The sequence below is a fragment of the Dendropsophus ebraccatus genome, chromosome 2 (genome assembly GCF_027789765.1).
Source record: "Dendropsophus ebraccatus isolate aDenEbr1 chromosome 2, aDenEbr1.pat, whole genome shotgun sequence".
NCBI lineage: Eukaryota > Metazoa > Chordata > Amphibia > Anura > Hylidae > Dendropsophus > Dendropsophus ebraccatus.
The window spans coordinates 209,986,934-210,563,649 of NC_091455.1; the positions used below are offsets into that span (position 1 = coordinate 209,986,934).

Genomic DNA, 576,716 nt, shown 5'->3' on the forward strand with positions numbered 1-576,716 from the left:
ACTTGGGCACTTGTCACAGTAGCCTGGAGTGGTGTTAGATCCACCCTGGATGGTTGGTACCGCCACTCACAGAAAGAGAAGATAGCCCAAGTATACAGAGGTGTGTAGGTGCAGGTGCTCAAAGCATAAACCAGGGTCCAGTGCATTTGGCGAAAATCGGATACTGAAGATTAACCTACTGCAAACTGTACACGTCATGACAGATAGATAGATCACACGTGATGAGATAGGACCGGTGCTTGTAGTAGTAGGTGCTTTAAAGTAGAGAGAGAAAGCAGAGGAGTTGCCAGAGTGGCCCTGCCCAATGTAGTAAGTGTGCTCTGCCGAAACAGGTGAAGTAACAGAAGAGGTGAAAGAGAATACTTGTACTCACGGATGGCTGTTCTAGTCTTCAACAGCCTTAGGCCCCCTAGTTGCGGGCTACCCGTCCTAGGTGGGTAATACGAGCCCTATAGATTATCTGGGTGTAGCAGACTCCCAGGATTACCCTGTTGTCCTGCACTGCGCAGTGGGGTACGTAAACTTACTGTAGCATTGTCCCACTGGGGTCAGTTCCTTTTGCTTCAGGTAACTGCCCTGCACATTTTGGCATGGGCAAGGTGTTCCTTGTTTGACTTCTCTCCCCTAGTTGACATTTAGCACTGCATAGCTAGGTGGTTCCTTGCTTTAAGAAAAAAGTTGTGGCTAAACTGACCCACACACATTCACCCACTTAGACCTTCAGCCACCAACTAACTTAACTTCCTCCCACCAAGAACTAACTCCTCCTACAGGGGCGATGTTAACCCTCCTGTGAGTGGTGGGGCTGAGTGTGTGTGAAAAAGAGATAATAGGATAGGTCAGCACAATGTACAACTGTCTGAGAATGAAGGTAAATATGGAGAATTTTCACAATCACAATTTGTGACCCCCCCCCCTCCTCCTGATTCCTGGGGCTAGTTACAGTTTCTTCTTGCCCTTCATTACTATGGTCAGGGGTCAGATGATAGGAAGGAGCCCAGGGGTCCATTAATATGTCCCTCCAGCTGGCTGAGGAGTTGTCTCTGCAGTTGTCCCCTGGCCTCTGTGAAAGGACACGTTGGTTGTTTTTGTTGCATTTTCTGCTCTTGTTGATGCTGATCTCTTTTCTCCTCCGCTCACAGATGTCACAGCTTGGTGCCTCCATCTACCTGGCTAGGAGCGGTGGAGCAGTCAGCGGGGTCACCGAGTCTGTTCAGCAGAGACATGCCCACCGTACATCCAGCCTCCTGGCATCCTGGTGGGCTCCTAATGGGGTAAATATAAAAGTGTAAGAGACTTCTGGAGAGAGGAAAGTTGGGGCCAAACTCCGAGCATAAAAATTAGAAAGTCGTCTGCTTCAATGGAAACTGAGCGGCAGCCATAGTTATGGGGGGGAGTGGATCTATGAAAACATCTATGACATCATCAATTAAAGGTTATCAGTGCTTAAACAAAAAAACACTCCGATACATACAGTACAGCATTGCGAATATATAGGATGAGCGTGCCGAGCACCCCAGCATCCCAAAGCTCAATCAAGTGCTATGCTCGATGAACATTGATGATTACGGCACCTTTCTTTTAACCCCTTAAGGACCGCGCCAATTTCCATTTTTACTCTTTCATTTTCCCCCCTTGTGCTTAAAAGGCCATAGCACTTGCATTTTTTCACCTAGAGACCCACATGAGCCCTTATTTCTTGCGCCACTAATTTTACATTGCAATGGCAGGCTGAATTTATGCATAAAATATGCTGCAAAACCAGAAGAAAATTAAATGAGTGGTGAAATTGCCAAAAAATCCCCAATTTTTTTAAATTTGGGGAGCTTTCATGTTTACACCGTTGGCCCTGGGGTAAAACTGACTTGTTATCCATGTTTCTCAAGTTAGTACGATTACAACGATATGTAACTTGTGTAACTTTTATTTTATTTAATGGATTTTAAGAAATTAAAACTTAAAAAAAAAAAGTTCCTTAAAATTGCTCTATGACCATTCTTATTGCGCATATGTGACTTCTCGATCACTTTTTATTACAATTTTTCTGGATTTGATGCGACCAAAAATGTGCAATGTTGCACTTTGAAATTTTTTTGTGCTTACGCCGTTTACCGTGCGAGATCAAGGATGAAATAAATGAATCATTTGGGGCGATTGCGCACGCGGTGATAACAAACATGTTTATTTATTTATTTTTATTTAGAAAATGGGGAAAGGGGGTGATTCAAACTTTTATTAAGGAAGGGGATTTTTTTAATATTAATTTTTTTTTTTTTACACACTTACTAGAAGTCACCCTGGGGTTGGGGTTATTCCCCCTAGGGTGAGGGTTGTTCTTCCTAGGGTTAGGGTTATTCCCCCTGGGATTAGGGTTATTCCCCCTGGGGTTAGGGTTGGTCCCCCTGGGGTTAGGGTTATTCCCCCTGGGGTTAGGGTTGTTCCCCCTGGGGATAGGGTTATTCCTCCTAGGGTAGGGTTATTCCCCTTGGGGTTAGAGTTATTCCTCCTGGAGTAGGGTTATTCCCCTTGGGGTTAGGGTTTTTACCCCTGCAGTTAGGGTTTTTCCCCCTGGGGGACTTCAAGTATTACTGCTCTGATTTTTGAGATTAAGATCTATGCTGTATAGATATATAGATATAGTATAGATATACTGCATAAATCCATTAGATCGTTGTTCTATTGTCCTGCAGAAAGTGGTGTATTCTCTCCAGTGTGACACAGTGCTCTCTGCTGCCACCTCTGTCCATGTCAGGAACTGTCCAGACCATCCACAAATCCCCATAGAAAACCTCTCCTCACCAGTTGATTTAAAGTTTTTTTGCCGGACTACCCCTTTAAAAAATTGCTGACTTGTATTTCGCCTAATGTTATTTTTGGGCGACTTCCACATTAGAAAAAAGTGAATAATTGTTCTTTACAGATATTCCGGCTCAGGTTTGTTAAAAAAAATTACAGAAATGAGCTGAAGGGTGACGTGCGATCTTGCCGTCTTTGCGGAGCATATGCCATTACTTTAATGATCGCCTGATAGCGGGTGTTTGCCTATATAGGCGCGAGCTGTCAGGATAATGAAGCATCTGCCGCCCTCACTGCCGGTCATGGGGAATCAGATCGCTGGCTGAGCTGATGGCACGAAAACAGCCTCAACAAGAACACACGGAGAAACTCCGAACCCCGCCGAGAACCCTGCGAGGGTCTCCATCTGATCAGGAGCCCAGGGCTAATGAGAGACGGCCACTATCTAACTAATGCCAGTCATGCCAGGCAGAGGAGCGATGCTCTGCCACCCGGGGGGTCAGCAGGTAATGCTCCATCATAGGAGGCAACACTCCTGCCAGTGCGCTGTGTGCAGTAGTGTAGAGCCCAGCAGCAGGACATTATTACCGCCTCACCCCGCTGAGCCGACATCCTTCAGTCATTTGGGGACTATGGGGGACATATATCAAACATGGTGTAAAGTGAAACAGGCCCAGTTGCCCCCGGCAACCAAGCAGATTCCACCTTTCATTTTCCAAAGAGTCTGTGAGGAATGAAAGGTGGAATCTGATTGGTTGCTAGGGGCGACTGAGCCAGTTTCACTATACACCATGTTTGTTCTTCACATGAAGGAAGATGGTTGACTTGGAGGACACGTTCTCTGTAACCTGATCCTTTCATGTCTACTGTTAAAATGTCAACATCCCCAACACCAACTAACAGTGAGAAGGGTTGTACAGGATTGGAAAAATAGAAATAGCGCCACACCTGTCTGATGGTTGTTTGGAGTACTGCAGCTAAAACACACTGTGAAAGGGGGGGGGAATGTTTTCAAGAAAATTATACAAATTTGTAATTCACTTCTGTTAAAAATATCAATCCTCCTAGTACTTACCAGCTGCTGTATGTCCTGCAGGAAGTGGTGTATTCTTTCCTGTCTGACACAGTGCTCCCTGCTGCCATCTCTGTCCATGTCAGGAAGTGTCCAGAGCAGGAGAGGTTTTTTATGGGGAGTTGCTGCTGCTCTGGACAGTTCCTGACATGGACAGAGGGGGCAGCAGAGAGCACTGTGTCAAACCACTTTGGCTGAAGACTGGATATTTTTTAATAGAAGTAATTAATTATCAACCTGTGTAACTTTCTAATGGTGCGTTTACACAGAGACATTTATCTGACAGATCTTTGAAGCCAAAGCCAGGAACAGACTGTAAACAGGGAATGGGTCATAAAGGAAAGACTGAAATCTCTCCCCTTTTCAAATCCATTTCTGGCGTCGGCTTCAAAAATCTATCAGATAAATCTCTCTGTGTAAACGCACCATAATACCAGTTCATTTGAAAGAAAAAAAACAATCGCCAGAATACAATTTAAAGGGGTATTCTACTCAAACATAACTTTTGATATGTTGCTGCCCATACTTCCATACTTGATATTATCTATTCAGTCTCCTTCCTCTAGTTCTCAACTGCTGCTTTCTACTGAAGACACAAAAATCTGTGTGAGCCTTTCTCTCTGTCTCCCCCTCCCTTTTGAGACAGCTGATGTAAACAAGTTCCTGGCAGGCTGTATCTGCAACTTTGTAGCTTCTTTGTAATGCTGGGAGGGTAATCTAAGGTCAAGTTGCTGATGAACTCGCTATGATTAATCCTCCCAGCCTTACAGAGCTGCTACAAAGTTGCATATGCAGTCTGCCAGGGACTTGTTTAAATCAGCCGTCTCAGAAAGGAGGGGGGAGGAGACAGATAGAAAAGCTCACACACAGATTTTTGTGTCTTCAGCAGAAAGCAGCAGCTCAGAAATGGGGTAAGGAGACTGAATAGATAATAACAAGTATGGAAGGAATTGTTAATCTCAGCATGGGCAGCAACATATCACAAGTTATGTTTGAGTGGCATACCCCTTTAAGCTCATAAATTATGTAGCCTGGATATAATAAATACATAATAAACCCTTTGTATTGAGTATAGACAGGTTTTCATTCCCTGACAGATAGCAGAGATCTTGTATCAGTGTTGTATATGTTTATCTATATTGTGATTAAACCTTATATAAGAGCGTCAATCCCCTTTATTATTTCCCGTCCCGCGTCTGATATTGCACATTATTCTATAATTCTGTGAAAACAACGTCCCATTATCGGAAAATTGTTTAAAATCTGATTCGTCTCGTCGGGGTCTTTTATTTGGGTTTTATCTGCTGGAAATGGTTGTTGTTTACGATCTTCTGTGTTTTTTTATTACAATAGAAGAAGAGCCGCCCGTCGCCGCCTCGCCTTCCGTTATCTTTTCGGGTGAATTGTGATAGATTGCAGGAAAACAGAGCGAGGAAATATTATACCCTTTGCAGAAGACATTTCAAGCACAAAAAGCCAAGTTGTGCCCTTTTAGAGCGCAATTCATCAAGAACATAAACTGCAAAATAAGAAGTGCCATTAAACGTGTACAAACCGGCTCCCCAATAAAACATGACTGATGGCAGCGAATAATTATGTGGATGCAACGCATATATTACCCCCCTCCTCTCCGCTACTGCTTAACCCTTCCAGCTCTGGGGTCTGACGCTCCCAAACTGGTTTTTCCAACTTCTTAAGTAACAATAGACAAATGCAGCTCTGCAAACGAACCGTGGAAAGTAACAGGTTTAAAAGAAAAAAATTTCAATCGTTCATTAGACTTTGCGCCAAATATCTGCCCGCAAAACCGATCAATTGCTCATCCCAGAAGTCGTGGGTATAAGGTGGCACGCCGATGGGTTACACCTAGTGGGAGTTGTTAATAGGGTAATAGTTAAAGGGGTATTCCGCTCAAACATAACTTTTGATATGTTGCTGCCCATGGTGAGACTAACAATTCCTTCCATACTTGTTATTATCTATTCAGTTTCCTTCCCCTAGTTCTGAGAGGCTGCTTTCTTCTGAAGACACAAAAATCTGTGTGTGAGCTTTTTTCTCTTTCATCCCCCTCCCTTTATAGGCGCCTGATGTAAACAATTCCCTGGCTGGCTGGCTCTGTACTGTAAATTGTAGCTTTTTTGTCAAGCTGAGAGGGTTAATCACAGTGAGTTCATCAGCAACTTGACCTCAGAATAACCCTCCCAGCATTACAAAGAAGTTACAATGTTGCAGATAAAGCTTGTCACGGACTTGTTTACATCAGCTGTCTCAGAAAGGAGGGGAAGAAGGGTGAGACAAAGAGAAAAGCTCACACACAGATTTTTGTGTCTTCAGCAGAAAGCAGCAACTGAGAACTGGGGGAAGGAGACTGAATAAATAATAACAAGTATGGAAGGAATTGTTAGTTTCACCATGGGCAGCAAGATATCAAAAGTTATGTTTGAGAGGAATTCCTCTGACCAGATTTCAGGTGAGGATAGAAATGTTCCTCTAGATATACTTGTCAGAATGTCACAATGCAAGTTGCAGGAGGGTGCTACCTCCCCAGAGTAGATCCAAAAAATCAGTAAAATCACATTTTTTTAACCCTTTTTGTGAAGGGGGTGGGGTGTTAAATATTGGAGAAGATTTATAAACACCAACCTTTTACTTTTTATTCTGGTTCCTTATGTAACTGATCACATGTTGCCAAGATGCAGGTTGCAGGAGGGTGTAACAAAGTTGGTCCAGCAATTCCCTAAACTTTTTTTGACCTTTTTGGGGAAAAAAAAAGAAAAGGGAAATGAAGCAATATATAGACTAGTCCCAGGCTTGAGCAACTGGGAGAATCTAACCTCTCAAGATTACCCGAGTAGGCCAAGCAAGAACCAATGGAGTACTTCAGCCTTGTGCATTTTGCTCCACTGCAGACTAATCCTAAGCTAATGATTGGCGAACATATAACAGGGAAAAGTTAGGTTAAGTTAAAGGGAACCAATCAAGCTGAAAATCGCCCTAATGATAAGGAAAGGTGCTGGCACATCACCCGGCACGCTTCCCAAACATCGCCCTGTACCCCCGTGCCCCTCACTATTGGACCGTATTCTTACTTTTATGAAATCCCGCGCTGTATGTAAATTTCGGGCATGTAGTCACGGTGGGCGTATCTAGTCATGGTCCTGGGCGGTTGGAATCGCTGTAATCATGCCTAGAGGGGCGTAATTAAAAGACCTGCGTTCCACTGAGGTCACCTGGAGCCTGCGTTCCACGTCAGCGGCGCGGCGACGCATGCGCTGTACGGCGGGAGAAGATGCTGACGTACTGCGCATGCCCGGCATCCTGAAGATGACGGAACGCAGGCCCCGGGTGACGTCAGTGGAACGCAGGTCTTTCAATCACGCCCCTCTAGGCGTGATTACAGCAATTCCAACCGCCCAGGACCGTGACTAGATACGCCCACAGTGACTACTTGCCCACAATTTACATACAGCGCGGGACTTCATAAAAGTAAGAATACGGTCCAATAGTGGGGGGCACGGGGGGTACAGGGGGATGTTTGGGAAGCGTGCCGGGTGATGTGCCAGCACGTTTCCTTATCATTAGGGCGATTTTCGGCGTGATTGGTTCCCTTTAACCCTTAGCAGTGCCAAAAGACAGGGGAGAGTGAGACACCAAGTGGTGATAGTGTGGAAAGGCGCCCATCATCCCAGAGTGTGACACCTGACACAGTTACCATTGGACAGGTGGGATACAGGACTCCTGTACTGGAACACTACAAATACATTATGGCCAATGTCATTAGCGGCGTCCTGCGGGGGTCATTGATGTAACGCCACGCGATGACAGTGAAGAGGTAAGAGCGTTCTTGTATCTGTCACTGCCCAGCACACGGCCAGCTAGTTAAAAGGGATTGTTAATAGACAAGTCAGAGCCATACTGGGCGTCGCTCCCGTGAAGTCGGCTAAGCTCATTCTCAGGATTAATCAGAAAGTCGCCATATGTCAGCACATGAGACGTCTCCTGTATTACCGCAGCTACAAAGACATGAAGTTCATAATTGTCAGCTATTTGTCTTGTCATCTTTCATTATTTAATTTACAACCTACAGAGAGCAATTATTCTCCCGCTATAACATGGGACATCAAAGAGAAATCACCAGAGATGGCGCCACGTGACGTACCACGGCCCAAACACGATTCCCTGACCGAGAAAGTGTCGTTCTATACACCTGAATGTATAGGTCATCAAAGAGATGTAGCAGAGCTGAGATGGTTCAGTGTAGCAGATCAGGGTTACCTGCCTTGTCTGGAGTCCAGGCTGTTCAGCTTACAGAGCATTGTCTAGATTAGATGCAATGTATTACTATGGAATCAAGTCTGTTTAGCTCATAAAGCATTGTCTAGACTAGATACAATTGTATCACTCCTCAGCTGAGAGCAGAACTAGCTATGTACAATGTATCAGTCTGGGGCTCACAGAGCATTGTCTACACTGGATACAGCTGGGAGCAGGACTAGCTATATACAATGTATCAGTCTGGAGCTCACAGAGCATTGTCTACACTGGATACAGCTGAGAGCAGAACTAGCTATGTACAATGTATCAGTCTGGGGCTCACAGAGCATTGTCTACACTGGATACAGCTGAGAGCAGGACTAGCTATATACAATGTATCAGTCTGGAGCTCACAGAGCATTGTCTACACTGGATACAGCTGAGAGCAGAACTAGCTATGTACAATGTATCAGTCTGGGGCTCACAGAGCATTGTCTACACTGGATACAGCTGGGAGCAGGACTAGCTAAGTACAATGTATCAGTCTGGGGCTCACAGAGCATTGTCTACACTGGATACAGCTGGAAGCAGGACTAGCTAAGTACAATGTATAAGTCTGGAGCTCACAGAGCATTGTCTACACTGGATACAGCTGAGAGCAGGACTAGCTATGTACAATGTATCAGTCTGGAGCTCACAGAGCATTGTCTACACTGGATACAGCTGAGAGCAGGACTAGCTATGTACAATGTATCAGGCTGGAGTCCAGGCTGTAGAGCTCACAGAGCATTGTCTACACTGGATACAGCTGAGAGCAGGACTAGGTATGTACAATGTATCAGTCTGCGGTCCAGGCTGTAGAGCTCACAGAGCATTGCCTACAGTGGATACAACTGTATCACCAAAAATCCCTTTAAGGCGTAAACCTTCTTAATCTTTAAATGTTAAACCCCAGCTCTCTCGGAGATACTTAAGATATAACTTTTTACTTATAACAACGCAACTGCGGCAAAAAACCAACAAAGTACGGAATGGTAGAAAACGAAGTTTTCCCAGTAAGAGATTTGTCAGTTTCATTTGTCGGAGACCTTTGTGTCTGAGATCTTTGTTTGCGAGCCGGGAGCTCGGTGCCCCATGAGCTGTCTGCGCTGACAAAGATGGAACGCTGTGACAAGCATGGCGGAGGGAAGATGCTGGGGTCAGCAGGATTGCAGAGCTGACAGGTTAAATCACTCTAGTGGAGAATTGTTCTTATAAATACATTGCATGTAATAGATTTAGATGCAGGCCGCCATTTTTTTTTTATTTTTTTGTTACTTTTTTTCCAGAGCGGTTTACAATGGTTCACTAAGCACTGAAACACATCCCTTCATCCTCCACTGATACAGTTCCACATGGCAGCGCAGTCCAGGCCCCCTGGGTCATCTGATAACATGGCTCTCCTTCTCTGTTTTAAACAATTTTATAGATTTTTTTTTTTTTCGTTCTTCCCGAATGTTCTGGCAATAAGATGGATTTTATGCATAAGGTCCCGCTCGGCATTCTCTGCCTCACACCTAGGAGAACAAAGTCTGAGCTTTATATCTTGTGGCTGTAAAGTCTCTCGATGCTAAATGTGATTAAAGGGATAAAATAGATAAAGGGAGAATCATGGGAGTCTGCACTTATATCAGGGATTATATGTAACATAAAGGAACATTATAGGAATGGTGGATAGATAGATAGATAGATAGATAGATAGATAGATAGATAGATAGATAGATAGGAGATAGATAGATAGATAGATAGATAGATAGATAGATAGATAGATAGATAGATAGATAGATAGGAGATAGATAGGAGATAGGAGATAGATAGATAGATAGATAGATAGATAGATAGATAGATAGATAGATAGATAGATAGATAGGAGATAGATAGATAGGAGATAGATAGATAGATAGATAGATAGATAGATAGATAGATAGATAGATAGGAGGTAGATAGATAGATAGGAGATAGATAGATAGATAAATAGATAGATAGATAGATAGATAGATAGATAGATAGATAGATAGATAGGAGATAGATAGATAGATAGATAGATAGATAGATAGATAGGAGATAGATAGATAGATAGATAGATAGATAGATAGGAGATAGATAAATAGATAGATAGATAGATAGATAGATAGGAGATAGATAGATAGATAGATAGATAGATAGATAGATAGATACATACATACATACATACATACATACATACATACATACATACATACATAGGCAGAGGCAGGCTTCATAGACTTTTACCCATCTCAGCCAGGGACAGCAACAAGAGGATGAACAAATGACAGTGACAATTTTTAATAAAATGGACCCTTAAAGTGACTCTGTACCACAATCAGTCTCCAGTGTTTTATTGATTCATCCTGCAGATGTTGATTGGCTGGACGGGCCCGCAACGTATCCGCAAGATACTGCCGGTGGTGACAGGTAGGGATGAGCGAACAGGCCGAGGTTCGGATTCGTATGAACCTGAACTATCAGCTTCTGATTCCCGCTGTCTGCCCGCTCCGTGCAGCGGGCGGATACAGCCTGAGGACCACCTGGAAAACTCGCATACAGCCTATGGCTATGGCTGTGTCCCAGATTTCCAGGCGGTCCTTAGGCTGTATCTATCCTCTCCAGGGAGCGGGCAGACAACGGGAATCAGAAGCTGATAATTCAGGTTCATACGAATCCGAACCTCGGCCTGTTCGCTCATCCCTAGTGACAGGGGGGCACCCAGAGTACTCCTGTAAACTGATGTTTTCAACACAAATAAACCTTGTCAACATGCAGGAACTGCGCCTGGCACTCCCATCAAACAGAGGGCTCCGCGGGGGTGTGGCATCACTGCACTGTCTGCACTGATTGGACGCTGTGTAAGGGCACGCCCCAATGACAACAAAGGGAAGGCCAGCTGGCGGTACATTCATACAGAGCAATGACACAGAGCTCTGACCATGCTCCTCGGTTATTAGTTTATAGGGAATGTATGTAAGACAGAGACGTCAGGAGGATTGGCAGCTCCTCTATAAGCTGAGGTCATCACAAGCAAATGGCAAAGCTGTCATCACATTAGATTGTAGGAATGGCACATGCTGTAGGGGGACGTGTTGTGAGTTAACGCTGTAGTGACAGGCCCTCAGCGCTGCTTAGCTCCCACACCCTGACAGCCATTGACAGATGTATTGATGGCCACGTTCACTTCATCCAGTTACATCGACTTTTTGCTCAATCACAACAGTGACACAACTGGAAATCGTAACATTCTCTTGTTAGTCGGTAAAATATGAGGCCAACAGAGCATGACGACTATAGGATGGGAGCTGTTATAGCGCACAATGCTGTCAGCGCTATATGATGCTCAGAGCTGCCGACATGAGCCGAGAGCTGATAGTGAGATAGAACAAATCATTCCTGTCTCTTAGCTGATGGATGTTTGCAAAGTTATAAAATCATGTTTTCCTTCTAAGCCCCAAGGACAGAGGCTAGGCAGAGCTCTAGTATGCATGCCTCCTCACTTCAGGAAGCCAAGCAATATGAAAGTTAGATGAGGGAGGAGGCATGCATACGTCAGCTCAGCACCACCCCCATGACACTTGAGCTGAGGAGGAAAGCATGATTTTATAACTTTGCAGAAAGTCATTGCCTTTGGGCCAGGCTTTGGAGAAGAGTCTAAGTATCCTCTAGGCCGGTAGTCTGGTAGTAATAGAAGGAGGCACAGAACAGTCTAGAGTAGTGAATAGGCAGAACCAGTAGGGGGCGTTAGTCAATAGCAGGTGATGTAACAGAGATAGAAGTGTTCAGGTAACATCTAGTCAGTAGCAACTGGAGGTTTAGCAGAGCTCGATATGTTCAGGTAGCCACTAGTCAGTTGAAGAAACAAAGAAAATGTCCAGACATGGGTGAGGTGAAGCCTTAAATATGCTAGAGGTGGTAGGTGGAGGACACTTTAGGCAGGGAAGCACCGGCACTTTAAAGGGTTAGTTCAGAAAAAAAAATCTTTCAAATCATTTGGTGTCAAAAAGTGCCAGAGATTTGCAATTTACTTCTAGTAAAAAAATTCTAAAAAAAAAAAGTTTTCTAGTACTTATGAGCTGGTGCATGTCCTGCAGGAAGTGGTATTTTTTCCAGTATGGAGAGCAGGAGAGTTTTTTTTATGGGGATTTGCTCCTGCTCTGGACAGTTCCTGACATGGACAGAGGTGGCAGCAGAGAGCACTGTGTCAGACTGGAATGAAAACACTACTTCCTGCACGACATACAGCAGCTAATAAATCCTGGACGACTGAAGATTTTTTTTTTATAAAGTAAATTACAAATCTCTGGCACTTTCTGGCACCAGTTGATTTGAGAGAAAAGTTTTTTGGTGAATTATACCTTTAAGCTACAGCCAGTGTGCACCCCCTAGGGAAGGGATGGGGAACCTTAACTCTCACGCTGTTGCAAACTCCCCTCATGCCTGGACAGCCAAACGAACTCTGTGAAATATCTGACATAAGACATATTATATATATATATATATATATATATATATATATATATATATATATATACAGGGCCGCCATCAGGAATTTCGGGGCCCCATACAACCAAAGTGTCTGGGCCCCCCACATTAATAAAAAAAAAAAAAATTGTGTGTTCGCCCCACGCCTTGCTGGGAGGTATAATTTGGTTCCGATCAATTCTAGAGAACTGGCTCATATACCCCATCTTCCCCAGTGGCTTAAAATGTAACCTCTGTTATACAATTATAAAATTGTAGAAATTAAATGTGAACAAGGTGCAATTCAAATAGACACTTATCGTTAATCGTTCGCTAATCGTTCGCTGTAATTCCACATTCGTTCGCTCAAGTTCCGCATTTGTTCACTAATCGTTCAGTGTAATTGCACATTGTCCATTACTTTGCTGGGATCAGATTGAGTAAACCGTAACTAGCGATTATCGTTCTGTGTAATATGGTGAACGATTTCAGGTTAACGATAAACAATCTTGTTTGCGATAGTTTAAAGTTAGTCGTAAATCGTTAAAAATCGATCCCTGTAATAGGACCCTTATACTTAAGGCCCTATTCCATGGAACGATTATCGGCCGTATTCGGCCGATAACGGCTGTTACGGACGATAATCGTCCCGTGGAATAGGAGGCAACGATCAGCCGACATCATTCATGTCGGCCGATCGTTGAAGTCTTTTGTCTTTCAACATGTTGAAAGACAAACGACTTATATAGCAGCAATCTGCTGCCGCCGCTCCGTGTGGTAGGGGCGGCGGCAGCAGACCCCCACTATATCCTATGGGCTGCCCGGACGATCAGCGATCACCTGATCCTAATATCAGCATAGAGGTCACCGCCTCCTGTACTAATCATCCCACTCATCTCCAACTGTTCTGGTAATTCTGATGCTCTTATAGGTTATAGGACATTACGGACCATAAACATACCGTCACCATAGCAGCCACCTAAATAGATAGCCCGGGGGGGGGGGGGGTACAGAATATGACGCTATCGCTTGGTGTTAAGACTTTGAATGTTTTCCTCTTCATCGACAATGAGAAATCTCGAGAGCCAAGTGACTCTTTTCATTTCCCTTTTATTGGAAAACACAAAAGGGGAGACCACGTGCGGCCGAGGTGAGGAGCGGGCGCTCACAGAAACGCCTTTTATACTCAATGAAAGAAATCCCGGGCAGGAGGATGTTCGACAGCCGACAAATACACAACTACAAGAGCTTATTTCTTCATATCCGATGGGTTAAGGAAGTTCTCCGGAGAGCTCATTGTCCAAAAAGTGGGAGGAAGAATAGAAACCTGCCAATGCGCGTTTGCCCCGCACACCTTTTGTAGTCAGTTTAATATGGAGCCTCATACACATGCGGAGTCTTCTTGGCACGAGGCGCTGGCAATCACAGCCGTGAATATTCATCCTCAAATAGTTGTAGCCAAGCCGGGGCTTTAGCGATGGACGGGTCTTTGTATTGTACCAGATGTTTCGGCTCCCTCCGCCTGGTAACTGCGAGCATTGTGGCACCTTATTAAACAGCGCCTTCTGGTAATGATGCCAGTGCACCTTTAGAAGCAGCCAAGAGAGTGGCAGAGTCAATGAGACAGCTGGTGCTCACCTCCCCCGAGAGCCCAGACCGTACCTACATGATTCATGCCGCTTCCGCGAGCTCCAATACAGGATCACAGAGATGATTTTTCTTAGAGAGAGGAAATAAATGAGAAGAGGAACGCTCTGTAAGCCTAATTCAGTAGGAGGCGGGTGCCTTAAAGGGGTAGTTCACAAAAAAAAAAAAATCTTTCTGATCAACTGGTCCTAGCAAGTGCCAGAGAATTGTAATTTCTCCAGTCTTCCAGTACTTATCAGCTGCAGGAAGTGGTGTATTCTTTCCAGTCTGACACAGTGCTCTCTGCTGCCACCTCTGTCCATGTCAGGAACTGTCCAGAGCAGCAGCAAATCCCCATAGAAAACCTCTCCTGCTCTGGACAGTTCCTGACATGGACAGAGGTGGCAGCAGAGAGCACTGTGTCAGACTGGAAAGAACACACCACATAACTTTCTGACACCAGTTGATTTGAAAGAATAAACAAAAAAAAGTCAGGAGTACCACTTTAACACCTTTTCAAATTTAAAAAAAATATTTAAAATTGTTCAAAAAAAAAAACTTTTCAGTTTTATTTAGTTTTTATACATTGACCATTTCTATATGGGCATCACCCAATGGAGGGAAAATGGGAAAATGTTATTTGCCCCTTCCATAATGGGGTTATTTGCTCTATTATTTTACTTGCCCTTTTCACCCTTAGGCCATGTTCACACACTGGAACAAATCGACCGTTCCATGACCCGGCCGGGTTACGGAGAGGCCGGTCTCTGAAAAAGATCTTTTCGGCCGCAGTGTTCTGATACGGGAGCATCAGCGCGAGCCCGCATCAGAACTCCCCCCAGCACACTATGGAGCAAGGGGCCGGAGCCGCACGCTCCACAGTGTGCACTGACAGGGTTTTCTACGGCCACTATTCACTGAATAGCAGCCGCAGAAAACTGACATGTTAGTTCTTTGCGGCGCCGCAAGGGTTCCCTGCCGGAGCGGATCCCATACAAAACTGAGCGCAGCTTTTCGTAAAAGTACGGCCGTTGTTGCCGATTGCAACAACGGCCGTACGTTTACGTTGTGTGAACATAGCCTTAGGCTATGTTCACACTATGTACTTTTTACTAAAAGAGCGGCCGTCCTTTAAAGTCAATTCAAACAACAGCTATTGCCTCACACAATGTATTGTTTACTATGCCGTTGAAATAATTATCATGTTAATTATTTCTGGCCATTATCCATAGACTTCATTGCAATTTTTATTCAAAACAACGGCCAAATAACGTCCGTGGTTTATATGTCCATACACAAAAGAGTAAATTTGGTGACCCGTCCAAAATGTGGTGTGTACCAGACAACGTACAATATATATGGGGGTGCTCCAACTTCCGCCGATACTCCACCTAGCCTGGATGTGTCTTGGCCGAATGACAAGTATAGACAGTGTACGGCCGTGTCTATTAAAGTTTTAAAAAATGGGTGAAAATCTGTAGAGTTCGGAAGCTATAAAAAAAATGACTTTTTTTTTTCCCGGCAAACTTCAGAAAGATTTTTCTATATAAACCCTGACAGTCGAGTAGCTGAGCCGGGCGCACAATGAATGTGATATCTTATTATTAAAGCAGACACATTGGCTCGACAGGATCTTAAACAGCGGCCGGCGCATGGGGGGGGGGTTATTTGTTAAAGGGAATTTCAATGCGGCTTATCGTCAGCCGTCTGACCCTTTGTGTACTTAACTTATAGGAATCTCACGCAGAGATAGTTATTCTTTATTAATACGGGAATACACGGACGCTTCTATAGAGACGGATAAAAAGAACTTGTGAAAAACTTATTCTAGACACAAACTCTTTAATGGAACGGTAAGAGCGTCAGATGATACGGCTGGGAATACGAGGAAACGAGCGTGTCCTGCCGGGAGAAGCAATGGAGCTGGATGGGATTTCACAATGACTATCAGGAAGGGGGAGCCGCACACACTCGATGCGTACAATGCTTAGGTCTTTCATCACGACTGGTGACCAGATAGGAACACAAGTCAGGCATCTTGTCTGTATTAAAGGGGTACGCTGGCGAAAATCTTTTTTTTCTTTTTTTTTTTTTCAAATCAACTGGTTTCAGAAAGTTACATAGATTTGTAATTTACTTCTATTTAAAAAATCTCCAGTCTTTCAGTACTTATCAGCTGCTGTATGTCCTGCAGGAAGTGGTGTATTCTCTCCAGTCTGACACAGTGTTCTCTGCTGCCACCTCTGTCCATGTCAGGAACTGTCCAGAGCAGCAGAGGTTTTCTATGGGGATTTGCTGCTGCTCTGGACAGTTCCTGACATGGACAGAGGTGGCAGCAGAAAACACTGGGTCATACTGGAAAGAATACACCACTTCCTGTAGGACATACAGCAGCTGATAAATACTGGAAGACTGGAGATTTTTAAATAGAAGTAAATTACAAATCTTTATAACTTTCTGAAACCAGTTGATTTGAAAGATCAACAAGAGATTTGAGATACAAGAAGACACTGACGATACAACCTGGTAAAACGTGAACTGCTTCAGAATATGAACAGTGTCAACAGAGCCCCCAATTAAAGTCAGGTGGTAGTGGTGTTAGGGGTCCAGGCAAATAAGGGATCAAAACTCTTGCCTATACTAGTATAAATAGCATAACACAACTTATTTGGAAATCCTGGGTATTTCAAGAGGTACTTTCAAGATCAGGCCCGATCTGACAATCTGCTGTGCTGGGCAGATTCCCCTGTGGGCCGCCCAGATTGTCACCGGCTGCCCAGCTGAGTCTTGCATTGTATGTCGACTGCATGTCTAAATTGTATGTAGCATGAGTGCCTGAGTCGGCTGCCGAGAGATGCTACCAGTGGCCCGGCAGAAGGCAGCGACAGCTCGACAGCCCGACTGGCTTGGAAGCAGCAGCAACAGAACAATAAGTAGCACTGCAGCAGCTGCCCATCCCATCATCATTAAATGAACTATGTCTGCCAGGCAGCCTCATATCAGTGGAACCTATAAAGTCCTCCAGAATACACATTAAAGAGTTCATTATACTATTAAAGTGTGACATCTTCCAGAAGGGAGAGAGGAGAAGGAGAGAAAAGGAGATGGTTTGGTAGGTAAGGATAGTGACATAGGAGAAGGGTTGGTAGGTAAGGATAGTGACATAGGAGAAGGTTTGGTAGGTAAGGATAGTGACAGGAGAAGGGTTGGTAGGTAAGGATAGTGACAGGAGAAGGGTTGGTAGGTAAGGATAGTGACATAGGAGAAGGTTTGGTAGGTAAGGATAGTGACATAGGAGAAGGTTTGGTAGGTAAGGATAGTGACATAGGAGAAGGTTTGGTAGATAAGGATAGTGACATAGGAGAAGGTTTGGTAGGTAAGGATAGTGACATAGGAGAAGGTTTGGTAGGTAAGGATAGTGACATAGGAAAAGGTTTGGTAGGTAAGGATAGTGACATAGGAGAAGGGTTGGTAGGTAAGGATAGTGACATAGAAGAAGGTTTGGTAGGTAAGGATAGTGACAGGAGAAGGGTTGGTAGGTAAGGATAGTGACATAGGAGAAGGTTTGGTAGGTAAGGATAGTGACATAGGAGAAGGGTTGGTGGGTAAGTATAGTGACATAGGAGAAGGTTTGGTAGGTAAGGATAGTGACATAAGAGAAGGTTTGGTAGGTAAGGATAGTGACAGGAGAAGGGTTGGTAGGTAAGGATAGTGACATAGGAGAAGGTTTGGTAGGTAAGGATAGTGACATAAGAGAAGGTTTGGTAGGTAAGGATAGTGACAGGAGAAGGTTTGGTAGGTAAGGATAGTGACATAGGAGAAGGGTTGGTAGGTAAGGATAGTGACATAGAAGAAGGTTTGGTAGGTAAGGATAGTGACAGGAGAAGGGTTGGTAGGTAAGGATAGTGACATAGGAGAAGGTTTGGTAGGTAAGGATAGTGACATAGGAGAAGGTTTGGTAGGTAAGGATAGTGACAGGAGAAGGGTTGGTAGGTAAGGATAGTGACATAGGAGAAGGTTGGTAGGTAAGGATAGTGACATAGGAGAAGGTTTGGTAGGTAAGGATAGTGATATAGGAGAAGGGTTGGTAGGTAAGGATAGTGACATAGGAGAAGGTTTGGTAGGTAAGGATAGTGACAGGAGAAGGGTTGGTAGGTAAGGATAGTGACATAGGAGAAGGTTTGGTAGGTAAGGATAGTGACATAGGAGAAGGGTTGGTGGGTAAGGATAGTGACATAGGAGAAGATTTGGTAGGTAAGGATAGTGACATAGGAGAAGATATGGTGGGTAAGGATAGTGATATAGGAGAAGGTTTGGTAGGTAAGGATAGTGACATAGGAGAAGGTTTGGTAGGTAAGGATAGTGACATAGGAGAAGGTTTGGTAGGTAAGGATAGTGACATAGGAGAAGGGTTGGTAGGTAAGGATAGTGACATAGGAGAAGGTTTGGTAGGTAAGGATAGTGACATAGGAGAAGGGTTGGTAGGTAAGGATAGTGACATAGAAGAAGGTTTGGTAGGTAAGGATAGTGACAGGAGAAGGGTTGGTAGGTAAGGATAGTGACATAGGAGAAGGGTTGGTGGGTAAGTATAGTGACATAGGAGAAAGTTTGGTAGGTAAGGATAGTGACAACATAGGAGAAGATTTGGTAGGTAAGGATAGTGACATAGGAGAAGGTTTGGTAGGTAAGGATAGTGACATAGGAGAAGGTTTGGTAGGTAAGGATAGTGACATAGGAGAAGGGTTGGTAGGTAAGGATAGTGACATAGGAGGAGGTTTGGTAGGTAAGGATAGTGATATAGGAGAAAGGTTGGTAGGTAAGGGTAGTGACATAGGAGAAGGGTTGATGGGTAAGAATAGTGACATAGGAGAAGGTTTGGTAGGTAAGGATAGTGACATAGGAGAAGGGTTGGTAGGTAAGGAGAGTGACATAGGAGAAGGTTTGGTAGGTAAGGATAGTGACATAGGAGAAGGGTTGGTAGGTAAGGATAGTGACATAGGAGGAGGTTTGGTAGGTAAGGATAGTGATATAGGAGAAAGGTTGGTAGGTAAGGGTAGTGATATAGGAGAAGGTTTGGTAGGTAAGGATAGTGACAAGAGAAGGGTTGGCAGGTAAGGACAGTGACATAAGAGAAGGGTTGGCAGGTAAGAATAGTGATATAGGAGAAGGTTTGGTAGGTGAGGATAGTGACATGGGAGAAGGGTTGGTAGGTAAGGATAGTGACATAGGAGAAGGTTTGGTGGGTAAGGATAGTGATATAGGAGAAGGTTTGGTGGGTAAGGATAGTGACATAGGAGAAGGGTTGGCAGGTAAGGATAGTGACATAGGAGAAGGTATGGTGGGTAAGGATAGTGATATAGGAGAAGGTTTGGTAGATAAGGATAGTGACATAGGAGAAGGTTTGGTAGATAAGGATAGTGACATAGTAGAAGGGTTGGTAGGTAAGGATAGTGACATAGGGGAAGGTTTGGTAGGTAAGGATAGTGACATAGGAGAAGGGTTGGTAGGTAAGGATAGTGACATATGAGAAGGTTTGGTAGGTAAGGATAGTGACATAGGAGAAGGGTTGGTAGGTAAGGATAGTGACATAGGAGAAGGGTTGGTAGGTAAGGATAGTGACATAGGAGAAGGTTTGGTAGGTAAGGATAGTGACATAGGAGAAGGTTTGGTAGGTAAGGATAGTGACATAGGAGAAGGGTTGGTGGGTAAGTATAGTGACATAGGAGAAAGTTTGGTAGGTAAGGATAGTGACAACATAGGAGAAGATTTGGTAGGTAAGGATAGTGACATAGGAGAAGGTTTGGTAGGTAAGGATAGTGACATAGGAGAAGGTTTGGTAGGTAAGGATAGTGACATAGGAGAAGGGTTGGTAGGTAAGGATAGTGACATAGGAGGAGGTTTGGTAGGTAAGGATAGTGATATAGGAGAAAGGTTGGTAGGTAAGGGTAGTGACATAGGGGAAGGGTTGATGGGTAAGAATAGTGACATAGGAGAAGGTTTGGTAGGTAAGGATAGTGACATAGGAGAAGGTTTGGTAGGTAAGAATAGTGACATAGGAGAAGGGTTGGTAGGTAAGGATAGTGACATAGGAGAAGGTTTGGTAGGTAAGGATAGTGACATAGGAGAAGGGTTGGTAGGTAAGGATAGTGACATAGGAGGAGGTTTGGTAGGTAAGGATAGTGACATAGGAGAAGGTTTGGTAGGTAAGGATAGTGACATAGGAGAAGGGTTGGTAGGTAAGGATAGTGACATAGGAGGAGGTTTGGTAGGTAAGGATAGTGATATAGGAGAAAGGTTGGTAGGTAAGGGTAGTGACATAGGGGAAGGGTTGATGGGTAAGAATAGTGACATAGGAGAAGGTTTGGTAGGTAAGGATAGTGACATAGGAGAAGGTTTGGTAGGTAAGAATAGTGACATAGGAGAAGGGTTGGTAGGTAAGGATAGTGACATAGGAGAAGGTTTGGTAGGTAAGGATAGTGACATAGGAGAAGGGTTGGTAGGTAAGGATAGTGACATAGGAGGAGGTTTGGTAGGTAAGGATAGTGATATAGGAGAAAGGTTGGTAGGTAAGGGTAGTGATATAGGAGAAGGTTTGGTAGGTAAGGATAGTGACAAGAGAAGGGTTGGCAGGTAAGGACAGTGACATAAGAGAAGGGTTGGCAGGTAAGAATAGTGATATAGGAGAAGGTTTGGTAGGTGAGGATAGTGACATGGGAGAAGGGTTGGTAGGTAAGGATAGTGACATAGGAGAAGGTTTGGTGGGTAAGGATAGTGATATAGGAGAAGGTTTGGTGGGTAAGGATAGTGACATAGGAGAAGGGTTGGCAGGTAAGGATAGTGACATAGGAGAAGGTATGGTGGGTAAGGATAGTGATATAGGAGAAGGTTTGGTAGGTAAGGATAGTGATATAGGAGAAGGTTTGGTAGGTAAGGATAGTGACATAGGAGAAGGTTTGGTAGATAAGGATAGTGACATAGTAGAAGGGTTGGTAGGTAAGGATAGTGACATAGGGGAAGGTTTGGTAGGTAAGGATAGTGACATAGGAGAAGGGTTGGTAGGTAAGGATAGTGACATAGGAGAAGGGTTGGTAGGTAAGGATAGTGACATAGGAGAAGGTTTGGTAGGTAAGGATAGTGACATAGGAGAAGGTTTGGTAGGTAAGGATAGTGATATAGGAGAAGGTTTTGTAGGTAAGGATAGTGACATAGGAGAAGGGTTGGTAGGTAAGGATAGTGACATAGGAGAAGGTTTGGTAAGTAAGGATAGTGACATAGGAGAAGGGTTGGTAGGTAAGGATAGTGACATAGGAGAAGGTTTGGTAGGTAAGGATAGTGACATAGGAGAAGGGTTGGTAGGTAAGGATAGTGACATAGGAGGAGGTTTGGTAGGTAAGGATAGTGATATAGGAGAAAGGTTGGTAGGTAAGGATAGTGACATAGAAGGTCTAGTAGGTAAGGGTAGTGACATAGGGGAAGGTTTGGTAGGTAAGGATAGTGATATAGGGGAAGGTTTGGTAGGTAAGGTTAGTGGCTGGTAAGGTTAGTCCTTATAAATATATGGACTCATTGCTACATAAGGAAGCTCGGCTACACTGGTGGCCAATGCAGTGTTGGCTGGATCCAGGGTTCAGCGCCCTCTCGCCCCTCTCTCCCTAGCACTGAGTAACAGGGTGGCGGCTATAATTCTGCCTTGCTGCACTTCTAGAGAGCCCCAGATGCGATCGACCTTGCGTAGCAGATAATCCTCCGCCAGTACCTGCTGGAGAGCTAGCTGGAGATTTTCATTGCTAATTCAGTGAATGATGAGATTTGACTAAACACAAGGCAGAAATTCTGCAGCATAAGCAGCGGCCTGGCATTTGCCACAGCAGTATTTTCCCTGTGATAGCATTTATATGAATTCTTTCCATTTAATCAAGGATTCTATTGCCTCCTAATACAAGATGGTGATTGATGGGCTCTGCGTCTACAGATGGCGGCTTCTTCTTAAACACATGCAGAGATTTATTACTAAGTTTGCAGCTGTAAATTAACTACTTTGTTTTAATGGTTTGAAAAAGAAATGCAATATGCTGGTTTTAAGGCCTTACAATGGTGGGTGTCAGAGCCAGGGCGTAGCTATAAGGGGAGGGGAGGTGGGGGGCACATCTGGGTCCTAGTGCTGCAGGGGGTCCAAAGATACAGGCATTACAGATAGCACATGGTTTTGTGTATGTATCTATTTATGTGAGTGTATGTGTATCTATATGTGTATGTATCTATCTGTGAGTGTATGTGTGTGTATCTATATGTGTATGTATACACATATATCTAATAACTAATATCGAATCACATTATAGTCTATGGGAGAAAATTACTTGGGACCTGGAATTCAATATTCGACCACTAGGAGGTCACCAAGTGCCCAATGACACCTCAGGAAATGATGCCAACACCTCTGGATGCATCTGGGACAGCAGGGGAAGCATGCCAGGCTGCACCTAACACTAGTGGTGAGCGGCGCCAACATCACAATTTTCCCAAGTGTACGCCGAAGATTCACAAACAAATTATGAACGTAAAGTAGAAGCGTACGTTTCAGTCTAGCAGTACGCACTTGTGTACGTATCAGGTCAGGTGCAGTGTAAAATACGGAATAATGAAAATTGACGATAACTACAAGTCAGTAGTAGCAAGATAACAGCTATTATCCCGCAATCACAGCATACAGCCATATACCGGATATATAAATATTTTTACAACAATAAAATTAAAGGGCTGGTCAATGCCTTTACAGGACGCAGACTGCGCAAATCAGTAGTAGCAAGATAAAGTAGATGTCTGACCACACTGCCTGTCTCACAACAGCTTTTAAATCTCTGTTTTTTATACTTTTATCCCTAACAAGGGCTTTTGGGGGTCCCTTCCTACCTAACTTCACCTAAAAGCTTTCTCTCCCTGGTATACAGTCTGTCCCTCTAGTTCCAACAAGCAAGTGACGCGAATCTGAAATCCCCTATTCTTATATTCAGGAGGTGACATGGTTTAGCCAGCCAATCACAGTTAGAGTTTTTTTTTAATGTCCTGCCTGTTCCTAGAGCCTGTCCCTCCCCCTGCATGTTTATTGGCTGGATAAAAGCGCCAGGGGGTGTGGGAGGGCGAATCGAATTTTACTGCGTTTTTGTTAAAATATTCAAACGCAATCAAATAGCACGAATAACATACTATTCGATCGAATACTATTCGCACAAAGTGATGGCCTGTGACCAGTGGCAAAGCTACCATGGAGGCAGACCACACGACTGCTATAGAGCCCATATGGCAGGGGTCCCACCAGCTAAACGTGGTTTGCCTCCATGGCTCACAGCACCCACTGGCAGAGCAGAGAGCACCTCCAGCCACAAGAGTCCCCTCCACGCGATGTACATACTGACATGACTCGGCAGTCCCTCGTTGTTCCGTTCTCCCAGCTCCCCATCACACTAGTGACGTCACTTGGGTGCCAGGGGGTCTGGGAGAATAGAATACTGCAGGACTGGTTTGGCCACCGGGTCATGTGTGTATATTCATCATGTTTAGGGACCCATACAGGTTTCACAGGGCCCCGTACATTTTCTTGCTATGGGGCCCCATGAATCCTAGCTACACCTCTGCTTGTGACTCACACTAAGGGACGACCGCGTTGAGTTTCGCAACAACCAGACAAGTAATAATTAGCAGAGCTGAGACCGTTTACTTGCTGAGTGATGGAGAGGATAAACTTCCGGGGACCTTGTTGCACTTTGGCAATTTTTCAGCATCAACCAGAGACCCGGAATCTGCCGGCGACGTGGAGCGAAGTCAATTCCGGGAACTAACTCCTGAAGATCGGCTCCAATCTTGGGCTGGACTGACGTGTTTTTGCTTTGTAAACAAACAATGCCGGCTGGAGCAGTAATAAGAGATACTGTGCTAGCGGCTAAAGGGCCGCCATGGCTCAGCCTGTGGTCTTGTGCCTCATTACACCGTCTGCCAGTGTATTATAACTGTCTAATGAACAGACCTTTGTGTATCATTACTTACTGCTCGCAACATTGATTTGTCATTTCGTGTTCATTGCTTTATCTCTTTATTTTCCCACCATGTTGTTTGACGGATGTATAATTATAGTCGTGCTCCAGGTGACGGCAGAACTTAATTATAATTGTGGCCGTTCGCATCATGTTAACGGTGTAGAAACCTGAGCGCATGGGCAAATGAGAGGGAGAATATGATTAACCCCTTTAAGGGGGGTTCCAAAATTATAATATTGATGGTCGATCCTAAAAGGGGTTATAATACAATTAAGTTATCTTCTATCCACAGGATAAGGGATGGGTGAGGGTTCGACTGCTAGAACTTCAACGAATCAGAGAACGGAGGTCATTTGTGCCTGGAATGACTAAAGGAGTAGTACCCATACTCAGTTACTATAGGACCTCCAAACGTAACCAAGTTTAGCACTCACTGCAATATTCAGAAGCCCCATAATAATGAATGGAGTGGGGAGCTGAGCATGCCCGCTGTCACTCTGTTCATCCATTGACATCTATTCTTGTGATCATTAGTATTCCCAGACTCCCACAAACCAAATAACTTTTGATCTTGAAGAAACCCCTTTAAGACCATAGACCCCATACCAGGATATATGCACATTATAATGTCAGGAAGGTCAGATGGAGTTGAGCCTACTCCATACATGACATGTGACCGCCGTGTAATACAGCTGACACCCACTGGTAGTGACGGAGATCGAAGATAACTACTATTGCAGCCACATTTAATAGCAACCACAGACAGCAGGTGAGATAGTGGCTGACAGTCCTCTCTGTTGGGTGGTCAGATGGCCACTCGTGGCTTAGTGAAGGCCTTAAGGCCTACTATCTAAGTCTTGCTAGTATACTAGTAGACTCCTAGATAAGACTCTTCCTTTTGTTTGATAGATATAAGAAGGCTGGGCCATGTTTCTTTAGAGACTTGGATCCATCTGACTGGCCATGTTTCTAAACAAAGATCTGGATCCATCTGACCGGCCATGTTTCTCTACAGAGATCTGGATCCATTTGACCGGCCATGTTTCTCCACAAAGCTCTGGATCCATCTGACCGGCCATGTTTCTTTAGAGACCAGGATCCATCTGACTCGCCATGTTTCTCCACAGAGATCTGGATCCTTCTGACCGGCCATGTTTCTCCACAGAGATCTGGATCCATCTGACCGGCCATGTTTCTCCACAGAGATCTGGATCTATCTGACCGGCCATGTTTCTCCACAGAGATCTGGATCCATCTGACAGCCATGTTTCTCCACAGAGATCTGGATCCTTCTGACCGGTCATGTTTCTCTACAGAGATCTGGATCCATCTGACCGGCCATGTTTCTCCACAGAGATCTGGATCTATCTGACCGGCCATGTTTCTCCACAGAGATCTGGATCCATCTGACCGGCCATGTTTCTCCACAGAGATCTGGATCCATCTGACCGGCCATGTTTCTCCACAGAGATCTGGATCCATCTGACCGGCCATGTTTCTCCACAGAGATCTGGATCCATCTGACCGGCCATGTTTCTCCACAGAGATCTGGATCTATCTGACCGGCCATGTTTCTCCACAGAGATCTGGATCCATCTGACCGGCCATGTTTCTCCACAGAGATCTGGATCCATCTGACCGGCCATGTTTCTCCACAGAGATCTGGATCCATCTGACCAGCCATGTTTCTCCACAGAGATCTGGATCCTTCTGACCGGTCATGTTTCTCTACAGAGATCTGGATCCATCTGACCGGCCATGTTTCTCCTCAGAGATCTGGATCTATATGACCGGCCATGTTTCTCCACAGAGATCTGGATCCATCTGACCTGCCATGTTTCTCCACAGAGATCTGGATCCATCTGACTGGCCATGTTTCTCCACAGAGATCTGGATCCATCTGACCGGCCATGTTTCTCCACAGAGATCTGGATCCATCTGACCAGCCATGTTTCTTTGCAAAGATCTGGATCCATCTGACCAGAACAATTAACTAGAAATAGAAGTGGAGTCAGATTAATAAACAAGGATGACCCAAACTTCTACCCAATGGTATTCTTCTATATTTCCCAGTAACCAGTAGCGTTGAGCGGACTTGTTGAACTGTTTAATGCTCGCAATTTGAATACCGGTGGCTGAAGAAGTTGGATGCTGCCCTAGAGAGTCCCGGAAAATATGGATACTGCCATAGTCTATATGCTGTATCCATGTTTTCCTAGAAGCCCTAGGGCGGCATCCAACTTCTAACTTCTCCAGCCGTCGGGAGTCATATTGGCTCAACACTAGTAACCATCATTTTCTAGAATATGCCATACAGCCTCATATACATTGCATTTTTTTTATCCTGTAGACCCCTTTTAATGGATTCTCTCGATAGACATAGATCATTTTCCATTCCCCTCCGTCTCTTTATTTCCTGAAGGTAACTAAAGAGCAATCTGTCGCCTGGCATATAAAATACAGCATCCAATCTAGATTCAGGGGTGATTTCTGATCTATTCCTCTATGTTGCTCTGTTTGCTTGAACACGGCCAAAGGAGTTGTATGGTGGGGGGGGGGGGGATGTGGCTGTTTCTTAATCTCTTTCCGCACCACTTATTCTCATCATTCCAATTCTCCCCGCATAAATTAACTTTATCTCTATGAGTAAATATATGATTTTCAAGCATGGAAAGAGGGAAAAAAAAAAAAAAAGGCCGACGGGTACCATCCTGTGCTCCGCCGCGCGGCTCTACTTCAGCAGCTGATATAGTTTGGAATTAATATAGCTTATATCCATTAACCCCTTGCTGCAGGCTGTCCCTGGCATTACTGCAAAACACATTTACAGCCCCTCCAGCGGAAAAAGGATTTAAGTAGAAATACAGCGGGACTCATTGAAGTCGAATGATGGCACCTCAGCCCGGTAAGTCGCCATCCGTCTTCTCTAACCGCTCTGACACATTTATTTTTATTGCTATTATGTTTTCAAACTTATTTTCCAGTTTTAACAAGATGTAAGAATCTAGAAACAGTGAAAATACTGTAGGGGGAAGCTGGTGGGGGCGCTGCGGCGATGATTGCGTCCAACGCAGAGACGTGATGGAAACGTTGTAACCGGAGGGGATGGAGAAGGTGAATCTATCAGAAATACAGGCGAGGAGACGGGGCTGGGATTAGAGAAGGAGCAAGTCTGCTGGATGAAATGGTGAGGACGTGGGTGTGAGGGCACATGGCTGGGCCTAATGTCCGCCTGTGTCTGTGGCCTATGAAGGGATCAGAACAAAGAAACGGCCACAACAATGTAACTGGGCTAATATAGCATGGTATAAAATGGCCAAATAAAACCTCCATACTGGGCTGAAGAAACATTACCTATAGAAAACCTCTCTACTGTGAGGAACTAACTACTATACACTACACGCAGAAAACCTCTGTACTGTGCTGAAATCACAGTGCTATACAGTACACATATAAAACCTCCATAGTGTGCTGAAATCAGAGTGCTATACAGTACACATATAAAACCTCCATAGTGTGCTGAAATAACAGGGCTGTATAGTACACATATAAAACCTCCATAGTGTGCTGAAATCACAGTGCTATACAGTACACATATAAAACCTCCATACTATGCTGAAATAACATTGCTATACAGTACACATATAAAACCTCCATACTATGCTGAAATAACGGTGCTATACAGTACACATGTCAAACCTCCATACTGTGCAACATTACTGATATAAAACTGCTTTGCTGTGATGAAATAACTACTATATAACCTACCATATACTATATACTTACTACATAAAACCTCCATACAGGACTGAAGCAGGACTGAATCACCTATATATAACCTCCATAGAGGGCTGAACTAACTACTATACAGTACACAAATAAAACCTCCATAGTGTACTGAAATAACAGTACTATATAATATACATATAAAACATCCACACTATGCTGAAATAACAGTGCTATACAGTACACATATAAAACTTCCATAGTGTGCTGAAATAACATTGCTATACAGTACTCATATAAAACCTCCATACTATGCTGAAATAACAGTGCTATACAGTACACATATAAAAGCTCTATACTATGCTGAAATATCAGTGCTATACAGTACACATATAAAACCTCCATAGTGTGCTGAAATAACAGTACCATACAGTACACATATAAAACCTCCATTGTGTGCTGAAATAACAGTACCATACAGTACACATATAAAACCTCCATACTATGCTGAAATAACAGTACCATACAGTACACATATAAAACCTCCATACTATGCTGAAATAACAGTGCTATACAGTACACATATAAAACCTCCATAGTGTGCTAAAATAACAGTACCATACAGTACACATATAAAACCTCCATACTATGCTGAAATAACAGTACCATACAGTACACATATAAAACCTCCATACTATGCTGAAATAACAGTGCTATACAGTACACATATAAAACCTACATAGTGTGCTAAAATAACAGTGCTATACAGTACACATATAAAACCTACATTGTGTGCTGAAATAACATTGCTATACAGTACTCATATAAAACCTCCATACTATGCTGAAATAACAGTGCTATACAGTACACATATAAAACTTCCATAGTGTGCTGAAATAACAGTGCTATACAGTACTCATATAAAACCTACATAGTGTGCTGAAATAACAGAACTATATAATATACATATAAAACCTCTGTAGTGTGCTAAAATAACAGTGCTATATAGTATACATATAAAACCTTCACACTATGCTGATATAACAGTACTCTATAGAACACATAGAAAACCTCCATACTAGGCTGAAATAACAGTACACATAGAAAACCTCCATAGTGTGCTGAAATAACAGTACTATACAATGCACATATAAAACCCCAATATAGCGGGCAAATAACACCTCCATACCATACAGGACTAAAATAACATTATCTGTCTTTAAAAAAAAACATCCTTCATAGTGTGTTGAAATAAAAGTACTATACAGTACACATATAAAACCTCCAAACGGTCCTGAAATAAAAGTACTATACAGTACACATATAAAACCTCCAAACGGTGCTGAAAAGACGGTGGTACACAGTGGCCAAGTAAAACCTTCACACAGTGCTGAGTATGGCACAGTAGCCACAGTAGCCAACCTGGCTGTATGTCAGCACACATCCTGGGATGGTGCTGTAGTGCAGCACATCACTTAGGGGCCCCCGCTGGATGGGAGGATCCCCGATAGGCTCCTGAACGATGTGCTGCACTGCAGTGCCATTTCACAGAGTATACGATGATGTGGACGGGAGTATTGGGCCCAGGGCGATCTAAGTTATCTCTGATCCCAACCACCACTGGCAGGTGTCAGCTCAATAAGACAGGCGACACTTGTCCAGTATGGTGCAGATTCAGCTCTTGTATACATGCCTGTATTATAATAACCATCCAAACTTCCGTTCAGTAACATATAACGTAAAAAACGGAGTTAGACATTAGAGAGAAACTATCAGCAGGTTAGACAAATACAACCTGCTGATATGTCCCTATTGCACAGGAGACGCTGAGGAGGAAGGTATGTATGGGGGACCCTACTACAGGGGGGATGTATACAGCATGGGAAAGAAATTCGGAGGTGGAGGGAGGTATACGGTATGGGGGGCCTTCCACCTTGGCGCCGTTGCAGTGCAGTTATTAGTTTGCTCCGCAGTATGGTAATGTGATGACGTGGTACGAGCCCCCTAAACTTTTATTGCACCTGAATACCTGAACTCCCTCGGGATTACCTTGTCCATGCCAGGAACCTCTCTACAAAGTGCTGGGCAGTTACCTCAGGAGTCATAGCAACTGACCCCAGTGGAACAAAGGTACGGAAAGCCTATGTATTACACTGCGCAGTGCAGGACGACTGGGAAGTCTCGGAAGTCTGTTTAGCCCAGATAACAAGGCCTGTGGCTCATACTACCCACCTAGGACGGGTGTCCCACAACTAGGGGGCCGAAGGCGGTCAGACTAGAGTCTATACGTGAGTACAAGTGTTCTCTATATCTTTCTCTTCTACTTCAGTCACACTGTTCCAGGTAGAGTACATGTGTACATGGGACAAGGCCCCTCAGACACCCCCCTTCTACTCTCTCTTCTTAAAAGCACCTTGTCTCTACCTCAACCACAAGCATCTAAGTAACTTGCAAGATTATACTGTTGTATTGCGCTAAACTGTATTCCTACCATTGTATTTTTCTGTATAGAACTAAATTCTTCCAAGTAAGCCGTTCTATTTTTATTCTAAGTATTGGACTCTGGCCTATCCTTACGCACCGGCACCCACACACACATGTATACTTGGGTTAACCTTTCTGTGCTGCTGCGCTACCAACTGTCCGGGGTGGGTCCTATACCACTCCAGACTACCATGACAAGTGCCCCAGTGACCCTAGACCCACTCAGTTACCACACCACCGTACCAGCTGACCCAACAGGGAGACCACCAAAACTTCCCTCAGCCCCGCGCAACACAGTAAAACCATTAGGAGAATTGCCCGCTTCCATAGCGCCAATCTGGCCCACCCCATAATTAGAGAGTGGTGGACCAAGGGCGGATCGGCACTATGGGGGCGGGCAAATGACTAACTGCACCAGAACGGCACAGAAGAGGAAAGTAAGAGACATACCTTCCTCCTCGGCGTCTCCTGCGCAGGCCATCAGCAAGTTAGATTCCTCTAACCTGCTGATAGTTCCCCTTTAAGCGGTGGCGGTGGCTTCCATAGACTATAAAGCGTGATTGAAGACGAACACGACTAAACCATCTCATTCCCTCAACCCTACATAAAACACTAGGAGAATGAGCGATCTGCTCCCCGGGGAGATTCCTCCAAGTAGGATGTGTTGAGTTTTTACTGGCGAGGAGAAGCAATATAGATTGTAGGTGATTACAAGCGGCGGCTCTCGAACAATGTGCCAGATATATACAATCAAACCGTCCATTGAGGCATGGAGCTACAATAGAAAGGCAATCACGGCGGAAAGCAATGCGCCAACAATACAATTTGAAATCCATTTGAAAGGCAAACTGTAGTCACTGAGACTTCTAAGGGTGAACGGCTTGGAAACTCATTATCCATATTGGCGGTGGATCCCAAGACACTGACGTGTTTATCCGGGTAGACTTTTTTTTTTTTTTTTTGCGGCTGGAGGCAAAAATCTATTTACTTGTTTGTTCTTACACTAAGTTTAGGATTCATCAATATTCTATTTAGAGGTAACACGTGTGAGTATTTATCTGCTGACATGGGCCGCAAACACAAAGATCCCATCGCCGTCCCCCATATTGGATTGGAGTTGCTTGTCTTTAGACGTGGCCGTTGTCCCGAAGGTCTTCACAGCGACAATGATGAGTCCAGTCATCCGCGCCGTATTACACCTTTAAGAGCGCCATCTTCAGCTCTCATTGCTTTTCGCTTCCTATCAGGGATGAACATTCACTTATATTATAAAGTAATAATAGCTGTCACTCCTAAAGATCTATCCCAGGAGGCCCCTATAGATTATAGATGTATACAATATATATACCTATCCTGGGCCTATCAGTGGGAGGGATCTCTATACTTTTGTTCATCCTGATCCTGCTGGTTCATGTATACAATTAATATGCATACATTTTTAACCCCATTCCTGCTTATACGGTTTATAGAAGAATGCTTGTGACTTCTGCGTAATCCATGATTTCCAATGTCACAATGAGTACTTGCACGCTCTTCCGAAAATAAGACCTACCCTGAAAACAAGACCTAGCGTTGTTTTGCTGGCTTTTTGGAGTAGGCTTGAAATATGAGCTCTAGTCTATAAGTAGGGGCTAGTTATTCAGCAGACCAGATCCCCGATACTAAGTGGCTGAGCATCAATCAGTTCCAGACTATACAGTATGGGGAACAAGTACAGAGGGGGAGGGAGGTATATAGTATGGGGGGGCTACAGAGGTGGGGAGGGAGGTATACAGTATGGGGGGGGGGACTACAGAGGGGGAAGGAAGGTATACAGTATGGGGGGGAGGGAGGTATACAGTATGGGGGAACAACTACAGAGAGGGGAGGGAGGTATACAGTATGGGGGAACAACTACAAAGGGGGAGGTAGGTATATAGTATGGGGGGACTACAGTATGGGGGGGACTAAAGAGGGGGAAGGAGGTATACACTATGGGGGAACAAGTACAGAGGAGGGAGGGAGGTATACAGTATGGGGGAACTACTACGGAGGGGGAGGGAGGTATACACTATGGGGGAACAACTACAGAGGGGGAGGGAGGTATACAGTATAGGGGGGAAGGAGGTATACAGTATGGGGGGAGGGAGGTATACAGTATGGGGGAACAACTACAGAGGGGAGAGGGCTGTATACAGTATGGGGGGAACAACTACAGAGGGGGGAGGGAGGTATACAATATGGGGGAAGAACTACAAAGAGGGAAGGAGGTATACAGTATGGGGGGGAACAACTACATGCAGTGTCCCAGAACAGCCATTCTTATGCTCATATTTTTATTGTGGCTAGTTCTGTTCTGGAAGGCTGTGGTCCACTGCAAACTGCGTGTATTGTTTCAACCTTCTCAGTATTCAGGTCTGCCATTTCAGTCATTTATTGCATGTGTATTCAGGTATCAGTGTCTAAAGGTATTATGTCGCCTCCTAGTGTTCAAGGATGGTACTCCTCATGTATATTCCTCTGTATATGCCTAATGGTGTGATGATGCAATGGCTGGATGTCACGTGACTGTGCCCTGCTTCCATGGTAACACCAATGGTCATCGAGCTTTTGGCTGGGTTACCATGTGACTTCCTGTGCTGCCTCAGTCTATTCCCTACCATCAAGGGGATAGGTTGTCTGTTAGTCCTCTCTCTCCCTGCAAAAGAGAGAGGCCTGCGTGTGCTCTGCTGCTCCAGTCCACTGGCTGTGTTCCTGTCTCAAGTCTCAAGATTCTCACCTGGGTGTCGATTCTTCAGTCATTCTTCAGTTCCTCTCATCATCATCTTCTCTAATCATCAACAGCAAGTATTTCATTCAAGTCTCATTCCACCCAGCATCTCAGCTTCAGTTTCACTACTACTCCCATCATTCAGCACGCTACTCTCACAGCCTATTGCAGCATCACCCATTACTCTGCTTTATTCAAGATTGCCTTATTCCCGGTTGCATCCGGAGAGACTGTTGCTACTAGTTACCACCGTTACAATAAATATACAACTGCCGTTGTTTCTGAACCTTGGCATTGGTGTGATAATTGGTGCCCTGACTAAGGACATCGAAGAATCACATGCCCAGTATTCCCGCATGGTCAGGAGCCCGGTTTCCAGCTGTATCACCCTCGTGCCTACACCGTGACCACATTATCCTACAGCTGCCCCGGTTCCTGCACCCTCACAACATCTGCACTCCGGAAGTGGCCCCCAGGGGCCAGGGCGTTGCATACAGAGGGGGAGGGAGGTATACTGTATGGGGGGAGGGAGGTATACAGTATGGGGGGTACAACTACAGAGGGGGAGGGAGGTATACAGTTTGGGGAACAACTACAGAGGGGGAGGGAGGTATACAGTATGGGGGGGAGAGAGGTATACAGTATGGGGGGGAGGGAGGTATACAGTATGGGGGGGGCAACTACAGAGGGGGAAGGGAGGTATACAGTATGAGGGAACAACTACAGAGGAGGGAGGGAGGTTTACAGTATGGGGGGGGACAACTACAGAGGTGGGAGGGAGGTATACAGTATGGGGGGAACATGTACAGAGGTGGGAGGGAGGTATACCGTATGGGGGGGAGGAAGGTATACAGTATGGGGGGAGGGAGGTATACAGTATGGGGGGACAACTACAGAGGGGGGAGGGAGGTATACAGTATGGGGGGGAACAACTACAGAGGGGGAGGGAGGTATACAGTATGGGGGGAGGGAGGTATACAGTATCGGGGGGACAACTACAGAGGGGGAGGGAGATATACAGTATGGGGGAACAACTACAGAGGGGGAGGGAGGTATACAGTATGGGGGAACAACTACAGAGGTGGGAGGGAGGTATACAGTATGGGGGGGAACAACTACAGAGGTGGGAGGGAGGTATACAGTATGGGGGGAAAAACTACAGAGGGGGGAGGGAGGTATACAGTATGGTGGAACAACTACAGAGAGGGGAGGAAGGTATACAGTATCCGGGGACAACAACAGAGGGGGAGGGAGGTATACAGTATGTGGGAACAACTACAGAGGGGGAGGGAGGTATATAGTATGGTGGAACAACTACAGAGAGGGGAGGAAGGTATACAGTATCCGGGGACAACAACAGAGGGGGAGGGAGGTATACAGTATGTGGAAACAACTACAGAGGGGGAGGGAGGTATATAGTATGGGGGCCTGACTACAGAGGGAGGGGGAGGTATACAGTATGGGGGAACAACTACAGAGGGGGAGGGAGGTATACAGTATGGGGGGGACAACTACAGAGGGGGAGGGAGGTATATAGTATGGGGGCCTGACTACAGAGGGAGGGGAAGGTATACAGTATGGGGGAACAACTACAGAGGGGGAGGGAGGTATACAGTATGGGGGGGACAACTACAGAGGGGGAGGGAGGTATACAGTATTGGAGAAGTATTACAGAGGGGGAGGGAGGTATACAGTATGGGAGAAGTATTACAGAGGGGGAGGGAGGTATACAATATGGGGGAAGAATTACAGAGGGGGAGGGAGGTATACAGTATGGGGGGGACAACTACAGAGGGGGAGGGAGGTATACAGTATGGGAGAAGTATTACAGAGGGGGAGGGAGGTATACAGTATGGGGGGGACAACTACAGAGGGGGAGGGAGGTATACAGTATGGGAGAAGTATTACAGAGGGGGAGGGAGGTATACAGTATGGGAGAAGTATTACAGAGGGGGAGGGAGGTATACAATATGGGGGAAGAATTACAGAGGGGGATGGAGGTATATAGTATTGAGATTTGAGACGTGAGGTCTCAGGCCTGCTTAGCCATTCAATAGCAGAGGCGAGACACCGCTACAGCCGCTAAATATAACCTGAGTGCCGCGATGCAGGCGACAGTGCTGGAGCATGGAGGTAAATGGGTGTAATTGTTTTCACCCCCCTTTCCTGGCGATTGTTAAAAAGGGGTCCCAGCCAGAGTGACACATTAAAGGGAAAGCAACCTCCTAAAGAGTAACCTCTCCTTTTGGAGAGTTCTCTGACTGGTAAAATCTCCAGTCATCTTCTAAGGCTTCTTATTAAAGCTACCTCCAAACGTTGGCATCTGAGAGCTGCTTTGCATATTCTTCTTCCCAGAATTCCCAGTGGAGCATAAATAGTCTGTATAGTAAGTCCAGTACATTAAGTCCCTGTGTCAGGGAGAAGCAATAACTTTTTGGTCCCACTGTATCTGGAGGCGTCCATTGGCTTGGTCACTGTATACTAGATCAGCTTCCGGCAGGGACACTGTATATAGGCTTTAGCTCTGTATGAATAGGCCATCTTTAGCTATGGGCCCTTATTGCACCGGGGTCTCAATGTGTCATTGAATAATGTTGCCTAGAATATGATAAGTAGAAGATAAGCGGAGCAAAGTGTCGGCAAAGTTATCCAACATTAGATGTAGATTTAGGCAGTGACGGCCAGAAGTGGAGCGGTAATTTAATTTCCTGCTATAAAACTTCTTGGGAGTCTTTGTCGGAATGAGCCCCATCAGGATAATAACAGGTTTGTCTTCATTCCGGCTCATATTAGCATTTTTTTTTTTTCGAGTAATATTTTAAATGAGATTTCTCTACCTTAAATCTCAACTCTACAATTTCTCAAACCATTATAAATGCCAAACCAATTTATAAAGCCCCTTTAATTTCATGCCCTGTACATCTCATCCTGGGGGTGTCACGTAACAACATCCAAGGACTTTAATTGCTCGTTGGAGGAAGAATCTTAAGCATTTCCAAGTGTGAGAAATATCGAATTCAGGAATTTAAGATAAATACATGATGTTTATTTATATCGGGCAGGATGACCTGGAAGATGCGGCGTGACAGGTAGCGTCCGCCTTTCATCAAATCGTTTCATATCTGGAAGAATCTGACTGTGCAAATCCATTAGATACATTTTTCACTCAATAGAACCATAATTATCACTGGAAGGACCTGATCGCCTGATGGAAAGCGGCCAATTAAGCTTAATTGTGAGCGGTTCTGGGGCCGGATCGGATCACTCTTGTGTAAGTCCGGCCGCTCGAGCCATGAAGTCAATTTCTCTGATTCAACGTGACATTTCAGTAATTTTTACGTCTTCATTTGCTGTTTATAGCCAAGACAAATGTTATAGAACAATACATAACATAATGGAGTTTCTCCCCTAGAAGCACGGACCTAGGTAGGGGAGTACAGGCTTTTTTATTTGTTTGCCACCCTGGCAGTATATGAAGTTTTTTGAGTGTCCAAATAACCAATTTAAAGGGTTATTCCGATTTAAAGGGAATCTGTCACTAGGTTTATGCTGCCTTAAATGAAGGCAGCATAAACTAGAGATATAAATGCTGAAACCTAATATGCAGGTGAATAAAATTCTTTCCACACCCCTCCCCCCAGCTGCTGATTGAAAGTTGCTGCCTATACACAGCGCGATCATATAACTGCCAATCAGCAGCTGGTGGGCAGAGTGTGCTGGTGCTCATGAATATCCAAGACTACTGAGCTCATGCACATAATGGAGAGGACTACTTTTTGTCCATGTTATTTAGCCACCCTGATATAGGACAGCATCAACCTGCTGGCAGAGTCTCTTTAAATTTCGAAGAAAAAAAGACATCCGGCATCACTTTAATACAAAGCCACATCTATTATTGTTAGGTTCTCAAATTAACTAGACACTATGGGTGAGATTTATTAAAAGGCGAAAATGCCTTTTTTTGACGCAGATGGGCCAGATTGGCGGAAAATATGGTCTTTTTGCGGCTATTTTTTTCCGCATCGGGCCAATCTGCGACACCTTTGCCAGTGGGGCTAGGAGGAGGCGTTACGGGGGGTGCGGCTGCACGCAGAGGGGACGCAGCCTCAGCTTGCACCGCATTTATCATTTTTCCGGGGGGGGGGGGGGAATTATACCGAAACCTATGCCAGCTCTGAGCTGGCGTAGGTTTCAAATTTTTTGCACAGACGGCTACATAAACCCTCTGAGCTGCGGAGCTGCGGAGACATTTGTAAGCCCGGCGTAAAAAACGCCGGACTTCATAAATGTCCCCCTTTTTTGCAACAACAATGGGGTGCTTTCTACTTGTTTAGATATAAGTGTAACAATCTGTGTCAATATAGATGAAAAGAGCAAGCGGAACTCACAAATGTGCAGCCGGAAGAAGTGCCAGTTAGGCTCAAAACAGGCAGTAGCTGACTCACACTCACAGCGCAGCGCTCTCTCTCCCTCTGCTATGCACCTAAAACTGCACCGAAAAAAATAAAGACTGTGAACACAAAGAAACGGTGAGTACGATATAGGGGGCAAGTATGAGATTGTGGGGGGGGTCCAACCTCCAAGAATCTGCAGATTGGCACCTCAGCTCCTTTGTTTTGAATATAGCTGCGGGATGGCACGTGACCCACAGCTCCATTCATTCTTTATGGAGCTGCCAGAAAGGTTGAGTGCTGTACTTGGCATTCTATGGCGGCTCCATAGACAATGAATGACCCGCAGCTCCATTTATTGTGGATAGGGGACAAGTATGTTTAAATCGTCAAACCCCTTTAACACTCTTTCTTATACAGTAGCACGGCAACCTTGATGGTTACAATTCTTAGATGATACACAACTAACACTTCATGGTTACAGTCACACTAGGTTGTTTTCTGAAATACAACAGTTCTGAAATACAACACTAACTTAAAGGGGTTGTCCAGCAAGGTCCTGGTTTTCGAAATATCCAGGGAGGGGATGGGTGAAAAAAAATAACATTCACTTATCTCCCTCACTCCCCCTCTGCCGCCCGCATTCCACCATTCCGGCCCTCGGTTTGCGGCGGATTCCAGGGTTTGAGATGTGACGTTGCAGGCGGCTCCGCCATTGAGTGACAGAGGAGGGACACCCCTACACCGCTACTCAGTGGGCTTGCAACATTTCACCATCGTGACTTATCTCCTATTGCAACAATAAACTCTTGGACTTTATTCCATTGTGGGGGGTCCCACTAGTCCAGATGGTGGCATGACCGTTAAGGCGATCTACACACACAGTATTTTGCTCAATATTTCTTTCAGTATTTTTTTAACCAAAAGCAAGTGTGGGTTGAAAACACAGAAAGGCTTTGTTCCCACAACTTCCTTTTTTTTTTTTTTTTGGGCCGTTTTTACTTGGCATCTGTCATTTAAAAGTAAATAATGATGGACACCCAGTAAAAACGGCCAAAAAACAATGTAAAATAACTGCAGTCCAGTAAAAACACTGCCCAAACTGTGCAAACTGTGTCCCACTTATGATTTTGGCTGCAGACACTGACCAGAATACTGTGTGTGAACATGGCCTAATGGTTACATTGTACATGTAAATATTCTTACAATGTGAGCAAGGACTGCTGTTTCTCCATAGACTTTAATGTAGCACATTATTAGCTTCAAAATCCTGGAGTGTTTGGAGTGTGTGAACATAGCCTTTAAGGTTCCTTAGAACAGTCATGGGTTAGCATGAAGGTAGTAGTGGCATTGCAAGGAATGGAGTGAAGAGTTGTCACCAGGAAAGGGGTCCAGAACGAGACAGCTAAGGTCAGGATCAGAAATAATGTCAGGAACATGGGAAAAAGAGCCAGGATAAACCTCACACGTCAGACAACGCATGGTGAGATGAGCCCCTTTAAATAGGCCGCCATTCCTGACATCTTCAGAATCTGGTGTCCTAGCAACCATCCAGAGCACCCATAGCAGATGAGCGTCACACCCAACCGTGAGGCCCGTAGTGATGTCCGGGAGCTGAAGCAGAAAGGGGGATATATATGGCTCTGTCTTATAATAACATTCTCTCTGTTGCCCATAGCAACCAATCACAGCTCAGCGTTCATTTTACTGTAAGAACTGAAAGCGCACATGTGATTGGTTGCTATGGACAGCAGAGAACCTAACTGTATAGCAGCAAAGTGTCTCTGGTTGCCTAGCAACCCGATAAGCGCTGGCCCATTTTCTATCTATCGTAGCCATACACCTTAAATGACTGACAGCTAAATATTCAGTTATGTCTCTTGCCCACCACAGAAACCTATGACATTTTTTCATTCTAATTTTTGTATATTTTGTCCTTCAAAAGGATGTTTAAATGAAATATACAAAAATTACAGAAAAATGTAATAAGTGAACCAGGCATCCTCTGCTCTGCCAAACAGGGAGCGCCTGGTTAAAGGGGTTATCCAGCGCTACAAAAACATGGCCACTTTCCCCCTACTGTTGTCACCCATTTGGGTGGGGTTTTGAAACTCAGTTCCATTGAAGTAAATGGAGTTTAATTGCAAACCGCACCTGAACTGGAGACGAGAGGGGGAAAAGTGGCCATGTTTTTGCAGCGCTGGATAACCCCTTTAAATGCTCAAGTCTCCCATTGATTTCAATGGACTTTGTTACACGAGTGGAGCACTCAAGCTTCAAAAAAAAAAACTTGATTCAAGTGACGAACTCTTGAGCATTTTAGTCTCGCTCAACACTAGTCACGATGCTACCCTGTTAACACAGGGGCCACTTATACTACGGAAAACAGGCGGAACCCCCGTCCACAGACTCCGCTAGCAGATAGCAGGCGGGATTCTGAGTGGAGTCCGCAGGCAGGGGTTCTGCTCGGAATTTCCGCCTGTTTTCCATAGTGTGAATGGGCCCTTAAAGGGATTATCCCACAAAATCAAGTATAGGGAATAACTAACAGATCATGGGGCGGGTGGACCAACCACAATCTCAACAAACCCTGATCTCACATGTGCACCACCTTTTCCATTCATTCTATATGGGAGCCACTGAAGATGGCCGAGAACAACACTCATCTATCTCCAGTGAGTCCCATAAAGGATAAATGGAGCAGTGGTCACGCATGAGCATGGCCGCTCCATCCAGCAGGGGGAGTCGGGCCCCATTCTTGCTTTTATGGGGATTCCCATTAGTCATACCCCAATACCACCAAAACAAAGTCCCTGCCCCCAACAAAAAGAACCCAATCAAACTGTATGGCCAATAACCATGTGACAGCTCTGTAATGTATCCCCATTACAACAGGCTTTGGGTATTGTTGGAAAGTTTTGAAAACTTCAAAGAGTTTTATTTTTGTACTAAACTATTTGTTCAGGTCACAGAACGGAAACCGAGTGACTGAGCGCAGAACAATGAGCTGCTCCGCAAGGTTACAACTCTCTGATGTGGAATAATGAGGAGCAATAGGATTCATGTTGCGCTATTTCCATTTTTTCAGGGCGACCTTTGACACGAGAATGAGGTTTCGGAATTGAGATAACCTGTGTATTGTGTGAAAGATACTCTGACCTTTCCAATAATCTCTCATTTCATTTCTGGCTATTGCAACTCTCCATAGCTTTCATAGCCAGGGGGCAAAACTGCAATAAACGACTGTTAAGTGCAAAGAAGATTGGAAAGAGACAATACTGTAATAAGTGGGGCATTAAAATTCATTGTCAGGAGGAAAAAAAAACGTGCGATAAACAGGACGAAACATAATGTGCGGTATTGTATGTGAAAGTGACTGGAAACGAGAGCCGAATGGGCAACACACTGCATCATTACAACTGTAACACTGCCATCTTGTGGATATAAGTGGTCATTTCTGTATTATGTATTTCTGTATTAAGTTGACTATGACAGACACAGTAAATATCCACCTAAAGACGGGCTCTGAATAATGGTACAAGAATATAACTACTACAACACTTCCTCCTATATACAAAGATATAACTACTATAATACTGCTCCTATATACAGGAATATAACTACTATAATATTGCTCCTATATACAGGAATATAACTACTATAATACTGCTCCTATATACAGGAATATAACTACTATAATATTGCTCCTATATACAAGAATATAACTACTATAATACTGCCCCCTATATACAAAAATATAACTACTATAATACCGCTCCTATATACAAGAATATAACTACTATAATACTGCTGCGCTGTGGTGCACGGGGCAATATGGCTTGATCAATTCATATACAGACACTCTGGTGTTGATTTTCAATATAGGCCTAGCGGCATTAGTATCAGCCATAGATGGGATGTGCAGCCGTTCCATTCTCTCCAGTTCGTGTTTCACAGTTCTCCCTCTCTGAACAGCTCGCACTCCTTTATGGGACCCACATGACCAAAATTAGCAGGATATGTCTGTGCTCACATGTCTGGACCCTATGTCTTCCCCATTCTGTGAGAGCAGCAATGGTAAGTGTAATACCATATCCATACTTGTGTCGTTTGGGGGCAGCCTTCCCTGCCGGTGGTGCTGGCTGGGTTTTGGTGGGGCTTTTTGGGTCTGGTCCTGTGACATTGGGGTTGCAGGGCCGTTCCATGGCCTCCCTTCCCTGCATGTGCACGCTTTGCGGGGTTGGCGGTCGCTGACCGACACGGTGTGGAGTTAGCGTAGGGACCCGCGTGGACCAGAGGACCTGCGCGGTGGTACACGGGGCAATATGGCTTGATCAATTCATATACAGACACTCTGGTGTTGATTTTTAATATAGGCCTAGCGGCATTAGTATCAGCCATAGATGGGATGTGCAGCCGTTCCATTCTCTCCAGTTCGTATAACTACTATAATACTGCTCCTATATACAGGAATATAACTACTATAATACTGCTCCTATATACAAGAATATAACTACTATAATACTGCTCCTATATACAGGAATATAACTACTATAATACTGCTGCTATATACAGGAATATAACTACTATAATACTGCTCCTATATACAGGAATATAACTACTATAATACTGCTCCTATATACAAGAATATAACTACTATAATACTGCTCCCTATATACAGGAATATAACTACTATAATACTGCTCCTATATACAGGAATATAACTACTATAATACTGCTCCTATATACAAGAATATAACTACTATAATACTGCTCCTATATACAAGAGTATAACTACTATAATACTGCTCCTATATACAGGGATATAACTACTATAATACTGTTCCTATATACAAGAATATTACTGCTGCTGTTCACATATCACATTGTGGTTTGCAGGTCAGGTAATATGTAATACGAAATAAAAGAAAAGTATAGGTCCTCAAGACAAGTCAGAGAATATTTGGAAATAGTGTCGTGTGATGATTGAAATAGTAATTGATAAACAATAGACGGTCCGAGAGAAGAATAAACTAAATAACACTTTACTTGATAAGTAAAAATAATGAGTTAAAAATTATGGTACCATAACCAATCAGTATAGAAAGTCAAACAATCAAATATAAAATCATATATAAAGACATGTATAAAAAACCATTTGACCCTAATATAGCAAATATATGCAAATCCAAGCAAGAAATAAGCACTGATGTGCAGTAATATACAATAATAAAAACAATAATTAAATGATTATTAAATCATGATGAGAACTAATGGGCAAACGGGCAATATGCAAAGTTTGAGTGAGTCCTGGATATGTGGCTCATCCGTAAAGTTCATCAATATGTAAAGATGGGGTGAATTATCGGACTGTATACACTGCAGTTGCTTATATGGATGGTGGTATAAAAGCAGCCGCGGTGTATATGTTCAATCAGCAGAGTTCATCCATAGAAATCTATTAGGGATCGATGGTCCGTGCTGATGTGCCTTAGCTGGCAATATGTATAGTTCTTTGCGGTGAGTGTGCAAGATCGGGTTTTAGCGATTTAGCTATCACGCTTGTAGAGTTAGCGTACCTGCACGTGGTAATGTGGTAAAAGATTGTATGGTGTGTGTAACACCTCTCACCCGTCTTGCGAGCTGGGGATTCTCGGAGCGGTGGTCCCTTGTGCGGTATGACGCTGGAAGCGTGTGCCGCGCTCAGCCGTGGTTCAAATACAGATCGGAGCTCCGGTCATGCGCAATGATTGATGTTGCCCGCGGGACCTCGTGGTGAGAATTGGCGCCAAATCCGAGTTTGAATGGCTTGTAGTATGGTAAGCCAGTTAAAGAGTATTTAAAAATGTTAGCATGCTAAATATGGATAGATCAGAATAATCTATATAGCTGGACACGTTTCGATACTTTCTTAGTATCTTTCTCAACAGCAAAAGTGCACAAAAGTCCACTTTTGCTGTTGAGAAAGATACTAATAAAGTATCGAAACGCGTCCAGCTATATAGATTATTCTGATCTATCCATATTTAGCATGCTAACATTTTTAAATACTCTTTAACTGGCTTACCATACTACAAGCCATTCAAACTCGGATTTGGCGCCAATTCTCACCACGAGGTCCCGCGGGCAACATCAATCATTGCGCATGACCGGAGCTCCGATCTGTATTTGAACCACGGCTGAGCGCGGCACACGCTTCGACCACCGCTCCGAGAATCCCCAGCTCGCAAGACGGGTGAGAGGTGTTACACACACCATACAATCTTTTACCACATTACCACGTGCAGGTACGCTAACTCTACAAGCGTGATAGCTAAATGGCTAAAACCCGATCTTGCACACTCACCTCAAAGAACTATACATATTGCCAGCTAAGGCACATCAGCACGGACCATCGATCCCTAATAGATTTCTATGGATGAACTCTGCTGATTGAACATATACACCGCGGCTGCTTTTATACCACCATCCATATAAGCAACTGCAGTGTATACAGTCCGATAATTCACCCCATCTTTACATATTGATGAACTTTACGGATGAGCCACATATCCAGGACTCACTCAAACTTTGCATATTGCCCGTTTGCCCATTAGTTCTCATCATGATTTAATAATCATTTAATTATTGTTTTTATTATTGTATATTACTGCACATCAGTGCTTATTTCTTGCTTGGATTTGCATATATTTGCTATATTAGGGTCAAATGGTTTTTTATACATGTCTTTATATATGATTTTATATTTGATTGTTTGACTTTCTATACTGATTGGTTATGGTACCATAATTTTTAACTCATTATTTTTACTTATCAAGTAAAGTGTTATTTAGTTTATTCTTCTCTCGGACCGTCTATTGTTTATCAATTACTATTTCTATTATCACACGACACTATTTCCAAATATTCTCTGACTTGTCTTGAGGACCTATACTTTTCTTTTATTTCTTATTTATACTCCAGTCTGTAGGGTACAGACACTCCATAGGTTAACCTCGCCAAGTCACTAGCAGTTGAACTCACACTTACCTAATCCTCTATTGTAATATGTAATACACTCAGAATACAGTATATAGCGGTGGATATAATATACGATGCACTCAGCAGGGAAAGTTCAGCTTCTCCATCCTAGTTTCCTGCTGGGGAATATCATGCAGACGAGGCTTAATATACTGTTCTGTCTCAGTTAATTAAAGATCTTATTCCCCCAGAAGAGGCCGAGCGTTACGGTGTTATTGTCGGTGACATTGCTGGCAAGTCGGTAACAATGGAAGCCGGCCTTATATTTATGTATCGACGTCCGCCGCAGATTTACGAGTCAACGTATGGAAAAAGGAAATCCGCTGGAATGCATCACGAGGACTCTCAGCTGCTCATCATTGATTTGTCATATCTTTTGTGAGCCGCTAATGAAATGATCACCCCATGTGGACTCCTGCTCGCTTTAATTAAAATCATTACTTTGTGTCGCACGCCGGCTCTGTGGCTGACATTCACTGCTAGAGATCGCCAGGAAAGTGAACACGTGTCTCACCATCGCTACTTCCTCCTAAAATAGATTCTTAAAGGGAATCTGTCACTAGGTTTATTCCGCCTTAAACGAGGGCAGCATAAACTAGTGACAGAAATGCTGAAAAGATCGGGGTATTACTTCCATCATTCTGTTCAGCTGTTCTCCTAATATGCAGGAGAATAGGATTCTTGCCATGCCCCTCCCCCTGCCCTTCAGCTGCTGATTGACAGTTGATTGCCTATACACAGCATGGATAGATAACTGCCAATCAGCAGGTGGTGGGAGGAGTTTTCTGCGTCTCATGAATATCCAGGACTACTGGGCTCATGCACATACTGGAAAGGACTACTTAGAATATCTCTGGATCAGCTGCACAGAACAATGTAAGTGATGCAGCCTTCTGTTTAGCTTCTCTGTCACTAGTTTATGCCACAATGAGATAGGACACCTACTGACAGAGTCTCTTTAAAGGGGTATTCCAGACAGGTAAAATACATGTTGAATCATCCCCACTCCTAGAGATTAACAATTCATTATATACTTGTTATTATCTTTTCTGTCTTCTTCCCCCAGTTCTTAGCTGCTGCTTTCTGCTGAAGACAGAAAACTGTGTGTGAGCTGTTCTCTTCGTCTCTGCTCTAAACCCCCTCCCTTCCAAGGTGGCTCATGTAAACAGCATCTGTAGCTTACAGTCTCTGCACCAGTAAGGTCACCAGCAACTTGACCTCAAATTAACCCTCCCGGAATTACAGAGAGCAGATACAGAGGGCCAGGGACACTGTTTACATGAGCCACCCTGAAAGGGAGGGGGAAGGAGACAGAGAGAAAAGCTCATATACAGTTTTCTGTGTCTTCAGCAGAAAGCAGCAGCTGAGAACTAGGGGAAGGAGACTCAATAGATAATATCAAGTATGGAAGGAATTGTTAGTCTCCAGAAGAAGGGATGATTCAACATGTAGAGAATATCAATGTCAAGTCAGATTGATCATGATTTATTCCCGCTCACAGGCAGGGCCGTTTCTAGGGCCGGGCGAGCCGGGCCCCGCACGGGGCACGCACAGCTAGGGGGCGCCCTGCGGCGCCCAACAGTACCTGGCCCTCACCCCCCGCGATGATAATCCCCACCCCCCATCCCCAGTGTAATGGAGGTCACCCAGATCTCCCAGCATCCTGTATGTCAGTGTAATGGAGGTCACCCAGCTCTCCCAGCATCCTGTATGTCAGTGTAATGTAGGTAACACAGCTCTCCCAGCATCCTGTATGTCAGTGTAATGGAGGTAATCCAGCTTTCCCAGCATCCTGTATGTCAGTGTAATGGAAGTCACACAGCTCTCCCAGCATCCTGTATGTCAGTGTAATGGAAGTCACACAGCTCTCCCAGCATCCTGTATGTCAGTATAATGGAGGTCACACAGCTTTCCCAGCATCCTGTATGTCAGCATAATGTAGGTCACCCAGCTCTCCCAGCATCCTGTATGTCAGTGTAATGGAGGTGATCCAGCTTCCCCAGCATCCTGTATGTCATTGTGTAATGTAGGTTACCCAGCTCTCCCAGCATCCTGTATAGCAGTGTATAATGGAGGTCACCCAGCTCTCCCAGCATCATGTACGGCAGTAAAAAATAGAGGTCACCCAGCTCTCCCAGCATCCTGTCAGTGTAATGGAGGTCACACAGCTTTCCCAGCATCCTGTATGTCAGTGTACTGGAGGTCACACAGCTTCCAGCTGATATTACTGCACCAAACAGCAGACTTACTACAGTTTGGGACCTTATAGGTGGGAAAAGGGGTACAAAGTTTTTGGAAGTGCGGAGCCTGAGATGTCTGTCTGGCAGATTCTAAAGAGATGAAACGTAGCTGCAAGAAACTATCATGGTGGTCTTGGCCGGATGAAGAGGAAAAGGGAAAGTGACACCTCAGATTAAAAAAGACGTCACCAGCTGTGAGTGCCTGAATAGTGTTTTTGTATTCAGCAGAATATTATCTGTTAGGGGTGCTGCACCGCTCTATGCCACAATACACACACTGCTTCTTCCTAGTAACCCGAATCTTGATCTTTTATCAAGATTCGCCCTGTTACCAAAATGACCTAAAAACTGCCCGTCTCACAGGTGTAAATCCTGATATAAATCTACTCCTGCTCCCGAGCTAGTGTAGCTATCTCCCGCACACCTGCACTTGGTGCATGGCCTGCCGGCTTTACTAAGAGGCGTGCAGAATGGTACAGGATGGCATGTCCCCTCTGCTCTCACTACTGGCCAGCTGCAGGGCTGGTCCCAACACAGTTACATATCTGTATGCAACGTTAACGATATGCAGCCTCCCCTGATGTCTATATAATACATGATACCATTAGAATAGACATTACACTGGGGAGCTGTCTGTGTCACTAGTGCTGCAGCCTCCCCTGATGTCTATATATTACATGTTACCGTTAGAATAGACTTTACACTGGGGGGAGCTGTCTGTGTCACTAGTGCTGCAGCCTCCCCTGATGTCTATATATTACATGATACCATTAGAATAGACATTACACTGGGGAGCTGTCTGTGTCACTAGTGCTGCAGCCTCCCCTGATGTCTATATATTACATGTTACCATTAGAATAGACATTACATTAGGGGGAGCTGTATGTGTCACTAGTGCTGCAGCCTCCCCTGATGTCTATATATTACATGTTACCATTAGAATAGACATTACACTAGGGGGAGCTGTATGTGTCACTAGGGCTGCAGCCTCCCTTATTGTTTATATAATATATGTTACCATTAGAATAGACATTACACTGGGGGAGCTGTCTGTGTCACTAGTGCTGCAGCCTCCCCTGATGTCTATATATTACATGTTACCATTAGAATAGACATTACACTGGGGGGAGCTGTCTGTGTCACTAGTGCTGCAGCCTCCCCTGATGTCTATATAATACATGTTACCATTAGAGTAGACATTACACTGGGGGAGCTGTCTGTGTCACTAGTGCTGCAGCCACCCCTGATGTCTATATAATACATGTTACTATTAGAATAGACATTACACTGGGGGAGCTGTCTGTGTCACTAGTGCTGCAGCCTCCCCTGATGTCTATATAATACATATTACTATTAGAATAGACATAACACTGGGGGAGCTGTCTGTGTCACTAGTGCTGCAGCCTCCCCTGATGTCTATATAATACATATTACTATTAGAATAGACATTACACTGGGGGAGCTGTCTGTCTCACTAGTGCTGCAGCCATGGCATAATTTAGCAGAGCGAGTGGTTATTGACAGTTATCCCTGCTTGCCCTGCTACAGAGTTATATGGCTGCAGTGCTACTGACACATGCAGCTTCCCCCATTTTAATGTCTATTCTAATGGTAACATGTATTATATAGACATCAGGGGAGGCTGGAGCACTAATAACACAGACAGCTCTCCCAGTATAATGTCTATTTTAATGGTAACATGTATTATATAGACATCAGGGGAGGCTGCAGCACTAATGACACAGACAGCTCCCCCAGTATAATGTCTATTTTAATGGGAACATGTATTATATAGACATCAGAAGAGGCTGCAGCACTAGTGACACTGACAGCTTACCCCAGTGCAATGTTTATTCTAATGGTAACCTGTATTATATAGACAGCAGGGGAGGCTGCAGCATTAGTGACACAGACAGCTTTCCCCAGTGTAATGTCTATTCTAATGGTAATATGTATTATATAGACAGACAGCTTCCTACAGAGTAATGTCTATTCTAATGGGAACATGTATTATATAGACATCAGGGATCAGGGGAGGCTGCAGCACTAGTGACACAGAAAGCTCCCCCAATGTAACGTCTATTCTAATGGTAACATGTATTATATAGACATCAGGGATCAGGGGAGGCTGCAGCACTAGTGACACAGACAGCTCCCCCAATGTAACGTCTATTCTAATGGTAACATGTATTATATAGACATCAGGGATCAGGGGAGGCTGCAGCACTAGTGACACAGACAGCTCCCCCAATGTAACGTCTATTCTAATGGTAACATGTATTATATAGACATCAGGGGAGGCTACAGCACTAGTGATACAGACAGCTTTCCCCAGTGTAATGTCTATTCTAATGGTAACATGCATTATATAGACATCAGGGATCAGGGGAGGCTGTAGCACTAGTGATACAGACAGCTCCCCTAGTGTAATATCTATTCCAATAGTAACATGTATTATATAGATATCAGGGGAGGCTGCAGCACTAGTGACACAGACAGCTTCCCCCAGTGTAATGTCTATTCCAATGGTAATATATATTATAGAGAAATAGGGGGAGGCTCAGTATCTATATGTTGCAGAACTAGCTAAGTGTGTAACTGTGCTGGGACCAGAGGTTGAGCAGCCCTGCAGTTCCTGCCACAGCCATTGGTGGCAGCAGAGAGGCCATGTCACCTGTTACTGCTGCTACTCGTTACAGTGTAAACAAAAATCCTTTCCAATGTATAGATAATGGTGGTATATAAAGGATGTGGCAGGAGAGGAAGCTGGACGTATATTTCTTTGTTTATTTTAAAGGAGTTGCTCTTTAAAGGCCTTAAGTCTGACGTCTTAATAGAAGATTGAGGGAGAAACAAGCCGTCATTTTATCCCATAAATTTCACTTTCCTCGCTGCGCGGTCCGCACTACAATAATGAAATGTCAATGACTGAGGATCCGGAAAACAAAGTAAAATATCAAACTTAATATCAAGCGGAATCTGCGGAAAACAAAAAGATTAAGTACAGCAAGAAAGAGCGGAGGAAACTGCTGAGACGCCTGAGAAATGTCAGCGGTGTATCCATCACATGGCCACATATGTATCCTGTATGTATTTTGAAGCCGTATACATCATATGGTAAATGGGGCAGTATTATAGTAGTTATATTCTTGTATATAGGAGCAGTATTATAGTAGTTATATTCTTATATATAGGAGCAATATTATATTAGTTATATTCCTGTATATAGGAGCAGTATTATAGTAGTTATATGCACAAGCCAAAAAGGCAGAAATGGCTGCACATCGCACCCATGGCTGACACGAAAGCTTATTCAGCTACATTTAAAACCAACATCAGAAGTTAGTATATAATTTGGCCAAACCATATTGCCTCATGTACCACGTGCAGGTCTGGGGGGGCCCTTTAGGGTCTGGTCCTGTGACGATGGGGTTGCAGGGCCATTCCGTGGCCCCCCTTCTCTGTTTGCGCACGCTTTGCGGGGATTGTGGTCGCTGACCGGCACAGTGATGTTTTTTGGTTAGGGGCTCATGTGTATCAGAAGACCTGCACGTGGTACATGAGGCAATATGGTTTGGCCAAATTATATACTAACTTCTGATGTTGGTTTTAAATGTAGCTGAATAAGCTTTCGTGTCAGCCATGGGTGCGATGTGCAGCCATTTCTGTCTTTTTGGCTTGTGCATATTTTATGTATTCTGTCCCTTTTTTCATTGTGGCTAGCACTCGTGCTTTGTAAGACCCATGTGATCCAAATTAGCAGGAAGCACCTGTGTACATAAGGGGAGGATCTCCTAGTATTCTCCCATTCTACCTGCAGAGGAATGGAGAGAGAGGTAAGAGCTTTTTCACACTTGTGTTGCTTGGCGTCCACTTTTTCCGCCGGTGGCGCCTGCGGGGTCTGGGGGGTCCTTTAGGGTCTGGTCCTGTGACGATGGGGTTGCAGGGCCATTCCGTGGCCCCCCTTCTCTGTTTGCGCACGCTTTGCTGGGATTGTGGTCGGTGACCGTCACAGTGATGTTTTTTGGTTAGGGACTCATGTGTATCAGAAGACCTGCACGTGGTACATGAGGCAATATGGTTTGGCCAAATTATATACTAACTTCTGATGTTGGTTTTAAATGTAGCTGAATAAGCTTTCGTGTCAGCCATGGGTGCGATGTGCAGCCATTTCTGTCTTTTTGGCTTGTGCATATTATAGTAGTTATATTCCTGTATATAGGAGCAGTATTATAGTAGTTATATTCTTGTATATAGGGGGCCGTATTATAGTAGTTAAATTCTTGTATATAGGAGCAGTATTATAGTAGTTATATTCCTGTATATAGGAGCAGTATTATAGTAGTTATATCCATGTATATAGGAGCAGTATTATAGTAGTTATATTCCAGTATATAGGAGCAGTATTATAGTAGTTATATTCTTGTATATAGGAGCAGTATTATAGTAGTATTTTCCTGTATATAGGGGGGCAGTATTATAGTAGTTATATCCCTGTATATAGGAGCAGTATTATAGTAGTTATATTCCTGTATATAGGAGCACTATTATAGTAGTTATATCCTTGTATATAGGAGGCAGTATTATAGTAGTTATATTCTTGTATATAGGAGCAGTATTATAGTAGTTATATTCCTGTATATAGGAGCAGTATTATAGTAGTTATATTCCTGTATATAGGAGCAGTATTATAGTAGTTATATTCCTGTATATAGGAGCAGTATTATTGTAGTTATGGAAAAATCAGAAGAGAGCAGAGCCTCTCCAGAAGGTCTCCTAAAGTGCGTTTTTTTCGAAAGGTAATAAGGGGGCCGGCAGATGCTGTGTCTCCAATATCTTCGTCCTGTCCGAGTATGTGCCAGTGTTTATGGATACTTTTGATTATGATATTGTTGAGTGGTGAGTTCTGGAAAGCAAATGTAAATCTTCTTGGTGGATTAGTGTTCGGGGGTTTGGAAACTAGTAAACTATTTCTAGTGAGTGCGTCTGATTTTCTCCTAGCTTCATGGATTGGGTATTCTCTGGCCGAAAGTCTACGTTCTAGTTCTGAGGCTTGTTTAGTGTATATTTCAGGAGTGTTATTGACCCTTTTAAGGCGTACCATCTGACTGAAGGGTATGGAGTTTTTTACTTGGGCAGGATGAGAACTGGCATAATGTAGTATGGAATTACATGCAGTCTTCTTTCTGAAGACGGATGTGATCAGTTCATCTCCTCTGATGTCCACTTGGACGTCCAGAAATTCAAGGGACTTACCCCCTATTTTGTGAGTGAAGAACATGTTGACCCCATTGTTGGTATTGAGGAACTCAACAAAATTAATAAAATCTTTTTCTTCGCCTTCCCAGACCACAAAGACGTCGTCTACAAATCTATAGTAAGTCTTGATATTTCTTATATATGGATTTTGGGCATTGAAGACGAGATCATTCTCCAACTTTGCCAGGAACAAATTTGCGTACGTGCAGGAGACCGGCGTACCCATTGCTGTACCGATCTCCTGCACTTACCACTGATCCTGAAACAAGAACACATTATTCTGCAAGATAAACATTAAGGCCTCTTTCACAAAGACCCTAAATTCAGGGGTCTGGTTACACCTAGCGACAAACCAATCAATTGCCTCTACACCCACATCATGTGGGATGCGGGTGTAGAGGCTCTCGACATCGATGGACACAAGGATGGAGTCCCTGGAGAGATGCACAGATTCTAGTGCAGTGATAAAGTCACCTGTGTCTTTAATATAGCCGGGGGTTTCCACCAACAGCGTTCTGAGTGACCAATCGAGAAATTGGGAGAGGTACTCCGTGGGGGAGCCAATTGCCGACACAATGGGGCGCCCAGGTGGTCTGTCCAGATTTTTATCGACTTTTGGAAGAAAATACCACCTGGGCGCCCTAGGTGAAGGTGGCAACAGTTTCTTTGCCGTTCGTTTGTCAATACCTCCTGTACTGCTATGTTTATGAAGGAGAACACGTAATTGCTCATTCATTTTTGGCATAGGGTTTTTCTTCAGTGGCAAGTAAGTAGTACGGTCTTGTAACTGTCTATTAACTTCTTCATTATAATAGGAGCGTGACATGACGACGGTAGCCCCTCCCTTATCTGCCCTTATGAGAAATTCTGGGCGACTCCTGAGCCATTTCAGGGCTCTATTTTCCGAGGCGGTGAGATTGTTCACAGGCTTAGGATAAAGGAGGGTTTTTATGTCCTGAACTACAAATTTCTGAAATGTGTCGATAGGACCACTGGGTGTGACTTGGGGACAATAGGTGGATTTGTTACCGCCTCTGAAAGGTATCTGAAGATCAGATCTCATGTTAGAGGATGGTATTGGTGCACCAGCTAGAATGCGGGTGCATTCCGCTTCTTGTCTGCTAAAATTAGCAGGGACTTGAAACCCCAGGGATCGGACGGTACAACGAGTCATCGAGACGGTTTGCTGCTGATCAGTGACTTTATTAGAGAAATGCTTAGTCAAATTGATCTTGCCAATCCCTTTAAAGATATCAATGTCAAATGTAGTAGGTGAAAATTTTTCTGTTAGTCCTAAGTTAAGGCCTTTGGCGAGAAGGTCGGTACATTCCATCGGTAGATCCATTCCTGAGATGTTCACTATGTTAGGGGCATCATTTAGTGTCTCCATGATACTCGTTTCTTGGGAGCGCCTTTTATTTCTTTGGCGTCTCGCTTTCTCTCCTCCTCTCCGTGTCTTACGCCTAAAGGGCCGCTCTTGGTTGGAGGTTGCGGCTCCTTCATCTGAGGCGCTGGTGTCGGATTCCGTTGTCCAGTATTCAGACACCCTTTTCTTCGTTTTCGGTTTCCTTTTGTTTTTGCTCTTCTGTTGAGCCTGATGCCACCAGAAGATTTTATTCTGATCGTAATCAAGTTTATCTCTCATAAACTTGTCACGTTTGGTTTCTTTTATTTCTTTCTGCATATCATTGAGTTTTTTATCCAATTTGGCAAAGTATGCAGTAGTTTGTGCTGCTGTGGCTCTGGTCCGGTATTCCAATTTCATGCGGCATAGGTCAGCTGTGACTGTCTCCAACACTAAGTTCATCAAATTGGTGGCATGTACTATATGCGCCTGTTGCCATGCGTTTATAAAGCTCGGGTCATCTTGGAATAGAGATGGACTTTTGTAGCTCCTCTTGGGACCCTGCCGCTATCTTTGTAAGCCTGTAGTGAGTTGACCGTCCAAAATAGACGCATCTCTCTCTCGGCAAGGGCAGTCATGTGGTATTCAAGCGTTTTCAAGCTTATTACTTGAACTTCATTTTTGTTGTTGCAGGACGTAAAATAAGCTACCGCACCCTCCCTCCCGGTGTGAATAGAGTCAAACTCTATACCTTGTGAGTCCATAGGGGTTTCATTCGCCAATCAGAAGAGAGCAGAGCCCGCACTAAAGGTGCATAAGGCTAGATGAGCGGACCGGTATGTGGACTAATGGTATCCGGTAGACCGAAGACTGGGGTGCAACGGAGAGAAAGGAGACTGTGTATGGCATAAGCAAGTAGAACCAAAAAGTCCAATGCACTCACCAGCAGGTGCGGTATTATAGTAGTTTTATTCCTGTATATAGGAGCAGTATTATAGTAGTTATATTCCTGTATATAGGAGCAGTATTATAGTAGTTATATTCCTGTATATAGGAGCAGTATTATAGTAGTTATATTCTTGTATATAGGAGCAGTATTATAGTAGTTATGCACGAACTGGAGAGAATGGAACGGCTGCACATCCCATCTATGGCTGATACTAATGCCGCTAGGCCTATATTAAAAATCAACACCAGAGTGTCTGTATATGAATTGATCAAGCCATATTGCCCCGTGTACCACCGCGCAGGTCCTCTGGTCCACACGGGTCCCTACGCTAACTCCACACCGCGTCGGTCAGCGACCGCCAACCCCGCAAAGCGTGTACATGCAGGGAAGGGAGGCCATGGAACGGCCCTGCAACCCCAATGTCACAGGACCAGACCCATAAAGCCCCACCAAAACCCAGCCAGCACCACCGGCGGGGAAGGCTGCCCCCAAACGACACAAGTATGGATATGGTATTACACTTACCATTGCTGCTCTCAGCAGGAGACACCTGAGTTCACATGGTTTTAATCCCTCCTGTTTTTTCCCATTCTATTTGCTGCAGCTATGGTGAGTGTAATACCTTATCCAGGCTTGTGCTGCTTGGGGGCGACCTTCTCCGCCGGCGGTGCTGGCCGGGTTCTGGTGTGGTGTTTTTGGGTCTGGTCCTGTGACATGGGGGTCACAGGGCCGTCCCATGGCCCCCGTTCCCTGACTGTGCGCGCCTGCGGGGTTGGTGGCCACTGACTGGCACGGTGTGGACTTAGTGTAGGGACCTATGTGTATCAGATACCGGCACGAGGTACATGGGGCAGTATGGCTTGATCAATTCACATACAGAATTCTGATGTGTTTTTTATTTAGCCAAGCGGCACTAGTATCAGCCATAGGTGTGAGGTGCAGCACTCTGTTTCTTCCCTGAACCGCATTATAGTAGTTATATTCCTGTATATAGGAGCAGTATTATAGTAGTTATATTCTTGTATATAGGAGCAGTATTATAGTAGTTATATTCTTGTATATAGGAGTAGTATTATAGTAGTTATATTCCTGTATATAGGAGCAGTATTATAGTAGTTATATTCCTGTATATAGGAGCAGTATTATAGTAGTTATATTCCTGTATATAGGAGCAGTATTATAGTAGTTATATTCCTGTATATAGAGGGCAGTATTATAGTAGTTATATTCCTGTATATAGGAGAAGTATTATAGTAGTTATATTCTTGTATATAGGAGCAGTATTATAGTAGTTATATTCCTGTATATAGGAGCAGTATTATAGTAGTTATATTCCTGTATATAGGAGCAGTATTATAGTAGTTATATTCCTGTATATAGGAGCAGTATTATAGTAGTTATATTCCTGTATATAGGAGCAGTATTATAGTAGTTATATTCTTGTATATAGGGGGCAGTATTATAGCAGGTATATTCTTGCCCATTGGCATTTTCTGGGGTTGCTCCTATAGCAGAGGTGTTGGTGATATTTTTGGCCGTCTTCCTCAGGGTAGCCTGTGAACAACAATTTCTGATCCTCGCTATCTGCAAAGAAATGTATTGATTTTCATGTCCTTTTTAAAAGTTTTTCTATTTTCTCCCTAAGTACTACATCCTTCTCTCTATGTGTTAAATATCAGTGACATTCAGCTCTCCATGTGTCACTTCAGCCCATTCCTCACCTCGCTGCATTCCGCGCTGTAGTGTAACAAAATATATATTGTTCCAATTGCATTCAATGGCCGAGCGCCCAATAATAATATACAGGTTGGTGGATTCTTGAGTGGAATTCATTTTCTAAAGTGCTGGAGATATACTTTAAAGTAGCTCCTTAGTAATCTGGAGCAGCTTTGAAAACCACTTCTGATTTATCAGCCTTGGAAATGAAAAGGATGTTCTTTTTAACTCCCATAAGTGTTTAGTTCTAGATGAGAAAGATGGGAAAAAATGTTCCTTCTTAGGTTTTTTTTTTTTATTGTATTTTTTTCTTGCTCAACCATCTTCTGTGAGCCGGGCTTTTAGGAGCAGTTATCAGATGTAATTCTACCAGAACATGGAAAACATTAACATACTGACCATTTTATTACGGGATTACTGACACTTACATGTATAGATTTCTTAGTTATTTATAGCGATTTTGTTTTTAGGTCAACAGTTTTGCACTGATTAATTCCTTGTTATATCTCTATAACAGAGGTAGTATTATGTATCATTATGATTGTTGTTGTTGTTGTTATTTTTTATTTTTATAAAGTTCCCCTGGAGAGTCATTGGAGTTGAATGCTAAAATTTTATTTGTAATCACCAGTAGAGGGAGCTCAGGAGCTAAATGCATACTGACTCTACACTGAACTTAAAGGGCAATTCTGAAGCTTTTTTGTTTGTTTGTTTTTTTTAAATCAACTATATATAGATTTGTAAATTACTTCTATTTAAAAAAAAAATCTCCAGTCTCCCTGTAATTATCAGCTGCTGTATGTCCTGCAGGAAGTGGTGTATTTTTTCCAGTCTGACACAGTGCTCTCTGATGCCACCGCTGTCCATGTCAGGAACTGTGCAGAGCAGCAGCAAATCCCCATAGAAAACCTCTCCTGCTCTGGACAGTTCCTGACATGGACAGAGGTGGCAGCAGAGAGCACTGTGTCAGACTGGAAAGAATCCACCACTTCCTACAGGACATACAGCAGCTGATAAGTACTGGAAGAACTGAGATTTCTAAATAGAAGTGAATTATAAATCTATATGACTTTCTGACACCAGCTGATTTGAAAGAAACAAAATCCCTTTAATCCCTTCAACCCCGTCCTACCCCAGCTATTCTTTTCTCAATGCAGTTTTTGTTCTTTATTCCTCAACTTCTTAGAGATGTGAATTTTATTTACTTTTCCACCAACACAGCAAATAAACAATAAAAGTCTAAGTTCCATTGCCGGCTACATCGGACAGCTTTCCATGCCAACACCCCTTTGCTTATTGTGACAGCTGTTTCATGCTTCCGCAGACCTGAAGAAGCGCAGAAGCACGAAACAGCAAGGGGGTGTTGGCGTGGAGAGCTGTCCGATGTAGCCGGCAATGGAACTTAGACTTTTATTGTTTGATACAAGAAAAATAAAGACAAAGTGAACCACAATGGTGAGTGCCCTTCTCTTATTTTTCTTCTTGCATTATATTGGATATTGGACTTACTTTTCCTATAGTGAGTTGCACCCTAGTTCACACTATCCTATCATCCCATTTACCACCAGCAGTGTATGTGACTATACGGCTCTCTTCAGCCTGTTTGCCTGTAGTGCCGGTCGCAGTCTCTCCTAAATGTTCTTTTACTGTTTAGAGTCTTGTTCTTTTATTCTAATCTGTTTTTAATTTCTGACAAATTTTTTACTTATTTCACTTTTTGTACATTATTATGGGGGCAGGCATCTTGCCTGGGCCGCTCTTAACAGCATTTAGTGACATGCTTTACAGCAAACCTCATGGACATAGACGACAATAGACAGACTCTGTCCCCTTAAGATGAATGTGAGACATTACTGAGCGCGCCCTGTGACCTGTGAAGAGGTAATTCTACAGGGAGCTGCTATTGTCTCCTGTATCACATGACGCTGCAATGCTGTACAGATCACTTTACTGCAGCCTCCTCTTATCACCACAAACACAACAGGAAGTCTCAGCTTAGTTTTAGCCCCAGTGGTGAGAATAAAAACTGCAAGATCTCAGGATTTAATATTTATATTTTATAGCATAGATAGAAAAATGGAAAATAAGACAAAAATGTCACCAAAAATCCTTTAAAAATATGTTTAATATAAAAACATAATTTAAACAATAAGACATTTTCTCATGACACATTCCCTTTAAGAAGCCAAAATCAGGGGGCTTCTACCTTTTTCTACAAAACACTGGTGAAGCACCTTTATAAAATTCCCCTGCAGCACTAGCGCTCCTTTTTGGTTTTGGTCAGGAATCAAAAACTTTCTCACACAAGTTAATAGAAAAGAAAGAAAAAAAAAATCACCAAATTCACCAAAAATTTACCAAATTCACCAAAGAGTTCCCCTTTAAAGCAGTGGAAAGCAATGAAGAGCGTTACTGAAAACGAAGGGGACATATTGATCATTTGTTAGTGATTTGCACAGTTACAGCGCCACCTACTGGTAACTATATGAACTAATTTTTTTAAGTGCACGGTGTGAATTGCCCCTAGTCCAAATCTCATTCAGGGCAGCAGATCGCCCTACAGATCCTTCATGTTCCTGATTCCTCCTCGAGCCTAAACACAGTCAACAATAAACTAATGACTTAAAAAAAAAAAATACAACGTTGCAATTATAAAACCTGCCAAAGCAAAACAGACATAAAAGAGGAGAAAGGGGGAGGGGGAGGGGGGGATGAGGAATTAAGAAAGGAAAAAAACAGCCCAGCGGATTCCTGACTGTGCGCCGCCATTAATGTGATCAGAATTAAACTGCGGGATAATGGAGAGGAGATCTCATTAAGATAATGAAATGAAGATTATGAAAGTTGTTACTCAGTGTCTATAGAATCTTAATATACGGAATTAATAAAATGGTTGGTATTAATAAAAAAAAAGGGAAAAAAAAAACAGAAAGAGAGAAATCCTATTTTAATTACTCGCATTGTGTGCAATAGTCCATCTCATCCCGCTGAGTGTCTGCCGAAAATCCCCGGCCCTGGCGACGTTCTAGAGTAATGAGATGGGTTCTGTGGGTGACAGGGCGCCGGCACTATACCAGGAGTAGTCCCTTGTAGAGCCAGAGACACAGAACAACTGCAGCTCTGCTACATCTGACAAACTCTGCTCTACTATATGCACTTGTATAAGAGTGGAGAAGATGACACATAGAACACTGACCATGTATGAGCGACCGCCTCAGCTCTGCTGCACCTGTATATGGGGAGGCAGAATAGAAAGCACCTGACCCTTCACATAACTACTTCAGCTCTGCTCATCTGTACAGGCAGAATATAGACGTCCCATGCTGTGTATACCACTAACTCTGTGTATACCACTAAGCCAGCTCTGCTGCTAATGTGCTACAGCTAAGATTTGAAGCCAAAGCCAGGTATGGATTTGAAAAGAGGAGAAATCTCAGTCTTTCCTTTATGACCTGATCTCTGTTTATAGTCTGTTCCTGGCTTTGGCTTCAAATCTTTGGCAGATAATCTTTTTGTGTAAATGGACCCTTACTCTGCTATATTTACTGGGTATTTAGATGTAAAATTTCACACGTTTTTTTTTTTGTGGACAGATGTTATTTTACCTGAAAAGACATAGTGGGGACATAGTTTTAGAATGACATAGGAGAGGATAGATAGATAGATAGATAGATAGATAGATAGATAGATAGATAGGAGATAGATAGATAGATAGATAGATAGATAGATAGATAGGAGATAGATAGATAGGAGATAGATAGGAGATAGGTAGATAGATAGATAGATAGATAGATAGATAGATAGGAGATAGATAGATAGATAGATAGGAGATAGATAGATAGATAGATAGATAGATAGATAGATAGATGATAGAAGATAGATAGATAGATAGATAGATAGATAGATAGATAGATAGATAGGAGATAGATAGATAGATAGATAGATAGATAGATAGATAGATAGGAGATAGATAGATAGATAGATAGATAGATAGATAGATAGGAGATAGATAGGAGATAGATAGATAGATAGATAGATAGATAGATAGATAGGAGAGAGATAGATAGATAGATAGATAGATAGATAGATAGGAGATAGATAGATTGATAGATAGAAGATAGATAGATAGGAGATAGATAGATAGATAGATAGATAGATAGATAGATAGATAGATAGATAGATAGGAGATAGATAGATAGATAGATAGATAGATAGATAGATAGATAGGAGATAGATAGATAGATAGATAGATAGATAGATAGATAGATAGGAGATAGATAGATAGATAGATAGATAGATAGATAGGAGATAGATAGATAGGAGATAGATAGATAGATAGATAGGAGATATATAGGAGATAGATAGATAGATAGGAGATAGATAGATAGATAGATAGATAGATAGATAGATAGATAGATAGATAGATAGATAGATAGATAGGAGATAGATAGATAGATAGATAGGAGATAGATAGATAGATAGGAGATAGGTAGATAGATAGATATGCTCCACACTGACGAGGGGCAAATACCCCGAAACTGCAGTCTGTGGATGGATGCCTAGCCTTGGTAACCCTTGTCTTATGTCGTTATACTCGCCACAGAGTTAGACTTTGACTCACAGGGGCCACCCTGGTGTTTCCCTTTTTAGGTCCCAAAACTCGCAACAGAGTGAGGACCTGAGGGACTACATATCAGGGTGGTTTGGTGCTCTCCCCACTAGGAGGCACCCCTTGGCAACGGGCTTCCTTCTCTGGAGAGAGGGATATCTGGCTATTCCTGTGTTTTCAGACTCGTAACTGAGGCTCCACGGACCCCTTTTTTGCATAGATAGATAGATAGATAGCTATTTGGATGATATTTCAGCCATCGGTCGGTTTTTCCCATCATCCTCTCTGCCACACTGTTTCTTATTAATCAGTAATTCTCCCTGTTATCTGCATATTAATGGGCTGCTGGGTATATATATATATATATATATATATATATATAGAGAGAGAGAGAGAGAGAGATGGATGCGGTTCGGGGCCCGGAGGAGTCTTCATTAGAGGGATTCTTCCTTCCTTCTCTCTTTCTCTCACACACAGCAGGTGTCCTGGTCTTCGTTCTGTACAGCATCAGCCGCTGATGTAACATCTGTCTGCCCATAGATCCCATCTAGATTCTCCGTCCTGGGTGCAGGATGTGGCTTAAAGGGGAATTGCACCATATGTAACTCATGCTGTAAGGAGCGGGTAACCATATGGCCATATAGTGAGGTGTGGAGTCAGGACGCCCCCCTTCTGCACTCACATGTATCTGTATGTATTGGGGGGCTCCTCGGTGGCTCCCACATCAGGTTAATACAATGTAACATTTCTTCTAGAGGTAATTACTAAATAAGAGCCTGTCAGCTGCTGCCAGGCCGAGCGTTACAGGCAAAGCTGTCAGCTCTGGAGGGAATTTGTTACTTAGTGCGCTGTGTGAATGAACAGCACGCCAGGTTTTTCTTCCTCTAGGTGGTTACACATCACTTCCTATAATCTGGCATCTGATAATCCAGAAATTCTGTATGATAATCTGGAATCCTAGAACTAGGCGGAGATCCCCGGGAAAGCCTCTTATATAGGCGGCATCTTACATTATAATCTATAACTAATTACTAATCCTGGACAGGTGATAGAATAGCTTATATAGTATCGATTAAAGTATAGGTTGGTTATGTCCCTGGTGGTCAAGCGTGGTGAAGTATATGTTGGTAATATCCCTGGTGGTCTAGGGTGGTAAAGTATTCAATAATAATATCCATGGTGGTCTAGGGTGGTAAAGTATACATTGTAATATCCCTGGTGGTCTAGGGTGGTAAAGTATTCAATAATAATATCCATGGTGGTCTAGGGTGGTGAACTATTCAGTAGAAATATCCATGGTGACCAAGGGTGGTTGAGAAGTTTTTGGCAATATCCATAGTGGTCCAAGATAGCAAGTTAATGGTAATATCCCTGGTGGTCTAGGGTGGTGAAACAGACAATGCTTATATTCATGAAGTAGTCAAGGGTAACACCCATGATGGTCTAAGGTGGTAAAGAAGTTGATGATTAAATTTGCAGGGGGTCTTAAGTGGAGATTTACTAAATTGTAATATCCCTGGTGGTCTAGGGTAGTGAAATACACATTGGTAATATCCCTGGTGGTCTCTGGTAGTGAAGTAAACAATGGTAATATCCCTAGGGTGGTGATGTATACATTGATAATATCCCTGGTGGTCCTGGGTGGTGAAGTATACACTAGTAATATCCCTGATGGTTAGTGAAATTAATAATGGTAATATCCCTGGTGGTCTGAGGTGTTGAAGTAAACAATGGTAATATCCCTGTTGGTCTGAGGTGTTGATCTTAACAATGGTAATATACCTGGTGGTCTGAGGTGTTGAAGTAAACAATGGTAATATCCCTGGTGGTCTGAGGTGTTGAAGTAAACAATGGTAATATCCCTGGTGGTCTAGGTTAGCAAAATAAAGAGTGGTAATATCCCTGGTGGTCTAGGTTAGCAAAATAAAAAGTGGTAATATACCTGGTGGTCTAGGGTAGTGTAATATACTGTACATTGGTAATATCCCTGGTGGTCTTGGGTAGTGAAGTAAACAATGGTAATATCCCTAGGGTGGTGATGTATATATTGGTAATATCCCTGGTGGTCTAGTGTGGTTAAGTATAAACTAGTAATATCCCTGATGGTTATTGAAATTAACAATGGTAATATCCCTGGTGGTCTGAGGTGTTGAAGTAAACAATGGTAATATCCCTGGTGGTCTAGGTTAGCAAAATAAAGAGTGGTAATATCCCTGGTGGGCTAGGTTAGCAAAATAAAGAGTGGTAATATCCCTGGTGGTCTTGGTTAGCAAAATAAACAGTCGTAATATCCCTGGTGGTCTAGGGTAGTGAAATATACTGTACATTGGTAATGTCCCTGGTGGTCTTGGGTAGTGAAGTAATCAATGGTAATATCCCTAGGGTGGTGATGTATATATTGGTAATATCCCTAGTGGTCTAGGGTGGTTAAGTATAAACTAGTAATATCCCTGATGGTTAGTGAAATTAACAATGGTAATATCCCTGGTGGTCTAGGGTGTTGAAGTAAACAATTGTAATATCCCTGGTGTTCTAGGTTAGCAAAATAAACAGTGGTAATATCCCTGGTGGTCTAGGTTAGCAAAATAAACTGTGGTAATATCCCTGGTGGTCTAGGTTAGTAATTGGTTATTATCTAATGTCCCTGGGGGTCTAGAGTGCTTTGTGAATGGCAGAGGATAATCAGACCTGTAATATCGGTGGCCTATCCTCTGTATTACCTGCACTACAGTAACAATGGTCACAAATCCACAATAGAATAGAACGGTCACTGCAGATATCTGATGTCATACTATAACCCGCTAGCTGTGCATGTGTGACTGTATCCGTACACGGTACACACTCCGTACGGTAATGGCGGTATGAGGTTGGCGGCGTTCCTCGGCAGAACCTTTGTTTATCCTTCCACTTTCATTAGCGCGGTCCTTACCCCCCTCAGTCTCTCTCGGCTCATCCACATTCCCTCTATTGCTTCTCCCAGGAAGAATTGGATTGCTCTTATCTGGCTTCTCCCCTGCTCACAGATAACGGCCTCTCCATTCTATAAATATCTTCACTCCTTCCCGACAAAAGCGGCCGGGGCTCCCGCCAATCGCACATAAAACCGCTCATTGACAATCAGGTCCGCCATTCATCTTGTAAGATAAAAGTCTCATTGTTGCCAAAGTCTCCGCTTGGCCGTATCTCATCGGCAACAGGCGTTATTCAGATCAGCTCATTGAGTGGCCGTCAAAATAAACAGGAAAAATATGAAATATGAGCGGAGAGCGCCGCGGTATCCCGAGGGAACACCCCCCCCCCCCAATACACATGGGGAGGCATTTATTAAGTCCGGCGTTTTTTACGCCGGACATAAAAATGCCCCCACAGCTCCGGCGCTACGGAGATTTATGTAGAGGCGGACTGTCTCTACATAAATCCCGTACGCGCCGTTGCGCACCGCCGAAAACCTACGCCAGCTGAGGACTGGAGTAGATTTTCGGCGTACATTTTGGCGGAACGGATGATAAATCGCGCGGACTCTGAGTCCGCGCCCTCCGTTCCGCCCACTTTCCGCCCCCTTTCCGCCCCCTTTCCGCCCCCTGGCGTACTCGGCGGAAAGTGCCGATTTGCGAATATTTTATTCGCAAATCCGCCATTTTTGCTTAAAAAAAGACGCAAATCGGCACTTTCCGCCGAAAATCATCCATTCGCCGGATGATACATGTGGCCCATGGAGTTCAATAGACTGCGGCACGCCAGGGACCGGTCAGGTGACTGAATCGGGTGAGAAAGAACGGTTTATAAAAGTTGACCGCCCAAAATATTTAAATAATGAATTATTTCTATTTCCCATAATGCAACAAAACAAAAATCACAGTTAAAGAGGAATTAAAAAAAAAATGATGAGATCAGAAGCAGACTTGCAATATACTTGCTTTATTTTTTTATGTTTTCTATGTTTAAATCAATGTTATACATACAACCACTAGGTGTCTCCCTTTACTGTGCATGTGTACAGTAGCAGAGAATCTTGGGTGTGCTCGCACTGTACGGTCAGCTCTCCTGTCACACAGCACCAAAACCTCTGTGACCACACAGTGACATTATACTGACTGAAATGTTACATAACAAAGAGCATACAACCTGCATGATGGACAGGTGTCTTTTCTTGTGTGAGCGTCAGACTATGGGGACTTCCTGTGTTTGGTCTCTTTTTATTAAAGGAGAAGTCCAATGAAATTTTTTATTGAAGTATTGTATTGTCCCCCAAAAGTTATACACTTATTACGGGAAATGCTCATAAAGTGCTTTTTTCCCCTGCACTTACTACTGCATCAAGGCTTCACTTCCTGGATAACATGGTGATGTCACTTCCTAGATAACATGGTGATGTCACTTCCTGGATAACATGGTGATGTCACTTCCTGGATAACATGGTGATGTCACTTCCTGGATAACATGGTGATGTCACGTCCCGACTCCCAGAGCTGTGCGGGCTGTGGCTGCTGGAGAGGATGATGGCAGGGGGACACTGAGGGACACAGGGCACTGGAGGGACACTGAGCATCCCCCTGCCATCATCCTCTCCTGCAGCCACAGCCCGCACAGCTCTGGGAGTCGGGACGTGACATCACCATGTTATCCAGGAAGTGACATCACCATGTTATCCAGGAAATGACATCACCACGTTATCCAGGAAGTGAAGCCTTGATGCAGTAGTAAGTGCAGGGAAAATCACTTTATGTGCATTTCCAGTAATAAGTGTATATTGGTGATCTGTATAACTTTTGGGGGCAATAATATGCTTTAATAAAAAAATACATTACATACAGCAGCTGATAAGTACTGGAAGACTTGAATTTTTTAATAGAAGTAATTTACAATTGTATATAATTTTCTGCCACCAGTTGATGTAAAAAAAATAAATAAAAGATTCTAGAGAACCCCTTTAAGTACTAACTCCCAGTGTAGTAATAAATATATATATATATATATATATATATATATATATATATATATATATATATACACACATACACACTCGGGCATATGTGATTGGTGATCTGTTTGATGAATTTCTTTACTGTCTCTTCGCCAGTAAACAGGTATGTGTTAAAACAGGAATACGATGGACAAGAGGCCCAGAGCCTGTAAAGAAGACATATTTACTATGATTTATCAAACATGGTGTGAAGTGAAACTGGCCCAGTTGCCCCTAGCAACCAATCAGATTCCACCTTTCATTTTCCAAACTGTCTGTGAGGAATGAAAGGTGGAATCTGATTGGTTGCTAGGGGCAACTGGGCCAGTTTCACTTTACACCATGTTTGATAAATCTCCCCCTCTATATCCTGACGGCCACCTGAAGCCCACTCTATCCTAATACATTGTACATTCACTCTGTAGTATGTTGCCGCTTTGGCGTCAGTGTTCAAAATATTATACTATGAACCCTGTGTGAATGCTAACCGGGCTATGATATCAAATGTGCTTGTCCCATTGATCTCATCAAACGCAATGTTTTGTGACATTACAAGTCCGCCGCCATCAGCGTGACATTTATTCTTTCCAGAGCGAGGACATAATCGCACCCCAGACACCACTCTGACACTTGTTTCATGTGTTCGGCCTGAACTACCTCCTCCAGCACATCCACACATTACACTGTAACATCAATGTGCCAGATGACCAGTGCAATAGAAAGCGGCAGGAACGTGTATCTGGAAGGCTGGCTGTTCTATATTACATGGCAATAAAAAATTAAGATTGTCCTCATATCTTCAAAATAACTACAGAAATACTGCCCCTTATTTCCAGAGATATAACTGCTATAATACTGCTCCTTTATATAAAAATATAACTATTATAATACTGCCCCCTATATACAGGAATATAACTACTATAATACTGCTCCTATATACAGGAATATAACTGCTATAATACTGATCCCTATATACAGGGATATAACTACTATAATACTGCTCCTATATACAAGAATATAACTACTATAATACTGCTCCTATATACAAGAATATAACTACTATAATACGGTTCAGGGAAGAAAAAGAGTGCTGCACCTCACACCTATGGCTGATACTAGTACCTCTCGGCTGCATAAAAAACATGGGCTGGGTTTTGGTGGGGCTTTTTGGGTCTGGTCCTGTGACATTGGGGTTGCAGGGCCGTTCCATGGCCTCCCTTCCCTGCACGTGCACGCTTTGCGGGGTTGGCGGTCACTGACCGACACGGTGTGGAGTTAGCGTAGGGACCCGTGTGGACCAGAGGACCTGCGCGGTGGTACACGGGGCAATATGGCTTGATCAATTCATATACAGACACTCTGGTGTTGATTTTTAATATAGGCCTAGCGGCATTAGTATCAGCCATAGATGGGATGTGCAGCGGTTCCATTCTCTCCAGTTCGTATAACTACTATAATACTGCTCCTATACACAAGAATATAACTACTATAATACTGCCCCCTATATACAGGGATATAACTACTATAATACTGCTCCTATATACAAGAATATAACTACTATAATACTGCCCCCTATATACAGGAATATAACTACTATAATACTGCTCCTATATACAAGAATATAACTACTATAATACTGCCCCCTATATACAGGAATATAACTACTATAATACTGCTCCTATATGCAAGAATATAACTACTATAATACTGCCCCCTATATACAAGAATATAACTACTATAATACTGCTCCTATATACAAGAATATAACTACTATAATACTGTTCCTATATACAGGAATATAACTACTATAATACTGCTCCTATATAAGAGAATATAACTACTATAATACTGCTCCTATATACAAGAATATAACTACTATAATACTGCTCCTATATACAAGAATATAACTACTATAATACTGCCCCCTATATACAAGAATATAACTACTATAATACTGCTCCTATATACAAGAATATAACTACTATAATACTGCTCCTATATACAAGAATATAACTACTATAATACTGCCCCTATATACAGGAATATAACTACTATAATACTGCTCCTATATACAGGAATATAACTACTATAATACTACTCCTATATACAGGAATATAACTACTATAATACTGCTCCTATATACAGGGATATAACTACTATAATTCTGCTCCCTATATACAAGAATATAACTACTATAATACTGCTCCTATATACAAGAATATAACTACTATAATACTGCCCCCTATATACAGGAATATAACTACTATAATACTGTTCCTATATACAGGAATATAACTACTATAATACTGCTCCTATATAAGAGAATATAACTACTATAATACTGCCCCGATATACAAGAATATAACTGCTATCGTGCTTCCTTTATGGATTATCAGATACCAGATTAAATTAATTTGATTGTCCCTACACCATAGAAAAGTCCCGTTAAATAAACCAGCCTCAGGTTACAATGTATCATCATACAATGATGCTGGCGGTAGACATCTATTACTGAAGCACTTGCACTGGATCGCTGACTAGTAGCGCCTCTCTATGGCACAGCACTGTACTACACATCTGCTCTGCTCCTTACCTGGGGCCAAAACGTGTGCATCCCCTGGGCCCCACGTGAGGATGGTTCTATGGTATTATGTGGTACATTGTGTATAATGCTGTACATTGTGTATCATGCGGTACATTGTGTATCATGCGGTACATTGTGTATCATGCGGTACATTGTGTATTATGCTGTATATTGTGTATTATGCTGTACATTGTGTATTATGAGGTACATTGTGTATTATGCGGTATATTGTGTATTATGCGGTATATTGTGTATTATGCTGTACATTGTGTATTATGCGGTATATTGTGTATTATGCTGTACATTGCGTATTATGCGGTATATTGCGTATTATGCGGTACATTGTGTATTATGCGGTATATTGTTTATTATCCGGTACATTGTGTATTATCCGGTACATTGTGTATTATGCGGTACATTGTGTATTATCCGGTACATTGTGTATTATGCGGTACATTGTGTATTATACGGTACATTGTGTATTATGCGGTACATTGTGTATTATGCGGTATATTGTGTATTATGCGGTATATTGTGTATTATACGGTATATTGTGTATTATGCGGTACATTGTGTATTATGCGGTATATTGTGTATTATACGGTATATTGTGTATTATGCGGTATATTGTGTATTATGTGGTATATTGTGTATTATGCGGTACATTGTGTATTATGTGGTATATTGTGTATTATGCTGTACATTGTGTATTATGCGGTATTATGTGTAATGTACAGGACCCTGGAGCCGCTCCTGTCCTCCTCATAGTGACTGTTCACACTCTCCGGCAGCAGCTCCTTCTCTTTCTGCTGGGTTACACTTGCTTTATCTCTATTAGTTACTTCCTTATTTCTTTATGTTTTCAATCTTATTTTTTATTTAGCTTTTTGACCTTTGGGCCCCAGTGTTTCATGCAGTTACGGCCACAAGTTACAATGTCTACAAAAAACAATGGTTCCCTGGAATGACTTCAAATTGTATATTGGGGGAGCACTGATCCCACCGCACCCATGTGATCTCCTGTGTATTATAAGTGGTAAGAAAACGGGCACCCTGTGATGTGTGCTGGATAATGTGCTGCAATGATACTGCCCTACTGCAACTCACCACCAGGTGTCAGTACAGGACCATACAGCTTCATCACACATAACCGTTACCGTGTTTACCCAAAAATAAGACAGGGTCTTATATAAATTTTTGCTCCCAAAGATGCGCTAGGTCTTATTTTCAGGGGATCAACACTTATTGAAGAATTGAGAACATCTATTATATACTGTACAGTAGTTGTCATCGCAAACCAGTATAACCAGACAAAGCCAATCACCCTGACCAGTAATGCTTCATCTGACCCTGCCAGCTCTGCCACATCTGACCCTCCCAGCTCTGCTACATCTAACCCTTTTAGCTCTGCTACATCTGACCCTGCCAGCTCTGCCACATCTGACCCTCCCAGCTCTGCTACATCTGACCCTCCCAGCTCTGCTACATCTGACCCTCCCAGCTCTGCCACATCTGACCCTCCCAGCTCTGCTACATCTGACCCTGCCAGCTCTGCCACATCTGACCCTCCCAGCTCTGCCACATCTGACCCTCCCAGCTCTGCCACATCAGACCCTCCCAGCTCTGCTACATCTGACTCCTCCCAGCTCTGCTACATCTGACCCTGCCAGCTCTGCCACATCTGACCCTCCCAGCTCTGCTACTTCTGACCCTCCCAGCTCTGCTACATCTGACCCTGCCAGCTCTGCCACATCTGACTCCTCCAGCTCTGCTACATCTGACACATTTAGCACTACTACATCTGAAACAACTAGCACGGCTACATCTGACTCTCCCAGCACTGCTACATCTAACCCTTTCAGCTCTGTTACATCTGACCCTCCCAGCACTGCTACATCTGACCTTCCCAGCTCTGCTACATCTCACCCATCCAGCTCTGCTACATCTCACCCATCCAGCTCTGCTACATCTCACCCATCCAGCTCTGCTACATCTCACCCATCCAGCTCTGCTACATCTCACCCATCCAGCTCTGCTATATCTCACCCACCCAGCTGTGCCGCACCTGACATAACTAGCACTGCCACATCTGACCCTCCCAGCTCTGCTACATCTAACACTTTTAGGCCATATTCACACGTTCCGTAATTTACGGATCCGTATTTCCGTATCCGAGTTAGTGCACATTGAAGTCTATTGGGCTATTCACACGATCAGTAGCAGAAATGGATGAAAATCAATCCGTAAAAAAAAAAGGACATGTCCTAGTGCGGACCGGGTGCGGACCCAGATTTTTTCACGGATGCTCTCATTGACATCAATTGTCTACGGATTGTTTGCGGATTGCAACATGTTTGGCATCCGTATTTCCGTAGAAAAATATGGATAACTCATGCTCCTATTGTGCACAGCAGTATATAGAAGTGCTGGGATCTATAGTTCTCCGGATCTCCGGGCGGACAGCTGACGGAATTCCGCGGACATTTTCCGCGAAAATTCCTCAGTCTGAACCTGCGGCTGCATCAGACCCCCTCCTGCGGCTGCATCAGACCCCCTCCTGCATCATCAGACCCCCTCTGCGGCATCAGACCCCCTCCGGCGGCATCAGACCCCCTCCGGCGGCATCATCAGACCTCCTCTGCGGCGGCATCAGACCCCCTCCTGCATCATCAGACCCCCTCTGCGGCATCAGACCCCCTCCTGCGGCATCATCAGACCCCTCCTGCGGTAAGGATGCGATCTCCTATGCGATCCTCCTGTGCCGTTCTGCCTTCAGTGCTCTTAATTGATTCATTGATACTTTCCTAACCACATAGTAAACACCAATTTATTGAGCTAATTGGTAATGATGATTGGCAGCTGGGCTACAAAGGTACCAATCAATAAATTGGGGTGTTGATTGTAAACACCCCAATTTATTGAGGTAATTGGTACTTGTACCTTTGTAGCCCAGCTGCCAATCATCATTACCAATTAGCTCAATAAATTGGTGTTTACTATGTGGTTAGGAAAGTATCAATGAATCAATTAAGAGCACTGAAGGCAGAACGGCACAGGAGGATCGCATAGGAGATCGCATCCTTACCGCAGGAGGGGTCTGATGATGCCGCAGGAGGGGGTCTGATGCCGCAGAGGGGGTCGGTCCGATGCCGCCGCAGGAGGGGGTCTGATGCAGCCGCAGGAGGGGGTCTGATGCCGCAGAGGGGGTCTGATGATGCAGGAGGGGGTCTGATGCCGCCGCAGAGGAGGTCTGATGATGCCGCCGGAGGGGGTCTGATGCCGCCGGAGGGGGTCTGATGCCGCAGAGGGGGTCTGATGATGCAGGAGGGGGTCTGATGCAGCCGCAGAGGGGGTCTGATGCCGCAGAGGGGGTCTGCCATTCATTCACTGCTCAGTTGAAGTCTGGTCCAGCAACGGATGGAATACGGATGGAATACGGATGGAATACGGATGTCCAATCCGCAATTTCTCACGGGTTGTTTCAGGACCAGAAAAAAATACTGAACGTGTGCATAAGGCCTTAGCTCTGCCACATCTGACCCACCCAGCTCTGCTACATCTGACCCTCCCAGCTCTGCTACATCTGACCCTCCCAGCTCTGCTACATCTGACCCTCCCAGCTCTGCTACATCTGACCCTCCCAGCTCTGCTACATCTGACCCTCCCAGCTCTGCTACATCTGACCCTCCCAGCTCTGCTACATCTGACCCTCCCAGCTCTGCTACATCTGACCCTCCCAGCTCTGCTACATCTGACCCTCCCAGCTCTGGTGCCCCTGACTCCTCCAGCTCTGCTACATCTCTCTGTGCACTAGTAGCAGTGCCGCCTGCAGTGATGTCTGTGCTGACCGGGCCGGTGACATCACTGCAGGACCACGTGACTTCTCCCATCTCAATGAACCTGCTGGTGGAGGGGGAAGGGCACAGCTGCTGCGTGACATCACAGGTGACACCTGGGGACACTAGACAGCCCAGGTGAGCGGAAGAGACATCCCTGCACCTGCCCTGGAGATTTCTTATGCAGCGGTCTTCTAATCTCCATCATGTGACCCCACAACTGTATTCTATGGAAGCGAAAGACATGATGGGAGTTGTAGTTTTGCAACAGCTGAAGGGTCGCACATTAAGAAACATTGAAGTATATGGCCCCTGTTAATAAAAGACTGTCAGGGCATGCTGGGAGTTGTAGTTTTACGACAGCTGGAGAGCCACATGTTGGGGAATACGACCTCCATTCGCGAGTTCCTGATGATGATGGGAGTTGTAGTTTTGTTGAGGATCACTGAATCCCTCCAGTATGCCCCTGGTAGAAAGCAACATAGTGACCATATGATTTTAGGTGTACTGTCCCTTTAAATGTGCGGTGTGGAATAAATGGCGGTAGCTTATCGGCCCTGGTAGCTGATAAAACGCTTTATGACCTGAGGGAGATAACTCTCCGCTGTAATGGACGTGTGTCTGCGCCAATTCCGATAAGCAAAGAATATTCTCTAAATTTCCCATCATGCCTGGACAGCCAAAGCTTAGGCGTGGCACTGACCTACCTGCTGCTGCGTTTGGTACAGCAACTTCCAATAGCCGCCACTAGGGGGAGCTCACCGCATACACATGTATTCAGCACTTAGCAAGTTCAATACTAGCTGTATGAATCCATATACAGTGAGCTCCCCCTAGTGGTGACTGTAGGCAGCCAGAATATTGTTATTTATCAAGTCAGGATAACATAGCGCCCTCTAGTGGTGGGTTCATACAGTCAGGCTATTATTATTTATGAAGTAAGGAACACAGAGCTCCCCTAGTGGTGGCTGCAGGAACAATCCAAGAAAACAAAGACGTTTCGGCTACAATCAGGCGAATGTGAATATCCACCTGCCTGTATGGAAGGAATGAAGCACAAATCTTATTGGTTGATTTGAAGGAAGAGAGGGGCATGAAGTGTATCCGTTCTGTAAGGAGATATGGTTTTCAGGATTTTAGAAAAGCTGGGAGCTACAGGGTTTATCACCCAGCTTTCCCAGGGACAGATAAAACTCTTAAAGGGGTACTCCAGGGAAAATCTTTTTCTTTTAAATCAACTGGTGTCAGAAAGTTATATAGATTTGTAATTTGCTTCTATTAAAAAATCCTAAGTCTTCCTATACTTATCAGCTGCTGTATGTCCTGCAGGAAATGTTGTTTTAATTTCAGTCTGACACAGTGCTCTCTGGTGCCACCTCTGTCCATGTCAGGAACTGTCCAGAACAGGAGCAAATTCCCATGGAAAACCTCTCCTGCTCTGGACAGTTCCTGACATAGACAGAGGTGGCAGCAGAGAGCACTGTGTCAGACTGGAGAGAATACACCACTTCCTGCAGGACATACAGCAGCTGATAAGTACTGGAAGATTGAAGATTTTTTAAATAGAAGTAAATTACAAATCTCTGTCACTTTCTGGCACCAATTAATTTAAATAATTGGGGGTGGGGCAGAGTACCCCTTTTATCTCCAACAAAACAGACTTGATGTTCAGGGTGCTAGGAAAGTTGGGTACAACACCCGTGACAGCTACAGTGGGTGCCATAAGACCTTAGAGCTTTCACTCTAATTCTATTTCTGTTCCAGCAGCCACTATGGCTGCTGTTAGGTCTCACCCAGCTTTCCCAAACTCCTGAATGGCTGCTATATAAATTCCAGACATGTGCTCCAGAGCTGAATTTATAATGCAGCATGTCATTTGATGCTGACACACACGGTATACGCCTCCAGTTATACATGTTCAGCAGTGTATTGGAGCCTGTGCGTCCCTGTACCCGGAGGCTGGGCGTGGAGGAGGAGGAGGAGTGTGAGTACAGCTGACGTTGCACGGGATACACTTTGCTGCTTCCTCCCCCTGCACAGGATCAGGGGATCTGAGACGTCTCATGTGGTGCCCCCCCTCCCAGCTGATGAGAAGGTAATGGGGGTGTATTCTATAGGGGGCATTATATAATGTCTGCTCATATAGTATCACATAGGTGCAGTCCTATTAGTCAGTGCGCTGTCCCTTTAAGTAGACCTGAGTGTATGGGGAAGGCTGAGCAGGTGTAATCTCCTCTGCAATGTGGTCTGGCCGGTCAGGTTAGGAGGACAGGTGGACGTCCAGGGGAGGTGGACGTGATGTTGGGGCTGTATATACCACCTCTATGACCCATCCCGTCCGTGCTGGGGTACGCTGCAGGAAATACGGGAGAACTGCTTAACTAGTGATTACCGGGTGTCATGGTGGTGGGAGGATTGTCCTGGTTATAGGGAGGGACCCAAGATATCAAGATGGCTGCTAGGGGGTGGGGGTATAGTGGTTCCAATTGTCAGGTAACAGGTCACGGTATACTGACCGGCCACAGTAATTATGTGCGGGGGGAGGTGAGTATATTGGGCTGTAGTTACCTGCCACAATAACTGTGCGGGGGAGGTGAGTATATTAGGTTATGGTGACCGGTCATAATAACTGTGTGCGGGGGGAGGTGAGTATATTAGGTTATGGTGACCGGTCATAATAACTATGTGCGGGGGGAGGTGAGTATATTAGGTTATGGTGACCGGTCATAATAACTGTGCGGGGGGAGGTGAGTATTTTGGTTATGGTGACCGGTCATAGTAACTATGTGCAGGGGGAGGTGAGTATTTTGGTTATGGCGACCGGTCATAGTAACTATGTGCGGGGGGAGGTGAGTATTTTGGTTATGGTGACCGGTCATAGTAACTGTGCGGGGGGAGGTGAGTATATTAGGTTATGGTGACCGGTCATAATAACTGTGCGGGGGAGGTGAGTATATTGGGCTGTAGTTACCTGCCACAATAACTGTGCAGGGGAGGTGAGTATTTTGGTTATGGTGACCGGTCATAGTAACTATGTGCGGGGGGAGGTGAGTATTTTGGTTATGGTGACCGGTCATAGTAACTATGTGCGGGGGGAGGTGAGTATTTTGGTTATGGTGACCGGTCACAATAACTGTGCTGGGGAGGTGAGTATATTGGGCTGTAGTGACCGGTCATAATAACTATGTGCGGGGGAGGTGAGTATATTGGGCTGTGGTTACAGAGGGAACCACGGCCACATGGAATAGGGGGACACACTGATGGCAATTAGGTGACTGTGTGGCTGTAATTCTGGGGGAACAATAGCTGGAACCACCATGTGGACATAAAGATCACCACAGTAATGGGGCACGCTGTGGTCGCCACTGTAATGGGGCACGCTGTGGTCGCCACTGTAATGGGGCACGCTGTGGTCGCCACAGTAATGGGGCACGCTGTGGTCGCCACAGTAATGGGGCACGCTGTGGTCGCCACTGTAATGGGGCACGCTGTGGTCGCCACTGTAATGGGGCACGCTGTGGTCGCCACTGTAATGGGGCACGCTGTGGTCGCCACTGTAATGGGGCACGCTGTGGTCGCCACTGTAATGGGGCACGCTTTGGTCGCCACTGTAATGGGGCACGCTGTGGTCGCCACTGTAATGGGGCACGCTTTGGTCGCCACTGTAATGGGGCACACTGTGGTCGCCACTGTAATGGGGCACGCTGTGGTCGTCACTGTAATGGGGCACGCTGTGGTCGCCACTGTAAATGCTGCGTTCTGCACCAGAATACTGCACCTAGGATGGAAGGGACTATGGCTGTCACTGTCATGGGGACACTGTGGCTGGCACTGTTATCAATGGACTTTAGCTGTCACTGCTAGGGGGGACACTGGCTGGCACTGATATTGAGAACACTGGCTGGCGCTGTTAGGGTTGGCACACTGGCTGGCGCTGTTATCAATGGACTTTAGCTATCACTATTAGGGGGCACACTGGCTGGCACTAATATTGAGAACACTGGCTGGTGCTGTTAGGGTTGGCGCACTGGCTGGTGCTGTTAGGGTTGGCACACTGGCTGGGGCTGTTAGGGTTGGCACACTGGCTGGGGCTGTTAGGGTTGGCACACTGGCTGGTACTGTTTTGGGCAGACTGGCTAGCGCTGTTAGGTGGGCACACTAGCTGGCTCTATTGGGGGGAACACTGGCTGGCACTGTTATGGGCACACTGCCTAAACTTGTTAGGGGGACACTGAATGGCAATCTTAGCGGGGACACTGGTTGGCACTGTTATGAGGACACTGTGACTGATAATGTTATATAGGGACTCTGGCTGGCACTGTTATGGGCACACTGGCTGGCACTGTTATAAAGGGACTTTAGCTGGCACTGTTATGGGCACACTGGCTGGCATTGTTATGGGCACACTGGCTGGCACTCTTGGTGGGGACACTGTGGCTGATAATGTTATATAGGGACTCTGGCTGGCACTGTTATGGGGACCCCTGATCTAGTGCTACTAATGATTCACACACCTATGTGCAGGATGTAGTGGGCATGCCCCCATAAGTGCAGCCCCTTTGCCGATTCCTTGTAGGCCCAGCTAAGTTTTCCTACCCGGCACCGTCCGCCATGGTGTTGTCTGGCTGCAACTTTAATAGACGTTCCCCAAGGTGTGTAAACACTGCACACGTCCCTGTGTACTGTACGCTGGATTAACCCTTTATATGGATATGAGTCAGCTGACTCCTCCAGCTCATCTGACATCTCAGCTCTCCCTATGGCATCTATCATACAGAAAGGGAAATAGATGCTGGACTGTCAGATAACCCGGGGGGACGGGACCCTGCGCTCTATAGTGCTGTGCGGCAGCTTTGACAGCCCTGCAGTTCCTGACTGTCGCTCAATGGAAGAATATATGCAAATAAAATTAAAAGAAACTCTACATTTACTTCAATGAAGTTATATTCCTAAGTAATATAACATTATTAAAGCAAAAAAACAAAACGAATTCCAATCTCCGGAATACCCCTTTAATCAAAGCTAGTCACAGACTATAAGTATACAGAAGCGTCTCCCTGAGGGTTTGTTCACACAGCAGCCATGTTCTGGTTTCAGAAAAATAACAGCGAGAGTTGCAGCATGTGAACAAACCCTAAAATATTATGTGGGCGCTGTATGTCGGTATTATGTGGATACTATGGGGGAGATTTATCAAACATGGAGTAAAGTGAAACAGGCCCAGTTGCCCCTAGCAACCAATCAGATTCCACCTCTCATTCCTCACAGACTCTTTGGAAAATGAAAGGTGGAATCTGATTGGTTGCTAGGGGCAACTGGGCCTGTTTCACTTTACTCCATGTTTGATAAATCCCCCCCTATATGTTGGTATAATGTGGGTGCTGTATGGTAGTATTATGTGGGCACGATATTATGCAGACACTATATGGCAGTATTATGCAGGCGCTGTGTGGTGGTATTATGTGGGCTCTGTATGGCGGTATTATGTGTACCTCGTGTGTGTATGTCAGGCAGGAGCTGTCATTATCCTCAGACCTGCCCAATGTACACACGTCTGGCAGCTCCACGTCCTCTGTCATCTGCCGCCTCCATCTTCCTGCAGTCAGGCCAGTTATCAGGCTCGGCCCCCTCTGTGTACTTACGGCAATGCTGCTTTGGCTTCAAATCTTTGTCAGATAATCTTTCTATGTAAATGGACCCTTAAAAAAATCTATATAACTTTCTGAAACCTGTTGATTTAAAAGAAAAAGTTTTTCACTGAAGTACCCCTTTAACTCTTGCTGCAGTAGGAGCCAGGGTTTATCTGTACTTACACTGTCCTTCGAGGGATAAACCTGTTTTTCCAGCTGTGTGCAGCTGATCCACTTGTTCCATGGTATTTAGCAGTATGTCACCAGGACTGGTTATCTATACACTGGGGGTGGGTGTATAGACTCTTTGTCACCTGTGATTTAGTATAGTACCTCCGCACCCCTCAAGATAAGAGGTGAATTGTTTCTCCCATTGTATCCTATGATAAGCGAATTGGGACTTATTTGGCAGATCAGTTACATGTGATTAAGGTGGAAAATTCCCTTCCATCCAGTCTAAGGATAGTATTACAAGGGCCGATGGGGGCCCGATAATAAATGTAAACGAGCGCTGATCTACTAGATTGGCGCTCGTTTACTGGGCCTATTACACGGCCTGATAATCATTTAACCAGGACTGCAGGGACATCGTTACCGATGTCCTTGCAGCCCTTGCTTAAACTCTATATATTACCTATCCATGGTCCAGGGCTCCTCTTGCAGCCCGCTTCTCACCGGATCCTGCGCACTCTAGCTTCAGAGCGGTCTGCCTCAGCTGACAGGCCACTCAGCTAATCACTGGCCGCGGCGGTCCCAGCCTGTAATTAGCTTAGTGGCCTGACAGCTCAGACAGGCCGTTCTGAAGCTGGAACGAGCGGGACCCGGGGAGGAAGAAGGAGTGCAGGAGGAGCCCTGGACCATGGATGGGTAATGTATACAGTTTGGAAATTGTCAGCTGCCGGCCGCGCACCACTATTACACGTAGCCAGGGCCACTTCTGCCATGAGGCGGAATGAGTATTCCGCCTCAGGCGGCAGATTCTGTGCTCCTGCAGGGGGCGGCAGACAGCAGCCCTGCAGCCGCTTGCCGCAGCCATCCTGTCCCGCTGCCAACGCTCACGGCTGTCCCCCGCTGGGCTCCTGCGCCGTCAGCCAGCATCCAGCCGTCCTGTCCCGCCGCCAACGCTCACCGCTGTCCCCCATGCTGTCAGCCAGCATCCAGCCGTCCTGTCCCGCCGCAAACGCTAGTGAGGGGCGGCCGCCTCAGGTTTGCCTCAGGTGGCAGAGACCCCAGGAACGGCCCTGCACGTAGCGATATGCGGTCGGCGCCTGACAATTATAGGTCCAAACCTAAATCAACGATCAGCCGATGACCGTTGTCCTCGGTTGATCATTGTGTTTATTACACGGAGCGATTATAGTTCCGTGTAATAGGGCCCTTATGGTTCGAGTGTTCTATAGGCGCCCTCACACGCACTTTTTGTCTGGCGTTTTTCAGGCCAAAAAATAAACACATGAGCAGAGGCACATGTGTTGTTGTTGTTTTGTTTGTTTTTTTGTTTTTTTATGCGTTTGCATTTTATTTTTCTACAATTTTTGACTTTATGTGAATGATCAAAACTGCAAGGTTTTTTTTGTCTTTTTTTTGTCAGATCTTTCCTTGCAATTTTCAAGTGGTTAAGCATTTAAATGCAAACAAAATGCACTTAAAGTTCATAAAAAAAGCAAAAAAAAAAAAAAAGAACTAGTTTTTTAAAATTGTAGTAAAAGGTAAAAAAAAATAATAATCCTGTGGCACATTTTTCATTAAATTCATCAATGGGAAAGAAAGAGACATATTTTGAATACACAAAAAAAACCTACATGTGAACAGTCATACACTTTTATGATTATAATTGCTCGTAACCGCAGCGACACCTACCGGCCAATCCCTTGTAATGACGCGCATGCGTAATGGAAAGCCTTCCACCTATTGTAAACGACGCGTGCGTGGAAAGGAGACGCCGTGTAACATCAACGCATGCGCGATAAGGCTCTGCCAGGCGGCGTTTTGCTGCGCATGCGCCTTGATTGATTCTCGTCTACAGATGTAATATCCGCATATGGCGTTTCTATAACAACTGCGCCAGCGCGGACATGACGAGGCTCCCCCCCCCCTCCTCCCCTTCAGCCTCATCATCCTCTCATTCTTGTCTTTTTCCTCCATAGGTCTCTGAAAACAAGGTGAAAGATGGACGGGCACAACTAGTAAGTATTGCAGCCTGGTTCTGTGTGGATGTTGGGGGTTGTAGTTTCGCTGGCGATAACCTTTGGCTGCGCTGATGGCCACTTTTAGTGTAAAATATATAATATTCACTTGAAATATTGTGTGATTGTCGCTGTCTGTCACCGACGCATAAAGTTGCACGTGTTTGACAATCTATGGTAGTACACTGGCGGATGATGGCGACCATTGGCCCAGGTCGCCCTTTAAGGTAGCGACATCAAATGTCACATGGGGTTTTGTTGCCATTGAAGCCGATATAACGTATAGTCGCGTAAAGGCGTTGTCCAGATTCTCTCTCTGTCGGGGGTGGGGATGTAACACACACATAGGAGGTTGGGTCCAGTAAATTAGAGCTGGACGTGTGCACGGCACTCATTTGGCGCCGTACGGTCGCCATGGCAACCCGACCGCTGAACGTGCCAGGCCACCAGTGCTCCGTAGTTGAACGCTGAACGTGATAATAGCGTCGCCAATGGCCGCTTCCGTGACACCTTAGGTCAGCAATGTCAAAGTCAAGTAGACAGTGGGCCAAAATGTAAAAATATAAGACAAGGTCGCAGGTCAGTATTTATTGACGTTCACATGTGCGCGTGCAGTGTTCTGGACGTTGTCAGAGCGGCGTGCAGTGTTCCTGGCCCTGTCAGAGAAGGGTACACGTCACTGCCGCATGTACCGCCCCTGATGCACATCCTATGGGGATGCATGGCTGGGATGCATGGCTGGGCTGCAGCCTAGTATGCTGGCTCCTCTATGGAAGGAAGCACCCAGCGTCATGGGCGGTATGTACGGCAGTGACATGGACGCCAGTGGTGGATTAGCTGTATCATGGGCCCCAGGATGTCCACAGTATTTGCCCCCTATGTTGTACCCTAAAGGGGTACTCCGAGCTGGGGTTATTTTTAGTGTACGGCCGGGGAAGAGGTGGAATTAGAGGCCACCAGTCACTTTCCTCCCCGGTTCCAGCGCCGGGTCCCAGGTTGCGCCCCGTTCTCCCGTTCGGCTTCCGCTTCCTGTTCTGAGCTGCGGCTTTAGATGTGATGTCTCAAAGCAGCTCAGCCATTCAGCGGACATCTGAGAATAAGCCTGGACAACCCCTTTAAATGAAACTGGTCCTGCTGAAGCGGCTTGATATACTGTATAGGTTCATGGGAAAATATTCATAAGATCTGTCACCAGTCAGCGACTGGCAGCAGTATGGATTGGTTGCACTTTCACAGTACATTATCTGGTAAAATGAAGGGTGCAGTTAACATAAATTAAAGGGGTTATTCAGGATTTAAATAAAACATCTGCTTCCTTCCAAAAACAGCGCCACCCCTCATCTATAGGTCCAGTGTGGTATTTCAGCTCATTTCATCAACGTAATTAGAGCCAGTTGTAATACCACACACAGCCTGAGGACAGGGGTGGCGCTGTCTTTTAAAGGAAGCAGCTGTGTTTGTTTTTTAAAATTCTGGATAACGCCCTTTTAGGCTAGGTTCATTTTGGCGTTTGCAGCAAAACTAAGTAACCAGACAGAAACCGAATAGAAGTCAGTGAGATCTCTCAGGATGCCGTTGTATCTGTCGTTGTATTGTCACTGAAAGCTGCAGTCACTGGCAGCATTGGGCATTACCCGCTAGGTGATGCTGTGAGTTACCTTATTTCTAATATGTTTTGTTCCCCTCCCCCCCCAGTCAGTACTCCAGAGAGTTCTATGACCGCTATGCCCAAGGCCAAGAGAAGTCAGTGGTCAATAAGATGCAGCAGAAGTACTGGAAGACCAAGCAGACGCTGATCAAAGTCACTGGAAAGAAGGAGGATGAGCACGTGGTGGCCTCCGACTCCGACCTCGATGCCAAACTGGAGGTTTGTTTTAGAGGCTAAATAAAGTTTGACAAATGGGGAACAGCAGATAGATTAATAAAGGGGTAGTCAGCTAGTGTCAGAAAGGTGTACAGATTTGTAATTTACTTCTATTTAAAAATCTTCAGCCTTCCAGTACTTATCAGCTGCTGTGTGTCCTGCAGGAAGTGGTGTATTCTTCCCAGTCTGACATAGTGCTCTCTGCTGCCACCTCTGTCTATGTCAGGAACTGTCCAGAGCAGGAGAGGTTTTCTATGGGGAGTTGCTGTAGCTCCTGACAGTTCCTGACATGGACAGAGGTGGCAGCAGAGAGCACTGTGCCAGACTGGAGAGATTACACCACTTCCTGCAGGACACACAGCAGCTGATTTGAAAGATTTTTTTTGCCAGAGTACCCCTTTAAGCTGTTAGTGGGGTTATCTCTTCACAGGGTACAGGGATAACTAGCTGAAGAGCAGGGGTCTGACCACTAGCACTCCCAGCTATCACAATAATAACGGTATAGATTGTCTCCTGAAAGAATAGAGCGGTGGCGGGCCTGCCTGACCACTGCTGTTTAGTCTCTATGGACTTCTGAAGATAGTGACCACTGCGAGTTGCCCCATAGGAAATAAATGGAGTTGTGACCATGCATGCTTTCTGCTTCTCCAGTAACTCAGGGCACAATGGTTCTCTATTTTTATGATTGGTTGCGGTCCCAAGATCAGCTTGGATAGGGGATAACCCCTTTAAAGGGGTAGTTCACTAAAAAAAATTCTTTTAAATCAACTGGTACCTGAAAGTCTTCCAGTACTTATCATCTGCTGTATGTCCTGCAGGAAGTTGTGTATTCTTTCCAGTCTGACAGTGCTTTCTGTTGCCACCTCTGTCCATGTCAGGAACTGTCCAGAGCAGCAGCAAATCCCCATAAAAAACCTCTCCTGCTCTACAGACTGGAAAGAATATCACTTCCTGCAGGACATACAGCAGATAAGTACTGGAAGGCTTGAGATTTTTTTAATAGAAGTAAATTACAAATCTCTGGCACTTTCTGGCATTAGTTGATTTAAAGGAAAACATTTTTTTGTGAACAACCCCTTTAAGGACCACAATGCATTAATATATAGTATGTGGTAGCGGTTTATTGATAGGATAGTCCATCCTCTAGTCAGTCTTGAGAATGATAGGGGACACAGTGCTGTTGGGGTGTTGTGACCCCTGCTCTTCCCCTGCACAGTAGTCCCTGTCACCTACAATACAAGGACCTGCAGTGCAGCCACAATAAACTCATAGCAAGGACCCAAAAACAAAATGCTGCACATGTCATGCGCAGCAGTCGGGATGCACGGCGCAGCAGTCGGGATGCACGGCGCAGCAGTCGGGATGCACGGCGCAGCAGTCGGGATGCACGGCGCAGCAGTCGGGATGCATGGCCCGGCCAGTCATGCCTTACGTTATGGACATGACAAGTGGTGCTTGTTGACTTTGTCCTGGATAAATAGAGACATCCCTGGGATTTCCTGTTCTAGAGCAGAAGCAGCTGGTAGCAGTGGTATCACATGACCTATCACCTGACCCGCCTTCACTAACCTGTGTGTTATTATTACACTGATTTAAAAGGAATTTGTCACCATCACTGACCTCAGTTACACTGAAAACCCTAATCAAAGGCATCCACTGCACAGTCCCTTAGGCCCCGTTCCCACTGAGGAAAGGTAGCGGAGTTCCGCGACGGAATTGTCCGCCGCGGAATGCCGTTAGCCTCCCGCTCATAATGGGAGTCTATGGGAGGCGCGCGCTCCTGCTCTGTCCGCGCTAAAGAATGAACATGTTCATTCTTCAGCGCGTACAGAGCAGGAGCGCGCGCCTCCCATAGACTCCCATTATGAGCGGGAGGCTAACGGCATTCCGCGGCGGACAATTCCGTCGCGGAATTCCGCTACCTTTCCTCAGTGGGAACGGGGCCTTAAAGAGATATTGTTATAGATAATATAGATTTCCAATTTATTTTTTTAATAAAATATTTAAATATCTCAAGTCTTTCAGTATTTACCAGCTGCTGTATGTCCTGCAGGAAGTGGTGTATTCTCTCCAGTCTGACACAGTGCTCTCTGCTGCCACCTCTGTCCATGTCAGGAACTGTCCAGAGCAGGAGAGGTTTTCTATAGCGATTTGCTGCTGCTCTGGACAGTTCCTGACATGGACAGAGGTGGCAGCAGAGAGCACTGTGTCAGACTGGAGAGAATACAGCACTTCCAATTAAAAATCTATATAACTTTCTGAAACCAGTGGATTTAAAAGAAAAAAGATTTTCGCCGGAGTACCCACTTTAAAGTCCCTAATATTGGGGAGGTGAGAGTAAGTGCAGCTTTACACTAAGGAGAACTTCCCCACAGCTAAACAGTCAGATTATACAGGATTGAGCTCCGGATCAATAATGTAATGTACGGTCACCTGCTTAACTCTTCACCTGTTTGTTGTTTGTTTGTTTTTTTTAGCTTTTTCATTCTATCCAGCGGACCTGTATGGAGTTGCTGAAGGTGATCGAGCAATATCAGAAGAGGATTTGCTGTAAGTGTTTTTGTGCGTTAGTCAGATATGGATCTTTTTTGTATTGTATCTAATGCAATTCCTTAATCACTATATATATATATATATATATATATATATATATATATATATACACAGTGGTATCTTGGTTTAGGAGCCTTTTGGTTTAAGAGATTACAGTTATTCAAAATTGTGACTTGGTGTAAGAGCATTGCTTTGGTGTAAGAGCTCCCTGTACTGGGTGGGAGGAGGAGGGGCATGGTCTGCATAGCGGGGTCTCCAGCCCTGTACTCTGACCCAGGAAGTCTCCCTCACCTTCCAAATCATAGCAGATCCACTTCGGGCTGGGGCTTACATCAGGGGACAGGACTGTGGAGGTAATCTCTCCATAGCTGTAACCCCTCTCTCCCCGGACAGAGAGTGCTGCATGTATGTGCCCCCATCTGTCCTGCTCATTCCTTCATCCTCCCTGCAGTCTCTGTCAGTCCTTGTGTTTCCCATCCTCTCCATTACTGTACTACTGTACAGTAATGGAGAGGATGGGAAACACAATCTGACTTATCTGATTTATAATATCACAGATTCTGCTGTTTCTGAATGTTTCATCTGTTTTACATGTTATTCAGAATAATAAATCATTTATTTTTGGGGTGTGGAACCAATTGTCTGCACTTCTATGACTTCTTATGGGAAAATTTGCTTTGGTTTAAGAGTGGATTTGGATTACAAGCGCGGCCCTGAACGAATTATGCTCGTAATCCAAGCACCACTGTGTGTGTGTGTGTGTATATATATATATATATATATATATATATATATATATATATATATATATATATATATATACACAATCTATCTATCATACATTGCACCCTCATCTGTTGGTTCTCATTTGGCACTGCTATTGCTGTAGTCTTTGGAATATAGAACCATCTTATCTTAGTACCGTCTCCTGATCTTTCAGAGCGTGCTGAGAGTTGTAGTCGCACAGGCTGAAGATTTCGGTCTTATTTTTGTCAGTTTCTAAATCATTTTCCACCTTTTTTTTTTTTTTTTTTCCCCCTTCAGTTTTATCCCAAGAGGAGAATGAGCTGGGCAAGTTCCTCCGTTCCCAGGGATCACAGGATAAATCAAGGGCTGGAAAAATGATGCAAGCGTCAGGGAAAGCCCTCTGCTTCTCCTCACAACAGAGGTCAGTGCTACTTTACAGAGTCCTGTTAGGGTCATTGGTTTGGAGGTTCCTATTCAGGACCCTCTATGAGCCAGTCCAGGGTGCTGGAAGACACAAGCACGTGATCCTTCATGTTCCCTGGTCTCCGGCTCCTATTCAGATTTATTTGTATCCATAATATATAGTATGATCCTGCGCTGCGGGATCTGTTGGCGCTATACAAATAAATTGTTGTTGTTGTTGTTGTTCAGTCCTGTAGCACTCGGGGAAACAGCCGTCTGAAATGTATGACCATCTTAAAGTGTTTCTGTCATTTGTACAGACTGGTGACCTGTCTAGATGATGGGGAAAAGTTTGTACAAATAGAATTAACACTTTAAAGGGGTACTCCGGTGAAAGTTTCTTTTTTTTAAAATCACGTTAAATATAGATTTGTCATTTAAGTATATTTAAAGATCTCCAGTCTTCCAGTACTTATCAGCTGCTGTATGTCCTGCAGGACATGGTGTATTCTTTCCCTCTCTGCTGCCACCTCTGCCCATGTCAGGAATCCCCACAATGTTGTATACAGTGTATAGTCATATAGAAGTCTCTCTTTGTATAAATCTATTTGATCAATGTCCCGACTCTTCCAGGCTGGCTCTGAGGATCCCTTTATCTCGGCTTTATCAAGAAGTGGAGACCTTTCGCTACCGAGCAATATCTGACTGCTGGCTGACCGTCAATAGGATGGAGCAAGCGAGAACCGAATATCGAGGGGTTCTTCTGTGGATGAAAGATGTTTCTCAAGAGCTCGACCCCGACATATACAAGCAGATGGAAAAGTTCAGAAAGGTATTTATATGATAAAGTTATCCATAAAGTGTCACTGTCGTGTTTTTTGTTTTTTGCAGAAATCAATAGTCCAGGCGATTTAAAAAAAAAACTTTGTAATTGGGTTTATTAGGCAAATATGCCATTATCTGCATTAAAAAACACTTTCCCCAGGTCCCCCCCTCCCTCCTCTCTCTCATTCACTGCTCATTATCAGGAAATCTCGACTGTTTTACCGAGCCCTGTGTAACCTATGGAGGGGGGAGGAGGGAGATTAGTCGCCAGCAGAGAACATAGGATTACACAGCGGGACCTGTGTGAAAGCCGGTATTCAGAGGTCAGTGCTGACTTCAGAGGAGATAGCCCGGTGATGTAGCTGTAAATTAACTCTTTGTTGTCCTGTTTTGGTGCCTCATCTCCCTCCACCCCTCCCCTCTCCATAGAAAACCATGAAGACGGGGGGGAGAGCTTCAAACTCCTTTTTCATGATAAAAAAGCACTCCCACACCTCAGTGCACATTATGCAGTTTGAATGCAGCCACAGCTAAAATACAGACAAAAACAGGAAAGTGCAACAGCAACCTGCAAGTGCCAGAACTTACCACACAAAACTCCCTTCAGGGGGCACATGATAAAAACCTATTCTAAAGATTTTAAAAATTAGGCTCTTGGCAAACGATTTGATCCAACAGACTGTGCCGTTTATTGCGTATCCGCTGGAGGGAGTGTGCGGTACGTCCTGGTACTTGCAGGTTGCTGTTGCACTTTCTGGTTTTGTCTCTCTGACAGGTCTAAAGTTTTTTGAAACAACAGTGACACTTTAATTTTACATGGGCCAGTTATTGACAAGAAGTGTTGCTAGTAACACTGTTATGGCCCATGATCAACTCATGTAAAAGTGGCAGCAATAAGCTGAGGAGCGGGATCCTCGGCTGATCGCGTATTTTGTGTGGCGGCAAAACTTCTCTATCAGCCGCACATCTTCCTTTGTAATGGGATTTTCATCTGATTGGAATATACATTTAAATGGCCGCACAAACCTTACAGTGATTGTTTGTGCGGCCACACTGCTCGATTACTTGTGCCTTTTGAAGGCACTACAAATGAGCGCAGATCTCACTGATCGGCACCCACTTGCGTCCTTGCCCAGCCCTATAGCAAGCCATGTAAGAGGGCCCTTACACTTGATCCTGGCCCGGGCAACAAGTCAGTTTTATCTGAATTCTTTCCTTCTTGTATCTTTATAGCATTGATGCTCATTGAGTTACAGGAGTTGTCCTTGATTAGAATAACATGGCTGCTTTTTACAAGAAACAGCACCACTCCTGTACACTGGTTGTGACTGGTATTGCAGCTTAGTTCCATTGGGTTGGACTGCAGTACTACACACAACTCATGGACAGGTGTGGCGCTCCAGCTTCCACTTACAAGCTTCCTATGTACTGTATTACCGAGTTCTGTGTGTATTAGCAGTATACAGTGAATCGCCCCCTAGTGGCTGCTGCAGGCGGTCAGGATTTTGTTATTTAACCCTATGTCCATGCAGCGGTTTGGGAGCTTGATATCACAGAACTCCATATGCTCAGGTTTATTCCAAATTGCTTGTAGACATGATTTTTCAGAAGTTTTTTAAACACTTGTTTTACTGAGAATCTATTGAAAGTTTGTGTGGATTTGCGCGGTCAGTATTGGGTCATAACGTCGTATCATACGGTCAGGAGACTTTCCTCCTGGGACATTAGACTATCCTGGTCTGTCATGGTTGTAATACTATCAGCTTCCCGTATACGCCACGGGGGAATCCTGGATCTAGTCTATGCTTACTTAGTTATTTGTATAAGGGGTAATAAAACTTACAGAACAAAGCTTAAAGTGTCACTGTCGTATTTTTTTTTGTTTTGTTTCAGAAATCAATAGTCCAGGCGATTTAAGGAACTTTGTAATTGGTTTTATTAGGCAAATATGCCATTATCTGCATTCACAAAGACTTTCCCCTGGTCCCCCCCCCCCTCCTCTTTTTCATTCACTGCTCATTATTAGGAAATCTCAACTCTTTTACATCAGTCGGGCCCTGTATAACCTATGGGGAGGGGGGGAGGGCGATTAGTCACCAGCAGAGAGCAGAGAACAAAGGATTACACAGTGGGAGCTGTGTGAAAGGCGGTATTCAGAGGTCAGAGAGGACAGTGCTGACTGTCAGAGGAGATAGCCTGGTAATGTGACTGTAAATTAACTCTTTGTTGTCCTTTGGGGCGAGAGCTTCAGACTGCTTTTCCATGATAAAAATGCATTTTTCGGCTAATAAACCCAATTACAAAGTTTCATAAAATTGCCTGTACTATTAATTTCTGCCAAAAAAACGACAGTGACACTTAAAAAACAACGATATGCTAATATTAGTCACATGTATATGTGGGCATAAAGTAAAGACTACAGGAAGGGGGACTCACTTATTCCATTGACGCATGTCACGCTCAGCCTCTCCCCAGCTTGGTGCTTTACAGTCCTATCCTTTGTGCACAGGATGAGATCACTCTAACCTTTTACATCATCGTGACTGTATTACTGAGCAGTGATAATAGTGATTGCTCCAGTATTTGTGTCTATAGACAGACAATTCTGGAATCATTCTTGACGCCTTTCATTCTCTGGTCCATAAATTATTTAGTTTCATTGTTCAGATCTCTTTCCAAGCAGCTGCAATGTGCAGTGTGGACAGCAGGTGGGGATGTTGGATCACATCTCTTTCCAAGCAGCTGCAATGTGCAGTGTGGACAGCAGGCGGCGATGTTTCATCAGATCTTGGTAGAGTTCACTTTTTGCTTTATCTGAGGCTCTAGATCAGAGATGGGGAACCTTCAGCTGTTGCAAAACTACAATTCCCATCATGCCCGGACAGCCAAAGCTTAAAGGCTATGAATAACAATAGGTGTTCAGCAGCACCAATGGTCCCTTTGTTTTCTGTCCTTAGTCCTTTCTAGATGGCCGCTGGTAGACCCACAATCCTCAAGTGGGTGTATAGCGATAGTATAAGTGAAGTCCAACAGCATCCACAACTAATCTTCCAAAACCTTATTGGTGACCGTAAATACGACGTTTCGACCTCTACTTAACAGAGACCTCAGTAATGGTCGAAACGTCGTATTTATGTAGACTTTGTCACCAATAAAGTTTTGGAAGATTAGCTGTGGATGCTGTTGGACTTCACTTACACCCAAAGCTAATAGGTCTAACCTTCAATAACTCTAATGAACAGTATGGGTGATTACTAGTGATGAGCAAATAGTATTCAATCGAATAGTACGCTATTCAATTGCGTTCGAATATTCAAACAATAACGTAGTAAAAATTTTGATTTCGATTTAAAAAAAAAAAAAAAAACCTCTAACTGTGATTGGCTGGCTAAACCATGTGACCTCTTGAGTATAAGAATAGGGGATTTCAGATTTGTGTCACTTGCTGGTTGGAGCTAGAGAGGGACAGGCTGTATACCAGGGAGAGAGAGCTTTTAGGTGAAGTTAGGTAGGAAGGGATCCCCAAAAGCCCTTGTTAGGGCTAAAAATAAAAAAAAAACTTATATTTAGAAGCTGTTGTGAGACAGGCAGTGTGTTCAGACATCTACTGATAGTGTTTACGGCTGTATACTGTGAGTGTGGGATAATAGCTGTTATCTTGCTACTACAGATTTGCGCAGTCTGCGTCCTGTAAAGGAGTTGAACGGCTCCTTCATTTTATTGTTGTAAAACACTATTCTTTATCCAGTATACGGCTGTTTTTATACTGCTATTTTACACTGCACCTGATACGTACGCAAGTGCGTACCACTAGACCGAAACGTACGCTTCTACTTTACTTTACGTTCGTAATTTGTTTGTGAATGTTCGGCGAATACCAATTTGTTTGTGTTTGGGATCTGAACCGAACACTGGGATGTTGGCTCATCACTAGTGTTAGATGCACCCTGTCACACTTCCCCTGCAGTCCCATATGCATCCAGAGGTGTTGGCATCATTTCCTGAGGTCTTATTGAGCACTTGGTGACCTCCTAGTGGTCCAATCTTGATTTCCAGGTCCCAAGGATTTTTCTCCCATAGACTATAATGGGATTCGATAGTCGTTCGAATATGAGAATATTGGGAGCTATTCGAATCGAATTTCGAATGATCAAATATTTCACTTTTCGCTCATCTCTAATGATTATGGCTATAAAGGTGTAAAGGTATAAAGCTGCCATGACACTGTCTATATCTATAAAGGGAAATAAGAGGCTGCCAGGCACCTCTGCTATTGCCTCCTATCTGTGAGAACATCTTTCAGCATGTCCGATTCTAGATTGCCTAGTGCAGGGCGGTGAATCCCATTAAAATCACTAGGGTGACCCATAAAAATCTGTAACTTTTAGGACTTGTTCACACAGGGCCGATAACCTGCAGCAGCTTTACTTGCAGAAAACGTGCATAAAAAGTGTCGCTCAATAAAAATTATAAATTCTGCAGGTTTTAGCTAGTAGATGTGACACTGTGTTCATTGCTGCCAATGAGTTCCTGAGCTCAGAACATATGAATGAAGACAGTAGGCGATTGTGACCCGGTGACTGCCAGGCCTGGGTATGATCAGACATTGAGGTGCCAGCACCCCCCGCGGGATCCGCTTCTCCTCCGCAGTGTAAATATAGAAAGTTCTTTATTGGAAGAGATTACGTCAGCGCTCACAGATTGATGCTACCTCCGAGATTCCTCTTCATCTGTTCAATTATGCAGGAGAGGGAATTAGAGGTCACCCAGGAGGAGCTTACATTACTCACCGCCAAAACCGGAGAAATGACGGGTCATGTGATGATCGATGGCAGATGGATGAGAGGTCTTCACACCGCCGGCCGCAGTCCTGGGGTATTAGATAGCTGGGGGGGGGGGGGGTGACATCATTGCTCCTATCACTTTATAAAATCATCAGTCTATATGGGAGGTCCTGGCCTCTATCCTTACCCATGGACAAGGTGAAAATTTAATCGTCCATTAACCCTTTCCTGATTCTTGTCATGCTCACTTGTGATGTACTGTATTAGGACTGATTTATATAAAACAGCACATCTCAAACTGTAAGGGGCTGGTCAGTGGAGAGGCGCGGGGTCCTTGCCTGTGCCCGACATTGGCACACAGCAGGGGCTCCGAAGCAGAGACTGCACTGATAATAGCAGCCCTGCATCATCACTGGAGGCTCCGGACTTGAAGAAAGTTATGGACCAGCGCTGATGATGTCATGGTCACATGAACATGATCTCCCAGGTCCTTAACCTAGGGGGCAGTATAACAGAAGAAGTAGCGCAGGGGAGCTGCTGGAGAACCTCCTTCAAGGTAATGTATAAGTGGTGCAGAGGGGTGGGGAGTAGCTGCTACAGGTAGAAAAGGAGGTGAGGAAGTGAGCCAGTGTGTGTGTGTGTGTGTGTGTGTGTGTGTATGAAAACTGGCAGGTGGAATATGGAGACAGAAGTACTGCACTGTGGTGTTGGTTTACAGGTGGAGCAGTATGTATTAGTGCAGTGTAATATTGGAATATATAGGTGGAGTGGGATTTATTGGTGCAGTGTGATGTTGGATTATACAGGTGGAGCAGTGTGATATTGGGGTATACAAGTGGAGCAGGATTTATTGGTGCAGTGTGATGTTGTGTTATACAGGTGGAGCAGGATTTATTGGTGCAGTGTGATGTTGGGGTATACAGGTGGAGCAGGATTTATTGGTGCAGTGTGATGTTGCGGTATACAGGTGGAGCAGTGTGATGTTGGGGTATGCAGGTGGAGCAGGATTTATTGGTGCAGTGTGATGTTGGGGTATACAGGTGGAGCAGGATTTATTGGTGCAAGGTGATGTTAGAGTATACAGGTGGAGCAGTCTGATGCGTGTATACAGGTGGAAAAGCACCTATTGGTGTAGTGTGATGTTAAGTTATACAGGAGGAGCAATGTTTATTTCTGCACCATGGTGCTTATTTGGCACTGCTGCGGGATATTATGTGCCCTACATGGCAGTATCTGGTGCTGTGTAGTAGTATATGTATGGTAGTAAGGCCCCGGCATCATAATGGATCGCCTGGTGAGGCCCGAGAACAGCTGATATAAAGCTACCTATGTAATATCCTACACATACACACATCTATATCATATCATCTAGCATCAAATATTCCATAAAGTCCGATAATCCGGCACTGCCGTATAATGAGAAGCAATTCAGTATAATCTGTGAATACAAATGGGGCATACATTATCCATCCAGTAACCCAGAATATCTGATGATCTATGATTGATGGCACATTATAATCAAGGTGACATCCTGGCCGTTCCTCTTTTTTTGCAGGGCGGCCGTGTGCCAGGAATCCTGGCTGTATAGATCCGCATAGATTCCCCAGGGCTACAGCCGCCTGTCCTCATCACGGGAACATTTGGTCGCACAGCACTTGGCACAGCTCGTCCTTCATCCGATTTGACATAAAAGGCTGGCATGGCGTTTGCAGGCCGCGCCAGGCCATAGACCGCTGATTTCTGGATGAACTAGATGGAGCTGCTGCCTGTTGTGTCGGATGCTTCATAGAAGAGAGCCGGGCTTGTGGCATCCTTGTAGAGACATTACTGTCTATATCATATTGCTCTAAGGTCCTTTGTTAGTATTGGCAGAAAGACACTGGAGACTGTGTTAGGCTGGGTTCACACTGCAGTTTTTTTCATCCCTTTTTTTTTTTTTTTCTTCCCAAAAAACGGATGTACTTTAGCGCATTTATTTTGATTTGTTTTTCCATTATAAAAACAGGATTAAAAAAGAAACGTATCAAAACGCATCCGTCTGTTTATGTACACAAAAACATAGTTAAGCAGGATTTTGTGTACGCCTAAAAAAATGGATGAGTTTTGAGCCGTTTTTTTTTTTTTTTTTTATCAAAACGGATGCACACAAATACATCCATTTTTTATTTTCATCGTTTTTGGCAGATCAAGGATGGAAAAAACGGACTTTATACACAAACGTGCAAAAAGTCACTGAAAGAGTATAAGGCTGGGGTTTTTGCAGTCAGTATTTTTTCAGCCTTTTTTTTTTTTTTTTGCCTAAAAACTATGAAAAAACGGATTTGTGTGCATTCATTTTGACCCGTTTTTCTATTGACTTCCACTGTAAAAAAAAAAAAAACTGATCAAAACACATCCGTTTCTTCTAACGTACACAAAAATGTGCTTGACTGTGTTTTTGTGTACGCTAAAAAAAAACAACAAATGCATTTTGATCCGTATTTTGTGTGTGTGTAATACATGGATTATGAGCATAATTCGTTCCGGGACCGCGCTTGTAATCCAAATCCACTCTTGTATACCAAAGCAAATTTTCCTATAAGAAATCCATTGAAATGCTAAAAATTGGTTCCACGTCCCAAAAATAATGATTTTTTTTTTAATATTCTGAATAACGTAAAACAAATGAAACAAACATTTAGGAACAGCTGAATGTGATATATAAGTTACTGTGCAGTATAGCGATCAGCATGTGGTGTATAATGTATAGTAACTGTATAACCCTGATAACACAGCAGCTGGATATGTGATATATAAGTTACTGTACATGCGAAGGGAAAAGTCCAGCACCAGTGCAGCGGGTAAAAAACGTCCTTCTTTATTTATGCAAACTTCACATATAGGAAATAGACATGCGGTAGGTTGACGCGTTTCGGCGTATCTCACGCCTTGTTCACAACACAATATACCATATACTGTTTTCCCACAAGCTTATATGGGCGGTATCAGACATCACATGACACATAATTAAAAATCACAAACACATGAATTTAAAAACAAGCACAAGAAGTTGTACAAAAAGTAAACCAAAAGGATTGGGAAACCTAAAGCAAATCCGTTCTTAAACATATCTCAATGGCATAAACAGAAATGATACATAAACAATTTTAAGTTTTAGTATGTCATAATAAGATCGTGTCTAGCGTTTAGACCACCAGGAAATCTACTCCCCAACCTAAAAATCCAAAAAGATTCCCTGTTAAATAATTTTCTTTTAAGAGAGCCCCCTCTTTTAGATGGGTGAATTTTTTCTATGCCCATAACTCTAAGATATTGTACATTGCCTCCGTGTGCCTCTCTAAAGTGTTTAGTTAGGGATGACACATTTACCACCTCATTCCTACAGTCCGAAATATGTTTACGTATTCTAGCCTTGAGGCTGGCAGATGTGTATCCTACGTACTGCAGGTTGCATTGTGTGCACATAGCCACATATACCACATATGTAGTGTTACAATTAATGTAGCTGTGGATTTTAAAAACCTTCCCATTAGTGCAAGACTTAATCTCCTTAGAAACCGCAACATGTGAACATGTCACACATCTTTGGTGTCCACATTTGTAGGATCCTTTAATGTCTAACCATGTTTTTTCCTGGTCTTTGCCTCCTGTGTGCAAAGATGGAGATAGTATCGATAACCAGAGTCGGGGCTCTTCTGGATACGACCCTAACTCCATTTTTGGTCATGCTGTGTAGTACCTCATCTTGCCACAAAAGTGGCAGATGTTTGTTAATGATGTTTCTAATCTGTGAAAACTGTTTACTGTATGATGTTACAAATACTATGTCATTAGTGCCCTGTTTATTACGTTTATACTGTCCCCTGTTGCGTGTTTGTTCGGTTAATAATTCTGCTCTATTAACCCTAGAGATCTTGCATGCTGCCTGATCCAGAAGCTCCTGTCTAAATCCTCTTTCTCTAAATCTTAGTTGTAATTTCTCCATTTCTAAAGTGTAGACATCCTCTCTGCTACAATTACGTTTTAATCTAAGGCATTCACCATAGGGTATGTTGTTAACCACATGTGGTGGATGACAAGATGTGGCCATGAGAATGCTATTTCCTGCACACTCCTTCCTATATGGTAGGGCCTCTATACATCCTTGGTTAGCATTAGCCACTAATCTGACATCCAGAAAGGTAATTTCATTGTTGCCAAAATGTGCAGTGAACTTGAGCCCAAATTCATTGCCATTAAGGTAGTCCACAAAGTTATGGAAGCAATTCTCACCATCTCTCCATATGACAACCAAATCGTCTATATACCTTCCTATCCATTGTATAGATCCAAAGAAAGGATTGTCCTCAGAAAATATATAATTAAGTTCCAGAACCGACATTACGATATTGGCGAGAGATGGTGAGAATTTAGCTCCCATACTTACTCCCTGTATTTGTAGGAAAAATTCATCATCAAAAACAAAATAATTGTGATTAAGCAAAAAATCCGTGGCCATAATCAGAAACTCAATTTCTACAGCTGAGTATGAGCTGAATTTAGTCAAATAAAATTCTAATGAAGACATGGCAACTTGTTTGGGGATTGACGGATACAATGCCACAACGTCTAATGTTCCTAATTTCCATTCTTTGTTCCATCCCATATTATTAACGATGTTGAGAACATGTTTAGTGTCCCTAATGTGGGAGGGAGTTATGCCCACTAGTGGTTGGAGGAAATGGTCCACCCAAGCCCCCAATCTTTCCCCCATAGAGCCTATCCCGGCCACTATAGCATTACTGTACAGTATAGCAGCATGTGGTATATAATGTATAGTAACTGTATAACCCTGATAACACAGCAGCTGGATATGTGATATATGTTACTGTACAGTATAGCAATCAGCATGTGGTGTATAATGTATAGTAACTGCATAACCCTAATAACACAGCAGCTGGATATGTGATATATAAGTTACTGTACAGTATAGCAATCAGCATGTGGTATATAATGTATAGTAACTGTATAACCCTGGTAAAACAGCAGCTGGATATGTGATATAAAAGTTACTGTACAGTATAGCAATTAGCATGTGGTATATAATGTATAGTAACTGTATAACCCTGATAACACAGCAGCTGGATATGTGATATATAAGTTACTGTACAGTATAGCAGCATGTAGTGTATAATGTATAGTAACTGTATAACCCTGATAACACAGCAACAGCTTGTAGATACAGGATGGAGCTGCAGAACCCAATAATGTACGCACATTATAGCAGCAGTGTGTATAGCTGAGTGTGAGTGCAGGTACATTATAGCAGCAGTGTGCATAGCGGAGTGTGTGTGCAGGCACATTATAGAAGCAGTGTGTATAGCTGGGTATAAGTGCAGGTAGATTATAGCAGCAGTTTGTATAGCTGAGTGTAAGTGCAGGCACATGATAGCTAGAATGGAAAGGTTTGGAAACACAAAGGCTGACAGAGACTGCAGGGAGCATGAAGGAATGAGCAGGACAGATGTGGGCACATACATGCAGCACTCTCTGTCCGGGGAGAGAGGGGTTACAGCTATGGAGAGATTACCTCCCCAGTCCTGTCCCCTGATGTAAGCCCCAGCCTGAAGTGGTTCTGCTATGATTTAGAAGGTGAGGGAGACTTCCTGGGTCAGTGTACAGGGCTGTAGACCCCGCTATGCAGACCATATCCCTCTGGAGTGTAGGGGGCAGCACATTGCATTTACTGCACCCCAGTCATGGTTATCCAGGCTGACCGGGAAGGAGCAGTGAGAGCCGTTATCTGGCTGTTGCAGCTTGCAGAGAGAGTGGTCTATGTATGTCTTGGGTTGGCACGGCATGCTACCTAGTCTGATATGGAGACCAGGAAAACGTAGCCGGAGCACAGAGGTGTCAGATGATGGAGAGTAAAATCCAGACAATAAATGTTCATTAGGAAATCCTGATGACGTTTTTTACATTCCCTGATAACTAGAGATGAGCTTATTATTACTGGTGGCTGAAGAAGTTGGATGCCGCCCTAGGGAGTCTGGGAGAACGTGGATAGAGCCATAGGTTGTATCCATGTTTCCACGACTCACTAGGGCTGCAACCAACTTCTTCACCGATAACCAGATGCTGAACGATCGGACTCAAGCATACACCAACTGCGCTCATCTCTACCGATAACCACAAGTGGCGACCGTGTTCTATAATACGGACTCTCTGCTCTGCCCTTCAGGTTCAGGCCCAGGTGCGTCACACCAAGTCTGCTTTTGATAGGCTGAAAACTGACGTATGTGAAAAAGTCGATCTCCTGAGAGCCAGCAGATGTAACCTGTTATCTCATGTCCTGACTACATATCAGGTAAAGACAATGGTTTATTATTCATATCCCTGCAAGAGCAAATAGGGGGCAGTATTATAGTAGTTATATTCCTGTATATAGGAGCAGCATTATAGTAGTATATCCCTGTATATAGGGAGCAGTATTATAGTAGTTATATTTCTGTATATAGGGGCAGTATTATAGTAGTTATATTTCTGTATATAGGAGCAGGATTATAGTAGTTATATTCCTGTATATAGGGGCAGTATTATCGTAGTTATATTTCTGTATATAGGGGCAGTATTATAGTAGTTATATTTCTGTATATAGGAGCAGGATTATAGTAGTTATATTCCTGTATATAGGGGCAGTATTATAGTAGTTATATTCCTGTATATAGGAGCAGTATTATAGTAGTTATATTCTTGTATATAGGGGGCAGTATTATAGTAGTTATATTCTTGTATATAGGAGCAGTATTATAGTAGTTATATCCCTGTATATAGGAGCAGTAATATATGTGTATGTATATGTGTGTGTATGGTAAAACCACCTGGTTGGGGAAGGAGTGCTAACCCAAAGCAAAAAAAGAGGGAACAGAATATAGAAGATGATACTGTAGGTAGGTGTAGGTGCCATTATTCCATGTGAAGCTGTATTCCTCTCACGCTCTCTGTTCTGTGTTTGTTTCTGGCAGACAACACTACTTCACTTTTGGGAGAAAACATCCCACACAATGGCCGCCATTCACGAAAGCTTCAAGGGCTACCAGCCATATGAATTCACTACACTAAAGGTGAGCTTTCCATCAGTTCTTGGCTGCATGGGTGTCCCAAGGGGAAGGCCAATTGCTTTGAAATGCGACAGTTTCCAGGCCCGTTCCATTGTATGTTTAATGGTTATTTTTGTTGTCACATACATTTCACTGCCACCGCTGCGGAAAACCAGAGAGTGAAGTCTCTGTAGCGATCACTGAGAACAGGTGGTGCCCTCCTATATTTCTGGTACCACGCAGAGCACACAGACTGGTATAGTTCAGCTCTGCTGTGCTGTATGGCATATTATAGTATGAGGGTATAACTGGAAGAGCTGGGCCTTATAGCAGAGGCCCCAACACACTGGCCCTTTACCTTTGCAAATGCATGGGTGGTATCGCCTAGCACAGGGATGCGGCCCTCCAGCTGTTGCAAAACTACAATTCCCATTATGCCTGTACAGCCAACGCTTCCCCATCCCTGGCCTAGGACAATGCGGTATGGCTTCCCAAAAACGAGGACATTGCTTTGGTGACATTTGCAGAAATGAGATGCACATCCAGTCCTTTAACTTGGATTGTGTAGGTGTGTGTGTGTGTGTGTATGTGTGTGTGTGTGTGTATATATATATATATATATATATATATATATATATATATATATATAATATATTATATAGTGTGTGTGTGTGTGTGTGTATATATATATATAGATATATAGATGTTTACATGAGTGAGCATTACTAGGAACACAATGGAGCTGCGTTTTAATATTGCATACAACCTGGGTACGGGGGGGCACTGCTTTTGCTTTTATGTTTGTTCTTATCCTCTATAACCCCTTTAAAGGGGTACTCCAGCGAAAATATTTAACTTTCATGTGAACTGGATTCAGACAGTTATATAGATTTGTAATTTACTTCTATTTAAAAATCTCCAGTCTTCCACTACTTATCAGCTGCTGTATGTCCTGCAGGAAGTGGTGTATTCCTTCCAGTCTGACACAGTGCCCTCTGTTGCCTCCTCTGTCCATGTCAGGAACTGTCCAGAGCAGGAGAGGTTTTCTATGGGGATTTGCTCCTGCTCTGGACAGTTCCTGACATGGACAGAGGTGGCAGCAGAGGGCACTGTGTCAGACTGGAAAGAATACACCGCTTCCTGCAGGACATACAGCAGCTGATAAGTACTGGAAGACTGGAGATTTTCAAATAGAAGTAAATTACAAATCTGTATAACTTTCTGAAACCAGTTGATTTGAAAGAAAAAGATTTTTGCCGGAGTACCCCTTTAAAAGATTTGCAGTGACTTAATAATTGGTGAATATTTGATCCCCCGAGACACCATCTAGTCGCGAGAATGACCTCCAAGGCTCCGCTTTGGGGATTAGGGTTTGGCGGGTCAGGTTATAACGTTCTGGCCGCTTCTCGCTTTGTTTTGGCTCAGCCGAGTTTATTCTGCTTATAAAAAGCAATTGCTCTCCATTTTTCCCATTCTCTTCTGTTGACGTTAGTATTTATCAGGACGGAGCTTTCAGTACCAGGATTTCCCTAGTAGACCGTTTCCCACGCAGGTGTGGGCGTAGCGTGGGCTCTGCAGCAGATTGCACTGTAGGAGATTAGGCAGCTTGGGTGCTGTGGAACTACAAGTAACAGCAGGAGACCTTTTTATAGAGAGCCAAGAGAGAGCAGTCACGTGTGTGTCCCCAGACAACCCTCGGGGTCCCCTCAGTGCAGCAAACTACAATATACGCCCCATCATAACTTTTCTTTATTTCTGTTTTGTTATCTTTTTACTTTAGAGTTTACAAGATCCGGTTGATAAACTTTGTCGTCAGTCCAAGAAGAAGACAAAAGCCAAGGAGGCCGCTCCCGAAAGAACGGACAACGACCAGTAAGTAGCCAGAGAGAAAGAGGGAAGAATTTCAGAACTGATCCGTGAGACATGGGAAGTTCAGGCTACAGGCCCAAAAGCCTGAGGCTGCACTACTGAGGCCTATCAAAGTGCTGGTGTTATGGGGTGACATCTCCCTGCTCCTAAGGAGATCAGTCAGCTACAGAGGGGCCTGTGTGGATCCACATCACCATCTACATCAATATGTACATCCTGTCTGGATGCCTCTAAGGGTCCTATTCCACGGGCCGATGGGGGCCCGATCAATAATGTAAAAGAGCACCAATCTGCTAGATTGGCGTTCGTTTACTGGGCCTATTACACGGCCCGATTATCGTTTAGCGTGGGCTGCATGGACATCATTACCGATATCCTTGCAGCCCTTGTTTAACACCATACATTACCTAAGCATGCTGCAGGTCTTCTCCTGCACTACTTCTTCCTCCCGGTCCCGTGCACAGCAGCAGCTTCAGTGCGGCCTGTCTGAGCTGACAGACCGCTCAGCCAATCACTGCCCGCGGCAGTCCTGGCCAGTGATTGGCTAAGCAGTCTGTCAGCTCAGACAGGCCGCACTGAAGCTGCTGCTGTGCGCGGGACCGGGAGGAAGAAGTAGTGCAGGAGAAGCCCTGCAACATGTGTAGATAATGTATGGTGCTTGTGAAATCGTTGGTCGCCCGCCGCGCATCGCTATTCCACGCAGCGATGCGTGGTCGTTGCGAGATGATTTTAGGTTTGAACCTAAATAAACGATCAGCCGATGACACGATCATCGGCTGATCGTTGTTTCTATTCCACGGAGCGATAATCAGACGAATCGGGACGATTTAGACGATTATCACTTCGTGGAATAGGACCCTTAGTCAGTGCTTCCCCAACTTGTAGCGCCACAGCTGTTGCAGAACTACAACTTCCAGCATGCCCTGTCAGCCGCAGGGAATGCTGGGAGTTGTAGTTTTGCAACAACCGCAAAGCCACGGGTTGCAGATTACTGACCTAGAGACCATGCATGCTTCCAGATAGCCCAATACAACATCCAGACAGGACATACATATTGATGTAGATGGTGATTTGGATCCACACAGTCTCCTCTGTAGGAGTGGGGAGATGTCACTGGCTTCCCATAACACCAGCACTATGTGCTTCCTGCAGTACATAAAACAAGGAGCCATTATGGTTACTGTCTTTTATCACTTCTCTAACCTCAGCTTAGCGTCTGCGTCCTCTAAGGGCGGAGGTATTTGCAACTTAAATGGGTTATCTTGGCTTTAAAGAAAACATCGTCGCTTCTTTTCCAGAAAGAGCACCTCTCTTGTCCTCAGTTTGGGTTTTGCAGCTCAGTTTCTATTGAAGTGAATAGAGCTGAATTGTAATACCACACACAACCTAAAAACAGGGGTGGCGCTGTTTTTGCCAAAGAGTAGCTCTGTTTTTTCTATTTCTTGATAACCCCTTTTAAAGTCTCTAGCTGGATCATCTATGTCATATACAGTTACTGACAAATACGCATCTTCTCTCCCGTGTAGACTGATCTCTTTAGATGAACAGCAGCAGAACGAGACGGAGTCGGTGTCATCAGGTAGGCTTTGCTTTTTTAGTTTCATTTTTAAATTGGATGTAGGTTTTTATTTTGTCAAATTCAGTAATGAGGGAAAGAAATGAGGTGGTGTCAGAAAGTTATATAGATTTGTAATTCACTTCTATTTGAAAAATCTCCAGTCTTCTAGTACTTATCAACTGCTGTATGTCCTGCAGAAACTGGTGTATTCTCTCCAGTCTGACACAGTGCTCCCTGCTGCCACCTCTGTCCATGTCAGGAACTGTCCAGAGCAGCAGCAAATCCCCATAGAAAACCTCTCCTGCTCTGGACAGTTCCTGACATAGACAGAGGTGGCAGCAGAGAGCACTGTGTCAGACTGGAAAGACTACACCACTTCCTGCAGGACTTACAGCAGCTGATAAGTACTGGAAGACTGGAGATTTTTCAGATAGAAGTAATTGACACATCTGTATAACTTTCTGACACCAGGTCCTTATATATAAATGGGAATGTTATTTATTTGTATTGTTGTTATGATGGTATATTGTTACATGTGAAGATTTAGCCATTATCTTGTCTATGTGTAAAACCTGTTTGATCATTTGTTCTTTTCTTTCATGTTGTCTTTGAAGCTGAGCTGGATAAAGGGAGCACCCCCACCTTTGATGGTAAGGAGGAGACGCGGCCAGATGTGTGGATGTCTATAGGGTTGCCGCATTGTTACAGCTTTGTGATGGTGCTTTTCATTTTCCAGGTACATTGGATGATTTGTTAGATCTGAAGGCGGAGGAGACGTTTATCTTTGAGGAAAGTGGTGAGTAGTGTCCCTGTGATCCCCGACCATGTGTAACCGCTCATAACCCTGCAACATTACACACACTAGGTCCTCATTCTATAGATAGAGAAGGTTGTACTCATCACTGTAGTATGGCTACTGGCCATATATATTCTTGTATATAGGAGCAGTATTATAGTAGTTATATTCCTGTATATAGGGGCAGTATTATAGTAGTTATATTCTTGTATATAGCAGTATTATAGTAGTTATATTCCGTATATAGGAGCAGTATTATAGTAGTTATATTCCTGTATATAGGAGCAGTATTATAGTAGTTATATTCCTGTATATAGGAGCAGTATTATAGTAGTTATATTCTTGTACATAGGAGCAGTATTATAGTAGTTATATTCTTGTATATAGGAGCAGTATTATAGTAGTTATATTCTTGTATATAGGAGCAGTATTATAGTAGTTATATTCTTGTATATAGGAGCAGTATTATAGTAGTTATATTCCTGTATATAGGGGGCAGTATTATAGTAGTTATATTCCTGTATATAGGGGGCAGTATTATAGTAGTTATATTCCTGTATATAGGAGCAGTATTATAGTAGTTATATTCCTGTATATAGGAGCAGTATTATAGTAGTTATATTCCTGTATATAGGAGCAGTATTATAGTAGTCCTGGTCCTGTGGCATGGGGGTCGCAGGGCCGTCCCATGGCCCCCGTTCCCTGACTGTGCACGCCTGCGGGGTTGGTGGCCACTGACTGGCACGGTGTGGACTTGGTGTAGGGACCCATGTGTATCAGATACCGGCACGAGGTACATGGGGCAGTATGGCTTGATCAATTCATACACAAAATTCTGATGTGTTTTTTATTTAGCCTAGCGGCACTAGTATCAGCCATAGGTGTGAGGTGCAGCACTCTGTTTCTTCCCTGAACCGCAATATAGTAGTTATATTCTTGTATATAGGAGCAGTATTCTAGTAGTTATATTCCTGTATATAGGAGCAGTATTCTAGTAGTTATATTCCTGTATATAGGGGGCAGTATTATAATAGTTATATTCCTGTATATAGGACCAGTATTATAGTAGTTATATTCCTGTATATAGGAGCAGTATTATAGTAGTTATATTCTTGTATATAGGAGCAGTATTATAGTAGTTATATTCCTGTATATAGGAGCAGTATTATAGTAGTTATTCTTTTATATAGGAGCAGTATTATAGTAGTTATATTCCTGTATATAGGAGCAGTATTATAGTAGTTATATTCTTTTATATAGGAGCAGTATTATGGGAAGTGTCTCAGTACTTCTCAGTGTAGTGATAACAGGAGGCGTCTCCTTATAACATCTTTGTTTTCTGCTTTCAGCCACATCCAAGGATCCATTTGCAGATCCCATTGAGGCTGATTCTCTGGAGAAGGATGAGATGCAGCTGCTGAATGAGATCCTCAGTGCGTCTTCCTTAGATAACCGGGACCTCGGCGCTGAGTGGACGGCCGTGTTCGGGGAGCCCCTCTACAACGCTCAGCCTTTAAGCCCAGCACCTCCAGAACCTGAACAGAAAGCCGAATCCTCCTCGGGTTTCCTTCCTTCCCAGTTGCTGGACCAGGAATTTAGCAGCTTCCCAGCTTTATTACACGGTTTGTAAAGACCTCTTAGAGGGGAAATCAACACTTAATTAATAGGGTGTAGTTGAGCACAATTATACTGAAACTTTAAGTGACTGAGTGACGGGAGAGACCAGATATTTCAGGGACTCTTCTGATTGGTTGATAATTAAACCAATTGAAATGATTTCCTGATTACATTGACAAATCCATGTGTTTACTCCCAAATTTGTGTTCATCCATGATTGTCATTCCGATGTCCCTGTATTCCAGACTGGACAGCTAACAGTGGGGCCTTATTCTCATCATCATCACCCTCACCTTCACCATCACCCTCCTGTCTCCCATCCCCACTCTCTAACCTTAACCAGAATACCAACAGGAGCCCAGTGAAAGGTAAGATCACCGCCTGCATCCCCCCTCTGCTCATCCATGCTCCTGTGTGCTGTATAGGGGACAAGTTATTTCATCTTAGAGTTCCCCTTTAATGTAACATATAGGACATGTTCCGGTGATGTTTATTATGTTTTTTTATTATTGTTTTTATCCTAGATGCGACAAAAAGCACAAAAGATCTCTCCAGCTGGTACAACCTCTTTGCCGACCTTGATCCTTTATCCAACCCTGACGCTGTGGGGAAAACCGATAAGGAACATGAACTTCTTAATGCCTAAGAGGAGGCCGCGTCACTGTCCACAGCGATGGGTGAGAGGAGGGAGCAGCACACGTGCCACTACTGATCTTCTAGAACCTATGGACGAGGCAGCGACGTCCCTCCCACGGTCGCCTTGTTTGCCAAAACATCTGCTGGACTTTTAAAGGGAAATATTTGGAAGCTATTTTTCTACTGGTCATAATCACAGTCATGGCGTTTCCACCCAACATGCTCGGCTCCGATACTGGATGCTTTTTTTTGTTTATTTGGATGAATGGGATTTGTCTGTTCTGAGTAACTTATTTGGGCAGGAGAATTCATTGGGGGATGATCTACCCAGCATGCACTGCTTTCAGATCTATGGGGGCTATAGTTAAAGAGCAATGCTTGTTGTCCTCTTTTGTAACGTTGATCTGGGAAAGCAGGGTGACAACCAGTATGGTCACCACTAAACTAAATGACCAGTCCACCGAGATCAGTGAATCTGCAGCTATTTTAAAACTACAACTCCCATGATGCCCTGATGCTTTAGTTGGAGGTTGTAGTATTGCAGCAATGGAGGAAGATAGAGGATGTATCAGCAACTTTGCCATTCTCATATCTTGGAAAGTTGGGTGACGGCCATTATGGTAGACCTAGTTCTCATGCGTATTGTCACCCAAGCTTTCCTAGAAAACCGAATGACTAATCCGCCCAGTTAGTCAGTATCAGCACGTACCTTGGCGTGTTTGTTGTACACAAACCTTGGAGAGCTGGGCGACTATCAGTATGGTCAACATTACAGTTAACGGACATGTTGTCACCCTGGTTTTTCTTCAATACTGAATGGCAACTCTGCTTATGGTAGTAAGTATGTATCACTGTACTTGTATCTTGGAAAGCTGGGTGGTAGTCAGTAGAGATTAGTAAACTGAAGTTCCTGAACTGAGATTCATTCCAAACTTTGCCAAAGTTTGTTTCGGTACCGAACCAAGTGCCACCAAGTTTAGAAAGATGGCAGCCGCACATTTAAGAAACAAAAAATCGCTTTCTCACCTGTCTGCACAATAGGGGAAATGTTGTCCTCCAGGTCTCCGGTGTCTTCAGCCGCCTTCAGCCAATCACTGACTGAGACAGGACAGCGCCGTGGCCAGTGATTGGCCATCACTCTTGTCACATGAATGACAGCCTGTGCAGCCAGGATTTTGGCAGCTGCAGGGGACACCGACATCAGGGGAGTATGGATAGGTAAGTAAAGATGAGCCCATTTGTTGAACCGCACGAAAACATCTTAACACCTGCCATCATTTAGTTGTGTTAATGCCGTTCATTTAAGGCAGGTATGGGGAATAGAGATGAGCGAACCTGGAGCATGCTCGAGTCGATCCGAACCCGAACTTTTGGCATTTGATTAGCGGTGGCTGCTGAAGTTGGATAAAGCCCTAAGGCTATGTGGAAATCATGGATATAGTCATTGGCTGTATCCATGTTTTCCAGACAACCTTAGAGCTTTATCCAAGTTCTGCAGCCACTGATGATCCAAACCCGATCGTTCGGCATTTGATTAACTCGAACACGAACTTGGTTCTCTCATCTATAATGGGGAACCTTCGGCCCTCCAGCTGTTGCACAACTACAATTATCATCATGCTAAAGCTTTGGCTGTCAAGGCATGATGGGAATTGTAGTTTTGCAACAGCTGGAGGGCCGAAAGTTCTCCTTCCCTGATTTAAAGCTTTTGAAAAGTTTGTTTGTATGGTAAACATTACAGTTCTCACCCTGCTTTCCTAGAATATTGAATGTTAATGCTGTTTATAGTAGTGAGAATGTATCGCCAATAACTAAACACCTTTGCTATTCTCATATCTTGAAAAGTTGGGTGACTTGACCAGGTATTTGTGATACTAAGCAGCATTGCCATTCAGTATCCTAGGAAAGCAGTGTAGCAACATGAATCGGAACTATAATGTTCCCCATACTGATCACCCCACAGCTTTCCAAAATACCAGTAGGGTGATACTACTATAAGCAGCATTGCCATTCAGTATTCTCGGAAAGCAGGGTAAGAACTGTAAGGGCCAGTTCACACGGAGTAAAAGCGGCGGAATTTACTCAGTGTGAACTGGCCTTAATGTTGACCTCACTGGTAGTCACCAAGCTTTCCAGAATATGAGAATGGCAAGCAATATGATCAACATAAAGCGTTCTCACCCTGCTTTCCTATAATACTGATAACCAAGCTTGTGTCCCTGATTCTCACTGCCGGTCCGGTTGGCTGTCACCCAGCTTTCCTATGTGCCGATATAACTATAACTAAGGAGAGCTTGGATTCCTTGTGGAGGAAGTAAAACCCGCTCTCATATGATGCATCTCAGGGTTAGGGAACCTTGACTCTCCAGCTATTGCAAAACTACAACTCCCATCATGCCCGGACAGCCAAAGTTTTAGCAATATCTGCAAAGCCAAAGTTCCCTACTCCTGATGTATCTGTATACAGAGGAGGGGCCTGCGTGCACCATTGGGGGTGTACAGGCAAATTTTCATCCAGACATTTGTTTTCTTAATTTGTCACTTTGCAGGATGAAGTATTAACCCTCTCCACACTCAGCATGTCTGCAACCTCAGCAAATAAACCCTTTGTTCTGTATATTTTTCTGCCAGACGAGGTGAAGAGTCGTCATTTCACAGTCACATGATCACTGCTTTTCTGTTGTTTTTATCTAAATGAAATCCTTATATATTGAAAGGCTCCACAACTTTCCGCTTTTTGTTTCAATTTGTCACCATTGTCAAGATCTCTGCTTGCTGTCAGTCAATGGAAGCACCAGTGATTACAGTCAGGGGCTGATGACCTGGCGGCCTAAGTTATTACTTCTCACAGCTGAGCGGTTGATACAATTGGATCCTGTCTAGACAATAGTCTGATCTTAAAGGGGTACTCCATCTAAAAGCTTTTTCCCAGTAATTTAAACACATTACAAAGTTATATAATTTTGTAATAAGCTTCAATCACCTATCTGCCCCCCTTCCCTATCTTTCCTCCCCTCAACCCCCCACCAGGAAGTAAAGTAAACTCACTCTTACCTAATGACTGTTGACCCCAGGCTGCTCTGTGGCAGCCATTTTGTGACAATGACATCATCAAGAGGGAGGTGGGTCTAAGCTCTGTTAGGCCAGCCTCCCTTTATCACATTACTCAGGTTGCTGAGCTCTGATTGGCTTAACCAGCTGTAAGCCATCTAACAGTTTTACAGAATCAGTTAGACATCACAAGAGACAAAGTGCATCATGGGAAAGCCCAAACCCCCAAAAAATGAAGTCACCAACTGGAGCTTCAGGGACCTGCAAACAGCGGGAGATTCAAACGGAGACAGACTGTAAAAACTATGTTTATGATTGTTTTGTTTTTTTTAAATCAGCTCCGGAGAACCCCTTTAAGGCCATATTCAGACATGGGGGGCATAACCATAGATTTAGGCTATGTTCTCCCACTAAGGGATCGTAGCGGTAACAGGTGGACGTCTGTTAATATTAACAGCCATAAATAATGATGATCCGCCTTTTCCCGCCATGGTCCCTCAGTGGAAACCTATCCTTACAGTGCAGAGTTTGCCGTGCAATCCTGTCGCAGTTTTCAGCACACACCATCTGGAAGCGGCTTTTTCAAAAACTCCAAACTTCCCCTGGATATCGGAGGCTGCTGCAGGTTTTCAGATGCCTCGTGCACATTAAATGATGGCGGGGCCGCAGCAGGATCCGTGTGACATACCTGCAGGTAAGTACTGCCACGGAACACTGGAGGCCGATGGACTTCACCTGCACAGATACACTGTAACAAACAGCTGCCTGATAATGTGCTCACCTTGTATAGTCATGCATTGTCCCCAACCGATGCAGTACTACAACTCCTATGTACTATGTCTCTGCAGCCAGGTATCGCCATCTTGAATCAATTTAAAAATTGTTTGTAAAGATTTGATAGAAAATTTCCGTCAGTATTATACAGGCTATCCAGAATTACAAAACGAAAAAAAAAAAAAATTAGCTTTCTTCCTGAAACAGCGCCACTGTAGTCCTGAGTTTGTGTGAGGTACTGCAACCTAGTTTTAAAGTGAATGGAGCCTTCTTGCCTTACCATACACATCCTGAAGACAAGGGTGGAGATGTTCAGGTGCTGGATAACCCCTTTAAGAAGATCCTTTATGGATGGATAGCTTTGTCACAATGACCATCCCAACATTTATGAACAGAATCCTATTGAAATGAACATATTTTTACCTATTAGAAGGACAGTGAGGTGAAAAGACTGTTAGAAGTAGCCGTGGTGGTAACTATAGGGGAGCAGGGGCAGATGTGACACCAGGATCTCTGCCACATATTAGAGCCGTCTATAATCCACCAGCCCAGAGATAACATAATACATTATCTGTTCACCCAGCGGAAAGTGTTCCCTGAAAAGAGAACATTAAATATTTAACCTGCGCTCATTACACAGAACATTATAACTGTATGACCGCCAGGAACACGACACATACATTTTCATCAGCCCCAGCAGTGGCCACTTACTGTCCTGTCTCCTCCAGCGTGGCCTACACATAGATGACAGCCTGTACACAATGGAAAGAATATTGTGAGTGAGGCCAAAGAAAGTCTATGGCATGGTTACCCCATCAAAATTAAATTTTTCTACTACTAGATAGTGATGTAGACTGTACTGAAGTGTGAAGATGTACTATTATAATACTGCCCCTATATACAAGAATATAACTATAATACTGCTTCCTCTATACAAGAAAATAACTACTATAATACTGCCCCCTATATAAAGGAATATAACTACTATAATACTGCTCCTATATACAAGAATATAACTACTATAATACTGCTCCTATATACAGGAATATAACTACTATAATACTGCTCCTATATACAAGAATATAACTACTATAATACTGCCCCCTATATACGGGAATATAACTACTATAATACTGCTCCTATATACAGGAATATAACTACTATAATACTGCCTCCTATATACAAGAATATATGTACTATAATACTGTTCCTATACACAAGAATATAACTACTATAATACTGTCTCCTATATGCAAGAATATAACTACTATAATACTGCTCCTATATACAGGAATATAACTACTATAATACTGCCTCCTATATACAAGAATATAACTACTATAATACTGCTCCTATATACAAGAATATAACTACTATACTACTGCCCCCTATATACAGGAATATAACTACTATCATACTGCTCCATATATACAAGAATATAACTACTATAATACTGCTCCTATATACAAGAATATAACTACTATAATACTGCTCCTATATACAAGAATATAACTACTATAATACTGCTCCTATATACAAGAATATAACTACTATAATACTGCTCCTATATACAAGAATATAACTCCTATAATACTGCCCCTATATACAGGAATATAACTACTATAATACTGCTCCTATATACAAGAATATAACTACTATAATACTGCTCCTATATACAGGAATATAACTACTATAATACTGCTCCCTATATACAGGAATATAACTACTGTAATACTGCTCCTATATACAAGAATATAACTACTATAATACTGCTCCTATATACAGGAATATAACTACTATAATACTGCTCCTATATACAAGAATATAACTACTATAATACTGCCCCCTATATACGGGAATATAACTACTATAATACTGCTCCTATATACAGGAATATAACTACTATAATACTGCCTCCTATATACAAGAATATATGTACTATAATACTGTTCCTATACACAAGAATATAACTACTATAATACTGTCTCCTATATGCAAGAATATAACTACTATAATACTGCTCCTATATACAAGAATATAACTACTATAATACTGTCTCCTATATGCAAGAATATAACTACTATAATACTGCCCCCTATATACGGGAATATAACTACTATAATACTACTCCCTATATACAGGAATATAACTACTATAATAACGTCCCTGATATTTACAATGTGAACTTCTGTTTCAGTTCATCTGATTGTTTTCTAGCTTGTTCTATTGTCTTCAGTACATTTTGTATTCACTCAGGTACAAGTCTTCTCTGTTCCTGGATCTCCTCCCAGTTACTTACTTTAGATATGTGACGTCTACAGCAGAACCCAGAGGGCGACACGTTATGGGAACAGAGCGGCTACAATGCAGATGAGGACGTTCGAAAACATCTTGTCTCTTTCTCTTCTCTGTGGGGCTGAAGTTGTGAGAATTCTCTGAGCTTATGTGAATGATAGGAAGTTTCTTTAATAATATCCTTGGCAATGTGTATATAGATCAGAGCTTCCATGTTGATGCTCGGGCCTCAAACACATATATTATTAGGCCGTGCCAGATACCGCCATGAAGTGCACATAATATCCCAGAGTGGTGTGAAATCAACACTAGAGATGATCGAAAAGCGGGAATTTTCAGGTTCGTTTGAACTCGAACCATCAATTTTGAATGAAAACCTGAAAATTCCTGCTGTTCCATCATTCCTACTCAACACCACGGAGTAGCAATATATACTGCTCCACCTCTAGTAAACCCAGAGTGCAGAAATACTTCTTTACCAGTGATAAACCAAAAACCACAGTGCAGAAATAAGTACTTCTGGATCTGCAATATCCCAACAACACATTGCACAATAAACACTGCCTCACATTTAGTAAACTATCATTGCACTGCAGAAATACTGTACATGCTGCTACACCTGTATGAACCAAAACCACTCTGCAGCAATACATAATGCTCCATCTAAGGTAACAAAACACCCCAATGCAACAACACATACTGCTTCACCTGGAATAACACTGCACCAATACATACCTGTGTTGCTCCACCTGTAAACCTGTCTCCATAACCAAACCCTCCAAACTGGCAGTTTTCACATCTTCCTACCCCATCACCCACCCTCCCCCCAACACACACACACACACACACTAATGGCAGCACTGACTCCCTTCTCCACCTCTTCTTCAAGTGAAAACTGGTTTACAAATGGAGCAGGATGTTTTTGTTGCAGTGTAATGTTGGGTTATACAGGTGGAGTAGTATGTATTGGTGTAGTGTAATGTTGGGTTATACAGGTGGAGTAGTATGTATTGGTGCAGTGTAATGTTGGGTTATACAGGTGGAGTAGTATGTATTGGTGCAGTGTAATGTTGGGTTATACAGGTGGAGTAGTATGTATTGGTGCAGTGTAATGTTGGGTTATACAGGTGGAGTAGTATGTATTGGTGCAGTGTAATGTTGGGTTATACAGGTGGAGTAGTATGTATTGGTGCAGTGTAATTTTGGGTTATACAGGGGGAGTAGTATGTATTGGTGCAGTGTAATGTTGGGTTATACAGGTGGAGTAGTATGTATTGGTGCAGTGTAATGTTGGGTTATACAGGTGGAGTAGTATGTATTGGTGCAGTGTAATGTTGGGTTATACAGGTGGAGTAGTATGTATTGGTGCAGTGTGATGTTGGGTTATACAGGTGGAGTAGTATGTATTGGTGTAGTGTAATGTTGGGTTATACAGGTGGAGTAGTATGTATTGGTGCAGTGTAATTTTGGGTTATACAGGGGGAGTAGTATGTATTGGTGCAGTGTAATGTTGGGTTATACAGGTGGAGTAGTATGTATTGGTGCAGTGTAATGTTGGGTTATACAGGTGGAGTAGTATGTATTGGTGCAGTGTAATGTTGGGTTACAGTGGGTGGAGCAGCATGTATTCTGCAATCTGGTGTTGGGTTATTACAGGTGGAACAATATGTACTCCTTTACTGTGGTGTTAGTTTACTAAAGGCTACTAAAGTTTTCATTGTGGTGTTGGCTAACTATATGTGGGGCAGTATGTATTTCTACAACATGGTATTGGGTTACTACAGGTGGAGCAGTACTTATTACTGCACTGTGGTTTTGGCTTGTCTCTGGTAGAGAAGTATTGCTGCTGTATCTGGTGCTGCATTGTATTTGTAGTATATGTTTCTTTGTTGCAGCCTCAACATCAACATTGATTGGTAAGGCGCAAAAAGTTTTAAGAAGCGCTGGGTTATTGAATGCAACTGGTTAGGTATAATAGACACATTTCTCCTACTTCAAACCTTTCATGGCTGATGTACATTTTCCACAAGTTGCGCAATATTTTTTTTAAACATAACGGTTGCGCAAACCAGGGCCACAGGCAGATGAGAGGGGGGGCACTTCCAATAAGCAATAAGACCCTGATGCATTGATGCGGAGTTACCCTTTAAATATAATAAAGTAAATGGTTTGGCCAGAACACTGTACCAGGAAAACATTGCCCTATAAACGTTCTGTATCGAAAAATAAGTGCACCAACTGTTCCTCCCTATCAGCACGAGGCAGATCTGTCCGGGCAGGGATTCTCGGTGGATACAGTCTCATAGCCCTGGCACGGCTTCAGCTCGTTTTTTGTTGTCTTCAGGGGACGAGAGGCATCTGTTGTTGACTCGTATTGAATGAGTAAGAAGAGATAACATATTCACCACAAAATGGGTCAGAAGCCTGAAACGATGACATGAGATGGCACTATAGCGGGAACGAGGGCGGCTGCGAGCTAGCTGCAGTATGTGCGCGCCGATAACAGAGACTGATGCAGGGGAGGCTGCCCACTGCCCTGGAAAATTATTACATCTCTATTTCTAAGTAATTTTTTGACCGCTACATTATAATTATTTTTTAGGTCTTGTGGTTTAAAATATGTTGAGAAATAAGTCGTAAATGTGGCTTGTGCCGAGATTTACCAATGAGCGAATTAACAGATTTGTTAATTTTTGTGTTGATTTTGTAAAAAAAACTGGTGTGATTGCTTTATGCACAAGAAATTTCAACTTTTCCTGCATGTTGAGCAAAATTAAGAACATTGCACAAAATATTTTAACTTTTTTTCTTGTAAAAAGCATTGATAAATTCCCCCTTTCCAGCAGCAGATTTGGCTGACAGTATAAGGTGTATGAAAGTTCCTTCTCGGCACTCACCATCATACTTCATACATTTTTATTGTAGAAAAAAGTCCATAAAAAAAAAAAAAAAAAACATACAACGGCAACAGGACGTTTCGGCGTCAAGCCGAAACGTCCTGTTGTCGTTGTTATTTTTTTTTTGTTGGACTTTTTTCTACAATAAAAATTTATGAAGCATGATGTTGAGTTCCGAGAATAAACTTTCATAATACTGTAGGATTTTTTTCTTACTGCGAGCACCACCCTAGACACAGAAGTGCCATCTAAAAAACTTTTTTCTACTAGTATAAGGTGTATGGAGGCCTGGTGACTCTCAGATGATGCCAATGGATGGAAGAGTCAGGTGTGATGAATATTTTTAGCACCAAACTCTTGCTCTCAAGGGGGTAGGCCAGAGCCTGAGCAGTCTGACTGCAGCTTACTCCTCTATACCCTGTAGGGATCACATAAACATTTGGCCATGCTGAACGTATGTGCGTATGGGGGGGATGGGAGAGATAACCTTCAGCCCAACAAATGACCTGTCATGGTACTGAACACCTTGTGTCCTACTGGACTTCACTGGGGAATCTTAACTTTTACAGGACTTAAAAAAAATAAGAATAAAATAAACGGCCAATCCAGTATATTGGGGTTTGGCAGTTTTTACTGTAGTCATTTATCTCTAACAAGCCACAAAATCTACAATTTCGCCCCATGTAAGGACCTAGTACATGTTTTGCTGAATTGCTAAATATAAGGCCTCCCCCAAAAGTAAGACCTAGCAAAGTTTTTGTTGGGAAGCATGCCCGCCGGACAGAACACCAGGACATGCAGCTCGGATTCTTTTTAGCCCGTTGTGGTTGTCCCCTACTTTCACCATCCATTGCAGAGCAGCTGCATGCAGGACATGAAGACTGTCACCTGCCGCCAACCCGATGGCCCTTCTGTGGCAGTCACTAGTAAATGTCCCCTACCACCAGATGTAGAACTGCATTCTACCATTATTCAGTCATCTGCCACCATACCATACGCTGTCCCTGCTGTGCTGTACGAGTGTCCTGTGGTGAGCTCCCCCTGGTGGCCGGAAGCCGCAATACAACATTACAATACAAACATTTTCTCCATGCTGAACATTGCACAGGTCCTTAACGATCCAGCCCATCTGCCGGGCTGCCACAGGTGGGGAATAGGAGACAATCTGCCTGGAGCATTCCTAATGATGAGGGTGGGGAGGACAGACAGAGAGGTTGTGCAAAGTTAGGGCACAGGTACTTCCGTTGGGCATGGGGCTTCAAGTTTAAAAGTAGTTTAGGACAATAACTGCATCACCTGCCAAACGGACCCCAGGACAGATCTTGAATTAAAAGCAGCTATCCGAAGGTACAAGTGGGTTTTTTTTTGTTTTTGTTTTTTTTTTTTGGGGGGGGGGGTCAGATTGTGGGTACAGAGTCACTTTAAGTGAGACCTCAGTACATGAACTATTCGATAAGCAGCAGGACCAGGATGACGATCAGAAGAAATCGTTCCAGATATTTTATTATTAATGACCATGATGTCAACCGTGTCTTAAGGAGGTATTGATCGGATTGGTTACCCTCCTCAGAGGGGCATTAGATAACACCAAGCTCCTCCATGGATATCACACAAGGTTTAGATTCTTTTATTTATTTTTTTCATTTGCTACAAGTTGTCACTAAGAGAATTGATGTGAAATACAATGCCAGCCGCTCCGATAATCAGAATCCTGTGCCCTTATAACATCTTACAGCCATGAGCTTTGACAAACATACACGATCACAATGGAGTATTAAATATGAAATTTTGTGGGTTTTTTGCCAAGGGAAAAGGAGACAAGAGAAATAAAAGTTGCAATATGAAATATAATAGTCAATTCTGGGTTCAGAAGTTGTCAGTATGAAACCACTTAAAGGGGTATTCCACTCAAACATAACTTATGATATGTTGCTGCCCATGGTGAGACTAACAATTCCTTCCATACTTGTTATTATCTGTTTAGTCTCCTTCCCCCAGTTTTCAGCTTGTTTTCTGCTGAAGACACAAAAATCTGTGTGTGAGCTTTTCTCTGTCTCCCTCTCCTCCCTTCTAAGACAGATGATGTACATAAGTCCTCAGCAGGCTTTATATGCAACTTTGTAGCTTCTTTGTGATGCTGGGAGGGTTCATTTGAGGTCAAGTGGCTGATAAATTTGCTGTAAGTATCAGACATTTTGGAAAGAGACAGACAGAGAAGCTTGCACACAATTTTTTGTGTCGTCTCCAGCAGAAAGCAGCAGCTCAGGACTGGAGTAAGGAGACAGAAAAGGTAATGACATGTATGGAATAAATTGTTATTCTCACCATGGACAGCAATATATGAAGTTATATTTGAGCGGAATACCCTCTTTAATGTATGGGCTAGTCTGGTGTAAAAATTGACTAAGAAGGTGAAAAAAAAAAAACAGCATTTGCAATCTTTGACAAGTAGTGTGGAGTTACTTCATCGTGGGGTACTGGAACAGACAGACCACATTCACGTCAAGTGTATATGCAAGAGCAAACAACCCATAAACAGGAGTGATGCTGTACCGGTAAGTAGGCAGCCATGTTTTCTTAGTTCTGAACATTCACTTTCCAGGGGTATTGTGAGGTCAAAAAAAAAAAGCTATCACCCCAAGATATAACTTATAGTGTTGTCAAAGTCACCAGTAGTACTGGATTCAGCAAAGCCTTCCATGATAGGAAGTGGTGTAAATCTTTTATCCGGCTCCTCCCTCCAACACAATGATCCAAAAGGGATCTCGTATCGGAGCTCTATTCCTGCCCCGAGTGATCAGTCACTACAGTGCTATCTCCGTCATATAAATACACATACATATATATATATATCTTTATTAGGACACTTAAGGTAGAATGAGATTTGATTACAGTATACTGCCTTGTGCTGAACAATGCCACAGGCAGAGGAGCAGATGGAAATGAATGCAGAAGGTTCTGCAGATTATCTGACCGCAAAAGCAATAGTTTGCCGTGTAGAGTAATCTTCTGCTGGCCTGGCCCCCTCTCAAGGTTGGTCTATCAGACGCCATAAACTCCTATAGGTGCTATTTTTGGGATTTGCACGGCTCTAAACCAATATAAAGCCCATCCATGGAACATGATCCCCTTATGATCACACGTTTGCGGGTGACAGACACACAGGACACCAGATTGCGTTGTTTTTTTTTACTAATAACTTTATTTAAATAAAGACACAAGAAATTCTATACTGAAAAAATACAAAACAAAAGCCACACGTCTTTAAATTTTTCTGAAGCAATATTGTGTGGTAACTGGAATACTGTAAAGCACGTCGGCTAAAAATAACAGTACGACTATGTACAAATCTTTCATTGATATTTAACAAAAGAAATAAAAAAAAAAAAAAAAAAAAAGTCTACGGCTTAGGATAGGCCGGAGCGAAGATTTGCTAAGACGTGTACGGGAAGTCGGGATAGAGTCATCGACAACCTTTATTTAACACACTGCATGAGGTCGTAAAGTAAAAGGGGCAGTACAGAGGAGAAAGTGCGAAAATTGGGCATCTGGGGGGGGGTTTGGGTTGCAGCATATCGGGAAAACTGTATCCTGCGTGACATTCAGAACGTACAATGGTGTGACGGTCTGATGGGGGAATGCAGATAACTGTACAAGATGGAGGGGAAAAAAAAAAAAATGTAAAAAAAAAAAAAGTTGCACTTCCAGATGATTTATCCACAGTCATCTTCACACATATTTAAGATTTTTTTTTTAACTTTTTTCCTGAGATTAATTGCGATAAGTGCCATTTCTTTCTGCAGTGTTCTCTAAATACTGTAGGAACTGGCTTTAGCAAACAAAAAAAAAACAAAAACAAAACAAAAAAAAAAAAAAAGTATAAAAATATAAATAGAAAAAAAATTAAATATCTGAACTCTCCACCAATATATTCAGTCAATATACTGAAAAAATTTTTGTAATTTTTTTTTTTTACAATCATTCATTCAAAAACAACGGCAACAGGGAATCGAGAACAATCGAAGGCAACATCGTACAGGAAGATCAAAAGGGAGAATGCATGAAACAAATTGAAAGTGTGCAACAAAAAAATAAAACAAACATAAAAATACGAGTTTTGGTACGGGCCTCGGAGTTACAAACATTGGCAATGCTCAGGGTGTGTAAAGAAAAAAAAATTATTCAATCTGATTGTAGGAAATAGTTCAGTGAGCGATCAAAACTAGAAAAATAGATCTCACCTCTGGGGTGGGCTTTAGGCTTTCTTTGATCAGCGAGAGTTCAGTGTATTGCTTGTGCTAAGTTTTTAAGATTTTTTTTTTCTTTGTGCAGCAGTTTATTTTTCTAAAGAGAAACTAAAAAATTTAAATTTGAAATTCAGTTAACTTTTTTTCTTTTTCAAAATAAGCGGTGATTTAGTGGATGACCAACAGAGTAAAGGGGTCCTGCAAGAAGTCACAAAAATGGCTCCTATTTGGCCATGTTCATGCCAGCATTGTTGATTAATTTTATTTTTACTTTTAACGCTAAATGTGGCATATGTGATGTGTCCTTGTAGTTTACAAGGACACGCCCATGAGGAACTATTTTAAAAAATAATCTAATTATACAAACTTACAAATTGAAAAAACAAACAAACAAACCAACAACAACAAACCTATGCCACTAGCATGGTCTCTCTCAATGTTCTCCAACCAGTGGCTCTCCAGCTGTAAAACTACAACTCCCACCATGTCTGGGCAGCGTTCAGCTGTCAGAGAACGGGGACGGGAGTTGTAGTTTAGGAACGGCTGGAGAGCTGCAGGTTGGGTGCAATCTCTCAATGTTCTATCTGCTGCCAAAGACCTGAACGTGTCCTGACAGAGAAAAAGTAGGGAAAATGCAAGAGCACTACCCCCTTTAGGACCCTGCACTGGATACACAGACCCCCCCTAGGGTACTACTCTACATCTATGGTATTGCCGATCCAGTTTGCAAGACCATATCTTAAGTTCAATGGAGGGTATATAGAAACTTTGCTGTGTAGTTTAGGAATATTTTTGTATTCCCAAAGAACCCCTTTTTTTGTTAAGCTATAATTAGTAATATCATTGGGTAAGAAGCAGAACGTACATGCCCCACACTGTCTCACTCATTCCTGGTCAATAAACAGACCAGACACTTGAGTAAATAGATTTAAAAGGGAATCTGTCAGCTGCAACTCTGGTGTCAAAGAGGAGTTCCCAAGCTCCTGAAGTGCTAAGGGCTGTAACGCCTCCTCTCTCCACTTCCCATCCCTGTTTCAGTGTTGGTGGAAGCTTAACCCTGTTTCCACATCTCCTTTGTGATGGACACTGGTGCAAGATTTGCTAGACAAGGCTGCGGGTTTCATCCGTCAATCAAGCAGGGAAAGGGATGGAAGGGGAAGCGATGAGACATTACAGCCCTCATGATTATGGGGGCTTAGGAACACCTACAAATAAAAAAAAAAATTATAAAAAATTCTCTTATGGACCCAAAAACTCATGTCTCCTGGCCTCAACAGCGCCAGCAATTTGTCACATGACTATGGCTGACAGATCTCTTTATTCTGTAAGACGGCCGCCTCTTTGGTCACAACTAGAGTGAATCTACAGAAAAATTAGCTGAACCCAAATCTAATGAATCAGCCTTCAAACTGTTCTGTATGTGAATTCTGTTCTGGTTCCTTCTGATCTCCCTAGAGAAGTCTGGAATTGCTTAATTATAAGAGATGAGGAACCTGGAGCATGCTGGAGTCCATCCAAACCCGAACGTTCGGCATTTGATTAGCGGGGCTGCTGAAGTTGGATGAAGCCCTAAGGCTATGTGGAAATCATGGATATAGTCATTGGCTGTATCCATGTTTTCCAGACAACCTTAGGGCTTTATCCAAGTTCAGCAGCCCCAGCTTATCAAATACCGAACATTCGGGTTCGGATGGACTCCAGCATGCTCGAGCTTTGCTCATCTCTATTCACTATAGAACTTTCCAGAAAAAAGTTGGAAGCCGGAACAACTTATGAATCAAAGGCTGATCAGTAATATTCAATTTTGGCAAATCTTACTGTAGATTTGCTCAACTACAATCACGATAGATAAAACGGCCATCAGTAGAAGAGGACTTCACTGGGGCAAGGACTAGTGTTGAGCGTAGATGTCAAACTGTTTTGGTTCTGCAACGTTCTCTAAACATCAAGATCCGCAACCAACTCCTGATGTCTGGAGAAGTTAGATGCTGGGAGTCAAACGCCGAGCGTTCCGGTTCAGAGAATGTTGCAGAATCCAAACAGCTCGGCAACTCCGCTCAGCACCAGCAAGGACCAATGTGTGATAAAACGTGGGACACCAAGAACGTATGACCGCAACGTAGTGGTGTTGGGGATTTGGTAGAGTTTTCGATAGGGTTGACCAGACCTCTGTACATTGATGCATTCTGCAAGGCTTGCTGGCTCTTACTGGTGACCCGTGTCCAGGACATTCACAGTTTTGGAACCCCGATCCAAATGGGAATGTCCCAAAAAAATTTGAAAGAAAAAAAAAAAAAAAAGATTTAAAAAGAAAATGAGCGCTCCAATGTGGTTTACATTCCAAGTTACCTGAGATTTAGACTTCAGCTGAAGTACCTGAAAAACAAGCCTTAGGACGGGCACTGTGCAACCAATGTGGCATTGGGGTTATTCCTGCTATCTTATGACCTCTCCATGAGGAATCGGGGGGGCTTGGAAGGGAGTCCCATTATACAAGACAACTCTCCTTCCCCCTTAATCTTCCAAAACTAAAAAATAATGCAAAACCTGGAGGAAACAAAGGTAATCCTCTGGTACAGTATTCCTTACAGGACAGCACAAAAAAAATTATAGTTTTTGGGATTTACAAAGCTTATTTCATTTTTTTTTTTTTTTACCTGGTGCGACATCCTTTAAATGCATAGTCCACAGTGAACCCACTTGAAGAGATGGCTAAAGTTGTGCTAAAACAGTATTCGGGAAAGGGGGGAAAAAAAAAAAGTTGTTGGGGGGAGAAGAATTTTTTTTTTTTTTTAGTCCGGATCCAGGATAAACATTGGCAGATATGATAATTTAAGCGAAGCAGTACTTTGTGTTTTTTTTTCTTCTTTAATGGTGAATTCTTAATATTGATCAGACAGCGTTAACCAAACCACATGCAGAAGTTGTAAATCTGGCTTCAAGTCAGCTTTGATGGTCACAGAGGCCGGCTCCGTGCTGGGGGGTTAGATTACAACATGGTTGTGGGGAGAAGGGGGAGGAGACTGTGACAACTGCTCTTCTGACAGCAGCTCCACCCCATTCTGTTGCTGCTGCTCCGGCGAGGGGGCGTGGCCGTTGGTTTCAGTGTTGTCTACTTTGCTGGTGGCGTTATCGGTCAGGGAAGAAGAGGAGACCTGAGATGAGAGGTGCTCGACAGTCACGGCGCTCACAGCAGAGCTCTGAGCCGGGTTTGGAAGGGTCTTCAGGGTCAGGTCTGACGCTATGAGCAGTGACCCCAATAGTTTTACAGGACAGAATGCCGATCCTGTGGGAATGAAGTTAACTTTGTTTTTGTCAGGACATGAAAGGAGAGCTGTAGGGACCGGCTGACGAGACCTGCGGGGGAAACATTATCGCACATCAGGGCATCTCCAGAGACGACAACATTTCATATATAACAAATCTGATTTACAAAAGCCTGCGATGTGGGCAACATCCGGCCTTTAGGACCCAGATTACTTCTAACTCAGCCAGATGGGACCTAATAGCTTCGTAACAGTAGGGCTGCGCTATTTTACAGCAATGCACTATTAGGGTGCCTTCACACCTACCGGAACCGCAGCGGATCTTACTTCTGCGGACTCGCAGCGAGATCAGCTGCGGATCCAGTATCAATTCACCCCTATGATAGCACATACTCGCAGCGGGATTGACATCCCGCTGTGAATATGTGCTTTCGCCCCTCGCTGTCCGCATCCCCAATTCCCGGCCGCATCCTGCAGCCGAGAGCACACAGTACCTGCTCGGCAGCGCTGCTGCAGTGAGGCAGATCAGCTGAGCGGGACCAGAGCCGGAAGCCTCACTGCAGCCACGCCACCGAGCAGGTACTGTATGCTCTCGGCGGCGGGCTGCAGGATGCGTCCGGGGATGGGAGATGCGACGGTGGGGCTGCGGACAGCGAGGGGTTAAAGCACAAATTCTCAGCGGGATGTCAATCCCGCTGCGAGTATGTGCTATCATAGGGGTTAATGGTAACGGATCCGCAGCGGTTCTTGCTACGAATCCGCAGAAGTGAGACCGCTGCAGATCCGGTAGGTGTGAAGGCACCATAAGCAGATTTGGTCCTTAAAGGGAAACTAACAGCAGGTTAGAAGCAACTAACCTGCTAACATGTCCCTGTAGGGCACCGGGAGCTGAGAATGAAGTTTCTTACCTTTTTCCACTTCACCAACTTCAGGATATTAGCAGGTTATTTTATTTATTTTTTTAATAGATTTTAACGTTTATTTAATATGATAATGAAGTGTTGCTGCGCACTGGGGGGCGGGGCTATCACTCCCAGAGCACTGATCCGCCCGCAGCTAACCCGCCCCTTCTCATATTTGGGCAGTGCTCTGCTAATGTTAGGCCGTCCCTGAGGCTTAATAGCTCCGCCCACAGTGCGCACAAACACCTCATTAGTACATTAAATATGTTAATATTCCGAAAATAGCGCAGAGGATAAAAGGTAAGAAAATTCCCATCATCCTCAGTGGCTGTGCCCTTCTAACCTACTAATAGTTTCCCTTTAACAAAGATTTAGATAAAATGTTTTTTTTTTTTAATCAAACTAACATCAGAAAGTTATAGAGATTTGTAATTTACCTCCAGTCTTCCAGTACTTATCAGCTACTTATGTACTGCAGGAAGTGGTGTATTCTCTCCAGTCTGACACTGTGCTCTCTGCTGCCACCTCTGTCCATGTCAGGAGAGGTTTTCTATGGGGATTTGCTGCTGCTCTGGACAGTTCCTGACATGGACAGAGGTGGCAGCAGAGAGCACTGTCAGACTGGAAAGAATACACCGTTTCGTGTAGGACATACGGCAGCTGATAAGTACTGGAAGACTTGAGATTTTTAGTTAGAAGTAAATTACTAATTTGTATAAATCTCTAGCAGCAGTTGATTTGAAAGAAAAAAAAATACTGTGTGGGAATGTAGCCTAAATCAGATTTTTTTTCTATTAAAATAAATAAAGATGGATGGAAATAACAGAAGATGGCTTTTATGTCAATGATCCCGATAATCAAGAACTATGAAGACTCGTGTGATGGGAAACATACTCCATAATTGTGATCATTATTCAGCAGCCTGGACGTTCTCCAACTAAGCGCCATTGGTCAGAAGGCAGAAAAGACTAACGAGATGGAATGATACCGATATCACGAGATGTAGACTGGTTTAGAGGGGTTATCCAGCGCTACAAAAACATGGCCACTTCTCCCACCTCTCTTGACTCCAGTTCAGGTGTGGTTTGCTATTAAGCTCCATTTACTTCAATGGAACAGAGTTCCAAACCCCACCCAATCTGGATACAAGAGAGAGGGAAAGTGGCCATGTTTTTGTAGCGCTGGATAACCCCTTTAAATAAACACTCCATATTGGTGATTGTCATTATTTAGCAGCCCGGACTAAGCTCTATTCATCAGATTTACTCTTCAATAAAAAATAACCTGGCATGTCAAAAGTTATTGATCACATCGGCCAACAATTCCAACAACGTAAGTCTACGAGGCCACATAGGATTAGCGAGCAGCTGGGGAGTGGATGGCACAGCTACCCCGCTCTCGTCCTGGCTATACCGCCTGATGGCAGCAGGTCTCAGCAGGGAGACCCACTATGATCAATAAGGCCGGGTTCACAACGTGGATAGAAAAACAGATGTATATGTGTGCATCGATTTTGATCCATTTCTCCATTAACTTCCATAAAAAAAAAAAAAAAAAATCATACTTTAACCCCTTTAAGACCGAGCCCATTGATGCACGGATGTCCGGGCCAAATCAAGGCAATGTTTCTCCCCACCTTCTAAGAGCCATAGCGCTTTTATTTTTCCACCTACAGGGCTGGTTTGGGTGTCATTTTTTTGGCCATGATCTCTTGTTTTTATTTATATCATATTGGTGTACAAAAAAAAATTTGATTGCTTTTCATAAAATTTTTCCATATATAATAAAAAAGAAAAAAAAAAAAAATCAGCAATACTGGTGTGTGTTTTTATTTTCCTGTTTACGCCGTTCACCGTGCGGAGACAACTTTATATTTTAATAGATTGGACAATTCTGCATGATATCATATATTATGTTTATTTATTTTTTATATTTTTATAATGTGCAAGGAGGTATATTAAACCTTTATTGGGAGAGGGGGTTTATTTTTTTTTATACTTTTAAAAACTTTATTACACTTTTTTTACACTCTTATTTTACAGTATAACATGCAATCATTAGATTGCATATACCAGTGCTTCTCAAACATTTTCTGCTGGAGCCTCACCCAACAGACCAAGGCAATGCCTGGGCCTCACCAGACTGACCGAGAGGGCACCTGGGCCTCACCATCTGTTGTGAAAGTCCATTTAAAAGCTGAAAATAATGCTAGGGCTACCCTCACCCATCTCCCAAGCTCTCTATAGTAATAAAGCAAGTACAACATAAATAATGTTGTTCAAATGAAGATTTTTGCAAACCGCTAAAGGACTGTGCAGATCATAGTTACTTTTGTGAAAACTGGCTCCCCAGCTGGGCCTCACCAACAACTAAGGGGCGCCTCAATGGTAAGGCCCGCCTCACAGTTTGAGAAGCACTGGCATATACTGATCTATGCTATGCCATAGCATAGATCAGAGTTCTCGGCAATCTATGCATAGAGCCTTCCTAAGGGCACTAAGCATGGATGGCCGATCCGACAGGACGGAGGTAAGTAACCAACCCCTGCCCGTCGGTACAAGCGATCAGGAGCCTTGCAGCATGGCTGCCGGGGTCCCATTCAGTCAGTGACAGGAACTTGTATGCTCAGGAACATTCCTAAGCATACGCCAACCACAACATTCAAATATGTGAACAAAGCCTAATACAGTTCATAAACCATATTTTTTTCTGTGCGGTGACAGCCGCACTACCGAAGCGGTTGACAAGCGGAAAAAAAGCACCATAAATTATAGCTACAAGCAGCAGCTACACGCTACCACAAGGAACGGGCATGGCAGCAAGCACAACACGTGACAGTACCAGAGAAGCAGCAGGGGGCGCTGTGCTATCTGCTGGGTTCCCCTTTATGTATTTAGGGCCTGAATATAGTTTAAAAAAAAAAAAAAGTAGAAAAAATAAAAATAAATAGAGGGAGGCTGCCGGCAGGGGTCCAGCCAGCGGGTACTTTCACTCGTCCCCCCTCCTGCTCTTGGACAGCCACAGGCAGCCTTACACCTGCCAGCTGACCAAAAAAAGAAAAGGCGTTACTTACGACATTTCCTCAAAGACCTTGACCCGCTCGCATCCCTCGGGGGGCTCTCGTTTGAACATGTAGCTGTTGTTGGGTTTGGGAGAGGAGGCGTACTTGGGCAGCGGCGAACTATTCCCACTGTCTGAAAAATTTAAAAAGAGGAATAGTACAAGTGATTGGAGGGAAAAAAAAAATCCAACAGTAGAGCAATGTTCCCGTGCCGGTGGCGTACCAACTTCTGCAGAACTACAACTCCCATCATGTCCGGACAGAATTGTAGTTCTACGATAGCTGGGGAGCCACAGGTCGGGGAAGGCTGCAGCAGAGTATTCAGACTGGTGATTAAAAAAAAATGCAATCCCGATATAGAAAGACGGGAGAATATTTTCCCCTCCCAGGATGCAACAGCAGAGGCAAAAACAAGCAGAAGCGAGAAGCAGACGAGGGACTATATATAGCGGAGTGATTAGTACAGTACATGCAGACGCAAGGGAGGAGGCCAGGCACATTTTATTAGTAAGGAGGAGAAGAAGTCTGGCAAATGTGTTTGGAACAGTCTCTATCCTAAAATAAAATATAATAAAACTGTGCAGCCTGGCATCAGATCACAGGCCGGATACATAGAGGGAGTCCCCCTCCTCTAACATAGTCACTGCGTGTGCAGGACAAGGGGAAGAAACACAGCCAATAGAGAGGAGTGAACTCTCCAAAAGTTTGGCAGAAAGTTTGAATTAGTTGGAACTGAACCCAAACGTCATCAACATGCCTAAAACTTATGTATAATTTTTAAAAGTAACAGACTTAAAGGGGGACTCGTGATTTTGTTTTCTTTCAAATCAACTGGTGTCAGAAAGTTAGAGATGTGTAAATTACTTCTATTTAAAAATCTCCAGTCTTCCTGCAGGACATAAAGCAGCTGATAAGTACTGGAAGTGGTGTATTCTTTCCAGTCTGACAGTGCTCTCTGCTGCCACCTCTGTCCATGTCATGGAAAACCTCTCCTGCTCTGGACAGTTCCTGCCATGACAGAGGTGGCAGCACAGAGCACTGTGTCAGACTGGAAAGAATACACCACTTCCTGCAGGACATACAGCAGCTGATGAGTACTGGAGATTTTTAAATAGAAGTCACTTACAAATCTGTAAATTTTTCTGACACCAGCTGATTTGAAAAAGAAAAAAATATGCCCCAGTTCCCTTTAACAAAGACAGGTCAACATGTATGGTTATGGTTAAACAAATGGTACACCGCTGGTGATCCAACAGCTTGTTCAGAAATACAATGGAGTTCTTCTTTGCTTTTTAAAATGTAAAAGTTGTCTTAAATGTATTCCTTTTTCATAGCAGAATCCTGCCAGTGTTAATACGCACAAGGAGGTATTGGAAGCGGCCATGACTTTTCTTCCACAGGAAGACCAAAAATTCTTCCTTTTTTTGGGAATAGCTGAAGCTTTTGCGCCCAGAAAAAAGAAACGTTTTACAAGCAGTCGGAAATTTGGCCCATCTTGGGGAGAACAAACAGGATTGGTGTCCCAAAGGGCGCACAACAGTAACCATACCCACTGCTCTTTTACATCAATCAGTGTACCACAAATAAAACCTGGCACTGACAAAATAGCAAGTGGTCTGCATCTGTTCCATGTACAACTATTGTGTTTGTGTGCTCCGGTGTCTTTCACTGATCGCTGTCCCTCGCAGGATCTTCTAAGCTACAGGGCATAGGCTTTTATAATGGCTCGGACATCATCCTTATACTGCTGGCTGATTGGCTGGGAGTGCTGTTAGAAAAGCATTACCAGACCAAGCTCAGGTCATGTGATCCTTCCTCCTTTTTACCATGGGGGAAGGGTCAACAAATTTTTAGCAAATTGTGAACACAATCAAGGTTTAATTCTCTTATAACTAAGGGCCAACATTCTTCCAGAAGTGGCGCCACCCCTGTCCACAGGTTAGAAATGGAATTGCAGCTCAGTTACATTGACTTCAATGCATCTGAGCACTGGACTCTCCACTTCTCCACTTCAGTCCGCATAGGCCACCAACAGGTCAGAAATTTAAGGATATTCTATACACTTACCATATGATAAATATAGGATATACTACACATGATGCAGTATAATTATATCACCTGTGAAATACTAAGGACATAAGGCCAAACCTCGTAAATCTCGAGATACCGTATTTTCCGGCATTTACGACGGCCCCTGACTTTAAGATTTTCAGGGGTTCACCTTATAGGCGGGAAAATGTTAGACCGCAGCAGGGTTTACTAGCTGGAGCTAAAGGAAGAAGAAAAAAAAAAAAAAAACAATCAACTCACCTGTGAGCCGTTCCCAGCAGCCGCGTATTTCCAGTCCCGTTCCTGGCGCAGGCAGTGTGACGCACACTGCCTGTGCTGGAGGTCCCTGAAGCTCTCCCGAGCAGCCGAGCATCTCATCGGTGAAGCTCGGCTGCCGGGAGAATGACAGGCTTCAGGAACTTCTGGCGCCTCTGCCATTCTCCCAGAGCTCTCCCAGCAGCCGAGCGTCACCGAGCTTGTATGATGAGACGCTCGGCTGCCTGGGAGAGCTTCAGGGACCTCTGGCACAGGCAGTGTGCGTCACACTGCCTGCACCAGGAACGGGTCACAGAAGAGTAGTTTTTGGTTTTTTAAAGTAGTCGCTGTATACGGTGGGGATGCGGCCATTTCTGAGCTCTCCTACAGCTCCCTGGCGATGCCAACTTCTAAGATTTTTCGGGGTTAAAAAATAGTCTTATATGACAAAAATAAAGTAACTAATGTATGTGTCTGATGTGTATGGGGGAAGGGGGTCTCCCGACTTTTCCCTGAAGGCAGATTGGGGTAGAGGTTGATCAGTGTATACTCACCTCTGATTACACGCTTTCCCGCAGCGCAAGGTTATTCTACTGCTAAAACGCCGTTAAAAATCCCGCTGGTGCCCATATTGACCCTCTCTTCTCTTTTCGGACCCACATCTTCAGAGGCCGGAAGTCAGAGTTTTCTATGCATCTCTAGGAGAGCGCTCTCGTTGAGATGCATTGAAGACCATGATTTCAGGTCCTCAAAAGCACAGGAGCAACAAGGGGATCAGAAGAGCTGTGATATGGACAGCGGGACATGGTCTCATAGCACCGCCACTCCGAAGGAGAGGGCTCATCACAGGCGAGTATAAATGCCAACTTGGATCTGAAGTATATGCAGCTGAGCCACTATACCAGACACAAGGGCGTACAGACGTGGCAGAGTAACATAGTACCTTATCACAGAAAAAGAATGTTACTGAATTCTGGGTGAATCTTTAAGAAAGGAAATTAAAGTGGATCAGTCAGCAGATTTTTGGGGACTAAAATAAAGACAGCGTACATTAGGGCTTCTCACCCCGAATCAGGAAATGTAACTCTTATTTCAGTCCGTTACTCCAGCTCTGAGATATAAACTTTACAAGTTTAATGCAAATGGGGCCATAAAGCCTCCAGGGTGCCCCCTGGCTGCAGAAGTCCAGCAATGCTTAGCTTTAGAGGAACGCCTCAGGGATTTTATATCCTAATTTGCATAAAACATTAAAACATGTAAAGTTTATATTCTCAGCGCTGGAGTAAATTACTGAAATAAGAGTTATATCTTCAAATTCAGGGTGACAAGCCCTACTGTACACAGCTTCTACTGTAGCTCGGAAAAAGCAACTGATAGATCTGATTTAAAGGAAATGTGTCACCACAATTTTCTTTAATTTTTTTTAGTCTAGTCTCTTTATATTTTTTACTTTAATTTTTATTTCTTTCATTTTTGTACATTGTTATTGGGGCGGTCATATTACCTGGGCTGTTTTTAACAGCATTTAGTGACATGCTTTACATCAAGACTCATGGACATAGACGACAATAGACAGACACTGTCCCCTTGAGAAGAATGTGAAACATTACTGAGCGCGCTCTGTGATCTTTGAAAAGGTCATTCCACAGGGAGCTGCTATTGTCTTGTATTGATGCCACATACTGGTGTCACATGACGCTGCAATGCTGTACAGATCACTTTACAGCAGCCTCCTTTTATTACTACAGATACAAAAGGAAGTCTCAGATTAGTTTTAGCCTCAGTGGTGAGAATGAAAACTGAAGGATATCAGGATTTTTTAATATAGATTTTTTTTTTTAAATGGAGGGAGGGGGGGGGGGCAAAGTCACCAAAAATTCTCAAAAATATGTTAAACATAAAAACTTAAACAGCAAGTGATTTTCTAATGACACAGTACCTTTAAGTCCATGGTAACCATCCTGAGACATGGTCAAACTTGCTGCATTACTGAAACTTCTTCAGTAATTTTAAAGTGACTTTGTACCAACAATCTGACCCCACCCATCTGTACCGTCGGATAGCGGCTTTTAATCCAAGATCTATGCCAGAGTCCATACGGCAGGTGATGCAGTTATTGTCCTAAAAAAACTTTTAAACTTGCAGCCCTGTGCCAAATTGGTGCGGCGTAGAGTGTCTGTACCCTAGGCCTGCGCCGCCCTTCCTTCCGTCTTCACCATTAGGAATGCCCCAGTCAGGATTTCTCTTATTTTTTTTATCACTTGTCGGAGCACTGTATATGTGCTTTAATGGTCCAACACATGTGCAGTGTACAGACAAGTGATGAATAGGAGAAACCCTGACTGGGGCATTCCTAATCGTGAAAACGGCAGGACGAAGGGGGGGCGCAGGCCTAGGGCACAGACACTCTAGGCCACGCCAATTTGACCCCCCTGCTGTAGGAGCCTCTATGGACACAGACCCCATACATACCCCAGTCTTATTCTGTTCTCTACAGCTGTGTCAGAAGAGGACGACCCAACCGAAGTGCAATACAACAGATGTCCCTGATATCTGGGGAAAATGACAGGACTCCACCTCTGCCACATGCACTCCCCAACCAGGTGTGATCTAGCACTGGAATGGAACTGGCACCAGAAGAGAGCTGGAAACCAATTACGAACAGTGCAGGGATAGACAAGGATAAATCCTACACAAGCTGCACAAACATGGCTGCTATCCTCCAGAAACAGCGCCGCACCTGTCTGTAGCCTGTGTCTATTATTTCAGCAATACCAGATTTACCCATTTGCAAAAACTTCTCTAAAAATAATACAGCCTTGTGACACCCAAGTCCAGGAGTCCCAGCTCCTCCAATCAATCAAACCTTTAAAGGGCTACTCCAGCGTTAAAGGGGTTATCCAGCGCTACAAAAACATGGCCACTTTTTCCCCTCTCGTCTCCAGATTGGGTGGGGTTTGGAACTCAAGCTCCATTTACTTCAATGGAACTAATTGCAAACCACACCTGAATTGGAGACAAGAAAGGAAGAAAAGTGGCCATGTTTTTGTAGGGCTGGATACTGGTTACAGAAAGTTATAGTTTTTTTTAACTTTCTTCTATTTAAATATCTCCAGTCTTCCAGTACTTATCAGCTGCTGTATGTCCTGTGGAAAGTGGTGTATTCCCTCCAGTCTGAAACAGTACTCTCTGCTGCCACCTCTGTCAAAGTCAGGAACTGTCCAGAGCAGGAGAGGTTTTCTATGGGGATTTGCTGCTGCTCTGGGCAGTTCCTGACATGGACAGAGGTGGCAGTAGAGAGCACTGTGTCAGACTGGAAAGAATATACAACTTCCTGCAGGACATACAGCAGTTGATAAGTACTGGAATACTGGAGATTTTCAAATGTATATAACTTTCTGACACTAGAGATTTTTTTTCTTTCAAATCCACTAGAGTTCCCCTTTAACTTTAGCCTATATGCTACAAGAAGAGGGACCGTCGGCAGCAGTATGAACCTAATCTAGTCGGTGCTGGGACAGGACCTAAATCGTCCTCACACTCTTATATACAGTTACAGCCATCTTGTGCTGAGATGTTTTATAGGCAGTGATGGTGATGAGATGCAGAGATGGAGCGGACACAAAAAAAAGTGACATAAAAAAGACAAGACTGGATCTACGGTGAAAGAAGACACAAAGCTGAACATCAGGTAACCCTCCTATTTCTGCGCTCACCTTTATCCCGATCGAAGAGCAGGTCGTCTGTGGAGCAGGGGCTGCCTTCCTGCGACTCGGGGGGACATGAAGGGGACGCACAGGGGGAATGGCTGCTGCTGCAACTGCTGCTGCGCTCCTGGACTGACGGGGTCTGAGTGTCGATACTGCGCGTGCTGCTGCTACGGTAGGTGGAAGGTAATGGAGCTCGGCGCCCATCTGGGATTTCCAAAGGCTGAAAGGAAAGAAAGAGGCATGTTAGTGATAAACCTATATACACACCCTACAGTCCGCCTGTGTCCTGTGTAGTCCACTTTATAGAATATAACCAATGCAGCTGCTGTCACTAGAATATCCCATCGCTCCTAGTGCCCATCCGCGCTAGTTTACTGGGCCGATTACACAGCCCGATAATCATTTAGCGAGGGCTGCAGGGACATAGTTACCGATGTCCTCGCAGCCCTTGTTTAAACTCCATCCTTTACCTAAACATGCGGTAGCAGTCCTGGCCAGTGATTGGCTGAGCAGTCCGTCAGCTAAGGGCCCTATTCCACCAGACAGTTATCGTTCGCATAATCGTTAACGATAAACGATCCAACCGACCGCTATTACGAAAGACCTGAAATCGTTCACCCATTTACATGGAAAGATGATCGTTCCTTATGATCGTTTTTGCAGTCGTCTTGTCGTCGCTATTGCGTTCGTCACTACTGCGAACAACTTCTATTCAATGCGAACGTTTTGCGAACAAGCAACAATAAAAATAGGTCCAGGTCTTTATTAAACGATCAACGATTTCTCTTTCGGTCGTTAACTGCTATTCAAACGAACGATCATCATTTAGATTCGAAGGATTTAACGATAATCTGAACGATAATCGTCCGGTGGAATAGGGCCCTTAGACAGGCTGCACCGAAGCTGCTGCTGTGCGTGGGACTGGGAGAACGAGCGCAGGAGAAGACCTGCAACAGGTTTAGGTAAAGCATGGTGCTTGTGGAATAGTTGGTCGCCCACCGCACACCCAAATAAACGATCAGCCGATGACACAATCTACAACTGATCGTGGTCTCTATTCCACGCAGCGATAATTCGCAGATTATCACTGTGGCATTGGATCCTAAAAGTGGAGGGGGAATTGCTGTACCTACCAGGCAGAAAAGGGGAGACTGATGTACTTACAAGGGGAGAAAAGTGGAAGGAACTGCTGTACCTATCAGTGGGAAAGTGTGTGTGTGGGAGCTGCTGTACTATCAGGGGGAAAGAATAGGTGATCTGTAGTACCTAACATGGAATAAGAGTGCGGGGGAACTGCTGTACCTACTGGGGTAAGAGACGTGGGACTATTGTACTTACCAGGGGGAGAGCGTTATGAGTGAGGAGGGAACCTGTAACCCGGGGCAGAGCCCACCCTACCCCTGGATAAAGGATCATATGCTTACACTCTCCTGCCAGACCCGCCATGGAGAAATCACTGCCCACTCGACAAATGAGAAGAGTGCGATGTCTACAGGACATCGGACTCTTCTACTCATTTGCATATGGAGCGCACTGAGAGTGGGTGGCGATTTCTCTTTGGCGGGACTGGAATCCACAGCGGGACCAGCAGGATAGGGTAAGTATATGATCCTTTACCCAGGGGTAGGGTGGGCTCTACCTAGGGTGTCAGGTTCCCTTTAAAGGGATTTTAAAAAAGGCACAACTTTCTTGCAAAAACAGCACCACCCCTGCCCTCAGTGCAGCAATACAGTTTAGCTGGCACTTCAATGGAACGGAGCTGCAAAACTCACACCAAAATGAGGACAATAGTGGTGCTGTTTCTGGAAGAAAGCAGCCATGTTTTCCTAAGCCTGGACAACCCCTTTCACTACCACGTGAAGGCTTTGGTTTCAGTAAAGAGTGCCCTCTAAGCTGATATTTGCCGGCCCAGGCTAGATATACACATCTTTATACCGTTCCTTTAGGACGTTACCCCATCATTATACAGGCGACGCTCGTCCCTCGTGATTATCACAGATGGAGGCGCCACGTCCCATAAAACAATCAGCTGGTATAATGAACAGATCCCAACCAGGGCTAAAATAAGGCGAATCAGCTGCCGGTTATATATAGATTTGTTTGCTTTATGGGGAATATTCTGCTTTAACAATAAGTTAAGGAAAACAGCGCGGCGGCGGCAGCCACGGAGGCATTTATAGCCCGAACCAAGATAAAGCGGCACAATTTACTGCAGAAAGGAAAACTCCTACTCTAAAAGCAAGAGAAAAATCCCCAGATCAGGATGCAGAGACAATGCAAAGGAACTGTATGTAAAGAGTCTCCGCGGCTGTGATCTCTATAGGGAGAGGATAAGATGGTGCCTAACCTGAATAAACCGCTGTGCATGCAGCTGGACAACAGGGTGGAGCATTGTGATGGGAGGTCTGGTTACTATATGCTGGATTACAGGACTCGTATAGTAGTCACCGCCATCCCTGCAGCAGCCTCTATAGTGCACATAGTGACCCCCGGTCCTGCATCTACTCCATACAGAGTCTTACTAACCTCAAAGGACAAGAGGGCACTGCCTCCGACTGGAGAAAAAAAAAGGTTCAATCTCCGGAGGCGACAAGCCTTCTTTACAATGAGAACTGTGAATCTGTGGAACAGTCACCACAGGATCTGGTCACAGCAAAAACAGTAGAGGGCTTCAAAACAGGGCTAGACAAGTTCTTAGAGCAAAATAATATAAATGCATATGTATAGAACCTATCACCCCTCCCCCTTCCCTGTATCCATCCCCTCCTTGGTTGAACTTGATGGACATGTGTATTTTTTAAACCGTATTAACTATGTAACCATATCCTCAGTGATCTGCAGATGTGTCAGAAGAGGACAACCCGACCCGACATGCAATACAACCGATGTCCCTGATATCCGGGGAAGATGACAGAACTCACCTCTGCCACATGCACTCCCCAACCAGGTGTGATCTAGCACTGGAATGGAACTGGCACCAGAAGAGAGCTGGAAACCAATTACGAACAGTGCAGGGATAGACAAGAACTGTACTCACTATTCTGCTGGTGGGGTCACTGTACATACATTACTGATCCTGAGTTACATCCTGTATTATACTCCAGAGCTGTAATCACCATTCTGCTGGTGGGGTCACTGTGTACACACATTACATTACTGATCCTGAGTTACATCCTGTATTATACACCAGAGCTGTAATCACCATTCTGCTGGTGGGGTCACTGTGTACACACATTACATTACTGATCCTGAGTTACATCCTGTATTATACACCAGAGCTGTAATCACTATTCTGCTGGTGGGGTCACTGTGTACACACATTACATTACTGATCCTGAGTTACATCCTGTATTATACACCAGAGCTGTAATCACTATTCTGCTGGTGGGGTCACAGTGTACATACACTAAATTACAGATCCTGAGTTACATCCTGTATTATACTCCAGAGCTGCACTCACTATTCACTTGTCAATGAAACAGTTAGCAAACTTTTTAACAAGTACATGCTCTACAATATAGTAGTCTGTTCTACATTAACTTGCTGACCACTTTGTGGGATATAGAAAGCAATGCAAAGACCCTGAACAAGCAGGATACACAGAGCTTTGTACTTGGTCATGCAGAATAGTGATCGGACACTGATGCAACGCTGCATTTACACAAGATAAGTGAATCAATATCTGAACATAAGGAATAAATCTCTACCTGGAGGCTATAATGGAACGGTCAAAGGTGAATGTGAAGAATCACGTAACAGAGATAAGAAACAAGGACTTCTCCGCCATATATACTAGATACCTTGACTCCATCCTTCTCACTGGTTTCTTTTATAAAGACTTTCTCCAGCTCGGGGCTGATCCCTTCCACATTACAGGGGACTCTGGAGCCGGTGGATTTCGGTACCAGGATACTTGCTGTGGGTACAGGGATGGATCTGGAGGTGGACGCCTATAAGAGATGGACAAGTGTCAGTATAAGAACCGCAAAAATCTAGGCTGAGATATGAAGGTAGTTGATCACAAAGCCTCATCCTGCTGGGATCCCCAGTATGTCTTCAGTTTCCCTGTAGCGCCCCCACAGGAAAAACAACGCATAACACAATGTCCATTCATATTAATGGACATTGGTTAGAGACGCCCTCTGTAATATAGATGGGGGACCCCCCCACAAAAGTGACTCATCCGGTTTATGATAAGTTATTTAAAGGAGAAGTCCACCGAAAATTTTTATTAAATGTCACTTCCTGGATAACATGGTGATGTCACTTCCTGGATAACATGGTGAGGTCACGACCCGACTCCCAGAGCTGTGCAGGCTGTGGCTGCTGGAGAGGATGATGGCAGGGGGACACAGGGCACTGGAGGGACACTGAGCATCCCTCTGCTATCATCCTCTCCAGCAGCCACAGCCCGCACAGCTCTGGTGCCAGCTCCTGACATCACCATGTTATCCAGGAAGTGACATCACCATGTTATCCAGGAAGTGACATCACCATGTTATCCAGGAAGTGAAGCCTTGATGCAGTAGTAAGTGCAGGGAAAAAAAATTACTTTATGAGCATTTCCCATAATGAGTGTGTATTAGTGATATGTATAACCTTTGGGGGGGGGGGCAATATAATACTTTAATAAAAATTTTCACTGGACTTCTTCTTTAACCTCTAATTCAGGGGCATCAAAGTTACAGTCAGGCAGCTGTTGCAAAACTACAATTCCCATTAGGCTTTAGCTATCCAGGCATGATGGGAATTGTAGTTCTGCAACAGCTGGAGAGATACAATTTTCATGCGTCCTTAAACCTCCCACCTCCCATGCTGTAGATGTAACCAGTGTTTCCTCTTGTATAGACTAACAGCCCTAAACATAATAGGAGAAATGATGCGATGTAAGGAGATGCAGATCAGCGTGGAGAAGCCGGACTATTATGATGCACGATGCCAGTGTAGGATCTGCACAGCCGGGGAAGGAAGGGTGGGGTGACAGCGGGCACAGCTTACCAAGGGCGTTCATACATATCCATGTTTCCATACACGTTACCCACCCCCATCCTAGTGGAAATTATTCCTTCATTATTCATAGCTAGCAGGCTGAGGAGGTCGGAGACAGGAGGAAAATACATTATTCACGTTTCTATGTGGAACACGCACTGAGCGGCCACATCATTAAAACTAGGAGATGGGAACATCATGGATCACCTGGAGATAATGGCAGCTGTCAGGGTATAATAGGGGCAAGTGCCCGGGTCAGGTCAGGCCTGATGAGTCACATTCTCCATTATACTGACGGCCAGGTGCATGAGCATCACTTATCTGGAGAAGGGATGACACCAGGATTCACTATGGGAAGACGACAAGATGGTGGGGGCAGTGTGATGGGCAATGTTCTGTTGGAGCCCTGGCATCATGGGGATGTAACTGATGTGACACGTAGCACATGTGGATGGCAGTGTGGAGGGGATGCATTATGCCAGAGGGGTGTGCACACATTGCACTGTGCCGAGGGTGGACTCACCTGAGTATGACTGATTGCTATGTGGTTACCCTGGAGGGGCGATGAACTCTCCTTCTCCTTGATATGTCGACTACTGTTCTTGGTTCGCTGGAGTTGTTGTCGCAGCTTAGCGATCTGTAAAAGTATATTCAACAAAATCAGCTCCTCAGAAATAAACTGAGTTACATCCTGTACTATGCTCCAGAGCTGCACTCATTTCTACAGCTATGTCAGAGGAGAACAATCTGACCTCAATGTGCAATACAACCAATGTGCCTGATATCTGGGGAAAATGACAGAACGCCACCTCTGCCACATGCACTCCCCAACCAGGTGTGATCTAGCACTGGAATGGAACTGGCACCAGAAGAGAGCTGGAAACCAATTACGAACAGTGCAGGGATAGACAAGGACACAGCAAAAACTAGGGGGGGGGGGGGCTTTGGGAACGCAGTCACTATGGTTTCTCCTCTCACTGTGTATCCTACATTACTGATCCTGAGTTACATCTAGTATTATACTCCAGAGCTGCACTCACTATTCTGCAGGGAGCCGACATCTCTCATACATAGCCCTGTGTAGCTGATGCTTTTTATCTGCTGGGCAGCACAATGCGTAGGTGGGTTATACACATATATATGGACGTCACTGGGTAACATGGACAGGCTAGCTGTTGTCTTCCTATAGGTGCCACGTCCGTGTCGCTTGCTCCTCTATGTTCTGTATAAATGAAGCCTTTTGGCCGCAGATCTGCAGCTACCAGCTGGCTATAATAGAGAGCCTGGGTGTGGGTGTATTATACGCCGCGGACAGACGTGCCAGCGCTGCCTAATATTGCTCTGGGAACGTATCTGGCACTTTCCTGCGTTGCACGGGAAATAAAAACATACATCGGGTTTACAGAGAACTGTGTCGGTTCCATCAGACGCCCTCGATATTTCCACAACGCTGCGCCGGCCAGGACTGGCACACTGCCATCCTCCATTGCTAGAATGGTGTTAGTCTCATCTGTTCCAAGGAAAGCTGGGTGAGCAGCATCCAGGTCCACCACCTAACTCCTTGAACACAATCTATGGTCCCCTTTCAGGAGACTACTTGGTACTTATGGCGGATGTGGCAGCACTTTGGGGGCCCATTGGCGTCCCTTGAACACACTCATCGGCAGAGGGGGAAGAAAAAGAAAAAAAAAAAAAAAAAAAGGAAAAAAGGAAAGGAAACAAAAGAGTGAAGAAAACGTTTAGAAAATCCAGGCTGGGATAAAAAGTCTGGGATTATCAGAAAAAATATTAACTGGAATCTGTAGACAAAGGATCCGATCACTGGAGAAAAAAAATTTGGGTTTAATTTTGGGTCCTTTATGTGGTCTGGGATGGTGGAATCACTGACTGCATCTCCCCCTGCAGAAGCGGTCACAGCCCGGAATCACTGACTGCATCTCCCCCTGCAGAAGCGGTCACAGCCTGGAAGCACTGACTGCATCTCCCCCCTGCAGAAGGGGTCACAGGCCGGCATCACTGACTGCATCACCCCCCCCCCCCCCGCGCAGAAGCTGTCGGGGCCTGGAATCACTGACTGCATCTCCCCCTGCAGAAGCGGTCACAGCCTGGAATCACTGACTGCATCTCCCCCCTGCAGAAGGGGTCACAGGCCGGCATCACTGACTGCATCTCCCCCCTGCAGAAGGGGTCACAGGCCGGCATCACTGACTGCATCTCCCCCTGCAGAAGCTGTCGGGTCTGGAATCACTGACTGCATCTCCCCCTGCAGAAGCAGTCACAGCCTGGAATCACTGACTGCATCTCCCCCTGCAGAAGCGGTCACAGCCTGGAATCACTGACTGCATCTCCCCCTGCAGAAGCGGTCACAGCCTGGAATCACTGACTGCATCTCCCCCTGCAGAAGCGGTCGGAGCCCTTTGCTGCTGGACAGTAATTTGGTGCTTGGACAGAGTACACGGAGAAGAATGCTGGTGTGGGACCAGTTGTCATCACTATGGAAAGACTACTGCGATAAATAAAGTAAAGAAAGTTTCCCACAGGACTGTGCTCCCTCCATCATAACCAGTCGCACATCCAGTATAAATAGACTGTGGTAAATGATAAAAGCCGTCCTCATCAGAGAGAGCCCATAAAGCCCCTCCGGTGATGCCGATGTGACACGCTGAAGACGCGCACATGCTCTTTGTAATTATACCCACTAGAACAATGCCAATGTCTAGGTTACCAAGAGTGGGCGTCAAGAAAGTAGCGAGAAGTGTAAATCTACGGGCGTGGGCGCATTATGACACATAGTAATTTGCAACCTGTGCTTTTATTCAGACTGCGCAGTTCTTATTGGCGATGACACATTGGGGTTATTCTGGATTTTAATAGCTGCTGACCTGAAATAACACTCCCTGCAAGAAGTTGTTTTACAGATAACGGCAACTTTTCTTCAAAGACGTCGCAAGTGCCCAAGAAAGGGGTGACCGGATGATGAAAATAAGTTTATCGAAAAGGAGGAAATTTATATTCCCAGATACGCATGATCATATACTGAATAGAAAAGACGACTCTGGGATTGGCCTTATTATGTGCTATGCTCCAAACCCAGCCAAAGCTGCATCCGACCGTCTCTTATCCATCACCAGGAATCATAGATCACAGATTTGTAATTTACTTCTATTAAAAAAAAAAAACACTCAAGTCTTCCAGTACTTATCAGCTGCTGTACGTCCTACAGGAAGTGGTGTATTCTTCCCTGTCTGGAGAGCAAGAGAGGTTTTCTATGGAGATTTGCTACTGCTCTGGACAGAGGTAGCAGCAGAGAGCACTGTGTCAGACTGGAAAGAATACACCACTTCCTGCAGGACATACAGCAGCTGATAAGTACTGGAAGACTGGAGATTTATTTAATAGAAATAAATTACAAGTTTCTGGCACCAGTCCATCTGAAAAAAATAAAATAAAATAAGAAATTTTTGTGAACCACTACTGGTGCTTGAACTATAGACTACATCTCCCAAAACGCATGACAGCAGAGAGATGCAATGTTTCAGTCAAGCAGAAGATGTGAATGCAATGGAACCAAGGGAGAATTTCCTATGCACGCCTAAGTGTCTCCATGGTAACAGACTACAAACAATGTAGTCTGCAGTCCTGTGATAATCACTTCCATTTGCCCCCGTAGGCAGTCCCTAAGATGGTAAGAGGAGATGAGATGGAAAAGGGTTTGTTTGTAATTTGCAACCATGGAAACACAGAACTGCATGTTTCCATAGTTACAGACTACAAACTGTGTGTAGTCTGATCCTGTAGTCCTACATTATTCTTTCCTCTGACTGCTCTTCTTGCCATCCTAGAAAACACAGAAAAGAGTAAATGATACTGCAGAACCAGACTACGTTTGTAGTCTGTTACTATGGAGATGCATTGGTTTGCATGGACAGCTGAGTATACATAAACAACTTCATTTCAACAAAATCACAAAACTATATGGAAATTTTCTGGTCTCCCTATAAAACTCTTCATGTACCTCTTTAAGCTGGTCGGCACTGCCCCAGGACGCAGATCGCTGATGACTTATTTTCTTCTCTGTGCTCTCTTCTCCCCAGCAACTTGGTGTCTGAGGAAAGAGACAAACAAGACAACAATGACTACCCAAATGTGGCCAAATTACAGCGAGTTATAAGAGATCTACTCCGTATAATGGACGCATCAGGATTCACAGCCACAACAGGCCCATTCTTCTATAAAACAGCGCCCCTCCTGTCCACAGGTTGCGCTTGGTATTGCAGCTGTGAACAGGAATGAGCTGTAATATTAAACAAATAATATAAAGTGAAAACCTGGACCCTCTGCCTCTATCCCAAGTCACCCAACCCCACACTGTAACAAGGATCCGGGGAGACTATTTGCCGCCGCTCACGTTCAGGAGGAGACATTCTAGCTGCTAAGAAGCCCGAAACACTGCAGCGGCGCGCATTAAACATGTAACAGGGAGGATCGGGCGCATTGCAAAAGGTGCTGGGAGCTGCAGAAAGGCTCAACGCTATTCTATTACTAATTGTAAGCCGGTGTGAAATATTAAAGAAGCCTCTCAAGTCTCTAACATTATCACAAAGCCTGTATATGTATGCCTGGACACGGGGGCCGCTGCCAGCAATCCTGCACGCCCATCACTCCCCCTGCGAGGAGGAGATCATGCACAAAGCTTCAGCCAAGTGTATAAGAAGGATTCAGTTATAGATCAGACACTGGCTCTCTGTATAACCACATTGGTGTAAAAAAAAAAAAAACAAACAAAAAAAACATCCAAATAGGGAACTCTGTATATACAATAGATGGGGCTGCAATATAGGACCCTCATCCATTACTCAGTCACTACAAAGAATGTGTAGAGGTGTGGGCATGTTGGTGTATTATAGATTCCAATAATAGGGTGTAATTCTTCTTTTCTCCTGCGGGGGGTGCTACAGGGAGATCTGAAGGAGCAGATAACTTTGTACCATGTCTATTCTGTGGTCTATTCTATATTGCTGTTGGGGGGCTATGTTGTGATGCACTGTAGTGTTTGGTGCTGTTGGGGGGCTATGCTGTGATGCACTGTAGTGTTTGGTGCTGTTGGGGGGCTATGCTGTGATGCACTGTGGTGCTTGTGCTGTTGGGGGGCTATGCTGTGATGCACTGTAGTATGTGGTGCTGTTGGGGAGCTATGCTGTGATGCACTGTAGTGTTTGGTGCTGTTGGGGGGCTATGCTGTTCTGCATTGTGGTGCTTGTGCTGTTGGGGGGTTGTGCTCTGATGCACTGCAGTATGTGGTGCTGTTGGGGAGCCATGTTGTGATGCACTGTACTGTTTGGTCCTGTTGGGGGGCTATGATGTGCTGCACTGTGGTGTTTGTGCTGTTGGGGGGTTATGCTGTGCTGCACTATGGTCTTCATGCTGGTGGGGAGCTATGTTGTTCTGCACTGTTGTGTTCGTACGGTGCCGCTGGTGATGTATATTCTGTTGCACTGTAACATTTGCTGCTAGAGGATATAATATGTTCCACAATGGTATATAGTTGGTGCTTTTGGGCATATTGTTGGCACTACAGGGTGTTATTTATTTCATAAGGCTCATGCATTACCATGGATTAGCTTGCAAGGCCAAAGTAGAAAAAGTCTGAGTATCCTGCTGGATGTCTAAGAGGGGCAGACTATAGGTTCAGTACATTTAGTTTGTATTTGGAATGAAAACAGGACCACACACCATGGAGAGGTGATCTGTGACTGCTACTATGAATGGTCCCTTGTTATAAGCTCAGGGGTCAGTAGGTGGTGTAACCCACAGTGGGACTGCTCTGGCACCAGCTTATCCCTCTGAGAACAATAGGTTTGGGTGGTGGAACCTCCAACATGGTTGGACACTGGAGATGGGGAGGCCCCTATACACCTTAGACAACCCAACCTGCCACCATCAGTTTAAGGTGTATGGGGACCTTAATAGATCAGCATGTAACACAGATATAACACACAGAAGCCTTGACACCTTACCTGGGTGGCTTTATCATTCATACATGAGGGGTAGTGAACATGAGGGTCCCGAGGCCAATGGCCGCTCAGGTATGGTCCAGTTATTGTGTCCAAGGAAGAAGTCCGCCTGATGGTGTTAGATGCTCTAAGTTGATGGGAACTCGACCGGTCAGCTGAGAAGTAGGGGGGAAAAAAACAAAAAACATTGTGACAATTACACTTAATTTGTTGTTTTTATAGTTTATTTCCACATATAAATTTATTTCACATAATACGGTCACCACCCCCAGGAACAGATCTGTGTCCGCAATTACAACTCCTACTGGAAATGGGGCTCAGGATTCCCATACACATGAATGCAGGGGGGTGAATTACTATATAACTTGGTGTATTTGCTGCTCAGGGGTCTTGGAAAGGCGAGTGACAACCCCTGGGAGAGGCTTCATGACATGTTGGTGACCACCCAGCTTTCCCAGGAACAGATACAATGCTGTCCTTAGATGGAAATATTGTTTTGTTTATATTTTGTACAAAAAAAAAGTAGTAAAAATAAATGAAGAAATGGTGGTAACATATGGAGAGCGGAGTTACAGCCCAGCGGCTGGGTGACTGTGCAGATACCGGCGGAAATATCTGCAGCAGACAGAGCTGCTATACGGGCGAGATAAGAGATGAACTACAACATACCCGGACTGGAAGAAGCTGTATAGCAGAGTCAAATCCCTACAAGACTAGAAAGCTGGGGCCCAAACTACAACCGCACAGCAGAGCCCAACCCTGCAAGACTAGGAAGCTGGGGCCCAAACTACAACCCGCACAGCAGTGCCCAACCCTGCAAGACTAGAAAGCTGGGGCCCAAACTACAACCGCACAGCAGAGCCCAACCCTGCAAGACTAGAAAGCTGGGGCCCAAACTACAACCGCACAGCAGAGCCCAACCCTGCAAGAGTAGAGCTGGGGCCCAAACTACAACCGCACAGCAGAGCCCAACCCTGCAAGACTAGAAAGCTGGGGCCCAAACTACAACCGCACAGCAGAGCCCAACCCTGCAAGACTAGAAAGCTGGGGCCCAAACTACAAACGCACAGCAGAGCCCAAACCTGCAACACTACAGCTGAGGCCCAAACTACAACCGAAAAGCAGAACTCAATCCCTTTAAGACTAGAATCTGGGGCCAAACTACAACAAACCAGCACAGCCCAACCCTGCAAGACTAGAAATCTGGGGACAAACTACAACGTACCAATCCCTTTTAAAGGGGTTATCCAGTACTACAAAAACATGGCCGCTTTTGCCCCTACTGTTGTCTCCAGTTCAGGTGCAATTAGCAATTAAGCTCCATTTACTTTAATGGAACTGAGTTTTAAAACCCCATCCAATCTGGAGACAACAGTAGGGGGAAAGTGGCCATGTTTTTGTAGCGCTGGATAACCCCTTTAAGCTCCATTTACTTCAATGGAACTGAGTTTGAAACCCCAACCAATCTGGAGACAAGAGCGGGGCAAAAGTGGCCATGTTTTTGTAGCGCTGGAGAACCCCTTTAAGAGTAGAAATCTGGGACCAAACTTTTGGGTAGTCTCTTAAAACAGGGAATTGTAGTTTTGCAACAGCTGGAAGGCCGAAAGGTTTCCCCATCCCCATTTTGATATTGTACAAAAACTTCTATTTGCTGGGATCTGTAGTTGCTCATCTGTAAAACGCCAAAGAATGCCTTTTTTTACCAATCACTACCACAATGGCGGATCTTCGTTGGAGTTGGCGTCACTAATCCTTTAAGGACATGTCCACTATTTCACATAATAAAGCAGAATCACCAAGTGTTCCTGTCAGCAGACCTGACAGACTGGTTGCTAGGGGACTGTGGTTACTAGGCAATGTACCCTTAGCAACCAAACCATCCATCCCAATCCCAGGATGCGGCCTTAGTCATGAAATTCTCCTCATGGAGGAGGCTTCTTCTCCGATCTCGCGCGGACTTCGGGGCAGCTTCCCAGTTACTTATCTCCGTTTACAATTTTATTTTTCAGCTTTCCGGAGATGCAACAGGTGCGAGAGCGAGGTAGAGAACAGGAAGGAAAGCGGGATTAGTCACTAGTCAGGCACCCACGACAAAAAGTATGTGTAAGAGGTACCCTGACTCCTATAACACTTAAAGGGCTAGTACAGCTGTATTATAAGGGGGTGGGGAGGGGCTGTATTATAGGATGGGGGGGTGGGGAGGGGCTGTATTATAGGATATGGGGGGGGGGGGGGGGGGGCGCTGATAGTGAATAGTCACACGTCTGACCACAGGAGATATGGACACTGCCGGGAGTCACGGTTACCGCCTGTCCCCCAACTGGGAAGGGCTGATAACTGGGGACAACAGACTGCATACAACTGTACAAACCATAGCTATAGGATACAAATCTGATTATGATCATGTTAAATGATTGTCCAGGACTTTTAAAGGGGTATTCCCACCTGGATTAGTTATGGCCCTAATTACAGGCTATGGCTTCACTAAGGTCACAGGGGTCTGATCACTGGGGCCCCCTGTAATCTCTAGAACAGGGACTCTGAAATCCTAGCTAGAGTCGTCAACGTGTGCTACCACTCCATTAAAGGGGTACGCCGGGGAAAAGATTTTTGGTTTCAAATCAACTGGTTTATAGATTTGTCATTCATTTCTATTTAAAAATCTCGAGTCATCAGCTGCTGCATGTCCTGCAGGAAGTGGTGGTTTCTTTCCAGTCTGACAGTGCTCTCTGCTGCCACCTCTGTCCATATCAGGAACTGTCCAAAGAGGTTTTCTATGAGGATTTGCTGCTGCTCTGGACAGTTCCTGACATGGACAGAGGTGGCAGCAGAGAGCACTGTGTCAGACTGGAGAGAATACACCACTTCCTTTCCTGCAGGGCTGATGATGATCAGTGGGGAGCAGACTCCTAAGGTATATAAGGCTGGCGGCTGGACCTGGTATTGCAAGTAACAGACAAGCATTGGCACCACAGCCCAGCTGATCGGCAGTAGTGCTGAGAGTCAAACTCCGCCATATTGATTTCCAGCCTATTTCCCAGAAATGGATCCACAGAACTGACTAATACAGTAAGACTTTCCCTATATTTCATTATTTTCTAAAAATCCGCAACACATCGCAGCCACAGAGATGCCGCAGACAGTCTGCCGGGATTATCAGAGGCATCTGTAGACTTGCCAGCCTCGTGGTCTCACTTCCATCTGCTCGGCAGACAGAATCTAATCCCGTGTGTGGTTACAGATGTAGCAGAGCTAAGTTTGTCAGCTGGCACAGGTCAACGTGTCATCATTAAATGTGCCCATACTTGTTTGTTTGTCTGTCGATTCCTCTTAAAGGGGTTGCTAAACTCTTCCAGTACTTATCAGCTGCTGTATGTCCTGTAGGAAGTGTTATTCTTTCCAGTCTCGAGAGCAGGAGAGGTTTTCTATGGGGATTTGCTGCTGCTCTGGACAGTTCCTGACATTGACAGAGGGGGCAGCAGAGAGCACTGTGTCAGACTGGAGAGAATACACCACTTCCTGCAGGACATACAGCAGCTGATAAGTACTGGAAGACTGAAGATTTTTTTCAACAAAAGTAGATTGAAAATCTCTGGCACCAGTTGACTTGAAAGAACACACTTTTTGATGATCTACCCCTTAAAAGGGTACTTCGGTGTGGGGCTTTTTCCCCAATCTGGCTGGGGAGGAGGTGGCTGAGGGCAACAACGTCCACTCCTCCCCCGCCGGAGTACCCCTTTAAAGTCACCCAAAGGTTACCCATTCCTGCCTTAAAGTGTCCCTGTCATTAATGTTTTTTTTCTTCCATCAATCAATAGTACAAGTGACTTTAAGAAACTCTGTACTGAGGCAAAAAAAGCCTCTTTACTCAAAAAGCTGTTTCCCAGACCCCCCTTTATCTGTTTATTATCAGGCAAAGCAGTCTTCATAACAGAGGAGTAAAGTGAAGAAAAGTTAGCAGAGTCCATTATATCCTAGGGAGCGGCTGAGGGGGATTACTGAGCAGGAAGAGCAGACAAGAAGCCCTGCTGTTTGGAGACTGTCTGGGTACAGAAAACTCAGGATACAAAGGTCAGAAAGGTCACTGCTAGTCTGGGAGATTGGTGAGAAAAGATTTCAGGAAGTGCAGGGCTGCTTTTCTCCTCTCCATGCTTCCTCATCTCCCTTGGCCCCCTCCCCTCTCCAAAAGCAGCATTTCTGTGTCCATTATGGTCTATGAAGTAAGGGAGGAGGCTGTAAAACAGCTTTTTGAGTACAGAAGGAAACTCTTGCTTAATAAAACCTATTACAGAGTTTCTCAAAATCACTTGTACTATTGATACGTATTGATTTCTGAAAAGTGACATTTAAATGACCGTTACGTTTTAACGGGTGGACAGGCATAAGCCGCCACCTCCAAGGCAGACCGGTTGCTAGGGACTGTGGTTGTTAGGCAATGTATTCCTTGGCAACTAGAGACCAAAAGTAGTCAGTTTGATTGCGCAAGACAAATTCAGCTCAGCTACACCAACCTAATGTAAACGCCATCTCCTGTAAACAGCAAAGCCGGATACCTTGCACTTACGTTGCAGATTTCAGCCCAGTCAAGGGCGGTTTTTCCTTTATCTCTCGCTTGTGACCTCTCTCTCTCTCTCTGCGAGTGTTTCTTTGCACAAAGGCCTTGGTATCATTTTCCACCCGAGAGGTGCCCCCTATTATTTTAAGCAGAAACACGCCGGGCCGCTGGAGGCATGCCCTTGTAGAGACTTCAAGCTGAAGCATGTGCGGCCTTTACGGGATAAAAGTGCGAGATGTGGAACTAAACCTTAGTGGGAATAAAATCAGCTAATAATGCCGCACATACAAGTCCTTAAAGGTGGTTCTCTAACATGGGAGAGCTGGGTGCACACTAAGTCAGCAGAGCATGGCCAGTGGCAGCCAAGATGGAGGAAACCAATGCAAACCATTACAGGTCCCCCTGCAACCACCAAGATGGAGGAAGCCTGTGCAAAGCAGTAGAGCACTACGGTACCCAAGATGGTGAAAGCCTGTGCAAACTATTACACTGCCCCCTGCAGGCGCCAAACAGCACCACCGGCAGATACCAAGATGGACCAGGCCTATGCAACACACTACCCAAGATGGAGGAAGCCAATGCAAACCTGTACAGCACTCCCTGCCAATGCAAAGACCTGTACAGAACCCCCGACAGGCACCAAGGAGGAGGAAGCCAATGCAACACTACCCAAGAAGGAGGAAGCCAATGCAAACTTGATCGCATGCAGGCTTTAAGATGGAAGAGACCTATGCAAACTTGTACAGCACTCCTGACAGGGATCAAGAAGGTGGAAACCTATGCAACACACAATAGCAATACCTAAGATGGAAGAGGTGTGATCAAACTACAGCACTTTATTAGGAATCAATAAAAACTATTACAGCACCCCCTGCAGGCCTGTACTACATTGCCTGCAGGAACCAAAATGGAGGAGGCCTATGCAAACTAATACAGCACCCTCTGCAGGCCTGTACAACATTCCCTGCAGGCACCAAGATGGAGGAGGCCTATAGATACCATTACGGCAACCACATCCCTAGTACTGCCATAGCTGCACAGGGAGGACATGCAGCCTGTCCTGTGGGAACCTGGGGTAAATTTACACACAGCAGATTTGTAGCAAAACGCAGCTTGATAAAACCCATGCAGCCGATGCAGAAACAACCCCATTCATATGAATTGAACTTGTTATTCCCTGCAGAGCATCTGCTATATATGAGGTAACGGGGGAATATGTTCTGCGGTATACAATGTACCGTGTGTCCCCAAGGACTAGGAAAAGTAAATACAACTGCCATTCAGGAGCCTGGAGAAGCTGGGTGGTGTTCACACATGAAGCAGAGCCATGACTAAGGACAATGCTTACACACCCGCCCCGGCCATTACCTTCTCTACACTGACAGCGGTTACAACCTCAGACAATAAACATCAACACTGCCATAGTAACTGCATGACGGACAAAGAGGAAACGTGCAACCGCCACATAATGCAAACCCAGAGAAGCCTGCAGAGTATTGCACAAGGCCTGGACGCCTGGGACCTGCAGCCTTGTAACAAAACTACAGAAACTAAATCATCACTTCTGGAGGGGAGGGAAGCCGGTGCACTGTGACCGGGGCAGAACATTGTACATCGCCACTGCAGATGGAGGCACCACTGTGATGGTACATTGCATGGAAAATATCCCCCACCGGTGGTCCCTGTTGTCAAGTGCAGAGCGGAACAACAAAGTGCCGCCTAATATCACCTGTGAGTATCAGATAATGGTGGAGACCGCTCAGGAGGCCAATACACCCTATATACACCCACCAACATTATATACTCTACACCCTATATACACCAAAATTATGTCCTGTACTACCTATATACACCAGCATAATATCTACTACTACCACCAAGATGGAGGAGGCCTATATACACCAGCATAACACCCTCTACTACCTATATACACCAATATAATATCCTCTACCACCTATAAGATGAAGATGGAGGAATACTATGCAAACTAGTACAGCATCACCTGCACAAGCCAAGATGAAGGCCAATGCAAACCAGAAATGCACCCCAGGCTCCTGCAAAGATGGAGGAGACCTATGCAAAGAGTAACCCCCTGAAATGGAAAAAATACGAATGCAAACCTGTACAGCACCCTCCAAACTGAGAGGGAAGAAGCATGGGAGAAAACAGAGCCTGTGCAAACAAGCAGACCACTACATGGCAGGCAAGATGGAGGAGGCCAATACAAGACCCCCTATAGAGACCAGGATGGAGGAGGTCAGTAACACCCCCTATAGAGACCAGGATGGAGGAGGCCAATATAAGACCCCCTATAGCGACCAGTATGGAGGAGGCCAATACAAGACCCCCTATAGAGACTAGGACAGAGGAGGCCAATACAAGACCCCCTACAGAGACCAGGATGGAGGAGGCCAATACAAGACCCCCTACAGAGACCAGGACGGAGGCAGCCAGTACATGAGCCCCTATAGCGACCAGGACGGAGGAGGCCAATACAAGACCCCCTATAGAGACCAGGACGGAGGAGGCCAATACAAGACCCCCTATAGAGACCAGGATGGAGGCAGCCAGTACATGACCCCCTATAGAGACCAGGATGGAGGAGGCCAATGCAAGCCAGTAAACCCCCTAAAGCCTATGAAAACCAGTAGACACCCACCTCCCCCTTGTAGGCCCTAAGATAGACAAGACTATAAAAAAAATTAGTAAGACTGAGAAAGCCTAAGCAACCCTCAACATAGCGCCCCCTGCAGCCACCAAAATGGAGGTAGCATATGACCAGATGGAGGCTGGTTGCTATGGTAACTGCTCCACTCCTCTATGTGTTTAAAGTGAATCCGCCATCCACTTCTACCAACTTTGCCCGAGGGTCAAACCAGACCCAACAGCTGGAAAGTGACCCCCCCCCTATAACATACCATATAATAGCCAGAGATACGCTATACAACCACAACTGCGTTTCAATCCAGGTCCTCTGCTTACTGTCCAGAGCAGCAGCAAACCTCATAGAAAATCTCTCCTGCTCTGGACAGTTCCTGACATGGACAGAGGTGGCAGCAGAGAGCACTGTGTCAGACTAGAAAGAATACACCACTTCCTGCAGGACACCCAGCAGCTGATAAATACTGGAATGCTAGAGATTTTCAAATAGAGGTAAACTTCATATCTCTGGCACCAGTTGATTTGAAAGAAAAAGCTTTAGCTGAAGTATGTAATAGCATTTCTCCTGTAGTGCCTGCTGCAGGGGAAGTACGTGGTTGGCCGACCTGCAGTGATCAGCTGATCAGAAGGCCAGCTCCATTACAAAAAATATATAAAAATACAGCCTGTCGTCTGCAGTGTATGACTACGGTGGGAAAAACAGTCACCTGTAGCTGGCAATGAAGGGCGGATGTTCTAGTCTATGCAAATCCTCAATGTTACCAGATCTGAGGCACTCCAGCTGTTAGCAGACTACAACTCCGTCAAAGGCCGTCAAGTGCATGCTGGGAGTTGTAGTTTGGTAACAGCTAGAGAGAGAGTATGGGGGGGGGGGGGGGGACGTTGCAGTACATCAGCCCCCACTCTATAATGTAAAATAGTATTAAAAAAAAAATAAAATTATAGGGGTTGTTAACCAAAAAAAAATTTCTTTTAAATCAACTGTTGCCAAAAAGTGCCAGAGATTTGTAATTTACTTCTAATAGAAAATCTCAACTATTCCAGTACTTATCAGCTGCTTTATGTCCTGCAGGAAGTGGTGTATTCTTTCCAGTCTGGAGAGCAAGAGAGGATTTCTATGGGGATTTGCTGCTGCTCTGGACAGTTCCTGACATGGACAGAGGTGGCAGCAGAGAGCACTGTGTCAGACTGGAAAGAATACACCACTTCCTGCAGGACATACAGCAGCTGATAAGTACTGGAAGACTGGAGATTTTTAAACAGAAGTAATAATTACAAATCTCTGGCACCAATGGATTTGAAAGAAAAAAAAATTGGTAAACAATCCCTTTAAGTAAATAAAAACAAAACAAACTCATATTTTATAAACAAAACAACAAGAGTAGAAAAATGAAAATATGCAAGGTATTTTATATTTACTAAAAAAAATTTATAGCAAAATAAAAATTTTAAATAAAAAGTCAAAATATTGGAAAAAAAATAGAATCAATAAAATAAAAAAATACTATATGCATAATGTGCGACCTCCGCACGGCGCAGTTAGGTAGCGGGCGCAGTCATTAGGAAGCGTTCTCTGGTTTCACCTCAGTAAATAGGTCCCCGGGGTTTATGAATGATGTCACTACGGAGCGGCACAGCGTTATCAGAGCGGCAGCCATCTGGGGGCTGATGTCACAGCCGCGGCAGCGAATTAAAGAGACAAAACCCCAGACGATATACACATACAGCAGAACCGAACTGGTCCGCCACCGCGTATCCTGTGCATTCTAATACCTCACTGCTTACCTGCAGTCCTATGTAAAGTCACAGAACACCATGATACTACCATGCACCAGCAGTAGCTCTGCACAGGACTAAGCTCTGCTACACCGTAGGATTTGTCAGCTGTTTATTAAGTACAAGGCAGCTCCCCCATTTAACTGTATAGTGTAAGTGCACAGATGTAGCAGAGCCGAGTCTCAGCTGTTAACCTGAAGAACGTAAAGAGCTGAGAAACGCCATCCTGCTACGTGTATGTATTCTGAAGCTGCAGTCCTATGTAAAGTCAGCCACCTGCACCCTCTTTACTGTGTTAGGGTAATGTACAGCTGCAGTCCTATGTAAAGTCAGTGCACAGTGGAGCTCTGAGTCTTATATTACTCTAGAACCCACCTGCTAGAAGCTCCTGACCTGCCCTTGACCTAGAAGTAACCAGCCAGCATCTACCCCTGGATCTCTCCGCTGCTTGACGGGACTGTTCTCGAACTTCATTATTAGCACCTGGCTCTGGAACCAGGAAGTTGCAGCCCAGCATCAGATCAGTCAGTGCCAGCCCTGCTCTAGAACCAACCTCCTCCCCGTGCCAGCACTTCTCTAGAACCACCCACCTCCTAGTGCCAGCCCTGCTCTAGAACCAACCTCCTCCCCGTGCCAGCACTTCTCTAGAACCACCCACCTCCTAGTGCCATCCCTGCTCTAGAACCCCATTCCTCCCAGTACAGCCCTGTCCTTATCCAATGGTTTATGGTAAATGCAGCACCGACTTTACATAGGACTGCAGCTATGGCCACCTGTAATACATGATCAGCGCAGTAAAAATAAAGCCGGTGGATAAAGCTGCAGTCAACGCATAGATCCAGCAACTCCACTCTGCCATATCTGTGCATTCCATTGTCGTACATTATGTGCGGATTTACATGGGACTGCAGCTGAACCAGGGAAACCTCACTCCACGCTATGAAGCTGACAAACTCTACTCTGCTACATGTGCACTGTATGACATCACACAGCATCGCAGCTTCAGCCACACTATGTATAGTAAAGATGGGATATAGCTGCAGTCCTATGTAAAGCCACACACAGTAGAGCTTGTCAGCTGTTTATCAGTCTCAGATTGCAATAAGGATTCCCTGCAGTCCTATGTAAAGCAGCATGCATCACATGATATAGCATGTAAGATTTGATGCAATGGGATAATATTGTGGTTGTGGACAATTTATCGCATTATTAACCGACAGCCTCAAAGTGTTAACCGACAGCCTCAGCTCTGCTACATCTGCCCAAACAACTTTCCTGTTGCAGCCATTGTGCTGAATCTGCACGCGCTCCACTGAGAGGAGAACAAGTGCGGACAATCGCCATGAATGAACCCGCCGCCTCCAGGGCCTTGAGCGGAGTCTTAAAGGGACGATTGAGGAAACCTGCACGCCAGGCGTCACACACACTCCCCTGCAAGCCTGAACAGCACAGCCGAGCGCTAATCCTCCTCTAAGCCCCGCTCCACGCACAACTCCCATATCCGCAGGTCACCCCCTCATATCCCAGTGCCCAGGGGTCACCCCCCTCATATCCCAGTGCCCGGGGGTCACCCCCCTCATATCCCACTGCCCGGGGGTCACCCCCCTCATATCCCACTGCCCGGGGGTCACCCCCCTCATATCCCAGTGCCCGGGGGTCACCCCCTCATATCCCAGTGCCCGGGGGTCACAGGGGGCTGGAAGCTGAGATACCAGGGGCTGTCTGGTGAGAGGCCCAGATTGTAGAAGCTGCCCATGTGCTGGGAGAGGTGGTGAAGGGGCCCAGCAAACAGCTCCTCCTATCTCAGCTTCCCGGTAAGGGATGGTCAGATCAATATGGGGGTCACTGCTTCTAGGTGTTGAACTGAGTTTGTGATCGATCGGTAATGAGAACGTGCAGAGACTGCTGCAAAACTACAACTCCCAGCATGCCCTGACACAAGAACATTACATGTGAAAGCACCTGTTCTAGAGTCCTAGCAAATCCTTATATAACTAAACATATTCTTTCTTCGATAACTACAAGTGCCAGCACCTCTAGATCCCTAGCACGGCCTACCATAGCAAATGCATAGTTCTAGAACTACAAGCACAGCTCTTATTCGAGCCCTCTAGATCACCAATAAAGATTTACATTACAAAGGCAAACACTGTAATAGAACTAGAAGTTCCAGCACCTCTAGATCCCCAGGTACAAAGGCAGGCGCAGTTCTAGAACGACAAGTGCCAGATCCCCAGCACGGCCATACGTCACTAATGCAAGCACTGTACTGTAACTACGAGTTCTAGCAACTATTCTAGACTCCTGTGTAGCCTTATATTACTAATACAAGCACTGTTCTAGACCTTCAGGCCCTCATCACAGCTGTATATTATAAATGCATGCTCTGGATACATAACAGCATACAAGCATCTGCTCTAGACCTCCAGCTCCCCAGCATATAAGAACGCAAGCATTAGAGCGCCAAGAGCCAAAACACCTAGACCCTTAGCAAAGCTCTATATGGCTAATGCACAGACGGTACAAAGGCCAGCACAAGTTCTAGACCTCCAAACATCCAGCAAAGCCTTGCATTACAGATGTGTGCCATTCTAGAACAAGTGTTCTAGGCTTATACACATGCCATTCTAGAGCCAGATCCCCTATACTAAATTACAAAGATATACACAACCCTAGAACTACAAGTGTGCCAGTACCTGTTCTAGACCTCCAGATAAGCATACAGGCTTACAGTAAACACCGCTTTAAGCACTTGTTCCAGACCTCCAAGTACCATCACAAATACAAACACTGTTCTAGAACTATATTGTTCCAGCACCTGTCCTGGATCCCTCGCAAAATCTTATATTACTCTAGAACCTCCTGACCTGCCCTTGACCTAGAAGTAACCAGCCAGCATCTACCCCTGGATCTCTCCACTGCTTGATGAGACTGTTCTAGAACTTCAGGTATTAGCACCTGCTCAGAAACCAGGAAGTTGCACCCGAGCGCCTAGTGCCAGCCCTGCTCTAGAACCACCCTCCCTACCAGTGCCAACCCTGCTCTAGAACCACCATTCCTACCATTTGCAGCCCTGTTCTCGAACCACCCTACTCCAAGCCTGCTCTAGATTCACGCTCCTCCGAGTGCCAGCCCTGCTCTAGAACCACCCTCCTCCCGTTCCAGCCCTGCTCTAGAACCACCCTCCTCCCAGTTACAGCCTGCTCTAGAACCACCCTTCCTACCAATCCCCCGTCCTGCTCTAGAACCACCCTCCTCCTCAGTGCCAGCCCTGCCCTAGAACCACCCTTATCCACCGGCTGGCAGTTGTAGTGCTCCCAGCATGCTCCGGGCACGCTGGGGGTTGTAGTGGTGCAGGAGTCACTGTGGCAGCATGCACCCCCGTCCGGTAGGAGCGTGCACAGACTAGCCGCGGGCTGTAGACGTGTGCCTGCCGGGCGCCATGCTGACCTCACCGGCCGCCGCTCACCTCTGCTCCCGGGGGACGCCGCGTTCCTCCGGTCCGGGGACGTGCTCCTCCTCCTGCGGGTCCTGGCCGCCTCGGGGCTGCTGTGAGGCAGCGGAGAGGGCGGGGAGGGACTCGGGGGCCCCGGCTCGGTGTTGCTCCCCACAGAGGCGGACGGGGAGCGGCTGGGGCTGCTGTGCAGGAGCTGGTAGGGCACGGTGGCCCGGATGGGCTGCAGGAGGCGCGCGGAGCCGTTCGGAGGGGAGCCGGAGCCGCGCTTCACTCGGGGGTGAGTGGAAGACATGACGGCGGCGAGATGCACGCTCTCCCCCGCCACCGCCGGTGACGCAGCTCGTCCGCGGCCCCCGAATGGCCGGCGACTGTCACACAGCGGAGAGGAGGAAGGGGGCGGAGCTCACGGCGGCAGGCGGCGCGTCATAACCAATAGGAGGGCGGATTCAAATCCTGACGTCGGGGTCCCGGCCAATGAGAGGGAGGCGAGCAGAGAGGGGCGGGGCCGAGTGGAGGTTGTAGCGTAAAATAGTTCAATGACGTCAGCAAAGTAAGCAGGAGGTTTAATACACACGTTATAGTGCGCATATGCTGCTACTACAAACCGTATACAGTGTGTATGTATATATATATATATACCATGGCCTCATATTATACACACGTTATAGTGCGCATATGCTGCTATTACAAACCGTATACAGTGTATGTATATATATATATATACCATGGCCTTATATTATACACACATATAGTGCGCATATGCTGCTACTACAAACCGTATACAGTGTATGTATATATATATATACCATGGCCTTATATCATACACACGTTATAGTGCGCATATGCTGCTACTACAAACCATATACAGTGTATGTATATATATATATACCATGGCCTTATATTATACACTTATATAGTGCGCATATGCTGATACTACAAACGTATACAGTGTATGTATATATATATATATATACCATGGCCTTATATTATACACACATATAGTGCGCATATGCTGCTACTACAAACCGTATACAGTGTATGTATATATATATATATATATATATATATATATATATATATATATCTCCATGGCCTTATATTATACACACATATAGTGCGCATATGCTGCTACTACAAACCGTATACAGTGTGTGTATATATATATACCATGGCCTTATATTATACACTTATATAGTGCGCATATGCTGCTACTACAAACCGTATACAGTATATATATATATAGATACCATGGCCTTATATTATACACACGTTATAGTGCGCATATGCTGCTACTACAAACCGTATACAGTGTGTATATATATATATACCATGGCCTTATGTTATACGCACTTATATAGTGCGCATATGCTGCTACTACAAACCGTATACAGTGTATATATATGCCATGGCCTTATATTATACACACATATAGTGCGCATATGCTGCTACTACAAACCGTATACAGTCAGGGGCGTAGCTAGGGGTTCAGTCTAGGGGGGGGCGAGCAAGTCTGAGTGGGCCCCCAACCAATTAAGTTACCCATAGGGAACCTCAGCAGATGACAATGCTTTCCAAATAATAAAGGGAATATTCTACTACATTACTCATAGAGAATAGGAATTGAGAGCAGTGTAAAAGGCTTTCTACAATTCACATATATGGCCATGTAAAATGGGGTTATGCAAGATTAAAGGGGTTGTCCGGCGATAAAAAATTATTCACAGAATAACACACATTACAAAGTTATACAACTTTGTAATGTATGTTATGTCTGTGAATGGCCCCCTTCCCCGTGTTTCCCCCCACCCACGCTAGACCCGGAAGTGTGGTGCATTATACTCACCGCATCTTGTGTCGTCCACGGTCTCCGATCGTCAGCAGTGACGTCTTCTTCGGGAGCTTGGCGGATCTTCCCGAGTGCCGGCCACCCTCTGCAGCGTCATCCGAAGCTCAGCCGCGATTGGCTGAGCATAACTGTGCTCAGCCAATCGCGGCTGAGCGGCTGATGACGCGGCCACGTCATCAGCTGCTCAGCCGCGATTGGCTGAGCACAGTTATGCTCAGCCAATCGCTGCTGAGCTTCGGATGACGCTGCAGAGGGCGGCCGGCACTCGGGAAGATCCGCTGGCCTCCCGAAGAAGACGTCACTGCTGACGATCGGAGACCGTGGTCGGCACGCGACAGTTAATGTATAGCGCACCACACTTCCGGGTACACGGGTGGGGGTGGTGGGACACGGGGAAGGGGGCCATTCACAGACATAACATACATTACAAAGTTGTATAACTTTGTAATGTGTGTTATTCTGTGAATAATTTTTTATCGCCGGACAACCCCTTTAAAGAACCATAGCTGTTTTGTTCCAGAAACAGCACCACCCCTGTCCTCAGTTTGTGTGTGATATTGCAACTCACTTCCACTGACGAGAACGGGGCCAAATTGTAATAACACACATGTCAATCCTTTGGGTGGACAGCGGAATCTGCGGAAACTAAGGGGCCTGGGGAGAGACTGAAGGGACTGTGGAGACACTGAAGGGACTGGGTGGCACTGAGGGGACTGGGGGGACACTGAGGGGACTGGGGAGACACTGAGGGGACTGGGGGGACACTGAGGGGACTGGGGAGACACTGAGGGGACTGGGGGGACACTGAGGGGACTGGGGAGACACTGAAGGGACTGGGGGGACACTGAAGGGACTGGGGAGACACTGAAGGAACTGGGAAGACACTGAGGGGACTGGGGAGACACTGAAGGGACTGGGAAAACACTGGGGACTGGGTGGCACTGAGGGGGACTGGGAAGACACTGAGGGGGGCTGGGGAGACACTGAGGGGGGGCTGGGGGGACACTGAGGGGGCTGGAGAGACACTGAGGGGGGCTGGGGAGACTCTGAGGGGGGCTGGGGAGACACTGAGGGGGACACTGCGCTGAGGGGGACTGGGGGACACTAAGGTGACTGGGGAGACACTGAGGGGGACTGGGGAGACTGGGGGACACTGAGGGGGACTGGGGAGACTAAGGGGCACTGGGGGGACACTGAGGGGGACTGGGGAGACTGAGGGGCACTGGGGGGACACTGAGGGGGACTGGGGTGACGCTGAGGGGGACTGGGGAGACACTGAGGGGGACTGGGGAGACACTGAGGGGGGCTGGAGAGACACTGAGGGGGACACTGCGCTGAGGGGGACTGGGGGGACACTAAGGTGACTGGGGTGACACTGAGGGGGACTGGGGAGACTGGGGGACACTGAGGGGGACTGGGGAGACTAAGGGGCACTGGGGGGACACTGAGGGGGACTGGGGAGACTGAGGGGCACTGGGGGGACACTGAGGGGGACGGGTGACGCTGAGGGGGACTGGGGAGACACTGAGGGGGACTGGGGAGACACTGAGGGGGGCTGGAGAGACACTGAGGGGGACACTGCGCTGAGGGGGACTGGGGGGACACTAAGGTGACTGGGGTGACACTGAGGGGGACTGGGGAGACTGAGGGGCATTGGGGGGACACTGAGGGGGACTGGGGAGACTGAGGGGCACTGGGGGGACACTGAGGGGGACTGGGGTGACGCTGAGGGGGACTGGGGAGACACTAAGGGGAGGCTAAGGGGACTGGGGAGACACTGAGGGGGGCTAAGGGGACTGGGGAGACACTAAGGGGAGGCTAAGGGGACTGGGGAGACACTAAGGGGAGGCTAAGGGGACTGGGGTGACACTGAGGGGGACTGGGGCAGCTGGGGGTGATTGGAGCAGGAGGGCACATACACCTCCTCCTCTCACCTCCGCACACACGTTCTTCTCCCGGCCAGGCATGGAGCTCCCCGGGCTCTGGAGGAGGCCGCAGGGACTACAGGAGAAGGTGATCACGTTGCTGAGGGTCCTGGAGCTATACAGCGGGATCGAGGGTCTGCACTAACCCCCCCCCCCCCCCCCCCTGATCCCGCTGTACAGCTTTATGACCCGCAGCGACGTGATCACCTTCTCCAGAGACGGGGGAGTTCCATGTCTGGCCGGGATGCGAGCAGGACCCTCAGCGGAAGGAGCGGGGGCAGGTCAGCGGACCCCGCAACCCTGCAACCCCCCTTCCCCCCCGGCTTGGCTTCTCAGGACTGCTCGCGCGCAGCCCGAAATTATTTTTTGCCCAGCCCTAGTGGGCCCCCAGCCTTGGTGGGCCCGGGAGCGGCGCCCCCCCCCCCTGCCCCTACCCAAATTTCGCTACAGCATATATATATATATATATATATATATATATATATATATATATACACCATGGCCTCATATTATACACACATTATAGTGTGCATATGCTGATACTACAAACCGTATACAGTGTATATATATATATATATATATATATATATATATATAAAAACATGGCCTGCTCATAGTATACAAAAAATTATATATATATATAACATGGCCTGCTCATAGTATACACAATATTATATATAACATGGCCTGCTCATGAGGGTGTGAGGGTGAGGGTGTGCTATAGAGATATAGGGGAGCAGGATCTCCTCTCTTCTGAGGGTGTGCTATAGAGATATAGGGGAGCAGGATCTCCTCTTCTGAGGGTGTGCTATAGAGATATAGGGGAGCAGGATCTCCTCCTCTGAGGGTGTGCTATAGAGATATAGGGGAGCAGGATCTCCTCCTCTGAGGGTGTGCTATAGAGATATAGGGGAGCAGGATCTCCTCTCTTCTGAGGGTGTGCTATAGAGATATAGGGGAGCAGGATCTCCTCTCTTCTGAGGGTGTGCTATAGAGATATAGGGGAGCAGGATCCTCTCTTCTGAGGGTGTGCTATAGAGATATAGGGGAGCAGGATCCTCTCTTCTGAGGGTGTGCTATAGAGATATAGGGGAGCAGGATCTCCTCTTCTGAGGGTGTGCTATAGAGATATAGGGGAGCAGGATCTCCTCTTCTGAGACTGTGCTATAGAGATATAGGGGAGCAGGATCTCCTCTCTTCTGAGGGTGTGCTATAGAGATATAGGGGAGCAGGATCTCCTCTTCTGAGAGTGTGCTATAGAGATATAGGGGGGCAGGATCTCCTCTCTTCTGAGGGTGTGCTATAGAGATATAGGGGGGCAGGATCTCCTCTCTTCTGAGGGTGTGCTATAGAGATATAGTGGAGCAGGATCTCCTCTCTTCTGAGGGTGTGCTATAGAGATATAGGGGAGCAGGATCTCCTCTCTTCTGAGGGTGTGCTATAGAGATATAGGGGAGCAGGATCTCCTCTTCTGAGGGTGTACTATAGAGATATAGGGGAGCAGGATCCTCTCTTCTGAGGGTGTGCTATAGAGATATAGGGGGGCAGGATCTCCTCTCTTCTGAGGGTGTGCTATAGAGATATAGGGGAGCAGGATCTCCTCTCTTCTGAGGGTGTACTATAGAGATATAGGGGAGCAGGATCCTCTCTTCTGAGGGTGTGCTATAGAGATATAGGGGGGCAGGATCTCCTCTCTTCTGAGGGTGTGCTATAGAGATATAGGGGAGCAGGATCTCCTCTTCTGAGGGTGTGCTATAGAGATATAGGGGAGCAGGATCTCCTCTTCTGAGGGTGTGCTATAGAGATATAGGGGAGCAGGATCTCCTCTCTTCTGAGGGTGTGCTATAGAGATATAGGGGAGCAGGATCCTCTCCTCCTCTGAGGGTGTGCTATAGAGATATAGTGGAGCAGGATCTCCTCTTCTGAGGGTGTGCTATACAGATATAGGGGGCAGTATCTCCTCTCTTCTGAGGGTGTGCTATAGAGATATAGGGGGGCAGGATCTTCTCTGCTGAGGGTGTGCTATAGAGATATAGTGGAGCAGGATCTCCTCTCTTCTGAGGGTGTGCTATAGAGATATAGGGGGGCAGGATCCTCTCCTCCTCTGAGGGTGTGCTATAGAGATATAGTGGAGCAGGATCTCCTCTTCTAAGGGTGTGCTATACAGATATAGGGGGCAGGATCTCCTCTCTTCTGAGGGTGTGCTATAGAGATATAGGCGGGCAGGATCTTCTCTGCTGAGGGTGTGCTATAGAGATATAGTGGAGCAGGATCTCCTCTCTTCTGAGGGTGTGCTATAGAGATATAGGGGGGCAGGATCTCCTCTCTTCTGAGGGTGTGCTATAGAGATATAGGGGAGCAGGATCTCCTCTTCTGAGAGTGTGCTATAGAGATATAGGGGGGCAGGATCTCCTCTCTTCTGAGGGCGTGCTATAGAGATATAGGGGAGCAGGATCTCCTCTCTTCTGAGGGCGTGCTATAGAGATATAGGGGAGCAGGATCTCCTCTCTTCTGAGGGTGTGCTATAGAGATATAGTGGAGCAGGATCTCCTCTTCTGAGGATGACCAGAAATATCCTGTCCATGTGTGTGAAACTTTACGTGTGTGTAATGTGCGTATAATGTATGTGTGTGTGTTGTGTATACATGTGTGTGTTTTACATATAAATGTGTATGCAATATGTTTTAATGTGTGTGTTATATAGCGGTACTATATATATCTGCTTTATGGCGGCATTAATTATGTGTGCAGTATTGCGGTGATATTTATGTCACATTGCTCCACTATATATGTATGGCAGCAGTGGTCCTGCCCCCATAAGGATATACTGGTAACCCATTTTCCCGTTGCCTGTACACCGATGATGCCCCGCCATGTTTACCGCTCGGAGTCGCCCCCATCTGAGTCTATTTCTGGGCTGACATCAGTCTGCTCAGAGACACATTAACTCTTCAGATGGAAGTCACTGCGGCATTAACAACACACAATCCCAAGGGAAGAGCAGCCTGCTCAAGTGTAAAATCTCAACCCAGCAAAACGTGTCTTCTTATTATAGAACCGTCACATCAAAATACCACAAAAAGACTTAAAATAGCCCGAAATGGAAAGTTCTAGAACAGGAAACATCTACCGAATTAGTCAGTAGCTTCATAATCATTAAAGGTGTTTTCCAGGCGGGTCTATATCTCATTGCATTGAATGTGTTTAAGATCTCTGCTTACTGACAGTAACTGGGAGCACCCGTGTATAAGCCTTGTTCACACTACTGCCACAGCTTCTAAATAAACAACACTGCTATAATACATCCACATTCACACTGACCCCAAATGCCATATAAGTAGACGCTAAAGTGGGGACCTGGTCACAAGTAGTACAAGTATATTCCTGTATATAGGAGCAGTATTATAGTAGTTATATTCCTGTATATAGGGGGCAGTATTATAGTAGTTATATCCCTGTATATAGGAGCAGTATTATAGTAGTTATATTCCTGTATATAGGAGCAGTATTATAGTAGTTATATTCCTGTATATAGGGGGCAGTATTATAGTAGTTATATTCCTGTATATAGGGAGCATTATTATAGTAGTTATATTCTTGTATATAGGAGGCAGTATTATAGTAGTTATATTCCTGTATATAGGGGGCAGTATTATAGTAGTTATATTCCGGTATATAGGAGCAGTATTATAGTAGTTATATTCCTGTATATAGGAGCAGTATTATAGTAGTTATATTCCTGTGTATAGGAGCAGTATTATAGTAGTTATATTCCTGTATATAGGGGCAGTATTATAGTAGTTATATTCCTGTATATAGGAGCAGTATTATAGTAGTTATATTCCGGTATATAGTGTGGACATGTCACGGGAAAAGTGCTCGAGGGGATGTACATCTCACCCAGGTTAATACGGAGTGTGAGATGGTAAGTCCAGGAGGCATCTGTGCTCAGCAGTGTTATGCTGCTGAGCTATTATTTATTATTGCCGGGCCTGGACTTACATGGAATGGCAGATAGGTTTTGGTAGTGGGATTTGCCATTCCCTCCCCCCGATCCAGGTCAGGTTTTGGGGTCAGGTGTCTCTGGCCCTAATCAAGCCTGACAGAGAAAAGCCCTGCAGAGGATCCTTGGTTTGCTCTCAGACAGGAGTGAACAGCCTGCATGGTGTGTTCGCTGGGAGCTGGGGCTTATGCACACCCTGCAGTATTACCTGCCAAGTGAAGTGCCAGAGAGGTAACCTGCTGTATTAGTAAGCGCCCAGACGGGCAGGACTTTTTGTTTTGTTTATTCTCACTGCACGGTGTTGCTGTATTTATGTTGCTGGACCGTTTATGCTACAAATAAACACCCAAAGCTGTTTTATGAGCCCAAGTTTGCTGCCTGAACTGTGTCCAAACACACCATCCCCCGGGAAGATCCCTACAATAGGAACAGTATTATAGTAGTTATATTCCTGTATATAGGAGCAGTATTATAGTAGTTATATTGCTGTATATAGGGGGCAGTATTATAGTAGTTATATTCCTGTATATAGGAGAAGTATTATAGTAGTTATATTCCTGTATATAGGAGCAGTATTATAGTAGTTATATTCCTGTATATAGAGGCAGTATTATAGTAGTTATATTCCTGTATATAGGGGGCAGTATTATAGTAGTTATATTCCGGTATATAGGAACAGTATTATAGTAGTTATATTCCTGTATATAGGAGCAGTATTATAGTAGTTATATTGCTGTATATAGGGGGCAGTATTATAGCAGTTATATTCTTGTATATAGGGAGCAATATTACATTACAGTGGTGCCTTGGATTACAAGCATATCTAGTTCCGGGACCGCGCTTGTAATCCAAATCACTCTTGAACCAAAGCAAATTTTCCCATTAAAAACTCATTGAAATGCAGACAGTGGGTTCCACACCCCAAAAATAATGATTTTTTTTTTTATTCTGAATAACGTAAAATAAATTAAACAAACGTTTAGAAACAGCTGAATATGTAATATAAGTTACTGTACAGTATAGCAATTAGCAGTATAATTGCAGATCTCCATAATGCAGTAGCGTAGTGCAACAAGCTAGAATAGAGAAGCAGGGCTGATGTCAGGGGTCTGTGTGGTCACATGACAGCAATGGGGAAGGGTGTGTGTTCAGCATTGACCAATCAGGAAGTGAGAATCACAGAGCTGTGCAGGAGGACAGTGACAGAAACTATTCTATACAGCAGTGTGTATAGCTAAGTGCAGGCTTATTATAGCAGCAATGTGCATAGCTGAGTGTAAGTGCAGGCACATTATAGCAGCAGTGTGTATAGCTGAGGGTGAGTGCAGGCACATTATAGCAGCAATGTGCATAGCTGAGTGTAAGTGCAGGCACATTATGGCAGCAGTGTGTATAGCTGAGGGTAAGTGCAGGCACATTATAGCAGGAATGGAGAGGATGGGAAACAAAAGGGCTTACAGAGACTGCAGGGAACACAAAGTAATGTAATGTATTTTTATACATAATGTATAAACAAGGAGAAGCACATTGAATGTTTTTTCCCACAGTAATCTGAATGTTATATTTGTGCTCTATCGAGAAGAATGATCGGAGTGCTAATGAAATTACATATGCTATTTAGTATAATCTTTGTTATCTTTACCATGTAACATTGATATCTTTTCAAATTATGCTGTAATTTCTTGTGACTGACATTGCTTCCTGGTAATTGGTAGCGGGTGATGACATCTCACACATGATTGGCCGGTTGTGGACATTATTGCCCGTCTGGGTTGGGATGGAGTAAACGTTGCCCCCCTGTAGGTCTCATTTTATCACAAGAGCCTTCTTGTCTATATTGAATCCAATCCGTTCCGCCAATGCCCTTACAATGAGCCAGTCTGTACACGCTGAAGACGTCAGAACGAATCGGCAACAGCCACTGTTTACAGTTTTCACGCTGGTGCGATACCATCTGTCTTTGTATGAAAACCGGCAAACTCTCATGACTAATGTTCCAGCTATTTTAGGCGATAAGATGAGAGGTTGCTTTGGCAAAACTAACAAGTATCCATTCCATGGAATTCAAACTGTGTAAAGTCAATACAGTCACAGCGCTGGGTGGAACTGTCCGCACTCCAGCTCCTCAATGGCACTTACATAACTATGAATGCGGAGATAAGGAAGCATGCACCAGGGCCTGGGAAAACACACCGAGCACGTGCAGGGAAGTAGCCAGAAGAAATCTTTAACTGAGACTCAAATGGTGAGCTGTGAAATGAGCCATAATGTCCTTACAGGAGAAGTCTGGCAATTTTTTTTTTAAAGTATTGTATTGCCCCCCCCCCCCCCCCCCCCCCCCCAATATACATTTATTACGGGAAATGCGCATAAAGTGCTTTTTTCCATGCACTTACTACTGCATCAAGGCTTCACTTCCTGGATAACATAGTGATGTCACTTCCTGGATAGCATGGTGATATCACTTCCTGGATAACATGGTGATGTCACTTCCTGGATAACATGGTGATGTCACTTCCTGGATAACAGGGTGATGTCACTTCCTGGATAACATGGTGATGTCACTTCCTGGATAACATGGTGATGTCACTTCCTGGATATAATGGTCATGTCACTTCCTGGATATAATGGTGATGTCACGACCCGACACCCAGAGCTGTGCGGCTGTGGCTGCTGGAGAGGATGATGGCAGGAGGATGCTCAGTGTCCCTCCAGTGCCCTGTGTCCCTCAGTGTCCCCCTGCCATCATCCTCTCCAGCAGCCACAGCCCGCACAGCTCTGGGAGTCGGGTCGTGACATCACCATTTTATCCAGGAAGTGACATCACCATGTTATCCAGGAAGTGAAATCACCATGTTATCCAGGAAGTGACATCACCATGTTATCCAGGAAGTGGCATCATCATGTTATCCAGGAAGTGAAATCACCATGTTTATCCAGGAAGAGACATCACCATGTTATCCAGGAAGAGACATCACCATGTTATCCAGGAAGTAACATCACCATGTTATCCAGGAAGTGACATCATCATGTTATCCAGGAAGTGACATCACCATGGTATCCCGGATGTGACATCACCATGTTATCCATGAAGTGACATCACCATGTTATCCAGGAAGTGGCATCATCATGTTATCCAGGAAGTGACAGCACCATGTTATCCAGGAAGTGACATCACCATTTTATCCAGGAAGTGAAGCCTTGATGCAGTAGTAAGTGCAGGGAAAAAATACCTTTATAAGTGTATATTGGTGATTTGTATAACTTTTGGGGGGCAATACAATACTTTAATAAAAATTTTCGCCGGACTTTCCCTTTAATAGAAACTTTAAATGGGTACTCCGGTGAAAATCTTTTTCTTTTAAATCAACTGGTTCCTGCTACATATTTGTAATTCAGTTTTTATTTAAAAATCTCCAGTCTTCCAGTGCTTATCAGCTGCTGTATGTCCTGCAGGAAGTGGTGTATTTTTTCCAGTCTCACACAGTGCTCTCTGCTGCCACCTCTGTCCATGTCAGAAACTGTCCAGAGGTTTTCTATGGGGATTTGATACTACTCTGGACAGTTCCTAACATGGACAGAGGTGGCAGCAGAGAGCACTGTGTCATACTGGAGAAAATTCAGCACTTCCTGCAGGACATACAGCAGATGATAAGTACTGGAAGACTGGAGATTTTTAAATAGAATTAATTTACAAATCTGTATAACTTTCTGACACCAGTAGATTTAAATAAAAATATTTTTTCTGGAGTACCCCTTTACTTAGGGCTAGTCTAGAGTGGGGTTACTGATTGATTAACATCTCCGGCTCTTGCACTATGATAGGGTTATAGTTTATGCGTTGTCTTTGTAATACCTCATTCTAGTCATTTGTTCCTACTTTTTGGTTTACCCATGTGTAATCCTTGTGTCTGTATTTTGTAGGTTGCTGCTTCTGACTTTAGTTTCAGGGCCGGTTTTAGATACCTAAGGCATAAAATTGAAATTACCCCCCCCCCCCCCACTCCCCTCTAATAACAAATAATACCGACATATTGTGCACACATATTACCACTGCCTAATGACCACCTATACTGCTGCTGAATAAACCCCCATATTCTAAATCCAATATTAGAGGTAATGACAGTATATAAGGGACAAATAATACCGACATATTGTAACCACATATCCTGACCACTCATTACCATTGCATACTGATTGAATACTGCCACCATACTGTTACTGGATAAAAACCACTGTACACAGACCAACATTACCCCCATACAGTTATCACAGTATGAGGGTATATACAGCATTCTCTGACTGGAATCCTCCTCCTTTATTTTCTTCTTCTCCACCCACCTGGCTCCACACTTTTTCAGCCCCATCCTGACCTGTGCCCAATCCATGGTGTCCTTAGTGGTGATAATTTCCATCTTGGCAGGTAGGTGCCCCAGTGGAAAGTGTCAGCCAATTAAGTAGAGTTGCTCCTTCTATAGATATAGGAAAGCTGCACCCCCCCCCCAGAGGGTCATTCTCCTCCATGTATAGGGCCATTGTCTTCTGTGTATAGGGTCATTCTCTATGTATAGGGTCATTCTCTATGTATAGGGTCCCTCTCTTCCATGTATAGGGTCCCTCTCTTCCATGTATAGGGTCCCTCTCTTCCATGTATAGGGTCATTCTCTATGTATAGGGTCCCTCTCTTCCATGTATAGGGTCCCTCTCTTCCATGTATAGGGTCCCTCTCTTCCATGTATAGGGTCCCTCTCTTCCATGTATAGGGCCATTGTCTTCCATGTATAGGGTCATTCTCTATGTATAGGGTTCCTCTCTTCCATGTGTAGGGTCATTGTCTTCCATGTATAGGGTCACTCTCATCTACATATAGGGTAATTCTCCTTTATGTGTGGGATCATTCTCATCTATGTATGAGGTTGTTTTCTATGTATAGGGTCATTCTCCTTTATGTGTGGGATCATTCTCTTCCATGTTTGGGGTCATTCTCTATGTATAGAGTCATTCTCATCCATGTATAGCAGAGGCGGACCTTTCACTTGTGCAGCCTGTTCAGCTGCACAGGGGCCCAGGCCAATAGAGGGGCCCACCAGGCTCAGACTCTAAAGTGTCAGCATTGCACATGTCTATAGTGGGCCCCCAAGGTGGCATCAGCACCCAGAAAGTGCGGGCCCCATGCTCCTGTGGGGCCCCTTTAGTTGGATGCTGTGCCCGGTCGGGGCTAGTTCTCCTCTCCTCCTGCATGCTGCTGCTGACATACCTTGTGTGAGGAGGAGAGGAGAGAGAGCATGTGGTGACAGGAACCCCCCCCCCCCTTCTGTACTCCACTGTCCGGCATACCTTGTGTGAGGAGGAGAGGAGAGAGAGTGTGTGATGACAGTAACCCCCCCTCCCCCATTCCTGTACTCCACTGTCTGGCATACCTTGTGTGAGGAGGAGAGGAGAGAGAGCATGTGGTGACAGGGGCTGGGGGCTTCCAGCAGGGTTATGGCTGACAGGTACAGGACTGTGAAGAGGAGCAACAGCAGCAGCTCTGACAGTGAGTGATTATTGTCAGTGTGTCTGTCAGGCTGCTGGAAGTTGTAACATAGAGGGTGGACTGTGTAAGAGAAAGCACAGAGCCCCCGCCCCCTCTCTTGTGCTGTAAGTTTTGTTGTAAGTTTATGCCTTTTAGCCAATATCTGTGCCCCTTCCCCCCTGCAGCATGGTTGTTTTTCTCTTTCATCTCCCCCCTAAGCAGCCACATACAGTACATGTATCCCACCTGTGCAGCCACATACAGTACATGTCTCCCACCTGTGCAGCCACATACAGTACATGTATCCCACCTGTGCAGCCACATACAGTACATGTCTCCCACCTGTGCAGCCACATACAGTACATGTCTCCCACCTGTGCAGCTACATACAGTACATGTATCCCACCTGTGCAGCCACATACAGTACATGTCTCCCACCTGTGCAGCTACATACAGTACATGTATCCCACCTGTGCAGCCACATACAGTACATGTCTCCCACCTGTGCAGCCACATACAGTACATGTATCCCACCTGTGCAGCCACATACAGTACATGTCTCCCACCTGTGCAGCCACATACAGTACATGTATCCCACCTGTGCAGCCACATACAGTACATGTCTCCCACCTGTGCAGCTACATACAGTACATGTATCCCACCTGTGCAGCCACATACAGTACATGTATCCCACCTGTGCAGCCACATACAGTACATGTCTCCCACCTGTGCAGCCACATACAGTACATGTCTCCCACCTGTGCAGCTACATACAGTACATGTCTCCCACCTGTGTAGCCACATACAGTACATGTCTCCCACCTGTGCAGCCACATACAGTACACGTATCCCACCTCTTTAGCCACATACAGTACATGTACCCCACTTGTGCCCCAACAGTGATTAAGGGCCCACCTGCTCCCCTATTATTGCTGTTCTGGGGTCACACTTTGAGCTATATATTCTAATTTCCCACAAAGCATCCAGTGTACAATGCACCCAGGATCCTCCAAGTACAACAGCTGCAAACACTACAACTCCCAGCATTTACTGCAGTCTGCAGCCCTCAGGATGTGTTGGGATTTGAAGTACAAATGAGCAGACAACTCAAGGGGTTGTCCTCTCGGAAACTACAACTCCCAGCATTCTCTTAGAGCTTCATAAGTGTAAGGCATTCTGAGAGTTGTAGTTATTGTTATTCCAGGAGTTATGGTCACAGATACGTCAGTGCAGTATGGGACCAGGTCAGCATGTCCCTTCTGACGGGTTCTTTATTTGGGTGCCCCCCATGATCAGTTGGCCACAGGTACCCCAATCCCACACTGGGGCCTGCAAAGACTGCAGTACAGTCCTTCAGTGGGCCCTGGCATCTGTGCTGTAGGGCATACCTCCCAACTTTTGCAAAGAGCAAAGAGGGACATGTGCGCCGCGGTCCCCATAGCCACGCCCCCATAGCCACGCCCCCATAGCAAACCTCCATAGCCACGCCCCCATAGCAACCCTCCATAGCCACTCCCCTACAGTCACCACATGCTGCTGACTGAATAGTGCCCACATAGTATCCAATCCCCCATTATAGTGCCCCACATAGTAGCCAATCCCCCCATATAATGCCCCACATAGTAGCCAATCCCCCCATATAGTGCCCCACATAGTAGCCAATCCCCCCATATAGTGCCCACATAGTAGCCAATCCCCATATAGTGCCCCACATAGTAGCCAATCCCCTCATATATGCCCCACATAGTAGCCAATGCCCCCATATAGTGCCCCACATAGTAGCCAATGCCCCCATATAGTGCCCCACATAGTAGCCAATGCCCCCATATAGTGCACCACATAGTAGCCAATGCCCCCATATAGTGCCCCACATATTATCCAATCCCCCATATAGTGCCCCACATAGTAGCCAATGCCCCCATATAGTGCCCCACATAGTAGCCAATCCCCCATATATGCCCACATAGTAGCCAATCCCCCCATATATGCCCCACATAGTATCCAATCCCCCATATATTAGCCAATCCCCATATAGTGCCCCACATAGTAGCCAATCCCCATATAGTGCCCCACATAGTAGCCAATCCTCCATAAATGCCCCACATAGTAGCCAATGCACCCATATAGTGCCCCACATAGTAGCCAATCCCCCATATATGCCCCACATAGTAGCCAATCCCCCCATATAGTGCCCCACATAGTAGCCAATCCCCCATATAGTGCCCCACATATTATCCAATCCCCCCATATAGTAGCCAATCCCCCATATATGCCCCACATAGTAGCCAATGCCCCCATATAGTGCCCCACATAGTAGCTAATGCCCCCATATAGTGCCCCACATAGTAGCCAATGCCCCCATATAGTGCCCCACATAGTAGCCAATGCCCCCATATAGTGCCCCACATAGTAGCCAATCCCCCATATAGTGCCCCACATAGTAGCCAATCCCCCATATAGTGCCCCACATAGTAGCCAATCCCCCATATAGTGCCCCACATAGTAGCCAATCCCCCATATAGTGCCCCACATAGTAGCCAATCCCCCCATATAGTGCCCCACATAGTAGCCAATCCCCCATATAGTGCCCCACATAGTAGCCAATCCCCCATATAGTGCCCCACATAGTAGCCAATCCCCCATATAGTGCCCCACATAGTAGCCAATGCCCCATATAGTGCCCCACATAGTAGCCAATCCCCCATATAGTGCCCCACATAGTAGCCAATCCCCCATATAGTGCCCCACATAGTAGCCAATCCCCCATATAGTGCCCCACATAGTAGCCAATCCCCCATATAGTGCCCCACATAGTAGCCAATCCCCCATATAGTGCCCCACTTAGTAGCCAATCCCCCATATAGTGCCCCACAGAGTAGCCAATTCCCCCATTTCTGTGGCCCCAGCAGAAAAAACAATAAACCAGTAACTCACCTGTCCTCCGGTCCCAGCAGCTCCTCTCCCGGCAGAGCGCGCACTCCCGTCATCCTCCAGGGCGGGCAGCGGGGTATACAGACACTGACTGTGCCGGAAGTAATTCATGATGGAGGCTGCAGGTCACTTCCGGTACAGTCAGTGTCTCTGTACACCGCTGCCCGCCCCGGAGGATGACGGGAGTGCGCGCTCTGCCGGGAGAGGAGCTGCTGGGACCGGAGGACAGGTGAGTTACTGGTTTATTGTTTTTTTCGCTGGGGCCACATATAATGCGGGACACTGGGGGCCGTTCCGGGACCGCGGGACAGCACCCCGAAAACGGGACTGTCCCGCGAAATCCGGGACAGTTGGGAGGTATGCTGTAGGGCCCTCCCGAGAAACCAGGACACATGTACCAGATACCCGGGCACACATATGTGTGCGCCTTCAGGGAAGAAAGGTGGAGAAACAAATGGGTTATGGGGGCCCAAACACATTTTTTGCACAGGGGCCCTTTGCAGTCTATGTCCGCCCCTGATTTATAGGGTCATTCTCCATGTATAGGATCCCTCTCTTCCATGTATAGGGTCACTCTCTTCCATGTATAGGGTCATTTTCCATGTATAGGGTCCCTCTCTTCCATGTATAGGGTCATTCTCTTCCATGTATAGGGTCATTTTCCATGTATAGGGTCCCTCTCTTCCATGTATAGGGTCATTCTCTTCCATGTATAGGGTCATTTTCCATGTATAGGGTCCCTCTCTTCCATGTATAGGGTCATTCTCTTCCATGTATAGGGTCATTCTCCATGTATAGGATCCCTCTCTTCTATGTATAGGGTCCCTCTCTTCCATGTATAGGGTCATTCTCCATGTATAGGGTCCCTCTCTTCCATGTATAGGGTCCCTCTCTTCCATGTATAGGGCCATTCTCCATGTATAGGATCCCTCTCTTCTATGTATAGGGTCCCTCTCTTCCATGTATAGGGTCATTCTCTTCCATGTATAGGGCCATTCTCCATGTATAGGATCCCTCTCTTCTATGTATAGGGTCCCTCTCTTCCATGTATAGGGTCATTCTCCATGTATAGGGTCCCTCTCTTCCATGTATAGGGTCCCTCTCTTCCATGTATAGGGTCATTCTCTTCCATGTATAGGGTCATTCTCCATGTATAGGGTCATTCTCCATGTATAGGGTCACTCTCTTCGCCCAGGCTATCTCCATAGTGAAGCCACCCCTGACAATCATATAGGCAGAGCTGGCATCTATAACCAGAGGTTCTTCTCCCCCTTGCACAGTGCTTATTAGCTCAGACATGCTGACTGTTTCCTGTACATAAGAAGTGGAACGACCTTTATGCTACAGGCACCTATAGAGTAAGCGTAGCCGCCATTCACCGGCGAGCAGGAAGATTCCTCCCAACTGTAACAGAAGAGCAGATGTTGATCACACGTCTGCAGATCCGTTATCACAACCATTTCCTCTATATATCACCGTCTCCCAACATCTGCGGCCGCTCTGCGCTCTGACCCATAAACCTTCTTCTCTCACTGTAGTTAAAGTGATGAAAACCACAAACAAAAAAACAAAAAGTAAAATATCATAAAATGCAACGAATACCGAGCCCATCAATCAGTGGTGACAACCTGACTGCCTTCCGTAGAGGCACAACCCTCACCATGTTGCATCCTGCAACTATTTTTTGCAGCCATAAATCATTGAACTGCCGCCCTTTAAATCCTTCCGCCCTAGGCACTTGCCCCTTGTTCAGGTCAGTCGAGAAGACACTCTTCGGTCTGGAGATGTGCACTGGGTCTTCTGTGAGACACAAGGTCGGTTTAGGCCACACATTGGTTACATCCATTGTTGTGTGTTACATCCATTGACTATGATGGGGCTTTCTCACCCATAAGGCTGATCGCAGGTAAATGTCCCATAGACTTATAAGGGGAGGTGATTCTTATGCTTCTTCCTTGAAGAACGAAGACTACGACCCTGTTCACACTGCCATCATGGCTTCTGTTCCAAACCTCGACAGCAGTGCTGCATCCAGACGGAGAGACTCTCTCCACAATCGGGTTTTATCATGGCGCCTATTGTTTTGTCTGGAAGAATAGCGCAATGGGCCGTGCTTTTTCCTCCAAACACATCTGATGGAACTACAATGGAGGCGGTAACAATAAATCCAGTCAGAGTTGTATCCTTAGTTGTCATCAGTTTCTTTAAAGGAGTTCTCTGACCCTTTTTTCTTATTGTAGTAGACCACCATTGTAATCCCATACTCTCCCTTAGTTGTTTCCGCCAACCTTTTTTTTTTGCCTCCATGATTTCCTGTTGCTGCTTTTCTTACGTGTGCTTATTTACATGGAAAATCTTCTTGTTGATGTCACATCTGGGGTGCAAGTGTCAGTAGTAAGGACATCATCAAAGCTCCACCCCCTCCTCTGACTGTAGCCCAACCCCCTCCTCTGACTGTAGCCCCATCCCCCTCTGACAGTAGCCCCTCCCCTCTAACCGTAGCCCCAACCCTCCTCCTCTCTGAATGTAGCTCCACCCCCTTCTCTTTGCCCAGAACCCCCACCTCTCCTCTGACTACAACTCCACCCCTCCTGACTGTAGCCCCACTCTCGCCTCTCAGACCATAGCCCCACCCCCATCCATCTGACTGTAGCTCCACCCCCTCCTCTCTGACTGTAGTCCCACCCTCTTCTCTGACTGTAGCCCCAACCCTCCTCCTCTCTGACTGTAGCCCCACTCTCCTCTGACTGTAGCCCCATCTCTTCCCTCTAACTGCAGCTCCACCCCCTTCTCTCTGACTGTAGCCCCAACCCTCTTTCCTCTGAATGAAGCTCCACCTCCTCCTCTTTAACTGTAGCCCCATCTCTCCTCTCTGACTACAGCTCCACCCCTCTTGACTGTAGCCCCACCCCCTCCTCTCTGACCATAGGCCCACCCCCTCCTCTGACTGTAGCCCCACCCCCTCCTCTGACTGTAGCCCCAACCCTCCTCCTCTCTGAATGTAGCTCTACCTTCCTCTTTGACTGTTACCCCACCTCGCCTTTCTGACTACAGCTCCACCCCTCCTGACTGTAGCCCCACCCCCTCCTCTCTGACCATAGCCCCACCCCCTCCAACTGTAGCTCCACCCTCTGACTGTAGCTCCACTTACTCCTCTCTGACTGGAGCCCCACCTCCTCCTCTCTGACCATAGCCCCACCCTCTTCTCTGACTGTAGCTCCACCCCCTCTTCTCTCTGACTGTATCTCTATTTACTCCTCTCTGACTGGAGCCCAATCCCCCTACTGACTGTAGCTCCACCTACTCTGTGTTTCTAGAGAATTGAAAAAAAAATATATAGTTACTTTATAGCAAAACCAGCACCACCCCTGTCCATAGGGTGTTTGTGGTATTCACACCAAGGAACTAAGATGTAAAACCCGCAACGCGAGGGTCTTGTGTCCAACCAGCATGACCGCCAACATAGTGATCCTTCTATTATACTGTAATCAGATTATGGATGATGGTATGCTTTATGTATACAACAGGGACATATTCCTCAGTGCTTATGATCAGGAGACAGGTGAGGACGTGAAACAACATGGTGGATGGCCGACGCTGAACTCACCTCCAAGCTCCTCTACTGTATAACAGGGTCACCGGGATCAATATGGCTGATATGTAAGTAGACGATTACTGAGATACGATGATAAACCATATATACTGGAAAACCAGCCATCCGTTATATACATAAAAAGAGAACACCACAGCTAATGGGGGGGAAGGAAGCTAAAGTCTGAAAAAAATCACCAAGAGTGGTGATCCAGGCTCAGAAAAACATGGCCGCTCTCAGAACGAGCAACACCTGACTATAAAGCTCTGTTACACTGAAATGAATGGACCAGAGTTGTAATACCACAAACAACCAGGGCGCATGGGTGGCACTGTTCTTTGCGAGAAAGTAGCTGTGTTTTGATAACCCCTTTAAGAACAGGAAGAATAAATTTAAGGAGTCATATTTTATTAAGATATTCTGAGGTGATAAATAAACTACCATTGACCCTGAACATAGAGCATGGGTGTAGCTCAGGATCAGCAATGTAATGTACATGCACAGTGACCCCACTAGCAGAATAGTGAGTGCAGCTCTGGAGTATAATACAGGATGTAACTCAGGATAAGTAATGTAATGTATGTACACAGTGACCCCACCAGCAGAATAGTGAGTGCAGCTCTGGAGTTTAAGGGTACTATTACACGGCCCGATAATCGTTTAACAAGGGCTGCATGGACATTGCTTAAACTGCATACATCCTATCTATTGTTTAGGGCTCCTCTTGTGGTCCACTTCTCCCCAGATCCTGTGCTGCAGCTCCAAAGTGGCCTGTCATAGCTGACAGGCCGCTCAGCCAATCACTGCCTGTGGCGGTCCCGGCCAGTGATTGGCTGAGTGGCCTGTCAGCTAAGACAGGCCGCTCTAAAGCTACAGGCCAGGACCCGGGGAGAAGCAGACCGCAAGAGGAGCCCTGAACCACGGATAGGTAATGTATGCAGTTTGCAAATCGTCAGCCGCCGGCCACGCAACACTATTACACGTAGCCATGCGCGGTTGGCGCCCGACAATTATAGGTCCAAACCTATATCAACGATCAGCCGATGATCGTTGTCATCGGCTGATCGTTGTGTTTATTACACGGAACGATAATCAGCTGGATAGGGCAGATTATCGTTCCGTGTAATAGGGCCCTAATACAGGATGTAACTCAGGATCAGTAATGTAATGTATGTACACAGTAACCCCACCAGCAGAATAGGGAGGGCAGCTCTGGAGTATAATACAGGATGTAACTCAGGATCAGTAATGTAAGTGCACAGTTTATGTAGATGAATTCTATATAAAATGTCTGAACGTGAGAATAGTGAGCAAAATGAGTGACTGCTATTTCAGCATTAACCACAAAAACTAAAATGATTTAATGCACCAGTCCACTGCAATTAAAATGTACATACATATAGCTTTCCACCACTGCTCTGTTAATTTCACACAGTCCCATCATGAAAATGTAATATGAGTGAAGAAGTAGCTTATAAGTGAACTGAAAGGACGCATGGAGTGTCAGCCCACACTAGGCCGGGCCATTAGGATGGAGGCCACAGGTGGTCATATTCCTGTGAGTGCAGCCACACAGATGGGGTGAGTGGTGATCACACATATAAAGTGTCTGAACAGGTTAGAAGAGTCACAGCGCAGGCTCAGAGACCGCACAGCACAGAGTTCTCCAGGGTGAAGTCATAATGGAATCTGGCAAAAGTCTCGTCCAGGCTGTAAACTGGGACTGGCTCCGGGAGCTCCTGGCAGATGTTCTGCACCTCCAACACATGGGGGGCAAGGATGAAGGGGATGTCGTTCAGCAAGTCGGCCATAGCTGGGTTACCTTCTGAGGCCTGACTGGTCAGTTTGGCAGCACCAGAGAAAGTGGTGTTTCCTTGTGTAAAGTTTCCTGGTGGCAACTAAAAGAGAAAAGCAGAGGAAGATGAGAAATTGTGACTATATAACTACTATAATAATATAATAAATACTGCTCCTATATACAAGAATATAACTACTATAATACTGCTCCTATATACAGGAATATAACTACTATAATACTGCTCCTATATACAAGAATATAACTACTATAATACTGCTCCTATATACAGGAATATAACTACTATAATACTGCTCCTATATACAGGAATATAACTACTATAATACTGCTCCTATATACAAGAATATAACTACTATAATACTGCTCCTATATACAAGAATATAACTACTATAATACTGCTCGTATATACAGGAATATAACTACTATAATACTGCTCCTATATACAAGAATATAACTACTATAATACTGCTCCTATATACAAGAATATAACTACTATAATACTGCTCCTTTATACAGGAATATATCTGCTATAATACTGCTCCCTATATACAGGAATATAACTACTATAATACTGCTCCTATATACAGGAATATAACTACTATAATACTGCTCATATATACAGGAATATAACTACTATAATACTGCTCCCTATATACAAGAATATAACTACTATAATACTGCTCCTTTATACAGGAATATAACTACTATAATACTGCTCCCTATATACAGGAATATAACTACTATAATACTGCTCCTTTATACAGGAATATATCTGCTATAATACTGCTCCCTATATACAGGAATATAACTACTATAATACTGCTCCTATATACAAGAATACAAGTAGAAAAATTCACAAATACCCCAGCAGAGCTTTCTCTAGTCATCTGTAATATACTGTATTCATATATTGCTCTTCTATGATGCATGAAATGTGTCTGTCAGGGAACTTTCCAATAACCACAGGCAGAATTGTGAATACAGCTCAGGAGAATAACACAGCATCAGTAATGCCATGTAGTAATGTGACTGTAATATTCTATGTATATATAAGCCCTGTTATTAGTGACTGTCATCACTTGCTAATAGTCAATGATTGATCCGCATCCCTGGGATGATCAGGCGGCTGTATACGTGTATTGTGCATGTGATATCCACACCGGGCCGGAATACTATGAAGCTTCTTGTGGTAAGAATTCCTTGAATCGTCCATGCTCCAAGAAGCCCGGCGACGCCACTCACTTGAAACTCATACACTTCCATTATTCATTGACCTTTCTTGGTTTCCAAAGCTTTTAATTCTGAAAGGCCGGGGGGGGGGGGGGGATTGGCGGAGAACCAAAAGCCAAAAAGCATTTCTGGAGATCCTGAGCACTGGCGCTGCGTTACCTGGTAAGGAAGATTGTAGGAGAGATCGCTCCCAGGGAACGGGGGTGCTGAGTCCCTACGCTCAGCAGGGGTCTGTCCTGTAGGAGAAACAAAAGGGACGTTACTTGATCTGTACATGGCAACGTCTGGTGCAGGATTATGGATTGTTCTGGATCAGACAGACCTATACATGGAAGGGTAGTGACCCTATAGAGCAAAGGTGTCAAAGTTGCGGCCCTTTAGCTGTCACAAAACTACAGTTCCCATCATGCCTGCTGAGCCAAAGCGAAATTGTCGTTTTGCGAGAGCTGGAGGGCTGTGGGTTTGACACCTTTTCCCTAGGGATATAAAATCCAAACAAACTACATTTGACCCCTTAAAGGGGTACTCTGGCGATTTTTTTTTTTTTTTTTTAAATCAATCGGTTTCAGAAAGTGCCAGAGATTTGTGATTTACTTCTGTTTAAAAATTTACAATTTTCCAGTACTTATCAGCTGCTGTATGTCCTGCAGGAAGTGGTGTATTCTTTCCAGTATGACACAGTTTTCTCTGCTGCCACCTCTGTCCACGTCAGGAACTGTCCAGAGCAGCAGCAAATCCCCATAGAAAACTTCTCTTGCTCGGGACAGTTCTTGACATGGACAGTGACCGAAAGTGCACATATTAATAAAAACAATCCTTTCTTTAAAGGGGTACTCCAGCGGGGGGGGGGGGGGGTCACTTTTTTGCTGGGACCGGGGAGGAGGTGGCCGAGGAAAAGACGTGCACTCACCTCCCCGATTCCAGCAGCGGGTCCTGCACCGCGGCGCTCCGGTGCCCGGTTCCCGCCCGCTTCTGGGTGTCTGACGTGGGCCCGAGACGTGATGTCTCAAGTCCGCTCAGCCACTCAGTGAAGGAGGCGGGATCTGAGCAGACTTGAAACGGATCCCGCCTCCTTCACTGAGTGGCTGAGCAGACCTGAGACGTCATGTCTCGGGCCCGCGTCAGACACCCGGAAGCGGACACCGGAGCGCCGCGATGCGGGACCCGCCGCTGGAATCGGGGAGGTGAGTGCACGTCTTTTCCCTCGGCCACCTCCTCCCCGGTCCCAGCAAAAAAGTGCCCCCCGCTGGAGTATCCCTTTAATAAAGTTATAAAACGAAGTAATGTAATATCTTAACCACGTTTGAGACCAGTGTCTGATCGCTGGGGGGGTGGGAGTCTGACCTATTGCATGGATTGTCACATAGGTCACCCCAAGCCCCATGCATTGTCTATAAGAGAATGAAGGCACCCAAGATTTCTGCTTGAAATTCCTCTTCTATTCTGCTCTGGCAGAATAGGAGCAGAATGCAAGCAGAATTCAAGCCTCATTGTATTCTATAGGATTCCTCTAGCGGAAACCACCCATAGGCCCCGTTCACACTGAACAAAAACGTCGGAGTTCCGCGGCGGAGCACTCCATGCTCAGTGTGCTGCTTTGAGTGAAGGAGAGGGCGTGCGCTCCTCCGCTGCCACCGCTGTCCGCTCTAGCAAATGACATGTCATTTCTTTGAGCGTAGAACGGCGGCAGCGGATGTGCGCACGCGCCCTCTCCTTCACTTACAGTGAGACACTGAGCACGGCGGGAATTTTGCCGTTCTTGCTCAGTGTGAACGGGGCTAAAGTAGTAACATGTCACTTCTTTGGGCAGAAAGCGGATCTGCGACGGAAATTCCACTGTGTGAGAAGCACAGCGCAAAGCCCAGTGAAAACAATGGAAAAGTGCTTTGCTCAATTTAAAGGGGCGGATTTTCGAGTGAAATTTGGTGCCGAATCCACCTCTTTTACTCAGTGTGGGTAAGCCCGAAGGTAAATTCTGGCTAAACTGCTCAATGTAAATATATATATATATATATATATATATATATATATATATATATATAAATATAAATATCAGCCTCAGCCAATCAGTGGCCACGTTGTTGTTCTGGTTTGGCTGCTGATTGGCAGAGCAGGCAGTGTCTCAGGCTGATTTCAGAAGTTCTGCACATCGGGACTGGGACTGCGTGACAACCACAGTAGCAGGGGAGTGAGGAAGGCGAGTATCTTTCTTTTTTATGTTGACCTGAGCACATTACAGATTCTTGTTTGGCTACAGCTATTCATAGCTCAGCTGAGTGTGCATGTACAGTATTGTGAATGGAGAGAGGAGTGGTCAGACACGTCCGTTAACAAGCCCCGCAGCACTGTGTGCGGCAAATGAGCAGGGAAGCGCTCCGGGCAGGTATATGTCAGCATGTAAGCTCCCCGCCATCCCGTCTCATGGACTGAGAGGTGTCACTGCTATGATTATAATCCTTTTAGCCGCTCCTTATAACGCTGCTGCACCTTTATAGGCAGACAACAGGCTTTTTATACATATTCCCACGTATACATTCCATGATAAGCCGCCGAGGTTTCTGACATAGGCCAGGCCGCTAACAGACAAAGCCATGAACTCTAGACATACAATGCCATGTACACAGAGACCTCCCTGTCCCCCAGCCCAGCAGGACTGCTCTGTACCTTCTGCTATTGTCTCTATCATCTCATATAGGCAGCAGGCAAGTGTTAGATTTGGGATTTTTGTTCCTTTAAAAGGTTAATATTGACCCTTAAAGGGAATGGGTCACCAGAATTTTCTTTCTCTGATTAGAGTCAAGATACTAAAAGTTGTTCTTTTATTGTAATCTTTTTTTCTTTTTTTTCTGACTGTAATTTTTTTGTATTTCACTTTTTGTACATTGTAATGGGGGCGGCCATATTGCCTAAGCAGTTTAACAGCATTTAGTGACATGCTTTACAGCAAGCCTCATGGACATAGAAGACAATAGACAGACACTGTCCCCTTGAGATGAATGTGAAGCATTACTGAGCACGCTCTGTGACCTGTGAAGAGGTCATTCCCCAGGGAGCTGCTATTGTCTCCTCTATCTACTGGTGTCACATGACGCTGCAATGCTGTACAGATCACTTTACAGCAGCCTCCTCTTATCACCACAGATACAAGAGGAAGTCTCAGCTTAGTTTTAGCCCCAGTGGTGAGAATGAAAAGCGCAAGATATCAGGATTATTTTATAATATTGATTAAAAAAAAATGAAAATTAGAAAAAAAATGTCACCAAAAATTCTTAAAAAAAATGTTTAACATAAAAATAATATTTATACAATAATTAACCTTCTGATTACACTGTCACTTTAAATGATAATGAGAACTGGCAGTCAGCTGACATCTGCAGGTCTGAAACAAGTTGTGGCCACTACAGGAGAAATGCAGTATTATATAGCGATCACTTGCTATCCATAGACCTGGTATATGGAAGAGGCAGTGCCCACTACAGGAGAAATGTGGTATTACATGGCGATCACCTGATATCCATAGACCTGGTATATGGAATAGGCAGCGGCCACTACAGGAGAAAAGCGGTATTACATGGTGCTCATTGTAAATATACGACTGAGCCCTCCATTACACTGACCAATAGGAGGCTTTCCTTCTGTAACAGAACATATGGAGCAGGAGGCCTACTGGGAATACCACCTTTACCTTCATGTCTAAGCCAGATGTTTGGAGCTCAGAATGGACATGGTATTATAAAGGTAGAGATTCCCATGAGTTATTATGGTTAAAATCAGGTTTTCATGCTGATAAAAGATCTGCCAGTAATTCTGATGTGGCTGATACCAGGGAACAACAGAATGCACAGGTAATGCCCCTTTAAAACAACTCTGTACTCACAATCTGACCCCCCCCAAACCACTTGTACCTTCGGATAGCTGCTTTTAATCCAAGATCTGTCCTGGGGTCCTTTGGGCAGGTGATGCAGTTATTATCCTAAAAAACTACTTTTAAACTTGGAGCCCCGTGCCAAACGGGAGTATCTGTGCCCTAACTGTGCACCACCCCTCTGTCCCTCCTCCCCACCCTCTTCATCATTAGGAATGCCACTGGCAGATTGCCTCCTATTCCCCACCTGTGTCAGCACGGCACATGGGCTGGATTGTTAAGGCACCTGTGCAGTGTTCAGCATGGAGAAAATGTTCCAGTAGCATTCCTAAGAGGGTGGGGAGGAGGGACGGAGGGGTGGTGCAAAGTTAGGGCACAGATACTCCCGTTTGGCACAGGCTACAAGTTTAAAAGTTGTTTTTTAGAACAATAACTGCATCACCTGCTGAACGGACACCAGGACAGATCTTGGATCTGAAGGTACAAGTGGTTTAGGGGGGTCAGATCGTGGGTACAGAGTCGCTTTAAGTGTAATGTGATGAGACATAAAACGAGACATAAAACGAGGCGACCTGGGATTATACTGTATGTAAATCTGCCAACTACATCAGAGAGCGGACAAATAATCTGCAGATCATCAGAACAGTTAATCTCAGGATCAGACGTCTCCTCACAATTTGCTGAAGATTAAGAACATTTGTTTGCAATAAATGTTTATTAGCTGAGATTAGTCTATACTGTACCTGCCGTACAGGGGGGGGGGGATGCTGGGATTAGTCTATACTGTACCGGCCATGCGGGGGGCCAGGTGCTGGGATTAGTCTATACTGTACCTGCCATGCAGGGGGCCAGGTGCAGGGATTAGTCTATACTGTACCTGCCGTACAGGGGGGGGGGGGGGGGGGGGGGCGGATGCTGGGATTAGTCTATACTGTACCTGCCATGCGGGGGGGCCAGGTGCTGGGATAAGTCTATACTGTACCTGCCGTAAGGGGGGCCAGGTGCTGGGATTAGTCTATACTGTACCTGCCGTAAGGGGGGCCAGGTGCTGGGATTAGTCTATACTGTACCTGCCATGCGGGGGGCCAGGTGCTGGGATTAGTCTATACTGTACCTGCCGTACGGGGGGGCCGGGGGCTGGAATTAGTCTATACTGTACCTGCCGTACAGGGGGAGCGGATGCTGGGATTAGTCTATACTGTACCTGCCGTACGGGGGTCCAGGTGCAGGGATTAGTCTATACTGTACCTGCCGTACGGGGGGACAGGTGCAGGGATTAGCCTATACTGTACCTGAGGTACGGGGGGGGGGGGCGGGGCGGGGGATAGGATAAGTCTATACTGTACCTGCCTTACGGGGGGGCCGGGTGATAGGGTAGTCTATACTGTACCTGCTTTACGGGGGGCGAGGTGCAGGGATTAGTCTATACTGTACCTGAGGTACGGGGGGCCGGGTGCTGGGATTAGTCTATACTGTACCTGAGGTACGGGGGTCCGGGTGCTGTAATTAGTCTATACTGTACCTGCCGTACGGGGGGCCGAGAAGAGAATGAAGAACATACAGGGGGCCGAGTGCCGGGATATGGGAAGGGATTAGTCTACACTGTACCCCATGTGATGTGAGAAAAGTACAGGGGCCCCATGTGCTGGGAGATGGGAAGGGGAGAACAAGGAGGGGCCACAGGATGTGTGTACACATGCCATGGAACTACTTGCAGAACCACTGACATCCATAGGGCAAACCCCAGCAATACTACAACCAAACTCCTATATGCATGTCGTACAATTTACATGTATACACCAGACTATCTTGTACGCTCCTTTATACACCAGACCCGGAGCCGCTGGCTATCATGTACACTCCTGTATACATAAGACATGGACCCTCATGTTGACTCCTGTACACACCAGATATGGCCTATCCTGTAAACTCCTGTATACACAAGACATGAACCATCCTGTACGCTGCTGTATACACCAGACTATCCTGTATGCTCCTGTATACAGACTATCCTGTACGCTCCTGTATACACCAGACTATCCTGTACGCTCCTGTATGCACCAGACTATCCTGTATGCTCCTGTATGCACCAGACTATCCTGTACGCTCCTGTATACACCAGACTATCCTGTACGCTCCTGTATACACCAGCCCTGGGCTATTATGTACGCTCCTGTATACACCAGCCCTAGGCTATCATGTAAGCTCCTGTATACACCAGACTATCCTGTACGCTCCTATATACACCAGTATTATACAGTATAAGCCCAGATCTGAGGTTCTGTGATTACAGTAACACTGGGGGTGAAAGAGATGATAAAAAGGTTAATATGTCCAATAATTTCAGCTATTTCACATGGTTCAGCTTAGTGAATCACGCTGCTGTAGGTTCGCAGAGACAGTATCATCAGGGTGGTAAGCGCAGGGCGGCATTTCAGGAATTTCATTACAATTTAAAAGGTAAAAGGTTTGTGACCTCCGGTAGATGAGCTCCAGCATGTGCTGCCCGGCTATATACAGTATATACAGTGAGGAAACCGTCAAGAAGGGGCTCCGACAGCTCCTCAATCTATACAGGCCCCACACCAGAGCCCACCCATCTATATAGATCCCCCAATTATACCAACACCAGACCCCCATCTATATAGATTCCCCTATTTATACAGATACCAGACCCCCATCTATATAGATTCCCCTATTTATACAGACACCAGACCCCTATCTATATAGATTCCTCTATTTATAGACACCAGACCCCCATCTATATAGATCCCCCAATTATACAGACACCAGACCCCCATCTATATAGATCCCCCAATTATACAGACACCAGACCCCCATCTATATAGTTCCCCCATTTATACAGACACCAGACCCCCATCTATATAGATCCCCTATTTACACAGACCCCCAAACCCGATCTCATTCTACCCTCATCTATATTGACCACAGACCATACCCCCTATTTATAAAGACCACCCATCTATACAGACTAAGGGGTTAATGGACGCTGCCTGGTCTGTGCCAGCACGTGGTCAATGTGAACGCCATCTCTTTCCTGGACAAACAGGTTCCTAACAATGTTATAGGCTGCAACACAAACACAAGAGAATCTCTGCCTCCACAACTACAAAGGGTGTGTGGTGCTTATAATAGTGCCGGAGCGTAATAAGAGACATCCCCGATATCAGCAACACCTGTGGGTGTAAATGTATATGGAGATACGTGAAAAAGTATTTACCTGGGAGGGGGGGGGGGGGGCAGAGAGGGTTCAAAACTACCGGCTGTAGAACACAGCACCCACCCTTTCCCTAGTATTGTAGCTGCTAGGCAGGACATGAGAGCATGGATAGAAAACTTTCATTCCCATCCCTGTTGTAAAACCACAATTCCCATAATGCCTTTGGCTGTCCAGGCATGATGGGAATTGTAGTTCTGCAAAAGCTGAAGGTTCCCCATCCCTGCATTAAATATGAAGACTCTGTAAGGAAATCATCATCGAACAATATAACAGAAATGATGCTGCCACCTTGTGCATTTGAGGAGAACTGCACATTGTCTATTCAATGCTCAACTGTTGCAAAACTACAACTCCCAGCATGCCCTGAAGCTGACGGCAGAGAAGCATAGTTCTTGCTGAAGGACGATCATACACTGGCCCCATGCATTTCTATACATTGAGCACATGAATGTGATTAACCCCATCATGAGAAAGTCACACAGAATATAAACCATGTCATTGGGATTTGCACTGGCGACCTGTAAGATTTGGGGAATCTGGTGTCCCCCCCCCTCCTGTATTGAGTGACCATTATCCCCTGTAGAGATACTACTATCTGCAGGAAATTTTTCCAGTCTACATAACCTGAGCTACAGGTTCAGCTATTGCAAAACTACAACTCTCTGTATTTAGCTCTCAGGGCATGCTGGGAGTTGTAGTTCTGCAACTGCTAAACATCTCATGGAGAAGTCCTAAGCTAAACCTCCTGTAATGTGGATGGGGAAACTTCATGTCCACCAGCTGTTGCAAAACTTCAATTTCCATCATGCCCGGACAACCAAAGTGAAGGAAATTGTAGTTATGCAACAGCTGTAGGGCCAGAGGTTCCCCCATCCCTGTCTAATAAGACGTCAAGATACTATACCAGTAGTAGGGTTCATAGACAAAAGCTGGAACATCTCTCTGCATATCTGTATAATAACTACTTACCCAGGAAAACAAAAGCATCAGCGTCTTTGTCTGCCGACTGACTTTTCTTTGTATCTTGGTTTTTCCGGAAGAAGCTGAACATTGTGGAGCTAAGTAACTGGCCCTTTAAAATCAAAACAAAAAAATAATTTAAAAAGGTTAAAGAACATTAAAGCAAGTAACAATACCAAGTAATAAGCCATGTGTGGTAGTAACATGGTTGGTGTAAGGCGTGCATGCAGCTGCTCAGCCACAGGCTCCCATGTCATGGAGCCCCCCTGGCGGGCACAGTTGTTGTGCGATTACCAGATGAGGTTTGGTCTCTGCAGACTCCACTACATAGCATTCTATTACACTGGTATCAGGATCTATACACCATTCTATTTCATCACTGGTATCAGGATCTATACACCATTCTATTCCATCACTGGTATCAGGATCTACACACCCTTCTAATACACTAGTATCAGGATTTATACACCATTCTATTCCATCACTGATATCAGCTCTATACACCATTCTATTCCATCACTGGTATCAGCTCTATAAACCATTCTATTACACTGGTATCAGGATCCATACACCATTCTATTACACTGATATCAGCTCTATGCACCATTCTATTATGCTGGTATCAGCTCTATACAGTTCTATTACAGCTATGATCAAAAGTTTACATACAGAATTTTTGCCGTATTATCATTCATATTTTCTGAAAAAGGGACATTACAAAAACTTTTTCCCACTCATGGTTAGTGGTCGGATGAAGCCATTAATTATGAAACTACTGTGTTTTCTCTTTTTAAATCATAATGACAACCAAAAAAATCCAAACGACCCTAATCAAAAGTTTACATCCCCCAGTTCTTAATACAGTTTATTGCCCCTCTAACATCAATGACAGCTTGGACTCTTTTGTGGTAGTTGTGGATGAGGCTCTTTATTTTCTCAGATGGTAAAGCCGCCCATTCCTCTTCGCAAAAAGCCTCCAGTTCCTGAACACTCCTGGGCTGTCTTGCATGAACTGCGGGCCTGAGATCTCTGCAGTGTGGCTCAATGATATTGAGGTCAGGAGACTGAGATGTCGACTTGGCCTTGTGTTTTGAATCGTTGTCATCTTGGAACGTCCAAGTACGTCCCATGCGCTGCCTCCAGACTGATGAGTGCAAATTTCCCTCTAGTATTGGCCGATAAACGACTGCATTTATCTTTCCTCCAACTTTGACCAAGTTTCCTTTGCCTTTGTAGCTCACACATCCCCAAACCATCAGTGATCCAGCCCCCGTGCTTTACAGCAGGAATGGTTCCACTTGGTGGTCTTGCAGACACCTCTCCAAATGTAACGGTTATGGTTGTGGCCAAAAAGTAAGACTTTGGTCTCATCACTCCAATGACTTTGTTCCAGAAGTTTTGAGGCTTGTCTCTGTGCTGTTTGGTGTATTGTAGGTGAGATACTTTGTGGCATTTGCGCATCTTGAATCAGCCACACCGCTAGTTTTCAGAGAGTCCTGATTTTCCATTTGTTAATCACAGTTAGAACACTGCCAACTGGCATTATCAATTGCTTGGATATCCTTTTGTATCCCTTTCCTGTTTTATACAGTGCAGCGACCTTTTCCCGTAGATTTGTTGACAATTCTTTTGCTTTCCCCGTGACTCACAATCCAGAAACATCAGTGGCCGGATGAAAGATGCGAGGGTCTGTCTGCATCCCTGGAACTCCCTCAGCTTTTATGTACACACAGATTACAAGCAGCCCGGTCACAGATGAGGACGTTACCTTTAGTAGCCATTCAAATCCATTTGTGTCAAATTCTGTGCAAGTTATCAGCCCCAAAATCATCAGGGGGTGGGAACTTGTGATCAGGGTCATTTGGATCTTTGTGGTTGTGATTATAATTTAAAAAGAGAAAAACACAGCAGTTTGATAATAAATGGCTTCACCGACCACTCACCATGAGTTGGAAAAAGGCTTTTATTTTATCATTTATATTCTCTGAAAAAAGGACAAGAAAGCAACAATTCTGCTGGGTATGTAATCTTTTGAGCACAAATGTACATTGGTAACAGCTCGATACACCATTCTAATCCATCACTGGTATCAGGATCTATACAACGTTCTATCCCACCACTGGTATCAGCTCTATATACCATTCTATTACACTGGTATCAGCTCTATACACCGTTCTATCCCATCACTGGTATCAGGATCTATACACCATTTTATCCCATCACTGGTATCAGGATCTATAGAACATTCTATTACACTAGTATCAGGATCTATACACCATTCTATTTCATCACTGGTATCAGGATCTATACACCATTCTATCCCATCACTGGTATCAGGATCTATACACCGTTCTATCCCATCACTGGTATCAGGATCTATACACCGTTCTATCCCATCACTGGTATCAGGATCTATAGACCATTCTATTCCATCACTGGTATCAGGATCTATAGACCATTCTATTCCATCACTGGTATCAGGGTCTATAGACCATTCTATTCAATCACTGGTATCAGCTCTATACACCGTTCTATCCCATCACTGGTATCAGGATCTATAGACCATTCTAATACACTAGTATCAGGATCTATACACCATTCTATCCCATCACTGGTATCAGGATCTATACACCGTTCTATCCCAAGGTGTTCCCCAAGGCTCTGTACTCGGGCCTCTTCTCTTCTCAGTCTACACCTCTGGCCTGGGACATATCATAGAATCTCACGGCTTCAGGTACCACCTCTACGCCGATGACACCCAGATCTACCTCTCTGGTCCGGATGTCACCTCTTTGCTATCTAGGATTCCAGAGTGTCTATTGGCCATATCTTCCTTCTTCTCTTCCAGCTTTCTAAAACTCAACATGGACGAAACAGAACTAATCTTTTTTCTCACATCCCGCCCCACCCTGCCATCTAATCTGTCAATCACTATCAATGACTGCACTCTATCCCCTGTCCCCCAAGTCCGCTGCCTTGGGGTCACCTTTGATTCTACCCTGTCCTTTAATTTACATATTCAGGCCCTGACCACCTTCTGCCGCTTTCACCTCAAAAACATTTCCAGAATCCGATCTTTTCTCACCCGACTCCACCAAACTGCTGGTCCATGCTCTCATTATTTCCTGCTTGGACTACTGTAATATCCTCCTTTCTGGCCTTCCATCTAACTCCCTTGATCCCCTCCAGTCTATCCGTAACTCTTCTGCCCGACTAATCCACTTTTCCCCTCGCTTTGCCTCTGCCTCTCCCCTCTGCCAATCCCTCCACTGGCTCCCCATTGCCCAAGGTATTCACTTTAAATTGTTGACCATGATGTACAAGCCCATCCACAACCTGTCCCCTCCGTACATCTCTGACCTGATATCCCGCCACCGTCCCTCATGCAACCTTCGATCCTCCAGTGACCTCCGTCTGCGCTCCCCCCTTGTTCGTACCTCACACAACCGCCTCCAAGACTTTGCCCGAGCCTCCCCCATACTCTGGAAGTCGCTACCCCGACATATCCGTCTCTCATCCACCATCAAGTCCTTCAAAAGTAACCTGAAAACCCATCTCTTCAAACAAGGCTACAACCTTCAATAATTCTGCATCACACTGTGACTGGCTGCACTTTACCTCCTGTTTCTCTCCCCGTACCTTATGGATTGTAAGCCCTCGCGGGCAGGGTTGTCTTCCCATGTATCAGTCTGCCATCTGCCTTCATGTAATGTGTTTTGATCTTGTAATGTTCTTGTTTGTTACCCCTGTCTCCTGTATAGCGCTCTGGAATTAAGGGCGCTTTATAAATAAATAATGATAATACCCATTACTGGTATCAGGATCTATAGACCATTCTATTCCATCACTGGTATCAGCTCTATACACCATTCTATTACACTGGTATAAGGATCCATACACCATTCTATTACCTCACTGCTATCAGGATCCATAGACCATTCTATTACCTCACTGCTATCAGGATCTATAGACCATTCTATTACCTCACTGCTATCAGGACCCATAGACCATTCTATTACCTCACTGCTATCAGGACGCAAATTTGTGAAGCGTTCCATATTTTTATAAAGATGGCCGGACCATGCTAAAAAGGAAGGACTTTGCCCCTCTGCCATTTTGTCTCAAACCCCCTCCTAATAGTCTCTGTAAGCTCATGCATGCGAGCAGGGACCTCACTCACATGGATAATTATATGTATATTTCTGTAATGTCTATTTTTTGGCTATGTATGTACCCCCAGAATTGTAAAGTGCTGCGGAATCTGTTGGCGCTATATAAATAAAAATTATTATTATTATACACTATACTAATCCCTCACTGCTATCAGGACCTATACACTATACTATTACCTCACGGCTATCAGGACCTTTACACTATACTATTACCTCACGGCTATCAGGACCTATACACTATACTATTACCTCACGGCTATCAGGACCTATACACTATACTATTACCTCACGGCTATCAGGACCTATACACAGTTCTATTACCTCACTGCTATTAGGACCTATACATCGTTCTATTACCTCACTGCTATCAGGACCTATACATTGTTCTATTTCCTCACGGCTAACAGGACCTATACACTATACTATTACCTCACTGCTATTAGGACCTATACACCGTTCTATTACCTCACTGCTATCAGGACCTATACACTCTACTATTTCCTCACGGCTATCAGGACCTATACACTATACTATTACCTCACTGCTATTAGGACCTATACATTGTTCTATTACCTCACTGCTATCAGGACCTATACACAGTTCTATTATCTCACTGCTATCAGGACCTATACACTATACTATTACCTCACTGCTATCAGGACCTATACACTCTACTATTTCCTCACGGCTATCAGGACCTATACACCGTTCTATTACCTCACGGCTATCAGGACCTATACACCGTTCTATTACCTCACTCCTGCTATCAGGTCCTATACACCGTTCTATTACCTCACTGCTATCAGGACCTATACACCGTTCTATTACCTCACTCCTGCTATCAGGTCCTATACACCGTTCTATTACCTCACGGCTATCAGGACCTATACACCGTTCTATTACCTCACTCCTGCTATCAGGTCCTATACACCGTTCTATTACCTCACTCCTGCTATCAGGACCTATACACCGTTCTATTACCTCACGGCTATCAGGACCTATACACCGTTCTATTACCTCACTCCTGCTATCAGGTCCTATACACCGTTCTATTACCTCACTCCTGCTATCAGGTCCTATACACCGTTCTATTACCTCACTCCTGCTATCAGGTCCTATACACCGTTCTATTACCCCATTGCTGCTCCCAGACTCATTTACCTCAGTGCCAGCCTGGCTGGAGCCCTCCGCACTCTTATAGATCACAGTCACTCCCCCTTTAACTGTCACTCAGGTGACTCAATAATATGACGTAGTTTGTTCAACGTTCCCAACAGCGCATGCGCCTCAGTCCAGCAAAGAAATACTTCCCCAATCCCTCAACAAGAGTTCCACCTCCTTTATAGTTCCTTCTATATAAATAGTAGAAAGCCTTTATTCTTCTCTTCTACTTATCCTTATTTATCTTATTGATTAATTCACCATTTTAATATCTTTTATAAGAATTACATGAAGAATAGCGGGATACGGTAATATAATTATGCCCATATCTGTAATGGCGGAACGTGAGCCCTGACGTTTGTTTCCTTCAGTGCGCCTGAAGCCTCCTTTTGATTGGCTGAACGGGTTAGAAGGCTCGTTCTGATTGGCTGGTGTCTGAGTGGAGCGCGCGGACCTTACGTCAGCGCCGTTTCTGATTGGCTGGTGGGTAACAGGTGGTTTTGTTAGGAGTTTTCCCGCCACATTGTGCGCTGAGGGGAGATGATGGGAGACATCACGGAGGTACCGCGGGCCCGGATCAACACCAGCATGCTGGCCCAGTACATAGGGCAGCCGGTGTGCTTCGTCGGCCGGGTGGAGAAGGTAATATCGATCCCTCACCACAGTTATAGCTTTTGGATTTCTGATGAAGAAGGAATGCTGAGACTTGTAGTTCCCCTCATCCACATATGAGGTTTACGCCTTCAGGCCTCGTTCACATGACTGACTCTTTAGTCAGGTATCTGGGGGTTATCCTCTCCTGGTGTTAAAAAGCTTAGATACAGTTAGATACCCTCTGAGGATACCTCTAAGCATTGAGTTCTTTTGTAGTGATATTTCTGCAGATTTAAGTGAGGCCCACACGGGCTGTAACAATCCACAATTCAATGCAATTGTATGGATGACTGCACATTGCATAGGATTTATTCTGATGCCCTTGATGACTGTTTTTCTCTGTGACAGGTTCACCCAACGGGGACGTCATTTGTCCTGTCCGATGGAGCCGGAAAGAACACCACGGTGGAGTTATCAGAACCGGTAAGTAACTGTTTCTGTATTGGTTCCTTATGATTTTCACAATATCTGCTTGCTGTCATTGAATTGGAGCCTGTATGCCGGGGCCTTTTATCGTCCCCTGGAAGTGACTGCAAGCAGAGGTCTTGACACTATTATAATAGAAAAGTAACTTTTAATAACCCAGCAACCGTTCACCTTTACTAATTTTTTGTTCTATTCCTCAGCTTGATGAAGAATTATCCGGAGTGATCGAAGTTGTCGGTAAAGTTACACAGAAAGCTACAATAATGGGGATCTCCTATGTGCCTTTCAGAGAAGACGTCGCCTCATTTGGTAGGTTAAAGTGTAGAAAAACCCCAAATTGTGGACGTAAATGAGAGGATTATGAATCCAGGGCTGAAAACCCTTGTGAAATCGCATGAAGAATAGAAGTTAGGATCTCACAGTAGATTCGCCGCCATCTTGATGCCTTCTATGAACCTACACACATAGGCAGTGCCTAAAGGCTTCTCCCACGTTCACAGCAGATCCTTATAGGAGCTGGACAACTTGATAAACTTTTTCAGCTTCAGAATTATATAGAAAATGATGATTTTTTTTCATTCTCCTCTGTTTGCTAATTAAGGGGAGGGGGTAAGAGTCCTATTACACGGGACAATGGGGGCCTGATAATAACTGTAAATGAGCGCCGATATGCTAGATTGGCGCTCGTTTACTGGGCCTATTACACGGCCTGATAGTTTAACAAGGGCTGCATGGACATCGTTACCAGTGTCCTTGCAGCCCTTTCTTAAACTGTATACCTATCCATGCTGCAGGGCTCCTCTTGCGCTCTGCCTCTCCCCGGGTCCCGCACGCTGCAGCTTCAGAGCGGCCTGTCTCAGCTAACAGGCCACTCAGCCAATCACTAGCAGCGGCGGTCCAGGCCTGTGATTGGCTGAACGGCCTGTCAGCTCAAACAGGCCTCTCTGAAGCTGGAGAAGCAGAGTGCAAGTGGAGCCCTGCAGACTGGATAGGTAATATATACAGTTTGGAAATCGCCGGCCGCGCACCGCTATTACACGTAGCAATGCGCGGTTGGTGCACGACAACTATAGGTCCAAACCTATATCAATGGTCAGCCGATGATCGTTGTCATCGGCTGATGGTTGTGTTTATTACACGGAGCGATAATCTGCCAGATAGGGCCAATTATTGTTCCATGTAATAGGGCCCTTAGACTCCTGGTTCCGAACACTTATAGTAGCTGCTCGCCCAGACAGTTAGTAACTCAGGTGGTTCCCCTGTTTAGATGGGGTGACAGCTTTGATTTTCAGTGTCATATGCACATGAACTTAGGGACCTATTCTACGGGACGATTATCGTTCAGATTATCGTTAAGTCGTTCGAATCTAAACAATAATCGTTCGGTTGAATAGCAGTTAACGATTAATGACTGAACGAGAAATCCTTGATAGTTTCTTAAGACCTGGACCTATTTTTATCGTTGTTCGTTTGCAAATCGTTCGTATTGAATAAGATGTCGTTCGCAGTAGTGACGAATGCAATAGTGACGACAAGACGACCGCAAGAATGATCATAAGTAACGATTATCGTTTCATGTAAATGGGTGAACGATTTCAGGTCTTCCGCAATAGCTGTTGTTTGTATCGCTTATCGTTAACAATTATGCGAACGATAATCGTCCTGTGGAATAGGGTCCTTAGCTGAGCCTATTTGGCTATCAGGTGTTGCTAGTGTAGTGTTTGTCATACAAAACTTGTAAAACTACAATCCTCCAATCAAGATAATTTAGCACAATGTTCCACAGGATGATGGGAGTTGTAATTTTGCAACAGCTGGAGAGCCATAGGTTGGGAAACACTGTCATACAGAATGTTGACAAGTCTGTGCTGCAGGCCTTAGGTTGTCAGAGCCTGATGTGACTAACTATATCCGACAGGTTGGGGAACACTGCAGTACAGAGTATATAGGGTCCGTATTGTGGGTTGAAGCCTGTTGGGCATGAAGAGAGCCACAGGTTGGAAAACACTGCACTAGTAGGACTAATGTAAAGGTTAGTTCTATGACGCCAACACACACACTCACACTCAGTTGTGAACTTGTCATTCTCATGTACGCTCATTCGGCATTTGATTAACGGTGGCTGACATGGAAAACATGGTCTATTGCTGCATCCAACTATTTCAGCCACTGAACATGTTTGACCATGTAAATGTTACCTGTTCCTTTTATTGCATGGTTTTGCCGTGTCCTCATTCGTTCTTTCTGGTTATTTCTCCAGATCTGAACCTTTACGATGAAGCTGTGAAAATAATCCATGAATTTCCCCAGTATTATCCATTTGGACAGAAAGGAATGGATTAAGTTTTCTCTCTTCCACCCACTGGATCTGGATTCTGCAGCCTGTGACGACCACCTATAATTTATCGTTTTATTACAGCAGCGGGAACTGGCGAATGCTTTTACCTGGGACACAAATGTTAGAACTGTCCCAGCGTGAAGAACAATCCCTTGATATTCACCTGAGGCTGCAGGGTGGTTACACTGACCTCTCTGCCTGAATATATTGAGGGCTGGAGAGATCAGGGGTCGGAGTTCCTATGTAAATCTCATGTTGTGTTCCTGTTGGAAATACAGTTATATTATTTTTTAAAGGAGGTGTCTTTAAATTTGAAGCTGTTCTGGATGATGAGTGAAGAGGCTGCAAACATTCTCTGACTTCTATAAGGTCTTGCATTTGTGTACAGCAAAGCTAATTTTGATGCTAAAAACATACTCAATAATAGAGCTCAAGGCTTAGGATATACAGTGAGCGTGAAACAATTCAGAAGCCTAATGTAAGTCCCAATATCAGTAGGAATATTTGGAGTATATATACACCTATAGGAAAATTCTATAGGTGGTTCATATACAGGGAACTTGGGTTATGTGGTTGAAGCTCAGTTGCACACTGTCGTTTGGGAAAACTTTTGACATGGTCAAAAGTTTTGATCGGTCCGGGTCTGTACTGTTTTGGAGAACGAGTGGGAGAGGTTGCTCTGATGTGGCTCCACTCCCACACTTACACAGAGCAGGGAGAGGACGAGCTGCAGTCCTTTCCAAATCGGTATGAGGCTTAACACTCAGACCAATCAAAACCTTGGATGTGTTTCTAAGGCATGTCAAAAGTTTTCCCAAATTACAGTGACACGTTAACATTCATAGAGATGAGTGAATTTTGAGTTGATTCATTTAGTCTCTAAAACAGCCTATTGTGGTAATTTTTTTTTCTATTTCTGTGAGCTTATTGATAACAGAAATCAAGGGGCTAAGCCTATGGACCAGGTCCACATGGCCCTCTGGATGTTGGAAAACTACCAATCACGTCATGCCTTGTCAAAGTTTTTGGTTGAGCGGGCATGATGGGAATTGTAGTTTTGCTGCAGTGTGACACCTGTGCAATAGAATAGATCATTACTCGTGTGGGAGCCATGGCGCATGGTATTGCAACTTTTGGGCATTTTGGTTTATTTCCAGACTTTTCAAATACATAGGGGGAGGTTTATGAAACATGGTGTAAAGTGGTTGCTAGGGGCAACTGAGCTAGTTTCAATCAGATTCCCCCTTTCCTTCCTCACAGACTCTTTGGAAAATGAAAGGTGCAATCTGATTGGTTGCTAGGTGCAACAGAGCCAGTTTCCCTTTACACCATGATTCATAAATCTCCCCCTTAGTCTCTATAAGTGCCAAACTAAAACTGGCATTGGTATGACTTAATGGCTCTTGCAGTTTGTTGGGCCTTTGTGTGCATGTGTATATAGGATAGGTCAGAGGACTGCACATATGTGGTCTCTCAGCACATGCACCAAAGTAGATGTTTCTTTCCTACCATTGGTACTAAACGTCATTACACAATGGCTTAGGCCTGTATTTCCTATCCATGAATCTCCAACTGTTACAAAACTACTACTCCCATCAGATCACTGCCAGAAATTGTAATTTTGAATGCTGGAGCGCCAGATACTTAGGAACAGTTTCTTAAATGTTAACAAAAGTGTATCTGTTATGACATGCAAAAAATACCAGCAAATATATAGGTTATGCTTGCATATTATGTATGCTGTCTATTGCTCTGTTTAGCTTTCCATTGTGCTGCTGATGCTTTTGAGCCGGTGGGCGGAGTCTTGATCACTTTACCCATCTGCAGTGCACAGCTGCTGGCCAATCAGCTTTCGCCTTCACTGGGCCGAGTGACATCACTTCCTGCATTTGTGTGTTGTTTTTTTCATTACTAAAGACCAGATAGCCTTAGAGCAGGAATGGAAAACGTTTGGCCCTCCAGCTGTCGCTAAACTACAATCCCCATACTGCTGGGCATGATGGGAATACAACAGCGGGAGGGCCGAAGGTTCCCCACCACTGCCTTAGCTGCAGTTTCCCAATAAGTGAGATACCTGGTGGTAAATGTATAGCATTGGATTTAATAGAAAACAGGCAAAAAAAATAAAAAAAATAGCAAAGATGTAGTATATCACCTCCCCTGCTGATATAATTGTATTGGTAACAATTAATGATGCGTTTACACAGGCAGATTTTTTTTTTTTTTTTAAGCCAAAGCCAGGAACAGACCAGAAGCGGGTCATAAAGGAAAGACTGATTCCTCCTTTTTTCAAATCCATTCCTGGCTTTGGCTTCCAAAATCTATTAGATAAATCTGCCTGTGTAAACGCACCATTAATCGCTCTGACCCACACCAATCATAGGAACAGGCTGGGAGAGGCAGGTGGCTGTGCATAGAGTATACCTGTCATGAGGTTTGTGGCTCGAAGATCAGGTTACCATGGAAACATCCTCACCCAGCATGGACGTATCTATGGTAACCTGACTGCATGTCAGTCAACAAAAGCTTCATAACAGCAGATATTCTAGAACTTAGGCTGAGTTCACACTGCATTTTTGCAATCAGTTTTGATCCGTTCTTCCATTGTAAAAAAAAAAAATCAAAACGGATCAGTTTTTTTTTTTTAACGGACACAAATAGTGTCAGCTGTTTTTGTGTCTGTCAAAAAAAAAACGGATCTGTTTTGATCCTTTTTTTTTACAATGGAAGTCAATGGGAAAAACTAATACACACAAATGCATCCATTTTTTGCAGAAAAACAGATTGCAAAAATGCAGTGTGAACCCAGCCTTATACCTCTAGTTATACAGACTGGCATATGAGTTTCTTTCGTATGCTGGGCTGTAAAGCTAGAGGTCAGGAGTGAAGCCGTGCTCTTCTCAGCTTCTTCGTATGATCAGTGTGGGACACTGAAGTGATACAAATGTATCTCCTACATCATCTGAAGCCTGCTTCTCTGTAAGGCCCCGTTCCCACTGAGGAAAGGTAGCGGAATTCCGCGACGGAATTGTCCGCCGTGGAATGCAGTTAGACTCCCATTATGAGCGGGAGGCTATGGGAGGCGCACGCTCCTGCTCTATACGCGCTGAAGAATGAACATGTTCATTCTTCAGCGCGGACAGGGCAGGAGCGCGCGCCTCCCATAGACTCCCATTATGAGCGGGAGGCTAACGGCATTCCGCGGCAGACAATTCAGTCGCGGAATTCCGCTACCTTTGCTCAGTGGGAACGGGGCCTTAGGATAGAGACTTTTGAAAATTAGATTAAAGGTTAGCTTCATATATACTGGATTCACAGCAAATTTCACACAGAGTTTGCAATGGAATCTGCTGCGGAACCTGGTAGTATAAAGGTCTATGGGGTTACATATCTGCAGCAGAACTTTCATTCCTCTATGGATATTTAACCCCACACTACCCCCAGCCTGGAGCATACAGACCCCTCCTACAGTATAGCGAGTGCAGCTCTGAAGTATAATACAGGATCAGTAACATATGTACACAGTGACTTATCTTAGACACAGGTAATGTAGCAGGGTTAAGAAAAAGAAAAAAAAAAAAACCCCAGCAATATTTCCAGATTCTTTTAGTAGTTAATGATGAATTGGTGAAAACCAGAATGGCACCTTCAGCTCTGGTCCACAGCTGGCTGACATGAGAGGTATAGCATTGGCAATCTGAAGAATTAAAATTGAGAACATTTCCCTTCCTACTAAGTAAGGACACCATGTCATATAACCATCTGCATTATGCCGATCATAGTCCTTCCAGCTTCCTGTCCATATACAAATCCCTTATTACTATATAACACTGAGGAATCTTCTGTACCATCCAAAATGTTATTTGAACATTCTATAACAAGTCTGTGGTGTATAAAACGTCTCCTGGCACCATGCAGCTTGTAGAGAACTTGCTTCCCAAAGACGTAGGTGAAGCTCGGCCAAGTCTTACACGAGGCTGTCTCAGATGAGGGCAGACTTAGGGCTGTACAGTCTCTGCAGGAACCAGGTTGCCTGTTGTGTCCAGCTGCATACACTTACAGGAGCACGCCGACACCGGGCACTCCGTATGGTCTCTGTAAAACATGAAGAAATAGGCAACCAATCAGAAACCACCATGCTATTACAGGTAAGGGTCGCAAATGTATCATTCATGTTAACTAGCAGACCTTTAAATTATCCCGTCCCAACCTGCAGCTCCTGCTGTTGCAAAACTACAACTTCCAGTATTGCAGCAGCCATCAGGCATGGTGGGTATTATAGTTTTCCAATATCATAAAGCTACAGCCTAATGCTCAGTGTATGTTACATCAAGCAGGATTTCAGCTCTATCCAGTCCATACTCTGCACAAAGAAGAGGCAGAGGACAGTGCCTTGTGTAATCCTGCAGTGTAGAAGAGGTTATAGAAGGACAATCGTGATGGACTCTACCTTTAAAGTTTACCTGTTAATTAATTTTATTTATTTATTTTTTTTGCAGAAATCAATAGTCCAGGCAATTTTCACAAACTTTTTAATTGGGTTTATTAGCTGAAAAATGCATTTTTATCATGAAAAAGCAGTTTGAAGCTCTCCCCCCTGTCTTCATGGTTTTCTATGGAGAGGGGAGGGGTGGAGGGAGATGAGGCACCAAAACAGGACAAAGTAAATTTACAGCTACATCACCAGGCTATCTCCTCTGAAGTCAGCACTGACCTCTCTGACCTCTGAATAGAGGCGGTCACAAAGCTCCTGCTGTGTAATCCTTTGTTCCCTGCTGCCGACTAGTCTCCCTCCTTCCTCCTCCATAGAACAGACTGGAGCATGTCTGATGCAAAAGATGTGATTTCCTGATAATAAGCAGTGAATGAGAGAGAAGGGAGGGGGGGGCACCTGGGGAAAGTCTTTTTGAATGCAGATAATGGCATATTTGCCTAATAAACCCAATTACAAGGTTTCTTAATATCGCCTGTACTATTAATTTGCAAAAATGACATTGACACTTTAAGCCACTTGGGCTTCATGCATATCACCCCAATTGGGGGGGGGGTGATGTGGTGGAGAAAAGCTCCCTACCAGAATATCCTTGGTCCAGGATGCTCCCAATAGTCTGAATCCGTCACAGTGAATGCAACAGAGTAGAGAAAGAGGAGATGTCGTATAGCGGCCCTGCTCAGCACAAGTCTCCCAGTTGTATAAGGTAACCTAAATGTAGATTTAGGCTGTGTTCACACGCTGAACAAAGAACAGCCATGAACTGCTGTTGTATAAAGCTTTAATACGGACCGTGGGTAGCATTAAACAACGGCCATTTGCGGCGGAACGGTTGTTTGTACAGTGGTGAACACGGCCTGAATCTACATTTTGTTTACCTTATACGACTGGGAGATGTACGAGATCCATCTCCTTTCCCTGTATTGCGGTTGATGTACCTCCTCAGGATTACACGTCTGACAGATACTTCAGGTGCCGCTTATTGTTCTCCTCCACCTACTACTAGAACATACTAGAATACTGACAGGGGGAGGTCTGACAGCAGTCATTCCTCCGCTCACAACCAGGCTGAGAAAACTTGCCGAACTGTTCGGGTTCGGCAACACTCTCTAAACCTAAATGCTCGGCCTTTGACTGGAGAAGTTGGAAGCCATAGACTGTATCCATACGTTCCTGGCATCCAACTTCTCCAGCCACCTGGAGTTAAGAGCAGAGCGTTCAGGTTTGGAGAACATTGCCGCAGCTGAATAGTCCCACAAGTCCGCTCTACCTACTAATATTACTCTCTAACCTGCTTCCCCCTATTCTGCTCCTCACCTGAACCAGCTCATCATATGCCCGGCGTGCCCACCGTGCCGGCAGTTGTGACACCATGTGAACCAGTTGTTGAACTGCGCCACCTTCTTCTCCTTGCTGAGGTCTATCTTCTCGTCAGACTTTGATGTTCCTAAACAGAGGACAAATGTATTACAGGGGGGGTAATCCATAACGTAACTACCATTTTAGCTGCGGAGGGGGGTGGTACTTGTCCCCTCTTATGGTGCAAAGGAGCACAATTCATTTACCTGGACTGCTAGAGACCGGATTTCCCATGTTAATAAGACAAAGAGCACAGCGGGGGAGAGGCTTCCGGCAGCCGGGGCAGCTGGTGAACTTGGACTTGGTCGGTGACCCGCTGACTCCATATTGACTGAATCCGCGGCCTTGGTGCGGTACAGAGGAGCAGCTATACGAGATGGACTTCCCACAGAAGTTACAGCTGACAAACACCTGCAGAATAAGACTACAGCTGACTACAGGCCCATTATAGACAATCCACCAGTCCGTTCTTTCATTGAAAAAAAAAAAAATATAGGGCAAATAAGGAAGCAAGCGACTCAAAGTGTGGAGACCATGTGACCCCTGTCCACCCCTGAAAGTCTACAATGGTCATCAGGACTGGGGCAATGGAGGAAGGCCAGTGGTTTGATGGGTCACATTCTCCATCATGTGGACAGCGGGGTGCATTGAAGACGTTACTGTGACACCGACCACCTACCTAACCATTGTACACACAATGGCAGCAGATAATGCCCCGGGGGCTGCACTGCAGACATTGTACAGGAGTGAGGAAAATGACAAAGATCAAGCTGGTGACTTGTCCTCCAGATTCCCCAGATCTCAACCTGATCGATCATCTGTGGGGTGTGCTGGATAGACAAGTCCCATCCATGGAGACTGCACCGATCACCTCACAGGATCTGCTGTTGATCCCACGAGGAGGGTGTCACAGGGATATTGGGGGGGGGGGGGGGGGGGACACAATACACAGCTATGGGGTCCACATCGCAGAGCTATGGAGTTTGGGGGGACACATCACAGGGCTATGGGGGTCAGGGCCAACATGTGTCAGGGTGGTTACGCTGTTCTGACTGGTCAGTGTACACAGCCGCACAGGATATCATACAGTTACTGCAGCGTCCCCATAAGAACAGACCTGTGCTAGTGGTTTAGAGCTGGGGTCCAGTTTACTCCGGTGAATATCAAACTCAGCTCTTTTATGCCAAAACCTCCAGGCGTCCAGCAGGTTCCTGTAGTTCTCTATCCAGTACTGGACCCGCTCGTCCTTGAGCACATCCGATGGCGATCCCTGCAGTGAAGCACAATAGTGATGCTAAGAATATACGTATATTTCCATTTAATACAAGATCCTTACAATGATATTCTGCAGACAAAACTTATTTTGCAGCAGCAGAAAAGCAATTTCCTGCACTGGAATCAAGAGGGTGGGAGGGCTTTCAGCTCTAGGAAAGAATTCCTGTACTAAAGTAAATAGACTGCAGAGCTGTATCCTGCACTGGGGATCATGAGACTACAGCATGTAACTACTGCAGCCATCTATTATATAGATTTAGTGAAATATAAAACTGCTATTGTTGTATCTTGAGTTGCATTCACCTCTAAGGGCCCTATTACAAGGGACGATTATCATGCGAAAAACCGTTAAATCGTTCAAATTTAAACGATAATCGTTCTGTGTAATTGCAGGCAATGATCGAAAAATCGTTCGTATGTCGTTAATCGTTGATTTAGATCTGAACCTAAAATTATCGTTAATCGTTCGCTGTAATTCCACATTCATTCGCTCAAGTTCCGCATTTTTTCACTAATCGTTCAGTGTAATAGCACATTGCCCATTTTTTCCCTGAGATCGGAAGGAATAAACGATCGCAATAACGATCGTATGTAACGATTATCGTTCTGTGTAATATGGCAAACGATATCAGGTTAACGAAAACCTGATTGTGATTGTTTATCGTTAGTCGTTAAAAATCGTTCCATGTAATAGGACCCTTAGTGCAACTATGTAAACCCAATATGGATTTCACCATGAGTGACACAACATATCCATGTGATCAAACCAGAGAGGGGAGATTTAGAGGGGTACTCCTCTTTAAATCAACTGGTGTCAGAATGTTATATAGATTTGTAATTTACTTTTATTAAAAAAAAAAAAAAAAATCCCCAGTCTTCCAATATTTACCAGCTGCTGTATGTCCTGCAGGAAGGGGTGTATTCTCTCCAGTCTGACACAGCGCTCTCTGCTGCCACCTCTGTCCATGTCAGGAACTGTCCAGAGCAGCAGCAAATCCTCATAGAAAACCTCTCCTGCTCTGGACAGTTCCTGACATGGACAGAGGTGGCAGCAGAGAGGACTGTGTCAGACTGTAAAGAATACACCACTTCCTGCAGGACATACATCAGCTGATAAGTACTGGAAGCACAAAAGTACAAATCTATAACTTCCTGAAACCAGTTCATCTTAATTTTTTTTACTGGTACTCACATGCAGCATGCAGTAACTCGCCGTCTGGACGTCCCCCGTTCTATCCACATAGCTCTCTATCAGGTCCACCCCATCCTTGGTCAGGCCGGTCAGCACGATCCCCTCCAGGTTCCCGACCTCCTTCATGTCCTGGGTCAGCTTGTCTATGTATTTAATTAACTGCAATAAATAAAAGGGGCCACATGAGAACAGTACAAAGCGGCGAGAGAGTATATAGATGGAGTATACATCAGCAATGGTGGCCGATGGCTGCATGTAAGCAGCAGAATATTGGTCAGCATCAGCCAGTACTATATGACTCTGTAAGTGATGATGATGTCTCACCTGAGCGTCGTTCAGGAACAAGCAGGCGAAGGCCACCCGATCCCTCACGGCCATGGTGCAATCAAACTAACAATAGAGAGATAAGGAGCGTGCGTTAGTAGAAGAGACATTCACGGCCTCTCGTATCTTACTGACCAATCCACAGGTGTCGTCACTCAGGAGCTGCAACTCTGGGAGGAGAGAGTGGCCTCTTGTGGTTGGAAGTATAATGCAGCTTCCAGCCAGAAGAGTGATTGACAAGGACGGGAGCCAATAGCAGCACCGCAGTTAACTGTATGTGCTCCTAATAAGAAGCGTGAACAGTTAAGGGGTTATCCAGCGCTCCAAAAACATGGCCACTTTCCCCCTACTATTGTCTCCAGTTTGGGTGGGGTTTTGAAACTCAGTTCCATTGAAGTAAATGGAGCTTAATTGCAAACCACACCTGAACTGGAGACAACAGTAGGGGGAAAAGTGGCCATGTTTTGGTAGCGCTGGATAACCCCTTTAAAGGAAACCTTTCACCCTTGGGTAGAGCGGGCGGGCTCAGCCCCTGGGTACCGGGGTGAAAGGTTTCCTTTAAGGGCCAGCAGTAGCAGCGCATGCCCAGCTTCTGGTGCTTGACTGGGCTGCCATGCAATGTATCCAGAATTCTGGACAGTTTTCAGATGTGCATCCAAAGCTGCCTGGAATTCTGGATGCCCCCATACGGTTATATGATTTCCAGCAGGGACATCTGAAAATCCTGAAGGGTATTTGTGCCAAATAGAACACTACGGGTCAGGAAAGCTATACTTTTTCTTAAAGTGCCACTGTCGTCTTTTTTTTTTTTTTTTTTTGCAGAAATCAATAGTACAGGTGATAAGAAACTTTGTAATTGGGTTTATTAGCCGAAAAATGCATTTTTATCATGAAAAAACAGTTTGAAGCTCTCCCCCCTGTCTTCATGGTTTTCTATATAGAGAGGGGAGGGTTGGAGGGAGATGAGGCACCAAAACAGAACAACAAAGCGTTAATTTACAGCTACATCACCAGGCTCTCTCCTCTGACAGTCAGCACTGACCTTTGAATACCACTTTCACACAGCTCCCGCTGTGTAATCCTTTGTTCTCTGCTGACGACTAATCTCCCTCCTCCCCTCTCCATAGGTTACACAGGGCTCGACTGATGTAAAAGAGTGGAGATTTCCTGATAATAAGCAGTGAATGAGAGAGGAGGGGGGGGGGGGGGGGGCTGGGGAAAGTCTTTGTGAATGCAGATAATGGCATATTTGCCTAATAAACCCAATCACAAAGTTTCTTAAAATCGCCTGGACTATTGATTTCTGGAAAAAAACAAACAACAAACACAACAGTGACACTTTAAATATAAGGGGGTCTAACGGTATGTTCCCAGTAAGGAATATGCACGGAAACGGACATGTCAATTCTTTGGGCAGACAGTGGAGATTGAGAATCCATCATGGGGAACCAACCTACCAGGACGGTGTCGAAGCATCCGGGGTCGCTGGTGAGGAAAGCGAACATGACGGCAAGGTAAGGGTTACTCAGCTGATTCCGCAGGGAGCTGCACATCTCTCTCCACAGAGAATTCTTCTCATCTGTATATCCGGAGAGCGCCATCGCCACAACATTCAGATTTAGATCGCCTGCAGGGAGGTGACAACCGGTCAGTGACAACGCCATGCATCACAATGGTCATCTGGTGCATGTAGGATTGGTCACTGGGCAGGGATCCCCAGGTATATTTCACATTAAAGTGAACCTGTCAGCTCCCGGGTCCTACCTAAGGTGCGGACTGTGCTGTAGCTGGCAGTCCCCTAGTGAGCATGGTCCCATCTGGCAATTTGTCCGTGCAGTGGATTATGCACAATCTCAGATCTCCTACTGTAATGAAGAGTCAAAGAGGAGTTGTGGTTTAATGTTTGTGCCGTACTCTGGCCACCGCACCACTCCCTCCTCACTCTTCTTCATGAATAATCAATGCAGCCCGGCCTCCTGCTCGCTCAGCTGTCAGTCAGTGTCTGCCAACAGAGGACTGATCTGCAATCAGATATAGTTGGATCTCCTAAGCCTGTGCAGGAGCTATGGTCTAGGGGTAACCTACCTGTCTAGAGACCAGCAACAGTTTTTCTTTGGTTCGAATCCCCTTATGGAAATTAAATATACTTAGTTTTTTTTATCTCATTGTAACAGTAAGACTATTTATTTAATCTCATCTTTGTATTAAAAAAGACTGATTGGGAATTCTTAGCACTTCTGATACAATAATGAGAAAGTTATTTTTTTTCTTCTCATTATTGTATCAATTTCAGAAGTGCAAAGAATTCCCAATCAGTGCTTTTTTAATACAAAGATGAGAAAAAAATAGTCTTACTGTTATGATGAGAAAAAAAACTAAATAGGTTTATTTCATTTCCACCAGGGGATTCGAACCAAAGAAAACAAACTGTTGCTGGTCTTAGACAGGTGAGTTACCCCTATACCACAGCTCCAACACAGGAAATAAGGTTCATCTATATCTGATTGCAGATCAGTCCTCTCTAGGCAGATACTGACTGACAGCTGAGCGAGCAGGAGGTCGGGCAGCATTGATTATTCATGAAGGAGAGGGAGGAGGAAGGAAGGGTAAGGTGTGCCAGAGTGCGGCACAAACGCTGAGCCACAACTCTTTATTGACTCTTCTTTACAGTAGAAAACCTGAGCATAATCCGCTCCACCGACATTACCAAAAGATAGCGTGCTCACTAGGGGACTGCCAACTACGTCCCATGGTCAGCACCTTAGGTAGGGCCCGGGAGCTGACAGATGAGGGGCAGACCCTTATCCTAAACGTTTCTAGAATAATAGAGAGGGCGATACCTTTCCCGCTAGACGCCCCCTTGTTCAGGATCTGGATGGCGCGGCGGATATCTAGGTTAAACAAGGCGATGGCCGCCGCTCTCTCCCATTCCCCTTCCTGCTCCAACGAGGTCAGAAAAGGTCCGATATCTGTGTCCGATCCTTTCTTCCTCCAGCCGCAAAGCTGCAGAGCCAAACTCCGCTCCTCACTGACATAATGGACAACGTCCACCTGCCGGTCAGAGCCGCTCCAGCTGCTCCGCACACTCTCCGTCGTTCCTGATTCACAAAGAGAAACATTACAGGTTGTAGGATATACCGTATACTGCCGACACACAACAGGATGATTATACTGCACCAGCAGAACAGTGAGTGCAGCTCTGGAGTATAATACAGGATGTAACTCAGATCAGTAATATATGTACACAGTGACCCCACCAGCAGAATAGTGAGTGCAGCTCTAGGTATAATACAGGATGTAACTCAGGATCAGTACAGGATAAGTAGTGTATGTACACAGCGACCCCACCAGCAGAATAGTGAGTGCAGCTCTGGGGTATAATACAGGATCAGTAATGTAATGTGTATATACAGTGACCCCACCAGCAGAATAGTGAGTGCATCTCTGGAGGATAATACAGGATGTAACTCAGGATCAGTAATGTAATGTATGTACACAGTGACCCCACCAGCAGAATAGCGAGTGCAGCTCGGGTATAATACAGGATGTAACTCAGGATCAGTAATGTATGTACACAGTGACCCCACCAGCAGAATAGTGAGTGCAGCTCTGGAGTATAATACAGGATGGAACTCAGGATCAGTAATGTATATACACAGTGACCCCACCAGCAGAATAGTGAGTGCAGCTCTGGGGTATAATACAGGATCAGTAATGTAATGTGTATACACAGTGACCCCACCAGCAGAATAGTGAGTGCATCTCTGGAGGATAATACAGGATGTAACTCAGGATCAGTAATGTATATACACAGTGACCCCACCAGCAGAATAGTGACTGCAGCTCTGGAGTATAATACAGGATGTAACTCAGGATCAGTAATGTAATGTATGTACATAGTGACCCCACCAGCAGAATAGTGAGTGCAGCTCTGGGGTATAACTCAGGAGCAGTAATGTAATGTATGTACACAGTGACCCCACCAGCAGAATAGTGAGTGCAGCTCTGGGTATAATACAGGATGTAACTCAGGATCAGTAATGTATATACACAGTGACCCCACCAGCAGAATAGTGAGTGCAGCTCTGGAGTATAATACAGGATGTAACTCAGAATCAGTACAGGATCAGTAATGTATATACACAGTGACCCCACCAGCAGAGTATGTATCTATGGGCGACCTCAGCAATAACCACACATCAGTAAATGACATATGGATCACATTTGTAATCTTCTTACCCAGTGATGATTTCACGATTGCTTTGATCCCAGCATAAACCAATGATCCTTTGTTGCTTGTAGATTTCTGGTCTATGTCTTCTGTATACTGCTTCATAAGTATTTATTATGTATAGGAAAACATCACACATCATATACAATATACAATATCATTACTGCCCCCTGTATATATGTCTATAGGAGGGTCTGGGGGGGGGGCATGCTGCACGCCTGGCTTCTATTTAAAAATCTTCAATCTTCCAGTACTTATCAGTAGGAAGTGGTGTATTCTCTCCAGTGTGACAGTACTCTCTGCTGCCACCTCTGTCCATGTCAGGAACTGTTCCGAGCAGCAGCAAATCCCCATAGAAAACCTCTCCTGCTCTGGACAGAGGAGGCAGCAGAGAGCACGGTCAGATTGGAAAGAATACACCGCTTTCTGAAGGGCATACAGCAGCTGATAAGTACTGGAAGACTGGAGAATTTTTTTAAATATAGTAAATTACAAATCTGTATAACTTTCTGACATCAGTCGGTTTCAAAGAAAACAATTTTCGGTGGAGTACCCCTTTAGGATCAAGTCCCTTGTCCTGGTTGCGGCCACTGAATGTGGTAGGTAACTTCCACAGAGTTGTCACTTCATCTAGTTTTGGCTCCCTGACTACTCAGTGGTCGCAACCAGGATGGAGGAGGCAAAGGGCCAATTATGAGGCTCCTTACAGAAACCTTTAAGACGACTTTTCAGGTGTTCCCCTTTAAGGATATAGTGCAATGTGTACCAGAGGGACTTGAGCTGAGGGTCTTCATTCCCGGCCAGCAGATGGTTCCTCCAGACCTGCTCGGTGTCCAGGCCGTAGCGGGATATGGCCCTGAGCCGCATCTTAGTGGCGATATCCCTCTCTATGGAGGAGTCCTTGCCCTCCTCGGTGCACTCGTACAGCTGCCGGCTGCAGGCCCACATCAGGGAGGTGGTCGGGCTCCAGGCCAGGGAGATGCGCTCAAACACTGTGAAGTCCGACATGGTCCTGTTGGGGGTGACCACCACCATCCGGTTCTGGCTGGTGGGATGCCAGGCGAAGGAGGCGATGTAGTTGTCACAGGGCTGGACGCTGCGCTCTATGATGGTGGGCTCAGTCTCGTCCCCGATGGGCGTGGGGGTGTGCTGCATGTCGTACAGCCGGATTATATTACTGTCCCGGGTCAGGGTGGCCAGTAACCCCGTCCTGGTCGGGCACCAGGCCACTTTGCTCAGCGGCTTCGGCTGCTCCGTCAGGGTCAGGACCGGCTTCTCAAACTTCCTAAGGTCCCAGATGGCCACCTGGCCCTCGAAGAAGGAAGCCACCCTGTCGTGGAAGTGGGGGTCCACCGTCACCCCTTGCACCGCTTTGGTGTTGACAAAGATTTTCTGGTTGGTGTTCCGGAGGTCAAATATGGCCAGGTTCCGGTGCATGCCGGCCAGGAGCAGCTTCTGGTCCCTGGGCAGCCAGGACAGAGAGAGGCAGGCGTCGTTCTGGCCCAGCTCGTATAGGGGCTTGGTCACCACCAGGCTGGTTTCGTTGTCGCCGGTGGACAGGCGGACCTTCTCCATGGGGACGGTGGCCTCGGGGGTGTACTTGCTGCTGATGTCCCAGATCAGGACCGAAAAGTCAGCCCTGTGCTTGTCCAGGCCGGCCGCCAGCCAGTTACTGTCCAGCGGGTTCCAGGCCAGGGTGTTGCACTGTCGGGCGTGTTTCGGGACAAACTCCTTCCCGATCAGGTCTCGGCACTTGGAGTTGTGGTCTTGGCCCAGGCTGGTCAGCACCACCCGGCCGTTAGCCTGACCGACGGCCAAGAGGCACTCCGGGTCGTATTTTGGATACCAGGCCACGCATTTCATGTAGGGGGTGTCGGAGTTGATGGCCAGGAGGGTGGCGGTGGTCTCCTCGGAGAGGCGCAACGATCCGGCTTTCAGCTCCGAGTTGGTGTTGGCCCTGGACTCGATGTGATAGAGGATGAGCTCAGAGTCACAGACCACAAAGCGGTCCACATGGTGCGGAGCCCACAGGATGTCCGGCTTAGAGCCGCTCATGGTTACTGGTCAGCGCTGAAATAAAAAAACACAAGAATGAGGAGGATAAAGGTGACGGACATGTTATACTGCTTATACTAGTCTCTGCTGCTTGTTCAGTGTCTGACAGATCGGTGACACCAGAAGTCTGATCCACATCTCACACTATAGGGTCTCTGTGTATACCTATGAGATGCAGCTTCACCCTGTCTGCCTGTGATAGGAGTCTCCAGGTGAAGCTGCATCTCATAGGATACAATGGAGAAACTACAAACAGCTCAGGACTCAGGATCAGTAATGTAATGTATGTACACTGTGACCTCACCAGCAGAATAGTGAGTGCAGCTCCGGGGTATAATACAGGATGTAACTCAGGATCAGTACAGGATCAGTAATGTATGTACACAGTGACCCCCACCAGCAGAATAGTGAGTGCAGCTCTGGGGTATAATATAGGATGTAACTCAGGATCAGTAATGTAATGTATGTACACAGTGACCCCACCAGCAGAATAGGGAGTGCAGCTCTGGAGTATAATACAGGATGTAACTCAGTATCAGTAATGTAATGTATGTACACAGTGACCCCACCAGCAGAATAGTGAGTGCAGCGCTGGAGTATAATACAGGATATAACTCAGGATCAGTAATGTAATGTATGTACACAGTGACCCCACCAGCAGAATAGTGAGTGCAGCTCTGGAGGATAATACAGGATGTAACTCAGGATCAGTAATGCAATGTATGTACACAGTGACCCCACCAGCAGAATAGGGAGTGCAGCTCTGGAGTATAATACAGGATGTAACTCAGGATCAGTAATGTAATGTATGTACACAGTGACCCCACCAGCAGAATAGTGAGTGTAGCTCTGAAGTATAATACAGGATATAACTCAGGATTAGTAATGTATGTACACCGTGACCCCACCAGCAGAATAGTGAGTGCAGCTCTGGGGTATAATACAGGATGTAACTCAGGATCAGTAATGTATGTATGTACACAGTGACCCCACCAGCAGAATAGTGAGTGCAGCTCTGGGGTATAATAGAGCCGAGTGCAGACATTCTATGGAAGAGGCAGCTGTGTGTGTGTGTGTATATATATATATATATATATATATATATATATATATATATATACACACACACACACACACACACCGTATCACGTGCAGCTCACACACTTGCCATCATACACACTAGACGACCCTGCAGAAGTTCTGCCGCCATAATGGCAGCCATAGAACTACAAGTCCCATGGTGCTTTGCAGTCTCCCGGGGTATGCCGGGACATTCAGGTGCCTTCTGCCTGTGTTACCTTCCGCAGGGTGAGGAGCAGGGCCCCGCAGCCGCCGCCGGTGACACCCGGGACAGCACGGACACTGAAGCTGACGGCCGCGTCTACAGCGGAGCGGCGCCTGCTGAGTATGACGTCATCACAAAGGGCGTGACCTCTCGGGGAAGGGGCGGAGCCTCGGGAGTTTGCTCTAAATATAGGAAGTGGAAGCAGCGTGCCTGACTACAGGGTGATCGCTTGAATGAAGTACCCGGATACAGGTGTGACGTCAGCGGTCATGTGGCGCTAGTGGTCACATGACTAGTCTATTTAAAGGCGCCGCGCGGTGCGGTTTTTTTTCTGTCTGGTGTCACCAGTGACGTAATAGAACGGTGTATAGATCAGCATAGCACAATATATGATGCAAGAAGTATGTGGATTGGTAGATGTCAGTATAAATAGCATAGACACAGACTGAGTGTTCACCACCCCTGATGAAGCTGTCACAGGGAAACGTGGTGGGCAGTGTTCTTCTTTATGTATAGACAAGTGGGGATTGGATCATGCTGTAACCATAGATTATTGTTCCCAATGTGAACTATGTAAGAAATAATTCTGCGCCCAAACTATAAACCTTATGTCAGTCTTTCTGCTGTATACAATAGGCTTAGTTACTAACAGCCCCAGTGTTACTGATCCCCTTATTGTGAGTTTCCCGAAACCCGCTATATGTGAACATGGTGTATAAGGCTATGTTCACACTACGTAAATTCCATGGAAATCACGGCCGTTGTTTCAACGGAACTTACGTAGTGCTGCAGGCTGAAGGGATCCCAGCCAGAGTGTATACACAGACATGTCAGTTTTCTGTGAATAGGCGGATGCGCCCGCATCAGAACTCTGCAGCATTAAAGATCATCCGGCCAGTACTGCAGTACCGCCTGAGATGATCTATTCAGAGCCTGGCCAGGTCACGGAACGGCCGGTCTCTTACATAGTGTGAACATAGCCTTATACTGAAATACACAGGAGTTAGTATTAGTTAAAAGGTTTTTATTTAGTTGACATGTTTGATATTGAGATGTTTTATTCATGCACCTTGTCGTCATTGTGTACTTACTTTTGAGAGGATTGGCGGATGTGTTACCGCGCTGCCTCCCCTTGTTCATAAAAATAAAGAAATTAATTTTTTTTTAGTTTCGCCGTTTTTGTTGTACCACAATATCCAGCAAACCGAGAAACGATAGTCCGTGATGATTCTCTGAACACTTCTTGACATGGACAGAGAAGCACTGTGTCAGACTGGAAAGAATACACCATTTCCTGCAGGACATACAGCAGCTGATAAGTACTGGAAGACATGGGATTTTTTAAATAGAAGTAAATTACAAATCTGTATAACTTTCTAACACCAGTTGATTTAAAAGAGTACCTCTTTAAGAGTGTACGTAGTCTTGGTCACATGACACTTTATCAGCTTTTGCTAATTCAAACCTTTTTCCTGGGTTAGAACCAATAGCTGAAATCTAAGCCCATCCCAAGATTTGTCTTGCTTGGTCCAGTGAGAAGAAATGTAGATCTACTCAGTTACCAAGCAAGATACCGGAGCCTTGTCTGCACCAGAGAACCTGCATCCCAGCTATAGGTCACTGCAGTCTGTGATCACTGGGTGGAGTTTCAGGAGTTTATTTCTATATGAAATACAATGCTTTACATCCGCCACTAGGTGTCTCACTTGCTGGAAAACTGCAGTCCAGGCTCCATCACTAAGGCCATCTGGTCTTTAGTAACAGAGAAAAAAAGACGAAATCCAGTAAGTGATGTCAGTTGGCTCAGTGAAGGTGAAAGCTGATTGGTTGGCAGTCGTAGTGGAGTGGTGTCTGCATGGCCGTTATCAGAGCCATGCAGACACCACTCCACATAGCTCCTAGCTACGTCCCTGATGAATGCCCCTAGCAGGAAACGCGTTGGACGCAAAAGATCATACAGTCAATCACTCTGACCTGTGAGAGCCTCGGAATCACGGTAACCCTTCTGCTGCACACACACTGCATAATCCCCTGTGCATGGGAAAACGGACGTTGTTGTGATTACAGGCAATATGGGACTTGTGGCTCTCCTTGTTTGGTCTAAAATGTTATCTGGCTAGAAGGACTGAATACTGGTACAGTACGATACCTATATGTACCGCTTACACTGTAAATAAATGAGCACTTTTGCAAATATAAGTTTTCATGCTCCACGTTTTTTTTACACGTAAACGCTGTGTAGGTGGTGATAAATAATCACAGACTCTGAGATGACCTTGAGTTGGTTTACTACTTGTAAATGTGCAGCAGGTAATACAGAAGATCTTTGATATACACTTGATAATAGTTGCAATAAACACTTGCACATAAGACAACCAGATCTGTGAGATAAATGCTGAGTAGGAGATAGTCATGTTGGTTGAGTTGTGCTGAGGTAGAGTAGCAGAGAGGAGGATGCCGTGAGAGTCTTAACCCATGTAGAAATGTGCTCTGCTGGGATGTTGGAGGATGAGGGAGAATACTTGTAGAAGAAGAAAAACAACAACACCTGTGCCTGTGTATTGATCTTTGAGTTCAGTCTTCACACCACCTAATGCCCACTAGCGTTGGCAGAACCATACTAATAGGTGACACAGGCCCCAGACCTTGTTACCTGGGTTGAGCGGAATGCTGAGGGTTTCCTGCTGACACCTGCGCTGCGAGATGGAGTTCATAGGCTTACTGCAACTTTGCTCCACCCGGATCAGTTCCTGGCTTTGTGGCTCTATAGTGGATACTGTTCTGCACTGTTACTTCTCCTAATCCACGGCGTGGGTTGAGGTGATCTGTTGGCTGGTCCTCTCCTTAGAGGTTTAACACTGCATAGTGCTTTGTGTGGGTACATAAGGGAAAGTTGGTGACAGTATGCTAGCCTGCATCCTACCCATGCGGGGCCGGACAAGACTGCTGTGGAGAGCTATCTGGTTTGCGTCCTCTCTCCACACTGTCCGGAACGGAAAACTCTTGCTCCTCCCCCACCAAGGGACTAACTTCCTCTACAGCGTGTAGGGTGCACTGTGATTGGGTGAAAAGAGTGCAACAGAAGAAAGAGGGAGAAGAAGTAATAGGAGAGAATAAAGCAGAAATCCTACTGGTTCACAGATTCACGCAAACACAATAACCCTTTGCGATCCTTCAGCTGTGCAGCTTCCACATATCAATACATAATATAGCGACATCTAGTGGTCAACTCTTAATACTACTTTCACTGTAAAATGACCACAAAAAGTACAGACTTTTGCGTAGGGTGTGAATAATAGTAACACCCCTAGTAGGACACCACATACATAAACCTAATACAGATATGGAAATGACTGAAAGCAGCCCCCCAACTGCTAAAGAAAAGATGGGGGGAGTGGCTGCCTCTACTTGGTTGTGCACTCCACCCATCCCACCCAGGTGGGTATTATATTTGCCCATATTATGCTGCGTTTACACAAAACGATAATTGGCCCGATAGTACGATTATCAATGTCGGAGTAACGTTTTTTTTTTCATAACGATCAGCGTACGGAAAATTCGTTTTGCGATTGCTTAAGCCTATCTCACACATTGGTTAAATCGGCGAATGACTGTTTACACAGAACGATCTGCGATTTTTTTGCAAACGACGAACGACGATTTGAGAACATGTTGTAAGATAAAAATGAACGATTTCTCGTTTGTCGTTTGATCGTTCGCTGTGTTTACACGTACGATTATCGTTCGAATTCGATCTTTATCGAGCAAATTCTCACGATAATCGTTACGTGTAAACGCACCATTAGTCAGATCCTACATGCCCAGAGCATAGGCCTATTATATGCCATGGAGAAGCCAGAGTACAGTGTAGGGTCCATCCCGGCATGAGGCCATCTTATTGTGGTAGGATTATTTATATGGAGATTTTCTTCAGCGGGGGGGGGGGGGGGGGGGGGGGGGGGGAGCTGCTGCTTTTAGTGATTTTCATATCTGGATTGGGTCGGTGTCTTGCCATTAGCCGTGAGCTGTTGATTTCTTTTTGTGTGTATGTTTTTGCAATTTCAACCGTACTCCTGCCTAGTCTGAATGGTGTTCTAGATGAGCTAACAAAATGTGTCTTTTTTTCTATATTTAAGGGGTTATCCAGTGTTAGAAAAACATGGCTACTTTCTTCCAGAGACAGCACCGCTCTTGTCTCCAGTTTTGGTGCAGGTTTTGTAATTCAAATCCATTGAGCTTAATTGCAAACCACACCTGAACTGGAGGCAAGAGCGGTGCTGTCTCTGGAAGAAAGTGGCCATGTTTTTCTAACACTGGATAACCTCTTTAACGTGTGTAAAGTTTATTCAGTGGCTTTCAGCCATTATAGCTGTGCACAAAAAAAAAACAAGGGGAATGAGACCGGTCTCCATTCTAATTCATTCTTTTCTGGATTTTATAGTGACAGAACATCTTATTATCTGCTATTATGGGTGCATCACTCACCCAAGTGTACCCCAGGGTCAAAGAGTACCATCAAAGTGATCATAGAGAGTACTGTTACAGCTGCACAGTCCTCTCCATCCCCTCCCTAAACATTTAGCTATCCACCCATCTATCTATCTATCTATCTATCTATCTATCTATCTATCTATCTCCTATCTATCTATCTCCTATCTATCTATCTATCTATCTATCTATCTAGCTCCTATCTATCTATCTATCTATCTATCTATCTATCTATCTATCTCCTATCTATCTATCTATCTATCTATCTATTATCTATCTATCTATCTCCTATCTATCTATCTATCTATCTATCTATCTATCTGTGGTATCCCACTTTGGGTGTTGGTACTATTCACACCCTTCGTAAAAGTCTGTACTTCTTTGTGGTCTTATTGCAGCTACAGTATTACTAAAGATGATCACTAGATGTCGCTGTATTGTATAACTAAAGTATGGAAGCTGCACAGCTGAAGTGTCTCAAAAGGTTATTGTATGTGTATGTACCAGATTCTGTTAACCAGTAGGATCTCTCCTTTCTTCTGTCCTATCACCTCTTTCCTTTCCGCTCTTCTGTTGCACTCTTTCCACCAAACCACAGCGCACCTTACACGCTGGTTGGGAAGTTAGTCCCTTGGGTGAAGGAGGAGTTTTAGTCTCAGTTTAGTTCTTAGTCAGTGCCCCGCATGGGTAGGAAGCAGAAGAGAGCCCGCTCACAAACCTCTTTCTTGAAGCATCAAACACGCTGTGTGATACACTGCTAACCCCTTCAGGAGAGGACTATCATCTCAACCCACAACGAGGACTAGGAGTAACTACAGTGCAGGACAGTATCCACTAAAGAGCCAAAGAGCTAAGAACTGATCCAGGTGGAGCAAAGTTACTGAAAGTTCATGAACTCCATCTTGCAGCGTGGGTGTACCCAGAAAATTCTGACCATTCCGCTTATCCCAGGTAACGAGGTCTGGGGCCTGTGTCACCCGTTAGTACGGTTCTGCCAAAGCTAGTGGGCATAAGGTGGTGTAAAGACCATAGTAAAAGGTCAATATACAGGCACGGGTTGTTGTCTTCTTCTTCTACAAGTATTCTTCCATATACTCCAACCTCCTGCCAGAGCACATTACTACTTGGTTTGAGACTCTCACGGCACCCTCCTCTCTACTACGCTACCTCAGCACAACCTTATCAACTCTACTACATCCTACTCAGAGTCAGCACTTATCACACAGATCTGATGGTTCTATGTTCGTGTATTTATTGGAACTGTATCAAGTATATTCCAAGATTCGTTGTATTACCTGCTGCACATTTACAAGTAGTAAACCCTGTCAATGTTATACTATAGTCTGTGATTATTCACCACCACCTGCACAGGACTTACACCATAACCTTGGGACATTTCCCCAATCTGTGGGTGGCGGGTCCTACCACTATTTGGGAGGGTCATTACACCCCTCTGGCCACCTGTGACTACACTATCCCAAGGGAACCTGCAGCCACCTGACAGGACACCGACCACAGGGAAAAAGGGTACAACCGACCTTACACTCTAAAAGCGGGCGTGCCATCACACCTGTGTGCCCACCAGGCACTGGCGTCACGTGACAAACCCTTAAGGTGCGGCTGTATCTCGGCCATCCACCACAGAAGTGGCGTCACACTTACATCTAGCAAGTGAGCGCCCGCCCCACCGCTTCAACATCATCCGGGGGCTCACCAAATTATCTATCTCCTATCTATCTATCTATCTATCTATCTATCTATCTCCTATCTATCTATCTCCTATCTATCTCCTATCTATCTATCTATCTATCTATCTATCTATCTATCTATCTATCTATCTCTCATCTATCTATCTATCTATCTATCTATCTATCTCCTATCTATCTCCTATCTATCTATCTATCTATCTATCTATCTATCTATCTATCTATCTATCTCTCATCTATCTATCTATCTATCTATCTATCTATCTATCTATCTATCTCCTATCTATCTATCTATCTATCTATCTCCTATCTATCTATCTCCTATCTATCTCCTATCTATCTATCTATCTATCTATCTATCTATCTATCTATCTATCTATCTATCTATCTATCTATCTCTCATCTATCTATCTTCTATCTTTCTATCTATCATCTATCTATCTCCTATCTATCTATCTATCATCTATCTATCTATCTATCTCCTATCTATCTATCTCCTATCTATCTATCTATCTATCTATCTATCTATCTATCTATCTATCTATCTATCTCCTATCTATCTATCTATCTATCTATCTATCTATCTATCTGCCTCTATATTCCTCTTTCTCTATATCCATCCTAACAGATATAAAATACGGGACTCCATTGAAGTTGTGCAGTCTGTCTGGCTTGGTGTTGGGTGCCCCTGGCAGCAGCTCTGGTGCCCCCCTCCCTAGCAGAGGCGAGGGGCGGTGTAGGAGAGAGGGATGGGTTATGGTCTGATGCTGATGAGGCTGAGCCAGGGCCAGCATGAGACAGCGGATTCTAGAGCAGCATCATGCAGTAGTTACTGAGAGCATCTGTAGTGCTGTACCAGCCTCATCCCTGCTGCCAGCAGCCTGCACAGCCTGGCCGGTCCTCCCCCAGCAGCATCACACAACCCAGGAGCAAGGTACGGTAATGTCTGCAGTAGCAGCAGCAGGAGCAGCGCTCTCCTCCTCTGCAGCAGCACCAGGCATTACAGAATACAGCAGCAGCAGCAGATGAGGAGGAGGATTTTATACTTGTTACTTGTGCTGTGCCCTGCTGACCCGGGCATCACCCGCACAGGGCTAGACATGGATGTGTCTGTATGTGCTGTCACTCATCACTATAATGCTGGGTTATATGGATGATGAGAGATCTGAGAGCGGCCAGTCTGTCTGATATTAATTAGTTTTTGAGAGTTTGGAATATTATTAGGGAGTCCGTCATTATGTCACATAGAAAATCCGAAGGTTTAGGGCGGGACGGGAAAATGGATGGAGTGTCTGACTGTGCAGTATACTATCTATCTATCTATCTATCTATCTATCTATCTATCTCCTATCTATCTATCTATCTATCTATCTATCTATCTATCTATCTCCTATCTATCTATCTATCTATCTATCTATCTATCTATCTCCTATCTATCTATCTCCTATCTATCTATCTCCTATCTATCTCCTATCTATCTATCTATCTATCTATCTATCTATCTATCTATCTATCTATCTCCTATCTATCTATCTATCTATCTATCTATCTATCTATCTATCTATCTCCTATCTATCTATCTATCTATCTATCTATCTATCTATCTATCTATCTCCTATCTATCTATCTATCTATCTATCTCCTATCTATCTATCTATCTATCTATCTATCTATCTCCTATCTATCTCCTATCTATCTATCTATCTATCTATCTATCTATCTATCTATCTCCTATCTATCTATCTATCTATCTATCTATCTATCTATCTATCTATCTCCTATCTATCTATCTATCTATCTATCTATCTATCTATCTATTTATCTATCTATCTATCTATCTCCTATCTATCTATCTATCTATCTATCTATCTATCTATCTACTTATCTCATTTCTCATATATGTCAAGTGCCTTAAACCCCTTAAAGGCGCTTTACATTTATGAGAATAATAGTCAAGTTTAAAACTCATTCCCTATCCACCGGGTAGGGGAAAACTAGCTGATCGGCGGGGGTCTCACTACAAGGACCCTCATGATGGCAAACCTTTTAGAGATAGTGGGGGAGATTTATCAATCAGATTCCACCTTTCATTTTCCAAAGAGCCTGTGAGGAATGAAAGGTGGAATCTGATTGGTTGCTAGGGGCAACTGGGCCAGTTTCACTTTACACCATGTTTGATAAATCCCCCCCCCCCTGAGTGCCCAACTGCAACCGTAAACCCACTGATTTATTGCAAAGCACAACAACTTAACCTTAAAAGGTGACTCCATAGGGGAAAAAAAGTTTTCAAATCAACTGGTGTCAGAAAGGTATACAGATTTGTAAATTACTTCTATTTAAAAATCTCCAGTCTTCCAGTATTTATCATCTACTGGATGTCCTGCAGGAAGTGGTGTATTCTCTCCGGTCTGACACAGTGCTCTCTGGTGCCACCTCTGTCCATGTCAGGAACTGTCACATAGAATAGACTTTCTCTTTTGTAATATGTTCTTTAGTAGCGGATTTTAATAGGACTGTTTCGTGGCTCATGGCCCCCCAAACAGACTTATACTTTCAGTAGTTTATTATCTCCAGGCTACAGTTCTGCCATGATTTACATAACAATCGCTGATTTTTACCACAATTTTGAGCAAAACTGCAGCCAGGAGACAATGCAGTAACATTAGAGAACATACGGAAGGACCTTATCATGTGACAATGATGTCAGCACAGGTCCTGTCCTGTATTACAGACAACCACAGTGTAATGCCTCCTTCCTCCTGTAGTGGCGCTGCAGGGACAACAGTAACTTAACAGTAACAGTAACTTAATATTACTGGGGTTCATGGTAGAAAATAGATGAAAGCACTCACCGCTCTGATGCAAGGTGTCTTTTTATTTTGTAGTGGATAAAAACATGGACATATCAGTCCTGCAGGACGGCAGATGCTAGCTCCTACACAAACATCTCTTTCATGACGGCCATTTCGCGCGCATGCGCGCTTCGTCAGATGAACGCTCCTCCCGCAGGTCTCTAGATAAATACCTAAGATGACATCTGCGGGTGGGCGTATCAGCAGGAAAAGGGTAATTCAACCTTTTAAAAACATTTAAAAAAAAAACATTGTTAGCTATGTTCAATGGTTGTGACTCTAAGTTTTAGAATAATATAAATCTATATAAACATTCCTAGCTCTATCCTCTCATTAAGACCGCTGTTCCCTTGCGCTCCTGTTGCCAGTATTAGACGTGCTTCAATTTTTAATAATTCAGTGTTACTGTCTTGTCCTGCCTTATTATGGACTCTTCTAAGCCCTATAAATTTTAGGCAGGTAGTGTCAGCATTATGTTGTTGATTAACGTGTTCAATAATTCTCATTGTGCTTTTTTTGTTTTTTATTGCATATATGTGTTCATAGAATCTGCGATGTAGTGGTCGTAGGGTCTTCCCTATATAAAAAAGCCCGCAAGTACATATAATGGCGTACACTACGCCTTTTGTTCTACAACAGATGAATTCATTAATATCACATTGTATGCCTCCTAGAGTGATTGTTTTTGCAGTAAGTGCCTGGTCACACCAAGAGCAATTACCGCATCTGAACATGCCACTGGGTGCCGTTGAATTCAACCAAGTTTGTTCTTGTATTGTTTTATTATTTTTGAATTTACTATGAACTAGGACATCTTTTAAATTTTTGCATCTTTTATATGCAACGACAGGTTTTTTTGAAAAATGTTCTGATAGTATTGGGTCTTTTTGGATCAAATACCAATTTTTGTTAATTATTTCTTTAATGGTGTTTGCCATTGGACTATACTTAAAAGTGAAGGTGAAATTTGGTCTATGTGTTCTAGAATTACAACTATTCTTTTCCTTTTTCTTATATAATAAGGATTTTCTATCAATTGAGAAGGCCCTTTTCTCTGACGCCCGCAAGTCGCACTCCGGGTAACCCCGCTGCAGTAAACGACAGGTAAGTTCTCTTGCTTTCTCTTTATATGTATCATCTGAACTGTTAATGCGTCTTAGTCTTAAATATTGTCCAAAGGGTACTGCTGTTTTTACGTGAGGGGGATGATAACTGGTATGGTGCAGTAAAGCGTTACATGCTGTAGGTTTGCGGTAGCTATTTACTGATATATTGTTGTTAGTTACTTTGACAATGGTGTCTAAAAATTCCATTTCTGTTGGACTGATTTTACTAGTGAATCTCATGCTAAAATCATTCTGGTTAATGTATTTAACAAAGTCATCGAAGGCTCTGGGGGTATCATTCCATATTATGAATATATCGTCCACATAGCGATAATAGGCGCTTATCGCCAATGTGTACGGATTATCAGTACTGAAAATCTTTTTCTTTTCAAACTCCCCTAAAAATAAATTCGCTAGGGTACATGCCACCGGTGTACCCATCGCGGTACCATTTTGTTGCTGGTACCACGTTTTATCAAATGTGAAAGCATTATTTTCCAGAATGAGTTTCAGAGAATCACAAATAAAACCTACAAAACTATCACTTTTCCCTATATTTTGTAGCATCTCGCCTATAATTTTCACTCCTAGGGATTGTGGTATGTTTGTATACAGGCTTTCTACGTCAATAGACGCCAAGAAAGCCCCTGGTGGTAGGACACATGTATCTATTACTTTCAAAAATTCATTAGTATCTTTGATCAGTGCTGGCACTTCGTCCAGAAGAGGCCTGAGGAGCCAATCAATGTATTGAGAAATTGGTTCAGTAATGGATCCAATCCCGGAGACGATTGGTCTCCCGGGTGGGCATGTAAGTGATTTATGTATTTTCGGGACGAAGTACCAGCACGGATGTTTGGGAACCTTTGGCAAAAGTTTTTCTGCTTTACTTTGAGAAATAATGTTTTTTTCTACGTATTTTTGTAACAAAGAGCGTAATTTTTCTTTGATTTTTTCTTTGATTTTTTTCAAAGAAAAATTACGCTCTTTGTTACAAAAATACGTAGAAAAAAACATTATTTCTCAAAGTAAAGCAGAAAAACTTTTGCCAAAGGTTCCCAAACATCCGTGCTGGTACTTCGTCCCGAAAATACATAAATCACTTACATGCCCACCCGGGAGACCAATCGTCTCCGGGATTGGATCCATTACTGAACCAATTTCTCAATACATTGATTGGCTCCTCAGGCCTCTTCTGGACGAAGTGCCAGCACTGATCAAAGATACTAATGAATTTTTGAAAGTAATAGATACATGTGTCCTACCACCAGGGGCTTTCTTGGCGTCTATTGACGTAGAAAGCCTGTATACAAACATACCACAATCCCTAGGAGTGAAAATTATAGGCGAGATGCTACAAAATATAGGGAAAAGTGATAGTTTTGTAGGTTTTATTTGTGATTCTCTGAAACTCATTCTGGAAAATAATGCTTTCACATTTGATAAAACGTGGTACCAGCAACAAAATGGTACCGCGATGGGTACACCGGTGGCATGTACCCTAGCGAATTTATTTTTAGGGGAGTTTGAAAAGAAAAAGATTTTCAGTACTGATAATCCGTACACATTGGCGATAAGCGCCTATTATCGCTATGTGGACGATATATTCATAATATGGAATGATACCCCCAGAGCCTTCGATGACTTTGTTAAATACATTAACCAGAATGATTTTAGCATGAGATTCACTAGTAAAATCAGTCCAACAGAAATGGAATTTTTAGACACCATTGTCAAAGTAACTAACAACAATATATCAGTAAATAGCTACCGCAAACCTACAGCATGTAACGCTTTACTGCACCATACCAGTTATCATCCCCCTCACGTAAAAACAGCAGTACCCTTTGGACAATATTTAAGACTAAGACGCATTAACAGTTCAGATGATACATATAAAGAGAAAGCAAGAGAACTTACCTGTCGTTTACTGCAGCGGGGTTACCCGGAGTGCGACTTGCGGGCGTCAGAGAAAAGGGCCTTCTCAATTGATAGAAAATCCTTATTATATAAGAAAAAGGAAAAGAATAGTTGTAATTCTAGAACACATAGACCAAATTTCACCTTCACTTTTAAGTATAGTCCAATGGCAAACACCATTAAAGAAATAATTAACAAAAATTGGTATTTGATCCAAAAAGACCCAATACTATCAGAACATTTTTCAAAAAAACCTGTCGTTGCATATAAAAGATGCAAAAATTTAAAAGATGTCCTAGTTCATAGTAAATTCAAAAATAATAAAACAATACAAGAACAAACTTGGTTGAATTCAACGGCACCCAGTGGCATGTTCAGATGCGGTAATTGCTCTTGGTGTGACCAGGCACTTACTGCAAAAACAATCACTCTAGGAGGCATACAATGTGATATTAATGAATTCATCTGTTGTAGAACAAAAGGCGTAGTGTACGCCATTATATGTACTTGCGGGCTTTTTTATATAGGGAAGACCCTACGACCACTACATCGCAGATTCTATGAACACATATATGCAATAAAAAACAAAAAAAGCACAATGAGAATTATTGAACACGTTAATCAACAACATAATGCTGACACTACCTGCCTAAAATTTATAGGGCTTAGAAGAGTCCATAATAAGGCAGGACAAGACAGTAACACTGAATTATTAAAAATTGAAGCACGTCTAATACTGGCAACAGGAGCGCAAGGGAACAGCGGTCTTAATGAGAGGATAGAGCTAGGAATGTTTATATAGATTTATATTATTCTAAAACTTAGAGTCACAACCATTGAACATAGCTAACAATGTTTTTTTTTAAATGTTTTTAAAAGGTTGAATTACCCTTTTCCTGCTGATACGCCCACCCGCAGATGTCATCTTAGGTATTTATCTAGAGACCTGCGGGAGGAGCGTTCATCTGACGAAGCGCGCATGCGCGCGAAATGGCCGTCATGAAAGAGATGTTTGTGTAGGAGCTAGCATCTGCCATCCTGCAGGACTGATATGTCCATGTTTTTATCCACTACAAAATAAAAAGACACCTTGCATCAGAGCGGTGAGTGCTTTCATCTATTTTCTACCATGAACGCTATTGCTATGTCTTTCTATTGAAGTGCACCCCGACGCAGGGATATGTGCAAGTCCGGGATACACGACACAGGGTCCGGATCCAGTTCACAGTAGTGCCGGTGATCTCCCTAACACGTCTTAATATTACTGGGGACAGTTTAGGACAGGGGTAAGGAACCTTGGCTCTCCAGCTGCGGCAAAACTACAACTCCCATCATGCCTGGACAGCCAAAGCTTAAGCTTTGGCTGTCCAGGCTTGATGAGAGTTGTAGTTTTGCCGCAGCTGGAGAGCCAAGGTTTCTTAAGCCTGGTTAGTATCTTCTTATTGTCCATAGACTTTTCTAACAAGTAGTGATGACCAAAACGAAGAACCCCATACTGCTGGTACATGAAGGAAACCAATAAACTCTACTAATATCATATTCCCTATACATAAGCTGTATTATCCAAATTCTATTACAATGTGCCGGATCAGAGACAGACTTGGGAAGCATCCGCTTCTTTATGGCGGCCATCACTATTAAGCCCTTAATCATATCTCTGCAAACCAGAGCTAGAAATGAAGCCCGAGAATAATGGGAATAAATCTACCACGGCAGATTATCAGGAAGGAAAGTGCTGGATCCAGGACTAATTTATGCAAAGTTGTGGCTGTAGTGGGAACACTCAGTGCCAGTCAGGACCGTCATTGGTTTACAGAACAAACGCTGAGGACCTGGGATTTCAGCTGGCCCCATTTCCTTACAATGTAGTCACATTATCCAGGGTAACACCACCAGTAGGTATAAGTGTAACCTGAATAACTTTACGTGTTTTCCTTCAGTTGATCACTACATATCTGATCATTCACTGCAGCGGCCACTAGAGGTGAAATGTAGTACTACAATGGAACCATTCACAAGAAATGAGTATCAGGGTGGGAGGGGGTAGTCTTCCGGGGCACTTGGACTACTACAGGGAAACAAACAGACCTGGGCAGAAAATAGCTGGGGAAATGCACCTGTGGCGTGGCTGGGCCTTGTAGTGTTAGAGCCTTGTCGTGGTAATGAGGGGGCCGCAGAAGGTGTTGGCACAGTAGAGCTTTCCCAATGGTATCCTGACTGATGGCATTTCGTGCTGCCCTTGATGTTGGTGTGGGGCAGATGAAGCCAAGACTCCGAGAGGGAAGGAGCTGTGGTGCAAATGGGTAACTTTACTGTACATATTAATTTCTTCCAAAGCTTAAAGATACAAAACTCTTAAAGGGGTACTCTGTCAAAAATGTTTTTCTTTCAAATCAACTGGTGTCAGAAAGTAATTTACTTCTAGTTAAAAATTTCCAGTCTTCCAGTACTTATCAGCTCCCGTATGTCCTGCAGGAAGTGGTGTATTTTTTCCAGTCTGTCACTGTGCTCTCTGCTGCCACCTCTGTCCATGTCAGGAACTATCCAGAGCAGTAGCAAATCCCCAGAGAAAACCTCTCCTGCTCTGGACAGTTCCTGACATGGACAGAGGTGGCAGCAGAGAGCACTGTGTCAGAATGGAGACAATAAACCACTTCCTGCAGGACATACAGCAGCTGGAAGACAGTTTTTTTTAAGTAAATTACAAATCTGTGGCACTTTTTGGCACCACTTGATTTGAAAGAATTTTATTTTGTGAACTACTCCTTTAACCAAGTTCTTCATAGCACTTGGCTTTGTTCTTGTGGTTCCTATGGGTTATGGCTGTCATGCTTCCCCATACTGTATAATTATACAAGACAGCGTATAAGATCTCATTGTCATAGTAATTGCTCCTGATAATAGGTTGTTGCATAACACGGCCCACCCCGTGGTCACAAAACTCACAATGATATTCAGAGATGAAGCAGCGTGCTAAGTCTATGGCAGCGTACAGGACACGGCTTAGGAGATGTATTGTTAAATGGGATGAGGAAGAATGTCAGAGTCAGCAGCAGAGGAGGCCGGGATGATGCCACTGACTCCACTCTGCTGGGGAGGACGTGCAGCTTGTCAGTGGCTTGTAGTTCAGTTTACATTATACCTACGAGTTGCACAATTCAAGATGAAATAACATATTAGGAAGCTGTATACAGTACAAGCCCCATGTACCTATATAGCTGCCCTACTACAGCTCCCTACATAACAGTCATAATACTGGCCATAATACTTGGGAATGAGGTCCAAGACAACCACACAAAAAACAGCTGCCCCTGCTGTCAGTAGCTGAAGTCTTGTCATACATGTCCACTGCAGCTCCAACCATAGAGCCCATTACATGGTCAGGTCAAGGTATAAAAATATAACTACTACAATACTGCTCTTATATACAAGAATATAACTACTATAATACTGCTCCTATATACAAGAATATAACTACTATAATACTGCTCCTATATACAGGAATATAACTACTATAATACTTCTCCTATATACAAGAATATAACTACTATAATACTGCTCCTATATACAAGAATATAACTACTATAATACTTCTCCTATGTACAAGAATATAACTACTATAATACTGCTCCTATATACAAGAATATAACTACTATAATACTGCCCCCTATATACAGGAATATAACTACTATAATACTGCTCCTATATACAAGAATATAACTACTATAATACTGCCCCGTATATACAAGAATATAACTACTATAATACTGCTCCTATATACAAGAATATAACTACTATAATACTGCTCCTATATACAGGAATATAACTACTATAATACTGCTCCTATACACAGGAATATAACTACTATAATACTGCCCCCTATATACAGGAATATAACTACTATAATACTGCCCCTATATACAGGAATATAACTACTATAATAATGCTTCCTATATACAGGGATATAACTACTATAATACTGCCCCTATATACAAGAATATAACTACAATAATACTGCTTCTATATACAAGAATATAACTTCTATAATACTGCCCCCTATATACAAGAATATAACTACTATAATACTGCCCCCTATATACAAGAATATAACTACTATAATACTGCTCCTATATACAAGAATATAACTACTATAATACTGCTCCTATATACAAGAATATAACTGCTATAATACTGCTCCTATATACAGGAATATAACTACTATTACAGGGCTCCAGATGGCGACTAAAATGGTCGCCAATGCGACTGACATTTTGCAAATGGCGCCCAAATTTATTAATCTGGGCGCCATTTGCGACTGGCCCCGGCGGCGGCGCGCTGTCTCTTTAAGATGCGCGGCTGATGCGCGGCTGCCGGGGGTGTCCCGTCCTATCCCCGACAGCGCGGCGCATCGGTGAGCTGCCTGGGGCCCTGACTTCCGGCACAGGAAGCGCACGTCAGAGACGCTTCCTGTGTCAGAAGTCACAGCCCCGGCGTACAGGGAGCTCACTGATGCGCCGCGCTGCCGGGGATAGGACGGGACACCCCCGGCAGCCGCACATCAGCCGGGGACAGCGTCCGAAGAAGAAGAGGATCGCCGGGGGAGCGGGTTGTCAGGTGAGTTTGTGTGTTTGTTTTTTTTAAATACTGCTTAGCATAGAGGAAAGGGGGGGCTTTATAATGGGGGGAAGAGAAGGGGGGCATCTATAATGGGGGGAGAAGAGGGGCCATCTTCAAGGGGGGGAGAGGGGGCCATCTATAAGGGGAGGGGGTATCTATAAGGGGGGGAGAAGAGGGGGCATCTATAATGGGGGGGAGAGGGGGCATCTTTAAGGGGAGGGGGTATCTATAAGGGGGGGAGAAGAGGGGGCATCTATAATGGGGAGGGAGAGGGGGCATCTATAATGGGGGGCAGGAGGGGGCATCTATAATGGTAGTAGAGGGGGTCATCCATAAGGGGAGGGGGTATCTATAAGGGGGGAGAAGAGGGGGCATCTATAATGGGGGGGAGGAGGGGGCATCTATAATGGGGGGGGAGAGGGGGCATCTATAAGGGGAGGGGGTATCTATAAGGGGGGGAGAAGAGGGGGCATCTATAATGGGGAGGGAGAGGGGGCATCTATAATGGGGGGCAGGAGGGGGCATCTATAATGGTAGTAGAGGGGGTCATCCATAAGGGGAGGGGGTATCTATAAGGGGGGAGAAGAGGGGGCATCTATAATGGGGGGGAGGAGGGGGCATCTATAATGGGGGGGAGGAGGGGGCATCTATAATGGGGGTAGAGGGGGCATCTATAAAAGTAGGGGGCCATCTATAAGTGTAGGGCAAACTGGCTGCAGACACTGGGAGATAGATATATGCACAATTATTATTATCAGGGCCCCTCAGGTGTCTGTATTGTAGGGGGTCACTTGCATTAGTCACTAGGTGAGAGATATATCTATCTATATACACATCTTGTGGGGGGGTCACTATGGCTGCAGTCATAAGTCTAGCTCAGTATGTATAGACTGTTGCAAGCTTTTAAAGGGAACCTGTCTCCCCCGGTGACGGGGTGACAGGCTCCCAACCCCCCGTTAGAACCCCCTATACTCACCTCATCGCGCGGGGTCCCGCTTCTGAAGATGGTCGGGTCACGGAGATCTCAGCCGCTGCAGCCCGACGCGCACACTGAGAGATGAGTCCAACGCTCATAGAGAATGACGGAGCGCTGGACTCTCCCGTCATTCTCTATGAGCGTTGGACTCATCTCTCAGCGCACGCCGGGCTGCAGCGGCTGAGATCTCCGTGACCCGACCATCTTCAGAAGCGGGACCCGGCGCGATGAGGTGAGTATAGGGGGGTTGGGAGCCTGTCACCCCGGTACGGGGGTCGACAGGTTCCCTTTAAGTTCAAGTTCAGAAGAGTAAGCCTCATTAAAAGGCTAGCCAAGTGAAGCTGAAGTACTGAGTCAGACTGTATATGGTTGTCAAGTTGCAAGTTTCCATGTTGAACATTTTCAAACTAAGAAAAGAGAGAATCTAAAGGAGGAGGATGCCGTGGCCTCTGCACACAGTAAGTCCCATTTAACATAACATTAATTTTACATGGTTTAAAATGTTGGCGACCAAATATTCTATTTGGCGCCTAAATTTTTCAGGTTAGGAGCCAATGGCTCCCAGGTAAATTTTTTAGTCTGGAGCCCTGCTCCTATATACAGGAATATAACTACTATAATACTGCTCCTATATACAAGAATATAACTACTATAATACTGCCCCTATATACAGGAATATAACTACTATAATGCGGTTCAGGGAAGAAACAGAGTGCTGCACCTCACACCTATGGCTGATACTAGTGCCGCTAGGCTAAATAAAAAACACATCAGAATTTTGTGTATGAATTGATTAAGCCATACTGCCCCATGTACCTCGTGCCGGTATCTGATACACATGGGTCCCTACACTAAGTCCACATTGACATTGGGGTTGCAGGGCCGTTCCATGGCCTCCCTTCCCTGCATGTGCATGCTTTGCGGGGTTGACGGTCGCTGACCGACACGGTGTGGAGTTAGCGTAGGGACCCATGTGGACCAGAGGACCTGCGCGGGGGTACACGGGGCAATATGGCTTGATCAATTCATATACAGACACTCTGGTGTTGATTTTTAATATAGGCCTAGCGGCATTAGTATCAGCCATAGATGGGATGTGCAGCCGTTCCACTCTCTCCAGTTCGTGTATAACTACTATAATACTGCTCCTATATACAGGAATATAACTACTATAATACTGCCCCTATATACAGGGATATAACTGCTATAATACTGCTCCTATATACAGGAATATAACTACTATAATACTGCTCCTATATACAGGAATATAACTACTATAATACTGCTCCTATATACAGGAATATAACTACTATTATACTGCTCCTATATACAGGAATGTGCGATGTGCAGCCATTTCTGTCTTTTTGGCTTGTGCATATTTTATGTATTCTGTCCCTTTTTTCATTGTGGCTAGCACTCGTGCTTTGTAAGACCCATATGATCCAAATTAGCAGGAAGCACCTGTGTACATAAGGGGAGGATCTCCTAGTATTCTCCCATTCTACCTGCAGAGGAATGGAGAGAGAGGTAAGAGCTTGTTCACACTTGTGTTGCTTGGCGTCCACTTTTTCCGCCGGTGGTGCCTGCGGGGTCTGGTCCTGTGACAATGGGGTTGCAGGACCATTCCGTGGCCCACCTTCTCTGCTTGCGCACGTTTTGTGGGGATTGTGGTCGCTGACCGACACAGTGATGTTTTTTGGTTAGGGACTCGTGTATAAGAAGACCTGCACGTGGTACATGAGGCAATATGGTTTGGTCAAATTATATACTAACTTCTGATGTTGGTTTTAAATGTAGCTGAATAAGCTTTTGTGTCAGCCATGGGTGCGATGTGCAGCCATTTCTGTCTTTTTGGCTTGTGCATATAACTACTATATTACTGCTCCTATATACAAGAATATAACTACTATAATACTGCTCCTATATACAGGAATATAACTACTATAATACTGCCCCCTATATACAGGAATATAACTACTATAATACTGCTCCTATATACAGGAATATAACTACTATAATACTGCTCCTATATACAGGAATATAACTACTATAATACTGCTCCTATATACAGGAATATAACTACTATAATACTGCTCCTATATACAGGAATATAACTACTATAATACTGCCCCCTATATACAGGAATATAACTACTATAATACTGCTCCTATATACAGGAATATAACTACTACAATACTGCTCCTATATACAGGAATATAGATACTATAATTCTGCTTCTATATACAGGAATATAACTACTATAATACTGCTCCTATATACAGGAATATAACTACTATAATACTGCTCCTATATACAGGAATATAGATACTATAATTCTGCTTCTATATAGCAACAGAATATTTTTCTATCTTCTTACACTATATGGATTCTGTTATTCAGGTTTTTGTGATGCCCCCAAAACGAAGAGTTTCAAAAGAGAAGAAAGATCCAAAGAAACCAGAGGCTGCAGCGGCTGCAGGGAGCAGCAGCAAGGAAAAGGCATCCAAGTCACAAGAAAAGCTTTTCCGGGTTGCGCCAGCCAAAGGCTCTGGCCGTCGTGTCAAAGAGGAGGTTACAGAGTCGGCCCCGGTTATTCATACGAGCGCCTCTGAGCAATCCTTGCCTGACAAACTCCAGGTAACAGATTCATGCAGCTACCTGTATTACTTTATACATACCTCCCAACTTTTGCAAAGAGCAAAGAGGGACATGTGCGCCGCGGTCCCCATAGCCACACCCCCATAGCGACCCTCCATAGCCATGCCCCCATAGTGACCCTCCATAGCCACGCCCCCATAGCGACCCTCCATAGCCACTCCCCTACAGTCACCACATGCTGCTGACTGAATAGTGCCCGATATAGTATCCAATCCACCCATAAATGCCCGATATAGTATCCAATCCCCCCTAATAGAGCCCACATAGTATCCAATCCCCATATAGTGCCCCACATAGTATCCAATCCCCATATAGTGTCCCACATAGTAGCCAATCCCCATATAGTGCCCCACATAGTAGCCAATCCTCCATAGAGTGCCCTGCATAGTAGCCAATGCCCCCATATATGCCCCACATAGTAGCCAATGCCCCATATAGTGCCCACTAGTAGCCAATGCCCCCATATATGCCCCACATAGTAGCCAATGCCCCCATATAGTGCCCCACATAGTAGCCAATCCCCCCATATATGCCCCACATAGTAGCCAATGCCCCATATATGCCCCACATAGTAGCCAATCCCCCCATATAGTGCCCCACATAGTAGCCAATCCCCCCATATAGTGCCCCAAATAGAATCCAGTCCCCCCATATAGTAGCCAATCCCCCATATAGTGCCCCATATAGTAGCCAATCCCCCCATATAGTTCCCCACATAGTAGCCAATCCCCCCATATAGTGCCCCACATAGTAGCCAATCCCCCATATAGTGCCCCACATAGTAGCCAATCCCCCCATATAGTGCCCCACATAGTAGCCAAGCCCCCCATATAGTGCCCCACATAATAGCCAATCCCCCCATATACTGCCCAACATAGTATCCAATCTGCCCATATAGTGCCCCGCATAGTATCCAATCCCCCCATATAGTGCCCCACATAGCATCCAATCCCCCATATAGTGCCTCACATAGTAGCCAATCCCCCTATATAGTGCCCCACATAGTAGCGATTTCCCCCATATAGTGCCCCACATAGTAGCCATTTCCCCCACATAGTGCCCCACATAGTAGCCAATCCCCCCATATAGTGCCCCACATAGAATCCAATCCCCCCACATAGTAGCCAATGCCCCCATATAGTGCCCCACATAGTAGCCAATCCCCCCATATAGTGCCCCATATAGTAGCCAACCCCCCCTACTATGTAGTGCCCCACATAGTAGCCAATCCCCCCATATAGTGCCCCACATAGAATCCAATCCCCCCATATAGTAGCCAATGCCCCCATATAGTGCCCCACATAGTAGCCAATCCCCCATATAGTGCCCCACAGAGTAGCCAATCCCCCCCATATAGTGCCCCCCATAGTAGCCAATCCCCCCATTTGTGTGGCCCCTCCAGAAAAACAATAAACCAGTAACTCACCTGTCCTCCGGTCCCAGCAGCTCCTCTCCCGGCAGAGCGCGCACTCCCGTCATCCTCCGGGGCGGGCAGCGGGGTATACAGACACTGACTGTACCGGAAGTAATTCATGACAGAGGCTGCAGGTCACTTCCGGCACAGTCAGTGTCTGTATACCCCGCTGCCCGCCCCGGAGGATGACGGGAGTACGCGCTCTGCCGGGAGAGGAGCTGCTGGGACCGGTGGACAGGTGAGTTACTGGTTTATTGTTTTTTTGGTGGGGCCACATATAATGCGGGACACTGGGTGCCGTTGCAGGACCGCGGGACAGCACCCCGAAAACGGGACTGTCCCGCGGAATCCAGGACGGATGGGAGCTATGCTTTATACTTGTTTGTCCCTCAAGACCAGGCCCCAGATCAGATTCATAAATCAATCCAGACCCCAGACCAGACTCCTAAATAAATCTGGATCCCAGACCCTAAAGTTATGAGACCCAAGATTTAAGACTTATTCACACGTCCGGTAATTTATGGATCCGTATTTCCGTATCCGAGTTAGTGCACTTTGATGACTATTGGGCTATTCACATCAGTAGATGAAACGGATGAAAATCAATGCCGAAAAAAAAACGACATGTCCTAGTGTGGACCCAGTGCGGACCCAGATTTTTCACGGATCCTCTCATTGAAATCAATTGTTTACGGATTGCAACATGTTTGGCATCCGTATTTCCGTATTCTCATAAAAAAGTACAGATGACTCATAGGTCACAGGGTTCTGTTTCTAAGCAACCATAGGCTGACAAGCGATCATGTGACTTATTTTAGGGGTTGGGCAAACTGGTGCTATTTTTTTTCTAACCTACTCAACTTTATTAACTTGTATAAAGCAGTCAGTAGTAAAAACGGATTTACGGAAATACGGATGCAATACGGATGTACTACGGATGTCCAATGCGTAATTTTTAGTGGGTTGTTTTAGGACTAGAAAATATTACTGAACGTGTGAATAAGGCCTTATAGTGCACCATACCCTAGCCCAGAACCCTAAATCAATAGGGTTCTGGGCTAGGATTATTCCCACACCCTTAAATTATCAGACACCAGACCAGAACCTTGGGTTTACAGACTCCAGAGTAGAACGATAAATGAATTCAGACGCCAGACCAGATCCATAAATCAATCCAGACCAGATCCATAAATCAATCCAGACCAGATCCATCTCTGCTGAGGACTTCGCCACATTCTTCAAGCAGAAAATCGATGACCTCAGAGGAAGCTTCAACTCACAGTCCCCTCAGCCCCCCCTAATGCCTGTTTACTGCCCGTCCCCACTAACTCACCTCTCCACCATCACAGAAGAACATCTCTCCAAACTACTCTCCACATCGCACCTCACCACCTGCGCACTTGACCCTATTCCATCCCACCTTATCCCCAACCTCTCCTCAGCACTTGTCCCAGCACTTACCCATCTCTTCAATCTATCACTAACTTCTGGCATCTTCCCATCTCCATATAAACATGCAACCATCACACCCATCCTCAAAAAGCCATCCCTTGACCCTACCTCCTTATCCAGCTACCGCCCCATCTCGCTTCTCCCCTTTGCCTCAAAACTCCTGGAACAACATGTCTACCATGAACTTTCCTCACATTTTTCATCCAACTCGTTTTTTGACTCCCTGCAATCCGGTTTCCGCTCCCACCACTCCACAGAAACCGCCCTCACCAAAGTGGCTACTGACCTGCTGACTGCCAAAACCTTGCGCCACTACTCTGTGCTCCTTCTCCTTGACCTATCTTCTGCCTTCGACACAGTTGACCATTTTCTCCTCTTACAAATCCTCTCATCCCTTGGTGTCACTAGCCTAGCTCTCTCCTGGATCTCCTCTTACCTCTCCAACCGCACTTTTAGTGTCTCCCACTCCCACACCACCTCCTCTCCTCGTCCCCTTACTGTTGGTGTTCCCCAAGGCTCTGTACTCGGGCCTCTTCTCTTCTCCATCTACACCTCTGGCCTGGGACATATCATAGAATCCCATGGCATCAGGTACCATCTTTATGCCGATGACACTCAGATCTACCTCTCTGGTCCGGATGTCATCTCTTTGCTATCCAGGATTCCGACATATTCAGGATTCCGACATATTCAGGCCCTGACCACCTCCTGCCGCCTTCACCTCAAAAACATTTCCAGAATCCGCTCTTTCCTCACCCCTGACTCCACCAAACTGCTGGTCCATGCTCTCATTATCTCCCGCTTGGACTACTGTAACATCCTCCTCTCTGGCCTTCCAGCTAACTCCCTTGATCCCCTCCAGTCTATCCTTAACTCTGCTGCCCGACTAATCCACCTTTCCCCTCGCTTTGCCTCAGCCTCTCCCCTCTGCCAATCCCTTCACTGGCTCCCCATTGCCCAACGTATTGACTTTAAATTGTTGACCATGACATACAAGGCAATCCACAACCTGTCCCCTCCGTACATCTCTGACCCGATATCCCGCTACCGTCCCTCACGCAACCTTCGATCCTCCAGTGACCTCCGTCTCCGCTCCCCCCTTGTTCGTACCTCGCACAACCGCCTCCAAGACTTTGCCCGAGCCTCCCCCATACTCTGGAACTCGCTACCCCGACACATCCGTCTCTTATCCACCATCAAGTCCTTCAAAAGCAACCTGAAAACCCATCTCTTCAAACTAGGCTACAACATACAATAACTCTGCATCACACTTGAATGGCTGCACTTTACCTCCTGTTTCTCTCCCTATACCCCATAGATTGTGAGCCCTCGCGGGCAGGGTCCTCTTCCCCCATGTACCAGTCTGTCTTTTGCCTTCATGTAATGTTTTCTGATCTTGTATTGTTCCTGCCTGTTGCCTATCTATTGTATAGCGCTCTGGAACTAAGGGCGCTTTATAAATAAATAATAATAATAAATAAAAATAATAATCCATAAATCAATCCAGACCCCAGACCAGATACCTGAATTAATCCACACCCTAGACCAGACCCCAAACTAGACCTCTTAATTACCAGACCTATAAATGAATGCAGATCCTAGATCAGACCCTTAATTGTCAGACCCCAGACCAAAACCTTCAGGCTCCAGGCTCCAGACTAGAGGAGAGAGCGTCAGAAAATTGCCCGGGTTCAGCGGTGTGGCAGAACACACACATCCGGCATTTAACTCCCAGTGTCTGCAGAAATTAGATGCCACCCTGGGGCTACCAGGAAAATATTTATTAAACCTATGGCCTATGGCTGTATCTTAGCTTTCCTGGCAGCCCTAGGGCGGCATCTAATTTCTCCAGATGCCATGAGTTGAATGGCGAGTATTTGAGTTCTGCCACGTGGCCAAACCCAGACAGTGTTCTGATGTTCTCTCTATAAATTACACCAGACCCCAAACCCTAAATTACCAGACTCTGAAGCTGATCCATCAATCATTCCAGACCCCTAAATTATTATACACTATATACTTCCTCTTTCCAGGAATACCCCCCCCCCCCCCCCAAGTGGATGAGCATTGTCGGTAAGATACGTCGGCACTTAGCAGCTTTGTCTTACTGGGGATCAGTCCTTCTTTCTCACTTCTACGGGGTGACTGTTGTCCCAACCCACGGTTACCCCACTCCTAGGGCTTAGTACTGCATACTATGTGTCTGAGTCTCTCTAAATTGAAAAAATGGGTTCTCTCTCTCGGCTGGAACTAACTAGGTCAGACCCTAGACTCCAACTCTCACTGAACAGGAAGCCCCCTATCCTAGATAGGGTGGTGTGACAGGAAAAAGAGAAAGTAGAGAAAGAACTGGGTAGATAGAGTGTCTTGCACCTGTGATTGGCTAAACACAACACATAGCTAAACCTTTATATAATACACCTGTGCACAGGGGGAGAGTGAGACACCTAGTGGCTGGAGAGAAAATCACAGCTCCCAGCTCTTAGTGTGACTCCTGACAGAGTTACTATCTGACAGGCGGTAAACAAGTTTAGTGTCCTCTGTAGTGGGACACTACATCAGGACCCAGTGCGGTGACATCCAGTGCTGAACAAGAGCGCGGAGCGAGGAGGGTAAATATTTACTAAATAGCATAAGTCTAGTTAGAAAAAGACAGATTACATGGAGGCCTCTGTGGGTGGCCATGGGCCCGTGGAAGCTTTGGTCCCCAGGTGCCTTCCCAAGCTGCCTATAATATAGAATTATAAGACTCAAAGATGTTCTGAATATTTGCAGGTTTTGCATAATTCATTCTCTGTGACATATCCCAAGACGCTGGCAGAATCTTTTCTTCCTGGTTATTAATTCCCTTTGGTCTCCCTGAAGGAAGATTTAGAAGGATTCCACCTTAGAGATTCACAAAGCGGGAGCTGTGCCTGGCGTAGAGCCGTGACACTAATAACTGTCATCGTGACTTTATTCCATATAGATAAAAGCAAAATGAGTAAGAACTAAACATGATCAAAACTAACATCTCAAGAGGAAAGAAAAATAATGCAAAAAAAAACAAAAACACATAAAAAACATACACTGCTATAATCTCAGCGATCACTGGTTATAACCATGAACACCGATCTCCTGCAGCGGCCTCTAGAGGAGGAATGGAGTATTACATGGCGTCCATTTAAATAAGAGAATAAAACGCAGCTGTAATGCTGACTGATAGGCATGCCGCTGTGGAAGATTTACACGTGGTGTTGTCTCCTCAGGAAACCATCATGTCTGATAAAAGTGACCTGAAGGCGGAACTAGAAAGGAAGAAGCAGCGCTTGGCCCAAATCCGGGAGGAGAAGAAACGCAAAGAGGAGGAGAGGAAGAAGAAAGAGGTTTGTGAAGATGCAAGACATGGGGAGCTGAGATATGGGGTGCTCTTTGCTGTATAGGTAAAGCAGGTCTACATGGGTCTACCAAACAGCACATCATATCTCTACTTCCTAGCCCTCTGTAAGAAATACTATGAAAACCTATGTCAAACCTGAAATTACTGTGAAGTTTCAGACCACCGTGACATGGCCATAAATTGGAGCCTTCTGCCTAGGGTTAAACCCTATTAACATTAGCAGTACAGGCCTAGACCAGGGCTTGAGCAGTCCTGCAGTTCCCAATACAGTCATTGATGGCAGCGAAGGGGCTGTGTCACCTCTTAGGGTAGGTTCACACTGAGGAATTCTCGAGGAATTGTAGAGGAAAGTTTTCTGCTTGAAATTCCTTGCCTACTGAGCTCTGGCAGAATAGGAACAGAATTCGAGTGGAATTCAAGCGGAATTTTTAGCAGAATTCAAGCCCCATTGACTTCTATAATCTAATTGACAAGTCAATTCTTCGGGCGGAAAGCAAATGCGCGGCGGAAATTCCCGCACAGAAATTCCGCTGTGTGAACAAATAAACGGAAAGCCTATTAAAACCCATGTACCTTCACAATATTCATTCTTCAGGGGCGGAATTACTGTGCGCATTTTGCTGCGGAATCCGCCTGAAAATCCCCGAGGATTCCTCAGTGTGAACCTACCCTTAATGCTTCCACTCAGTGTAAAAAAATAAAAATAAAAAATAAATTATATATATATATATATATATATATAATCAGTAGTGGAATCGAGGCCATGGTTGTGAAGGCCTTCAGAGGGGCACTACCCGATGGTGGGGATGAGGTGTAATATGAGTATTTCTGACACTTTGTCATTTTCTATAGGCCGAACAGCAACAAAAAACAGAGCCCATCCATGAAGACACGGACCTGGACCGAAAACGGCGTGAGACAGAAGCCTTACTGCAGAGCATTGGCATCTCTCCAGAGCCACCATTAGGTATTCTTATTATGGAGGGTTTCTACAGCTATATTGCCAATACCGCTGACATGGTAACCAACTAAGGTATAATGACTGGCCAGGAGTATATGGTCATGCTGACTGGTGAGGCCCCTCAATGCTTCCAATTGAGTAAGGAGGCTTAGGTTACTTAAAGGGGAACTCCTTCATTTATTCGTACAAAAAAAGGGGCCATCGCCAAATCAGCGCTTTGCCAGTTCCAACACTCCTGAAGGGGCGCTGTGATTTACTGCCTCCCAATGATCAAAAATCACTAATCCAATCCATCGATCGATGTTGGGAAAGTAGATTGTGGGAGATTTATCATCCCTTGTGCAGAGGAGCAGTTGCCCCTAGCAACCAGCTTTCACTTTCATAATGGCCTCTTTGAAATGAAAGCTGGAATCTGATTGGTTGCTATGGGCAACTGCTCCTCTACACAAAGGCCAATGGATCTTCCCCATTTACTTTGCTTGTTTCTTGTGAAAACCTTGAAGGGACAAAGTGGACACAAAACCCTGGGGGACATTTATGAAACTTGCGCCCCTGGTGTACGCCACACGCAGATTCGCACCTGGCGAACGCCAGCCGCAAGCCCTGCTCCCCTGATGGGTAGACGGGAGCGGGCACGGCAAGGTGGGGAGAAATCGTGGCCTCCTTCCACAGCGGATTTACCATGATTTATGCCTGCTAACAGACAGAAATCATGGCAGAAATCTACACCTGCTCAGGCCCCACCAAAAGAGGTGTGCGCAAGGTAAATGGAGGCAGGGCCGTGTAATACGGCCTTAAAGGGGTAGGTCGCAACATTTTTTTTTTCAAATCAACTGGTGCCAGAAAGTGCTAGAGATTTGTAATTTACTTCTATTTACTTCCAGTACTTATCAGCTGCTATATGTCCTGCAGGAAGTGGTGTATTCTTTCCAGTCTGACACAGTGCTCTCTGCTGCCACCTCTGTCCATGTCAGGAACTGTCTAGAGCAAATGCCCATAGAAAACCTCTCCTGCTCTGGACAGTTCCTGACATGGACAGAGGTGGCAGCAGAGAGCACTGTGTCTGACTGGAAAGAATACATCACTTCCTGCACATAACATTCTGACACCAGTTGATTTTAAAGAATTTTTTTTCCCGCTGGAGTACCCCTTTAATGACTTGGTCCCCACCAAGAATAGTCAAATACTCTACAGGCTACTTCTGTACTATGACCGCGAAACCATCCTACTTAATTGAAAACCCCCTTAAAGGGGTTGTCCAGCGAAAATCTTTTTCTTTCAAATCAATTGGTGTTAGTCAGAAATTTATATAGATTTGTAATTTGCTTCTATTAAAAAATCACAAGTCTTCCCATACTTATTAGCTGCTGTATGTCCTGCAGGAAATGTTTTATTTTCTGTCTGGCACACTGCTCTCTGCTGCCACCTCTGGCCGATACAGGAACTGTCCAGGGCAGGAGAGGTTTTCTATGGGGATTCATAGAAAACCGAGACAGAGTTCCTGTCTCGGCCAGAGGTGTCAGCAGAGAGCACTTTGTCAGACTGAAAATAAAACAACGTTTCCTGCAGGTCATACAACAGCTAATAAGTATTGGAAGACTTGAGATTTTTTAATAGACATAAATTACAAATCTGATATCAGTTATCCCACTGGATAAAACTAGTAGACGAAGACCTGGAAATGTATAATGTCACGTATTCAGCTAGAGGTAGTTATTGTGGTTATTTATACAGATCATATCCCTGACCCCTTTAAAACATATAGCAGAGCTGAGTTTAGTATCACAATATAAAGGGAGACCTGCCATAATACACATTCAGCTCTGCTACATCTGTGTAATAAATAACAATCATGCTAATAACCTGCAATATCCATATTTTTCATGATTTCAGTCCCAACCCCAATGTCCCCTTCATCCAAGTCAGTGAGCACGCCCAGCGAGGCCGGCAGTCAGGACTCCGTGGATGGCACCATCATGGGACGGTAAGTTGTCTGCCCTATCACCATGCATGCGACTGAAGGTATATAGCATATACACGCCACACAGCACCATTTTATTGCCCCACACTCTCCATCACGCCGCACATCACGCATTTCACTCACCGCCATATTAATGTGGTCACGCTTGTTATACTAATAGATCATAATATACCGTAGATTGTTGTTATGTCACGATATATCAGGATAGAAGTAGGAGTGGCACTCTGGCCAATAAATGGTTAAAAGCTGCGGTTTTCTTCCTTTTGTTTTTATTTTTCATCATTCTCAGGATCTCTGTATTAACCTTTTTGCTTCGTGACTTACCTTTACGTCATGGGGACTATGCAATTCCTGCCAATTTAACTGCTAAGGCCAAACTGTTTGGCCTTGCTTAAAGACAATCTGTCACTATGAAAATGCCTCACAAGGGGTAGTTCACAAAAAAAAATCTTTCAAATCAACTGGTGCCAGAAAGTGCCAAAGATTTGTAATTTACTTGTATTAATAAATCTCCAGTCTTCCAGTACTTATCAGCTGCTGTATGTCCTGCAGGAAGTGGTGTATTCTCTCCAGTCTGACACAGTGCTCTTTGCTGCCACCTCTGTCCATGTCAGGAACTGTCCAAAGCAGCAGCAAATCCCCATAGAAAACCTCTCCTGCTCTCCAGACTGAAAAGAATACACCACTTCTTGCAGGACATACAACAGCTGATAAGTACTGGAAAACTTGAGATTTTTTTCATAGAAGTAAATTACAAATCTGTGGCACTTTCTGATACCAGTTTATTTGAAAGAAAACATTTAAACCAGAGGCACGGTTACATGCATTGTGAGTAAAGTATACAGTATATACCTGATGGCCTAGGACTCCAACGCCTCTATGCTGCTAATCCCTGCCCCCACCCAGCTCACTGACAGATTGCCTTTAAAGGGGCCATCCAGGTTTAGAAAAAGGTACACCGCTACTTTCTTGCAAAAAAACAGCACCACCCCTATCTGTCAGGTTGTGAGTGGTATTGCAATTCAGCTCCATCCACTTCAATGGAAGCATCTGTAGATGCTTTGACAGCTCAAAAAAGACTCAAAGAACCAGTGTATCCATAGAAATCAACAGACAACCTACTGAATCATTTGGCATTCGGTATAATACATTGAATTCTCCATAAGCCCCATAACCAGCATAGTCAACTAGTTTTATGGGAGGGCCTATGCACTTCTGACCTCTGATTCTATCCAGGTCTTATACCGTATCTGACCAGTCTGTGAAATCCCTCAGCAGCGAGCCCATCAGCTCCGTCACGCCAGGCAGGGAAGCAGATTTGCTTGTGTTCTGTCTAATAGAGCGGCATTATAACTTATTATTATGGCGGTTTATGAAATTACTGCGCTCATCAAGTCTAGATATAAACAAGGCGGGAGCGCTGCTATCATTACGCCGTACAGACAATCCGGCAGATGATGAGGCCACTTTATAGTACAATGGAGGAGAATTACAGCAGCACAATGCCTCCAGTCACAGCCATGGCAGCGTTCACACTCACAGATTATTGGCTTGTTCTGTTGTCCACATCTGGGACAAGGAGTATGAGACTTTGGTGCTATGTAAGATCCGTCACTAATGTGTCTAATGTCACAACATTCTGGATTTTTGAATGACCCTAAAAAAATATATAAAACTTACATGCACGGACAGGGAACCTCAAGAACTGTGGCTTACCTATAATGGATATAGATATAGTAGGGTATGTGAGTAATATGGGCCCCCATGATAGAAAGGCCTATGGGGTCCAACGCTATTCTGCTTTCTGGCAGCTACCTGCAGCCTACATATTGCATAGATGTATACAGGTCCCATTGACTTAATTACATCTATTTTAATCCAAATACAGTAAGCTTTTCAACATTTCGCCCCCTCTAGTGGTGGTGGTACCTAGTCAGAATTTTACAATGTATACATACAGCGCTCTCCTATACAGATACACCACCCTTGCCCTCAGTTGTATGTGCTATTGTAGCTAAGTTCCATTAGAGTGAATGGAGCTAAACTGTAATACCACACGCCTACTGATGACAGGGTTGGCACTGTTTCTGCAACACAGTTTTTCTAATCCTTTAAAGGGAACCAGTCATCTCCCTGAGGGAGTGTTACTTGGCCCCTGTACCTTAGGGTCCTATTCCACGGGCAGATGGGGGCCCGATCAAAAATGTAAACGGGCCTATTCCACGGTCTGATAATCGTTTAGCGAGGGCTGCAGGGACATCGTTACCAATGTCCTTGCAGCCCTTGTTACATAGTTACATAGTTAATACGGTTGAAAAAAGACACATGTCCATCAAGTTCAACCAAGGAGGGGATGGATACAGGGAAGGGGGAGGGGTGATAGGTTCTATACATATGCATTTATATTATTTTGCTCTAAGAACTTGTGTAGGCCGGTTTTGAAGCCCTCTACTGTTTTTGCTGTGACCAGATCCTGTGGTAGACTGTTCCACAGATTCACAGTTCTCATGGTAAAGAAGACTTGTCGCCTCCGGAGATTGAACCTTTTTTTCTCCAGGCGGAGGCAGCGCCCCCTTGTCTCTCCAGGCGGAGGCAGCGCCCCCTTGTCTCTCCAGGTGGAGGCAGTGCCCCCTTGTCTCTCCGGGCGGAGGCAGCGCCCTCTTGTCCTTTGAGGGGGTTTTACCTGGAACAGCTTTTCCCCATATTTCTTGTAAGGGCCATTTATATATTTAAATAAATTAATCATATCTCCCCTTTAACGTCTCTTCTCCAGACTAAACAAATGTAATTCTTTTAATCTCTCCTCATAACTAAGATGCTCCATTCCCCTTATTAGTTTAGTTGCCCGTCTTTGTACCCTCTCCAGCTCTAGAATGTCCTTTTTATGAATCTGGTTCCAAAACTGGACGGCATACTCCAGATGAGGCCGCACCAAAGCTTTATAAAGCGTTGTTCAAACACCATACATTACCTAAGCATGTTGCAGGGCTTCTCCTGCGCTCCTTCTTCCTCCCGGTCCCGCGCGCAGCAGCAGCTTCAGTGCGGCCTGTCTGAGCTGACAGATTGCTCAGCCAATCACTGGCCGTTGCGGTCCTGGCCAGTGATTGGCTGAGCGGTCTGTCTGCTGTTGTCTTTATTCCTCAGAGTGATAATCGGTCGAACTGGGCTGATTCAGCAAATTATCGCTCCGAGGAATAGGCCCCTAACAGCTGCCGGGCACAGCTCTCTGACGCTATGCCCAGCAGACTGAGGCAGGGCGGCAATTTCAAAATATCCATGTTTAATCCACCGTGTCGGCGCCTGGTAACTAGGCATGGATAACTAGGAAGATTATTGGTTCCTTTTAAGAACACTCAAACAACACTAACATACAGAAATCAAAAAATACAAACAATGTGAAAATAGTACCACCATACAGTTCTCAAATAATACCACCATACAGTTCTCAAATATTACCACTAGACAATTCTAAAATAATACCACCATACAGTTCTCAAATATTATCACCATACAGTTCTCAAATAATACCACCATACAGTTCTCAAATAGTACCACCATACAGTTCTCAAATAATACCACTATACAGTTCTCAAATAATACCACCATACAGTTCTCAAATATTACCACCATACAGTTCTCAAATAATACCACTAGACAATTCTAAAATAATACCACCATACAGTTCTCAAATATTACCACCATACAGTTCTCAAATAATACCACTAGACAATTCTAAAATAATACCACCATACAGTTCTCAAATATTACCACCATACAGTTCTCAAATAATACCACCATACAGTTCTCAAATAATACCACCATACAGTTCTCAAATAGTACCACCATACAGTTCTCAAATAATACCACCATACAGTTCTCAAATAGTACTACCATACAGTTCTCAAATAATACCACTAGACAATTCTAAAATAATACCACCATACAGTTCATAAATAATACCACCATACAGTTCTCAAATAATACCACCATACAGTTCTCAAATAATACCACCATACAGTTCTCAAATAAAACCCTCTCAAACATCACCACCAACCACCATCTTATAACGCTCACATAAAACCAACATAAAGTGACCAGACAACACCTCTGTATATATATTAAGTCATCTTTGGCGCCCCCTGTGGCTGTTCCAATATAACACGTTTGATTCTGTTAGTATTATGGATAAAAAGACTGTTTTATTTCCCATTCCCAGGAATATTCCAAGTGGACTCATGGGGTAAGAAAGCGTCTGTGTGTTGTACAATTAGTGGATAGTAAAGTTTTTATTTAAAAAAAATACACCTCTGCACAGCTACATTTATATAAAATGTTGAGTCTATTTGCTGTCTCGTTAGTTAACCGATTCAAAACGATTAAAATCAAAGTTCTACTGGTTTCCATAAAACAGAGAACATTGCATTGTGGGAGCTCAGGGGACAGTTAGAGCTCGGCTGTTAGGTCACATGACTGACAGCGATGTGGAACCAAACTGTAGTCTGTTTCCAGGGGCAACCAGCAGAAATTTAAATGGATCTGGGAAAAATAAATAATTTAAAGTAATTGATAACAAAAACAGTAAAGCAAATGATCTGACATATTACTTATCGTTTTATGTAGATTTAAACAGTGAATGTTAAAAGTGAAGGTGAATTTTCCACCTTGTAGCATCATATTGTATTAGGTCTAAATTCTGTGCCAATTCATTTCTTAGTATATTTTATAGCAATTAGGGTGCAGTTTTTTTTTTCTGAGCTTCAGATCAATCTTCTATTTAGGATCAGAAGTGTAATATAGCTGCAGCCCCCCCCCCCATATTATGGCTGAAAGAATGCATCTATATTATAATCATCTAAAACTATCCCTACACAAAAAGTAAAGAGGGATTCCCACCTCTTATGGTCCTTTTACACGGGACGATTGATCGTTCGTTTTTGCACGATAACGGTCAAATTCGAACGATAATCGTACGTGTAAACACAGCGAACGATCAAACAACGAGCAAAAAATTTTCATTTTGATCTTTCAACATGTTCACAAATCATCGTTGATCGTTCGCAAAAAATTCGCAGATCATTCAGTGTAAACATTCTTTCGTCTAAACGCTGATCGTTATAAAAAAAACATCGTTCATTCAAAATCGTTAATCGTGCGATCGGGCGAATTATCGCACCGTGTAAAAGTACCATAAGAGATGGCTTGTAGGCCCCCACTGACCTCTTTGCAGCCACTGGAAACAGATGACACGGATACAGGTGGCAGCAGAAAGCACTGTGCCAGCCTGGAAAGAATACACCACTTCCTGCAGGACATACAGCAGCTGATAAGTACTGGAAGACTATATATTTTTCTCCAGAGTACCCATTTAAAGGCTTTTCTATATAAAGGAATAGAGTGTGAGTGTTGGTGGTCCTTCTTAAAACTTATATCCTCGGTTTTGGGACCCACTCTGTATGTCAGTGGAGAGCTTCTAAATGGATTTCTCTCTAGTAGTCATTTACTGGGGGGCTGTATGTTTTAGTTCACCAGGTCTTCAGATCTCTCAGATGGTCACACACAACATAAGAGATCACATTATGAGAATTTAGTAATATAGTATTTTCTGTTATATTTCTGCTACAGTCCCCACCCATTTATGTTCTGCCTTTTATGTGTTTGCATGACCTCATCAATACACGCTTATTACAAGTATGCTGCTGAGCCGTGTTATATGTGCATTTGTATTCTGTTATATGGAATGCATGCGTTTCCTATATGGAGGTTACTGTAATAATAACTATCTTGCATGTGACATTAATCTCCCCTTATAAGCTAAATTACAGAAACTTGGAAGGAATAAAACAATTCCCTACCCAGTCCTAGTCAGAGATGTGTGAAGTCGCTAGGTTTAAAAATATTGGTAAAGTATTTATCCATGTACAAGAAAATAACTATTGTAATATTATCCCCTTTGGGAAGGAATATAACTACTATAATACTGCTCCTATATACAGGAATATAACTACTATAATACTTCTCCTATATACAGAAATATAACTACTATAATACTGCTCCTATATACAAGACTATAACTACTATCATACTGCTCCTATATACAGAAATATAACTACTATAATACTGCTCCTATATACAGGAATATAACTACTATAATACTGCTCCTATATACAAGACTATAACTACTATAATACTGCTCCTATATACAAGAATATAACTACTATAATACTGCTCCTATATACAGGAATATAACTACTATAATACTGTCCCCTATATACAGGAATATAACTACTATAATACTGCTCCTATATACAGGAATATAACTACTATAATACTGCTCCTATATACAGGAATATAACTACTATAATACTGCTCCTATATACAAGAATATAACCACTATAATACTGCTCCTATATACAGGAATATAACTACTATAATACTTCTCCTATATACAGGAATATAACTACTATAATACTGCTCCTATATACAGGGATATAACTACTATAATACTGCTCCTATATACAGGAATATAACTACTATAATACTGCTCCTATGTATGTTTACATCTTCAGTCCCTCCCTTTGAGATAACACCCCTTGCCTGACCAGGCTAAAACTCTGTACAATACACATAATAAATGTGGTATACAGCATGTGCACCAGTTCCCCCCCCCCCCCCCAAAGTGCAATAGTGAATGTGCCTGTGTGTGCTCCTCCTGGATGTTGCATGGTTTTGCTGCATGTCTCCTCCATTCCTGCATCACATGACCCATGTTCACCTGTTGCTACTGTCTTGGTCTTATAATATTAACTTATTCTAGTGTTTGTGTTTTGTTTCATTTTTACATTCGTCTCCTTTTCCGGCCATGTACAGGACCCTGCAGTGGGACACTGACCCTTCTGTGTTGCAGCTCCATTCAGAGTCTGAACTCGGGTATGTTCCAGTGTTCCAGCTTCTATGGTAGTGATGGGAGAATGTATCACCCAGGGAGGGTAGGGAATACAAGGCCAATCTGTTATCTAATATCTGTTCAATACCGTTCCTGTTTGTGTTTATTTTTAGTTTATTAACCTTGTGAAGTATAAATAAAAATTCCCATCTGGAAACAGTCAGTAAGCTGCTGCTGCTGCTGCTGCTGACAGGTCACATGGCGGCATTCCTCCAAATGTAATGACATCTCTGTCCACAGGTTGTGTGTAGCACTGCAGCTCAGTCCTATTCAATTCAAAGGGGTATTCCAGTATTAGAAATTTGTATTTGAAGGGAATCTGTCAGTACCCAGGCCCTACCTGAGGTAGTTACAGTGTGCTGTAGCTGGCAGTCCCCTAGTGAGCCTGGTGCCTTTTGGTAGTTTGTCCGTGCAGTGGATTATGCACAACCTCAGGTCTCCTACTGTAATGAAGAGTCAAAGAGGAGTTGTGGCTCAGTGTTTGTGCTGCACTCTGGCTGCCTTTCCTCTCCCTCCTCCTCCCTCTTCTTCATGAATCAATGCTGCTTGCTCCTGCAATCAATGCTGCCCAGCCTCCTGCTTGCTCAGCTTGCTCAGCCAGTGTCTCTGATTGCAGATCAGTCCTCTGTAGGCAGTTTATGTCTGAAGAAACACCAGTAGGTCTTTCTTTGGTTCAAATCCCCTGATGGAAATGAACTACATATAAAGATATTTCTTATTATTATATCAAAGAATTCCCAATTAGGTCAAAATTAGTTTTAATGTTTTTTTACTACAATGATTAAAAAAATAAATATAGTTATTTAGTTTTCTCATCGTTGTATTAAAAAATTAAACAAATTTGGGCCTGATTGGGAATTCTTTGCACTTTTAAAAAATGATATAATAATGAGAAAAAAAATATATAATTATATTTCATTTCCATCAGGGGATTTGAACCCAAGAGATATTTGCTTGCAGGTCTCTAGACAGGTGAGTTACCCCTAGACCACAGCCCCAACACAGGCTAGGAGATTCAACTATATCTGATTGCAGATCAGTCCTCTGTTGGTAGATACTGACTGACAGCTGAGTGAGCAGGTAGCTGGGCAGCATTGATTAGTCATAAAGAAGATGGAGGAGGAAGGAGGGGAGGATTACACACCCACAAAACAAATGGATTTTGGTCATTTTAGAACCGGCCTGACAGTCACACAATGCAATATGCTTCTGTAACATTTATCATTCTGCTGTTGGTGTACCCCATTGACGGAGCAGAGCTGCAATACCAGACACGACCCATGCAGAGACAGGGCGCTGTTTCGTCTATTGTTCCCTCGCCATTATTATGATATACAGCCATTGTAGGATAATAGGGTTTTTCAGCAGGATGCAACCTGCTTGCTGATGGTTTCCATGATTTATTTTCTTCGCTGCTCCAAACAAAAAGTAACAATGAAACATTAGAGAGATGCTAGACTATCCCCAATGCTGGATGGGTTTCATAGCCTATGCCTATCCTTAGGACTTTAGGGACAGCGAATGTATTACTGTATCATGAGGGTATTGCATCTTGAATAGACCAATTTTTGTCTGATAGAGCTAAGCTAGGAGGTTAAAGGGGTACTCCGGCAAAAACAAAAAATAAATAAATCAACTGGTGTCAGTAAGTTCTACAAATATATAATTTACTTCTATTAAAATAATCTCCAGTCTTCCAGTACTTCTCAGCTGCTGTATGTCCTGCAGGAAGTAGTATATTCTTTACAGTCTGACACAGTCCTCTCTGCTGCCACCTCTGTCCATGTCAGGAACTGTCCAGAGCAGCAGCAAATCCCCATAGAAAACCCCTCCTGCTCTCGACAGTACCTGACATGGACAGAGGTAGCAGAGAGGACTGTGTCACACTGCAAAGAATATACTACTTCATGCAGGGCATACAGCAGCTGATAAGTATTGGAAGACTGGAGGTTTTTTTTTTTTATAGAATCAACTTTTTAATACCAGTTGATTTGAAAATATTTTTTCCACTGGAGTTCCCCTTTAAGAGTTTACTCTGGTTTTGCTCTGGACATTTAGCCCGCCCACTGAGCCTAGAGCAAGCAGGAATAAAAGTCACTACACTACAGGTTGTACTGAATAGTCTCGACTATAACTAGACTACTCTCTACTATTTCCTTGGCATAAAACACTTAAATTATTAAAGGGGTATTCCACTCAAACATAAATTTTGATATGTTGCTGCCCATGGTGAGACTAACAATTCCTTCCATACTTGTTATTATATATTCAGTCTCCTTCCCCCAGTTCTCAGCTGTTGATTTCTGCTGAAGACATAAAAATCTGTGTGTGAGCGTTTCTCTCTGTCTCCCCCTCCTCCCCCCTCCCTTCTGAGACAGCTGATGTAAACAAGTCCCTGGCAGGGTATATCTGCAACATTGTAGCTTCTTTGTAATGCTGCAAGGGTTATTCTGAGGTCAAGTTGCTAAGGAACTCAATGTGATTAACCCTCCCAGCATTACAAAGAAGCTACAATGTTGCAGATATAGCCTGTTAACATCAGCCGTCTCAGAAGGGAGGAGGGGAGACAGAGAGAAAGGCTCACACACAGTTTTTTGTGTCTTCAGCAGAAAGCAGCAGCTGAGAACTGGGGGAAGGAGGCTGAATAGATAATAACAAGTATGGAAGGAATTGTTAGTCCCACCATGGGCAGCAACATATCAAAAGTTATGTTTTGAGTGGAATACCCCTTTAATAACATATATACTTTATAACTTGGATGTAAAAAGAATGGATTTTCTTTATATTTTTTCACCTTGGAAGTTCTGATTTCCTGCGGACATTCACATATAGCAATGTAGTAATGCTGAGCTTGTCATTGGGCACATTGTGTAATGATACTGTTATTTTATTTTTTTCATAGGGCTTTATATTGAGTTACTGGGTATTGCTGTGTATTCTGAATATTAGTACAGCTAACGGCGGTTAATGACAAAGTCAGCTCTGCTACATCTTCATCTCTATACCATGTGACCATGAGGGACATATGCTTCCATTTAGGTTTATTTCACATGTTTGACGAGACGGCATGCTAGACAGACAAGGCCTGGAGTCACATGACACATTCGGCTCTGCTGCATCTGTAAATGTCCCATCGATCATTTCATAGTCTGCCATATCTTCTCACACTGACATCCTCCATCCCACTATCATTACATGTCTCCTTATACTGACAGCCTCCATCCCATGTCTCCTCACACTGACAGCCTCCACCCCATGTCTCCTCACACTGACAGCCTACATCCCATGTCTCCTCACACTGACAGCCTCCACCCCATGTCTCCTCACACTGACAGCCTACATCCCATGTCTCCTCACACTGACAGCCTCCACCCCATGTCTCCTCACACTGACAGCCTCCACCCCACTACCATCCCTTGTCTCCTCACACTGACAGCCTCCACCCCACTACCATCCCTTGTCTCCTCACACTGACAGCCTCCACCCCACTACCATCCCATGTCTCCTCACTCTGACAGCCTCCACCCCACTACCATCCCATGTCTCCTCACACTGACAGCCTCCACCCCACGTCTCCTCACGCTGACAGCCTCCATCCCAGTACCATCCCATGTCTCCTCACACTGACAGCCTCCACCCCACTACCATCCCATGTCTCCTCACACTGACAGCCTCCATCCCATGTCTCCTCATACTGACAGCCTCCATCCCATGTCTCCTCACACTGACAGCCTCCATCCCATGTCTCCTCACACTGACAGCCTCCACCCCACGTCTCCTCACGCTGACAGCCTCCATCCCAGTACCATCCCATGTCTCCTCACACTGACAGCCTCCACCCCACTACCATCCCATGTCTCCTCACACTGACAGCCTCCATCCCATGTCTCCTCATACTGACAGCCTCCATCCCATGTCTCCTCACACTGACAGCCTCCATCCCATGTCTCCTCACACTGACAGCCTCCATCCCATGTCTCCTCATACTGACAGCCTCCATCCCATGTCTCCTCACACTGACAGCCTCCATCCCATGTCTCCTCACACTGACAGCCTCCATCCCACTACCATCCCATATCTCCTCACACTGACAGCCTCCATCCCACTACCATCCCATGTCTCCTCACACTGTCAGCCTCCATCCCATGTCTCCTCACACTGACAGCCTCCATCCCATGTCTCCTCATACTGACAGCCTCCATCCCATGTCTCCTCACACTGACAGCCTCCATCCCACTACCATCCCACTACCATCCCATGTCTCCTTACACTGACAGCCTCCATCCCACTACCATCCCATGTCTCCTCATACTGACAGCCTCCATCCCACTACCATCCCATGTCTCCTCACACTGACAGCCTCCCTCCCACTACCATCCCATGTCTCGGTACATTGGCTATAAGGACTGACTACATTTATTATATTGTCTTGCTCATAGACGGAGGATGATTAAACTCGGAGTCTCGAAGGTCACCCAGGTGGATTTCCTGCCTCGTGAAGTTGTCTCATATTCCAAGGAGACTCAGACGCCAGTGACCACGCACCAGATGGAAGGTGACGTCCTGCTCCCTGTTCTCTAACACAGCTTATTAATGTATTATAGGAGAAAGCTGCATCTATATGCTCTTAATATAGACGGCGGTGACACTGGAGGATATACTGCGGTGATACTGGAGGATAGACAGCGGTGATACTGGAGGATATACTGCGGTGATACTGGAGGATAGACAGCGGTGATACTGGAGGATAGACAGCGGTGATACTGGAGGATAGACAGCGGTGATACTGGAGGATAGACAGCGGTGACACTGGAGGATAGACAGCGGTGATACTGGAGGATAGACAGCGGTGATACTGGAGGATAGACAGCGGTGACACTGGAGGATAGACAGCGGTGACACTGGAGGATAGACAGCGGTGATACTGGAGGATAGACAGCGGTGACACTGGAGGATATACTGCGGTGATACTGGAGGATAGACAGCGGTGATACTGGAGGATAGACAGCGGTGATACTGGAGGATAGACAGCCGTGATACTGGAGAATAGACAGCCGTGACACTGGCGTATAGACAGCGGTGACACTGGAGGATAGACAGCGGTGATACTGGAGGATAGACAGCGGTGATACTGGAGGATAGACAGCGGTGATACTGGAGGATAGACAGCCGTGATACTGGAGAATAGACAGCCGTGACACTGGAGAATAGACAGCCGTGACACTGGCGTATAGACAGCGGTGACACTGGAGGATAGACAGCGGTGATACTGGAGGATAGACAGCGGTGATACTGGAAGATAGACAGCGGTGACACTGGAGGATAGACAGCGGTGATACTGGAAGATAGACAGCGGTGACGTTGGAGGATAGACAGCCGTGACACTGGAGGATAGACAGCCGTGACACTGGAGGATGGACAGCCGTGACACTGGAGGATAGACAGCCGTGACACTGGAGGATAGACAGCGGTGATACTGGAGGATAGACATTGGTGACGTTGGAGGATAGACAGCCGTGACACTGGAGTATAGACAGCCGTGACACTGGAGTATAGACAGCCGTGACACTGGAGGATAGACAGCCGTGACACTGGAGGATAGACAGCCGTGACACTGGAGGATAGACAGCCGTGACACTGGAGGATAGACAGCGGTGATACTGGAGGATAGACATTGGTGACGTTGGAGGATAGACAGCCGTGATACTGGAGAATAGACAGCCGTGACACTGGAGTATAGACAGCCGTGACACTGGAGGATAGACAGCCGTGACACTGGAGTATAGACAGCCGTGACACTGGAGGATAGACAGAGGTGGTACTGGAGGATAGACAGCGGTGATACTGGAGGATAGACAGCGGTGATACTGGAGGATAGACAGCGGTGATACTGGAGGATAGACAGCGGTGATACTGGAGGATAGACAGCGGTGACACTGGAGGATAGACAGAGGTGGTACTGGAGGATAGACAGCGGTGACACTGGAGGATAGACAGCGGTGACACTGGAGGATAGACAGCGGTGACACTGGAGGATAGACAGCGGTGACAATAGAGGATAGACAGCGGTGACAATAGAGGATAGACAGCGGTGACACTGGAGGATAGACAGCGGTGACAATAGAGGATAGACAGCAGTTACAATAAAGGATAGACAGCGGTGACATTGGAGGATAGACAGTAGAGACCTTGGAGAATAGATAGCAGAGACACTGGAGGATAGATAGTAAACATATATAGACAGTAGAGATACTGGAGGATAGACAATAGACATACTAGAGGATAGACAGTAGAGATACTGGGAGATAGACATTAGAAATAGTGGAGGATAGATAGTAGAGATCCAAGAGGATAGCCACACAGTATAGACATTAGGGTGGGTAGAGGATAGGATATATGTGATAGACAGACAGTAGAGACCCTAGAAGGACACAGGATCAGACAGTCTCTGCTTTTCCTAGAGTTTCCCCTTAGTTTTTGGTTCTTTCCATTTGGTTTGTCTTCTATCCTGTGCTGTGTGTGGCGCTCCCTTATATTGAATATATAACAATCTGTAATAGTATCCCTTATGTGAGAACATAGTTTCTATATTACATGTCACATCCATAGACTAGGCCGGATATATGGGTACAGATTTTTTGGCGTTGATTATTTCCCCCGGGTCCGGGGTGTTCCTCCTCTCAGTCATGTATATAATGTAATGTGTTGAATTTATATTTGCAGCTGATAAATTATGGCGCGTGGTTGGTTCTGATCTCCACATGTGATGTCAGGGTAAAGTGATAATTGAATTAGGGGGATGTAGTAATGGAAACACTGACCTGCTCTATATTTCTTTTAATTGCAGCATTAGACTTTTATGTGTTGTAATTATGAATCATTACCACTAGATGGCAGCAGAGCTCTTATGTACACAGCTAGGCTAATACAAGAAATACAAATAGAAAAGACAATACAGACAGCGCAGTGTAAAGAGGGAATCTATGTATTCAGTCTATGTGTAGTATATACCTGATAATCTATATGTATACTTTCAATAAATGCCAACCGACAGTGCCCAGCCTAACATTCATGTGTTCTCTATGGGGAGGGGTGAGAAGAGCGCTACATAAGTGCTAAAATATATACAGCAACTTACCTGCTCTTCTTGTATATAGGAGCAGTATTATAGTAGTTATTTTCCTGTATATAGAAGCAGTATTATAGTAGTTATATTTTTGTATATAGGAGCAGTATTATAGTAGTTATATTCTTGTATATACAGTAGGGAGCAGTATTATAGTAGTTATATTCCTGTATATAGGAGCAGTATTATAGTAGTTATATTCTTGTACATAGGAGCAGTATTATAGTAGTTATATTCTTGTATATAGGAGCAGTATTATAGTAGTTATATTCTTGTGTATAGGAGCAGTATTATAGCAGTTATATTTCTGTATATAGGGGACAGTATTATAGTAGTTATATTCTTGTATATAGGAGCAGTATTATAGCAGTTATATTCTTGTATATAGGAGCAGTATTATAGCAGTTATATTCTTGTATATAGGAGCAGTATTATAGTAGTTATATTCCTGTATATAGGAGCAGTATTATAGCAGTTATATTCTTGTATATAGGAGCAGTATTATAGTAGTTATATTCCTGTATATAGGAGCAGTATTATAGTAGTTATATTCCTGTATATAGAAGCAGTATTATAGTAGTTATATTTTTGTATATAGGGAGCAGTATTATAGTAGTTATATTCTTGTATATACAGTAGGGAGCAGTATTATAGTAGTTATATTCCTGTATATAGGAGCAGTATTATAGTAGTTATATTCTTGTGTATAGGAGCAGTATTATAGCAGTTATATTCTTGTATATAGGAGCAGTATTATAGCAGTTATATTCTTGTATAGTATTAGCAGTATTATAATAGTTATTGTGGTAGTATATAGGTAGATATTATATTAGATATACTCTGGTATAGTTTGCTACATCTGTGTCTCCCTGTATAGTTTAGTATAGGAACTTCTGCTTTTCCTCATAGTTAATGAACATTGGCAATAGTATCATCATAATGTGGAGTTTCTCCTCCCGGCAGTCTGGGAATTACCACATGGAGACACATCCTCCACCGCACGACTGTATCCACTGACCGAGGACTTGGCCGCAGCTGTTCGCCATGTGACTGAACCATTCTGTCAGGGTTATTGATGTGTCTTTATTCCTCGCACTTCCTGAAGTCTGATCAGAATTAAAATGGCTGTTTCCATTTCCGAGACTCATTTGGCCGTCCTGTCTCCCTGTGCAGTATTTAGCAGGAACGCCTTCAGCTAGACCCGGTGCCCACCATACGGATTCCTCAGTGACAGCACATCTGCCAGTGTACACAGGCCGTCCATCACCCTATATAAGAAATCTCATTGTAAACCCCATATGTAAAAGCTTTAGCAGCCAACTCCTGTCCTCCTGTTTTCCTCACCTTTCGAATGGACCTGAAATCTATATTCCATGGGTTCTCTCTGTATGATATATGGAATCAATAAATTGATCATCAGACTAGCAGAGTGCTTTAAGGGATATTTCAAGTGGGGTTCTACTTTGGTACTCATACCCATCTGGAGAATGGGCATTAAAGGGGTACTCTGGTGAAAATGTTTTTCTTTCAAATTAACTGGTGTCAGAAAGTTATACAGATTTGTAATTTACTTCTATTTAAAAATCTCCAGTCTTCCAGTACTCATCAGCTGCTGTATGTCCTGCAGGAAGTGGTGTATTCTTTCCAGTCTGACACAGTGCTCTCTGCTGCCACCTCTGTCCATGTCAGGAACTGTCCAGAGCAGCAGCAAATCCCCATAGAAAACATCTCCTGCTCTGGACAGTTCCTGACATGGACAGAGGTGGCAGCAGAGAGCACTGTGTCAGACTGGAAAGAATACACCACTTCCTGCAGGACATACAGCAGCTGATGAGTACTGGAAGACTGGAGATTTTTAAATAGAAGTAAATTACAAACCTAAATAACTTTCTGACACCAGTTGATTTAAAAGAAAAGCATTTTCACCAGAGTACCCCTTAATGCCCATTCTCCAGATGGGTAGGACTGGAAAGAATACCTCACTTCCTGCAGAGCATACAGCAGATACACTGCTTGCTACAGGAAATACAGCAGACACACCGCTTGCTGCAGGACATACAGCAGCTGATAAGTACTGAAATACAGGAGAATTTTAATTTTAAGTAATTTACAAATTTAAGTAACTTTTTGATACCAGTTGATTCGAAAGAAATCATTTTTTGCCGGAGTCCCCCTTTAAATATATATCAGGAGGGTCAGTCATCTTGTACATATGTGAGTTGAATTTGTCATTGAAGTATTTTTAGATTGCAATGTAACTTTAGAAAAGTTTACTTGCAGCTTTTGATGCACGTGACATCCCTGACGCTGCTACATTTGACAAAGTTAACTCTTTCTCATCTGACTGATTAAAGATGTTGTACAAAACCGAAGATAGTCCATCAATATCAGATCCAAGTCTTGGCAATCGAACATTTAGAGAACCATGCCCTCTTCACTGTTTACCATGTACAGCGCCATACTCTCAGTAGTGGTTGGACTTGGTACTACAGATGAGCTGCAATACCTAGCTCAGCCACTACTAAGTGTATGGTGCTGTGCTGCTTATCTATGAAGTCTGCCCACAGAAGAATCCCTACAAGCTTTAAAGTTAATCTCCTTTAACCCTGACAAACTCAGCTCATCTACATCACACCCATTCGGCTCCGCTGAATCCATATTTAGGATTGTAAGCAGCCACGTCAATTTGGCAAGAAACCATCCAAGGCAGAGGGAGCCAAACCAGAAGGAGTGTGGGATCCGGGACAAGTATAATGCTGACATAACATAAACTGATTTCATTCACTAGATAAATATCAGTTTCAGCCCTCAATGATATTCTGCAGTAATTGTGCGATGGCCGTTGGGTTGGACGGAGGTCTCCCTGGCAGAGGTACAAACCTAATATAACCGGCTCTCCGCAGCCGCTGCCAAGCTCAGCCCTGCTTACTGGAGCCTGAAATGTCATTAAACGTAGCGGCAGTCAAGTGGGCACAGGCGGCCGCTCTGCCACGTTAACAATATTAAGGCTGTAATTACAGGCAGTGAACCGCAGATGCTGCAGCGCGGCTTAGCCCCGGATTTCAGTGCTCCAAAAGCGACTTTGTGAATTAGCCGAAAAGTTCAAAGGGTCAACGTGGTGCCATGTTTAATTACCCGCTTTTTTCCGTTCGCTTTGCAGAAGTTACTACTTTTAGACTCTCTCTATTATCTTGGATGTGTTGCCATAATTGTAGGGATTGTATGGGGTTAAAAAAGGATAAGGCTTTGTTCTCCCCCTTAAAAATAGCACCACCCGTGTCTATAGGCCATGTCTGGTATTGCACCCAGCCATGTTGGTTCCTGGTTATCCAGGATTAGAAAAAGATAGCTGCTTTCTTCCAAAAAACAGCGCCACACCTGTGTTTAGGTTGTGTGTGGTATTGCAACTTGGCTTCATTCACTTCAATGGAACTGAGCTGCAATACCGCACGCAACCTGAGGACAGGGGTGGTGCTGTCTCTGATAGTAGCTAGTATATATTTTTTCTAATCGTGGATAACACCTTTAAATGGATTCTGTCACCATGGTCCTTATAGGATAAGTGTTTGCAGGGGGGTCTGACTGCTGAGATCTATAGTATCTTGAGAGTGGGACTTTTGATGTTCCCATATGTATAGAGGGGCTATGTGCATACTGAGTGGCTGCGCCATTCTTTGTCTGTGAGTACTGAAGATGGACAAGTCAATGAATGGAGCCACTCTTAAATCTGCGGAATTCCATTTTTGGTGTATAGGGGATAAGTGTCTATGGTGACTCCCCATCTCATTCCTGGTTCCCATGGATCCCTAGCTCCTTCCTTGTCCCCAGCATGGCTCTCCTCTCATTCCTGGTCCCCAGCATGGCTCTCCTCTCATCCCAGGTCCCCAGCATGGCTCTCCTCTCATCCCAGGTCCCCAGCATGGCTCTCCTCTCATCCCAGGTCCCCAGCATGGCTCTCCTCTCATTCCTAATCCCCAGCATGGCTCTCCTCTCATTCCTGGTCCCCAGCATGGCTCTCCTCTCATTCCTGGTCCCCAGCATGGCTCTCCTCTCATTCCTTGTCTCCTATCTATCTATCTATCTATCTATCTATCTATCTATCTATCTATCTATCTCCTATCTATCTATCTATCTATCTATCTCCTATCTATCTATCTATCTATCTATCTATCTATCTATCCATCTCCTATCCATCTATCTCCTATCTCTCTCTATCTATCTCCTATCTATCTATCTATCTATCTCCTATCTATCTATCTATCTATCTCCTATCTATCTATCTATCTCCTATCTATCTATCTATCTCCTATCTATCTATCTATCTATCTATCTATCTATCTATCTATCTATCTCCTATCTATCTATCTATCTATCTATCTATCTATCTATCTATCTATTATCTATCTATCTATCTATCTATCTATCTATCTCCTATCTATCTATCTATCTATTGTACATATATCTGTATATAATGTACAGTGTAGCTGCTGCTCTAGGTTTAGCTTCTTGCTGACATCACTTCTAGTTAGGATGATGTTCTGCAGAATCAGGCGGTGTGAGCGCCACATGTTACCTGGGATTTACGGCACGTCTTTGGTTTCTTTCACCAGGGCCAGCTAACTATATAACCCACCTGATTAGGCCGGCGGTGCTAACGTGTGGCGCTGCCCTGTCCCTGGCATGTGCTGGCTCTAATATTTCATGCGGTGGGGCTATAAGCAGCGGGTTTGTTCAGGTGGAATGTTCTGTCTGTCCATCACGGTGTGGAACGTCTGGGATCTGTCACTTGTGATGTGTCTATTTAGGGCCAACATCCGTCCCTGCCTGATTGATAACCTGATACTAATCACACATACAGGAAAGGCTAGGGCCCATGAATACACACTGTCACCAGCACACGATGGGTTACCTGTAATCACTCACTGAGATTCTTGCATAATCCCATGGATTTCAATAGTAAAAGTGTGTGATACTTTATTTCTCCTGTGATGGCGCTGCAGGGAAATTAAGCAGAAAGGAATTAGCGTTCTGTGAATAAGTCTATAGCTCCTCTATAGTCTAAGGAGAACATCTATAAAGAGTGTCTCTTACTCTGGAGGACCCAGCATGTCCATGTAATGTATAGACAACCAGTGTATTTCAGTGACAGATGTGTAATACATCAATTTACCTGTGGGGGTGCTGCAGAAAAACTATACTCTGTCTATTGGATTCCCGTACAGATTGCAGCTGATCTCAGCACTGCAAGCTCTGATAAGCTTATCTTCAGAGGACTGTGTAAAGAAAACAGCCCCTTTAAGGATGGAAGTCCCCTTTAAATCAAAATATAAGAAAAATGTAATTTCTTTTTTAGATTACAGGTACACATTTAAAGTGAATGACAGGTACAGTTACTTTGTTGTTGGTATAGATAGGGGGACATTTGCCTGGACTTTGCATGTTTATCGCCGTCCTCTTAGTGATATCACAGGCCGGGGGGCTTCTGGTTTGCATCAGGAGGACTTTCATCTTCTGGATCTTACTGATCACAGCTCCTGGTGGTAAATAGGGAACAAAGACACCAGTGATTATTGTACATTTGTGCTGCTCTCCGCAGAATTAGTCAGGCATTTACATGAGCCGCGCGGCCTTACTGCTCCCCAGCGCCCGGCTTTGAAGTCTTTGCTCTGTTACTGTCTAATATTTTATATGGAGAAGGGACATCACCGCCAGATAGCGACATGTGACTGCGAGACTGGAGATTAAAGCTCAGGAGTCTACTTTATTATTCTTCAAGTACAAGAGGATTATCTACCTATCTATCTATCTATCTATCTATCTATCTATCTATCTATCTATCTATTATCTATCTATCTATCTTCTATCTCCTATCTATCTATCTATCTATCTATCTATCTATCTATCTATCTATCTATCTATCTATCTATCTCCTATCTATCTATCTATCTATCTATCTATCTATCTCCTATCTATCTCTATCTATCTATCTATTTATTATCTATCTATCTATCTATCTATCTATCTATCTATCTATCTTCTATCTATCTATCTATCTATCTATCTATCTATCTCCTATCTATCTATCTATCTCCTATCTATCTATCTCCTATCTATCTATCTATCTATCTATCTTCTATCTATCTATCTATCTATCTATCTATCTATCTATCTATCTATCTCCTATCTATCTATCTTCTTTCTATCTATCTATCTATCTATCTATCTCCTATCTATCTATCTATCTATCTCCTATCTATCTATCTCCTATCTATCAATCTATCTATCTATCTATCTATCTATCTATCTATCTATCTCCTATCTATCTATCTCCTATCTATCTATCTATCTATCTATCTATCTATCTATCTATCTATCTATCTATCTATCTATGTGTGGCTCTATGTGATATCACAGGCTGGTTCTGGGCTATTGATTATGTATTTCTTACTACATGAGGGAGCAGAAGCATCTTGGTCGGATTGGATTCCTCACAGACGGAGTTGATATCAGAGGAAAATTTTAGGAAGCTAAAATAGATCAAGTACTTAGAGAGCTTAAGTGATTTGGAGACGTTGTGGTGGCGTTGGCGGCTGAGAGTCCCTGATTGCCGTGTGCTATATATTCTGAGCCTCTTGTGTTGGGTAAACAGGCGGAGGGCAGGATTCCCGCAGGCTTATTGGCTTAGGCCACTATCTGATATGTGGCACCGCTTCTCTTCAGTCATCACAGCAGGATGGAGCTGCAGCCGCATTACTGGGAGACTGGAAGCCCAGAGTCTCACTATATCCTGCACATAGACAGAGCATTGTGCTTCCCCTTAAAATAAAATGTAAAAAAGTCGTTGAGTCGTCGTTTTCTACCATATTGTTTTGTCGGGGTGCTACGTGTCAATATTGAAAACCGTTACAAAGAGCGTCTCTCCCTCTGGAGGACCTGTCCTGTCCTCCTGTTCATTGAGACAAAAGGACATGGTGTAATACTTGACTTCACCTGTGGTGGCGCTGTAGATAAACTGAACACTACATAGGTTCCAAAAAGATCACAGATGATCGCTGGGAGTCAATAGAGGGTTTTTCTTCCTTAGACCAAGAAATACAATGATATAAAATGTAGACCCCAACTGCCATACTGGTTGTCACGCTGCCATCAAAGAGAAAATTCTTCAGGAAGGTTTGTAGTTCAAGAGTTTAGGAGAGCTGGGTTACAACTCCTGTGGCTGACCAATCCACTGCCTTCCGTGTTGTCATCCAGCTTTCCTAGACTCCTAAATGACATCTGAGTCATATTAAAGGGGTTGTCCGGCGAAAATCTTTTTCTTTCAAATCAACTGCTGTGAGAAAGTTATATAGATTGGTAATTTACTTCTATTAAAAAATCTCAAGTCTTCCCATACTTATCAGCCGCTGTATGTCCTGCAGGAAATGCTTTATTTTCAGTCTGACACAGTGCTCTCTGCTGACATCTCTGGCTGAGACAGGAACTCAGTCTCGGTTTTCTATAAATCCCCATGGAAAACCTCTCCTGCTCTGGACAGTTCCTGTCAGCAAGGCACTGGGTCAGAATGAAAATAAAACATTTCCTGCAGGACATACAGCAGCTGATAAGTATGGGAAGACTGATGATTTGATAAAGATTTTCACCGGACAACCCCTTTAATATGACTCAGATGTCATTTAGGAGTCTAGGAAAGCTGGATGACAACACGGAAGGCAGTGGATTGGTCAGCCACAGGAGTCGTAACCCAGCTCTCCTAAACTCTTGAACTACAAACCTGCCTGAAGAATTTGCTCTTTGATGGCAGCGTGACAACCAGTATGGATCCCATAGCAGTTCCTATAAGGGTTGTCACCCACCCAACATCTGCAGGATGACTCTAACTAGGGTTGAAATCATAGACTGAGCAGACTTGATATAACCATGGAGGAGTGATTGACAGCTTGTACACAAGACAACTGATAAATGATGATCCCCGCAGATACATGATAATTGACAGATGATAACCGGCCACTATTTTCCCACATTAACAGATCCTAATTGTTTCAGAAGCTAAATCCTGCATGTAAAGGTGTCGGGTTTGGGGGTCGGTGTCAGTGCACCCCTCCCTCCCCTCCCCGCAGCCACCTGTGCGCTAAACAGCTGCTCTAATCCACAAGGAAATTGAGATCCAGTGTTTTGTAGCTGAGAGATCCCAAGTGTCAGCGTTTACATTATACATTAAAGGACAGGATAATGCCGATTCCATTGATATCGCGAGTTGGATTTATTGGGGATATGAGCGTTAAAATGTAAAGTCCGGTAGATTAGCCGAATGCTGAAAAGAGCGTATCAGATAAAATATTACTGATCCACAGTGCTGAACGTGACAAGCATGACCACAAGAACAGAAGCTACAAAGAAAGTCATTAGAATGCGGAAAAATGCTATAAGTGTTCATAAGCTTTAACTCCTTAGCTGCCAAGTATCACAGGGAAAAGTTTTTTTTTAACTTGACTCACAATATTATACACCATACTATTGTCATTATGCTGCTATAATACTGCCCCTATGTACAAGAATATAACTACTATAATACTGCTCCTATATACAAGAATATAACTACTATAATACTGCTCCTATATACAAGAATATAACTACTATAATACTGCTCCTATATACAGGAATATAACTACTATAATACTGCTCCTATATACAGGAATATAACTACTATAATACTGCTCCTATATACAGGGATTTAACTACTATAATACTGCTCCTATATACAGGAATATAACTACTATAATACTGCTCCTATATACAAGGATATAACTACTATAATACTGCTTCTATATATAAGAATATAACTACTATAATACTGCTTCTATATACAAGAATATAACTACTATAATACTGCTCCTATATACAGGAATATAACTACTATAATACTGCCCCCTATATACAGGAATATAACTACTATAATACTGCTCCTATATACAAGAATATAACCACTATAATACTGCTCCTATATACAGGAATATAACTACTATAATACTGCTCCTATATACAGGAATATAACTACTATAATACTGCTCCTATATACAGGGATTTAACTACTATAATACTGCTCCTATATACAGGAATATAACTACTATAATACTGCTCCTATATACAAGGATATAACTACTATAATACTGCTTCTATATATAAGAATATAACTACTATAATACTGCTTCTATATACAAGAATATAACTACTATAATACTGCTCCTATATACAGGAATATAACTACTATAATACTGCCCCCTATATACAGGAATATAACTACTATAATACTGCCGCCTATATAGAAGAATATAACTACTATAATACTGCTCCTATATACAAGAATATAACCACTATAATACTGCTCCTATATACAGGAATATAACTACTATAATACTGCTCCTATATAAAGGAATATAACTACTATAATACTGCTCCTATATACAGGAATATAACTACTATAATACTGTTCCTATATACAAGAATATAACTACTATAATACTGCCTCCTATATACAGGGATATAACTACTATAATACTGCTCCTATATACAGGAATATAACTACTATAATACTGCTCCTATATACAGAAATATAACTACTATAATACTGCTCCTATATACAAGAATATAACTACTATAATACTGCTCCTATATACAGGAATATAACTACTATAATACTGCTCCTATATACAAGAATATAACTACTATAATACTGCTCCTATATACAGGAATATAACTACTATAATACTGCCCCCTATATACAGGAATATAACTACTATAATACTGCCGCCTATATAGAAGAATATAACTACTATAATACTGCTCCTATATACAGGAATATAACTACTATAATACTGCTTCTATATACAAGAATATAACTACTATAATACTGCTCCTATATACAGGAATATAACTACTATAATACTGCTCCTATATACAAGAATATAACTACTATAATACTGCCGCCTATATAGAAGAATATAACTACTATAATACTGCTCCTATATACAAGAATATAACTACTATAATACTGCCGCCTATATAGAAGAATATAACTACTATAATACTGCTCCCTATATAGAAGAATATAACTAATATAATGGGCAATAATGGAGACAAAAAGTAGCGAGCACTCACCGGCAACTTGCGTATTCACAGCTGGTTTATTGCATTGGCATCTTCATAGTGCAGGGAGGCGGGTGGCTAGAGCGGACACGTCCTTACAAGTAAACTACAATTGTTTCACGCCTCTAGCCCGCTTCTTCCGGTTTAGTCCTGTATGGCATCATTATTTTTCTGTATTCTGTATAGTGGTATTAGTTATATGTACAATAAGGCAGATTTATTTATGAATGCCGGATAGTGTCATTAGTGATGTGTAAAATACGTCAGCATTATTTATGTATGCTGTATGGTAGCAGTACCTTTTTGTACAATATAGCAGATTTATGTATGCTGTATGGTAGCAGTACCATATTGTACAATATAGCAGTATTATGTATGTTGGCATTACTTATGTCATGGCAGTTTTCATGTATTCTGTATAGTGGCTTCAGCTATGTGTACAGAAAGGCAACATTATTTACCTACCCTGTATGGTGGCATCAGTTATGTGTACAGTATGGCAACATTATTTTCCTATACTGTATGCTGGTATTACTTTTGTGATGGCATTATTTATGTATACTGTATAGTGGCATTAGCTATGTGTACAGTGTGGCAGCATTGTTTACTTATACTGTATGGTGGCAGTAATTATGTGTACAGTATGGCAACATTATTTACTTATGCTGTATGAAGGCATCAGTTATGTGTATAGTATGGCAACATGATTTACCTATGCTGTATGATGGCATCAGTTATGTGTATAGTGTGGCAACATGATTTACCTGTTCTGTTTGGTGGCATTAGTTATGTATACAGTATGGCATTATTATTTACCTATGCTGTACCATGGCATCAGTTATGTGTACAGTATGGCAGCATTATTTACCTGTGCTCTATGATGGCATCAGTTATGTGTATAGTATGGCAGCATTATTTACCTGTTTTGTTTGGTGGCATTAGTTATGTGTACAGTATGACATTATTATTACCTATGCTGTACCATGGCGTCAGCTATGTGTACAGTATGGCAGCATTATTTACCTGTGCTATATATTGGCATTAGTTATGTGTACAGCATGGCAGCAATATTTATCTATGCTGTATGATGGTATCAGTTATGTGTACCGTATGCCAGCATTATTTACCTGTGCTATATGGTGGGATTAGTTATATGTACAGTATGGCAGCATTATTTATCTATCCTGTATGATGGTATCAGTTATGTGTACCATATGGCAGCATTATTTACCTGTGCTATATGGTGGCATTAGTTATACATACAGTATGGCAGCATTATTTATCTATGCTGAATGAAAGCATTAGTTATGTGTACAGTATGGCAGCCTTATTTACCTTTACTGTATGATGGCATTAATTATGTTTACAGTATGGAATCATTACTTATGTATGTTTTATGGTATCGCTAGTTATGTGTACAGTGTATCATTATTTATACATCTTTTATGGTGGTATTAGTTATGTCTACAGTATGGGAGCATTATTTACCTATGCTGTATGGTGACATTTGTTATGTGTACAGTATGGCAGCATTTTTTATTTATATTTTATGGTATTATTAGTCATATGAGCAGTTTGACAGCATTACCTATGTATACCATATCATAGATTATTTATTTGCTTGAACTCAATCCCAGGTTTATTTTTACCCCTCCTCACCCCACATGACAGAATCCACGTCTCCAACATGTCTCAAAAATGTCGGAATCCGCTTTTAATATTGATGATTTTTCACAATTTTTATGTTTTTTTTGCCATTATCCATAGAAATAATGAGCAGGGGTTATGACTATGCGCGTGCAATGCCTATTCCCATATACTAGAACTGAACCCATAACATTATAAACAGTTCATAAACAAAAATCTATAATTCTATAAATATTTTTTATTTGGTTTTATGCAAAAGTGATAATTCCCCTTAAAGGCGTACAAGCCCTGATTTATAGAAACCAATCCAACTTTATTTTTTTCCAGGTTACATAACATCTGCTTTTAGGTTACGGTCATATTTATTGGTATTAATGGTATTTTACACGATTCACCTGTAGTACACAGAATCTGCCACTAGAGGGAGCTGCTGTGCTGTGAGTGCAGTTCCAGTGCAAAACAATAAAAAGAAAAAAAAAAAAGAAATATATATATATATATATATATATATATATATATATATATATATATATAGATAGATATAATCTTTTTCTTGTGCGAGAATTACAGATGTAGTCCAACCTGTTATATAACCTCTTAGATTTCTATGGTTGTTCTTTGCAAAATACAAGCAGAAATATTATTCCCTCCAGTGCGATAAATAGATTTCTTCTGTAAGAGCGATTGCCAGACGAGATTACCGGGATCGGGAGATATTCTGATTTATATCGGGAATTAGGTTCATTTGTGAAGGGGAACTGAATACATATGTTGAAATTACCACAAGGTGTGGCAAGGGGTTCCCTGTGTTACCCAGTATAGCAGAAGATTCTCATGGATAAGCGGTGATATAGACGTAGAATATTTGGTTTAAATTGTTAAAATGTCTTGTAATTTTTCGCATTACTTATTTTTCATATTGAAGATCTAACTGGCCCACTAGCCCCATAGGTATACTATATAGCTGCATTAGCCGTGGGGTGGCACATGGCAATATAGTTGGCCTTGGGGTATTGTGGCTGATATGACAATAGTGTGGATAGCATGGAGGCATTGGGGTATTGTGTCTGATATGATGGTAAAGTGGCTAGCATGGGGTCATTGGGGCTGGCATGAAGGCATTATATCTGGCATTGGAGAATTGTGGTTGGCACGGGGGTAATTTGATTGGTGTGGGAGTATTGTGACTGGCATGCGGTAATATTACCAGTATGGGGGTATTGGGTTATCATAGTGGCATTGTGGATAGCATACGGTAATAGGGTGGGCATGTCAGTATTGTGGCTGGCATGGGGTAATATTACCATTATGGGTGTATTGGGTTGTCATAGGGGCATTGTGGATAGCAAAGGGTAATAGAGCGGGCATGTCAGTACTGTGGCTGGCATGGGGTAATACGGCTGATATAGGTGTATTGTGGCAGGTATGGGAGGATTGGGTTGTCATGGAGTAATATGGCTGGCATGAGGGTACTATGGCTATTATAAGGGCATTAAAGGGGGGGGGGGCACAAAGAGACATGTACCTCTTATAGGAATCACCATTTTATGCATCATAGTGGTCTCTCTTGGGGGGGAATACAGAATCCGGCTGGGGTAACACCTTATTTAGGCTTATCTGCGCCTTTAAGAATAAAGAACAGCAAATAACAAACCGATACACTGGGGAACATTGGGGAATTATAATAAGTAAAATGTGGCAGAATTCTGCTCAAATTGTGCCAAAACCTGGAGCACACGCGGCACGCCAAATTTATGATGTGTTTCAGACACTTTATACTCTTTACTAGACAGTTCTGAAAGGGGGCAAAGCCAAGAGAGCTGTAAAACGGGTCAGATATACGAATGGCGTGCGCCAAAATCTGGCACATGTTATTGGTGTAAAGTAAGCCAGCCAAGAGGCGTGTCCAGCAGTGTGCGCCAACTCTACCGTATCAAGTGGGATAGAATTGGCGCAGATTCTGTCTCCTCTAGCCTCATCCTGTCTAACTATACCTCAGTAATAATAAATCTCCACCATTGTTGTCAATGAGCCCAAATGGACCAGAAACTCCAGCACCCTTGGCAGGAAGAGAAAAGCGGTCGGGTAAGCTTCTTGCAGTGTATTCTAATGGGCCTGGAGAGATGCCATTAGTTTTCATTGGAAATTATAAACCCAGAGGATGCACAACACGTATAGCATCTCACAATATTACAGCCTCATTCTTATATAGTTATTGCATTGCTATAGTTTAACATGCACATCATGTTACAGATGCAGCCGAGTTAGGGTCCTTTTACACCGATCAATCTTCAGTGGTCTGTGGGTACAAATGAGCGTCGATCAGCAAGCGCCATTACATGGCACAACTAATCCGACAGCCAGGACGCACACAGTGCAGGGAGTCATTCCTCTCAGCCGCACATCTCCTGTTTACACTGTCATTTGGTACATTGCTTGATGTAATGATATATACACTAACAAGAATTAAAGAGATATATAAGTACTATAATACTGCTCCCTATATACAAGAATATAACTACTATAATACTGCCCCTATATACAGGGATATAACTACTATAATACTGCTCCTATATACAGGGATATAACTACTATAATACTGCCCCTATATACAGGGATATAACTACTATAATACTGCTCCTATATACAGGAATATAACTACTATAATACTGCTCCTATATACAGGAATATAACTACTATAATACTGCCCCCTATATACAGGAATATAACTACTATAATACTGCTCCTATATACAGGGATATAGCTACTATAATACTGCCCCTATATACAAGAATATAACTACTATAATACTGCTCCTATATACAGGAATATAACTACTATAATACTGCCCCTATATACAGGAATATAACTACTATAATACTGCTCCTATATACAGGAATATAACTATAATACTTCTCCTATATACAGGAATATAACTACTATAATACTGCTCCTATATACAGGAATATAACTACTATAATACTGCCTCTATATACAGGAATATAACTACTATAATACTGCTCCTATATACAAGAATATAACTACTATAATACTGCTCCTATATACAAGAATATAACTACTATAATACTGCTCCTATATACAGGAATATAACTACTATAATACTGCTCCTATATACAGGAATATAACTTCTATAATACTGCTCCTATATACAGGAATATAACTACTATAATACTGCTCCTATATACAGGAATATACTACTATAATGTGAAATGGAGAGAAGAGTGCAGCTGCACCTCACACCTATGGCTGATACTAAAGCCGCTAAGCTACTTTAAAAACAAACACCAGGAATTTGGTATACAATACCCCGTTCCCTATATACAGGAATATAACTACTATAATACTGCCCCCTATATACAGGAATATAACTACTATAATACTGCCCCTATATACAGGGATATACTACTATAATACTGCTCCTATATACAGGAATATAACTACTATAATACTGCCCCTATATACAAGAATATAACTACTATAATACTGCCTCCTATCTGTGAGGACGTGTGTTTGTAGCTCTCCTGCATTGCTCTGATGCCTGGAGAAAGCCCAGGGCGGGGCCACCCTGGGTGGGGAAGCTCCCCAAGCGAGGCCCAGGCTCCAAGGCCTACACTGGGAGACAACTCCCAGCATTCTAAGGTGGATGAAAATCCCAAAGTTACCAGTAATGAAGAGAAAGTAAGCGGCACAAGTAAAAGTAAAGATATGAAGATGGAAGTAAGCGAGAAAGCTAAAGAAACAGCAGCAGCAGCAGCAAGCTCAAAGCCAAGTCAGCAAAGTGAGCGCATGGTGAGACAAACAGGAGAAGCAGCAGGTGCACAGCCCCCCACTCCTGCACCCAGACAGAAGAGGACATCTCTGGAGAGACAGACCCTGCAGGAGAACATCAGGCAGCAGGTGATGGTCTCCAGGATGGTGGGTCAGGGCAAGACCAGATCTGCAGCAAAGCAGGAACCAGGTGACTGCAAACAGCCTGAGAGACCACAGAGGCCGACACCTGAGGAGAAGGAGCCAGAGAGACCAGCAGAGAAGGAGCCAGAGAGAGCACCTGAGCTGCAGATGGCCGAGGAGATCCCAGGTCTGGTAAGGAGGATGGGGGAGCTAAAACACCATAAGCAAATGCTGCAAGTACAGATTGACTGTATATATAATCTAAAAACTGTACACCCTGAGAGTAACACTCTGTATGATAACAAACTGCACTCACTAAGTATTGAGCTGGCTGAGGTGGTGAGGGAGATGGACTGTGTCCTGGAGAGAATGGGGCCTCTGGCTGAGACTTACCACAACCAGGAACGCTTTGCAAAACAAGCACGAACTGCAACATCCCAGTCCAGACCCTCAGACGCTGCGTCTATGTCCCAGCGAGGGCCACGTGTCATCCTGCAGGCCCCAAGTTTTGTGTTCCAGGAGGGCAAGAAACACCAGCAGGGACCACAGCAGCCAAAAACATCTCTGGCCGTCCCTGAGCAACAACCTATCCCTCAGAGTGCACATGCACAACAAGTCCCAGCCAACACTGCACGGCAGCAGGACTGTGTAGAGTCATCGGTGTGTGAGACTGAGGATAGTAATGTTGATCGTTCTGTGTCTGACCCTCAGGCAGCAGCACATGGACTACAAGTCCCAGGAGTAACAGCAAAGGCACTACAAGTCCCAGACTACATTGCACAGGGGCAGGATAATGGAGCGTCATCTGTGTGTCAGACGGTGGACAGTGATGGAGGTCAAGGTTCACCTTACCCTCAAACAGCAGCACATGGACTACAAGTCCCAGGAATAACAGCATTGGCACCACAAGTCCCAGCCAACAGTGGACAGTCATCTGGGTGTCAGACTGTGGACAGTAGTGGTGGTCATGGTGTACCTGAGGGGTCAGGGGTTGGAGGGGATTCGCAGTCTGTGTGGGAGATGGAACCATCTGATGATGCCATGGTAGATGGGGTGGTGGCGATAGAAAATAATGTTGCATGTGATTTCCCCCCATTACCCCCACAGGTTGAGGCTGCCCCTTCTAGTACAGATGCTCACCCTAAACCCCCTGAGAGTGCCCCCCGTCAGGAACCTCCCAGAAACGCCTGGAGTCGGGGTGCTCCATCATTCACCCCCAGTGCCCATTATACCGGCCAGGCGTTTAAGAGGAGGAACGTGGTGAGGTTCAAGCATAAGGGCAACAAGGAAGACCTCCCTGCCAGGAGACTGGTGATCCGGGAGCTCCTGTGCCACCAGATGGGGTTTACACCAGCCGACATCCTGGCAGTAATAAACCTTCCAGACAGACAGGGCTATGACGTTAGCTTTAAGCTCATGTCCAGTCTGGATCGGTTTTGGGCGCAGTTTCCAAGGTTTAGGGACACAGAGAGCTGGAATCAGTTCATCCTCATTCCCATTTCTAAGCCTGATACAGCCACGGTAAATATCATCTTCTGGAATGAGTCTGTTCCCCCCCAGGATATAGTGGTATGGCTCAGGCGACACTGTGACCTCATGTCTGACCTCACCAAAGCCCGTGATGATGATGGTATCTGGACTGGAGGGTGGCGGGCACTGGTGAAACTACGGCAGCACAATAACATCACGCTGCATCTCCCCAATTCCTTCTTCATTGGGAGAGAGAAGGGGGTCTGTTTCTACCCCGGTCAGCCCAGGAAATGCTTCAAGTGCGGTAAACTGGGTCATGTGGCGAGTGTGTGCACGGTGCTGAGGTGCAACCTGTGTGGGGAGGTCGGCCATGTCAGTTCCATCTGTAAGAACATCCGCTGTAACCTATGTGGTAGGATTGGCCACCCGCACAGGGAATGCCCAGATGCCTGGCACAATATATGTGGAGACCTCCCTGACCAGGACTTGCTGGCGGCGGCAGATGTCTTAGAGGAGGAGGCTCTAATATCAGGGACAGTACTGACCAGACAGGAGGTCCAGCGGGGGTCAGATAATGTAACACCAGGTCCATCATCAGAGGGGGTGCAAGCACACACACAGGGGGTACAGAGACGCACAGAGGGGGTACAAGCACCCATAGAGGCCACCTCAGACCAACAGCAGTCACAGACAGTCTCCTCTAAGTCACCATCTGTTTTTGAGGAAATTAAGAGCAATAAGAGGAAGAAAAAAGACCCGTCCTCCCGCAAACCTGAGGAGAGTCCCAGTGCAGGCCAGAGGGCCAAGAAACCAGTCACTAGCGGTGATGGAATCATGGTCTTATCCAATAGATATGATGTCCTCTCAGAATCAGATGGTGACTATGAGAAAGAGCTAGGAAGGATAGATAAAGAGTGTGAAGAGGACACAGGGCTCCCCCGCACAAAAAAGAAAACACCTACTGTAGAGACTCCGACACAGTCAGATATGGAGACTGGAGGTAGAGACAGCGACTCTGACATGTGATGATGGCAGTCACTTATATGGTATTCCTCTATTGTCTTCTTATGGCTGGGTTCTCATTAAACATCATCTCCAGTAATGCCAACAGTATAAAAGTAAGAAGGACGAGACATGCAGTATACTACCATCTGAGACACCTTAATGCTGATGTCATCTTCTTGCAAGAGACACGTCTAACGTCATCTGGACTGTTGTCTGAGGCCCAGAGAGATTGGACATCTGGTCCGTCCTTTTGGTCTCTGGCTGTAGAACCTTATGCTGGAGTAGCCATATTGTTTAACACCACTGACGTGACCGTACATAGGATGACAGAGGTTGTTATGGGGAGATGTCTGGTCCTTGAGGTCACTGTCCACGGCAGACGACTGAGGTTTATTAACATCTATGGCCCACAGACAGTGACTGAAAGGATCCATGTCCTTAATGAGGTGAAGCCATACCTATTCACTTCTATTCCTGTAGTATTAGCTGGAGACTTTAACGTTGCCCGGTCATCAGGTGACAGGTCCTCCGGCAGAGCTGTGGTCAGGGACTCTGCAGTCCTTAATAACATGATTTTGCAGGCTGGTCTGAGTGACGTCTTTGCACAGGGTGGAAGGAGGCCAAAATTCACATACTGCTGTGGTGACAGGAGGAGTAGAATAGATCTGGCGTTTGTGAATCCTACAGAAACTGTAAGCGGGATAAGTGAGAAAGCCGTCCCATACTCCGACCACCTGGCCTTGTGTTTCTGTCTGGGAGTTGCTAAACGCCCAGATCTTGGTAGGGGGTTATGGAAACTTAATTCCAGCCTCCTGGATGACGTTTATGTCCAGTGTTGTGTTCACTCCCTCTTTCAGAACCAGCTAGAGCGAGTGGACTTCTATGACAACATGGCTGACTGGTGGGAGGATGTCAAAGAGGAGATCCGCTCCCTCTTGAGGAAACTGTCTATTAAGAGAGGGAAGAATAAGTATAGCCAGTATCTAAGACTGCGTAAAGAATTGGAGTCACTCTATTCGGCGGGTGGGGATGACCAACAAAGGATTGACCGGCTGAAATCTGAGATGAGGCAGTATCAGTACAGTAGGTATAACTCCCTGGTGGTTGAACGGGATTATGGGTCCTTAGGGTCTCCTAGTCCCTTTGAGAATTGCCGGGAGCGGGTGACAAAGAAATTAATCTCGGGTCTCACTGACCCCCAGGGTGTTTTGCAGGAATCGCGGGAGGGTATCCTGGGGGTCGTGAGATCTTACTATACTGACTTGTTTCAGAGGAAGGTTTTGGATGAGGAAAAAGTGACCCAATTCTTGGAGGCAACTCCAGTGCCTGATACTAATAATTTGGACTTTTCTCCTTTGACAGCAGAATTATCGGTGGAGGAGGTTAAAGAGGCCATTGATAAGTTACATCTGAAGAAGGCACCAGGTCCAGATGGTATTACAGCAGAATTTTATAAGAAATTCAGAGACCTCTTGGCTCCAATCCTTGTGGATGTATATAGAAATTGTCTTGAAAATCACCTGATGCCTCCATCCATGAGGGTCTCATCGCTAATTCTGCTGTCTAAAGGTAAAGACCCTAGCGACATCAAGAACTGGAGGCCAATTGCCCTCTTGAATGTCGACAGGAAAATTCTGGCAAAAATTCTGTTTTCTAGATTAGTTTGTTTGTCCCCGGCACTGTTGGCAGGCTGTCAGTATGGCACGGTACAAGGGCGGAACATCTCTGGAGCGGTGCTCTCTATCCGGGAGATGTTTGAGAGATGTAAAGCCCTTGGGTGTGGGAGATATGTTGTAGGTCTTGACCAGGCTAAAGCCTTTGACAGAGTGGATCATGCTTATCTATGGGCCACTTTATCAAAGTACGGTATTCCGGGACAATTCATAAATTGGTTGAAGACTTTGTACTGTGAGGCTGAGAGCTTTCCTCTGATCAATGGTTGGCAGGGTGGCACGTTCAGGGTAGAGGCAGGGGTGCGACAAGGTTGCCCACTGAGTCCACTGCTGTATGTGTTTGCTATCGATCCGTTCCTGAGGTCACTGCAGCGGTGTGGTTTTCAGGGGGTACCAGTCCCCCATTGCTTGCCCCTGGATGTTGTTGCCTACGCGGATGATGTGACTGTAGTGATATCTGAGCCTCGTGAGGTGGAGATGTTGTCTGCAGCCATCAGAAGTTACTCAGAGGCCTCAGGGTCTCTGGTCAACTTTGAGAAGAGTCAAGCTTTCTGGACATTGAGTAGAGACCCAGATTTTGATCTGCCGCAGTTTGCCAAGGCCTCCACCCATATTAAGATCCTTGGGGTTAAATTTGGGAGGGACGATAATTCCAGGCTAAATTGGGAGGAAAAGTTGGAAGCCGGAAATGTAAAGGTTCAGCGATGGAAGAACTGGAGGCTGACCTATAGAGAACGGGTTACGATGTTAAAGACTTACCTGGTCCCCGTCTTCTTGTACGTCTCTGTCGTCTTTCCTTTGCCAGAATCTTTCTCGGCTAGGCTCTTTAGCCTGTTCTTCCAGCTCTTATGGGGGAACAGGTTGAACCCAGTAAAAAGAGGGATAACCTACCTGCAGAGGAGAGAGGGTGGGCTAGATATGTTAAATCCAAGGGTGTTCTTTGACTCCATGTTTCTAAAAGTTAATTTTGGTTGCCTGGACTCAAACAACAGTCCTCTGTGGGTAAATAGTGTCAGGGATTGGATATTGCCTTTTGCAGAATCTTGGATGCGAGGCGGCAGTCTCAAGAGGGGGAGATCGACTCGTGGCTTCCTCCCCCAGTATCTGGAGTACGGTATAAGATGTCTCAAGAAATGGAGTATTGATAAGTGTTTCATTGAGATTAAAACCAGGAGAGATCTATACTCCAGAGTGTGTAAGACCTTCTACAGTGTACAGCCTGTACTTAGAGACTGTCCGACCACAACCCTGCAGGACAGTCTGAGGCTTCTCAATGGTCCGCGGCTCCCCCCTAAGTTCTGGGATATCGCCTGGCTGTCATTACAGGGGAAGCTTTTTGTCAGGGGAAATCTAAAGTTCCTCAGTGTGTCAGATCGCATGTGTCCCTTGGGTTGTCAGCAGGAGGAGACTATGCTTCACTTCATCTCAGATTGCTGGGGTGGACGGAACATCTGGTGTGACATATCAGCCAAGCTACAGATCCCCACATTACAGTCCCTGAAATACCCGGAAATCATCTATGGGGTCACATCTAATGGGTATAATATCAACCGGGGGACCCTGTATCTGATCATCTCTGTGACCAAGTATTACCACTGGCACACAAGAACGCGAGTCTCTGTCCATAGTGAGCCATTCAATCACAGCAAAGCTATAACCCTCATCATGTCAGAGCTCAGGTGGATCCAGGCACTAGAGGTCAGGAAAAAAGGGGAAAACATCAAATTATGGAGGAACGTCCATCTGGACTAATGTATTGTATTGTATATTGTATATTGTCACGGAGGCTATTACTTACTTTTTATTTCCCTTTAGTTAAAATGGACTTAAGTTACAATTAGCATAATTTTATTTTATTATGCACAAGTATAAGTTATACTGTATGATTATTTATTTTTTTCTGATGGAAAAGTATTTCTGTATTTATGTTTGTTTTATACCAATAAAAATTGCCTCCTATATACAGGAATATAACTACTATAATACTGCTCCTATATACAAGAATATAACTACTATAATACTGCCTCCTATATACAGGAATATAACTACTATAATACTGCTCCTATATACAAGAATATAACTACTATAATACTGCTCCTATATACAAGAATATAACTACTATAATACTGCTGCTATATACAAGAATATAACTACTATAATACTGCTCCTATATACAGGGATATAACTACTATAATACTGCCTCCTATATACAAGAATATAACTACTATAATACTGCTCCTATATACAAGAATATAACTACTATAATACTGCCTCCTATATACAGGAATATAACTACTATAATACTGCTCCTGTTGGTTGACAATCTCAGCTCTGCTACATCTGTGAGGAGTGTGTCTCCTCTCATGGCTGCCAGGCTTTCCCTCTGGTGTTTAGTCAGGCAGTGCAGAGTGTTTGCAGAACATTTCTCTTGACCTGCGGAGATATGTGAGCCTCATAGAGTCGATGCCGCTCGGTTTCATCATTATGATAATTTCTCCTCTTCTCTCTCAAAAACAGCCATTCACGAAGATCCAAAAAATTTTACACTTCTAATTTTCCAATTGACCCTGCCAGTTAGAGCGTGACCCGGTGTCAGAGTCTGGAAACATAGACTGTGCTGTGCACGCTCCTGGCAGCTGGGGTGCAGCTTGAGCCTAACCAGAGACTTGTCACCCTTCCTGCCATTACAGCTGCTCCCACTTTAGGGCTACAAGTTGTTTTAGGAAACTCCGGCCTTTCCAACCCCATAAACTAGCACTAGGATAGTGATGTGTAATGGAATGGTAGTATGTGGTGTAGAATGGAGCCATGCTGGGAGTTGTAGTCTTCTATGGATGGAGTATGATAGAATTGTATGAGGATAAAAAGTTACCAATGACTCAAAAGTCTCAGAATTATTTCTTTCAACCGCAGTGTCGCAACACGGCCCCATACACTGACACAGTCACTGTGAAAACTGCAACGTAGCTCGAGCCTAATGGTCATGTCCAATGATCTGGTCATATTGAGAGTTGTAGTGCTCCATGTATAGAGTATATGATAGTTGTACTATGATGGTGTCCAGTGATCGGGTCACGTTGGGGGCTGTAGTGCTCCATGTATAGAATATATCATATCTGTACTATGATCCTTGTATTATGATGGTGTCCAGTGGTTGGGTCATGTTGGGGGTTGTAGTGTTTCATGTATAGGACATATCAGAATTATATTATGATGGTGTCCTGTGGTAAGGTCATGTTGAAAGTTGTAGTTCTCCATGTATAGAGTACAGCGGTACCTTGGTTTAAGAGTAGTTTGGATTAAGAGCGTTTTGCAAGAAGAGCTCACAGTTTTTCGAAATTGTAACTTGCTTTAAAAGCATTGCTTTGGTTTAGGAGCTCCCTGTACTGGGTGGGAGGGGGATTGGGGGAGGGGCATGGCCTGAATCGGATGGTCTACAGCCCTGTACTCTGACCCAGGAAGTCTCCCTCACCTTCCAAATCAAAGCAGATCCACTTCAGGCTGGGGCTTACATCTGGGGACAGAACTGTGGAGGTAATCTCTTCATAGCTGTAACCCCTCTCTCCATGGACAGAGAGTGCTGCTATACTGTGCCCACATCTGTCCTGCTCAGTTCCTGCCCTTGTGTTTCCCATTCTCTCCATTCCTGCTATAATGTGCCTGCACTTACACTCAGCTATACACACTGCTGCTATAATGTGCCTGCACTTACACTCAGCTATACACACTGCTGCTATAATGTGCCTGCACTTACACTCAGCTATACACACTGCTGTATAGAGAAGTTTCTGTCACTGTCCTCCTGCACAGCTCTGTGATTTTCACTTCCTGATTGGTCCATGCTGAACACACACCCCTTTCCCATTGCTGTCATGTGACCACACAGACCTCTGACAGCAGCCCTGCTTCTCTATTCTAGCCTGTTGTACTACACTACTGCATTATGGGCATCTGCAGCTTGGTTTTGGGGCGTGAAACCAATTGTCTGCATATCAGTGATTTCTTATGGGAAAATTTGCTTTGGTTTAAGAGTTGATTTGGATTACAAGCGCCGTCCCGGAACGAATTGTGCTCCTAATCCAAGGCACCAATATATATCGGAATTATGATGGCATCCAGTGGTCGGGTCATGTTGAGAGTTGTAGTTCTCCATGTATAGAGTATATCAGAATTATATTATGATGGTGTGCAGTGGTCAGGTCAAGTTGGGGGATTGTCGTTTTCCATGTATAGAGTATATTATAGTTGCACTATGGTCAAGTTGGGGGTTGTAGTGTTCTGTACATACTGTTGTACTGTTCTGTACATATCCCGCACGCAGAGGGATGATCTCTCTACCACTTTGGTACAAAGGAAAGTGGAGTAAAAGTGAAGAATGTGAAATCTCCGACCTGCGTCAGCGCTAAAGTGCCGCCATTACTCCCTGACGGAAGCCTTAATAGAACTCTTAGCTATGACATATACCTTAAAGTTCTGCCGACATGTCATGAGAGATTGGTGTATAGGTGCTATAACCCCGGAGCCTTGACAGCATAATGTCCGTCCATTTAGAGACATCCTATTTATTTGAGTAAATTATAACAGCGCGATCTGTAATAACCACTTTATTCTGCTGGAACTTTTACACCGAGACGTCTGCGATTGACATATTTCGAAATACACACGTCGCGGCGGACATGACAGCACTTAACTAGACGGGTAGGGAGCACAATACCTGAGGCAGCTGACGGGTGACATCTTAATTGCAAGGTTTATATAAATTACAAGACAAACAGGAGGCGGCTGGAAAACCTTCTATTAGTTTGGAGGAATTTAAGTTAAGATGTAAAGTTTAGAGATATGGAGCCCATTGTTACTGGGGGATGGAATGGGTTTATACGCACACGTCTATCAGGGAGCTCTGGGTGCGGCCATGGGGCAGGGCAGAATAGAATTATTATTCCCAAATATTCTCCATACACTGTCTGTCACTATAATGACTAGAGATGAGCGGATTTACAGTACTAGCCATTTGCTAAGGCTGGGTTCACACTACGTTTTTGCAATCTTTTTTTCTTGCATGTGTGTGCATCCGTTTCGATCCGTTTTTCCATTGATTTCCATTATAAAAAAAAATGGATCAAAACGGATCCGTTTTTTTTTTTAACGGACACAAAAATGAGGTTGACCATGTTTTTGTGTACACTAAAAAAAAAACGGATCCGTTTTGAGCCGTTTTTTTTTTTTGTAATGGAAGTCAATGGGAAAAAGGGATCAAAACGGATGCACACACATGCAAAAAAAAAAACAAATTGCAAAAACTTAATGTGAACCCAGCCTAAATTCAAAGGCAGCTGGCTGATAAGCCGACTGCTGAGCTTAACGAATCGCTAGTACTGTAAATTCGCTCATCCTTAATAATGACCACAGGAAAGATTGCCTTATAGTGAGGACTGTATAGAGGGGATCCTAAGCACTGCAGACCAGATCCCATTATTAAGACTGCAAAATTCAGACCCCAGACCAGATCCTATGGTTCAGACGACCAGATCCTATCTTTGAGACTCTAGACCAGATCCTATGGTTCAGCCCCTAGACCACATCCTATACAGTAGTTCAGACTTCAGACCAGATCCTGTTGTTCAGATCCCAGACCAGATCCTATTGTTCAGACTTCAGACCAGATCCTGTTGTTCAGATCCCAGACCAGTTCCTATTGCTCAGAATTCAGTCCAGATCTTATCGTACAGACTCCAGACCAGATCCTATCGTTGAGACGCCAGACCAGATCCAATTGTCCAAACCCCAGACCAGATCCAATTGTCCAAACCCCAGACCAGATCCTATTGTTCAGACTCCAGACCACATCCGATCATTCAGACTCCAGACCAGATCCTATCATCTAGACTCCAGACCACATCCGATCATTCAAAGTCCAGATCAGATCCTATCAGGCAGACTCCAGACCACATCCGATCATTCAGACTCCAGACCAGATCCCATCGTTCAGACTCCAGACCAGATCCCATCGTTCAGACTCCAGACCAGATCCCATCGTTCAGACTCCAGACCAGATCCTATCGTTCAGGTTCCTGACAACTTCCTTCCGACTCCATACCTGACTCCAGACCAGATGCCATAGTTTCCACATCAGTTTCGGTAATTCAAACTCAAAACCAGATGCCATAATCAAGACTTAAAGGGTAAGCCCCCCCTTCAAACTCGCCCCACCTCTTGACAGGGCCCTGCATACATACCCCCTCCTGCATGTCCCATTCCCAGTGCGAGTCCCGCCGCTGAGATGTAGCCACGGCTAATCTGCACACTCACTATGCATACCTCCCAACTTTTGCAAAGAGCAAAGGGGGACATGTGCGCCGCGGTCCCCATAGCCACGCCCCCATAGCGACCCTCCATAGCCACGCCCATAGCGACCCTCCATAGCCACGCTTCATACAACCCTCCATAGCCACGCCCCCATAGCAACCCTCCATGCCCTATACAGTATCCAATCCCCCCAAAAATGCCCTATATAGTATCCAATCCCCCATTATAGTGCCCCACATAGTATCCAATCCCCCATTATAGTGCCCCACATAGTATCCAATCCCCCCAATAGTGCCACACATAGTAGCCAATCCCCCATTATAGTGCCCCACATAGTAGCCAATCCCCATATAGTGCCCCACATAGTATCCAATCCCCCCATATAGTGCCCCACATAGTAGCCAATCCCCCATTATAGTGCCCCACATAGTATCCAATCTCCCTAATAGTGCCCCACATAATATCCAATCCCCCACATAGTGCCCCACATAGTATCCAATGCCCCATATAGTGCCCCACATAGTAGCCAATCCCCCCATATAGTGCCCCACATAGTAGCCAATGCCCCCATATAGTGCCGCACATATTATCCAATCCCCCATATATGCCCCACATAGTAGCCAATCCCCATATAGTGCCCACATAGTAGCCAATCCCCCCATATAGTAGCCAATCCCCCCATATAGTGCCCCACATAGTAGTCAATCCCCCCATATAGTGCCCACATAGTTGCCAATGCCCCCAAATATGCCCCACATAGTAGCCAATCCCCCATATAGTGCCCACATAGCAGCCAAGGCCCCCCATATAGTGCCCCACATAGTAGCCAATGCCCCCATATAGTATCCAATGCCCCCCATATAGTGCCCCACATATTATCCAATCCCCCATATAGCGCCCCACATAGTAGCCAATCCCCCTATTAGTGTGGCCCTACCGAAAAAAAACAATAGACCGTTAACTCACCTGTCCGCCGGTCCCAGCAGCTCCTCTCCCGGCAGAGCGCGCACTCCCGTCATCCTCCGGGGCGGGCAGCAGGGTATACAGACACTGACTGTGCCGGAAGTGATTCATGACAGAGGCTGCAGGTCACTTCCGGTACAGTCAGTGTCTGTACACCCCGCTGCCCGCCCCGGAGGATGACGGGAGTGCGCGCTCTGCCGGGAGAGGAGCTGCTGGGGCCGGCGGACAGGTGAGTTACTGATTTATTTATTTTTTTTCGGTGGGGCCACATATAATGCAGGACACTGGGTGCCGTTCCGGGACCGCGGGACAGCACCCCGAAAACGGGACTGTCCCGCGGAATCCGGGACAGTTGGGAGGTATGACTATGTAAATGAGCTGAGATGAAGCCGATGGCTATAGGAAATCACAGCGGGACTGGCACCATGAGGGGGTATGTATACGAGGTCCTGTCCAGGGCTGGGGTGGGTTCAGGGGGGCTGCCCGGGGTGACAGGGTCCCTTAAATGGTATGTGTCACCAAAATTTTCTTTTACTGATTAGAGTCAGATACTAAAACTTGTTCTTTTATTCTAATCTGTTTCTATTTTCTGACTTTAATTTTTTTATTTTACTTTTTGTACATTGTTATGGGGCGGCCATATTGCCTGAGCTGTTCTTAACAGCATTTAGTGACATGCTTTACTTATGTAGGGGGGTACTTATGAAGTACCCCCCCCCCCCCTCCATTGTCATGGTCCTACGGCCAATGGGACAACTATCCAGAGCCTCTATATTGTATAGTTACTGCCAGTAGAGAAGTACCCCCCCTCCATTGTCAGTATCAGACCGGAAGCTTTGCACAACCATAGAAGGAACTAAGAGGCTGATATTTGGGCTGTCATGAAACCTTTACATAAGCATACATAACCACATCATGACAATCTGAGGCTCTCTAGGAAAACTCTGCAATCACTTAGAAGCTTTATTGCTCTTAGAAGCATAATGTAATAATTCAATGTTCTTCACTTTTAAGTCTGAGTGACCATGAGATCCATCTGGGCGGCGGTGGTAGAGACTGTCATCGGAGGGCAGTACGTTCTGTAGGGCTCTGACATTGAACCATTACTGTGATGTTACTGACTATAAGTAATACCAGGATGTAATAATAACGCACAGTATATGCCCCTCCTATAGACAAAGCTTTATTACTATGCAACTAAATGTACCAGTTACAGGTACAAGATCTCTTCTTGCAGTCAGTGATAATTTTTCACACAATTAAAGGGGAACTCAGGGATTTTTTTTCTTTTAAATCAACTGAAGTGATATAGATTTATAATTTACTTCTATTAAAAATCTTTAGTCTTCCAGTACTTATCAGCTGCTGTATGTCCTGCAGGAAGTGGTCTATTCTTTCCAGTGTGACACAGTGCTCTCTGCTGCCACCTCTGTCCATGTCAGGAATTGTCCAAAGCAGCAGCAAATCCCCATAGAAAACCTCTCCTGCTCTGGACAGTTCCTGACATGGACAGAGGTGGCAGCAGAGAGCACAGTGTCAGACTGGAGAGAATACACCACTTCCTGCAGGACATACAGCAGCTGATAAATACTGGAATTAACTAAAAATCTTACACCAGTTGATTTGAAATACTTTTATTTTCCCACCGGAGTTCTCCTTTAAGTGTGGGATATTATTGTATCCAGTATAGGCATCTTTCTATGTATAGTCCTTTCATTGTCAGTGTGATGTTGTCTCGAGCTGCTCGGCTCCTCCCTCCTGAGATGACACATCTCCCTCTGTAGATCTCTAGTAGTCCTAGTGTGTCACGACATGCGGAGAGTTGTAGTCCCATAGCACACCTCTGTAGACCTCTAGTAGTCATAGGGTCCTATTACATAGAGACATTTTTAGGGTCCGTTTACACAGAAAGATTATCTGCCAAAGACTTGAAGCCAAAGCCAGGAATGGATTTGAAAAGAGGAGAGATCTCAGGCTTTCCTTTATGATTTGTTCTCTGTTTATAGTCTGTTTCTGGCTTTGGCTTCAAATCTTTGGCAGATAATCTGTCAGATAATCTTTCCGTGTAAATGGACCCTTAGCGATTAACGACTAACGATCGCAAACGAGATTGTTTATCGTTTAACATATTACACAGAACGATAGTTGTTATGCTGCATTTACACGAAGCGATAAATTCACTCGATCGTTTGACGATTTTGAAGCAACAATTTTCTTTTCATAATGATCAGCAATTAGACGGATAAATCGTTAAAAAAATCGCTTTTACGATCGCTTAAGCCCATATTTTACATAGGGTGAATCTTTGAAAGACTGTTTACACAAAGCGATCTGCAAATTTTTAGCAAAAGACAATTTGAGAACATGTTGAAAGATCAAAATGAATAATTTCTCGCTCGTAGCTTGATCGTTTGCTGTGTTAATTTCAAACGATTTAACGATTTTTCGCATGATAATTGCCCCGTGTAATAGGGCCCGTAGTGTTTAATAGAATTTGGACCTATTTTTATCGCTGATCGTTCGCAAATCGTTCGCATGTAATAAGACATCGTTCGCAGTAGCGGCGAACGCAGTGGCGACAACAGGACGAACGCAATAATGATCATAAGTAACGATTATCGTTCCGTGTAATTGGGTGAACGATTTCATGTCATTCATCGCTTGAGTTCGTTTATCGTTAATCGTCAAAAAATCGCTTAATAGTACCCATAGTGTGCCAAGACATGCTGAGAGTTGTAGTTCTGCAATAACTAGAAGAACGTTATAAGCGCCATCTGCTGCCACTTTCCCCTCTAAATGAAGCTAAATGGGGACTTTAATGCGACATCTTGTTCTCGTACGTTGCATTTAGGGAGATGTAGGGAGCGGAGTCGCCGTCGTTGCATCTGGCCGATATTAGGGCGGCCGGTGTTTCTCATTGTGCACAATAAGGCGGCAGCAGCAGCGGCGGGAGTCACTAATGTGGCGGATGATGTTACACAGTAGCCCCATACCATACACAGAGGGAAGATGGTTGGGGTTAGGGCCGGGATACACTCGGTGGTCTTATTTTAGTCTCCGCTTGACATTTTTCCACTTCAAACTCACCGCAGTCCTGGCCACAACTGGCGTCCTGTGCCGATGGGGGTGACGGCGGGGTACGGAGCCTTATGAAAACCAGAACGATCTATATATAAGTATACGGCCAGCCCATCCTCCTCTACTTACAGAGGGGCGCCCAGATTTTTGCAAAAAAAAAAAAAAAAAACCTGGGACGCTCCGATGACACGAAGGGAGCCGAGCCCATAAAAAGCCACATGGTGATTGATAGTGGAAACCCGAGCCGGAGCGCGGCTGCAGGAAGCTTTCTTCTTCTTGTAATTTCAATGGTGGAAAGAGCCATAAAAACAAACACTATAAGTCTCAGGTTTCCAGGAGCCGAATCCAGCGTTGACTTAGTAAATCCGGGACGGGCGTGAGGCCTGGATCTGGGGGTTTGGGGATGATGGAGTTCATAAAAGGACTTTATTTCAGTTGTCAGAGTTCTTTCGAGGATCACAAAAAGTGAATGGTTCACCTCTGCGCTAAAATCATTCAGGTCGAGGAGAATTTCCTCGAATACATTTTTATAAAACATGCCCAAGTCAGTGCCCCCATAACAGTGATAGCCACAATACCCCCATAACAGTGACAGCCACAATACCCCCATAACAGTGACAGCCACAGTGCCCCCATAACAGTGATAGCCACAATACCCCCATAACAGTGACAGCCACAATACCCCCATAACAGTGACAGCCACAGTGCCCCCATAACAGTGACAGCCTCAGTGCCCCCATAACAGTGACAGCCACAATACCCCCATAACAGTGACAGCCACAATACCCCCATAACAGTGACAGCTACAGAGCCCCATAACAGTGACAGTCACAGAGCCCCCATAACAGTGACAGCCACAGAGCCCCCATAACAGTGACAGCCACAGTGCCCCATAACAGTGACAGCCACAGAGCCCCCATAACAGTGACAGCCACAGAGCCCCCATAACAGTGACAGCTACAGAGCCCCATAACAGTGACAGTCACAGTGCCCCCATAACAGTGATAGCCACAGAGCCCCCATAACAGTGATAGCCACAGAACCCCCGTAACAGTGACAGCCACAGAGCCCTCATAACAGTGACAGCCACAGTGCCCCCATAACAGTGGCAGCCACAGTGCCCCCATAACAGTGACAGCCACAGAACCCCCGTAACAGTGACAGCCACAGAGTCCCCATAACAGCGACAGTTACAGTGTGTAGGCTTCTCACTGGTGTAAGGATACAAGTTACCCCCATAGACAATATATACCACAGATAGAGGATAGGTGTGTGCTATGAGCTGTGAGTGGCAGTCTGTATGATGCTGTGTATACGCAGCTCCTCTGTGGTCCCCAGGTCCCTATTTGCATGTAAAGGATGGAAGGGACGGCCAGCTGTGCTTCGTATTCAGTGGAATGACAACATCGATCCTATACAGGTAAATGGGGGCAGGTGGCGCCGTCCTGCCGTCAGGTTAAATGACTTTAAAGTTGCGGGAGATCGGAGAACAAATCTTCTCTACAGGAGGAAAGAGCGGAATTATTCCTGCACTGTACACATCGTAACACGGCCACATACAGTGCCGGCACATCATACAGCCATAGTATTCTATAGTCTCAGTGTTTTATTATAGATTTTTTATTTCATAAAGATTTCAAAGATGTTAAGAGAAAATATCTAGGCCCCATGTGTGTCAGGGCCCAGTACAGAGGGCTGCAGAGATGGCAGCAGAGAGCACTGTGTCAGACTGGAGAGAATACACCACTTCCTGCAGGACATACAGCAGCTGATAAGTACTAAAAGACTTGAGTTTTTTTAATAGAAGTAAATTACAAAACTTGCTGGGACCAGTCAAAACTTGCTGGGAGAGTCATAGTGAGGACAGTATCCACAAAGGCAGAAAGCTAGGAACTGATCCTGATAGAGCAAAGTTGCTAGAAGCCTATGAACTCTATCTCGCAGCGCAGTTGTCAGCAGAGAACCCTCAGCATTCCGCTCATCCCAGGTAACAAGGTCTGGGGCTTGTGTAACCCTCTAGGATGAGTCCCCCGAGACTAGTAGGGCAATAGGTGGTTCATTCCGACATGAGTTGATGCACAGGCACAAGTATTCTCTCTGAAGTATTCTTCAATTTTTACATCATCCTCCAACATCCCGACAGAGCACAGCACTACTTGGGTTGGGACTCTCACAACATCCTCCTCTCTGCTACTCTGATTCTTCTTTGTACCTCTCAGCACGCAACTCAGTCAGCACGACTGTACCACTCTCCACACTCTCATCACAGATCTGGATCCTGAACTATTAAGAGTCTTATGAAGTGTAAAGTATTCTGTCAAGGTAAAGCTGTATGTTCTGCTGCACACAAGTATCTTCAGAGTAAACAAAATTCTATTTATGATACAGAGACTCTGTGATTCCTCATCCCGCACCAACACAGAATACACAAAATCTTTGGGACACCTCCTCTTTCTATGGGTGGCAGTACCGATAGTCCGGGTAGGTCACTACTCCGCACTCCGTACCACTGTGACTACAACAGCCCAAGGCACCCCGCAACAGCCCGGCAGGTCACTGACCACAGGGGAACAAGGTGTATCCGGCCCTTTAAACTAAAAGCAGGTGTGCCATCTTACCTGTGTGCCCAACCTGCACTTTTGTCATGACACAACACTCTAGGGTCCGGCTACATCTTGGCCAACCACCATAGACCTGGTGTCATACCTTACCATCTAGCAAGTGACCGACCATATCACCGCCATAACACAGCGGGGGTGCACCACACTCACACCCCCTCCCACCAGCGGCCCCAGTCTCCTTACCCCCCTCCCACCAGCAGCATCAGCCTCCCCACCCTTACACGCCCTCCCACCAGCGGCACCAGTCTCCCTACCCCCTCCCACCAGCGGCCCCAGTCTCTTTACCCCCCTCCCACCAGCAGCATCAGCCTCCACACCCTCACACCCCCTTCCACCAGTAGCATCAGCCTCCCCACCCTTACACGCCCTCCCACCAGCGGCACCAGTCTCCCTACCCCCCTCCCACCAGCGGCCCCAGTCTCCTTACCCCCCTCCCACCAGCAGCATCAGCCTCCACACCCTCACACCCCCTTCCACCAGCCGCACCAGTCGCCCCACCTCCTTCCACCAGTAGCATCAGCCTCCCCACCCTCACACGCCCTCCCACCAGCGGCACCAGTTTCCTTACTCCTCTTCCACCAGCAACATCAGCCTCCCCACCCTCACACCCCCTCCCACCAGCACCATCAGTTGCCCCACCCTCTCCCGCACGGTAGGAGTGGCAACGCGAGGGAGCTGTGGGAGGATGCGGCCACCAGGCAAGTGGAGGAGAAATACTGAAAAAAAAAAGACCTGATGAAGCCCAGACTCGGTATTGTTTTTTTTGCAGTCTATGGCCCAGCCCTACCTTACAATAAACTGGAAGAGTCAAACCAGTAGAATATATAGTTACCAAAACTAGCCAGGGTCAAAGGAGAAACTACCCAAGACTAGAGATGAGTGCTACTGGAGCATACTCAACTCCAATCGTCCAGCATTTGAATACCTGGGAAGAAGTTGGATGCAGCTCTAGAGAGGCTGGAAAAACATGGGTACAGTTGTAGGCCATAGGTTGCATCCATGTCTTCCCAGACTCCCTAGAGCATTCAACTCGAGCACGCTCATCTCTAGACAAGACCAAATGCATTACTAGGTCGGAGGCTTGTTCCTTACAGAGAAGGTACCGGGGGCAGTATAGTCAGTGGTGTAAGTCATGGTGCCCTAACCTGAAGGGCCTATCTTAGCCCCTAAGGACCCCGTGAATCATCATATATAGGGAATGTAAATCTTCTCTGTTTCCTACTCTTTTAAGCTGTCCCAGGTTTCTCAGTGTTGTTTGTCCGGAGTTTCTGACATAATTGAGTTTAATGGAGAAGAAAATGAGTTGGAGAGAATGGAGTCCGTGCGGGTTTCCAGGACATAAAGCACCTGGGTATTTCTTCCTCTTTGGCCCACACATGAATAGACATCTCTGACTCTTACCGCCCATAATCCCTCATCCATCATTACTATTCAGCTGCTTAATCCATCACATAGTTTCACTTATTGGACGCTTTCAACGCTTTTCACAATTATTTCCATTTTCTTGTTGTCTTTAATTTGTGTAATGTCTGAGGCCGGGATAGAGGAACGGACGCACTATGACTCCAACACTCCTCAGTCTATGTCTACATAGCGTATAATATGGCCACTTTATAAGCAAAATGATGCTTATATTTTAAAGAGAATATGTCATCAGAAAATAATCTAGTGTATAATTAAGGTTTTTATGTTAATCATATTTTTTTAAAATTTTTGGTGATTTTTTTTTTCTAATTTCTATTTTTCTATCTATATTTAAAATAATAATAATTAAGAGGAGCTGCTGTAAAGTGATCTGTACAGCATTGCAGCATAACGTGACCCCAGTAGATAGAGGAGACAATAGCAGCTCCCTGTGGAATGACCTCTTCAAAGGTCACAGAGCGCGCCCAGTAATGTTTCACATTCATCCCAAAAAGAAAGACTCTGTGTATGTCCATGAGTCTTGCTGTAAAGCCTGTCACTAAATGCTGTTAAAAACAGCCCAGGCAAGATGGCCGCCCCCATAAGAATATACAAAAAAAAAAGTAATAGAAAATTACAGTCAGAAAATAGAAACAGATTAGAATAAAAGAACACGTTTTATCATCTGTAAAAGAAAATCTAGTTGACACATTCTCTTTAAGGTTTTTATTTTCTTTTTTTATGCATATTTTGTCAAATAAAAATAAAAAGTTTTTTAGAGATTCCTTTTTAGTATTTTCAGCAATTTTCAAATGTTTTAAAGCATTTGCATTCAAGACACAAAAACAATTTTATTCCATTTTACACCTCAAAATATGTCTGTTCTATGTATTTTTTTCCCCATTGAATTATAATAATTCAATAACATTTTTTACATCCGTAATAATTGCATTGTATTTTTTTTTCTGACTTAGCCCTCACTCATACGTCTGCAAAATGTGCCTGTAATTGTGAATCTGCAATTACAGACAAATTTATTCGCATGGATGAAAGAAGTCGCCATTTCGTAGTGTGAACAGCCCATTTGAAATCAATGTGCCTTAAATTTGTCCATAATTGTGGATTTGTGGCCAATCTTACAGAACGTGTGACTGGCCATTTTCTGTGAATTTTTTTTTGTGCTAAATATTTTCAAAAATGTCCACAAAATATGGCAAAAATTTACATAAAACTAAAATTTACATAAAAAAAAACAAAACGAAGATTTGAAGTTCATTTTGGGGGACTTGTTTAGCAATTGAATTCTTGAGCCAGGTAATATACACAGAATACACAGTGTAACCAGAGCCTTGGCTGTTTCCACTATGGAATGGGGCCGTCAATTAACAGCAAAAGGTGTCCATCTATTGATAATGATGGCAGCCAATAATGTTCATGAAGATCTCATTGTGCTAACATTCCCGCCTCCAAGCGTACCTGTAGCAAAAAAGTGGTTTTAGGGAATCAGCAGGATTTGTGATCACAAGTTTTTCAATCTACAAACTGTGCTCCATGCTCCCTCTGTGCTGATATTTGGGCTTTTCTCTGTTCAAAAAAAAAATAGATAAAAAAGAGACCAAACACAGGAATTTCCAGTCCATTTACACTCACACAAGGAAAGACACCTGTCCATCATGCAGGTTGTGTATCAGCTGAGGGCAATAACGTATAGCTAGTTTAAGTTAGTAATATAATTATCCTATTATCAGCTCTGCAGCTTACCTGGAGACAATGCTCTTCGCTCTATGTAACAATTCAGTCAGTATAATGTCACTGTGTGGTTACAGATGTTGTGGTGCTGTGACAGGAGAGTTGACCATACAGTGCGAGCGCCCCCAGGATTCTCTGCTACTGAATGTGGATGCGCAGCAGCTGTACACAGGTGCAGTGATGACTTGTCCTGCTCTGTGCACTCAGGAATGGAGGTCAACCAATACCAAGCCAGGTCTGTGAACCAGCAAAGGACGGGGACTTCCTGTTTCTGGTCTCTCTTTTTGAACAGAGAAACTTGGAGGGAGCATGGAGCACAGATTCACAGGAAGGGAGACACCTAGTGGCCATATGTGTAACCTAAATGTAAACAGAGAAAATGTAAAGAAAAAAATAAAGCAAGTATATTGCAAAACTGCTGGTGATCACAGCCCCTGCTGATTTCTTAACAAAAAAAAAAAAAAGTTTACAGCCATAATAATTGTGGTTGAAAACGGAACTATACAAATTGCCAACAGTTTTCCCATTGAAATCCAATGTATGGTTAGCACTGTAACCTTGCAGCGCTGGTGTATTAGGTTCAAATCTCACTAAGGAAAACATCTGCAAAGAGTTTGTATGTTTTCTCTGTGTTTGCGTGGTTTCCCTCCTCTTGTTTCCTCCCACACCCAAAAACATACAGATAGGTTTATCTGTCCTAAAGCGTGTGTGTCGCACTCTGCCATGCCTCACCCCTCCTCTTGTTCATAAGTAATCAATGCTGCCCAGCATCCTGCTCACTAACTCTGTCAGTCAGTATCCACCAAGAGAGGACTGATCTGCAATCAGATATAGTTGAATCTCCTACCCTAGCTGTGGTCTAGGCAGTCTACTTGCCTAGAGGCCAATAACTTGGATTGGGATCAATTCCCCCTATGGAATTGAAATATAATTTTTTATTTTTTTATTTTATCTCATTATTGTTTTAAAAAACTAAATTTAAAAACTAATTTAGACCAGATTGCACCTTTAAAAAAATAATACAATATTGAGGGGAAAAAAAAACTATATTTAATTTCCATAAGGGGATCCACACAAAAGAAAAAAACATTGCTGGTCTCTAGACAGGTGATTTACTCCTAGACCACAGCTCCTACACAAGCTAGGAGATTCAAATATATCTGATTGCAAATCAGTCCTCTGTTTGCAGACACTGACTGACAGCTGAGCGAGCAGGAGGCCGGGCAGCATTGATTATTCATTAAGAGGAGGAGGGAGATGGGAGGCGGCCAGACATTAAGCCACAACTCCTCAGACATTAAGCCACAAGGCGGCACAAACATTAAGCCACAACTCCTCTTTGACTCTTCATTACAGTTGGAGATGTGAGATTGTGCATAATCCTCTGCACTGACAAATTAACAAAAGAAACCATGCTCACTAGTGGACTGCCAGCTACAGCACACTGTCAGCACCTCTGACAGATGCATTTAAATAACTGAACACACCATCAAATCTGCTGCGGATCTGCTGCAGATCTGCTGCGGATCCTGTAGGTGTGAACGCACCCTTAGGCTATGTTCACACTGCGTACGAGTCCGGCCGCATTTCGTACGCCGCCGTACATGTGCGGCTGAAACTACTGGCGTAGGAAAAGTCGACATGCGGCCGGATGCATACGAACCGCGAACATACGCCCGTAGTACAGTTATGCTTCCCTAGCTTCTTTCGAAGCGATCTGAGGCAGGTCATTTACTTGGAAATCTTCGCTCAGCCCAGTAAACCACAAAGAACCTTTTGGATCGCATGGAAATCCACGGCCGTGAGTTGGAACATTTCCGTCCTCAAACAATGGTCTTGTTCATTTTTCACGGCGCCGCATACGATCCAGCCGTAAGCTCATGCGTAGTGTGCATTGTGCGGGCGTATATCGTATACTTTCAAGCGAACGCATCAATCTCAAAACTATGTGCGTATATTCGCGGTTCGCACTACGGCCGGAATTATACGCAGTGTGAACATAGCCACAAGGTGTAAAAAAAAACCTATGTGTGAAGGTAGCTATATATTGACTATCATCATGTTGGCCTTTGGGGCCACCTTAAAATATTTTAAGGCGGCGCCTCTCTTTTTTTTTGATCATGTACAGTAATGACATTACGGAACCAATGGAAGAAATCTGCAGCCACTGCGGATCTATCCTATATGAACAGATGGATCCGATAAGCCATCCATCGCCCTCCCAGAACAATACGCTGTTAGCAAACCCCTCTCTCCGTAAGATAAAGAGTCATTACGCCACGTTTAATTAACCGCTAAAATCTGGCGCCACGTAACTCCCCCCCAACTATAAACAAAGCCGCCAGAGCGTGCACCCCGATTCCTGCGCCCATGCATTGGCCTATATTAAATAATGGGAATATATTGTGCGGTAAACACTGGGACTGCATTGTGTTGTGTACCGTACCTGACGCCTACATGATTGCAACGTTAGGCTCAGACTATTATGCGAGCAGATGGACGACAGACAAAAGAAGACGTGAATTTCAGTATAATCAGCTTCTAGGGAGGATATGCAGGAGTCTGGTTTCAAACCGCTGGAGCTGAATAGCTCATTGTGCCACACGCTATTCTTACAGTGCGGGCACAATACAGAAAGGATTGCATTTGTGTCTGGGGATGTGAGCTGTCATTTGCTTGTCCAAATTACCATCACATGCAAGAAGGCATTATTCTATTGTAAAGGCGGAGATTTAATCCATGGCTGATGGAATCAAATTGGTTCTCAGATGGAATATTGGACTGGAGAAGGTCAGGGCCGGGCAGAGTCCGACCTGACGCCTCTACAGCTCTGTCTGTGTTGGCATTAATGGATCTACAGAATAATTTACTACAATGTGAGAGTAGGTACTGTAGATGTGATGGCCATGACTGGAGTAAATGTGCTTCATACAGGCGCCCCCATAGCAATGTATAGAGAAGGGGACTGCACTTACATGAGAATACTGATAGACTACTGAGAGGGAATGGGCTTATAGGGTTACTACTGAGAGACCGTGCTTATAGGGTCTCTACTGAGAGACTGGGCTTATAGGGTCACTACTGAGAGACTGTGCGTATAGGGTCACTACTGAGAGACTGGGCTTATAGGGTCACTACTGAGAGAGACTGGGCTTATAGGGTTACTACTGAGAGACCGTGCTTATAGGGTCTCTACTGAGAGACTGGGCTTATAGGGTCACTACTAAGAGACAGGGCTTATAGGGTCACTACTGAGAGAGACTGGGCTTATAGGGTCTCTACTGAGAGAGACTGGGCTTATAGGGTCACTACTGAGAGACTGGGCTTATAGGGTCACTACTGAGAGACTGGGCTTATAGGGTCACTACTAAGAGACAGGGCTTATAGGGTCACTACTGAGAGAGACTGGGCTTATAGGGTCACTACTGAGAGAGACTGGGATTATAGGGTCACTACTGAGAGAGACTGGGCTTAAAGGGTCACTACTGAGAGACTGTGCTTATAGGGTCACTACTGAGAGAGACTAAGCGTATAGGGTCACTACTGAGAGAGACTGGGCTTATAGGGTCACTACTGAGAGACTGGGCTTATAGGGTCACTACTAAGAGACAGGGCTTATAGGGTCACTACTGAGAGAGACTGGGCTTATAGGGTCACTACTGAGAGACTGGACTTATAGGGTCACTACTGAGAGAGACTGGGCTTAAAGGGTCACTACTGAGAGACTGTGCTTATAGGGTCACTACTGAGAGAGACTAAGCGTATAGGGTCACTACTGAGAGAGACTGGGCTTATAGGGTCACTACTGAGAGACTGGGCTTATAGGGTCACTACTGAGAGACTGGGGTTATAGGGTCACTACTAAGAGAGACTGGGCTTATAGGGTCACTACTGAGAGAGACTGGGCTTATAGGGTCACTACTGAGAGACTGGGCTTATAGGGTCACTACTGAGAGACTGTGCTTATTGGGTCACTACTGAGAGACTGTGCTTATAGGGTCACTACTGAGAGAGACTGGGCTTATAGGGTCACTACTGAGAGTGACTGGGCTTATAGGGTCACTACTGAGAGACTGGACTTATAGGGTCACTACTGAGAGACTGTGCTTATAGGGTCACTACTGAGAGGGACTGTGCTTATAGGGTCACTACTGAGAGGGACTGGGCTTATAGGGTCACTACTGAGAGAGACTAAGCGTATAGGGTCACTACTGAGAGAGACTGTGCTTATAGGGTCACTACTGAGAGAGACTGTGCTTATAGGGTCACTACTGAGAGAGACTGCGTATAGGGTCACTACTGAGAGAGACTGGGCTTATAGGGTCACTACTGAGAGAGACTAAGCGTATAGGGTCACTACTGAGAGAGACTGGGCTTATAGGGTCACTACTGAGAGAGACTGTGCTTATAGGGTCACTACTGAGAGAGACTGCGTATAGGGTCACTACTGAGAGAGACTGTGCTTATAGGGTCACTACTGAGAGAGACTGTGCTTATAGGGTCACTACTGAGAGAGACTGCGTATAGGGTCACTACTGAGAGAGACTGGGCTTATAGGGTCACTACTGAGAGAGACTGTGCTTATAGGGTCACTACTGAGAGAGACTGCGTATAGGGTCACTACTGAGAGAGACTGCGTATAGGGTCACTACTGAGAGAGACTAAGCGTATAGGGTCACTACTGAGAGAGACTGTGCTTATAGGGTCACTACTGAGAGAGACTGGGCTTATAGGGTCACTACTGAGAGAGACTGGGCTTATAGGGTTACTACTGAGAGACTGTGCGTATAGGGTCACTACTGAGAGACTGGGCTTATAGGGTCACTACTGAGAGAGACTGGGCTTATAGGGTCACTACTGAGAGAGACTGCTTATAGGGTCACTACTGAGAGAGACTGGGCTTATAGGGTCACTACTGAGAGAGACTGGGCTTATAGGGTCACTACTGAGAGAGACTGCGTATAGGGTCACTACTGAGAGAGACTGGGCTTATAGGGTCACAACTGAGAGAGACTGTGCTTATAGGGTCACTACTGAGAGACTGTGCTTATAGGGTCACTACTGAGAGACTGTGCTTATAGGGTCACTACTGAGAGACTGTGCTTATAGGGTCACTACTGAGAGACTGGGCTTATAGGGTCACTACTGAGAGACTGGGCTTATAGGGTCACTACTGAGAGAGACTAAGCTTATAGGGTCACTACTGAGAGAGACTGGGCTTATAGGGTCACTACTGAGAGAGACTGGGCTTATAGGGTCACTACTGAGAGAGACTAAGCTTATAGGGTCACTACTGAGAGAGACTGTGCTTATAGGGTCACTACTGAGAGACTGAGTTTATAGGGTCACTACTGAGAGAGACTGGGCTTATAGGGTCACTACTGAGAGAGACTAAGCTTATAGGGTCACTACTGAGAGAGACTGGGCTTATAGGGTCTCCACTGAGAGACTGGGCTTATAGGGTCACTACTGAGAGAGACTGCGTATAGGGTCACTACTGAGAGAGACTGGGCTTATAGGGTCACTGCTGAGAGAGACTGGGCTTATAGGGTCACTACTGAGAGACTGGGGTTATAGGGTCACTACTAAGAGAGACTGGGCTTATAGGGTCACTACTGAGAGAGACTGGGCTTATAGGGTCACTACTGAGAGAGACTGGGCTTATAGGGTCACTACTGAGAGAGACTGGGCTTATAGGGTCACTACTGAGAGAGACTGGGCTTATAGGGTCACTACTGAGAGAGACTGGGCTTATAGGGTCGCTACTGAGAGAGACCGGGCTTATAGGGTCACTACTGAGAGAGAGACTGGGCTTATAGGGTCACTACTGAGAGAGATTGCGTATAGGGTCACTACTGAGAGAGACTGCGTATAGGGTCACTACTGAGAGACTGTGCTTATAGGGTCACTACTGAGAGACTGTGCTTATAGGGTCACTACTGAGAGACTGGGCTTATAGGGTCACTACTGAGAGAGACTGGGCTTATAGGGTCACTACTGAGAGACTGGGCTTATAGGGTCACTACTGAGAGAGACTGGGCTTATACGGTCACTACTGAGAGAGACTGGGCTTATAGGGTCACTACTGAGAGAGACTAAGCTTATAGGGTCACTACTGAGAGACTGGGCTTATAGGGTCACTACTGAGAGAGACTGGGCTTATACGGTCACTACTGAGAGAGACTGGGCTTATAGGGTCACTACTGAGAGAGACTGCTTATAGGGTCACTACTGAGAGACTGTGCTTATAGGGTCACTACTGAGAGAGACTGCTTATAGGGTCACTACTGAGAGAGACCGGGCTTATAGGGTCACTACTGAGAGACTGTGCTTATAGGGTCACTACTGAGAGAGACTGTGCTTATAGGGTCACTACTGAGAGTGACTGGGCTTATAGGGTCACTACTGAGAGAGACTGTGCTTATAGGGTCACTACTGAGAGTGACTGGGCTTATAGGGTCACTACTGAGAGAGACTGGGCTTATAGGGTCACTACTGAGAGACTGTGCTTATAGGGTCACTACTGAGAGACTGGGCTTATAGGGTCACTACTGAGAGAGACTGGGCTTATAGGGTCACTACTGAGAGAGACTGGGCTTATAGGGTCACTACTGAGAGAGACTGGGCTTATAGGGTCACTACTGAGAGAGACTGGGCTTATAGGGTCACTACTGAGAGAGACTGGGCTTATAGGGTCGCTACTGAGAGAGACCGGGCTTATAGGGTCACTACTGAGAGAGAGACTGGGCTTATAGGGTCACTACTGAGAGAGATTGCGTATAGGGTCACTACTGAGAGAGACTGCGTATAGGGTCACTACTGAGAGACTGTGCTTATAGGGTCACTACTGAGAGACTGTGCTTATAGGGTCACTACTGAGAGACTGGGCTTATAGGGTCACTACTGAGAGAGACTGGGCTTATAGGGTCACTACTGAGAGAGACTGGGCTTATAGGGTCACTACTGAGAGAGACTGGGCTTATAGGGTCACTACTGAGAGAGACTGGGCTTATAGGGTCACTACTGAGAGAGACTGGGCTTATAGGGTCGCTACTGAGAGAGACCGGGCTTATAGGGTCACTACTGAGAGAGAGACTGGGTTTATAGGGTCACTACTGAGAGAGATTGCGTATAGGGTCACTACTGAGAGAGACTGCGTATAGGGTCACTACTGAGAGACTGTGCTTATAGGGTCACTACTGAGAGACTGTGCTTATAGGGTCACAACTGAGAGAGACTGCTTATAGGGTCACTACTGAGAGACTGTGCGTATAGGGTCACTACTGAGAGAGACTGGGCTTATAGGATTACTACTGAGAGAGACTGTGCTTATAGGGTTACTACTGAGAGAGACTGCTTATAGGGTCACTACTGAGAGACTGGGCTTATAGGGTCACTACTGAGAGAGACTGGGCTTATAGGGTCACTACTGAGAGCAGGGGCGGATTAACTTTACCATGGGCCCCGGGCTGTTCACCAAGCCTGGGCCCCCCCACCCCACTGTAACTATGGCAGCACTAGCCTGGCGTTCATAGTACAGGACAGATAATGTCATGATGTCCTGAAAATTGCCATAAAAAAACAGATTTTTTGCAAATCATGGCGGAAGTGTAGCCAGGAGAAAGTACAACACTGAAAGTGTAAGTCTTTTTGGGTGGTCATGGGCCCCCCAGGAGCTCAGGGCCCCGGGCTGTCGCCCGAAACGCCCCTATCAGTGTCGGACTGGAGTGCCTTGGCCCACCAGGGGAAATCATTCTTGGGGCCCACCCTTCTGCCACCGCACTTATCTATGGTAACATTAATAAGGGTCCATTAACACGGCGTGATATGGGGCAGTGTAGGGCTGCAAATGATTGCTAATCAGCAGGGCAGGTGATGTGCAGCCGACAGCAATGATCTTAGCCGCACAAAAGATCAAATCAGCCGACTATGGGACATTTGCTTGCATGTCAGCTGATCTCTGGCACTTTTACATGGGCCGATCATCGGCTGAATAGACTTCCTAGGAGCACTTGTTACCAATTATTGGCCGGTGTAATTAGGCTATAAGACAATTTTTTTGTATGATAACACTGTATACTTAGATACAAGTCATACAGCTACCAATAACACCAGTATACAAAGAGCAAATATCCCCACACATATTACCGCTATATAGTAACTGACCAAATCCTGTCTATCAAGACCGATATTACCAATAAACCAGTATACAGGAGGGAAATAGTATCACCATACATATTACCGCTATACTGTTACTGACCAAATCCTGTATACTGAGACCAATATTACCAGTATACAAGGGGAAAATATTACCGCAACACCACAACCATTGCTACCATATTGTTACTGACCAAATCTGGTATACTAAGACCAATGAACACCGCACCAGATTACAAGTAACAAATAATACCCCCACATACTGACTAACACCGCCATTTACTGACTAACACCACCACATACTGACTAACACCACCAAATACTGACTAACACCACCGCTGCTACTGAATAAAATCCTCTGAACAAAAGATCAATATCCCCTCATACAGTCATATAGAGGTAGCCCCAGCTCTACACTATATACGTTACAGTGCACATAGATTTAGTGACTCACAGGGGGCGTCTTCTCTGATCGGAGTTCTTCCCTTTTCATCTTCTTCTCCATCCGTCCTGGGCCGTTATGAGAACTTCTCCGAGCCACGAATCCACAGAATCTGCCAGAGAAATATATTAGGCTCCTCACTCTGTCACCATCCTCATCTCTCTACACACTGCACATCTGTATTGGCCCCTTTACACCTTCTCTCAGTGATTAGCCCTGACTATTTGTAGCGTGTGTATGTGTGTGTGTATATATATATATATATATATATATATATATATATATTGTACACACCTTGTAGATGGCCCCTTGTTCAGTTCTCCATATAGATGGCCCTGTGTGCCTCTACTATAGTAGAGATCCCCCTCTGTGTAATCCCCTTACAGTAGATGACAACCTCTGTGCATTCCCTATATCAGGGGTAGGGAACTTCTCCAGCTGTTGCAAAACTACAACTCCCATCATGCCTGGACAGCCACAGCTAAAGCTGTAGTTTTGCAACAGCTGGAGAGCCAAGGTTCCCTATTCCTGCCCTATAGTATATGGCCCCCTCTGTGTAGTCCCCTTATAGATGACCCCTCTGTGTAGTCCACTAAAGTAGATGCCCCTCTCTGTGCATGCCCTATTGTATACACACCGCACCCAGTATAGTTACCCTTATACATTGTTGTCCCCCTCTGTGTAGTGCCCTTTATAGATGCCTCCTCAGTGTTGTCCTCCTTATAAATTGCCCCCAACCAGTGTCCCTTATAGATGGCTCCCTGTGTTATCCCCCTTATAACTGCCCGCTTGTGTTATCCATCCCCCCATATAGATAGCCCCCTTATGTTGGCCATCCCTACCCCCCATATAGCTCCTTATGTTGTCTATTCCCCCGTATAACCCCCTTAGGTTGTCCTTGCCCCATATAGCCCCTTATGTTTTCCTTCCCCTGTATATAGCCCCTTATATTGTCCTTTCCTGTATATAGCCCCTTATGTTTTCCTTCCCCTGTATATAGCCCCCTTATGTTGTCCTTCCCCTGTATATACCCCCCTTATGTTGTCCTTCCCCTGTATACAGCCCCCCTTATGTTGTCCTCCCCCTGTATATAGCCCCCCTTCTGTTGTCCTCCCCCTGTATACAGACCCCCTTATGTTGTCCTCCCCCTGTATATAGCCCCCCTTCTGTTGTCCTCCCCCTGTATATAGCCCCCCTTATGTTGTCCTCCCCCTGTATACAGCCCCCCCTTATGTTGTCCTCCCCCTGTATACAGACCCCCTTATGTTGTCCTCCCCCTGTATATAGCCCCCCTTCTGTTGTCCTCCCCCTGTATATAGCCCCCCTTATGTTGTCCTCCCCCTGTATATAGCCCCCCCTTATGTTGTCCTCCCCCTGTATACAGACCCCCTTATGTTGTCCTCCCCCTGTATATAGCCCCCCTTCTGTTGTCCTCCCCCTGTATACAGACCCCCTTATGTTGTCCTCCCCCCTGTATATAGCCCCTTATGTTGTCCTCCCCCTGTATACAGCCCCCCCTAATGTTGTCCTCCCCCTGTATACAGCCCCCCTTATGTTGTCCTCCCCTGTATACAGCCCCCTTATGTTGTCCTCCCCCTGTATATAGCCCCCCTTATGTTGTCCTCCCCCTGTATACAGCCCCCCTTATGTTGTCCTCCCCCCTGTATATAGCCCCCCTTATGTTGTCCTCCCCCCTGTATACAGCCCCCCTTATGTTGTCCTCCCCCTGTATACAGCCCCCCTTATCTTTTCCTTCCCCTGTATATACCCCCTTATGTTGTCCTCCCCTGTATACAGCCCCCCTTATGTTGTTCCCCCCTGTATATAGCCCCCCTATGTTGTCCTCCCCCTGTATACAGCCCTCCTTATGTTGTCCTCCCCTGTATACAGCCCCCCTTATGTTGTCCTCCCCTGTATACAGCCCCCTTATGTTATCCTCCCCCCTGTATACAGCCCCCCTATGTTGCCCCCCCTGTATACAGCCCCCCTTATGTTGTCCTCCCCCTGTATATAGCCCCCCTTATGTTGTCCTCCCCCTGTATATACCCCCCCTATGTTGTCCTCCCCCTGTATACAGCCCCCCCCCCCCCCCCCTTATCTTACCCCCTCTGATAAAAAAAACAAAAAAAACACAAGACTACTCACCTAACCACACGATCCCCCGTCGGACGCCGGCCTCCTCTTCTCTCTTCTCCTGACAGGTGAGCAGCTCCGTTGCGAAGTCCCGGCGGCGCCATCACTGACCTCAGTGTGCGCCGCGGTGGCTGGGACTTCCGGTATTCGCTCCATGAACCGGAAGTCCTAGCCGCCGCGGCGCACACTGAGGTCAGTGATGGCGCCGCCGGGACTTCGCTACGGAGCTTGCGACACTCTTGTGATCGCAAGCAAATCTCTGCTTGCGGTCACAAGAGTGATTGACAGGGCGGGAAGCCTACGGCTTCCCGCTTTGTCAATCAGAACACTTCCTTACATTTAACTGGAAGCGATTGTTGCGATCGCTTCCAGTTAAAAAGGGAGGCGCGGCCCCCGGCCCCCCTAGGAGCGGGGGGGCCCACTCCAGCTCGGGGCCCACCGGGGGTTTCCCCGGCCCCCCGGTGGCCCAGTCCGAGCCTGGCCCCTATTATAATCCACTACTGACTGAGAGTGACTGGGCTTATAGGGTCACTACTGAGAGAGACTGGGCTTATAGGGTCACTACTGAGAGAGACTGGGCTTATAGGGTCACTACTGAGAGAGACTGGGCTTATAGGGTCACTACTGAGAGACTGTGCTTATAGGGTCACTACTGAGAGACTGGGCTTATAGGGTCACTACTGAGAGAGACTGGGCTTATAGGGTCACTACCGAGAGAGACTGGGCTTATAGGGTCTCTACTAAAAAAACCCTATGATTGGAGGTAGATGTCAGCAGGCCATAGGGTTGCTGTGTACTTGATTTCAGTAAACTTAGCATATTTTAATATTGATCACATTCAGTCCTTTTCCAAGAGTAGAGGGTTTTTTTTTTGTTTTTTTGTTGCAGAGTATAAAAGTGTGGCTGCCTGTTCTATGGAATAGTGGAAATAAAAGGGGAACAGTCAGTGACCTTGTAGGGTGTATTATGTCTGGTTGCGGACAATTCCTCTATACTCCACCAAACACAAGAGCTGATCCTCTATGCTGCCCCTCTTAATGAAGTATAATGCACTGTGCCCCCTCTATGAGGTATAACGCACTGTGCCCCCTCTATGAGGTATAACGCACTGTGCCCCCTCTATGAGGTATAACGCACTGTGCCCCCTCTATGAGGTATAACGCACTGTGCCCCCTCTATGAGGTATAACGCACTGTGCCCCCTCTATGAGGTATAACGCACTGTGCCCCCTCTTAATGAAGTATAATGCACTGTGCCCCCTCTATGAGGTATAACGCACTGTGCCCCCTCTATGAGGTATAATGCACTGTGCCCCCTCTATGAGGTATAACGCACTGTGCCCCCTCTATGAGGTATAATGCACTGTGCCCCCTCTATGAGGTATAACGCACTGTGCTCCCTCTATGAGGTATAACGCACTGTGCCCCCTCTATGAGGTATAACGCACTGTGCCCCCTCTATAAGGTATAACGCACTGTGCCCCCCATTAATGAGGTATAACGCACTGTGCCCCCCATTAATGAGGTATAATGCACTGTGCCCTCCCCTTCCCCCCTGGTAATGAGGTATAATGCACTGTGCCCTCCCCTTCCCCCCTGGTAATGAGGTATAATGCACTGTGCCCTCCCCTTCCCCCCTGGTAATGAGGTATAATGCACTGTGCCCTCCCCTTCCCCCCTGGTAATGAGGTATAATGCACTGTGCCCTCCCCTCCCCCCCCTGGTAATAAGGTATAATACACTGTGCCCTCCCCTTCCCCCCTGGTAATGAGGTATAATGCACTGTGCCCTCCCCTTCCCCCCTGGTAATGAGGTATAATGCACTGTGCCCTCCCCTTCCCCCTGGTAATGAGGTATAATGCACTGTGCCCTCCCCTCCCCCCCTGGTAATAAGGTATAATACACTGTGCCCTCCCCTTCCCCCCTGGTAATGAGGTATAATGCACTGTGCCCTCCCCTTCCCCCCTGGTAATGAGGTATAATGCACTGTGCCCTCCCCTTCCCCCCTGGTAATAATGTATAATGCACTGTGCCCTCCCCTTCCCCCCTGGTAATGAGGTATAATGCACTGTGCCCTCCCCTTCCCCCCTGGTAATAGCCCTCCCCTTCCCCCCTGGTAATGAGGTATAATGCACTGTGCCCTCCCCTTCCCCCCTGGTAATAATGTATAATGCACTGTGCCCTCCCCTTCCCCCCTGGTAATGAGGTATAATGCACTGTGCCCTCCCCTTCCCCCCTGGTAATGATGTATAATGCACTGTGCCCTCCCCTCCCCCCCTGGTAATAAGGTATAATGCACTGTGCCCTCCCCTTCCCCCCTGGTAATGATGTATAATGCACTGTGCCCTCCCCTTCCCCCCTGGTAATAATGTATAATGCACTGTGCCCTCCCCTTCCCCCCTGGTAATGAGGTATAATGCACTGTGCCCTCCCCTTCCCCCCTGGTAATGAGGTATAATGCACTGTGCCCTCCCCTTCCCCCCTGGTAATGATGTATAATGCACTGTGCCCTCCCCTCCCCCCCTAGTAATAAGGTATAATACACTGTGCCCTCCCCTTCCCCCCTGGTAATGAGGTATAATGCACTGTGCCCTCCCCTTCCCCCCTAGTAATGAGGTATAATGCACTGTGCCCTCCCCTTCCCCCCTGGTAATGAGGTATAATGCACTGTGCCCTCCCCTTCCCCCCTGGTAATGATGTATAATGCACTGTGCCCTCCCCTTCCCCCCCTGGTAATGAGGTATAATGCACTGTGCCCTCCCCTCCCCCCCCCTGGTAATAATGTATAATGCACTGTGCCCTCCCCTTCCCCCCGGTAATGAGGTATAATGCACTGTGCCCTCCCCTTCCCCCCTGGTAATGAGGTATAATGCACTGTGCCCTCCCCTCCCCCCCTGGTAATGAGGTATAATGCACTGTGCCCTCCCCTTCCCCCTGGTAATGAGGTATAATGCACTGTGCCCTCCCCTTCCCCCCTGGTAATAATGTATAATGCACTGTGCCCTCCCCTTCCCCCCTGGTAATGAGGTATAATGCACTGTGCCCTCCCCTTCCCCCTGGTAATGATGTATAATGCACTGTGCCCTCCCCTCCCCCCCTGGTAATAAGGTATAATACACTGTGCCCTCCCCTTCCCCCCTGGTAATAATGTATAATACACTGTGCCCTCCCCTTCAGCCCCTTCCCCCCTGGTAATGAGGTATAATGCACTGTGCCCTCCCCTTCCCCCTGGTAATGAGGTATAATGCACTGTGCCCTCCCCTCCCCCCTGGTAATGGGGTATAATGCACTGTGCCCTCCCCTCCCCCCCTGGTAATAAGGTATAATACACTGTGCCCTCCCCTTCCCCCCTGGTAATGAGGTATAATGCACTGTGCCCTCCCCTTCCCCCCTGATAATGAGGTATAATGCACTGTGCCCTCCCCTTCCCCCCTGGTAATGAGGTATAATGCACTGTGCCCTCCCCTTCCCCCCTGGTAATGATGTATAATGCACTGTGCCCTCCCCTTCCCCCCTGGTAATGATGTATAATGCACTGTGCCCTCCCCTTCCCCCCTGGTAATGAGGTATAATGCACTGTGCCCTCCCCTCCCCCCCTGGTAATGAGGTATAATGCACTGTGCCCTCCCCTCCCCCCCTGGTAATGAGGTATAATGCACTGTGCCCTCCCCTTCCCCCCTGGTAATAATGTATAATGCACTGTGCCCTCCCCTCCCCCCCTGGTAATAAGGTATAATACACTGTGCCCTCCCCTTCCCCCCTGGTAATGAGGTATAATGCACTGTGCCCTCCCCTTCCCCCCTGGTAATGAGGTATAATGCACTGTGCCCTCCCCTCCCCCCCTGGTAATAAGGTATAATACACTGTGCCCTCCCCTTCCCCCCATGGTAATGAGGTATAATGCACTGTGCCCTCCCCTTCCCCCCTGGTAATGAGGTATAATGCACTGTGCCCTCCCCTTCCCCCCTGGTAATGATGTATAATGCACTGTGCCCTCCCCTTCCCCCCTGGTAATGAGGTATAATGCACTGTGCCCTCCCCTTCCCCCCTGGTAATGAGGTATAATGCACTGTGCCCTCCCCTTCCCCCCTGGTAATGATGTATAATGCACTGTGCCCTCCCCTTCCCCCCTGGTAATGAGGTATAATGCACTGTGCCCTCCCCTTCCCCCCTGGTAATGAGGTATAATACACTGTGCCCTCTCCTTCCCCCCTGGTAATAAGGTATAATACACTGTGCCCTCCCCTTCCCCCCTGGTAATGATGTATAATGCACTGTGCCCTCCCCTTCCCCCCTGGTAATGAGGTATAATGCACTGTGCCCTCCCCTGCCAAAGCCGCATAGCTACACAGTTATTTTCGTTGTTCAATAGCTTAATTAAAACGAATCCATGCTTTTCCAAATTAAATATACTGTTAATAAAAAAATATATATATAAATAAATATGTATATATATTTTATTTATTTCTTTATTTACAGTATATTTAATTGCAAAAGTATATATTCATTTTAATTAAGCTATTGAACAATGAAAATAACTTTATTAGAACGAAAATGTGTTTTATTAATTAAATATTAACAATTACAGAAAACTATATTAATGCCAGCAATTCCTATTGACAATAATATAGCTGAATGTAATAATTAATACTTTACTTTAATTAAAACAGCAAATGTTTCTTCTAATGATGCTATTTTTTTTATCCCAATAGCAACATTAGAAGAAACATTTTGATTAATATGTCCGCTCAGCATCTAAGAACTGGGGGAAGGAGACTGAATAGATAATAATAAGTATGGATGAATTGTTATTCTCACCAGCAACAGATCAAAAGTGATGTTCGAGAGAAATACCCATTTAACATCGCCCAGACAAAAGTCAAAAGTTTAGATTACACTAGACCTGAGACCCACTGTGATTGCTAGTAATATATAAGTGAAGAGTATAGTAGTGCCCTTCACTCCCTTACCGGCTGCAAGATGCAACACATTTGCTCCATAGATTATAATGAAGCCAATAAGTTGGATCGAGCAGCTGGTCAGGGAGCAAAGTGTGCCACCACGTGGGTCTTAGGACTTGGTGACCTGGTGTGTTCTAAAATTTCAACATGTCTGGTCAACACTTCGACCAACAAAACACAGTAATCACTGAACTCAAGGAGAACAGTGAAAAAAACCAATGAAGTCCTCAATCAAGAGTCTCCACTGATTCCCCCAAAAATTTAAATATGCAAAACAAGAGTCCGTGGAGTCTCGGTTGCGGGTCTCAAAACACGGGATAGCCAGATATCTCCCGCCTGTTGTCACGGGGTGCCTCCATGATGGGGAGAGCACCACACCACCCTGATAGGTAGCCCCTTAAGTCCCACTCGGTTGCGAGTATTGGAACACAAACAGGAAAATACCAGGGTGGCCCCTTTTTGTCAATGTCTAAATCAAGTATTGCGATCATGACAAGGGCTTGCCAAGGCAGGCCTCCATCCACAGACAGCCGTTTTGGGGTATTTGCCCCTCGTCAGTGTGGAGTAGAATTCTGGCTAGTTGGGGCTTGATTGAGGACTTCATTGTTTTTTTTCACCGTTCTCCTTGAGTTCAGTGATTACTGTGTTTTGTTGGTTGATTTTTCATTGCCCCAACTAGCCAGAATCCTACTCCACACTGACGAGGGGCAAATACCCCGAAACAGCTGTCTGTGGATGGAGGCCTGCCTTGGCAAGCCCTTGTCATGATCGCAATACTCGTACCTTGAGTTAGACATTGACAAAAAGGGGCCACCCTGGTATTTCCCTGTTTGTGGGAAATACCAGGAAAAAAATGCCGGGGTCGATTAAGTTTTTTACGTCTGCTAAAACAATGCGTTTAGATTGTTATTTTTAATCCCTTTTTTGCTAACAAATGCATCAGTTTTTCCATCTATTTTTGCATAAAACTGATTGCAAAAACGTAGTGTGAACCCAGCCTGACTTATTACAACAAAATTTGCATATAAAGCTGTGTTGATAAATTTTTTTTCTTTTCTTTTCCCATTTTTGATGAATTTTTTTAATATACGAACCTGCTGATAGGTACCTGTAGCGGCAGAGCTGCCGATTCCGCTGGCGGTCTTCTCATTTCTGTCCATGGCGCCATTTTTTAGTAGTTAGATCTGAAGCCCATATGTAAAATACTCTGGTGCACTGGGGGTGTTCCTCAACCCCCTAAGTGCACTGTCCCACCCGCCTGCCGGCTCATATGCCCCTCCTCCTGCATATTCATCTGTGCTTAAGTAGCCACGACTTTCTCCTTGAACAGAGTAAGAGGGGGCGTATGAGCTGGCAGGCAGGTGGGACAGTGCACTGAGGGGTCAGGACCCCCCCCCCCCCCCCAGTGCACCGAACAGACTAATTTACATATGGGCTTTGAATCTGACTACTCAAAATAAGGACACGGAGAGAAATAAGAAGACTGACACCAGAATCAGCAGCTCTGCCGCTGCGGGTACATATCAGCAATTACGAAAAACAGATGCAGAAGGCAAAGAGCGGTCACACCTGATATTGATGGGATTTAGTAGCCTTTGTAGCAGAGTTTGGCTTTTTCGCTCCCAGATTTAAAGTGTCACTGTCGTTTAATATTTTTTTGCAGAAATCAATAGTACAGGAGATTTTAAGAAACTTTGTAATCGGGTTTATTAGCCCATCGGTTTAGAGCAGGGATTCCTGTCATTGTGATAGGAATCCCTGCTCCTGTAACCTTGGTATCCGAACGCCTCAATAACTGTCAGCTGAATAATAATTTATCTAAAGAATCTCCCCAGATTTTGTTTGGATACGGAACAATGTTCAAGTACCGAAGTGTTTAAACACCAAAGTATTAATGTTTAATTAAAGTTATTGAAAACGACGGGACCAACTAAGGAAAGAAGGCGGCTGCAGGGAGATATCAGCAGGTCTGAAGTAGGAATAGCAGCTCTGAAGCACAAACTGCTGCTGCTAACAGGTGAGGTACTGTCCAGACATGAGCAAATGGAAGTTATAAAACTTTGGCAGTAAGGTGCCTCCATGGGGGGGGGAGAATTAAACACCCCCTTTAAGCCTAGCACTTGCGCAACGATATAATTTACTGCGTCACTAAATCTTTTCATGCTGTAAATTTCCTCTTCTGCGTCCGGGCCAGAAATAGTCACGCCGTACACCGCTCTGCTTTGCGCTGCCTGAAAAGCCGTTTTGTTCTCCCGATACTTTACATTTTTTATATAACACAGAAAAAAAAAAACACAATTCGATTGTGGATAAAAGACGACAAAAAAAAAAAAAAAAAGTCAAAGAACGGAGATGGAACATGTGACTGTAATTTTTACATAACACACGTAATGCTGCTTATGGGAAAAAAGGGAGAAATTATAGATTAAAAAGGCAAATTTTTTTTTTCTTCTTTTTTTTCCCCCCCGTAATAAAAAGAATCAAAAATGGAGTCGTGAGAAGTCAATGGCGTCAGTATATTGGTTCCCTCCCGCTGCCTGACTATAAATCAGCCCATGCTGAGCCACCAGATTACACGAAAAAAAACAATTATGAAAGATTTCCTCATAGGACGGGAATAATAAGGTGCAAGAATAAAGCTCTGCTTGCTACAATGTTCTAAAGTTCTCCAAGACTTCTGTTAATATGCTTAAGTGCCACAATTACTAAACCGCCTATTAGCGCCTCTATTTACATAAGAATGCTTTCATGCCATTACTGCGGGATCACTGAGGTGACGCCGTACGCTGCAATGTCTTATACAACCACTGTGGTCCTGGAAATAAAGTCCGCTTCAAGGGCAGATCCACACGGGTTTATGTTGAGTTGGCTACAAGGTTTGATACCAGCAGGGGACGCTGTTGTGTTCTCTTAAAGGGATACTCCAGAGGAAAAAAAATTGTCTTCAGATGAGCTGATGTCAGAAAGGTATTTAGATTTGTAAATTACTTCTATTTAAAAAAAAAACAAAAAAAAACTCCAGTCTTCCAGTACTTATCAGCTGCTGTATGTCCTGCAGGAAGTGGTGTATTCTTTCTAGTCTGACACAGTGCTCTCTGCTGCCACCTCTGTCCATGTCAGGAACTGTCCAGAGCAGCAGCAAATTCCATAGCAAACCTCTCCTGCTCTGGACAGTTCCTGTCTCGGCCACAGATGTCAGCAGAGAGCACTGGGTCAGACTGAGAATAAAACTTTTCATGCAGGACATACAGCAGCTGATAAGTATGGGACGACTTGAGATTTTTTAATAGAAGTAAATTACAAATCTATATAACTTGCTGACACCAGTTGATCTAAAAAATTAAAAAAAAAAGATTTCCGCTGGACAACCCCTTTAAGAATTGTCAACCAGACAAGAAGCACTAGGCTTATATTACCTGTGAGACGGGCATGGTGGATGGAAAACAACAGCCAGTCATTGGATAGTTGGGATGGAAGGGGATGCAATTTAAATTAAAGTTTGGAAAAGTTTACTTGTAGGGTGGTGATATTATACTCAGTGGTGATGAATTGGTTTGGTTGATTGGTCACAAATAAGCCAGCGGTTCCCCAGTTCACCACTAGGGGGACCATTAAGTTCCCCAGTCATGTTCTGGTCTGGGTAACCACATAGAACAGCCAAATTGGCCACTAGTTGTCTAAAAGCACTGGCCTTGGTCAATCCTGTAGTGGGTGATGGGGCCCCCTGATTCATGGAATGGGGTGTCACTATTGGTGGGTTCTGCAGTAAGTGATGGAGCAGATGGCCTAGGTTCATGTAATCGAGTGTCACTATTGTTTGGACACCCTTCCTCCTATTGTATTTACGTAGCAATAGTGTTGAGCGGAGAGACTGAACTGTTCAGGTTTGGCAACGTTCTCCGAACCCGAATGCTTAGGAGCCACTTGAAGTCAAGTGCCGAGTGTTCTGGTTTGGAGAATGTTGATGAACCTGATCAGTTCCGTCGCTCAACACTACATATCAGCTAATGCTAATAAACATGGCTTCCAGTGACTTGCAGTATCAAATTTGGGAGACAGATCGTGATGATATTTGGATTCTTTAAATAGAGTCTCTGCTTTAGAAAACATGGATACAGACATAGGCCATAAGCCGTATGCATGGTTTCCCAGACTCCTTAGGGCTGCATCCAACTTCTTTAGTCACCAGTATTCAAATTCCGAATGATCGGTCTCGAGCATGCTCTGGTTGTGCTTATCTTCAATCATAATGTGTCGTTCCGCATTACATGGCCCGACCCTGCACTGCTAGATCGGGGTTCACTTACTGAGCCTATTACATGGCTCGAGAATTATGCGGCAGGGCTGTATGTATATCGTTAGCGATGTCCGTGCAGTCCTTGCTATAAGCAGCTGTCATGTTTAAAGACACCGATCACCCACTGATCAGCAACTCGGCTGACCGATGTCTCTGTTACACATGGTGATTCGGCAAATAATCATTCCGTGTGATAAGGCCCTAAGTATGTCGTTTCTCTGCAGCGCCACCACAGGACAAGTTAAGCATTACACAATGCTCACTCATATCAATGGGTTGTCTTTGTAATGTAGGACAGGACAGGTCCTCCAAAGAGAGAGACGCTCTTGTCTAAACAACAGATGAGGATCCTGAACAGAATTTATTATCAGATATATGAAAATGATTTAATTCTGGAATATTTGGGAAGTACAGGATATCGTAGTAAAGGGGTATTCTGTTATAAAATGTTGGTGGGACCATAGACAAATAGAGAAAAAAAAATACATACCCACCCCATCCTCCGCAGGTCCTGCTGTGCTCCTGTTCAGCTCCTTCAAGTCCTCCACTGCTACTGCTGCTCAGCCAATCACTGGCCGCAGTGGTGCCCCCTCTGATCAGTGATTGGCTGGGCAAACAGATCCAGCTTGGAGCTCCCGTCTTGGATACAGGAAGAAAGGAGCAGCAGCGGACTGGAAAGAGCAGAACAGGAGTCAGGGCAGGATCTGAGATAGGTAAGTATAATTTTTTTTTAATTATTATGGCCACAGCAATATATAATAAAAAAAAATGGGGACTGCCTCTTTAACAGTACTGTATCATAAAGTATTGGTCTGCAACCCCGTGTACTATACATGCTCCATAGTCATACACACCCCTAGTTCCATAGGCATCCCAATTTATAAGACTCACCAGAGTAAAGCGCCAATCTTGGTATATCGGAGTCCAAGCTGCACTTTCTCTCATCCATTCATCACCTGACAATAAAAAAACCACACGATAAAAAAAAAACGGGAAAATTACTTTATCAGTTCCGCTTCCTGTCGACAAAAGTCAACAACTCTATTTTAAAAACAATTATGCGCAGCTACCGGCGAATAAAACGCGGATTTCATTTACCTGGTAATAGTTAGGATTTTTTTTTTTCTCCACTTGCTCCGTTAAACACAATTTTCCCGGCGGGGATGGAATCTCCCACGGAGCTCATTGTAATAAGCGATAGGTATCTGGAATGGCGCTCCATCCAGAGCCGCCCCGTAAGTAGCTGTCAATCAGGAGCTTTAACTCCAAACACAGATGATTTAAATTCATGTAAGCAGCGTGATGACGGCCGGGCGCGGGAGCGCTGCCGGCTGGAGTGAAGATGATAGGATTACCTCCGCTGTTTGCCCCCTTTCTGCTTTTTGTCCAGGCAGCTAAATCAAGACAAGGCTTGATGAAAAAAAGCCAGCGTCTGGGATTTCGTTCCCCCTTCGTTCCTGCTGGGTTTTTCCTATTATAAATCCGCTGTCAAAATTGAGAACTTCACTTGTGGCTTAATTTTATGCAGGCGCGAACACCTCGGTTCAACACGTCCGCTCCGGGACCGTCCTCCGGCAGACGTGTTCTCATTGGAGTCATCTCTGCGGAGAAGGGACACTCAGGCTTTAGGGTAAGGGTACTATTACACGGAACGATAATTGGACAAATCGGCCCTATCCGGCTGATCATTCCGTGTAATAAACACAACGATCGGCCGATGACAACGATCATCGGCTGATCGTTGATATAGGTTTGGACCTATAATTGTCGGCCACCGACCGTGCAATATCGGTGGGCGGCTGGCGGCTGACGTTTTGCAAAGTGCATACATTACCTATCCATGGTCCAGGGCTCCTCTTGCAGTCTGCTTCTTCACGGGTCCCGCGCGCTGCAGCTTCAGAGCGACCTGTCTTAGCTGACAGGCCGCTCAGCCATTCACTGGCCGGGACCGCCGCAGCCAGTGATTGGCTGAGTGGCCTGTCAGCTTTGAAGCTGCAGCACGCGGGACCTGGGGAGAAGCAGACCGCAAGAGGCGCCCTGGACCATGGACAGACAAAGTATAAGTTTAAGCAAGGGCTGCAAGGACATCGGTAACGATGTCCATGCAGCCCTTGTTAAGCGATTATCGGGCAGTGTTATAGGCCCAGTAAACGAGCGCCGATCTAGCAGATCGTCACTCGTTTACAGTTATTATCGGGCCCTAGTGTAAAATAATAAACCTTATACATACCTCTTCATGCTACCACTGTCCTTCTCACTTCTGCCCGCTCCCCACAGCTGCCGCCGGAAATGGCTGAGTAGCCTGTCACTTCAGGGACTGGCCCAGAGGCCAGTCTCTGAAGTGACAGGCTGCTCGGCCAATCACTGGCCCGTCACTTCAGAGACTGGTTCAGAAGTTCCGGCGGCAGCTTCAGGGAGCGGGCAGAAGCGAGAAGGACAGCGGAAGTGTGGAGAGGTATGTGTAAGGTTTATAATTTTTTGTTACACAGTCATCGGTCATTGCCTGTGCACTAGTACACATAGCGATGCTCGCTCAACAGCCGATGATTTTTAGGCTGCAATAAATGGCGATGATCAGCCGAGGATTGTTTCATCAGCTAATTGTTGTCTTTATTACACAGAGCGATAATCTGCTGAGCCGGTCTGATTTGGCAGATTATCACTGTATTTAATAGGGCCAGAGGATACGAGATGAGCGAACCTCAAGCACGCTTTACTGATGGCTGAAGAAGTTGGATGCCGCCCTGGGGAGTCCTGGAAAACATAGATACCGCCATAGGTCATTGGCTATATCCATGTTTTCCAAGACTCAGGAGGGCGGCATTCAACTTCTTTAGAGGGACAGTGTCATCAGAAAATGAGTTATTGTATAAATAATGATTTTTATGTTTAACATATTTCTTAAGAATTTTCGGTGACTTTTTTTTTGCTAATTTTCAATTCTTCTATCTATATTGTAAAATAATCCTGATATCTTGCAGTTCTTATTCTCACCACTGGAGCTAAAACTAAGCTGAGACTTCCTGTTGTGTCTGTGGTGATAAGAGGAGGCTGCTGCAAAGTGATCTGTACAGCACTGCAGCATCATGTGACACCAGTAAATAAAGGAGACAATAGCAGCTTCCTGTGGAATCACCTCTTCACAGGTCACAGAGCGCGCTCAGTAATGTTTTACATTCATCTCAGGGGACAGAGTTTGTCTATTGTCATCTATGTCCATGAGTCTTGCTGTAAAGGAAACAGTACACTTGTCAATGCCACATCCCCTGCATTGCTCACAGACACAGTGCCAGATAGTTCTTAGTGGCGATGTCTGGTATTGCAGCTCTTTATTGAATAGAACAGCTGCAGTGTGCCTCAAGCTCAATCCAGTAGTGGCTAAAATATATTTTGAGAGAAAACTATGTACATTCACTTTGACTTTTTGCCAGGAACAATATATAGCATGAACGTGTGAATAAATCTGATTTATACAGGAATCCACAGAGAAGTGGTGTAGTCATAATAAAGCCATGTCATCAAATCCTCAAATGTGAAAAAATTCCCGAAACCTCGAGACACCTGATAAATCTGTGGTTTACCAAAGAAAAGAAAGAATGGGAGGCTTCACACAGATTCATATACTCCCCACCGAGTGCTGCCCAATCCTTATCGTACTGCTGAATGCTGGAGGCCAGTATATATATATATATATATATATATATATAGAGAGAGAGAGAGAGACAGTATTATAGTAGTTATATTCCTGTATATAGGAGCAGTATTATAGTAGTTATATTCTTGTATATAGGAGCAGTATATTAGTAGTTATATTCCTGTATATAGGAGCAGTATTATAGTAGTTATATTCTTGTATATAGGAGCAGTATTATAGTAGTTATATTTCTGTATATAGGAGCAGTATTATAGTAGTTATATTCCTGTATATAGGAGCAGTATTATAGTAGTTATATTCCTGTATATAGGGGGCAGTATTATAGTAGTTATATTCCTGTATATAGGGAGCAGTATTATAGTAGTTATATTCCTGTATATAGGAGCAGTATTATAGTAGTTATATTCTTGTATATAGGAGCAGTATTATAGCAGTTATATTCCTGTATATAGAGGGAAGTATTATAGTATCTATATTCCTGTATATAGGAGCAGTATTATAGTAGTTATATTCCTGTATATAGGAGCAGTATTATAGTAGTTATATTCTTGTATATAGGGAGCAGTGTTATAGTAGTATATTCCTGTATATAGGAGCAGTATTATAGTAGTTATATTCTTGTATATAGGGGGCAGTATTATAGTAGTTATATTCTTGTATATAGGAGCAGTATTATAGTAGTTATATTCCTGTATATAGGGGGCAGTATTATAGTAGTTATATTCTTGTATATAGGAGCAGTATTATAGTATCACCAGTGTAAATCAAATCTGGCTTTGAGGACAGCTTTGTTTTTTTTGTACATTGGAGAAATAGTGGCTGCATTTCTGTGACAATACACAGGAGTCTGTGGATTGTATGTATTGAGGTGTAAATCCAACCCCCAGGAGGCCAATATAACTCACAGTGTTGACTGTTCAGTTTCCCCACAGATGCACATAGCCAAGAATCAGAGAAATGCTACATGTATATTCAGGAATAAATCAGCAAGTGACACGTGATATATCCAACATGTTTATAAAAAAACAGGCAAGAATGTGCGCAGAACCCGCGTACTAAACATAATACACACCCCGTTAATCTTGCATGTTATGTATGGATAATCCGAATAAATATTTGTAAAGCAACAAATTTATATCCGTATTCTGTGGTTAGTAAAATAATTTGTATGTATGTAACAATATCATCAGTTTTTGCACATTTTTACCATTATTTTAGATTACTATTAAGGCTATGTTCCCACTTTGGGAACATAATAGGGAAAGGCGCCCATCTCGTTATAATCACAGCTGCGAATAATATTCATAACAAGACGCCTTTCCCCATTATGTTCCAGAAGATAGAAGCCTAAATCAATCTATCTATCTATCTATCTATCTATCTATCTATCTATCTATCTATCTATCTATCATCTATCTATCTCCTATCTATCTATCTATCTATCTATCTCCTATCTATCTATCTCCTATCTATCTCCTATCTATCTATCTATCTATCTATCTATCTATCTATCTATCTGCCTCTATCTATCTATCTATCTATCTATCTATCTATCTATCTATCTCCTATCTATCTATTTATCTATCTATCTATCTATCTCCTATCTATCTATCTATCTATCTATCTTATATCTATCTATCTATCTATCTATCTCCTATCTATCTATCTATCTATCTATCTCCTATCTATCTATCTATCTATCTATCTATCTATCTATCTCCTATCTATCTATCTATCTATCTATCTATCTATCTATCTATCTATCTACCTATCTCTGTCTGTCTATCTATCTCTTATCCCCCTCCTGTGTCCCCGAATAGTCATAACCCCCCCCCTTCCGTGCCCCTAAATAGTGATAATCCCCCTCCTGTGCCCCCAACTCCTAAATAGATTTCTTCAGCAAAGTAAGTAAACAAACAAACTACTCACCTCTCCAGTCGCTCCCACGCTGCTGTGTGATTGCTGATATCTTGGAGCAGCCTATGGCAGGAAGACATTACTGGCTGCTCCAGATCACTTCTAGTTCGCAGACCTATCATAACCTAACACAGCCTGCCATGTAGAAGTGAAGGGGCCCTATTCCACCGGACGATTATCGTTCAGATTATCGTTAAATCCTTCGAATCTAAACGATAATCGTTCGGTTGAAATGCAGTTAACGATTAATGACCGAACGAGAAATCGTTGATTGCTTTATATGACCTGTACCTATTTTTATCGTTGCTCGTTCGCAAAACGTTCGCAAATCGTTCGCATTGAATAAGACGTCGTTCGCAATAGATACGAACGCAATGGCAATTACGATCATAAGTAACGATTATCGTTCCATGGAACGATGAGTGAACGTTTTCAGGTCTTTCGCAATAGCGGTCGTTTGAGAGCGTTAATTGTTAACGATTATGCAAACGATAATCGTCTGGTGGAATAGGGCCCAAAGGCACAAAGCAGAGAACTGATGTCTCCCTGCTCCGTGCCTCCTGTCAGCTGTGTCTGCGCCCTCACAGGACACAAAAACAGATAGACAGCGGGGGCACCCCATACAGTGCAGCAACAGGGAGCACCAGACTGGAGTCCCTGCTCCTGTACGCCTTTTCCGCTACTATCGCAGTGTGCCATGGAGTGAGCACACAGGAGCAGACATCAGTCGATTGCAGTCTATAGACTATTAACCCTGTTTCTCTCACTTCCAGGAATTTTTTTATTTTTAGTATTTTAAAGAACTGGTTGTGATTATTATATAGTTATTTGGAAATTGAGAAAAAGAGCAAAAAAAAAAAAAAAAAGACCAAAAAGTGGGAAAAGCGTTTGTGGAGCTTTGGGTGGGGGGCAGCACCACATCTGGCGGCAGTAGCTTCACATGAGTCAGCTTCCTCTCTTGTTACAATCAAATTAACCTCTTCACCCCTGGCAGGCAGACTTGTAGCTTGATTTGCTCTTGACTTGTAATGACAACCTTGAACGTTCATAAATTAGAGGGACGACAGGAACGGGCCTGGTAACTCTTAGACATATGGATGTTGACAGTCAGAACAAGAAAAAGACTATTTCCCAAAGCTTGGTAATCCTCGGCGAGGCTCACCCCTACACCCACACGACTAGAGTTACCTAATATTTTTGGTTTCGTGATTCATAGATGGATAGATGCGGCCGTTCATTCCACCATGTCTGTTACTCAGTCTCGCACTTGTGTGGGAAAAACGAGTCTTATTTTATTTGTGTGTGAAATTAAATGTCATGGAATTTGGATAACGCTGCATGACGTGAATCTCCCAGTGATATTAAAATGGTTGTGAATATTGCTCAATGTGGTTCTGTTTATGAGGAAAGGAATAAGGGTCATTGACAGCCGAAGAATGCGGCCGGTGATGGTTACAGAAGGGTATTCCAAGATTCGGGTGAATTTTAGAAATCGCCTGCAATGTTTTGGGTGAATAATTTTTCCATCTGCTGCTTACTTTTCCAATGATCCTTTGGGTAGTGACATCATGTCCACTTAGAAATCATATTACGTGGCCTGACAGCTTATCATGGCATGACACTGTGTTATTATATCTATTACTCCAACTCCTCAGACAGTGGAACATTCTAAAATTTGTAGCAACAGTAACACCGTCCCCTATATACAGGAACGTTACTACTATAATACTGCCCCCTATATACAGGAACGTTACTACTATAATACTGCCCCCTATATACAGGAATATAACTACTATAATACTGCTCCTATATACAAGAATATAACTACTATAATACTGCTCCTATATACAAGAATATAACTACTATAATACTGCTCCTATATACAGGAATATAACTACTATAATACTGCTCCTATATACAGGGATATAACTACTATAATACTGTTCCCTATATACAGGAACGTTACTACTATAATACTGCCCCCTATATACAGGAATATAACTACTATAATACTGCCCCTATATACAAGAATATAACTACTATAATACTGCTCCTATATACAGGAATATAACTACTATAATACTGCCCCCTATATACAGGAATATAACTACTATAATACTGCTCCTATATACAAGAATATAACTACTATAATACTGCTCCTATATACAAGAATATAACTACTATAATACTGCTCCTATATACAGGAATATAACTACTATAATACTGCTCCTATATACAAGAAAATAACTACTATAATACTGCTCCTATATACAGGAATATAACTACTATAATACTGCCCCTATATACAGGAATATAACTACTATAATACTGCCCCTATATACAAGAATATAACTACTATAATACTGCTCCTATATACAGGAATATAACTACTATAATACTGCCCCCTATATACAGGAATAGCGGCACTAATATCAGCCATAGGTGTGAGGTGCAGAACTCTGTTTCTTCCCTGAACCGCATTTTGTTTCTCTCTTTTCTCCGTGTTTTGCACTCCTCCTGGTGAGACCCACATGAACGCAATTAGCAGGAGACACCTGAATGCACATGGTTTTAATCCCTCCTGTTTTTTCCCATTCTGTTTGCTGCAGCTATGGTGAGTGTAATACCTTATACAGACTTGTGCTGCTTGGGGGCGACCTTCTCCGCCGGCGGTGCTGGCCAGGTTCTGGTGTGGTGTTTTTGGGTCTGGTCCTGTGGCATGGGGGTCGCAGGGCCGTCCCATGGCCCCCGTTCCCTGACTGTGCGCACCTGCGGGGGTGGTGGCCACTGACTGGCACGGTGTGGACTTAGTGTAGGGACCCATGTGTATCAGATACCGGCACGAGGTACATGGGGCAGTATGACTTGATCAATTCATACACAAAATTCTGATGTGTTTTTTATTTAGCCTAGCGGCACTAGTATCAGCCATAGGTGTGGGGTGCAGCACTCTGTTTCTTCCCTGAACCGCATAACTACTATAATACTGCTCCTATATACAGGAATATAACTACTATAATACTGCCCCCTATATACAGGAATATAACTACTATAATACTGCTCCTATATACAAGAATATAACTACTATAATACTGCTCCTATATACAAGAATATAACTACTATAATACTGCTCCTATATACAGGAATATAACTACTATAATACTGCCCCCTATATACAGGAATATAACTACTATAATACTGCCCCTATATACAAGAATATTACTACTATAATACTGCTCCTATATACAGGAATATAACTACTATAATACTGCCCCCTATATACAGGAATATAACTACTATAATACTGCTCCTATATACAAGAATATAACTACTATAATACTGCTCCTATATACAGGAATATAACTACTATAATACTGCCCCCTATATACAAGAATATAACTACTATAATACTGCTCCTATATACAGGAATATAACTACTATAATACTGCCCCCTATATACATGAATATAACTACTATAATACTGCTGCTATATACAAGAATATAACTACTATAATACTGATCCTATATACAAGAATATAATTACTTTAATACTGCTCCTATATACAAGAATATAACTACTATAATACTGCTCCTATATACAAGAATATAACTACTATAATACTGCTCCTGTATATAGGAATATAACTACTGTACAGGATACTCTGAGAATTCAGCCAACTCCCATTTCCCTTCTTTCACACTTTCTTGATTATAATTCCTCCCATATAGTTGGGTACAGAGTTGGCTGAGTTCCTGACTAGAGTGTTGTGTACACAGGAACAAATAGAAGGGTTGAGGAGACCAGCAAAATCATCAATAATAACAATTTATTTATTTTTTATTTAAAGGGTATCTGTCATTCGGTTTACCCTCCCAATCGTTCCTGCCGCCAGAAGTTCTGGTAACTATGGATGGGGCCATGTCTGGTTGGTTCTGTGTTGACTTAGTTAGGCTTGTGCAGGGAACTGACCCAACGTGGTCATATCCATAGTTATCCGAACTTCCTCCAGCAGGAGCATCTGACCTCTGATTGGGTAAGTAAACCTAATGGCAGGTACCCTTTAAGAGTTTTCCTTTGATACCCGAACATTGGTTCATACTTTTTCCAATCTTTTGTAACTTCAGCCTCTTACCATATCGATCTTCATCTTCCGTCCGCTTCTGTCTTTGGTTCTCTGTCAAGAAGTTTTTGAAATTGACTTTTATTTCATCGGGGCATCCGATATGTATTATTCCGGATATAGATGCACAGAACCACGGAATAATAGTAGACGACTTTAATTCTATTTACAGTATTGATGAAAACGGAAAAGCCAACGGGGCGGAGAGGAGGAACCAGCGGAATCGTCAATAATACCTGTGACAAACCACAACTTATTTTTGTTTACTCTTCAGAAATCTTTTCCGCTCGGCTTCATTCATTGTGTCGACGCGGAAGATTGGATTCACATAAATAGTCTAATCATTGCCGGCAAACAAAACGCCACCATTTCCTTTCAGTGGTAAATGAGCGCCGCTTCGCCTCCTGTTACTTTGTTTTCTATGATTATAGTCGTTTGAAGGACAAAGTCTTATATCTACCAGGAGATTTTTTTTTTTTTTAATGGGGTTGAGTTTAACTCTGTGTTTTTGTTATACAGAAGAGGAAGAGGATGAGGAAATGGTGGAACTTAAAACAGACCACGATTCCGAATTCGAAAACCAAACGGAGAAGCAAGATTCCAAAGAAGGTAAACAGCGTTACGGTGATTGCTTCCATTTCAGCTTTAATAGGTAATTAGAAACATCAGAAGAATCCCGCCATGATGAAATAACCAATTAAGGGTTAGATGCGGGGACTGGAGGGAAGCTTAAAGGAGAAGTTCAGTGAAAATTTTTATTAAAGTATTGGATTGCCCCCCAAATCCCCAATATACACTTATTAGGGGAAATGCTTATAAAGTACTTTTTCCCTGCACTTACTACTGCATCAAGGGTTCACTTCCTGGATAACATGGTGATGTCACTTCCTGGATAACATGGTGATGTCACTTCCTGGATAACATGGTGATGTCACTTCCTGGATAACACGGTGATGTCACTTCCTGGATAACATGGTGATGTCACTTCCTGGATAACATGGTGATGTCGCTTCCTGGATAACATGGTGATGTCACGACCCGACTCCCAGAGCTGTGCGGGCTGTGGCTGCTGGAGAGGATGATGGCAGGGGGATGCTCAGTGTCCCTTCAGTGCTCTGTGTCCCTCAGTGTCTCCTCTGCCATCATCCTCTCCAGCAGCCACAGCCCGCACAGCTCTTAGAGTCGGGTCGTGACATCTCTATGTTATCCAGGAAGTGACATCACCATGTTATCCAGGAAGTCACATCACCATGTTATCCAGGAAGTCACATCACCATGTTATCCAGGAAGTGACATCACCATGTTATCCAGGAAGTGACATCACCATGTTATCTAGGAAGTGACATCACCATGTTATCCAGGAAGTGACATCACTATTTTATCCAGGAAGTGAAGCCTTGATGCAGTAGTAAGTGCAGGGAAAAAAGCATTTCCCGTAATAAGTGTATATTGGGGATTTGTATAACTTTTGGGGGGCAATACAATACTTTAATAAACATTTTCACTGGACTTCTCCTTTAATGTATAGCTCTGTGATGAGAGTTGACACTATGGAGAACCCAGATTGTCCGGATACTAATGAAGACTCGTCCTCCTCAGTTGGTAATGAGATCCATTAGCGAAACCTGATTATTAGAGGTCTTCAAAGTTCTGACAGTCAAGGACTAGAGATGAGGGCCATTCGAGCACAGTTATTTGGCATTTTATTACCGGTGGCGGAAGAAGTTGGATGCAGCCCCAAGGAGTCCTGGAAAACATGGATACATCCATAAACCATAGACTGTATCCATGTTTTTCAAGACTCCATAGGGCTGCGTCCAACTCTCTCAGCCCCCCGGTATTCAAATGCTGAACGATCAGGCTTGAGTGACGCTCATGTCTATCAAAGACCAAGCTAGTCTTATTTGATTCCCTGGAAGAATCTAGTTGAGCGAACTAGAAGAAGGTTAGACACAACTAGATATGGGATACCATGGAGGATTAGGGAGCAAACAACCCAGGGGGTCAGGCAGTAAAGGTCAGGAAGAACTGGGTGCAGGGTAGTGTGGTGCAAGCAGGAGCATAAAGGGCCTTTTACACAGGCAGATTATCAGCCAGGATTATTGCTAGAAACACTCCTTTTGCCGTCAATCAGTCCATGTTAAAGAGACAGTGTCTAAACCCAAGCATGTGGCATTTAACTACCAGTGGCTGTAGAAGTTGGATGCAGCCCTAAGGCTGCCTGGAAAACATGGACACAACCATAGGCTATATCCAAATTTTCCAGGACTTCGTAGGGCTGCATCCAACTTCTTCAGCCACTGGTCTTCAAGTGACGCACACTTGGATTCACTTATCTCTATTATCCACCATTTGTAGATGTGTATTTTGAACAATGTGTTTGTCAGATAGATCACTGAAGATCACCTCCATCTGATTCTAGACCATCTAAAGTATATTGGGCCTCTTCTTTGTGTATCGCCTCTCAAAGTGGTTTCATTGTGGTTGTTTTCTTTAACTTTTTGTCGACCCAGAACTGGACTTTGGTCTTTACCCTGACAAACAAACCTTGAATATTTAGCCCGGCGTGGTTCTAGTCTCGATCATCATCTTCATCATGTGCATATTCTACTTTCCCTCCAGAAGTAATGATGATTATATGATCTTCTTATGTCATTGCTGAAGTTCCTCCCAGAGAACTGACTGAAGAAGAGAAGCAGCAAGCGGTCCACTCGGAGGAATTTTTGATCTTCTTTGATCGGACGATCCGTGTTATTGAGCGAGCCCTGGCAGAAGACTCCAATATATTCTTTGACTATAGCGGAGGAGACCTGGAAGATAAAGAAGGGTTAGTCTCATATCTCTGTCTGTTCATTTTGTCAAAATTCCATGAATTGTGATGGGGAGTAGTAACTGGATGGACATCAGTAGACAGTAGACACTGCAGTCTACATATATAAATATATATATATATATATATATATATATATATATATATATACACACCCTCAGGTATTCCCCTGCAAGCAGTTATTTCCCCTGATGACGTCATTGTCACAAGTGATAGAAACATTTTAGGAGACTTTAGGGTTTGTTACCCACACTAGGTGCACATTTGTTTCTTATATGGAGTTACTATACCTATTGTTTAAAAATGAGCGACTAGTGCAATATTCGAAAGCTCGAAATTTCTATTTAAACAGACCGCAATGTTTGACTATTCGATCGAATATCGAATCCCATTAAAGTCTATGGGAGAAAAATGCTCGTTTCTTGATGATCTCCAAATGGTCGAATTTAGGTTTCCAAGTCCGCAATGACACCTCAGAAATTGTTGCACACACCTCTGGAATGCAACTGGGACAGCAGGGGAAGCATGCCTGGGTGCATCTAACAAGCCTAAGTCGCAGCATTACTCCACTATCACAGCCTCTCAACAATACACTCCAAACACGATATATGGCGAGGGTTGTCAGGTGTTTTACTGCTTTCGATTAGGCACAGAGCGCAAAATAAAAACTGTGACACTTTATTATTTTTTTTTGGTTCAACTATGCCTACAGAAGCGTATATACTATATCTCAACATTTACGTGTGCCAACAGGCGACAGGTGCCAGGTGTTTTACTGGTTTTAATGAGGCGCAGAGGGCAATCAACTACTAACGACTACTACAATTACTAAGAGAAAATAGTCCAACACACGTCTATGGAAGATAATTATAAGCTGCGTGACTGCCTGTCTGTGTCGCTATCTGATATGCTGCTAGAATGTCTATGCACTCTTAATGGAGGAAGCAGCCACATGCTGTCTGTGCTGTGTAGTAGTCCTGATAAGGGCTTTTATGGTCCCTCCTGCCTACAATCTTCTAAAATCCTCACTGTCCCTACTGCAAAATCTATCCACTCAACTACCTGCAACATGTACACTGAAGGAGGAAGTGGATACACTGCAGCCTATTCTTCACAGTAAGCAGCAGCTGCTTGCCTGTCTGTGAGAATAAGCTGATGTGCTGGTAGCCGGTCGATTTGCTGATTATCCGCATATATGTACTGTGCTGTGTGTAGTTGTAGCCCTAACAAGGGCTTTTGGGGTCTTTCCTGCCTAAAATCAGCTAAATCCTCACAGTCCCTGCTTCAATGTCTCTCCCTGATTACCTTCAAGATGGCAACTAATGTCGAATAGGAAATGTAAAGTTCTCATACTCTGGAGTACACATAAATAAGCCAGCCAATGAATGAAGACCCTGTTCTTGCGGTTCCTAGGGCCTGTCACACCCCTCTGAATAGTTATTGGCTATAAAAAGGCTCCAGCGAAGGTGGGAGGAGACACAAATTTTAACTGCATTTTTGGTTGGATGTTCGATCGAAAATGAATTTTTCCATCCAATACCTACTCAATTGAGTACTACTCATTCATGTCTACTATTGTTACATTTTGCTCTTTTTATATAATAATAATAATAATAATAATAATAATAATAATAATAATAATAATTATATGGGATGGAAATGTTTTTTGTAAGCTGGTCGGACAGATTATTCAGGGGTGTAGCTGGAGGAATGTTGCTTGGAAGCAGAATGTATCTTGGGTCTGAAATTAATTTAGAGGGTTTGGGATTTGTATCTATTTGGTCTGGGGTCTAATATTATGATATTAAGATTCTTGTATATAGGAGCATTGTTACAGTAGTTATATTGTTGTATATAGGAGCAGTATTATAGTAGTTATGCGGTTCACGGAAGAAAAAGAGCGCTGCACCTCACACCTATGGCTGATACTAGTGCCCCTAGGCTAAATAAAAAACACATCAGAATTTTGTGTATGAATTGATCAAGCCATACTGCCCCATGTACCATCGTGCAGGTATCTGATACACATGGGTCCCTACACTAAGTCCACACCGTGCCAGTCAGTGGCCACCAACCCCGCAGGCGCGCACAGTCAGGGAACGGGGGCCATGGGACGGCCCTGCGACCCCCATGCCACAGGACCAGACCCAAAAACACCACACCAGAACCCGGCCAGCACCGCCGGCGGAGAAGGTCGCCCCCAAACAGCACAAGTCTGGATGAGGTATTGCGCTCACCATAGCTGCTGCAGACAGAATGGGAAAAGACAGGAGGGATTAAAACCATGTGCACTCAGGTGTCTCCTGCTAATTGCGGTCATGTGGGTCTCACCAGGAGGAGTGCAAAACACTGGGAAAAGAGAGAAACAAAATGCGGTTCACGGAAGAAAAAGAGCGCTGCACCTCACACCTATGGCTGATACTAGTGCCCCTAGGCTAAATAAAAAACACATCAGAATTTTGTGTATGAATTGATCAAGCCATACTGCCCCATGTACCTCGTGCCGGTATCTGATACACATGGGTCCCTACACTAAGTCCACACCGTGCCAGTCAGTGGCCACCAACCATGGCCATTATAGTAGTTATATTCCTGTATATAGGAGCAGTGTTATAGTAGTTATATTCCTGTATATAGCAGCAGTATTATAGTAGTTATATCCCTGTATATAGGAACAGTATTATAGTAGTTATATTCTTGTATATAGGAGCAGTATTATAGTAGTTATAATCTTGTATATAGGAGCAGTATTATAGTAGTTATATTCTTGTATATAGGAGCAGTATTATAGTAGTTATAATCTTGTATATAGGAGCAGTATTATAGTAGTTATATTCTTGTATATAGGGGGCAGTATTATAGTAGTTATATTCTTGTATATAGGAGCGGTATTATAGTAGTTATATTCCTGTATATAGGAGCAGTATTATAGTAGTTATATTCCTGTATATAGGGGCAGTATTATAGTAGTTATATTCCTGTATATAGGAGCAGTATTATAGTAGTTATATTCCTGTATATAGGAACAGTATTATAGTAGTTATATTCCTGTATATAGGGGCAGTATTATAGTAGTTATATTCTTGTATATAGGGAGCAGTATTATAGTAGTTATATTCTTGTATATAGGGGGCAGTATTATAATAAGTACATTCTTTGCTTTTTAGGAAGAATTTTTTTAAATATATTCTCTCTTATAGTAGACTATTTTGTTGATGTCCGGATTACTTAGTATTACTCTCGATCACACATTCCTTTACTTTCCTGTCATCATTGCTACAATCCTAATAAGCGGTGATTAAGTGATAATATTTTCCACTATAACTCCAGTGAGATCGGCTTTGTAAACTAATTAGTAAAGCTGTACGGTCCAGACACAACAGGGATTCCTGCCTTGTCCTCCAGGGGCTGAGTAATCACTGCTCGGCCCTCTGCTTAGTCAACAACAAAAGCTTCAATAAAATTAACTGTTTAATTTTATGATAACCAGGCAGATATTGGAATACAATAATTGTAATGTCTTGACTATAAGGATATGTAAGCCTTTGCGCTGATGTACTAAAAGGGATTTTGAAAACAGAACAATGCATCTATATAGTTACAGACCACAGATGAACCCTGCAGTCATGCGTTACACTATAAGGGTCCTATTACACGGGCCAACTACGGCCTATTCATTTAAGTAAACAAGCGCTGATCTGCTAGATCGTCTCTCGTTTACTGGACCTATTAGATGGCCCGATAATCAGGCAATAAGGGCTGCATGGACATTGTTTGCCATAATCTGCAAATGGGAAACTGGGTACGACATGTACCCGGCTCTTCCACCTGCAATGTCACTGCCTGGCTGAGCGATTTTCCACTCAGTAGTGACCCCTCCCAGTCACTGATTGGCTAATCGTGCAGTCACTCAGCCAAGGACGTGACCTTGTAGCTAGGAGAGCTGCAGGACACTGTCTGCTGTCATAGGGACCTAAGGAGGCAAGAGGAGGGATAAATTCAATTGTTCATTATTATGTTTTGGGGTTCTTCATTAGTACAGGGCAAGAACCTAAAATAAACTGCTGTCTATTTGCAGGTACACTGCTTCCAGTAGGTGGCACCAGTGAGCAAGCTTTCTTCCTTCTGGATGAGATCTACTTTGCATGTTTTTTCTCTCAATGGAGCATTGGATGCCCTAAAAGATTCCACGCTGCAGTCTGGCATCGTCTTCAGTTTTTTGGAATAGAGTAGCACATGTCTGAAGGGTCAGACTACACACAGTTTGTTTGTAGTCTGTTACCATGGAGACATATAGTTTTGCATAGGAGCTACATAGGATTTTGCAGGGTTGCTTTTTTCCCCCCAGATACTTTAGAGGAACACTCTTTAAACAGAGGTGACACCATATATGTCCTTATTACCAATATAGTATCACAACAGCACATACAGTATAATAACGGTGTCCAAAACCCCTCACTATTTTATATTATCGTTTAGGAAAAGGTAAAAGATAGAGAGAATTTCTCACCTTCTATCCCATCTAACTGGAGCTTTTAGGCTTACTGCATACTGATTCATAATTGTGCTCAATGTATAATCAGTCTGTAGCGAGCTCCCTCTAGTGGTGGCTGCAGGTAGTAATCATTTAATCATTTACTTCTACATCTATGCTGGGAATTTGGAGCTCTCTACCATAAAACTAAGCTCTGACCATTATAAAGATAAATTAAGAACTTAATCAGGATAGAATTGTGGATATATGTTGGATAAAATGAATGGAAAAGTCGCATCTTAATATGGCTGGTCTCAGTGGTGTATAAAATGATGTAGCTATTGGTCCAGATTTACTAATGTTTTTTCTCCAGAATTTCGGCGGAAAAAGTGGCACGGGACTTTTTTTTCACATTTATTATGCATTTTAGACACTTTTCCATCACTTTCGACACTTTTTGGCCTGCTGTGAAAAATGGGTGGAGTTTATGCAAAACATGTGGGCGTGGCCTACTTTGCACCAAAAATATCAGGACTCCCAACGGGCTCCGGGATCTCCATGGTGTACACGTCACAACTCAGCTGATGGAGTGGCCGCTCAACCAATTAGTGACTGGGGAGGGGCGCTGCTCCAGTCACTGATTGGCTGAGCGGCTAGCCCATCAGCCAGGACAGGCATTTTCCCCCGAGTCATGATGTCACCACAATTCGGGGGAAATGCTGATCACCGCGGGCACAGGGAGAGATGCCTACTAGTTATCAAATTCCCCCCTGCCCCTCCTATCTGCCGGATTTTCAAATTCCCCGGACTTCACCTTTAATAACATCTCTCAGGACATTTACAGACGGTTCACACATATTCTGGCTGCCTGTGGCAGTGCCATGCACTAATGTACCCGGGTGCCAGCAGGGCCGCCGCTGACATCTCCGCCAGGTCTTGTCACGTCTGCCTGAGCTTCAGCAACCAGCACGTTCTGTCATTTGTGACTCATCGAACTCTGGGGAGCAACGAGAAAACCCGTCCTGGTGATGGATGATGACAGCTGTATTTATAGAACCGCCATAAGCAGAACACTTTGGCGTTAGTCATGACATGTGGCTTCAAGCAAAAATATCGGCTCGCTAGTAAGACTTTTGCCTATGCTTATAAATAGATATGGTGTACATTACCAATTAAAGGGAAAATCACTAATAAAGGACGTGGAAAATGTGATCCAGGACCAGGACTGAGGAAGGGCACATGACTCTGATACCTGACTCTTATCCCTGATGCCGAAATGTTTTCTGATACCTGACTCTGAACCCCGATGGTAACACTTGTCTCTGACACCTGACTCTGACACTTGATTCTGACACCTGACTCTGACATGTAGAGCTGATGCCTAAAGCTGACACCTGACTCTGACACTTGATTCTGACACCTGACTCTGACATTTGACATTGGTGCTTGACTCTGATCTGACTCTTATCTCTGATGCTGACATGTTTCTCTGATACCTGACTTTAAACGCTGATGGTAATACATGACTCTGACATGTAGCCCTGATAACTAAAGCTGACACCTGACATTGACACTTTACTCTAATACTTGACTCTAAACCCTGATGGTGACACCTGAGTCTGGCAATTGACATTGCTGCTTGACTCTGATTCCTGACTCTTATCCCTGATGCTGACATGTTTCCTGATACCCGACTCTGATGCTGACACAAGACTCTGACATGCTGCCCTGACACTTAAAGCTGACACCTGACTCTGAAAACTGACTTTGACCCCTGAAGCTAACATGTGACTCTAACACCTGACATTGACCTTTACCTTTTACCCCTGACTTTGACCCATAACCATTGACTTTAACCTTTGACTGTAATAACTGAATTTAACATCTGACCCTGGATGCTGAAACTGACCTATGAATCTGATACCTAACTCTTAGGCCGACATTTACCTGAGCCAGCAGGTGTAAATTGTAGTGAGTTGGCCACGCCCTCTTCACACAAAACTATGCTTAGACTCCTATTCCACGGAGCTCCATGGAATAGAGACAACGATCAGCCGATCAGTCATTTATTTAGGTTCAAACCTAAAATCATCGGGCACCGACCGTACATCGTAGCGTAGAATAGCGATGCGTGGCGACCGACCGATTTCACGAGCACCTTACTTTACCTAAGCATATTGCAGGTCTTCTCCTGCGCTCCTTCTTCCTCCCGGTCCCGCGTGCAGCAGCAGCTTCGGTGCGGCCTGTCTGAGCAGACCACTCAGCCAATCACTGGCCAGGAAGCAGCGGCTAGTGATTGGCTAAGTGGTCTGTCAGCTCAGACAAGGCGCACCGAAGCTGCTGCTGCGCGAGATCGGGAGGGAGAAGGAGCGCAGGAGGAGCCCTGTAACATGTGTAAGTAATGTATGGTGTTTAAACAAGGGCTGCAAGGACATCGGTAACGACGTCCCTGCAGCCCTCGCTAAACAATTATCAGGCTGTGTAATAGGCCCATTACGTTTACGTTTACATTATTGACACGTTTACATTATTGATCGGGTCCCCATCGGCCCGTGGAATAGGACCCTTACTTTGTGCTAAGCCCCACCCACTTGTCAAATGGATCACTGAATGGCAAAAAGTCACAAAACATTTGGAAAAGTCTTTGCATTAATAGTTGTAACATTTCCCCAAAATTACCCCCAACTGTTCTGTGGTTAGTATATGTCTGCAATGTTATCAGTTGTCAGTGTCATATCTCAGGATTGCTATGAGGAGCCTCACAGACACTGGCTGACACAGATCCTTCATACTGGTTACCTTTCTAAGAGCATTCTATACGTACAAACATTGGATCATCAGGCACATGTTAGGTCATGTGACCTGAGAGTCCGCAGCAAAGCAGCAATATTTTAAGGATGTACACAGATGGGTGGATTTTTACTAAAGGATAGGAAAGAGCAAGCAATGGACCCATTGATTTCTGTGGTCCCAGTCACACGCCAGTAGTCAGTGTCCATGCTGCAGCCTATAAACTGGTCCGTTCAGTTGTGGATGGCTACAGATGCACATCCACAGTGCCGGCCATAGCTGTAGGTCTGCGGCCCAGGACATCGCTGCGGGCGTGTGAACCGGGCCTCACATCCTCATCCATCCAGTCACCGCTCTCATCTCTTGTTTGTCATCATAATTTCCCCAATGATTTAATAATTGATGTCAAATAAGGATAAGTCTGAGGGGAAACATGAGAAAAATGGTAACAGCCTCTCCGGGGGGCACAGCGGGGGTTGGGGTAATCCCAAGGGGGCAATAAGAGCTGGAATTCTCTGTGGAGTCCTTGTATATCCGCAGAGACGTCTGATTATTTATTATCAATATAGTGTATAGTGAGATTATAGACATGGGAACAATAATGCTTCACCCAAGAGATGACATCCATTTATTACTGGTTAATTGGCTGAATAATTAGCAATTCACCCTGAAAGAATCTAATATTCATTCTATCAATCTATCTATCTATCTATCTCCTATTTATTTATTTATCGATCTATCTATCTCCTATCTATCTATCTATCTATCTATCTATCTCCTATCTATCTCCTATCTATCTATCTATCTATCTATCTATCTATCTCCTATCTATCTATCTATCTATCTATCTTCTATCTATCTATCTATCTATCTATCTATCTATCTATCTATCTATCTATCTCCTATCTATCTTCTATCTATCTATCTATCTATCTATCTATCTATCTATCTATCTATCTCCTATCTATCTCCTATCTATCTATCTATCTATCTATCTATCTATCTATCTATCTATCTATCTCCTATCTATCTATCTATCTATCTATCTATCTATCTCCTATCTATCTATCTCCTATCTATCTATCTATCTATCTATCTCCTATCTATCTATCTATCTATCTATCTATCTATCTATCTATCTATCTATCTCCTATCTATCTATCTATCTATCTATCTATCTATCTATCTATCTCCTATCTATCTATCATCTATCTATCTATCTATCTATCTCCTATCTATCTATCTATCTATCTATCTATCTATCTATCTATCTCCTATCTATCTATCTATCTATCTATCTCCTATCTATCTATCTATCTATCTATCTATCTATCTATCTATCTATCTATCTATCTCCTATCTATCTATCTATCTCCTATCTATCTATCTATCTATCTATCTATCTCCTATTTATTTATCTATCTATCTATCTATTAGTGATGAGCGAGTACTAAAATGCTCGGGTGCTCGTTACTCGAGACAAATATCTCCCGATACTTTAGTGCTCGTTTTGAATAACAAACCCCATTGAAGTCAATGGGAAACTCGAGCATTTTTGCAGGGGACCCAAGTTCGGTAGGGGGAAGGTCGTGTGAAAACCTGTCAACCTCAGAAATTGATGGAAACACAGCGGAAATGGACAGGAATCAGCAGGGGCAGCATGTATGCATGCCTGAGTCTGTCTATCTATCTATAGATTGATTTGTTGCAGTCTTTGCATACATTATGTAAAATTAAATTAAACAAACAAACAAACAAACAAACCAATTTTTTTAACATCCATAGTTGCAGATACTTGAATCCATGTCAGTACTGTATAAAAGTAACTAATGTCATTAGAATGTCTCAGTAGTGCAGCCTCATGCTTTGGGCCTGTAACGTCTGCCCAGACGATGAGGGTGGTAGTACATTCTCTGTGTAGTGTGAGTTACCTCTATACTCCACCTTCCCCATTCCACTAGTTATGTCTGACGCATTTCTTTCAGAGTCAGGTTATTATTAACCTCTACATGACCGCACCATACCAGATCGATGACATCACGTACCTCCTTCATGTTCCTCTTCTCTAATGTGATGCACAATCTGCGTTTTATGAGAAGTCATTTATTTTTGTGACTTTAAAGGAAATATTTCTGTCATTGTCATGATGGATGAGCGTCTTATTACCGCCGCGGCAGACCGCCTTTGATGTGTAGCTGTGGTTACATAAGGTTTTGATGCAACAGGATCAGTATGTATGTTTCTTCATGAATTATGGTACTGATAAGAGGTTGGGCAAGAAATTCTAAGTATAAGCATTATGACTGCAAGGTTTCACACAGCTTTCCTGGACTCCTGAATGGCTCACCAGCCTGGCTGTGTAATGATAGGAATGCTGAGATTTCTTCTGTACATACTGTACATGTACTGTCTATAGAAAGCAAGATGTTTTCTCTGTTTTATTTAGGGACATCCAAGCTGGGGCCAATCTCTCCTTTAATCGACAGTTCTATGATGAACATTGGTCGAAACATCGAGTGGTTACTTGTCTTGACTGGTCGCTGCAGGTAACACAGATAAGTGTGTAAAGAGTAATATAGGGCCCATCCTCATGGGAGCATATCCATTCTCCTCCATTCTTTCTTTTCTTATTTTCCCTTCTCCTTTCCCTTCCCTTTTCCCTTTCCTTTTCTTTCCCTCCCCTTCACTTCTCCTTTCCCTCCCCTTCTCCTTTCTATTCCCTCTCCTTCCCCTTCCCTCCTTCCTTTCCTTTTCCCTTCACTTTCCTTTCCCTCCCCTTCTCCTTTCCTTCCCTCCCTTTCCTTTTCCCTTCACTTTCCCTTCCCTTCTCCTTTCCCTTCCCTTTCCCTCCCCTTCTCCTTTCCATTCCATTCCCTCCCTTTCCTTTTCCCTTCACTTTCCCTGGTCTTTTCCCTTTCCTTTTCATTCCCTTTCCCTCTCCTCTCTCCCTCCTTCCCTCCCTCCCTTATTTCCTTCCCTTCCTCCATCATTTATACATTGTTTTCTATCTATTCAGGATATACAGTACTCCACTTACTATATATAAGTCACCTCCCCTATGGTCAGAATTACTGTTCTATCTGTTTCAGTATCCAGAACTAATGGTGGCCTCCTATAATAATAATGAAGACGCCCCTCATGAACCTGACGGTGTCGCCTTAGTATGGAACATGAAGTTTAAGAAAACAACTCCAGAATATGTATTCCACTGCCAGGTGAGGCCACACTGTATGATAGATAGATAGATAGATAGATAGATAGATAGATAGATAGATAGATAGATAGATAGAGAGGAGATAGATAGGAGATAGATAGATAGATAGATAGATAGATAGATAGATAGATAGATAGGAGATAGATAGATAGATAGATAGATAGATAGATAGATAGATAGACAGATAGGAGATAGATAGGAGATAGATAGATAGGAGATAGATAGGAGATAGATAGATAGATAGATAGATAGGAGATAGATAGCTAGATGATTAATAGATAGATAAGAGAGAGAGATAAGAGATAGATAGATATGAGTTAAATAGACTGATAGATAGATAAATAGATACATAATTAATAGATAGATAGATAGATAGATATGAGATAGATAGATAGAAAATAGATAATAGATACAGTAGATAGATAGAGAGATAGATAGTAGATAGATAGATAGTAGATAGATAGATAAATAGGAAATAGATAGATAGGAGATAGATAGATAGATAGATAGATAGATAGATAGATAGATAGATAGATAGATAGATAGGAGATAGATAGGAGATAGATAGATAGATAGATAGATAGGAGATAGATAGATAATAGATAGATAGATAATAGAGAGATAGATAAAAGATACGTTAGATAGAGGTTATTTGTGCCAGAAAACCCATTTATTATAAATCCCGTGTAACCCTTTCAGCATGCTGTGTGCGGGGGTTCAGCAGACTGTCTTTCTCTCCTGGTTGGGCACCTCCCGGGTGAAGTTGCTGTTAGTTGTCATGGTAACCGGAGGCCTGTGGATTACCAGTAGATTTTCGGAGCCTCCCTCTGCCCACTCGTACACACTACATCACTGCTGTTCCATCTACTGTGACACGATGTTCATGATAAAATCTGACATGTACCCTGCGGGTGATGTCTGCCCACCACTGCGCCAGCTTCATGTCCGCCTTGTTTTTTTCTTATTTTATATTGACTCCGTGTTACTATATAAAAACTGAACCTGTCACCTGAATCAGAACCATGAGAAACATCTGACCAAGTGCTCATGCCATCGCTGCCAGTGACTATATGCAGGGAGGGAACAGGGGGGCACTTGACCCCTCTGGTGACCTAGGGATCTTCACCATCCACCTTCCCATGGAAACCTTCTTCCCACTGTTTCATGTAGGTCTAAACGATGATGTGACATCATCATGGCCACCATATTGGGGTCCATGGTAAGAGAAGGCTTGTACCACTGGATGCTAACATTACTACAATAGGGGGACAAGTCCTCAACAGGTTCCCCACCAATTGTTTTTTTCTCTAGTAACCTTCATCTCCTCCATGCTGTCTCTTTGATGGTGCCATCATCCTTTTGTTGACATTGAGGCCACCATTGTAGAATTGATACCTTACAGGTACCAATACCATATGGTGGTGGAGTTTAAAAAACTAAAGACCACCACACTACGAGTTAGCTGGAAATTCTTCTTATCCCACCTGAATGAAGCCAAGTCATAGGCCGGGAGATCCCTGAATGATGATGGGACTACAACAGAGGGTCGAAAAGGTGGAATCAACCTTAATGGATCATAGGGAATTCTCCATGGTAAGGTGGGGTCACCCTTCCTAGGGCCAATCTCTTGACTGGAAACCATGCCACACATATGGCCACCTCATATCCAATCCTCAGCCAGTAGACTTTGTCACAGAGAAGAGGTTTTGCTCACAGTCCCATGCTGTAACTTCTAAACAGCCCGTCCACTCATTTCAACTGGTAGACCACCTCTAGCCACCGCAATCAGAGCTGTTGGTCCTTATTTTCAAAATAGGTTGAGACTTGTATCAATCAGACTGTGGATAAGCCAAACTTGTCCAGATAGATATGTTGTACACCACCTTCCCAGGTGATCCTAGGACTCTAGAAGTCCCTCCAACAACTGTAGATGTCTAGATGCCCTTTGACTGAATTAGGACCAGAACAGGATTGGAGCCCCCCTTAAATCCTTTTATAGTACCCCCCCTGTAACTTTTTATAATGTATAGTGTGCCCATAGTCTATTCACCATCCTGTCTGAGGATATTAGTGAAAACCATTGGAGCGGGAACGCAAGGCTCCGAGCACATGGTAGGTGTTGATATCCAGCCGAGAACAGAGCAGAAACTGGATTACTTTTTTTTGCCATGAGCCTCGGTGAAGAATTATTGGTGTTTTTTTAATGACAAGAGGGCTGACTCACTTTTGTGGTTTGTTTGGCGCGGCCCCGAGATTTTACATTTCATCGCTTTTTATAGTATTTTTTTTTTAATCGGTAATCTAGGTTCCCTTGCCAAAAAGGTGAAGATTTAGGTAATTGAAGGCTGTTTGCGTTGCGTTAGTTGTAGTCAGAAGAGATTAGTCACAGGTGTTCCTTCATTACGTTGGCAGGGCACCCTTCACCTGTGGTCATCGACACCTTCCTTGTAATGTGTTCGGGGACCCACAGCTAAAACATGCGCCACCCTGCCAGATTCTTAAAGGGGTTTTCCAGCTTCATGTTGAATGATCTATCACTGTACAATAAAAAGTCCTGAAACTTTATAGCAAACTAGTGAGTGCAGCTATAGAGTATAATACAGGATGTAACTCAGGATCAGTACAGGATCAGTAATGTAATGTATGTACACAGTGACCCCACCAGCAGAATAGTGACTACAGCTCTGGAGTATAATACAGGATGTAACTCAGGATCAGTAATGTAATGTACATACACAGTGACCCCACCAGCAGAATAGTGAGTGCGGCTCTGGAGTATAATACAGGATGTAACTCAGGATCAGTACAGGATCAGTAATGTATGTACACTGTGACCCCACCAGCAGAATAGTGAGTGCAGCTCTGGAGTATAATACAGGATGTAACTCAGGATCAGTAATGCAATGTATGTACACAGTGACCCCACCAGCAGAATAGTGAGTGCGGCTCTGGAGTATAATACAGGATGTAACTCAGGATCAGAATAGTATCAGTAATGTAATGTACACAATGACCCCACCAGCAGAATAGTGACTACAGCTCTGAAGTATAATACAGAATGTAGTACAGGATCAGTAATGTAATGTATGTACACAGTGACCCCACCAGCAGAATAGTGAGTGCAGAATAGTGAGTGCAGCTCACAGCAGTAAAATAGGGCTAGGCCCATGAGCAATTCTCCTTTAATAAATATCCCGGCCCATTGCTTTTCTGGAGGTGAGATGTACCCTCTCCATTTCCCTTATATTCCAAGTATTTTCTCATACATTCCGTTGATTTTTATGGTTCATTTTCTATAGTAAACAATGACAGCCACTTTGACCAAGACGCCCTAAATTTACCCTGACATTCGGGGAAGGCTGGCCTCAAGAAAACACTGCAATAAGGAAAATCCAAAGAAATCTGGCAGCGTTATTCCTCGCCATACTCCGCCCCCTTCCGCTGTCTTGCCACAGCTTCAATGACAACGTCCCAATTTCTGTTTTTATACACAAAGTCCATGGAAAATATTGGTTAAGTCAGCAGCCCACGTCTTGTGCACCACAAAGTATGACTTCCTTCCTTGTTGTTTTCTCGTGGCTTCCACACCCGGCCTCGTATCTGAGCCTGGCACGCGAAGAATCAGGGCTGAATCCGCCGTGTACATGCTCTATACACGGGAGGATGGGCTCATGGCTGGGATGTTTACATGTCACTCACCACTCCGGACAGCTCAGACTGTGGGTGGAAGAAAGGGCGAGACTTGCCAGGTCAATGTCATGTCAGGAATCTACTTCAGCTACAGTATTAGGTGCTAAGACTTACAAAAAGTTCCTATACAGTATAAACCATTAACCCCTTCCTGTAATGGAAATGCATTTTTTGCAGGTTTTTTTTAAGAATTATAGATAATTGCAAGTTGTAGTCTCTAAATAGAACTGAAATAAAGAGCTAATATTGGACTTAATCCTGGGATAGTTGGTTGGTGAAGGATAGATGTCAGAGGGTTGTTGGTAATGGAGTGTATTTTGAGCAGAGACTGGTTACAAGTGGGGGCACCAGGGGTCTATTCTGGACCCTGCTCTTTACGAAAGTGACATAGGAGAAGGGTTGGTAGGTAAGGATAGTGATATAGGAGAAGGTTTGGTAGGTAAGGATAGTGACATAGAAGAAGGTTTGGTAGGTAAGGATAGTGATATAGGAGAAGGGTTGGTAGGTAAGGATAGTGACATAGGAGAAGGGTTGGTAGGTAAGGATAGTGACATAGGAGAAGGTTTGGTAGGTAAGGATAGTGACATAGGAGAAGGTTTGGTAGGTAAGGATAGTGACATAGGAGAAGGTTTGGTAGGTAAGGATAGTGACATAGGAGAAGGTTTGGTAGGTAAGGATAGTGAGATAGGAGAAGGGTTGGTAGGTAAGGATAGTGACATAGGAGAAAGGGTGGTAGGTAAGGATAGTGACATATGGGAAGGTTTGGTGGGTAAGGATAGTGACATATGAGAAGGTTTGGTAGGTAAGGATAGTGACATAGTAGAAGGTTTGGTAGGTAAGGATAGTGAGATAGGAGAAAGTTTGATAGGTAAGGATAGTGACATAGGAAAAGGTGTGGTAAGTAAGGATAGTGATATAGGAGAAGGTTTGGTAGGTAAGTATAGTGAGATAGGAGAAAGTTTAGTAGGTAAGGATAGTGATATAGGAGAAGGTTTGGTAGGTAAGGGTAGTGACATAGGAGAAGGTTTGGTAGGTAAGGATAGTGACATAGGAGAAGGTTTGGTAGGTAAGGATAGTGACATAGGAGAAGGTTTGGTAGGTAAGGATAGTGACATAGGAGAAGGGTTGGTAGGTAAGGATAGTGACAGAGGAGAAGGTTTGGTAGGTAAGGATAGTGACATAGGAGAAGGTTTGGTAGGTAAGGATAGTGATATAGGAGAAGGTTTGGTAGGTAAGGATAGTGACATAGGAGAAGGTTTGGTAGGTAAGGATAGTGACATAGGAGAAGGTTTGGTAGGTAAGGATAGTGACATACGAGAAGGTTTGGTAGGTAAGGATAGTGACAGGAGAAGGTTTGGTAGGTAAGGATAGTGAGATGGGAGAAGGTTTGGTAGGTAAGGATAGTGACATAGGAGAAGGTTTGGTAGGTAAGGATAGTGAGATGGGAGAAGGTTTGGTAGGTAAGGATAGTGACATATGAGAAGGTTTGGTAGATAAGGATAGTGATTTAGGAGAAGGGTTGGTAGGTCAGGATAGTGACATAGGAGAAGGGTTGGTGGGTAAGGATAGTGACATAGTAGAAGGTTTGGTGGGTTAGGATAGTGACATAGGAGAAGGGTTGGTGGGTAAGGATAGTGACATAGGAGGAGGGTTGGTAGGTAAGGATAGTGACAGGAGAAGGTTTGGTAGGTAAGGATAGTGAGATAGGAGAAGGTTTGGTAGGTAAGGATAGTGACATAGGAGAAGGTTTGGTAGGTAAGGATAGTGATATAGGAGAAGGTTTGGTAGGTAAGGATAGTGATATAGGAGAAGGTTTGGTGGGTAAGGATAGTGAGATAGGAGAAGGTTTGGTGGGTAAGGATAGTGACATAGGAGGAGGGTTGGTAGGTAAGGATAGTGACATAGGAGAAGGGTTGGTAGGTAAGGTCAGTGACATAGGAGAAGGTTTGGTGGGGAAGGGGCCTATTCCACGGAGCGATAATCGGCTGAATCGGCCCGATTCGTCCAATTATTGCTCGGTGGAATACAGAAAACGATCAGCCGATCGTGTCATCGGCTGATCATTTATTTAGGCCCAAACCTAAAATCATCGGTCACCAACCGTGCATCGCTACGTGGAATAGCGGTTGGTATGCTGGGCTGTAGTAGATACTTGGGGCAAACATCCAGCAGATGTGGTTGGTAAATCTTCAGTAAGTGAATGTAAACCTAACTGGGATATATATATATATCTATCCTAAGATAAGAATAAAAGGAAATAATATGAGGGCGGACTAGCCGACAATCTTTTATATGTTTACAGGTGATTAACCCTTTTCATACTCACCTGGCCCGATCCCACGCAGCTGTTGATCCTGACAGAATCCAGTCTCTGCTGCTTCTGTTTCATGTGAGGTGTTGTCCCAGAAGGAAGTGACTGCTCAGTCAATCACTGGTAAAGGCGGGGACAACACCTCACAGGGACCAGGGGGCAGCAGAGAGCAGCATGGATTAGGATCTGTTGGAAAGGCAGCTGTGGGGGATCAGGGCAGGTGATTATGGTTTCTTTCTTATTTGTACAGCACCCAAAGTGTGACATTTTTGTGCAGCTGGAATATCCCTTTAAGGAAGTTCTTACTATTTTTAGATGAGGTTACATTTTCAGAATACACCACTGCCCCACAATTTAAGCTGGCAAACCTCTTCTCTGCTGGATGGCGGAGAACGCAGCCGGTGACAGATGTTGGTGGTGACACCCTTGAGATAAACCCTATTATCATCCTCGGAGCGGTGGAGTCCACAGTCGGCTTCCTGGGAGGTCGGTTTGGTAACTGGCGGCTCCTGGTACCCCCGGGATTCAGGGCTATTTCAGTACGAACAAATTCTGATATATTATCCTCTCCTTATTCCTGGGCCGAGTGAGAACTGTAAATCATATCCCCTGCCACTCAGGATCCTGCAAGAGAACTGTGTCTATTCTCTTACAAGCAATACGCAATATGCAATGCGGTATATACAAAGCTCACCTGTAAATGCAAGTCCAGTGATAATTTGAAGGCTTACTTATATACCTCTATAGTAGTCACAACATCCCCCCTCCCAACGTCTGACACAGTGCTCTCTGCTGCCACCTCTGTCCATGTCAGGAACTGCCACAAGCAGCAGCAAATCCCCATAGAAAACCTCTCCTGCCCTGGACAGTTCCTGACATGGACAGAGGTGGCAGCAGAGAGCACTGTGTCAGACTGGAAAGAAACCACCACTTCCTGCAGGACATTCAGCAGCTGATAAGTACTGGAAGACTGGAGATTTATAAATAGAAGTCATTTACAAATCTGTATAACTTTCTGACATTAGTTGATTAAAAAAACTTTTTTTCCCCCGGAGCCAGAGACCTGACTTAGCAGTTTCATTGCGTTACATTCTGAATTGTCGCGGATTCTTATTATAAGTTTATTACGCCGATTATTGATAAATACGACAAACTTTATGGGCTGAGATGGAGGGAATATCAGAAGCGGAGGAGACAGAAGGGAGGCATTAAGCACGAGCAGGGCTCAGTACTTTTCCAATAAAATAAATGTAATTTGTGGCCACGTATCAAGAGCTCGCTGGTTTGAAGTTCTAAGTGGAACAATCCAGCTCCTGGCGTTTGAACAGCCGCGCGGCTGCGCCTGATGCTGCAACTTTCATGTGGTTTGTGGGGCATATCCAGAAAGCCGCAGCATTTCTGGAGACCAGAAACCAGATAGGTTCACATTGCTTCCTTTCTTCTTAAATAAATACTTCTTGTTTAACCAAATCCTGGCTGAAAATCCCCCGCCCCCACTACCTCGTCTTGCCATGCGGCATAGAGGCCGCTGAGCGTCAACGAATTACAGGCCCAAGAGGGAACTCTGGCGCAAAGGGATTAACTAGGATGTTGGCTTCAATCCTTAGGATAGGCCATCAGTGTAAAGACCCTATTCCACGGAACGATTACGGCCGATAATCGTTCAGTGGAATAGAAGGCAATGATCAGCCGACATCGTTCATGTCGGCTGATCGTTGCGTCGCTTGTTTTTCCGTGGAACAGGAGCAGCGGCAGTCAGTGTCGGATTAAATGTACCCTGGGCTGTCCACCCAACCTGGCCCCCCCCCCCCTGTCAATCCGCCCACATTATACTCCGCTACTGCCCCCCCCCCCCACACACTGTTCCCAATAAACACTGCCTGCCTCCCCTCCCTGCTGGCCCCAATAAACATAATGTTTGGTCCCTTGCTGCTCCCAGTAAGCATTGTCCACCCCATCTCCACTGCCCCCAATAAACATATTGCCACCTGGTTTCAGGAGAGGAGGGAGCTGATCTTATAGGGGAGGTCGCAGGGTCACAGCAGCACAGAGAATGTCAGGAGTGGAGGGTGCTGATCTTATAGGGGAGGTCACAGCAGCACAGAGGATATCAGGAGAGGAGGGTGCTGATCTTATAGGGGAGGTCACAGCAGCACAGAGGATGTCAGGAGATGAGGGTGCTAATCAGATAGGAGAGTCCTAGCAGCACAGAGGATGTCAGGAGAGGAGGGTGCTGATCTATAGAAGAGGTCCGAGCAGCACAGAGGATGTCAGGAGAGGAGGGTGCTGATCTAATAGGGAAGGTCACAGCAGCTCAGAGGATGTCAGGAGAGGAGGGGGCTGATCTTATAGGGGAGGTCACAGCAGCACAGAGGATGTCAGGAAAGGAGGGTGCTAATCCTATAGGAGATGGTCCCCCTCTTCCCCCCTTATAGATGGTCATCCTCTTCCCCCCTTATAGATGGTCACCCTTCCCCCCCCCCTTATAGATGGTATCCCTCTCCCCCCCTTATAGATGGTACCCCTTCCCCCCCCCTTATAGATGTCCCCCTCTTCCCCCCTTATAGATGGTCCCCCCCCTTCTAGATGGTCCCCCTCTTCCCCCCTTATAGATGGTCACCCTCTTCCCTCCTTATAGATGGTACCCCTCTTTCCCCCCCTTATAGATGGTACCCCTTTCCCCCCCCCTTATAGATGGTCCCCCTCTTCCCCCCCTTATAGATGTCCTCCTCTTCCCCCTTATAGATGGTCCCCCTCTTCCCCCCTTATAGATATTCCCCCTCTTCTAGATGGTCCCCCTCTTCCCCCCTTATAGATGGTCCCCCTCTTCCCTCTTCCCCTCTTATAGATGGTCCCCCTCTTCCCCCCCTTATCCCCCCTTATAGATGGTCCCCCTCTTCCCCCCCTTATAGATGGCCCCCCTCCCCCCCCCCCTTATACCCTTATAGATGGCCCCCTCTCCCCCCCTCTTATAGATGCCCCCCCTTTCCCCCCCTCTTATAGATGGTCCCCCCCTTCTAGATGGTCCCCCTCTTCCCCCCTTATAGATGGTCCCCCTCTTCCCCCCCTTATAGCTGGTCCCCCCTTATAGCTGGTCCCCCTCTTCCCCCCCTTATAGCTGGTCCCCCTCTTCCCCCCCTTATAGCTGGTCCCCCTCTTCCCCCCCCCCTATACCCTTATAGATGGTCCCCCTCTTCCCCCCCTTATAGATGGTCCCCCTCTTCCCCCCCTTATAACTGGCCCCCCCTTTTCCCCCCTTATAGATGGTCCCCCTCTTCCCCCCCTCTTATAGATGGTCCCCCTCTTCCCCCCCCATAACTGGTCCCCCCTTTTCCCCCCTTATAGATGGTCCCCCTCCCCCCCTCTTATAGATGGTCCCCCCCCCCCCCCCTTATACCCTTATAGATGGTCCCCCTCTTTTCCCCCCTTATAGATGGTCCACCTCCCCCCCCCCTTATAGATGCCCCCCCCCCCCTTTCCCCAGTGCAGGCAGATTTAAAAAACAAAAAACAAAAAAACAACAACAAAGAAAACTCACCTTACAACCCGTTCCCCCGTCGATCCTCTCCTGTCTTGCAGGCTCTGTCTGTCCCCCGGCTGTTGTGCAGCTGCCGGAGGTGTCCCGTCCTATCCCCCAGCAGCGCGCGCATCACAGAGCTCCCCGTGCGCCGGAAGTCACAGCCACAGGCGCACGGGGAGCTGTCTGATGCGTGCGCTGCCGGGGGATAGGACGGGACACCTCCGGCAGCTGCACAACAGCCGGGGGACAGTAAGAGCAGGACTCTTGTGACCGCAAGCAAAACAATGCTTGCGGTCACAAGAGCCTGCAGTGGCACGGGGGGGCCGGGCCGCAGCGGCATTATAATGTAGGCGGCGTGGCATGGGCCCCCCGAGCCTCGGGCCCCGGGCGGCCGCCCAAACCGCCACATTATAATCCGCCATAGTAGACCGCCACTGGGCTGCCCAGACGATCTAGTGATCACCTGGGCAGCCCCCCCCCCCCCCCGCATCTCCCCGCGGCTCCTCCCGCACTCACCCATCTTGCCTGGACTGTTCTTAACAGCATTTAGTGACCTGCTTTACAGTAAGACTCATGGACATAGACAATAGACAGACTCTTGTTCCTTGAGACGAATGTGAGACATTACTGAGCGCACTCTGTGACCTGTGAAGAGTTCATTCCACAGGCAGCTGTTATTGTCTCTTCTATCTACTGGTGTCACATGACGCTGCACTGCTGTACAGATCACTTTACAGCAGCCTCCTCTTATCACCACAGACACAACAGGAAGTCTCAGCTTAGTTTTAGCCCCAGTGGTGAGAATGAGAACTGCAAGATCTCAGGATTATTTTTAATAATATAGATAGAAAAGTGGAAAATTAGAAAAAATGTCAACAAAAATTCTTAACAATGCGTGTAACATAAAAACAGTGTTTAGCCAATAAGTCATTTTCTGCTGACACATTCCCTTTAAGTGTCTGGTGTCTCCCCTGTTGTAGTTATTGGTAAGGCCCTATTCATACGTCCATAGCGCGACCCCCTAAGCAACCGTAGTTGTCCGCAATTCACAGACCTCTCCATGGACAGATAGGGGGAGATTTATCAGACATGGTGTAAAGTAAAACTGTCTCAGTTGCCCCTAGCAACCAATCAGATTCCACCTTTCATTTTCCAAAGAGTCTGTGAGAAATGAAAGGTGAAATCTGATTGGTTGCTAGGGGCGACTGAGCCAGCTTCACTTTACAACATGTTTGATAAATCTCCCCCATAGTGTTCTGTGGTCCGCAATTGCCTGTCTTTGAATTGTGGCCACTTGCTGGGATGAGGCACAGGAAACAGGTGAGGTGAGTAACACAGATTTCTCTTTGTTGTCCATAGCAACTATTCCCATCACTGTCTTTGTTGTCCATAGCAACTATTCCCATCACTGTCTTTCTTGTCCATAGCAACTATTCCCATCACTGTCTTTCTTGTCCATAGCAACCATTCCCATTACTGTCTGTGCTGTTCATAGCAACCATTCCCATTACTGTCTGTGCTGTTCATAGCAACCATTCCCATTACTGTCTGTGCTGTCCATAGCAACTATTCCCATCACTGTCTTTGTTGTCCATAGCAACTATTCTATTACTGTCTGTGAGGTCCATAGCAACTATTCCCATCACTGTGATTTCTTGTCCATAGCAACCCTTCACAACGTTCTGTTTTGCATAGCAACCACTTGCAGCACTGTCTTTGCTACCCAAGGCAACCGATTGCAGCACTTTGTCTTTGTTTCTTATAGCAACCATTCAAAGCATTGTCTTAATTTCCCATAGCAACCTATTGCAGCACTGTCTTTGTTGTCTATATAACCCTTCCTAGTCATACCACCCATATACAGCCCTGTCCCTGCTGCCTATAGTGACCAGCACTGTGTCATTCTTTCCCATAGCAACTACTCTCATCACTGGCGTTGTTTTCCATAGCAACCATTTACAGCAGTGTTATTCTTTCCGATAACTACTCTCATCACTGGCCTTGTTGTCCATAGCAACCATTCACAGCACTGTCCTTTGCATAGCAACCTTTTTTTTGCCAGCCCGGGTATATCTTATACGACTGGTCAGTCCCTTTAAATTAGATTTTTCCAGAATAAACACAGAATTCAACGCATTTCAACCTTTAAAAAGGACAATGGCGTTTCCGTCCCCTTTATATGTAGGACGCCGGCGTGTGTTAACGCTGCAGCAAGCTGTGACTCTTGTAGAAGACCTTTCCATTACTACAGAGATTTCTGTAAATGTTCTGACATGTCCAGACTCTCAGCCCGCTGGTTGCAGGTAAATGTGACACGGCTCCCTCCCGGTAAGGGGGCTCATGGAAAAGCTTTTAATGCCTCGGAGGGCGGCAGAAATCAGCGGCCGTATTGTAAAGATTTGGTGACGTTCCGTCACTTTAATGGAGCACAATGAGTAGATTGCTATATACGGCAATGTGTTAAACCCCGATCCTGATGTCTGACAATTTGCTAAATTTTATTCACGGTGTATTTTGGTCCTTTTTGGGGAAAAAACAATAAAATACTGAGATTTTGTTTTTCAGTTGAAGACATTAAAATCTACAGTGTTAATAGAAAACATGGGGTGTTATGTGTCCTGTCAAAGGCCGACAGCGAGGCAACGGAAATGTTTCTATGTAACGGTGAAGAATGAGCCATGTATGTAGTGAAATCACCTCCAGGGAGCTGCTGTATCTAAGCCTGTCAGGTGTGATACTTTGCTGCTATACCAGTGTATCTAAACCGGTCTGGTGTGATGCTTTGCTGGTAGGCCAGTGTATCAAAGCCTGTCTGGTGTGATACTGTGCTGCTGTCTAGTATGATATTGTGCTGCTAAGCCAGTGTATCTAAGCCTGTCTGGGGTGATACTGTGCGTCTAGGACACCACTACGGGTGTTGCTAGTTTATACACCCCTCGCAAAAGCCTGTACTCTAAGTAAAAGTGGTAATGAAGTAGTACCTAAGTTTTGCCACTAGATCTCGCTAGTATCTATATCTTGTACTTATGTTTTGCACTGCTGTAGTACTCAAGGGGTTATTTTTTTTTTTGTGATTTGTGCACCAATGAGAGCTATTTTCTCTTCTCCACCTATCTTTATTCTTCTTCTTCTGCACTCTCTTTTCCACCACTCACAGCAGGTATTACATACCCTGTAGGAGGTTGCCACATGGGGAGAGGAAGTGTAGTCTCACACTTAGTTAGTCTTAGGGTGCGTTTATACAGAGAGATTTATCTGACAGATTTTTGAAGCCAAAGCGAGGAACAGACTATAAACAGGGAACAGGTCATAAAGGAAAGACAGATTTCTCCTCTTCTCAAATCCATTCCTGGCTTTGGCTTCCAAAATCTGTCAGATAAATCTGTCGGTGTAAATGCACCCTTAGTCTGGTTCCTGTAACAAGGTCTGGGGATTGTGTCACCCTCTAGGACGGGTCACCCAACATTGGGGGCAATACACGGGCACAAGTATTCTCTCTACTCTCAAGTATTCTACTTATTCTACTTTTAAAGTTCCGGCAGAGCACATTACTACTTGGGTTGGAACTCTCGTGACATCCTCCTCTCTACTTCTCTATACTCACTCTACTTCTCAGCACCCAATCAAGCCAGCACGGCTACTCTACCTCTCAGGCTCTCAGCACAAGTCTTGTCAGTCAAGTCCAAAGTATATTGTCAAGTCACAAGTCTACTGTATACTACTGTATCAAGTATTCCTAAAGTAAATTGAGATTATTAGTGATTATTACTTAAACACCGACACAGTAATTGCAACTTTCTTTGGGTCATCTCCCCTTTCTGTGGGTGGTGGTACCAATAGTCCGGGTGGGTCACAACTCCACTCCGGACCAACATGATAAGCACCCAAGGGACCCTCTCACAGCCCGCCAGGTCACCGACCACAGGGAAAGGGTATAGCTTGCCACTCTAAACTAAAAGCAGGTGTGCCTCCATACCTGTGTGCCCACCTGGCACTGGTGTCACTACAGTACAACATCTGGCTGAGCTATTTTTCGACCAACCACCACAGTGGTGGCGTCACACGGTACCACCTAGCAAGTGACCGGTCGTGCCTCACAGCAATGCACCACATATCTAAGCTTGTCTGGTGTGATACTGTGCTGCTAGGCGCCTGGGAATAAAGAGGTTATGCAGCATTAGTAAAATATGGCTGCTTTCTTGAACAACAAGCATTGATTTACCTTTGAGGAACAGTGTGGATCATTTTTGGCAGGCAGACTGACAGCCCAAGTTTCTCTCTGTCCTGTATATACTACATGGTAAACACCGACCCCACTTTCCGTGTTTTTGTCCTAATGTACGTGTTACTAGAGACAGATTTCCACTGACAACAGACAGTAGACAGCAGATTGCCAAAAAGGGAGATACCTAGCGGCCAAGATTTTAAAGTTGTTTTTCTGGAGTAAGGAGTCATTTTAGGTAAATGAAGGGATTTAGGAATCATATCAGCTAGAACACGGAGGGAAGTTGTTTGAAACCGTAGCGATCATTATACTTGGGGCACTGGAAGGTCAGGAGAGGAGTTATAAACAATAATACTTGTAACATGTGAGATTCTGCAATGTTGCAATACCAGATTCAGCCTGTGGACAATGGTGGCGCTCTTTCTGATAAAAAAAAAAATCGTATTCACTCTTTAGGGGTTGCACTCATCATACAGCAACTGTATAAGTAGTAACGGGTACTACTCTTTCACGGCAGCCCCAGGTAGCGAGGATATTACCAGTGAAAGTGCTTGTGACTTACTTCTGTCTTCTGGCATTAGGCCTGGGAGTCTCCCCTTCTATTAAGACCACATGACAACCAGAGTGGCTTACAAATGTCTCCATTGTGTTGTATGAGGGCTGCTGCCATGCCTGAGTGCATAACGTCCTGATGTAAGGCAGACTGTGGTCATTCTGCAGTAGAAGCTTCTTAGCGGGGATCTTATAAAACACGTCTAAACTTACCACTCAAGTGACTTCCACAACGTCTGCAGAATCGAATAAATGCTGAACAGGGAAAATATACATTTACATCTTACAGACGCTCAATGGAAGCACAGGATAGAGTATAGCAGTATATGTACTGTATGAGGGTGCCCCTCCCTGGAACACCAGGTCCTCTGAACCCATCTATGACAAATAAAGTGTAAAAGTGTGAATAAGGCTAGGTTCACACTGCGTTTTAGCAATCCGTTTTTTTTCACCTGTTTTTTGCAAAAAACGGATTAAAAAAACGGATGCAACTGTGTTCATCCGTTTTTCCGTTGACTTCCATAATTAAAAAAAAAAAATGGATCCGTTTTTTTTTTTTTGTTTTATGGAAAAAAACCGTGGTCGACCACATTTTTTGTCCGTCAGAAAAAAAACCGATCCATTTTGATCTGTTTTTTTTTTTATATAATGGAAGCCAATGGAATCCGTTTGCATCCGTTTTTTTAAATCCGTTTTTTTGCAAAAAAACAGATGAAAAAAAGGATTGCAAAAACGCAGTGTGAACCTAGCCTTATTCACTCTTTTACACTTTATTTGTCATACATTGGATTTAGAGGACCTGGTGTTCCAGGGAGGGGCATCCAAAAAACAGATGATAAAAACGGATTGCAAAAACGCAGTGTAAACCTAGCCATAGAGGAGGCAGAAACCTGAGGATGGTTCAGTGGCGTACCAAGAGTCATTTGGGATCCATAGAATACCACCTACATGTCTCTCCATGTCAATAATATCGGTACAGATAGTGTTACCTTTTGTTTTTTTTCTGTGAATAATGTAGGTACAGATAGTACAACCTTCCTATGTAAATGATGTAGGTACAGATAGTACTGCCTTCCTATGTAAATGATGTAGGTACAGATAGTACTGCCTCCTTATTTCTACCTGTAAATGATGTATATGCAAAAAAAAAGAGCCCCTGGAGCCTCATTTAAGAGTCTCGAAACACAGGACTAGGATTTCACTGCATTGAGCGCTTTAACCAGCATGTTAATGATGTAGGTACAGATAGTACTGTCTCCTTGCCTCTACCTGTAAATGATGTAGGTACAGATAGTACTGCCTCCTTGCCTCTACCTGTAAATGATGTAGGTACAGATAGTACTGCCTCCTTGCCTCTACCTGTAAATGATGTAGGTACAGATAGTGCTGCCTTCTTGTCTTTTTCTTTAAGTTATGTAGACACATATAGCACTGCTTCCTTGTCTCTAACGGTAAATTATGTAGGTACAGACGGTGCCCGTGTTTCGACCTTTGTCGCTATACCACCTTTTGTCCACCAGTGTCTGGTGACCCGTCTTATAACGGTGACACAAGCCCCAGACCTTGTTACCTGGGTTGAGCAGAGTAGCCAAGATTTCCTGGTTACACCCGTGCTGCGAGATAAAGTACATAGGCTTCTAGCAACTTTGCTCTATCCGGATCAGTTCCTTTTGTTATCCGGATACTGTTTTGCACCTTTAGAGGTGTTCCGGTGTGGGTTGGGGTTTCTCTGACTTGTCCTCTCCTTGGAGTAGCTTAACACTGCATAGTGTATAGAAGTGCTGCTTTCAAGATACTGATGTCTGAGTCTCCCATGTATGTCTGCTCTACACAGGAACCTGACTAAGACTGCGGACTAGTTCTGGAGTGGGGACCTGGCAAAGCCAGGGCCGAGCCGGACCACAGCAAGGACCAACTTGTTTTGCATCTTCTCTGCTCAACAACCAGACTAAGACTGACTAAGTGTGGGTGTATACTTCCTCTCCCCAAGTGACAACGTCCTACAGGTGGTGTAATATCCACTGTGAATGGTAGAGAAGAAAGCATAGAAAGAAAGGAGCTCAGGGATAGGTAGAGAAGAAGAGAAGGTCCTCATTGGTGCACAGATCACAATAAACAATAACTCTTTAGTTACTTGCAGCTGTGTAAAATACAAGTACAGATACATACAATAGCGTCATCTTGTGGCAAAACTTAGGTACTACTTCATTACCACAGTTACTTAAAATACAGGCTTTTGCGAGGGGTGTAACATACTAGTAACATGCGTGGTGGGATACCACAGTCACTTTATAGAGGAAACGTATAGGAGCTCTTAAAACTGGGGGTCTAGCGTTCATGGTCTTAGTGGACTGAGTGCCCTCTGACTGGCCATAAAATCTGGGTATGATATATATATATATATATATATATATATATATATACATACATACACTTTACCTTCTTAAATGTTAAGGTTGTTACACTCCATCCTCTTTGACTAACATTATGGGATGTGATGTTAGGATTTGCAGGGGATCTATAACATTTCTAAAACCTAAACGTATTCTAAAGCCTTTTCCCTATTGTTTTGTAGTCATCGGTGATGTCAGTCTGCTTTGCTCGGTTTCATCCAAACCTTGTGATTGGTGGTACATACTCTGGACAGATAGTACTGTGGGATAACCGCAGCCACCGGAGGACTCCAGTACAGAGGACGCCGCTTTCTGCTGCAGCACATACGGTGAGCACCTCTGTCTGTCTATCTATCTATCTATCTATCTAGACTCTTCAAAAAGGTGCGGCACTCGGTAATGAATGAATGCTGGGTGCCAGCGGTTTCACCCTGATCCAAGGGTGTATGTTAAATAGCAAAAACGATATAACTGCAGCACGCCAGTCTTGTAGTGAAAAACAGTGAACAATTTATTCCATAAAGAAAAACACTCGGAACAGCGGTAGCGACTTTCAGTCCTTCAATGTGGACTTTTCTCAAGCTTGAGAAAAGTCCACATTGAATAGATTATCTATCTATCTATCTATCTCCTATCTATCTATCTCCTATCTATCTATCTATCTATCTATCTATCTATCTCCTATCTATCTATCTATCTATCTATCTATCTATCTATCTATCTATCTATCTATCTATCTCTTATATGGTTTTATAGGCCTGGTTGTAATCACCCATCCGATCCCCCTATAGACACACTACTGCTAATATGGAGGTCTCAGCAACATGTATGCAGTGTCCCAGTACAGTGTGCCACTACATCTGTATTTCACCTGTTGCAGGGTACTTAATGTATGTCAGGTGCCACACTCTGGGCTATATGCTGCTGTTTTGCACTTTCACCACTTGGTGTCTCACTCACTCTTCCCTATTCTCCAGCACAGCTGAAGGATTGTAAAGGGTTAACTGTGTTCACTGTTCTGGAGATTTTTAAATAGAGGTAACTTACACATTTGTATAACTTTCTGACACCAGTTGATTTGAAAACTTTTTTTTGCTGATGTACCCCTTTAAGCCTCGATTGTAGGGTTATATTGACATGCACTGTGTATATTGATACAATTGTTGTAGTGCAGTAATTCTATGCGATATCCATATACTTTATTGCATTTTCACTGTTGCATTTTCTGTTGGCTGTCTGGGCATGCTGGGAGTAGTAGTTTTACAACAGCTAAAAGTCACCGCCTGGAAAACATTGCTGTATATTTCATCATTAGCAAATGACTCCAATTCTAGACCTTTTCAGCATCTATTTCTATACAATGCCATATATATATATATTACCATGCGGCCCCCGTGTATGATAATGGCTATCACAGCACTGTGCTTGTCTTTCTTCCAGCATCCTATCTACTGTGTGAACGTGGTGGGGACGCAGAATGCGCACAACCTTATTACTGTTTCCACCGATGGTAAATTGTGCTCCTGGAGCTTGGATATGCTCTCAGCTCCGCAGGTGGGTGTTAATTTGACTCCATGAGAACCACTCTGCCTAATGCATTAATGGACACGGGCTGCGAGCGCCTGAAACAAACCGAGACAAGTGGGAAAAGTTCAACTTTCACGCTAACAGGAAAAACTTGTGTTTGTGGACGGAAAAACAGTAATTACCGGGAATATACAAAAATAGCTGGAAAATCCAACCGAAACTTTAGACGTCTAAGCTCATGGCAGGTGTATGAAAGGATAGGGGAGGGTCACCTCTGTCTCCCCTGACCTGTCATAGACGGCCAAATGCAGGGGCGTAGCTAGGATTCACGGTGCCCCATAACAAAAATGTTTAAGGGGCCCCCCTCTCCTATGCAGAACACAAAGCACTGTGCATATGTATCTGCTTTACTGCTGGTGCACTGATAACCCCTGACCTCTGCAGGAGCTCTGCACAGTTTCCTTTCCTACTTGATTGCTGCAGGCAGCTAGAGAACAGAGGTCAGAGGTTATCAGTGCAGTGAAGCAGAGATCTCTGTCTTTTGCTTGTTAACCCTTTTTTGTGTTGCAGCATGTAAGTAATCATTGGGTCACTTACACTCCAGTATATAATGGATTAAGCAGAAGGACACACTCTCTTACCTTCTCCCCTGGGTTCCCCTCCTGCATGGGCCCCATAGCAACTGCCTACCCTGCCTCTATGGTAGCTACGCCACTGGCCAAATGGGTTTGCATGTGGCCCATATTAATTTGGGTTGACATGCAAACATAATTTTTTCTGTGGGCCCACCTGATACTAGAGATGAGCGGATCTTCAGCATGCTCAAGTGCGTCCAAACCCAGAAGTCTCGGCATTTGATTTCCGGTGGCTGAAGAAGTTGGATGCTGCCCTAGGGAGTCCTGGATACAGCCATAGGCCATACGTTATATCTATGTTTTACAGGACTTTTTCAACGTCTTCAGCCACTGGTAATCAAATGTCAAGACTTCCGGGTTCGGCTCACTTGAGCATGCTTGAGATCCGGGATCACTCCCTGGTATTGCACCCACATATGCTGTGTCTTCAATGTCTATTTACATAGATGGTGACAAGGGAGAACCCCTATTGCCTTGACCTGCCCACCTGTTTGTATGGTTGCACTCCAAAATGTGATCATAAAATTCGAGAGATTTCTAAGAGTTACTTAAAGGGGTATTCCACTCAAACATTACTTCTCATATGTTGCTGCCCATGGTGAAACTAACAATTCCTTCCATACTAAGTTGAAAGAGGTTATTTAGGCTTAGAAAAACATGGCCACTTTCTTCCAGAAACAGCACCTCTCCTCCCTTCAGTTTGGATGTGGGTTTTGCAGCTCAGGTCCTGTAACGTGAATGGAGCTGCAGCGTAATACCACACACAACCTGAGGGCAGGGGTGGCGCTGTTTTTGCACAAACGTAACAGTGTTTCTCTTTAAGAGTCAATCAAGAAGATTAAAGGGGTATTTCACTCAAATATAACTTTTGATATGTTGCTGCCCATGGTGAGACTAACAATTCCTTCCATACTTGTTATTATCTATTCAGTCTCCTTCCCACAGTTCTCAGCTGCTGCTATCTGCTAATGACACAAAAATCTGCGTGTGAGCTTTTCTCGTTGTTTCCCTCTTCTCTCTCCTCTGAGACGGCTGACGCAAACAAGTCTCTGTCAGCCTTTATCTGCAGCATTATTGCTTCTTTGTAATGCTGGGAGGGTTATTTTGAGGACAAGTTGCTGATGAACTCACTGTGATTATCCCTCCCAGCATTACAAAGAAGCTACAATGTTGCAGATAAAGCCTGCCAGGGACTTGTTTACATTAGCTGTCTCAGAAGGGAGGGGGGAGCAGGGGGAGACAGAGAGAAAAGCTCACACACAGATTTTGTGTCTTCAGCAGAAAGCAGCAGCTCAGAACGGGGGGAAGGAGACTGAATAGATAATAACAAGTATGGAAGGAATTGTTAGTCTCACCATGGGCAGCAACATATCAAAAGTTATATTTGAGTGGAATACCCCTTTATTCTAAAGGATACTTTCTCTTATTGACTCTTAAAGAGAAACACTGTTACGTTTGTGCAAAAACAGCGCCAACCCTGCTGTCAGGTTGTGTGTGGTATTACAGCACAGCTCTATTCACGTCAATGGACCAGAGCTGCAAAACCCACATCCAAAGTGAAGAGAGACAAGAGGTGCTGTTTCTGGAAGAAAGCGGACATGTTTTTCTAAGCCTGAATAACCTCTTTCAAATTAGACTTCCTTTTGATAGATAGTAGATTAAAGGGAACCTGTCACAACAAAAATGCAGTTGGACCTGCCAGCATCATGTTATAGAGCAGGAGGAGCTGAGAAGATTAATATATAGCTTTAAGGAAAATATTTCAGGATAATGTGGAATTAATTGATGTAAATATCTGCTCCAGTAGACATGTGGGCGGTCCTACTTAGTGATTGACAGCTATCTGCATGTATAAGTGTGCATATAGAGAGCTGTCAGTCACTGAGTAGGACCGCCCATTTGACTTCTTGGCCCAGAATGATTAAACTAATCAAGTGTGTGGTCCTACTCAATGATTGAAAGCTATCTACATGCACACAGATAGCTGTCAGTCACTGAGTAGCACCGCCCACTTGGCTACTTAGCTTAGAATGAGCTGAGATTTATATACATTATTTCCCCCACAATACTGTACATCAATCTGCTCAGCTCCTTCTTCTCTATAACATGTCAGCAGATCGGACTGTATTTTTAGTGTGACCGATTCCCTTTAAGGGGCCATCGTGGCTATTGACATACAGATTTAAAGGGGCATTCCCATTTCAAGAAGTTACCACAGAATAGGGGATAACAAACTGATCTGTAGGGGTCTGACTGCAGGGACCCCCGCTAACACCGGAACAGACGTGAAAAGTTTGGAAGCCCCTTAGACAATGACTGGAGCGTTTGTCGCACATGCTGATATTGTCCCTGTAGGGTTGTTAATCTGAAAAATATTTTTTTTTTTATTATAGGAAAGTATGGAACTAGTCTACAATAAATCTAAGTCAGTGGCAGTGACCGGCATGGCGTTCCCTACCGGAGATGTTAACAATTTTGTGGTAGGAAGCGAAGAGGGGACGGTTTACACGGCGTGCCGGCATGGAAGGTAGAGTCATGTGTTGCCTCGTCCTTATCACTTTACATATACTAGATCACAACTGTACCAGATACATCAACAGGATATCTCTAACCCAAACCCTACAAGGAAACCTAACCCTAACCTTACCATAGAGATGTAAAATATCCACCCAGACCCTGGCAGGATGATCAGACCTTGCATGGAGAACTTCTTTGTTGTCCACCCTAATCTAGTCACATTTGAACAGGTTTGTGTCCTAGTTTTGTTAGGCAGTGACATAGCTCACGTTTTGCAGGAGAGCTGCATACTCACCTACAGTTCTGATTTTGTCGGAGCAATCCTGCACACTTGGTCCCAACTGGTGCCCGGTTTACAGGAACACCACTCATTCTATTGATAATGAGATGACTCTGCTGACTCTGACCAATTCTACACAGCAAAGCTGAATTGTGATTTATGGAAAACAGGAAGTTTGTAACATCTGGTCCATTGTTAACTGGACTATGTTTGGATTATCTGAATGACAATTAAAATAATATGAAAAAAATATGGTTTAAAGGAGTACACCAGTGATTTTTTTTCTTTCAAATCAACTGGTGACATAAAGTTATATAGATTTGTAATTTACTTCTATTTAAAAATCTCCAGTCTTCCAGTACTTATCAGCTGCCGTATGTCCTGCAGGAAGTGGTGTATTCTTTCCAGTCTCACACAGTGCTCTCTGCTGCCACCTCTGTCCATGTCAGGAACTGTCCAGAGCAGGAGAGGTTTTCTATGAGGCTTTACTACTGCTCTGGACAGTTCCTGACATGGACAGAGGTGGCAGCAGAGAGCACTGTGTCAGACTGGAAAGAATATATCACTTCATGCAGGACATACAACAGCTGATAAGTACTGGAAGACTGGAGATTTCTAAATAGAAGTAAATGACAAATCTATATAACTTTGTGAAACCAGTGGATTTGAAAGAAAAAAAAATTGCCGGAGTACCCCTTTAGTAACATCATTTTATAATGACTATTTCCCTTTAGCCTATAGACCTCATATATTGGTTCCTCCACTGTGGACCGCTCCTGAGCCAGAACAGGCAGCTGCTATAAACAAGTGTCTCCCATTCAGGTGGACTTTATTCATTCACATATGACAGGATGGCTGCTGTGTAATACCACACTTCCCCTGTAGAGGTCACTGTCAGGATCAGCACTGATCTCCCCCGGATTTACATTCTGGAAGGGATTGCTTCTAATAATACAATGTAACAATACATCATCCCCCATTGGCCCCAGAAATTTACATTGAACCCTACCACTAGATGGCGCTCATAAGCAAATTATTCTGCCCCCCCTGACTGTGTGCACAGGGCTCCTCGCCTCTAGCGGCATGCATAGAAATATTAAGGCCGAGTTTCTCCTTCTCCCGGTTTTGCATCCTCCTAATAGATGGCAGATGTTCTGTAGGTAATAACTGAACTTTGCAATGTGTGTGCAGTAAAGCTGGCATCAGCGAGGTGTTTGAGGGGCACCAGGGCCCGATCACAGGACTCAACTGCCACAGCGCCGTGGGGGCCATCGACTTCTCCCATCTCTTCCTGACCTCGTCCTTCGACTGGACGGTCAAACTGTGGACAACAAAGGTGAGTGCCGCAACCAATAACTTTCCTCCTTCCTCTATACTATGATCTCCCGGCTGGAACCCGGCCAAGATATGTGTGAAAATAATAAAGTTGGGGTTGTATCCGATTTTTTATTAAAGGTTCCTTATTTTACCAGTCCCCATTAATACGGAACATGTGTCGGAGCAATGAAAGGACAGGAGGGGTAATGAGAATAATGTACTACCGCAGATCACGTTTCATACGTACCGCAACGCGATACCATTGACGGCGCCTTACATGAAGATGGCAGCTAGTGATCTGAGGACTATGTCGTTCAGAATTCACAATTTTCTTTTTTTTTTCATGTGGAAACCCTAAACGTGTATGAAGGGTTACGTCCCTCGGCCAACGCAAGTGGCTTCCATTAAGCCTGCGAGGTATTTTCCATTACGGCTTTGGTACCTGCGAGAAGATATGGGAATTCTTGGCCCCCTGTGGAGGGATATGGGTTAGTTTTGTTGGAATGGAGCCTTGTGAATATATAGGCTTCTACATCGGGGGTGTAAATGGAAATTATAGGGCCCCACGGCTAGGTAAATAATACCGCAATGTAGTAGTATAATAGAAGCAGCTGAAGAGCAATCGAGAGATGGAAAGTACTGTCCTATGGTAGACCTTGTGTAAAAATCACGACAAAAATCACGACCCACCATTGGGCATATTTTCATCAGATGGACTTGCAACGAAATGGGCCGAAACAGCACTAGATGTGTTACAGTGGCATATTCGTCCTTCCTGCATTGGGGAATGTGCTTTATGGCAGCTGCAATAGGTAGGAGTAGGGGGTAATTAGACACATCTGTAGAATTCCGTCCGTACAAGCAACATGATTAATTATGATGCCGCAATCTCTGATACTTTTTGAAGGTTCGCACGAGGGGACTGACACAGCCGCGCGGCTGTGTCAGTACACTAGTACAAACTTCCAAAAAGTATCGGACAGAATTCTATGGGTGTGTATTAGCCCTTAATCAGCAGGTGGCAGAAAGGGAAGGAGAGACTTCATAGACCTGGGAGTGGCAGGAGGGAGGATGAAAACTATATCGTCCACTTACCTCCCCGTCTCCAGCACTGGTGCCCACTGTCCTGGTCTCCGTCCGATTCTTGGTCAAATTCCTGATGGAATTTGAAATGTGATGCCCCTGGCCCGCTCAGCAGCTGCAGTACTGCCAGTGGTGTTACTGAACGGGTCAGGTACGTCATGTCTGAAGTCCGTTCTTAGACCAGAAAGTGGTCATAGACCGGAGAACAGAAGCAGTGGGCGCCAGTGCTGATGCCGTGGAGGTAAGTGGACGATATTGTTTTCCAATTGGGGAAGAAAGGGGTCCCAGCTGGAATAAGTTACCTGCTTTTGGTTAATCATGAGATGACTCTGCTGATTTTTTCTAAGTCTACACGACAAAGCTGAAAAAATGAGTTGCCCCCCAAAATGGAGCAACAGCATTCTATATCAGCTCAGCATCAACTGTGTTGCACTACGTAGCATAACTGGACATTATAGGGCCCTATAGAAGAATGAGATGGGCTCTGCCGCCTAATGACAAGGAACTGAAATGAAGTCAGAGGACTATATCAGAGAACCCACATAGTTGTGCCAAGATAACAAAGCCTGTAGCTTGTTATTTCCATAAAAAAAAGTACAATGGTTTTGCACTTACGTGAAAACATAAACTTCTGAAAGTGTTTCCCGGTGCAAATGATAACAGTCGTATGGCAGTCACTCTATGTATAGGATGTAATGGGGACAATGTGTTCCATGACTTGAATGATGTTTCCAAAACCGGTTTGCTCAACACTAATCAGGACTAGACTGAACTGATCGTCTCTGACCGTCTGGAGAGAAAGCGTAAGACTCCTCCCACAGAGCTTTCTTAGGGCTTCTCTGAGACGCCTGTGTGGGAAGGTCATGTGACCTACCTCTTATACTCTTATATATGATCCACCAGCCCAGAGAATATAAACTATAGCACATTTAGATGACTTAATACAGAGGAATATAATACCTCTAAGACATGTTCTGAATAGAGATGAGCAAACCTTGAGCACACTCCAGCATCCATTTTTTGATAACCGATGGCAGAAGAAGTTGGATGCAGCCCTAGAAAGTCCTGGAAAACATGGATACAACCTATGACCTATGGCTGTATCCATGTTTTCCAGGCAGCGCTATGGCAGCATCCAACTTCTTCAGCCACCCGTCAGAACCCGAGCCTGCTCCAGGTTTGCTGTGCTGCGTTACTGCCACACTACAAACTATTATGTCAGTAGTGAGTGAATCGGGTATCAGGATACTGCAGATGGGCCCCGTAGCAGTTGCTATCCCGCTTGTAACGCCAGTTTGTTGCACCGACCGTTGATGTATTTGCACATAGTAATGAGATCATCCATCTTTTTTCCAACATAAATATTATTTCTTTTCCTTGGCAGCAGCTGCCTGGCACTGGTAACTATTCCCAATAATCCCAAGTCCCTTTCAGTGTCAGTTGTAACCATTTAATAAATATATATAACCCTGTTCTTCGAAAATAAGACGGTGTCTCCCAAAGATGCGCTATGTCTTATTTATCCCTGAAGAAAAATTCACATTGTTAAACAAAATAAAAGAACAATTATTACATACTGTACAGTCTAGAGATTGTAATGATCTCCAACAGCAGTTCTGGCCACCAGGGGGAGCTCACCACAGCACATTGTACAGCACAGCAGGGACAGCATATGGTATGACGGCAGGCATTGGGACAACGTGCAGCTCTATATCTGGCAGTGGGGGAGAACAGGCATGGTGACATGAAAAGGGCATCTTGATGTCTTGCCTGCACATTCACAAGTGACGGCTGCGGAAGGGAACATCAGAGTTGGCAGCAGGTGACGGTCTTCATGTCCTGCATGCAGCTCCTATCTATCTCCTATCTATCTATCTCCTATCTATCTATCTTCTATCTATCTATCTATCTATCTATCTATCTATCTATCTATCTATCTCCTATCTATCTATCTTCTATCTATCTATCTATCTCCTATCTATCTATCTCCTATCTATCTATCTTCTATCTATCTATCTATCTATCTATCTATCTATCTATCTCCTATCTATCTATCTTCTATCTATCTATCTATCTATCTCCTATCTATCTATATATCTCCTATCTATCTATCTATCTATCTATCTATCTATCTATCTCTCTATCTTCTATCTATCTATCTATCTATCTATCTATCTATCTCCTATCTATCTATCTCCTATCTATCTATCTCCTATCTCTCTCTCCTATCTATCTATCTATCTATCTATCTATCTATCTATCTATCTCCTATCTATCTATCTATCTATCTATCTATCTATCTATCTATCTATCTATCTCCTATCTCTCTATCTATTATCTATCTATCTATCTATCTATCTATCTATCTATCTATCTATCTATCTCTCTATTATCTATCTATCTATCTATCTATCTATCTATCTATCTATTATCTATCTCTATCTATCTATCTATCTATCTATCTATCTATCTATCTATCTATCTATCTATTATCTATCTCTATCTATCTATCTATCTATCTATCTATCTATCTATCTCCTATCTATCTATCTATCTATCTATCTATCTATCTATCTATTATCTATCTATCTCCTATCTATCTCCTATCTATCTATCTATCTATCTATCTATCTCCTATCTATCTATCTATCTATCTATCTATCTATCTATCTATCTCCTATCTATCTATCTATCTATCTATCTATCTATCTATCTATCTCCTATCTATCTATCTATCTATCTCCTATCTATCTATCTATCTATGTATCTATCTATCTATCTATCTATCTATCTATCTATCTATCTATCTCCTATCTATCTATCTATCTATCTATCTATCTATCTGTCTATCTATCTATCTATCTATCTATCTATCTATCTCTCTATCTCTCTATCTCTCTCTATCTCCTATCTCTCTCTCTCTCTCTCTCTCTCTCTCTATCTCCTATCTCTCTCTCTCTATCTCTGTGGATTACCATTGGAGCGCTCTCCTGAGCTGTAGTTCCGTCACTGGGAGGTAGCGCGGCGCTGAGATATTATCCGTGAAGCCCCTCCTCACTTTCTTGGTCCCATTCCTCCTATTTAAGCTGTCTCCCATTCATTGCGTAGCTAAATTGCAGTCGCAGGTACACAATGCTCATTGTACTCGCTAGACACATGTTCTCAGACGCTGAAAGAATTTAATAGCAGTTTCAGCTTCTCTCCGACTGTTTCTGAGGAAATATATAAATTTACTGTTCAATATTTATCCAGAAAAGGTAATTACAGTACCGCGTAACAAGCCGACGTGATTTGCATGGAAACACAAAGCAAAACAGAAGCCGTTAATTCATCAGTGACACCGAAATCCTTTTTTGTTCTGCTTTCTCTCTCTTATAGCTATTTTCAGCTTTTTTTTTATCCCTTGGTTATTATACCAATTAATTATACCACAGCACACCCCCGTCTCTGTGCTGCATTTGGTATAGGCCGTGGATGGATCCTACTGTGCGAAATTTTATCATTAAGTCACATGACTCTGTATGTATCCAAGTCACAACTGGTGACCCCGCCCCCTAATGTCACCTGACCTCTTTTTCTGGGTCACAGAGTTCAGTGGGGGCCACATTTCAAGTCTGAATGGCGAAGCTTTGGCTGTCCAGGCATGATGGGAATTGTAGTTTGGCAACAGCTGGAGGGAAGAAGGTCCTGCATATATCAGTGAGCTATACCATTATGCAATAAAGAGAGGGGTGCACATATATAAAAGCATGTTTGCATATGTTATAAAAAAAATCCTTTAAAATCTTTTTTAAAGGGGTAGTTCACAAAAAAAAATGTTTCAAATCAACTGGTGTCAGAAAGTTAAACAGATTTGTAATTGACTACTATTAATGGCTTCCAGTACTTATAAGCTGCTGTATGTCCTGCAGGAAGTGGTGTATTCTCTCCAGTCTGACACAGTGCTCTCTGCTGCCACCTCTGTCCAGAGCAGGAGAGGTTTTCTATGAGGATTTGCTGCTGCTCTGGACAGTTCCTGACATGGACAGAGGTGGCAGCAGAGAGCACTGTGTCAGAATGGAAAGAATACACCACTTCCTGCAGGACATACATCAGCTGATAAGTACTGTAAGACTGGATTTTTTTTATAGAAGTAAAGTGCAAATCCATGGCACTAGAAGATTTTTTTTTTTGTGAACTACCCCTTTAGTGATCAGACTTAAAGGGGTACTCCAGTGAAAATCTTCTTCTTTCAAATCAACTGATATCAGAAAGTTATACAGATTTGTAATTTACTTTTATTTTTTAAAAATCTCAAGTTTCCTCATACTTATTAGCTGCTGTATGTCCTGCAGGAAGTGTTGTTTTATTTTCAGTCTGACACAGCGCTCTCTGCTGCCACCTCTGGCCGAGACAGGAACTCTGTCTCGGTTTTCTATGAATCCCTACAGAAAACCTCTCCTGCTCTGGACAGTTCCTGTTTCGGCCAGAGATGTCAGCAGAGAGCACCGTGTCAGAACAAAAACAAAACAACATTTCCTGCATGACATGCAGCAGCTAATAAGTATGGGAAGACTTGAGATTTTTTTATAGAAGTAAATTACAAATCTATATAACTTTCTCACACCAGTTAATTTGAAAGAAAAAGATTTTCGCTGGACAACCCCTTTTAAAGGGGTTATCCAGGATCATAAAGATCTAGCTGCTTTTGCCCTATATTAGCGCCACTCAGGTTATATGTGGTATTACAATTTAGTTTATTGGAAGTGAGATGCAGTACTACACACAACCTGAGGACATGAGTGGCGCTGTTTCTTGAACAAAGTAACTATATTTCTCTAATCCAGCATAACCCCTTTAAGGAGTGTGTAATAAGTAAAGAAGGCTTCATCTATCCCAGGATCGTGCAGCCTCCCTAGTGTCCCTATCTGCTACTACTTATCCATCCTCCATGCTTTATACTGAAGCTCTGCCGGCTCTCATTGGCTGTGTATATGGGGAACAGATGGGTGTACCAGCCCATGAATGCATAAAGGATAATACCCCTTAGTTCGATTTCCATTGGGCATCTATCGAGCGGCATGGAAAATTTCCTACCCTGCACAAGGAAGCCATTGCCCAGTCCGGGATAATATTTATGTATCCCTATCTGCAGTAAAAGAGATTAATACTCACTCACAGCTATTACAAGACACGTGGAGAGCGGTCATACCTCGCGCCTCATTACATCCCAGACATTACTGAGCGAACGCATCGCAGGACCTCATGCTGAACATCACTTCCTCCAACATTTCATCATCACTTTCCTGTGTAACCAGCAGACACTGGGGGATTATACTGGTGTTACAGTGTGTACTGGTGTATAGCGCTCATTGTACCAGACAAAGTATCACACGTGGGAACACTAAAATATCACATCGTTCTGTAGGGGGCAGTATTATAGTAGTTATATTCTTGTATATAGGAGCAGTATTATAGTAGTTATATTCTTGTATATAGGAGCAGTATTATATTAGTTATATTCCTGTATATAGGAGCAGTATTATAGTAGTTATATTCCTGTATATAGGGGGCAGTATTATAGTAGTTATATTCTTGTATATAGGAGCAGTATTATAGTAGTTATATTCCTGTATATAGGAGCAGTATTATAGTAGTTACATTCCTGTATATACGAGCAGTATTATAGTAGTTATATTCTTGTATATAGGAGCAGTATTATAGTAGTTATATTCCTGTATATAGGAGCAGTATTATAGTAGTTATATTCCTGTACATAGGAGCAGTATTATAGTAGTTATATTCCTGTACATAGGAGCAGTATTATAGTAGTTATATTCTTGTATATAGGAGCAGTATTATAGTAGTTATATTCCTGTATATAGGAGCAGTATTATAGTAGCTATGCGCGAACTGGAGAGAATGGAACGGCTGCACATCCCATCTATGGCTGATACTAATGCCGCTAGGCCTATATTAAAAATCAACACCAGAGTGTCTGTATATGAATTGATCAAGCCATATTGCCCCGTGTACCACCGCGCAGGTCCTCTGGTCCACACGGGTCCCTACGCTAACTCCACACCGTGTCGGTCGGCGACCGCCAACCCCGCAAAGCGTGCACATGCAGGGAAGGGAGGCCATGGAACGGCCCTGCAACACCAATGTCACAGGACCAGACCCAAAAAGCCCCACCAAAACCCAGCCAGCACCACCGGCGGGGAAGGCTGCCCCCAAACGACACAAGTATGGATATGGTATTACACTTACCATTGCTGCTCTCACAGAATGGGGAAGACATTGGGTCCAGACATGTGAGCACAGACATATCCTGCTAATTTTGGTCATGTGGGTCTTATGAAGGAGTGCTAGCTGTTCAGAGAGGGAGAACTGTGAAACACGAACTGGAGAGAATGGAACGGCTGCACATCCCATCTATGGCTGATACTAATGCCGCTAGGCCTATATTAAAAATCAACACCAGAGTGTCTGTATATGAATTGATCAAGCCATATTGCCCCGTGTACCACCGCGGTTCCCTGAACCGTATTTTGTTTCTCTCTTTTCTCCGTGTTTTGCACTCCTCCGGGTGAGACCCACATGACCACAATTAGCAGGAGACACCTGAGTGCTCATGGTTTTAATCCCTCCTGTCTGTCCCATTCTATCTTTGATAGCTATGGTGAGTGCAATACCTTATCCAGACTTGTGCTGTTTGGGGGCAGCTTCCTCCGCCGGTGGTGCTGGCTGGGTTTTGGTGTGGCATTTTTGGGTCTGGTCCTGTGGCATGGGAGTTGCAGGGCCGTTCCATGGCCTCCCTTCCCTGCCCATGCACGCCTGCGGGGGTGGTGGTCGCTTACTGGCACAGTGTGGACTTAGTGTAGGGACCCATGTGTATCAGATACCTGCACGAGGTACATGGGGCAGTATGGCTTGATCAATTCACATACAGAATTCTGATGTTTTTTATGCAGCCGAGAGGTACTAGTATCAGCCATAGGTGTGAGGTGCAGCACTCTTTTTCTTACCTGAACCGTATTATAGTAGTTGTATTCTTGTATATAGGAGCAGTATTATAGTAGTTATATTCCTGTATATAGGAGTAGTATTATAGTAGTTATATTCTTGTATATAGGAGCAGTATTATAGTAGTTATATTCCTGTATATAGGGGGCAGTATTATAGTAATTATATTCCTGTATATAGGAGCAGTATTATAGTAGTTATATTCCTGTATATAGGGGTAGTATTATACTAGTTATATTCTTGTATATAGGAGCAGTATTATAGTAGTTATATTCTTGTATATAGGAGCAGTATTATAGTAGTTATATTCTTGTATATAGGAGCAGTATTATAGTAGTTATATTCTTGTATATAGGAGCAGTATTATAGTAGTTATATTCTTGTATATAGGGGGCAGTATTATAGTAGTTATATTCCTGTATATAGGAGCAGTATTATAGTAGTTATATTCCTGTATATAGGAGCAGTATTATAGTAGTTATATTCCTGTATACAGGAGCAGTATTATAGTAGTTATATTCCTGTATATAGGAGCAGTATTATAGTAGTTATATTCCTGTATATAGGGGCAGTATTATAGTAGTTATGCCTGTATGGTTTGGCATTTTGAACTATAGGATACCAGACTGAAAGAATGTTACTTAGCACATCATATTTCTTGTCAGCAGATACTTACGATCATTTTGTTTTCCCTAGTTGTGTTGGGATATATTATTTTTGCATTTTTGGACCCTAATTACGCCTCAGCAATCATATAACCCGTACACCTCATAAAGAAAAGGTCCCGAGCTTTCAGCCTCCTCAGTTCTGTGATTTTACAATATGCGCATATTTCTCTCTTCTCCCTCTCGGAGTTGTGAGCCCGGCCTAATCCAGCGCAGCATATTACTGTAGTCCGAATCAGATGGTTTTCATTTATATTACAGAAAATCCAGGATTTCATATAGCAGAGAAATGATGGACATATGGTTTGCTCTATGGAAATCAGTAGGATTTCATCACTTAGCAGCGGGAATTGTAATTTATGTTGATAAGTTTTGCTGAAGTCATTCGGAGGAGAAGGATTTGCTACGAGCTTTAGTATGTATGGAGATCCTTATTATTGTATATTAGGGCACGCCATAATTATGTGTGTATTCCTTTAAGACCATTACTACATGGTGTCTTCAGCCTCGCAGTCTCAGCTGCCAGCAGTTCAGTTCAACCCACCCTATCATGTGATTTCACTCTTTCTTAGGCTATGTTCACACGACCTCAAAAATAGAGAAAAATCGTCCGATTTTGCTATTTAAAAAGACGTCCGTTTTTGCCGCAATATAACTGGCTGCAATGCATTGAAATCAATGGGCTGCTAAATAACGTCTGTTATTTTAGACTTAAAATGACAAATGTCATTATAATTGGAGCTGCAAAATGTTGTGTGAACATAGCCTTAAAGGGGAACTCTATCAAATTCATGTTATTTCAAATCTGGTATTAGAAAGTTATACAGATTTGTAATTTACATCTATTTAAAAATCTCCAGTCTTCCAGTACTTATGAGCTGCTGTAAGTCCTGCAGGAAGTGGTGTATTCTTTCCAGTCTGACACAGTGCTCTCTGCTGCCACCTCTGTCCATGTCAGGAACTGTCCAGAGCAGCAGCAAATCCCCATAGAAAACCGCTCTGGACAGTTCCTGACATGGACAGAAGTGGCAGCAGAGAGCACTGTGTCAGACTGGAAAGAATACACCACTTCCTGCAGGACATACAGCAGCTGATAATATAATTTCAGTAAGGCTGGGTTAACGCTGCGTTTTTTGCAGTCTGTTTTTTCCGTCTTTTGCAAAAAAGTTATGTATAACTTAAGTAAAATGTATTATTGTGTATCCATTTTTCCATTGAATTTTTTTTTTACTGTTTTACTTTTAAACGTGGTTGACCACGTTTTTGTGTACGCTAACAAAAGGACGCGTTTTGATCCATTATTTTTTTTTAAAAAAAGATCAATAAACGGAAGTCAATGGAAAAAACGGATGAAAACGGATCCAAAAAAATACATCCATTTTTCATCTGTTTTTTGTAAAAAAAAAATGGATGAAAAAACGGACTGCGAAAAACGCTGTGCGAACCTAGCCTAAGCAAAGTAGTACAATTGTTGTATGATCATATTAGATAGTCTGAGCTGCTCAGTAATAAGTGACTATGGGTCCATTTACACAGAAAGATTATCTGATAGATTATCTGCCAAAGATTTGAAGCCAAAGCCAGGAATGGATTTGAAAAGATGAGAAATATCAGGCTTTCCTTTATGACCTGTTCCCTATTTATCACTGCTCCTGGCTTTGGCTTCAAATCTTTGGCAGATAATCTTTCGGTGTAAATGGACCCTTAGGGTCCTATTCCACGGGCCGAGGAGGGCCCGATCAACTATGTAAACGAGCGACGATCTGCTAGATCGCCGCTCGTTTACTGGGCCTATTCCACGGCCCAATGATCGTTGAGCGAGGGCTGCAGGGACATCGTTACCGATGCCCTTGCAGCATCATACATTACCTGGCTGCAGGGCTTGTCCTCCGCTCCGTCTCCTCCACGGGTCCCGCGCTCTATCTTCTGAATGGCCGGTCAGCTGACAGGCCACACTCAGCCAATCACAGGCCGCGGCGGTCCCAGCCTGTGATTGGCTGAGCGCTCCGTCAGCTGACCGGCCATTCAGAAGATAGAGCGAGCGGTACCCGGGGATGAAGACAGCGCAGAGAAGAGGCCCTGCAGCCAGGTAATGTATGATGCTGCTGCTGTTTCTTCTCAAATCGTCGGTCGCCCGCAGTGCACCGCTATTCAACCGCAGCGATGCGCGGTGGGGGAACGATGATTTTAGGTCTGGCCCTAAACGAACGATCAGCGGATAGCACGATCATCGGCTGATCGTTCTCTCTATTTCACCAAACGATAATCGGCCAAATCGGGCCGATCCGGCTGATTATCGTTATTGTGGAATAGGGCCCTTAGGGTCCTATTCCAAGGGCCAATGGGGGCCCGATCAATAATGTAAACGAGCGCCGATCTGCTAAATCGGCACTCGTTTACTGGGCGTATTCCATGGCCCAATAATCTTTTACGAGGGCTGCAGGGACATCGTTACCGATGTCCTTGCAGACCTTGTTTAAGCACCATACATTACCTACACATGTTGCAGGTCTTCTCCTGCGCTCCTTCCTCCTCCTGGTCCTGCTCGCAGCAGCAGTTTCGGTGCGGACTGTCTGAGCTGACAGACTGCTCAGCCAATCACTGCCCGCCGTGGTCCTGGCCAGTGATTGGCTGAGCGGTCTGTCAGCTCAGACTGGGCGCTTTGAAGCTGCTGCGCGTGGGACCGGGAGGAAGAAGGAGCGCAGGAGAAGACCTGCAACATGGATAGGTAAAGTATGCTGTTTGTGAAATCGTTGGTTGCCGCCGCGCATCACTATTCCACGTAGCGATGCGCGGTCGGTGCGCGGTGATTTTAAGTTTGCATCTAAATAAACGATCAGCCGATGACACGATCAGCAATATTCCACGGAGCAGTGATCGCCCAAATCGGGCCGGTTCAGCCGATAATCGCTCTGTGGAATAGGCCCCTTATGGTCCTTTTACACGGAACGATTTATCGTTCGAATTTGCACAATAACGATCAAATTCGAATGATAATCGTACGTGTAAACGCAGCGAAAGATCAAGCGACGAGCGAGAAATTGTTCATTTTGATCTTTCAACATGTTCTCAAATCATCGTTGGTCGTTCGCAAAAAATTTGCAGATCGTTCAGTATAAATAATCTTTCAACGATTTCACCTATGTGCGAGATAGGCTTAAGCGATCGCAAAACAATCACAAAACGATTTTTTCGTACGATGTATCGTTCCGTCTAAACGCTGATCGTTATAATAAAACATTGTTGATTCAAAATTGTTAATCGTGCGATCGGGCGAATTATCGCTCCGTGTAAAAGTACCATTAGTCACTGATAGGCACTCGTTTAATAAGGCTGACAAGGCTTGGTAATCGCGGCCAGGGCTGTGCATTTAATTAGCCATCAGACACATTCCCTACTATACAGAGCGGCCGTTCATCACCTGATCACTGGTCCTGTTGCACAGGGCAATAACATCATGTTTTGGCCGATAATCAGCTTGTTTAACATAGTATTTAGTGTCCGTACTACAACTGCAATGCCTGGACCTTGCCACTAAGATTACCATGAAACCCTGTGGTGATCTAAGCTTAGATCAGTAGTGTAATCCCCCATCCGTCTAAGGCCTACAGCTATGTTCATTTTGGCCATTTTTACTGGGTGAAAAACTGACGTTTTTTTTTTATTTTTCATAAGGATAAATTTAAAGTGTCACTGTCGTTTCATTTTTTTTGCAGAAATCAATAGTCCAGGTGATTTTAAGAAACTTTGTAATTGGGTTTATTAGGCACATCTGCCATTATCTGCATTTACAAAGTCTTTCTAGTTTATCAGGAAATCTCGACTGGTTTACGTGAGTCGGGCCCTGTCTGTTCTATGGAGAGGGGAGGGGGGAGGAGGGAGATTAGTCGCCAGCAAAGAGCAGAGAACAAAGGATTACACAGTGGGAGCTGTGTGACAGCCGATATTCAGAGGTCAGAGAGGTCAGTGCTGACTTCATAGTTTTGCCTCTTTATAAATCACTGGTCAGACCACACATGGAATACTGTGTACAGTTTTGGGCACCGGTATATAAGAAGGACACAGCTGAACTAGAGCGGGTGCAGAGGAGGGCAACAAAGGTCATTAAGGGAATGGGTGGGTTACAGTACCAGGACAGGTTATCACGCTTGGGGTTATTTACGCTAGAAAAAAGACGTCTTAGGGGCGATCTGATCACAATGTACAAATATATGAATGGACAGTACAGAGATCTTTGTAGTGGTCTTTTTACTCCTAGGTCTGTAACAATGACAAGGGGGCATCCTCTACGTCTAGAGGAAAGAAGATTTCATCATCAGCATCGACGCGGGTTCTTTACTGTACGAGCGGTAAGACTGTGGAACTCTCTGCCACATGATGTTGTCATGGCTGATTCATTAAATAAGTTCAAGGGAGGCCTGGATGATTTTCTTGAAAAATATAATATTACAAGTTATGGGCATTAGATTTCTGGTGATACGTTGATCCGGGGATTGTTCTGGTTGCCATTGCAGTCGGGGGAGGGGGGGGAGTTTCTCCCTGTGGTGGGGCGTTTGTCTTCTGCCCCATAGGGGTTTTTCGCCTTCCTGGATCAACACAGTAGGATTTTCCTAGGTTGAACCTGATGGACTCTTGTCTTCTTTCAACCCTATTTACTATGTATGTTAGGAGATAGCCCGGTGATGCAGCTGTAAATTAAAGGCCCTATTCCACGGAACGATTATCGTCCGTATTTGGCCGATATCGGCCGCTACCGACGATAATCGTCCCGTGGAATAGAGTGCAACGATCAGCTGACATCGTTCATGTCGGCTGATCGTTGCAGTCGCTTGTTTTCAACATGTTGAAAAACAAGCGACTGATATAGCAGCGATCTGCTGCCGTCGCTTCGTTGAATAGGAGCATCGGCAGCAGACGCTGCTGTATCCTATGGGCTGCCCAGACGATCAGTGATCACCCGGGCAGCCCCCCGCAGCTCCCCGCCTCCCCCTCCCGCACTCACCCGCTCGCTGCAGCCGCGTTGAATTGTGGCTTAATAGGGCCTTAACTCTTTGTTGTCCTGATTTGGTGCCTCATCTCCCTCCACCCCTCTCCTCTCCATAGAGAACCATAAAGACGTAGGAGAGCTTCAAACTGCTTTTTCATGATAAAAATGCATTTTTCGGCTAATAAACCCAATTACAAAGTTTCTTAAAATCGCCTGTACTATTGATTTCCGCAAAAAAATGTAAACAACAGTGACACTTTAAGAAAAAAAACTGCTGTTTTTTACCTTAAAAATTTATCGTGTGTGAACATAGCCTAATAGTCCAACTTTAATGTGAACTATAAGAAGACTTCGGATTTTGGCTGCAATATTTTCCCCTTTTTGTTGCTTTTCAGCCTTTTTTTTTATATTGTATTTGTTTACAGATCTTGTTTTTACGTTTTCCCCTTCTAAGCAGCAGGTTTGTGATTTTTTTTTCTTTCCTTTTCCCTTGACAGAAGTCAAGTTTATTTTTTTTCCCTGATAACAAAAGGTGATAAATAACCGCCGGGTTCCCATGTAAATGTTCTGCTTGTCTTGCGGGGATCCTGAACTCGCTCCAAAATTGCGGCTGTGAATGAATCTACTTCAGAACAAGGTTTGGGACGGCGGCCAAGCTGCCATGAGGGAGGAGGGTGGGGCGGCCTGTTCAGACAGGATTCCAAGTTCCTCCACTTTACCTCTGGAGCCAGAGGTCTGGCCCCGGCCCAGCCACACGAAGAGGAGATTAAGGCATTTTCTGTGCAAAAAGTTTAAAGAGGTAAACTCCGAGTCAGGTGTTTATTTTCCTCCGTCTTCCCTGCAGATGTCTCTAAAAGCTCACTGCTGTCTGTTAAGATTTCTTAACCGATTTTTTAAAATAAAGTCTAAAAAAAAATTTAAATTTTTTTTCCCCCAGCAATTTAAAAAAAAAAATTTCAAATCAACTGGTGCCAGAGATTTATTTACTTCTATTAAAAAAATCTCCAGTCTTTCAGTACTTAGCAGCTGCTGTATGTCCTGCAGGAAGTGGTGTGTTCTCTACAGTCTGACACAGTGCTCTCTGCTGCCACCTGTGTCCAAATCCCCATAGAAAACCTCTCCTGCTCTGGACAGTTCCTGACATGGACAGAGGTGGCAGCAAAGAGCACTGTGTCAGATTGAAGAGAATACACCACTTCCTGCAGGACATACAGCAGCTGCTAAGTACTGGAAGACTGGGGATCTTTAAATAGAATTAACTTACAAATCTGTATAACTTTCTGACACCAGTTGATTTGAAAGAAATACCCCTTTAAGATTTCCCTTGACTGAGGCTGACCCCCTCTATCCCTCTATAGCTGGCACAGTACAGTCAGGCAGGGATTGTTCTCCTAACATTGACCAAACCCAGGCGCCAGATAGAGAAGTGTGATCCGTCACTGCGTGCAACCAGTCTCCTCTACTCCAGAGTCCAGTGATGGCGGCTTTACACCCCTCCATCTGATGCTTAGCATTGTGCTTTGATATATAAGGCTTGCATGCAGCGGCTCGGCAATTGACACCCATGTCATGAAGCTCCCAGTCTTTGTGCTGATGTTAATGCCAGATGATGTCCAATCTCAGGAGCCAACTAGTACAACACCACGCTGGTATCAGTGAGCGCTATAGACCCATTATATCATGCAATTCTGTAAAGGCGACAGCACAGGTCGGGGCTGGATGTTATAAACCTGCAACAATGGGACTGAATGAGACAGCGGACGTCAGCGACTAAATGTCAGGGCCCACCACCTTAGTCCATACAATGTAGATATATAATGAGAGACAATTTAAAGGGATAAACATAGACATTAGGGGGGGAATTAGAGGATAACACATTGATAGTTTATTCTTAGGCCATGTGTGTTTAATGGGTTGAGGTCCTGAACAGAGGCGACATAATATCAGATTACATTATTGGAAAAACCCTTTAAGTCAATAATATCCATAATGGTATATACAATGCAGTTACTATTTGAGATATGAGAGTATATGTATATATATATATATATATATATATATATATATATATATATATATACATAACCTGTATTTCGTCTTCAGGAAGCTGCAGTTTTCTTCCCATCCACGGGGTGGCAGTGTTGCTGCATGTGTCCAGTGCTCCTTTACATGGCTGTATCTCTTGAGCTCCTCTTGCTTCCCTGTACTGCTGCCTCCTCCCTGACATTAGTCTCTCCTCTACATTCATAGATTTACTGTTACACAGCGTGGGAACAATATGTCAGATCCCAGCCTCTCCAGCTCTGGTAATCTGCAGTATCCCGCAATGCTCGCCTTGGTCTATGGACTGTATAGAGGCTGTCACTGTATGAACACAAGGCTGAGGTGTGACAGCTCTGTCCCTGCTGCAGCGCCCCCCTGTGGTCAATGTGTGACTATGCCAGAGAGGAATCAATGCACTGAGATTCAAGGTACAGGGATACTACACAGTGATGTCACAGTACAGGGATAATACACACAGTGATGTCACAGTACAGGGATACTACACAGTGATGTCACAGTACAGGGATAATACACACAGTGATGTCACAGTACAGGGATAATACACATAGTGATGTCACAGTACAGGGATACTACACATAGTGATGTCACAGTACAGGGATACTACACATAGTGATGTCACAGTACAGGGATAATACACACAGTGATGTCACAGTACAGGGATAATACACATAGTGATGTCACAGTACATGTATAATACACACAGTGATGTCACAGTACAGGGGGATAATACACACAGTGATGTCACAGTACAGAGATAATACACAGTGATGTCACAGTACAGGGATACTACACACAGTGATGTCACAGTACAGGGATAATACACACAGTGATGTCACAGCACAGGGGGGATAATACACATAGTGACATCACCACGCAGGTATAGACCTCCTGATATATTATTTGCGGCCGTGGAGAATGTTTTCCCTATGACAGATACCACAGGAACGTCCTCAGGTTGTTATCTCCGGCTGCTCGTGTACAGTCACCTCCAGCACTCCCCACATGGTTACCCTATAAGCTATGCAAGCTGGAACTTTAAAAAGTGACATTTTTGTGTGTGTGTATGCGTTGTAATAGAGTCCCCCCCCCCCACTCTGTGACCACCACGTGTGCTCTCGTCCTGATCATCGTATATCCAGAGGTTCTGCCACTTTCTAATATACATCATGTTATTATTTACTAGTTATAGAAATAAAACACAATGAAGCCATAACAAGGTCCGTCACCAGCAGCTGGCCTGCTTGTTGATGGTTTCCACCTATAGGTAAATAAAGGTTCATTGTATAATCTTCCCATTTTGTTTATTTCCCCTCCATACACCCAAACTGCTAAGAAGGATCATATAACTAGAATAGATCCATAAACAGCAGCTTATTGATGGTTTCCTTATGGCTAATTTAGCTGAATATACAAGGTTAGATTACCTGCTGATAGTTTCCCTTTAAAGTGAATCGAGTTGAGTTGTAATACCCTACACAGCCTGAGGACAAGGGGTGGTGCTGTTCTTGGAAGAAGGTAGCTATGTGTTTTTTTTAATTCTCGATATCGATTTTAAGGCTATATTCACACTGTGTATAAACAACGGCCGCTGTTTGACATGTTCCTGCGGCCGATATTACCATTTCAGCCGCAGGATCATCATTATATTTATATTGGAATGCGGACACATTTGGGTTTGCTTACAATCCAATTAATCTTGAAGTCTATGCAACGTACGGCCGTAAACCTTGTTGACACATTGAACGAAGTAGGAACAACAGCCGTCGTTCCTGCATTACCGGCCGCTAAAAGTTAATTGTTGTTTAATAAATTATGTGAACAATGGCCGTTGTTCCCGTAGAGTGCAATGCAGTGTATTATTTTAATGCAAGAACGGCCACTGTTTTAATCGTCAACGATTCACATATTCACATCTGTTTTATTGCAGAAACAGCGCCACCACATTCTTAGGCTGTGTGTGGTATTGCAGCTTAGTTCAATTTAATTGAATAGAGCAAAGGTGTAATACCCCACACAACCTGTGGACAGGAGTGGTGCTATGAGAAAGCAGATATGTTTTCCTAAGGGTGTTATTACACGGGCGATGAAGGGCCGATAATAATTGTAAACGTTTACTAGGCCTATTACACGGCCTGATTAGCGTTTAACAAGGGCTGCAGGGACATCGTTACCGATGTCCTCGCAGCCTTTGCTTTTACTTTATACATTACCTATCCAGGCTGCAGGGCTCCTCTTGCGGTCTTCTCCCCTGGTCCCATGTGCTCTAGCTTAAGAGCGGCCTCCCTCAGCTGACAGGCCGCTCAGCCAATCACTGGCCGCGGCGGTCCCGGCCACTGATTGGCTGAGCGGCATGTCAGCTGAGGACGCGCAGGACCAGGGGAGAAGACCGCAAGAGGAGCCCTGCAGCATGGACAGGTAATGTATATCGTCAGTCACCGGCCTATTACACGTAGCGATGCGCGGTCGGCGCCCGACAATTATAGGTTCAAACCTATATCAACGATCAGCCGATGATCGTTGTCATCGGCTGATCGTTGTATTTATTACACGGAGCGATAATCGGCCGACTACCGTTCTATGTAATGGTACCCTAACCATAGAGACGCGGTATATTGATATATAGGTGAATGCTGAGACTAGTAGTCCTTCCTAAAGTTCAGCAAGAATTTTGTTACAAAATGAATGAGAAAATAAGTATAATAATATAATATATACAGAATAATTCCATTTCTTTTTATATATATTTTTTGCAGAGCATGTCGGTGTAGCAGAGCTTAGTTTGTTCGATACGATTGAACTCATAAAAATCTCTATATTAATTAGTTGGCATCTTGAGCTCTGCTACATCTGTATGTGAGAGTGGGCGTCCTCCACAGTGTGGGCTGCCTGTGCCAGGGAGCGAGCGTACAATTGCACTGCCCACATGGGTGTAGGTAGGAGGCGACCACAATGGGCTGATGTACGGCCGTTGGCGTGGTTAATGGATTGTGTGGGTGGAAAGAGAGAAAGAAAACAACACAGGAACATGATGGGTGGATCCAGTCTCCGGCGCTGAGTACGTCACTGTGCACACATTTAGCTCCTGGACACCGTGTATCCGCTCCTCAATTATAACCGACTGCAGTAAGAACATCGTATCCATCATTATGTAACACTGCAACATCTGCACGGACGCAGAACGTCTAGGCTGGAACCCTTTTGCCTTTGTTCTTCTCATTTCTCACACAGAACCGTCACATGTGATGGCTGCATGAGTTACCCTGGCCAAAATCTTTTACTTACAAATCAAACTTTATATAGATTTGTAATTTACTTCTATTTGAAAATCTCCTGTATTCCAGTACTTATCAGCTGCTGAATGTCCTGCAGGAAGTGGTGTATTCTCTCCAGTCTGACACAGTTCTCTCTGCTGCCACCTCTGTCCATGTCAGGTACTGTCCAGAGCAGTAGAAAACCCCCATAGAAAACCTCTCCGCTTCTGGACAGTTCCTGACATGGACAGAGGTGGCAGCAGAGAGCTCTGTGTCACACTGGAAAGAATACACCACTTCCTGCAGGACATACAGCAGCTGATAAGTACTGGAAGACCAGTGAACCCCTATGGACAGTGTTAACTATACACTGCTATTCAGAATTTGCTGTATTAGATGGTCCAAGATGTCCTGAAATTTGAAACGAGCACTAATCTCGCTGATCGACACTAGAGATAAGCATGCTCGAGTCTAGTCGTTCGACATTTGAGAACCTGTGGCAGAAGAAGCTGGATGCAGCCCTAGGGAATCTGGGAAAAACATGGATACAGCCTATGGCTAGGCCTCACCTCAGGCCTAGGAGCAGCCATCCTCATGCTGTACATGGTTACTGTCTCCTCCTTGACTTAAGGCCCTATTCCACGGAACGATTATCGTTCATAAACTCGCTCCAACGACCGCTCGTTAACGATAATCACTTCGTGGAATTTGTGTCAACGAGCGAACGACAAAGGCGAAATTGTTATATTGTCGTTTAAAATTGTTTTTCAGCATGTCGAAAAAAAATTGTTGGTCTTTGAATTCGCTAATCGGTTTGTAAAATTAGGAATCTTTCAGTCGTTCGTAGAAAGGTTTTAAAAAAGTAGGTGTGTCGTATGGTCACGATCACCCCCGGCGAACGTTAATACACTACATATATCGTTCACGTTATGTGTTATCGTTCGCTAAAAAAAATCGTTTAGTGATCGTTAACGAGCGGTCGTCGGAGCGAGTTTATCAACGATAATCGTTCCGTGAAATAGGGCCTTTAGCTGTCGTCTTATCCAGTAGGAGTCCAGCTCTGCAAAGCTATAATTTACCATGATGGGTCATTTGGTTGTTGGGGGTATAAAAGGTCAGTGATGTACCGTGTAATTCTGATCCACACCTGAGGGATTTCACAACCACTGAAAAAAAGTCCATGTGCCATACATCAGAATTGTGAAAACCGTTTTATAATATCTTCCTTGTAAGCTGAGATATCATCACCTGAAATTACAGGCCCAAAGCCTGAGGCGGCAGTGTTGTCATAGTAACCATTGATAATACCAATAATACCAACCAATCACAGCAGAGCTTTCATGTTTCAAGAGCACAATACAAAATGAAAGCTGTGCTGTGATTGGTTGCTATGGGTAACAAAAACAGCTCTGCCTAAATCTGAGGTCTCCATGGCTACGCAAACCAGCAGTGGACGCGTCGCCATAGGATTTTCTATTACAACCTCAGGCTTTGGGCCTGTAATTTCTGGCGACGATATCTCAGCCTAGAAGGGAGATATTGTAAAAGCGTTTTCATATTTTTGATTCATGGCACATGGATTTATTTCTGTTGTCAGGATATAGGGACAAGCTAAATAAAATTAAAATGTATAGAATTCTAATTACTTTAAGGGGAGCTACAGCAAAATATTTTCCTTTCAAATCAACTGGCGTCGGAAAGTTATATAGATTTGTAATTTACTTCTATTAAAAAATCTCTAGTCTTCCAGTACTTATCAGCTGCTGTATGTCCTGCAGGAAGTGGTGTATTCTCTCCAGTCTGACACAGGGCTCTCTGCTGCCACCTCTGTCCATGTCAGGACCTGTCCAGAACAGGAGGTTTTCTATTTGCTGAAACCCATGGACATAAAGGAGCCGATTCTGTCCATTTCCACTTGAAGTAATGTATATTATAATATATTACACACGCCTGTTACCGATTACAAATATTTTTTAATTTTTTTCCTCTTTTCCTAATATTTATGATGGTTTTTTCCCTGTTCGGCCGATTTGCCGTCAGTTTTATGTAGCTGCTCCTATAGATCGTATTACAGGGTCGCGGTCCTCTCCCTAATACATTGGTTTTATAGCGTCCTATTTAACACGCTGTAAATAATCCATTAATTGTACGTTGTGTTTATACGTGTAATGGGAGGGTGGTCGGGGAATTAGTGGCGGCTATAATTAAAATAAAATGAATTTATTTTATGATGAAAAAAGCCGAGAGGTAATGGGAATCGTGTGCAAACAGGAGGAAATAGGTGGAAAGAGCTGAGAAACCATCCCAGGCCGCCGGGCCCTGTTCACACCTTGTGGTCGGATGGCGGCAATTTTCATGTTTGTTTTTAGCAATTTCTGAAATGTCGCGGTGCCGGGAAATGATGGCACAAACTGGGACGTTACTGCGACATAACTCTGCATGATCAGGACTCCATGGGGATTTGCTGCTGCTCTGGACAGTTCCTGACATGGACAGAGGTGGCAGCAGAGAGCACTGTGTCAGACTGGAAAGAATACACCACTTCCTGCAGGACATACAGCAGCTAATAAGTACTGGAAGACTGGAGATTTGTGAATAGAAGTAAATTACAAATCTATATAACGTTCTAGCACCAGTTGATTTAAAAGATTTTTTATGCTGGAGTTTCCCTTTAATACCAACTTCTCCTGCAGCATGACTTATTGACGCACGCTCAGTAATCAATCAGGAGGTTTAGAGTATGTGCACACACTGCAGAACATGTTCTCTTTTTTCCAGAAACAGCGCCAGCCCTGTCTTCAGTTTGGATGTGGTATTGCAGCTCAGTTCCATTGAAGTGAATGGAGGTGAGTTGTAGTGCCACACACAACCTGAGGACAGGGGTGGCGCTGTTTTTGCAGTAGTATTTTTTTCTAATTCTGGATAACCCCTTTAAATCTACGACATGCAGCTATAATTGACTATGTACAAAACGTTAATCATGGCCGGAGCTCCGCTTTAGCATGTAGTGTGTCAGCGCAGACAGTTGTGGCCTGGCACGTGATGAGTTCTCAGATATATAAGCCACCGCCATCATGTCCTCGTGCTGCAGTCTGTCATATGGCTCCGTTCTGGTACACAGGGGGATGGTATCTCCCATTATGCTTCCTGTCATCTTATGGCCCCCAGCTGTTTAGAGATAGCGGACGGAGTGGCGGTGTCACACAAGGGGTTAATGCTGCAGGCCACGTCCAGGGTATGCAGACTGACTCCGCCACAGGCTCCTTCTCGTCATCTGCCGGGATTCTTTGATGTGTTCACCTTGAAGCGCTCTCTGTTACTGGAATCTGTTTCCATATATATATATATATGTATGTATGTAGTGTACACACATGAGTCACCGTGATACCTCTGCTTTTACATAGGACTGCTGGTGGATTTAGTGCATTAAACAGTTCAGACATTTGGGTGAAGTAGACACCCCTTAAAGGGGAACTCTGGTGAATGTTACTTTCTTTCAAATCAGATCAATAGATTTGTAATTGACTTCTATTTTAAAATCTCCAGTCTTCCAGTACTTATCAGCTGCTGTATGTCCTGCAGGAAGTGGTGTATTCTCTCCAGTCTGACACAGTGCTCTCTGCTGCCACCTCTGTCCATGTCAGGAACTGTCCAGAGCAGCAGCAAAATCCCCATAGAAAACCTCTCCTGCTCTGGACAGTTCCTGACTATCGGTCTCTTATAATCCAGCAATGCTCTGTAAGCTGAAACAGGATCGGGCACGGATGTCTTCTCACCTGTCAGAACATTTGATGAGGTTTCTGTTATTTTCTCACTTCTCTGGGGTAAATGTGGGGGTTACTATAACCATAGCACCCGCTATTGCCCCAGAGGTCAACTCAGAAGTCAGATCATTGTATCTTATTATACTGTTCTTATATTATGTGGCACTGCTATACCATCTAGCACTGCTATGTGGTTTTCTGATACAGTATATGGCAGTATTATTTATCCTGTTATATGATTTGTTATCTATCACTGCTATGTGGTTCTCTGATACAGGATATGGCAGTATTATTTATACTGTTATATTATTTGTTATCTATCACTGCTATGTGGTTCTCTGATACAGGATATGGCAGTATTATTTATACTGTTATTATATTATTTGGCTATTTAGCACTGCTATGTGGGTCTCTGATACAGTATATGGCAGTATTATTTATACTGTTATTATATTATTTGGCTATTTAGCACTGCTATGTGGTTCTCTGATACAGTATATGGCAGTATTATTTATCCTGTTATATGATTTGTTATCTAGCACTGCTATGTGGTTCTCTGATACAGTATATGGCAGTATTATTTATCCTGTTATATGATTTGTTATCTAGCACTATGTGGTTCTCTGATACAGTATATGGCAGTATTATTTATCCTGTTATATGATTTGTTATCTAGCACTATGTGGTTCTTTGATACAGTATATGGCAGTATGGTAGTATTACTTTTAATTCCTGCTACTTATGCTGCTGTTTGAGACGTAGGAGGAGAGCAGAACGACACAGGGGCTCGATGTAGAAAAAAAAATATTGTTTACTCTCCTGGCTGCCCCCATGGGAAGTGTCCAGGAGGCGGACTCTAAAGCTTCAATGCATGGAACTCCCTGTAACCCTCCACCGCTATGATTGACAGCCTTAGAATCCAATAAGGAGATGCCGGAGCTGGAGGGGTTGGGGAATCCGTCACTACCTAAAGAATAGAGCCCGCCTCCTGGACACTTGGTGAATCCACTCTATTCCATCCATCATACCCCACTGCATACATCCATTTTGGCCTCAATAGGGGTCTATGTGTACATATAACATAGGCACTGGGACCTATCCTGGCCCTGTACTTGTAGTATGGATCCAGTATTATGAATGGTATATGTTTGGTGGTGGTAGGTGGGTCAGGGGGCTGGCGGGCCCCATAAAATAACAGCTTCACATAAAGCAGGCATGAGGAACCTTCGGCCCTCCGGCTGTTGCAAAACTACAATTCCCATCATGCCTGGACAGCCAAAGCGAAGCTTTGGCTGTCCAGGCATGATGGGAATTGTAGTTTTGCAACAGCTGGAGGGCCGAAGGTTTCCCAAGCCTGACATAAAGTAAAGGCCCTATTCTACCAGACAATTATCGCTCAGATTATCGTTAAATCGTTCAAATCTATAATAACGATAATCGCTCGGTTGAAATGCAGTTAACGATTAACGACCGAACGAGATATGGTTGATCGCTTTATAAGACCTGGACCTATTTTTATCGCTGCTCGTTCGCATAACGTTCGCGTCGAATAAGACATCGTTCGGTCGTTCGCAGTAGATATGAACGCAATAGCGAAGAAAAACGATCGCAAATACGATCAAAAGTAACGATTATCGTTCCATGGAAATGAGTGAACGCTTTCAGGTCTTTCGCAATAGCGGTCGTTAGAGATCGTTAACGATAATCGTCCGGTGGAATAGTGCACTCTAGTCAGTCGTTGCCCCCAGTATAATCCTGCTCTGCGGTCAGTAGGACATTACCTCACCTCGCCACTAGATGGCGCCCGAATCCTTCCGCAGCCGCAGCTGCCCTGTTATTAGCGGAGTGTGCCGTCTCCTCCCGCGCTGCAGTCCTCTCATCGCCTCACACCGGACTCATTCGTGCAGGGCTCCCGCCTTGTGCCCCTGTCCCGGGCACCTTCTCCACCTGCCCCTATGTATATATATATATGTCTGTATGATAGCGCCCTGACGCCCCAGTAAAGCACATGTCTCTCTCATGTCTCAGCACTTTTATGACAGAAATGTGTAAAGTTTGTAATGATGGCGCAGAGAGCGCCGGGGGCAGCGACAGCGCCACTCAGTCCTGTGCTCTCTCCGCTCCCAGCACAACAAGCCGCTCTACTCCTTTGAAGACAACGCAGACTATGTGTACGACGTCATGTGGTCCCCGCTGCACCCCGCGCTTTTCGCCTGTGTGGACGGGATGGGCCGCCTGGATCTGTGGAACCTGAACAGCGACACCGAGGTGAGGCGACCGCGCGACTATTAACCCCTTGGGCGACAACTCCTCCTTGTCTCCCTGCACCAGCCTCACTGCCGCTTACTTACACCTCTTTGTTTACATCTTTTATACACAATATTTTTACGAATTTTTTTTATTATTATTTTATTGACTTTTTATTGTTTTACTCGATATCTTTTACATTTATTCCCATTTACTTTATAGAGCCTTTAATTTTACATTTTTCATGTTTCTCCATTACATTGCTGTGTCTTCATGGTATTATTACTGTTAGTTATATAGTTAGGTGTTCACTCATGTATTCCATATGGTATATTGTATTATTAGGGGTTTTTTTAGTTATTTGCTATCAGAATAGGATACAAGCGTCCGCTGATGTAAGACATATGTTATAATTTATTATTATTTTTATTATTTTTATGTTATTTGCTATCGGCACAGGATATCAGCGTTCAATCATGTATGCCATATGTTATATTGTGTTATTATTAATATTATTATAATTTATTTGCTATCATCACAGGATACAAGTGTCCGCTCCTATATGCCATATGTTATAATTTATTATTATTATTATTATTATTATTTTATTATTATTTTATTATTATGTTATTTGCTATCAGCACAGGATATCAGCATTCAATTGTGTATGCCATGTTATATTGTGTTATTATTATTATTAATATTAATTATTTGCTATTAGAAGATGATACAAGTGTCCACTCCTATATGCCATATGTTATAATTTATTGTTATTATTATTTATTTGCTATCATCACCGGATACAAGCGTCCGCTCCTATATGCCATATGTTATATTATATTATTATTAATTATTAGTTTTTTGCTATCAGCACAGGATACATGCATCCGCTCTTATATGCCATGTTATATTGTATTATTATTAGTTTTTTGCTATCAGAATAGGATACAAGTGATCCCTCATGTACGCCATATGTTAAAATTTTATTATTTTTATTATTAGTTTTTTGCTATCAGCACGGGATACAAGCGTCCGCTCCTATACGCTATATGTTATAATGCACTGTTGTTATTATTATTACTATGACCTCTATATTCCTATCCGTCGCATTTATCTTTATATAACCTGTTATATACCATATGATCATACTATATGTAACTAAATATTCTCAATATTATTTATTAATATTTCATTTTATTATTTTTATTGTTTTATTCTGATTTCTATTTTATTGTTACATAGGACTAAGCATTTTACTACTATTTCTAATTATTATTTTATTACGTATTCCATTATTTTATTAATATTATTCTCTTTTTTCATTACGTATTCCATTATTTTATTACTATTATTCTAATTTTTTTAAATTAAGTATTCCATTATTTTTTAAAAAATATATAAATATATATTATTAATGTTATTACTTTTTCAAATTATTTTTATTATTGCCGTTTTATTTATATAATTAAAATCCATATTTATAAATATTTTTTTTTCAATTTTTTTTTCTTTTGACTATTGGTATGACTCATCATCATATATACTCATCCCACTCATTGCCACGGTGTGTCGTTAACCTGTTATCCTTTTGTTTTATGTTAGTATTTATTCCATAGACTTTTTACAGAAATCCACCTTCTCGCCACCAAAAAAACCCATTTAGATGAATGGAACTGGTTTCCAGCTGTAAAAATTTCTGCAATAAATCTGTCGCGTGTGAACAGTTCCTTAGAGCCAGATCCTCTAATATTTCAGTTCATTATCTTATATAATTATATTAATGGTGATCAGTCTAAGGTGAATGTTTTAGTTTCCCTAATTCCTCGATCCCATACAGAACACCGCGATCCCATACAGAACACTGTACTGATCCCATACAGAACACTGTACTGATCCCATACAGAACACTGTACTGATCCCATACAGAACACTGTACTGATCCCATACAGAACACTGTACTGATCCCATACAGAACACCGTACTGATCCCATACAGAACACCGTACCGATCCCATGCAGAACACCGTACCGATCCCATGCAGAACACCGTACCGATCCCATGCAGAACACCGTACCCATCCCATGCAGAACACCGTACCCATCCCATGCAGAACACCGTACCCATCCCATGCAGAACACCGTACCCATCCCATGCAGAACACCGTACCCATCCCATGCAGAACACCGTACCCATCCCATGCAGAACACCGTACCCATCCCATGCAGAACACCGTACCCATCCCATGCAGAACACCGTACCCATCCCATAAAGAAAACACCGTACCCATCCCATAAAGAAAACACCGTACCCATCCCATAAAGAAAACACCGTACCCATCCCATAAAGAAAACACCGTACCCATCCCATAAAGAAAACACCGTACCCATCCCATAAAGAAAACACCGTACCCATCCCATAAAGAGAACACCGTACCCATCCCATACAGAACACCGTACCCATCCCATACAGAACATCGTACCCATCCCATACAGAACCGTGCTCATTTATTCACTATCATTAGTTTATTTTAAAAAAAATCTCCGGAACCAGTCGGCCATCGTAGCAAAAGTAACCGGTAGCGATAACTTTTTGTACTTTTACGCTTTCTTTTTAATGTCGATTCCTTAGTTTAATATTACGTTGTGAAATAGATGGAAAAAGTGAAAGTCCTTTAATCCAGTATTAACAGACTACAGACATTTCTGGATTAGTAGGTGTTCTGGATTACTGGTTGGTCATAGAAAAGTACATACAACTAACGAGTCTCTTTGTAGGTTATTGCTGTACCGTCTTCTTCCATCTTCTTTCTGTTCTGGACTATGACAATTTCTGGTCCACACTTCAGGTTCAGATGCCAGATTGCAGGACTTCTACTTAATTGTTGTAGCGATGGCTTCTGAATTGTTCTGGTAGTGTTTGACAATTTTGCCTCTTTTTGACTCCATAAGAAAAAATTTCATTTTTTTTTTTTTTTAATAAAAGTTTTTAAAAAATCATGAATGCACTGAAACACAGATCCTGCCGCCATTCCTCCGTGTTGCGGTGGTCACCCCGACGGTGATTATTAACCATATGAACCCTATACATGAAATCCTGTCTAGTTACAATTTTTTTTTTCTCTTTTAAATAAGCAATTATACTTGAATTTGTCAAATTCCCCCCGGAGCCGAGTTGGTTAATTCATATGTTAATACATTCTGTTTCAGGATTTAACTGAGAATTATGTCAATTTTTTCTTTGTATTTGAAACGGTTGCTTTTATTATATTGATAAAATGTATAAAAGTTTAATCACATATGTAATTTAATGATGAATGAAGTGTTTGAGGGCTGACGGATAATGATATTATAATTCGCTCAATTCTCACCTGTAAGAAGAAGCGGTTTAGGGAATTGAACATCTAATTATTTGGTGAAGGAGCTCAGATTGGAAACTATTGTAAAATAAAGAGAATTCAGGCAGCGTGACAGTCACCCCCTTTAAGATTTGGGGGTCTACAAAGCCGTTTAAAATCCTTCAATTTCAAATTCATCTGCTTTTATTATGAATTTAGAAATAATTAATTTTAATTAAATTTCAACTTACAATTTAATTCTATCATTTAAATCTCAATTGTTTTTGAATATATAAACAAAACTTTGGAATTTTTTTTTTCTGTTATTTTCTTTTTTTTAAATCTTTGAATTTCCGTAATTGGAGGGCATTGCCAAATTTGTGGTTTTTTTTTTTTACTCAGCACCGTCTCGAATCCAGGTAAATGAGTTGTACCGAATCTCAAAGGAGACAGCGTGGCAGAAGCTTTTGATGTGTTTCAGGCAGGAAGTTCAGCAGCCTTTTTAATTAGGAAGCCTACGGCTGGAGGATATATGGAAGGCCGACTGGTTACTAAAAATAAAAAAAATGTTTTTGGAAAATAGTTCAATGTATCCTTTAGGTATTATCATTAAAATGGTGAACTATTTTTTTTAGTTAGGAAAAAAAAAAAGTTGAGACTAATTAATTGCCGTCTTTGTATTTTTATCTAAAAATTAACTATGTAAAACCAATAAAATAAATTAATTGAGACCATAAGACCTTAAAAAAAAAAAGAACTATTTTTTATAAGAATAAAATATTTTTTTTTAAATATTCCGTGTCAGTAATTTTTCTTAACTTTTTGATCTGTAATAAATTTTATTAATTTCAAAACTATGACATTGATTGAAACCGACTTAGTAATTGTAATTTTTTATGGTTTTTAATTCTTTTTTTTTTTTTTTTTTTAAATCAATGCATGTTGCCCATTATGGTCCTAATTTAAAAAAAAATAAACTTTATTTTTCCTTTTGAGAGGAGTTCAGTAATTGTCTGGAAGTTGGGTAACTCTTTCACATATTAAAAATATACATCATTGTTCTGGCCAGCCACAAAGCCATATGTTATTTTTTAACTCATTCTGGTAGGGCATTGGACCCATATTTTTTTTTTATTAATAGCGGCTTCCACCAATGTCATTTATTTTAGATCTTTTACGTCAACCTCGGTTGTATGGTAATAAATGGGAGTCTGCGGGGTAACAGCAGGCAATGCCAATTGAAATGAAATATTTTCTGAAAGGGGGACGGGTAAAACAACTATGTGACTAGGGGCCGTTCAGTAATACGCAGACTTAATTCCATAATTACAGTATAGCTTCATTAACATGTAAAAAAAACCTTAAAGTCATTCCTTGCCTACTGTATTCATGCAAACATTTTTCAATTTGAAACTTTTTGAAAAAAAAACAAACAAACAACTAAATTTATTATGTCAGATGATGTGTATTTTTTTTTCTTCTTCTATGGCACCACTGGGTTAATGATTGCCTCTATTTGTACACGGTCCTGGCTGCAGGGCCTAGCCAACCGCATAGTGTAGAGATTAAATCACGTCCGTCGTTTGAGGGCAGAAATTTTTCCAATCCTGAATCCTGAAAGGGGGTTGTTTCTGTAGAGCAAGGATTTCTGCAAGCCCCATCGAGATGAATGGGCCAGTCACCGAAATTTTGGCAACAAATCGGCCTCGTGTGAATAAACCCTAATAACACGTTAGGAGAGCCCCGCACGGGGAAATAGAGGTATTCTGCCACTAGCCGAATGTGGCCCAGTACAATAGTATGTGTATTAAATAAAATAGTAGTCTCATCTCTCCCAATTGCTACCCCATACAATTGCTAAAGGACTGTGTCAGTACAGTAGTTTAACTCACATTGAGAATTGTAGAGTACTCGCAGTTCACCAGTCTGCAGAATTGATGGCTCGCCATGCTGAGTGCTTTTGTTCCAAGGAACAGAGGTTCACTTTCATAGTCTCCAGTGAGGGAGCTGTGACAAAAAGAGACGCTGTGAGCATCCAGATATTAATGTGTCAGACAAGAAAAAAAAAAAACACTGTATTTTGCCCGAACATTTTTCTGTGCGGAGTAAAAGGGCATTAGAACAGCTGGCGTCCTACCTAGAAATTTGCACGACTACCGGTCCGGCCCAACTCACTGTTTGTTTTTTGTTTTGTTTTTTGCAAGCTGTAGTTTAGTACGGCAAACAGCTGTGGTTATTGACGCTGCTTATGGAGACGGAAGATGAACTGTGTTAGTGTAAAAAAGTGAAAAAGATCTAAAAATATTTTTGGGGAAATTTTTTTTAAATGCAAATAAAGCAATACAGCAATAAGGTAAAAAAAAAATCTAAAAAGTTAATAGGCTACGTTCACTCACCATCAAAATGACGAGCGTTTTTATTGGACGGGTGTCACTTAATGGCCGGTATTTTATTATAACGACCGTTGTGTCAAAATAATGGGCGGTATTTACTCTTAAATGACGGCCGTCCAATAAGAACAGCCTGTGGCTATGTCCCACCACAACTTTTTTTTTTTTTTTTGGCCGTTCGAGTCCAATTATTTCAAAAAGACGTCTGTTATGGTACAAATGACGACGTCATCATGAAATATCGGACGTTAACGGACAAAAGAAAGATATTGTGGATATTACCAAAATTATTTTCCAGCTTGAATACAGACAATTTATGTTTCACGTTTTTTCTTTTTTTGGTGGAGATTTGGGTTCGGGTGTGTGTGTGTGTGTGTAAGGGGGGGGGGATTGCTTACTTTTTTGGCAACTTTGACTTTTAGAGGGAAAATCTGACAAAAATGTGGACACAGATTAATTTTGTTGACTATGTGAGATACAGGTTAAGATGGAAGACTGTGACTAAGCTCCACATTTTAGAGGCTTCAAGCACAGGACTAATTTGGAAACTTGATGGCAGTGAGGTCTTTCACATTTTGCATTCATACAGCCGCCACACTTTTTACCACTAGTTGCTGTGGTTTTGCGATGTGGTTTTCGACCGCGTGACAACACTGAGCAAATGTGTTTTTACCTGTACCGACCACAAACACTTCTCAAAACCATGTCAAGCATGCAGATTTTTCCAAGTGTCCTTTGATCACATGACCCTACCCTACCACATGACCCTGACCCTCCCACATGACCCTGACCCTACTAGCATGGTACATCATTACTGGTTTATATAGTCCAAGGTCAAATATTATGCCCAAAATTATTCAGATGAGATCAGGATTGGTACCATATGGCCATAGACACAATGGTAGGTGCCCATACACTTTTTATTAAAGGGGAAGTACCAGCAACATAGACGACTCTACCCTGCTGTTATGTCCCTATTGCACAGGAGATGACGAGGAGGAAGGTATGAGTTTTACCTTCCTCCTCGGCATTGTCTCGGTGCAGTTATTTGTGAGCTCCATGGGCCGGTAAGACCGTTAAGAGCATTGCCCAGCCCCATATTGCCGATCAGGCCCGCTCCATTCATTTTTATTAGAAAGGGGCGCAGATCAACACCAAGGGGGCGGGCAGTGCTCCTAACAGTCTCACTGGACCGTGGAGCACACAAATAACTGCATTGGAATGGCACCCAGGAGGAAGATAAGAAACATATCTTCCTCCTCAGCATCTCCTGTGCAATAGGGACATATTAGCAGGCTAGATTCATCTAACCTGCTGATAGTTCCCCCTTAAAGTCGCTGGTGGCTTATTACATTATAAGGTGTATGGGCGGTTCCCGGCTCTCCTAAGCTGTGGCTTCACCCTCTCAATATGGAACACATGAATATTTGGCCATGTGTATTATGGGGAGGACGGGAGAGATAACGGCCAAATGATCATCTAGTAATTGAAGGTGTATCGATATATACCTAAACATGGCGCTCTAATCAGTAACCAGTGAAACTATAAAATAGTTGGTGCCCAGATACATGTTCGGCCTTTGTCTATCACCCCCAGTCTCTCGATAAGCCTGAAGTTGCACTTCTTAACGTAGAGAAGGACCGGCCTGGCAATTCCCTTTTTCCCCATTGTCTGTTGTTGGGAGGACTGTCCCATATGTTATATGGGACTCTAATGTGTATGAGCAGCTTAAAGGGGTTCTCTGCTTATTACAAACACATTTTGGTAGAAGGATAAGCCCATTACAGAGTGTCCTTTCATTGGGATCCTCAGTGATCGACTGGGTGGGAATAGTTTAGTTTCCCTGCAGCGCCACCACAGGAGAAATGAAGCATTACACAGTGTCCAGGCATATCGAGCGGTTATCTATGTACTGTAGGCCAGGACAGGTCATACTTTATAACCAAGCTACAAGGATCCTGAATAGAGGAATCCCTTTTATAAGGTATAGAATTCCCCAACAAACAGAACATTATATCTCAGCTGCCACAATCCTGCCATTGGGACTTGGGGGGTGGGAGGAAAGACGTTACACCTAAATTCTTAGTTTTTGCACCATGTTACATATGAGATAGACCTGTGCATCCAACGCCTGGAGGATAATGATGTGTACTGATGGATTCAACTCAGGCAGACATGCTGGGAGTTGTAGTACAAGAGTGTTGCAGACTTTAATTAGCAAACATCCAGAGCAGAGCAGCCGGAACGCAGACTGTTGTGGTTTGCTCTGCATACTTTTTTGTGAATAACATGGAAAAAATGTCTGTGCCGTATATTCGTTGCCCTTTTACTACGGAAAATATACGTTACTTTTTTTTTCCCAGTGGGGGATGTGATTAGAGAACAATAAATCCCTGTTTTCCCATGGCAGGAGGCATCTGCGTTACCAGGAGATGTCTGCGGGGGGCATGCAACTCATCTAAGTGCATCGTCTGCTCCCAAAATTCTGTAAGGTGTTTACAATCACCGTCCCCAGCTGCCGCACTAACAATCTTTCTGTTTTCCTTGTCCCTCAAAATGGAAGGTCCCCACCGCAAGCACAACCGTGGAAGGAGCGTCCGCGCTTAACCGTGTCCGCTGGGCTCAGAGCGGCCGAGAGGTGGCGGTCGGTGACTCCGAAGGACGGATCTGGATCTATGATGTTGGAGAGGTATGAGGAAAATGATACACGTTATTAGCTTTGTCCTCAGCAACCAGTCAGATTTAAAGGGGAACTCCGGCAATAATCTTTTACTCTTAAATCAACTGGTTTTAGAAACTTGTATAGATTTGTAAATCCCCAGTCTTCCAGTACTTATTAGCTGCTCTATGTCCTGCAGGAAGTGGTGTATTCTCTCCAGTCTGACAGTGCTCTCTTCTGCCACCTGTGTTAATGTCAGGAACTGTCCAGAGCAGGAGAAGTTTTCTGTGGGGATTTGCTGCTGCTCTGGACAGTTCCTGACATGGACAGAGGTGGCAGCAGAGAGCACTGTATCAGACTGGAGAGAATACACCACTTCCTGCAGGACATACAGCATCTGGTAAGTACTGGAAGACGGGATTTACAAATCTATATAACTTTCTGAAACTAGTTGATGTGAAAGAAAACATTTTTTCGCCAGAGTACCCCTTTAAGATTTCATTGTGCGCTTATGTCTGATTGGTTGTCATTGCTGTCAGTTTATTTTTTTTCTGTCTCTAGGAAAGATGACCACCAATATGGCTGACAATACAGCTCCCTCGGGGGTGGTCACTAGAGACGAGCCAATCTCGAGCATCCAAACTCGAACCCTTGGCATGTAATTACCAATGGCTGAGGAAGATGGATGCAGCCCTAAGGCTGCCTGGAGACAGTCATAGGCCATAGGTTGTATCCATGTTTTCCAGGACTCCCTAGCGCTGCATCCAACTTCTGCAACCACTGGTAATCAAATGCAGAGGGTTCGGATGCTTGAGGTTCGCTTGTCTTTAGTTGTCACTTATGGAGCATGAAGGTGACATTATTGCTGAACTGTTTAGGGGAAAGCTGGGTGACACTCCTATAGAAGCTTTGGTACCAATGAGCCATATAAAATGATGAGTTATGCAGAACAAATCAATGATGGACGGGCAAAACATTGAAAGAAGCCGCTCTCCTTAATTTACTAATGAGGCCAAAGGGACGCTGGTCTGACAACACCCAGGCCTGGCCTCATCCAATGATATCAGATAGCGAGTAGAGATGAGCGAACCTGGAGCATGCTCGAGTCCATCCGAACCCGAACTTTTGGCATTTAATTAGAGGTGGCTGCTGAGCTTGGAAAGCCCTAAGGCTATGTGGAAAATATGGATATAGTCATTGGGCCCTATTCCACCGGACGATTATCGTTCAGATTATCGTTAAATCGTTCAAATCTAAATGATAATTGTTCGGTTGAAATGCATTTAACGATTAACGACCGAACGAGAAATCGTTGATCGCTTTATAAGACCTGGACCTATTTTTATCGTTGCTCGTTCGCATTGAATAAGACATCGTTTGGTCGTTCGCAATAGGTACGAACGCCATAGCGAATAAATAGCGAAGGAAAACGATCTCAATTACGATCATAAGTAACGATTATCGTTCCATGGAAATGAGTGAACGTTTTCAGGTCTTTCGCAATAGCGGTGTCGTTTGAGATCGTTAATCGTTAACGATTATGCAAACGATAATCGTCCGGTGGAATAGGGCCCATTGGCTGTATCCATGTTTTCCAGACAACCTTAGAGCTTTATCCAAGTTCTGCAGCCCCAGCTAATCAAATACCGAACGTTCGGGTTTGGATGGACTCTAACCCGGTTCGCTCATCTCTAATAGCGAGGTCTAATCGTAACCCATAAAGCAGCTATCTATCCTTCCATCACATTGAAACCTCTTTGACCACCCAAAAAAAAAAAAAAAGGCTTTTCAAAGAATTTGGTCAGTATCCATTGAATAAGAAGTCTGTCATAGGGAACCTATAAGGGGTGGTCTATCCTGATTTTTCAACCTGTTCAGAGACCACGATTTGCCGACATCATGCATGTTAGCTGATTGTCGTTTTTTTTTTTTTTTTAATATGCAGTATTACACTAAACGATTACTGGCCAGAACGGTCAGTAATCGGCCAAGTACGGCCGATAATTGTTTGGTGTAGGAGGGCCCAAAAGCCCCTATTACACCAAGTAACTTTCGTTTAAAGATTTAACGATCAATCGATGGCCATAAGTAGTGGTTTTATTCGTTACTTGGTCGCTTGATCATTCCTTCGAGAGAAAAATCATGTAGGTTTTCTTCACAAATGACCAAAAGATTTCTTATTACACAAACAGATTAGCAAATAATTAATGAAAGACCAATGATTTTTTTTTTTTTTTACAGTGTACTCGTACAGTGCTCGGTACAAGATCTGAAGTATATCCAGTCACATAGAAGAAAGTAGCGGCACTCTTTTTTTTAAGGAGGTCTTATTTCTGTGTATACATTTAGGTGCGTTCCACTGTAGTTCAGCTACGACCATTGTGTGGCCTCTGCTGCTTCTGGCCGCTCACACACGCTTGTGTACTGCTTGTATGTCTTGAAATAAAGCATCCTCAAAGAGAAAGGGTGAGTGCCGCCACTTTCTTCTATGTAATTGAATTACTTCAGGCTGTACATTGGAAGAGATGGTAGTATCAGAGTGTTATTGGTAAGAGGGGTCATAATACAAAGAAAAGTTCCTGTATCCCCCTCCCTGGGGTCACTGCAGGATGCAGATGGGGGAGAGAGGGCAGTGACTGGTAAGAGGGGTCATAATACAAAGAAAGCGTCCTTCAGTCCCCCCTGGGGTCCCTGGAGGTTGTGCATTGAGAAGGCATGATAGTGATAGGCTGAGATTGATAAGAATGGTGATAACATGAAGAAAAGTTCCCGTATGTCCCCTTGTGGAGTCACTGGAGGCCGTGTATGGGGAGAAATGACAGGAACAGACTGTGATTGGTAAGAGAGGGGATAATGTGAAGACATATTCCTGCGTTTCCCTCTGTCTCCACCGGAGGCAGTGTATGAGAGGTTCCTGTATGCTGCTGTCAGAATGTACAGGGGTTGAGATACCAGGGCTGTCATCCTCCTGCAGCTTCTTCTCCCTCACCTCCCCTTATGGACACACAACCAGGAAGTAACCTCTAGCATTTTCATTACATATCGCATACCTCCTTGGCAGTGAAAGTGTTAAACCACAAAAAGTTCCAGTGCATTATATCCACCCAGCATAACCCAGAATGAAGCAATCGAGTGCATGATGATTTCCTATGATTGGCCCTGATGTCATCTTTCCATGTGTTAGATGACCCCGTGTCCCGGTGTAGGGGGTCCGTGTATCCAGGATGTTGTGTTCCTCATATGTGTTTGTTTCTCTCTGACGGCGCTCTCCATATATATGAGCGCTGACATTACACAAATATTAGGTTATTAGGAATGTAATGATGTGCTGTAATACATTGTGTCCTGCCTCTGAGAACAAACAATGGGGCTTAAAGGGAAATCAACATATGCATTGATCATGTTGTATGTGTTGGGATCATTGGAGGTTAAAGTGATATATATATATATATATATATATATATATATATATCTAATATATATGGAGAGAGAGAGTATAATAGCCTTGGTTTATGGTCATGTAATGTGTTGGGGTCATTAGGGGTTGTTGTGTTCTATGTATATATAAGAGAAACAGATCGCTGATCTCATGGAGACCAACCAAACGATAACACTGCCGGCTGCCAGTTAAAGCGCTCAATGCAGTGAAATCCTAGGTGCATTGCACCCTGGGAAACATAAATATGCAAAAGAAGAGCCCGTGGAGCCTCATCGGAAAGTCTTGAAACATAGGACTAGCCAGATATCCCTCCGGGAAGGACCCAGCCAGTGGGTGGCTACTGTAAGGAAACCACCAAAACCACCATATTAAGTGGTAATGACAAGGGAAAAACCAAGGCCAGGTATCCATCCACATACAGCTGTTTCGAGGTGTTGCCCCTCATCAGTGTGGAGCAGGATTCTGGCTAGGTGGGAACAATGTCTAGTAGAGCCATAAGAGAAACAGATTACTGATCTCAGGGAGACCAGCCAAACGAGAACACTGACAGCTGCTGGTTAAAGCGCTCAATGCAATGAAATCCTAGGTGCATTGCCCCCTGGGTGATCTGTTTCTCTTATGGCTCTACTAGGCATTGCTCCCTCCTAGCCAGAATCCTGCTCCACACTAATGAGGGGCAACACCCCGAAACAGCTGTATGTGGATGGATACCTGGCCTGGTTTTTCCCTTGTCATTACATTGACTTATAGGGCCACTTAATATGGTGGTTTCCTTACTGTAGCCACCCCTTGGCTGGATCCTTCCCGGAGGGATATCTGGCTAGTCCTGTGTTTTTTCTTTTGCATATCTATGTATATTGTATAATAGATTTGTATAATGTACATGTAAAGAGTTCATGTCATTGGGGGTTGTAGTGTCCTATATATAGTGTATAGAGATGAGCGAACCTCAAGCACGTTCGGGTTCATCCGCTTTTGATTACCGGCGGCATAAGAAGTTGGATGCAGCCCTAAGCCTGACTGGAGAACATGGATATAGCCAGGCTGCATTCATGTTTTCCAGGACTACCTAGGGCTGCATCCAACTTCTTCTGCCGCCGGTAAACAAAAGCGGAAAAACCCGATTATGCTTAAGGTTCGCTAACAGCGTCTAAGCTTTGTATTATGGTCATGTAAAGAGTTGGGGTCATTGAAGGTTGTGGTGTTCTATGTATACTGTATTATGGCCATGTAAAGTGTTGGGGTCATTAGGGGTTGTAGTGTTCTATGAATATTGTATAATAGCTTTGTATTATGGCCATGTAAAGTATTGGGGTCATTAGGGGTTGTATGTATATTGTATAATAGCATTGTATTATGGTCATGTAATGTGTTGGGGTCATTGAGGGTTATAGTGTTCTGTATCCGTTCAGACTCGGGTAATTGATTGTAGATGAACCTATATTTCACTCTCCGGCGCGGACCATTAAATATGTTCTCTCTTTTCCCGCTCCAGCATTGTGATCCTGGTCGACATAGAACCACTTGAAACATTTTCATGACTCTATTAGATATTGTACAGCAGCTTTACTTACAACCTGGGAACACGCCGGGTCACCACCGCAAGCAAAATGAAACCAGTCTGGAGGCCGGAGCATAGCTGAAGCATTATGGGAGTTCTTAATTGGGGAGTGGAGGGTTATATATCTCTCTATTATATATAGGAGTCAGTGTTCTAATTGGCCATTACCCAATATGTAGTGCTATGATCCCGACCTATAACACGAGCCGTTAGTGACGGGTATATAATCTGCTATACGAGCTGACGTCATGCTCCCTCTCGGCTTCTTCTGCTTCTCTTATTGACTAAAAAATACGACATGTCTATTATTAGTCTTGAGGGAGGAAAGGGAATGTTCTCTGCCAGTGTAACACATTAATTTACTCGCAGTTCACGAGGTGATGTATGAATTTTTACAACCATGTTATGTTAACAAGATTATTTACTCACTGCCAAAAATATAGAAGCAGCATATGTAAAGGAAGGCATGCTAATTAAGAGAGCTTGTCCGGGCCGGGGACGGCTTTCATCTCGCTGATATCACATCTGCTCGTAGCATGCGGAGTTAGATTAACCTCAGGAGCCCCGGAGCACCGACAGCTACGAGCAAGACCAAGTGGGATGCCCGGGAAGGCGGGAGTTAACGCTTCGCGCCTGCTCCAGTTCTAGCCTTAGGAGGGATGACAGAAAGACATCCACTGACATTTACCATCGACGTCCTACCAGGTATAATCGTGAGGCACCCTTCAATTATTCATGGGTTCTTTGTTCGGAGTTTTGAAAAGCTGTAGACGTGAGAAGCGGCGGTGGAACGAGTGCTCATCTCCCAGGCGTTGTACAGACGACCTTGCCATCTTCACCTCGATGCCAATGTCATTAGATGTGTTTTATAGGACCTGGCGTCCTACAGTTCATCGTGCAGTGATCCGTCAACTTTTTGAGTTATTTTTGTGGAGGAAAAGACTTTGTTTTGCCCTTGGGCTCATCAGTAGTCAAAATATAGGTTTTTAATATACATAGGAGAATATATGAATTCAGAGGGAACTTTAGCAAGTGTAATGTCATGGATCCCCATTATTTCGGGATTTTGTTGTGGGCTGCAGTCAGTCCAAGAACATGGGTGGTAAATTGATCTCTGCTCACTCAGAGATGGTTGGCAATGATATAAAGGCCGTAAGGACATCTCGCCCACAACATATCCTGAGCTGCCCGTCTAAACCAGGTTTCCCTGGATTGGAAAAGATAAAGGCTCCATGGGAACCATATATGTTGATGTCAGGTTAGACTATAGCAACCTTCCTCGACATCAGCTGCAGGTCTCATGCAATGTTTACTAGGACATTCTTGGGTTGCTCTGACTGCTATATCCTCGGTTGTGTGACTATTGTGAGTAGGCTACATTATATATAAACCAAAACTAAAAGATGCTAAACTCTCCAACTAATTACAAAGACTCATTGGCCAGGGGTACAACCGAACCTTCTGTTTTTGGTTGTTCAGCTATCATTGGACATAGGCAAGCAATTTTTAGCTATCTTATTATTATTACTACTACTACTACTACTACCATATGGATCACCATACTCTACCCTCCAACTATTACATGAACAGCAGTGTAGAGAAAAGTTGGAATATTACATTTGGTGTTGGGGGTCTTCCAGAGATTCTTCATGGGAGGAGTTTGCTAGGTAACCGCCAATGAATTAGTTGCCAAGTGTGACCCCCCTGTATCTTTATGTCTTAATGGAAACCAGCATGGTCACTTCCAATACTACAGAAAAGCTGGTGACTTACGGATAGTAAGTAGTATAGCAGGTGGGCATTGTGGTCAGTGTGGGTAAAAGTGCAGATAGCCCCCCAAATACATAGCATCTTAAAGGGTTGATACACCACTTTGGACCCCCTCTATAAACTAGAATGGAAAGCCATTGGAAGACCAATATGTGTGGTCCCCAGTATGTTGCATCCTGTACAGGTTTTGAGAAGATGACCTCCAAGTTTAGACCCCCCCCCCCCCCTCAATATATGATCCATGCAGGTACCCAATTTTGACTTAAATTTTTGGCTAATTTTTCATTCGTCCCCTTTGCTCTTTGTGTGTGATTCCCCTACAATTCCTGCTCGGAGCCGGTACGATTTGCACTGACAATTCCATTCCTCCGGCTCGGATTCTCTGTTCCTCGCTCATCTGAATGGCTCTGACACAGCAAGAAGGAAATGACACTTGACAGCGCCATGAATATAAGTACCAGCCGTAAAAAAAAGAAAAAGAGGCGGGAAAACGACGTGTCCGCAATAAAACAAACAGTCTTCTGGCGATGGCGGCTGAAGATGCCTCATTGTAATGGCTTTTGACAGTGCAGAGAATGAAGCTAACAACTTATTGAGGAGCTCAGCAATCATGTGCGAGGGAAGGCGAGTCCCCAGCCACATGGGACGCCAGCACATGACTCATACTCCAACAATTTCGCCCATCGGCCATGAAATCACAGCGCTTCAGTTACAGCTCATATTAGATGCAGTTAATGTTTTCCTACTGTACACAGTCCTCTATACTGGATGTGGAGCTGCTTTGTTAACCCCTTTATTTCTTGAAAGGAACTAAGTATTTATAATGCAAGATGCTAAAAGGGATTCCCCAGAAGTAGAAAAAAATATATGGCTGATTTTTTTTTTCTTTCTAAAACCGTGACACTTGCAGTTCAGTCCCAGTTTGGTTCAATAGAACTGAGCTGTAGTGGCAGATGTCACCTATGGACAGGTGTGGCACTGTTTCTGGAGAAAAAAAAAAGCTGCCATATGCTTTAGTAATGGTGGAAATCTGTCTTGTGCAAAATTCTTTTTCTGTCTTGTGCAAAATGTTTTTTCTTTTCCTATACTTTTATTGTGGCTGGAGACATGTTTTTTTGGTGCACAGGATTGCAGGAGGGATATTGTGGTGCTGGAACGTTTTTAGGCCAGGGAGGAGAAGCCAAGAGAAGTCTGTGCGAGCGTGTTCTCTCACGGGCTCTGTGTTATGTGACCTGGACGGACGCATAATGTACATCTATGGGGCCATCCAGATTGGGGAGGAACAGAGCGAGGAGAGGAACACATGACAAGATGTAAACAAAAAACAAGCAAGCTAGTGGATTCCACCAAGGTGGTCCACTTGCATCCACCGGCGCTACTCACTATAAATGTGTATATTAGAATGCTGTCCAAAAGGAGTACAAGTGTCACATATGAAATCCGCTCCTGGGCTAAAAACAACACTGGCTAACTCTGCAGCCTTGCCAATCCGTCTAATGCAGGCACTACAAGTCTCAGCTCGCCCTCTCCAGCATAAGATACCATGAAACTGATCCTACCTGGGTAATTGGAGCAAACAATAAGAGAGCAGGTCCAGCACAGACGGTCCGCGGCAAGAGAAAACAGGATACAAATCCAGTGTAAACAGTCCGGGATATTGGATGCAGTGGCACAGGTAATAATCCTTCAGAACTTAAAGGACAAGTGCCATGAAAAACTTTTTTCCCAGTAATTGAAGCACATTACAAAGTTATATAACTCTTTAATGTGCTTCAATCACCTATCTGCCTCCCTTCCCTATCTTTTCCCCCCTCCACCCCCCACCAGGAAGTGTCCTATCTCACACAGACCTGATTACTGCCGTCACCGTCACCAGGCAGCTCCTTCTTGTGAGGATGAGTCATCAGCAGGAGGGCTGCTCTAGGTCCTGTTACACCAGCCTCCCCCTCCCCTCCTTGTCAGGTGACTCAGCTTGCTCAGCTTATCTTCTCTAGTGACATGACTCCTTCTCTGAGTCCACGGCAGCAGGAGAGAGGGTATGAGGGGAGGGGGGAGCTGCCTAAGTGCTGGAGTCAGTGGGAGGGAAGATAAGCAAGTGAGATGTGACATGTGATGGCTTGCAGTTGTTCAGCCAATGGGAGCTGAGCAAGCTGTCACCTGACAAGGCAGGGGAGGGGGAGGCTAGTGTAACAGGAGAAGGAGCTGAGAGAAGAGCTTGGTGACTGTGACGACAGTAATCAGGTCTGTGTGAGTCAGGACACTTCCTGGTGGGGGGTGGAGGGGGGAAAAGACAGGGAAGGGAGGCAGATAGGTGATTGAAGCACATTACAGAGTTATGTAACTTTGTAATGTGCTTCAATTACTGGGAAAAAGTTTTTCATGGCACTTGTCCTTTAAGTCCAGGAACAGGCAGTATAGTGGATAGAGTGTGGGCACGGTCCGGCCGGCAGCGTGCACCACAAAAACTTCTGCCCGTAGATCTTAGTGACGTCACAAAGACAAAGTAAGGAGGCCGTAGTAGACCAAAAAACCTCCGACTAGTTTCAGAAAATGGTTTGTTTTCCTTCATAAGGGAGGACGAGATGTACTTCTCCCGGCTCGTTCTCCTGATGTCTCCTTAGAAGCTCACAGCATACTCTTTATAGATTGACTATAATACTAAATCAGTATGCAGTAAGCCTATGAGTTGTGCTTATCTCTAGTTGATAGCTATACAGATAAAGAAATTGATCCAAAGTTTCATCAGGTACATCACTTTTTTTTTTTAATGTTAGTCAATCATTGCCAGCAGGTGGGATGCCGGTGGTGCAGTCCTTTTTTTGAATTGCCATTGGTGCCCGTGCTCAGCGCCGGTCTTTTCCCAAGCACCGGCCCAGCTGATATCACTGGGGGTAGGCCGCCAGCCACCAATGTGAAGACTGTGACGTGGCCCTATTAGAATGAATGGAGCCGCGTCACAGAGGGGATATTGCCACACTGGGGGGCGGCGGGCCTGCCTCCAGTGCATATAACCAAGCAGATGCTCGGAAAAAGACTGTCACCAAGCGTGGATTCAAGTGGCAATTCAAAAAAAGGACTATGTCGGCACCGTTCGATTAAGGTGATAGTACATTCGATTTAAAATTGTTGGAAACTTAAATTATATGATTGAGGTCCCCTACCTGCAGCAGTCAGGATATGTTCGGGGTTGCCATACTGGCGAAGATGGAGAGACAGGGTGATGGTTTCTTATAGTGTCTGTAAATGATAAGAATACTAAAAGTCATAGATGATTTTGGAACATTCATCCATTTTTGAGACTAAATCAGCAGGTTTATCGGACTTTTCTCCAATATGTACGAGGCCTCAACAATATAGACAGACACAAAGGGGCACGTTTATGGTCTGCACAATTTCTGTGTTGTGCAAAAACTCTGGCATCTTGTGTAGAATTTATCAATCTTGCACAATCTTTTGGCTAAAACACTTAGCTGAAAAACTAGGCCAGTATAGGAGTGTAGAACATTGCGCAACAACTGAAAAATTGCACATTATAAATCTGACTCCGGAAGTAGCTAAAATGAAACCACGCCCCATCTGAGCGTAAACAAATGGCGCAGTCAGCACCTGCTGTTCAAAAGTAGCACAAATGCTTTTAAATCTTGCGCAAATTTTTACTCCTTGCACAAAAAAAACTCGGTAAGTTAGTAGCTCAAATTTAATGATACATTTGCCCCAAAGACTAGTGAACAACCCTTCTAGGCACTGTCACACTATTGGTTATTAGAGGTTGTCACCTGCTATATATTGCTGTGTAGGAACTCAAAAAATGGCTAAAAGGAATCCTAAAGAATGTCAGACATGACTGTGACTCGTAGATTCATTCCCAGAGGCACAGGATATGAGATATCCATGAAACAAAAACTTCCCCTCCCGGCTTAAAAGCAGAAAAAAAAAAAGTTCCTTAATAGACCAGAGTCCGTGTTATGTTTATGTGTCCTTAAAGGGTTTTCTCATCCTTGTTTCCCAGTAATCTACAAAGAAAACGATGCGGAGACTGAACTTGTGAAACAAGGCTCCTCAGAGTAGAATGACCTGAGCCGTTCTCCGCAGCTTTATATCAATGACCCCTTTTGTGTATATAATTCCTCATCCTCTTGTTAACTGATTTTCAGACAACAAGGAGGGGGACGGGTAACCACAGCCCCCATTGTGGGAGTCTGGTTAAAAGCTTCTGACTCACATGTAGTCATACAACTGAAGAACGTTGCTCCTTATTCCGAAGACTAGATACCATCAGTTGTGTGATTTTTGAATGTTGGCACGGCAGGAGGAGAAAACCCAACACTTGACTCTGTCCTTCAAGAGACTGTGCATCACAAAGCAACACAAGATCTTAGGTTCCTGGGATACAACCTGCGGAGACATGGATCAGGAATTTGGTGGTTGACCAACACACTTTGACTGATGTTCATCACGTTTTATGTGGTTACCGAGGCACAAGAAGAAAATTGAGAGTTTTGTCAAGAACAGATTTTGAGACATCTATAAAGTCAAGTGTTTGAGATTAATGGATTACATTCACGGATGGTCAACAATTCTAGTGGGCCATAGGAGGCAGAAAACATCAATGCTCTTACGCGTCATACAGTGGGTCATGTCTATGGAAACTTTTCATTGATCGATCGCTCTAAAGCTGGCCATACACTTAAAGGGGAACTATCAGCAGGTTAGGCGAATCTAACCTACTGATCTGTCCCTAATTCACAGCAGATGCCGAGAAGGAAGGTACAGGCCCTATTCCACAGAACGATTATCGGCCGTGTTGAAAGACAATCGACTGTGATAGAAGTGATCTTCTGCCACCGCACCCTAGAATAGGAGAGGCAGCAGCAGACCGCCACTATCCTCTATGGGCTGCCCAAACGATCTAGCGATCCCCTGGGCAACCCCCGCAGCTCCCAGCGCCCTCTCCCACACTCACGCGCTCTCTGCCGCCGCATGTAATAGTGCTGGCAGCAACTGGGGAATGAGGAGCAGACGAGCACTGACAGGGTTAATTTGCTCCTTACATCTCTTACTTTCTTGGTGCAGTTAGTTAGGAGCACTGCCCACCCCCATAGCACCGATCCGCCCCTGACCTGCCCCTTTCTAATGATAATGAATGGAGCGGGCTGTCCTGGCGCTATGGGGGTGGGCACTGCTCCTAACAATCTCATTAGACCGTGGAGCAAATGACTGTCCCGGACCAGCAGTGAGGAGGAAGGTAAGACACATTCCTTCCTCCTCAGCATCCCCTGTGCAATAGGGACATATCAGCAGGTTAAATTCGTCTAACCTGCTGATAGTTCCCCTTTAAAGAAGCTACTCCTGCTGACTAGCCTATACATATGCATGTGTGTAGAGGGGAATAAGCCTTTGCCAGACACCTCTGGTGGCAGCTCATCTCCTTTGAGAACAAAGGATTGGCCATGTTAAAATCCAACAAGTCCAATCATATTTTCCCCTTAATGCACAGATCACATAAGATGGGTGACTAAAATTTTCTGGTTGCTTTGCACAACCTACGTTTCAAAGTCATAGTGGAATGGGCAGCCATGTACTCCATATTCAACTTTAAGCAGGTCAATTACTGGGCCTAAAGTTTATGGACCCCATTTACTGATTATTAAGAAAGGGCGACCTGTACTGGTGGTAATTCTACCCCTGGGCCTCCTACTATTGTGGATCATTAGGCTTTTCTCAGTTACTTGACCCCCCCCCCCCTTTAGTCTTTGATCTCCTTAATCTTCATGTTCCATTTATGTTGGTAGGTTCACATCACATTGAGCGGTGGCGACCACCCCTAGACTGCAACTGTGCCCAATCAAGCTGTACAAGCCATGATGAACCTGAATATGTAGAGTTGTAAAAATCCCCTAGATTTATTAAAATTGTAGAATTCAAATTATGCCTTTTTTAATCATTCACCATTAATTTATAGCATGACGGATACCCTAAAGGTTCTTGAATTTGTTTCTGTGATTTTGTTAAAGTAATAATGTTTTTATGTTATATGTGATTTTAAAGAATTTGTGGTGAATTTTTTTCTAATTTCCCATTTTTCTATCTATGTTATAAAAAAAATCCTGATATCTTGCAGTTCTCATTTTCACCACTAAAACTAAAGCTGAGACTTCCTGTTGTGTCTGTGGTGATAAGAGGAGGCTGCTGTAAAGTGATCTGTACAGTATTGCAGTGTCATGTGACACCAGTAGATAGAAGAGACAATAGCAGCTCCCTGTGGAATGACCTCTTCACAGGCCACAGAACGCGCTCAGTAATGTCTCACATTCATCTCAAGGGGACAGAGTCTGTCTATTGTCCTCTATGTCCATGAAGCTTGCTGTAAAGCATGTCGCGAAACGCTCTTAAAAACAGCTCAGGCAAGATGGCCGCCCCCTTAACAATGTACAAAAAGTAAAATTAAAAAAATTAAACTCTGAAAGTAAAAACAGATTAGAATAAAAGAACAAGTTTCAGTATCTGACTCTAATCAGCAAAAGAACATTTAGGTGACACATTCCCTTTAAGGGATGAAGCTAGTGCCACTTGCCCCACAGTACTTGGTACATCATGACCTACAGATGTAACGTAGAGGTTGGAGGCTTTGGTGATGCACATTATGTCAGCTTGGGCAACCATTGGCTGTACTAGCCTTAATCTTAGATGATGGTCGGCCCATTGTCCTGAACAGCCATCCATGACTGCCAGTCACTTTGTCATGAAATTTATATGGAAACATAGTGCACCGACTGATCATGGGAACGAGCTGTTATTAACTCTATAATGGCTGCCCCTGGTGGAGACCCTACAGACGTTACTGCACCTCCTGGAGCCAATCGGCCGGTTTTATACGACAAAAACTCTGCACACGTTTGACTTTTTCCAAAATATTTTTATTGCTGCAGAGATTTATGAGAACGACGTTATGGGAAACATATTGTACTTTCTAAGGAAGAATAGGTGTGTAAAAACACTGCCGCCAGCCCTGGCTGTGGGCCCTGCACCATAACGTCACCACGCAGCTCTCCAATGGTATTTATGGCATTTTACAGCATTAAATCTCCCTTTTAGGGCCCATTCTGAGCTTATATATACAAACCTGCATTAGCGCGGGGTTCTGTAGCTGTAGAAACTTCTGGATGAACACATAAGCCTTAGTGCCTTATTAAGGCAAGAAAAAATGGCGATCTTAAAGCTGTGGGGTTCAGCCTTATCCCTTACACCTGAAAAAGGTCCGGCGGGATGTGGATAATGTGCAAAAATAAGCACCGTGGTGTCCTGATGAAAGCTTACTCTACTTACTGTGACCTAGATTGCCCTCATGCAACTTTAACATCATTTAGGAACCTTTCTCAACTCATGCAGTGGACTGTGTGACTTGGCCTCCGTTCACTTGTATTGTAGATAAACTGTTATATCACTGGCAATCGCATAAAAAAAACAATAGAAAGTAGTGGCATGATGCAAATCTAAAGTTAGGCAGGGTTCACACTGCGTTTTTACAATCCATTATTTTCATCCCTTTTTATGCCAAAAACAGATGAAAAGCGGATCAAAAAACGGATTAAAACTCATCCGTTTTTTTTAGCGTACACAAAAACGTGGTCGACCACGTTTTTGTGTATGCAAAAAAAAAAAGAAAAAAGCATTTTGAAAAACGCATCAGTGGAAAAACGGATGCACACAAATCCATCTGTTTTTCATCCTTTTTTTATAATTTTTTTTTTTTTTTTTGCATAAAACGGATAAAAAAAATGGATTGCAAATTCGCAGTGTGAACCTATCCTAAACTTAAAATGATACGAGCCGTGTCCACAGACGTAGGATAAAACTGGCATTTTCTATAGCTTAAACGTTGTGAAACAGATGCATATGGTGGCTGTGATATTTTTTTGCATGGTATACCAGTATTTTTTTTTTTAAGGATTTTTTTATTCAGCATCTAATTTTAATTAACCTCTTAAGGACATATGCCGTACGGGTATGGCATACGTCTGCAAGAGGAGTTCAGAGGGGGGCCGCGCCGCGAGGTTTCTATGGCCTTTTAAACACAAGGAGGAAAAAATGAAAACGCAAAAACGAAAATTGGCTCTGTCCTTAAGAGGTTAAAGGGGTACTCCAGCATCAGAAAATTCCATTAGAACAAAGCTATCACCCTGAGATATATAACTTACTAATGTAATATCATTACCAATAGTACTGGCTTTAGCATGTTTTCGGTGGTTTTGTCTCAACAGCTTTCCAGCTCCCTCCCTCTGACGCATCATCCTCTGTTGTCTCAGGAGGCTTGGCTGGATTTTGCTTCATAGCTCAAGCCCCGCCCCCTTACTGATGTTATCACCTCTAAACAGCCCCAACAGCTGACATATTCCTTTCATATACATACATATTTTTGTTGGGACATTTGGGGAAGCATGAGGTGTAGTAACAGCATGCTGTCTTGTGCTGAACAATGCCGCAGGCAGAGGAGCAGACAAGGAATGAATACAGCACATACTGTTCTATGCAGGAATCAACTTCTCCAAATGCCGAGCATTCGGCGAGTTTGCTCATCACTATTCCCTGACCAATGACATTGGGGGGAAAGAAGGATTGAACATGTTGGATTTGAACGTCCCCATTCTTTATCTCTCAGTAACTGCCCTCCCTTCTTTCCAACCATACCACATGCGCATACGTATGGACAGGTCGGTAGAGCTGTCATGTAGCCGGCAGCTATCTCGTGTACAGCTCCCTTTAACGAGACACAGCCAATTCAGAACAATACACCCTTGTGTACTTAAGGTACTAAGCAGAGACACAACAGCAGCTAGCTTGTTGATGGTTTCCAATTAGCAGAATAGATTTCTTATAATAACACAAAACAGGTGATGAGGAAATAGAGCAGAGAAGCAGAATTTTGCATTCGTCGACCATAGAGCCGATGTTAATGATTGGTAAAAGTTAGGTAAGTTCATATACTTATTAATAGCGTATTTTAAGGTATTTATTAGTATTTGATCCCAAGGATCAGGAAATGGCCTGCGGGGTAACATGACCCGAAAGTTTGTACTATAAATTAATGTGGACAAGAACCTGGATAAAGTAGAACCACACCAAACCCTGTTAAAACTCAATCTGAAATCCTTGTTTTCCCTTTGTACTTATACGGTAATATTTATAAGGCAGAGGCCCAATTACCGCGTATTAAATGAAGGAAACAGTAAATTCCTCCCCTGACTGGAGGCCGCGGTTTATAGAAATAAACTGCAATGTAATTTCCCAGCCGCTATTCTCCATCCCGGACTTATTCCCCCTTCTTCTTCTTCTAAATTCCGATTATCTGTCAATTGGTGAAAAGCCTTTGCAATTTGCAGCACGGGTTATAATAATATGTGTCAAAGTCAAACGCTTCACGGGAGATTATAAAGTTAATGAAAATTTACAGCGTTTGGTCGACTCAGGATCCGTCGTGACCGGCACGTGCTGATGTTTGATCGCCTTATATTAATAGCGCTATTGGGCATAGGGGCAGATTTATGGATACGATGCAACCCCCCACTAAAAGACCCCCAAATGGAAAAAAAAAACTTTGTAAACTCTTCAAAATTCTAGTAGTTTCCCCACAAGTATCAATATGCCCGTAATGTCACATGACTTAGGCAACCAATGATATCAGTGGGATGATGATGCACAATAGTTTAGGAGACCTCCTCTGAAATCTGCCTTAAAGGGGTATTCCAGGGAAAATCAATAATTTAGCAATGGGAAGGGTTAACCAAGGTTAACCCTTTCCTAATATACTTACCTGTCCGTTTTTGGCCCCCCAAGGAGATCTCTGGTCCGGTCACGTGAGCGTGCAGCTTGCCTCTCCCGGATCCTCTGTCCTTCCGGTTCGGTGACGTCACCACCCGGCCGGCGTCTGCTGTCTTTCTTATTAGCAGCAGAGCACTGAACCCTGAATGGCTTGTTAGCGTGCAGCCAATCAGGGTTCAGTGCTCTGCGTCCCCTGCTGTAAGTTATAAGGGTTTGGGGGGGGCTCAGTGCCGGTGTCAGAACTACATTAGGGCAATGTGAGGGGTCCCTGCGGCATAACTTCATTCATAGCCACCAGACACCTGGAGCGGAGCTATGAATGAAGTGATGCCGCAGGGACCCCTCACATTGCCCTAATGTAGTTCTGACACCGGCACTGAGCCCCCCCCCAAACCCTGATAACTTACAGCAGGGGACGCAGAGCACTGAACCCTGATTGGCTGCACGCTAACAAGCCATTCAGGGTTCAGTGCTCTGCTGCTAATAAGAAAGACAGCAGACGCCGGCCGGGTGGTGACGTCACCGAACCGGAAGGACAGAGGATCCGGGAGAGGCAAGCTGCACGCTCACGTGACCGGACCAGAGATCTCCTTGGGGGGCCAAAAACGGACAGGTAAGTATATTAGGAAAGGGTTAACCTTGGTTAACCCTTTCCATTGCTAAATTATTGATTTTCCCTGGAATACCCCTTTAACTTATGTGTCTGATCTGTGGTGTGTATCAGTTTTGGGGGTCTGGTCTGTGGTGTGTATCAGTTTTGGGAGTCTGGTCTGTGATCTGTATCAGTTTTGGTGGGTTTATCTGGGGCCTGTATCAGTTTTAGGGGTCTGATCTGGGGTCTATCAGTTTTGGGGGTCTGATCTGTGGTCTGTTTTAGTTTTGGGAGTCTGAGCTGTGGTCTGTATCAGTTTTGGAGGGTCTGTTCTGTGGTCTGTATCAATTTTGGGGGTCTGATCTGGGGTCTGTATCAATTTTGGGGGTCTGATCTGTGGTCTGTTTTAGTTTTGGGAGTCTGAGCTGTGGTCTGTATCAGTTTTAGGGGGCTTATCTAGTCTATCAGTTTTAGGGGCTTATCTGTGGTCTGTATCAATTTTGGGAGTCAGATCTTTGGTCTGTATCAATTTTGGGGGTCTGGTCTCTATCAGTTTTGGGGGGCTTATCTGGTCTGTATCAGTTTTGGGTGTCTGATCTGTGGTCTGTTTTAGTTTTGGGGGCTTATCTGTGGTCTGTATCAGTTTTGGGGATCCGGTCTTGTGTTTATATTAGTTCTGAAGGTCTTGTCTGGTGCCTGGTCTGGGTATTAGCTTTGAGGGAGTTGCTGGGATATTAGTTTAGATGGTCTAGTCTGAGGTCTGTTAGTTTTAGGGGTCTTGTCTGACTTTTGTATAAGTTTAGGATATCTGGAGGCCATAATAGCGTGAGGGGTCTGATTCTGCCTTTCACATTAGTTCAGGGGGTCTTGCCTGGAATCTGTATTAATATAGGGAATCTGGTGTGGGGACTGTGTTAGTTTTGGAGGTCTTGCTTGGAATCTGTATTGTGTAGTTTAGTGAGTCTGGTCTGGGGTCTGTGTTAGTTTTGGAGGTTCTATGTGGGATCTTCGCTTTTCTTTGGCTGTCCAGGTACAATGGGAATTGTAGTTTTGCCACAGCTGGAGGGCCGAAGGTTCCCCACCCCTGGTTTATAGGGTCTGGTCATTGTCTGTTTTTAGACATCTCGCTTGGGGTCTATAGTAGTTTGGAGCTCTTGTTTGGGTTCTGAATTAGTTCAGCAGGTCTTGCCTGAAATCTGTATAAGTTTAGTGAGTCTGGGGTCTGCTTGCCTTGTTAATTTATGAAGTTTATATTAGTTTTATTGGTCTAGTCTGTGATCCATATAAGTTTTTGTGTTTTTCTGGGATCCCTATTAGCTTAGATGATCTCATATGAGGCCTCTTGTTTTTTTTAGGCATCTGCCCTGGGGTCCATACTCCCTTTGGGGCTCCTTGACATTTATTTTAAGAGTCTTAGGACAGGGGCATATCCTAGATAAATGGGCAGGCCCATGACTCTATCGTTTCCTAGAATCTCTCTGATGTCACTACTGAGGAGGTACGTGGTTGGGACCATGCAGGACCCCATAGCACGGCCTCTATGGTTCGCACGCTCATAACTGCAGGATGCATGAATAATGAGATGTAACCATTGCAGTTTATTAGCTCTTTATACTGTTGGTCAGGAGACGTGGCTCCGGAATATCTGTGTATTTATGTCTGCAGAAAATTCCTTCTTTTGAAATCTGTAAATGTAATGACTTTGTTTTATGAAGGTTGTTAAGCGTCCCTGACTATTACTGAACTGGCCCAGTCTTTTAAGTCAGCTGAACTCGGCAGGGGGTGAGGCGGGCTCCGGGCAGCTCCGTCTGACCATTATCATGTTTTTCATTAGAATATCAGTTCCCATACGAACGCGAGAGGCTGCAGATCATCAGATCCATGTGTTATGTGCTATTACCCCCGACAAGAGTGACAGCCCAGGACCTTATAATATCAAGATGGGGAAAAAAAGCGCTCAATGCGGCCCATTACTTCTTACAAAATTCGCATTTTCTGGCCAGGCGGGTTGGACGGTTCATGCTGCGGCTAATGAGCAACTTACATTAGCGTCATGATCCATAACGTCCGTCTCCAGCTGAGAATGTTACATTGTAAAACCCTCATCACAGCATCCGCTGCAGACGTGTCCATGTGCCATGCAGTCAGCCTCCTCTAATCTGGCGCTCATGGGACGGGATAACTATTCCTGACTATTGGACAGTCATGGAGAAGACGATTAACTCACTTTTTTATCAGCCTTTTTACCATATACTGTATCAGCAACCCCCACCTGTGCCACTCCGAGCACTACAACTTCCAGCATGCCTGTAGACCAAACGGCTAGAGGGCCACAGGCTGATGTATATCTATATTAAAGCCCCTTTTATTTTAATTCAGATTTCCAGTGATGAGGAGGCCTGGGGAAAGAATACCTGCTGCTATGTCCCTATGACAACACTTCCTGTACTAGGATTTTCATAGTGACATTTGGCTTCATAGCAGAAATCTGATTAGGTTAAGCAGTGTCCTAGATGCCCTATAACAGGCTATGAATACCGCTGCACTACTAGATTAAGAAGGCAGTAAGTGTTGTCATAGGGACACACGTAGAGATGAAGAAGGAGAAGAGCCATAGAAGACTGTAGTACAGATATTTTTATAGATATTTCTTATCAAAATATTTTTGTCTTTTATTACTGTTGTTTATTTTTAGGCTACGTTCACACAACATATAAACAACGGACGTTATTTGGCACTCAAAACAAGGGTGGTATAGGACAATAAGCAGTGTGGAACCATGATGACCCATTCATCATCTATTGTGCCAAGCATATATATATATAATATATAGTGATCTTACCGCAGAGTTTTCTCCAATTATTTTTTTATCATTTCTTGTAGCTACGGATTCTGTATCTCTGATGGCTTCTAAAGTTTTCAACATTTTATCAAATGTATAATGGAGCACAAGCAGAATTTTTTCCAACCCTTAGGTACATTTTATGAGAACAACCTCCAGTGTTCACACAATGTATTGAACAGTGACCGTTGTTTGCTACGGCAGTTAAAATTATTTTCATGGTCAATTAAACAACGGCCGTTGTTCGTACATTGTGTGAACATAGCCTTAATCTGGTTTATATGTTTTTACTCTTATCTACTTTTCTTCATACAATTTTAATATTTTGTACTATTTATTTTTTTTTAGACTTTTTAAAAATACTTTCTGCTGCAAGAGTGGGAAGAAAATGTCTCTGTCTCCTGCGACTTTCCCTGCTGTGAACAAATAAAACTTAGCCACTTTAAATTGTTAAGAGTTTTTTATGTTCAATAATTTTTACCAACCTAATTTTCCTTTTTAAGAATTTAGTTTTTCGTTATGTTAATTGGCTTCGTTTTACATTTTTCTACTTTTATTAAGTATTTTCATTGCATTTTTCTTATTTTAATTGACTTTGATTATATTACTTTTCTTATTTGTTCATTTTTATATCTTTTTTTTATCTCTTACTTGTTTGTTACTTTGATTTTCTATTGACAATTTTGTTATTTTTTTTAATACTTATTTTTAATTACTTTTATTACTTTTTCATTATTCTTTTTTTTAACGATTATTTGAATAATTATTGTTGTCATTGGTCATTTGTATTATTTTTTTAACTAATATTTGTGGTCTTTCTTCATTTTTATATATTTTTCCATTTTTCTTTTCCCTTTTGGCATTTTCATATTTTTATAATGTTTTTTTTTTATTGGTCATATTTTTTGATAATCTTTTTGCTATTTTTTTTTACATTTTTTACAATTTATTTTTATTTTCCTTCCGTATTTTCATTGACTTATTCAAAGATTTCGAAGCATTTTATTCTACAAGAACCTTCCTCCCCATCTGCCGACCCTCGTTGTGCTGCTCACTTTCGCATCAACCTCTCCATAGACATTCATGTATCTATAATGAGAATTGTGGCCTTCACCGCACCTTGTTAATATGTAGCCTGATATGAATGTCCCATATACCGCACATCATCCATAAGCAGCTTTGATATATTCTGTGGCCTGATGAGTCACAGCGGTGACTCCTTGGTGTCGAAAGGTTGTATGCGAAAGACTTTGCCCTGGAAAATTACATAGCACAACATTCGAGAAGGGAAAATACAACTGAATATAAATCTGTCATCATGGCTGGAGTGAAGCACAACATTATACAGACAGTATCTCAGAGAGCCGAATCGTTCTGGATGGGGAAGTCAGATGCACTGATGTAAGTGACGAGGAACCATACGTATATGTCATACAGATCTATATAAACATAGTATTTGGCCGAACCAACATCTGGAGTATTGGCCATTGAATTACATCTGCATTGAAATGCATTAATGGATTTGGATTTCCACCCTCGCGCGACTTTGATTTATTGGCCGGTACGTTCCCTCCTGCAGCTTTTACCAAATACCTTGCTCTATTTTCTATTTTTCCAAGATTTTATCATCATAACATATAGAATCCAGTAAGAATCAGATGAGGAATATCATTTATACTGACAGGATTGGTTCTGTGGTCATCCTCTTATATATTATATTCTCTCATTATACAGAATAGGTTTAGATATTTGTTTCAGAATAAAACAAGAATACAGAACAAGATTAATATTCCGTTCACCCCGGCAGGAGCTCATTGTCGGCCCCCTGCTTTATAATGTCCATTGTATTATCATGGCTGATGCCCACAAGCATAAAAAGAAACATGAACTCCTATTTTCTGTAGGTCATTGCTTTCTGTGGCCCAAAATTAATTTCGGCGAGACTGACGACCATCTGATCTATATGGGGGCCTTGGTGGCCATCTAATCTATATGGTGGCCTTCTGACTCTCCACTGATGTCAGGGGGGTAAAAGGGTCGATGGATTGCTTGTTCTGGCAGAAGCTTTTTTCCTTCTTCTTATTGAGAACACATGCACACTCGGTTGAGTCAAGTACACGTCCAGACTAAGACCACACGGTTATTTTTGCCCAATTTTCTTTTGGACGACCGTCATCTTGCAATGGCAGTTATTGGTGGAATAACAGCCAATGTTTAACCGCGAAATGAAGGCCGTCCAAAAAAAAAAAAAAGGCCATCAAAATCGTTTTATTCAAAATCGATGGTTCGAGTTTGAACGAACCTGAAAATTCCCGCTGTTCAATCATCTCTAATCAAGAGAAGAGATCAGTTGTACTCCAAGTGAACGGAACGTGAACAAATAAGCTCCATTCACTACTGGTGGTACTTCTGAACATTGACAATGGCGGAACTCTTCTATGCTCAGTAGTTGCTGAGTATGCTGGATGGCAACAGACCTCCGTTCTCATGACTGGTGTAGATCCCAGTGGTTGGACCTCCATTAATCAGCTAATTGTCCCCCATTCTTATCCCTTTTCAGGTAAAGTGAACCACTGAACTCCATTATTATTACATCTCCATTTCCCCTGTACAGAGTTTATATCCCTCAGATAAAGTCCTGACCAGATAGCAGCTCCCACGCTGTTGAGGAACTAAAACTCAGTTTGGATGCAGTGGTGGCCATGTCTATTCCATCCCCATTTACGCTCTTCATGGCCACTTGTATATTTTTATGTAGCCGAGACCCTCTTGTAACGGTAATTTTCCAGATGCCCGTGTCTGAGCGCCACAATGTCACCCCCTCCGCGTCGTCCTGATACATAATATTGCGGTTATGAAAAAGCCGGGATAATTTTTACTTGCACTTGAAGTTTTATTCGCCAAATGAATCGAGGATAATTATCCCTGTAATAAGCCTTAAAATGAAGCTGGGCTTAATTGTGGGGACGGCTTACATTGTCCTAATGATTTAAGTACAGTATGATAACCATTACCGCTATACGTATGTATTAGGCTGAGCACCATAATTAATGGAGTTAACACATTAGCGCTGGAGATCAGCAAGGTTGTCTCGTCTGGTCTTATACAGTCATCCATTACGTTGTATATAATAACCGCTAACATTAATATTCTCTATATTCTCTTTCTGCGTAACACCTTAAGGTCCAGATCTATCCTGACCTCAAGAAGACAATTTTTTTCCCACTTTTTTTAATCACTTTGTTCTGAGACGTGTAACTGCGATATTTTGCTCTTGCCACAAGCCTTCAAGGAATTATATATTTTCACTGGCACTCCATTCAATTTATGGTAGACATAATATTTGCACTATATCTTGCAGGTCATTACATTCACACCAATACCAGACATGACTAGTTTTATTTGTCTTTTTTATAAGTTTTACATAATAAAAGCATTTTATGTAGAAGAAATTTTTTTTTGCATCACCGCATAACTTGTCTAAAAGCCACAAGCACAATGCAGACTCGGGGTACTTATTAGGCCCTAAGCAGCTAAGAAAACCAGCAGACCCCCCCCCCCCCCCAACTATCTAACCACTTAGATGCTGAGGTCAATAGCTACTGACTGCAGTATCTAAGGGGTTTAACAACTGAGATTGGAGTTATCTTCAAACCCTGCAGTAACTGATAACCAACTTTACTTTATAGCCAGAAGCGGCTTCTCTACCCTAAATATTAGCATGATGTTATAATAAAATGGATTTGGAGAACGACCAGCTGTAACGGGGTTATTAAATCAGATTTCTATTAAAGAAGAGCTATAGCAGTGTTGTTTAGTTAGGGACTAAGAATATAACTACTATAATACTGTCCCCTATATACAAGAATATAACTACTATAATATTGCCCTCTAAATACAAGAATATAACTACTATAATACTGCTCCTATATACAAGAATATAACTAATATAATACTGCTCCTATATACAAGAATATAACTACTATAATACTGCTCCTATATACAGGAATATAACTACTATAATACTGCTCCCTATATACAGGAATATAACTACTATAATACTGCCCCCTATCTACAAGAATATAACTACTATAATACTGCTCCTATATACAAGAATATAACTACTATAATACTGCCTCCTCTATCCTACAATGATATAAATATGACCCCTTCAGTTACGGTGCATTTAGATGGCTGTATTACTTCTGCAATATTCTGCTCCCCTATGGTTATAGCATAGGATGGTGTTGATCTATATCCAGTTCTACAGGATTGTAGATGGTCCTAGTATTGAGCTTGTAAAATTCAACAGCAGTTCGGTCATCGGTCACCGTGTACCCGGAAGTGTAGTGCAGTATACATACCTGATCCGTGTCGACCGACCCCGTCTGTAATCTTGTCAAAGACGTCATCTTCGGGAGGCCGGACGAGCCGCTCCTGCCGTCCCCCCTCTGCCGCGTCATAACTGTGCTCAGCCGCGATTGGCTGAGCAGAGTTATGCTCAGCCAATCGTGGATCAGGTATGTATACTGCACTACACTTCCGGGTACTCCGGCGGGGGTTGGGGAACACGGGAAGGGGGCCATTCACATACATAACATACATTACAAAGTTGTATAACTTTGTAATGTGTGTTATTTTGTGAATAATTTCTTAGCACCGCACTACCCCTTTAATAGATTCAGGGAGTCCTCTTCAAGCACGTCTATGATCTCCGGGGATAACGGAAGCCCAAACCAAGCCCAAAGTTTCCCATCACCCCTGTTCTGTCTCTCTTAGTACGTTGTAACAAAGCGTGAAATCCCCCCCCCATGCACCCCTAATACAGCCGCTTAGCCTAGCTGGTAAGCCGATCCCCCGCTGGCTGTCACTCCTCTGTTCTTCTGTTTATATAACACTATTTCAATGTCAATTCCAATAGTATTTTACAGGATCCTTAATTACTCTTAAACGTTTGTTTTTTATGGTCGGTAATTCTATTAAGTTATGAATCTTACGATTTCACAGCTGTGTTTCCATAAAGTGGCCGGGAACGAAGGGTGGAGTATCGCCGAGATCCCTCATTCATCTGATTTATGTCATTGCTGCTTGTGTGAGGCAGGCGACAATAAACAACAATAAGAGTGTGATGCCGAGAAGCCCTGCCAAATACTGGGGTGTTAAAGGGGAAATCCAGTTACCATGACCATATAGGTCATAGATAGAAGTAAGGAGGTGACATTGGTGACATAAGTGATACCGGACATCTCATGTACATGTAGTTTTAGCTCTTTTGCTTAAATCGAATGTACCATCAGGTACAATGCTTTGATTTTTTTTACATGAATGGATCGGCGCCGGCACGGGAATGTCGGTGCCACAGTCCTTTTTTTGAACGGCCACTTGGTTCCCACGCACGGCACTGATCTATTGCCGAGCACCAGCCTGACATGAAGCACTGGGGACTGGCCGCTGGCCCCCAGTGTGAGGAAACCCCATTGATTCTAATGAAGCCACATCACAGAGGGAAGGGGAGAATGTCGTGTTGGGGGACGGCATTTCTGCCCTCACTGTTTCATGCCGGGCCGATGCTCGGTAGTAGATCAGCGCCATGCGTGGGAACAGAGTGGCAGTTCAAAAGAAGGACCGTGGTATGGGCATCCCTGCTGCGGCGCTTATCCATTCATGTAAAAAAACCCTAAAAGCGATGTTTCTGATGATACATTTAATTTATGGGGGTATCCTGTAAAAAATAATTGTGTTTACCTGTCTGCCCCAGTTCCAAAACTGCAAAAAAAAACAACTATTTGTTTTGAGTGTTTGTGGGTCACTGTCTATGTTAGTCACTACGCTTACTGGTTGAGCAGTTGCTCACCACTGCAATTCCCATAATGCGTTGCTTTTCCTGTGCTCTTGCCCTGTCTACTCCTCTTCGAAAGCTCTGCTGCCAATTTCACCACCAAGGCTGTTGCAGAACATTTCTTTACAGGTCTAGCTATTGTTTTGCACCTGATGCATTCATTCCCTGTTTGCCTCTCTGTCTGTGGCATTGTTAAGCACAAGGCAGCATGCAATAAACACTTGTTATTCTTTGTTTATGAGATGGGGATGCAGACTGATCAGAGGTAGTGTTACAGGCTCCAGGGGGCTGGACAGAGTTGATGATATCACTCAGGGGTGGAGCTTCAGCTAAAAGACAAAATCAAGCCAAGCCTCCTGAGATAGTGAGGATGCAGGGAACTGGAGACAATAGCACACTGATTGGCTGAGCATTGAGAGACGCCGGGAGACCCTGAAGCAAGCCGGAGCGCGGACCCGGTAATGTATGTACCTGGGCCGCAGGGGGTTAAGGGAGCTGCCTTTTCCATACTCACAGCGGGATGACAATCCCACTGCGATCATGTCATCTCATTGAAGTGACAGGGAAGCTATCCACAGCAGATTTTGCTGTGAACTTGCACCGTGAAATCCACTGCAGATACGGTACGCGTGAACCCACCCTTAATGTGGATGTAGATTTATGGTGATAGTCTGCTCTGATGTCACTTTTATCCTGAGGATTCACTGTGATTCCCAATATGATGTTTCACACAAGGGCAGCCATGCAAAAGTCAGCTGTTCTGTAGACATTAGGTATTGTCAAATCTCGCTCCAGCAGTATCGACACATGCCGAAACCTATGCTGTCCCGCTGTATAGCACCCATTACGCCAATGGGATGGGCAATAGGATGTCAAGTTCCAAAGTTCAAAAAATTGCACAATGCGAAAACAAATTGGTTGATTCACATGCCGATAAGTAATATTTATCTCTTTTTTACACTTTTTTTTTCATCACAACCCATCAATCAGTGGTGCAATAGAGTCAACGACAACATAATAGGCTTGCATTCCATAGGGGGTAATGAAGTTAGTCCATGTGGACAAGCAATGCCAAAAATGTTTCATGACGACATAGAAAAGCTTCAAATTACTAGATGGGTGCGAGCTGACACTCCCTGCTCTATAAATAACAACTTCTTGTGTCATCCATGAATCCAGCATCCTCCTATCAGGACTGGCCTTGCTCTATGATTAATCAGACCCCCGAGAGCAATACTCCGAGGCACATCCTCCCACCTGACAACTCGAGTTCTGTAAAAATTCCGAGACACTCCGGCCACAATTGGCACACGCCATGCCTCTGCCTTAAATGTGTACGTTGTTGTCATGACATCACTGCACTAAATTTCTTGAGTCAGTTCTGGCACTTGTAACAGGGTGAATATATTTTGGCCGTCTGCTGAAGTGTGCTTGGCAGGCTTGGTATAACACATATAGAATTAATGATGCGCTTACTGCAAATGATAATCCCATTATGGATCGCCGTCATAGGAAACCTAACCGCGTAACCATAACCTGGAGGGGGTAATGGGGGCACTAGTGAAAAACTGAGTATTATATGTGAGCATTTGATGTATCCATACTAAAAAGTGGTCTTCTAATAAAAAGGTTCCTACATCAAGATTTGGGAAGTTTTATGAGGTCCTATTGAAGCTTACTGATGGAGTATGACTGCCCTGAAGTGGCAATTTAGGGGGCTCGGAGAACCATGCCTTGTTAGAAAGCCGCCTTCCTATATGAGTCATGAGACCCCAGTTGGCTGTGCGCAGCTGAGGAAAGCCACAACAGCAGGGACAGGCATAGGGACTTCTTTACCCCATCGCAGGTTCGACTCCATTTACTATACGTAGACAACCAGGCTGCCAACCTTACCGCTATATGGAAGTTCTCAACAGGATATTCATTAAAACATGTAGTCATGTTCAGAGACTCTGCAGTATTTTCAGTGTAAACAGGGAAAGTCTTCAGAAAGTTTACGTTAAAAATTAATTTCAAGGGTGAAACATGACTGGTAGAAGGTACGAGGGATAAGGACTGTGACATGTGCGGCCAGACAGCGGTAAGACTGTCTGGCAGGTCACCTCTTTCGCAAAATTTAATTATGATAAAATATGAAATGGGGAGAATAACACCTTTTTTAGTTTTTTTTTTCTTTCCAAATAAATGCCGGGTTCTGTCATATAAAATCTAATTCTTCTCGAAGGAAAACTCCACCTCAAAGCCTCTGGCTCCGGTTAGGGCTTACTCAAGGTCGTAACTTTGCAATAGGTAGAGAGCCATTGGCTGGAGATCAGTGTTCTAAAGAAAACATGTAAGATGTTGCATGCCGTGACCGCATCCATCGTTTAAGGTGCCTGTTCCCTGCAGTTTGTAGGTGAGGCACTCCATGGTGTCTAGTGAACCCCAAGCCAAGTAGGCTAAAGGATTTCTGCTCTAATCCATTATGATTCCAGTCACCCACAGGCTCTTCTTCTTTTATCTCGTCCAAGCCGGATCTTCTCATATTCAAGGACAATTCTGGCTTGTAATGGCACCAAAAAAACGGGTACATGCCAAACACCAAATTTATTATGTGTTTAATGCACTTTTTACAGCTCAATAGTCAGTTTTATAAAGTCTCGAGAAAAGGGGGGTGACTAAGCCACAACATGTGCCAGATTTATTAATGATGTACGCCATTGTTTTGGCACAATATGTGGTGTAACATAAGTCAGCCAAAAGGTGGCATAAGTAAAAGTGACTAATATATGCCAAGTGTATCAAACAGGGTGTGCTACGGTCACTACTTTTGAGCAGTTTTTGCCTTTCTTATGTAGTTTTAGTTTAGTTTGTGGAAATTCTGTGTTCTTGGTCCATTTTATTCTCAAATGTCATCAGTGGACCTGACCTCGAAACCATCAAGAACTACTTTTATTAAGAGTTACCAAGACAAACTAGGATCCAATTCGAACAGTCTATTGTAATAGGTGACAGAAACAGAAAGGATAAGAGGGCGAGATGAGAATCTTCGACTGAGGAACGAAGGGTGGAGCGGTTCTGCAATGGGAGGGTTAAAGATACAGAAATGCTGACATTTGGTTTTGGTTTGTAGAACATTGAGCATCAGGCAAATCTGCTGCCGAGTTTTCTTAAACTCTCTTTATGCTTTTGGTGAACAGTAACCACAAGCAATAAAATACTTATTATCTGACATCATTTATGGGACCAATAACAAGTCAGAATTTCGCCTTTGTAAGTTTGATGTACATATTGTGTTTTGCTCTTGACTCTGCTACTGTATGACTGAGCTTCATAACTTGGCAACAGATACACAATAACATTTTCTACCTAAAGAGGGTTTGGCCCACCTTATAGGAGAATAATCAAAAATACAAACTACAAAATGATCACACTGGCCGTGGGAAGCTACCTGTACCAAGGTTACTGTCAATGAACCCATACAGACACGAAGCTAGACGTGCCCTTCCACTGCAGACTTGTTACACTGACTTCTAATCTTAAAACTTCATTGGCCTCCAGCAAGAGCCATACTTAACAAATTCTGAATCTTTCCATCAGTGGTTGACCTGGAGAATCATGAAGCAATGTGCCTGTTAGAGGATTTGCTGCTTATGCATTGCTTTATTCACCCCTTCAACAGAAAATAAACTTCTTTCCCTAAAAATCGGATCTAAAAAAGTCCCTGAGTAAGATCAACACAGGTTAGAAACAGGTAGACAAGCTGAACCTCCCACAGGTAGAGAAAAGCAGCTGGTGTAAACAAACCTCCATAAAATATCTCAGAAAACCTAAATAAATGCAATGGTTTATACATTTTGGTGATAAAACAGTTAACATATTGAGTAAATTTCCGGAATTCTTCTTTATGTGTTGATGTATGTAGCACTTCTGTATTTTTTGCCCATTTCCTTTTAACAAACCATCTGCCCCCTTCTCTCTCTCTCTGCAGTTTGCCATTCCACATAGTGATGAATGGGGCAGACTTGCCCGTACTTTGGTCGAAATCCGTGCCAACCGAGGTGATGGAGAAGAAGAAGCTGTAGAACTTTCAACCTGATTGCCCAATGTACGCCACGACCAGCACAGTATTTATTTGTAACTGAATGTACCGATATCTCCATTACTTTTTGCTGTAATCTTTCAAAGCGCCGCCAGTCCCGCTCCACCTTCAGCTTTTTGTTTGTATAGTGCCCAGCCGAGACATCCTGCCGTCTCTATATTGTGCAGACAATCTCCACTCGTCTCCTGTCCTGCCCTGGTCTACAATACAATATTTCAATGTGTGCCAGTATTTTAATTAAATGCAGTATATCAGAGCCAGCACTCCAGTTATTCCTGGATTTAAAAAAATATATGATATATTCGTTCACAAAGTATTGCTCCATATAGTACATTGAGTCTTGCACAGGTTTATATAGGCATATTCCTCCGAACGTGATGATCGCACAAAGCAGAACATAGTGGGCAACAAGTTCCGGGGCAATACTTGAAATTACTCCCATCTGGATGAACTTATATTAGTTCATTGTGACAAGTTTCTAAGCTTGAAAAGTGGCAACCATTTATGTCCACCAGAAATAAGCGCAAAAACACAGTCATCCCCACCTGCTTATCCAAAGTGCATTACTTTATAGGGTCAAAAATGACAAAGGTTCTTTCAGGTAAAGAAAAAATATAGGATCTTTCCTGAAACATGAAGAATCTTCTATAATACTTGCGATGAATCCAGTCCAGCTTCCAGCAAAGTAGTTGCAAATGAGTTTATTCAAGACCTCCGTCCCCAACAAGACACCTACGCGTTTCAGCTGCCAATCCGCAGTGATTCGTCGCAAGTATTAAGTGGCACCTGTTGAAGTGAGAGCCCGGGCTAGGAGGCGCAGTGGAGAGGGTAAGCTGGCTTTTTCCTTCATTGTCTTTTATAATACCATTGTTCTTGATAGTTTGTGGATGTTTGGGGGGGGGGGGGGGGGTGACCTTCTAGACTAATGCTGATTTGCACAATGGAGAGCCTCATGAATAAGACAAGCACAATATGAAGCACAACCACTCCTATAGACAAGGCAATGCATCTAGGTGAACAGTGTGCTTGTGTTTCAGAGGTCGGACTTCAACAAACCAAACACTAACGACCTTTATTAGGAGGGGAACCCCTTTGGTGTTAAAAGTAATTGCACTTGCTCTTAAACGTTTGGTTAACATTCACTCACAAGTTGGAGTAGTAATAGTAGTGGGATGACTTGGTGGAGCACTTGGCTACCTACAATGTCCGTACACGACAGATAATTATTGCTTACACATGTGGACTTTACTGCCTGACCCCCAGAGGTGCCTGGCCATGGCCTATTCCCCGCTCCCAACTGAGAATACACACTCAGCCAATCCAAGTGTGCATGTTTATGGAGGCTTGGGAGGAATTCATTCAACAACCTTAGTTGGAAACCATAAGAGCCTTCTCACTACTTACATCCACCACCCATAACAAAAAGCAACCTGATGTTTTAGAACTACACGGCCCAACATGCTCTGGCACTTAGAACAGCTGTAGACCGCTAGCTAGCCTCTCTCTGGCATAGTTATATTAAATCCATTCAGAGCGAGATATGATTGTATACAGATGTGGTTTCCCGAAATTGGACCAGGCTGAAGGCCTCAGATGTGGTCTCTCACTTGGGTTTCTTGAACTCTGTAGTCTCTATATTCATGTTCTATGATCTCCAGGAATATCGCTGCGTCATATTTTCATATTTATGGAGGTCGGCTTCATGGAACTTATTTATTTGAAATAATTAAAATAAACGATTCTTTACCATGAACGGAACGAGAGCGGCCTTATCTGTAATCTGCTGCAAAGACGGAATAATTCCCCCCCCCCCCAAAAAAAGGGAATTACAATAGGCTGTTTGTACAAGGACTAGGAAGTGGAAGGGAATAGGCTTTTCAATAGCTATTACTTGAGAACATTGGAGCTATATTTCTTGAACCGTTTGGGCGCAGTTGATTTCATGGAAGGTTATATTAACAGATTGTGGTCCAAGAACGACACCGGAGAGACCCATAAAACATGGTTAAAAATGCCTTACAGATCTGACGTTTCCTTCGTAGGATAATATATGAGGCCTGGATGGATTTTTAGCCCAGCGCACAAAAGCACAGTTCATATACAACATCGGCGAGAGACAGAAAACTTCAGACTTCAGCTTGTACAAAGGAAATACTTAGGAGGGCCAAACTCGATTTAAGATGTCACTAATCATTGGCTGATTTACGTCCTACAGACCGACGGCTCCTCATCGGCAGCGGGAGATACAGAGAGAGAGTGATTTTCATGTGTTATTAGCATTTTTAGGTTTATTTCATGGGTAATACATGTTGATTTTAGGAAGTAGGGAAAAAAATATTAACTTCTCACAAAGTTATAAGAAACCAGGAGGGTAGAGGCCAAGGCGTAACGTGAAGATCCCGGCCAAAATGCAAAATTCTGTAATAGGGCCCTCACCTATTTTAATGCTGGTGTCTTATGTGGTGGAGGGGCCCTTGTACACACCAGGGCCTAGATACCCAATTTTCAAGTATAGACCTATGGGGCTTATGGGATCATAAGTGAAATGGAACAAGATAAGTCTGCACAACCTTTATAACCATAAGACTAAGAAAAAAAATTGTGCTAAAATTCTAAGGCCGGGTTTACATATGTCCGGCGGTGCGGCGGCGTTTCCCTCCGGCGCAGGAGAAAAGCGCCGGAGGGAAACGCATCTTTGAACTGATCCCATTGTTTTCAATGGGATCGTTCAAAATGTCGGTGCGTTAGGACGCATCTTGCAGCGTCCTGGCGGACCGCCGCTCCGGTGATGCGGCGCCGCACCAATTCAATTGAATAGAGCGCCGGATGCCAGGCAAATAGTAGCACAAAATAAACATATATCTCCCCCTGTGTGCTCTCCCCCTCCCCTATAGTCCCCCCTTGGTCCCCCAGTAGTATATCACCCCCCCTGTTTCTCCTCCAGTAGTATATAGCCCCCCTGTTGCCCCCCCAGTAATATTTAGCTTCCCTGTGTGCTCTCCCCCAATTAGTATACAGCATTGCTGTGCGCTCTCCCCCAATAGTATATAGCCCCCCATGTGCGCTCTCCCCCTCCCATATAGCCCCCCTGTGCGCTCTCCCCCTCCCATATAGCCCCCCTGTGCGCTCTCCCCTTGTCGTATATAGCCCCCCTGTGAGCTCCCCAAATTAGTATATAGCCCCCGTGCGCTCCCCCGCAAATCCCATTGAAAATGACAGGAAAACATACTGGGGAAAAAAATGTCAACTGATGAGCGCAACTTGTGACAACTGATGGGAACTGATGACAACTGATGGTTTTTAATGAAAAGACTGATCACAACTGATGCATTTTTGGCATCAGTTGTGACATCAGTTGTGGTCAGTTTTTAGGCAAAAAACGCAACTGATGCCAACTTATATATGTAAACCCAGCCTAATACCTTAACTTTCATTTTTTTTTGTCTTTTATTTGAAACTTGTTGCATCTCATTGTGCGCTACAAGTTACAATTGGAGTAAGCCAATTCTAGAAATAAAAAAAAAAGATCTTTACACAAATAACACATAAAGAAGTAGTTCTATATGTGATGTAGTAATGAGATATATATATATATATATATATATGATTAGAACATTAGAGGAAAGGAGATGTCTATTGGGGAATACATTACAGTTGTGCAGAGGCTCTATGTAGGATACAGGAAAATATATAGTTGGGCCTGTAGATCTTGCAAGTTGATCTCGTAAGTTGCTTAACTGTCTCGCTATAAATGTCTGGGGACTCAGCAGACAAGGAAGGGTTACAATCTGGAGGGGATATTCTTGGAAACCCGTGTGTGTGTGTGTGTGTGTAGCATTATCCTGCAGATGAAGGCCATGAAAGATAACATGTGGCTGCAGGATGTCCTGCACATATCCACTACTAGTGGCAACCACTGTCCTATATGATGGCCCCTACATCATCATATCAGCAGGGGGCAGTGTGTTTGGCGCTGTTTGATCATCTCTACTCCATACATGTACCCGACAGTTGTCGGATCCCGAAGAGAATTTAGATTTGTTGCTAAAGAGAACATGATTTCAGTGCACAGCTGTCTAAGCTTCTTCTTCATGCCACCACTGCAAATGAAGGAGGTGGTGGCTTGCTGTCAAGGGCAGGACATGTAATGCTAGGTTTTAGGAAATGTCCCAGATTAAGACTGGGTGTAATAAACAGGCCCCGTGTCAGAATGGTGGACAAGGAAACTATGAACTGCTTGTGCTTGTCTGATGAAATGATCCTCTTCACTTGAGGTCTGTGTGGGCCTTCAAGAGTCTGTATCCTCATATAACCACTACTCTCAACAGCTTGGCCAAAACAGCCTTAATGTCAGGAAATTAGTAAAAACTGTTATTCGGCTTCTTGAGTCTCATAATGAGCCCACTGCAGCCAATGGTGCTCAAATGCTGCACGACTGGACTCCAAGTATTCTCCAGTAGTGTTCATCTCGAATCCTTATACCTTGCAGTCCAAGCATCCTTAAAATGAGTTGTAAAACACAAAAAGCCATGCCATACAGTTAAGGCATCAGGTATTTCTGACAACCCATAGAGCATGGCTGGTGGAATCTGTGGAGCAACAATAAGAATGAGAGATGAGTAGCAACTCCCCATCCATTGCTAAAATTGTGCCCAATATAAGGCTAGGTGCACACTACGGAATCAACATGGATAGATTCCAGTGGATTCCGTCTTCCGCCGCCGCCCCTCTAATTTCTGTTGGTCCCATTGGCTCTATTCTATGCGCAGGCAGATTCCTCCTCAAGAATTGACGTCTCAATTGACGCTGGAAGCTATCCGCGAGGATTCTGTAGTGTGCACATACCCTAAAAGTATAATAGCTTGGGCAACTGGACATGTACCTCCTTACTAAGAGATATATTGAGTAGTAATCACACTAGATGGCAGAGTCATGGCCTCTTGGTTATGCTGTTCCCACCAAATACTTAACTTTTCAGAAACAATATATGCTATTCTTTTACCTTTACTGCTATTAAAGGGAATTTCAAAGCTGTGGGCGTGGGTAGTGGGTCCGAGTCTCTTATACAATAGCCGTTTACAAAGTCATAAAATCAAGTGTTGTAGAAATTGGGCTGAGCTGCAGCATGCTCACCTTCTCCCCCACTCCATGACTGATGTACAGAGGTGGTCCTTCACTCCAGGCAGCATCTTGAGGTCTTCAGTGTTCAATGGTGGCACGTTGTGCAAAGCTTGGAATTGTAATGGAGCTTTCCATCTTGGGAAGGAAACTGTCCATAAAGGTCTTACCAAAAAACCCATTGTCTTTCCAAAAGGAGTATGGATCGGATAATGAAACCTGCAACTGAGGATTTTATACATCATTGGTCACCACATCACCTCCTAGAAACCTTCTCTCTTCTCAATAACGATGGCTGCCAATGGCTCCTAATAAGTCATCGCCAACATGCATTGTTACTTTCTACGTATGCAGATTACACAAGTGATTCTTTGGCAATGGGTCTTTAGGGTAGAAGGTCCGCATGTTTGCGGCTTTGTAATGCAAGTGAACAGAAACTTTACAGATACAGGATTTGCGGAGTAAATAAAAGACGATAAAACCGAGACGGTCCTCTGGTCAAGTTTATTAGACTCGCATACTGCTGGGAACACACTGCATCGTAATAATAATAATAACAATAATCACAATCTACACGGGACACTGAAGGAGTAACACAGTCTCCTGCAGAAAGACGGCGGCTCGTAGGATTACACTGTAGATCACAGGAGACAACCAGCAGCATTGATCATTGACAACTGGCCGACTATCGCAGGTTCTGGCCAGCACGATTCCCGACAGATGATAGTAATAAGGCAGATGTTCATACAGTACACAGATTTTCTACGATTCATTTAAGCAGCATTGTACATACAGTAAATGCATAATTCATACGTTGGTTTGACGACATTACAGAAAGTCGACTTATTGCAGCGTCACACACAACCCGTTCTGTAGTATTCACCAAGCTGCAGCCAATCCATTGAGTAGCACCCAACCCTGGGCCATGTGGCAATGCCTCAATACTGCTACAATGTCACTTGTCCTAACATCAGGATCCCGCCTAGGCATTATTGCAGTTTTCCCCAACCTGTGGCTCTCCAGATGTTGCAGATCATCATGGAGCCTATGGTGGTGCTAAGCAGTGGTGAGGAAGGAAGTATTCAGTGATCCTTAAGCAATTCACGATTATACAGCAAAAAAAAAAAAAATTCCCACTAACGGCCAACGTGTTTCAACTTTTTCTATTCATTTCTTTATTCATGATTAGCGCGGCTCGAAACGATTTGGCCAACTTCTTTCCTAACCATTAAGGCTGCATTACTGGTTCTGTCTAAAGGCAGAAAACTATTTTTTAGCATCTTTGGGTCACAAAACACAGGTGCGACATGAGGTACGAGCTGGTTATAGTGGTCAATTTGCAAGTGAAGTAAATAAATAAAAGTAAAGTAGGGAGGACATGGGCGATGCAACTTCTTAGATGGACAAAGTGCACCCAGTAAGTGCTGACCACTTGGGGAGATGTTATTCGGGTGCAGACATTCTGCAATCAGGTTACACACTTGAGGTTTGATCCCTTAAAGTCTGATGGAGGACCCCTGTACTGTAAGGATTGGGGTGTCAGGTCCTCATTCCAAGTACAAAATTGGTCGCTCATGCAGGTCACTCTCAGTTACAGGGGTAGAAGATGCAATTCATATCCAAATCTAGAGTCACTGTAGGTATGTCACCTGTAGAGATGAGGGAATTTGTTTAAAAGTTCAGGGTTCCACAAACCCAAACGATCAGCATTTGAATCCCGCTACCTGCAGAAGGTGGATGCAGCCTGAGGACTGCCTGGAAAAAAAAATATATACTGCCGTAGGCCATATCACTGTTTTCCAGGCAGTCCTCGGGCTGCATCCACCTTCTCCAGGATTCAAATGCTGATCGTTCAGATACCTTTCACCAAGTTCCCTCATCTCTGGTCACCAATCCTTCCTCAGGAACAAGGACCTGTAACCCAGGACACCTGGATTTCCCATGGCTTTTTAATACGGATAGTTTCCATTGTGACTGCTCCCGTCCCTCAGCTTTGTGCCTCCAGACAGAACCTAGTATGATCCCAATACACAAATTAAAAAAATATTTATTTGCAATTTAAAATTTTCAAAAGGAATGTAACAGCAGGAATGACAAATTTTTAAAGCGTTTAAAAAAAAAACTTAAATTTTGTAACATTTGGTTTCATTACAACAAATCTAAACAAATCCTGTGAGACGGCGGCTCTGCATGTATCACGGAAACACAACCACCTTCATCGTGCTTGTCAGGGCACGCTGGGAGTTGTGGTCCACGACAAGCAGCCATGTATGTTTGCTGGAGCCTGATCCAGCCCTTATAAATGTAGGACTTGGCAAAGCCCACCCTGAAACGCAAGGACTGATCCGTCTCATGAACACTGATCGATGATCGAGTCACTGTGTGTTATTTGTAATCTAATGCTGCAGAGGGATTTTATCTTTTTTTTTTTTTAACCTACTGTATCCTACCTTTCCTGCTCCAGATGAAGATTATTGCTAGAGGAGAACAATAACAAAAAAATCTGTAATACTATGCCATGTTTTGAGAATCTGGGTGTTTCATACAGTAGCAGTTGGAGAACTACAACAATCAGCATGCCCTTCCACTGCTGACTGCCCTGTCATGCTGGACGCTGCCCCAGACCTGACATAATATATAATAGGAATATAATATTCCTCATCCATCTCACTGTAAGTTGGTGCAGATTGAGGTCAATTGTTCTAAATATTATTTTCTAAGCTTGGATGAACGGCCCTGAACGGCCCCGCCAGCTATGTCAGGTTTAGTAAAGGGTTTGCATTCCCCATAAAATTATCAATTTTCTTAGAATTTTTAGTTACGTCCCTCTGTTATTCCTCTGTTATTATTAGTCTCAATAGGTAAACACGTCCCGATAAATAATTGGGACGTTTGATGTTTCCAAGAGGAACAGAACAACCCAAAACTGTAACCACACGTACGGTAGACATGTTGTTATCTCTTGGGGAATGCTTCGCTTGCTAAAAAATAAAGTGTCAAGGAAAGCCATTCTCTGCTTGCAGTGTGTGAATGGAAATAACCTTTCCGATACGGTGCTACTGATGCAGGCGCACACATTCACTGACAGCAAGCAGAGGTCATGGTGACAAGCTGAGGCACAGAATATAAAGTTTTAGATCAGTTTACTATACAATGAACAGACTCTACTGAAAGAAAACTAAACGCAGCTAAAAAGGTGAAATTTACTGGTGGCGACTACTCTGAGCGCCATATTGTGACCCCCAGCAGTGCCGACCCCACCTGTGTAGCCTATAGTCAATATGCAATTCAGTGAGGGATGCGAGAGGTCAGAAGAGGATTGACGTATTCTCCTCCTGCTCAACTCTGAGCTGTAATACCAAGAAGAGCCCATAGACTGGAATGGCGCTGTTCAGGAGGAAAACCAACCCGTCTACTAACCTCACACACCTCATACAGCCAAAGTGCTTCTGTAAAGTAGATGTTTTCCTATTGGCGCATGTTACAGCTTTTATATAGATATAATCTTACCAACATAATCGTATTAGGATGAGTAGTATAACGTATATACACAGAGACTCCACCAGCAGAACAGTGATCGCAGCTCTGGGGCCACTGTGTACATAAATTACTGATCCTGTGTTACATCCTGTATTAAACTCCAGAGCTGCACTCCCTATTCTGCTGGTGGGGTCACTGTGTACATACATTACATTACTGATCCTGCGTTACATCCTGTATTATACTCCAGAGCTGCACTCCCTATTCTGCTGGTGGGGTCACTGTGTACATACATTACATTACTGATCCTGCGTTACATCCTGTATTATACTCCAGAGCTGCACTCACTATTCTGCTGGTGGGGTCACTGTGTACATACATTACATTACTGATCCTGCGTTACATCCTGTATTATACTCCAGAGCTGCACTCCCTATTCTGCTGGTGGGGTCACTGTGTACATACATTACATTACTGATCCTGCGTTACATCCTGTATTATACTCCAGAGCTGCACTCACTATTCTGCTGGTGGGGGTCACTGTGTACATGTGCAGCTTTGAAGTATTCAAATACTCAATGTAACTCAGGATCAGTAATGTAATGTAGGTACACAGTGACCTCACCAGCAGAATAGTGAGTGCAGCTCTGGGGTATAATACAGGATGTAACTCAGGATCAGTACAGAAGATTTTCTATATAAAAGACTTAGCTGAAAAGGTAGACATACCCTTTAACTCAGTTGCGTTCCTTTGCAATCTTATTTAAAATGCAGTTTATTTTTTATTATTTTTAATTTACCCAAGATTCCGAGCACAGAATCTCAACAATTCTTTGTGTCCCTGTAGCGTTTGACCTATAGGATGAAGGCTTACCTCCAGATGACCTAACCTACATTCATGGGGTGTGCAGATCCCACTATAGATCCTGAGACTCCCTAACTGGTGGTGCTGGTTAGCAGGCTGATGGGGCACAGGGAATCCACCACAGCCTTGGTGCCACAGATAGAGTTCTGTAAGGAAGGGAACCACATTAAGAGAATTGCACATAAAAGGAGACTAAAGATCTATAAAACCCCTCAGGAAACACAGAGTGGACTAAAAGGTGAAGGAGGTGGCGGTGATACACTGACACAGATGGCGGCCATGTACCCGGTGACCTCGCTCCTCCTCGCCTGTGTTCATCGGCTTTAGGTGGCTTTAGAGGTAGATGGTGATGGCTGAAATCTAGGCAGGTAGAGTCCAAATTTGCTTTCAATTCCTGCAAAAGTCGCCACTGCTAGTTTGTATCCGCCAACGTGGTCAGGGTTCGGCGCAGGCAGCGTGATTCGAGACTTGGGGACGGGTTCTGAGCCGGCGGGTTTCCTGGAGGAGAAAGGGGGAAAAAAAAAAAAAAATTACGATACTTTCTACTTGTCTTCTTAAAGTGTAACTGTCACTTAATGTCACTCTTCAGAAATCAATAAATATCAATAGTACAAGCATTTTTAAGAAACTCAGTAATAGGTTTTATTAAGCAATAACGTTTCCTTCTGTACGTAAAAAGGTGTTTTCCTACCTCCACCCTCACTTATCTGTGTCCATTATGGTCTATAGAGAGGGGAGGGGCCAAGAGGGGCGAGGGAGCACGGAGAATAGAAAAGGCAGCCCTGAAAAACACAACATCCTGCAGTCTTCTCTCACAGAGAACCTAGACTAGCAGTGATGCAAACAACCTCCAACTCCAGACTACACGGATTATGGGGCGCAGGTCCAACTTGAGATCGAGGCACAGTGAGTAATAAAAATATATTTTATTGTGGAGACTCAACGCGTTTCGGAACCGCACCGGTTCCTTTCTCAAGAGTCAAGATGACTCTTGAGAAAGGAACCGGTGCGGTTCCGAAACGCGTTGAGTCTCCACAATAAAATATATTTTTATTACTCACTGTGCCTTGATCTCAAGTTGGACCTGCGCCCCATAATCCGTGTAGTCTGGAGTTGGAGGTTGTTTGCATCATTGTTTCCTGTTGGATATCGGGAGTGGCTGCGGTCCTTGATATATACGCTGCAGAGTGTTGTGCCTCCCTTTGCACAACCACATCAGGTGAGGGTTGCCGTGCACCCCTATCCCTTTTTCACCTTGCCCTTCTGATCCTCGCCATGGAGCGCTGTCGCCCTTTGTTTTTTCTAGACTAGCAGTGACCTTTATGTCCTGTGAATCCAGCTATTTCAGTGGCCAGACAGTCTCCCAACCTCAGGGCTGTTTCTCTCCTCTTCCTGCTCACTCATCCTCCTTGGCCCCTCCCCCCTCCATAGGTTAGAATAGATTCAGCAGAACCATTCTTCACTTTGCTCCTTTGCAATGAAGACTACTTTGCCTGATAATGAACAGATAAGAAGGGAGGGGGGCTGGGAAATACCTTTTTGAGTACATAAAAGAGGCTTTTTTGCCTAATAAAACCTATTAGAGTTTCTTAAAATTTTGTACTATTGATAAAAAAAAAGTTGAAATGACAATTACACTTCTAAGTCAAAAGGAATTAAGAAGGATTACAGAGAATAGAAGCAAAAGGAGGTATACTATATCCACAATGTCACTGTTCAGAAATCCAATGATGACATAAAGCACCCACATGTAGCTCCAGAGAATGGACACGCATTAGGCTGAAATTCCCAACCACCCTATAATTATTATTATTATTATTATACTAACTCAATATGTCCTAAAACTTAAATTATAACATCCAAATCAACGTCTCCCCAACATGTTTCACAATTTAGTCTGTGTATTCAGGGGGCTGGGACATAGACTTAATGGTCTGAAGAAGCTGTTTATACAATGAAAGCTGTTGGGGGCATAAAATAACATGGGATCATTTATAGTTTGGAAGCTGAATATCTACAGGACGAATTCAATAACAGATGCATTTATTGCACCAAAAAAGCGACAAATGATGAGGAAAAAAGCACTACTCAATATCAAAAAAGAAGAACGAGATGGACAGTGATTTGGAAAGAAAATGCACATATGATAACAAAAATGAAGCATAAACTTACACTCCACCAAAATCTACGTAGAACCATCGCTGCAATAACTCATAGGTCACCAGGGTCACACCGAACTGGGGAGAGGACCGGAACACACGAGCTACAAGGACACAGAATGTTAAGATATATCTGGCGATAGATAGATAGATAGATAGATAGATAGATAGATAGATAGGAGATAGATAGATAGATAGATAGCGTAGTGAAGATCTCGTAGTAGAGTAGTCCCCTCCATATAGATGCACATCTTACCTCCAGCTCCTTTCCATAAGGCCCGGTGTCCTTCCTCTCGCAGGATTTTCCTGAAGCAGTCTATGACACCAGTGTAGGTGGTTTGCCCGGCTCGTGCTGCCACCTGTAGTCGGGTCTTGATGACATCAGCGGGGGTGACCAGAGACGCGGCCGGCATACCTGCGGAGGACACCACAATCACTGCAATGACCTCTTACACAGGAGCGGGTAGATAACGGTTTCCCTCTATATTCCCTTGGTTTATGACGTATTCATCTGAACAGGCATCATGTAACACTACGACTCCCACCTGCTGATCGCCAAACCCACAGAGACCAGCAGAGGCCATCTTACTTCTGAATATGGAGATTATTCCCACCATAGCATTTGGTAACAATGATAGAATCTTATGACCAGGAACCTGATCACCATCATCTTATTGTCATTAGTGCAAGTCATGTAGGTAAGGATCTGGGGTAAGAAAGGAGACAGCACAGAGGGCTGGACCCCATAACTCTTGGATGTGTCCCCCCAGACCCCATAGTCCTGTGGTGTGTCACTCCAGGGCCCAGACCCCTTATCCCTGCGACCTCCCCTGTGGTATCAGCAGCAGATCCTGTGCGTTGAGAGGTGCGGCCTCCATGGATCCCACAGATGACCAATCAGATTCAGATCTGGGGAATATGGGGGACGAGTCATCACCTTGATCTCTTTGTCATGTAGAACATCTGCAGTGTGGCCACCGGGGGATTATTCACTGCCATTATGCGTTCCTGCTGTTTATAATGGTTAGCTAGGAGGTACGTGTCAGAGTAACGTCCACATGATGCCAGGACACAAGGTCTCTAGCAGAGCATGGCCCATCACATTGCCACCGCCATATTGTCTTCTTCCCATAATGCATCCTGGTGCCATCCCTTCCCCAGGTAAGTGACGAACACACATCCGACCGTCCGCATCATTGAGAACGTAACCCATCAGACCAGGCGCCTTCCTCCATTGCTCCATGTCCAGTTCCGACACCCATTGTAGACATTTTTGGAGGAGGGCAGGGGTCACATGGGCTCTGAGCGCTGTGCGGGGCCCCGTACACAGCGAGCTGCCATGTCCATGTGATCTGACTCTCTTCTATCATAGCCAGCAGGACATTTTTCACTACAGTGGGTTCAGACCAGATGGACTCTTGAGAGACCATAACCCTCCCCGTCCATGGTCATCAGCTAGTAAGTACTAAACACAACCAGGAATTCACCCCATACAGTCCACTATAATGTGTATCTGTTGGAGGACTACTTTAAGAAACTCCACATAAGAGCGCAGCTAATAGAATATTTTTTTTTTAGCTCTATACATTTTTATATAATATATTATATATATATATATATATATATATATATATATATATATATATATATATATATATATATTATACACACATATACATATATATATTTTACTGATTACAAGACGATTCCATATTTTTATTAATTTCTGGCATAGTAAAATCTGAAGGGCGGCAGAGATGTCCGAAATATGATTGACCTCATGTTTCCCAGCAGGAAATTATCTCATGGTAAAACGTGTGCCATCATCCCTTGAGGTTTTCTCTGAAAAAAACCCTAAATTAGAGGCTATGGAAGGATACTGAGAGTTTCCATATCCGCCCCAAGAGAAAACACACGATATAGGATATTGGTGGTGGGTGAAGCACTCCAGACCATCACCCATTGGATACCACCCAGCCATAGGGCACCCAGTGACAGTCTCTGATGTACGCGGCCTTCTCGGCATTGGAAGTTTCAGAAAATCCAGCTCGGCACAATCACCAACATGGCTGATGATTGAATTCAGATTTTTGGGAGGTGAAAGCTCCTTTGGCCTTTTGCTTTTCACGCCTCTTTGTGGCTACTGGCAAAGAACACACAGCGAGCTGAAAAGCAGAGTCTTCAAACTCCACCACCGCTGCCGCCACCACTTACCCACAGGCGCGCGCAACCAGAACTGTCTGCCACCACCTTAAATAACCCTATATATAAACTCCGCATCCCTGCAAAGGAACATTTCTGTGCAAAATCAGCAAACTGAATGCAGCTAGGATTTCAGGAGGGAGAAGGGGAAAAAAAAAATTCAAGAAACTTTGATCTTCTCCGATGCATTCGCTCTGCACGGTACAGGCTCCATGCTTAGACGTCTCACCATGGCATACAATATCCATGTAGGTGGGTCACATTCAGTCTATTAGATGGAAATGAGGAACATGTGCTGAGTGCTTGGAAATCAGCCTACAGACTCAGCATTGGCTTGTGATATGCCTAGATGCCCTGAATGGCCACTTTATTAGACCCCCCGATCTAGTATCGGGTTGGACCTTCTGTGCACTTTAGAAGTGCAGCGATTCACCACGGCATAGACTCTACTAGGCAAAATATTGACAGGATATATTCTTATAGGTCACTCACATTAACCGGAGGTCTCTGAACAGTCTGTTCTAGCTCATCCCAAATGTGATGTGGTATCCTTCTGCCAGAGGGGAAACATGTAAGGTTTGACCTGGTCACCACAATGCTTGGTCAAGTGTCCGTCCATTGATATCAGAGGAGCCAAGGTGCGCCAAGAAAACATTTCTTACACCAACGCCATCAGCCTAAACTATTCACATCCAAGAGTAGGTAATTCATTAATTCTGCCCCTCCCATAAGCATGGCACTAAACAGATCTAGAGCCATCTGACCGGCCATGTTTCTCAACAAAGATCCAGACCCACCTGAACAGACCACGATTCTCTTCTTAGAGCTGGATGCATCCACAAAGGCATGTTTCCCAACAAACATCTGGATCCATCTGACCGGCCATGTTTTGCCACACAGATCTGGATCCTTCTGACCGGCCATGTTTCTATATAGAGATCTGAATCCAACTGACCGGCCATGTTTCTATATAGAGATCTGGATCAATCTGATAAGCCAGTATTCTCCATAGAGATCTGGATCCATATGACTGGTCACATTTCTCCACAGAGATCTGGATCCATTTGAATGGCCATGTTTCTCCACAGAGATGTGGATCCATCTGATCGGCCAAGGTTTTCCATAGAGATGTGGATCAATCTGACCGGCCATGTTTCTCCACCGAGATTTGGATCCATCTGACCGGCCATGTTTCTCCACAGAGATCTGTATCCATCTGACTGGCCATGTTTCTCCACAGAGATCCGAATCCATCTGACCGGCCATTTCTTGACTGCTCAGCAATGAAATGTTTGAGGAGCCAAGGTGCGCCAAGAAAACATTTCCCACACCAACGCCACCAGCCTAAACTATTCACATCCAAGAGTAGGTAATTCATTAATTCTGCCCCTTCCATAAGCATGGCACTAGACAGATCTGGATCCATCTGACCGGCCATGTTTCTCAACAAAGATCTGGACCCACCTGACCGGACCACGATTCTCTTCTTAGAGCTGGATGCATCTACAAAGGCATGTTTCCCAACAAACATCTGAATCCATCTGACCGACCATGTTTTGCCACACAGATCTGAATCCTATGACCGGCCATGTTTCTATATAGAGATCTGGATCCATCTGACCAGCCAGTATTCTCCACAGAGATCTGGATCCATATGACTGGCCATGTTTCTCCACAGAGATGTGAATCCATCTGATCGGCCAAGGTTTTCCATAGAGATGTGGATCCATCTGACCGGCCATGTTTCTGCTCAGAAATCTGGATCCATCTGATCGGCCAAGGTTTTCCATAGAGATGTGGATACTTCTGACCAGCCACAATGATCTGGATCCATTTGACCGGCCATGTTTCTCCACAGAGATCTGGATCCATCTGACTGGCCATGTTTCTCCACAGAGACCTGATCCATCTGACCGGCCATGTTTCTCCACAGAGATCCGGATCCATCTGACTGGCCATGTTTCTCCACAGAGATCTGATCCATCTGACTACCCAGGTTTCTTGACTGCTCAGCAATGAAATGTTTGCCCCCAGGTGTCTTGGCTTTCTCTTTCCCTAAGACACGATGGTACTGGAGCCAGTTGTTTGCTATTATAGGCCATCCATGTTCTTCGTCCATCACATCATAATCCATCCGACCGGCCATGTTTCTCCACAGAGATCTGGATCCATCTGACCAGCCAGTATTCTCCACATAGATCTGGATCCATCTGACTGGCCATGTTTCTCCACAGAGATCTGAATCCATCTGATCGGCCAAAATTTTCCATAGAGATGTGGATCCTTCTGACCAGCCATGTTGCTCCACAATGATCTGGATCAACCTGACCGGGCATGTTTCTCCACAGAGATCTGTATCCATATGACCAGCCAGTATTCTTCACAGAGATCTGGATCCATCTGTCCGGCCATGTTTCTCCACAGAGATCCGGATCCATCTGACCGGTCAGGTTTCTTGACTACTCAGCAGTGAAATGTTTGCCCCTAGGTGACTTGGCTTTCTCTTTCCCTAAGACACAATGGTACTGGAACCAGTTGTTTGCCATTATAGGCCATCCATGTTCTTCACATCATTCTCCATTGCACAAATAATCCCCTACAGGGTGGACAGTGGACTCTGGGCACCACCTAGTCTAGCCCTGATGAACGGGCCTTGTGTGATATAATTTAGAGCTTTAAATTTTCACTGTCAAAAAAAAAAATCAAAAAATCTGTGTATTTGATACTGCGCTCCTAGGTCACGGGTCTAATGTCTACACCGGAAAGATCCAATCAGGAAAGGGCAGTGAGCTCGTAAAGGGGTCACTCAGTATATATGTGGGCCAACTCTGCTTATAACAAGGCTCAACTCTCCATTTTTGATAATCTTGTAATTTTGTAAGTCAGTTTTTTTTTTTTTTGTGGAAACCACCAGTAAGCAGGCTATCTGCTGCAGACAGATCTCGTTCTATCAGTTCTCTTTACATTTGCTATCGTCAACCATACTGACCTAGGGGTGAAAGTTATCAACATATGGTAGACATAGACTCCAACCTCTCCATTGACTTCTATGGTAAACTTGGACTCTGCCCGCTAGTGACAGGCACCTATGACGCATTTACAGCATATCCTGTTTATGACACTGTCCCTTTAAATAATTTGCACATAATGTGCAAGTTTTGTCCTAGGGGTAAAGCACCGGCCACTGTGTTAGCGCCATCCCTACCTATTCTATTACTTACTGGATTCAACTTCAAGCTCCAAACAAAACAAGTCGAGAAGCCAAACGTGAAATCTTTTCTTCTCGTAGTATATTAAGTCGGTGAGAGCTTCAGCCAAACCAGCGTGGTCTGGCTCCCTGAGCTCGCCCCCATCTCCATGAAGTTGCAGTAAACGGCCGCACGCAGGAGACGCTATACATTTAAGGAGCCGCGGAGTGATGCGAAATAAAAATAGAGAGAGCGCGTCCGTATCATGCGGTCGTAGGAAAACATTAAACGCTGCAAATTATCCCGTCACTCCGAGTGAAGAATACCGTCCACTCTGCCCAAAATAAACGTACAGGAACAGACAAGCAGCGACCACCGATTAACAACGTACATAGGGTCACAGAGCTAAAATTAAAGGGGTTATCCAGCGCTACAAAAACATGGCCACTTTCTTCCTGAGACAGCACTGCTCTTGTCTCAAGTTTGGGTGCAGGTTTTGCTGCTCAGTTCCATTGAAGTGAATGGAGCTTAATTGCAAACCGCACCTAATCTGGAGACAAGAGTAGTGCTGTCTCTGAAAGATAACTCCTTTAACGTAGTCTTTACGAGTGGGCTGCAAGATATTGCTTTCCATCTGCTGCAAAACTTTGGATATGGAAGTTCCCAGCATGCCTGGACAGCAGCTCAAGTATCTTTTGGTGTTGGCAGGAGCGGGAGAATGAAACACCTTTTCAGGTGAGTTTAAGGATACCCAGAAATCTGCAATCACTTTAAAGGGATACTCCGGCAAAAAATCTTTTTCTTTCAAATCAATTGGTGGCAGATATGCAATTTACTTCTTTTTACAAATCTCAAATCGTCCAGTACTTATCAGCTGCTGTATGTCCTGCAGGAAGTGGTATATTCTCTCCAGTCTGACACAGTGCTCTCTGCTTCCCCTTCTGTCCATGTCAGGAACTGTCCAGTGCAGCAGCAAAACACCATAGAAAACCTCTGCACTTTGTTTGGGTCAAACTGTAAAGAATACACCACTTCCTGCAGGACATACAGCAGCTGATAAGTACTAGAAAACTAAATCTTTTTAAATAGAAGTAAATTACAAATATGTATAACTTTCAGTCACCAGATGATTTGAAAGTTTTTTTTTTTTTTTGCTGGAGTCCCCCTTTAATAAAAAGAAAAAAAAATTCAGCAAAAAAAAAAAAAAACACACACAAAACAGCGCCACCCCTGTCCTCAGGTTGTCAGTGGTATTAAAATTCAGCTTCATTCACTTCAACCGAACTGAACTGTAACACCCAAACTGAGGACAGGAGAGGTGCCGTTTCTGGATGAAGACAGCCATGTTTTTTTTTTCTAAGACTATGGCTTTCTATCCACCTCAGTCACTGTATCCGCATACTCCCAGTAATGGCACAAGCCCTGACGAGCAGATGACAATCTCCCATCAGACAGGTTGACATGAAGGGGGAAGGAGAGAGCCCTATTACATTACAGTAGAAGGCTCCCCCCCCCCTCCTGGGCTGCAGAATCTGAATGCATTGTATCATATCTGTAGATGTGTTCAGCGATGCTGCGCCCCGACGTAGATTTCGCAGCCTTGTAGATCGACGGCCTGACATAAATGAAAGCATAAAAGCCGCCTGTGTGACTGAACTTCAAAAGGGGAATTATCTCGGTCTGCAATCACATCAGTGGCTTTCAAAGGGGGAAGGACTGGAGCGGAGGAATTGTTTGGCTTGTGGATGTATGCCGGCATTTCACCTCGCCGCCCAGGCTCCCGCCACCGCCGCCGTAAAGGCTTGTTTTGTTCCGATGAAACAGGTTGGAAGTAGACGAGTCTAAAAAGACATTTGTATCTGATCAAGTGGTCGGGAAGAGAAGTAGTGTTTATGGTTGGCCGTGCCTAAGTAAGACCACTGTGAAACCGGATCCGCAGGAGGGAAAAAAAAATCTATGGAATCTTTTCATTTCTTGCACTCGACCTCCGTCCCTATAGAACTTATTTCTTTTCTTAGATTGCTTTTCCAGCATGTATAGACCCGGAGCCGCGGATTCGGAAATGTAACTTTAATGTTTGGAAAACTTTAAAGTATTATTGCATTAATGCATTTCTCAGCTAACAAACCCGTTTGAAGCTCTCCCCCTTGTCTTCATGGTTTTGCTATGGAGAGGGGAGGGGTGGAGGGAGATGAGGCACCAAAACAGGACAACAAAGAGTTAATTAACAGCTACATCACTGGGCTATCTCCTCTGAAGTCAGCACTGACCTCTAAACATTGGCTTTCACACAGCTCCCACTGTGTAATCCTTTGTTCTCTGCTGCAGACTAATCTCCCCCCTCCCCTCTCCATAGGTTACACAGGGCCCGACTGATGTAAAAGAGTCGAGATTTCCTGATAATGGGAAGTGGATGAGAGAGGGGGGGGTGGGGACCTGGGGAAAGGCTTTTTAATGCAGATAATGGCATATTTGCTTAATAAACCAAATTACAAAATTTCTTAAAATCGCCTGGACTATTGATTTCTGCAAAAAAAAAAAAACACACACACAACAGCGACACTTTAAGGGTTTAGGTTGTGTTTAAATATAAGAGAAATGAATTTCCAAAAAGCCATACAGTACTGCAGTAGGTGCTGGCTGAATGACCGGCAGCTATTCCTACCGATGAGCGTGCATGCATGGTTGAGTGTTCATTAGTTCTTACTGGAGAGCGGAATAAATGACTCTTTATCTCCCTTAAAGGGGAACTATCCACAGGTTAGAATGATCTAACCTGCTGATAGCCCCCTACTGTGCACGGGGTGCCGAGGTGGAAGCTATGTCTCTTCCCTTCATCCTCTGCACCATTCCCATACAGTTATCGGTGTAATCCTCAGCCTGGAGCACAATAGGGACATATCAGCAGGTTAGATTCGTCTAACTTGCTGATAGTTCCCCTTTAAGAAGAAAAAGGTTGGATCATTGAAATTCAACTTGCTCGACCCTAGTCCTGGGAAGACTCACATAAGATGACCTTGCAGAAATAAGCAGGTTTGGCTGACTTTGTTCTGATGTGATTCTGATATTTTTCAATTGGGATTCAGACAAAATGAATGGTTAAGGAAGCAATTTAAAAAGGGTATTCTGACGTTTTACAAAAATTCATATATTGCTGAAGCCTTTAAAAAAAAATAGAAAAAACAAACAAAACAAAACTAACTATACTTACCCAACTCTAACCCCCCCCATGCGCATCTCTACTTCCTGCTGTCAAGATGAGCACAGGAAGCAGGACCAGAAGCCTCAACCAATCACCACGGCAGTGCCCCGTCTAGGCTAGTCGCAAGTATTTAAAGGGAATGTGTCATCAGAAAATTACATTGTTTAAATAATGTTTTTATATAAAAAATATTTTAAAGAATTTTTTTTTAATTTTCCATTTTTTTTAAATCTATAATATAAAATAATCCCGACATCTTGCAGTTCTCATTCTCACCACTGGGGCTAAAACTAAAGCTGAGACTTCCTGTTGTGTCTGTGGTGATAAGAGGAGGCTGCTGTAAAGTGATCTGTACAGCATTGCAGTAGATAGAGGAGACAATAGCAGCTCCCTGTGGAATGACCTCTTTACAGGTCACAGAGCACACTCAGTAATGTCTCACATTCATCTCAAGGGGACAGAGTCTGTCTATTGTCGTCTATGTCCATGAGTCTTGTTGCAAAGCATGTCACTAAATGCTGTTAAGAACAGCTCAGGCAATATGACCGCCCCCATAAAAATGTACAAAAAGGAAAATAAAAAAAAATACAGTTTTAGTAAGTAAAAGGAAATTTAGGTCACGCATCCCCTTTAAGGCCGTATGTAATAAGTAGCTGAATAGTCAATCTCAGGACATTTGTCGACCTGTGTAAAACCTCTGTACATCCTCTTCATCCTTCATTTCTAGTGGGTCTTGTGTATATTAAAGTGTCAATGTCGTGTTGTGTGTGTTTTTTTTTTTTTTTTTTTTTTTTTTTGCAGAAATGAATCGTACGGGCGATTTTAAGATACTTAGTAATTGGGTTTATTAGGAAAATATGCAATTATCTGCATTCAAAAAGACTTTCCCCAGGTCCCCCCCTCCCTTCCCTCTCTCATTCACTGCTCATTATTAGGAAATCTGACTCTTTCACATGAGTCGTGCCCTGTGTAACCTATGGAGAGGGGAGGAGGGAGATTAGTGCCAGCAGAGAGCAGAGGTCAGTGCTGACTTCAGAGGAGATAGCCTGGTGATGTAGCTGTAAATTAACTCTTTGTTGTCCTGTTTTGGTGCCTCCCCTCCCTCCACCCCTCCCCTCTCCATAAGAGAACCATGAAGACAGGGGGGAGAGCTTCATACTGCTTTTTCATGATAAAAATGCATTTTTCGGCTAATAAACCCAATTACAAAGTTTCTTAAAATCCAGACTCTTAGCCGGAAGTAAAACACTGCTGGCAACAAAAAGAATTAAATCTCCATAACTATATACAAGCTATAGTAAACAAGTATTACTGCAATGGCAACCAGCACACCTAGAAATTCCCCATAGAGTGCTGTGCCCTCCCACCATACCTTGCTGTGTCCCCCTCCCACCATACCTTGCTGTGTCCCCCTCCCACCATACCTTGCTGTGTCCTCCCCACCATACCTTGCTGTGTCCCCCTTGCATACCTTGCTGTGTCCCCCTCCCACCATACCTTGCTGTGTCCCCCTCCCACCATACCTTGCTGTGTCCCCCTCCCACCATACCTTGCTGTGTCCCCCTCCCACCATACCTTGCTGTGTCTTCCCCACCATACCTTGCTGTGTCCCTCTCCCACCATACCTTGCTGTGTCTTCCCCACCATACCTTGCTGTGTCCCCCTCCCACCATACCTTGCTGTGTCTTCCCCACCATACCTTGCTGTGTCTTCCCCACCATACCTTGCTGTGTCCCCCTCCCACCATACCTTGCTGTGTCTTCCCCACCATACCTTGCTGTGTCTTCCCCACCATACCTTGCTGTGTCCCCCTCCCACCATACCTTGCTGTGTCTTCCCCACCATACCTTGCTGTGTCCCCCTCCCACCATACCTTGCTGTGTCTTCCCCACCATACCTTGCTGTGTCCCCCTCCCACCATACCTTGCTGTGTCTTCCCCACCATACCTTGCTGTGTCTCCCCCACCATACCTTGCTGTGTCCCCCTCCCACCATACCTTGCTGTGTCTCCCCCACCATGCCTTGCTGTGTCCCCCTCCCACCATACCTTGCTGTGCCCCTCTCCCACCATACCTTGCTGTGTCTTCCCCACCATACCTTGCTGTGTCCCCCTCCCACCAGACCTTGCTGTGTCTCCCCCACCATACCTTGCTGTGTCTCCCCCACCATACCTTGCTGTGTCTCCCTTCTACCATACCTTGCTGTGTCCTCCCCACCATACCTTGCTGTGTCCTCCCCACCATACCTTGCTGTGTCCCCCTCCCACCATACCTTGCTGTGTCCCCCTCCCACCATACCTTGCTGTGTCTCCCTCCTACCATACCTTGCTGTGTCCCCCCTCCATACCTTGCTGTATCCTAATACTCTCCCATTCCCGGTGTTATCATAGCTTCCATCTACATGTAAGCATGTAAACTCTAAAGCATATTTTGTGTTGCTCCAATAAAAACCTATCAAAATATGTAAAGAATGCCGGAGACCACCCAGCGCTGCGGTGTATCTATACAGATCAGCCATCGCCTACAGCAGCAATGGATAAATTGTATGTTGTGTGATAAAGCTGACAGCCATGGAGGACGGAGAGGGCGGCATTCTTATATCCTGGAGCCGGACGCCAGAGCTGCTTGTTGTGGGGAAAGTTGTGATTAAGAAACCAAATAAGTGCAGGGGTGGTGGAGACGCGGTGGTCACATACGATGATGAGGAGGAGGAGGAGGAGGCGTTACGGTCTGAGGATTTCATTACATTACTGAAGCAATAAGAAGCAGAAGAGCTTCAAAGAGATCCAAGGCACATTATGCCAACTTTGTGCCCAACACAGTGTGCATGCCCTCCATAGTAATAGTCCCTCTCTGTGCCCTGAAATATTAGAATAAAAGTGCCCCCACGCAGGAAGAGGGCCGCACCCACGCAGGAAGAGGGCCGCCTCCGCGCCCCACCACCACCACCATGCAGGAAGAGTGCCACTCCCGTGCAGGAAGAGTGACGCCTCCGCACCCTTCACACAGGAAGAGTGCTGCCGCCTCTGTGCCCCCACACAGGAACAGTATTGCCTCTGTTCCCTTAAATAACAGTACCGTTCTGTGCCCCCGTATAGTGACAGCACTGCATGTGTGCTCCCACAAAGTGCCTCCTCTGTGCCTCAAACATTTTGACCTCTGCCCCAGCACAGAACTTTTATTGTTGCCAGAGTGATAAAGTACCCCCACTGTGCTCTCGCACCTACAATGCCCACCTGCAAATAGTACGGCCTCAGTGCCCCCACAAAGTAACTATCTTCTCTGTAATAAATACCCCCTTATGCACTACACTTGAGACACTTCCCTTTGTGCATCCTCCCACAATAATAGAGCCCTAGTCTGGGTATCCAAGAAACAACAAAACCTAATACTCACCTAACCCCTAGCGGAACATCTCGAGCTTTTATGCAAAGGGCCGAAGATGAAGGGGAGATGCAGCTGCAGATTGTCTTACACTTTCTGAGAACATGCTGTGATGGGAGAGAAGACCTGATTGCAGAGCACAGGATCAGCAGATCACCAGGGGGAGCTATGGAGCTCAGATAACAATGAATGAGCACTGTCAGTCAGTGTAAGGACACACCCCATTGACAAAAAGGAAACACTAAGCTGTTCATATATTCTGGTGGACAAAGATTAGAAGACCAATTATCTCCCGTACCCGTGCCTGCACCCTAAAGGGAATTTCCGGCGTTAAGACAAGCATGGCCACTTTCTTCCAGACAGCATCGCTCTTGCCTCTTGCGCTCTTGTAACTCCATTCTATTGAAGTGAATGAAGCTTAATAGCAAACTGCACCTGACCTGGAAACAAGAGTGGTGCTGTGTCTGGATTAAAGTGGCCATGTTTTTTTCTAACGCTGGAGAACCCCTTTAAGGTAAAATATTAATACAAATCGGCGACTTGTATACAGGTGACTTACCAGCGATGGCTCCGGCCAGAAGGAGATAGCCGGGGCTGACTCTGCCGTCTTCTCCAGCAAAGGCGCTCTTCATATGTGCATAGCAGGGAAAGTAGATGGCCGAGAAGGGGATATCACGAAGAAAGCACGCCTTAGCACCCTGGTCAACAAAGAAACGGAGATAACTCAGTGCTGACCCCCATCACTATTACATAAGGGTATAACAACACTGTGACCAGACCTCATTTCTTGCCTCTAATTCCCCGAAATCATAAAAAAAACCCAAACAATAAAAAGCAATATAGCTGCAAAGTGTAAAAAAAAACCCTAAATTATAAAGTATAAAATAGTGTTTTTAAAGGGACAACCATGGTCCATAAGTGAAACTACACCTGTTGCCCATGGCAAAAAAAAAAAAAATAGAGCTGAGCCGTGATTGGCTGCCACGTGCACTGAACACAGTTGTGATAAAGGAGTCCCTCAATTATTATTAATTAAAGGAGAACTTTGGCTAAAAGTTTTTACTTTAAAATAAACTGGTGTCAGAAAGTTATATAGATTTGTAATTTACTTCCATTTAAAAGTCTCCAGTCTTCCAGCACTTATCAGCTGCTGTATGTCCTGCAGGGAGTGGTGTAGTCTTTCCAGTCTGACACAGTGCTCTCTGCTGCCACCTCTGTCCATGTCAGGAACTGTCCAGAGCAGCAGCAAATCCCCACAGAAAACTTTTCTTGCTCTGGACAGTTTCTGACATGGACAGAGGTGGCAGCAGAGAGCACGGTCAGACTGGAGAGAATCCACCACTTCCTGCAATACATACAGCAGCTGATAAGTACTGGAAGACTGGTGATATTTTACTAGAATTGAATTACCAACTTATGTAGTAAAAATATATTTCTCTACACAATAAACTTTCATCCTCATAGCCACCTCCTTTAATATTTTACCTGTTCATCCACCGAACACAAACCTTTTTACGCCCAAATCGTCAGGCGATCGTCGCCATTCATCTCAATTATTCATTTAAAAAAAGAAAATCATAAAAGAGACGGTAAATCAATAAAACAGGTCACCTGCGGTTATGAGCCGCCATGTCAGGTGTCACCTATTGTGTTAGGCTGAGTTATAGTCTACAGCCCGAAACGAGAAATACATCGCTGAAGGATAATTCATTAGGGGCTTGTGTAAACCGTGGAGGTTTAACCCCTGCCGCTCCTCGGCAGGTAAGATCCCTGTATGGCAGGGGCCGCAGCACGGCACCCACCGGGCCCGGAGGACTTCCTTTAGCATGCTAATTCTTGCATATTCCATAAAGGCCGTACCTGTAAAGCGGAGGCTCCAAAACAGCCATTTCTACAACAAGGGGAGAGTAATTACACTCACAAAGGCACCTCTGTGTCGGGTTGGGCCGAAGGAGCCAGCACGTCTGGGAGACGCAGGCTTAGCCCAGTCTCCTGCAGTGAATGCACATTGTCTCGTGTAGGGGGGGAAATGCCAGACGGGGGGGAAACCTTCATCTATAGAAGACAGAGGTGCACCTTGTCTGCTGGGGTTATTTAATGCTCCTGGCACCTGTATACGCTCCCACCCCCTCTCTCTTAAGGAGGGTTTTTTTCCTTCCCTTATACCTTACAGGTCTAGAAATGATTTGGCATCAGTAATTGTTATTTGGCGTCAATGGCTGTAAACAATAGGCAGCAACTCGCTTCTTGATTCACCAATTTTGCCCCCACCTCCCCTCATGGACTTATTAACCCCTGCATTACCTGTAAGGTTTGCAAAGAAAACGTCAGCACTGTACCAGGGACTGGCAAGAGCCCAAAAACAAGAACATAGGATTATTATGTAAGGTGCAGAGGAACGGCAACAAAAAAAACGTTGACTCCTATTCTAAGCTTCCTATGCAAGGCCAGACCCTACTAACCAATGCTGTATCTGCCTTAATTTGATGTGTGGTAAGTGATGGCATACCCTACTAAGACATCCTTCCTACAGGCTTCCCTCATGTTTACAACTGGGTTTTAAAATGGATGTAACAATAGATACATTGCAGATCAGTACTACCAGATGTTGTTGGCTTTACGTCACTATCCACCTTCCACATTAGTGTGTGTGTGAGATATATATATATATATATATATATATATATATATATATATATATATCACACATCAGGGGTCTTCTCATACGCCGGGTATGGTCGCTCCATACGGTGGGGGCTCAAAGATGGCCGCATCCCCACCGTATGGGGCAACCATTTAAAAAAAAAAACAAATAGTTAAACTCACCTGGAGCCAGTTCCTGGCCTCCGCGCGCCTCCTGTCCCATTTGACATACACTGGGGATCTGCCAAAGCTACCTCTAAAAGCCGAGAGTCTCATCGGAGACGCTCAGCTGCTGGGAGAGCTTCGGGAGAATGACGGAGGCTCCGGAAGTACCCGAACACTCTGTCGTTCTCTCGAAGCTCTCCTGGCAGCCGAGCATCTCCGATGAGACGCTAGGCGGGTCCCCATGCAGGCAGAGGGGCCGGGAACAGGCCCCAGGTCTGGCAGGGGTTAACATTTTCCAGTGTATAAGGCAAACCCCTGACTATCTTCTTGAAAGTCAGGGGTCGTCTTATACTCCCAGTCACCTTAGACGCCGGAAAATAAATAAATAAATATATATATATATATATATATATGTAAATACGGACGATGTGCTGCGAAACGGAATTTGGCGTTCTCAGCATTATTATTCATTATGATGCCGGGAGCTCCAAAACTGTTCAAATCCTTGCGCTACTGTACTTGACACAGGGTGTGAAATGCAGTAGCGTAAAGATCTGAACAGTTTCAGAGCTCCCGGCATCATAATGAATCCAGATAGCAGGAACTTTAAATTCTGTTTTTTAGCACATTGTCCGTAAATACATTTCTTTTTTTTCTGTACTTACAGTTGCCGCTCGGTGGCCGAGGAGGTGGTGGCTGAACATAAATTACACCTATCTCCCCAGCTCCAGTGCTGGGGTCTGCTGTCCTCTGCTCTGGTTCCAAGCTGCTTCCTGGTTAAGGAGGCCTGACACATCACGACCCAGGTCCCCGCTTAGAACAGGTAGCGGCTGGGGGACTGGGAACTAGTCAGAGGACAGTGGACTCCAGCGCTGGAGCTGGGGAGGTAGGTACATGTTATGTTCAGGAGGTGCTCTTCGGCTCTTTTAAAAAATTTTCAAAAAAAGTCAGATTCCGGACTTCACCTTTAAGATTTGCTCATCATATATGTAGCCTGAATGGCTTTATGGGTGGCACGGTGGCTCAGTAGTTAGCACTGTAGCCCTGCAGCGCTGGGGTCCTGGGGTCAAATCCCACTAAGGGCAACATCTGCAAAGAGTTTGTGTGCTCTCTCCGGGTTTGCGTTTCCTCCGGGAACTCTGGTTTCCTCCCACACAAAAAACATACAGATAGGTGAATTTAGATGGTGAGCCCTAATGGGGACAGGGATCAATAATTGGCTAAACTACATAAAGTGCTGCGGAATCTGCTGAAAGTGATAGTAGCTTTAGCTGCAATTGAACACTTAGCTAGTCTAAGAGGCCGACACAGCAGCTTTATAAGTGACCCGGCTCTGTGTACACTGTATAGGGTTATACCTGTGCAGCACCTTCACCAACAATTACCCAGACCAGACACCAGGGGGCTTTATTGCTCCTCACCTGAGTGTTCCCTGTGTCTTCAGATCAGGAGAGGTTCTACTACACAAATTCCTTTGCAACAAAGAGTTAATTCCCATCTGATAATAAGACATTGTCGGGACATTGTAGGGATTCCCACAGCTTTGTACTTGTCAGGACCATCAAAATGCACAAAAAGATTCTGAACAAGTCACACGCAGTTCTGTCATACAGGTTCATTCACCTCTATGGTGAGAAAGTCTCCTATATATTAATTGGAGCACAAGATTAATAAAAAGGTCAGAAAAAAAGATCTGCATATAATACCTTGTAAAGTCCAAAGAAGCCCAGATCTCTGAGAACGCTGAGGGCGCTGACACGGGGGCCAGTGGTGATCTCTCCTGCCACCTGTAAGCGAATCTTTACAATCTCCAAGGGGTTTGTGAATATGACTTGTGATCCTCCAGCCTAAAATACAAGATATAGTGTTATATGTACTGAGTAATCATCCATCTGTGTCTATATTACCCTATAGGAAAGAGGAAACATTCCACATGACAAACTATACAGGTAAGTAGTCCTACTAGACAAGAATATAACTACTATAATACTGCTCCTATATACAAGAATATAACTACTATAATACTGCTCCTATATACAGGAATATAACTACTATAATACTGCTCCTATATACAAGAATATAACTACTATAATACTGCCCCTATATACAAGAATATAACTACTATAATACTGCTCCTATATACAGGAATATAACTACTATAATACTGCCCCTATATTCAAGAATATAACTACTATAATACTGCTCCTATATACAAGAATATAACTACTATCATACTGTTCCTATATACAAGAATATAACTACTATAATACTGCTCCTATATACAAGAATATAACTACTATAATACTGCTCCTATATACAAGAATATAACTACTATAATACTGCTCCTATATACAAGAATATAACTACTATCATACTGCTCCTATATACAAGAATATAACTACTATACTACTGATCCTATATACAAGAATATAACTACTATAATACTGCTCCTATATACAGGAATATAACTACTATAATACTGCTCCTATATACAAGAATATAACTACTATCATACTGCTCCTATATACAAGAATATAACTACTATAATACTGCTCCTATATACAGGAATATAACTACTATATTACTGCTCCCTATATACAAGAATATAACTACTATCATACTGCTCCTATATACAGGAATATAACTACTATAATACTGCCCCCTACTGACACTACCTCTGAGATGTTATAATAATATGTTATGTTATACAAAATTATGTCCTGGGTTTTTAAAGAAAAATAAATAAATAAGTGCAGAGACTATGATGAGAGATAACTCGGCGTGGAAAGGAATTCCAACTGATAGAAACAGATAAGAAGAAAAACTTCACAAGTTGTGACCGGCATTTCCATGTTCAGGAAAGGAGGGAAAAAAATGAGATCACACCCAAGCGTGCAGCGCTCCATCTACATAGGTGCGGCGTTGTGCTTAGAAGTTCGGCCAAGCTGCAACCCACTTGAGTGACATTACAAAGGTGAAGCTGTCTGATGTGCGGTTAGTGTCTCTCTGATGTGCGGTTAGTGTCTCTCTGATGTGCGGTTACACTCTCTCGGGTGCCGCGGTTGCGTTCAGCTAGGCCGGAGGTTTCACAGCTCCATGCCAGTGAACATGGTGACAGAGGTTCTTCCAGGAGAGTCGCCTCTCATCTCTATCAGAAGTTACCATCAAAGAACGAATGCAAAAACAATGGTCGAGAAGCGTGAAACCACGCGGGAAAGGAGACAAAACTTTAGTCTTTTACCCCAAATTGAAAAAATCTCAAACATCCAAATTTCAAGAAATTTCAAAGGAACCAGTGGACTGGTCAAAACGTGAAGAAGGGTCTTGTCTCGGCGGCTGCGTCAACTTGTAGCTCTACGGCCTAAAGCCCTTATTAGACGGGGCGACTGTGAGGAGCTGTCAGCACTCGTTTGACCCTCGTTCCCCGCTCGCTGCCGAATATGGCCGATAATCGTTCCGTGTAATAGGGACTTAAGGGAGGCCATGGTCTTTGAGTAAATTGGGTCCATGGGGTTTTCTATTTACAGTCTCAGTTGACACGTATAGATCGCTGTTGTCAGATGGTTTTAGGAAATGACAACATTGAAGCCATATCTAAGGGAGATGTAAGAGGCGCAGTCTCTACAAGGAAGCATAGCCATATACTGTAGGGAGATGTAAGAGCCGCAGTCTCTACAAGGAAGCATAGCCATATATTGTAGGGAGATGTAAGAGCCGCAGTCTCTACAAGGAAGCATAGCCATATACTGTAGGGAGATGTAAGGGGCGCAGTCTCTGCAAGGAAGCATAGCCATATACTGTAGGGAGATGTAAGGGGCTCAGTCTCTACAAGGAAGCATAGCCATATACTGTAGGGAGATGTAAGGGGCGCAGTCTCTACAAGGAAGCATAGCCATATACTGTAGGGGGATGTAAGAGCCGCAGTCTCTACAAGGAAGCATAGCCATATACTGTAGGGAGATGTAAGGGGCGCAGTCTCTACAAGGAAGCATAGCCATACATTGTAGGGAGATGTAAGAGCCGCAGTCTCTGCAAGGAAGCATAGCCATATACTGTAGGGAGATGTAAGAGCCGCAGTCTCTACAAGGAAGCATGGCCATATACTGTAGGGAGATGTAAGAGCCGCAGTCTCTGCAAGGAAGCATAGCCATATATATTTTAGGGAGATGTAAGAGCCGCAGTCTCTACAAGGAAGCATAGCCACATACTGTAGGGAGATGTAAGAGGCACAGTCTCTACAAGGAAGCATAGCCACATACTGTAGGGAGATGTAAGAGCCGCAGTCTCTACAAGGAAGCATGGCCATATATTGTAGGGAGATGTAAGAGCCGCAGTCTCTACAAGGAAGCATAGCCATAGACTGTAGGGAGATGTAAGAGGCACAGTCTCTGCAAGGAAGCATAGCCATATATTGTAGGGAGATGTAAGAGGCACAGTCTCTGCAAGGAAGCACCTCAGTGAAGTGAAGGCACCCTTAGTGTTCGTTTTTGATCGCTGCCCAGTGAACACCTCAACGATCAGCTGACGGACTAGCTGACCCCATCTTTCATGTGAACATTAGACTTGTCTGTCACCAAATGAAGAAGAGGGCAAACAATTGATCAATCCTGAGTGAACAAAGCCAATAATTGGTAAGTGATAGCAAATAGGCATCTATTGACTTCCTATATTGTTGATGGGAACGGTGCTTGTTACATAAATTCATCTGACTGCGTAAAAGGACGCTTGGCAAATCTGTACTAAGAAGCCTTCTAACCATGATAGGCTAATCATAAGGATAAATGCTTGAAATAAAATTTTATATATATATATATATATATATATATATATATATATATATATATATATATATATATATGGAACATTTAAACAACACAATATAACTCCAAGTCAATCGCACCTTTATGAAATCACACGTCCAAATCAATGTCCAGTTATGAAGCTAAACTGATGAGTCAATTTCTCCTGCTTTTGTGAAAATTGAACAACTAACAGGTAGAAATGATGGGCAAATAAAAGGACAAACCCTATAAAAGAGATTCTGCAGGTGGTGACTACTGACCATGTCTCTGTTCTTATCCCTTTTGCCAGTTTTTTGGTCACTTTTGCATTTTGTCCTTGCTCTCACCCCTAGAGGTAACATGAGGTGGTGTCTACAACCCATACAAGTGGCTCAGGTAGTGCAGCTCATCCAGGATGGCATATCAATGCGAGCTGTGGTAAGAAGATGATCTGTGTCCATCAGCAATGTCCAGAGCATGGAGCAGATACCAGGAGACAGGCCAGTACACCAGGGGGCTGTAGGAGGCGAACAACCCAGCAGCCGGACCGCTATTTCTTCCTTTGTGCAAGGAGGAGAAGTGCCAGAGCCCTGTAAAATGACCTACAGCAGCCACTAATATCCATGTGTCTGCTCAAACTGTCAGAAAACGACTCCATGAGGATGGTACGAAGTCCACAAGTTGGTGGTGTGCTCACAGCCCAACACCATGCAGGACGCTTGGCATTTGCCAGAGAACACCAGGATTGGCAGATTCCCCACTGGCGCCCCCTGTGCTCTTCACAGATGAGAGCAGGTTCACACTGAGCACATGTGACAGACATGACAGAGTCTGGAGACGCCACGGAGAGCGATCTGCTGCCTGCAACATCCTTCACCATGAGCGGTTTGGTAGTTTGTCAGTAATGCTGTGGGGTGGTATCTCTTTGGGGGTCTGCTCAGCCCTCCATGTGCTGCCAGAGGTAGCCTGACTGCTATTAGGTACCGAGACCCTCAGAGCCCTTGTGAGACCATATGCTGGTGTGGTTGGGGTTCCTCCTGATGCAGGGCAATGCTAGACCTCATGTGGCTGGAATATCAGCAGTTCCTACAAGATGAAGGCAGTGAAGCTATGGACTGGCCGCTTGTTCCCAGAGCTGAATCCCATTGAGCACATCTGGGACATCATGTCTCCTCCATCCACCAATGTCACGTTGCAGCACAGACTGTACTGGAGTTGGCGGATGCTTTAGTCCAGGTCTGGGAGGAGATACCTCAGGAGACCATCGGCCACCTCATCAGGAACATGCCCGGGCCTTGTAGGGAGGTCATACAGACACCTCATCAGGAACATGCCCGGGCCTTGTAGGGAGGTCATACAGACACCTCATCAGGAACATGCCCGGGCCTTGTAGGGAGGTCATACAGACACCTCATCAGGAGCATGGCCGGGCCTTGTAGGGAGGTCATACAGACACCTCATCAGGAACATGCCCGGGCCTTGTAGGGAGGTCATACAGACACCTCATCAGGAGCATGGCCGGGCCTTGTAGGGAGGTCATACAGACACCTCATCAGGAGCATGCCCGGGCCTTGTAGGGAGGTCATACAGACACCTCATCAGGAGCATGCCCGGGCCTTGTAGGGAGGTCATACAGACACTTTATCAGGAGCATGCCCGGGCCTTGTAGGGCGGTCATACAGCCACCTCATCAGGACCATGCCCGGGAATTGTAGGGCGGTCATACAGACACCTTATCAGGAGCATGCCCGGGCATTGTAGGGCGGTCATACAGACACTTGGAGGCCGCACAAATTAGGTATATATGGAATAGACAACATTGTTATAGGCGCATTGACTAATGTCCTGAAGAGGGCCAGAGGTCAGGCTTTTCAGGGGAGGTAAGATGGGTTAAAACTGACACAATAATTATAGATCACGTCATAGTTGACGCTTTGGTGACGGGTCTGATCTGTTCACCTAAGAACAAATCGCTCCTCCAGGCAGATGCAAAGAAATGTCAAAGCTCAGACGTTAAACGCTCCAAAACTGTTCACGCGTTGCGCTTAGGACGACGTCTCGAGTCTCTCGTTACATCCACCAGGGTCGAAACAAGAGGCCGGCTCTGTGGGTCAAAACAACGAGGCACAAAGTCTTTTTTTCCGGCCTTCTAAGTTACACTTTTACAAAATTAAATCTATTTTGCTGGCTAATAATGATATCTCTCTCCGCCGCCATCAGCCCTCTGGTCTTCCTCCTTAGCGTTGACCTTGCGAGGCCGAGCTTTGTTTGTGTATTCTCAACCACAAAAGACCCGACACATTTACTGCCTCGATTTAATGCAATAAAAAGCGTCTAAAAAGCTGTTAGCTGAATCGGGGGTCAGGAGGCTTATGGGTTTTTTTTAAAAGGGGGGGGAGGGGGGGGAATCAAATTTACAAACAGAAAATTGCACAATGGAGAAGTGGTCAGAATTAGCCATGCGGACTAATTCCCAGTAATTACCATGCAAGGTGAACTCAGCGAGGGCTCCGGAGTCAGCGCCCGGTGACGCTCGACTGGAGAGCAGAGTGGAGAGGATCATGTGACACAGACCCTAGCGGAGGCTGCGGAATGTGATCAATGGGCAGCAAAGGTTTGTCGAGTGGCATGGATCGTGGGGTTGGCATGGATAATAGTAATTACAGGCAACGCCATTCTCCGTAAGCCTATTCGTTCCTGGTGCTGCAGGTAGAATCATCGCGATACAGTCACGTATCCAGGACGCTTTACAAAAAACAGAAATGGGGACGTATGGAGGAGGAGGAGGCCGGCGAAGGCCTCCTATATATAGTGAACCGGTACAGAGGCAAATATAGTTTCTGCTATGAGACTCTCTACGACAGGGATGGGGAACCTTTGATTTCCAGCTGTTGCAAAACTACAATTCCCATCATGCCTGGACAGCCAAAGCTTTAGCTTTGGCTGTCCAGGCATAATGGGAATTGTAGTTTTGCAACAGCTGTAGGGCCAAAGGTTTCCCCATTCCTACCTTAAACCTATTTTTAACATATCTTGGTATTTACATTTATTTTACTACCTTTCTGTGGTCTTTTATGCTTTTCTTCAGCTTTTGATGCAAAATGTCTGCTGCCTTGTCTTCAGCCTGTCTGATAGACTTCCTGTTCCTGTGTACAGAACAGTCTAGGCAGGAATTCAGCCAACTCTATGTCTCCACGGTAGCCACTTCTTCGCTGGATGGGATCACTAAATAACCATCTGGAGGCAACCACTTACCTGGGAGGTGGGAGTTGTTGCAGCACTGGTGTCCTGGGATTTAATCTGACCAAGAAGCCGCAATGTTGGCTGTCTATCAGCAGATGCTGTATACAGATGTGCTCCCTCTTACCTTTCCTCTAAATTGAATATACTTGTTGCTTTGTGACAGCTGGAGGGCCGCAGGTTGGCCCATGCCTGATCTATGGCCACACTGATTGGTGGTGGTCAATGGTTATGAACTATGGAGGTACCTACTTAAACTAACCATGCACAATAGATAAGGGTTAGCGGAACCCATCAATGGTATTGGAAGTGACTATCTAGATCAGGGATGGGGAACCTTCGACCCCCTACAGCTGTTGCAAAACTACAATTTCCACCATCCAAAGCTGTCCGGGCATGATGGGAACTGTAGTTTTGCAACACCTGGGGGGACGCGCAAAGTTTCCCCTATCCCTGATCTAGAGGGTATGGTGGTGCACAGACAATAGATATTGGGGGAGCAGCATATGAATGATGTCCTTCTCTATGGAGGTATAGTAAAAAGAAATAAACAAAACAAAACACAGGCCGCCCCATTTACCTATATAGCATAGGTCAGGATTGTAAGGAGAAAATTGGCCAGGACTGCTGAGCAGGTGGGTTTCCACCATGACACCAGTGTCCCCCCATTATAGCAAGTGCATATTGTAGGTGACCACTGTCCCGCTCCATCCTGTGCGAGATTCGACGACGCTCGCTATATACCGGCAGAAACGCTTTATCAAATTTCTCTCCATAAAAAGGCAGAATAATCAAAGAGAAGGGATTTTTATTATGCCGCTTCCAGGAAGAGTGGATGAGCTGCGGAACAAGGGACAGTACCTGGAATTCACAGGGAGAGAGGTCAGCGATCAAACAAAGCAGATAGACAGCAGCCAGAGCCGTACATGGCATCTCCAGAGAACAAACACAGAGCTTCCTGGCAGCTGGGACTGTCAGAGCGCTCCATGGAGATGACTGTGAGCGGAGGCCATGGCTGGTCAATGGGAGGAGGAGGAGGCAGGGTGCTGGTCAGACCTGACTGATCACACGGGGGCGGCTTATGAGGAGCGCTCCTGTACAATACACCGCATTTATCTTTCAACAAGGGGGGCACGACCTCACAAAGAGACTTTATTAGTAATCGCACAGTTTAAGCGGAACACCTCCACATTCCTGCCGCTTCCCTTATCAGATAGGTAGACAGTCCCTGTCCAATGCATGTCAATGGGATTTTTGCTGTTAGTGTTTTAATAAGTAGTAATTGACAACGAACCGAATCTTCTTGCACCATATACTGCACATAGGAGAAATCCCAGGGTCAGTCTTCTATAATCTGATGAGTAAACAAGCCCTTAAAGGGGTACTCCGGAGAAAAAAATTCTTTCAAATTAACTGGTGTCAGAAAGTTATAATGATTTGTAATTAACTTCTATTTAAAAATCTCTAGTGTTCCAGTACTTACGAGCTGCTGTATGTCCTGCAGGAGGTGGTGTATCCTCTCCAGGCTGACACAGTGCTCTCTGCTGCCACCTCTGTCCATGTCAGGAACTGTCCAGAGCAGCAGCAAATCCTCATAGAAAACCTCTCCTACTCTGGACAGTTCCTGATATGGACAAAGGTGGCAGCAGAGAGCACTGTGTCAGCCTGGAGAGAATACACCCCTTCCTGCAGGACATACAGCAGCTGATAAGTACCGTAAGACTAGAGATTTTTTAAATAGAAGTAAATTACACATCCGTAAAACTTTCGTAAATTACACATCCGTAAAACAGATGATGTCAGAGGAGATAGGGGTCGAGCATGATTGGGGAAAAAAATGCAGGACCGGGTAGTGGGGAGATTGCTGTTATACCGTGGTCCCCGCTGTGTCTCTCCAGCCACACGGTCATTGACTGCAGCAGGAGAGGGAGCGGGGAGGGCGGCCGGCGGCATGGATGGGAGCGGGAGGCAGCATGGTGGACGGGTGCAGGAGGGCAACCGGCGGCAAGAAGCGATGTGGGAGGGCTAGGGGAGGGCGGCCGGCAAGATGGATGGTTGTGGGGGGTCCTTGGGGGGCTAGGGGAGCTGGTGCAGGAAGGACAGGTGCCGGGGAGCCTCTTCCTGCCACCCGGTGAGTGCACAAGCTGCTATGAGTGGCTGCAACCCGTGCCAAAATTACAATGTAATTTCTCCATATACTGCGCCCCCTGCTGGACGCTTCAAAGGAATTACACCCAGCTCTGCCCTGATTCGTGACATCACGATATTTTTTTTTTTTTTTTTGAGAAATTGAAGTCTGCATGATCTACCAAATTGAGGAATAAAGCAGTATATGTGCATTTCTCATTAAGTGTATATTAGGAATTTGTCTAACTTTCCTTAGGTAATAAAATATTTAAAAATACATTTTGGACGGAGTTGTCCTTTAATTTAATTTGGGGGGTAGGGGCTCGACACAGATCATTCATATATCTGTAATAGAGAACATGCATAGATGGCCACCTCTCCATGAGGTCCTACAGTCGAAGTTATTACCATGATAAATGTATTCATGCAGAACTTACACATCCACCGGCCAGGATCTCTGCAGCTAGGGGGATGGAGCCATCTTTAATCGTGAATTTATCTCTTACAAAGTCATTTACCTGAAAGGCAAACACAACGGAAAGTGAATGCATGTATGGGTTGATTTGTGCAGTGGGTGGGCCTAACCAGTAAGCATACAGGAGTAACTGCCAAATATTAGGACCGCCCGCTGGACTTCTAAGTCCAGAATGAGCAAAAAGTCACGCATTATACTGGCTATTTTATACTGACACTATATATATCAATCCACTCAGCAACTTCTGCTCTATAGCAGAGACTCTGTCAGTAGGTTTATGTTGTCCTATCTCAGGGTAGCATAAACTAGTGACAGAGAAACTGAACAGAATGATGTATCACTTACATTGTTCTGTGCAGCTGATCCGGAGATCTCCTCCTGAATGACATGGACAATAAGTAGTCCTCTCCATTATGTGCATGAGCTCAGTAGTCCTGGATATTCATGAGAAGCAGAAAACTCCGCCCACCAGCTGCTGATTGGCAGTTATCTATCCATGCTGTGTATAGGCAGCCAACTGTCAATCAGCAGCTGGAGGGCGGGGGGGAAGGAGGGGTGTGGCAAGAATCCTATTCTCCTGCATATTAGGAGAATGGCTGAACAGAATGATGGAAGTAATACACCGATCTGTTCAGCATTTAAATCGCTATATATAAACTATATGTAGTTTATGTTTCCCTCATATAAAACAGCATGAACCTAGTGACCTAGTGTGGCAGGTTGTCTTTAAAGAGGGTGCTTTGATCACTTTTAATAGCATGTTCACCTACGCACCTTTTTTTAACTTCTATAATGTAAAAAAAAAAAACAACAACTTTACAGACTTAATTTAAAAAAAAAAAAAAAGAATAACAGACACTATGCAGATCTGTGTGTCTCCATGGTTACAGACTACAAACGAGCCCTGTGTAGTCTGATTCTGCCGTTGTGTATTACTCCGCTCTCAATCTACAGAGAGAGGAGTAGGATGACCAGAGGGATCAAGCTCACACACACAGATACCAAGATCAATTACAAATTAGGAATCAAATGGTGGCATCCAAATGCCACGACGAGCTGCGATAACAGGAGAGGAGCGTTCTCATTACTTACTGTTAATTTAATGGCTTTCTCAGGTGCGACTCCCAGCAGCTGAGGCAGAAGGCCTAGGGAGATAGAGAACCAGCTTTTAGTTTCTCCCCTTGTAGTATCATCAATTTAATCATTTTACATAAATAATATAGCGACATTACTGCATGTGTGGGGGAAAAAAAAGCTATGGAGCATGTGTGACCAGGACAGAGCATCACGTGTGACCGGGAAAGAGCCACTGAGCATGTGATCCAGGACTGAGCATGTGTGACCAGGAAAAAGCTACTGACCATGTGTGATCAGGGAAGAGCCTCTTAGCATGTGTGACCAGGACTGAGCATGTGTGACCAGGAAAGAACCACTGAACCAGGACTGAGCATGTGTGACCAGGGAAGAGCCACTGAACGTGTGTGGCCAGGACTGAACATGTGTGACTGGAAAGGAACCACAGAGTGTGTGACCGGGAAAGAGTCCCTGAGAGTGTGTGATCAGGGAAGAGCCACTGAGCATATGTGACTGTGAGAGAGTCACTAAGCATGTGTGACCAGGGAAGAGCCACTGAGCATGTGTGACTGTGAGAGAGTCACTTAGCATGTGTGACCAGGAAACAGCTACTGACCATGTGTGATCAGAATAGAGTCTCTCAGCATGTGTGAGACCAGGACTGAGCATGTGTGACAGTGAAACAGCCACTGAGCGTGTGTGACCAGGAAAGAGCTACTGACCATGTGTGATTAAGGAAGAGCCTCTGAGCATGTGTGACAAGGACTGAGCATGTGTGACCAGGACTGGGCAAGTGTCTCCGAGGAAGAACCACTGAGCATGTGTCACCAGAACTGAGCATGTGTGACCGAAAGATTGAGTATGTGTGATCAGGGATGAGCCACTGAGCATGTGTGACCAGTAATGAACATGTGTGATGAAGGAAGATCCACTAAGCATTGTGAACAGGACAGATCCAGCCACTAAATATACATAGGAAAAGCAGGGAGCTAAGGCATGAGCTGACCGGGAAGAAGCTACAAAGCATATGTGACTAGGAAAGCGCCTCCAAGCCTGTGTGTGTGTAGCACATTAGGGGAAAGTACTGAGAATTAAATAAACAGTAGGGGGCGTCCTAACATGTACGCCACATCTATGCCCACACATATATTTCTTTTGAGTTACAGATTTCAAAAAGGAAAAACTGTTCTGTTTTGCAAGTAAATTTAATATTCGATTGTGGGATTACCCCTTTAAGAAATAAATCCACACCTGAATGTGAGACCAATCTGAATAAACAAAATGGTGTTCAAACGGAGAACCTTCCCTTTTCATCCATCACAGTGACCTTGTTACCCTCCCGAGAGCTCACAAATCCGGGCACAATACTGAGAAGGTGAGAAAATCGAATATTTCCACGTATGGCCGGGAGCCCACACACTGGGAGCCGAGCCCAATTTCCAGGCCGTCCCGCTGCAGTCAGTTTACTGGCACGATGCGGAGATCTCCTAGACCCGGTAGTGTCAGCAGTTTCGGAAAAGTTGTGGGCGGGAAGGGTGTGATGTACATACGTTACCTCGCCCAATTTTTTTTTTAAGTATTAAAAGTTTGTATTAACCCCATATTAAAAACTGAATAAAAAGCGAAATTTTTATTAAAAAAACTAAAGATTATTAATAAATTTTATCCAGCGGTGATCCCAGAGTCCCTCTGTCTCATACCCATGACCATGGTGCCTCTATCCAGGGATATCAATGCACCCAGGGTGCTAATCCCCTCGTTCCTGGGGAAGGAAACTGCACACAGCCTTAGGACCCCCATGACCTTCCTGGTGGGGAGGGTCTGCAGGAGCCCAAAGGGTCGATCACCTGAACTTGCTGGAGTTATATGACTCCAGGGCCTGTACTCTCAATACGCACTTTATATCAGACCTATGCAAACAGATTCTAAGGTGATATAAAAAAGCTCTACAGAGGAGGGGGGTGTAAAACTTTCTGTGAACCTTAAAGGGGTACTCCGGAGAAAATATTTTACTTTTAACTCAACTGGTTTCAGAAAGGTATATAGATTTGTAATTTATTTCTATTTAAAAATCTACAGTCTTCCAGTACTTTTTAGCAGCTGTATGTCCTGCAGGAAGTGGTGTATTCTCTCCAGCCTGACACAGTGCTCTCTGCTGCCACCTCTGTTCATGTCAGGAACTGTCCAGAGCAGGAGAGGTTTTCTGGTTCCATGTTTTCATTAGGTTTTTTAAGAACAAATTACAAGAGAAAGTCTATAAGCACTGACTTTAGTGCCAACAGTATAGTTAACATGTTTAGAAACAACAGTAATAACATTAGGTATATTACATAAATTCTATGGGGATTTGCTGCTGCTCTGGACAGTTCCTGACACAGACAGAGGGGGCAGCAGAGAGCACTGTGTCAGATTGGAAAGAATACACCACTTCCTGCAGGACATACAGCAGCTGAGCAGTACTGGAAAAAATTTAGATTTTTTTTTTATTAATAGAAGTAAATAAAAATCTATATAAAATTTCTGAAACCACTTGATTTGAAAGAAAAAAAAATTCACCGGAGTTCCCCTTTAACGGCTCTGGAAACAAGAAACTGAAATATTTAGCAAAAGTAAATCCCATCATTTCCATAATCCAGACACTTTGGCAAAGAAGGGAGATTATGAATAATGGAGACGCTAGAGGGGGCGACAATTTAAGGGCCATAACTCAGCTGAATAGAGACAACAGCCCCCCCCCCCTCCCCCCCGGTATGATGTCATTTCCTTCTTACGTCTCTATTTGCGCAGGATTTACCCTCCTTGTATAGTTTTCATTCGTTTTTTATGATATTTTTCATCGTACTGCTTATATATCCAGAGGTATAGGACAATTTTTCGAGGTGGGGGGGTACATTTATGAGGACGATTTAAGGTGAATATTTACGGCTCTGGACGGATGTCATTTTTGTTACTAGGTGGAGGATCCCAAATAATTCCTGCAGCCGTATGATGTCACAATCTTGTAAAGTTTCCTTAAATGTGGGTGTCTGCCGCCTTACAGCCAGCTCACCAATTGGCGACATCCCGTATTTTTATTTAGGTTAGATCACTCCCCATTACGCCGCTCGTCGCACACACGTCCGTACGTCAGAGAGTGGCAGGGGACGTATAACGGAGACTGAAACTTCTGTGATGTCATCGATTTAACGGGACCTTTCGGTTTTTAAAGGGGTTTTCCAGGACATCAATTAATTTTTATGAGAGAGAGAAAGCAATAAAGGAAGGATTCCTCCCCCGCACCCTGCAACTGGATACTGAGGAGGGGAAGAAGGCCGACTGGGGAGATGTATATTGGGAACTATATTATAGAGGAAAATAGTCCCATAAAATCAATGATCTGACACATTTGGCTTCTCTTACACTGCACTGGCTGCGCCCATTTACTGTATAGGCTAAAAAAGCTCCTGGCGTATAACGCTAATCCGTAGGCCTCTAATACCTGAATTGTATCTCTGTTCAGGTGGCGTACAATGTGTGCAGTGGCAGAGCTAGTGACTTAGACAGCTTCCCCCAGTGTAATGTCTATTCTAATGGTAACATGTAATATATAGACATCAGGGGAGGCTGCAGCACTAGTGATACAGACAGCTTTTCCCAGTGTAATGTCTATTCTAATGGTAACATGTAATATATAGACATCAGGGGAGGCTGCAGCACTAGTGACACAGACAGCTCCCCTCCAGTGTAATGTCTATTCTTATGGTAACATGTAATATATAGATTTCAGGGGAGGCTGCAGCACTAGTGACACAGACAGCTCCCCCCCCCCCCCCAGTGTAATGTCTGCTCTAATGGTAACATGTATTATATGGACATCAGGGAAGTATCTGCATGCAGCAGCATTAGTGATAAGCAACTGTGCTGTAACTAGGGCTTGAGAAGCCCTGCAGTTCCTAATATAGCCACTGGTGGCAGCAGAAATGTTTAAAAAAAGTTTCCAGTTATAATACAAAGTTGTATAACTTTAAAAAAAATGTTTAAAAAACCCAAAACATACACATACAGGGTTTTGAAATACTTTTTTTTTTACATTAAAGTCTATGGATGTCAGACACGCTAACACTGGAGGCTATGGGTGACTGCCGTCCTAACACTAAACTTCGTAAATTTTTGACACCATTGGTCCAAAAGCTAGTCTACCTTCCTGGCTATGTCCATGTCAAGCGTTAATGAGGCAACATGGCTCCCTGAGAGCAATGGCTGGTTTTGACTAACCTCTGTAAAGTCCGAAAAAGCCTTCGTACCGCAATACTTTCTTAAAGCAGTCAAAGCTGTTCTTGTACATGAGCTCCCCTACAAAGGATCCGGTGGATCTCTGGTTCTGCATTCTCGTTTTCACCAAATCGATAGGGTAGACAGCGGTGGCGCCAACGGCTTATTGGGGGAGAAAAGGAGAAAAAAAAAAATTTAAACTCAATGGATACAAGATACAATTATCTTAAGAGCACATGTTTCATAAAACTTAATAAGGCTCCTCCGAGACTTAATAAATGTAGAACATCTTACTGTCCTGTTTTAATAAACTTGTTCTGAAGGGAGACAAGTCCTAGGTACAACCTGTAACCCTCCAATAGCCATGAAGTACAATGGATCGTGCATAAAACACTGGCAGGGTCAGCGACCCATGAAGCAAAGCTTCTGTGGGAATAGACAGGGAGAGCATTGTGCAGCCAGTCAAGACCAAGGAAGGGGGGGGGGGGGGTGATGAAGATAAGATGGCTACAGTCAACCATGACTAACCTCCAGCGATTGAACCCAGAGCAAATCTGTACGCCGATTCGGCCACTTGGACAAGGACAGTACGAGACACTTCTGTCGAGCCTTGATGCTTGAAAGAAAAAAAGGACAACATAAGACGCCTGCTATTGTGCGGAACAAAGTCACGAGCGCACGTATCAATTACTGGAGATTGCTGTCCCAAGCTCCAATATACAGGTATATAGGGGTATATAGAGCAATATAGGAATTTTAAGAGTACATGTCGTCAATGTACAGTGTACAGCAACACAGGACAAGTGTCTAAATATAAGATGGTATATTAAAAATTAGTATATTTATAAAATCAATGATCATAGTAGCTTAAACAACCCCGTTCATCCAAAAAAAAAAATTCAAATCAACTGGTGAAAGAGATTTGTAATTTACTACTATTAAAAAATCTGAAGTGTTCCAGTACTTATTATCTGCTGTATATCCTGCAGGAAGTGGTGTATTCTTTCCAGTCTGACACAGTGCTCTCTGCTGCCACCTCTGTCTATGTCAGGAACTGTCCAGAGCAGGAGAGGTTTTTCTTTGGGGATTTTCTGCTGCTCTGGACAGTTCCTGACATGGACAGAGGTGGCAGCAGAGAGCACTGTGTCAGACTGGAGAGAATACATCACTTCCTGCAGGACATACAGCAGCTGATAAGTACTGGAAGACTAGAGGGTTATTAAATAGAAGCAATTTACAAATCTATATAAAACTTTCTGACACCAGTTGATTAAAAATAATTTTTCTCTCGGACAACCCTATTGGGACGGTATCCAATAGCTCCATACACATTAGAAGACAAAAAAGATGGCTGAACCCACGGCCATCTGAGTAATGTGTAAGACCACCTTGGGGGAGAGAAGGATCGGGCATGTTGGATTTCAACTCCCCGATCTTTTTGTTCTTAGAGACACAAGCCGTCATCAGAGGATGAGAATAATTCCTTTAAATCTGTAACCCCTTACCACGGCCTCATTGTGTCATTTTATCTCAAGTGATAATGCTACAGAAGACCTTTTCCTTTTGCAAGATTGACCTTTCCACTGAAGATTACACCCGGCACATTAAGCGGATCTGTCAGTCTTGTGTCATGGCTATTTTATGCATTACATACATTTCACTTAATCCCCTCACCCCGCCCCCCCATCATCATCCAACAACATGCAAATTGCCTATGGACCACAAAGACAAGTGGGGGTCTCCTATGGCTGATCTCAGAGTCCACACCCTATTGTATGGGGCATTGTTTCTAATTTTGACCATCTATATCTGAGGCACGTGATGCCTGCATAAGGTACCGCTACATAGAAGACATACAATGCTGCTGTAGTCTGGATTGTGGCATCTGTATTACATCGGGGTACTGGAGGTGCTGCATTGCATCTCGATTACAGACAGGAGGGTGTTTTGCTGATGGACTGCAATGGGAAGCGAGACTGCTAGAGGACGATGTGATGAGGGTATCGGACATAAGTATCTGAGAAGTATCGGAGAAGACTGCCGCCATGACGTTCTATCATCATAAGGCAAAAAGTGACAATGAGAACAGTGAGAAGATTCATTGAGCGTCGTCATTCCACCAGAGAGATGAGAGGACAAGCTAGGAGAACATATAGGTTTATAGAGATACCTAGATAGACAGATGCCACAACAAGGTCAGGAGTTTGTATCCAAATGGACCCCGATACAGTATAGTCAAGCAGGATACAGACCTCATGCAACGTTATGCAATAAAGCACAGACTATGCAGAATACTGAACACCAATAAACAGTCAATACATAGTCTCACTGCATACATATATTATATTACCGATCCTGAGTTACATCCTGTATTAGGCCACGTTCACACAACATATGACACTGGCCGTTCTGTGACCTAGCTTTGTGACAGTATGGCTGGTACCAGTAAAGTTTATCACGGTTGGTAGTGCAGTACCGGCCGGGATAAACTCAATTTCTATTAAATTGGAATGCGGGCGGAGCCGGTCTCTCCATTAAGTACACTGTCAGGCTTCTGCGGCCACACAAAACGGACATGTCAGTTTCCGTTTCGGCCGCTAGGGATCCTAGCCGGAGTGTATACTATGTGTATACACTCCGCCCATGATTCCATAGACTGCAGGACAACGTAAATGTTCTATTAATTACGTTGCTGCAAATTGGCAACAACGGCCGTGATTAATAGAAAATTTACGTTGTGTGAACATGGCCTTATACTCTAGAGCTGCACTCACTATTCTGCTGGGGGGTCACTATGAACATACATTACTGATCCTGTACTGATCCCGAGTTACATCCTGTATTATACTCCAGAGCTGCACTCACTATTCTGCTGGTGGGGTCACTGTGTACATACATTACATTACTGATCCTGTACTGATCCTGAGTTACATCCTGTATTATCCTCCAGCGCTGCACTCACTATTCTGCTGGTGGGGTCACTGTGTACATACATTACATTACTGATCCTGAGTTACATCCTGTATTATCCTCCAGAGCTGCACTCACTATTCTGCTGGTGGGGTCACTGTGTACAAACATTATATTACTGATCCTGAGTTTCATCCTGTATTATTATACCCCAGAGCTGCACTCACTATTCTGCTGGTGGGGTCACTGTGTACATACATTACATTACTGATCCTGTACTGATCCTGAGTTACATCCTGTATTATCCTCCAGAGCTGCACTCACTATTCTGCTGGTGGGGTCACTGTGTACATACATTATATTACTGATCCTGAGTTACATCCTGTATTATACTCCAGAGCTGCACTCACTATTCTGCTGGTGGGGTCACTGTGTACATACATTACATTACTGCTCCTGAGTTACATCCTGTATTATACTCCAGAGCTGCACTCACTATTCTGCTGGTGGGGTCACTGTGTACATACATTACATTACTGATCCTGAGTTACATCCTGTATTATACTCCAGAGCTGCACTCACTATTCTGCTGGTGGGGTCACGGTGCACATACATTACTGATCCTGAGTTACATCCTGTATTATCCTCCAGAGCTGCACTCACTATTCTGCTGGTGGGGTCACTGTGTACATACATTATATTACTGATCCTGAGTTACATCCTGTATTATACTGCAGAGCTGCACTCACTATTCTGCTGCTGAGTAGTTGCTTAACTTCCATATGTAAGCTGGTGTTCAGACGGACAGTAAATTCACCACACAGAAGGCCCAAAAACAGAGGACATTGCCGGCTGTACGGCAACTGCAGATCACACTTGTACACACTATAAAGCTGATCGTGCATGGCAACAAAAGCAGCTGCTACAGCACAGCAAGCAGCAAGATCAGCCGTCACATCACTCCAAGTGCAAGCTCTTTGTCCTAGATGCTGACACACCTGGAGGGGATCCTCTCCGCTCCTCTTCAAGAAGCAGCCGCTGCTGCCAGCTGTACAGAGACATCAGGTCAGAAATCGCAGGATACACAGTATACACACAGTATGCAGAGAGTATACACACAGTGTGCAGAGAGTATACACACAGTGTGCAGAGAGTATACACACAGTGTGCAGAGAGTATACACACAGTGTGCATAGAGTATACACACAGTGTGCATAGAGTATACACACAGTGTACATAGAGTATACACACAGTGTACATAGAGTATACACACAGTGTACATAGAGTATACACACAGTGTACATAGAGTATACAGAGAGAGAGAGAGAGGGGGGGGAAGAGAGAAGAAAAAAAAGACAAAAAAAAAGAAAAAGAAAGGGAGGGAGGAGAGAAAAAAAGAGAAAGGGAGACAGAGAAAGGGAAAGACAGGAAGAGAGACAAGGGAAAGACAGAGAGAAAGAGAGAAATAGAGAAAGACATAAGTGAGAAAGAAAGAGAAAGAGAGAGAAACAAAAAAAAAAAAAGAAAAGAAAAAAAAAGAAATGAAGACAAACGAAGAAAAGAAAAGGGACAAAAGGAGAGAGCTAGACACCCAGAGAGCGAGCTGCCTCTCTAGTTTCCCCTTTTATCAACTCTTTCGTATGCACTGTTGCTCCTCCTCTTGTGCACTCTCTCTCTTGTACGCACTGTTGCTCCTCCTCTTGTACACTCTCTCTTGTATGCACTCTTGCTCCTCCTCTTGTGCACTCTCTCTCTCGTATGCACTGTTGCTCCTCCTCTTGTGCACTCTCTCTCGTATGCACTCTTGCTCCTCCTTTTGTGCACTCTCTCGTATGCACTCTTGCTCCTCCTCTTGTACACTCTCTCTCGTATGCACTCTTGCTCCTCCTCTTGTGCACTCTCTCTCTCTCGTATGCACTGTTGCTCCTCCTCTTGTGCACTCTCTCGTATGCACTCTTGCTCCTCCTCTTGTGCACTCTCTCGTACGCACTGTTGCTCCTCCTTTTGTGCACTCTCTCGTACGCACTCTTGCTCCTCCTCTTGTACACTCTCTCTCTTTCGTATGCACTCTTGCTCCTCCTCTTGTGCACTCTCTCGTATGCACTCTTGCTCCTCCTCTTGTGCACTCTCTCTCTCGTACGCACTGTTGCTCCTTTTGTGCACTCTCTCTCGTACACACTCTTGTTCCTCCTCTTGTGCACCCTCTCTCGTATGCACGCTTGCTCCTCCTCTTGTGCACTCTCCCTCTTTCATATGCACTCTTGCTTCTCCTCTTGTGCACTCTCTCTCGTATGCACTCTTGCTCCTCCTCTTGTACACTCTATCGTACGCACTCTTGCTCCTCCTCTTGTGCACTCTCTCTCTCGTACGCACTGTTGCTCCTCCTTTTGTGCACTCTCTCTCTCTTTCGTATGCACTCTTGCTTCTCCTCTTGTGCACTCTCTTTCGTATGCACTCTTGCTCCTCCTCTTGTACACTCTCTCTCGTACGCACTCTTGCTCCTCCTCTTGTACACTCTATCGTACGCACTCTTGCTCCTCCTCTTGTGCCCTCTCTCTCGTACGCACTGTTGCTCCTCCTTTTGTGCACTCTTGCTCCTCCTCTTGTGCACTCTCTCTCTTTCGTATGCACTCTTGCTCCTCCTCTTGTACACTCTCTCTCTCGTACGCACTCTTGCTCCTCCTCTTGTACACTCTCTCTCTCGTACGCACTCTTGCTCCTCCTCTTGTACACTCTCTCTCGTATGCACTCTTGCTCCTCCTCTTGTGCACTCTCTCTCTCGTACGCACTCTTGCTCCTCCTCTTGTACACTCTCTCACGTACGCACTCTTGCTCCTCCTCTTGTACACTCTCTCTCACGTATGCACTCTTGCTCCTCCTCTTGCACACTCTCTCTCGTATGCACGCTTGCTCCTCCTCTTGTGCACTCTCTCTCTTTCGTATGCACTCTTGCTCCTCCTCTTGTATACTTTCTCTCTCGTATGCACTCTTGCTCCTCCTCTTGTACACTCTCTCTCTCGTACGCACTCTTGCTCCTCCTCTTGTGCACTCTCTCTCTCGTACGCACTGTTGCTCCTCCTTTTGTGCACTCTCTCTCTTTCGTATGCACTCTTGCTTCTCCTCTTGTGCACTCTCTCTCTTTCGTATGCACTCTTGCTTCTCCTCTTGTGCACTCTCTCTCTTTCGTATGCACTCTTGCTCCTCCTCTTGTACACTCTCTCTCGTACGCACTCTTGCTCCTCCTCTTGTGCACTCTCTCTCGTACGCACTGTTGCTACTCCTCTTGTACACTCTATCGTACGCACTCTTGCTCCTCCTCTTGTGCACTCTGGCATGCAAGAGAAAGAGCAAGAGTGTGACAGAGTGCACAACAGCCAGAGTCAAATCTATTAAAGAGACAGTTATCTCCTCCTTTAGCTCCAGTAACACTCCTCTCCAGCTGTCTCTTACATATACCATACTCTCAGCAATTCTCTAATGGGAAAGGACGTTCTCCTTCTCTGATCTCTCATTCCCCCCTCTAATCTCTCTTCACGACTCTCTAATACTGGGGCCACAACCTTTCCTGACCGAAGGGCCAAAGAGCCCCTATGGAACACTGACGGCCTATAAGACTAACAGGCGGGGCTCTAATTCTGGAGGTTCAGACGGTCAGGATTATTGGGGGTGGCAGCTGTTGCAAAACTACAACTCTTATCATGCCTGGACAGGCAAAGGCTGAATAAAGGACATATCCAGGAATAGAAATATTAAAATAGTACAGCTACTTTCTTGCAAACACAGCACCACTCTGTCCTCAGGTTGTGTGTGGTATTACAATTCATCTCCATCCACTTCAATGTTAATGTGCTGCAATATCACACAAATTAAGGACCGAAGTGGTGCTGTTTCTGGTAGAAAGCGGCCATGTTTATATAAGACTGAAAAATCCCTTTAACAATCATGTCGCAGGCAGCCACACAGATATGGGTAATCTGGCATCTAATCTAGCTGCATGCCGGACCATCAGGATCTCCAGGGCCCCTATCTTAGAAATGACAATGTATATCCGGTGATGTCCGATATTACGGAGCTCCTGGCGTCGGCCGCTGAAAGAATTGCAGAATACAAGAATGATTTGAAGAAAGCAGAAACCCCTGGAGAAGGAAAATTTCCTGACAATACAGGAGCATTTCATGTATTTTCTTTAAATAACCCCAAATCCATTGAAGGGATGGGGGGGGGGGGGGGCTGCAGCTTTTCAGTAAGAGGAGCTTCTATATGCGCCACTTATGGAAATGTTAGAAATGCGGCGTGTGTCCCTTTAATGGCTGTAATTAAAGTGATGTATGTATAATTGCCAGGCTTTCAAATGAAAAGACGCGGCCCTTGAAGATAATTGCGCGCAGCGAGAGATGGTTTCCTATGGAGCAAAGAGCCTTAAACATGGGCTGAGCGCTATGGAACAGGCTAATGACATGAATGAAGCAGAGTACCAGGCCGCGGCACATGGAGGGTTAAAACAGCCGGGGAGATCAAACGCAATACAGAAAGAGGAACCTCGCCCTAAACCGGGATGTAAAGCAGGATGGCAGCCATTTGGTTATTATCCATCCCCCCCCCCTCAGTCAGGTCCTCGGGGGCCACTCTCTGTATGATAGACATGAAGAGGGCCACAGCCTTTCAGAGGCTTTTATGTAGAGATCTATAGGGAGTCGTGTATAATGATTCTCACGTCATGTCATGTAAAAAGCCTAAAATATACAGCCATCACAGGAGCCAAGGGTGCGGCGTATAGATGGGATACAGGAGACGCAACTGTAGATGTATGGCCCCTGTATGATAGATGGTATTAGTATGGCCCCTGTATGATGCAGGTTATTAGTATGGCCCCAGTATGATGTATGTTATTAGTATGGCCCCTGTATGATGTATGGTATTAGTATGGCCCCTGTATGATGTATGTTATTAGTATGGCCCCTGTATGATGTATGTTATTAGTATGGCCCCTGTATGATGTATGGTATTAGTATGGCTCCTGTATGATGCAGGTTATTAGTATGGCCCCTGTATGATGCAGGTTATTAGTATGGCTCCTGTATGATGTATGTTATTAGTATGGCCCCTGTATGATATATTATTAGTATGGCTCCTGTATGATATATGGTATTAGTATGGCTCCTGTATGATGTATGTTATTAGTATGGCCCCTGTATGATATATGTTATTAGTATGGCTCCTGTATGATATATGGTATTAGTATGGCTCCTGTATGATGCAGGTTATTAGTATGGCCCCTGTATGATATATGTTATTAGTATGGCCCCTGTATGATGCAGGTTATTAGTATGGCTCCTGTATGATATATTAGTATGGCCCCTGTATGATATATGGTATTAGTATGGCCCCTGTATGATACAGGTTATTATTATGGCCCCTGTATGATGCAGGTTATTAGTATGGCCCCTGTATGATGCAGGTTATTAGTATGGCCTCTGTATGATGCAGGTTATTAGTATGGCTCCTGTATGATGCAGGTTATTAGTATGGCTCCTGTATGATGCAGGTTATTAGTATGGCCCCTGTATGATATATGGTATTACTATGGCTCCTGTATGATGTATGTTATTAGTATGGCCCCTGTATGATGCAGGTTATTAGTATGGCTCCTGTATGATATATGGTATTAGTATGGCCCCTGTATGATGCAGGTTATTAGTATGGCCCCTGTATGATGCAGGTTATTAGTATGGCTCCTGTATGATATATGGTATTACTATGGCTCCTGTATGATGCAGGTTATTAGTATGGCCCCTGTATGATATATTATTAGTATGGCTCCTGTATGATATATGGTATTAGTATGGCCCCTGTATGATGCAGGTTATTAGTATGGCCCCTGTATGATGCAGGTTATTAGTATGGCTCCTGTATGATATATGGTACTACTATGGCTCCTGTATGATGCAGGTTATTAGTATGGCTCCTGTATGATATATGGTATTAGTATGGCTCCTGTATGATGTATGTTATTAGTATGGCCCCTGTATGATATATTATTAGTATGGCTCCTGTATGATATATGGTTTTAGTATGGCTCCTGTATGATGTATATTATTAGTATGGCTCCTGTATGATGCAGGTTATTACTATGGCTCCTGTATGATGCAGGTTATTACTATGGCTCCTGTATGATGCAGGTTATTACTATGGCTCCTGTATGATGCAGGTTATTAGTATGGCCCCTGTATGATGCATGTTATTACTATGGCTCCTGTATGATGAAGCTTATTACTATGGCTCCTGTATGATGCAGGTTATTAGTATGGCTCCTGTATGATGTATGTTATTAGTATGGCTCCTGTATGATATAGGTTATTAGTATGGCTCCTGTATGATGCAGGTTATTAGTATGGCTCCTGTATGATGCAGGTTATTACTATGGCTCCTGTATGATGCAGGTTATTACTATGGCTCCTGTATGATGCAGGTTATTAGTATGGCCCCTGTATGATGTAGGTTTTTTTTTTTTTCACTTTTAAGAATGCTTTATTTTCTTTCTCTTACCATACAATACTAAAAAGGATAAAGGAGCCTACCAATATAACACACCAATATTCAATTATTCCTTATTTCCTTGCATCCATTACCCTAGCCAAAACATTGGTAATTAGATATTCCAAGTGCATAACATTTATGTATTGTCATCTTCCTTCAGAGGGGCGACCCCTCCGGCGTTTGAGCGACCAAAGGCACCTTAATACTCCACCCTATACCCATTCCCCCCTTCCCAATCTCCCAGCTAATCTATCTACCCTACCTATCTTAGGCTCGGGTACTGGGCGATTCCCCCAGCAGTGTCGCACGGAACCTATGCAACAGGAAAAACCACCAATACACAAACATGCTCTTCTTTTCATCTTTTTACTCCTGTTTTCCTTTCCAAGTAGGATCATAGCTTATCGTAACATATATAAGCAAACAGCCAGTTTTACACCACCATCTTATTTCACTCATCACCCAACCCTCTCCAGAGAATCCAAACCAACTCAATGGCCTTTTCCGCCCCAGAGGTAAAGTTTTACACAACACACACACATGTGGTTTGTCCCATATCTATAATATCGGACTCCCCACATCCGTTTCCACTCAAAACCGGCATTGCGTTGCGGTTATACCTTTCTACAAGGCTCTTTAAATAACCATGTTACACTACAGGCTGGTTACTCATTCCAGTCCAGACAAATTTCTTGTGTTTCTCATTACTTCTCGATCCCTATCATATCTTCTTTTCCTGTTATCTTCCTAACCTTCTTCCATATTTTATCCGTGCGTCCACCACTAGGGGCATCCCCCCCCCCCAAGCCCTCCCACCCAACTAAACCTTACTCCCTCTCTAACTACCTATTAAACCGCTCGAGCCCCAGAGGGAGCACCCCCCCCCCCCGTTACATATACAGTATAATCTTCATTTTGTAACTTTTCTTTAAACAATCCTTTTACCATTTTTGTCTAATTATTGTACCTCCCGCCCCCCCCCCCATCCCCTACCCCCCCCCCCCCCCCAGGCCGGAAAAAGAGGAAAGAAAAAAAAAAAAAACACTCATCAAGCGTTGGTGGTATAGTGATTATATAGGTTATTACTATGGCTCCTGTATAATGAAGCTTATTACTATGGCTCCTGTACGATGCAGGCTATTAGTATGGCTCCTGTACGATGCAGGTTATTAGTATGGCCCCTGTATATATATTAGTATGGCCCCTGTATGATGCAGGTTATTAGTATGGCCCCTGTATGATGCAGGTTATTAGTATGGCTCCTGTATGATGCATGTTATTAGTATGGCTCCTGTATGATGTATGTTATTAGTATGGCTCCTGTATGATATATGGTATTAGTATGGCCCCTGTATGATGCAGGTTATTAGTATGGCCCCTGTATGATGAAGCTTATTACTATGGCTCCTGTATGATGCAGGTTATTAGTATGGCTCCTGTATGATGCAGGTTATTAGTATGGCTCCTGTATGATGCAGGTTATTAGTATGGCCCCTGTATGATGCAGGTTATTAGTATGGCTCCTGTATGATGCAGGTTATTAGTATGGCTCCTGTATGATGCAGGTTATTACTATGGCTCCTGTATGATATATGTTATTAGTATGGCCCCTGTATGATGCAGGTTATTAGTATGGCTCCTGTATGATGCAGGTTATTAGTATGGCTCCTGTATGATGCAGGTTATTAGTATGGCCCCTGTATGATGCAGGTTATTAGTATGGCTCCTGTATGATGCAGGTTATTAGTATGGCTCCTGTATGATGCAGGTTATTACTATGGCTCCTGTATGATATATGTTATTAGTATGGCCCCTGTATGATGCAGGTTATTAGTATGGCTCCTGTATGATGCAGGTTATTAGTATGGCTCCTGTATGATGCAGGTTATTAGTATGGCCCCTGTATGATGCAGGTTATTAGTATGGCTCCTGTATGATGCAGGTTATTAGTATGGCCCCTGTATGATGCAGGTTATTAGTATGGCTCCTGTATGATGCAGGTTATTAGTATGGCTCCTGTATGATATATGGTATTAGTATGGCTCCCGTATGATATAGCTTATTAGTATGGCTCCTGTATGATATAGGTTATTAGTATGGCTCCTGTATGATGCAGGTTATTAGTATGGCTCCGGTATGATGCAGGTTATTAGTATGGCTCCTGTATGATGCAGGTTATTAGTATGGCACCTGTATGATGTATGTTATTAGTATGGCTCCTGTATGATGTATGGTATTAGTATGGCTCCCGTATGATATAGCTTATTAGTATGGCTCCTGTATGATATAGGTTATTAGTATGGCTCCTGTATGATGCAGGTTATTAGTATGGCTCCGGTATGATGCAGGTTATTAGTATGGCACCTGTATGATGCAGGTTATTACTATGGCACCTGTATGATACAGGTTATTACTATGGCTCCTGTATGATGCAGGTTATTAGTATGGCCCCTGTATGATGCAGGTTATTAGTATGGCTCCTGTATGATATATGGTATTAGTATGGCTCCCGTATGATATAGCTTATTAGTATGGCTCCTGTATGATATAGGTTATTAGTATGGCTCCTGTATGATGCAGGTTATTAGTATGGCTCCGGTATGATGCAGGTTATTAGTATGGCTCCTGTATGATGCAGGTTATTAGTATGGCACCTGTATGATGTATGTTATTAGTATGGCTCCTGTATGATGTATGGTATTAGTATGGCTCCTGTATGATGCAGGTTATTAGTATGGCACCTGTATGATGTATGTTATTAGTATGGCTCCTGTATGATGTATGGTATTAGTATGGCCCCTGTATGATGCAGGTTATTAGTATGGCACCTGTATGATGCAGGTTATTACTATGGCACCTGTATGATACAGGTTATTACTATGGCTCCTGTATGATGCAGGTTATTAGTATGGCTCCTGTATGATGCAGGTTATTAGTATGGCTCCTGTATGATATATTATTAGTATGGCTCCTGTATAATGCAGGTTATTAGTATGGGTCCTGTATGATATATGGTATTAGTATGGCTCCCGTATGATATAGCTTATTAGTATGGCTCCTGTATGATATATGGTATTAGTATGGCTCCTGTATGATGCAGGTTATTAGTATGGCTCCTGTATGATGCAGGTTATTAGTATGGCTCCTGTATGATATAGGTTATTACTATGGCTCCTGTATGATGCAGGTTATTACTATGGCTATCTAGTTAAGTGCAGGATCAAACGTCAAGTGCACAAAGTCCTGCAATCCAGATGGAGAGATCTGCTCTAGTTTTGCTGCTCAAGACTAGAAATACAGGAGAAAAGGTTATGGGCCGTAAGACTATTACAGATGAGAAGGCTGCAAGTGCTATTGTATCTTTAATGTGTAACACATTTAATATATCTACCATATGAGGACGGGAGTCCAACTGATGCGACCCCTACTAATGGCTCGGAGAAAGCAGCATCCAGATCACTAGGAGAAAGTAGTCCCAGCAGCCGGATCACTAGGAGAAAGTAGTCCCAGCATCCGGATCACTAGGAGAAAGCAGTCCCAGTATCCGGATCACTAGGAGAAAGCAGTCACATAGTATCCGGATCACTAGGAGAAAGCAGTCACACAGTATCCAGATCACTAGGAGAAAGCAGTCACACAGTATCCAGATCACTAGGAGAAGCAGTCACAGTATCTGGATCACTAGGAGAAAGCAGTCACACAGTATCCAGATCACTAGGAGAAAGCAGTCACAGCAACCGGATCACTAGGAGAAAGCAGTCACAGTATCCGGATCAGAAGGAGAAAGCAGTCACATAGTATCCGGATCAATAGGAGAAAGCAGTCACACAGTATCCGGATCAATAGGAGAAAGCAGTCACACAGTATCCGGATCAATAGGAGAAAGCAGTCACACAGTATCCAGATCACTAGGAGAAAGCAGTCCCAGTATCAGGATCACTAGGAGAAAGCAGTCACACAGTATCCGGATCACTAGTAGAAAGCAGTCACAGTATCTGGATCACTAGGAGAAAGCAGTCACATAGTATCCGGATGACTAGGAGAAAGCAGTCACATAGTATCCGGATCACTAGGAGAAAGCAGTCACAGTATCTGGATCACTAGGAGAAAACAGTCACACAGTATCCGGATCAATAGGAGAAAGCAGTCACATAGTATCCGGATGACTAGGAGAAAGCAGTCACATAGTATCCGGATCACTAGGAGAAAGCAGTCACAGTACGCAGATAACTAGGAGAAAGCAGTCCCAGTATCAGGATCACTAGGAGAAAACAGTCACACAGTATCCGGATCAATAGGAGAAAGCAGTCACACAGTATCCAGATCACTAGGAGAAGCAGTCACAGTATCTGGATCACTAGGAGAAAGCAGTCACACAGTATCCAGATCACTAGGAGAAAGCAGTCACAGCAACCGGATCACTAGGAGAAAGCAGTTACACAGTATCCAGATCAATAGGAGAAAGCAGTCACACAGTATCCAGATCACTAGGAGAAAGCAGTCACATAGTATCCGGATGACTAGGAGAAGCAGTCACAGTATCCAGATCACTAGGAGAAAGCAGTCACATAGTATCCGGATCACTAGGAGAAAGCAGTCACAGTATCTGGATCACTAGGAGAAAGCAGTCCCAGTATCAGGATCACTAGGAGAAATCAGTCACAGTACGCAGATAACTAGGAGAAAGCAGTCACAGTATCCGGATCACTAGGAGAAAGCAGTCACAGTATCCGGATCAGAAGGAGAAAGCAGTTACACAGTATCCGGATCAGAAGGAGAAAGCAGTTACACAGTATCCGGATCAATAGGAGAAAGCAGTCACACAGTATCCGGATCACTAGTAGAAAGCAGTCACACAGTATCCAGATCACTAGGAGAAAGCAGTCACAGTATCCGGATCACTAGGAGAAGCAGTCACAGTATCTGGATCACTAGGAGAAAGCAGTCACACAGTATCCAGATCACTAGGAGAAAGCAGTCACAGCATCCGGATCACTAGGAGAAAGCAGTCACAGTATCCGGATCAGAAGGAGAAAGCAGTTACACAGTATCCGGATCAGTAGGAGAAAGCAGTCACAGTACGCGGATCACTAGGAGAAAGCAGTCACAGCGCCCAGATCACTAGGAGAAAGCAGTCACACAGTATCCGGATCACTAGGAGAAAGCAGTCACAGTATGCGGATCACTAGGAGAAAGCAGTCACGGTATCCTGATCACTAGGAGAAAGCAGTCACAGTATCCGGATCACTAGGAGAAAGCAGTCACATAGTATCCGGATCACTAGGAGAAAGCAGTCACATAGTATCCGGATCACTAGGAAAAAGCAGTCACAGTCACAACCTATTTTACACCAAAACTAGCTCTGAAAAATTATCTTTATGACGCTCAGTCGAGTGTGCGGCTCTCCTCAGACATGTAAGCCTGTCATGTAGGGGCCTATAAGTCTGTGCAGTGTGTCCACTTCTGTCCTAACACAGCTGAGCAGGAAGGATCGGGCACAGAACCCAGTGGCACCTTTCTTGTTTTAGCAAACTGTGCAGATCTCAGAACGTCACAAGTTTGTTAAAGGGGTACTCCAGCAAAAATCTTTTTCTTTCAAATCAAGTGATATCAGAAAATTATATAGATTTGTAATTTACTTCTATTAAAAAATCTCAAGTGTTCCCATACTTATCAGCTGCTGTATGTTATACAGGAAACATTTTATTTTCAGTCTGACACACTGCTCTCTGCTGACATCTGTGGCCGAGACAGGAACTTTGTCTCGGTTTTCTATGAATCCCCATAGAAAACCCCTCCTGCTCTGGACAGTTCCTGTCTAGGCCAGAGATGTCAGCAGAGAGCACTGTGTCAGACTGAAAATAAAACATTTCCTGTATGACTTTAGTAGCTAATAGGTATGAAAAACTTGAGATTTTTTAATAGAAGTAAATTACAAATCTACATAACTTTCTGATATCAGTTGATTTGAAAGAAAAAGATTTTCGCTGGGCAACCCCTTAAAAGCGATAGGTACCCTTTAAAGAAGTCTGTGTGATCTCCGGTAAAAGTGGAGCCAACTGTAGTGTAGGTGACACAATCAACAGGGTTCTTAGCAGTCAGACCTCCATTACTGCACAAACATCTGGTACTGAAACTTCTCCCATTCACATGAATCAGGCTGAGCTGCAGTACCACACACAGCCCAAGGAGTGGCGCTGTTTCTGGAAAAAGTCACCTAAGTTTTTAGAATTTAAAATTAAAATATAAAAATCTATTGATCTATGGTTACCAAGCTCATACCACATACAGTAGGTAGAGAACCTATAGATGTACCTGTCTCTGAGCTTCTGCCAGGTTGTAAGGCAATGCCCCTTCTTCTAGAGGAGCGATCCGCTCAATGTCGGCCATTGTCATCCGTCTGTTAATGAGAAACCATGGCGTTCATTACGGACCCTGGTATGTAGGGTATTAAACATAGATAGATAGAAATACACACATTTACATACACACAAGGGATGTAAAGTAATCTATATCTAGCATGAAGCGCCACTCATTCAGGTTATTGTTTTCCATTGGCTTATAAAACAATGCGGCAGAGTCGGACTTACCCCCTCGGCTCATATAAATCTGCTAACTGGAACAATATGTCGACTTCCATGGGTGTAACCTGACCGAACCTCTGAGCGGCCAACACAAACTCCTCTGTATAGGGAGACAGAATAGAGAGAGCAAAGGTTAGGAGCCGAACATCAGGGTGAGAGAGGAAAAGGTAAGTATTACAAATCAGCGTAACGCGAGCATGAGCGCAAGTCCAATCACCCTGAAGTCCTAGGGATCATGGGAAAACATGGATACAGCCTATGGCTATAGTGAGCACATAATGTGGAAACCCGCAGGGATCGAGGGCAACAAATCTGCACATATACGTCCATGTAGCCTTCACCCCACACATCAATTATTTCTGCACAGCCAAGACCCTGTTCCTGGTCACCAGTTGTGCTTCCATGGACACATATCTATCAATCTCTATCTCTCCCTCTTCTATATCCCTTCTCCTATACCCATCCATCCAGCTCTCTCCTATACCCATCCATCCAGCTCTCTCCTATACCCATCCATCCAGCTCTCTCCTATACCCATCCATCCAGCTCTCTCCTATGCCCATCCATCCAGCTCTCTCCTATACCCATCCATCCAGCTCTCTCCTATACCAATCCATCCAGCTCTCTCCTATACCCATCCATCCAGCTCTCTCCAATACCCATCCATCCAGCTCTCTCCTATACCCATCCATCCAGCTCTCTCCTATACCCATCCATCCAGCTCTCTCCTATACCCATCCATCCAGCTCTCTCCTATACCAATCCATCCAGCTCTCTCCTATACCCATCCATCCAGCTCTCTCCTATACCCATCAATCCAGCTCTCTCCTATACCCATCCATCCAGCTCTCTCCTATACTCATCAATCCAGCTCTCTCCTATACCCATCCATCCAGCTCTCTCCTATACCAATCCATCCAGCTCTCTCCTATACCCATCCATCCAGCTCTCTCCTATACCAATCTATCCAGCTCTCTCCTATACCAATCCATCCAGCTCTCTCCTATACCAATCCATCCAGCTCTCTCCTATACCAATCCATCCAGCTCTCTCCTATACCAATCCATCCAGCTCTCTCCTATACCAATCCATCCAGCTCTCTCCTATACCAATCCATCCAGCTCTCTCCTATACCAATCCATCCAGCTCTCTCCTATACCAATCCATCCAGCTCTCTCCTATACCAATCCATCCAGCTCTCTCCTATACCCATCCATCCAGCTCTCTCCTATACCCATCAATCCAGCTCTCTCCTATACCCATCAATCCAGCTCTCTACTATACCCATCAATCCAGCTCTCTCCTATACCCATCAATCCAGCTCTCTCCTATACCCATCAATCCAGCTCTCTCCTATACCAATCCATCCAGCTCTCTCCTATACCCATCCATCCAGCTCTCTCCTATACCAATCCATCCAGCTCTCTCCTATACCAATCCATCCAGCTCTCTCCTATACCAATCCATCCAGCTCTCTCCTATACCAATCCATCCAGCTCTCTCCTATACCCATCCATCCAGCTCTCTCCTATACCCATCAATCCAGCTCTCTCCTATACCCATCAATCCAGCTCTCTACTATACCCATCAATCCAACTCTCTCCTATACCCATCAATCCAGCTCTCTCCTATACCAATCCATCCAGCTCTCTCCTATACCCATCCATCCAGCTCTCTCCTATACCCATCCATCCAGCTCTCTCCTATACCCATCCATCCAGCTCTCTCCTATACCCATCCATCCAGCTCTCTCCTATACCAATCCATCCAGCTCTCTTCTATACCCATCAATCCAGCTCTCTCCTATACCAATCCATCCAGCTCTCTTCTATACCCATCAATCCAGCTCTCTCCTATACCAATCCATCCAGCTCTCTTCTATACCCATCAATCCAGCTCTCTTCTATACCCATCAATCCAGCTCTCTCCTATACCAATCCATCCAGCTCTCTTCTATACCCATCAATCCAGCTCTCTCCTATACCAATCCATCCAGCTCTCTTCTATACCCATCAATCCAGCTCTCTCCTATACCAATCCATCCAGCTCTCTTCTATACCCATCAATCCAGCTCTCTTCTATACCCATCAATCCAGCTCTCTCCTTTACCAATCCATCCAGCTCTCTTCTATACCCATCAATCCAGCTCTCTTCTATACCCATCAATCCAGCTCTCTCCTATACCCATCAATCCATCCAGCTCTCTCCTATATCAATCCATCCAGCTCTCTCCTATATCAATCCATCCATCTATCACTCTCTATCCCTCTTCCTATCTCTCTATTTTTTCTTTTTTAGTTGTGGTGGCAATGTGGAGTTCTCCTTTAAGTGACCATGCTATGATTTTTCCTCCCGTCCAGAGTACAGGACTAGGATAGCCCTAGAGAATCCTCAGCTACAGATGTGACCAGGAAGGTGAGGCAGCAGCATTCAATTCTTTGAGCGGAGAGGGGAGGAAGCGGACGTGCGCATCCTCCCATTCACTCACTACAGGACACTGAGTTCTCTGCCGCAGACTTCCACCGTATTCGTTCAGTGTGAACTGGGCCTGACACAATGCTCTCTGCTGCCACCTCTGTCCATGACAGGAACTGTCCAGAGCAGGAGAGGTTTTCTATGGAGATTTGCTGCTGCTCTGGACAGTTCCTGACATGGACAGAGGTGGCAGCAGAGAGCACTGTGTCAGACTGACTGGAGAGAATACTTATCAGCTGCATGGCAAACAGCAGCTGATAAGTACAGGAAGACTGGAGATTTTTAAATAAAAGTAATTTACAAGTTTGTATAACTTTCTGAACCAGTTGATTTGAAGGAAACATTTTTCACCGGAGTACCCCTATAAGATGCATTGGATTATCAAATGCCAGAATATAGGACTATCATTGCATATACCTACTATAGTGATCCCCAACCTGTGGCTCTCCGGCTGTTACAAAACTACAACTCCCAGCATGCCCCCTACAACAATCAGACGACAATATGGACCTGTTGGCATTCTTTCCAGCAGTGTTCACCAACCTTCCCCCCTCCAGCTGATGCAAAACTACAACTCCCATCATGCTCTGACACCAGCAGGAGAGCCAAATGTTGGGGATTGCTGCTCTATATGTCACAATGTTTAAAATAAAATAAAAATTTTTGCAGATTTTTTTTTTTTTTACCTGATCACATGACCAGCACTGACCTTTGGTGACCTCTACGTCTTTCTTATTGCCGGCCAAGGTACTGTAGATCTTCCTAATCAGCTCCATGTTGTTAAGCAAGGAATTAAATCCATTGAAGTAGGAGAAGCTGACCTGATGAGATATGGTACCTCCAGCCGCCTTCAAGGAAACATGGGGAGAGGCGGAAGAAGCGGGTTAGCCGTACATCGGAGGAAAATAGGGACCCAGCAAAGAGATTTATGAAGACGACAACGCCAGCTGTCAAAGAACATACATTTCTCCTGCTAATAAACTCCCAGAACGGCCCAGCCGAGAACCTAAACAAATACATATGGCGGCGGATTACACCGGCCCGGGCCGCACTGATTTACACGGCCAGGGTCACAAATGTTTTACAAGTCTATTTATTTCAGGTAATGAACGTGGAAATATCACAATGTAACGTGCCCTGAGGAAAGCGAGAACACACCAGAGAGACACACTGGGGAATTTTCCTGTATTTTTAAGAATTTTTTTTTTATTCTTAGAAATTTAGAAATAGGTAAAATTGTTTATCATAATATATTTTGTTATTAGCGTTTATAGCTTACAATAGAAGTTTGGTATAAGGGTCAGCTCACACAGCCTTGAATTTTAAGGGGCTCTCCACTTTGAACAAACTAGAAGGGTCTCTTAACAGTAAGTTGATCTCCAGCTGAGATATCAACATCAGCTATGATATGTAGAGAGAATTCAAAGTGTTCAGTTTTCCTGCAGCGCCACTATAGGAGTAATGAAGTATTACACAGTGTCCACTTATATCAATGGGTGTGTCTGTGTAATGCAGGACAGGACAGGTCCTCCAGAGCGAGAGACACTCTTTATAAACACTATCTATTCTGGCCAAGAGATAATGGTCCCCAAGCCCAAGTATAAGTAAGAATACTTGAATGATGATGGGTTTGGAAACCAGAAAATCTCCATAAAGGGGTACTCCAGAGGCTAAAAAAATATTTTTGAAACATTTAATAAAAGTTATATTACAAAATTTTATAACTTCATGAAAAAGGCTATTCCCATTTCAACTAAGGACCAGTTCACACTGAGTAAAACTGGCGGAATCTTACCAGCCTCCGTGTCATACTGGCTGTCTATGGGAGGGTTCACGCGCAGAAGAATTGACATGTCAAGCGGAGAAAGGAGGCGCGCAAAGCCTCCCATAGAATGTGACTATGACACGGAGGCTGGCGGGATTCCCCAGCGGAGAGTTCCATTGCAGAATTCAGCCAGTCTTAATTTGTGTGAACCGACCCTGAGGGTACGTGCACACTGCAGAATGGCGACTGATAACCCGTTGCGCATTCCGCAGCTCGCACCTGCCAGCGGACTGAGGCAGGCGCGCGCGTCTCTGCCCGTGTTATAGACTCCATTCAATGCACGGGCGGATTCAGTCCTTCGTCCAAAGGATGGACACGAATGGAGTCTATGACACGGGCGGAAAGTCGAGTGCGGAGTGCGGAACTGGATATCAGTCGCTATTCCGCACGTACCCTGACATAGTAAAATGTTGGACTCGTCAACTTCAATATTTGTTGCATATACATTTTGCAAACGTCTTTTTTTCCTGTTATGCTGCTCTTTACCTTCCATTGTTGACAACTTCTTGTCTAGGTTACCGACCACTACTCTGGCTGGTGGTCTGGCTGGTGTATGGTGTATACAAACAGAACTTTAAAGGGGCAACTTCAGTGAAAATCTTTTCTTATAAAATAAACTGATTTAGAATGTTACACAGATTAGTAATTTACTTCTGTTAAAAAATCTCCAGTCTTCCAGTACTTATCAGCTGCTGTATGCGCTGTAGAAAGTGGTGTATTCTCTCCAGTCTGATACGATTCTCTCTGCTGCCACCTCTTTCCATGTCATGAACTGTCCAGAGGAGTTTTCTGTGAGGATTTGCTGCTGCTCTGGACAGTGGCAGCAGAGAGAATCGTATCTGACTGGAGAGAATACACCACTTCCTGCAGGAAATACAGCAGCTGATAAGTACTGGAAGACTGGAGATTTTTAAATAGGTGTAAATTACAAATCTATATAACTTTCTCACACCAGTTGATTTATGGCGGTGTTCCCCTTTAATGTGTATGGCGAAGATCAAGTGAGACGGATATTGAAGATATATAGAAGGGTTTCTGCTATATGTATACAGCCTATAGGATAATACAAATCAAACTGATAAAAGAGCATTTACTTACAGCCACCAGGCACTGCTCCACGAATGGCGTCAAGACATGGGGGCGGATAGTCACCATGATATCCCTAAAGTCCATGGCGTTGATTGTTCCTGTGTGGTCGGTGTCCCGCTGTACGAACGCTTGCCTTGCATGCTCCAGCTGTATTTCCTATTGTTATAAAGGGACAATGGCGTTAATAAAAGTACAGCATTACCCAACAATGACGGCCATTACTAGGCCACAATCAAAACCCCAAGAACGTTACAACAGTTAGGACCTAGCAAGGGCGACTGCCATAGGTGAAGATCAGTTCCGCCACCTGGTGACTAGCTGTTGTTATACCCATTAGGATATGTTTACACTGAGCCAATACGGCGGAATTCTGCCACGGAATCCTGCCGTGCTCAGTGTCCTGCAGTGAGTGAATGGGAGGGCGTGCGCCCGCTTCCTCCCCTCTCCGCTTAAATAAGTGACATGTCCCTTTCTATGAGCGGAGAGCCATGGCAGCGGAGGAGCGCGCACTCTCCCATAGACGGGCTATGACACACTGAGACAGGCGGGATTCCATCTGTTTTACTCACTGTGAACATACCCTTACTCTTATTGAATTTCTCCCTGCACGGGGCAACCCTTAGGCGTAGGCGGGTAGTGCGACCCAGCCCGATCCTGGAAAGCAGCACCAAAGTTTTCTGTATCTCTTTACTGGCTTGGTCAGGGGGGGTCTCTCTGCTTTCTAGGAATATCTCATGTCAGATTTATAGACCTTACTCGTATCGAACCCTTGAAAGATACAGTACAATTATCTAAGTCAGTCTTAAAAGAGAAGGTAAGGGGGGAGGGGGATTTATAGACTTGCTGGGCGCTGCGCCTTTCATGTGGCTGCACATCTTTCAGGAAACGGCGCGCTCCGGCTTCCTCCTCGGGAGTCCTGACCGCAGCCCGCTGTCAGGAGGAAATGTTAGTGCTGCTGATGCAACGTGCCGGCTTCTCGCACGCTTCCCAGCTGATGGAACATTAGACGGAAGGAGAACATAAAACGCGCCGGAGTCCCATCTGGTCCGGGTTAAGAGCGACATGAAAAGAAAGTGAAGTTAAACAAGCGTCTCTGTGAAAACTTGGTTCCCGGCTGCCTATGGTCTAGACATGGTAACGAGAACATAACTCACGGACAGAACGGCCCGGGACTGGCAGGCTCCAGAGATGCGACACATCATGAAGAAGCCTGCAGGATCCATTCATCCCTGAAGAGGTCGGATATGAGGAAGTCATGAAACGGAGGGAAACCAACAAATAAAGAGGATGTTCTCTGGCAATAAATGACTGGCCAGTTGTCCATGTAACTTTAACCCTTTAAAAGGGATTGTTCACAAAAAAAAAAAAAAAAAAAATTCTTTCAAAAATGACTTTTGGAACCTGTAGATAAAACAAAGACACAAGTTTTCCTTGAAGGGCATGTTCAAAGTTTTTTTCTCTTTCAAATCAACTGGTGCCAGAGATTTGTAATTCACTAGTAAAAAAAAAATAAAATAAAATAAAAAAAAAAAAATCAGTCTTCCAGTACTCATCAGCTGCTGTATGTCCTGCAAGAAGTAGTGTATTCTCTCCAGTCTGACATAGTGCTCTCTGCTGCCACCTCTGTCCATGTCAGGAACTGTCCAGAGCAGGAGAGGTTTTCTATGGGGATTTGCTACTGGACAGTTCCTGACACGGACAGAGGTGACAGCAGAGAGCACCGTGTCAGACTGAAGAGAATACACCACTTCCTGCAGGACATACAGCAGCTAATTAGTACTGGAAGACTGGAGATTTTCTGATAGAAGTAAAGTACAAATCTCTGCCACCGGTTGATTTAGGAAAAAAAAATTTGGTGAACAACCCCTTAAAGGAAAACTTGCTTGTTGGTTTTATCTACAAGTTCCGAAAGTCATAACTATTTTTTCATCTGAAAAAAAAAAAAAAAAAAAAAAAAAAAAGACGTTCGCCACTGTTACAGATAGCGGTAATCTTCCGGCTATTGTCTTTTCTTGACTATGGAACAACTAATCTATTACTTTGGATCAGCCTCTTCCTTTTAAGTTTCCCTTGCTTTGGCAGTATAGTGCAGGTTATGTATTCCAGCAGAAGAAAAAAAATTTGGCACTCACCAAAACTCATCTCAGCCAACTTTATTTTTCAAAACAGTGTCACAGGACAAAGACACAAGCGGCGTCCGTTTTGCTGCACACTGCGCTCCCTCTGAGCTCTAGTGCGGATTATAGTGTATGCAGTGTATTAGTTACTAGCTTTTCTTGTGTGCTTTTCAGCGCTTGTTCTAGTTATGTCTGTAGTTGGTGCTTCCACTTTATTATCTTGTTGTTTAGTTCCTTACAGTTGTGCTAGTTTGAATATATATTAGTTAAAGTGTCACTGTCGTTTCATTTTTTTTTTTTTTTTTTTTTTTGCACAAATCAATAGTCCAGGCGATTTTAAGAAACTTTGTAATTGGGTTTATTAGGTAAATATTCCATTATCTGCATTCAAAAAGACTTTACCCAGGTCAACCCCCCCCCCCCCCTCTCATTCACTGCTCATTATCAGGAAATTTCGACTAGTTTACATCAGTCGAGCCCTGTGTAACCTATGGAGAGAGGAGAGGGGAGGGAGATTAGTTGGCAGCAGAGAACAAAGGATTACACAGCGGGACCTTTGTGGAAGATGTATTCAAAAGGTCAGAGAGGTCAGTGCTGACTTCAGAGGAGATAGCCTGGTGATGTAGCTGTAAATTAACTCTTTGTTGTCCTGTTTTGGTGTCTCATCAACTTCCACCCCTCTCCATAGAGAACAATGAAGACAGGGGGGAGGGCTTCAAACTGCTTTTTCATGATAAAAATGCATTTTTCAGCTAATAAACCCAAATACAAAGTTACTTTAAAACCGCCTGTACTATTGATTACTGCAAAAAAAAAATTTAAACGACAGTGACACTTTAAATCTATTACAGTATACTGTAAAATCTGTCTCTATTTTCCGATTTTACTTTTTATACATCATTATGGGGGCAGACATCTTGCTTGAGCTAATACGCAAAGTTACACTGGCCCAGACCCTATTCACATGAATACAAGAGCGTCCTGGGCATGCTCTGTGACCTTTGCAGAGGACATTCTGTAGGGAGGGGAAGGCTGAGCGGTGATCACCTATTGTATAAGTCTGGTCCTCTCATCCATACACTGGTGCCATCAGTGGTGATCAAATCAGCTTCAGGAATCCCTTTCTTACCCATGGCAGATGGCACTGTGCACAGAAGGGAAGTCAGGCTTACCTAAGCAGGTGCTGGAAGGAAAACAGACTGGACGGTATCTCCCAGTGTTCCCCGTGCTATGGCTGTAGTACTCACCAGCAAAAACTGAGTAAACTCGGCATAGGGCAGAAGCCTCTTGCGGTCTTTGCCGAAGTGCAGCTGGATGAATTCACAGTCCCAGTTGAATGGTATACGCTGGTGGATGGTGGTCTGGCCAAAGACTTGCTTTACATCCTCTGCCAAGAAGATATAGTAAGAAGACTCACTGCTACAGCTGTAGATACATGCAGAACATGATGTATACACCTGCTGTTCAATGCCACAGAGCAGGTGCAAACCTACAAATCCCATCCTGTCCGATAAATACACAAGAGGTATATACTCAGTTCTGTTAAGTTGCTGAGTTAATCGGGATCAGCTACATTTTCTGACCCTGAATGCTCCTCATTTGACACTCTCTCCATCTGGAGAGGTTGGATGCAGCCCTGTGGAGTCCTGGAAAACATGAATACAGTCATATGCACAGGCTGTATCCAAATTTTCCAGGACTCCACAAGGCAGCATCCAATTTCTCCAGACGCCAAGAGTCAAATGGCGAGCATTCAGGTTTAGAGAATGTTGCCGATCCCGAACAACTCCGCAGCTTAACACAACCCTACCGATAAGGAATACTAGGTTATGGTTCTACAACTCCATTTTCCAGGACTCCACAGGGTCGCATCAAACTTCTCCAGCCATCGGGAGTCAAATGCCAAGCGTCCGAATTCACAGAACGTTGCTGAACCCAAACAGTTCGACAACTCCGCTCGGCACTACTTACAATTAACTACTGTAAATTTTTTGCAAAAAAAAATAAAAAATACAAAAATGATCACATTGGCGCCCCCATCACCTTCCAGGAGCCCCGGACTTGTCTTTCATGTTTCTACCAAGTAAAACCTCTCGGTGGAAGTCGCTGAGCGAGGACAATTAGCGGATCTTATTTACATGAGCGCTGCTGTACTTACCGCACAATTGTCGAGGTTTTTATTGAATTTTGTGTGGGAAGATCACTTTTGTATACCGCTAAGGAAATTGCCCTAGTGTTTTTCTATTCAGTGTGACACATCTCTCCCCAGATTGACACTGACTGGATTGAATTATACATGTGCGGCTCTTTTCAAAGGTTTCCTACACAAAGTTCTCAAGGAAAGTAAAGTCGAACCCATAAAGACAATTACTGATGCCTAACGCCCCCCAACTCACATACTTTGTGCTTTTTAAATGTAAAAATATATATTTCTAGTCTTTACATCACCCTGACATGAGGCTTACAGTTTAAAGGGGACAAGTCCCCATTACAGAGTCTCTGATGAGGTGGCAGGTAGAATTAGTTGGTTACTATATTACTAGAGTGTCATGGAACTCTTCTCAGCTACACTATAAGGCTAAGAGGGATCACAGGGAGAGGGACATATATGGCAGACCAGCAGACCATCTCCTCTTCCAGCCCCCGTCTGGCAGCACCTCTTGTTCTGCCCCCCCCCCCCCCTCCATCCCCACTGGCAACACCTCTTCTTCCAGCTCCAATCCCCCCGAATTGCAGTACATTTACTCCACTAACCCCCCTCATCTTCCAGGCCACCCCCCTCCCCAACTGGCAGCACCTCTTCTTCCAGCCCTCCCCCCTTTCCGACTGGCAGCACCTCTTCTTCCAGCCCTCCCCCCCTTTCCGACTGGCAGCACCTCTTCTTCCAGCCCTCCCCCTTTCCGACTGGCAGCACCTCTTCTTCCAGCCCTCCCCCCCCTTTCCGACTGGCAGCACCTCTTCTTCCAGCCCTCCCCCCTTTCCGACTGGCAGCACCTCTTCTTCCAGCCCTCCCCCCCTTTCCGACTGGCAGCACCTCTTCTTCCAGCCCTCCCCCTTTCCGACTGGCAGCACCTCTTCTTCCAGCCCTCCCCCCCTTTCCGACTGGCAGCACCTCTTCTTCCAGCCCTCCCCCCCTTTCCGACTGGCAGCACCTCTTCTTCCAGCCCTCCCCCTTTCCGACTGGCAGCACCTCTTCTTCCAGCCCTCCCCCCCTTTCCGACTGGCAGCACCTCTTCTTCCAGCCCTCTCCCCTCTCCGACTGGCAGCACCTCATCTTCCAGCCCTCCCCCCTTTCCGACTGGCAGCACCTCTACTTTCAGCCCTCCTTCCTCTCCGACTGGCAGCACCTCTTCGTCCAGCCCTCCTCTCTCCCCAAGTGGCAGCACCTCATCTTCCAGCCCTCCCCCCTCTCCGACTAGCAGCACCTCTTCAACACACCCACCCCTCCTCCTCCAGCACCTCTCTTTCCAGCGACCCCTCCTCCCAGCAGCATCAATTTTTCTAGCCGCCCCATAGCCCACCCCCTTTACCCCTGACTGGCAGCACCTCTGCTGCCAGCCTCTATCCCACCCGACTGGCAGCACCTCTTCTTCCAGTACCTCTCCCCATACACTGCGCACACAGAAGGGGGGATTTCGCTCTCTATATATTTATACTGCACCCTCATAGGTGGCAGTGGCATGGAGGACATTATAGAACAATAAAGAGCAGGCTAAGCTGTGAATCATGCACCAGGCTGATATAACACTCAATGGAGCTTCAGTCTCTCTGAAGCTGCAACGCCCCACCCCCCGCGCTTAGCCCTTTCCAGATTAAACTTCATGGGTAGCTGTAACCTGATTCCTCAGTGACCTGATCAGTCTACAGACCAAGCGTCAAACTTGTTGCGTGGAGAGGCCGAACTTTTCCAGTTCTGCAACATTCTCCTAACCAATGGCGAGTGTTTGTGTTTGGGGAAAGATGCCAAACTTAGTTTGGCCTCTCCACTCAACACTTATGAGTATGCTTTTTATTTGTTGCATCATTCTGAGCATGCTTGTCATAGTAATCACACGGGGGTAGGAAGTGTCTGTGCGTAGGCAGGAGGGATGTGACAGCTTTAATACACGACTGCCAGACAGAGTCAGCCTATTGTCGTCTATGTCCATGAGTCTTGCAGTAAAGCATGTCACTAAATGCTGTTAAACAGCCCAGGCAATATGGCTGCCCCCTACAACAATTTACAAAACATGAAATAAATAAAAAAAATTACAGTCAGAAAATAGAAGCAGATTAAAGTAAAAACACGTTTTGGTTTCTCACTGTAATCAGTAATAGGAAATTTAGGTGACACATTAAGTATATTAGCCATATATCCTAGGCTGTCTGGAAAGCCACAGGTTGGAGAACACCGATGTACTCTGTTGAAAAACTACAATTCCCATTAAAGGAGAAGTCAAGTGAAAATAGTATTGTATTGTCCCCCAAAAGTTATTTAAATCACCAATATACAGTTAAGGGAAATGCCTATAAAGTGCTTTTTTCCTCTGCACTTACTACTGCATCAAGGCTTCACTTCCTGGATAACATGGTGATGTCACTTCCTGGATAACATGGTGATGTCACTTCCTGGATAACATGGTGATGTCACTTCCTGGATAACATGGTGATGTCACTTCCTGGATAAAATGACATCACCATGTTATCCAGGAAGTGACATCACCATGTTATCCAGGAAGTGAAGCCTTGATGCAGTACTAAGTTCAGGGACAAAAGCACTTTATAAGCATTTCCCGTAATAAGTGTATAGGGGTGATTTGTATAACTTTTGGGGGGCAATACAATACTCTAATAAAAATTTTCGCCGACTTCTCCTTTAAGCGGGGATGTCTAATATCAATGCACAGTTTATCGCTCAATTTTATTTAACCCTTAGAAACTAATAAAATAATTTTAGCTGTGACACACTCAAGTCTGTCGAAAAAGTTACTATATAGTAATAGTGCCGTGCGGCGTGAAATGACAGTTACCATAACAACTAGTACAATAAAGACTTAATAAATATTCATGTATAAAAATGGTGGCCTGTCAGCCAGTCTGCCTTCTCCATACAGGTCTTATTAACTTTACAGAACATTGTGACACGCAGGTTTCTTTTATGCTGCCACTTGCAGAACGTTGGTCTTTCACATGCAGATTTCTTTCAGTCTATCGTTGATTTAACTTTCTTTTTTTTTTAACTTGTTTTAGTTTTTTTTTTTTGGCAGACGTGAGATGTAAATGTGCTGTGAAACCCGCTTTAAAAAATGACGTCTTTGATTGAATTGGGGCAAACAACTATATTGCTTTGGTTATGTCGGTCGACGAGGGGAAAGAACACACATGTTCAAGAGTGGTTGCAAATACGTACGTCCACAGTTTCACAGATCTACATCTGTATGATGAACCTGAGGAAGGTGGTGTCTTAACCTTCGAAACATGCCGTTCCTAATCAAAGTTTTTTTTTTTTTACTAATAAAATCTCTAGATTATTAAACCAAAATCCAGACAGCCTTATAGGATATATGACTAGTATACTTAAAGGGAACGTGTCCCCTAAATTTTATTTTATCGATTAGAGTCCGATACTAAAACTTGCTTCTATTTTCTGACTGTAATTTTTTTTATTTCCCCTTTTGTACATTGGTATGAAGGCGGCCATATTGTCTGGGCTGTTTTTAACAGCATTTAGTGACATGCTTTACAGCAAGACTCATGGATATAGACGGCAATAGACAGATGTATTATAGCCATCACCTCCTCCCTGACTGCACACAGACAATAACAACGTCCGTGTGATTACTGTGACAAGCATGCTCAGACTGATGCAGCAATTTGCAAGCATACATATTAGTGTTGAGTGGAGAGGTCTAACTGGGTTTAGCAGTGTTTCCCAAACCTGAACGATTGCCATTGGTTAAGAGAATTTTGCAGAAGCGGAACAGTTTGACCTCTCAACTCAACACTACTCATTTTCTTGTAGAGCCAGTCTGCCCATCTGCACCATGGCCATTTACCTACGCGTATCTCCATAGAGCTAATATACAGTGGGATGCCTCTTCTTCATGCACAGACCTGTTTTAAAGGGAATGGGTCACCTACATTTTCATTTACTGATTAGAGTCAGATACTACAGCTTGTTTTTTTTATTCTAATCTGTTCATATTTTCTGACAGTTATTTTTATTTCATGTTTTGCACTGTTTATATTGCATTGTATTTGTATTGTTATAGAGGTGGCCATATTGCCTGGGCTATTGTTAACAGCATTTAGTGACATGCTTTACCGCACGCCTCATGGACATAGACGACAATAGACAGACAATGTCCCCTTGAGATGAATGTGAGACATTACTGAGCGCGCTCTGTGACCACAGGGAGCTGCTATTGTCCCCTCTATCTACTGGTGTCTATTTTCTGACTGTAATTTTATTTATTTCATTTTTTGTACATTGTTATGGTGGCAGCCATCTTGCATGGGTTGCTTTTAACAGCATTTAACGACATGCTTTACAGCATTACTCATGGACATAGACGACAATAGACAGACTGTGTCCCCTTGAGATGAATGTGAGACATTACTGAGCATGCTCTGTGACGAGGTCATTTCTCAGGGAGCTGCTATCGTCTCCTCTATCTACTGAAGTCACCTGACGCTGCAATGCATTACAGATCACTTTACTGCAGCCTCCTCTTATCACCACAATAGGGAGTCTCTGCTTAGTTTTAGCCCCAGTGGTGAGAATGAAAACTGCAAGATCTCAGGATTATTTTATAATATAAATAGAAAAATGGGAAATTAGAAAAAATGTCATCAAAAATGCTTAAAGGAAATGTGTCATCAGAAAATGACTCGGAACATATTTTTTAGGTCCCTCGCATTCAGGAAAGTCTTGCTGCTTTGAGATGATTATGTGTTTTAAAAGTAAAGGGGAACAGTACAGATACGTCCTATGGGGAGACTTGGGGTCGAAGTTTTTCTAAAAAACAGATACTTGGATGGGGCCACACAGGGACTTAGTGATTAGCACAGTTACCTTGCAGAACTGGGGTCCTGGGTTCAATCCTCAACAAGGGCGGCAAGGATTTTGTATGTTCTCCTCCAATTACCTCTCCAAAACAGACAGGTGAATTTGGAATTTAGACTTTGAGCCCCAAAAAAGCAACAGGGACAGATCTGAGCGCTGCCCAGCCCTGGAGGGATCAGATTTTCCAATGTCTTTTGATACCTTTAGGTTATTACTAGATTTTTTGTAAGACCAAACAATAAGCAGATAATAAAAGCCCCTTACTCTTATTATGATGTAATAAAGTATATGAATAAATCAATTACCGAAAGTGACTTCTCCTTTCCCGGTTTTGTCAAAAAGCTGAAAGGCCACCATAAATAATGCGTCTGGAGCGCAGAGGACCGACTCAAACGCCACAAACTCTTGGAAGGAGATTAACCTGTTAAAACAAAGAGAGAAAGCAAAAATTACAAGACTGAAAAGCAATAAATTAGTAAAAGAGAGACAAAAAAAAATAGTTTTTACAACTGTAAGAATCTTTACACAAAGAAATAACCTATATAAAAAGTATTATCCTCCAGAGCTGCAGACATAATTCTGCCAGACTAAGAGCTCACATCTTTCTAGGTGCTCCCTCAGATAGGGTACGTGCACACTACGGATAACCTGTCGCGCATTCCGCAGCTCCCACCCACTTGTGGACTGTGGCGGGCACACCCCTCTCCGCCCGTGTCATAGACTTTAATCTATGCATGGGTGGATTCTGCACGCACCCGTCACAGTCTACAGGTGGGTGCGAGCTGCAGAATGTGTGATGGGTTATCCATCGCCATTTCGTAGTGTGAACATATCAGTATTCTGAAGTCTGTAACGCTACGAGGCAATAGAAACACTAATCCCCTCTCAAATATATAGAAATTTATTTATTTTTAAAGTGGGGGGATCTCAAGCCTAGGCACCAGTTGTTCTTACTTGGGGCACTTTAAAGGGGTACTCCAGAGAAAAAATGTTTTAAAATCAACTGGCCTCATAAAGTTACATAGAGTTGCAAATTACTTCTATTTAAAAATCACTGGTCTTCCAGTACTTATCAGCTACTGTATGTCCTGCTGGAAGTGGAGTATTCTTTCCAGTCTGACAAAGGGCTCTCTGCTGCCTCCTCTGTCCAGGTCAGGAACTGTCCAGAGCAGGAGAGGTTTTCTATGGGGATTTGCTGCTGCTCTGGACAGTTCCCGACATGGACAGAGGTGGCAGCAGAGAGCACTGTGTCAGACTGGAAAGAATACACCACTTCCTGCAGGACATACAGTAGTTGATAAGTACTGAAATATTGGAGATTCTGAAGTAAATTACATATGGGCAATTATTTTTCAGCAGATCAGAACAGCCAGAGCGACTGGCGAAGAAGCGTTAATCGCTAGCTCTACTCCACAGGGTGATACTGGCTTGTATAACCGGTAATCCCCCCATGTAATAGGGCTCTTACACGTGACCATTTTGTCCAGCTTTTAACATCAAGAACCAATAGGTCACTTGTTGCCTTAGAGACCCTACCCCTTGACAGAAGCCATCATCAATCGGCCCGCTTTGGAAGATTACTAGGACCCTTAGAATCTAAGAACATCTATGGAATCCCAAAGAATCAGAAGACTTTTTGGTTAGTTTAGGTCTAAAATTTTGTAAACTTACAGGTTTTCGCATAACAAAACTTTTTTAAAAATTTTCTCTCCTTAAAGAAACACAAAGCAGAAGGGAGGACGCCCGCATGCCAGGTTAAAGCATCCACTAGGAATTAACTCAGTGTAAGTTAACGCATCGAAAGCTGCGGCCCGGCCTTTTGTTTGAGAGGAGGAAAAAAGAAAAAAAAAAAAAAAAAAGCCTCTTGCACTCCGAGACTTCTCAAAAGGTTAATGAAGAGATTAACAAAAAGAAGCAGGGATACAAAAAGGAGCAATTTCATCAAGTCGAGAGAAGCAAAGGATTAAATCCAATGAATGAATGTATCCAAAGTCCCCACGTGGCAAACAAAGGGACTTAAAAAAAAAAAAAAAAGTAAAAATTTTGCCTAATTTTTTCTCTCTGGTTCTACCCTTTAACGCTTTAATTACCCATGGAAAGAAGTGGCTGCATTATTCCCATACACATTGTGCTCCATGGAGGGTAGGGCCATTATCTGGAGAAAGTTATCAGGCAGATAATGTATTCGGGCCGCGGCGGGCTGGAACACCTGTTTTCCCGCACATGAAAAGGCTTCGTATGTTAAAGTTCATATTTAAATTTTATTTAATGACACCTAATGATGTGCAATCAGAGGGGAGGGGGGCAGGGCTAATCCTGAAAGAGAGCGCGTTGCCAGGGAAACTGCCCTCCGCGCCGCCACCACCACCGCTCGGGGCTGAGAACACGGACTTGTGTGCTTCGCATTACTTAGGCTTCTTTAGACATAAAGAACTCCGCATGTAATTGACTGTGTAAAATTGATGCTCTGTTACTTCATTGTGTGGGTCATAATTTCAGTAAGTGAATACGTCAGCGTTATTAGGGAGCCAGTGTGTTGTGATTCGCGGCTCAGGCCGCTCCCATTGACGGGAGCCCGGAATACAATAAGAAGAAAATAGCCGGTTTAATTAACTTGTAAAAATTGGGTTAATTTAGATGCAGCTGCTGCGGCCCGTCCTCCGCTCGTCTCCTTTACTCAGCCACACGTTAATATCTACTATTTTACGTAATGAGGTCCTGTATACGGCCCATTTTGCCATTACAAACTATATTTTCCATTAAAAACTATATATGGCAGCTTAAAGGGAAACTCCTTATTGAGGAGATGATGTTCTGTGTAGTTTGTAGTTTAATTCAATTCTATGTCTAGTAAGGCTGCTTGGGGCACTGGGGGCGGGGCTAATGCCTCCGGAGCACAAATCCGCCACGCCCATGGCTGGCCGCTACACTGATAATCATTAAAGGGGGTGGCAGCCACGCTCTCCTTAGTAAACTTCATAGTTTTCATAAATTCCACCAATAACACCTCCTCACTGGCAAGACTTTGTACCCAATAACCTATTAAAATCCGGGTTTACTTTAGAATTCTGATTAAAGCGGGGGATCTTACACAACAGATACGCAAGGAAATGTAAGTTAAGAGTCTTCATGTAGGTGCACTAAAGTAAAGGAGTGTGGAAAATGCATGCACATTACAAAAGTAACTTATGTTTAAAAAAAAAACAAGAAAAAAAAAAAACACACAACAACAGAGCAAGTCTATAAAAGGTACACCTCCAATAATACTCCCGCCTGTCTTCCCAATACATAGGAACATTCGGCATGGCCGTGAAGTCTATGGGGTGGGGAGGCATAAGCCGCAGTGAGTGTGCTCTCACTGCAGCTTCTCTCTCTCTAAACAAAGGGATCAAGCCCTATAACCACCATCATCATCTTTCGGTGGTTATTTAGGACAGCCCCATTACACAAAACAATTCATCAGGCGTATTTGGCCGAAAATCACCCGTTCCGGATCATAATCGCTTGCTGTGATAGGTCATAGCACGATGTCGGCTGATCGTTGTCTTTGAACATGTTCTAAAAACCGATAACCGCCACTCTTTAATAGGCCGCCGGGACGATCTAAGGATTGTCCGAGCAGCCCCCCCTTTGGCACAGGTAGGGAGCAGGGAATGGGAAGGAGGCGAGCGCTAAAGTGAAAAGTCAACATTTGCTTCCTTCTCAATACTGGGCCATGTAAGTATGAGGGGCTCTAGCGGGGGGGGGGGGGGGGGGGGGGGGGGGTCGGGAGCCTGTCACCCCGGCACCAGGGGTGACAGGTCCTCTTTAAGGTGTATGGAGGTCTTCAGAATGACCAGACACACTAAACCTAGACATGGATGATAACCGTGAGCAGGAGAGACAGGTGGAGCTTAAATAGGGTGCAGGACTTTATCTTTTGTCCTACTGTACAGGACAGAAAGATGGGGGGAGGCGCCTGCTGCAGTCATGTTGTCCTACAGTCACAAAACAGTGTAGAGGAGCAGGACAAGGATGACCTACTATGCATAAAATTTAAATATAAAAGTTCTGCAAAATTTTTGAGTTGTGGAGTGCAAGGATGTGGAGTTTCCACAGATGTGACTTGTTTCTCCAGCACATTCCACAGATGGTCGATCGGATTGAGATCTGGGGAATCTGGAGGACGAGTCAACATCTTGACCTCTTTGTCATGTCTGCAGTGTGGCCCCCGGGGCATTATTCGCTGCCATGAAGAAAGGGACTTGGTGTGTACAAGGGTTAGGTAGGTGGTCGGGTCACAGTAACATCCACATGATGCCAGGACACAAGGTCTCCAGCAGAACATTGCCCATCACACTGCCCCCGCCATCTTGACCTCTTCCAATAGAACATCCTGGACCAGACCAGACGTCTTCTTTCAATGCTCCATGCTCCAGTTCTGATGCTTGTAGACAGGGGTAACTGTGGACATGAGTCAATATGGACGCTCTGAGTAGTCATACACAACAAGCTTCCATGTCCTGTGTGATCTGTTACCTTCCTATTATAGCAGGAAGTTTTTCAGCAGTTTGCTCTACAGCAGCTCTTCTGTGGGATCAGACCAAATGGGTAGCCTTTCTCTCTCTATACACATCAATGCTCCTTGGACATCCATGACCCTGTCCCTTTTGCTGGGTACCAACCACTGCATACCAGGAATACACGGACTTTTTCGAGTTGCTCTGACCAGTCGGCCATCAATAGTCGTCCCTTGGCACAGTGCGGCAGATCCTAACACAGGCCTGTCTTTTTGCTTCCAAAACATCAGCTTTAAGAATACACGGATTATCACCGCTGCCCAGAGATATGGACAGACGGTCTCCGGTGAAGATAACCCCTACTACCTATTATAAGTCAGGGACAGCATTTACCGGCTTCGGAGACAATTGTTGTTTCCAAACCTACAGTAATCCAACATCATCAGCCTAATAACAAGGCAACCAAAAACATTCAGGAATTCCAATGCCAGCATTTATCCCTTTAAGATGGGTACATCTGGCGGTGGTTGGGTCGCGTCCTTAGGTCCCACGGCCGATATTACTGAGAATGTCATTTTCCGCACTATATTATTATTTTTCCAAAATGTTGTCCGGAAAACGAAATATTTTGCCCAAATAACAAATAATTGTAACTTGCACAATAGACGGTGCGTGGGGCCAGAAGCGTGTCACACGGCGACTCTCGTGATGCCTTTCAGAGGAGCTTCTACGTGTCTTTCTATTATATAATGTCATCTTTTAGTGCATCCGTACCGGCTTCAAAGTGCAGGGTTGCCCGGCAACAAGAGAATTATGTGTCAGCGAACAATTAGCGGAGACGACACCCGGAGCCCAGCAACCATTTTCTGAGCGGCGTCTACATGAGGAAATATTCACGTGCAGCCTCTCCCGCTCCCTCCATCATCGTTCCCCCCCCCCCCTCTTGATATTTTTTTCCTTTTTCCAGGGGGTTAAAGAAATGTCGTGTATTGTTGAGATTAACGTGTTCCAGGCAATTGTTCTATACGTACAATGTAAACGGTATCAACGAGAGTCGGCCAGGGGCCACGCATTTCCGGATGAGGATTATTAGGTCAATCCATGCATCAGCCGATGCTACAGCTCTGACTCATTTTTAAATTGATGACCGATACCAAATGGCTATTTTGGGTTGGTTGTTGGAGCAAATACCAGTCCTGTTCGGCCAAATAATGAACGGTTCCATATTGCCGGACGTGATCAAAAACAATGGATTATGCATCTTCTAAATTGGTGCCACAGGATTCGGTCTTGGGGAGGCCAACAGAGAGACTACGACAGTGACGGGAGGCAAGCATAGACCTCCGGCTGTGAAGTGGCCTACTGGCACCCTGTAGTTGGCAGGGGTACCAATCGGACACTTGACAGGTGCGGCACCTGTCAATCATCCATTTCAATGCAACAATGGCTGAAAAGCTTCAGCAGGATTGCTGGTGGCAGTCTTTAGCATTGGGGAATAATACACATAGTGTCCGACCACCACTGCATAAGGAGTGGCTCAGGAGGGGTTAAATGCAGCCGTCAGATGTGGCAGCAGCAGCAGCATGTACATAGTTAAAGTGGTATTCCACTCATGCCCATGGTGAGATTAACAATTCCTTCCATACTTTATTATCTAGTCAGTCTCCTTCCCCCAGTTCTCAGCTGCTGCTTTCTGCTGAACATACAAAAATCTGTGTGTGAGCTTTCCTCTATGTCTCCCCCTCCTCCCCGCTCCCTTCTGAGACAGATGATGTAACCAAGTCCCTGGCAGGCTGTATCTGAAACATTGTAGTTTCTTTGTAATGCTGGGAGGGTTATTCTGAGGTCAAGTTGCTGATGAACTCACTGTGATTATCCCTCCCAGCATTACAAAGAAGCTACAATGTTGCAGATAAAGCCTGTCAAGGACTTGCTTAAGTCATCTGTCTCAGAAGGGAGGGGGGAGAAGAAAGAAATGCTCACACAGATTTTTGTGTCGTCAGCAAAAAACAGCAGCTCAGAACTGGGGAAGGAGACTGAATAGATAATAAGTATGGAAGGAATTGTTAGTCTCACCATGGGCAGCAACATATAAAACTGTTTGAGTGGAATATCCCGTTAAATAGCCAGCACAAGTGATTGCTCTGTACCGGCTATCTGAAGTTTGCGCAGGGAGTGTTGGGGGGTGGGGTGGGGGGTGTTAGTAGGCCAATCGAGCAGCTGATGTTAAGGGGCAGGTGAGAAGGTTCAGCTTGCCGACCACAATTTTTTCAGGAGTATGCTTTATGTTATACAGCACTTCTGCACGGGATAACAAAGTATCAAATACCTGCAATCCTGGTATTGAACTGGTAGGTTTTTTGGAAAAGGGAATCGATATTTCTGTGTGGTGTTCATCATTTTTCCTGACCCCTGTAAACTAAATCCCATGATAAGGGACCAGGACACAATATCAAACTGGACATCTAATATGGCTGCTGTCTGGTCTCCGGGTCTCCTAAAGGGCTTTTAACACAGGACAAACAAGTGTCATAGGTCTCATTTTTTGAGCTACCCTCAAAATCATCATAAAAGCGGATGTACCATCAGGTGTGCTGAATGGCGCGGGGCAGCCAGTGCCACGGTCCTTTTCTTGAATAGCGGACTGGTTCCAGCACACGGCGCCGATCTATTACAGGGCACAGGCCGAAGCACTGGAGGCAGGCCAGCCTGTGGAAACTCCCTTCCCTGTGGAGCGGCTCTATTGATTCTAAAGGAGCCGCGTCACACAGAGGGGATGGGCTATTGTCGAACAGCAGGCAGCAGGCCCGCCCCGTGCATGAAACTGGGCCAGGCACAGACGAATTACGGCACCGGGCTGCGTTTCAAAAAGAAAAAAAAAAAAAGACTGTGCTACCTGATGGTACATCCGCTTTAAAGTTTCACTGACATTTACATTTTTTTAAGAAACTTTGCGATTTTAAGAAACTTTGTAATTGGGTTTATTAGCTGAACAATGCATTTTTACCATGAAAAAGCAGTTTGAAGCTCTCCCCCCTGTCTTCATTGTTCTCTATGAAGAGGGAAGGGGTGGAGGAAGACGAGGCACCAAAACAGGACAACAAAGAGTTAATTTACAGCTACATCACCGGGCTATCTTCTCTGAAGTCAGCACTGACCTCTGAATACTGGCTCTCACACAGCTCCCACTGTGTATTGCTTTGTTCTCTGCTGCCGACTAATCTCCCTCGTCCCCCCTCCATAAGTTACACAGGGCCCGACTGATGTAAAAGAGTCGAGATTTCCTGATAATGAGCAGTGAATGAGAGAGGGGGGTGGGGGTGGGGGCCTTTTTGAATGCAGATAATGGCAGATTTGCCTAGTAAACCCAATTACAAAGTTTCTTAAAACCGCCTGGACTATTGATTTCTGAAAAAAACGACAGTGACACTTTAAGAATAGGATATTTATTAAAGCGAGACTGTACGCACAATCTGATCCCCCCCCCCCCCAAACCACTTGTACCTTCGGATAGCTGCTTTTAATCCAAGATCTGTCCGGGGGTCTGTTCGGCAGGTGATGCAGTTATTGTCCTACAGAAATACTTTTAAACTTGAAGCCCCCTGTCAAATGGGAGTATCTGTGCCCTAACTTTGCACCGTCCCTCCTCCCCACCCTCCTCATCATTAGGAATGCTCCAGGCAGATTGCCTCCTATTCCCCACCTGTGTCAGCCCGGCACATGGGTTGGATTGTTAAGGACCTGTGCAATGTTCAGCATTGAGAAAATGTTTCAATGGCATTCCTAATGCTGAAGAGGGTGGGGAGGAGGGATGGTGCAAAGTTAGGGCACAGATACTCCTGTTTGGCACGGGCTTCAAATTTACATTTTTAGGACAATAACTGCATCACCTGTCGAATGGACCCCAGGACAGATCTTGGATTAAAAGTAGCTATCCGAAGGTACAAGTCGTTTGGGGGGGTCAGATTGTGGGTACAGAGTCGCTTTAAATGTCCAGAGTGCCCCTTTAAGAATTCCTTTCCCAATCATTTCCATCTTTTATTCCTGCATGGAGTAATAACAATACAGATTCAAGACCAGGACAGGATATCAAACCAGACATCAACTGAATGGTGGTCACCCGGCCCTTGGTTACCTAAGCCCTCAGTAGCATAATGGGACCTTGAACCTAGTACAGTGCTCTCTGCTGCCACCTCTGTCCATGTCAGGAACTGTCCAGAGCAGGAGAGGTTTTCTATGGGGATTTGCTACTGCTCTGGACAGTTCCTGACATATATCAAGGAAACAACAAATAAGATAACACAAAGAATAAAGAAAAACACAAGAGCTCACCCGTCTTTGGTCTGATCCACTACGCCTGCCAGGAGCTGGACGGTTTTGGGGTTCGGCTCTCCATCCCCTGTGACGTTCAGGTAACGTCTGACAAAGTCGAATGGGGACATATAGTGCTCTCCATTCTTTTCCACGCTGGCATACTACGGAAATGTGCAACACAAAGGTGTTAGGGAAAAATAACCAGAAGCCTTTATATCTGCACTTTATTGTCTACGTTACAGACTAAGGGCAGGATCCTACCTTAATAAATATAGATTTCAGCTCAGCTGGATCAGCTCTCTTGGTCAACGCTACCTGGAAAGAGGGGAAAAAAAGAGATATTATGTAGATTTATGCAGCAGAACATGGTGAGACAGAACAGTGAGTGCAGCTCTGGAGTATAATACAGGATGTAACTCAGGATCAGTACAGGATCAGTAATGTAATGTATGTACACAGTGACCCCCACCAGCAGAATAGTGAGTGCAGCTCTGGAGTATAATACAGGATGTAACTCAGGATCAGTAATGTAATGTATGTACACAGTGACCCCACCAGCAGAATAGTGAGTGCAGCTCTGGAGTATAATACAGGATGTAACTCAGGATCAGTAATGTAATGTATGTACACAGTGACCCCACCAGCAGAATAGTGAGTGCAGCTCTGGAGTATAATACAGGATGTAACTCAGGATCAGTAATGTATGTACACAGTGACCCCACTAGCAGAATAGTGCGTGCAGCTCTGGAGTATAATACAGAAAGTAACTCCAAATAAATACAAGATAACTTCTGCAACATATTTACAAAGTTGCTCAACTTTTTATGTAGAAAAACTTGTATACACTGCAGGTTTGTGAACAGTGAGCAAATACTTTAAATAAATATTCCTGACAAGACTTGGTAACAGAACAAAAGGGATACAGAGGTGGATGCCAGCTCATGCCACATCAAGTCAATAGGACCGAGCTGCAATACCAGACACAGCCACTTAGAATTACATGGCGCTGTGCCTAATAAACCGGGTAAATTAGCGGGATTGAGTCGTAAACAAAAATCAACTTGGGGAAAAAAAAAGCAAAGGAAATTCTGCCGTGTACACAGAACGTCAGCAGGGAGGAAATAATTTTATTTGCTTTTTTTTTTTTACAAAGTATACTAGAAACGTAAGCGGCGAGAAGAGAACGGGCGATACGTAAAGCAAATGAGCGATTAATGAGCGGCGGCGGCATCATATGTCAGTTCTATTTACAAGTATTGAGAGGAAACAGAGTCCTAACACCCGCTCTGTGATTAGAGATCCCTTACACAGACTCCTTCCACCGCAATCATACAGTTTGAGATGTTAACAATTGAACATAACTGCGCCGCTTGCGGAAAAAAAAAAAACGTACAGAAAATCCATCCTAAGGAGCCGACGCCGCCAAACCTACAGCTTGCCGGAAAATTGTTTCAAGCAGGCTTGAGAAATCAAAATCACTCAGAGTGACATTATCCTACATTCCTATGCAAAAACATTTATTTTTGACATACTTTTCAGAAATTACTTTAAGTGTAAGCGGCGGTGGAGAAAACCGCGAAGGGAAAAAAAAAAAGAGAAAGTGTCACATAACAAAATAATCCGGTAAACAAATACCCGAGAAAGATTATGTTTAATGGACATTCCTCTTTACATCTCTTGATAAGTCGGCCATAACTGCGCAATGATACGACGCGGAAAGTTAAAGGGGTTATCCAGACTTAGAAAAACAAAGTCCGTTTTCCTCCAGAAACAGCCCCAATATTGGGCCCAAGACTGGGTGTGGGGGTTAGCAGCTCAGTGAATGGAGTTGAATTGCAATACCACACACAGCCTGGAACACGAATGGCGCTGGTTTTGCAATAAAATAGCAGTACTCTTTTGAATCCACAATAACCCCCTTTAAAGAGGTACTCCGGCTTAACTTTTTCTTCTTTTAAATTAACTGGTGTCAGAAAGTTATACAGATTTGTAAATTTCTTATATTAAAAAAATTCCCGTCTTCTAGTACTTATCAGCTGCTGTTTGTCCTGCAGGAAGTGGTGTATTCTCCCCAGCCTGACACAGTGCTCTCTGCTGCCACCTCTGTCCATGTCAGGAACTGTCCAGATCAGGAGAGGTTTTCTATGGGGATTTGCTGCTGCTCTGGACAGTTCCTGACATGGACAGAGGTGGCAGCAGAGAGCACTGTGTCAGACTGGAAAGAATATAGCACTTCCTGCAGGACATACAGCAGCTGATAAGTACTAGAAGCCTGGAGATTTTTAAATAGAAAAAATGTACAAACCTATATAACTTTCTGACACCAGTTGATTAAAAAGAAACTCACCAAAGTACCCCTTTAAATAGGGTAAGGGGTGATGATGGGAGACGTAATCTTAGTCTTGCTTTACACTGCGTTATTGCAGGTATACATGAGAATCCACAAAAAAAGATGCCAACAACGTGGTCAATATATTACTAAATTTTGGCCACCTTCCGTTCCCCCTGTTGCACAGTGTACATGGTATGCCCCACCCCCCATTTCCTGTAATCTGTCTTTCTAAGGGCCCTATTCCACAGTAACGATAATCGGCCGGGTCGGCCCCATTTGGCCCGATTCGGCCGATTATCGTTCGGTGAAATAGAGAGAACGATCAGCCGATGATCGTGTCATCGGCTGATCGTTCATTTAGGGCCAGACCTAAAATCATTGTTCCCCCACCGCGCATCACTACGGTTGAATAGCGGTGCACGGCGGGCGACCGACGATTTGAGAAGAAACAGCAGCAGCATCATACATTACCTGGCTGCAGGGCTTCTTCTCTGCGCTGTCTTCATCCCCGGGTCCCGCGCTCTATCTTCTGAATGGCCGGTCAGCTGACGGAGCGCTCAGCCAATCACAGGCCGGGACCGCCGTGGCCTGTGATTGGCTGAGTGTGGCCTGTCAGCTGACCGGCCATTCAGAAGATAGAGCGCGGGACCCGGGGAGGAGACGGAGCGGAGGACAAGCCCTGCAGCCAGGTAATATATGATGCTGCAAGGGCATCGGTAACGATGTCCCTGCAGCCCTCGCTCAACGATCATCGGGCCGTGGAATAGGCCCAGTAAACGAGCGGCGATCTAGCAGACCGCCGCTCGTTTACATCGTTGATCGGGCCCTCCTCGGCCCGTGGAATAGGACCCTTAGGCTTTTACTAGAGACAGACTTCTCCCGACAACAGGAAGTGGATTGCAATTTTTCAGAGAAGGAAAACAGAGTAAAGACTCTATTACACCAAGCGATTATCGCCACATTCTGCTTGGTATAATAGGTAGTGTTAGAAGGAAACCTTCAGCAGACATGCACAATGTTGGCTGATCAATGTTTTTCAACAAGCTGAAAGAAAACGATGCCGATATCGATGGTCTGCTGCCTATCGCTCAATGTAACAGGAGCGGCAGCAGGCTGCCACTATCTTCTATGGCCCATCTGGACTATCCTCCGGGAAGCCCTCCCTCCCAACCCGTTAGCTGTCAGTGGATGTCATAGCGCCGCTATTGAGCAGGGAACAAGGAGCAAGAGAGCGCTGACCTGACAGTGAAAATCTTTCTTTCAAATCAACTGGTGTCAGAAAGTTATATAGATTTGTAATTTACTTCTATTAAAAAATCTCAAGTCTTCCCATACTTATTAGCTGCTGCATGTCCTGCAGGAAAAATTTTTTTTTCAGTCTGACACGGTGCTCTCTGCTGCCATCTCTGGCCGAGACAGGAACTGTCCAAAGCAGGAGAGGTTTTCTGTGGGGATTCATAGAAAACCGAGACAGAGTTCCTGTCTTGACCAGAGATGTCAGCAGAGAGCACTGTGTCAGACTGAAAATAAAAAAACATTTCATGCAGGACATACAGCAGCTGATAAGTATGGGATGACTTTAGATTTTTTAATAGAAGTAAAGTATAAATCTATATAACTTTCTGACAGTTTATCTGAAAGAAAAAGATTTTCACTGGACAACCCCTTTAAGGTCCTTTTACACAGATTTATTTCTCTTTTCAACTTCATTCCTGTCTTTAGCTTCATAGATAGATCTGTCTGTGTAAAAGGACCCTTAACTAGGGGATACACCGCCCTACTTCTGAGCAGGAAAACTAGTCAGCACCCCTTTCTTGTGGCCTAACTACTGATCAATCGCTAAGCTGGCCATGAACATTCATGTTGGTTGAACCTACTAATTTTGGTGGGAGCGGCCAACCATCTTTGGGATTTTTCTGGACTCCATAAGCTTCCATTAAAAGTCTGGCAGCAGCATACACCCCTCTCCCTATGCAGATGCACACTTGGCTGGGTGTGCTGGGAGAGAAAAAAAAAAAAAGCTATATAGTCCAATAACTGGTTCCTATAGATTAATGCAGTAAACCTGACCGACAAAGTCATAAAATTAACACAGCACCAAAAAGTTTTCAAAAGGACTGTGTCCTAAAGCTGTAAAAAAAAAAAAAAAAAAAACTTGCTTTAAGTCTTTAGGCTATAAAGGTTGTAGTATAGTACAAGGTCGATAAAGTCCATACCGCTCTGTAGATGACTACACAATCATAGATTGAGATTATTCCCATGCAGCTGTGACTGTCATGACCTGTAACAAACAATTGAGGGAAAGAAAAAAAATCCACAAAAAAAAAAAAAAAAAGGGTTAGGGCCAGTTCACATGAAGCAGAACTATCGGTACGACACAAAGGCTGGCAGGATTCCGCGGCGGACAATTCCACCAGCCTCCATCTCATACTGATAGTTTATGGGAGGGCTTGCATGCCTCCTTTCTCCGCTTGGAACGATTGACATGTCCATTCATCCGCGCGGAGGAAGGAGGCGCGCAAGCCTCCCATAGACGGCCAGTATGACACGGAGGCTGGCGGAATTCTGCCAGTTTTGCTCCAAGTGAACTGACCCTTAAAGTGGACTGGTGGCCTCTCCCGACCAGTCTGGTTTAGTAAATCCTTGTATTCCCATGAAACAACTATTCGGGGTCATCTCTTCTTATCGCTGGGTGCTGTGCTGTTCCTCTGTTTTTCCTTCTAGAGATTTATCATAAAAATAGCCAACTGGGCAATACCAGTGGGGGCGTGTCCCAGTACTATCTGAGACTATCCAATCACAGATGCTGTTTCCAGTCAGTGTAGGGATACGCCCCCTACTGGGAACACCCAGATGGCTATTTACTGATACATATTTAGGAGTAGCGAGGGAACGGTGCATCACAGAGATACAGGAAAATATGTTCCACATTAGTGATTCCATGGGGAATAAAAGTATTTATTAACAAACAGGTCGAGAGGTCACAGGTACAATTTAAAGGGAATGTGTCATCAGAAAACAACTTATTGTTGAAATTATGTTTTTATGTTAAACATATTTAAGAATTTTTTTTTCTAATTTTCTATTTATATTGTAAAATAATCCTGATAGCTTGCAGTTCTCATTCTCACCACTGGGACTAAAACTAAGCTGAGATTTATTGTTGAGACTGCAGTGATAAGAGGAGGCTGCAGTAAAGTGATCTGTGCAGCATTACAGCGTCACGTGAAACCAGCTCCCTGTGGATTGACCTCTTCACAGGTCACAGAGCGCGCTCAGTAATGTTTCACATTCATCTCAAGGGGACAGAGTCTGTCTATTGTCGTCTATGACCATGAGTAATGCTGTAAAGCATGTCGCTAAATGCTGTTAAGAGCACCCCAAGCAAGATGGTCGCCACCATAACAATGTAAAAAAAATATGAAAAAAAAAAATTACAGTCAGAAAATAGAAACACTAGAACAGGACAGGTTTTAATATCAGACTCTTTAAAGAGGCTATTTTTGTAAATATAAAGGGTAAAAGGCATGTAGTGAAAAAGCAAATATTTCCAGAGATCTCAGACCAAATCGGCTCTGGATAAACTCCTATCATTGCACCATCTGCGGATTACAGCCGGCCGTGCTCGGTAAGCAGCTTTACGGCCCATCACTTGATCACTGTTAAACTTTTTATATCACATTGAACAAACAACAAAACTGACTGAGCGTCTTACTGTGATATAAAGTGCAATGTGATCTCCTCCGCACAAGTGACAGAACAGAAGCAGCATAAAAGGCTGATGTCAAACGTAGTAAAGTAATAAACTACTTACAGCCAGAGCCTCATGGAGCGGTTTATGGGGAAAGGACAAGCGGGGATGTGTCGGCCATAGAACGGTCAGAACTATGAGACTGGAAACCTATCTGATGGATACAGAGGGGGGGGGGGGTCTGACAACTTTATGTTGTTACTTGAATAACAAGTTCAGAACCCAGTACCCTAGACCACCAGGGATAGAGGAATTCATCCAGAGGTTACCCAATATGACTAGGGAAAGGAACATTTGCCCAGTGGACGGCCTAGATTATAAAGGAAAGAGGAAAGGGGTCTCCAAACTGCGGCCCTCCAGCTGTTGCGAAACTACAACTCCCATCATGCCTGGACAGCTAAAGCTTTGGATTTGGCTGTCCAGGCATGATGGGAAATGTAGTTTTGCAACAGCTGGAGGGCCGCAGTTTAGAGACCCATGGCCTAGACGGCTCCACTATAACAGACCCCCAGAGAGGCAGGCAGTCTCTCCTCCATTACCACCACCCCCCAGGGAGGCAGGCAGTCTCTCCTCCATTACCACCGCCCCACCACAGACCCCGAGGGAAGCAGGCAGTGACCCCTCCACCACCACAGACCCCGAGGGAAGCAGGCAGTGACCCCTCCACCACCACAGACCCCGAGGGAAGCAGGCAGTGACCCCACCACCACCACAGACCCCGAGGGAAGCAGGCAGTGACCCCTCCACCACCACAGACCCCGAGGGAAGCAGGCAGTGACCCCTCCACCACCACAGACCCCGAGGGAAGCAGGCAGTCACCCCTCCACCACCACAGACCCCGAGGGAAGCAGGCAGTCACCCCTCCACCACCACAGACCCCCAGGGAAGCAGGCAGTGACCCCTCCACCACCACAGACCCCCAGGGAAGCAGGCAGTCACCCCACCACCACCACAGACCCCGAGGGAAGCAGGCAGTGACCCCTCCACCACCACAGACCCCCAGGGAAGCAGGCAGTGACCCCTCCACCACCACAGACCCCCAGGGAAGCAGGCAGTGACCCCTCCACCACCACAGACCCCCAGGGAAGCAGGCAGTGACCCCCCCACCACCACAGACCCCGAGGGAAGCAGGCAGTGACCCCTCCACCACCACAGACACCCAGGGAAGCAGGCAGTGACCCCTCCACCACCACAGACACCCAGGGAAGCAGGCAGTGACCCCTCCACCACCACAGACCCCCAGGGAAGCAGGCAGTCACCCCCCCACCACCACAGACCCCGAGGGAAGCAGGCAGTGACCCCTCCACCACCACAGACCCCGAGGGAAGCAGGCAGTGACCCCTCCACCACCACAGACCCCGAGGGAAGCAGGCAGTGACCCCTCCACCACCACAGACCCCGAGGGAAGCAGGCAGTGACCCCTCCACCACCACAGACCCCGAGGGAAGCAGGCAGTGCCCCCTCCACCACCACAGACCCCGAGGGAAGCAGGCAGTGCCCCCTCCACCACCACAGACCCCGAGGGAAGCAGGCAGTGACCCCTCCACCACCACAGACCCCGAGGGAAGCAGGCAGTGACCCCTCCACCACCACAGACCCCGAGGGAAGCAGGCAGTGACCCCTCCACCACCACAGACTCCCAGGGAAGCAGGCAGTGACCCCTCCACCACCACAGACCCCCAGGGAAGCAGGCAGTCACCCCTCCACCACCACAGACTCCCAGGGAAGCAGGCAGTCACCCCTCCACCACCACAGACTCCCAGGGAAGCAGGCAGTAATATTAAAGGGGTTATCCAGCGCTACATAAACATGGCCACTTTCCCCCTACTGTTGTCTCCAGTTTGGGTGGGGTTTTGAAACTCAGTTCCATTGAAGTAAATGGCGCCTAATTGCAAACTGCACCTGAACTGGAGACAACAGTAGGGGGAAAAGAGGACATGTTTTAGTAGCGCTGGATAACCCCTTTAAGCAGACCTGCTAAACCGTTCAGTTTCAGAGAATGTTGTCAAAGCTGAATGTTTGGCATTTTACTCCCTGCAGCTGGAAAAGTTGGAAATCACAACTACAGCCTAGGGCCATATACATGTTTTCCAGGACTCCCTAAGGCGGCATTCAACTTCTCCAGACACCGGGAGTCAAATGTGGAGCATTCAGGCTGGAGAACTTTGAGGAACCCGAACAGTTTGGCATGTCCGCTCAACACTAGCAGGCAGTCACCCTTCCACTACTAGACCACCAGGGAAGCAGATACTCACCCAAGGAGGCAGACACTCCCTGGGGAGGCATGCAGTCATCTCTCCACTACCATAGACCACCAGGTACGCAGACCGTTCCCCCTCCACTACTAAACCGCCAGTTAAGCAGATACTCACCCTTTAACTATCCCAAGGAGGCAGACACTCACCCCTTTACTACCACAGCTCCCTGGGGAGGCAGACAGTCACCCCTCCACTAGCATAGACCTCCAGGAAAAAAGATTGTTACCCCTCCACTACCATAGATCCCCAGCGGAGGTGACCATAACCAGACCACAAGGGGTGTCTAAAATTACTCAAATATATTGTTTTATTATTTTCTATTTAATTCTATGTATAATTTACCAATAAGCGACCACAGAGATTATTGGATGATAATATATCAATACAGAAACCTGACTATAGCGTTATTCTGAAGTGCGGTCATTTGAGGGTCAGGAATAAGAAAGAAGAACTTGTCTCTGATCTCGCCGAAGCTTCTCCGCAACTTAAACGCTTAAAATAAAGAAGTCAATGAGGCATCAAAGCCGCCGAGAGATAATCTGCTAAAGAGAAGCCGCCAGGTGAAGAAATATTGGAAAAAAGTTGTCCCGGTAATCCGACGCGGAAGCCACATACCCCGGACATTAAGGGTTTCAATTACGGAAGCATTGAGACTCCTCGGGGGTACGGGAGAAGGAGCGCAACACCGACACTCGAAATCGAGGGAACAGGAAAAGCCGAGAAGACGCCTTAAATCTGGATCAAGGCGACGTCCCGAGGCGGCGGCGCTGCGGCAGGTGGGGGGTGTAAGTGGTTTATTCCTCATAAAGCTAATGGACAGAAAACGGGGAGTAAAATTGCTTTTTCTGCGCCACCGGGAACGGATAAAGATGCAGAATATATTTTAAGAAGCGTTTTACGAAAAAGATGCTGCAATCTTACGTCTTAAGACTTTCTCTTATTTTCCCTGCTGAACTATGAGAGATAATCTCTCTACTGGGACGATCAATATGGAAAGAGGATGACGAGAATGAGAATGTGATAGACGATGGAGGATACGGGGGAGGGGGGGGATATACAATGAGGAGATTTTTTGAGGGACAGACGGAAATATACAACAATACAACAGTTCCAAACATGGACAGAGGTGGCAGCAGAGAACACTATGTCATACTGGAAAGAAGCCACCAATTCCTCCATGACATACAGCAGCTGATAAGTACTGGAAGACGGGAGAGTTTTAAATAGAATTTACAGATCCATATAGCGAGTTCCCCTTTAAGCCATTCCTTGTACTTTTGTTTTCTGCATTAATCCTCAGACACAAAATCTCAGCTCAGAAAAAAAAGCGGATCAGACCCTGAACGACCTCAACTTCTCTGCACCTTGAAACCATTTGCAGATCTTGGCGTCGCGCCCGTGTTCCTGAGCAAACACGATTACGAGCAGGTAACAAAATAAAAGGCGAGCATGCACCGGGCATGTGATTCCGTACACGGCCGGTCAGCGACCACGTGCAGCGTTACACAAGGAGACATGACTGCAGATAACAATGACTTATAGACGGGCCATTAAACAGCAAAAACCCACGGCCGCGGAGACGGCCTATCATTCACTGAGAGTCTCCCAAGGTAGAGACATTAGGAGTGACTCAGCTGAGAATATAGTCCATGAGATCAAGAGAGAGTGTGTGTCTAGGTTATAAAACTATAGGGATGCCATCTATTAGCCAGACTAGAGAGTGGCTCCTATGAGGGAACTCCAGAGAAATATCTTTTTTTTTCACAACAACTGGTGTCAGGAAGTTATATAGATTTGTAATTTACTTCTATTTAAAAATCTACAGCCATCCAGTACTTATCAGCTGCTGTGTGTCCTGCAGGAAAGGAAGTGGTGTATTCTTTCCAGTCTGACACAGTGCTCTCTGCTGCCACCTCTGTCCATGTCAGGAACTGTCCAGAGCAGGAGAGGTTTTCTATGGGGATTTGCTGCTGCTCTGGACAGTTCCTGACATGGACAGAGGTGGCAGCAGAGATCACTGTGTCAGCCTGGAGAGAATACACCACTTCCTGCAGGACATATAGCAGCTGATAAGTACTAGAAGACTGAAAATTTTTAAATAGACATAAATTACTAATCTATATAACTTTCTGACACCAGTTCATTTGAAAGACAAATTTTTATTAGCACTTTTGACTCGTACAAATAAAGTCTTCAATTTACATTACGTTAAATAAAGCACTATATGCTTTATACACACGAGTGCCTTCATGCAATTTTGTATAAAAGCATTTATTTATTTTGTTTTTGCAAAATTGCATAAAAATTCTTGCTAAAATGAGCACCACGCCTCCTCTTAGTATTGTATGCATCTCAGAGTTCATCTGCACCACTTATGCCTGGGACTGTATACATTTAGTCATCCAAAATTTGGAAGGGGCGGCTGATGATAGGCAGAGAAGAATACATTACCTATCCATGCTGCAGGGCTCCTCTTACGCTCTGCTTCTCACCGAGTCACGCTCCCTCCAGCTTTAGAGTGGCCTGTCTAAGCTGACAGGCCGCTCAGCCAATCACAGGCCGGGACCGCTGTGGCCAATGATTGGCTGAGCGGCCTGTCAGCTGAGACAGGCCACTCTAAAGCTGGAGCGAGCAGGACCAGGGGAGAAGACCGCAAGAGGATCCCTGCAGCATGGACAGGTAATGTATAAAGTAAAAGCAAGGGCTGCAAGGACATCGGTAACGATGTCCATGCAGCCCTTGTTAAACGATTATCAAGCCCTGTAATAGGCCCAGTAAACGAGCGCCGATCTGCTCTTTACAGTTATTATCGGGCCCCCATCGGCCCGTGTAATAACACCCTTAAACTCACGGTATCTGGAGAACTTCTCCATACATCGCTGATTCCAAACAGTTCAGCAACTCCGCTCAACACTATCTACAACTAATGTGTCCTCAAGCCAACAACTTATCTGAAAAATCCTGTAAGAGGTGAAGAATTTGTACCTATTACATGTAGCTTCAAGGTAAGTATATGGTTTCTGACGGACGACATTCACTATGTGGGTATAGACCAAACACAGTGTGAACATACCATAGCGTCCACATATCAGTCCTACAGCTCTGCTCTACTACCTGGGGAGGGGATACAGTGACCTCAGCACACTAGGGCAAAGACGCGTCCCTCGAGTTCAACCAGCTCAATCCTCTTTACTCCTGTTGTTGTGAGGAAAGGTGAAAACTGCAGGAGTCATAAACATTTACATAGGCATGTGTGGAATCTGGCTGCCGGAAAGCATCTAGAAGTGTCCGTTCACCACCGCCGGCCGAGCACTAGGATTGGGGGACTGAGAGTCAACATGTCCAATGCCTATTTCTCCCCAATGTCATCTGTCAGGAGAAGTCAGGCATGGGACAGTCGGCTGATGCCTCCAAAACTCTATCGACTGCAGCTTCCCCTGGCCGTTCACTGGATATGCAGGAAGCTGGACGACACCTTTAAAGGGTTACTCCGATTATTATTTTTATCCCTTTAAATCAACTGGTGTTGATTATTTTGCTGACACCCCCCCCCCCACACACACACACACACACACAAAAGTTTTCTAAAAAGTTGCATCAAACAATAAGTTAGTTTCTCTAAAGCCACTATGAAGAGTATAGAACATCCCGATATAACATCCGTGGCCTTGGACTCTATAACGCATGACTAGAGGTTTATAATGGGGAACACGGGTCAGACTCTGTTCAGGGAGGTGATCTATAGATGGTTATTATAGCGGGAACAGTGACGGCTCTATGGGTATAATGGGGTATGAAAGCAGCGTGTACATCACTAATCTGTAAGGTCCTAGAAGTCGTGGACACGTTATTCCTTCTCCTTCAATATGATTTATGGTGCGTTTACACAGATTTAACTGACAGATTTTTGAAGCCAAAGCCAGGAATGGATTTGAAAAGAGGAGAAATCTCAGTCTATCCTTTAGGACCTGTTCTCTGTTTATAGTCTGTTCCTGGCTTTGACTTAAAAAAAAAATCTGTCTGCTATAAACGCACTATAAGGTACTAAAAGCCAATCCTTTACTGTCCAAAAATGGCCGTCTAAAGGACAAGGGACGTAGATAAGTGGCCAATGGCCGCCCATTTAAAAGGGTACACTGGTGAAAATCTATTTCTTTCAAATCAACTGGTGTTAGAAAGTTATATAGATTTGTAATTTACTTCTATTTAAAAATCTCCACTCTGCCAGTACTTATCAGCTGCTGTACGTCCTGCAGGAAGTTGTGTATTCTCTCCAGTCTGACACAGAGCACTCTGCTGCCACTTCTGTCCATGTCAGGAACTGTGCAGAGCAGGAGAGGTTTTCTATGGGGATTTGCTTCCTGACATGGACAGAGGTGGCAGCAGAGAGCACTGTGTTAGACTTGAAAAATACACCACTTCCTGCAGGACATACTGCAGCTGATAAGTACTGGAAGACAGGAGATTTTTACAATTCAGGAGTAATTTACAATTCAAAATAACTTTCTGAAACCAGTTGATTTGAAGAAAAAAAAAATAATTTGCTGGAGTACCCCTTTAACCCTATGTCTTCTCAAAGTTTAACCATCATTTGGACATGTCAAAAGTTTGTATCGGTGTGGGTCCGGGTGCTGAGACCCCGTCTGATTGCTATCATCAAATGGCAGAAATGTCTGGTTACATGCAGTGCGCCCCTTTATCTCCACTCTACACAGGTGTAACAAGCGACCTACAATGATAATAATGGAAGTCTATGGGAGAGTATACAGGACTGCTGGACGTCCCATAGGCTTCCATTGTAATTTCATCAATAATATTAGTATAGCGCCAACAGATTCCTCAGCAGGAAACCTTGGCTCTCCAGCTGTTGCAAAACTACAACTCCCATCATGCCTGGACAGCCAAAGCTAAAGCTTTGGCTGTCCAGGCATGATGGGAATTATAGTTCTGTACCAGCCGGAGGGCCTGAGTTTGACATCCCTGGTCTAATATATGTATAAAACATACCGCCATATATATACACCAGCCATAAAAACAACACTTTACCAGAAAAGAAAAAAAAAATTGCGCCTTTCTACGTCTGTCTCCAACACACAATAGTTTCCCATGGCGGCCACTACACAACAGGATCGCTCTCCTTCCCAGAATCAGGCGTAACTCGATTTCCGCTAATAAAAACGTTACCGTGTAGCTTACGATTAAAGCAATTTACAGGTTTCCTGGTTGTACAGGAAATCCACGCACCCTGAGGGAGCGCTCATCTGATTATGGCGGTGTCTACCCGGCACGCTGTCACCCCGAATCAGCGTCAGGTGCTGAGCGGCCGGGTAACCTGACAGAGACAAACCCAGACGGACAAACGACATTACTGCGCAGCAGTGGAGATGTAGTAGAGCCGGGAGCGTCACTGCAGGCAAATGCTGATATAACAACCGGCCCGCCAGGGGCATCTGCTGAACGTCAATGTGGAAGGCAAAAACCTGGGGGTCACATGACACCTGACCTTCCTCTGAGGACAATATACGAATATATATCTGACACTGTGCTCTCTGCTGCCACCTCTGTCCATGTCAGGAACTGTCCAGTGCAGGAAAAGTTTTCTATGGGAATTGGCTACTGTTCTGGACAGTTCCTGACATGGACAGAGGTGGCAGCAGAGAGAACTGTGTCAGACTGGAGAGAATTCACCACTTCCTGCAGGACATACAGCAGCTGATATGTACTGAAAGACTGGAGATTTTTGAATAGAAGTAAATTCCAAATCTGTAAAACTTTCTGAAACCAGATAATCTGAAAGAAAACGGTTTTCGATGGAGTACCCCTTTAGGCCAGCATTTTCATTGGCATTCTGTATGGTGGTTTTTACAATCTGTGCCTCTCCAGTACTTGCAAAACTACAACTCCCATCATACTATGACAACTTTTGGAACTCAAATGGGATTTAGCTTTGGCTGCCCAGGCACGATGGGAATTGTAGTTCTGCAACAGGTTCCCCCATCTCTGCTCTAACAAAAGGCTGAAGGGAGCTGTAGACCCTATGTTTTCCCTATGGAGGTAATGCCTCTATAATATGTGAATAGTACTGGGTATTATGGGAATTGTAGTTCTGCAATAATTCACGGTTCATAGGTTCTGCCCTAAAGGGTAATCCATATTGTAGTCCAATGTCCTTCAGGGCATAATGGCAGTCACTGAGGCCATGATGATAGTGTTGTATTAACCAGACACCAAAAGGTTTTATACGTATAGAGAATATTTATATTTGCTCTATCCCTTTAAGGTCATGTGTAGGTCACAGGGGTGAAAACTGAGCTCTGTTCACACTCGTACTGTAGCTTCCACTATAAAGAGGGGTCAGTGTATGGGGGGGGGGTACCTCCTGTATATAGAGGGGTCAGTGTATGGGGGGGGGGTACCTCCTGTATATAGAGGGGTCAGTGTATATAGAGGGGTCAGTGTATGGGGGGGGGGTACCTCCTGTATATAGAGGGGTCAGTGTATGGGGGGGGGGTACCTCCTGTATATAGAGGGGTCAGTGTATGGGGGGGGGGTACCTCCTGTATATAGAGGGGTCAGTGTATGGGGGGGGGGTACCTCCTGTATATAGAGGGGTCAGTGTATGGGGGGGTATCTCCTGTATATAGAGGGGTCAGTGTATGGGGGGGTATCTCCTGTATATAGAGGGGTCAGTGTATGGGGGGGGGGGTATCTCCTGTATATAGAGGGGTCAGTGTATGGGGGGGGGGGTATCTCCTGTATATAGAGGGGTCAGTGTATGGGGGGGGTATCTCCTGTATATAGAGGGGTCAGTGTATGGGGGGGGGGGTATCTCCTGTATATAAAGGGGTCAGTGTATGGGGGGGGGGTATCTCCTGTATATAGAGGGGTCAGTGTATGGGGGGGGGGGGGGTATCTCCTGTATATAGAGGGGTCAGTGTATGGGGGGGGGGGGTATCTCCTGTATATAGAGGGGTCAGTGTATGGGGGGGGGGGGGGGGGTATCTCCTGTATATAGAGGGGTCAGTGTATGGGGGGGGGGGTATCTCCTGTATATAGAGGGGTCAGTGTATGGGGGGGGGTATCTCCTGTATATAGAGGGGTCAGTGTATGGGGGGGGGGGTATCTCCTGTATATAGAGGGGTCAGTGTATGGGGGGGGGGGGTATCTCCTGTATATAGAGGGGTCAGTGTATGGGGGGGGGGGGTACCTCCTGTATATAGAGGGGTCAGTGTATGGGGGGGGGGGGTATCTCCTGTATATAGAGGGGTCAGTGTATGGGGGGGGGGGTATCTCCTGTATATAGAGGGGTCAGTGTATGGGGGGGGGGGGTATCTCCTGTATATAGAGGGGTCAGTGTATGGGGGGGGGGGGTATCTCCTGTATATAGAGGGGTCAGTGTATGGGGGGGGGGTATCTCCTGTATATAGAGGGGTCAGTGTATGGGGGGGGGTATCTCCTGTATATAGAGGGGTCAGTGTATGGGGGGGGGGTATCTCCTGTATATAGAGGGGTCAGTGTATGGGGGGGGGGTATCTCCTGTATATAGAGGGGTCAGTGTATGGGGGGGGGGGGGTATCTCCTGTATATAGAGGGGTCAGTGTATGGGGGGTACCTCCTGTATATAGAGGGGTCAGTGTATGGGGGGGGTACCTCCTGTATATAGAGGGGTCAGTGTATGGGGGGTACCTCCTGTATATAGAGGGGTCAGTGTATGGGGGGGTACCTCCTGTATATAGAGGGGTCAGTGTATGGGGGGGGGGGTTCCTCCTGTATACAGAGGGGTCAGTGTATGGGGGGGGGCCTCCTGTATACAGAGGGGTCAGTGTATGGGGGGGGGGGCCTCCTGTATACAGAGGGGTCAGTGTATGGGGAGGGGTACCTCCTATATATAGAGGGGTCAGTGTATGGGGGGGGGGTACCTCCTGTATATAGAGGGGTCAGTGTATGGGGGGGTACCTGATGTATATAGAGGGGTAAGTGTATGGGGGGGGGGGGTTCCTCCTGTATACAGAGGGGTCAGTGTATGGGGGGGGTACCTCCTGTATATAGAGGGGTCACTGTATGGGGGGGGGTGTATCTCCTGTATATTGAGGGGTCAGTGTATGGGGGGGGGGGGTATCTCCTGTATATAGAGGGGTCAGTGTATGGGGGGGGGGGGTATCTCCTGTATATAGAGGGGTCAGTGTATGGGGGGTACCTCCTGTATATAGAGGGGTCAGTGTATGGGGGGGGGGGGGTCCTCCTGTATACAGAGGGGTCAGTGTATGGGGGGGTATCTCCTGTATATAGAGGGGTCAGTGTATGGGGGGGTATCTCCTGTATATAGAGTGGTCAGTGTATGGGGGGGGGTACCTCCTGTATATAGAGGGATCAGTGTATGGAGGGGGGTCCTCCTGTATATAGAGGGGTCAGTGTATGGGGGGGGGTACCTCCTGTATATAGAGGGGTCAGTGTATTGGGGGGTACCTCCTGTATACAGAGGGGTCAGTGTATGGGGGGGGTACCTCCTGTATACAGAGGGGTCAGTGTATGGGGAGGGGTACCTCCTGTATACAGAGGGGTCAGTGTATGGGGGGGGGTACCTCCTGTATATAGAGGGGTCAGTGTATGGGGGGGGGTGTATCTCCTGTATATTGAGGGGTCAGTGTATGGGGGGGGGTACCTCCTGTATATAGAGGGATCAGTGTATGGAGGGGGGTCCTCCTGTATATAGAGGGGTCAGTGTATGGGGGGGGGGGTACCTCCTGTATACAGAGGGGTCAGTGTATGGGGGGGTACCTCCTGTATATAGAGGGGTCAGTGTATGGGGGGGGGGGGGTACCTCCTGTATATAGAGGGGTCAGTGTATGGGGGGGGGGGTACCTCCTGTATATAGAGGGGTCAGTGTATGGGGGGTACCTCCTGTATATAGAGCGGTCAGTGTATGGGGGGGGCACCTCCTGTATATAGAGGGGTCAGTGTATGGGGGGGTACCTCCTGTATATAGAGGGGTCAGTGTATGGGGGGGGGTACCTCCTGTATATAGAGGGGTCAGTGTATGGGGGGGTACCTCCTGTATAGAGGGGTCAGTGTATGGGGGGGTACCTCCTGTATACAGAGGGGTCAGTGTATGGGGGGGGGGGTTCCTCCTGTATATAGAGGGGTCAGTGTATGGGGGGTACCTCCTGTATAGAGGGGTCAGTGTATGGGGGGGGGGTACCTCCTGTATACAGAGGGGTCAGTGTATGGGGGGGTACCTCCTGTATAGAGGGGTCAGTGTATGGGGGGGTACCTCCTGTATACAGAGGGGTCAGTGTATGGGGGGGTACCTCCTGTATACAGAGGGGTCAGTGTATGGGGGGGTACCTCCTGTATACAGAGGGGTCAGTGTATGGGGGGGTATCTCCTGTATATAGAGGGGTCAGTGTATGGGGGGGGTACCTCCTGTATATAGAGGGGTCAGTGTATGGGGGGGTACCTCCTGTATATAGAGGGGTCAGTGTATGGGGGGGTACCTCCTGTATATAGAGGGGTCAGTGTATGGGGGGGTACCTCCTGTATATAGAGGGGTCAGTGTATGGGGGGGTATCTCCTGTATATAGAGGGGTCAGTGTATGGGGGGGTACCTCCTGTATATAGAGGGGTCAGTGTATGGGGGGGGGGTTCCTCCTGTATATAGAGGGGTCAGTGTATGGGGGGGGGTACCTCCTGTATATAGAGGGGTCAGTGTATGGGGGGGGCACCTCCTGTATATAGAGGGGTCAGTGTATGGGGGGGTACCTCCTGTATATAGAGGGGTCAGTGTATATAGAGAGGTCAGTACCTCCTGTACACTCTATGCTATGAGGTGACCCCTCAGGACAGGTATAACCCCACACACAAGGACAGGCCCTAGGTCACCAGTGTTATGCGGCCGCACAGGCTCTGTCAGCAGTCACACAGTGCGTCTCCCGTGCGGCCGGTCCCCCTGCAGCTGCCCGTGTTGCCCCCTCAGCCCCCCTGGCTCCCGGTGCCCCCGTCCCCGCTCCGGGCACATACCTTGGCAGCCATGCTGTGCACAACTCACACACACTTCCCATCAGACGCTTCCCCGTCACGTCACAGCGGGCCCGCCCACAGCGACCGAATGCTGCGCTCTGATTCGCTCCTGCGGCCTCCAGCCCGCCTCTGTGCTGTCACGTGGTCAAGCGTCCTTCGCCGGTGAGTTTAGAGGAGAGTCACGCGGGGTGCGCGGCGTGTAGTGGATGTACACAGTGCGCGCGGCGGGGCAGTGACGTCACGTGTGACACACACTGCCGACTGCTCCACATCAGCAGTATATAGCTGTATATTGTGTCCTGTATATGGCAGTATTATCCTGGCAATATATAGTGGTGTTATGTGGGCTGTATATGGCAGTGTTATCCTGGCACTTTATGGTTGTATTATTTGGGCTGTATATGGCAGTATTATCATGGTACCATATGCCGGTATAACGTGGGCTGTATATGGCAGTACTATTATGTAGGTTGAAATACAAATATATATACTTTTTTTTTTTTTTTTTTAAATTGTGGAGCTACTTTGCTTGTTGCCCAGAACCTTATTATACATAGGAGCAAACCCAGTCATGTACTGTGCAGTGGAATAATAGTGCCACATAGGGTATTGTCTGACTTATTACGTTACTCCCAACTGAGAGCAAAGAGGGACATTCAAGGTGATGTGTCACACACCCATAACCACGCCCCATAAACACACCCATAACCACGCCCTATAAACACATCCATAACCACGCCCCATAAACACACCCATAACCACGCCCTATAACCACGCCCATAAACACACCCATAAGCACGCCCTATAAACACATCCATAACCACGCCCCATAAACACACCCTATAAACACACCCATAACCACGCCCCATAAACACACCCTATAAACACACCCAAAACCACACCCCATAAACAAACACATAACCACGCCCCATAAACACACCCATAACCACGCCCTATAAACACATCCATAACCACGCCCTATAAACACATCCATAACCACGCCCCCATAAACACACCCATAACCACACCCCATAAACACATCCATAACCACGCCCCATAAACACACCCCATAAACACACCCATAACCACGCCCTATAAACACATCCATAACCACGCCCCATAAACACACCCTATAAACACACCCATAACCACACCCCATAAACAAACACATAACCACGCCCCATAAACACACCCATAACCACGCCCCATAAACACACCCATAACCACACCCATAACCACGCCCCATAAACACACCCATAACCACACCCCATAAACACATCCATAACCACGCCCCATAAACACACCCTATAAACACATCCATAACCACGCCCCATAAACACACCCTATAAACACATCCATAACCACACCCATAAACAGACCCATAACCACACCCCATAAACACATCCAACACCACGCCCCATAAACACACCTTATAAACACACCCATAACCACACACCCTATAAACACACCCATAACCACACCCCATAAACACACCCGCAATCATGCTCCATAAACAAACCCATAACCACACCCCGTAAACACATACATAACCACGCCCCATAAACACACCCATAACCACAAACCAATAAACACACCCTATAAACACACCCATAACCACAACCCATAAACACACCCATAACCACACCCCGTAAACACATCCATAACCACGCCCCATAAACACACCCATGGCCACACCCAAACACTTTTCCCACCGCCATTCACCCAATCATACACTGCAGAAGCCAGAAGTGGATTTATACCATACTGCCACACTGTTCCTGACCACATCCGCTAACCCAAGACCAATATAGAAGAAACCAATATCACCACATAGTAACTAATACCGCCAGACCATTAAAAAAATCCTGTTATAAAAAACACATATTATCGGCACACCATGACCACCGCCATCTCCACCACATGACTAATACCACCATACCATTACTGTATAACATCCACTGTACAAACACCAGTATCCCTCCATACACCGGCCTATGGAGGGGTAGATACCAATAGTACACAGCCTTCCCATGTTAGGCTTCATTCACACACCCGTAGTGCAGCCCATGGCCCCCACTACCAATGTGCGTCTGTAGTGCTCCGTGCTTCATGGTGCACCACATTGCCGTTTCATTACCATAGCGATCCGTGTCGCAAAATGCCGTCCGCACTACAGCAGCTCCTACAGTAGCCCTGTACACACTTGCCGCTTGCAGCACAGGGGTGCAGGATAAATGGGCGGCCGTCCTGGCAGGATATCACCCCAAAATTGGGATATTTTACAGGTTTTGGGGTGGTTGCGAGGTATGCTTCTGACCTCACCCTTATGTCCTATCTGCAGGTTTAGGATGCCGCCATCTTCTGCCCTATGGATGGGATCCAGAGAGCGCGGTGACATCATCCCATCGGCCTATGAGAGGAGGAGCGAGCAAGATCCAGGAAACAACCAATCACAGCACAGCTTTCATTTCTTAAACTGCTCTATTAAAATCTGGTTGCTATAGGCACTGACTAGTTGTCATGGTAACACACACAATAGGCCTACATGGCTTCCATGATGGATCAGAATTTTTTTATTCCGTTTTGCCCCATAAATAATAATCTTCTGTCTTCCTAATAACAAAAAAATATAAATATTACGGGCCTTAGAAGGTGAGGAGGGTGTTGGGGTGTGAGGCCCCAGCATACGGCGCTGTTTTTTGGAGATAGAGTAACGGTGACCATACACACTATATAAGTATGAGTCTGATCCCGCCAGAATCCCGGAATCTGCCAGTAACTTATTCCTTGCTGCCATTTCTATTCAGGATGAGCCCACTGCCATTGAATGAGATGTCTATATGGCTGTATATATGTCTTCCAGACAGTCCTAGGGCTGCATCCACCTTCTCCAGGCAGCGGGGTTCACATAGCCATCATTTGGGTTCTTTTGGCAGGTTTGCTTATCTCTAGTTGACAGCTATCTCTTGTGTATGGCCCGCTTAAAGGGGTACTCCAGTATTGGTAAATTGTATATAATAAAACTCCACTTTTTACACTTAGAAATAGGGTATTATCATTAACAGTTCTGGTTTTGTGTGATTCATCCCTGACAGGAAGTTGAAAATAGAAGAAGTGCACAATGTGTATTGTCTCCAGTTTCCAGGCTCATCCCTCTCTCTTTAGACAACACATCATCTTCTGATGTCATAGGATGCTTGGCTGGATTTTGTCTCTGAGCTCTAACCCCACCCCCTGAATGGTGTCACTATCTCTGACCAGTCCCTCCAAATATATATATACCCCAAAACAAATACTGGGGCACAAAGGTAGGCAATGCTATATGCCTCTGAATCAAGAGTACCCCTTTAAAGGCTATGGACACCTTTGAAAATTTTGTTAAGATACTTTTCTATAGCTGGTCCAGCTTGGTGTGAACTTTAGGGTACATGCACACTGCGGAGTCTATGACATGAGTGGAGATGCGCCCGCCCGCCTCAGTCCGCGAGCTGCGGAATGCGCAATGGGTTATCCGTCGCCATTCCGTACTTGTCACGGCCGCGGCGGCGTCCCGTGTTCCGGGCCGCCGCCGCGACCTCCTCCTGCCCCATGCAGCCGCCGGGGTCCTTGTGCAGGGACCCGGCGCTGCTGCTAGTTCGGCCCTTGGGGGCGCCTCACCTCTCCACTGCTCCTGTCTCCGTCTGTGCCGGCCGGCGCGCGCGTCCCCGCCCCCTCGGGCGCGCGCGCGCCGGCTGTCTCAGATTTAAAGGGCCAGTCCGCCCTTAATTGGTTAGTTGCACCAATCACTCCCTATAAATCCCAGCATGCCCTGTCCCTTGTGTTGGAGCCTCTACATGCTTCCCATAGCGTTTGGCCCAGCCCCCTGTTGTTCCTGTTTCCTATCCGCTACCTGGTCCCTAGTCCTTGTTCCTGGTTCCTGCTCCCCTGTCACTTCATTGCGCCTGTGTTCAGCCTGTCACCTGCGGTTACGCCTACAGACCTCTGCCAGCACCATCTCCTGCCTACTGCTCCTGCCACGCTTCGCCTGCCGTCACTAGCAACCAAGCCAGGGGTAGCGACCTGGGGGTCGCCTGCCGCAGCAAGTCCATCCCGCCTTGCGGCGGGCTCAGGTGAAAACCAGCGGCCCCTTAGACTCCGCTCCCTGGTGAGGTTAGTGCCATCGCTGGTGACGGTCCAGTGGATCCACTACTCCAGGCGTTACAGTACTGTGCACATACCCATATTATGTCTCCACACTTGTCCACAGCCTGTGTGTTTCTCCCCTCTAGACTGCTCTGTATCTGTTCTCCATCTCCCTCCAGCCTGGGTGGAGCAGTCCCAATAAAGTAAATAGAGCTTAATTGCAAACTTAACCTGAACTGGAGACAAGAGCGGTGCTGTCTCTGGAAGAAAGTGGCCATGTCTTTGTAACACTGAATAACCCCTTTAAGGGTCCGACTGGTGACTAAAAGCGTTGCCAAACCTGAATGTGGTGTCCCACCACAGGTGTTGCTTTAGGTTACACCCTTCATAAAAGTCTGTACTTGTTGTTAGTCAGTGGTGATGAAGGTAGTGATAGGGTTTTGCCAGTAGATGTCGCTGTATTAGATTTGTGTATTCAGATGTTGCACAGCTGAAGTGTGTAAAGGGTTATTGTTTATTTGTGTGTCACATGGATCTGTGAACCTATGGGAATCTTCTCTTCTTTCCTATCACCTCTCTTCTTACGTCTTCTATTGCACTCTTCACCCACTCACAGCGCACTTTAGATACGCCAAGGAAGGAAGTCACATGGGTAGAGGAAGTGTATGGGTCTTTCGTGGTGGACATTGTAGAGGAAGGACACAAGCTCAACAGCTCTCTACAGTGGTCCCTCCCCTGGCCCTCTGCCAGGTCCCCCTACTCTCAAGAAGTTCAGTGTTAGGTCCCCATATGGGTTGAAAGCAAGACAAGACACAACTAACAATTTCTTCTCAGTTTACTCTACACAACACTATGCAGTGTTAAAGCTCCTACAGGAGAGGACAAGTGAGAGACAACCTCAACCCACGCCGTGGACTAGGAGAGTTACAGTGCAGGACAGTATCCACAGACAGCAGTAAGCTAGGAACTGATCTGGATAGAGCAAAGTTGCGGTAAGCCGAGGAACTCTATCTCACAGCGCGGTTGTCAGCAGGGAGCCCTCAGCATTCAGCTCATCCCTCATAGGACGGGTCACCTGACACTGGTGGACATTAGGTGGTGTGAAGACCTAAAGGTCAATTCATGGGCATAAGTATTCTCTTCTTCTTCTTCCAAGTATTCTTCTACCTCATCCTCCAACATCCCGGAGGATGTTTGGCCTCTCCGCTGAGTGCTGACCATAATGAACCAACTATGAGGAGCCTCCCAAAAGTAGGCAATCCCGACAGCCCTTAGTACCGATGCCACTTTGTTCCAGAGGTCGCTGGGGGTCACTTTGGTTAAACCCCACCGATCACAGCGGTCAATGAGATACAATCCTATACTTTGTATCAGTTTTTCTTTTAGAAGCAACAGAATCTTTCCAATCGAACCCGTAACAATGTATTAACCAGCGACACTACGCCCCCGCCCCCCGTCTCTGCACATCTGACTGCGGAGCCGCCTGCACCCTGAAAAGAAGGAGGAAGAAATCCAGAAAAAAAGGAAGAGTTTAGAAGAAGCAGCTTTTCTTTTTTTTTTTTTTTGTCACATTTACATCTGGTGACAGAAAGCGATGCATGTGGTCATGACAGCTGCATAGTAATTTCTGAGGGTGGAAGACATGAGTATACCTCCCTCTACGGACCCCTGTGGATACGGATTATAGAGAAGCTGCGTTTCCTATGAAGGGTATTATGTTTCTTCATGGGTGGAAATGATTCCAGTGTACCACATGCATGAGTAAGCCGCTCGCTACCTTTTATACCCTGACAGAAATATAATCACTGCCCATGTGTAACAGAATTGTTTATTCTGGGGAGAAAAAAAAAATCGTTGCCGATGATTAATCACCGGGGGGTTAAAGATGGGAAGGATAGCCATTTTTTTTTCTCTCGAGTTCTCTGCAGCTGTCAGTTCACGGCCCGTCATCTTTGTGTATTCCAGGCTTTGTATAGAGACCGGGACAATATAGAGACGTATTAAGACAGCGTTTAATTTAGAAGTAGACGAGACTAGAAGAAACTGCGCCAAATTTATCACAGTGTCGCCATATGACAAGTGGCAGGACCCATAACGTCTCAACCTACTCATCATCTTAAAGAACAGAACTGCTGGTTATTTTAAGCCATGGTCGATGGACGCCAATAGAGTTTAGCTGCAATAGGGCGCTGCACTATTCCCTGTTAGAAATGAGAGGACTGGTGGTCACATGTCCATACAGACCCTCCACCTTCTCCACAATGTCAAGCCACCCTTCCCCCAACCTCACCTTTAGCCTGTGTTCACACTCAAGGGAAAAAATATCCTGTGCTATACATGAAAAAAAAATTGGGTTACCACCTAATTTTAGGCCTTTTACTAGCTGCGGGGAATGTACGCCAAGATACTTTCCCATATACTCTGCGCCCACATAAAAATGAGAGAAAAAAAAGCCCGTCTGGCAGCTGCCACCCTACAATGGGTTGGTTTGCCGCCCCTAAGATTAGCCTTGAGTCAGTATTAGCTTCAGAGGTAGCAGAGCTGAGTTTAAGGGTATGTTCACACGTATAGCTTGTATCGCAGTTAGCAGTAGCGGTGAGTGGTAGACTGTGCTGCGTGGTTTTCATCATGACAGCAGTAACCCCACCATGTATACTTATGTAGCCCTCACTTAGCGTTATTCCTGATATGATACCATACGGAGCAAGGTGGGTAAATATGTCTGGTCAGGGGTTGGAATATTTTATCTTATCTGGTTTGCAGTCTGTACTAATACAGTGTCTGGTCTTGGGGCTGTACTAATATAGGGTTTAGTCTGGGGGCTGTACTAATATAGGGTCTGTTCTGGGGGCTAAACTAATATAGGGACTGGTCTGGGGGCTGTACTAATATAGGGTCTGGTCCCTGTACTAATATGGGGTCTAGTCTGGGGTCTGTACTAATATAGGGTCGGGTCTGGGCCCTGTACAAATATTGGGTCTAGTCTGGGGCCTGTACTAATATAGGGTCTAGTCTGGTGCCTGTACTAATATAGGGTCTGGTCTGGGTCCTGTGCCAATATGGGGTCTAGTCTGGGGTCTGTACTAATATAGGGTCTGGTCTGGGCCCTGTACCAATATTGGGTCTAGTCTGGGGTCTGTACTAATATAGGGTCTGGTCTGGGCCCTGTACCAATATTGGGTCTAGTCTGGGGTCTGTACTAATATAGGGTCTGGTCTGGAGCCTGTACTAATATGGGGTCTAGTCTGTGGTCTGTTTTAATATAGAATCTATACTAATATAGGGTCTGGGGTCTGTACACATTTTTTCTCTTTTATATTAGGGAGCAAGTTAAAAAGTATGGACATGGACTCTGCATAATAAATGCTTCCTGTACTATGCAGAAGATATTTCCAATCAGATTTGGGTAAATCAAGTAATTTTTTTCCCCATATAATGCGCACTCGCCATCGTAATTGGCAAGAAGACCTGGGGAGATCTTTGGAATAGCAGCTATAAACAAAACTTTTAGTGAAAGCAGAATCTTCTGTCCTTATGTCACGTGGTGGTGTGGCTATTACTGTGAGGATAAAAAGCACGCTGGAAAAATGCCCACTGTGCCCAAATAATACCATCATACAAGCAGCAGATGTGACCCCGCTGTGCTACCCAAATGGATTGACTTTGGGTCATGCCAGGGAACAGAGTCTCAGTGCTCACTAGGTCTTCACCCTTTATCCCGCTCCAGGATGGGGAAGCTGGACTTCTGTGACTAGAGGACACCAGGTCGCTCCACAAGAGTGGTCATGGTGTGGATAGTGGCTGGTCCTGAGAACCAGATGCCGCAAGTGCAAAGCATTGGAAAATCAGATAGTCAAGATGCAGGCTGGGTTGTAAATTGAAAAAAAATGAGCAGTACCTGGATGAGATAGGTGTAGTCGACAAAAGGGGTCAGATGCAGGTCAAACAGTCCAGGTCGGCAACAGTAGGGGCTAAAGACAGGCAAAAGAAGCCTGAGGAAGAGGCATGTGTCAGGATATACCTTCTATTGGGAACACAGGAACCGACAATGCTTAGGATTGGACAGAACAGCTTTAGATAGGTGCTGGAGAAACCGGATAAGCGGAGGAAGAATAATGAAGAGCACATTGGCCCATTAAATCAAAAAAGAAGACGTGTGTAAGCCCTAGAGGACAGTGGAGGAAATGCAGCGGGGTCAGAAGCATGAAGCCCAGACTGGAAGGAAGCTAGCGGATGCCCAGTGCCATGGACAAAACAGGGAGAGTGGACAGGATGAGCAAAGGAACCCACAGTGGGCTAAGTACCCAACCATTTGGGCAACCTTTATTAAAAGTGATGCACCATGAGCAACCAAAAGCCAGTCTTGGGTATAAGAATTCTGCCAATGAGGGGTAGGTAAGCACTGTGTACACTGTATCCTATTCTACATTCTATATTACTCTGGCTCCTCAGGGGTGGAGTCAAAGAAAGGCATGAACCAATCATCTAGCTGGGTTTACAGACATTTCTCATCATAATTCTCTTTCTTTTATTTTTCATATTCTGCTTTTTTTATATCGTATTTAAGGTCTTGGTGGGCGGCGTAAAGAACTTGGAAAATTCTTGCAGTGGTGCCAAATACATGGTTATGATTTCTAACAATTGTGTCTGATAATTAGAGTGGTGTTCACACCTGGCGTATCCGATGGCGGGACGCGCACACACACACTGATATTTTATGATACGCATATAAGTAGCGGTATCACCTGTTCGTCTCATTTGTCTTTTCACAGCCAAGAAGCAAATAATTTCTACAAGATTTGTTATCTGGGAAAATGGAGGCTGATAAATGGTCCAGTGACCCGTAGGAGCCTGCATACATTTTACGGCTGTCAGTCACGGTGACAGCATCATAACACATGCTTATCGCTAGATGGAATAATGGATGTGCTTTACAAATGCAGTCATAAATGTGTTAGGCTCACACTGAAATGTCAATTACCGCACATTATTTAGAATTTACAAACACGTACGACGCCTACAAAAAGTATTGCCCCCCCCCCGCACTTTTTTTAAGTTTTATTGTTCGACAACCCTTAATAGAGCGGAATAGACACTTAATAGCAGAGTCAGATGCAAATTTTGATTTGTATAGCAAATAGGTAGAAGGGATATTTTTGCCCTGACATTCGTGTTTGAGAGAAGTTCCGAAAGGCTAATAAAGTGGTGTCACACGTCTGGGCGGTAGTAAATCTGCAAACCCGCAGACCATTTAGCACTGGCTAGACTGGGGTTAGGAGACTTAAGGCCCTATTACACTAAGGGGAAGATTTATCAAACTGGTGTAAAGTAGAACAGGCTCAGTTGCCCCTAGCAACCAATTAGATTCCACCTTTCATTTTTCAAAGAGTCTGTGAGGAATGAAAGGTGGAATCTGATTGGTTGCCGGGGGCAACTGAGCCAGTTTCAATTTACACCAGGTTTGATAAATTTCCCCCTAAATAATTATCAGCCTTACTTGGCCGATTACCGACCCTTCAGGCCGATAATCATTTTATGTGATAGAATAGGACATGTTGAAAGGTCATGATAAGCTAACATGCACGATGTCAGCTGGTCGTCATCTTTCAACATGTTGCGCGTCACTCTGTGTAATAGCAGTGGTGGCAGCAGTCTGCTGCCAACTTCAATAGGCAGAACAAACAATCTCAGGATTGTTCGGGCATCCCCTCCCACTGCTCCCCACTTGCTGTCTGTACGTCTAATAGCACAGGCAGCGAGCAAAACGAGGGGGAAGCAAGTTCTGGGCTGACAGGTCGGCGCTCACTTCTCCTTTACTATCATGCTGTGTAATACAGCCTACCCTGTTTTTTAATAGGCAGCACAAACAATCTAAGGATTGTTCGGGCAGCTCCCCACGGGCCCTCCTCCCCTTTTTTCCTCCCTCTGTTACTCGCTTGCTGTCTGTACGTATAATAGCACAGGCAGTGAGTGCGAAACGAAGGGAAAGCGAGCGCTGAGCTGACAGGTTCGCACTCGCTTCCCCTATACTATCGTGCCATGTAATATGACCTTAAGGGATACCCAGTTTTTCCACCATTAAAGGAGTTATCCAGCGTAAGAAAAACATGGCCACTTTCTTCCAGAGATGGCACCACTCTTGCCTCCAGTTTAGGTGCAGTTTGCCATTAAGCTCCATTCACTTCAATGGAACAGAGTTGCAAAACCTGCACCAAAACTGGAGACGAGTGGCGCTGTCTGTGGAAGAAAGCGGCCATGTTTTTTTTATCACTGGATAACCCAGTGTGGTAGTGTGGCGCTAAAAAATTATTCACAGAATAATACGCATTACAAAGTTAGGGTACAAACACACACACCGTATACGTAGCAGATACGCAGCAGATCTGCAGCAGATTTGGTGGTTTAGATTTGATGCTGTGTTCAGTTATTTAGATTTAATCCGCTGCGTATCTGCTGCATATTGCAGCAGTAAATAAGCTGCGTATACGGTGTGTGTGTTTGTACCCTTATACAACTTTGTAATGTATGTTATGTCTGTGAATCGCCCCCTTCCCGTGTCCAACCACCCCCGCCCGTGTACCCGGAAGTATTGGTGCATTATACATTACCTGATCCGTGTTGCGCATGTCCGCCATCTTGTGCCAAACGTCATCTTCGGACGGCTGGCCGAACCGCTCCGACCGTCCCTAGTGCCGGCCGCCTTCTGCAGCGTCATCAGCTGCTCAGCCGCGATTGGCTAAGCATAACTGTGCTCAGCTAATCGCGGCTGAGCACAGTTATGACGCGGCAGAGGAGGGCCAGCATCAGGGACGGCGGCAGCGATTCGTCCGTCCGAAGATGACGTTTGGCACAAGATGGCGGACATGTGCGACACGGATCACGTAATGTATAATGCACCAACACTTCCGGGTACACGTGCGGGGGTGGTTGGACACGGGAAGGGGGCGATTCACAGACATAACATACATTACAAAGTTGTATAACTTTGTAATGTGTGTTATTCTGTGAATAATTTCTTAGCGCCGCACTACCCCTTTAAGGATTACAAGGAGGAATGGACTTCTGTTGGATTACTTTTTCGGTTGTGGTCGCAAGAATAGTCTTGGATTACGGAAGTGCTACCAAGTGCTTGGTTTGGGAAAAAAACAGGAGTCATTGCCATGATAGCAGACAAGAAGGAACAGGTCTGGTGTCAGAAGTAGTATGCCAGGGATCGGATGTAGTAACTGGAGATGAGCAAAGTTTTCAAAAGTACGGTTTGACGGGTTCGCCAAACTTTAACACAAATTTCGGGTTTGTCTGAACCAAACCGTGAATAAACCTCACTAAGGGTGCCTTCGCATGTAACGGTTCCGCAGCGAGATCTGCTGTGGATCCCTACCCTGTAGACTCTATGGGGAGACAAACTCGCAGCGGGATGGATATCCATATTGGAGTTAGCTCCCTCTAGTGGTAGCTGCAGGTGGCCAGAATTTAATAATTTTTAAGAGATTTTGAGTATGATTTAAAACTGAACTAGGCTAAGATGATAAAGAACATACAAACTCACACGAGACCGATCTGTGTTGCCTAAGATTTGATGTGGGTTAACTCTTGCATAGAGGTGGTGACAATCCCTCTGTAAGCTGTGGCTGACCAATGGATGGACTGAAGAGAGAGGTCAGAGCATGTGGGGTTCTTGCAGACTGACAGAGTTCAGGCTGGGTTATTGCAGAGTGAGGGACCTATTACACGAGACGATTATCGTGCGAAAAATCGTATCGTTCAAATTTAAGCGATAATTGTTCTGTGTAATTGCAGGCAACGATCGAAAAATCGTTCGTATATGTTGGGTTTTCCGTTGCAATTCCGTAGTGTGCACGTGGAGGGACCTAGGGTGGGCAGAAGTTGACATGTAAGGATGGGCTGGGGTTTCCTTTGGCCTTGGACCTCCTACAGGCCATAGCACACCATCTGTAATTTTCTTATTTACTTGTTGGGATTGGTGCCCCCTACTATACACTATGCAGTCATAGTACACGGCAAGGTTAAGCCTATATATACGGCCGCATACACACAGGCCTTGTGATCATTTTCCAACCGTCGGTATGTGCTCAAGGGCAGCTGAACACTAGTTAAATGAAATGAAGTAGAAAGAGAAATTCCTGTGATTGAAGTCTCACTCTTGTAGAGCGGCCATGGAGACACCTTGCTGTGTTTTCCCCATCGTAGCCTGGTAACAATCTGATGTTTTTGAGGAACAGTACCGGACAAGCCGAGCAGCCAGGTAGAGGGAGGAATGCAATCAAGACATTGTGGTCTTCGCTGTCGAGGCATGCACTCCCGGAGAGGCGGCCATTGATCTGACATCACGCTAGATGTACCCAACGCTGATTTACACAGATCTCAAGAGCCTTGTCTTCGGCTCTGTTTTTTTTTTTTTTTGAAGATTAAGTGCCGTGGCTTCAGGTTATCATGGGCTTAAGAGATTTCAGACATACCTTTTATAGATTTTCTAAAGGAATTAAAGGATAAATCTATTGCTAAGAGGTTCTTTCAAATATTAAACTCCCTCAGGCTTTAGAGCCAGGTAAACATGTCTAACGTAGGGAGACCCAATCAGCTCTTGGGGTCACTGTGTCTGCCGCGCACCGATATAATGAAAAGACATTTTTAGTTTACGGGCTTAAGGAGCCTATTGGTCTCCTGCAGGTGTCGTACTCCAATATAGTCCATAAAGTGCAAACTCTACCCAGGCCCGCCTCCGTCACCAACAACCTATAGAATGCAATCCGGCACTATCTATAGCACTCCGATTGTTGCACAACTACTCCGGGAATACTGGGAGTTGCGCAACATCTGGAAGCCCCCGGGCTGGATATGACTGGTGAGATCGGAATATTAAAGGGGTTATCCAGCGCTACAAAAACATGGCCACTTTTGCCCCGCTCTTGTCTCCAGACTAGGTGGTGTTTGAAACTCAGTTCCATTGAAGTAAATGGAGCTAAATTGCAAACCCCACCCAGTCTGGAGACAAGAGCGGGGCAAAAGTAGCCATTTTTTGTAGTGCTGGATAACCCCCTTTAATATAGAGCAGAAACTTGTAAACGTTTTACTTTTTATAGTGTTGTAACACGTTGGCGCCTGTAGGTGTCACTGTTGCTCTTGGTGTTTTACAAACCTGTTCCAATTACACTGTTTGTAAACAGAGGTGATCATTTATAAGAGCTCTGACGTGTGTATATATATATATATATATACAGTATATATGAAGATGTGGTAGACGCTGACTCAGTGTTCTTTACCTCGTGTTTAGCTCAGCGTTGAGCCAATCACTAGGGGTGTCCTGTGCCCTGATTTAAGTGGCGAGCCTTAATTGTAAGTTTTCATAAGGAAACCAATAGCGAACGAACAGTACTGCTTGTAGGCGAGGGTGTCGGCTGCCTTAGCGTCCTATTAGATTAAGCAATATTTCGTTTTTTCCAATCAACAATAAACTATTGCAAACAGACTGTAATCACCATAATACTCTGAACGATATTCATTGGTTACCATCATAATTACGATCACAATTGCAATTGTTTGTGTCCTCTAGTATACGAACCATTGTTATAACGCATGAACGTTGTGTACTTACACCGAAAGATTTGTGAACGAATAACAATGATTTTATAATCAACTGAAAAGATGAAAAAATTTTTGTTACTCGTTTGATCGCTACCGGCGTAAACACAGAAAGAATATTGCTTGAATTGGAACGATTTTTTGCACGATAATCGTTTTGTGTGATAGGGACCTAAGTCTCCCCAGATCGGACCTTCATAGTATCTCAGATTGACCTTTCGTTTTTAACAATAAGGGACAGTATTATAATAGTTATATGGGCACAAGCCAATCAGAGTAGGATACAAAGAAAAAAAAATGACACTCACCAAAAATGTTGCAGTCGTCTGGGTGGCCAGTAGAAGTGGGAGCTTTATCCACAAAACAGCTGGTAGCCCGCGTGCACAGCGTACCTGCCTCTCTCCCCTGCCCCGATGTACGTTTGCATACCTTGGAAATAAACTTTAAACTGAAAATGTTTGGTGAGTGCCATTTTTTTTTCTTTGTATCCTACTCTGATTGGCTTTTGCTTATGAATAATTTGCTTTTTTTTGTGTACCACAAGCTCTGTGATGTTTCCAAGCGGATAATATTTCTTGTCAGTAATTCCAGGTTCTGAAAACCCCACACCATTGAACTGTTTTTGCATTATTTTGGTGTTTAGGGCTGCATTTCTCTTTGTGCCTATGAAATTTAGGAGGTAGGAGGTAGTATTATAGTAGTTATATCCCTGTATATAGGAGCAGTATTATAGTAGTTATATTCCTGTATATAGGGGGCAGTATTATAGTAGTTATATCCCTGTATATAGGAGCAGTATTATAGTAGTTATATTCCTGTATATAGGGAGCAGTATTATAGTAGTATATTCTTGTATATAGGAGCAGTATTACAGTAGTTATACACAAACTGGAGAGAAAGGAACGGCTGCACATCCCATCTATGGCTGATACTAATGCCGCTAGGCCTATATTAAAAATCAACACCAGAGTGTCTGTATATGAATTGATCAAGCCATTTTGCCCCGTGTACCACCGCGCAGGTCCTCTGGTCCACACGGGTCCCTACGCTAACTCCACACTGTGTCGGTCAGCGACCGCCAACCCCGCAAAGCGTGCACATGCAGGGAAGGGAGGCCATGGAACGGCCCTGCAACCCCAATGTCACAGGACCAGACCCAAAAAGCCCCACCAGAACCCGACCAGAACCCGGCCAGCACCAGTAGGGACCCGTGTGGACCAGAGGACCTGCGCGGTGGTACACGGGGCAATATGTTTTGATTAATTCATATACAGACACTCTGGTGTTGATTTTTAATATAGGCCTAGCGGCATTAGTATCAGCCATAGATGGGATGTGCAGCCGTTCCATTCTCTCCAGTTCGTGTTTCACAGTTCTCCCTCTCTGAACAGCTCGCACTCCTTTATAAGACCCACATGACCAAAATTAGCAGGAGATGCCTGTGCTCACATGTCCGGACCTTATGTCATCCCCATTCTGTGAGAGCAGCAATGGTAAGTGTAATACCATATCCATACTTGTGTCGTTTGGGGGCGACCTTCCCCGCCGGTGGTGCTGGCCGGGTTCTGGTGGGGCTTTATGGGTCTGGTCCTGTGACATTGGGGTTGCAGGGCCGTTCCATGGCCTCCCTTCCCTGCATGTGCACGCTTTGCGGGGTTGGCGGTCACTGACTGACACGGTGTGGAGTTAGCGTAGGGACCCGTGTGGACCAGAGGACCTGCGCGGTGGTACACGGGGCAATATGTTTTGATCAATTCATATACAGACACTCTGGTGTTGATTTTTAATATAGGCCTAGCGGCATTAGTGTCAGCCATAGATGGGATGTGCAGCCGTTCCATTCTCTCCAGTTCGTGTATTACAGTAGTTATATTCTTTTCCATCAAGATAAATGTAATAATTTTATTCTTGTAAGATGAAGACGCAATTTTCTTTTCAGACCAATCTGCATATCTTGTAAAAATAAAGCAAAAAAAGATGTTTTGTGTCTTTTTTCTCTTCATTTGTTTTTTGTTTATTTTGAAATGAACATTGTCAAATTTTTACACATCAGGAATGTTAATGTTAATCTTCAGTACACTGATGGCTCTGAAATGAAATTGTATACGTCACAGAAAAAAAACATAATATAATTATAAAAAAAATAATTAAAATATTATAAATATTTCCTGAAAAAAAAAGGATTAACGAAATAATTGATGTTAGAGGATAACATCCATTTGGTCAGTTGCACAGAAGGAATTGTTGGGAGAGAACGTGTAAACAGTAAATCTGGCGGCGCTGAGTTCTCTGGTTGACTTTTAAGGGATAACAATTAATGGACTGTATGACATTTTTATTGCTGGTTAACAGACTTATACATCTTTAATTAATTGTAATGAAGTGGGTGAGAAGTTTATTAGAACCGGTTAACACAATATCACTTGTGGCAGGAGGAACCTGAACATTGAAACAATAAAAAAAGAAAAGTTTTATTGCGCAAAACCAGAGGCCCGTGGCGTCAAAACAGGACGGATTGTTTCCCTCCGAGTAATTATAGATTATAATCTCTATGTTTCTAATCAGTAATCCGAGGTATATCTGTCGTCACACTATAACATCCCAATAAAGCAAAACCTCAGCATTGCTTTATCTGATTTTTTTTTAACTTTTTTGTGTTTTCAGTATGTTTGAGTTTTAGCTTACTTTTTTGTTTTTTAGTTTTTTTTTAATTAATTCCATTCAATGCATTAATTAAAGGGGAACTATATTTTATTCATATCAATATATATTTTTTCATATTAGTAAATACATCTGTATAAAAATCTTGTCTTTCAATATTTATTATTATTTTTTTTTTACTCATTTTTTTATTTGAAGATATTTTTTCAATTTTACAAAATAGAATATGAATAAATACACGTACATGATGTACGCCTTCCAGTACTTATCAGCTGCTGTATGTCTTGCAGGAAGTGGATTCTTTCCAGTCGGACACAGTGCTGCCACCTCTGTCCATGTCAGGAACTTTCAAAAGGTTCTAAATTCTAAAAGGTGTCTGTGCATAATAGAACCCTATGGGGGGGATTTATGAAAGGGTGTAAATATACACCTGGTGTAAACTGCCCACAGCAACCAATCACAGCTCAGCTTTCAGCTCTGGTAAAATATAAGAGGAGCTGTGATTGGTTGCTGTGGGCAGTTTACACCAGGTGTATATTTACACCCTTTCATAAATCTCCCCCTATGGGTCCAGAAATCTATCCGTATTCCCTAATAAGAAACTCAAGTAGATTTTCCTGACATGTGAACGGGGCCTCAGAAAAACACAGCTTCTTTCTTGTTTTCAGCACCGCTCCTGTTCTCAGTTTGGGTGTGGTTTGGCACTGAGTTCCATTGAAGTGAATGGAGCTGAAATGCAATAACAAACACCTCATCCACCTTTCCATTCACTTTCTATAGCTGAGAATGTAGCCCGTAGCCAAGCATGCACACACCCATTCCAGTCACATATTTGACCTTTCTTGTCATGATCAATGGGGGTCTGACTGCTGGCATAGTTGGTGATAAGGAATCACTTTTAATCTTGTGATAACCCCAGGGGGGACTTTGATCACGAGTACAAACTTACCTCTCCCCACATCCGCGGCTAGCAGCGGGACCCCGTAAGAAGGCCTGTCCACACTGATCGATATCCCGCTCAGCCAATCAGTGATTGGAGCGCCGTCCCGGATCATGAAGCGTTAGCGAGGGAGATCCCGGAGCCCAGGGGGGTCCAGAGGCCGGCCCCGCCACTCACCGCAGGCACATGGAGAGGTAAGTTCATACTCCTTATTAAATTCCCCCCTGCCCCTGCTGGCTGCTAGATTTTAAAAATGGCCGAACTAAAGGCCCTATGACACAAAGCGATTATCGGCGGTATTCAGACGACACCGACTGTTATGGCCAATAATAGCTTAGTGTAATAGAAGACAGCGATCATCCGACATGCACAATGTCGGCTGATCGTTGTGGTTCAACATGTTGAAACAACAACGATGAGGATAGCAGGGATATGCTTCTGTCTCCCTGTGCAACAGGAGCGGTGGCAGCAAACCGCCGCCGTCTTCTATGGGCTGCCCGGACGATCTTACCTGCTTGCTGTCATAAATAGCGGCTGCAGCGAGCGGGGAACGAGGAGCAAGCGAGCGTTGACCTGACAGGTCGTGGCTTGTTTGCTCCTCTGAATCGCCCTGTGTCATAGGGGCTTTATTTTTTAACATCAACCAGCATTTCTTTATCATCATAATCAATTGTCCCTTCAAGGGTTAATAAGCAGAAATCAAAGGTCAAGTGTTTGGGGGGATTCTTTTCCTCTAGTGGTGCACTATAGCTTCCAACGCCAACCTAAGGTGTTGCTACCAAAGAGAGCATGCCCAACTCCAGTTGGACAAAACCACTTTCTAAAGATTTACATAAACTTTTGATTTCCCCATGGACTCTCAACAAGTCAAAGCTGGACTGTCCCAAATGCCATCCTCCTTCCTATCAAGGTTCGTGAAGTGGGTGTAATGGTGGAGGATGCGGCCATCAGGAACATATTGTCCATTTGAGATTTTGCTATAGGTCTTTATGAGTCCATGCACTCTCTATAGCTATGGCAGGTAGAATAACCATGAGTTGGGCAGATATGGAGGCTCTGGCTCCATCCAAGATTCCCATCATTAGGAATTGCTGACCTTGATCTCTTGGGGCAATTTTTGCAACTTTTTTCATTGTCCAGTGGCTACAAAGTCCACCAATATAATGTATGATATGTTAATTGGACTAGATAATTGTATTTACAGACATTGAGGTCCAAGAGGACAAGATAATAAATTACTCGGTCCCCTGATGAAGTCTGCGGCATCAGCGAGTATCGGCGGCCTCATTACCGATCGGCTCGTGTTTCTTACCTGTTCCCAGAGAGAATCATTATTTGTGTACACTGAAGGCATGTAAGACAATAAACCCGGGGGGAGCACATTATTATAGCACCATCACTGTCTGATATTTGGTGTGAGTCAACCATGTTAAAAGCTTTACAGGTGGAGTTTCCAGTGTTTTCTATATTTCATTATTTGGCTCCCCTGAGCCGACGTACACAAAATAAGCTAAACAGTTTTTTTATCACAGGGAGAGAAAAACAGACGGAAATTGGTAGAAATAGTCTAATGGGGTAGGACCGCCGGAATGGAGAGTCCCCAGGTGTGAATCCGGTAGATTGTTACACCAAGATACTATTGGTTATGGCAATCTCATTGGACCTACTACTCACTAGAAGGCTTAGGAACACCAAGAAGGACATAACTGTGTGTTTGTGTGGGGGGGAACAACAACTCTCTAAGGCAGGGGTCCTCAACTGGCAGACCGCGGTCCGAACCCAGATCGCGGAGGCTAGTTGTCCGGACCCCGGCTGCAGCTCAGTATACCTGTATACTGAGCTGCGCCGCTTTCGCACAGAAGCTATGAGCGCTTGTAGCGAGTGCTCATAGTTACTGTGCAGCAGCACTGACAGAGAGGGAGCCATTGGCTCCCTGCCTGTCAGTCACTCATGTGGCCGTAGCGGTCACAAGAGGCCGCTCTCTGCCTGTGGTATTGGTGCTCGAGTGAAGTCACTGCGCCGGTGCCAGGACAAGGGGAGAGAGGCCTCTTGTGACTGCTGCAGTGCGGCCACAAGAGGGAAGAGAAGAGGAGACGCCGGACCCAGGTGAGTATAAATGTTTTTTTTTTTAATGTTATATGCTATATGGGAAGGGGAACACAGGGGGGGGGGGGGCTATATAACTGGGGGAGCATACAGCACGGGGGCTATATACTACTGGGGGAACAACAAAGGGGGCTATATACTACTGGGGTAGCGCACAGGGGTCTATATATTACTGGGGGAACAACAGGGGGGCTATATACTACTGGGGCAGTCACCCCCTTTGTACCTAATTTCAAAGGGCCGGTGAGAGAGAAAAAAATGCCAGTTTTCCCGCTAATAAGCAGCAATTCTGTATGTAAATAGTTTAACAACCTTTGTTAAAAGTAACAAAACACGTTTCCTACTGATGTTCATCTCGGACCTTCACCTGACCATAGACCCCGATAAGTTGTTGAGTACCCCTGCTCTAAGGCATAGTCTGTATGGGTCTCTTGTAGCCTGGGTAGTATATGACTAATATGACTATGGGGGCTGTCAGCCTAAACGGGCAAATTCAACTGGGGCAATATATAAATAGGCTAATTCTAGTGGACACTTATATTGGGGGCATGTTGAAAAATGGGGGCATATTTGGCTTGGCACTGGTATATGGAGGCCTTTTCTAATTGGAACACACCATGGTTTGGGCAGTATATGGCATATGGGTGCTCTTTGTATATCGGCCATACTTGACTGGGACACTATATGGAGGCTCTTCTAACTGGAACATACCCTCTTATTGGGACATGGCTTGATATGGAGGACTGGAGCACTATATAAATAGGCTATTTGTAGTGGACGCTCTTACAATGGGCATGGCTTGGGAGTATATGACATATGGGGGTTCTCTGTGAGATGGGGGCTATATATGAAAACTTTTACTAACTTGCATACACCCTCTCATTGGGGCATTGTTTGGCTAGTATATGACATATGGGGCTGTCATCATAAAGGGGCATAGGGGGCTCTCTGTAGAATGGGGGCACATTTGGCTGGGCGTATACGAAATATACGACTCTCTAGCCAACATACGTAATAGGATGTGGCCCCGGCAGCCTCACCCAGCAGGGGGCGCACTATGAGGTCACACTGGAGTACTTTCCCAAAGTTTTCGGTATAGAAGCCCATCAATATCCATTCCCCGAGCCGAGCGGAACACAAGACATGGGATAAAGTGTAGGACGCACAATGAGAGAAGGCAACAACTAAAAGCTAAATATTTACATTGGCAGCGGAGAGAACTGATTTTCAAACCTCAACTTCTAAAACCAATGGTGGAACTTTTTTATTTTTTTGTTTTATTGATGAGATCAGGTGAGTCCATAAAGCACCTGATGTTCAGAGGTCAATGTAAGCCGCATGGACTGCCAAGGGCACCGGAGAATTAGGGTGGTGGATAGATAGATAGATGGGGTATATCCAAATATCTATACAGTAGTGCATTGGATAACAAGCATAATAACAAATAATAGAAATGCAGACAATCAGTTCCACACCACAAAAATAATGATTTTTTTTATTCTGAATAACATGTAAAACAAATTAAACAAACATTCAGAAACAGCAGAATATGTGATATTATAAGTTACTGTACAGTATAGCAATCAGCATGTGATGTATAATTTATAGTAACTGTATAATCCTGATAACACAGCAGCTGGATATGTGATATATAAGTTACTGTACAGTATAGCAGCATGTGGTGTATAATGTATAGTAACTGTATAACCCTGATAACACAGCAGCTGGATATGTGATATATAAGTTACTGTACAGTATAGCAGCATGTGGTATATAATGTATAGTAACTGTATAACCCTGATAACACAGCAGCTGGATATGTGATATATAAGTTACTGTACAGTATAGCAATCAGCATGTGGTGTATAATGTATAGTAACTGTATAACCCTGATAACACAACAGCTGGATATGTGATATATAAGTTACTGTACAGTATAGCAGCATGTGGTGCATAATGTATAGTAACTGTATAACCCTGATAACACAGCAGCAGCTGGATATGTGATATATAAGTTACTGTACAGTATGGCAATCAGCATGTGGTATATAATTTATAGTAACTGCATAACCCTGATAACACAGCAGCTGGATATGTGATATATAAGTTACTGTACAGTATAGCAGCATGTGGTGTATAATGTATAGTAACTGTATAACCCTGATAACATAACAGCAGCTGGATATGTGATATATAAGTTACTGTACAGTATAACAATCAGCATGTGGTGTATAATGTATAGTAACTGTATAACTCTGATAACACAGCAGCTGGATATGTGATATATAAGTTACTGTACAGTATAGCAGCATGTGGTATATAATGTATAGTAACTGTATAACCCTGATAACACCGCAGCTGGATATGTGATCTATAAGTTACTGTACAGTATAGCAGCATGTGGTATATAATGTATAGTAACTACATAATCCTGATAACACAGCAGCTGGATATGTGATATACAAGTTACTGTGCAGTATAGAAATCAGCATGTGGTATATAATGTATAGTAACTGTATAACCCTGATAACACAGCAGCTGGATATGTGATATATAAGTTACTGTACAGTATAGCAGCATGTGGTGTATAATGTATAGTAACTGCATAACCCTGATAACACTGCAGCTGGATATGTGATATATAAGTTACTGTACAGTATAGCAATCAGCATGTGGTATATAATGTATAGTAACTGTATAACCCTGATAACACAGCAGCTGGATATGTGATACATAAGTTACTGTACAGTATAGCAGCATGTGGTATATACTGTATAGTAACTGTATAACCCTGATAACGCTGCAGCTGGATATGTGATATATAAGTTACTGTACAGTATAGCAGCATGTGATATATAAGTTACTGTACAGTATAGCAATCAGCATGTGGTATATAATGTATAGTAACTGTATAACCCTGATAACACAGCAGCTGCATATGTGATATATAAGTTACTGTACAGTATAGCAATCAGCATGTGGTGTATAATGTATAGTAACTGTATAACCCTGATAACACAGCAGCTGCATATGTGATATATAAGTTACTGTACAGTATAGCAATCAGCATGTGGTATATAATGTATAGTAACTGTATAACCCTGATAACACAGCAGCTGGATATGTGATATATTAGTTACTGTACAGTATAGCAGCATGTGGTGTATAATGTATAGTAACTGTATAAACCTGATAACACAGCAGCTGGATATGTGATATATGTTACTGTACAGTATAGCAACCAGCATGTGGTGTATAATGTATAGTAACTGTATAATCCTGATAACACAGCAGCTGGATATGTGATATATAAGTTACTGTACAGTATAGCAATCAGCATGTGGTATATAATGTATAGTAACTGTATAACCCTGATAACACAGCAGCTGGATATGTTATATATAAGTTACTGTACAGTATAGCAATCAGCATGTGGGGTATAATGTATAGTAACTGTATAACCCTGATAACACAGCAGCTGGATATGTGATATATATGTTACTGTACTGTATAGCAGCATGTGCTGTATAATGTATAATAACTGTATAACCCTGATAACACAGCAGCTGGATATGTGATATATAAGTTACTGTACAGTATAGCAATCAGCATGTGCTGTATAATGTATAGTAACTGTATAACCCTGATAACACAGCAGCTGGATATGGGATATATAAGTTACTGTACAGTATAGCAGCATGTGGGGTATAATGTATAGTAACTGCATAACCCTGATAACACAGCAGCAGTTTGTAGATACAGGATGGGACTGCAGATCCCCATAATGCAGTAGTGTAGTACCCTACTAGTGTCCTAGTGTCCTATCTATCTATCTATCTATCTATCTATCTATCTATCTATCTCCTATCTATCTATCTATCTCCTATCTATCTATCTATCTATCTATCTATCTATCTATGCAAAAAAGGGGTCCGTGAAGCCTCAGTTACGAGTCTCAAAACACGGGAATAGCCAGATATCCCTCTCTCCAGAGAAGGAAGCCCATTGCCAAGGGGTGCCTCCTAGTGGGGAGAGCACCAAACCACCCTGATACGTAGTCCCTCAGGTCCTCACTCTGTTGCGAGCTTTGGGACCTAAATAGGGAAACACCAGGGTGGCCCCTGTGAGTCAAAGTCTAACTCTGTGGCGAGTATAACGACATAAGACAAGGGTATACTTATCATTGCCCCAGTAGCCAGAATCCTGCTCCACACTGACGAGGGGCAAATACCCCGAAACTGCAGTCTGTGGATGGATGCCTAGCCTTGGTAACCCTTGTCTTATGTCGTTATACTCGCCACAGAGTTAGACTTTGACTTACAGGGGCCACCCTGGTGTTTCCCTATTTAGGTCCCAAAGCTCGCAACAGAGTGAGGACCTGAGGGACTACGTATCAGGGTGGTTTGGTGCTCTCCCCACTAGGAGGCACCCCTTGGCAATGGGCTTCCTTCTCTGGAGAGAGGGATATCTGGCTATTCCCGTGTTTTCAGACTCGTAACTGAGGCTCCACGGACCCCTTTTTTGCATATTCAAATTTTGTATGGGACAATCAATGGAGACTCGTAAATGAGTACTCCATTGGAATTTTTCACTGTTCTCCCTGAGTTCAGTGATTGTTGTGTTTTATCTATCTGTCTTCTATCTATCTATCTATCTATCTCCCATCTATCTATCTATCTATCTATCTATCTATCTATCTATCTATCTATCTATCTATTTATCTATCTATCTATCTCCTATCTATCTCCTATCTATCTATCTATCTATCTATCTATCTCCCATCTATCTATCTATCTATCTATCTATCTATCTTCTATCTATCTCTCTATCTATCTCTCTATCTATCTATCTATCTATCTATCTATCTATCTATCTATCATTCTTATATTTGCATTTGTTACATAGACATCTCATTGCTTTCAGTGGGCACCAGCAGACTAGTGAGTGCAGCTCTGAAGTATAAGGCTATGTTCACACTACGTAAAACTACGGCCGTAGTTCTCGCCACAGAACTACGGCCGTAGTTTTGCGGGGTGGGACATAGCTTTAAATACACAGGTAGAGGGAGAAAGGCAGGCACTACGACACTCAATATACTCCAACAGTCCAGCGATCCATATACCACATAGCCGCTCCGGTGGTGCCGGTTGTAAAAGGCCAGAGTCCACCAAACAACTGAAGACAAGTAGAGGTACAACGGCAACTCACCAAATTGGAGTGAAAAATCAGATGCTTTATTTCAGGGACAGAGCAGTGTACAAACAAGCGGTGCGTTCCACAGATAAGAGCAACGACGTTTCGCGCTTGCGCGCTTCAACTGGCTCACATAATCTACGTCATACGGCAGGCGCAGCTTTATGCGTGTGCTCAAGCCGTTGCTATAGTTACCATATTAACTCCATATGTACCGATACAAAAGACCGCAAAAACACATAACAAAGTGCATACATAAAAGAAACATATAGTTAAAACCATAACATACAACACGTCCACAGTGAATTTGCAATTATATGAAAACACTCATGTCATTTTTATCATTTAAGCCCAGGGCCCCTAGGGCTCCTGTTTTCATGATCCACCAGGATTCTCGTTTCAGCAGCCGCTGATGGCGATCTCCTCCATTTCTAAATGGTTTTACTACCTCCAGACCTAGGAATTTAAGGACATTTTTATCACCATTATGTTTACTGTTAATATGATCAATTAGGCGAGTACAACCTACTCCTGTCCTTATAGAGTTACAATGTTCCCTAAATCTAACAAACAGTTGTCTAATGGTCTTACCTATATAGAAGTGACCACAGGGGCACAAGATGGCATAGACAACAAAATTAGACCTACAAGTCACCAGCTGTCTAACTTCCCACCTTGTGCCACCTATAGTCACCTCACTACCCTCCCGCATATGGCTACAAAAAGAGCAAAAACCACATTTATGATTACCTCTAGGACCACGATTTTCTAACCAGTTATATGTTCTCATATTGGTAACATTATTGGCTTTAGATGTATTAAGTGTGTCCCTGATAGTACGTGTACGTCTATATGAAAATATAGGCTGTCTAATAGCGATATCCCTGACCTCTTCATCACTTTCTATTAAATGCCAGTGTTTCCTGATAGCATTCTGAATAACCTGGTTCATTTCTGTGTATCTAAAAGAAAAAACAAATCTCCTATCTCCTCTTTTTCTCTTTCTATATTTCACTACTTGTTCTCTAGGCTGACTCCACGCTCTATGTTTTGCTTCACTAATGATTCGGTGGGGGTAACCTCTTTCTTCTAACCTAATGGACAGTTCCTGGGCCTGTGCCAGATAACCTTCATCAGTACTATTAAGGCGTCGAAGTCGCAGGAACTGCCCATAAGGAATAGCCCTCTTAACATGGAAAGGGTGGAAGCTATCATAGTGTAATAAAGCATTGGAGGCAGTAGGTTTACGAAAACCAGACGTCGTAATGTGGCCATCCAATACTTCCACTTTTACATCCAAGAAATCCAAGGTGTCGCCTCCATATACTGATGTAAACGCCATATTCATTTTAGCATCTTTATTTAGGTATTCTACAAAGCTTGAGAATTGTTCCTTGGTCCCTGACCAAATGATAAATATGTCGTCCATGAAGCGTTTATATGTGACGACATATTTAATGAATTCATTGGTCAGTGAGAAGATAAACCTCTTCTCAAACACGGCCAAAAAAATATTGGCCAGGGAACATGCAACTGGGGTCCCCATGGCCACGCCTGACGTTTGCCTAAACCAGCTCTCCTGAAATCTGAAAGCGTTGTGAGAAAGGATAAAATCCAAAGCCTCACCTACAAAATTGACATATGAGGCAGGTTTCCCAATGTCAGCGAGTACCTCGCAGACAGCCTGCACACCCGCATCCTGAGGGATGCGGGCGTACAGGCTCTCGACGTCCACGGAGACAAGGCTATAACCCTCTTGCCAAGTAATGTCTTGTAAAGTCTGCAAAAAATCGCCTGTATCTTTCAGGTAGGCAGGGATATCTTGTAACATGGGGCGCAATAACCAGTCAACATATTTGGACAAACCCTCAGTCACCGAGCCGATCCCCGCCACAATAGGGCGACCAGGGGGTCGGCTCGGTGACTTATGGATTTTGGGCAAGAAATACCAAGATGGCTTACGGGGATGGGTATAAAACAATCTTTCAGCACATTTTTTAGAAATGACTCCTGATTCCACTGATCTCCTAAGAAAGGACTGAAGTTGGTTAGAGTATTTTAGGGTGGGATCTTCTTTTAGTGGTAAATAAACCGATCTGTCACCTAACAGGCGTATCGCCTCCTCTTGGTAATACAGACGGCTAAGGACCACAGTATTCCCACCTTTATCCGCCTTTCTCACAATCAATTCCGGGTGAGAGGAGAGCCAAGACAGGGCTCGCCTCTCACCTGTCGAGAGATTGTCAGTACATGGCGGGTAAAGTAACGCTTTAACATCATTCTGGACCAAAGTGGCGAAAAGGTCCAACGGACCACCTGGTGTAATGGGAGGACAGAATTGAGACTTATTCCCTCCTGTGAAGTCACCCACCTCAACAGGAGAGTCAGAGTCAGCAATAGACTCATCAGTGAGCTCCATGAGCAACTGGGCACCTCTAGCAACATCATCCGTGATGTCCATAGTGGCACTAAAACCGAGGGGCCCAATTGCTGCAGGAACCTCACCCAGGTGTCTATTAACATGGATATTAGATTTCTTAGAGAAGAATTTACAGAGATTAATTTTCCTAATTCCCTTAAATAAATCTATTTCAAACTGGTGCACATTAAAGTTTTCCGCCACACAGAAATTCAGGCCTTTAGCTAGAACAGATAAACAATCTGCAGATAGAACGATATTAGTCAGGTTAATCACATTACAATGACAGTTCGTACCCGTAACTTTTAATGAGTCCAAGTGACTTGTTTCCGTTTCTGGCCTTGATGCCAGCGTGGGGGCCTTTTTCCTGCGACTCCTTCTGGTGCGCTTCCCAAAGGGACAGGTTGACCTAATTTTGGACGTGCACCTTGTTGCAGGTGACTCCCAGAGGACTCATCAGGGACACTTGAGTCAGAATCGGTAGTCCAATAGTCACCACTGCGTTTTTTAGGTTTTACATTTTTCCGCTTTTGCTTTTTACTATTCCAATCAAAAACCCTCCCCACATCAAAATCAATTTTATCACGTAGAAATTTATCCATTTTCTTTTCTTTTCTTTTCATATTAACAGTAAACATAATGGTGATAAAAATGTCCTTAAATTCCTAGGTCTGGAGGTAGTAAAACCATTTAGAAATGGAGGAGATCGCCATCAGCGGCTGCTGAAACGAGAATCCTGGTGGATCATGAAAACAGGAGCCCTAGGGGCCCTGGGCTTAAATGATAAAAATGACATGAGTGTTTTCATATAATTGCAAATTCACTGTGGACGTGTTGTATGTTATGGTTTTAACTATATGTTTCTTTTATGTATACACTTTGTTATGTGTTTTTGCGGTCTTTTGTATCGTTACATATGGAGTTAATATGGTAACTATAGCAACGGCTTGAGCACACGCATAAAGCTGCGCCTGCCGTATGACGTAGATTATGTGAGCCAGTTGAAGCGCGCAAGCGCGAAACGTCGTTGCTCTTATCTGTGGAACGCACCGCTTGTTTGTACACTGCTCTGTCCCTGAAATAAAGCATCTGATTTTTCACTCCAATTTGGTGAGTTGCCGTTGTACCTCTACTTGTCTTCAGTTGTTTGGTGGGACATAGCTTTATTTTTAATGGGATCCCTTCCGGAGGGTACACACATCGTATACGCTCCGGCCGGGATCCCGTGCGGCGCCGGAAAAAACGGACATGTCAGTTTTCTGCAGCCGGAATTCAGTGAATTGCGGCCGCAGAAAGACCTGTCAGTGCACACAGTGAAGCGAGTGGCTCTGGTCGCTTGCTTCACTGTGGGCTATGGGAAGCTCTGATGCAGGCGCGCGCTGATGCGCCCGCATCAGAGCTCCGCGGCCGGAAAGATCACCCAGCCGGTACTTAAGTCGGGGTCACAGAACGGCCGGGTGTTCACATAATGTGAACATAGCCTAATACAGGATGTATCTTAGGATCAGTAATGTAATGTATGTACACAGTGACCCCACCAGCAGAATAGTGAGTGCAGCTCTGGGGTATAATACAGGATAAAACTCAGGATCAGTAATGTAATGTATGTACACAGTGACCTCACCAGCAGAATAGTGGGTGCAGCTCTGGAGTATAATAGAGGATGTAACTCAGGATCAGTAATGCAATGTATGTACACAGTGACCCCACCAGCAGAATAGTGAGTGCAGCTCTGGAGTATAATACAGGATGTAACTCAGGATCAGTAATGCAATATATGTACACAGTGACCCCACCAGCAGAATAGTGAGTGCAGCTCTGTAGTATAATACAGGATGTAACTCAGGATCAGTAATGTAATGTATGTACACAGTGACCCCACCAGCAGAATAGTGAGTGCAGCTCTGGAGTATAATACAGGATGTAACTCAGGATCAGTAATGTAATGTATATACACAGTGACCTCACCAGCAGAATAGTGAGTGCAGCTCTGGAGTATAATACAGGATGTAACTCAGGATCAGTAATGTAATATATGTACACAGTGACCCCACCAGCAGAATAGTGAGTGCAGCTCTGGAGTATAATACAGGATGTAACTCAGGATCAGTAATGTAATGTATATACACAGTGACCTCACCAGCAGAATAGTGAGTGCAGCTCTGGAGTATAATAAAGGATGTAACTCAGGATCAGTAATGTAATGTATGTACACAGTGATCCCACCAGCAGAATAGTGAGTGCAGCTCTGGAGCATAATACAGGTTTAGTACAGGATCAGTAATGTAATGTATGTACACAGTGACCCCACCAGCAGAATAGTGAGTGCAGCTCTGGAGTATAATACAGGATGTAACTCAGGATCAGTAATGTAATGTATATACACAGTGACCTCACCAGCAGAATAGTGAGTGCAGCTCTGGAGTATAATAGAGGATGTAACTCAGGATCAGTAATGTAATGTATGTACACAGTGATCCCACCAGCAGAATAGTGAGTGCAGCTCTGGAGCATAATACAGGTTTAGTACAGGATCAGTAATGTAATGTATGTACACAGTGACCCCACCAGCAGAATAGTGAGTGCAGCTCTGGAGTATAATACAGGATGTAACTCAGGATCAGTAATGTAATGTATATACACAGTGACCTCACCAGCAGAATAGTGAGTGCAGCTCTGGAGTATAATAGAGGATGTAACTCAGGATCAGTAATGTAATGTATGTACACAGTGATCCCACCAGCAGAATAGTGAGTGCAGCTCTGGAGCATAATACAGGTTTAGTACAGGATCAGTAATGTAATGTATGTACACAGTGACCCCACCAGCAGAATAGTGAGTGCAGCTCTGTAGTATAATACAGGATGTAACTCAGGATCAGTAATGTAATGTATGTACACAGTGATCCCACCAGCAGAATAGTGAGTGCAGCTCTGCAGTATAATACAGGTTTAGTACAGGATCAGTAATGTAATGTATGTACATAATATGTGCAAAGACATTCAACTTTTTATATTTGCTTTCTGGGCACAGACTTCTTCTTCTGGTTATCATCTACCTGTCCTTTATCCGTGGCTTTGCTGGCCCCTGCTGGATTTTGAGTATTTCATTATCTCATTTATTATAAGAGAATATAAATTTTCATGTACAATAACTTTTCAGCGATATGACGCCAGAAGTGGCTCCCCCCCCACACACCTTGCGCCCCATTGTCTGTACCCCACTTTCCCCAGATTATATTGGATCTTCCCATGATGCAATGCTCCATATTAGTGATAGAGATCCCATTGTAGTCTGTTTATCCAGATGATATTGGATCTTCCCATGATGCAATGCTCCCAGGGGCGGTCTTGGCATTTCTGGGGCCCCAAGCAAAGTCATGTCTGGGGCCCCCCATGCCCCCCCTCCTCGACATGCGCTGCCCCCCCCCCCCCCCCCCACCCCCCCAGTAGTCCTCTTATAACCCTCCTACCACCATACAGAGATTACATATCACCTCAAAACTGCTCTGAACAAAACAGGAAGATATTACCAATGATGCCATAACATAATACTGCCACACCATGACCCCTATCACTACAAGCTATAACAGAGTGCAGTTACATCCAGTGACTTACAGGAGGCGTCTTCTCTGATCAGCGTCTTTTACTTTTCTTTCTTTCTCTCTCCATCCAGCGTGGGCCACCTTGAAGTCTTCTCCCGGCTGGTAATCTTCCCTCCAGAATCTGTCAGAGAAATATTTTAGGCTCCAACACATACAGTAGTTAGGTCCCCTCTACGTCTATATAGTAGTTACGCCCCTCTGTGCCCCCACAGATTAAAGGTGTCCCTGTGCCCCCACTTAATAATTAGGTATGTTCTGTGCCCCAGTATAGTAGTGAGGCACAGGGGCGGATTAACTTTACCATAGGCCCCGGGCTGTTCACCAAGCCTGGGCCCCCCCACCCCACTGTAACTATGGCAGCACTAGCCTGGCATTCATAGTACAGGACAGATAATATCATGATGTCCTGATTTGTGCAAAATTGCCATAGAAAAACAGTGATTTTTTGCAAATCATGGCGGAAGTGTAGCCAGGAGACAGTACACCACTGAAAGTATAAGTCTTTTTGGGTGGTCATGGGCCCCCCAGGAGCTCAGGGCCCCGGGCTGCCGCCCAAAACGCCCCTATTATAATCCACTACTGGTGAGGCATATAGGCACTTCTGTGCAGTCCCAATGTAATTAAGACCGCTGTGTGCTGCCCCCAGTTATATAGACCCCTTGTGCGCTGCTGACAGTAGTAAATACCACTTGTGTGCTGCCCCCAGTAGTATATACCTCTTGTGTGCTGTCCCCAGTGGTATATAGACCCCCCTGTGTGCTCCCGCAGTTATATATAGACCTGTGTGATCACCTAGTTATACATAGCCCCCCTGTGTGCTCCCCCAGTATACTATATAGACCCCCTGTGTGCTCCCCCAGTATACTATATAGACCCCCTGTGTGCTGCTCCCAGTCGTATATACCCCGTGTGCTCCCCCCAGTTGTATATACCCCCAGTGTGCTTCCCCCAGTTGTTTATACCCCGTGTGCTGCCCCCAGTTTTATATACCCTGTGTGCTCCCCTACTTGTATATAGCCTCCCGGTGAGCTCCCCCACTTGTATATAGCCCCCCTGTGTGCTCCCCCCTTATATAGCTCCCCTGTGAGCTCCCCCACTTGTATATAGCCCCCTGTGAGCTCCCCCACTTGTATATAGCCCCCTGTGAGCTCCCCCACTTGTATATAGCCCCCTGTGTGCTCCCGTTTATATAGCCCCCCTGTGCGCTCCTCCCGTTTATATAGCCCCCATGCACTCCCCCACTTATATAGAGCCCCCCTGTGTGCTCCCGTTTATATAGCCCCCCTGTCCGCTCCCCCGTATATATAGACCCCCACTGTGTGCTCCCCCCGTTTATGAAGCCCCCTGTGCTTTCCCCCGTTTATATAGCCCCCTGTGCGCTCCCCCCATTTATATAGCCCCCTGTGCACTCCCCCCGTTTATATAGCCCCCTGTGTGCTCCCCCCGTTTATATAGCCCCCCTGTGCGCTCCCCCTGTTTATATAGCCCCCCTGTGCGCTCCCCCCGTTTATATAGCCCCCCTGTGCACTCCCCCCATTTATATAGCCCCCCTGTGCGCTCCTCCCGTTTTATATAGGCCCCCACTGTGTGCTCCCCCGTTTATATAGCCCCCTGTGCGCTCCCCCCGTTTATATTTCCCCCCTGTGCGCTCCTCCTGTTTTATATAGGCCCCCACTGTGTGCTCTACCTCCTATATTGTATATAACACAAAAAAAAACAAAAAAACATTTTTACTCACCTGGGACCGGCATCTCCTCTTCTCTTCTCGTCTCTTCTCTTCCCTCTTGTGGCCGCGGGAAGTGTTTCACCTACGGTCACATAAGGCCGCTCTCCCGTTGTCATGGCACCGGCGCTCCAGTGACGCCTCGAGCGCCGGCACCAGAGACACAGAGCAGCCTCTTGTGACCGCAGGGAAAACACTTCCTGCGGCCACAAGAGTGACTGACAGGGAGGGAGCCAATGGCTCCTGCCCTGTCAGTGCCGCTGCTGCCTGTAACTATGTGCGCTCGTTACGAGCGCACATAGTTAGCCGCAGCGGTCTTGGGCACCAGAGCGGGGCCCCCCTGGATGTTGGGGGCCCCACGCAATTGCGTGGGATGCGTGGTGCCCAAGACCGCTACTGAATGCTCCGTATTAGTGATAGTTAGAGATCCCATTGTAGTCTGTTTATCCAGATGATATTGGATCTTCCCATGATGCAATGCTCCTTATTAGTGATAGAGATCCCATTGTAGTCTGTTTATCCAGATGATATTGGATCTTCCCATGATGCAATGCTCCGTATTAGTGATAGTTAGAGATTCCATAGCGGTCGGTTCCCCATCTGAGTCAGGACGTTGCGGAGACTGGAGACAGTGACAGATCTGACATGAAAGGCATTGTTAGTCTCCATACAATGTATCATGAAAGGACGAGGTGCGCATACTTGTGCGTGTTCAGACAGCTGTTCACACTCTTCCTATAAGGCATCTGAAGATCAAACTAACACAACAGAGAACTATGAGGAAGAGAACTCATCAGAGGACGCTTCTCATACATGGGAACCATAAGTCAAACACACATGTCATATTAACAGCGGCACTGACACATTGTAACACGCCAGCCGCCCCAGCCATCCGGTCCCGTCACCAGACGTGTGAACAGCTATGGGGTATGTGTAACGGATGAGTCAGCCGGCATGGTGGGCACACAGACATGGGTGCAAGCGGCACAACACCTACTCCTCTCCGCTATGTCTTGTCATAGTACTGGTAAAAGTGCACCGGACTGACTAGGCTGACACTATGCTGGGGGGATTATTACATAGAATTACCATACACTACTATAGATGGCATATGGTGGAGAAGGGGTTACTGATGTACTGGGTTTACAAGGTGCTATTTGAGCAGAAAGATATAACAGCAGTACAGCAAAGAAGGGGTTACACTAAGTACTGAGATAAGAGGGAAGCCTTGATTTACCTTTCAGGGACAGTGATGGAGGAGTCAGCTTGGGCTCTTGCACATAGTAGTAGTTAAGCCCCGTCCCCACTTCCTGTGTTCTGTCTTGGTCCCTCAATGATTTGAGACACAATCCTAAACCATTAGGCAGTGACCAGAAGATTGCAGGAAAGGGAAATAACACTTTAGGGCCAGGTTCAGACTATGTAACTGTGCGGCTGTATTTGCGGCTGTAATTGTGCCGCGGTATTTTTGGTGGTTCATGCGTACGCTGGAAAGTATAGGATATACGGCTGCACAGTGCACACTATGTATGAATCTACGGCCCTATCGTAAACGGACCCGTAAAAAATGAACAAGACCATTGTTTGCGGCTGGACATGCGGCCGTGGATTGACAGGCGGTCCGTACGGAGTACTTCAAAAATAGCCGGCAATGATGCCGAATGCCGATGCCTCTAATAGTTAATATATTAAATTAATAAAACACATTTTCTTTGTAATAAAGTCCCTTTCGTTGGTCAATAGTTTAATTCTAACGAATCCATAATTTGCAATTAAACATACTGTTAAAATAAATAGATATATAAATAAATGTATATTTCTATATATATTTATTTTTTGACAGTATATTGAATTGCACAATGATGGATTCGTTAGAATTAAATTATTGAACAACGAAACTGAATTTATTTAATCGAAAATGTGTTTTATTAATTAAATATTAATTAGTACAGGAAGCTCCATAAGCCGTTAATTCATATTGCCGGCAATAGAGCTTTCTGTACTAATCATCACTTTACTTCAATGAAAACATCAAATGTTTCTTCTAATTATGTTATGACAATAGCATTATTAGAAGAAACATTTAGAATTATATGTGCGCTCAGCTGATTGGCTGATCGGCTGAGTGCACATATAATGAGCCGGTCCGCAGTACAGTGACTTCATTGTGCTGCGGACCAGCGAAGAGGACACATCGGGGTGAGTATAGAGCTCTCCCCACCCCCTCCCCAGCACTGCACCCCTCCCAGCAAGGAAGGGGGGTCACTTAACCCCTTCCTTGCTGGGATGGGTGCAGTCTGACATCAGTCTGGCCCCCAAGGGGTTAAGGGGGATGCAATGGGGGACTGTAAGCAGCGATCTGTAAAGATGCTGCATACTGTAAGGTGCACAACACCGCTCACAATGATGGGTGTTGTGCTCCTGTTTGTGTGTTTTTTGTGTGTTTCTCCCTTTTTGTTTTTCAGATATCGGTATCCTGTGGATTACGTCGGATTCCGTGGACTACGTCGATGACCAGCGTTTTTTTTTTTTTTTTTTTTTAATAAAATGGTCAATGAGGGGTGTGGGGTGTTTTTATTTGAATAAAAATTTTTTTAACTTGTGTCTTGTCTTTATTTCTTTACTTTATAGACTTAGTAGTGGAAGCCGTCTAATAGACGGAATCCATTACTAAGTTGGGGCCTAGTGTTAGCCGGTATAAAATGGCTAACACTAACCCCCTATTATTACCCCAGTACCCAATGCCACCAGGGGTACTGGGAAGAGCCGGGTGCCAGTGGTCCCGGAGCGTCAAAATTGGTGCTCCTGGACCGGGCGGCAGCAGGCTGGTAAGATTTAGGCTGGGGAGGGCCTAAACCAATGGCTCTTCCCACCCTGGTGTTACCAGGCTGCTGTCGTTTGGTTTTTAACCCGGCTGGTTATAAAAATAGGGGGGACCCTATGCGTTTTTTTTAAATTATTTATTTATTAAAAAAAAAAAACGCATAGGGTCCCCCCTATTTTTATAACCAGCCGGGTTAAAAACCAAACGACAGCAGCCTGGTAACACCAGGGTGGGAAGAGCCATTGGTTTAGGCCCTCCCCAGCCTAAATATTACCAGCCTGCTGCCGCCCGGTCCAGGAGCGCCAATTTTGACGCTCCGGGACCACTGGCACCCGGCTCTTCCCAGTACCCCTGGTGGTATTGGGTACTGGGGTAATAATAGGGGGTTAGTGTTAGCCATTTTATACCGGCTAACACTAGGCCCCAACTTAGTAATGGATTCCGTCTATTAGACGGCTTCCACTACTAAGTCTATAAAGTAAAGAAATAAAGACAAGACACAAGTTAAAAAATTTTTTTATTCAAATAAAAACACCCCCACACCCCTCATTGACCATTTTATTAAAAAAAAAAAAACGCTGGTCATCGACGTAGTCCACGGAATCCGACGTAATCCACAGGATACCGATATCTGAAAAACAAAAAGGGAGAAACACACAAAAAACACACAAACAGGAGCACAACACCCATCATTGTGAGTGGTGTTGTGCTCCTTACAGTATGCAGCATCTTTACAGATCGCTGCTTACAGTCTGGCCCCCAAGGGGTTAAGGGAGGATGTATTGCATCCCCCTTAACCCCTTGGGGGCCAGACTGATGTCAGACTGCACCCATCCCAGCAAGGAAGGGGTTAAGTGACCCCCCTTCCTTGCTGGGAGGGGTGCAGTGCTGGGGAGGGGGTGGGGGTGGGGAGAGCTCTATACTCACCCCGATGTTGTCTCTTCGCTGGTCCGCAGCACAATGAAGTGACTGTGCTGCGGATCGGCTCATTATATGTGCGCTCAGCCGATCAGCCAATCAGCTGAGCGCACATATAATTCTAAATGTTTCTTCTAATAATGCTATTGTCATAACATAATTAGAAGAAACATTTGATGTTTTCATTAAAGTAAAGTGATGATTAGTACAGAAAGCTCTATTGCCGGGAATATGAATTAACGGCTTATGGAGCTTCCTGTACTAATTAATATTTAATTAATAAAACACATTTTCGATTAAATAAATTCAGTTTCGTTGTTCAATAATTTAATTCTAACGAATCCATCATTGTGCAATTAAATATACTGTCAAAAAATAATTATATATATAAATATACATTTATTTATATATCTATTTATTTTAACAGTATATTTAATTGCAAAATGATGGATTAGTTTAAATTTAATTATTGAACAACGAAAGGGACTTTATTACAACGAAAATGTGTTTTATTATTTTAATATATTAACCATGAGAGACATCGGCATTACTGCAGAGGATCGCAAACCCCGGTAATAGCAATTCATGTAAACTGTTTCCCTGCTTTCCCAGATGCATCCAGAGGTGTTTGCATCACTTTCTTAAGATTTTATTTGTTATTTTTAGTTGAACCAGATTTCCAAGTAAATGACTGTGGGAGGCATTTATGAAGTCCGGCGTTTTTTACGCCGGAAGTGAAAATGCCCCCGCAGCTCCGGCGCTGCGGAGATTTATGTAGAGGCGGACTGCCTCTACATAAATCCCGTGCGCGCCGTTGCGCACCGCCGAAAACCTACGCCAGCTGAGGACTGGAGTAGGTTTTCGGCGTACATTTTGGCGGAACGGATGATAAATCGCGCGGACTCTGAGTCCGCGCCCTCCGTTCCGCCCACTCTCCGCCCCTTTTCCGCCCCCTTTCCGCCCCCTGGCGTACTCGGCGGAAAGTGCCGATTTGCGAATATTTTATTCGCAAATCCGCCATTTTTGCTTAAAAAAAGACGCAAATCGGCACCTTCCGCCGAAAATCATCCATTCGCCGGATGATACATGTGGCCCTGTAAGTTTTGAGCCGCATGTCTATTTTTTTCCCACGGCCGTAGTTTCATCCGCACATTTACAGCCGCATAAAAAATACAGCCGCACAGTTACATAGTGTGAACCTAGCCCCCAGCTGTTTCTCTGGAGGGAAGGGTTCATTTTTGGTAAATGAAGGGAATTACCAGTAAGGAATCATACAGCTGCAGGAAGTGGTGTATTCTCTCCAGTTTGACACAGTGCTCTCTGCTGCCACCTCTGTCCATGTCAGGAACTGTCCAGAGCAGGAGAGGTTTTCTATGGGGATTTGCTGCTGCTCTGGAGAGTTCCTGACATGGACAGAGGTGGCAGCAGAGAGCACTGTGTCAGACTGGAAAGAATACATCACTTCCTGCAGGACATACAGCAGCTGATAAGTACTGGAGGACTGGAGATTTTTAAATAGAAGTAAATCAAAATTCCTGGCACTTGCTAGGACCCATTGATTTTAAAGTTTTTTTTTTTTTGTGAACAACCCCTTTAAGTGATTCTACTCCGGTTTGTAACAGTTGACAACTTTATTGATAAAATGAAGTCACCAGATCTATTTAAAAAAAAAAACCCAATCCATTACAATCGGCGCTGAATAATTACAGCTCCCAAACCTGCTTCATTTAGTGACAGGAGCTGCCATCCCTTGGCTCACACTACACTTGAGTGAGCCTGTTTGTATGACTAGTCGCTCAGGTATACGGCCCCGGGCGGGAGAGATTCCATTATACTAAAAATAGATCAAAGTCCGTTGTCTTATAATGATTTCTGCAGCGATTACAGCGCCGGCTCCGCCGCTCGCCGATTACACTTCTATGACTTCACCTTTTGTTTTTATTGCTTACCTTTAATTGGGCCGTATATATATATATAATGATCAGCGAACGAGGAATTACAACCGTCGAGCGGCTTATCTCCGGCTTTGAGGTCTCGCCACTGTTCAGATGGTATCTGTCGGCTTGTCATGTAGATGGGAGCGGGTGATTGACACCTCGTATAATCCGCCTCCAGATGTTACATGAAAACAGACCCATCGCCCACAATGCACAGCAAAAGCTGCTCCTATGTTACGGTTATAAGGCGACATTCACCGAGGTGTGAACAGGATAGAATAGGATAGGATAGATACAACCAATCAGGTGTACAGGATGATGTAACTGGTACAAGTTAGGGATGTAGCGATCAGGTTTGATTTCCCTACAGCACCCCCGCAGGTAAAATACAGCATTACACATGTAGACTCGTATCACTGAGCTGACAGACGCGTCTGGTCCTCCACAGCCAGGGTCCCTCTTTGTTCCTGCTCTCTATTACTCCGGACTGGGATCCCCTTCTATTATCTCAGACATCTATAATAGGGTATTTATTATTCAGTTTTCTAAACCCTTTAAATGAAACATAATATAAATTATTTATATTATTATAACTTACAGGATTGTTTAGCTCCGGGTAAAATTTTACAATTGGCTAAGGATGACATAAGAATGAAAGAAAGTGATACTCACCTCCCCGATCCTCCACAGCTCCCGCTCCTTCTCTCCCGATTTCCTATTATGGTGAGTATTGTTTTCTTTTTTTATGTCACTATGAAACAATTTAACATTTTTGGTTGGGGCTGGACGACCTCTTTACTGTTTTTTTCTCATTATACATATCAGTAACCAGTGATAATTATATTTAATAGAATTATCCTATTAATTAAGATTTATTACCTATTTACAATAGGTAATTAGAATGAAGTTTTGGTTACCATGCACTGTAGTCCTAAGCAGATTATTGTTGAGTGTCCGTTTTTTTTTTGCAGGTCCCATAGATATTGATTGGAGCTGCAGGGTGCATGGTAGAGACCCGAACAATCAGCATTTGAATCCCGCTGCCTGGAGCAGGTGGATGCAGCCCAAGGACTAGTCCTCAGGCTGCATCCACCTTCTCCAGGCAGGCAGCGGTATTCAAATTCTGATCATTCGGGTTTGTGCGAACCCAAACTTTTGGCGAGTTCGTTTATCTCTATCATTCCCCCTGCAGCTCCAATCAATATCTATGGGACCAGTGAAATAAAATAGTAGGACACTCAACAATAGTCTATTTAGGACTTCAATGCACGGTAACCATAGTTTCATTGTAAATATGCACTGAAGAGAATCGGGACAATGGTCTTCCTCTGTCTTCCCCTCCTCCCCCCTCCCTTCTGAGACAGTTGATGTAAACAAGTCTCTGGCAGGCTGTATCTGCAACATTGTAGCTTCTTTGTAATGCTGGGAGGATTAATCACAGTGAGTTCATCAGCAACTTGACCTCTAAATAATCCTCCCAGGATTACAAAGAAGCTACAATGTTGCAGATCCAGCCTACCAGAGACTTGTTTACATCAGCTGTCTCAGAAGGGAGAAGGAGGAGACAGAGAGGCTCACACACAGATTTTTGTGTCTTTCGCAGAAAGCAGCAGCTGAGAACTGGGGGAAGGAGACTGAATAGATAATAATAAGAATGGAAAGAAATGTTAGTCTCACCATGGACAGCAACATATCAAAAGTTATGTTTGAGCAGAATACCCCTTAAAAATGAAGAAGAAGCCATGAGCTGACATCAGGAGACAACACATACGCTCTCTCATGGCGGTCCTCAGAATCGGAGTGACTCACTCTCTCTCTGTCTTTCCCGAGACTCTCAAATTCTAAGAGACGGATCGCGAACATACCAACAGGACAAGGAGCTCTCACATCCAGCCCTCCGAAATAAAAGCCCGTTATATTTACCCTGTTATATGTCGTCTTAGTTTGCCCCCCCCCCCCCCCCCCCTTCTGAGGAAGACGTCTCCTGTAATTGGACAAGACGGGTGATTTCATGGGAAAAGAATGGAAGTTTGGGGTTTTCGAGACATTCCACCCATGACATCACCATCTCGTGCTGAACGCCGGAATCCATCGAAAATAGAGAAATAAATATTCCATTTGGCCGAGAAGATTTTTATTAGTAATTCTCGCTGTGTTTTCTCAGAAAATAACCGTGAGGAGAGTGAGGGTGATTGGCAGCCGGGCGGCTTGTGTAATCCCGGAGACGCTTTCATGTCAGCTTCTCCCGGACGCACAGAAAACATTGGCTCCTATAGGACTCCTCCTGCAGACGTCGGGGTTACACAACAACACTCTCTCACAAGACACTGATTTTTTATGACAATTTTTTGGGTCTTATTACCTTAGGAAAAAAAAACCTGACTCCTCATCTTTGAGACAGTTACCCTTTAAAGGGGTTATTCACCAAAAAAAAAATTCTTTTAAATTAACTGGTAACATTAAGTGCCATAGATTTGTAATTTACTTCTATTAATAAATCTAAAGTCTTCCAGTACTTATCAGCTGCTGTTTGTCCTGCAGGAAGTGGTGTATTCTTTCCAGTCTGACACAGTGCTCTCTGCTGCCACCTCTGTCTATGTCAGGAACTGTCCAGAGCAGCAGCAAATCCCCATAGAAAACCTCTCCTGCTCTGGACAGTTCCTGACACGGACAGAGGTGGCAGCAGAGAGCACTGTGTCAGACTGGAGAGAATACATAACTTTCTGCAGGACATACAGCAGCTGATAAGTACTGGAAGACTGGAAATTTCTAAATAGAAGTAAATTACAAATCTATATAACTTTCTGACACCAGTTGATTTGAAAGATTTTTTTTCTGACTAGGGTCGGCCCTAATTTTTTGCAAAACTACAATTTCTGTGATGCCTGGACATCCAAAGCTTTAGCAAAACTGAAGGACTGAAGGTTCCCCCATTCTTACTTTAAACCTACAATAAAACCTATTTTAACTAATAATTTAACATATATTGGTAATTACATTTCTTTTACTACCTTTCTGTGGTCTTTTTTGCTTCCCTTCTGCTTTTGTTGCAAACCTCTGTGTTGTCTTCAGCCTGAGTACAGGACACTCTAGCCAGGAATTCAGCCAACTCTATGTCCCTCCTACTGTGTGGGAAGGGTTATAGGACAGAAAGTGTAGGGACAAGTTGGCTGAATTCCTGGCTAGATTGTACATAGTAAATCCATTACTAGATAGAATATTGGTCTAATAAAAATAATAGAGAAGAAAAAGGAAAGAATAAAAGACCACAAAAAGGTCATATAACAAACTAGTGGTGTAACAAGAGTAATATTGCCCCCAGTGCTAATAGGAACTGTCCAGAGCAGGAGAGGTTTTCTATGGGGACTTGCTACTGACATGGACAGAGGTGGCAGCAGAGAGCACTGTGTCAGACTGGAGAGAATACACCACTTCCTGCAGGACATACATCAGCTGATAACTACTGGAAGACTGGAGATTTGTAAAATGTATTATATAATTGTCGAGTATAGAAGCCGCTGCTTCTCAGAGAAAGGGTTAACGTCAGTGCTGACAGGGAGGACATGTTCCATCTCAGAGGTGACTCTTCATTTGATTAATTTAATGAGAAACAAAGTAGAATGAAGGAGGTGTGGAGAGCTGGAAGATTCTAAACAGATGGAAGAGAGCACTTCATTCTACTGAATCTTTTAGGTGTTTTTATTTCCCTTTCTATCCTCTCGGCTTTATTATCAGCGATGTCACTGGGCTTTTTTCTTGTGTTTTTTTTGGCCTCATTTATCGGCAGCCGATACATAAATATGGAAATAATCTGGAAATATTTGTCCATAGCACCTAACTCTAAGGAGGAGAAAGAGGCGGCCTCCTACTCATGTCACATGAGGGTTGTTGGAGATTCTTTCCAGTCTTCCAGTACTTATCAGCTGCTGTATGTCCTGCAGGAAGTGGTGTATTCTCACCACTTGGTGAAGGAAGAGATACACACAGGAAGGAAGAGATAAACACACAAAGGAAGGAAGAGACACACACAGAGGAAGGAAGAGATACACACAGAGGAAGGAAGAGACACACACAGAGGAAGGAAGAGATACACACAGAGGAAGGAAGAGACACACACAGGAAGGAAAAGAAACACACAGAGGAAGGAAGAGACACACACAGGAAGGAAGAGACATGCACAGGAAGGAGGAGACTCACACAGTAAGGAAGAGACACACACAGGAAGGAAGAGACACACACAGAGGAAGGAAGAGATACACACAGAGGAAGGAAGAGACACACACAGAGGAAGGAAGAGATACACACAGAGGAAGGAAGAGATACACACAGAGGAAGGAAGAGATACACACAGAGGAAGGAAGAGACACACACAGGAAGGAAAAGAAACACACAGAGGAAGGAAGAGACACACACAGGAAGGAAGAGACATGCACAGGAAGGAGGAGACTCACACAGTAAGGAAGAGACACACACAGGAAGGAAGAGAAACACACAGAGGAAGGAAGAGACACACAGGAAGAAAAAGACACACAGGAAGGAAGAGACACACACAGGAAGGAGGACACTCACAGAGGAAGGAAGAGACACACACAGAGGAAGGAAGAGACACACACAGGAAGGTAGAGACACACACAGAGGAAGAAAGAGACATACACAGGAAAGAAGAGACACACACAGAGGAAGGAGGGACACACACAGGAAGGAGGAGACACACACACACACACAGGAAGGAAGAGACACACAGAGGAAGGAAGAGACACACACAGGAAGGAGGAGACACACACACACACACACACAGGAAGGAAGAGACACATACAGGAAGGAAGAGACACACACACACACACACAAGAAGGAGACTCACACAGGAAGGAAGAGACACACACAGAGGAAAGAAGAGACACATACAGAGGAAGGAAGAGACACACAGAGGAAGGAGTAGAGACACACAGGAAGGAAGAGACACACAGGAAGGAAGAGACACACACAGGAAGGAAGAGACACACACAGGAAGGAAGAGACACACACAGAGGAAGGAAGAGACACACACACAGGAAGAGACACACACACAGGAAGGAAGAGACACACACAAAGGAAGGAGGAGAGACACACACAGAGGAAGGATGAGACATACACAGAGGAAGGATGAGACATACACAGAGGAAGGAAGAGACACACAGAGGAAGGAAGAGACACACACAGGAAGGAAGAGACACACACAGAGGAAGGAAGAGACACACAGAGGAAGGAAGAGACACACACAGGAAGGAAGAGACACACACAGAGGAAGGAAGAGACACACACAGGAAGGAAGAGACACACACCGAGGAAGGAAGAGACACACACAGAGGAAGGAAGAGACACACACCGAGGAAGGAAGAGACTCACACAGGAAGGAAGAGACACACACAGGAAGGAAGAGACACACACAGAGGAAGGAAGAGACACACACAGAGGAAGGAAGAGACACACACAGGAAGGAAGAGACACACACCGAGGAAGGAAGAGACACACACAGAGGAAGGAAGAGACACACACTGAGGAAGGAAGAGACACACACAGAGGAAGGAAGAGACACACACAGGAAGGAAGAGACACACACAGAGGAAGGAAGAGACACACACCGAGGAAGGAAGAGACACACACAGAGGAAGGAAGAGACACACACCGAGGAAGGAAGAGACACACACCGAGGAAGGAAGAGACACACACAGAGGAAGGAAGAGACACACACCGAGGAAGGAAGAGACACACACAGAGGAAGGAAGAGACACACACCGAGGAAGGAAGAGAAACACACAGAGGAAGGAAGAGACACACACAGGAAGGAAGAGACACACACAGAGGAAGGAAGAGACACACACCGAGGAAGGAAGAGACACACACAGAGGAAGGAAGAGACACACACCGAGGAAGGAAGAGACACACACAGAGGAAGGAAGAGACACACACAGAGGAAGGAAGAGACACACACCGAGGAAGGAAGAGACACACACAGAGGAAGGAAGAGACACACACCGAGGAAGGAAGAGACACACACAGAGGAAGGAAGAAACACACAGGACGGAAGGAAAAGACACACAGGAAGGAAGAGACACACAGAGGAAGGGACACACAGGAAGGGACACAAAAGAAGGAAGAGACACACACATAGGAAGGTAGAGACAAATACAGAGGAGGAAGAGACACACACACAAACAGGAAATGCATGTGTCTCCAAGATGGCCGTCTCCAGGAAAGTTTTAAAAACTAGAATAAAAATAGTTAAAACAATTAAAAAACAAAAAACAAAACATTATTTCATCTCTACAGACCAAAATCTGGAGAATGAATGGAGACTCGTACGCACCCGTCGTCCCCTTTAAGTCCTAACGCGACTTGTTATTATTTGTATATAAATATTATGATCTACAGGAATACATAAACCTAGAATCCTGATCAGCGATTGGCTGTAATTTGTTGTAATACATCAATACAGGAACAATTAGGCGCAAAGTAAACAGTATTTATCTGACTGTTCTATTTGTCTCAATTAGGAGCTCCACAATACGATTATAATAGTAATTACTGGGGAGACGTTAAACACTAGCAGAGGTATAGAATTATTTTATTTTTGTGCCGGAGTCTCCTTTGTGATATTACCAGTCTATATACGCTTCTTCTGAAGTTCCTGCCATTCAGCAGTCAGACTGTTTTCATCAGCGTAATAGTAGAGGGAAACCTATAGAACTTAATAAACAGGCCACAAATACACAACTTACATTAGAAAAAAAAAAAAAAAATTTTTTTTTTAAAGCTACTTACAAAGGGTTTCAGTTTAACAACCTGTAGATTTGACATCATCTCCCTTCCCTTATCCATCCTCTCCTTTCTGAGCGCAGCAGAAGACGCCGTAAACACCCTTTTACGGGACGAAAAACAAAAACAGCTCCAGTTAAACGTGGAAACTTTCGGAAGGGCTTTCGGCCCTCAGATCTTTCAAACATGGCTTTTAAAAATTAAGAGCAAAAGAACTCAGTCTGACGTCCGCCCCAGATTTATTAACCTCCCAATAAATTTTAATGAATGTTAAAGGTCATAAACATGTTTGTAATCCGCTATTTAGTTTACAGATTTTTTCCCCTTTATGTGTGTGTATGGGGGGACGGGGGAGGGGGGTTCTTCATGGGGGAAACTAATGACCACTGCCTGTCATATGGGACCATAAAAATAACATGACATATATTACTGTTATTATTAGTAGTAGTAGTAATAATATTACTGGTATACTAATAATAATATTACTGGTATAAAAATAATAATAATAATAATAATATTAATAATAATAATGGTATAATAATAATAATACTTGTATTATATATTAATATTGTTATTACTATTAGTAGTAGTAGTACTGTTGTTATTAATAATATTATTATCATTATTAATATCTTATATTATTGTTGTTAGTATTATTATTACTATTAGTAGTAATATTATGATTAATAGTAGTAGTAGTAATATTTATTACTAGTGTTGTTTTTGTTAGTATTATGATGAAGATGAATATTATTAGTAATAATAATTATAATAATAATAATTATGATCAAATACCATTATCGTCATTATGCATAATATATATTACTATTCTTCTTATGAATATTGTTATTATTATTTTCATATTTATTTTTATCTTTTAATATTTATTATTATATTATTTTTATGATAATAACAATAGAAGAAAAAAACTATAAATATATTAGTATATCAATAGCTATCAATATATAGATAGATAGATTTTTTTTTTGTTATATTGGTAATATAGTTTATTTCTTGTTATATTGGTAATATAGTTTGTTTTTAGTTCCTACATTGATTATAGTAATAACAACATAATTTATATTAGTCTTAATAATAATATCAGCTCATATTATACTGTCATGTAAGGCGTAAACCAGCGCATTAGTAAGAGGGGTGTATAAATAATAGTGACAATAGCAGTAGAAAAAAACTAAATATTGCAGAGACGTATAGGCCCTTTTTCTGGTGGAAAAAAAAGTAGAAAACTTTTGTGCTAGCCCCTACAAAAAATTAAATCAATGAAAAGTGTGATTTTCTGTGTACTCTGACCGGCACAAGGGATGTGGCCGCAGCGTGACACGAGCCTGGTTTGGTAAAGGAGGCGCGGTGTAGGATAGCCAGGTTTTTATTACTTCCATATTTATTACATACAAAAGTTCCAAAATTTTTGCTTAACGTCATTCCTCTCACTGGATAACATAAAAATCCACAAGATAAAAATGGGCAATTTTTTGCACCATTAAAGCTGGTAGAAGGAAATAGAAGTAGAAATGTGGAGTGAGATGATACATTCTCTGTATTATTTAGTATTGCTATTAGATGCTATTGTATTATTATTATTATTATTATTATTATTATTATTATTATTATTATTATAGTGATGTTACTATTATTATAAGTAGTGATATTATTATTATGAGTAGTGATGTTACTATTATTATTATTAGTTTTTTAGTTGACCTCAATGCAATACTCTGAAGTCAATGAAATGACGGCCGCCCGATGCACACAGTGTAGTAAATAACGGGCGTTGTTTGCGCTGAATCAAGATTCCCTTCCTTTCACCATTAGGCTATGTTCAGATTACGTAAGAGACCGGCCGTTCCATGACCTGGTCGGGTCACGGAACGGCTGGTCTCTGAAAAGATCATCCCGGCCGGTGCTGCAGTACTGGCTGGATGATCTTTAGCGCCACAGGGCGCATCCGTCCGCATCAGAACTCCCCACAGCCCACCATGAAGCTTGCAGCCGCAGCCGCTCGCTCCACAGTGTGCGCTGACATGCCATTTTTTTGCGGCGCCTCTAGGGATCCTGGCTGGAGTGTGTACTATGTGTATACGCTCCGTCCGGGATCTTATAGACGGCAAGGTAACATATATTTTCGTAATAATAATCACGGCCGTTGTACAACGCCTGTGGTTTTACGAAAATATATGTTTGGCGAACATAGCCTTATAATTATTATTGCTTTAAATATATATATATATCATTATAATTGTTGTTGTTATTAATAATAATCTTATTAGTATTATTGTTAGTATTATATTATTTAATTAGTAGTAGTAGTATATTATTATTATTATTATTATCATCATCATCATAATTTATAACGTTTGCAAGAGGTTACACTAATAAATCCTGGGGTATCAATGAGTGCATTATTATTGCTGAGCACAGCAGGGGTCATAGCTACATTATCATTATTATTATTATTATTAGTTCTATCTCATTTTATACATCACTATTACAAGTAGCTGCAGCAGCTTATAATAACAATGCGGCAGAGGAAGTGGCAATAAGTAGCAATGCATTCATATAATTTTGTACAATTATGATGATCCGTAGTGGTAGGATTTTATTTTGAGCTGTATGTTTGGTGCCAGTAATTTCTCTCATTCATCCATATATCCTTACACACTTACATGTAATGTGATTATATACTATTACTAGTGTGCCCTTTGGCATTGGGATACATTGAGTATACTGTATAAGCTCCTTATTGATCGCCCATGAGGAGGCACAGGTCCAGACTCTGCAGCCATGGCTTTTGGTGTCACCGCTTTAAAGAGGCCTAGAAAAACATGGCAGCTTTCTTTCAGAAACAGCGCCTCTCTTTTCCTCAGTTTGTGTGGGGCATTGCAGCTCAGTTCCATTGAGGTCAATAGAGTTGATTTGTAATACCACACACAACCTGAGGACAGGGGTGGCGCTGTTTTTGCAAGAAAGTAGCTATGTTTCTTTTTTTCTTACACTTGATAACCCCTTAAAGGTTCCAGTAATAGCAAGAGCAGGTTGGGCACCTGACTATAAAGAGAAGACCGCCTAACGCTATGTAGTGTACAGAGGCCGGGGCAATGCTTCTGTCTCTATTAAACGATCACCCCGGCATGTCATGGCAGCCGGGCTTAGTCTCTTAGATTACTCTGCCAGGGAATTTAGACAGCACATGGGGACTGTTATATTATATTATGTATCCAAACTAGTGTTGGTGACGCACTGTATGCAGAGTGTCTGGTGGAGCATTGTATGCAGAGTGTTTGGTGGAGCATTGTATGCAGAGTGTCTGGTGGAGCATTGTACGCAGAGTGTTTGGTGGAGCATTGTATGCAGAGTGTCTGGTGGAGCATTGTATGCAGAGTGTTTGGTGGAGCATTGTATGCAGAGTGTCTGGTGGAGCATTGTATGCAGAGTGTTTGATGGAGCATTGTATGCAGAGTGTTTGGTGGAGCACTGTATGCAGAGTGTTTGGTGGAGCATTGTATGCAGTGTTTGGTGGAGCTTTGTATGCAGAGTGTTTGGTGGAGCACTGTATGCAGAGTGTTTGGTGGAGCATTGTATGCAGAGTGTCTGGTGGAGCATTGTACGCAGAGTGTTTGGTGGAGCATTGTATGCAGAGTGTTTGGTGGAGCATTGTATGCAGAGTGTCTGGTGGAGCATTGTATGCAGAGTGTTTGGTGGAGCATTGTATGCAGAGTGTTTGGTGGAACATTGTGTGCAGAGTGTTTGGTGGAGCATTGTATGCAGAGTGTTTGGTGGAGCATTGTATGCAGAGTGTCTGGTGGAGCATTGTATGCAGAGTGTTTGGTGGAGCATTGTATGCAGAGTGTTTGGTGGAACATTGTATGCAGAGTGTTTGGTGGAACATTGTATGCAGAGTGTTTGGTGGAGCATTGTATGCAGAGTGTCTGGTGGAGCATTGTATGCAGAGTGTTTGGTGGAGCATTGTACGCAGAGTGTTTGGTGGAACATTGTATGCAGAGTGTTTGGTGGAGCATTGTATGCAGAGTGTTTGGTGGAGCATTGTATGCAGAGTGTTTGGTGGAGCATTGTACGCAGAGTGTTTGGTGGAACATTGTATGCAGAGTGTCTGGTGGAGCATTGTACGCAGAGTGTTTGGTGGAGCATTGTACGCAGAGTGTTTGGTGGAGCATTGTACGCAGAGTGTTTGGTGGAGCATTGTATGCAGTGTTTGGTGGAGCATTGTATGCAGAGTGTCTGGTGGAGCATTGTATGCAGAGTGTCTGGTGGAGCATTGTACGCAGAGTGTTTGGTGGAGCATTGTATGCAGTGTGTTTGGTGGAACATTGTATGCAGAGTGTCTGGTGGAGCATTGTACGCAGAGTGTTTGGTGGAGCATTGTATGCAGAGTGTTTGGTGGAGCATTGTATGCAGAGTGTTTGGTGGAGCATTGTATGCAGAGTGTTTGGTGGAACATTGTATGCAGAGTGTCTGGTGGAGCATTGTACGCAGAGTGTCTGGTGGAGCATTGTACGCAGAGTGTTTGGTGGAGCATTGTATGCAGAGTGTTTGGTGGAGCATTGTATGCAGAGTGTTTGGTGGAGCATTGTATGCAGAGTGTCTGGTGGAGCATTGTATGCAGAGTGTTTGGTGGAGCATTGTATGCAGAGTGTCTGGTGGAGCATTGTATGCAGTTTTTGGTGGAGCATTGTATGCAGAGTGTTTGGTGGAGCATTGTATGCAGAGTGTTTGGTGGAGCACTGTATGCAGAGTGTTTGGTGGAGCATTGTACGCAGAGTGTCTGGTGGAGCATTGTATGCAGAGTGTTTGGTGGAACATTGTATGCAGAGTGTCTGGTGGAGCATTGTATGCAGAGTGTCTGGTGGAGCATTGTATGCAGAGTGTCTGGTGGAGCATTGTATGCAGAGTGTTTGGTGGAACATTGTATGCAGAGTGTCTGGTGGAGCATTGTATGCAGAGTGTCTGGTGGAGCATTGTATGCAGAGTGTTTGGTGGAGCATTGTATGCAGAGTGTCTGGTGGAGCATTGTACGCAGAGTGTTTGGTGGAGCATTGTATGCAGAGTGTTTGGTGGAGCATTGTATGCAGAGTGTTTGGTGGAGCGTGGCACGTGGCATATTTGGCAGGGCAATGGGTGCAGCAATAGTAAACAAATACAATTTATACTTTTCCTTTGAAACATTATAGGAAATACGAAGCCTGAAATCGCCGAAAGATGTAAAGTAAAATAAAGCTTCAAAAATTCATCTCAAAACAAACCGAAAACGCTTTCCTGCTCCCAGTTTATCCAAACCATCAGATTTTTCTTTCCTCAAATGGATTTCAATGTTATTTATAGGAGATAATCGCTTCCCTCAGCTTTGAAAGCGACACCCTCCTATATACCTTCTGCTTGAAACCGCTCCGAAAATGGACGTTATTTGGTTATGAACGTTTCTGGCAGATGTAGAAAGAGCGAGGAAAAGAAAGGATGGGAAATATGAAAGTTTACAAGATGAACACAAAACCAGATTGATGGTATTTATAGAGTTATGGTAACGGTGATCACAGATGGAGAAGGGAAATCTATATGGGAAGGTCATAGGACTGATGAGATTGGGGGTAACCCATCACCAATATTTCACCTCTAAGTTATACAGATTTGTAAATTACTTCTTAAAAAAAAAAAATCTCCAGTCTGCCAGGACTTATCAGCTGCTGTATGTCCTGCAGGAAGTAGTGTGTTCTTTCCAGGCTGACACAGTGCTCTCTGCTGCCACCTCTGTCCATGTCAGGAACTGTCCAGAGCAGGAGAGGTTTTCTATGGGGATTTGCTGCTGCTCTGGACAGTTCCTGACAAGTGCTGTATGTCGGGGGGCTTGTGTGGTGTGGCAGGTCTGTGGGTGTAGGGTCACTAGAGCACTTGTCACGGTAACCTGGAGTGATGTTGGAACCCACCCCTGGACCATAATAGCTTAACCAGTGTCACTGTCATTTATTTTTTTTTTTTAATAGAAATCAATAGTACAATCGATTTTAAGAAACTTTGTAATTGGGTTTATTAGCCGAAAAATGCATTTTTATCATGAAAAAGGAGTTTGAAGCTCTCCCCTCTGTCTTCATGGTTTTCTATGGAGAGGGGAGGGTTGGAGGGAGATGAGGCACCAAAACAGGACAACAAAGAGTTAATTTACAGCTACATCACCGGGCTATCTCCTCTGAAGTCAGCACTAACCTCTCTGACCTCTGAATATGGCTTTCACACAGTTCCCGCTGTGTAATCCTTTGTTTTCTGCTTTCTGCTGGCAACTAATCCCCCTCCTCCCTCCTCATAGGGTTTATAATAGGTGTCTTCCAGCCTGGACTGCAGCTATAAATTTTTCAAAAAACCCTAAATAAAAGTCACTAAGTGCGTCTGCAGCTCCTCTGCAGCCCTGTGTGTCTCCATGGTTACAGACTACAAGCAGTGTAGTCATGTGTTACTTCCATCTGACTTATACTTTTTTCTAACATACTGAATATAAATATATGTATATATATATATATATATATATATATATATATATATATCAACAAAAGGTAAAAGGTAGTATGACGGCAGGAGCAGACTACACACTGTCTGTTTGTAGTCTGTTGCTATGGAGACCTATAGGTCCATAGAAATGTAGCAGTAGATAAAGATGACTCCTATAGATAAGGGGAACAATTCATATTTGAACTAACTCTTTGTCAGTGAAGATAAAGGGAAGAATAACCCTACCGAACCGCTCATCTCCAGGCAGGAATCCATGGAATATTCCATTCTCCGTTGATGGATGAGATTTGCATATTTAATCATTGACTGGACAGAACTGGAATGTGAGATCGGAATTCTTTCCGTCACTGTAACCTATAGGGGATGAGTCAGAACCTCACTGGAAACCAGTTTACCCAGTGTCTAGCAATTTTTTCATCATGCCATCTAATAAGCCATGGTATGATACTGATAAACCAGTAACCAGATTGACTCGACATAGCGTGATCCCTGATGACATCATAACGTGATCGCCTACCGGCACCCCTTGGCCGTCCATTGGCTCCAATCTTCATCCATCACCTGACTACCAATGGATATCTCTGACCGCAGTGATATCTTCCATTACCCGGGAAGGTTGAAAATTCTGGACAGTGATTAGAGAAATCTCTTGCAGTATCCCAGCAGATAATTAAAGGGGTACTCTGGAGAAAAAAATGCTTTCACATCTAAAATTAAATTAGTTCTATTTAAAAAAAAAACTCCATTCTTTCAGTTCTTATCAGCTGCTGCATGTCCTGCAGGAAGTGGTGTATTCTTTCCAGTCTGACACAGTGCTCTCTGCTGCCACCTCTGTCCATGTCCACTGTGTCAGACTGGAGAGAATACACCACTCACTTCCTGCCCCATAGAAAGTCTATGGACTGGACCCTCAATGTTTTGTACTTTACTTACTGTAAAACCAGTGGCAGCCACTTCTGAGGACTGTCAGACTCTCATTGGTCACCAACATGTATCAAAGTATTCATAGACACAGTCTCTTCTCTGTCTTCTCCTTCCTTCTCTACCCTTCTTCACCAATTCAGTCTTTTCCTATCACTAGACAGCAGTACTGAACATTATCTATAGCAGTTGCCTTTCCTGGGTCCTAACAGTGTCTCTCAGTACTCAGATACCACCAGGACTTATAGTGGGGACAAACTCTATAATAACCAGAGAGTCACAAGAATTATATGAAAGTCTCAATGTATGCAAGCAGATAACTAATAACAAGAATAGGATATCATCAATGATAATGGACCAGATGAAGGCATACATGAATGATGAGGAAGGTAGTCAGGAATTGGAGCAGATGGATGAGGAACAGGAGCAAAAACTGGCCCTTCCCTGAATCTTTCCCAGATCTGTCCCTGAACACTAATCCTGAGACCAGACATAACTGACCCTGACTGTCCCTGAGACTATACCCAACAACAACACTGATCTGCAATACTGACCCTAACACAAACAACAAGCAGGCATTAGGACCCAGAGGCTGAGCCAAAATGACATCAAAGAACTAAACCATAAGGTAAACTGGAGCATGGCAGCAACTTCTACTACAGATACAAAGACTAGACAAGCTAAGAACCAAGAATAAATCTAGACTAGACTAGGACAAAACTTTAGAAAAACTCAACACTAGAAACAAACAGAGTATACGCTATAATCCACACCATACTGGAAAAGCCAGGGAGTATATGCTATAATCCGCACCACACTGCAAAAGCCAGGGAGTATATGCTATAATCCACACCACACTGCAAAAGCCAGGGAGTATATGATATAATCCGCACCATACTGCAAAAGCCAGGGAGTATATGATATAATCCGCACCATACTGCAAAAGTTAGGGATTGTTAAAGAGAGGCGAACCAATCAGCTGTGAGACACTTGCATAGCAATGGACCCAAACAACCCCTCCTTTTATAATCTCATTCATTTCAGGCAGCGGAGATATTATGATAATGTATAATGGAGGATCCCTGACGTCCCGCCCTTTCTCTCAGCAATAAGCAGCCGGCAGTCCTATGATCCAGGGAAGGAATGTCAACAGACCGGACAGGACCCGGTGACTAACAGCTGTAATTACCGCTGTCCTCCATGATGGGAGTAACGAAATAGGACACACGAGGAGCCGGGAGACTGTCTGGAGCCCCACAGGGATGTAGCTGAGCCGGATCTGTCACCTGCAGCACAGCTAGAGCGCTTACCCAAGAGTCCTCCACTGGGCTGCAGATCAACTAACACTGGATGGAATAACCATGCAGCCCCCGAAAATCTGAAATGCTCTGCTACTTTGATGTATATTTATATTGAAATTGGTTTAAAGGGATACTTTTTATAAATTTATTTTTATTAAAAATGTCCAGTCTTCCTGTACTTATCAGCTGCTGTATGTCCTGCATGAAGTGGTGACACAGTGCTCTCTGCTGCCACCTCTGTCCATGCCAGGAACTGTCCAGAGCAGCATCAAATCACCATAGAAAATCTCTCCTGCTCTGGACAGTTCCTGACATGGACAGAGGTGGCAGCAGAGAGCACTGTGTCAGACTGGAGAGAATACACCACTTCCTGCAGGACACACAGCAGCTGATAAGTACTGGAAGACGAGAGATTTTTTTAATTAAAGGAATTTATAAATCTGTGAGACAGACAGATACATAGATAGATACGTGGTGTGTTCCCCCTGGTGATGTTGTGTCGGAGGATCGGACGGTCACTTGCTAGGTGGTAGTGTGTGACGCCACTCCGATGGTGTTGGCCCAGATACAGCCGGACCTTAAGGTGTTACTTCGTGATGCCAGTGCAGGTTGGGCACACAGATGTGGTGGCACACCTTTTTTTATTTTAGAAGGCCGGTTGTACCTTTTTCCCCTGTGGTCAGTGTCCTGCCGGGTTGCTACGGGGTCCCTTGGGATGATATCACGGTGGGCCGGAGCGGTGTAGTGACCCTCCCGGACTATCGGATCTGCCACCCACAGAAAGGGGAAGTGTCCCAAGGATGTGACGTTTACTGTGTCGGTGTGGGGCGAAGGATCACAGAGTCTCTTTAGAATAAATAAGCCTGTTTTTACTATAAAAGTACTTGTGTGCAGCAGGTTACAAGGTTATGATGTTTCTCTTGATAAAGCACTGGGTAATACACTTGATAATACTCGTTGACAAAGACTTGACAATACAGCAACCAGATCTGCGATAGGAATGTAGTGTAGAATACAGTCATGCTGACTGAGTAGTGTGTCAAGTGATACAAAGAAGCAGAGTAGCAGAGAGGAGGATGTTGTGAGAGTCTCAACCTATGTAGTCTTGTGCTCTGGAGGATGAGGTAGAAGAATACTTAGAAGAAGAAGAAGAGAACACTTGTGCCCGTGTATTGACTTTTGAGTCTTCACACCCCCTTATGCCCACTAGATTTGGGGGACCCGTCCTAGAGGGTGACACCAGGCCCAGACCTTGTTACCTGGGATGAGCGGAATTCTGAGGGTTCCCTGCTGACAACCGCGCTGCAAGATAGAGTTCCTAGACTTACTGCAACTTTGCTCTATCTGGATCAGTTCGTAGCTTACTGCTGTCTGTGGATACTGTCCTGCACTGTGACACTCCTAGTCCTCGGTGTGGGTTGAGGTTGTCTCTGACTTGTCCTCTCTTGAAAGGGGTTTAACACTGCACAGTGTGGTGTAGCGTCTCAGAGAAGAAAACTGTTAGCTGTGTCTTCTCTTGCTTCCCACCCATACGGAGTTTTACCTAAGAATGACCCGAGTAGGGGACCTGGCAGAGGGCCAGGGCCCAAAGAGGACCACTGTAGAGAGCTGGCTAGCTTGCGTCCTTTCTCTACAATGTCCAACCCAAAAGAACACACACTTCCTCCACTAATGTGACTTCCTTCCTCAGCGTTTCTAAAGTGCACTGTGAGTGGGTAAAGAGTGCAACAGAAGAAGTAGAGCTGATAGGAGAGCTGAGAGAAGAAGAACAGATCCCTATTGGTTCGCAGATCCATGTGACATACAAATAAACAATAAACCTTTACACACTTCAGCTGTGCAGCATCTGAATACACATAACTAATACAGCGCCATCTAGTGGTCAAACTTTATCACTATCTTCATTACCATTTATATACAATAAGTACAGACTTTTCTGAAGGGTGTAACCAACAGTAACACTCGTGGTAGGACACCACAGATAGATAGATAGATAGATAGGAGATAGATAGATAGATAGATAGATAGATAGAGAGGAGATAGATAGGAGATAGATAGATAGATAGATAGATAATAGATAGATAGATAGATAGATAGATAGATAGATAGATAGATAGATAGGAGATAGATAGATAGATAGATAGGAGATAGATAGATAGATAGATAGATAGGAGATAGATAGGAGATAGATAGGAGATAGATAGATAGATAGATAGATAGAAGATAGATAGATAGATAGATAGATAGATAGATAGATAGATAGGAGATAGATAGATAGTCATATGATGTGCCTTTTTGTGGCAGGATTTATAGGAGACGACCATTATAGTGCCCCCCCCCCCTCCTCTCTCTCTCTCTCTCTCTCTCCGCTGTGTGATCGCTGATCGGTCAGGTTTCCATCCTTGGACAGATCTATAACCTGTTACACGAGGAGGCCTCATCTTGCGGGATGTAAGGGATACGCGGACCCCTCGCAGACGCAGAATGAGGTTTTTGTGCCCAACATTGATGTCATTCTTGTAGATGAGTGAGACCCGACATAGAGGAGGCGGGAAAGGGTTAAAGAGGAAGCAATTAGGCAGCAGATCCTCCTGGGATCCTGTGATGGGTCGGAGCAGGACGTCTCCCTGAAGGATGAGATTATGTTCCTGTGAGCGGTGACTTTGATTCTTGCAGAAGCGGGAGGATTATTTGTACATTCAGGGTTCATCATTGTTATTAGCCATTGCCGCCTGTCACTCACCCTGACAACCAGGACAGGAGCGACTCTTTCATCTGGAGACAGTCGGACTTGGAACAGGAGAATGTGAACACGACCTTCAAAACATCCAGGACACGGGGACCCTGTGCAGTCTACCGATCATTGGCGTTGGCCATTGACCTTCCCCAAAATGGCGGCATTTACCTATAAACACCCCTGAGTGCCCCCCATTATCTCATCCACATCACCACGTCTGCGGTTTTGTATCATTGGAGCCTAATCGGAGTATCCTGACAGCTCGCACAATCCTGACCAACGGGTTTTACTCCATATTGTTCTGTAGTTTTATTGCATCAAGAATCACAGCCTAAAAGTGACTAGTGCCCACTCTAATAGTACCATTGCTAGTGCCATTACTAGTGCCCACTCTAATAGTACCATTGCTAGTGCCATTACTAGTGCCCACTCTAATAGTACCATTACTAGTGCCATTACTAGTGCCCACTCTAATAGTACCATTACTAGTGCCATTACTAGTGCCCACTCTAATAGTACCATTACTAGTGCCCACTCTAATAGTGCCATTACTAGTGCCATTAGTGGTGCCCAATGTAATAGAGCCATTACTAGTGCCATTAGTGGTGCCCACTCTAATTGTGCCATTACTAGTGCCAGGGCTGTATTAACAGCTGCTGCTGCCCTAGGCACTAAACCTGGAGACTCCCCATCTACACGCACCTATTGGCGATACCAGACCTGACCAATACCACCATACCCCCCACCTCCCTGGAAAAGACACCAGATTTACTGGCAAGTCTGAACGGGAGGAGGGAAACTAAAAAAATTTAAAAAAA

The 576,716-nt window shown here is 44.4% G+C and overlaps 7 protein-coding genes, 1 long non-coding RNA gene and 1 other non-coding gene across 23 annotated transcripts; 3 read left to right on the plus strand and 6 right to left on the minus strand.

Annotated features, from left to right (window-relative positions):
• Nucleotides 1-31,606: 31,606 nt before the first annotated feature.
• Nucleotides 31,607-39,276, minus strand: LOC138784913 (uncharacterized). The gene is made up of 3 exons (XR_011361976.1): nt 38,848-39,276; nt 37,639-37,739; nt 31,607-31,741 (listed from the first exon to the last, which is right to left on the minus strand). It is a non-coding gene; the product is annotated as an uncharacterized lncRNA (long non-coding RNA).
• A 34,875-nt stretch (nt 39,277-74,151) lies between these two features.
• On the plus strand, nt 74,152-107,343 carry ICA1 (islet cell autoantigen 1). Its single transcript, XM_069959359.1, has 15 exons — nt 74,152-74,257; nt 79,940-79,978; nt 81,674-81,845; nt 84,320-84,392; nt 85,440-85,563; nt 86,178-86,376; nt 97,374-97,499; nt 98,158-98,256; nt 100,013-100,104; nt 101,628-101,680; nt 102,274-102,309; nt 102,396-102,455; nt 103,805-104,077; nt 104,318-104,440; nt 104,597-107,343. Exons 2-15 carry the CDS (start codon nt 79,962-79,964, stop codon nt 104,716-104,718), a joined length of 1,569 nt encoding a protein of 522 aa, XP_069815460.1. The 5' UTR covers nt 74,152-74,257; nt 79,940-79,961; the 3' UTR covers nt 104,719-107,343.
• Nucleotides 107,344-120,820: 13,477 nt separating this feature from the next.
• On the minus strand, nt 120,821-155,055 carry GLCCI1 (glucocorticoid induced 1). The gene is made up of 8 exons (XM_069960614.1): nt 154,680-155,055; nt 142,222-142,373; nt 140,220-140,309; nt 136,728-136,841; nt 135,016-135,165; nt 131,222-131,435; nt 125,214-125,334; nt 120,821-121,329 (listed from the first exon to the last, which is right to left on the minus strand). The coding sequence occupies exons 1-8, from the start codon at nt 154,957-154,959 to the stop codon at nt 120,957-120,959; spliced, it is 1,494 nt and encodes a 497-aa protein (XP_069816715.1). The 5' UTR covers nt 154,960-155,055; the 3' UTR covers nt 120,821-120,956.
• Nucleotides 130,044-130,175, minus strand: LOC138785054 (small nucleolar RNA SNORA54). The gene has a single exon (XR_011362037.1). It is a non-coding gene; the product is annotated as a small nucleolar RNA SNORA54 (small nucleolar RNA).
• A 20,761-nt stretch (nt 155,056-175,816) lies between the features above and the next one.
• UMAD1 (UBAP1-MVB12-associated (UMA) domain containing 1) lies at nt 175,817-191,266 on the minus strand. Of its 3 annotated transcripts, none has more exons than XM_069960617.1 (4): nt 191,213-191,266; nt 185,601-185,703; nt 177,685-177,761; nt 175,817-176,377 (listed from the first exon to the last, which is right to left on the minus strand). In XM_069960617.1, the coding sequence occupies exons 1-4, from the start codon at nt 191,249-191,251 to the stop codon at nt 176,120-176,122; spliced, it is 477 nt and encodes a 158-aa protein (XP_069816718.1). In that variant the 5' UTR covers nt 191,252-191,266; the 3' UTR covers nt 175,817-176,119. The 3 variants fall into 3 exon arrangements, with proteins under 3 accessions (XP_069816718.1, XP_069816719.1, XP_069816717.1); XM_069960618.1 differs by lacking the exon at nt 191,213-191,266 and adding an exon at nt 190,925-191,032; XM_069960616.1 differs by lacking the exon at nt 191,213-191,266 and adding an exon at nt 189,231-189,329.
• Nucleotides 191,267-191,412: 146 nt separating this feature from the next.
• Nucleotides 191,413-194,637, plus strand: RPA3 (replication protein A3). Its single transcript, XM_069960619.1, has 4 exons — nt 191,413-191,566; nt 191,927-192,001; nt 192,205-192,313; nt 194,265-194,637. Exons 1-4 carry the CDS (start codon nt 191,465-191,467, stop codon nt 194,345-194,347), a joined length of 369 nt encoding a protein of 122 aa, XP_069816720.1. The 5' UTR covers nt 191,413-191,464; the 3' UTR covers nt 194,348-194,637.
• Nucleotides 194,638-197,568: 2,931 nt separating this feature from the next.
• MIOS (meiosis regulator for oocyte development) lies at nt 197,569-210,719 on the minus strand. Its single transcript, XM_069959360.1, has 11 exons — nt 210,569-210,719; nt 207,968-209,285; nt 207,224-207,322; nt 205,825-206,082; nt 204,442-204,611; nt 202,985-203,050; nt 202,661-202,819; nt 201,311-201,463; nt 200,400-200,604; nt 200,152-200,281; nt 197,569-198,437 (listed from the first exon to the last, which is right to left on the minus strand). The coding sequence occupies exons 2-11, from the start codon at nt 209,268-209,270 to the stop codon at nt 198,341-198,343; spliced, it is 2,640 nt and encodes an 879-aa protein (XP_069815461.1). The 5' UTR covers nt 209,271-209,285; nt 210,569-210,719; the 3' UTR covers nt 197,569-198,340.
• On the plus strand, nt 210,585-419,710 carry DYNC1I1 (dynein cytoplasmic 1 intermediate chain 1). 13 transcript variants are annotated; one of them, XM_069959361.1, is made up of 19 exons: nt 210,585-210,807; nt 230,621-230,857; nt 236,993-237,109; nt 237,976-238,090; nt 239,978-240,068; nt 244,282-244,305; nt 246,933-246,992; nt 251,448-251,563; nt 320,307-320,396; nt 322,452-322,614; nt 332,328-332,427; nt 332,971-333,096; nt 349,969-350,115; nt 351,227-351,340; nt 354,342-354,475; nt 355,937-356,081; nt 381,009-381,149; nt 389,416-389,541; nt 419,344-419,710. In XM_069959361.1, the coding sequence occupies exons 2-19, from the start codon at nt 230,630-230,632 to the stop codon at nt 419,449-419,451; spliced, it is 2,145 nt and encodes a 714-aa protein (XP_069815462.1). In that variant the 5' UTR covers nt 210,585-210,807; nt 230,621-230,629; the 3' UTR covers nt 419,452-419,710. The 13 variants fall into 13 exon arrangements, with proteins under 13 accessions (XP_069815462.1, XP_069815466.1, XP_069815465.1 ...); XM_069959365.1 differs by lacking the exon at nt 419,344-419,710 and adding an exon at nt 402,074-402,152; XM_069959364.1 differs by lacking the exon at nt 419,344-419,710 and adding an exon at nt 391,753-391,936.
• Nucleotides 419,711-425,057: 5,347 nt separating this feature from the next.
• Nucleotides 425,058-519,660, minus strand: SLC25A13 (solute carrier family 25 member 13). Its single transcript, XM_069959375.1, has 18 exons — nt 519,561-519,660; nt 501,464-501,517; nt 501,221-501,363; nt 492,695-492,810; nt 486,592-486,731; nt 483,237-483,383; nt 481,023-481,161; nt 477,845-477,938; nt 477,570-477,654; nt 462,336-462,423; nt 461,811-461,969; nt 457,575-457,627; nt 456,445-456,525; nt 447,566-447,706; nt 443,611-443,749; nt 431,333-431,491; nt 431,090-431,180; nt 425,058-429,415 (listed from the first exon to the last, which is right to left on the minus strand). The coding sequence occupies exons 1-18, from the start codon at nt 519,570-519,572 to the stop codon at nt 429,241-429,243; spliced, it is 2,016 nt and encodes a 671-aa protein (XP_069815476.1). The 5' UTR covers nt 519,573-519,660; the 3' UTR covers nt 425,058-429,240.
• Between the last annotated feature and the right edge of the window lie 57,056 nt (nt 519,661-576,716).

Coding starts and splice junctions, on each gene's coding strand:
- ICA1 (XM_069959359.1), top strand. Junction 84,393..85,439: donor ATATCAGAAGAGGATTTGCT/GTAAGTGTTTTT, acceptor TTCCCCCTTCAG/TTTTATCCCAAGAGGAGAAT. Junction 86,377..97,373: donor AGATGGAAAAGTTCAGAAAG/GTATTTATATGA, acceptor TCTGCCCTTCAG/GTTCAGGCCCAGGTGCGTCA.
- DYNC1I1 (XM_069959361.1), top strand. CDS start 230,630: ATGCCCCCAAAACGAAGAGTTTCAAAAGAGAAGAAAGATCCAAAGAAA. Junction 230,858..236,992: donor CCTTGCCTGACAAACTCCAG/GTAACAGATTCA, acceptor TTGTCTCCTCAG/GAAACCATCATGTCTGATAA. Junction 333,097..349,968: donor AATATGTATTCCACTGCCAG/GTGAGGCCACAC, acceptor ATTGTTTTGTAG/TCATCGGTGATGTCAGTCTG.
- MIOS (XM_069959360.1), bottom strand. CDS start 209,270: ATGAGCGGCTCTAAGCCGGACATCCTGTGGGCTCCGCACCATGTGGAC. Junction 204,612..205,824: donor GGGGGCGTCTAGCGGGAAAG/GTATCGCCCTCT, acceptor ACCTCCCTGCAG/GCGATCTAAATCTGAATGTT. Junction 198,438..200,151: donor CATATGATGAGCTGGTTCAG/GTGAGGAGCAGA, acceptor CATGTTTTACAG/AGACCATACGGAGTGCCCGG.
- SLC25A13 (XM_069959375.1), bottom strand. Junction 481,162..483,236: donor TGGAGCAGTGCCTGGTGGCT/GTAAGTAAATGC, acceptor GTTTCCTTGAAG/GCGGCTGGAGGTACCATATC. Junction 477,939..481,022: donor AGACGTAGAGGTCACCAAAG/GTCAGTGCTGGT, acceptor CTCCCTATACAG/AGGAGTTTGTGTTGGCCGCT.
- RPA3 (XM_069960619.1), top strand. CDS start 191,465: ATGATGGGAGACATCACGGAGGTACCGCGGGCCCGGATCAACACCAGC. Junction 191,567..191,926: donor TCGTCGGCCGGGTGGAGAAG/GTAATATCGATC, acceptor TCTCTGTGACAG/GTTCACCCAACGGGGACGTC. Junction 192,002..192,204: donor CGGTGGAGTTATCAGAACCG/GTAAGTAACTGT, acceptor TCTATTCCTCAG/CTTGATGAAGAATTATCCGG.
- UMAD1 (XM_069960616.1), bottom strand. CDS start 189,272: ATGGGAAGACAACCCTGCCCGCGAGGGCTTACAATCCATAAG. Junction 185,704..189,230: donor GAGGGCTTACAATCCATAAG/GTACGGGGAGAG, acceptor TTGATTTTAAAG/GGCCAGTTACTTAGCTCCAC. Junction 177,762..185,600: donor TGATGCTTTTGTTTTCCTGG/GTAAGTAGTTAT, acceptor TTTCTCCTACAG/GACAGACCCCTGCTGAGCGT.
- GLCCI1 (XM_069960614.1), bottom strand. CDS start 154,959: ATGTCTTCCACTCACCCCCGAGTGAAGCGCGGCTCCGGCTCCCCTCCG. Junction 131,436..135,015: donor GTGAGAAGGATGGAGTCAAG/GTATCTAGTATA, acceptor CTTTCCTTTCAG/CCTTTGGAAATCCCAGATGG. Junction 125,335..131,221: donor GCTCTTCGATCGGGATAAAG/GTGAGCGCAGAA, acceptor TAAATTTTTCAG/ACAGTGGGAATAGTTCGCCG.